Source organism: Equus asinus, chromosome 22, assembly GCF_041296235.1.
Source record: "Equus asinus isolate D_3611 breed Donkey chromosome 22, EquAss-T2T_v2, whole genome shotgun sequence".
NCBI classification, from domain to species: domain Eukaryota; kingdom Metazoa; phylum Chordata; class Mammalia; order Perissodactyla; family Equidae; genus Equus; species Equus asinus.
The window spans coordinates 20,170,627-20,734,763 of NC_091811.1; the positions used below are offsets into that span (position 1 = coordinate 20,170,627).

Sequence of the window (564,137 nt, forward strand, 5' to 3'; positions counted from 1 at the left end):
TGAAGCTCAAAAGAGGTAAATTTCATACACAAGGAAGGAAATATTCTTTTCACATAAAATGATATTAATGAAGGGAATCAGAATATGCCACCTCAAAATATGCCACTACGGCAGAACGATTATTTTGAGCTGAAGGCAGTTGAGAATCAAAAGACGCAGGAAGAGTTCTCTACCTAACAGCAGGGCATAAATTTCCCTTTGAGGAAGTAAGGAAGGTCCCTTCTGTGCCCGCCCAAAACCCCCGCAAGCCGGGGAGAAAAGAGAGCATCTCCTTGAAATTTATGTTTCCTTGAAGCCCAAACCCTCTTCTGTTTGCTAAGAAGAGTACATAAGCTCCTGAGTCTAACAGCTTCTTTGAGTTTTACTTCTTCTCTATGAACCCCCACACAAGTAAATCTCAATAAAAATTGTGTGCCTTCTTTCCTGTTAATCTGACTTTTGTTGGTTTAATTACTGGGCTCTCATTAATGGAATCTAAGAGAGTGAAGCAAAAGTTTTTCCTCCTTGACAGTAAATTCGTTAACTAAACTCCTTAACTCATAAACTCATTCATTAAATTGTGAGTTAATAAAGTTGTGATGTAGGCTGAATAAAAAATAGAGAGATGTTTAAATACATTTGGTGATGACAAAAATATATTGGGTTACTAAAGGAAACGAATAGCTTGTACTACGAGTCAGATACTGTATGAAATACTTTATAAACATTTCATTTATTTCCAACAATTACTAGGTGTTATTCCTATTTTACAGGAAAAAACCTCCAAAGCTGAGAGAAGGTGCACAATTTGCCTTTAGTCACATAGTAATTTTCTAAACTGGTGAAGCCTATGTTATTGTCAACCTTATGCTACTCAAGGATGTGGGGGTATATCCATTTTTGTTTTTTTGAGGGCAATGATGGATGGAATATGGAGCCGAAACAATCAATATGGTAATTTTAAACTTTTGCTCTAAAGAAATAGTATAGAGGGCGTAGGGTAGGAAAAGTTTCCTTGACTCTCTTAGGGTCCCTGGCTGAGTCTGAAAATTAAATTGACAAAGACAGATTAACAGGAGAAAAGCATACAAATTGTTAAAAAGAAAATGATTAAAGAAGACAATTTAGGTGATACAAACAAACTTCATTTAACACTTCATGAAAAGGACCGTCTCCATTCAGAGAACTGAAAAATAGGGCGGAAGACAGGAAGCTTTTATAGGATAAAGAGTAAGGAACAAGGAAGTAAGTGCAGAGCCCAGAGTTGGCGTGGCCTTTGGGCATTGGCTGACCGGCTGCACTGCTGGATGTTTCCGCTCAAGTGAGGCACTTACAAGGACATGAAAGTGTCATCTAAATTTTGGCTTACTGATGGAGCACTTGGTCAGGCGTGGCTCTATCTTGGGCCTTGAAATTTATTTCAACAAAATTTCATATAATTATGATGTGACACGAGAGCCTTCATAAGGAAAGAAAGACCCAAAGAAACAGTTAGACCAGTGTGTTTTTATGCTAGGTTTGATGAAGAGTGGACAGTCACGGAGGCGTATCATAGGTTAAAGAGTATGAGGTGATTTTAGTTGACTGGGGGAAACTTAGCAAGGCCTGCTTGTTACAATTCTTCTCGGTGTCCCTTTGTCTTTGGAGACAAGAATGCTCCTTTCTTCCAGACCACCTCTCACATGAGGGTTTTATGTCCTGTTTCAGGGAAGAAGGGAAAAGGAAGGAGGAGGTCAGAGTGACTTTCTCGCTTGTGCCATTTTCTCAAACTCCTTCAGCTTAAAATGTCAAAGTGCTATAATTTAGGGTAGCGTGTCCTGAACTCCATCATGGGTATGAGTGGTGAGGAATGAGAGGTATCCTTGTATCTTTTAATTCCATATTTTTTTGAGTTGAGAGAAGGGCATCTAGGAAATTAATTCAGTTAACTAACATTTATTGGACCCCTTCTATTTGCTGGGGATTATGAAATGTCCCTCTTCTGCATTTATCTTTCAGCCTTCAATTTTCTCCACTTAAAATTGAGGGGCTTGGATAATTTTTAAGTTCTTTTTTTGCTTTAGTAATCTAAGAATCTATAAATCCTCTTAATCTTCACTTCATTTTCTCCCAACTAGACCTTAATGTGGCAGACAGCACTGTGGTGAGACCGGGTGGGATGTGTATGGTGGTTCACGTCCGCAATTAGTGGTAGTTACAGTAAAGGTTATCGTTTCTTTTTCTCCCTACTTCATCCCACCTCCATTTACATAAGAATGTGATCACACACGCTTGCTTACTTAGTTACTTGTAAATAGACACATTCCAGTGATACTAACACCTCTCGGGGAAGGGTCATCTCTTTCTCCACAATTGATTGCACAATGCTGGGCTAAGAAGAAAAGCTTGAAGAATGCTTATTCAAGGCACAGTTGTGCAAAATTATATTAGCCTACCTTCTATTCTATTTACTTTAGTTGCTGCCAAACAGTTGATTTCCTTTCAAACCCTGATCTTTACTTCTTTAGATAACTTTGCAGGGGGAAGCCTTCGATTTCTACACACCAGGTAGAATGCATTTCCTTTTCACCTATTTAGGCTAATGGCTTTCAGTGTTATGTAGAGTAAAGAAATGATTTAGCCTCCATTCAGAAGGATTATTTGGTTTGAAAGAGAAAAGACTAGTTCCAGCAGAATCATTAAATGAAAATGAGAAAGTTTAGCAAAAATTCAAAAAAAAAAAAATCAGTTGAGGATTTTCTAGGGAATCACCAATTGTTTTGCTCTGTTTAGATTGAGATAAGCTCTAAAGTATCTGTTTCCAAGCTGATTTAGTCTGTGAAAGGGATTTTCTTATGGATGGAGGTTTTCCTAATTCTTCATTGTTGATACATTTCTTTTTTATGCTGAATTTTTCTTTGGAAAATTGCTTAGACCTGTGATCCTCGTCTGTCTTGGAGAGAAATGAACTTGAAAAGAATTACTATGAAATACAGGTACTAGCCTTTACATATGAAAATTAAGCTACTGGCCCATAATCAATAAGGCATGCCCTGTGATAAGTATTCCTAGGCTAGATTTATATCATTCAACAAAATCATACATCATTATCTTATCCCCTACATCATCTAAATGTACAACTTTTAGTAGAGATAGGGGCCTGTGACCAAGTAAAGAGAGACAAACTTTAGAGATGGAATGAAATTATATGCAGTAGTAGTGACTCTGCTCCACTGTTAACGGGGCTGAAATGGTTATGTACTATCTAGGTATGCAAGTTCTACAGGCTATTGGAAAAATGAGTGCATACACTGCCATCTGGATTCCCTACCCGTGGAATATATTACAGGCCTTCTTTAGACACTTAACAGTGATAATTCTCCCATGGAAGCACTATTTCTTGACCTGAATATCATATAATCTGAAAATTATCTATAGATACAACTTTTTCATTGGTGCCTGGAAATTCAGCTTAGGCTCAACACATCCATTCTAAGCCTCCGCAAGAAAGCTTTAAACTTCTTTGACATGCCAAAAATCTAGGTTTGAACTTAATGACTAATGCTTTACCTAGTTTTTACCACTAGTTCTTTCTGCCAGAATCTTTTCAATTCATCCTCAGCCAAAGTCTGTCATCCATCCTGGCAACATACCCTTTCACCTCCCCACACTTCATGTTTTTGCTTTTCCAGTCCTTTGGCTGCCCTCCGGTTTCTTCCCTCACATACTTGTCTGACTGGTTCCTAGAAGCCCGCAGAGATTTTTCTGTGACATAAATGTGGCTACCACAAATTAAGAGCCCAGGGTCCAAATACTCCTCTTTCAATGCAAATCTAAATGGATCTAATTTATAAACAAAGAGAACACTTCTATTTTTTCCCTAAAAACAAATCATGCATTGGCTTTTCAAGGAGAGAATGATGAGTGGGTTGATAGAGCAAACAACTAGCTAGAACAGAGGTCAGGTAGACATGATGCAAAAATAGTTATTGCACTGTGATACCAACAGACAAAGCACCAACTCTGGTTATTAACCCGCAAGGCGTCCCTGGCCCCTTCTGTAAAGGTTAATGAGGGCAGTTATCTTTGTTCTGTGTACTGATGTAATCCAAGCTTCCAAAACAGTGGGCAGCACATCGTAGGTGCTCTCTAAATATTCGCTGAATGTTCAAAGACTAACAATTAAAAACTAATAAGTGGATATCATAAATAAAATGACAAAGGCCACTGCCTCATCAAATGTTTAGCAGTCCCAAATACAGCCCCATTGTTCTACTCTCCTTCTAGTCCTGCCTCCTCCCTTCTTTCTATCGTTCTCTCTCTTTTGCATATACATTTAAATCTAAGAACACACGAAAGCCCTGAAATTACAGACTTAAACGTGTTATCCAAAGCAAGTTATATTAGGTTGCTGCTTTTAAATGAATGCCAAGTCCTAATGGGTTCAGTTTCTGGGCAGCATTCTTTCCCGCCTTCTTGGAGTTGAGGTGAGGGATTAAACAATCCACGTTCGCTCTCCTTTTCCTCAATCTTTGTTCTTTCCTGTTCTTTCCTTTCCTCGGCTTTATTTCCTTGCCTAGTCTATCGTTCTCCAGCGCTGTTGCTTTGCTCTTTCTCCCTCTCTGCCTGTGGGTCCCTTTGATCCTTTCTTTCTATCCCTTATTCCCAGAAGCTCCAGAAAATACCTTCTTTTTTCCCCCTTTCACGTCACTTCCCTCCCTTCTCCCATGTCCCTCTCCTGCTCCGGGAGAGGTGAGTTCCCCACTAGAGGCCAGCACTCTCTCCGTTTCCTCCCTCCAACCTGCGAGCAGAACTCGGGGAGAAAGAAGGGAAAAAAAGAGGAGAAAGAGCGAGAGAGGGAAAAAAACCCGGGGGCCTAGAGCGCAGAGGCCCGGGAGCGGCGTCGTCATGGCAACGGGCGCCGGCAGGAAACGAGGGACGCGGGGAGGGGGAGGGCGCGCGGGGAGGGGGAGGGCTGGGGGAGGGGTCCGGCTGCCCCGGAAGCACCTCCCAGCCAGCCCCCTCCTCCAGCCCGGCCCGCAGCCCCCGGCCTGCCGCCCCCACCCTCTCGGCCCGGCAGGAAGTGACAGGCCCGCCGCGAGCCCCGGAGGCCTGGCAGAGCCGCGGCCGGGCCCGCAGCCGGAGCGGCGGGAGGGGCGGGGAGCCGCGGCCGCGCCGGGCGCCTCCCACCCCGCCCTCGGCGCCCCCGCCCCTCCAGGAAGGGGAGGAGGCGAGGGGAGCCCGCCGCGGAGGCCGAGCGAGCCCCCCGCCCAGCCTGGCGAGCGGGGAGCCCGGCACATGAAGTGGACGCCCCCCGGGAGCGCTTGGGTGCAGAGCCGGGCGCGAAGGTAACCGGGCGACGGCGGGCTGGGGAGGGCAGGAGCTCGGGGGCTTGGCTGCGCGGGGATGTTTCTCCAGCCACCTTGGGCTGTGTAACGCCCCAGGTACCTCCCCCAGTTCCCTCCCTGCCCACCTCCAGCGCTGCGCTCTGCGGTCCCTCGGCTCTGCTGTCCAAGTCCGCTCGCTGTGCTTCGTGCTGGCCGTCCGGCACCCTCCTTGCTGCTGACTGCTCGTTTTCTCATTCATTTCTCCTTCTCTGACTTTGGTTCTCCCATCCAAGCATGCTGTCTAGTTATCTCCCTGCTTTTTATGGTCCGCTGGGCTCTTCAGCCTCCGATTCCTTGACTTCTGTCTGTCTCTCTCCTGCCTGTCTCCCCGCTATCAGTGAGCACAGTTCCCTGCTGTCTTGGGTCAGCTCTCTCCTGGCACCGCTCTCTCTGCCCCCTTGCCCCGGTGTGTTTGATTCCTCTTTGGAACCTCGTTTTCATCAAGGTTCTATATACAGCAAGGACCCCTGGTCGTCTACTATCCCTAGTCGCCAAATTACTTCCATTTCTTTGGCACAGCCCCTTCTCCCGCCTCCCTTCCCTTGCCCCATCCTTTCTACAAGACAGAGTTTTATGCGTAGGAAAACTGGTTTCCTCCAACTCTTGGCTCAGTAGGCCCGGTACCAGGTCCACTTCAATATCCCTTTCTAGCTCTGTGCTCCTCCCAGCCCAGCCCACACACACCCAAATACTACCTTTCAGGATGACTGGGGTTTAGCTGTTTGGGGACTTCTGTGGATCAGTTTCTCACTCTTTCTCTTCTAGTTTAATTCTGAAAATTTAAATTCACTGTGCCTCCTAAACTTTTTGTTGTCTTCATTTTCTGTGCTTAATTTTACTGTCCCAACATTGATCACAAATGAATAGATATATGTGCTTGGGATCTAGGAACCCTCGTGTGGATGACAATTTCTCCCGATTCTAGTAAAGACTTTAAGCTGCTCCCTTTCCATCTCTATTTCCATTTCACAATCTGAAAAAAAAATGTTAATAAGTCTTTGGGGAGCTGAGGGGTCATACAGTTTATTAGCATTTTCACCTATGAATGTAGGAATTAAAGTTCCCTCCAGGTAGTAAAGGGGTCTCATGTCTTTTGAGTCCAGTGAGCTAAGTCCAGAGATCTGTGCGACTGTGCTGTGCTGCCTCTAATCGTTACCCACTTTTTTTCTTCACATGCTGATAATGAGGATTCATGGGTCTGTATCTGTTCAGTGCTTTGATATTTTGGCAAAAGATGTGGGGAGAAGATAGACTAGAGTTGATGCTGATACGATCCGTCCTGTGGACTGCTTGGGCTATATCCATGTTCTCAGTGATTTTACTATTCCTCCATGAAACTGGAGAGATGGGTAGAGTTCTTGGGGGATGATGATGATGCGATCAGATTCTACTGGAAATGGAATAATAAGAAAGCTCCCCAACTCTATTTCTAAGGCCAAGTGGTTTGGTTTTATTTACTTTGTTTTGAATGCAATCATTAAGATAAATTGACCCTAATAAAACTGTTGATGGCCCTGAGCAGGAATTCTGGCTTGATGTTTACATTTAAACCAAATAGTGCTTTGCTGACCTGATATTTCTAGTGGCCTCGTGCTTCAAAAGTAGAGAATGTAGTGTCTAGGTGTAACAAAAGAGAAAAAAAGTAAGAATAAACCGAAAAACCTTATTGTCATTTGCTGCTGCTTTGGCGGTATGTTTCTTCTTGCTTCTCATCTCCTGTCTCCTTGCTTGGTTCTTAGCAATGTTTTCATGTCTTTTTGCAAATTTTAGTGTTGCCCCTAGAGGGTAAATTCTGACCACTTTAGTGCACTAAAAAGTTGAATCTTTCTTTTCTTGAAGATTTCCATTGCTGTGTATTTAACATGCTTAATACCTGGGAATCGTTTATTAAAATGTTACGTTACATTCAGTTGTGAAGTTTTCTTTGCAAGTGAGGAAACTGAGGTGTAAGAAGGGAAAGTGACATGCCTAAGGAGTTGTTATTAGCAGCCTGAGCTGGAACCAGGCCACTATTTGGGCTACATGAACTGTAGGCTTAGCTCTCTACCTCCTAGTTTTAAGACTTTCCATGATGCATTCAACATAGGTGTATCTTCAGCCCCTCCTCCATAAAATGAGGACAATGAGTACTCAAAACTGAGTGACACTACCTTACCCACAGGTTTATTTTTTTGGTTTGAAGAAGAAACATGCTAGTGTACTGACTTGATACTTACTGGGACGACTTCTTTAACCTTAGAAAACCTCATTTCCACAATTGTAAAGTGGGGATAGCAATATTTCCCTTAAAAGCACTCTGAGAGATAATGGAGGTGAAGAGCCCAGCCCGGTGAAAGGAGGCATCTAGTGGCTTCTCAGTAAATTCTGACCATTGTTAAGATGATGGCTGATAATGATGTTGCAGATGCAGATAAAAATGAGATAACAGTAAGTTTTAATGGGGAATATTTTAAATTGTTAAAAAGTATTCTGGGAATATAAGGTGGCCTTAGTATTATGAGGAGCTGTCTTATATTCTGCCCCTTTTATATTTAGTGACAGCCATGAGGGAATATGTAAAGATTGTTTCTTTTGAGACACTGCATAGCTTCAAAAGATAGTGTGGGGAAGATATGCTTGTAGGAATGTATTGCAGCTTTGGTAGTTATAAAACCTGAGAAATCATGGCTTATGGAAGAAGAGGAGGATTCTTAGATAACTTGAATAATAGCAGGAAATAATAGTTTGAGATCAGGTGTAAATTTTAATCCTTTGCTACTTCCATCTAGGTCTTGAGTCAGAGCACCAGCCTTGGGGACCCTGGACCACTATCATGGAGACTGAGAGTGAGCAGAACTCTAGCTCCACCAATGGGAGTTCCAGCTCTGGGGGCAGCTCTCGGCCCCAGATAGCTCAGATGTCACTGTATGAACGACAAGCAGTGCAGGTGAGGCTCAGCTCTGAGGGGCTGTGATCTGTGAGTATTGGCCCGGGGTAGGCAAAGATGCTGGAAGATAGTCGCCCTTAGTTCCTCTCCAGCAAACTGGGGGAGTTGGATTGAGTGATGACTAAGGTCCCTTCCAGCTCTGAGAATCTTCGTTTACAACAGTTTAAGCAAGCAGGCAGAGAATGAGATTCAGTCTTTAAACTAAGGTTTTTTTATACCATTCAGTTCATGTGGCTAGATTCTAAGTAACCATTTCTCATCATGGATTGTCAGGTTTTTAATCTTTGGTCTTTCTTGTAAATCATCCTCAGTAATTGAAGTATGAAACACTTTAGAGTTTTATTTTTAGACAAATAGCAAATTCCGTGTTTTTAAAAGTCTGCTTGGGAATGGGGCCTTAAAATATTTGGGTTACTGGAATAACTATGTACATCATAAGAATAGTTCTAATTTTTAAAGAATAACAGTAAAGTAATATTCTGAAGTTTACACTAAAGCTGAATTACCAGTATCATCTTTATAAACATCTGTTAGCATTGTACTGTAGATATTTGAAAATGCCAGTTATTTGAAAATTTTACCTGATAGACTCTTTCATAAGTCACTGTTTACTGTATTTTTCATCGTTTTCAACCTCTTAGGACCCTGTCGCCTTTTTTGTATTGCTAGAGTGTGGTCTTTTGTTTTCTTCTCTTTACATTAGTCGACATCTATTTATTTTTGACCTGTCTCATCCCGTTTCTTTTCTTTGCTATACCATGTATTTCCAGATTCCGTTTTGGGGAAGAAGAGTTCATGTGATCACACTGCTTTACTTTTCTTTATATACAAGAATAGAGCATAGCAGAGTTAATTGCTTCTCCACTTTTTGAGGACTGTGAACTTACTGGTTCTAATATAAAAATGGACAAATCAGGTGTTGATGATTTAACCAGACTCCTGTCTTCTTTTGTTTCTCTTCTTCCCAGTGTGTCCCTTCACAGGATCACAGTGATTTGCATAGAATAGGAGTTAGGAGTGATTCATTCTAAGTGAGTTGATCCTCTCTTTCTCCTCCTAGGCCCTGCAGGCGCTGCAGCGTCAGCCTAATGCGGCTCAGTATTTCCACCAGTTCATGCTTCAGCAGCAGCTCAGCAATGCCCAGCTGCATAGCCTGGCTGCCGTCCAGCAGGTGAGAGGTCAGCAGCCAGCTGGCCCTAGAGGGAGGGGATAGGCACTACAGGTGGGTAGGGGCATACTGTGTCCTCCCTAAGCAAGGCTGGAAACGGTCTCCTCTGCCTCCTGTCCTCCTGTAGAAGGGTGGATAGATCTTAGCTTCTGGGATTGCGATAAGAACTATGGGAGAACTACCTTTTACAGGTAGAATGGCTATGTTCTCGACCTGCATTGTTCAAGCTGGTAGCCATTAGCCACATGTAGCTATTGAGGGGTTAAAATATGGCTAGTCCAGGGGCCACTCCAGGGGACAGCCCCATGGCCGAGTGGTTAAGTTTGTGCACTCCACTTCGGTGGCCCAGGGTTTCACTGGTTCGGATCCTGAGGGCAGACATGGCACTGCTCATCACGCCATGTTGAGGCGGTGTCCCACATAGCACAACCAGAAAGACCTACAGTTAGAGTATATAACTATGTACTGGGGGGCTTTGGTGGGAAGAAGAAGAAGAAGAAGAAAAAAAAAAAGATTGGCAACAGATGTTAGCTCAGGTGCCAATCTTTAGAAAAAAAATAGGTCTCAAAATATGGGTAGTCCAAATTGAGAGATGCAATAAGATTTTGGATTTCAAAGACTTAATGTGAAAAAAAATGTAAAATATCTCAGTAGTTTGTTTATATTGGTTACATGTTGAAATGAGATATATTGGCTTAAATAAAATATTAAAGTTTACTTTTCCTGTTTCTTTTCACTTTAAAAAAAAAGTGTGCACAGTAGAAAATTATGTAGGTCGCTCGCGTTGTATTTGTATTGGACACCTCTGGGCTAGACTTATCAGCAACGCATGGTGTGACCTGAGCCCAGGTTCTTCCACCTAAAAGAAAGCAGGAGGAGCAGGACAGGTTGCCTGCCTGCCCAGGAGGGTTCTGTGGGAATTAGTGGGTTGGCATATGTGGTCATGTGAGGGTTGTTGGGATAGTGAGTATACTTTTCCGTATTCCATAGCGAGTCTCTTGGTTCTTACCTGAGATCTCTATTATGTTTTGTGCCTGTGATTTATTACTGGAAGATTCAGAGCCTTTTCCTTTGTTGTTTCTGCTCTTCCTTGTTTCCTTTCCTCTCTAACAGGCCACAATTGCTGCCAGTCGGCAGGCCAGCTCTCCAAACACCAGCACCGCACAGCAGCAGACTACCACCACCCAGGCCTCAGTGAGTACTGCTTCTCCCCACTGAGAGGCTTCTCCCCCTGGGTCTTTGTCTCTGGGTTAAACTACTTTATGCAGCTGATTTGAAGAGTGTTTATTGAGCCATCAATGGTGTTTACTGCTTTTACGTAGAGAATATTAGTAAAGGGGAAAATAAACAACTCGAATCTATTTGGGGTCTTAATGAGGAGGTCTAAGAAAGGAGGAAGAAAATCCTGGAGAAGAAGAGATGACAAAGGAAAGGGAATAATCTCTGGGCCCTTCAGTGAGAAGTAAAATCTGTTCCATTTCCTTCCTTTGCCTTCTCAACTGTTAGGCTAGTTCTTAGGGACTAGTGTTTTTACTTTGGTAATACCCCATAGTAGCCAGGATGATAGTTATGAATAGGAAGGCATTTTTCATTTCCTCCTAACCCTTTGAAAGTGAATATTCTGTTCTTGACTGTGTCACTCTGAATTTCTCAGTCGTGTGCATTTCCGTTTACCTCTCCCCAATCCTTAGTCCTGGTTCCTTTCTATACCACACAGATCAATCTGGCCACCACGTCGGCCGCGCAGCTCATCAGCCGATCCCAGAGTGTGAGCTCTCCCAGTGCTACCACTTTGACCCAATCTGTGCTACTGGGGAACACCACCTCCCCACCCCTCAACCAGTCCCAGGCCCAGATGTATCTACGGGTAAGCCACAGACGCAACCACCATTGTCCCAGGGGCATAATTGTTCTGTCCCTGGCAGGGACTTGAGTGAAAGCTATTTTATTTAACTATGGTTGCCCAGATGTTTTAAGACAAACTGATCTACTTCCTTTGCCTTGTTTACCTCTAGAAGTGATACTTATGCACAGGTAGCTGCACATTACATTGAGAATCCTAAGTCAGAGGATGTTCGCCTTAACATTTGACTAAATTAGCGTCAGGTGTAGTCTGATCTTTAACCCTGTGGCTCAAGTACACAAGTTCTAAGTTATCTCTTAGCCTGTCTACTTACTGTACATAAATACTTGTTCTAAAACCCTCATTGTCTCAGCTTCTTTGATGTTTGACTCTTTGTTATCAATCTATGGTTTTGTACACACTCCAGGTTTTCTTCTGGATGATTCATCACATACGGAGAATAAGGGTCTCCGGGGTTGGTGTGGAAAGGGGCACAGGGCTTAGCTGTTTCGTATCTTCTGTTTATTTTGTCTTGTGGTCCTTCCCTTCCATTTCTTCTGTCTTTCTTCTTTTCCTCTTGTTCTCTTTCCTCTGCTCTTCCTCTTCCTCCTCTCCTTGCCAGCCACAGCTGGGAAACCTATTGCAGGTAAACCGGACCCTGGGCCGGAATGTGCCTCTAGCCTCCCAGCTCATCCTGATGCCTAACGGGGCAGTGGCTGCAGTCCAGCAGGAGGTGCCATCTGCTCAGTCTCCCGGAGTTCATACAGATGCAGATCAGGTCAGTGGCAACCACTTGACCTGTGTGTGGATGGGCACTGGGGAGGATGAAGGGAACTACCATGGACCAGGGCACACCCTTCTAGCCCATTACCACTTTGCAGAATTCTTTCTTTTCCCCCCACTTTTCTTAATTTCTTTAGAACTTGAATCCCTTACAACTCTTGAGTTAGGAAGGAAAGTAGATTTGACTGAAGACAGCCCTGTGAATTTGGGAAGCCTTATTCTTAATAGAGGGTAGATTTTCTTACCATTCTTTTATCCTTCCCTGGCTCAGTTTTATTCAGGAAGTCTTAATTCTCTCTCCTTGCAGTACCGCCTCTGGAAAATAAGAGATGGTTGAGGGAATTCTACTTGTAGATAGATGTGAAGCTGACCTGGCTGAGTTGCTGGAAGAATGCCGATTCCTTCTCTTTATGAGTTCTGTAGCTCTCCAGCTGTCTCTTTCTGCTCACTGTCTTCTCAGTGTAGCCTTCCTCACCATTGCTTCCCATGCCTTACCCCAAAAGATACATTTATTTTGAGCCTAAATTTTTTAGTTTCTTACAGATGGGATGCAACTGGGACCTCATAATACTTATTTCAGTCTTTTAGGTTATCTTTTAGCAAGTAAATATTGAGCTCTTTCTATTTCTGTGCACAGATATATGCTTGAAACTTTGGGGAATTGAAAAGAAATGAGTCAGATCTTCAAAGAGCTTAGAGAACAAAAAAGTGCAGAAGTAAATGATACTAACTTTGAGTGACATCTGAGTTTAGAGATGAGTTGGCTGCATTACTTTCGGTGACTTTTGGGATGCTTGGGATCCTCTTGAAGGGATCCCTCTTGAGATCCCTTTTGGGATACTCTTGAAGGATGAGTAGGATTTGATTTGGAGTAAGAAGAAAACTGGAGAGAGAACAGCATGTGTAAAGGCATAATTCATAAATGTGAATATGAGTTGGTGATGAGTGGATAAAGTGGAGACAACAGGCCTGATGGTAGAAAGGGCATTGTTCGGGAGAATTCCGAAAGCCAAGTAACTTAATAGGTAGCAGAGGTCTTTGCTGCCTGTTGATCAGCGGATTAATAGGACAAGGAAAGTACTTTAGAAAGAATCATGTAGGATCAGGTGCCTGGAGAAGAAAGTAATTAGGGAACCTGCTAAGAACTTCTTGGGTCATAGAGTTATAAGGGAAGACTTTTGTTTTAGACTATGGTGACAGCAGTGGAATCAGAGCATGAGGTCGAGACTGCTTCCAGATCCAATTCTTTCATTTATCCATCTAGTTATTCCTCCATAGTTGAGTGTCAATATGTGGAGGGACAGAGTAGTGGTTGAAAATGTGAATCTGACGTTTGGGTCAGATTCCAACTCCACGACTTACTTGGTGACCTAGGTGAATGACCTGACATTATTTTTGCCATAGTTTCTTCATCTATAAAATAGCTATTATAAAATACTTACCTCAGGGTGTGTTGTGAGGACTGAATAAGTTGATATGTGAAGTGCTTGAACAGCGCCTGGTTATAGGAGTGTTTGCGAGTGTTAGCTATTGTTACGCATCAGACATTCCTTAGCCTGGAATGCCCAAGACAGGCATGATCACTAGACTGACAGAGACGATAAATCATTGAAGCACTGGACATTCAACAGGTAATCCAATGGTTTAATAATTGCTTCATTAGAAGGTATAGAGTGTTCTGAAAACATAGAAAGGAACTTAATTTAGCCTTGGGATGGGGGTAGATGTCAAAAAGGCCTCCCTGAGGAGGTGACAGTTAAATTGAGGCCTGTAGAAGTTAGTCGAGTGAAGACATGGAAGGAGTGGTGAAAGCAGGAGAACCTTAAGTGCAGAGACCCCGAGAAGGGAAGGAGCCTTATATAGTTGAGGAATTGAAAGAAGACCTGTGTTCCTGCAGTTTGGCAAATGGGGATGGAGATGGTGCTGGAGAGGGAGGAGAAACCTCATCTTGCAGGGCCTTGGAGACTGTGTTTAGGATTTTGGGGTTTATGCAAAGGGCAGTGGGAAGCTATAGAGGGATTGCAAACATGCAAGTGACATGGAGAGATTTGAAGTGATTTTTTTTTTTTCTTAAAGACTGTGTTGGCTCCTCCCGAGAATAAATGGAAATTGTGTGGGTGTGACTATAGGGAGAACGACAGCGTTATAATTGTTTAGGGGAAAGATGGTGTTTGGATTAGGCGATAGCAATGGAGATGGACAGAAATGAATAGATTTGGGGAAAACTTAGACAGTCATTGAAAAAGGAGAACTGATTCAGTGGATGGGGGAGTTGAGGGAGATGGCAGAGATGAGATCTGACACTGCAGTGAAGTGGCTGGTAGTGCTATTCATGAGATGAAGAATGTTGGGGAAGTGGATTTAGGGCGAAGGTCACTTTTGGACACGCTGACTTAAAAGGGTTTGTGAGCCATCCGCAAGGAGGTATTGGGTTGGCAGTTTTATATATGTGGTGCTTGAGCTCAGAGGAGAGGTCTGAGTTGGAGATAAACATTGGAGAGTAGTAGACATAGAGATGATGTTGAAGTCGAGGGAGTGTTTGACATTGCTTAGGGAGATGGTATGGATTGAGAAGAGAGGAGCCTTTAAGATGGAGCCCTGAGGGTAGGGCGAGCCCTTAGAAAATAGAGCAGACTACAAGCAGTTGAAGGTCAAGTAGAGGGTGATGGGCTGGCAAAGGGGAGTAGGGAAGAGTGACACAGAGACAAGAAAATCTGGATTCTGTGATGTCATGAAGACAAGGGAACGGAATGTTACAAGAAGTGGCAGGGGTCCTCTGTCAAATGCAGTAGAGAGGGCAAGAAAGATGGATTTACTAAGATGCATGGAGAGCTGTTTCAGTGGAGTTGCGGGAGTTGAAGCCAAAAGAGTATGCTTGACAAGTGGGAATAGATGCAGTGAATGTCAACAAATAGTAAGAGTTCAGCAGTAACAGGAAAGCAAGATGAAGGTGGGCTTCAGACCATGGTGATGGGAGGGGACCGATAGAGGAGAGGTTGAAGAGACAGGAAAGAATTGATAATACAAGCTTCTTGAGAAGGTGGAGGGGATGGGATCCTGAGCATAGTGAAGGGTTGCCCTTTGATAGGAGGAAGCATAGAAGGGAGAAGTGATGGGTGCTTAGCAGCTGAGTGTGTAGATTTGGTGATGGAAGTGATGGAGTATCATGTCATATAATGGTTTTATTGTCTCTGCAGGGGTGAAGAGTGAGAGGGGAAAAAGGAAGCAGTTCTGAGGTACAGGGAGGGTAGGAAAATTTTAAATAGCCATTATGGAAAGGAAGGTGATTAGAAAAAAACTGTAATTACCAGATAATATTAAGTGTCCCGGCACTCAATCCTGATGATTCTTGTAAATCTCTCTCAAAACCTATCATTTCTTCTTCTTTACTGCTGTTGCCTGAATTCAGGTTCTTTTTATTTTTCACCTGAATTACTGTACTAGTTTTCTAACTGGTCTCTTGGCTTTATCCTATCCACTTCTAATCCTCTTCCACATTACTATCAGAATAAGTTTTTTTTAATAAGAAAATATATGTTGTTACTAACAATATTTTTAACTGTACCTATGGTATACAGAATTTGATAAATATAATCCTTGGCTTATGACGTCCTCTCATCACTGTCCCTTCGTGGCCCGCTTTTATTTATTTACTCAGTAAGTTTTAATAATGTAATAAGCAATCCTCAGTTCCATCCACTGCCTGTCCCTGCCCATGGTGATGATCATTCTGATTCCTAGGTTCATCCTTCCCTTGTGTCCCTTTTTATATAGTTTTATTGCATTTACATATATTTCTAAAAAGTACTTTTTATTTTAGAAAATTTCAAACATATACAAAAATAGAAAAAAATATGAATCCCTGTGTACTTTCTATCCAGTTTCAGCATTTATCAATATTTGGCCAGCCTATCCAGGCCCCTTCCCTGCCCCTGTGGATTGTTTAGAAGCAAATCCCAGACACTGTTTCATTTTATGTGTATGTCTGTTTTATTTGTATTTAAATTTATAAGGTACTTGTGCTGTATGTAATCTTTCTGGAAATGCTTTCTTAATAGCTTATTGTCAAGATCCACCCGTATTACTGTATGTCATTATACTTTATTAATTTTGATTTCTGTGTAGTATTCCATTGTGTGAATCTAGTGCAGTTCATTCATCTTCTCTTCTGATAAAGGCCATTTGGATTGTTTCTAGGCATTTGTTACTGTGAATAGCGCTGCTATGAACATTCTGTGAACACGTGCCTCCTGTTGTGCACAGCAAGAGTTTCTTTTGTGGAATTCCTGGGTTAGAGGGTGTGTGAATGTTCAGCCTCAGGATATGATGCCAAACTGTTTTCCAAAGTGGTTGTACTGATTTATACTTATGTCTACAATGTTTAAAAGAATGGTTTCAACTATAGATTTGATCCTGTTTATTCTGATGAATATTCATCAGTGACTTCCTATAATCAGTGAAGTGCTCCTCAGTGTTTCTCTCTGATCATATTTTGGAGTAATTTACCATGTGTCAGGCACTGTGCTAGGTGCTGGGAATATAACCATGAAGAAGACAGATAAAGTCCAGACTCTGCTTGTTTTAACATACCAGGCCCTTCAAAATCTGGCACTTTGCTACCTCCCTAGCCTCAGCCTACCTTCCTGGCTTCATTTCTTGCCATTCCCTCTAATGCACCCCAAATATAATGAAATATTTATAATTTCCAAAAATGCTATGCTATTTGTTGGCTCAGTGGTCTTGCAAATGTTCTTACCTATGTCTTCAAACTCCTGCCTTCACCATTACCTGTTGGGTCTCAGATGAAACGTCACCTGTTTTAGCAAGTCTCCTCTAATCTCTCTAGTCTGAATGAATCTTCCTCCTCCTCTCTGCTCCTGTGGCGCTTTGTGCGTATCTCTGCATAGTATGATAATGATTATTGGTGATTCTCTTGTCTTTCTTCCCTTGTAGAAAGTATTCATTAGGAGCAGGGCCTGTGTCTGTCCTCCCTGCATTCCCAGTATCCAGTGTGGTACCTGAGGCATAGTAGGTATTTGTTGAATGAATGAATGGAGAGGAAAGGGAAAATCTGAGACATTTTGAAGAAATAAATGGCCAAACTTGATGATAGATTTGATAGTGAATGAGGAGGTTAAAAAACCAAATACGATTCAAGAGTTCCTCTCTGGGTGATTGGAAGGCCTTTAATATATATAATTGTAAAGGTGGAGGTACGAGTTGAGGTAGGCTGTGGAATATCTGTAGCCATCTTCACTGCTTCTGAATCAGTCACAGAATTCTTTGACCTCAGTGCCTCCTGTTCCCTGTTTCTCAATCCATCTTCTTATCTTTCAGGTGCAGAACTTGGCAGTGAGGAACCAACAGGCCTCAGCCCAAGGACCCCAAATGCAAGGCTCTACTCAGAAGGCCATTCCTCCTGGAGCCTCCCCTGTCTCTAGCCTGTCCCAGGCCTCTAGCCAGGCCCTAGCTGTGGCGCAGGCTTCCTCTGGGGCCTCAGGCCAGTCCCTCAACCTTAGTCAGGCTGGTGGAGGCAGTGGTAATAGCATCCCAGGGCCCATGGGTCCAGGTGGAGGTGGCCAGGCACCTGGGGGCTTGGGGCAGTTACCTTCCTCAGGAATGGGTGGTGGTGGGAGCTGTCCCAGGAAGGGCACAGGAGTGGTGCAGCCCTTGCCTGCAGCCCAAACAGTGACTGTGAGTCAGGGCAGCCAGACAGAAGCAGAAAGTGCAGCGGCCAAGAAGGCGGAAGCAGATGGGTCTGGTCAGCAGAATGTGGGCATGAACCTGACACGGACAGCTACACCTGCTCCCAGCCAGACCCTTATTAGCTCAGGTAGGCTGTCGCCTCTCAGAATGTCATTATTCTCTCAGAACTTGCTTGAAATCTTTAGAGTGCATTTCTTTGCCTTTTTTCCTGTTTGTCTTGGACCTGGAGTAGTGGAAGGAAAGAGAATCACATCAGCTCTGATCATATTAGTCCAGGGAGACAGGAGGACAGGGAACAGCTGGATCTCGTCTGTTTCCACCAACAGCGGTCGTTTACAAATTGTCTTGTCCTCTCTGTCTTAGGCCCTGAGTTCTTCAGTTTATTCACTCTACCCATTCATTCACCCAGTTCCTACTGAATTGCCTGCTAGGTTCTAGGAGGTGCTAGGGCTGCATCTTTGAAAAGCAGATTCCCCGGTCGTGGCACTTAGAATTTAGCACAAGGGATGAATTCTCTTCTCACTGTTTAGTGGTGGTTAGTCAGTCCAGTGTAGAGCAGAGACAGTGTAAGTGCCTTACAGCACTTAGGACTAGCAAGTAGAGACATGGTGTTCAGTATAGTCAACCTGTGATCAACTCTGTCAGTGATCAGGATAAAAAAGAATAAATAATAATAACAATAACCCCAAATAGTTTATACTTGCTTTCAGACTTGGTTAGATATAGTTATATGTGTGTATATTACTTGTATATTTTTGCCTTCTTTGTTTCTAGCAATTTAGTTGTTACTATATTTGGATAATTTACTCACAAAAAGTAACAGTTAATTGTCAGTTGTATTACTAATACCTAGTATTGACATGCTACAGCGCTCTGGTTCCAGAATAATTTCATATCACATACGTTCTCTGGACAGCGTGGTGGAATCTTGAGCGCGGGATGGTCAGCTCTGTTAACGGGAGGGAACGGGGTAAGGCCACAGCCTCCAGCTGCTGCCTCTTATGACTCCTCGTAGGTGGCAACCTAGACTGACGACTTTTAAAACCGAGGTAGTCATGGGAAGATGTTGGTGTCTTTACCTCTGTGGACATTGATTCTTTCCGTGACTATTCAGTGTTTCCCACGTTCCAGGCACCGGGCTGGGTTCTTGGGATGTACAGATGAGTAAAACGGACTCAGCGCTTGAGGAACTCAGAGTCTAAGCATGTAGAGGATGGGCCAGCCATTCTTCTTTGCTCAGTACAAAGTAATAGAATTTAGGTAGAATGATGAAAATAAAAGTTAGATAAATGCAAGAAATTACTGAGGATTGTTAAATGATTGAGCAAAGGACTTCTTTCCTTGAGATCTTTAAGACTGGAGATGGTCAGTATTACTGACCATCTGACTCAGAGGAAAGAGTCAGAATGAGGTGATCTCTCAGGTCCTTCCAGGTTAGAGTTCCATTCACTGTGTGATTCCAAAACTAGGTACACCTTGGAAAGATGACTTTACTTTTAATTTATGAAGGTGATTATTTTCTGCTCTTCTTCCTCTTTGTTCCATCCTGGGCTTGTTCCTGTAGCCACCTACACACAGATCCAGCCCCATTCTCTGATTCAGCAACAGCAACAGATCCACCTCCAGCAGAAACAGGTGGTAATCCAGCAGCAGATTGCCATCCACCACCAGCAACAGTTCCAGCACCGTCAATCCCAGCTACTCCACACAGCCACACACCTCCAGTTGGCGCAGCAGCAGCAGCAGCAGCAGCAGCAGCAGCAGCAGCAAGCCACAACTCTCACTGCCCCTCAAACACCACAGGTCCCACCTACTCAGCAGGTCCCACCTTCCCAGTCCCAGCAGCAAGCCCAAACCCTGGTTGTTCAACCTATGCTTCAGTCTTCACCCATGTCCCTCCCACCTGATCCAACCCCCAAGCCGCCCATCCCCATCCAGTCCAAACCACCTGTAGCACCTATCAAGCCTCCTCAGTTAGGGGCTGCTAAGATGTCAGCTACCCAGCAACCACCACCCCATATTCCTGTGCAAGTTGTGGGCACCCGACAGCCAGGTACAGCCCAGGCACAGGCTTTGGGGTTGGCACAGCTGGCAGCCGCTGTACCTACTTCCCGGGGGATGCCAGGTACAGTGCAGCCTGGTCAGGCCCATTTGGCCTCCTCGCCACCTTCATCCCAGACTCCTGGTGCACTGCAGGAGTGCCCTCCCACATTGGCCTCTGGCATGACCCTTGCTCCTGTGCAGGGGACAGCACATGTGGTAAAGGGTGGGGCTACCACCTCTTCACCTGTTGTAGCCCAGGTCCCTGCTGCCTTCTACATGCAGTCTGTGCACCTGCCGGTGAGTGATGTCTGATGGTTTTGAGGGCACTGTCACCCTTGAGTAGACCTGGGGATCAGTGGAAATAGAAATTAACTTAGGGGAATAAAGAATTGGGAAGGTTAAGATACTAGTATTTATCTGCTTCTGTAAGAGAGAGACATTAGTGAAAGATTAAGATACTGGTATTTATCTGTTCCTTTTGTAGGAGACAGACATTACTGTATATAAGATTTAAACTTCATACTCCTGAATTTGCTCCTGAAATCACTCTGGATTTTTAGATCTGTACTAAGTTAGATCAAGATAGCCTTAAGCACTTAACTCAATCTTTAGAAAAACAACAGTTCTTGGTTGGGCCGTAATGAATCCAGGGTTGTGAAGTCTGGGTAAGGGCTAAATGATGTTGCATTTTCTTTTGTCCTGATATAGAAATTACACTTCTTGGGAAAGACCAGGAATTTTAGTGTACCATGGGAAGTACACAAATTGGGGAATCTGGAACTAAGAAGGTTTTCTCTGACAGTATGGGAGTAATTGTAGTTCCTTAATCCTTCACTCATGAATCTTGGTTTCTTTCCTATTCTTCACTTTATAGGGCAAACCTCAGACACTGGCTGTCAAACGCAAGGCTGAGTCTGAGGAGGAGAGAGATGACGTTTCCACACTGGGTTCAATGCTTCCTGCCAAGGCATCTCCAGTAGCAGAGAGCCCAAAGGTCATGGAGGAGAAGAGTAGTCTTGGAGGTAACTGATTTCCACGGTGCTGTTGGAGTGCACAGAGATTAGAGCAGTGCTCTGAGGGGGATAAAAATACATCTGGCGCAGTAGAATATGGGCCTGAACTGGTGGACAAATGAGGAGATCCAAAAGCAGGGAATCCAGGATGAATGGTCAGAGATGAACATGTATTATTGTGGGAGATCAGGCTGGCTTGGCTAATAGATGGATCAATCATGTCATCCCATATCTATTCCTTAATCTGTGTTTATTTTCCAGAGAAAGCTGAACCAGTGACCAGTGTGAATGCTAATACCCCAAGCAGTGAACTAGTAGCCTTGGCTCCTGCCCCATCAGCGCCACCTCCTACGCTAGCCATGGTGTCCAGACAGATGGGTGACTCAAGACCCCCACAGGCCATTGTGAAGCCTCAGATTCTCACCCACATCATTGAAGGCTTCGTTATCCAGGAAGGAGCAGAACCTTTCCCGGTGAGGGCAGGACTGTAAGGTGGGACTTTGAAGTAGGGGCTTGGGATGATTGTTGTCTTTTCAAACTCCACTACAATCAAAAGGCTCAGAACTATTTAATTAGAGAATGGTTCAGTTCTACTGTTTGTATGGTTAGTTGTAAAGAAGGAAGGGAAAAGAAAAGGAAAGAACATGGAGACCAGAAAATGAAAATGTTAGGAAAAGAAGAAAAGGAAGAAAGTGCCCTTTAAAGCTGTAATGTTTAGTTAGACAAACAAGGTTGTTTTATAATGAAGAAAATTGTGGTAGAGAAGTTAGGCACTTTTCTAGGTATTACGAGTTGCAGAACCAGGCCTAGAACACAGGTATCTTGACTCCTAGTGCGTTCCATTCAACCTAGGAGGGAAAAGGACAAAATAGGGAGCCGGGCTGGGAACCTGTTCTGCAGTGGCTTATCTGAAAAAACCCAGTTAAAGACTCTTGCTTGCCATATTGAAAATGATTCTCTCTGAACCAGACTTGGTCATTAACTCGGAGATCTAGGTAAAGACATGATGGTGAGAAATGCTGGGAAAAGCTATAGAGAAGCAGAAAGGAATTAGGCTAACTTAACTGTCAACTTTTTCTGGGACAGGTGGGTTGTTCTCAGTTACTGAAAGAGTCTGAGAAGCCACTACAGACGGGCCTCTCGACAGGGCTGAATGAGAATCAGTCAGGTGGCCCCTTGGGAGGGGACAGCCCATCTGCTGGTAAGTATTGATGTAGAGACCCATCTGGGGAAGGAGGCTCATGGAGATGTGTTTGAGGACTCTGTCAAATAGTAATTATCTATTTAAAGTGGGAATTATATGAAGTCCATTCACATACAGAAGCATATATATATATATATATATATATATATATTTTTTTTTTTTTTTTTTGATGAGGAAGATTGTCCAAGCTAACCTCTGTTGCCAGTCTTCCTCTTTTTGCTTGAGGAAGATTGTGCCTGAGGTAACATCTGTGCCAATCTTCCTCTATTTTATATGTTGGACGCCACCATGGCATGGTTTGATGAGCAGTGTGTAGGTCCGCACCTGGGAACCGAACCCACGAACCCCAGGCCACTCAAGTGGAGCACATGAACTTACTATGCCACTGGGCAGGCCCCAGAAACCATGTGTGACAGAATATGTAGAATCACACAAAAAGAGTTCCACAGGATTAGGGGAATTTTATCAAGTTAAAGTAACCTGTTGAATTATTTACTATAAGGATATATTTTTCAAAAGATGATCTAAAATAGGATATTTCTTAATTTCCAGTTTTCCTTATTGTAGATTTTATGATCTGTATTAAGGACTCTTGTTGATTTTGTGATCTATATTAAGGATTTTTGTTTACATTTTCCCTCCCGCTTTTGGAAACTTTGTGGGAGAGGAATCATCTTTCTAGGCATTACTAATTAGTTGTTCTCTCCTATTAACAAGTGCAGTTTTGTCTGAAATCTGAGTGTATGAATTAGGATAAAATTAGTCATGTAAAATGGAAATAGTCTGGCTAAGGCTGGGAAGACTGATGTTCTTGAGGGGCATGTCTTTATGGTCTTGGGTTTTTAATTTGTTTTAGGGATTCTCAATTAGGCTGTGTGGGTCTTTGGGGGCAAACTCCAAGAGTAATTAGAGTCCGGCTGTGGGCCCAGTGATGGCCTGTGCAGGAGCAGAAACAGAGGGCAGCTTTCCAGGGATGCCTTGTTTTTCAGAGCTGGATAAGAAGGCGAATCTCCTGAAGTGTGAGTACTGTGGGAAGTATGCCCCTGCAGAGCAGTTTCGCGGCTCCAAGAGATTCTGCTCCATGACTTGCGCTAAGAGGTACGCAGGCACCCTCCTCCTCCCCTTCGGCACTGATTCCTCCTCCTAAAATTACACCCCTTCCCCAGAATCATCTCACAGCTGGTATGTCTCCTTTGCTTTTATTCTCTTCCCCAAATCAGCTCTCAAAGTACCAGTTCACATTTAGTGCAGGGGAGCAGCAAAGTGGTCTTCTACAGCACCTTTGACATGCTGTATATCCTCTGACGTGTAGGTATAATGTGAGCTGTAGCCACCAGTTCCGGCTCAAGAGGAAAAAAATGAAAGAGTTTCAAGAAGCCAACTACGCTCGTGTTCGTCGGCGTGGACCCCGCCGCAGCTCCTCTGACATTGCCCGTGCCAAGATCCAGGGCAAGCGCCACCGGGTGAGCTTCCCTTGCAGAGCCAGCTACCTTTAGAATGGGCCTTTTTCTTCTCCTACAGGACAGTTCCTTTGCCCAGGTAAAAGGGTATGAGACCAGAATTCTGGTTTCACATTATGTTACTCCAAATTCCTAGAGATCCTGATGTCTTTAGTCTCCTCTCACCTGATTGCTACTAGTTCATGTATCCATTAATCCTTATGCTGTATTTGAGTAGAGAATCTAGACCGATAGTTGGTAGAAGGGGAGAATCAGGAAAGTGATATAGTTTATACTTGAAAGGCACTCGAGAGTAGACTGCTGACTTCAGGCATTTGCAAATGAAGTACAAATTCTCTCACTAGTACTAAGATTAGTTTTTCCTCTATGCCCAGTATTAACCCAATATAAACCCAGGGTGGCTGGAGAGGGGAGAGGAGACCTTAGGATGCTATTATTCATGACCTCACTGTTCGCGGTTTTCTGTATAGGGTCAAGAGGACTCTAGCCGGGGTTCAGATAATTCCAGTTACGATGAAGCACTCTCTCCAACATCTCCTGGGCCTTTATCAGTGAGAGCTGGGCATGGAGAACGTGACCTGGGGAACCCCAATACAGCTCCGCCTACACCAGAATTACATGGCATCAACCCTGTGTTCCTGTCCAGTAATCCGAGCCGTTGGAGTGTGGAGGAGGTGTATGAGTTTATCGCTTCTCTACAAGGTACTGAGGGCCTATCCAACAGAACCCAGGTCACCTATATGCTTAGTTTTCCTTAGGCCATCCCACATGGGCCTTTGTAACAGGGAACATAACTGACATTTAAGTGGTAGAGGCTTAAGTATGGTATGACCAAGGCTCTAGTCTTCATATTTATTTAAGTTACTTGCTCACAACCTGGTTTCCTAATTTCCTTCTGGTTGACTGTCCTCTACTCTGTCAGCAATTTTGCAATGTTTGATTTTCATTTTTTATTATGCTTCAGCCATATTTCTTACCAACAATTTTTGGATAAAGTATATTTTTGGGTGTGATTTTGATACCCACCATGGATAAAAGACTTTCTTCAGTGAAGAAGGGATTAGGAAATAAAGGGGCCATTGTTGTCCCACTCTCTTCATGGCAGAATTGTTTATAAACTATTCTTGACAAAGGGATGCTTTTCTTCAGAAAAGAAAATCAATCACCCTATTCTTGCTATTTGTCTGAATTCTGGGCCCTTAAGCAAAAATGTTACAAAGACTCTTGCGTTTTTTGGCCAGTGTACAAGAAAAGGTATATATTTGTTTCCTTTCCCCCCTCCTCAAGCGATTTGAATGAAGTTATTTCTATGGCTGAACAACTTAGTCGTTCTTTATCTTGGCTTTTTTTTTAAATAGCCAGTTGCCCTCTCTGATTTCATTTTGCTTCCAGGGCTTGCTATCTACGACCTTTATATTACTAAATTTACACGTACTTTGGGATTAACCGTGGCTGGGTCTCCGTCTTTTCATCTTTAGTTGCCCCCTCATTTCCTCTGGTCCTACCATGTACTTACTCACACACATTCCAACCATTTCCTTCTAGGCTGCCAAGAGATTGCAGAGGAGTTTCGTTCCCAGGAGATTGATGGACAGGCCCTTTTATTACTTAAAGAGGAACATCTTATGAGTGCCATGAACATCAAGCTGGGCCCTGCCCTCAAGATCTGCGCCAAGATAAATGTCCTCAAGGAGACCTAAGTGGCCCTCTTGCACAAACCAGCCTAAGGCAGACCCTCCCCACCGTCCAGGTTATAACCTGGTACCAGCAGAGACTTTACAGGGAAGAAAAGAGCTGTTCCAATTATGTAAATCTTCTGTAGAGGGGATTACTGAGACAGGGAAGAAAAATGCAAGAATTGGTTGCTGGTGCTACATGGCGGCAGCTTTGACATTTTCTCTGGGTTCTACTTTATTTTTTAAAACCTTTACAATTCTCACCGTTCTCATCTACCCTAATCCAATCTTTATAAAAGAGACAGTCTAGAGAACTAGGACTGCTTGGCCTTATCCTGGAGTGGAGAGTCCAGGCAGGGTCTCAGTTCTCCAGAGGAGGAACAGACAGTCTGGTAAGGCAGACAAATGGGTGGAATGTAGCTGTGCCTCCGCAGTGGGAGAGGTAGGGTTTTCTAGCTTGTGTCACACAAGTAGCAAAATCTGGTACTCCCTCTCTTCCTTCTGGACTGTCAGACCGTAGCTGTGGCCCAGTTTTCTTTGTCGTCACTCACTCCCTTAGTATTGAACATTTTCTCCTGCATCCATGGCAGGGTTACCAGCCAGTGTATAGACTTGGCTGGCATCATTCTGATTTGCTGCAGGGACTAAAAATATTTGGCATACATGTGGCTGTTGTCATTCTTTCTGCATCCCCCTGCTCCCTCCCAATTTATCTGTTTTCTTCTATCCTATCTTTCTTTTCAATTCCAACTCTGCTCTGTCCTATAGCTTTATAAAACAGGAGTATGTGGGGCTGAGGTCAGGAGTGTAAGTCCTTGCCTTAGGCGCTATTCCTTATACAACAAAAATATTAAATATTTTTTTTCTCCTCAGTAAAAGGATGAAAATTAGTCTGTTGTCTCTTACTCCATTCCAGTGTGTCTACCATGTTCTTTCACACAAATGATTAGGCCAACATGTTTTTTTTTTTTTAATCTTTTAAGTGTTTTTGTACAAAAAGTGTATTTCTTTTTTTTGCATTTTTAAAACACCAGTGTGGGGGAGGATGAAAACAAATTAAAAAAAATGCTTTTATAACATTATTTTCCCTGTTTAGGAAGAAAAAAAATCATTCCAATAGTACTTAAAAGTCCAAAGGTGAAATAATTTCATTTTCTTCTCTAAAGGCTATAAAAGGCCCCTGCCTGTTCCATTTGCTGTGTCCAGTGGAGCTATGTTACTCTTCACTGGCCCAGGTTCACTGTTAGAGAAAGATCAGGCCAGGTTTCTGGGCACATGGCCTAAACAGAAAGGTGGAAGCATCAGAGGATTAAAAACCTTTCCCCACAGAAATACTGTGGGCAAGAAGATACTTCCCTGAGCCAGAAGCACGGACAGGTGCAGCAGCATCCCACACCAGAGCAGAGGATGATGGAGCCCTAGATATCCCACTTCTGCTTCCATTCCCTTTCCAGAAGATGGGGGCTGGGGGGGGGGGGGGGGAGGAGGAGGAGGAGTCTAAATGACATGCCTGAGAAGAAAGTGCAACATATGTTTAGAAATACTGGTAAGGGAAACATCCTAGCAGTAAGAAAAGCTCTGCCAGCTTTTAGTATAAGTGGGAGAAGAAAGCCATCAAGGAGGTTCCACTACAAGGTAAACAGATGTCCCTTTTCTGGAACCCCTGTAGCATAGGAGGTCAGTTTCAGTTTCCCTTTCCCAACAGACTGGACTTCTGCATTAGGCTTTTTGGCTACATATGGACTAATAACCACAAGACCACAAAATCGGGGGCCCAGTCCTAGCTATAAAGTCACTCCAGTGCCAACAAATGATGTGGTGGTACCTTATCCTCTAAATGGGAAATTTCACATTTTTCCCATCCTAATACCAGAGGTGGGAGAAGCAAGTCTTCAGCATCTCCAGGCTCAGACCAAGTGGCAGTACTTGGATGGTAACCAAGTAATCACTGCAAAGTAGTTCCAAGCAGCAAGAAACTGCATCCAGATTCTCATGGAGACTACTGTAGGGCACAGAGTAACAGCATGAAAGCAATCAAACCTTGTATAAATAATGTTTCCTTGCTTTTTTTTGTTTTTTTAATTAAATCCAGTGTCTCAAAAACTTGTGGAAAATGTGTTTAAAAAAGAAAGGGTTAAGGAGCCTGCCATACCCTTTTGCCCACTGTAACTTTTACCTGTACCTTCCGATACCAAGAGACAGTGCAATAGCCTCTGTTGTCACAGGCCCTTTTATATTATCTGTGTCCTTACAGTGTACCTCTCTAGAGGAAAAACAGAAAATAGGGAACAAAGGGAAGGCATTTCTACTAGTGAGAAAGGGCTGCAAACCAAAAGCAAACTGGAAAGCAAGAGCAATATTAAGGGTGAGATGAGAGACTGGAGTGGAAACTGCTTAAGAAATCTGGCTGAGTATGCTTTGGTTTGGGGGACTGAAGAAGCTGGTCATTTAAAGTGCAATCACATTGGTAACAAATGATCGTCCCTTTCTTCTGACTCCTCCCCTAGCTGGTCATCCCCCACACCACGATATGCAGCAGGCACATTTCGGGGTTTAGAACGGCACACAAAGTCACAACCATCCTGTAAGAAAAGAAAGGGAGGGAAATGATAATTTGGAATTACTAACTTTAGGGAGGCAAAAAGGCAAAGTGTATTTATGTCTAAGAATGTGGCAAGCACTAGCTTCTCCAGGGATAATGAAGAGAAAACCAAAAAGCTCCAAGGATTAGCCTACACTGAATTTAGGGGAAATAGAAAAATTCTTAGAAGTATGTCTCACTTTCCCCTCATATAGGCCTCTTAATAGCTCTATCAGATTCCTAAATCTAAGGAACAGTGTTGTTCTTCCAGCCAAGTCTTAGCAAGCCGACACTAAGATGCTATGCCACTTACTGCTGTGTGCTAGGGTAACCAACTGTCTTGGTTTGCTAAGACTTGTGGTTTTAGCACCCAACGTCCCGTCTCTCAGGAAACCCCCAGTCTGGGCAAACCAGCATGGTTGGTCACTCAACCTTGTATGCAGGCTACAGACTCAGCCAGCTGCCCTCTGCTACTTACTGCTACCAGGTTGCCAAGATCCTGCCAGAAGGCTAAGTGGGGAAATTGCTCCATTCCCTTGGCTCCCACCACCAGTCGCTGGTATAAGAACCCCCCGATGATATAGACAGCGACCAGTGATGCAAACCTGTTGAGGAAGAAAGACATCTATCCTTAAAAACCGGGAAACAGTAAAACTCACATACCAAAGATAATCTCTATATTCATTGTTAGCTATTTCCTAAGCTGTGTTCTGTAAAAATGGAAAAAGAAAAACAGAGTAGTGATCTTACATGAAAAATGGGGCTGGTAGCTTCCTTGGAAAACCAGTTAGAGAGCTGTCAGTCTGAGAAAAGCAAAAGGCTCAGAAAAAAATAAGACTGTGTGACCGACTTATAGCCAAGAACAGTCACCATTAGATACACGATTCTACTTCTCCAAAAGCTCTAATAATCTAATGGGATAGTTCTAAAAACTGTCCAGTCCTTCAGTAGAGGGGAAAAAAGAACCTGCAAATGCAAATATTTATTGGGGACAAAATACTAAATCTCATTTTTTAAACTTGCAGAGTCAGAGTTTAAAGAGGATTTTCACACAAACTTTTTCCTCCTCCAATTACACACACAATTTGTGTAGTATAACACACACATTTGTGCCCATATACCATCACCAAGTAATTTCTGAGTTTAAAAAAAAAGGTTTGGGGCCGGCCCAGTGCTGCAGCAGCTAAGGGCGCACATTCTGCTTTGGCGGCCCAGGGTTCACTGGTTCGGATCCCGGGTGTGAACATGGCACCGCCTGGCAAGCCATGCTGTGGTAGGCGTCCCACATATAAAGTAGAGGAAGGTGGGCACGGATGTTAGCTGAGGGCCAGTCTTCCTCAGCAGAAAGAGGAGAAATGGCAGCAGAGGTTAGCTCAGGGCTAATCTTCCTGGGGGGGAAAAAAAAAGGAGGTTTGGACTGATAAAGGAAAAAGTACTCACGTGACTAGTAGGATAGAACCCACACTAAGGTGGGAGATCTCTGGGGAACAGGCCAGGCTGCTATCCATCTCAAAGAGGTAGAAACAATCTTGGACTTTGCCTCGCTCCTCAGACACAGGGTTAAAATTGTCCTGATGATGAAAGGACAGAACACAACCTTTATGTGGTAAAGCGTTTTCTTTTGACTCCTATCTAAAAAATGAATAACCCCACAAAATCCAAAAAACATTTGCATTCTGCTGTTCAATAACCTATTTTCCAGGTATGAAGGGAGATGGGTGTCTATGACATAGGGAAAAATTGAACTTCTAGTTTTCTCTTATCCATCCCAACATATCTTGTCCCCTCTGGAAATTCTCTCCCACCTCAGGGCAGTCCTTCCATCTCCTCTCTAGGCTCCTACGCCCCAGGGTGCCTCACCGCTAGGGTGTGTCGATTGCAGGAGATCATCACCACTGCACGACGCTGCTCCTTGCCACAGTGATTGTCATATTCATCACCCCCTTTATAGATCAGCATGATCCAATTACCTGAGGAGGGACAAGGAAAATGGAGCTTTGGGGGAGGCGGAAAGCAGAGGCCGACCTGGGGACTACAGTAGAGTGGAATTGAGGAGTTCAATGAAACTGGTTTTAATTAAAATAATCCTCATTAGTATGAGCTCTGTACACCAGTAATACCAAGCTAAACCCTGCTTCTTTACAACAGCTTTGTTTTCCCTTGTTAAGACAAGTAAGAATCAGATATTCATATACGAAAAATCTTAATTTTTCACATTAAAGGCAGGCAACTGATAGTGCAAAACAATTATGATCCATACCTTAACATGACTCACATTTTCTGAACATCTGCTAACATCAAAAAAAGAAGTTTCATACAATTACTTGGTGGCAGGGGAAGGCCTAAGATTTAAAATTAGCCACAGACGAATTCAAAGTGGATGATTTTTAAGATTTGGAAGCTTCTGTTCTCCTTTGGTATTTACTGTGTTCAAATTTCTTTTGCAAAATATCATTTGATTCAACAATCATGTGAGGTGAATAAGGTAAGGATTCTGCTTCCAATTTTGCATATGAGAAAACAAAGTCAAAAAGGTGAAATGATTTTTCAAAGTCATAGGACAAGTAAACATAAGCTGGGTCAAAAATCCAGTCTTCTGGGGCCAGCCCAATGGCGTAGCGGTTAAGTTTGCACACTCCGCTTTGGCAGCCCAGGGTTTGCGGGTTCAGATCCCAGGCGCAGACCTATACATTGCTCATCAAACCATGCTATGGTGGCATCTCACATACAAAATAGAAGAAGAATAGCACAGATGTTAGCTCAAGGACAACCTTCCTCAAACACAAAAAAGAGGAAGACTGGCAATAGATGGTAGCTCAGGGCCAATGTTCCTCACAAAAAAAAAAAGCACATGCACCAGTCTTCTGACCCCAGCCCCAAACTCTTCACGTTATTTTTTATTACATTATTTATAGCAGCAAATATCTGCATTGGAGAATTTAGTTATTTATCTCCTTAAGGGAAGGAATTAGACCATAGGTGCTCACATAGTCCTTTCCAGCAATATGATTTTATGACTTTTGAGAAATATTATCACCATAACACAAGTTGGTAGGGAAAGTTTTGTGGACTGGTTTGCAAAAAAGCTTGATCTCAATATTTAACTGGTAAAAACAAACACATAAGTGTCGAGCCTTGGCTGCAGAGGGGCTGTGGTTCAGTCTCAGGTGTGCTGAAGCACACATACCCTATGATGTACTGAAGAGACTGGGAAAGGATGAGACATACAGGATTGTCAGAGGGATTGACTTGGGATCAATTAATCAACAGAGAGAGTCTTACTTCCATTGAAGACGTGAGTCTCGTTGAGTCTCCCAACCACTGTCTCCTTCCCATTACTTTTGTTGATCTGCACCAGGCCTGCCCCAGAGGTGTGGTTGCCAGCCTCCCGGCACACCCTGAATATGTAGCTGTATGTCTCTTGACCCTGGCCCACGGTGCTCTCAAAGCTGTGAGGAGAAGTGAGGAGAAAGAAAGGACAGGAGAGTTACGGGCTATCAGCCTTAGGAAGAACAGCCTCTCTTCCTTTAACCAAAAAAAAAGAAAAAAATTATATTTAATTTATCTGATGTCACAGCTAAATATAATAGTAAATAATATTTGTTCAATCATGACATTTCCATGACCCTGATGGACCAGCCTAATTCTTGATCATGACTGATTAAAATACACCACCCAAGACAGCTAGATATCCTAGATATGTCTGGAATACCTGCTCTAGACTACAGTAGAATGTTAGCTCTTATTGCCCCATGACATAAGGGTCTGTTTATGGGATACTCCCTTGTTTCTTAAAAATCATCTTCAGATTTATATACCTGAGATTCCCGACACTTATGGTGACATGTGTGGGCCTAAATATGTTTATCTGATATTTTTTAAGTCCTATTATAGGGAAGCATCAAATAATGCTTTTTAATTCCTACAAGTGGTCTCTTGGGTCCAGTCTTGAAAATAGCTTCTCTTCTGCATAAGAGAACTGCACATTACTACTAAAAACTGGGCTAAGAATTTGTTCTATATCATAAAAGAAAGCAAGATATCATGGCCAAATAAGACCAATATTGCTAAAGTTCAGATGAGAACTATCTCCTAGAGGAGGTTATAAATGTATTCCCTCCATATTCAGGAGTAATACTAAAAATCAATAAGAGAAAGAAGAGATTCTTTAATATTTTCTCAAGCCCTTTTAAGGTTCTTCTCATTTACCTCTTGTTAAACAGTGGTTTCAGCCTCGTCAGTAGGGCCAACTCTTTCTCTGACTCTTTACCCTTTTCTCCTATCAGGTCGCAGGTTTTTTCTTCTGTCTGCCAGGATTCTCTTACTGCCACAGCCAGGAATAGCAGCAGTAGCAGTCCAGTCCTCCACCAGCTTGAGAAAGGGAACATCCTTTTGGGAGAGAGAGTGTGCATGTTGAGGAAGTGGGGGAGGATCAGGAGAGAAGGGAAAGAGATAAAGCATATATGAATGTGTAATAAATAAATGGTATACATATATTTTTTTGCCTTTTCATCTTCCACCCATCACCTATTTTTTTTTTTTTTTGTGAGGAAGATTGTCGCTGAGCTAACATCTGTGCCAATTTTCCTCTTCTTTATGAGGGACGCCGCCACAGCATGGCCTGACGAATGGTGCTAGGTCCACAGCTGGAATCCAAACCTGTGAACCCTGGGCTAACAAAGCAGAGTGCACGAACTTAACCACTTCGCCACCAGGCCAGCCCCCACCTCCTATTTTACACTAGCCAGTTTTCTTCTTTATTATGAAGCTGGGTTTCATTTTCTGGTGTTGATTTCAAGCTTTTAGCTCTCATCCAAGTTATTTTTTCTTGTCCTTTAATATTCAGAATTGGATCCTCAAGTCTCTAGGTTTCTCTTTATCTTTTTAAAACTTATCTTGAAAGCCTCTTCCTAGCTGACTCCCTTGTCTGACACCATCGCCATCGCTCACCTGCTGTCCCTCCTGTGTCTCTTCAGGATAGGGGCACAATGTGCATTTAACAGCAAGGACAGCATCGGCCTTGGTGAGGGGTTAGTGTCTATAGACTGTTGTTGATAATTTCTGCGAGGCGTGTATAAAACAAGAATATCTTCACTTTCAAGGGAGTTTACCAAGTCCTCTGCTCTACTGGGAGAAAGACACATTTTTTTTGTCCTAGAAACTGTCAGAAGGACCAACCAATTGCCTAGGTAATACCTAAGTGCCACCAAGGAAGATTATTTTGATTATGCAGAAAGTGTAAGATTTTTTGGCATATGGAACAAATAGTAAATCTTACTATCTGTGTGCCAAGAGCATCTGTATCAGGAAACTCATATATATATGACTTTCAGTCTAATTCGTAGGTGAGTCCTTCAGAACATACTATAGGGGTGAGAAAAGAGGAACAAAAGAGCAAAAAAGGATTACTTAATTATGACACCCCGGGTGTAGACAGCCTTGCCGCTTTACTGTTTGATGAAAAGTTAGACTGAGATATCTTATTATTTAAATTTTACAACTAGTTCATAAACACGGCTTAAACCAGTGGCTGTCCCTAGAATAACACTCAAGTTACAATTTAATACTTGATGTGGTCTGGTTGAAAGTTATTAAGAAACGTGTAAAATAGAGAAAGAGACTTGAATACTTTGGGCCCTAACTTCTCATGTCAATATTCAGGAGCATCCAACAGTCTTCGTTCATACTGAACATTCTTATGTTCATCATAAGAATGATGAACAGAGGGGCCGGCCCCGTGGCCGAGCGGTTAAGCTCGCACGCTCCACTTCGGCGGCCCAGGGTTTCGCTGGTTTGGATCCTGGGGGCAGACATGGCACCAGTCATTAGGCCAGGCTGAGGTGGCATCCCACATGCCACAGCTAGAAGGACCGGCAACTAAAAAAAATATACAACTATGTACCGGGGGGCTTTGGGGAGAAACAGGAAAAACGAAATCTTTAAAAGAATGAGGAATAGATAAACATAGCCACAGCATCTAAAACTTGACATTTATCTACTTTAATGTCTCATCGCTGAAAAATCATTCAATCATTTAAATTACAGGAAGGAGAAAATTCACTAGGTCAAAATGAGTGGTTTGAAGAAGTTTTCCAAACTCACCTCAGGCTCTACAAGTCACAAATTTCAAGAATTTCTAGATTTCCAGTAAGTACAGCTGTCTTTCTGTACTCCAAATTGCTGACAACCCTTGAGAATCACCAAGTCACTTCACAATTTACTGCTCTAGGAATGAAAGACTTCACTCTGGTATCCATTAATGATCCTTCAGCTCACTGCTACTTGTTAATTTCATAACAGGATCACTAATTTTCCTGATAGAAAGATTTAATTCTTCCAAACCTTTCTCATTTATAATAAAATGCTTCTATACTACAAGTCTGGACTTGGGTTCGAATACTTTTTAAAGCCCTCTAACTCTTTTTCATGCTGGTCCACTGACTCCATTGCATTTTAAGAATACAAAACTTGAAATAGGCGGAATTTAATGGCTACTAATAAGTTTCAAGATAGGAAAATGGAAGTTCTGAGCCCTGAATGAATTTTCTCCACCCCCTCAAACAAATTTACATTTGACCTGTTTCCCACACTCCACCAGGGCAACAAACGCTTGAGAAGTTGTCTCCCTGACTTTGTATACTCCATACATCAGTTCACTATAGTAATATTAATAAGGTGTTTCCACAGAATAATTAGAGCCAGCCATAAAGCCTGAGGCCCCCATAAACACATTTAAAGCACCAATAGGAAACACTTAAAACTGAGTGTCTGCCTTCTGCCAGGCACTGTTCAAAGCACTTAACATACATTAACTAATTAATCCTTACAACAACCCCATGTAGTAAATACAATTATTGTCCTTATTTTACAGATAGAAAACTGAGACACAGCTAGTGGAGTGAACCAGTCTGGCTCCAGAGCTCGTGGTCTACACTGAACCACTGTAGTGGTTATACCTGTAAGTATATCCCCTTTTACATTATTTTTTGGGGGATCAGAGCAGGCAGACAAAGCTTCGCTTTCTTTTTGACAAAGCAAGAAGGGGAAGTGACTCCTCAAACAGTTCACTGAACAGGAGGTGGAATAAAGAACTCAAACTCCTACCTTCCCTAAATTAACTCATTGCTCAATACACAACTTGACCAGTTGAGTTACTAAAAGAAATTAAGAGATCCTTTTATTTGATTACTTTAGCACACCATTTTCCTTATAGCCTCTCAGGACCTAATTTAAAGTTTCAACATTCTTGGCTTTCAAGATTTTTCTTTCCAGGACCAGTTTTCTGGAGGGATGCTCACACAGAAGGCTGTGTTCTCTGGCCTCAAAGGTAGTCCCTTATTTGTTAACAGTTGAAGATTTCTTTTTCCAAATTAGAACAAAGAATCTCACAAAATTGTAAAGGATGACGAGTTAAACACCTGCAGTCAGTATTTGCTTACTGGTTCGACAGTTAGGATGAGAATAAATTTATATTGTTCTCTTTCCTGCTTAAGGTTTGGCTCTATGTTTGCGTTGCTTCTCTTTGATTCAGTGACACATGCTCTAAGTGCTTTATCCAGATTATGTTCATTAATCTTCACAACCCAGAAAACTAGGTACAATTTTTCCCATTTTACAGATGAGGAAACTGATGCTTAGAGGTTACTTGCCTTAGGTTAGACAAGTATTAAACATGTATGAAGTCAGCGGGGGAACTTGGACGATTCATGGCATAAAGATATCTGCCGGAAAACTTTTGATAAATATAGGAGTGCAACAATGTATTAGGAAGAGTATGAAATCCGAGGGCTGGGCTGGGGAGTCCCTTTTAAATGTGCTACAAATAGATTCTCAAGGTGCAGGAGTTTGTTTAGGTACTTTGCAAACAGGGGGCTTTTAAAAAAATTATTTTATTGAGGTCATCTTGGTTTATAAAATTGTGTAATTTCAGGGGTACATTATCATATATCAGTTTCTGTAGAGACTGCATTGTGCTCACCATCAATATAGTCTAGTTTTTACCTGTCACCGTACCTATGTGCCCACAAGGGGTAGGACTTTAAGATTCTGAAAATCCCCCTCAATTTTCTTGTTCTATAATGATAGATCTACTTGGTGATGCTAAGAAACTGTCCTTTAATGGAATGTCCAATGTCTAAGCCAGGAACTAGGAAGCAGTTTACATCATTGGGCCTCTGTACCACTCACTTCCCGAGCCTTCAAGACTAGCCTTGAGCATTTTCCATCTTTCAATGCAATGGCTAATTTCTTCTCTCTAGCTCATTTCTGACGTAGCAGCCCTTATCTCCTGTCTCCAGCAGCCTACACTGTAGAAGAGCAGCTCTAATTAGCTAAAGGCCCACTGTTGAAAAGCCACAGAGAAGTAGCTCTGTGTCCCACGGGTGGAAGCTCCCTACAAAGAGGAACACAAGATAACCCCTGTATCAGCTACTCTTCTCCATACAGTATAGGCAGCCCCCTCAAACTTCTTCCAGGGTTCTAGAAATTCTCATTCCGTCTAATCTCCTGACTTTGCAACTGCACAGGGCCCTACCCTCTCTCCAAATGATGCCACTTTACCTGCCTCCACGATGCTGGCAAAATTCCTTCTACAGGGGTCCAGGAAGACCTCAAACGGACACCATACCCAGGGACCTCCCTCTTGCCTTCCCAACTCACGTAAATGCCCTCTCTGGTCTTGGTAGGTCCTTCCTACTTCACTCCCTTCGGGACTCTTGGACTCCCTGCCCTCACGCCTCCGCCTCCCTTCTGCCCAAGGGCTCCTTAGCCGGATGTCTGGCTAAAACCCTGGCTAAGGGAGACCCCGGGCCGTGTCACAGACGCCGAGGTGTGGGCGTTCTCCAGCCCCCTCCTCGTCCACGCCCCTCATACTCACGTGTCACGGGCAAGGGGAGAAGCCAAAGCTCAGAATGGCCGGGTGAATAACTGTCTGGGGCAAGGGGACAGGGCCGGCAAGGTGACAGAGCCAGCAAGGGGCCAACTGCAGACCCCGGTCCCAGAGCTCGTGTCAAAGGCCAGCGCTCCCCCAGGAACCTCGCGGTGCTCCACTCTGGGAACCGGAAACAGGAAGCGCCAGGCAGCCGCTGGGCAACTGCTCCTCCCACTAGACCCCGCGGCGTGTGACCGCAAAACCATTTCGTCCCTTTCTCCTTCCCGGTCCCCCCGGATAATCCTAGACGCTGATTGGCCAGTATCCTGGGGGTTTTTCTCCTAGCTCCGCCCTTATCTCATGAACTCCAATCACTATCGAGATTTTCAAGTTTAGTCCCACCTCTTCGGGTCGCCTTTTTACCAATGAGGCCCCAGAGTCCCGCCTCCAGGCCTCTCGACTCAGGGGTCCCAGTCACGCGGGGTCACGCGTGGTCACGCGCCAGGCCCGCTCCCTGGTAGGTCCCAATGAAGAGGGGACGTGCGGGCGGGCGGAGGCGGAAGTTGCCGCCGGGCCTGTGGTGCAGCCTCGGTGGGAGTTGTAGTTCTCGCGCTGACTCTCTTCCTCCCGGGGCTGCTCCAGGCCGTTCGCCGCCTGTGGGGGACGCTGTTTCTCCGTCTGCCGGCCCCAGCCTCGTCGTCTCCAGTGTTGGCGCATAGGGGATGGTGGAGAGCGATGGGTCGTGGTCATCTTGGCTTTCTCAACCACACCTTTGTTCTTTATTTCCTTTCTACAGTTTAGTACCTTGGGCGTAGTTATTGTTATTGTTGCTGTTATCTTTATCATTCCCCTCCCGTCTGGTGGCGTTTTGCATGATAAACACTCTGTAACCGCTTCTGTTCACCATAGGTTGGTTATGCATCCTGGTCACTCCATCCTCTCCGCATTTCTGGTGTCCTGGGCAACGAGCAACTCAATTTTAGTCTTTGTGTCTTTGCCGAGCTCCTTGGCGGTCTTCCTCGTATCTCTTACTAGCCGCCTGGTGGAGTGCTACTCGTTCTTGGAAGTGGGTTCAGATACCATCTCTCCTGTGGCTTCCTGGAGTCACTCTTTGCAAAGTGAGTCACTCCTTCCTAATACCCGCTTCTTGCTTGGACCTGGCGTTAGCCTGATTTCATTCTGCTCTGACCCCCACATCACTTTTTTTGTGCCTCCCTGTCTCTGCTGATGGCGACTGGATTTTGATTTCCATTCTCCTCAGCAGAACAAGTGCAGTGTTTTGAATCCAGTAATAATAGAAGCTAACACTCGCATAGTTGTGGTGCCCCGCACTGTTGTAAGTGCTTTAAATGAGTATTGAGTCGCTTAATCTTCACACTAACATTAATGAGGAAGAATCTTATCCCACTTTTGCAGATGAGTAGATTCAGGCTGATAGAGGCTAAGTAACTACCCTGGGTCCCACAGCTGTTAAGTTACAGAGTCAGAATTCAGGCTCCATAATTTAGGCGTGTTAGATTTATAAGCGTATAGTCTCCAGAGTCCGTGCTCTCAAGCATTACTTTATCCCGACTGTGCAGGATCCTGCATTCGTTTATTAATTGGTTCATTCAGTTCAGGCTAGGTGGTAATCATATCTGAGTTGGGTTTGCATGTGTTCTCAAGGGAAAAATAAGAAAATTAAAAGATGAGGTTCTTTATAATAATAAAAGCAATTTGTAATCAGAAAACACAGAGAACAAAACAAAAATACATAAGCCCACCAAGAGGTTACGTATTTCCCTCATGAGTATGTTATTCTTTTACTTTAAAAAATTTTTAACATTATCAAATGTTTCTCCATATTGATATCAAACGTGAAGTGAGTTCACTCACTGGTTGCGCAGCAAGCCAATCTCTGACACGGGGTGTAGTGGAAGAAAGTAGGAATTTTACTGCAAAATGCTGAGCAGGGATAACAGGCAGCTAACTCTGTAATCCAGAACTCTCCGAGAAGCTACAAGCGAGAGTTTTTATTTGGGGTTTTAGGTAGTGGAGGGGGAACATGTGGCCTTGGGATTGAAGTTCTAGGAGTAGTCTGCACAGGTGTGACTGTCTGTTCCATGTGTTGCATTCCGTGTATTTTTAGTGTATGATTCCAGAGTTTACGATCAGTCATTTTAGCTTCTCAGTGCTCCTGCAAGATGCTTAGTCAGGCAGGGGCTGTCAGGAAGTTCCTTTCTTATGAGCGATCCTCCTACTGTTCTGCAAGGCAAGCTCAGAAACTTCGTTTTGTTTCCCATGTTAACTTTGTGGGTACAAGGCACAGTTTTACCCTAATCAAGGGAAATTTTAACTCCATCCTCAGTTTCAATATTACTAACTTTACAAATCATCTTTTTAATGGTTGCATAATAGTTAGCTGTGTGGGTTGCAACTTAAGCAATTCCATTAGTGTTGAGCGTGTAAATTATTTCTATTGACTTGCTTTTATCAGTTCATTCAACAAGTATTTACCGAGCAATTACACTGTTATAGGTGTTGGGGATACAGCAGAGAAAAAAGACAAAAATCCCTTTTACAATGAGCTTTCATTCTAGAATTGATGTTCATTTGTTGGTGAATTCAAGTTTTGATTTCAGAAATCTTGCCTCTTGGTCATTTCATTGCCTAGAGTAACACTGGGCTGGAGGGAGGGAAGTATGCATGTTGAAAGTGGGGAAAGGTTCAGAAATCCCGTTGAGTAGGTTGAATAACTTGTCTTCTGTGGGAGTGGGAGAGAGGGACAGCTTCCCCTTCCATTCATTTGCAAATAACCTGGGTCACCTCCCTGCTTCTCAGGCTTCAGTGCCCATTCTGGGAGCTATGTGCGTCAGAGCTGTCTCAAGGTTCTTGCCTTTCTCCTCTGCCTCTCTCTAGCCTCATCATTAACAAGGACAGTATACCCACACCTGCCTCCCACATACGAGGTAAATTGTTCACTTTGTTTAGAAAGCAGTTCTAGGAGTTTTGTCCAAAAATTCCAATGCTGAGGATGCCTCCTGTTTAGTATAAGCAAAAGAGGGGAGCGTGCTTGAAAGATCTAGGTATTCTGAATTCTTCCTTCAATTCATTGTTTTGATAATTGTCCCAGACCTGCTTGTTTGTTGACTCTGAGCTGGAGGCTTTGTTGAAAATGGCTTTTTTAACCTCTCAACAGCTTTATTCAGTTTGAATTTTGTGCCACAGGTTTTGCTCTGGTTTCACTGTCGGATACGTCCTACCTGCTCACAATTTCTGATCTGCTTGGGGAGCTTTTGAAATTTGTTTGGTAGTGAAGGGGAGCAGAATATGCCATCCCAAAATGCGCCACTTCGGTGAGTGGATTCTTTTGAGCTGAAGGTAATCAAGACCCAGCAGACTCGAGAAAAACTTTTACCTCTCCTTTAACTTGCAGAAACAATTTAGATGAAGGGCCTGACCCAGAAAGAGAGCTATTACTAGGGATAACTTTTTATCTGAAAAACTGACCTGCATGGCAGGGCAAACATCTGATTACTGAACACCTGTTCTCATCTTCCTGTGAATTGCCCTCCTCCCCTTTGAAGCCCCTGGCCCTGTCCCCTTCCTTAGCTCAGGGTGGGGTATAAGCCTCAATTGTCTAACCACCTTTGGGTTTCATATTTTTATGGGGCTCCTGTACATCTGAAATTAAATTTGATTTTCTCCTGTTAATCTGTCTTATGTCAATTTAATTATCAGAGCAGCCAAAGGACCTAGAAGGGTAGAAGGAAAATTTGATCCTCCGCTATAGTAGTTTCTCAGTCCTGTTGTGCATGTATTCAATTTGCCATCTTGAACCAGTTTTCAATTTTGAACTTTTGTTGATGCCTGCCTTTTATTTATTTATTTTTTGAGGAAGATTAGCCCTGAGCTAACATCTGCTGCCAATCCTCCTCTTTTGCTGAGGAAGACTGGCCCTGCGCTAACACCCATGCCCATCTTCCTCTACTTTATTTGTGGGACGCCTACCACAGCATGGCTTGCCAAGTGGTGCTGTGTCTGTACCCGGGATCCGATCTGGTGAACTCCGGGGCACTGAAGCAGAACGTGTACACTTAACTGCTGCGCCACTGGGCCAGCCCCAATGCCTTCCTTTTAAAATGATCACATTTAACATTTCAAGGATTAAATGTATTTGTTGTTTTTGATAATTTTCAATTTTAATGTAATTTAACGTTTTTAGGAAAGATGCAAGAATAGTACGAAGAACTCCCACATACACTCTACCTAGATTCACCAGTTGTTTACATAGTGTCCCACTTGCTTTATTAGTCTCTCTCTCCCCTCTTCTCTACACACACACACACACTAGTTTATTTTGAACAATTTGAGAGTAATTTCCCCATTACCATGAAGTACATCAATTTGTATTTCCTAAGAATAAGGACATTCTCCTACATTACGACAGTATAATTACAGAATTAGGAACTAGAACATTGATCCAATGTTATTATCTAATCAATAGTCCATATTCAAAATTTCACCAGTTGTCCCAATAAATATTCTTTATAATTACTTCCTGTTCCCCAAACGCAGAAGCCAAGCCACAGTCACGCATTGTAGTTAGTTGTAATTTTTCTTCATCTTATTTGACCTTGAAATTTTGAAAAGTACGTGTCACTTATTTTGCAGAATGTCGCTCCTTTTGTGTTTGTCTGATGCTTCCTCATGATTATATTTAGGTAATTTTTGATAGAACTAAGAGAGAAATGATGTGTCCCAATCTCTGTCAGGATCCAATCAGGAGACAGGTACCACACCAGTGATTTTAAAGAAAAAGTTTGTATAAAGAATTGTTTTGTAGTAAAAAATAATTAATTAGTAAAAGGGGTTAAAGAGGACTCTACGTTATACAGACGCAGCAACTACAAAGTGCAGCTCTTACCTCTAGGGCTAAGAGTTCCTTCTTAGAAACTTAAAGGATGTACTCCCTTCCCCAACCACAGGGTAGAGATTCAGACCTTTGAAGAAAGGGTGTGGTTCCTGTCACAGGAACATGCAGCCCACTGATGAGTTGACAGAAAAATTGGTGGAGGGTGTGGGTAACTGTTGAACTGCCAGTGGGGGCCTCTACAGTGACTCCTTTGTCCTTTTGACATGTCCCCATCATTTTTTTGGCAATTCTTTTTTTTTTAAAGATTTTTTTTTTCCTTTTTCTCCCCAAAGCCCCCCAGTACATAGTTGTATATTCTTCCTAGTGGGTCCTTCTAGTTGTGGCATGTGGGACGCTGCGTCAGTGTGGTTTGATGAGCAGTGCCATGTCCGCACCCAGGATTTGAACCAACGAAACACTGGGCCACCTGTAGCAGAGTGTGCGAACTTAACCACTCAGCCACAGGGCCAGCCCGCAGCAATTCTTTACCTTTGGGCACATAGATGTTCCATGTTTATCTTCTACTTCTCTTAGCCTACAATCAGTCATTTTTCTAAGGGGGCCTGGTTCCTTTTAGTGGAGAATGGTATGGAGCAACCAGAAACTGATTACAAGGTGTGTTTTTTGCTACTTGTGTGTCACTGCTTTGGTTCCTTTCAGCAGACAGTTAGGAAATCTATGTATCTTTCCAAGAGTGAGACACCAGGCTCTCATTATACCCAATATGTTTACACATTTGTTCACACAAGAAAACACAGAAAGTAGTTTTATAACTGATAAACCATATCGTTGTATAAAACTAGCCTGCTAATTAGAATTCAATATTTCTTTAAAGTTCCATTTTTGTTGTTGAGGTAAAATTTATAAATCACGAGATACACAACGATTAAGTGTACAAGTCAATGAATCTTGACAAATGCGTCATAAGTGTAACCTCTCTGTAATCACGATTTAGATTTTCCTCACCCAAGAAAATTTCCTCATGCCCCTTTCCAGTCATTTCTCCGAGCCCTAGAGGCAACTATTGCTCTGAAATTTTCACCATAGATTAGTTTTGCCTATTCTAGAATTTCTTATAAAATTGAATCACATGCTACATTCGGTTTCTTTCACTCAATATATCTGTGAGATTCTGTTGTTGCATATATCAGTAGCAGGGTTTTTTTTGGGCTGGATAGTATTATATTATATGAATATTTCACACTTGTTTATCTGTTCTTTTGATGGGCATTTGTGTTGTATATATGTTATCTATAAAACTAAGAAGCTTTATATATATATATATATATATATATATAATTTATTTATTTTTGGTGAGGAAGATTGGTCCTAAGCTAACCTCCATTGCCAATTTTGCTTTTTTTGCTTGAGGGAGATTGTCCCTGAGCTAACGTCTGTTCCAGTCTTCCTTTATTTTGTATGTGGGATGCTGCCACAGCATGGCTTGATGTGTGGTGTGTAAGTGTATGCCTGGGATCCAAATGCAGGAACCCCAGGCTGCCAAAGTGGAGCACATGAATTTAACCACTACGCCACTGGGCCAGCCCCTATAATTTTAGCTTTTATGTTTGTGTCTGTAATCAATTTTGAATTAATTTTTGTATATAATTGAGTTAGAGTTGTGGTCAGTTTTTTTCTACATGGAAACATGGTTCTTCCACATAGAAATAGAGTTCTTTGCTGACTTCTTTCTCTCTTAAATTGCTTTGAAGCTTTGCTGAAAATCAATTAACTGTGTAAATGTAGTTCCATTTATGGATTTAATTCTGTTCCATTGATCTTTGTTAGTTATGCCAACAACACATTGTCTTGATTCCTCTAGTTTTACTGTAAGTCTTGAAGTAAGATAGTATAAGTCTTCCTTGTTTTCTCAAGATTGTTTTGGCTTTTCTAGGTCCTTTGCATTTCCGTATATATTTTAGAATCAACTTATCAATTTCTGTTTAAAAAATCCTGCTGAGATTATAATTGGGTTGAATGTGAATCTGAAGATAAATTTGGGGAAAATTGACATTTCAACAAGGTTGAATTTTACAATCTGTGGACAGGATACACTCTTTATTTAGGTCTTATCTAATTTCTTTCAGCAATGTTTTATAGTTTTCAGTGTAGAGGTCTTACATGTCATTTGATACATTTATTCCCAAGTACTTATATTTTTTGATGCTTTTATAAATGAAATTATTGTGAAAAACTTACTATACAAATGTTTGCTAGTAGTATATAGAAATACAATTGATTTTTGTATTTTGACAGTATATCCTGTAACCTTGCTGTTTACTTATTTTGGCAGTTGCTTCTTTCAGGTTTCTGCTTCTGGTCATGATGGTGTAACTGGGATTGGATTTATTCTCTCATCTTAAACAATTAGAAAACTGCAAAATATTTCAAACAGTGGTTTTCAGATACTAGACAACAGACAGCACAGGACAGTAATTCCTGAGAGAAGGGAAATAAATAAGGTGAGCCCTGCAATTGCCCTTTCTTACTAATTCTTGACAAAAATAAGCCTCAAAAGGATCAAACTGATACCAAGTAACTTAACTGTGTCCAGTAACAAAAGCCAACAACTTTTAAAAGCACACAGCACCATCTGGCACCAACAGTGTAAAATTTATAATGTCTGGCATCCAGCAAAAGATTACCAGGCATGCAAAGAAGGAGGCAAATATGAACTATAACCAGGAGAAAAATCAATCAATACAAACTGTCCCAGAAATGACAAAGATGAGAGAATTCACAGAAAGGATGTTAAAATAGCTATTATAAGTACACTCCTTATGTTCAGAAGATAGAGGAAAATTGAACATGATGAAGAGAAAAATACAAGATATTTAAAAAACTCCCCAAATCATGCTTCTAGAAATGAGAAATACAATATCTGAAATGGTACAATGAAAATATACTGGCTGGAGTCAACAGTAGATTAGAAACTGCAGAAGGAAAGATTAGTTAACTGGAAGACATGTTACTAGAAAAATTCAAAGTAAACACATGGAGAAAAAAGACCCCTGTCTCCCCCTAAAAAAGCCCAGAGCTTCAGTTACCTATGGTATAACATCAAGCAATCTAACATACTTAAGTTAAAGTTTCAGAAAGAGGACATAAAATATATTTGCCACAATTTTTCAAAATTTAATGAAAACTATAAATTCATAAGTCAAAGATGCTCCATGAACATCAAGCAGAAGAAATGAAGAAAAGTACACCAAAATACATTATTATCAAGCTGCTGAAAAGCAGTGACAAAGAGAACATCTTAAAAGCAGCCAAAGGGAAAAATACACAGCGGCGTATTTCACATCAGCAACTATGAAAGCCAGATGAAATGAGATACTTTTAAAGTACTATTTTAGGGATGGGAAAAACCTGTCAATGTAGAATTCTATACATATAAAAGTACCTTTAAAAAATAAAGACAAACTAAAATTTTTTTCAGATGAACAAAAGCTGAGGAATTATTGCAAGCAGACCACTAAAAGACATATTAAAGGAAGTTCTTCTGCCAGAAGGAAAATTATACCAAGTGGAAGTTTGGATTTATACAAGGGCATGAAAAACATTAGAAATGATAAATATGTGTATAAATATAAAATAGTTTTGTTCTAATTTTAAAAGATATCTTTAAAAGATTAATGACTGATTAGAGGAAAAATATTAAAATCTGTTGTGGAATTTGTACCATATGTAGAAATAAAATGTGTGATCGTGGCCAGGGAGAGGGAGAGGAAGCATGCTGTCGTAAGGGTCACTTGATGTACATGAAGTAGGATGGTATTATTTAAAGGAAGAACATGATTAAAGATGTATAATGGAAACCCTAGAACAATCAAAAAAAAAAGAAAAGGGAAAAAAAGAAGGAATAAGGAAAGGAGGAAATGAGGAAAGAGAAAGATATCAATGACAAGCCAATAAGGGAGGTACAATGGAATCATAAAAGACGTTCAGTTAAAAAAATCAGGAAAATAGGGAAAAATGAACAAAGAAAGTCAAACACATAGAAAATAAATCTCAAGATGGTAGATATAAATCCACCTACAATGATAATCACCTTATCTAAAATGGCCTAAATACTCCAATTAAAGAGCAGAGGTTGTCAGATTAGATTAAAAAAAAGTAAGACCCAAGTATATGCTGTCTACAAAAACAAAAGAGTAAAAGGATGGAAGTACTTTCCATGGAAATACCATGCAAACACTAATCCAAAGAAAGCTAGAATGCCTATCTTATCTAGGCAAAGTAGATTTCAGAACAAGGAATATTGCCAGGGATAAAGAGGGACATTGCAGAAGGATAAAAGAGTCAGATCGTCAAGAGGACATGTGTTTCTACCCAACAGCTTCAGAACACATGAGGGAAAATCTGAGAGAACTCGAGAGAAAAAGACAAATCCACAATTATAGTTGGAGATTTCAATATCCTCCACTCATAATTAACATAGTCAGAAAATCTGCAATGACGTAGGAGACTTGAACAACACTATCAACTAACTTGACTAATTGACATTAATATAGCACTTCAACCAACAAATGCAGAATGTATACTCTTACTAGTACACACAGACTTTTACCAAGATAACACATATTCTGAGTTATAATACAAGTTTTAATAAATGTAAAAGAATTGAAATTATACAATGTATATTCTCTGACCAAAACAGAGTTAAACTAGACATCTTAATGAAAAGACATGTGGAAAATCCCCAAATATTTGAAAATTGAGCAGCAAATTTTCTATAACCCATGGGTCAAAGAAGAAATCATGAGGTAAATTACAAAATATTTTGAATTGAATGAAAATGAAAATATATCAACCATTGAGGACATTGAGGAATGTAGGGTTAGAGACAAGTTTATAGCATTTGCTTATTTTGGAAAAGAATGGTCTCAAATCAGTGACCTATGCTTTCACATTGAGAAACTAGAAGAGTATATTAAAACCGAAGTAAGCAGAAGGAAGGCTCTAATAAAGATGCGCACAAAATCAGTAGAATAGAAAACAGAAAAACAACAGAGAAAATGAAGCCCAAATCTTGTTTTTGAAGTGATCAATAAAATTGATAAACATCTAGACAAACTGATTAGAGGGAAGGCACAAAGTTCCAGTATCAGGAATCAGAGAGGTGAGATCGTTATAGATCCTCCAGACATTAGAAGGACAATAAAGTAATATGAACAATTTTATGCCAGTCAATTTGACAACTTAGATCAATGGTCAGTAAAGTATAGTCTGTGGGCCAAATCTGGCTTGCCACCTGTTTTGTGAATAAAGTTTTATTGGAACACGATCACACTTATTGGTTTACTCTTATCTGTGGCTGCTTTTGTACGGCAATGGCAGGGTTGAGCAGTTGTGAGGTTGTATTGTCAGAAAAGCCTGAGATGTTTACTATGTGGCCTTTTACAGAAAAAGTTTGCTGATCCTGACTTAGATGAAAAGAACAAATTCATTGAAAGACACTAACTACTGTTGAGAAAAGACAGATAACCTGAAATTGAATTTGTAGTAAAACCTTCCCACCAAGAAAACTTGGGGCCCACATGGCTTCACTGGTAAGTTCTACTTTCTTTTGATATTTTATTTATTTTCCTGTCTAAAACTTTTAGTACAATGTTGAATAGAAATGGTAAAATTAGATATCCTTGCCTTGTTCCTGATCTCATTGGATAACATTCAATATTTCACCTAAAGTATGCTATTAGTGTAGGTTTTTTGTAGAAGACACCATCAGGTTGAGAATATTTCCTTTTATTCTTTTGCTGATCATCTTTCTTTTGATGGGTTTTGAATTTTTTCAATGCTTTCTTTCTGCTTCAGATGGCATGACTATAAAATCAAAGTAATTGATTTTAGAATGTTAAACCAACATTGCATTTCTGGGATAAGCCACACTTTGTCATGATAAATTATCTCTTCTATGTTTTTCTGAATTTGATTTGCTGAGAGTTGTGTTTTTTTTTTTTTTTTTTAAGATTTTGATGTTTATATTCATGAAGGTTGGGGTCTGTAATTTTGTTTTCTTGTAATTCTTTGGCAGATTTTATATCAGGGTCATGATGGCCTCCTAAAAAATGTTGGAGAATGTACTTTTATTTTCTATTTTCTGAAGGAATTGTGTTATAGTTTGATACAATATGCTATTGAAGTCATCTGAGCATGCAGCTTTCTTAATGGGAAGGTTTATATTAACAAATTCAATTTCTTCATTGGAAAGAGAACTATTCAAAAATTTCTGTTTCTTCTTGTGTCAGTCTGGTAAATTGTGTTTTTCAAGGAATTTTTCCATTTTATCTAAATTGTTAAATTTATTGGCATACAGATTTAATATTCCCTTATTATCTTCTTTGTTTTATTTTTTAATTTTTATTTATTTGTTATTGAGGTAACATTGGTTTAGAACATTATAACCGTATTATCCTTTTTTGTTTTTTTACTTTTTAAAAATCATCTTTATTGAGGTATATTTACATATGAGCAAATTCACCAATTTTAACACTTAAAATTGTACACTACAAATGTCCGGTAGTGTAACGATGACCACATTCATAATATAGAACATTTACATCATTCCAACAAGTCCCTCATGCCCCTCCAAAGTGAATCCATGCCCCTCACCCCCAATCCCAAGCTCCTGGCAACCACTAACTTGTTTTATGTCACTGTACTTTTCCCTTTTCTAGACCTTCATATAAATGAAATTGTGCAATACAGAGTTTTTGTGTCTGGCTACTCTCACTTAGTGAACGCTTTTTTAAAAATTGAGGTCATAATAGTTTATAACGTTGTGAAATCTCAGTTGTACGTTCTTATTTGTCAGTCACCATGTATCTGTGCCCCTTCACCCCTTTTGCCCATCCCCAACCCCCTTCCCCTCTAGTAACCACTAAGCTGTTCTCTTTGTCCATGTGTTAGTTTATCTTCCACATAGGAGTGAAATCATACGGTGTTTGTCTGTCTCTGTCTGGCTTATTTCGCTTAACATAATATCCTCAAGGTCCATCCGTGTTGTTGCAAATGGGACGATTTTGTCTTTTTGAATGGCTGAGTAGTATTCCATTATATATATATACACCACATCTTTATCCACTCCTCAGTTGATGGTTACTTGGGTTGCTTCCACTTCTTGGCTATAGTGAATAATGCTGTGGTGAACATAGCAGTGCACAAGTCTCTTTGAATTGTTCATTTCAAGTTCTTTGGATAGATACTCAGTAGTGGGATAGCTGGGTCATATGATATTTCTATTTTTAATTTTTTGATAAATCTCCATACTGTTTTCTGTAGTGACTGCACCAGTTTGCATTCCCACCAGCAGTGTAGGAGGGTTCCCTTTTCTCTACATACTCTCCAAATTTGTTATTTTTTGTCTGGGTGATTATAGCCATTTTAAAGGGTGTAAGGTTAGTGTAGTTTTATTTTATTTTTTTTAAAAGACTGGCACCTGAGCTACATCTGTTGCCAATATTTTCTTTTCCTTCTTCTTCCCAAAGCCCCCTAGTACATAGTTGTATATTGTAGTTGTAGGTCCTTCTAGTTGTGGCATGTGGGATGCCACCTCAGCATGGCTTGATGAGTGGTGCCATGTCTGCACCCAGAATCCGAACCTGCAAAACCCTGGGCTGCCAAACCTGAGCACGTGAACTTAACCACTTGGCCATGGGGCTGACCCCTTTATTCTAGTTTTTTTTTGAGGAAGATTAGCCCTGAGCTAACATCTGTTGCCAATTCTCCTTTTTTTTTTGCTGAGGGAGACTAGCCCTGAGCTAACATCTGTGCCCATCTTCCTCTACTTTATGTGTGGGACACCTACCATAGCATGGCTTACCAAGCAGTGCCATGTCTCCACCTGGGATCTGAACTGGTGAACCCCGGGCCGCTGAAATGGAATGTGTGAACTTAACTGCTATGCCACAAGGCCAGCCCCTCAATCTCTTTAGTTGTGATTGGTCTATTCAGATTCTCTTTATCTTCTTGTCAGTTTTGGGAGGCTATATGAGTCTAAGAATTTGTTGATTTCTTCAAGATTGTCCAATTTGTTGGCATATAGTTTTCCAGAGTAGTCTCTTATAATCCTTTGTATCTCTGTGGTATCTGTTGTAATTTCTCCTGTTTCATTTCTAATTTTATTTACTTGAGACTTCTCTCTTTTTGTCTTAGTGAGTCTGGTAAGGGTTTGTCAGTTTGTTTATCTGCTTAAAGAACCAGGTCTTTGTTTCATTGATCCTTTCTACCGTTGTTTGTGTTTCATTTTCATTTATTTCTGCTCTAATTTTTATTATTTCCCTCCTTCTGCTGACTTTGGGCTTTGTTTGTACTTCTTTTTCTAATTCTGTTAGGTGTAGTTTAAGATGGTTTATTTGAGATTTTTCTTGTTTGTTAAGGTGTGCCAGTATTGCTATGAATTTCCCTCTTAGGACTGCTTTTGCTGCATCCCATATGAATTGATATGGTGTATTGATATGGTGTATTTTCGTTCTTATTTGTCTCCAGATAGTTTTTGATTTCTCCTTTAATTTCTTCAATGATCCGTTTGTTGTTCAATAGCATGTTGTTTAGTCTCCACATGGTTGTCACCTTCCCAGCTTTGTCTTGTAGTTGATTTCTAGTTTCATAGCATTATATTGGAAAACATACTTGATATGATTTCAGTCTTCCAAAATTTATTTAGACTTTCCTTGTTTCCCAATATGTGATCTGTCCTTGAGAATGTTCCATGTGCATTTGAGAAAAATGTGTTCTGTTGATTTTGGATGGAGTGTTCTCTATATATCTATTAAGTCCATCTGGTCTAGGTTTTCATTGAAATCCACTATTTCCTTGTTGACCTTCTGTTTGGATGATCTATCCTTTGATGTAAGTGAGGTGTTAAGGTCCCCTACTATTGTTGTGTTGTCATTAATATCTCATTTTACATTTGTTATTAATTGCTTTGTATAATTTGGTACTCCTGTGTTGGGTGCATATATATTTATAAGTGTGATGTCTTCTGGGTGGGATGTCCCTTTTATCATTATATACTGCCCCTCTTTGTCTTTCATTACCTATTTTATCTTGAAGTCTCCTTTGTCTGATATAAGTATGGCAACACTTGCTTTTGTTTGCTGTTACCTTGGAGTATTGTCTTCCATTCCTTCATTCTGAGCCTGTGTTTGTCTTTAGAGCTGAGATGTGTTTCCTGGAGGCAGCATATTGTTGGGTCTTGTTTTTTTAATCCATCTAGCCATGCTGTTCTTTTGATTGGAGAATTCAATCTTTTTACATTTAGAGTGATTATGATATATGGGGGCTTAATGCTGCCATTTTATTGCTCATTTTCTGGTTCTTCTGCATTTCCTTTGTTTCTCATCCCATATGTTTTGGCCTACCAATTCAGTTTGGTAGTTCTCTATGATGATTTTCTTAGTTTTCTCTTTATTTATTGTTTGTGTCTCTGTTCTCATACTTTGTTTAGTGGTTACCGTAAAGTTTGTATAAAAAATCTTGTAGGTCAGTTAGTCCATTTTCTGATAACCTTTTATTTCCTTAGCCTAAGCTGATTCCACCCTCTTCCTCTTCCCCTTCTAAGTTATTATTGTCACAACTTATTCCATCTTGTATTTTGAGTTTGTGGTTAAAATGATTAGATTACATTTATTTTTGATGTTTTCCTTCCCTTTATCTGTAATGTTATAATTAAGTGTTTGCTAACTTGTTCTGATGGAGAGCTGCAATTTTCTGATTTTGCTTACCTATTTATCTCCTTGCTCAAAGCTTCATAAACACTCTTTTTTTTCCTGGTATTAGGTCCTTCTTGAGCATTTCTTGTAGGGGGCTCTTGTGGTGATGAATCTCTTAGCTTTTGTTTATCTGGGGAAGGTTTTATTCCTTCATCATATCTGAAGGATATTTTCACTGGATAGAGTATTGTTGGCTGAAAGTTTTTGTCTTTCAGAATTTTGAATATATCATACCACTCTCTCCTAGCCTGTAAGATTTCTGCTGAGAAATCCCCTGAAAGCCTAATAGAAGTTCCTTGGTAAGTTATTTTCTTCTGCCTTGCTGCCCTTAATATTTTTTCTTTGTCATTGACTTTTGCCAGCTTTACTACTATATGCCTTTGAGAGGGTCTTTTTACATTTATGTAATTCGGAGATCTATTAGCTTCTTTCACTTGTATTTCCATCTTCTTCCCCAGGTTTGGGAAGTTCTCAGCTATTATTTCTTTGAAAAAGCTTTCTGCTCCGTATAATTCCTATAATCCTTATGTTGCATTTCCTGATTGACTTGGATATTTCTCAGAGAATTTCGAAATTTCTTTTTAGTCTTAGTTCTCTCCCCTCCTCCATCTGAAGCATTTCTACATTTCTGTCCTCTAGACTGCTAATTCTTTCCTCCATAGTATCAGCTCTGTTTCAAGGAGTCCAGATTTTTCTTTATCTCATCCATTGTGCTTTTCATCTCCAACATTTCTGATTGGTTTTTCTTTACAGTTTCAATCTCTTTTGTGAAGAAATTCCTGATTTCATTGAACTATCTGTATTTCCTTTAACTCATTGAGTTTTCTTATGATAGGTATTTTGAATTCTGTGTCATTTAGATTATGAATTTTTGTGCCTTCAAATTTCTGGGTGCTTGTCATTTTCCTCTGGGTCTTGAGTATTAAAATATTTTTTCATATTGTTTGATGAATTTGTGCCTCTGCATAGTGATAGTATTTGGTCACAGCTTCCACCTGATGCCACTGGGTAGGGGTCAAGAGCTGTGTATTCTGAGCCTGCTGTGACCCTGGCTCCCTCACTCACAGCTGCTGCTTTTCTGTTGTTTGCTTGGGTGCTCTGGCCAACTGGCTGAGCTGGAGCACCAGGTAGGAGGAGGGGCACTTTCTTTCACTTGTGCAGTCCTGGGGGACCCTTGCTCCACCCTTGGTGTCTGCTCTCCCATGGTGCCGGCTTGATGAAGACACCCTGGAAATACCTTAGCCACCTCTTTTTGGGGTTTTACCAAGGGCAGTGAGGGAACTTGGAGAGCAAAGGTGTTCTCATGGAGGGCTGCCCCTCCCCCCCTCCTCTCAGAGACAGGCGCAGTAAAGTGTCTTGGGTTTCTGCCTTTAGGGAAGGAGGGGAGATCCCCTTACCTCCTTCCAGCACCTCCACCTTCAAAAGTATGGTTGTGTGGATCTCTCAGACATCTTTTGTGTTGTGTGGATGTCCTCTCTTGTTATACGAACACTCTTTTTGTTGTTTCTTAGTGGGGAGAGTCTAAGGGGAGAGCTCACTCCACCATGATGCTGACATCAGTGCCCCTTATTATCCTTTTAATGTCTTTAAAATCTATAGTGATATATCCTCTTCATTCTTGATATTCATAATGTGTGTTCTCTGTTTTTTGATCAGTCTTGTTAGAAATTTATCAGTCAATAATCTTATCATAGAACCAAATTTTGGCTGTGGTAATTTCTCTATTGCTTTTTTTCCCTTTTATTGTTTTCATGTTTTTAAATTCTGGCCTTTCTTCTGCTTACTTTGGTTTTAATTTGCTCTTCTTTTTCTGTCTTCTTAAATTAGAAACTTAGGCTATTTATTTAAAATCTTTCTTCCTTTGTATTCATTTAAAGCTATAACATTCCCTCTAAGCTACTGTTTTACAAATTTTCATATTATGGTTTTGTAACCATTCAGTTTGACATATTTTCTAATTTTGTTTATTATTTCTTCTTTGACCCATGAATTATTTAGAAGTATGTGTGTGTGTGTGTGTGTTTTTTTCAGGCGTACAAAAAGTCATCTTAATTATTCTAATAGAACTTTTTTTTTGTCTTTTCCCCTTTTTAAATTATCTTTGTTGTTATGTCAATGAAAAAGGCTCAGGTTAGTACCAGTGAGTTTCTAAAACGTCTTGCCTCTCTAATGCTTTCTTTTTTCTTGTTTTTATTTTTAATAATTGAGACATAATCGACATATAACATTGTATTAGTTTTGGATGTACAACATAATGATTTGATATATATATATACATTTTGAAATGATTACCACAATAAGTTTGGTTAACCTCTATCACCATACAGTTACAATTTTTTTCTTGTGATAACTTTTTTTTTTTTATTAAAGATTTTATTTTTTCCTTTTTCTCCCCAAAGCCCCCCGGTACATAGTTGTGTATTCTTCGTTGTGGGTTCTTCTAGTTGTGGCATGTGGGACGCTGCCTCAGCGTGGTCTGATGAGCAGTGCCATGTCCGCGCCCAGGATTCGAACTAACGAAACACTGGGCCGCCTGCAGCGGAGCGCGCGAACTTAACCACTCGGCCACTGGGCCAGCCCCTTTCTTGTGATAACTTTTGAGATTTACTCTCTTAGCAACTTTCAAATATGCAATACAGTATTATTAACTGTAGTCACCATTCTGCACCTTACATCCCCAGGACTTATTCATCTTATAACTGGAAGTTTGTACCTTTTGACCACCTTCATCTTTCTCCCTCACCCCAAACCCTGCCTCTGGCAACCATGAATCTATTCTCTCTATGAGTTTGTTTTTTTTTTGTTTCCACATGTAAGTGAGATCATACAGTATTTGTCTTTCTCTGTCTGACTTATTTCACATAGCATAATGCCCTCAAGGTCCACCCATGTTGTCACAAATGGCAGTATTTCTTTCTTTTTTTTATGACTGAATAATATTACATTGTGTCTCTCTATCTGTCTGTCCATCTGTAAATACATTTCCTTTACACTACATTTCCTTTATGCATTCATCTATTGATAGACATTTAGATTGTTTCCATGTGTTGGCTACTGAAAATAATGCTGTAATGAATGTGAGGGTTGCAGATTTTTTTTGATATAGTGATTTTGTTTTCTTCAGATAAATACTCAGAAATGGAACTGCTAGATCACATCATAATTCTATTATAATTTTTTGAGGAACTTCCTTACTGTTTTCCATAGTGGCTGCACCAATTTACATTCCCACCAATAGTGCACAAAGGTTTACTTTCTCTACATCCTCTCCAACACTTGTTATTTCTTGTTTTATTGATAATAGTCATTGTAAAAGATGTGAGGTGCTATCTCATTGTGGTTTTTATTTGTATTTCCCTGATGATTATGTATGTGCTTTAATTTTCAAATATTTAGGAATTTTCTAGGTTTTTTCTTGTTATTGATTCCACTGTGGTCATAAAACATATCTTTAAGATTTTAATATATTGAAATTTATTAAAACTCGTATTATTACCCAATATATAATTTATGTGGTGAACATCCTACTTATTCTTGAAAGGCTTGTTTACTCTGTTATTTTTTAATGTCATTGTGTTGAGTAAATTTCAATTAGGCCAAGGTGGTTGGTACTATTCTTTAGATCTTTTATATTCTTACTGATTTTTTTTTGGTCTCATTGTCTTATCAGTTACTGAGAAAGGAGTGTTTAAATCTTCAACTATGATTATTGATTTGTTTATTTCTCCCTTTAATTCTGTCACTTTTTGCTTCATGTTTTGAAGTTCTGTTATTAAGTGCATACTCATTTACGTTGTTGTGTATGCTTGATGCTGTGCTTCATATAATTATGACATATACCTCTTTAGTCTTGTCAATTTTTTCTTATATTAATATAACCACTTGTGGTAGGCTGAATAATATCTGCCTACCTGGCCAAATATGTCCATGTCCTAATGCTTGGGACCTGTGAATATGTTACCTTATATGGCAAAAGAGACTTTGTAGATATGATTAAATTAAGAATCCTGCCATGGAGAGATTGTGTTGGATTTCCAGGGGGGTCCACTGTGATCACAGCCATCCTTATAAGAGGGAGGCAGCAGACTCAAAGTCAGAAAAAGGAGATATGATGGTACAAACAGATTGGGGTCATGTACTTGGAAGATGGAGGAAGGAGGTCACAAGCCAAGGAATTCAGGCAGCCTCTAGAAGCAGGAAAAATCAAGGAAATGGATTCTTTTCTGAACTCTCCAGAAGGAAGGCAGTCTTCCAACAGCTTTATTTTAAACTTCTGGCCCCCAGAACTGTAAGAGAATAAACGTACATTGTTTTAAGCCACTATATTTGTGGTAATTTGTCACGGCAACAATAATAAACTAATACAATGTTCCAGGGTTTTTTGTTTACTGTTCACGTGGTATATCTTTTTCCATACTTTCTTTCGACGTATTTGTGTCATTATATTTAAAGTGCATGCATTATGCACAGCATACAGTTGGTTTAGGCTTTTTTTGTCTAGTGTTACAATCTCTGTCACTTCTTTGATATGTTTAGTCCATTTATGGTAAATTCAATTATTGATACGGTAGACTTTAGGTCTATCATTTTGCTGTTTGTTTATAATTTGCCTTATATTTTTTTTTTCTTTGTTCTTTCTTTCAAAGAAACTAAGGGGATAAAAGAAAATAAGCACAATCTTTTATATGTACCTATATATTTACCATTTCTGCCCTTCTTCAATCCTACAGATATAAGTTTTCATTTTGTGACATTTGTTTTCAGTATGAAGAGCTTCTTTTGGCATTTCTTGTAGTGCTGGACTGCTTATGACAAGTTCTCTGTTTTCTTTACTATGAAATTGTTTTTGTTTTCCCTCTTCATTTTTGATGGATGTTTTTGCTGGATATGGAATTCTGGATTGGTAGTATTATTCCCTCCAGCTTTATTGAGATGTAATTGACATATAACATTGTGTAAACTTAAGGGGTATAATGTGATGATTTGATACACATATATATTGTGAAATGATTACCACAATAATGTTAGTTATCACATCTATCACCTCACATAGTTACTTTCTTTTTTTGTGTGTGGCAAGAACGTTTAAGTTTACTCTTAGCAAATTTTAAGTATACAATGAAGTATTGTTAACTATAGTCACTATGCTGTACATTAGATCCCCAGAACTTATTCCTCTTATAAATGAAAGTTTGTACCTTTTGACCCAACATCTCTCCATTTTCCCCACCCCCTTGCTCCTGGCAGCCACCATTCTACTCTCTATTCCTATGAGTTTGCATTTTTTTTAGGTTCTACATATAAGTGTAGAATCTTTCTCTGTCTGACTTATCTCACTTAGCATAATGCCCTCAAGTTTCATCCATGTTGTCACAAATGGCAGGATTTCCTTCTTATGTCTGAATAATATGCTGTTGTGTGTATATATATATATAAATATACATATATAAATATATATGTATATTTATAGTTTTATATGTACCATATTTTCTTTACCCATTCATCCATCGATGGGCACTTAGGTTATTTCCATGTCTTGGGTCTTGTGAATAATGCTGCAATAAGCATGGGGGTGTAGATATTTTTTTGAGATAGTGATTTCATTTCCTTTAGATACTTCCCCAGAAGTGGTATTGCTGGATCATATGGTAGTTCTATTTTTGGTTTTTTGAGGAACCTTCATACTGTTTTCCATAGTGTCTGTACTAATAGTGGTTTTCTTCTTCTATCTTTTTAAAAATGGCATTCCATTGTTTTTTTCCTTTTTGGTTTCTGATGAGAATTCAGTTATCATTCATGTCATTGTTCCCCTCTGTTAATGTGTTATTTTTCTCTGGCTGCTTGCAATATTTTCTCTTTATCTTTGTTTTTCAGCAGTTTTGTTTTAATGTTGTTAGGCATGATTTTCCTTATATTTATCCTGATTGGGGTTTGTTGAGTTTCTGATATCTGTAAGGTTTATACTAAATTTGGGAAATATTTAATCATTAATTCTTCGAATTCTTCTCCTGCTCCATTATATTTCTCCTGTATTTCTGAGACTTTACTAACACTGCTTGATATTGTCCTACAGGTCATTGAGGCTCTGTTCATTTTTTCTTCTGTTTTTCATGTTGGATAATTTCTAGCAATCTATTTTCACATTCACTGACCTTTTCTTCTGTCGTCCCCAATTTGTTGTTAATCCCATTCAGTTATTTTTTTAAAATTATGGATATTGTTCTTTTCTGTCTTAGAATATTCACGTAGTACTTTTTTTATACTTTCTATTTCTCTGTTGAGTCTTTTTTTTAAATTCATTATGACTATATTTTTCCTCTATGTCTTTGAACATGTTTAGATAGTTATTAAAGTTTTTGTTTGCTAATTCCAACATTCATGTCATCTTAAGTTTCTTTTCTACTTACTGATTTTTCTCTGGTCTATGACCCACATTTGCTTATTTCTTTGCATTGTAATAACTTTTTAGTGTATACTGGACATTAAATATATTACGTTATAGGGAGTCTGCATTATGTTGTCATTCTTTTTTAAATAAAACTTTTATTTGGGAATAATTTCAGATTTATGGAAAAGTTTCAAAGATAGTATAGAGCATTCCTTCACACCCTCCATCCCATTTCCCTAATGAGAATTGGGAAACTAAATAATTACTTAACATCTTAAATAATCATGGTACATTTGTGAAACCTAAGAAATAAACACTGCTATATTATTATTAGCTAAACTCCAGGTTTTCCTTGAATTTCGCTGGTTTCCCATTAATGTGCATTTTCTGTCCCAGGATCTGATGCAGGATACCACCTTGCATTTAGTCTTTGTATTTCCTTAGTCTTCTCTGGTCTGTGATACTTTGTCAGTATTTCCTTGTTTTTCTGACCTTGATATGTTTGAAGAGTACTGATTAGTTATTTAGAAGAATATCTCTCAATTTGAAGTTATCCGTTTTTTTTCTCACGTATAAACTGAGGTTATGGGTTTTGGTGAAATATTGGGGGTACATGATAACAACGAGACTTATCAGTGGTGGTTCACATGTTTAACTCTGTTCATGGGGTTGAGGTTGTGTTTTCGAGGTTTCTTCACTGTAAAGTTACTGTTTTCCCCTATCCATACATTATTCTTTGGAAGTAAGTCATTAAGGCTTGTTAATGTGTGATGAGAGGAGAATTATCATGAGGGGGGAATATACTGCATATCTTAGGTGGAATTACTGTAAGGAATATTTATAAATTATCCCTCATTTATTTATTTATTCAATCATTTATTTAAATGAGTATGGATTCAGAGGAGTGACATCACCATGATGGCAGAGGAGGAGACCCTGGCCGCCATCCCCCCACAAAGAACAACTACGTAGCTATCCACAAATGAAAATAGCTCTGGGAGATCTCAGGAGTTCACTTAAGAAGCGTCAGCAACACAGTAGAGCAAAAAACTTGCGAATAACCACACAAAAACGGTAGGAAGAGCAGTTTCATTTTGCCTACATCATTCCATTTTGTACGTATATATAGTCAACTAATTTCTGACAAGGGCATCAAGAGTATATGATGGGGAAGGGATAGTCTCTTAAATAAGTGATGTTAGGAAAATTGGATATCCACATGCGAAAGAATGAAATTGGACCCTTTTCTTACACCATGCACAAAAACAACCCAAAATGAATTAAAGACTTAAAAGTAAGACCACAAATTGTAAAACTCCTGGTAGAAAATATGTGGAAAAACCTCCTTGACATTGGTCTTGGCAATGATTTGGAATGTACATAAAAAGCTCAGGCAACAAAAGCAACAAATAAAGAAGTGAGACTATATCAAATTAAACAGTTTCTGCACAGCAAAAGAAACAATCAACAAAATGAATGGGAATGCAAATTGGTATAGCCACTATGGAAAACAGTATGGAGGCCCCTCAAAAAATTAAAAATTGAAAATGAAAGAACAAAAATGTTCTTGCAATCCTACTTCTGGGTATATATCCAAAGGAAATAAAATCACTATTTCATAGAGATATCTGCACTGCCATGTTCATTGCAGCATTATTTCTAGTAATATATATATATAGAGAGAGATCGATAGATTGATCGATCTATCTATTTATCTATCTATCTATAATAAAAAGTGGAAATCCTGCCATTTACAACCAGGACATTATCTAAGTGAAATAAGACAGACACAGAAGGACATATTTCACATGATTTCACTATGTGGAATAAAAAAAAAAGTCAAACTCATAGTAACAGAGAATAGAAAGGTCGTTACCAGAGGCTAGTGGGTGGAGGAAAAGGGCAGATGTTGATCAAATGATATATACTTTCGATTATAAGATGAATACATTCTGGAGACCTAATGCACAGCATGGTGATTATATTTAATAATTATTATATACTTGAAATTTGCTAAGAGAGTAGATTTCAAATCTCACTACACATACAAAATAGTAAATACTGGAAGTGATGGTTATGTTAATTAGTTTGAGTGTGGTAATCATTTCACAATGTATACTTATATCAAAACTTTATGTTGTACATCTTAAATATATTTTTTGTCAAAAATAAACAAATAAAAATGATTCAGTATGGATTCATAGATTTTTTAAAATTCCTGGGTTATAATCCAGTACTATTATTTATTTTGTTGCTCTAATTGTTTAATTTATGGCCATTAGGAGCATTTTCAGGTTGGTTCCTGTGCCCTCCTGAAGTGCTCTCATGTGTTTTTGGTTTTGTTTTTGAGTACTTCCTTATTTTCTAGCACTAAGAGATTAAAAGGTGCTTCCAGGCTCATCTTGCACTTTTCCTCCCCGGCCCTAGAATTAGTCATTTCCTTGAGGAGCACTGATTCCTATGTTGCCTTCCTTTTTTTTTTCTTTTTTAAAACATCTTAACCATTTTTAGGTGTACAGTTCAGTGGTGTCAACTATTGTAATGGACTAAATATTTGTGTCCCCTCCCACCCTGACTTCCTATGTTGAAGCCCTAATCTCTAGTTTTGCTGTACTTTGAGATGGGACCTCTAAGGAAGTAATTAAAGTTAAATGAGGTCATGGTGGTTGGGCCCTGATCTGATGGGATTAGTGTCCTTATAAGAAGAGATACCCAAGAGCTCGGTTGCTCTACCTCTTCCTGCACACACGCACTAGGGAAAGGCCTTGTGAGACCAGAGTGAGAAGGCGGCTACTGCAACCCAAGGGGAGAGTTCTCATGAGACACCAATCCTGCAGGTGCCTTAATCTTGGACTTCCAGTGTTTCTGTTGTTTAAGCCACCCAGTCTATGGTATTTTCTTATGGCAGCCTAAGCAGACTAATGCAAGTATGGTCACATTTTCATTCGACCAATCTCCAGAAGTTGTTCATCTTGTAAAATTGAAACTCTATAACCCTTAAACAACTCCCCATTTTTCTCTCTCCCCAGCCTCTGGCAGCCACTATTCTATTTTCTGTTTCTGTGAATTTGACTACGTTAGATACCTCATGTAAGTGGAATCATAGAGTATTTGTCTTGTTGTAATGAGCTTATTTCATTTAGCATAATGTCTTCAAGGTTCATCCATGTGGTAGAATGTGACAGGATTTCCTTCCTTTTTAAGGCTGGATAATATTCCATTGTAGGTATAGAACACATTTCGTTTATGTTGTCTTCCTTTTAAGGGCATCAAAATTTGTTCTCATAGGCTGCTAACTTACTGGTGGATCTTTTTTTTTTTTTGTCAAACTTTGTTTCGTTTCTTTGTTCAAGCTGGTCAGCACTGCACCACCTCTGATCTCACTATTCAGCTGTCAGCCCTGCTGGGGCCACCTCAGCTAGGATGTGCAGAATCATGTCCTCTGTCTGTGCAGCCTAGCTCTTAGCCAGAGACCTATAGGGAATTCCCATGCAGTCTTCTGAACATCTCTCTCTGTGCAGCTCCCTCTTGTCACTTACCCTGCCCTGCAAATTCTAGCCACATAAGCAGCTTAAAATGTGGCTCTCTGCCTCCTCAGCTTAAGGAGACTGCTGCTCTGTTCAGGATTCATTTTCCTGCCTTGTGCCAGAAAGTGGCCCTAGGAAGAACACCAGGGTGATTGTAGCGCTCACCTTTGAGTGTTCTGTTCTCTCAAGGATCACAGTGCTGTCTGTCTTTCTGTGCCTGAAAACAGTCCCCTCCTGTATTTTGTCATGTATAGTTTTTGGCTGGAGGTCAAAGTATCACTCTGCCGTGGCTGAAAACAGGACTTTATTAGTTTTTATTAATATGCTCTGCCTGTTTCTCTTCTATCTTTATACATTCTATCTTAGTGAACTTATCTGTTCTTAGAGTTTCAATTCCCTTTCTGTGTTCCTTACTTTAATTTTTTATTAACTTTTCTCCTATTAGAAATAAATTGCTAACACTTTAGTATGTACTTATTTCATTTGTTCCCCTTTATAGTTGTCTTTAAAAACAAGAGAATGAGGAGAGAACATGTATTGGACTTTCTGACACTGTGAAGGGTAAAGATTAGAGCACAGCTGGGAGAATGTTTGGGGGAACACAGGGATACAGCATATTCACAAAACATAGATCTGGGCAGTAGTTCATTTCTCCCCTGATGCAAGGCACATGCAGCTGATAATCCATTTCTCTATCATGTATCACTACCCAAAAGGTCCAAGAAACAATGAAATCAGTCCCATTTTATGTGCATCTATTTTCTCAAAAAGAAACAAAGCAAATACAAAATCTGAGATAAATTCATAGCTAGGAACCACTCTCATTTTTATTCCGGTTTCCATAATTGAAATTGCTGGACTGAAGAGCAAATTTCCTTTCTCAGTAGAATTAGGTGAGATGGGGAATCAATTTAATACGTATTTAATGAACATCTAGAGAATGTGATGAAGCAAAAAAAAATCACAATTTAGAATATTAATTTCTATAGGCAGTCCCAGAATTTGAATCATTTCCTGGAAGGTTGCTTCTGTTTTTGTCAGGTTGGACCATTTTTTTTCAAACAAACCTTCAAGTTTCCTGCTAGCAGTTTAGAGATTGGGGTGTTTCCTGACTGACGCATGTCTCCTCACACTTCTATAATTTTACTCTTTTAACTGAACGTGAAAGATTTTAGATGGAAATGACTGACCATGCTATTTATTCCATATTAGAGTTGTCTACTGAACGCCAAGCCCAGAATGACTCCAGACCACAGCCAAAAGGTGAGTTAACCAAGTTAGTATGGAAAACTGTGCATAGTGACCATAGGCTAAGGGATGAATGGGAGGTAGAATAAATTTGGTGTATAGGATGTAGAAAAATTGAGGGTAATTTGAGGAAATACTTGTGGTTCAGTTTAAAGTCTAGAGTTGGAGTATGAAAATTTGGTATATGGTGGAGGATCTGATCTTAGGTCTCAGGTAGATTCTTTTCTAACCATTTACCTCTATGATCTTATCTACGAAACCAATCTAGGGCAATTCTGTTATTCTTTATTGCTCCTGAACTAAAGCAAGAACTTTGTTGGGAGAACTTTATCTCTTTAGTAATGCTTGGAGTAAACTCCTGCAAGTTATGTAAGCTCCATACGCTTTCTCTCTTTTTGCTACATAGCCTTATTATTATAATTTTTGGTTTCATTCTTTGAAAGCATTGCTATATAATTTGCTAAATCATTCCAGTGTACTTTGACATTTAGATTTATTTCTATTACTATAAATTATACAGCATTGGGAATTTTTATTTGTATTATTTTTCTTTCTTTTGGATTATATCTGTGCTAATTTTTAAGGAATAGAATTATTAAGTCAAAAGGAATGTACTTTTTTTTTTTTTAGGAAGATTGGCCTTGAGCTAACATCCAGGCCCATCTTCCTCTACTTTATATATGAGATGTCTGTCAAAGCATGGTTTGATAAACATAGATCTGTGCCCCAGATCTGAACCGGCTAACCCTGGGGCACCTAAGCAGAGTGCACGACCTTAACCACTATGCCATAGGGCCAGCCCCATGAATGTACATTTTAAAGTATAAGTGCAAGGTCACACAACTGGAACTTGAGTATCATTATTTTGATTTCTAGGCAAGTGGCTTTTTATTTATGTACAGTACATATTACACATTTTTTTATTCATTCTTACTCTAGGATGCTCTGAGAATGGGGAAATGGATTGGAAACTTTAAAATGACATTAAAAATCTTTTTCAAAAGTATTACATGTTCATTATAGAAAATAGGGAAACTGTGAGAGCGGATATAAGAAAATAAAAATCACTAGTAATTTTACAACATGGCGATCATCAGCATCACTGTTTTTGTACATTTTTGCCTTTCTATGCTGACTCTACTGTATGTACACCACTAAGTGGCTTTTAATATGTATATTTTTTAAGTAAATTAAAAACATTTAAAAAAATTTAACTTAATTGTTTGAATCAGATTGTCATTACACAAATACATTATGTTTTGATACCTGTTTTCATTTTGCATATCTAAGTCAACATTTATTTCATTAAATATTCTTCTATAGTATATATGTATTTTATGATGTCACTAGAAACCTAGTGTTTTTGAATTTATCAGTCCAAATATTTATCGTGCAGAACTCTCTCATTTTAAAGGTATTTCTCACTATGAATTTCTTTCGAGAAGTTCAGAATGCGTCATAGATACCCGCACATATCTACAGGATGATTCATGTAAAATTTAAATAGGAAAGTGAGGCCCAAAGACACAGAATCAATTTTCCAATTTCCAGATTAAAGATTACCAAATAAAGGAGTAAAAATTAGAACTTAAATATCTTAGTTTACAGAGTTTTGCTCTTCACACATAACTCCTATGCTATCGGGGTATGAGACTGCTATGATTTGGAAATAAACATTTGGGTAAAAAAAAAATTTCCATTTTCCAAATAAAAAAAGTAGCATTCTTAGTTGTAGGTTTATGCAACGGAGTTAATATGAAGTAGTGTCCCATCCATAAACAATGGTATCAACCTAAACTCATTACTCTTCCAATAGTGACAGTTTACAAAGCACTTCTGAGATGTAGGTTATTTTATTTTCCTTTAAACTATATTTATTTAAATTTTGAATAGATTATATATCACATGGCTCAAAATTCAAAAGATACAAAAGAAAATAAGGTAAAAAGTCTTCCTCCTCTCTCTGTCCCCATTGATTTATTTCCCCTCTGCAGAGTCAAACAGTGTTATCAGATTCTTGTGTATAGCATACGTTGTTCTGTAGAAATGTTTTTTCCTTTAACTATATGTCTTGAAAGTACCTCAATATCTGTAAAAAAAGCATTTTTTTGGTTTTTTTACCAACCTTTGTTAGAAGCTGCATATTCACTTTATGTATATATCAGAATGTATTTGATTGGTTTTTTATTGATGGGCATTTAGGTTGAATTCAGTCTTTTCCTCCTACAAATATTGTTGCCATGAACAGCCTTATAAACACAACATTTTATACGTATGTGAATATCTGTAGGAAACTTTTCAAAGGGAAACTCTGAGTCAAAGGGTAAATGCCTTTGCAATTTTGGTAGACATTGCCAAATCGTCCTCCAAAGAGGTTGTATCAATTTATATTCTCATCACTAAGGCATGAGACTGCGTAAGCCACATTTTCAAAGGAAAAAGTATCCTGAACTTGACAAATATAGTCTATTCCTTGATAAAGATGTGGGTGGCCACCCTAGGCTTTAAGGCAAATCTCTGACAAATCCAGGAAAGGAATCTTTAGGGCTGGGGTTCACTTCCCACTAGGCCAAATTACTTCAAGATCCCAGATCTCCTTCCCTAACTTTTCCTCCTTCAGCTTTCAGTCTGACTCAGAATTTTGCTTTGAATTCTGTTCTTGCAGCTTCTTCCAGGTCCCTTCTCTCTTGCCATGTGGCAGTAGCTTTTGGGCTTCTGAGTGCCCTTCTGGCAAGTTTGCTGCTATTCCAGTGGACTCTGTGCCAGGGTAAGTGCTAACTGAAACCAAGATTTGTGTTATGAAAGCAACATAACATAACAGAAAATTTGAAAAATGAAAAATAATTCCAACAAAATAAGTCACCACTTGTACACAATAACATTTCCTGGGTATAGTCTCCTAGTCTTTGGGTCCATGCTTTTGTGTAAGTATTTATTCTTTTAACAGAATTTCAATCCAGTCCTCTAAAATCTGCCTTGCCTTTCTTTTTCTTCTTACTAAGGTTGGGTCTAGTTCTGATCATAATATGCTTATGATTTTGTATATTACTTTTTAATTTTATATTGCATCATAAACATTTTTCCACTGGCTGGGTAATGTCACAGTTGTGTGGAAAAAGCACAAATGGATAAGGGGCCAACTTTATAGCTTGATCTCCAGAACCCTATATTGGTCACATGCCATGCCTTCCCATAGAAGGCCTAATCTTTCCATTAAAAAGGACTATGTTCCCCATTTTTAAATTCCTAAATCTAGAATAGATATATAACCTATTCTGCAATTATATATCTACACATGTGCTCATTTGATATAATGGCTCATACTTGCCCATTGTGGAATTGTGCTTATGGTGAGTTTATACAAATATGTTTCATGGAAGTAGAAAATCAAGAGAATAATGGAATCTTGGTGGAAATTACCTCGAAAGCTTATTCCATTCCCTTTCATTTTCACAGAACTCTAATCTGACCATTTCAAAGGAATGAGAATGTTCTTAAAAGAACTCAGTGAGGAGAATTGTATCATTTTTCACTTTAGCATCTGATACCCTTCTCTGTCAGAAACTCTTTTTTTTTTGATATTTGAGTAAATTCTTTTTGCTGAAGTATGTCTTTTATCCAGTTTCCAATGATGATAGACAATCACATTTGTGATTATAAAAAAAAGAATGACCTTTCATTCTAGTTAAGTTTGCGCTTTTTAGTTTCTGTTTTTTTCTTCTACACTATTATGGGGTGTCAGGTTGAGGTTGGGGTTTCTGAAAGATTCTGCCTTATTTAAGCAATGTACATTATGTAGTTACATTATCTATACCCTGAGCCTATATGGACAGTACGCTGATACATATCATGCAAATGCACAATTATTTTATCTGATACGTATACCACATGTGCATAAAGATCTCTAGCACAAGTAATGTGCTCTCTCCACAGTCCCCAGCAAGATTGTACACATTTCCTTCCCTGCTCCTTCAGTCATAGTCACATCGTTGTCTAGTGAAATGTACAGTAGTAGTGATGGAGTTGGACTTTGTGAGGGCATTTAATTTGAGGCCATGCATTAGTGAGGGTTCAGAATGAATCCCCCAAGATGTACTACTCTGGCATGCAGATTATTTTGAGCTGAAAATAATTGAGGCCCAAAAGTCTTAGGAAGAAACTTTGCCCTTCCTGCTAACTGCCTAAAAGAATTTAGATAGTGGACCTGTTCCAGGAAGGGAGATATCACCATAGATAACTATAGTTTAATATGAACTAGGTGTGGTAGACAGGGAGGAACCTGGCAAGGCCTGTTTGATCCAAGTCCTCTCTGTGTCCCATTGTTTTTGGATGGCCCAGGAAACATTTGTTTACTGAACATTTACCCCTTTCATTCTTCCTGTGAATTGCCTTCCCTTCCAAATCCTCCTTCTCATTAGTCTCGAATGATATATATATACTTCATTTTGCCTGACTGTCTTTGGAATCTCTCATGTTAATGTGGATTTCCTGTACATATGTAATTAAATTTGATTTTCTGCTGTTAATCTGCCTTATGTCATTTTAATTTGGCCAGCCAAAAGAACCAAGAAAGGAAAGGGGGAATTTTTCCCTTCCTGATACATTGTTGTGCATTTCTCTAAACTTAATCTGAGGTCATGCATTAATAGGCATTCAGAATGAACGCTAGGTAGGGCAGGGAAGACACTGGGATGGCCGTATTCCGTTTTATCTCCCATTTCATCTCCAAGAATGAGTGGTCCATAAAGATGTGAACCAGGTCCTTTTCCTTTCTAGGTTCCAAGTACTCCACTTGTGCCCGCTGTCCTAGCTGCCCAGACCTCTGGATTAGGTATGGTGACCATTGTTATTACTTCTCAGTGGAGACAAAGAACTGGACTTCTAGTCTGAAATTCTGCTTAGGCAAAGACTCACATCTCCTCATGTTTACAGACAAGCAGGAAATGGTAAAGGCAAACATTTAGAAAATGTAGCTTGTTTTGTTGGTGAATACTGTGCAAATGTGTCATGTATCTTGTTTTGAGGAGCAAAAGGAATATTCTTCCCTTTCCCTCTCCTTCTCTCTCCTCTTTCTTTCCCTTCTTTTCTCCCCCTCTACCCCTGCCTTCTTCCCTCTCTTTCCCCACTCCTTATCTGTTCCCTGCCTAACCCCAGCAACCCACAGTTATAGAAACCTAGATGTTTGCATAGGCATATATGTGTGTATATGTGTGTGCTGGAGATAGAAGGATGTGAGTATTACAGAGAGGAATTAAGACCAGAAATGCAGGTCTAATTAGACATATTAGATCCAGAAACATACGTGTCCAACAACAAAGAAGCAGCTGATTCTTATGCAAGAGCCAGTGGACTTGGGAGGGAAGGGAAGAGCGACAGCATGGTGACAAAGAGACCACGCAAGGGCTTAAATGCCTCTTTTAACATTTTTACTTCATTCATTGGAATCCAGTAAGTCCCAGGCTAGGAAACGTTTGCGGTGGAGGATGGGGCATGAGGAGAAAGCAGTTTCAAAAAGTTGGGAAAGAAGGAAGGAAACTGTGTGTGTGTGTGTGTGTGTGTGTGTGTGCATGTGTGATCTTAAACTCCTTGCAGAGCTAAGCTGGTGGGCTCCACTTCCCACAGGACTCTGTTCCTTCCTGTCCACCCGGCAGTCTCCTGGAGGAGAGCTCTTTATTAATCCTAGAGCATCTCAAGTTAATGCAAGGAACTGACATCCTGAGGTAACCTGGTACAAAAATCAATCCAGTTCTAACTTGTCAATGCAAACAACATATACAAAGAAAATAAGATATCCTAGTTAGGTTTTTAGTGCTAATTTCATGCTAATTTTTATGTTTTGATATTGCTTTCTGTAATTTTTTTTTTGGGTAGAATCAAATCACAGAAAACACTTTATTAAGAATTCAACTATATTAACATTCCTTGGGGAATTTTAGAGATGCAATTATTCTAAAGCAGTTGGGGAGAACATATAGAACCTAAATTTTATGTTTTCCTATTTTAAGAAAAGATGAAAGCATCTCAATTCTTGTTTTCTGACAAAGGAATACTCAATCCTTTAAAATTTTGCATAGACTCTAACTCTAAATCAGTCCACCTCTGTGGCTTACTTTTCCTTATTCCTTCCCTAAAGTAGGTGCAGAATGCTTTGGGGTTTGTCATTAGACATATGAAATCTTGGTTTTATGATATCTGTTAATTATAACCTTACTTTCTGGACCTTTTTGCTGCAACTCGTATTCACACTCTGATATAGCTGCATCTGAGGACTTGAGCTGACTGAAGTCAATAGCAGAAGTGAGCAAAGAGCTTGAAGCATTGCTGGGCAAATACTGATAAACAGAGTAGTGAGTCATAATGCAAGACGCTGCTGCTGAGGATTGTGGTGTAGCAGCTACTATAAATTACACAGTGTGATCATGAGATGAGGAGGAAAAGGGCTAAGACACAGAATATCTGGGAGTTGGGGATATTTGTGTTTCTCTGTGGTCTCCCAGAGGAATGTAGTAGTATTAGAGATATTTTTCCTTTCCTTTCTTTCTTCACTTTCCCTGAATCCTGCCTCTATTGCTGAGTAAGCTGCACAGAGTTAGATTGGCTACATTTCCAAAACTGGTTTATTTCCTCTTAAGGTCCGTTAACTCAAGTCAGGACTGGAAAGGGTAGAATATCCCTGATGGATTTAATAGTGACCACAGATAAGTTTTGCTTCTGACATTCCTGTGGAATCTTGCTTGGTTCTCTGGCCTAATTCTTTTTCTTCTCCTCAGCCTTTGTCAGATTCTGGAGAACCAGCTTGACTTATATCTGATCTGCTGATCCTCTTGTACTGGTGGTGTTATTCTTTTGTTCTCAAGGCAAGATTTATAACCTATTTGAAGATATGCTTGATATTCCTAGTATCATCCTTAGGTTTGAATAGCTACCAAAAGAGTATATGGATCTATTAAAACAAGTTTTTCAAACTGGCATTCTACTGGTGGAGAATACTGCTAGGAAGTTAAGTTGGTATATGCTAGAGGCTACAAGGCTAAAGAAGTATACCTCTCAGGCTGTTAGTCTTCTTTCAGTAAGATACATATATATAATCAACCTCTATCTTTGATCAGTTATAGCAAAGTACGTAATAACAATCTACCCCTAAGAATCTAAGAATAGAAACTACCATGTATTGAGAACCTGCTGTGTGCCAGGTATTTTATGTATATTATTCTTAATCTTAACAGCATATCTATAATGTAGAACTCCACATCCCCATTTCACTAAGGAGTGAGTAAAATTCAGAAGAAATAATGAGCAAGTTCAAGGCTACAGATCTGTCAGAGCCAGTCTTTCTTTTTCAGAGCCAGATTTTAAAATCTACTTCAGCCCACCTTTTAAAGTCACTTACAGAAATATTGTATTTGACGAGCTTCCAGGATCTATCTTGTGGATGCTGAAAAATGAGATAACTTTTCCTATTAATTGTCTTCTGGTGGCTTTTCTTTTCTATAGATGTTTTAAAAATTATTTGAATTTGAAATCTGGAAGGTTCATTATATGGCTGTTGGGATTTAAATATATTTAAAATAGCTAGATGCTCACTTATCTCTTTTTCTATCTTGGACTTCAAGATTTATTTTATTTTTGAGAAAATAAAAACAAAATTGAAATTGAATTGCTCTGTTATTTCCTCATTTTTCTCTTTACATTATTGCATCCACCCTTTGTTATTCTTTTTGCTCTTTGAATTTATCTTGAGGTCTTTATATATATTCAAATTCTTAGCATTTGTTTCTTTTTTTTTTTTTTAAAGATTTTATTTTTTTCCTTTTTCTCCCCAAAGCCCCCCAGTACATAGTTGTATATTCTTTGTTGTGGGTCCTTCTAGTTGTGGCATGTGGGACGCTGCCTCAGCGTGGTTTGATGAGCAGTGCCATGTCCGCGCCCAGGATTCGAACCAACGAAACACTGGGCCGCCTGCAGCGGAGCGCGCGAACTTAACCACTCGGCCACGGGGCCAGCCCCAGCATTTGTTTCTTATAGTTGTTAGTGTGTTATTCTAAAATCTATGTTGACTAGAGAATTTCCTGTAGAAATACTTTGGTTTCCCTCAATCTATCCTGATGCTCTTCACCCCACAGTATCTTTCTTCTTTATTATCATAATTTGAGATTATATCATCAGACTCTATTGTTTTAACAACCACTCATTAAACTATAACCATCTTCCCTGTTAGAGTTTATGACTGGGATTGTCCCTGTGTTCTCTCTGAACTTTTGATATTGGCTTTTCTTGTATTTAGGGCTTACATCTAATTATATCTGAAATTTCCTTCTTTGGATACTGCAATGCAAATGCTATGGTAACTGTCACTTTTCCTCATATTTTACAGTAGAATCAGCTAATGGAAAGGGCTTAGTTTCTTTTAGACATTCATGAATTTGTTTTTACTACATTGCTTACTAGCTATGTGAACTTCAGCAATTTTCTTAACCTCTTTGACTCTCAATTTCCCCCCGTACAAAGGGGAAAAAAACTTCCCAGAATTGTTATGAATATTAAATGAGAAAATCTATCTGGAAGTTCCTTTGACATAGTAGGAATCACTTAATTTTAGTTTTTCTTCTTTTCCACTTGAACTAATTCTCCTTGTTGCTCAGAATACAGCTCAAAGTCAAAATAACTTTTGTTTTTCTCTTCTGTCTCCTAAGACATGAAATTTCAGTAAAATATGTATCACAGAGAAATTTGACTTGCTGAATTTATTTCTCTTATAGGAAATCTGAAGTGGTATGTCAGAAGATTGAAAGAAATGTCTGGAAACACAGGGTAGATGGTAGGAGAATTATTTTACTCTGGAGTTCTTTGTAGTCTGGTAATATGTCTTTTGTCATCCTTCCTTTATAAGCAGATCAAGCAACCAGTGTAACTTTCACACCAAAGTGTTGGTGTAAGATGTAGGTTAGGATATCTCTCACTATCTTTTTTTTTTTTAGCTTTAAAAAAATTGAGGTAAAATCTTCATAACATAAAGTTTACCATTTTAACCATTTTCCAGTGTACAATTGACATTAAGTATATTCACATTATTGTGAGATCATCACCAGTATTCATCTCTAGAAATTTTTCATCATTCCAAACTGAAGCTCTGTATCCATTAAAAAACAACTCCCCTTCTCTCTTCCTACCAGCCCCTGGTGACCACTGTTCTGCCTTTTGTCTCTCTGAATTTGACTATTATGTCCTTTTGCATCTGGCTTATTTCACTTAGCATATTTTCAAGATTCATCGGTGCTATAGCATGTATCAGAATTTCATTCCTTTTTATGGCTGAATAATATTCCATTGTATGGATATACTGCATTTTGTTTATCCATTCACCTGTTAGTGGGAAATTTTTCACTGTCTTTTAAAGACAGTGCTCTAGTGTACAGAGCAAGTCTTATTTGCTTTTAGTATTGTACACATACACAGAATTATAGGGAAAATTTGTATCAATATTAAATTGTAGTAATTTGTAGCCTATCAAATTTCCCTTTGAAATCTCTTAATGTATGTGCACGTTTTTATATGATAGTAATCAATGTTTACATGCTACAGGATATCTGAAAAGTTTGGAAACACAGGATAAACTTATTTTTAAACAGTATGTTAGATACATTTTCAACTAATATACTCAAGGTGTTTTTATTAAACCTCCAGAAATATTTTCAGGTGAAATACCTTTAAATTTAAAGCTATGGATTCCAATTGATTTTAGACTTCATGGGTGCTCTGTAATGTACTTTTTTCAAATTAATAACTGCATTCATTGCTTTAAACTTCACCTGAAAAGGTGTCTGGAGATCGAAGAAAAACATATTAATGATATGATTTGAAAATATAACAGACATACTATTTAAAAATACATTTATCCGGGGCCAGCCTGGTGGCATAGTGGTTAAGTTCATGTGCTCTGCTTTGACGGCCCAGGGTTTGTGGGTTTGGATACCAGGTGTGGACCTACACACTGCTCATCAAGCCATGCAGTGGCAGCACGCCACATATAAAATAGAAGAAGATTGGCACAGATGTTAGCTCAGGGGCAATCTTCCTCAAGCAAAAGAAAAGAAAAAAAGACATTTATCTTAAGTTTTTAGGCTTTTAGGACAGCCTGTCTTTATGTGCTGCTTTTATCACATAGTATTATTTTATTCCTGTTTTTTCCAAACATTAAATTATTCTAAATGCTTATTTTTAAAAATTCTGTATTATCCTATTATTGCTTAACTACTTTTATATTCTTCGACAAAATTTACTTATTTCCAATTTATATTCAGCTATAGCCATATTTATATGAAAATGAAAATATTTAACCAATTTAGTAGCTTTGACATATTACTAGTTTTTCTCCATATAGATTGAACTAACTTAGATGTATGTCATAAGCTATGTTGATTTTGGAAGTCATGGAATATTTTCTATGCCTTAATAATATTTTAATTACAATTTAAAAATATTACCTGCAAAAGCACGTGTGTGTGTGCGTGTGTGTGCGCGCGCGCATGTGTGTAAGGTATAAATATTGCCCTAAAGGAAAAGGAAAGAAAAAATGTACCTGATTTCATTTGTTTGTTTTCTATCTTCATCTTGCTTTTAAATTTTGCATTTTCTTTTCTCTAAAATGCAACCAAACATTACAAACTCTAAAGTGACATAACACCTAAGTGCTCTATTTAACACCCTTTTCGGAGGACAGGAGTTCTGAGTTAACGCCTTTTCTTCTTCCTTCTACTTTTGTGCTGCTCTACAGACACAGACACACACACTCACACACACACTGTCCATGTGTACATAGAACATAGGTAATTGCATCTGATTTTAAAGGCTTCTTTCAAGCGGGAAGATTTTCAAGTGAAAGTGACATAGTGAACATTTTCACTATCCAGCTACCCCAGTGAGTAGTAAACTGGCCTGATCATGTCACTTAGAATTGTATGGGTCTTGGGTGTAGTAAAAAAGTGCAGGAGTGGAGTTTGTAAGTGGGCATTATCTAATCCCAGCTCTTGGGACTCTAACTGAGGTTTCTGAGCAAGTCTTTACCCATTTCTGTACTTTATTAGCTGTCATTCCTCTCCTTGAAATGAAAGAAAGAATGAAATGGACTGTTTTTCGTACAATTTCCGTGGAGAAATGAGGAAAAACTCATTTCTTCCTCATTTAAATAATCCTTTTAAGTAAGTTGGTTAAGAAATACATGAAAGATTTCAAGCTATCTTGAATTAGGGTGTCATTTCATCTATCTTACCCTACCTTTTCTCTTCAGTCTACCTCCCTACCTCCACCCTACACAATGAAGTACTCGATGTGGGTAAAGTGAAAAATGCAGAGAGTTTGTGTTCAAAAGGTTTTAGCCTCTTGCAGCATAAGACTTGACTCTACGTTCTTTAATTCTATAAATATTATTGAACACCATTTCATATATTTTTCCAGGTGCTGGGGATACAGTAGTAAGCAAGAGTTCTTGCTATTATGGTGCTTGCATTTTAGTCAGAGGAGAGACAGACAACAAAGAAGTAAACAAGTAAATATGGTGATATGTGCTTTGAAGAAAATGAAGCAGTATGCTATAATAGTGAATGTAGATATTTTAGATTGGCCAATTAAGGAATGCCTCTCTGAGGAGGTAGCATTTGAGTTGAGGCCTAGACCTGAACGGCAGCACATGTGAAAATCTAGGGGGAGCCTGGAACCTAGTAAGTGAATAAATGGTTGGCAGGCACTAGATCATGTAAGACCTTGTAATAAATAAGGATTTTAGATTTTATTCTATGTGAAAAGGGAAACCACTAGAGAGCATTAATCAGGGGCACAGAGTGATCTTATTTATTACTAGCAGGGGAAAACTTGATAAAATGCAAAAGTTTAGCACTGGGAGAGAAAACTTGGATGTTTATTCACTAAGGAGCCTTGGGTAAGCCCTTTCACCCATGTGGACATGTTTTCTCATCTACAAAGACGAGGATGATAATATTTTCCTACCTTCCAGGGTTGTCAGGAGTTTTACAACTGGAAAAAAATCCTAGAGAATATCTGAGCTAAATCCTCATAAGGAAACTGAGGGTCAACCAGATTAAGCCGTTTGTTTGTCCTCAGATAGCAGGGACAGAGCGAGTGGTGGACTCCAGTATATTGTTTTTGTTTTGCTGTCCTGAATGCCCTACTGCATATCCAGCATTTCAAATGAAATTAAGAATGAATACAAAGGGATTGTGTAAGCCTTAAAGTACCATACAAATGTAAGACATAATTGTTTATAATTGTTTTCTGGATACTCTACCTGAGAGAACAAAGCTATCACAGGAGATAGAATTTTGGGGAAGGATGTGTTGCCAAACAAGTTGTACTGATTTTTCAAATGCTTCATCTAGAAGCTACGACAACCACGTGTCCTCAGTGGAAACTAGGATTGGAATGCAATCCAGGATTGGAATCCAATTTCAAATGAAATCCAAGAGAAAATATAAGTTATCTGATCATGGGAAATAGCACAAAAGACTTGTTCTGTCTCTTATGGACTGTATGTTTGTGTCTTTCCAAAATTCATATGTTGAAACCCTAATCCTCAGTGTGATGGCATTTGGATGTGGGGCCTTTGGAAAATAATTAGATCATGAGGGTGGGGCCCTCATGATGGGCTTAGTGCCCTTAGAAGAAGAGACCTGAGAGAGCTTGCCTCTCTCTGCTTTCTGCCTTGTGAAGATATGAGAAGACAGCCATATGCAAACCAGGAAGGAGGATCTTACCAGACACCAGATCTGCTGGCACCTTGATCTTGGACTTCCCAGTCTCCAGAACTGTGAGAGATAAATGTCCATTGTTTAAGTCACCCAGCCTATGGTAATGTGATATAGCACCGTGAACTGACCAAGACAACCTCCTTTAGTGTCTTTACTGGGAGTGCAAAGAGGCTTTATGCTTCTCTTGACTTTAGAAGAGAAACTCTTTATCCATTCCAGTGAAAGTCTCCAAGTAGGTAAAGGGAACTAGTCCAGAGATACAGTTAAGAGCACAGTTCTTGAATTCTTACTCTTAAGCACCCATCTTCCTGGAGTGGAATAAAAACAATGTCGTCAAAATGGAACATCTGATGGTATCATAATAATTATAGAGCATTGAAATTTCACTGCTTTTTTAGTAGTTCCTGGATAAACGAGAGTATTTTATTCCAAAGGTATTTAATGAATTAAACTGTCATTAGAAAATATCAATATGTTTAAATGAACAAAAATGTATAACTTTGCAGCAAAATTAGGAAGTTTAAAAATATTTTTTCCTGAAACTTGAAGAAGAAAAATAATTGTCTTTGATTTTCAAAAACTTCTAAAGGAGGTTTTTCAGATTGCCTGAAGGTAATCCAGGCATACTCTGCCACCTTGGGTCTCCCTTTTCTAGCAAAATGCCCAGGTTTTAGGATATCTGACCGTGGGTATAACGAGAAATAGACATCATTATGCATTCATCAGCCTGTTCTGGGGCACTATGAGGACTCTCCCCGATACACAGGCCCAACTTAGTAACTAATTCTGGGATCCAACATTATAATATTTGTTTAAGCTGTCATCCTGGCCTGCTTTATCAAAGGGAATGTACAGTCTTTTAGCTTGCTGAATGTGCCAATAAACATCCTAGAAGTCTCACAATTTCTTCAGGGCTAGTGTAAGTGCAGTTTAGAAAGAGAGCTGAGTTACAGAGGGATGGGTTATCACAGTGGAGGACATGCTGGGGCATTGGGTTCTGGTCCAAGGCCTACCACTAAATTACTGAGAAGTAATGTGTCACTGCCCTTCTTTGAGCTTCTGTTCCTCCAAAGGATAGAAGTTTACAGAGACAGGAGAGAGATCGAAGCAAGTTCATTGAATTTGAGAATGTGATGCTCTGTGTGATGACCACTGCCAGATGAAATGGCAGATTACCTCAAAGCACCAGCACAGGAAGGAGGCTTAAAACAAATGATTAGTCAGGAAATATGTGATCACGGGAACAAGTTAGGGGCTTTTTTTTTTTAACATTTGTTAGATCAAGCTCTAACACAGAGAAAAGCAAACGAACTAAGCAACCAAGCAAAAACACTACAAAACAAGATTCCTGGGAACAAAAGGGAAGGAACAATTTGAGTGCTTTCTTATTAGTTTTCCATTTTCCTTCACAAGGTATTTGAGGTGATTCAGGGAATTGGATAAGAAGAAATAGAGTAAAGAGAAGATGCCAGGCAATTATCTCATTAATTATACTGTAGGGGAGGAAGATATTTCCTCTACCCGCTCTGGGTCCTTCTGACTGGACAACGAATTAAATTCACATAGGACAGAATAACAGGAGAAAATTAAACAAAGCTTTATAACATATATACATGGGAGAGGCTCAGGCAAACTGAGCAACTCAGCCAACTGGCCGAGGCTGCCTGTTTAAGCATCTTTACCTAAGAGACAAGGAGGAGATTTGGGGTAATGATTTGGGGCTTCAAAAGGGTACGAAGGCAACCCACATGGAAATGGAAAAGCAAATGTTTGGTAAATAGAACTTTGATAAGAGTGGGCTTCGCAAGTGTCCTCCCAGTCTACCGGAACCCAAAGTTATCTATGGTGATGGCCTGCCCTGGAGACAGGCCTTTATTTTAAATTTGTTTTAGGCAGTTAGGGGGGAAAGGTCGAATGTTCTTGCTGAGTCTGAGCCTTTATTGTCTTCAGCTTGAAATAATCCGCATACCACAGTGGCGCATCTTGGGGCAGCCTGCCCTGGACCCCATCAATACATACAGTATTTGTTGGACACACAGAGACATCAGTTATCAGTGCCCATGAATGCTACTGCACACATCTATACTTGCCCACCGCATATAACCCAGAGGATTTGGTATCTGTTAAAACACATATGAATACCTTTGAATATTCATTCATACTCTAAAACAGATAAAAACATTGAGCATTTTAGTTTATATGTAATGGTCTTCCATCTATTTTTTGCTTTTCAGACTTACAATTTTGTCCTTCCTGTTCACAAATAAACACAATACTTGTCAACATTAACATCACATCAAAACTTCAACATCACAGTGAAACTCTCTGTAACAAAAGCCATTTTCAAATTCAAGGTGGTAGTTCATTTATTGAGAAATATATTCATTGCATTAACAGCAAATTCTACAACGAAATTAATCTTCTGGGATTTATCCTTTATGTTATTTCATTTGTAGAGGCAATATCCTTAGGAAGTAAAACTCCTTCATTTGAATGTCAGACTCTACAGAGCAAAGAATCTTTTATCTCTGTTCTAGGAGTAGCATGGATATAGCCAAGTTAACTTTACCTTAAGCTTGTTTCCTTAAGAACTGTTTTTTTTCCTTGTCATATGCAAGATTGACGAGGACTTGGAAAATGAGAGTTTAGTGGGAAAAAACCAAGTATGTTTCCACAGGCTTAATAATAATTTACATGTTTATGATAATGAGAAACCTGATTACTTCTGCAGCGGTATTTAACTTTTTTCTTTCAAAGTTATTGCTCCATCCAGTCAAGGAGGAAGTTGCAATGAAAGGTAGAGGTGTTATATTTATATTATCTGTCGTGTTCCAAGAATGCAGTTGTAGCCATAAAGTTCAATTCTAGGAAGTGTTCCACTCTGCAATCAACAAAGCTTTAGAATTGGAATTTAAAAGAGAGATTAGTTATTTGGAGTAAGTGGTTGTTTTAGTCAGCTCAGACTGCTCTAACAAAGTACCGTAGACTGGGTGGCTTATACCACAGACATTTATGTCTTACAGTTCTGGAGGCTGGGAAGTCCAAGAGCTATATTAGCTTCTTATAAGGACACTAATCGCTTATTAGTGAGGGCTCCACCCTCATGACCTCATCTAAACCAGACTACCTCCTAAAGGCCCCACCTCTAAATACCATCACATTGGGGGTTAGAGCTTTAGCATACGAGTTTCAGGGGCACACAAACACGCATTCCATAATAATGGTGATGAGAGAGGGTGTAAAAGAATAATTGTTTGACCATGACACTGAGTCTTTTCTTTGATTTTCTGCATCTTGCTTACTTTTTTTCATCATCTTCGATCTTTCCCTTAGAACCTGTTCAAAAGTTTCCTCAATGAGAAATTTTACTGGATTGGTCTGAGGAACAATTCTGGCTGGAGGTGGGAAGATGGATCAACTCTAAACTTCTCAAGGTAAGGGGCTTCAAAGGAGTGCAAAAAAAAAAAAAAAACAGAGAGAGAGAGAAAAGGGAAATAAAAGTTATGTGGCTGGGGAAATATATAAAGGATAGCAGATGGAGCAGAGAGGAAAGGAAATTGGGAACAAAGAAGGAAATGAACAGTGGATAAGGGCAAAAAAACAAAAAAGGCATTTTACAGAGAGTCTAATTAGCAATTTTTATTGTTCTGTTGTTTTGGGAGCTGAGAGTAGTGGGGCCTGAATAGGGAGAAAGAATTTGCTCATTTTTTATTCCTTCGTGCTTTACAATTCCTTTACTCTGCATGTCACCTTAAGTGATTGATTTTTGTCTGATTTCTTACAGGATTCTTTCAAACAGCTTGGTACAGAAGTGTGGTGCCATCAGCGGAAATGGTCTCCAAGCCTCTAGCTGCGAAGCTCCTTTACATTGGGTCTGTAAGAAGGTCAGACTTTGACGGATGGTTAGATCTGTCATATGACTCCCTTAAAACGGGGAGCTGGCCTCTGGGTGTTGGGATAGCCATGAGTACATATATATATATATATAGTGAATGCTGAACCTTTGAGGATATGGCATTAGATGCAAGATTAAATGCAGCTTCCCCAGGGTTGATGGTTTATTGGTGGACTTTGAGAGTATTTAGATATTATCTTAACAATTTAAAAACCAGATCTAGGCAAATTTGTGAAATAGATAAAGTTTTTTTTAGTATTTTTCACTCTAGTGACTAATGCTGCTTCCTTCATCCTCACCCCCACCATCTCAGTCAAAAATATACCTTTTATATGCTATATTCTGAGCTGATCTAATGAAATCTGTGCAAATATATACTATTGCTAATGTAGCAGAGGGTTTTTATGTGCATTAATGGGTTGACATGTTACTTTTCTCTGATAATATATTTTTATCCTAACAGTGGCCCTTTGCAGATAAAGCATTATTCTAAAGAATAATGCTAATGGTGAGAAAATAAATTATGAAAGTGGATGAGAGCAGGGTGATGCTGTCTGGTCTTCAGCTCTTCACACTTACTTAAGACCTGGCCTTGACTGAATTTAGTTTTTCTGAATATGCGTAGATGTGGTTGAATGAAACAATGTGTGACTATATTTTTTCCATGTTGTGAACATGTGATTTGCATGTTGATTTTACAATAGTGGTCTCTTTGACAAGGCATTTTTGTAGAGGAAAATTTACGGAAGCAGTTTATGTGGTTGATTCTCAAATTATTTTAGGCACTAATGCCTCAAAAATGAGAAAAACTTATTATTTTTCTTTAGTAGGATTTGGACATAGATAAGGAGGGAAGATGTTGCTTAAACATATTGGAGGGAGTAATGAAAGGGACCATACTTCTTACTGTTGTTGACGCTGGATTGTAGTCTGTTTACTTGTCTTTCTCTTTCGTAGTTTTTAAGGACGTGGACTGTATCTTATCCACCATTGTATCTCAGACACCTAAAATAGTGCTTGTATCAATGAATATTAAATAAATGAATGGATTAATAAAAAGTAAGAATTTAAAAATTCTTATTCCAATTGTTTCGTTACCCCACGAGTTAATTAAAGGAATTAAGGGCAAGAAACACAGTATATCCTAATCCTCCCTAATCCTACCCTTATGAGCATTCAGTGGCTGATGCTCAAAAGACAAAGGGCCAGCTTAATCTAGATAGAATGTTCGTAGGAGAAAGTAGTGGAAACAAAATCCCATCTCCTTAGGATCTCCTACCTTTGGTCCTGGGGCTGAGGGATGTCTCTTGGATGTGATGACGGTGACTCCCTTGATTAGGTTAAGGATGTTGTGATAGTGATTCCACTTGTGCCATGGCTTGGCTGCTCCAGGGTGTACAATCTCATTTACTTATTCAAAAAGAAACAAATGAGTACAGTAGTCTCCTAAATTCTCCCCTAACAGTCGGGATGTGTGCAGCTCTCCTGTGTCACTAGGATTCAGTCCTGTTGTAAGAATTTTCTCCACCTTTCATCAGAGTTGGGTCCAGTTCTTCACTGCTTTGTCCCCTTTAAGGACGTTACATTAGAAATAGCTTATTTCCTTAGATTTATTTATTGGGGGCTAGGGTCGGTTATTGACTCAATTCATTTACCCTGCCTAGTGAAATAAAGTTTGGTAAAACTAGAAACCAAAATTTTTCTATCAGCACTTGCACTGCACAACTGATCCTTTTGGTGAACATTATGGACTAAAGTTATCTAGGACATGAAGTGTTTGGAATAGATGTTTATTAAAGATAATAAGAGTAGTAAAAAAATAGGAATGAAGAAAATCCAGAGAGGGAAAAATCTCCATGGAGGTCACAGCTACATGATAGCTGAGGGCTTAGGAAAAGTAAAAATAATAAGATTGTTTATAATCCTTGTAATGTAGAAAAACTTGGATTCTTGTCCATTTTAGTTTTTGTTATTTTATTGTACTTTAATAAGTAATTTTTTGGACCTCGGGTACAGTGATTAGAGTTCGTCATACTCCTCAGTTCATGGGGCCACGTCTTCATCAGTCCGTATGTGCATCTCTCATGTTCTCTTACCTTCCCCTTCTTCCTGTGTCCCCACTTCCATTCGCCTTTCCTCCACAGGAGCATACTTTGATTGACATCGTCCTTGAGTTTGTTTGTATCCTTACAAAATATGTAGTTTTCTTCTTCATTTGTTTCATGTTTAATTAAGTGATTTTTTAAAATATGTCTTACCATTTTACTTTTTCCACTAGCGTTATGTTTTTCAGATCTTCCATGTTGTGCTACGTACATGTAATTCATCCTTTTAACTGCTGCATAGTCTCCATTTTATGTATCCATTCTCTTAATGACGGACACCTAGTTTGCCTTTGTTTCTCTGCTATCACAAACAATGACGGGATGAATATGCTGTTACACATCCCTATTCCAAAATCTTCCCCAACTCAGGAAGTGACCCTACCATCCACTCAGTTGTTCAGATTCCAGATGAAGAGCTTTCTGATTTCTTTTTTTTTTCACTCAATACAGTGAAACAAATTTTCTCATCTTTACCACCAAAGTATATTTTAAGTCTTACTACTTCTCTCCATCTCCACTTTTTTTATTATTTTTTATTGAGTCAACGATAGGTTGCAATCTTGTGAAATTTCAGTTGTACATTATTGTCTGTCAGTCGTGTTGTAGGTGCACCCCTTCACCCTTTCTGCCCAGCCCCACCCCACCTTTCCCCTGGTAGCCACTAATCTGTTCTCTTTGTCCACATGTTTAAATTCCTCATATGAGTGGAGTCATACAGAGATTGTCCGTCTCTATCTGGCTTATTTTACTAAACATAATTCCCTCAAGGTCCATCCATGTTGTTGCAAATGGGACGATTTTGTTCTTTTTTATGGCTGAGTAGTATTCCATTATATATATATATATATATATACCACATCTTCTGTATCCAATCATCTGTTGATGGGCACTTAGGTTGCTTCCATGTCTTGGCTATTGTAAATAATGCTGCAATGAACATTGTGGTGCATGGGACTTTTGGAATTGCTGACTGCAAGCTCTTTGGATGGATACCCAGTAGTGGGATAGCTGGATTGTATGGTAGTTCTATTTTTAATTTTTTGAGGAATCTCCATACTGTTTTCCATAGTGGCTGCATCAGTTTGCATTCCCACCAGCAGTGTATTAAGGTTCCTTTTTCTCCACAACCTCCTCAATATTTGTTACTATTTGTTTTAGTTATTTTTGTCATTCTAATGGGTGTAAGGTGATATCTTAGTGTAGTTTTGATTTGCATTTCCCTGATGCACAGTGATGATGAACATCTTTTCATGTGCCTATTGGCCATCTGTATATCTTTTTTGGAGAAATGTCTGTTTATGTCTCCTGCCCATTTTTTTAATCAGGTTGTTTGATTTTTTTGTTGTTGAGTTGTGTGAGTTCTTTATATATTATGGATATTAAGCCTTTGTCAGATGTATTACTTGCAGATATTTTTTCCCAGTTAGTGGGTTGTTTTTTTGTTACAATCCTGTTTTCCTTTGCCTTGAAGAAGCTCTTTAGTCTGATGAAGTCCCATTTGTTTATTCTTTCTATTGTTTCCCTTGTCTGAGAAGACATGGTGTCCAAAAAGATCCTTTTAATACTGATGTCCGAGAGTGTACTGCCTACATTTTCTTCTAGAAGCCTTATGGTTTCAGGTCTCAGCTTTAGGTCTTTGATCCATTTTGAGTTTATTTTTGTGAATGGGGAAAAAGAATGGTCAACTTTCATTCTTTTACATGTGGCTTTCCAGTTTTCCCAGTGCCATTTGTTGAAAAGACTTTCTTTTCTCCATCGTATGCCCTCAGCTCCTCTGTTGAAGATTAGCTGTCCATAGATGTGTGGTTTTATTTCTGGGCTTTCAATTCTGTTCCATTGATCTGTGCACCTGTTTTTGTACCAGTACCATGCTGTTTTGATTACTGTAGGTTTGTAGTATGTTTTGAAGTCAGGGATTGTGATGCCTCCAGCTTTGTTCTTCTTTCTCAGGATTGCTTTAGCAATTCGGGGTCTTTTGTTGCCCCATATAAATTTTAGGATTCTTTGTTCTATTTCTGTAAAGAATGTCATTAGGATTCTGATTGGGATGGCGTTGAATCTGTAGATTGCTTTAGGTAGAATGGACATTTTAACTATGTTTATTCTTCCAATCCATGTACATGGAATGTCTTTCCATCTCTTTATGTCATCATCCATTTCTTTCAGAAAAGCCTAGTAATTTTCGTTGTATAGGTCTTTCACTTCCTTAGTTAAATTCAGCCCAAGGTATTTTATTCTTTCTGTTGCAATTGTGAATGGTATGTGTTCTTGAGTTCTTTTTCTGTTAGTTCGTTATTAGAGTATAGAAATGCTACTGATTTATGTAAATTGATTTTATACCCTGCAATTTTGCTGTAGTTGTTGATTACTTCTAAAATTTTTCCAATGGATTCTTTGGGGTTTTCCATATATAAGATCATGTCGTCTGCAAACAGTGAGAGTTTCACTTCTTCCCTCCCTATTTGATTCCTTTTATTCCTTTTTCTTGCCTAATTGTTCTGGCCAAAACCTCCAGTACTATGTTAAATAAGAGTGGTGATAGAGGGCATCCTTGTCTCATTCCTGTTTTCAGGGGCATGGCACTCAGTTTTTGCCCATTGAGTATGATGTTGGCTGTGGTCTTGTCATATATGGCCTTTATTATGTTGAGGTAGTTCCCTTCTAGCCCCATTTTGTTCAGAGTTTTTATCATAAATGGCTGTTGGATCTTGTCAAATGCTTTCTCTGCATCTATTGAGATGATCATGTGGTTTTTATTCCACAGTTTGTTGATGTGGTGTATCATGTTGGTTGATTTGTGGATGTTGAACCATCCCTGTGCCCCTGGTATGAATCCCACTTGATCATGATGTATGATCCTTTTGATGAATTGTTGAATTCAGGTTGCCAAAATTTTGTTGAGAATTTTTGCATCTATCTTCATCAGCTATATTGGCCTGTAGTTCTCCTTTTTCATGCTGTCCTTGTCAGGCTTTGGTATCAGCATGATGTTGGCCTCGTAGAATGTGTTAGGAAGTGTTCCATCCTCCCTAATTTTTTGGAATAGCTTGAAAACGATAGGTTATTAAATCCTCTCTGAAAGTTTGGTAGAATTCCCCAGGAAAGCCGTCTGGTCCAGGGGTTTTATTCTTTGGGATGCTTTTGATTGCTGTTTCAATCTCTTTCCTTGTGATTGGTCTGTTCAGTTTGTCTGCTTCTTCTTGACTAAGCTTTGGGAGATTGTAGGAGTCCAAGAATTTATCCATTTCCTCTAGGTTATCCATTTTGCTGGCATATAGTTTTTTGTAGTATTCTATTATAATCTGTTGTATTTCCACAGAGTCTCTTGTTATTGTTCCTCTTTCATTTCTGATTTTGTTTATTTGAGCTTTCTCTCTTTTTTTCTTTGTAAGTCTGGCTAGGGGTTTGTCAATTTTAGTTATGTTCTCAAAGAACAAGCCCATGGTTTCATTGATCCTTTCTACTGCCTTTTTTGTTTCAATAGCATTTATTTCTGCTCTGATTTTTATTGTTTCTCTCCTTCTGCTGACTTTGGGCTTTGTTTGTTCTTCTTTCTCTAATTCAGTTAGGTGTAGTTTAAGATTGCTTATTTGGGATTTTTCTTGTCTGTTAAGCTGTGCCTGTATTGTGATGAATTTTCCTCTCAATACAGCTTTTGCTGTATCCCGTATGAGTTGGTATGGCATGTTATCATTTTCCTTTGTTTCCAGGTATTTTTTGATTTCTTCCTTAATTTGTTCAATGATCCATTGCTTATTCAATAGCATATTGTTTAGTCTCCACATCCTTGTGCCTTTCTCAGCTCTTTTCTTGTAATTAATTTCTAGCTTTATAGCATTATGATCAGAGAAGATGCTTGTTATTATTTCAATTTTTTTTTTTAATTTGTAGAGGCTTGCCTTGTTTCCCAACATATGGTCTATCCTTGAGAATGTTCCATGTGCGCTTGAGAAGAATGTGTATTCTGCTGTTTTTGGATGGAGTGTTCTATGTATGTCTATTAAGTCCAACTGTTTTAGCTTTTCATTTAGCTCCACTGTTTCTTTGTTGATTTTCTGTCTGGATGATCTGTCCATTGATGTGAGTGGGATGTTGAGGTCCCCTACTATTATTGTGTTATTTTTGATATCTTCTTTTAGGTTTGTTAATAGTTGCTTTATGAACTTTGGTGCTCCTGTGTTGGGTGCATAGATATTTATAAGCATTATTTCTTCTTGATGAAGTGTCCCTTTGATCATTGTATATTGGCCCTCTATGTGTATCGTTACCTGCCTTATCTTGAAGTCTGTTTTGTCTGATATAAGTACTGTGACACCTCCTTTCTTTTGTTTGCTATTAGCTTGGAGTATTGTCTTCTACCCCTTCACTCTAAGCCTGTGTTTGTCCTTGGAGCTGAGGTGTGTTTCCTGGAGGCAACAAATTGTTGGATCTTGTTCTTTAATCCATTTTGCCACTCTGTGTCTTTTTATTGGAGAGTTCAATCCATTTACATTGAGCATGAGTATTGATGCATGAGGGTTTAATGCTGTCATTCTGTTGCTTGTTTTCTGGTTTTCCTGTGTTTCCTTTGTTTCTTGTCCTGTGTGTTTTAGCCTACCCATTGACTTTTGCAATTTCTTATGCTGGGTTTCTTAGGTTTTTCCTTATTTATGTTTTATGTCTCTGTCCTGTTTTTTAGTTTAGTGGCTACCCTGAAGTTTGTATTCAGAATCTCGTGTATAACATAGTCCATTTTCTGGTGGTCTCTTACTTCCTTAGCCTAGACTGTTTCAGTCCCTTTCCTCCTCCCCTCCTAAATTATTATTTTCATCTCTTATTCCAACTTGTGTTGTGAGTTTGTAGTTAAAGTGATAAGATTGTCTTTGCTTTGGTGATTTACTTCCCTTTATCCTAATGCTATAGTTGAATATTTGCTATCCTATTCCAATTCTATCTGTTTGTCTCCCTACTCTGTGTTTTGTGACCCCTTTCTCCTTTTTTCTTATTTCAGGTATGAGAGCCTTCTTGAGGATTTCTTGTGACTGTGAAATCCCTTAGCTTTTGTTTGTCTGGAAAAGATTTAATTTCTCCCTCGTATCTGAAGGATATTTTTGCTGGATAGAGTATTCTTGGCTGAAGATTTTTATCCTTTAAAATTTTGAATATGTCACTCCAATCTCTCCTAGCTTGTAAGGTTTCTGTAGTGAAATCTGCTGAAAGTCTGATAGGAGTTCCTTTGTAGGTTATTTTCTTCTGCCTTGCTGTCCTGACTATTCTTTCTTTGTCATTCATTTTTGCCATGTTTACTACTATATGCCTTGCAGTAGGTCTTTTTACATTGACAAATCTAGGAGATCTGAAAGCTTCCTCCACACAATTCCTCTCTCAATCCCTAGATTTTGGAAGTTCTCTTCTATTATTTCATTGAGCACACTCTCTGCTCCATTTTCCCTTTCCATGCCCTCAGGAATTCCTGTTATTCTTAAGTTGCATTTTCTCATTGAGTCAGCTATCTCTCAGAGATTTTCTTCCATTTTTTTAATTCTTAGTTCTCTTTCTTCCTCTGTCTGGAGCCATTCGGCCTGTCTATCTTCAATTATGCTAATTTTCTCCTCTATGGTGTCTACACAGGCATTCAGGGAATCCGTATTCTGTTTTATCTGATCCATTGTATTTTTCATCTCTAGTATTTCTGATTGATTCTTCTTTATAGTTTCAATCTCTTTTGTGAAGTAACTCCAGAACTTGTTGAGTTGTTTCTCCATATTTCCATTTACCTCATTGCGTATTTTGATGATAGCTATTTTGAACTCATTTTCACTTAGTTTACCTATTTCCAAGTCCTCAGGACATACTTCTGTATTTTTACTGTTTTCCTTTTGGACTGGAGCTTTTATAAATTGCTGGATGGTAGAGGAGCAGTTTTTGCACATGGTCCTATTATTCGGTTGCGGTTACAACCTGTCACCACTAGAAGGAGGTCGAGAGCCACGTGTTCTGAGCCCTCCACCTTCAGCCGTGATGGCGGTGTGCAGCTTGGGTTGGGGGAGGAGGGGCACTTTCTTTCTCGAGTGCCGACCTGGATTCCATCAGCTCTTGCTCTCTGGTCTCCCGGGGCCCTGACTTTCTGGGGCTACCCCACGCAAAAGCTTTCCCCCGTTAGAGGGTTTCCACTGCCCGGGCGGTGGGAGTCCTGGATGATCCCTGGGTGCACGGCCCCTTCCCCACTCCTTCCCTCACCCGTGGCAGCAATCCCAGTCTCTAGGGGAGGGAGTGAAGTTCTCTCCTACCCCGTTCTAGCTCCTCCAAGGGCGGCTCCAGCCTCTCTGCCCTCCCTGGTTTGGCTACTGTGGGTCTCTGACGATTTCTGTTCTTAGGATTTTTTTTTTTTTTGGTTGGAAAGCAGTTGCTCTTTTTGCTTGTAATTTGGAGGGGAGAGAGTCCTGGGTGAGCTCACACCACCATGTTGCTAACCTCACTCTCTCTCCATCTCCACTTTTAACTCTAGTCCAAGCCACTTTTGTTGTTCACATAGATTACTGTGACAACGTCTTTTGTTATTCCCCCCTTTAAAAACACTTTTATTGAGGTACAATTGACACCCAATAAGCTGAATATATTTAAAGAGTAAAATTTGATAAATTTTGATACACCTGTGAATCTGTCACCACAATAAAGTTATCGAATATATCAATTGTCCTGAAAAGGTTTCTCATGCCTTTTTGTAAGTCCTCCCTCTCTTTCCTCCCTGTCACCCAACACTTGCCCACACTCAGGCAACCCCAATCTACTTTCTATCACTATAGATTAGATTGCATCTTCTAGAGTTTTACAGACTCATTTATGTATGTATTTTTTTTCTGTCTTCTTTCACTCAACATAATTATTTTGAGATCCATCCATGTTGTATGTTTCAATAGTTTATTCCTTTTTATTGCTAATATTCCATTATATGAATGTGCCACAATTTGTTTATCCATTGACTGGTTGATGGCCATTTAGGTTGTTTCCAATTTTCGGCTATGAAAAATAAAGCTGCTATGAACATTTGGTACAAATCTTTGTATGGACATAGGCTTTCTTTTCTCTTGAGTAAATACTTAGGAAGTGGAATGGCTGGATTATATGGTAGGTGTATGTTTAACTTCTTAAGAAACTGCCAAGTTCTTTTTCAAAGTGGTTGTATTATTTTATATTCCAACCAGCAGTGTATGAGAGTTCTATTTCTTTCACATACTCAATGACACTTGGTATGGTCAGTCTTTAATTTTAGCTATTCTAATAGGTACATAGTGGTATCTCATTGTGGTTTTAATTACCATTTGCTCAAAGATTAATGATATTGAGCATCTTCTCATATGCTTATTTGCCATTCATATATTTTTCTTTAATGGAGTATCTGTTGAGATTTTTGCCCATTTATTTATTTGCTTATTAATGAGTTTTCAGAGTTCTTTATATATTCCGGATACAAGTTCGTATCAGATATACACTTTTCAAATATTTTTTCCTAGTCTGTGGCTTGTCTTTTAATTCTCTTAACAGTGTGTTTCAAAAAATAGAATTTTTAATTTTTATGAGGTGGAGTTTATCAATCTTTATACTATAGTTTTTACTTTTTGTATGTTGCCTAGTCCAAAGTCACAAAGATTGCTTTTATATTTTTTTCTAAAAATTTTATAGTTTTAGGTTTGCATTTAGGCCTGTGATCTATTTTGATCAAACCTTTATATGTGGTGTGAGGTATGGTTTGAGGTCATTTTTTTTCTTTTTATAGATGCCTAATTGTTCCAGTACCATTTACTGAAATAACTACCCTTTGTTCATTGAACTTCCTTGATACCTTTGTTGAAAATTAACGATCATATACATGTAGGTCTATTTCTGCATTTTTTCTTCTGTTCCATTTATTTATATGTCTATCCTTTCACTTCTACCCCACTATAATTTTATAGTGAGTCTTGAAATAAGGTAGTGTAGTCCTTCAATTTTGTTTTTATATTTTTCAAAATTGTTTTTAGCTGTTCTAGGTCCTACGATTTTTCCTATAGATTTCAGATAAATATCCTATTCATATGTTATTTTGTCCTTGTATGAATATATCAGGGGGAATTGTTGGGTCAATGGATACTTTCAAATGGGCCCACTCTCCAGCAATGTATGAGTTGAAGCGCTTATTTCTCTATACCCTCATCAAGCAAAGGTGAGGTGAATGGGGTTCCTGGGGGCTCCTCATGATCATGATAACTTTTCACTCCTGGCTCTATCCTAGAAGGATAATGATGAGTTTTTACTTAAGAGAAGGTCTTTCAGGTTCTTCACATTGGCACAACTATAAGATAAATCTTTCCCTTGCTGGTAATGATCTTCTCTCATAGCAAAACTTTGATGATAGTAAAGTCTTTATTTCCATGTTGGTCCTGGGATGCGGATGGAATTAAAGGGAGGGGAGAAAACTATTCAGGCACACAGGAGAGAGTAAGAAAGTGATGTGAAAAAAGCTAAGGAAAGAGTGATTTTCAAGGTGGAAAGAGTATTTGTCAGTATAAAATGCTAAAGAGATGTACGGTAACATGATGAGAGAAGAGTATTCAATAAAAGACAATATAGAAGTCATTGGACATCATCCATCATTGGTGTGCTGGTGAAAGATGTGAAATTTCAGTGAGCTGACAAATAAATAGGAGTTAAGGAAGTGGAAACAATGAGTTTAGAAGTCTCTTTTAAGATGTTTGTTATGGCAGAAAGGAAGGAGATAATATCTGAATAAAGGGTTATATGTAGGGCTGATAGATTTTCATATATAGATGAGAGAGCAGCATGTGTTTATAACTTGAGGTGAAAAATTCAGTTGAACAGGAGGATTAAAAATGCGTACAAGATCCTTGAGGCAGTGGATGAATATGAGACCCAAAGCACAAGTCGAAGAAATAACCTTGAGTGGAAAGAGTGCCCCCTCTCCCATGGAAGGGAGAAGGATGAATGAGGATTCTGAAATGTTTGTATAAGTTATAGGGGAGAAAATGTAGACTCTTCTTGCCTGGTGAACTCCATTTTCTCAGTGAAATAAAAGACAAGGTCATATGCTAAGAATGAAGAAGGAAGTGACAGGTTTGGGATCTATGGAAGGAAGAATTTTAGAATTTCCACAAAGGGAAAAAAGAAACATCTACCTAGAGAGACAACATTGCTGGTCAGCACTGAGAGCTCAGGTGAGGCAGGAGGTCATACATTTTTAGTGATTTCAGTCTGCACTGTTGCATGATTATTGACAACAGCCTGTGCCAGACTAGTTGTAATAACAGGGAAGTCAAATGGTAGGAATGATGAAAGGTGGGGATTTTACAGGGTAGTTTCAGGGGAGAAAAAAAGGTGTCAGAAAATAGAAGTAGCCAGAAGTAGACAAACGAAACTCAAAGAGTAGGGAACCCTAAAGTGAGGAACATACTGGATAGGAAAAGATTTGAGAATAATAGTATATGAGAAGAAATAAATGCTACAGTGAATATTTTTGTATATATACCCTATTTCTCTGTAATACGTTACTAAAAGAGTCATGGGCCAAAATGTATGGCAAATTAAAAATTTTAGTAGATACTACTAGATTACAAAAAGACTGAAGCAATTTTACTCCTACCAGCAATGGGTGAGCATTCTGATCCTCCCCCTTCTCAGCTCCACGCGGTCTCAATGTTTTAAATTTTGGCTAATTATTATTATTATTTTTTGTGTGTGGGAGGAGGAGGAATGGTATATCTCAGTTATAGTTTGTGTTTTCCTAACTGCTGGTGTCTTTGAGTGTCTTCTCAAGTTAATCTGTTATTTTTATTTCTTCTGAATTACCTGTTCATATCTCTTGGCCATTTATTCTATTAGGTTTTATCTTTTGGTCTTTTTCTTATCAGTCTGTAGGCACTCTGTATATTAGGGATAACCTTTTTGTCAGTCACATGTGTTGTAAATGTTTTCTTTCTGTCTATTTTTTTTTAAACATCATAGAGATTTTTTCTTTCTCTTCATGAATTTTAAGTTTTAATAAAGTGAAATCTCTCATTCCCCCGAACCTCCTCCTCTCATTGTGGATTCTGATATTCCACCTAGAATGTCCTACCTGGGATTTTACATACATTTTCCAACACTTTTTCCTAATAAGTGTATATTATTATCATTATTATTATTTTGTTTTACATTGTACTCATTTTTGCTGTTTTGAGTATGTCTAACTTGGAATGGAGAAGACAACTGAGTTCCAGGCCAAAATCCCGGATCAGTGTGAGGGAGGGAACAGGTTTGAGGATGATAATGACAAGAAGGAGTAGAATATGGGGTGGGCAGATGGCATGTGCCTCAAAGAAGCCATTTTTTTTTTTTATTGTGGCAAAATAGAAATAACATAGAATTTACCATTTTGGCCATTTTTAGGTATACAATTCAGTGGCATTAACTACATTCACAATGTTGTACAACCACCCACCACTCTCTCTTCAAAGAGCCATTTTTATGTGACGAAGAAATAACGGTCTGGAATCAGTGAAGGGACTAACAACAACACAACTGCAGCAGAAATGCAGACTTTCCACTTCTCATCACTTCCAACCCCCTTCCAACTTTGTGGGAAATGTAGCAGCCCTCATTTTGAGAGGACATCGTTTTTGAAAACAGTTGGGTTGCAGTTAAGGCAAAGAAGTGTGGGAATATTCTGCATAAAGGTTAATAATATAGGGTAAGCTGTTTTCAGTGTAACAGGGATTACAGTGGACACAGCAGGTAGGATTTACTGGCAGGGGCAGTGAGAGAACAGTCAAACTGTGGAGGCCCAGGCCAGGACTGGGACAAGAGTGTGGACAGGTGCCAAGGCCAGGCCTGGGCATTTCCTGCTGCCTCAGATGAGGTGCTGGTTCTATCTCCTACCCAGCTTCTCTAACTGCTTTTGGCCTGGTCAGTGTATACACTTGGTACTGCTAGCAATGGATTCTAAAGAAACGTTTGTACAAGTGTACAAAGAATTTTATTGCACTTCTACAATAGGAAAAATTAGAAACAATTCACATATCTATCAATATCAAAATGATTAAATAAATTCCTTCACCTTTTCCCTTCTTTTTTTTCCTGTAGAACAAACTTTTTAAGATGAGAGCATTTTTCTCTTTAGCTGTATAACTAAAAAACAATAATAATAAAGACAAAAAGAAACCAACCTGCACCCTCCAACCCAACTGCCAAGCTAGAATGTCAGTGAGGCATTATCTGGGTTGACGGTTCACTTGGACCTGGGGTTCTGCAGAGCGCATCCCAGGTGGAGGACTCATTTGGTCCAGCTGCATGTGGATGGAAGCTTAGACCGTGGTTGTACTGCCTCTTTTGTGCATTGGATTACCCTACTTAGTGTACCTTCTCCATTCTCCTCTCATGTCCCCTTTTTAACACCTACTCTCAAAAACTGTATTTTCTTTTTTTGCCCACCTAAGAACATGTACTGCCTGTCTTCAAAAAGGCTGCATCTCTGGTCACGTGGCTATAGGGTCAGTGACCTCATGTACACATTCCAGATTTTGTAATGGAAGCCAAGACTGTTGTAAGGTTTTGGCCTGTCTTAGCTACAATGGCTCTTGTGGCCCTGGGCTGCCTTCACTTATTTGGTCTCAAGCTAACTATTGGGTACATGACATCTCTCCGCAATTGGATAGAACGTACTCTGTAGATCCCTAGTAAGAGCTAGTAGGAGGTTCTTTTTTTCTTTCAGTTCTTCATGTTTTTTGCTTAAGGAATTTTTCCTGACTGTAAGACTCTGCACAACTTATAACCAACTCTTTGCATCTGAATGCTGCTGGCCATGACAGGTATAGAATGCTCGCTTTCTGAAACTTGTTAGTTACACTGGTTCTTTGCATGGACATTTGTTGTCTATTTTTCCTTAGAAAAATGCCTTGTCCCCATGTGAGAGCAGTGGGAACAGAGTAGGAAGAGCATTGATGCTGGAGTCAACAAGACAAACCTATATTCAAAACCTTTTTCTAATAATTCCTGTATGACTTTAGGCTAAAATGCTTAATTTCTCTGAGCCTATGCTTAGCCATCCCATATACTCATTCCATCTAAAATCTCCAAACTCTCTGTGACATCCACTTGTTTACTTCCCTCAAAGCTCTTGTCACAGTGTGATTCTCTTCATGTGTTGCTTCTTTAAAATTATTTTCTGTGTTTTGAAGATGTGCATGCTCACAGTATAAAATTCAAAACTTACAAAGGGCTATATCAGTGGAAACAGAGTCTCTGCTTCCACCTCTGACTGCCAGTCCACCCAGTTCCATTCCCTGGAGAAAAATGCGTTTGACTTTTTGTGTTCTTTTCTATGTATAATCTATTCATATACTAGCATTTATGTACACAAGCACGCGCACACACACATTTAACTCAAGTTGTAGCATAGTATAACACTGTTTTGAACTTTACTTTTTCCTCCCAATTAACAATATATTTTGACTCTTTCTGTGTTTATACACATTACAACTACCTCATTCTTTTTAATGGCTGGATGGAATTCTATTTTATGGATTTAACAGTTTCTTTAGCTAGTCTCCTGTTAATAGAGGCTTAGATCATTTCCTCTCTTCTGCCTTTACAAACAAAGCAGCAATGACTATAGTTCTACAGATGTAGTTTTGTGCTTTTGACGTGTTGGCAGCTACCATGTTGCTCTACATAAATCTGTGGATTTACATTCCCTCCGGCAATGGGTGATAATTTCATTTTCTCTGCATCTTCACCAACACAGTTTTCATCAAGCGTTTTGATCTTTGCTGATTGGAGAGGTAAAAAATGGTTTCTCATTATGATTTTAATTTGTGTGTCTCTTATGAAGAATTATAGCGAGCATCTTTTCACAGGCTTAAGAGCCATTTGTATTTCCTTTTCTGTAAACTGACAGTTCATAGCCTTCATCCTGTTTTTTTTTTTTTTCCTTCTTCTCCCCAAAGCCCCCTGGTAAATAGTTGTATATTCTAGTTGTGAGTGCCTCTGGTTGACCTGTGTGGGACGCTGCCTCAGCATGGCCCGATGAGTGGTGCCATGTCTGTGCCCAGGATCTGAACCTGTGAAACCCTGGGCTGCCAAAGCAGAGTGCGCAAACTTGACCACTTGGCCACAGGGCTGGCCCCAGTCTTCATTCTTTTTTAAAAAAATTGCGATATTGATATTTTCCCAAACAATTTGTAAGAAAAAGTTCTTTATATACTAAATAAATTGGCAATTTGAGTGTGATACAGGCTGAAAATATTTTGTCTTAGTTTCTTATTTTTTCTCTTAACTTGTGTATGATGGGATTTTTTTTTCCTAGTTAAAAGTTTTGGATTTTACATATCAAATTTACCATCTTTTCTTTAATGAATTCTGGGTTTTATATCATTTGAAGTCCTTCATTCTCCATTCTAAGATTAAATTAGTTAAGGGAGAGTATAAGACAATTGACCTCTAGTGAAAGGCATAATTATAGAAGCATCAGGAACTAACTGGAGTTGGCATTGTTGTGTCAAGGACAGAAAATTGGTGCCTCTGCCAGTGAAACAATTAAATTAGCGCAATGATTACATTTATGAAGGCTCTTCCAGGAGGCTTTGAGAACCAATGTAGAGCACTGCACATACTCACTGACAGACTCGTGGACTCATCAAATATCCCTAGACTCAGAAATAGAGCCACAAGTGGAAAACATTGCTGAGAGACTAGAATGCTCTTTAAAGATACAAAATTCTGGATGGAAGCTTACCTATGAATGATCGATTTTTGTGAGAATGCAAAAACTTACCCAGCGATGAGAGTACTAGAATATTAGAGAGAGACTTTTTTTATGTGGTCTCAAAATTTTGGCTGAAACCTAAAGCTGAGACTGACTGGTAGGTGATGAAAAGTTCTATATTCCAAAAAGAGTCCTTAGACACACCCCTTAGGACTTTCCAAACTGGTCTAGGGACAATTGCCAACAGCCCACAGAAGAAAAAGATAAAGACTGATTACAGAGGCAAATTCTTTGCAAGAATTTGTGGATGAAGAGATTGCTGGTGAGTGGGGACATCTAGAGGGCACCTGGGAGAGGTTGGGCACTTCTCACTGGAGATGGACAGAGTCTTACTCCCTGGCCCTTTCTTGCTCAGCTATGGAAATGTGCAGTTTTGGGGCTGATTGGAGAACACGAGAGTGCTTGGAAGAACCTCATGTAAGTCCCTTATTGTGGAGGGCATAGAAATTTTCGTCTGGATGTTGCTAAGGGAGGTCGGATAGTGGGAAGCTAGTAGAAATTGCCCCTAATGACAGGGTAAGAAAGGGTCGCTGCAGTGGATGTGAGCTGCAATTTCACTATTTGTTGAGTCTGCATATGAGCTTCCCTGAGCCCAGAGAGAAAGCAGAAGAAGGGAATGGAGTTTGAGTTACCTACAAAGGGCTTTGTCTAAGAGGACTTCCTGTGAGACAAAGGAAACCCACAAGAAAGAAGTCATATGGAATGTTTCACCATAAACTGAGAGTTAAGATAAAGTTAAGAGACCTTCCAGAGAGTATATCATCTGTATCAGGAAATGTTGCAGTGCAGAAATTTCTCAGAGGTGTATCTATTTGTGTGTGGGACCCCTTAAAACCCACAGAAGTGTTGCATGTGAGATAAGTAGTATCTGGGTATTATATAAGTCACGTTCAACAAGAGAAGCAGAATCAGTAGGAGATACATATCAAGAAATTTATTGTAAGGAATTGGCTTATGTAGTTGTGGAGTTGACTAGGCAAGTCCAAAGTCCAGAGGCAGGCTGTCAGGAAGGACAGGCTAGAACTCTCCAGCAGGAGCTGAAGCTGCTGTGCACAGGTGGAATTTCTTCATCAGGGAAGCTTCAACTCTTAAGCCTCTCCTGAGGCTGGAGGGCTGCCTCGCTTCCCCACTGCTGGTCTGTGGAAACAAGGATCAGAACTCAGAGGAATGTAAGCAGAAAATCTTGAATTGCTTATACGATTAACCTTTAGTTTAGATTGGCTTAAACTTTTCGGATATCAATTTGTGTACGCAGAAATTGAGGATTGACAAAATGGTCTGTCTCTACACATGTATAATTTTATGTTTTTTTAAACATTAAAATTTTTTTTCCTATCCCACTACCTTTTCCTCTGATTCTTCTCTTTTCCTAAGACATCACTTTAAGAACTGATGTATAATAGTCTCATTACTGGTTTTAATTGCCCTCTTGTGGTCAAAGCCAATGATTGCAGTGATAATGGCAGTTGCGAAAGTACTCATCCCAAGGCCATTTCAGGGGGCAGGATTTTGTTTTGTTTTGAATGGCCAATCAAAGGGAGAATCTGTTTTATTCAGTCACTAGAGGAAAGAACATTTTCTTATTGCCTTGATTCTGGAAAAATTCATGCATTATTTTTACTACTCAGATACAAATAGTTCATTTGTGGCCAATCATTCCCTTTGTCACTGTACATTTTCAAGACAGAGATCTAGGATTGTTTGACTAGCAAGCAAGATTGCCTGTGCACTGTATTCAAGTTATTGCCAGTTATGGACACTAGTCTCAGAATGACAGTAATGAGTAGTGACAGAATGATAGTGAGTTAGTAGGAAAGAAAAAACATTCAGTAGTAAGGAAACTGGAAATATCAGTAGTAGGAGGCTCATTAGTGAAAAAAAAGAACAAAAGGGGATAAAACAGAAATACATCATATTCTTAATAAGGCACAACATTTGATCACAGGAAATTAAACTTTCTGAAAAGTAGGACAGAAAGGAGAAAAAATAGGGAAGAATTGAGTTCTCATCTTTTATCATTTTGGAATGGTTCATAATCACGTATATATAATTTCAGTGTATGGCACTGAATGATCACAGAGTCAGACACAGTGCTGGGGGTCCCTAGGCTTTCTCTGTCCTTAAAGAATAACATGTAATTTAATTTCCTCTGCCCCATCTTGACAGACAAATGCTGTGCTGTCCTTTTTTCTGTTTGTTTAAGTGCCTTCTGTGTTGTACTATCCAACTCAGGAAATCTTTCCTTAGAATTCTGTAGGAAACATTAGATTGGAAATCAGAAGATTTTTCACTATTTGACTTTTTGGGAGCTACAAAAATGACACTTCCATACGGTTTAACTTCAATATTTACTGTCCTGTCATTAAATAGCAATTATATATTTGGAATGGCAGCTAGCTTTTCTGTTCTGTGCTTCCCTCCCGTGCCCACTTCTGGCATTCAGCATTCATAAAACTCATTTTCTTTTACACAGCAATTCTTCTGACTCACTTTCGGACTTCACATTCTTATATACAATATTCTGTGACGTCATGTGGTGCTGGTGATGCAGCATTTCCCGAGTGCCTCACTACTGTCTCTGGGGTTGTTTGCCAAGCTCACAACCATTCTTCAGGTCTTCATCTTAACACTCTTTTGATCTTACCAGCAGTTGTCAATGGCATGTTTCAAAGAACAATCAGAATTCCAATTCCTTTTTCAAATGTTTATTAAATGATTCATTGACTAAAACATTGAGAGATTAAAATTGTTCAATAGGAAGGTCAATGGGAAAACAGCCAAGTTCATTTATGAAGAAAGAATGATGACTACATCATGACATTGCCTACCTGACAGCCACTGTGTAAAATGCTGTGGCAGACTGTGTTTCCAAAGATGCCTGCACATTGCCCATCAAACATACTCTTTACAAACAAACAAATGCCTTTGTTGAGGTATAATTGATGTACCATAAACTGCACCTATTTGAAGTGTACCATTTGATGAGCCACATGCTCTTTTGCATTATGTCCTTGCCCCCACCCTACCAAGAAGTGGAGTCTATTTTTTCTACTTTTGAATCTGAACTGAATATTTGTTGCACTTATCCTTTCTTTGTCTCACCATCATTTACTGAGTTTGTTTGGGGTTAGATATGTTGTCTATTAAGTTCAAATGTCTTAAGGTTAAGAGGAACTGTACTTAAAGAGTAGTAGCTAAGGAACTTCACCCCCAAACCCTATTCACACCTGATTTAGATGGTGAGATCTTAGACTTATCTGTAATAAGATGAGACTTTCAGAGGAGAGCCTAGAAGTATTTTGTATGTGGGAAAGACATGATTTTGAAGTCAAATAGCAGGTTTAGTAAATGGTGTTCCCACGGTGGCCACAACAATTTCTTCAGTTACACACTCTTTTGTAATATGATCTTGCTTCTCCTTCAAGATGAGGAGTTTGTTTCATTTTCTCTTGAATATAAGCTGACTCTATGATAAAAGTGATATTACATGACCTCTGGGGCTAGTTCATAAGTAACCTTGAAGCTTCTGCCTTATTTTCTTGGAAGCTTTGCTCTTGAGAGCTCTGAAATGCCAGGTAACAAATCTAGTTACTCTGTTAGAGAAACCACAAGGAGAAGCCCTGAGGCTACATGGAGAGGGAGAGGCTAAGCTGTCTAAGAATCCGAGTGGAGCCTTTAGATGATTCTCGTCCTAGCTGCTATCTGCCTGCAGTTTCATGAGAGACCCATGGCAAGACCATCAGAAGAATCACCCAGCTAGGCCCTGTCAATCCATGAAACTGAAATGTAATAAAATTGTTGTTGTTTTAACTTATTGGATTTTGGGGTGGTTTGTTATGCAAAAGTAGATAAATGAAATAGATATTATCTATTGTAAGATGTGTACCCATTTCAGGGATGTTAAAATGATAAAAATGTGCAATTTCGAATTGATGAAATAAAAAAATACAAACACATATAAATTACATGAATAGTAATGTACAAAAGAAGAAATCCTAATGGCTCATGTGAAGAGATGCTTCAACTCTCTAGTAGTTAGAGAAGTAAAAATTAAGACAAGAAGTAAGACATTTTATTTTAAAAAATGGCAAAAGGTGGGTGCCAAGATGGTGAAATGGACACATGGAATCTATATCTATATATAGAGCAATTCCTCCTGAAGAAGAACTGAAAGCTGATTGAACAGCTTCTGTACGACAAATGATAGAGGGATCACATAGAGACAAGTAGGAGAGACAAAGACACAATATCAAGAGGAACTCCACTCTTGACAGAGCAACCAATAGCAGGAAGGGATATCACTGAGAGGTCCATGTGCAGGCTTGCCCACTCTGGGGCACAGTGAAAAAAACAGCAGTTTTAAGGGCACCTAGACTATATGAAAAGGAAATCAACTTACAAACCATAGAGTGTCTGCCAAATGGGCAGGGAATTGCTGAAATTTTCTGTGGGGTTGAAGGTGCTGGCCAGTGCCATTTTTAGTATTTCCCCTCTACTTTGATAGTACAGGTTGGAGCATGGGCCAGATCCTCTAGCTGGCATGCTAAGACCACCACAGCATGCCTCAGGCCACTGGGCCACACCAGCTAACCTGGGTGGCCTTGGCACACACAGTTTATGGAGAGGATGATCCCACACAAGGCCACTCCTTCAAGACTGGGAGAAGTAGCTGTTTTGCCTAATTCATAGAAACAACCACAGAAAGCCAAACAATATGAGGAGATAGAAGAATATGTTCCAAATGAGAGAACAAGGTAACACCCTGGAGAAGAACCTTAATGAAATGGAGATAAGTAATTTACTGATAAAGAGTTCAAAATAATAGTCATAAAGATGCTCACTGAACTTGGGATAAGAATGGAGAAACACAGGGAGAACTTCAACAAAGAGAAAATATAAGAAAACCTATCACAGATGAAGAATACAATAACTGAAATGAAAAATACACTAGAGGGAATCAGCATCAGATTAGATCATACAGAAGAAGGATCAGCAATCTGCAAGACAAACTAGTGGAAACCATCCAATCAGAAGAGCAAAAAGCAAAAAGAATTAAAAAAAAAGAGATAGTTTAAGGAACCTCTGGGACAACATCAAGCCTACTAATATTTTCTTTATAGGTGTCCCAGAAGAGAGAGAGAAAGGGAGGGAAAAATTATTTAAGAAATAATTGCTGAGGGGCCAGCTCGGTGGTGCAGTGGTTAAATGCACATGTTCTGTTTTGGCAGCCCAGGGTTCGCCGATTTGGATCCCAGGTGCAGACATGGCACTGTGTGGCAAGCCATGCTGTGGTAGGCGTCCCACATATAAAGTAGAGGAAGATGGGCACAGATGTTAGCTCAGGGCCAGTCTTCTTCAGAAAAAAGAGGAGGATTGGTGGATGTTAGCTCAGGGCTAATCTTCCTTGGAAAAAAAAGAAAAAAAAAAGAAATAATTGCTGAAAACTTCCCTAACCTGGGGAAGGAAACAGACACCCAGGTCCAGGAAGCACAGAGAGTCCCAACAAGATGAACCCAAAGAGATACACACCAAGACATATTATAACTAAAATGGCAAAAATTAATGATAGAGAATATTAAAGGCAGAAAGAGAAAAACAAGAAGTCACATACAAGGGAGCCCCCATAAGACTATCAGCTAATTTTTCAGCAGAAACTTTGCAGTCCAGAAGGGAGGGACATGATATGTTTAAAGTGCTTAAATGAAAACACTTAAACCAAGAATACTTTACCAGGCAAGGTGATAATTCAGAATTGAAGGAAAGATAAAGAGTTTCTCAGGAAAGCAAAAGCTAAAGGACTTCATCACCACTAAACTGGACTTATGAGAAATGTTAAAGGGTCTTTTTTAAGAGGAAAAGAAAAGGCCATAACTAGAAATAGGAAAATATATGAAAGAAAAAAATCTCACTGGTAAAGGCAAATATCTGATAAAGGAAATAGATCAGCCACTTAAAAAGCTGGTATGAAGGTTAAAAGACAAAAGTAGTAAAATCAACTATAACTGCAATAAGTACTTAAGGGTAATGGAAAATAAAAAGACATAAAATATGACATCAAAAACAAAATGTGGTGGTGGTGGGGAATAAAAATGTAGAGCTTTTAGAATGCATCCGAATGTAAGCATGTATGACTTTAAATTAGACTCCTATATGTATAGCTTGATATATATGAATCTTGTGGTAACCACAAACAAAAACCTACAATAGATACACAAGAATAAAGAGAAAGGAACTCAAACTTATGTAGGACTAAAGAAAACCATCAAGCCACAAGGGAAGAGACCAAGAGAAGAAGAAAGGAATAGAGAACTACAAAAACAACCAGAAAACTACTAACAAATGGCTATAGGTACATATCTATCAATAATGACTTTAAGCATACTAAATGCTCCAATGAAAAGACATTGGGTGGCTGAATTGATAAAAAACAAGACCCATATATGCTCCCTACAGGAGACTCACTTCAGATCTAAAGAAACACACAGACTGAAAACGAAGGGATGGAAAAAGATATTCCACGCAAATAGAAATGAAAAGAAAGCTGGGATATCAATACTCATATCAGACAAAATAGACTTTAAATCAAAGACTTAAAAAAAGACAAAGCAAGGCATTGCACAATGATAAAAGGGTCAGTCCAACAAGAAGACATAACATTTGTAAAATCTATGCTCCCAACATAGGAGCATCTAAATATATAAAACAAATATTAACAGATATAAAGGAAGAAATTGACAATAATAAGGGACTTTAATATGCCACTTATACCAATGGATAGATCATCCAGATGGAAAGTCAATAAGAAAACACTGCCCTTAAATGACACAATAGACCAGATGGAGTTCATTGATACATACAGAATGCTTTATCCAAAAACCGCAGAATCCACATTCTTTTCAAATGCATGTGGAACATTCTTCAGGATAGATCACATACTAGGCCACAAATCAAGTCTTAACTTATTAATTTAAAAAGATTAAAATAATACCAAGTTTTCTGACCACAATGGTATGAAACTAGAAATCAACTACAGGAAGAAAATTGGAAAAGCCACAAATATGTGGAAATTAAACAAAATGCTACTGAAAAACTATTGCATCAATAAAGAAATCAAAGGAGAAATCAAAAAATACCTGGAGAAATGAGAATGAAAATATGACATGCCAAAATTTATGGGATACAGCAAAAGTGGTTCTAACAGGGAAGATTATAGCAATAGAGGCCTGCCTTAACACACAAGAAAAATCTCAAATAAACAATCTAACAGTGCAGGAAGTGGAAAAAGAACAAACAAAGCCTCAAATTAGTAGAAGGAATGAAATAAAAATCAGAGCAGAAGTAAATGAAATATTAGAAAAAAATCAATGAAATTAAGAGCTGGTTCTTTGAAAAGATAAACAAAATTTTCAAACCTTTACCTAGACTCACCAGGAAAAACATAGAGACGGTTCAAATAAATAAAATCAGAAATGAAGGAGAGAAATTACAATGGACACTCTGGAAATACAAAGGATTATAAGAGAATACTATGAAAAACTATATGCTAACAAATTGGATAATCTAGAAGAAATTGATGAATTCTTAGAATCATACAACCTTCCAATACTGAATCAAGAAGAGATAGAGAAATTGAATAGAGCAGTCACCAGTAAGGAGATTGAAATAATAATCAAAAACCTCCCAAAAAATAAAAATCCAAAACCAGATGACTTCCTTGGTGAATTCTACCAAACATTCAAAGAAGACGTAATACATATCCTTCTCAAACTCTTCCAAAAATTTGAATAGGAGAGGAAGCCTCCTAACTCATTTTATGAGGCCAACATTACCCTGATACCAAAACCAGACAAGGACAACACAAAAAAGGAAAATTACAAGTCAATATCACTGATGAATATCAATGCAAAAATCCTCAACAAAATACTGGCAAATTAAGCACAACAATACATTAAAAAGACTATCCACCATGATCAAGTGGGATTTATTCCAGGGATGCAGGGATGGTTCAACATCCACAAATCAATCAATGTGATACACCACATTAACAAAATGAAGAATAAAAATCACATGAGCATCTCAATACATGCAGAGAAAGCATTTGACAAGATACAGCATCCCATTTATGATAAAAACTCTGAATAAAATGGGTGTAGAAGGAAAATGCCTCAACATAATAAAGGCCATATATGACAAACCCACAGCTAATATCATACTCAACAGAGAAAAACTGAAAGCTATCTAAGAGCAGAAACCAGGAAAGGTTGCCCACTTTCACCACTCTTATTTAACATTGTATTGGAAGTCTTAACCAGAGCAGTCCGGCAAGAAAAAGAAACAAAAGGGATCCAAATTGGAAAGGAAGAGGTGAAACTGTCACTATTTGTAGATGACATTCTTTTTTTTTTTTTTTTTTTTTTTTGGTGAGGAAGACTGGCCTTGAGCTAACATCCATTGCCTGTATTCCTTGGTTTTTTTTTTTTTTTGGCTTGAGGAAGATTATCACTGAGCTAACGTCTGTGGCAGTCTTCCTCTACTTTGTATGTGGGATGCCACCATACCATGGCTTGATGGGTGGTGTGTAGGTCCGCACCCACGATCCGAACCTGTGAGCCCTGGGCTGCTGAAGCAGAATGTGCAAACTTTACCACTACACCACCAGGCCAGCCCCGCAGATGACATGATTTTATATATAGAAAACCCTAAAGAATCCACCAAAGAACTTTTAGAAATAATAAATGAATACAGTAAAGTTGCAGGATACAAAATCAACATACAAAAGTCAGTTGCATTTCTATACACTAATAACGAAGTAGCAGAAAGAGACATTAAGAATTCAATCCCATTTACAATTGCAACAAAAAGAATAAAATACCTAGGAATAAACTTAACCAAAGAGGTGAAAGATCTGTACACTGAAAACTATAAAACATTGTTGAAGGAAATTGAAGAAGACACAAAGAAATGGAAAGATGTTCCGTGCTCTTGGATTGGAACATAGTTAAAATGTCCATACTTCCTAAAGCAATCTACAGATTCAATGCAATCCCAATCAAGTTCAACAACAATTTTCACAGAAACAGAACAAAGAATCCTAAAATTTATATGGAACAACAAAAGACTCCAAAAAGCCAAAGGAATCTTGAGAAAAAAGAACAAAGCTGGAGGTATCACACTCCCTGATTTCAAAATATACTACAAAGCTATAGTAACCAAAACAGCATGGTACTGGCACAAAAACAGACACACAGATCAATGGAACAGACTCAAGAGCCCAGAAATAAACCCACACATCTATGGACAGCTAATTTTCGACAAGGGAGCCAAGAACATACAATGGAGAAAGGAAAGTCTCTTCAATAAACTGTGCTGGGAAAACTGGACAGTCACATGCAAAAGAATGAAAGTAGACCATTATCTTACACCATGCACAAAAATTAACTCAAAATCGATTAAAGACTTGAATGTAAGACCTGAAACCATGAAACTTCTAGAAGAAAACATAGACAGTATGCTCTTTGACATTGGTCTTAGCAGCATATTTTCGAGTACCGTGTCTGACTGGGCAAAGGAAACCATAGAAAAAATAAGCAAATGGAGCTACATCAAACTAAAAACTTCTGCACAGCAAAGGAAACCATCAACAAAATGAGAAGACAACCTAACAATTGGAAGAAGATATTTGCAAACCATATATCAGATAAGGGGTTAATATCCAAAATATATAGAACTCATACATCTCAGAAACAGAAAAACAAACAACCAATTAAAAAATGGGCAAAAGTTCTGAACAGACATTTTTCCAAAGATATACAGATGGCTAACAGGCACATAAAAAGATGTTCAACATCACTAACTGTCAGGGAGATGCAAATCAAAACTACCATGAGATATCACCTCATGCCTGTCAGAATGGCTATAATTAACCAGACAGGAAACAACAAGTGTTGGAAAGGATGTGGAGAGAAGGGAACCCTCATACACTGCTGGTGGGGTGGCAAACTGGCACAGCCACTATGGAAAACAGTATGGAGACTCCTCAAAAAGTTAAGAATAGAACTACCATATATAGTCCAGTTATTCCACTTCTAGGTATTTATCCAAAAACATTAAAACATGAATGGATAAAGATATATGCACCCCTATATTCATTGTGACATTATTCACAATAGCCAAGAGTTGGAAACAACCTAAGTACCAATCAAGGGACAAATGGATAAAGACGATGTGGTATATATACACAGTGGAATACTACTCAGCCATAAAGAAAAGATGAAATTTTGCCATATGGGATAACATGGATGGACCTTGAGGGTATTATGCTAAGCAAAATAAGTCAGGGGGAGAAAGTCAAATACCATATGATCTCACTCATAAGTAGCAGATAAAAACAACAACAACAACAATAAGCAAACACCTAGATACAGAGATTAGGTTGGTGTTTACCAGAGGCAAAGGAGGGGAGGGAGGAGGGTGAAAGGGGTAACTGGGCACACGTGTGTGGTGATGGATTGTAATTGGTCTTTGGGTGGTGAGCATGACGTAATCTACACAGAATTCAAAATAGAATGATGTACACCTAAAATTTATATAATGTTATAAACCAATGTTACCTCAATAAAAAAAACAATAAATACTTAGGGGAATAACAGAATTTGAGAAGAAGAAAACCAATTAAAAACTAAGGTTTATTACTAAAATGACTAAATGATTAAGACTTTCCCCAGACTAAAACAATTCTTTTAGGCTGGGCAGAAAGAGGTCAGTGGATTCCTCAGGTTACTCTAGAGGGAAGGTCCGCGTGGAGCATCTGAAAGGTTGGATGCTAGGCCCAGCCACTTGTTCTTTGTCAAGCATTCCTATCCCTAAGATCGACAAGGAGGCCACAGAGGGGTGGATCTAAAAGTCATGTGGACTACAGACAGATGACTGCAGTGGGATGGGATGCGACACCTTGATCTTGCGTTAGATCACCAAGTGGAAGAACCCCAGGATAAGCGAGATGATTTCCTGTCAGTCCAATGGGGCTGGGGTTTAGAGTCACATTTCATTGATAGAAAAGAAATAAGTGTAATGTTTCTTGTAGAATACACTAATTCTAAGAAAATAAACCAAATAAAAAAAAAATCAGCTGTTTCAAGATTGTGAGTGCAATTCTGCCCACAGGTAAGGATGATTTGTGCTAGATATTATTTTATCTTCTTATTTTAAGTTTCCACGATTATTTTGTTCCTCTGCTCTCTTCCCTTTGCCTAACTTTTTAATTTTTAAAAAGTGTTTTTATAATTAGTAAACCAGCAGTACTCATATTCTCTAACCTTTGCTGCCACCCTGTGGCTATCTTTTATTACTGTACATGAAAACAGAGGATCTCAGAGCTACCGCTAAGGGACAAGCGCAGGGGAAACACATTAAAAAAAAAATTCGCGGAAGTCCAAGGTGGTCATTCACCATAACGCTCAGGATCTGAGGCACGAATCTAGTACATGCTCTGTGTGTCTCTGATGTCTCAATGTTTTCCCTTTAAAATCCTACTAGTCTGTGTCTAACTTTATTTTGGTATTTAGTAATCCCCCATTTCTCATCCCAGTTTGGATCAAGACACATATCTGGGAACACATGAATTGTTGATCCCGAGTGCTACTTAGTGTCAGTTATGGCTTTTAATAAACTCTGGAAAAAACTGCATAGGAAGCTGAACCTGATATCTATAGCAGGCCAGTGTCTTAAAATTTCTTTGTAGACTTTCATTTTGGTCTAGAACTTGGCATATTGGTGCAAAGCATTTTGGCTTTCCCTAAGTGGTAAGAATTAAGAATACAGTTTTAAGAAGTAGAATATACTCACAGCCTATTTTCCAGGCACATGTTTCATGATAAATAAGGATCATTGTAATAACTACCTGATCACCTGTCCCCACCTCTCTAGCCCCTTTCTGCCGCTTGTTACTGTCCTAAATCAAATCTGATCATGCCACTATCCGGTTTTTAAAGATTCCATTGTCTTACTATTACTGATAGGATGAAATGCAGACTTCTTTTAAGACCTTTGATGAATCGGTCTCAAGAGCTCTTTCTAGCCTCACTTTTTATCACTCTCATAAATACCGTCATGACTTTTCAATGTTTAGCCTGGCCTAACTCTCTCAGCATAGACCAAAATTAGGAGCTGCTTCTACTTTCTGTCCTGGGCCTCACTTACATTTCTTCATTGAGATTAGACAAAAATATCACAGAATCAAGAGTCAGACCATTTGACAGGCTTTTCTCTGTTCCTTTCTTCCCCACCAAGTACAACGTTAATGGTATTTGGTTATTCACTTGCAATGCTTCTAACTCATTGCATGAAGTTGGGATTCTCCTTTGTGTCTATTTTGGAGGAAGCCCCACACATCTGGGCTCCAAGCTGATGTAGCTCTCTTGCAATGGGGGCATACAGCAGAGGGCTAGTGTGTGCCTCTTATAAGACGGCCTGTGGGTAAGGCCAGATCCAGTCTCAGGGTGCAGGTTCTCTGACCCTTTTATTGTGATCATTCAGAGAAGGAATCTTGGATCCCATAGTATTATCCCATCTAAGTCTACCAGCTTTTTCAGAATACTGAAACGTTCTGTCCTTTCTGTACTATAGAAAGAAAAGAAACCAACATAATCTTTAAATAAATAAAGAGGCTCTAAGCAAGAGATTTTGTAGGTGTCTCCTATTCTCCTCCCACAGTCTAGTTTGACTTTTGGGAAGGCATATTCAAATCTTGGGCCACACTGGTCACAGTCTACCAATCCCATATGCTTCACACAAGAAAGGGACAAATGCTACATGATGACACCAGCAGGTCTCAGATGTGAACTCCCTGAGGGTCTCCCAGGTCTCCCTAACTTCTGCTCTTCCTGCTTCCTCTGCCCCATTTTTCCCCGCTTTTCTCTGCTCCTGTGTACATTTCTCTTCCTTTGAACACATCTCTCTTTCTGCCTTTAGCCTCCCACCATCATCTGAAATCTCAAAAGAGGAAACAATGATCTCCTTCCCACAGCTAAGTCATAGAGGGAGGTAGTTAAGGTATGGACTCTGACACTAGAATACCTAAGTTTAAATCTTGCTTTCTTCATCACTTAGAGTTTGGGAAAATTTCTTAACTTCTCTGAACCTGTTTTCTTATTTTAAAAACGGCATTACTCATAGTATGTACATCATAGAGTGTGAGGATGGAATTACATAATACAAGCAAAATGCTTAGAACAATGCCTAGCATATGGTAGACACTCAGTATTAGCTTTTTAAAAAAATTAAGTTAACCCTTATACCTCTTTTTATGCTTCTACATTTTCTTATCTCCTCAGAAAACTTGTTCCCATACTTACTTATCACTTCAATAACATCAGACTCTTTCTTATACAGGAAATTGATATCCAGAGCTCAGCTGATTGACCCAAAGTCAGACAAAAGGTCAGTGGCAAATTTTGGACCAGAAGTCAGGCCAACTAATTCATACTTCAAATTACCATAATATTTTTCTGTCTCCCAGCTTAACATAATTAATTAATTAATTAATTAAACTCTTAAGAATTCTGAAATGTGGAGCTCCTATCTAGTCAGGTTGGTCATTTTACCTGGCATAAAGTACACTCTTTGCCTTTGTAGAAGTGTTTCCACTAGACATACTTTATATTCTTCGTGTCACTAATCTATGCATCAAAAAACTTTATTGAGGGGCCAGCCTGGTGGTGTAGTGGTTAAGTTTGCATGCTCTGCTTTGGTGGCCCAGGGTTCATGGGTTTGGATCTCAAGTGTGGACCTATATACCACTCATCAAGCCATGCTGTGGCGGCATCCCACATACAAAATAGAGGAAGATTGGCACAGATGTTAGTGCAGTGATAATCTTCCTCACCAAAAAAAAACAAAACAAAACCCAAACTTTTGTGGATGTAAAGCTTTCTCAGATTGCCATTACCTTATTTTGAATATTCTGAGGTTCTGCAACATTGAGGCTGTCTTGAGTTATTCCCAGTTTTATACTATATGTTATTACCTCAACTAGAATGTCATTATTTCTTCATTGGAAATACAGGATACACAGCAAGGCACTGAGTGAGCTTGGAGTAAATTTGTCCTGAGTGAGGAATCAATGGTATATACTCTCTGAAAATATATATTTATTTACCAAGCTTGTTTAGTATCTATATTGCAGAGACAAAACAATCCTTTTAAAGAGTCTTGGTTCTGGGGATTTCAGCAAAGCCCTGTTTATAGAGATGGGCCTCAAATTTTCCTTACTCTGTATCTGTGGAGAGAAGAGGAGAGTAAATAGGATGATTTAGGGCTTGACAAGGAGTGAATGCAATTCTAACTGGATATGAATAGCAGAGTTTGCTAAAGGAAACCAAACTGGCTATGGTTGAGAATGAGATCCATGAAATATCTACCCTCTAATAAATATAGACTCTTCTGATAAAGGAATTAGAGAAATCTTCCAGAGTTAGTGCTCCTCCTCCAAGATGTATATTCCTGTGTTATTGTGCAGTGTGAGGAATCTGAGATCAACTAAAAAAGACGTAGATGATTTTGTATTAGGAGGACTGGCTTTGAGGGCAAAATGGGATGCAAACTGCTTACCTGTGTGGCAGGGGGCACTGTATTCAGCAAAAGCTGCTTCATCTGAAAGACACAATGGGAGACAAACTGAAGAATGGGAGCTTCAGTGGGACAAGGTTTCACGGAGAGGCTTTGACTTAGGGCTGCAAGCTTCATTGAATTTCCACTCTTGATACCACTGACATAATTCCCTTCTCTGGAGAAAAATAAAAGGCTGTTCATACTACAGTTGTTCAAGCAAAGTACAGGAGGGATAACTGTAGGCATGTATCCTTTCAGTTCTCTTTCTCTCTCTCTTTTTTTTTTTTTTGAGGAAGATTAGCCCCGAGCTAACATCCTCCACCAATCCTCCTCTTTTTGCTGAGGGAGATTGGCCCTGAGCTAACATCTGTGCCCATCTTCCTCTACTTTATATGTGGGATGCCTGCCATAACATGGCTTGATAAGCAGTCTTAGTTCCGTGCCTGGGATCCGACCCTGTGAACCCCTGGCCGGCAAAGCGGCATGCACCGACTTAACTGCTACACCACTGGCCTGGCCCCTCAGTTCTCTTTTGATATTTGCTTCGCTTTTCCTTCATGATATTTTCTTATACTTTTCACCTAGTCTGAAACACTCAGCATGTTCCTCTTTATTAATCAGAATGCCCCTACCCTTTATCTTCCAACTCAAATTTTACTTTCTTTGGTCTTTGATCACTCGGGCAATAGTTCTCTCTCTCTAATTTCCTACTGTAATTATTGGTATAATTCTCTAGGCTTTTGCTTATTGCTTCGCATTGTTGTAGTATCTTTTTAAGGAGACTTATATATCTCTCTCTAACTGTAAACACTTCTTTGTAAAACTCTTAGTACCTTGGAAAATTTTGCAGGATTGATAGGCTTATGTTGTAGGTAGTTTTTGTAGTAGTTTTATAGGCCAAGGTAACAGGTGAAAAGGACGGGTGACAGAAAACGTTGAAAACAGGACTTACTCCCAAATGTCTGTGACACTCTATTCCTTTATTATGAATCGAGTTTATTGGGGGTTCTTAGTCCTCCCTTACTCACCTGTCTCGTAGTAATCATAGACTTTCACAATAGCAGGTTTCAGGTCTCTTACAGGGATGTCTTGTACAACGGTGAAGGAAAAGCTCAGTGTCTGACTAGTAACCTGAATAGAGAAAGACACAATAATCCAGAATCAGGGAGGCCTCGTCTCTTTTTCTTTGGCATGATTCAGTCTTCTTCCTTTGAAGAACAATTCTTAGTTGGCTGATAGCTTTCAATCTCAAACCAATTGTGCTTGCTAACTGCTCACGATCGTGGATGGCGATATGGATTTTAGGGCAGGAACTTGAAGAACTAGAGAAGAGGCTCCTTAGGGTAATGAAAAGTTTACCAGTCTTTTAGACAAGACAACTCGTATTCCTCCATAATGCCCAATACATGGCTCTGCTCATAGCAAGAGAGAAATTCTTTATACTGGCAGACTGACTCTATCCATATTAATATTTCCAAATATCTACAAAACAGACATTTTTCAAGAAATAAATGTACATATGCAAAATCAGAGTGGTGTTCTTGTTTTGCTAATGAAATCAATCGCATTACTGTATGATAAAACTGACGGTGATTAATACATCTATACTGATAGCATAGCTATCCACCACCTTTTATCCATCCATCTATCTGTCTATTTTTTGTGTATATGTATGTTAAGGTGAGGTTGATATAATCACCGACCAACTTCTGGGAACCCTTCTTATCCTTAATTGGCAACTTTCAACACCGCTTCTAAATGATCAGGCCTGTTTTTGGGAGACAGTGTTTACTTGAAGTAAACAGAAATACTCATATTCCCATTTTAGTATGAACAAATCTGTATCCTCTAGCCTCTCCCAACCCCCTTGCTTCTGACATTCCAAGTTCCAGGGAAGCCTGCAACGAGGAAAGACAATTTAAAATATTATCTAGTGGAACAGAAAGGATGTGCTTTTCCAAAAGGCTTTCCTTATGATTGCTCTTCTCATATCATGCACTTCCCAGATGCAGAGAGCTGCCTAAAAGGACTATCTGCCCTCATGTGTCTAGCAGGCCTGTAGGGCCCTTACCTGATCCACATAAATCAAGACATGGTTGTTGCTCACTTCTGTCCTGCTCACGTGGCTAGATAGTTCAAGCTGAGGAAAATGAGAGAAATCACCAGTGTTACGGAGTAAATGAAGCCCTTGGGGTACTAAGAGACAAGCAGTCTGTGGGACTGAAATCTATATAAAAGAAGCTGGGATTAAATTCCTTTAAATGAGTTTAAAGATACTTGTTTAATAAAGTGGGAACATACACAGAAAATTGTGAATACCAATATGTTAGATGCAAGATAGAATATTCATGTGACTATAATAAATGTCCTTGGCTTTTGTTTGAAGGTAAGGGAGAAGAATCCTCAAGTTGGATAGCTCTTCATCTGAGATTATCTGTGATGGTGTCTTTTTCCACCCTAACTAACAATGATCTCAGCTTTCTCTGAATTCCCACAGTATTTAAAGACTATACCAATAATTTTGGTATTTAATTATATCTTGCTCTAAAATGTTATTTCACAGTTTCATTTGCCTATTTTTAAGTGTTCTTAACTAGAATGTAGACATCTTTGTTATATTTCTTGTGTTGGCACTAGCACGATGCTAGATATGTATCTGGTACCAAATAAATTTGATTCCTTAGATTAGGACCAATGTTAGTTTGATACAGTTGACATTATTAGGATGCTATTGATACGCTTTTAAACTAGGGATACAGAAAATTCAAATACCTAGCATCTACTTACCATTTTCACTGTTGGTTTTAGAGGAATGAAACCAGATATCATCTTTACATCAGCAATCACCATGTTGGAGACTGGACGGCTCCCTGTGTAGCTATGGACACAAAAAAGAGAAGAAATAGGCCCTGCTGTCTTTTGAGTCCTGCCCTCCATTAAGGTCTAGCACAAGACCTGGCGTCTTTAAGGAACTTTCCTAACTACTGTCTTTTTCCTCAGTGATCTTTCCATCCTTGGAAACATATTGCCTTTCTAGTAAATGTGAATGGTTCTGAAAACTGACTATGTAACAGAATCACCTACAGAGCTTGTTAGAAACATAGAGGCCTGAGCACAGCTCCAGAAATAATGAATTAAATCTTTGAGGGTGGGACCTGGAAATAGGCATTTTTAAACAAATTCTATAAAGGATGATAACCAGATTTTAGAATCGCTGGTATATGACACTTCTTTTTAATTTATGTATTTCAGATTAGTGATTATCTTTTTTTTCCATTTGGAGATTATCTTCACAACTAGATTATAAGATTCCGTTAGATAAGAGTTGTGCCTGCTACTTATATTCCTTGTAGCTACTTGTATATATCTTTGCTTAATTAACACATCTTGCTTTTATGAAATATGTTTATTTGTCTATTGATGATGGATCAGATTGTGAATATTATTTTCTCTTTTCATCTGAGATCCATTCGATTTTGTAGTTATAACTAGAGTCACTGATTCTATTCCAAGTAAAGCTTTTGAAGACTATTATTGAATTGCGAATGCTTTTTCTCTAGAAAAATGAAAATTTAAAAGATTAGGAGGACTTTCTTTTAGAGAGAAGGAAGATCGAGCCCATGTTAAAGTATAATTGAAAGAAATGATTTATTCTTCAACAATGGTGGTGGGTAATAAAAGAATCCTGGTGGCAGACAAATCAAGCTCATAACTCTTCAAGTTCTTCATGGACTACACTGGTGAAGACACTAATTTTTTTCATCTACAAAGCAAAAACTTAATGAAGAGGGTTACTTTAGGATTCCTTGAGTCTATTTACTGAAGAGTTCTAGGTAGCTAATATTTTCAGAACCAAATAATAGAGACAGACAGTCTTACCTGACTTCTAGTGAGACTTGGAAGCTTGTGTGGACTTTGAGTTCGTCACAAATTTGGGGTATTGTCTGTACTTGTAGAGCGAATGCAGATTCCTTCTTCTCCAGGAAAACATTGTATTTCAGAGCCGCCTGTAGGACGTTATGAACAGAAACAGTTTCCTGGTCCACAGGATCCTTTAATCTGTCACCATTTCATTTCTCCTGATTTGTCCTTTTATTGCCCAGGTAAGAATAAATTGTAAGTGCCCTGGAGTCAATTCTGACTCCTAGCGACCCTGTGCACAGCACAGTGGACCCCTGCCCGGTCTTTTTGCACCATCCTCTCACCTTCTGTTGCTACATCAGACAATGCTCTGCTGTTAGTCATAGGAACAAATAGAGTCTTACCTGAATATACACACATCCTTCCCCTGACACATTTATGCTATACTCCCCGGGAATGTCTGGTAGCGAGACCTGCTGTAGTAACAGGCGGTTGGTGTTCTCTACTTGGAATTTTGTGGAAAATGTCCCTGAAGACTGGATGGTCACCAAAGCAGCTTCCCCAGTTCCGGCAAAAGTGGCTGCTCCATATATGGACAAAGCATGGAGGGCCACCACTGTGTCCTGGAAGAGATGCATGAGAAATCCAGGAGAGGTCAACTTTTGGGGGCTTGGACTCTTCCCGAAGTTCATTTTTACTATTACAAAGGTGCCGTGGAGTTTTCTCCCTCATTATTTGAACTGTGGAATCTTAATTCCAAGTCTGACTTCAATCTTTGATATATCTCGAGTCAAAATGTTCACATAATTTCCCTATACATCTCGCTTTAGAGCAAGCAAGTTCTCCCACAGCAAGTGAGAAATGTATATACGAATGAGGCTCATCTCATTTGTATTTGCTATTCCTCTTCCTCTGCCTTTTAACCCACAATGACACCTCCTATCTTCCCACAAAACCAGTCTTGCTCTTTCTCATCACTAAACTGCTACTTTCTTTTCTTCTGCTTTACTTTCTCCTCAGATCCCCCCAGTACATAGTTGTATATTTTAGTTGTGGGTCCTTGTAGTTGTGGCATGTGGGACACTGCCTCAGCATGGCTTGATGAGTGGTGCCAGGTCTGCACCCAGGATCCGAACCAGTGAAACCCTGGGCTGCCGAAGCTGAGCACAAACTTAACCACTTGGCCATGGGGCCAGCCTCTAAACTGCTACTTTTGATGTGCCTTTGAGAGATACCAGGGCAATCAATAAGTATTTATTAGTCTCTCATCTGCACTCTGATCAAATAAAAGGAAAAAGTTTATATTGCTGGTCTTCCCCATGGTTTATCACTCTCTGTATTAGTACCATTTTATAGGAATGTACTTTATGCCTCAGAGGATCTCTCCTTTAAGAATTCCTTTTTAAAACAATAGAAAAAAATCAATGGAACTAAGAGCTGGTTCTTTGAGAAGATAAACAAAATTGACAAACCTTTAGCTAGACTCACCAAGAAAAAAAGAGAGAAGACTCAAATAAATAAAATCAGAAGTGAAAGAGGAGAAATTACAATGGACACCTCAGAAATACAAAAGATTATAAGAGAATATTACAAAAGCTAAGTGCCAACAAATTGGATAATCTAGAAGAAATGGAAAATTCTTAGAATCACACAACCTTCCAAAACTGGACCAAGAAGAAGTAGAGAATTTGAATAGACCAATTACCAGTAAGGAGATCAAAACAGTAATCAAAAACCTCCCCAAAAATAAAAGTCTAGGACCAGATGGCTTCCCTGGGAATTCTACCAAACATTCAAGGAAGACTTAATACTTATCCTTCTCAAACTCTTCCAAAAAATTGAAGAGGAGGGGAGGCTTCCTAACTCATTCTACAAAGCCAACATTATCCTGATACCAAAACCAGACAAGGACAACATAAAAAAAGGAAATTACAGGCCAATATCACTGAAGAACATTGATGAAAAATCCTCAACAGATACTAGCAAATCAAGTACAAAAATACATTAAAAATATCATCCACCATGATCAAATGGGATTTATTCCAGGGATGCAGGGATGGTTCAACATCTACAAATCAATCAATGTGATACATCACATTAACAAAATGAAGAATAAAAACCACATGATTATATCAATAGATGCAGAGAAGGCATTTGACAAGATACAGCATCCATTTATGATAAAAACTCTGAATAAAAGGGGTATAGAAGGAAAATACCTCAACATAAAAAAGGCCATATATGACAAACCCACAGCTAATATCATACTCAATGGAGAAAAACTGAAAGGTGTCCCTCTAAGAACAGGAACCAGACAAGGATGCCCACTTTCACTACTCTTATTTAACATGGTATTGGAAGTCCTAGCCAGAACAATCAGGCAAGAAAAATATAAATAAAAGGGATCCAAATTGGAAAAGAAGTGAAACTGTCAGTATTTGCAGATGACGTGATTTTATATATAGAAAACCCTAAAGAATCCACTAAAAAGCTTTTAGAAATAATAAATGAATATAGTCAAGTTGCAGGATATAAAATCAACATACAAAAATCAGTTGCGTTTCTATACACTAACAATGAAGTACCAGAAAGAGAAATTAAGAATACAATCCCATTTACAATTGCAACAAAAAGAATAAAATACCTAGGAATAAACTTAACCAAAGAAGTGAAAGATCTATACACTGAAAACTATAAAACATGGTTGAAGGATATTGAAGAAGACACAAAGAAATGGAAAGATATTCCATGCTCTTGGATTGGAAAAATTAATATAGTTACAATGTCCATACTTTCTACAGCAATCTACAGATTCAATGCAATCCCAATCAAAGTTCCAACAACACTTTTCACAGAAATAGAACAAGGAGTCCTAAAATTTATATGGAACAACAAAAGACTCCAAATAGCCAAAGCAATCCTGAGAAAAAAGAACAAAGCTGGAGGTATCACACTCCCTGATTTCAAAATATACTACAAAGCCATAGTAACCAAAACAGCATGGTACTGGCACAAAAACAGACCACACAGATCAATAGAACAGACTTGAGAGCCTAGGAATAAACCCACACATTTATGGACAGCTAATATTCAACAAGGGAGCCAAGAGCATACAACGGAGGAAGGAGAGTCTCTTCAATAAATGGTGTTGGGGAAACTGCACAGCCACATGCAAAGGAATGAAAGTAGGGCCTGCCCGGTGGCGCAGCAGTTAAGTGCGCACGTTCCGCTTCTTGGCGGCCTGGGGTTCGCTGGTTCAGGTCCCAGGTGCGGACATGGCACCGCTTGGCAAAAGCCATGCTGTGGTAGGTGTCCTGTGTATAAAGTAGAGGAAGATGGGCATGGTTGTTAGTTCACGACCAGGCTTCCTCAGCAAAAAGAGGAGGATTGGCAGTAGTTAGCTCAGGGCTAATCTTCCTCAAAAAAAAAAAAAAAAAAAAGAGAGAAGAATGAAAGTAGGCCATTATCTTACACCATGAACAAAAATTAACTCAAAATGCTTTAAAGACTTGAATGTAAGACCTGAAACCATGAAACTTCTAGAAGAAAACATAGGCAGCACGCTCTTTGACATCAGTCTTAGCAGCATATTTTCAAGTACCATGTCTGACTGGGCAAGGGAAGCAAAAGAAAAAATAAGCAAAATGGGACTACATCAAACTAAAAAGCTTCTGCACAGCAAAGGAAACCATCAACAAAACGAAAAGACAACCTAACAATTGGGAGAAGATATTTGCGAATCATATATCAGATAAGGGGTTAATATTCCAAAATATACAAAGAACTCATACGTCTCAACAACAAATTGAAAACAACAACAACAAAACCCAACAACCCAATTAAGAAATAGGCAAAAGATCTGAACAGAGATTTCTCCAAAGAAGGTGTACGGATGGCCAACAGGCACATGAAAAGATGCTCAACATCATCAGCTCTCAGGGAAATGCAAATCAAAACTACAATGAGGTATCACCTCACTCCTGTCAGGATGGCTATAATTCACAAGACAGGAAACAAGTGTTGGAGAGGATGTGGAGAGAGGGGAACCCTCGTACACTGCTGGTGGGAGTGCAAACTGGTACAACCACTATGGAAAACAGTATAAAGTTAACTCAAAAAATTAAGAATAGATCTACCATATGATCCAGTCATTCCACTGCTGGATATTTATCCAAAGAACTTGAAAACACAAATGCATAAAAATACATGCATCCCTTTGTTTCTCGCAGCATTATCCACAATAACCAAGACTTGGAAGCAACCTAGATGCAGGTCAAGGGACGAATGGATAAAGACGATGTGGTATATATACACAATGGAATACTACTCAGCCATAAAAATTATGAAATCCGGCCATTTGTGACAACATGGATGGACCTTGAGGGTATTATGCTAAGTGAAATAAGTCAGAGGGAGAAAGTCAAATACCATATGATCTCACTCATAAGTAGAAGATAAAAACAATGACAAACAAACACATAGCAATGGAGACTGGACTGGTGGTTGCCAGAGGGGAAAGGGAGAGGAAAAAGGGGGAAAGGGGTGAGTAGGCACACGTGTGGTGACGTATTATAATTAGTCCTTTTTTTTTGAGGAAGATTAGCCCTCAGCTGACATCCATTCCCATCTTCCTCCACTTTATATGTGGCTTATAAGCATGTATTGCTAAGTATTGCGTAGGTCTGCACCTGTGATCCAAACTGGCGAACCCTGGGCGGCGGAAGCAGAACGTGCGAACTTAACCGCTTTGCCACAGGGCGGCCCCTATAATTAGTCTTTGGGTGGTGAACATAATGTAAACTACTCAGAATTCAAAATGTATTGTGATGTACACTTGAAAGTTATATAATGTTATAAATCAATGTTAGTGCAATAAAAAAATCATGTAAAAAATTTAAAAATAAAAAATAGAAAGATCTTGGATATTAAAAAAAAAGAATTCCTTTTTATTTCTTGTTAAAAATGAGTCTTGACACTGTCCCTCAGACAATAGGACTGAAAGAAAGAGAAAAAAAATGTGCAGAGGGCGTTTTAATATTATAAAGAAGATTATCCATTTCAGAGGGAAGAGTGAGAGAATGAAGTGAATTGTAAACTGTGGTGGCACAGGTAACAGAAATTTCATTTCTCTATATTTAACTTCTCCTTTAGAGGTGTCTACCATTTCACCAAACTTCTCTGAAGATAAGTTCTGCAATGTACACTCAGAATACTGAGAATGGAAATTGCAAGGTATTAGCTTAGATGTATTTTTTCAGAAATAATATTTGACAGGCTGGATATGGCTGGATGATAAAGTTAATGGCTTGTAGTCCTGATTGATCTCCAATGTAGGGAAGGGAGAGAGGAAGTATGAGTTTCTGTTACTTTTAAGAAAACTCAAAGGGGATCTGTGGCATAGTAAGAAATATAGATTTGGTCTCTGCACCTGGTTCCTGATATGAGAGCTTCTAAGACCCTTGGAATCTTTGGAGTGATAAGAATGTCTTTTTGTATGCTAATGAGATGACTCGGAGGGAGCTGGTTGCCAGGGGAACCAGCCATGTGATTAGAGTGTTGGAACTTTCAGCCTCAACCTCCCTCCTTCCCTCACCCCCATCCACGCTTCAGGAGGGTGGTGAGGGGCTGGGGATTGAGTTAATTACCAGTGGCTAATAATTGAATCAGTCGGCCTATGTAAAACCCATTACTACATAAAAACCCTAAACAAAGGGGTTCAGAGAGCTCCCAGGTTGGTGAAGATAAGAAGGGCTGGGAAGGTGGTGTGCCCAGAGAGGACATGGAAGCTCTATATCCCTTCCCACATACCTTACCCTCTGCATCTCGTCCATTTGGCTGTTCCTGAGTTGTATCCTTTATAATAAATGGGTATTAGTAAATAAAGTGGTTTCCCGAGTTCTGTGAGCCATTCTAGCAAATTATCAAACCCAAGGAGGGGGTCGTGGCAACCCCCAGTTTCTAGCTGGTTGGTTGGAAGTCAGGAGGCCTGGACTTGAGACTAGCATCTGAAGTGAGTGGCAATCTTGTGGGACTGAGCCATTAACCTGTGGGGCCTTTGTTGACTCCGGGCAGTCATTGTCAGAAGTGTTGAGAGTAGAGAAAAATAATTTTCCCTTTAGGATATATTTATAAATAAGATTAGGAGAATCTGTTAGGAGAGGCGAGAAAGAAGGTGCTACCTGGTGCAGTGGGAACAAAGACTTAGGTGAGTCCCTTTTTTTCATACATCATTTTTTAGGCAACCCATTTCTCTCTTGTTGAAGTCTCCCCACTGCACCCTAACTCTAAAGGGGAAGAATCCTGGGGGAAGCACAGACCTGGGTGGAGGAGAAGCCCCCTTGGGAATTCTGTTGCTTTGTGATCCACTTCACAATGTGTGTTGCAGAAGTCAGGTCCTCTGAAGTTGGGGTGGGTTGGGCTGTGAGGTAAGCGAGGAGCACATAGGATGTCATCTCCACCTCAGCAGAGGGAGCTTGGGTCTCGTAAAGATGCTCCACTGATGCCTTGGGTTTCTGAGGTCGTTCCCAATGTGTTGCATTGTCTTAAGGATAAGAATAAAGAAAGAATTAAAATATTGGCATTTAATGTATGATTGTATGTTTCTATCTAGAAATAAATACAATATAACAAAAGCTGAAGTAAGTTTTATACTTCAATCATCATATCTCTAGATTTATTATTCCAGAGTAAAAATCGGAACTTGCTATGATCTGTCTATTGTGGTTGAGGGAAATATCAGGGACAGAAATTTATAAGATTTGAACCGAGCTACTTCAAATGTTGATCTGGTAGAGTTGGAAGAGGAAAAGGCAGCTATGACTTCCTCACTGGTTAGTTCCTTTGCTCCCACCCTAAAATGATTTGGTCATTGTTTTGGCTTTGTTGAAAAAAATTAAAAACCTCCTAATTTATTTCAGAGAGTTGTGTTAGAAATAGTAAAACATGGAAGCTATTATTATGGATGACAGTTTCTTTGCTATAGCTCTTAGTAGCTTCTAGTTACTCTGATACATATCCATGTACCATACAGAAAAGTATAAATGTCAGTTGTATTTGTCTTTGTAAATAAAGGGAGATTAAAACACCCGAATTCTCCTGTGATGTTACTTTTATCTGTTTTGTTCTGTCTATAATATAATATTCCAGGGAAGGTTTGGGTATATAAGGAGCATTGATTTCTTAATGCATGAATTTGCATAAAAACCTTGGCATTTGTAGTGGTGCAGACCAAAAGGGAGGTTATTTTCAGGAATTCAGTATTCCCCTTTTCCATCCAGTGGAGGTGGGTGAGGAGGAAAACTTAATGTATGCTCTTACGTTCTTTTATAGCTTCCTCCTCAAGTGATTTTAGTATCTCTCTCCTCTTGTCCTGGTCACCTGCCAAGGCAAAAGCATAGGCCAACAGTGCCTTGGTGTAGACATGGCTGCCATGAGCCTCTTCCTGTGTTGTCTTCCAGGCTGACTCCAGGCACAACAGGGCATTGTGGACAACAGGGTGCTGTGAAGGGAGAACAATGGGTATACTGAGTGAAAAGGGGTCTTAGCAGGTCTTGGAATAAATATAAAGACCACAGGATAAGTGATATCAGTGCTTTTCAAATCCATTCATCTCTTTATACATTTCCTGACCATCTTTTTAGAAATCATTCTTTTTGTTTGTTTGTTTGTTTGTTTTGAGGAAGATTAGCCCTCAGCTAACTACTGCCAGTCCTCCTCTTTTTGCTGAGGAAGCCTGGCTCTGAGCTAACATCAGTGCCCATCTTCCTCTAGTTTATTCTTGGGACGCCTACCACAGCATGGCTGCCAAGCAGTGCCATGTCCGCACCCGGGATCCGAACCAGCGAACCCCAGGCCGCCGAGAAGCGGAACGTGCGAACTTAACCGCTGCGCCACCGGGCTGGCCCCTAGAAATCATTCTTTATAGTGGTAAAAAACACATAACATAATAGAAATCACTCTTCTTTTAAAAAAAATTACTTTCTAATTAAAATGTAAACTAATAAGGGCAGGGCTAGAGCCCTTGTGTTTTAGGATGAGCTCTGGCACATAGTCCAGGTCTTTACTGAATAAGTGAATCCTCCTTGATGAATTCATTAAAGTTCCTATTGTTTTGTCAAATGCATCAGCATCATGAAGAAGGAAAGCTGTCACTTCGCTTTTAGAGGAGCATTATTATAACCATAGGTCAATGGATTCATATCAATCTGGGAAACTGAGGACATAATGTGGTGCCTACAGTGACTGGGAGAGGAATCTCCAGAAGGGCAATGGTGATATAGGTAGAGAGGGTCACTTCATCTTCTACTCCACCCTGTAAGTATAAGAGAGGGAAAGAGAAATTATTTCTACTTCAGAAAACTCTTTGAAGATATCCACTATCCTCCTGTCAGTCCTTTCACTTGCATGGTTCCTTGGAAGTTCTCATCTATATCCATCCCCACTCCCAGCCAAGATTCATTTCTTTTTCCTCATGTGGGTTTATTTCCCCACCCTATTGCCGTCTCATACTCCCCAGTCCTTTCCTTCAGGAATTCCCATGTGCTTTCTTCTTATGTACCTTCACCCTTGGACAAATTGCCATGGATTAGTGAGATCAGGAGGCTCAGAACTAGCTTACAAAAGCAGTCACCTTAATGGCATTGTTGAGCAGTGACCCAGAACTCTTGAAACAGCCATCGTTCTTCTGCTTGTTGGAGAGCCAGGTAAGGGCTTGGGTAATGTGTGTTTCATCGATGAAGATGAAAGCTCGAGCCTGAGCAAGAGACTTGAGCACAAAGGCTGTAAGCCTGATGGAGGAAGAAGAGTGGGGGGATGAGGCCACTTGTTTTCGTGTAGCACCTTTACATGCACAGGCTTCGTGGGGACGGCTCAGCACTCATGGAGTCAGTATGAGGAGCTCTGAGTGCTTAGAGCTGGGGAATCTCTCTTTGTTACTCCAGGACACTGTTCACTGTCTTTGGGCTCTATCTGCTGTCAATTCACTATCGAGTGGTTTCAAATGATCCTTACTTTCTTGTTCACTTTCTCATTGCTTCACAGATTCAGGCTCCATCTTCCTTTTTCAGGTGGTTGACTAAAACATGTGCGTGCTCATGCTAGGTTTTCTCCCTTTCATGGATTTTCTATTGCAGATGAGAAAAACCGTCTCTTTTGCAGCTCCTGCTATATGAATCAACCTCTTGGCAGTGTTTTCTGCCTCAAAAAATTAAATACTCTCCCTCCACACCTTCCTTCCACCAATCTCCTTTTCATTTATTACCTCTTATTTGCCTGTGTGTTTTGTCTTAGAGTGTGAAGAATGGCTGTAGCCTTTCTAGTCTCAGTTTCTACCATCTCTGGATGCTGGAAGATAACTTAAAGTGCCAGATTTTTTACTTATGATGAGTCTTAGACATGAAAAAGAATAGTTTACAGTGTTGAATCCAAAAGGCATTTCTCAGTCAAGGCAGATAAACTTTGAGATGAGTCTCACTTCTGCCACTAATTATTTGTGCAACCTGATGATGCTTACTTAATAATACTAGGCATAAGTTTCTACCTCTATAACATGAGGTTCATAATATGTAATTTGTAGAGTTTCCATGAGGAATAAGAAGTGTAATGCTTGTACAAAGTCTGTCATATGGGACCCTTTTCTTACCACGTGTTGCCTTTCTTCTTGCCATGTTGGTCCCCAAAGGCACTATAGGAGCCATCTCTGTGTTTGTAGTTCAGCTGCCTCTGATAACCTGGAACAGAAGGTTCAGATGGTCCATGAAGTACCAGTGACACAGCAGAGAAAGAGAAGTTTCCCAAATGTGCAAGCAGATGCCAGAGAAGCCAGAGGTCACTGACATGCCCTAGTCTCTCGGGCATGCAGGACCCACCAATAACACTGCTTTTCTTGCCCAGTGAATGTGAAACCTATTTGTGGAGAGAATATTTACCATAACAAAGTGAAGTTTCTGTCTTTTACTCACCAGCATTGAGATAACCAATGGCCTTGGACTTGATCTCCTGAGTCAGCTGATGGGTTTCATTCAGATATTTGAGTACATAGATATTAGGAGCAAAGAGGACCATGTTCTGTTCTCCACAGCCATAGGGCATCTGGAGGAGATTTTGAGTGTTTTTTATGGCAGAACCTAGTATGTCACCTGGAAATGAAAGATGAGAAGTCAGAACCACTATAACTGGCTAGTATCATTAAAGACATTCATATTAGAGTCACATCTGAAAGATAGCTGACTTGAAGGAATTATAACTAGAATGGAGGGTCAGGTCTGCTGGAAACCAAAAAGAAATTGAGGGAAGAAATAGAGATATGAGAAAGAAGTTGAAAAGCTAAAGTGCAGTTAAAAGTAATATTTGAAAAAAAGCTGAGGGGTGGTGGTTGTACCAAGTTCTTCAGAGGCCAAGTGACTCACCCAAAACGGAGAAAGAGGCTCTGGCTGATTCTTTCACTACTTTTGATGGGAGTTTCAGAGACAATTTTTCAGATACTCCAACATCTAGGTAAACAAACAAATCAGACCCAAGAGGATTTATCAATGATGTCTGCTTTTCTGAAAAGTCCAGGGCCAGTGGTTTTAGGAAGGCAGGTTAAACTTGGACTTGTTACTTCCTCAGAAAATGTCCTTGATTCTAATATTCCAAATTTACATTTCCTGGTATTGAGTGGCTTTCCAAGCTATGTCTCATCATCTTTTATTATCCATTGCACTGCAGCTATCCAAAAGAAAGCTCCGCGTTTTCTGTGATATATGATTATCTACTCCTATTGAAGCCTTCTTAAAATGTTTTAAAGCCATATGAAGCTAATGCGTTTTTTTTTGCCTCGAGTTTTAGCTTATGTATAAGTAGACATCCAACATGTAAGAATAACTGAATGCTTAAAGTAAATATGATTCTTTACCGTTCTAGGGTACTTCTGTCAGTTGCTATGATTTCAGTAGATTTCCCTAGCTACTCAAGGATATTACTTTCAAGGAAGTCCTTGATATGAGTGTGTGTGTGGGAGGGGTGGTAGGTAGATTAGTTTGTAGTGATAAAGTCTCATGAAAGCAGAATTTACCACAGTAAGGATATATCCTTTATTATTACCAAGTCACTAAGAGTCAGAATAGACTTGTCGGCACCAAGAACAACAAAGTCTACTCTTGGAAATTTCAGAGATAAGCAAATCTCATTAACCTCCAGTGACTCCCTTCATACCTCTACCTTTCACACAAAAATGTTTTATGATTTTCAATAATTATAAAACAATTTTCTCCAATGTACTACATGCAAGTATGATGTTAGTTTGTCAGTTTTGGTGAAATCATTTGCTTTATCTCACCTCTACTATAAGTTTCTTATCACAATAGATTTTAGTTCATGAACTTACTTTATAATGAAAAACTTTAATCAAAATTATTCATTATTTCAACAAATATGTACTGAGCAACCACTTTGTGCTAGTTATTGTTCTAGACACTGGGAATACAGTTATGAACAAGAATAGACAAGATTCCTGCCCTTGTTAAGTTTGCATTCAGTGAAAGATTTATCTTTTATGATAAATTCCTATCATATCAAATGGCTAGTTCACTGTTATGTATACAGTGGTAAAAGAACAAATAATGTCACAAAAAGGAGAGAAAAAATACTATGACAACCATATTTTCATGATTTGGTACAGTTTATGTATGAAATGTCTTTTACCATAAAAAGCTTAGATTTTACATAAGCTCTAAGATCAGAAATATATGTCCCTTCACCACATCTTCTGTATATTATTCCCATTAGCTTGATACATTTTGACTCTGACTCTTCCTAGCTATTCCTGAGGTCCCTTTTGAAGCCCTGCTTGTGCTGGATGAAGAGGTTCCTGTACTCTAAAGAAAAGAGCTACAAGTGAGGAACGAGTATGTCTCAGTTGAGTCTCGTTGTGCTGTTAATGGCTACGTTAATACAGTTAAGAACCTTGATCCTATGGCACTCAGTTTCTTTCTTTGTCTAATGGGCATGAGGTACTTGATGTCCTGGCTTTCTCATGGGAATATTGCAAAAATCAAATGAAACGATTTGTGTGAAAAAAATTTGTTGTAACTTAAAATGCTATTATCTTCTTATCACTGTTTTGAATGACTCTTACCTGAAGCACAGAGTAAGGAGTTGAAGGCATATTCCTTCTTGATTCCTTCAGGCTTGTGTGGAAAGAAGGAAAAGTCAGAGATGAGAAGGGACTGAGCATCCAAGGGAAAAAAAAATAATATGAGTTTTGAGAGGGGATCTAAAGCTTCCTTACTTGTGAGTGATGGGCTTGAGTTAGATAATTTCTAATATCTATCACAGCAGTAAAGGCCTAAAAGTATGAGATATTTGAGGAGCCTAGGTGATAGAAACAAGAATAAAAAAAGATAAGAGGAAAAAAGAGAGAGGGGTCATGGGAACAGAGGGGAGAGGTGCAAACTAAGGAAAAGAAATAGGTACAAAATATATCTAGTCCGACTTTTAGCTAATGGGAAAATAGCTAAATGGCAAGTGGAAAAACAGAACAAAACACTGACTTTATTTTAATGCATGGACTTGTCATATGCTGTGAAATATGCTGAGTTCATGTGTTATCCTATTAATTCTTTTTTACCCAAAGATCAATAATAAAGTCAATAATACTACCGTTTCCTGGACTCAGTATGGCTATCAAGCAAGTCAGGCTTACTCACCTCAACTAATAGAAGTTTGACAACTGTATCTTTCCTCCCAATTTCAGGAACCACGGCCACTTCATTACCACAGAGCTCTGAGGACTGTAGTGTTTCTGCACTCACAGAGAAATTCACATTCCCTGAAAGAAAGGACCTATAGATCAGAGCTTAGATGTCCCAGGGACTTGGTACTATTTAAGTCCCCAATATCTACAAGGTGTCCTATGTTTTGTGAGCTCTTCAAAAGCTTGCTCCTTATGTAAGGGGCTGGCAAGTACAGGTACAAAAGAAGCAACAGCTGGAGTCTTCTGCTTGTGGGGCCCAAAAACGAGAACCTAATTTAATGAACCTTCATATATTCATTATGTTTGAGTAGAGAGCGTTCCTTCAGAGAACTTTCACTCACCTAGTGATTTGGGAGTTACCAGCCAGGACACAGTTTGCCTCCCATTTGAACAGAGGCAGTAAGAATCTTGGTCTTTCTCCACTGGGATAGCCATAAAGTCAAGCGAGGCTTCCAGCTGCACACTCACCTGTAGCCCCACATGGGACAAAGCAACACATGAGATAGGAGTTTAGAAGGGTAACAAGTTGAGGTATGTGATGGGGCAAGTGAAAGAGCCTGGAGTGAATTTTGGTGTTAAAAAGACACTAGGAAGAACACTTTTGGAAAGTATGGGGGAGAAAATGACATAAGCTGCTACTATATACATTAAAAAATTATATAGACTTCATATAGAACATATATATATCTATAAATATTTTCAATATAAATATATGTATTTGTCTATTTTTTATATAGTAAGTTTTTTGGTGCCAGTAATGGAGGATAGGAAAAATCTACAACAGCATGTTGTCCTGAGGAAGTTTATCTACTGGTTTGGACTCATGAGAATTCTCCCAGCTTACTGTGGGGCTGTAGTCCAGTTGGAGTTCCTTCCTTTGTTTTTTTTTTTTTTTTCATTTTTTAATCCACACACTCATGCATTCACTCAATTAAAAACATGTTGCAAGTTTTATGTATATAAGGCACTTCTAGGATATAAGTGGCTCCTGTCCTCAAGGTGTTTTTGGTTGCAGGACATAGAAGATGCCAAAAAGAAGAATTATGTTACACATGGTTAAATGTGATGAGAGTTAGAGGTTAAGAAAGTGTCATGGGAATTTAGAGGAAGACTTAGAAAACCCATGTAAAAGGATTGAACGGTACTGATTCTTATGTCATTTTTAGGCACTCAGCCTAGATTATAATAAAATATTTTTGAAAACTTTAGAAATGAAAGAAAATTGAGATCTGGAGTTTGCAAGCAATAGTTTCACAATCAGTGTCATATATTTTTGGGAAAAAAAATGCCAGTTATGTCCCTTCTAACTTAGAACCTGATTATTATTGTTGCGGTAATATATGCAACCAGAGTTAGGGGATAGTTCAGTGATCTGGAAGAGGTGTTATGGGCCAAGTGCAATCTTTTGTTCATGCTTAATTTGGTAAGGTCCTTACCCGGATGCATTTGGGAAGGTAGTTCAACACAGTGGCCTTGAGTGTGAAGGCTTCTCCACGGATCACAGAGTAGGGCATTGTGAGTTCCAGGAAGAAAGGCTGAAAGGCTTGGAGAGAGGCAGTTGGAGAGAGACCAAGTCCAGCACCACTGGACAGGCAGAGGGCCCCTGCCTTCCACTCAGTGATGGTATCGGGGACTGTTGCTCCTACTTCGGCCACACCTGATGAGCTGGGGAGGATGGCAATGTGAAGAACAGAAAGTAAGCAAGTGAATTGGTTATTTCCAAGATGGTAACTGATGAGTGTGACCCAATGTCATACTTTTGAGTCCTCTCAAAAAAAAAAGGTATAGAAATTAACACTGTAATCAGGGCCCAAGATGGAAAAGTAAAAGGTATTTCAATGGTTCTGTTTCCCTAACCACAGTCATGCCCCCTACACCACCTCAAAATCTGTACTACCATTAGAAATCTGACTATGGATTTGAAATTGTCATTGAACTTCCCTCTCTAAAATACCATTTGACAATTTTATAAATTATAATTCTAAAAATGGTTTATTCCCTGTAGGATTGCTTCAAGTTTGCTGTTCAATGTGTCCTTGAACGATGTTAAACATGAGAAAGCTAGATTATAATTAGTTACCATGTTAATTTTCTGGAAGTGCCAGGAATACAAATATGTCTCTAATTAGTGAGTTAATATAATTAGACCAGTTTTATAAATTAGCCTGGTCCTGCCTTGAAATGACAGAAATTAATTAGAAAAATAGTTGAAAATAATGAAATCATGTTTTCACATCCAAAGCAAATGCAAAAATGGAAGTTACTCACTTTACCACTACCAAGTCCCAGATCCAGGTTTCAGGGAAATAGTTTCGCACAGTCTCAGTAAATGGCTGTACCCGGAAATTTTCAATCACCTCATTATATTCCACAAAAGGAAGTGCCACTATGAATATTGCAATGGAAGAAAAGAATACACTGTTCTGAGAAAGATATTTCCATAGAATGTGACATGTATGAATACAGTTACATACTGACGTTTTGGTCAATGATGAACCACATATACGATGGCGGTCCCATAAGATTAGTACCATATAGCCTAGGTGTGTAGTAGGCTATACCACCTAAGTTTGTGTAATACACTCTGTGATGTTCACACAATGATGAAATCACCTAACAACACATTTCTCAGAATGTATCCCCGTCATTAAGTGACCTATGACTGTAATGTGGCTAAATATTTAGTTTTCTTGCTAAAATTAAAGTGTTAAAACAATTGCACTGGAAACAATGTGTTGAGTCACACATTTTTTGGATGGGTAGAATCTATGTCAAAAGTAAAATGGTGAAACTAAGGGGAAAGTATGACCTAGTGAAGCTGGAACTGAAAGGAAAAATGGTGGATATCTTTTGAGTTGGGGTAGCTGGGGAGGGCTTCCAAAAAGAGGGTGTAACTTTCACCTTAGAAGGAGGCAAGAACCATAAGAATGCCCTTCAGGCAACATACCACGTGGCTGTGATAAGAATCATTTGAATAACAAATGACCAGAGCTGAACAACACCAACACTATTATTAGCAGAGAAATTCTTGCAATGTTTTTCTTTCTATAGATCCATAGAATCAAACCCAATGTTTTTCTTTCTTTTTTTAAATTAAAAAACATTTTTATTGAGATATTATTGACAATGTTATGTTAGTTTCAGGTGCACAGCTTAGTGATTTGATGTTTATAAACATTACGAAACGATCATGACAATAAGTCTGGTTACCATCTGTCCCCTTATAAAGCTGTTACAATATTATTGACTATATTTCCTATGCCATATATCATATGCTCATGGCTTATTTATTTTATAACTGGAAGTTTGTATCTCTTAATCCCCTTAACCTATTTCACCCATCAGCTTCCCCTTTGGCAACCACTAATTTGTTTTCTCTATCTGAGTCTGTTTCTGCTTTGTTTTGTTTGTTAGTTTGTTTTGCTTTTTAGATTCCACATATAAGTGAAATCATATGATGTTTGTCTTTCTCTGTCTGATTTATTTCACTTAGCATTATACCCTCTAGGTCCATCCACATTGTTGCAAAAGGCAAGATTTCATTCTTTTTTATGGCTAATATTCCATTGTGTATGTGTGTATGTATGTATGTATGTATATGCACAAATATATATCACATCTTATTTATTCATTCACTTATCAATGGACACAGCTTGTTTCCATATCTTGCTATTGTAATTAATGCTGCAATGAACACAGGGGTACATATATCTTTTGGAATTAGTGTTTTCGTTTTCTTCAGGTAAATACCCAGAAGTGGAATTGCTGGATAGTATGGTAGTTCTATTGTTAATTTTTTGAGGAACCTTGATACTGTTTTCCATAGTGGTTGCACCAATTGACATTCCTACCAACAGTGCACGAGGGTTCTCTTATTTTCACATTCCCACCAACATTTGTTATTTGTTGTCTTTTTGATAAGGCCATTCTGACATGTGTGAGGTGATATTGTATTGTGGTTTTGATTTGCATTTCCCTGATGGTTAGTGATTAGTTGAGCATCTTTTCATGTGCCTGTTGGCTGTCTGTATATCTTCTTTGGAAAAACATCTATTGAGGTTCTATGCCCATTTTTTTTTTATTTTTATTTTATTTTTTCCTTTTTCTCCCCAAAGCCCCCCGGTACATAGTTGTGTATTCTTCGTTGTGGGTTCTTCTAGTTGTGGCATGTGGGACGCTGCCTCAGCGTGGTCTGATGAGCAGTGCCATGTCCGCACCCAGGATTCGAACTAACGAAACACTGGGCCGCCTGCAGCGGAGCGCGCGAACTTAACCACTCAGCCACGGGGCCAGCCCCATCTATGCCCATTTTTTAATTGTATTGTTTATTTCTTTGATATTGACTTGCATCAGTTCTTTATATATTTTTAATATTAACTGCTTATTGGATGTATGATTTGCAAATATTTTCTCCATTCAGTAGGTTGCATTTTCATTTTTTTGATGATTTTCCTTGCTGTGCAAAAGCTTTTTAGTTTGATGTAATCCCATTTGTTTATTTTTGCTTTTGTTGCCTTTCTCTGAGGAGACATATCTGAAAAAATATTGTTAAGACCTATGTCAAAGAGCTTACTGCCTATTTTTCTTCTAGGAGTTTTATGATTTCAGGTCTTACATTCAAGTCTTTAATTTATTTTGAATTAATTTTTGTATATGGTATAATATAGTGGTTCAGTTTCATTCTTTTGCATGTAGCTGTCCAGTTTTCCTAACACTGTTATTGAAGAGACTTTCTTTTCCTCCTTGTATATTCTTGCCTCCTTTGTCATAGATTAATTGACAATATATGCATAGGTTTATTTCTCCGCTCTCTATTCTGTTTCATGGATCTATGTGTCTGTTTTTTTGCAAGTACCATACTGTTTTGATTACTATAATTTTGTAGTATAGTTTGAAATCAGGTAGCATAATACCTCCAGTTTTGTTCTTCTTTCTCAAGATTGCTTCGTTGGGGCCGGCCCTGTGGTCAAGAGGTTAAGTTCATGTGCTCTTCTTCAGTGGCCCTGGGTTTGCTGGTTTGGATCCTGGGCGTGGACCTAGTACTGCTCATCAGACCATCCTGTGGTAGCATCTCACATAGGAGAGCTAGAATGACTTACAACTAAGATATACAACTAAATACTGGGGCTCTGGGGAGCAAAAAAAAAAGAGAAATATTGGCAACAGATGTTAGCTATGGGCCAATCTTCCTCGCCAAAAAAGCATTAAAAAAAAAAAGATTGCTTTGGCTATTCAGAATCTCCTGTGTTCCCATATAAATTTTAGGATTCTTTGTTCCAGTTCTGTGAAAAATGCTATTGGAATTTTGATAGGTATTGCATTGGATCTGTAGATTGCTTTGGGTAGTATGGACATTTAACAACATTAATTTTTCTAATCCATGAGCATGGTATATCTTCATTTATTTGTGATATCTTCAGTCTTTCATCAATATCTTGCAGTTTTCAGAGTACAGATCTCTCACCTCCTTGGTTAAATTTATTCCTAAGGATTTTATTCTTTTTGATGCAGTTGTACATGGGATTGTTTTCTTAATTTCTCTTTCTGATAGTTTGTTATTAGTGTGTAGAAATGCAATAGATTTATGTATATTAATTTTGTATCCACAACTTTATTGAATTCATTTATTAATCTAATAGTGTTTTTTTGGTGGAGTATTTAGGGTGTTCTGTATATAGTATCATGTCATCTGTGGCTAGGACTTCCAACATTATGTTGAATAAAAGCAGCAAGAGTGGGAATTCTTGTTTTGTTCCTGATCTTAGAGGAAAGCCTTTCATCTTGTCACTATTGAGTGTGACATTAGCTGTGGGTTTGTAATATATGGCCTTTATTATGTTGAGGTACGTTCCCTCTATACCCACTTTATTGAGGCTTTTTATCATAAATGTATGTTGAATTTTGTCAAATACTTTTCTGCATCTATTGAGATAATCACATGATTTCTATTCTTCATTTTGTTAATGTGGTGTATCATGTTGATTGATTTGAGGATGTTGAACTATTTTTGTATTTATGGAATAAATCCCACTCAGTCATGGTGTATGAACCTTTTAATGTACTGTTGAATTCATTTTGTAAACATTTTCTTGAGGATTTTTGGTCTATGCTCATCAGGGATATTGATTTGTAATTTTCTTTTTTTGTGGTGTCTTTGTCTGGTTTTGGTATCGGGGTAATTCTGGCCTTGTAAAATGAATTTGGAAGCATTCCTTTCTCTTCTATTTTTTGGACAGTTTGAGAAGCATAGGTATTAACTCTTCTTTAAATGTTTTGTAGAATAAACCTGTGAAATCATTTTGTCCTGGACTTTTGTTTTTGGGGAATTTTTTGATACTGATTCAATTTTATTGTGAGTAATCAGTCTATTCAGATTTCCCATTTCTTCCTGATTCAGTCTTGAAAGAGTATATATTTCTAGAAATTTATCAATTTTTTCTATGTTGTCCAATTTGTTGGCATATAATTGTAGTAGTCTCACGATCCTTTGTACTTCTGTGGTATCTATTGTAACTTCTCCTTTTTCATTTCTGATTTTATTTATTTGGGCCCTCTCTCTTTTTTTCTTAATGAGTCTGTCTAAAGGTTTATCAATTTTGTTTATCTTTTCAAAGAACCAGCTCTTAGTTTCACTGATATTTTTCCTTTTTTTTTTTCAGTCTCTCTATCATTTCTTTCTGCTCTGATCTTTATTATTTGCTTCCTTCTATTAACTTTGGGCTTTATTCTTCTTTTTCTAGTTCCTTTATATGTAAGGTTAGGTGGTTTATTTGAGATTTTTCTTGTTTCCTAAGGTAGACTTATATCATTATAAACTTCCTTCTTAGAACTGCTTTTGCTGCATCCTATAGATCTTGGAACATTGTGTTTCCATTTTCATTTGTCTTAAGGTATTTTTTTATTTCATCTTTGATTTTTTCATTGACCCATTAGTTGTTTAGTAGCATGGTTTTTAGTCTCCACGTGTTTGTGTTTTTTCCAGTTTTCTTCCCATAATCAATTTTTAGTTTTATAACACTGTGGTCAAAAAAGATTCTTGATGTGATTTCAGTCTTCTTAAATTTATTGAGCTTGTTTTGTGGCCTAACATGTGATCCATGCTTGAGAATGTTCCCTGTGCACTTGAAAAAAATGTATATTCTGCAGTTTTTGGATGGAATGTTCTGCCTATATCTATTAAGTTCATCTGGTCTAATGTGTCATTTAAGGCCACTGGTTCCATGTTGATTTTCTGTCTGGATGATCTAGTCATTGATGGGAGTAGAGTATTAAAGTCCCCTACTATTATTGTCAATTTCTCCCATTAAGTTTGTTAATATTTGCTTTATGTATTTAGGTGCTCCTCTGTAGGGTGAATAAATATTTACAAATGTTATATCCTCTTATTGGATTAACCCTTTTATTATTATGTAATATCTTTCTTTATCTTGTGTTACAGCCTTTGTTTTAAAATTTATTTTGTCTGATATAAGTATTGCAACTCCAGCTTTCTTTTTATTTACATTTGCATGGAATATCTTTTTCCATCCTTCTACTTGCAGTCTATGTGTGGCTTTAGATCTGAAGTGAGTCTCTTGTAGGCAGCATATAGACTTTAAAAATGGGTCTTGTTTTTTTATCCATTCAGCCATGCTACATCTTTTAATTGGAAAATTTAGTTCATTTACATTTAATGTAATTGTTGATAGGTATGTGCTATTGCCATTCTGTTAATTCTTTTTGGCTGTCTTTGTAGTTCTTCTCTATTCCTTTCTTTTTCTCTTCCCTTGTGGTTTGATGACTTTCTTTAGTGTTATGTTTGGATTCTCTTTATTTTTTGTGTATCTACTATAGGTTTTTGTTTTCTGGTTACCATGAGGTTTGTATATATTAACCTATATATATAGCAGTCTACTTTAAGTTGATAGTTGCTTAAGTTTGACTGCATTCTAAAAACTCTACATTTTTACTCCCTCCTCCAAATTTTTGGTTTTGATGTCATATTTTACATCTTTTTATTTTGTATATCCCTTAACTAATTATTGTAGTTATAATTTTATAATATAGTTATAAATTGATTTTACTACTTTTGTCTTTCAACCTTCATACTAGCTTTATAAGTGGTTCATCCAGTACCTTTACTAAATATTTGCCTTTACCAGTGAGATTTTCTCTTTCATGTATATTCTTATTTCAAGTTATGGTCTTTACTTTTCCTCTTAAAGAAGTTCCTTTAACATTTCTCGTAAGGCTGATTTAGTGGTGATGAACTCCTTTTGCTTTTGCTTGTCTGGGAAACACTTTATCTCTCCTTCAGTTCTGAATGATAACCTTGCTGGGTAAAGTATTCTTAGTTGTAAGTGTTTTCCTTTCAGCATTTATGAATATATATTTGAATATATAATTTTGAATATATCATGTCACTCCCTTCTGGCTTGTAAAGTTTCTGCTGAAAAATCCTCTGAGAGTCTTACGGGGGGTTCCCTTGTACATAACAAGTTGTTGTTTGTTTTTCTTCTTGCTGTTTTTAAGATTATCTCTTTAACTTTTGACATTTTAATTATCTTGATGTGTCTTGTGGATCTCTTTGGGCTCATCTTGTTTGGGACTCTCTATGCTTCCTGGATGTAGATGTCTGTTTCCTTCCCCAGGTTAGGGAAGTTTTCAGCCATTATTTCTTCAAGTAAGCTTTCTTCCCCTTTCTCTCTCTCTTCTCCTTCTGGGACTTCCATAATGCAAAGGTTATTACACTTGATATTGTCCCAGTGGTCCCCTAGACTGTCTCCATTTTTCATAACTCTTTTTTCTTTTGCTGTTTTGGTTGGGTGATTTCCACTAACCTGTCTTTGAAGTTGCTGATCTGTTCTTCTGTATCATCTATTCTGCTGTTGATTCCATCTACTGCATTTTTTATTTCAGTTATTGTATTCTTCAGTTCTGATTTATTCTTTTTATATTTTCTCTTTGTTGAAGTTTTTGCTTTGTTCATTCATTCTTCTCCTGAGTTCAGTGAGCATCTTTATGACCAGTACTTTGAACTCTTTGTCTGGTAGATTGCTTATCTCCGTTTAGTTTAGTTCTTTTTATGATGTTTTGCTTTGTTCTTTGTTTGGAAAATATTTCTTTGTCTTCTCATTTTGCCTAATTCTCTGTATTTGTTTCTGTGTATCAGCTAAATCATTTACCTATCCTGGTCGGGAAAGAGTGGCCTTATGTAGGAGATTTCCTGTGGGGTCCAGAAGTGCAATCTTCTCTGGTCACTTGGGCCAGGGACTCAATAGATGTCCCCTGTGTGGGCTGTGTGTGCCCTTCTGTTGTGGCAGGGCTGTGGCTGTGGTGCATTGGTGTGCGAGGCTCACTCTCAGACCAGCTGTGGGGTAGAGTCACAACTTCTGGGGCATGTTGCTGGGCTGTGCTGGCCCCCTGCCCATCTGCGAGTCATGTTTATGACTGCTGTGGCTAGTTGGCGTGCTGTCAAACACAATATTTTGACATCTACTTTTAATTCATATAAAAAGCAAGAAAAGAAAAAAGCACGAACTTTTGAACCAAAAAGAGACAAAAGGGAAAAGTTCCCCTCAAATATATTCCTTTGGTAGGGCAAAGGAAAATCATGACACCAGAATCATTACATTGGCTTTGAGTTGTACTGGCAGGAAATGAAAATCCTAGAATTAGTAACAGAGGTTCTCTGGCCTGCATTTTCTCAGAACATGTACACGTATAGATTCAGCGTTAAGGCCTTTAACAAAGTATTTCCTTCATAACTTGACTTATTTTCAGAAATAACTTGGAAAGAGCAGATATAACAAAAAGATTCTATACAGAGATTGTTTCCCCATTCCTCTCTTGTTTTGAAATTTTTGCATTTGTACAGCTTCATTTCTCTAGATATTCTACCATGGCCACTGACCTCTTAACTTGGCCTCTGACTTTCTATTTACCTTTCATTCTTCAGTGTTTTCTAGTGCCTCAGTTCTCCACTCAGTAGCTTAAGTATCTGCAGATGTACTGGCCAATTTATCTATTACATACAGTAGGCACAGTGCCTAGGCCTCTGAAACATTTAGGGATCCATGAAAATGTTTTAATTTCTTTTCAAATCAAGATGAAAAAATGAATACAATCCAGCCTGAATTATATTTGTCTTTATACCAACATAGTTGTAAAACAATTTTTAATATTTTTTAATGAAAGTAGGGACCCACAAAGGCAAGAAAATCTGGGGCTTAAGAAAGTCTTAATGTATCCTGCATGGATGCCATATTTTGCATATTAATTTTCAATTTCTCCAGTTTCTCCAGACCACTGCCATTAGCAGCATATTACAAGCCTTAGTTTATAATTTGTAATAATTTTTACAACCAGTTAATCTTCCTCTGTAATATGATCACTTTCCTTTTCTTCTCTTATTATCTTCCACTAACTATGTTACTTTGGTTTTCCTGTCCAATTCTCTTACAATGTCCAGTCTTATGTATTATTGTTGCATGAAAAATGGCTAACTCCTTTGATAATAACTTCCTAAGTATTTCTCCCAAATACTTTTTTTTAGCTTTTTTCTTCACCAGCTAAATGTGACCCTTAACTTATCAAATCAAGTTCGGTGCCTTGTTGTCCATAAAATAGTGTCAAATGATTTTCTATTTACTGTTCAAGTAGGATCAAGATGAGTAATTTATCTTACCCTCATAAATACTTTAGATTATCTTCACTATTCACAGACAGAAAGCACTAAATTAACACGTTCATTTTCATGCTTAAGCTATATCTGTATCTTATTATTTCTATCACTCACTAGCTCAGCTTTTTCTCCCCCTTCACTGGGCTTGGTACCTCTATGATTGTCTTTCTTTAGCTGACCCTCAAGAGCAAAGTTATCTACACCATACATGTCATGTGCACATGTAATATGTGGTTTCTCTTAAAGATGTTTAAGCAATGTTTTCTCAAGAAATTTCCCTAGGGATTTCAGATTATCTCATACTACATCATTCTATGTTTAATTCTCATTAAACATTAATGAAATATATAAATCAAAATAATTCTGGTAAACTCGCATACCCTAGAAAATTTCTTATATTGAATATAATCTCTTCTGGCCTTGGACTCCCATTATTATTTTCTTTTCATTTATTCTTTATCTATAAACTTGATCATATGTGTATCCTTGTGATCCAATCATTTTGAGAAGCACATGTTCAAAATCTGTATCATCTTCTGTTTGAAATGCATTTTATACTTTGAATGCATTTATTTTATTTTGGAATAGAGGAATGATGTTTTGAAAACAGGTTGGCTGTGCTATGAGTTTATTTATAGACTAGCACTTTAAGTTTGGTTAGAAATCAAAGACTATAAGAAACAATTCTTTAAGTAGTTGTTATCCTAAGACTATATTGTAATCACATCACATAATATCTCATATGAATATCTCACATCATATTAATGTAAAATGTAATAAGGAAATTTCGAGAACATTTATTTTAATTCCCTCATTTTACCAAACAAAATTGAGGCTGAAAGAAGAGAATTGACTTGCCGCAAGCCACACATCAGGATTTTTGGCTCCTAATTGAATTTTTTTTCTTACTATGCCAATGAAAATAATTTATTGAAAGACAATATTTTGGAGAATGTTGAAAAGGGTGGGTAGAATCAGAAAGGAAAATGTTTGGTTGTGAACTCTGAAAATAAATAACCTGAGAGTAAGACTGAAGTTTTAAAAAATTGAAGACGTGGTTAGAAAATAGAATGACTACAGGGTGCTTCATTTGCAGTGCAATTTGACTTAAAACTTTTTTCTTTTCCTTTGTTACTCTTCCCTTTGCCTGAAATGTCTTTTTTTCTTTTCTCCTGTCTCTCATGCATTGTCAAAATTCTCTTCCTTCCATATGACACATCTCTTCTATGAAAAATTTTCCGACTCCCCAGAATTATTCTTGTTTGTCCACCTATTATAGTAATTTTTACATTTTACCTTACTGTCTATCGTTTTGGTTGTTGGGTGGCAATGTAGTGTTCACCTCAATCAAAAGAAGTGGCTCCAGTTCTCGCTGTTCCACTTACTATCTACATGACTTTGGGCAATTAATTTGGCCCATGTAATCTTAGGTTATTTCTCCTTGGTGTGGACAATATGCTTGCTCAACCATTTCATTTTCATCATCTTTGCTAAATAGTTAACATTTCCCTTAATACAAAACTTAAACTAATTTGTTATTTTACCTGGAGGTTGGTGAATTATATCATCAGGGCAAAATTTGGGATGTTTAATCTTCAAGTTGGTGAATACCTTTAAGTCCATGCTCTGGAAAGAAAACGATTATCAAATCAAACATAAGTATTTAAAATTACATAAAAACCCCCCTTTGTATAAAAAATTATGATACCCAATTAATAACATTATAATTTTACATAATCAAGAAGAGTAATAGAATACTTGATGCAGTAGTGTGATAATAGAAATTTATTCTTTGAAGACTTTTCAAATTTTGTTCCTCATATCCTTTAGCATAGCAAAGCTGAGCATTGTAAAGTTAGTGTTGTAAAGCCACAGAGGATGTTGAAAGGAACACAAGATTCATCAGAAGTGTGTCTTGGCCTCGGCTCTGCTATAATTAGCTATGTCACTTAAGCAAGTCACTTAACCTATGTTTCAGATTCCTCAGCAGAAAAACAATGACTCAGAAGGGGCACTTTCTAATATTCTTTATTAATATAGTATTCTATTAATCTTAAATAATTCACAAGGCAGAATATTAATGGATAAAATGGGCTTTACCCTCATGAAGCTGTAAACATCTTCTTCATTGCTGTGTGACACTGAAGAGTACATGAGTCCATCAATAGAGACATTATCATGTTTGATACAGTCTTTTTGGTCCTCTTTCTGCTGATTTGAACTATGAATGAAGTCAGCAAAATCCTTCGCAGGTAGCAGATTATATAACTATAAAAAATGAGGAAAGAGGGGGAAAACTCTTTCTTGTCTTTTCTTGAATGATACTCACTGAAAAGAAAAGAGCCAGTATGATCACTACCAATTATTTCTCGAGTGTATCCATGATCTATAAAAAAGATTTGTAGATATTTTCTTTTGAACAGTGTTTTGTTCTAAAGGTGTTTACCATGCTCAAGAAAAGACTAAAAATATTCCAAGTACCCAAGACTAACAGGAACATTAAGAGAGAGCTCAAAGACAAATTCTGTACCTTATGTTTGAGAGAGATATTATTTCTAATAAAATTTAATGTAAAATTTAAATTCAATAATATATGTTTGTAATATCATATAACTCAGTCAGTAATAGACTTTCACTATGTGAAAGAGTGAAACAAGTTTTGTGAGTCTTATCCTCAAGAAACACATAGATTTAGTTAGGTTTGTAATCTAAATAGGCAGAAGGTAATCTTGCCACTATTAAAAGGATTATATCCACCTACTTTTACCCTTACGTATAGGAAAAATGAACTCCTGTTCTAATGGGAAATAAATCATCACTTGTCATCTGTCTATGTCAGATCAGTGTAATCCAAGACATTATTCATGGTATGTGAAGTCTACCATTTTTTTATCCAATGATGATCCAAAAGTCTCAGTTATTTCATAAATGCTCAAATATAAGATGTGATTTTCTGTTTTCCACCAAATTATTGCTCAGAAAAGAGAATTTCACCTTATATTTTAGTAGTCTTTACAACGTTTTTCATAGTATAGAACCTTCTCTCAAATACTTTATGTCCACCTAAGTTGTCTGAGATATGGCTCTAGCTGGTCATCTTACCTCAAGCCACTAGTAGTACTCATTCACATAAAAATAAGCTGTTTGGGTGTTTTACTTTTCATTCTTCATATAGGTGTATATTCATGATCTTCACCATATAAACATTTACTCTATTGCTTTTTAGAGACTTGATTAGAGCAATAATTTTCTCAAGGACTACTGAGAAATGTAGCTATTTGTTGAATAACTTGAATTATGCAAGCTAAGAATTGTTTATTGCTTTTTACATGCTTAACAAAACAGTCTGGCTGGCAATCCATTAGTGTTACACAGACTTCCCGCGTCCAAAGAATAGTCAAAAAATTTGCATTTCCACTTTTGAAAAATGCGAAATCTAAAAATTTCTCTTTGTGTAACCTTCTTGATAGAAAATAGAGACTTAAGATTCAAAGTATTTTATTCCTAAGAGATGTAAAAAGTCAGACTAAATTGAAATAAAAATGAAAAGTCAAGATACAAAATATTTGATGGACTTTGAGGTTATTATGCTAAGTGAAATAAGTCAGACAGAGAAAGACAAATACTGTATGATTCACTCATATGTGGAAGATAAACAAACAAGCAAACACATGGATACAGAGACCAGGTTAGCGGTTACCAGGAGAAAAGGGGGTGAGGGGAGGGTGAAAAGGGCAGAGGGGCACATGTGTATGATGATGGATGGCAACTACACTTTTGTTGGTCAACACAATGCACACGATTCAGTCTATACAGAAGTTGAAATATAATGATGTACACCTGAAGTTTATACAATATTATAAACCAATGTGACCTCAATAAAAAAATAAATAAAATAATAAAGTGCCATATCTTAGACAATTTAGGTGGAAATAAAGATGATATGCTCTGGAAAATTATTAGATAATATAATATCATCAAGTTGAAGACACTGGCATCAGAAATTAATGCGAAGAGTTTGAATAAAATTGTTTCATGAAATGTAAGAGTGGGAAAAACCATATTTCTAAATTAGTAAATATTTTAATGTAATGTTGATTTTGAATATGTGTGGTTAAATAATATCTACAAATTATAAGTGGATATTGAAATAACTTATCTATGATTATCAAGGTTTATAAATTTAAGTTGGCAGAGTTTTTTCTTTTTTGGTTTCTTTTCATTAAGAAAATATAGAATCAATATATATCCCAAGTCACCTTATATTTGGCATTCAGACATGTCCCCAGGCACATGACTTTAGTGGTTATTCCACTAATATGATGGGGAGTATTAATAAGAACAGAGATACAAATGTGCTGAAAGATGTACCCTAATATTAGGAGGAACCAATCAATGGCCCAAAGATAGCTCCCAAAGAGAAAGTTCCTCATCCCATATTCTCCATTGTCATTTATCTCAAGGGAACTTTTTGCTGCCATAATGAAGTCTCTTTTCCTTTGTGGACTATTTTTATGCTTTTAGGAGTCACTGATAATGATAGGTAAGGATTGGAAAGAATTTGGGGGATAGCTTTAGATATGACAATACTTAAACGAATAGATAACCATGGAAATAATTTTATGTCAGCAGTCGTCAGTGTGATAGCTACAAATTGAGATTGTCTGTTGTCTGACTCATGTTATACTACATCATACACACACACACACGTGCTTCAGTCTTAACTATGCATAAACAGATAATGATCATCAGTAAATTTTCCAACATAAATGATAGAGACCAAAACAAGCTGACAAAACAAAGTCAGAGGAAACAATGGCAATGCAGAAAGCAAAAGAAAACTCCAAAAGGAAAAGAAAAACCCTATAATATCTTCATAGAGATGGAAAAAGATATTGCATCTATGAAACAAGAATATGACACTCTCAAAATAAAATAATCAGAGAATAATAAGTAACTTTGAAAATTAGGGATGAGAAACCTAATTTAAAACAAAATCTGTAAGTGATAAAAAGTAAATTTTGAGGAAATCTCTCAGAAAGAAAAAGAAAATAGGAGAGAAAAGATAAGAATATTAGAGGATCTATCCAGGAGATCCAATATCTGACTAGCAGGAATTTCAGACAAAAAGAGCAGAGAAATTGAGAAGAGAAAATAAAAAATAAAGAAAATTTCTGGGAGCTGGCCCTGTGGCTGAGTGGTTAAGTTCACGTGCTCTGCTTTGGTGGCCCAGGGTTTCGCTGGTTCAGGTCCTGGGAATGGACACGGCACTGCTCATCAGGCCATGCTGAGGCAGCGTCCCGCATAGCACAGCCAGAAGGACCTCCAACTAGAATATATGGCTGTGTGCTGGGGAGCTTTGGGGAGAAGAAGAAAAAAAAGAAGATTGGCAACAGTTGCTAGCTCAGGTGCCAATCTTTAAAAAAAAAAAAAGAAAATGTCCTAGAACCAAAGGATATTAACCTCTAGATCAGATTTTTTAAACTTGGGATCCACAGACTCGAGAGGGGTTCAGGGTTAGAATCTAGAGGTTTGTAAGTTTGGATGGGAAAACTACATCTTTATTTTCTTAAATATCTAACTGAAATTTAACATTTCTTTCAATTATTAATCTAAGTTACAGGCCACAGGAGTGTCAGCAGTACTCATGACTTTGTTACCAACAGAAATCATGGATATTTTTATATTATGTTATAGTTGATCAGATATCTTGAAAAATTATCTACACTCATCACTTCTTCAAAATTATAGTAGCTATTAAACAAGTCTTTGATTGCTATCTTCCCATATAAAAATACTTATGCAACATGGCTGGCCAACATTTAGGCAACTCTGCACCAAGTTATCTTTCAACCACTGAACACTGAAGTTGCACGTTCTTGCACTGGTGACCCTGACTTTACATGGCTTTCCAGTAGTTCCTATCCACAATTAGTTGTTAGCCAATATGTGGAAGGATGTGAGTTAAAGATAACCCCATGGTGTAGTGTTGCTATTTAGGCTAAGACATGACAGTGTCCATATTTACTCATATTCAGCACTTGCTAACTCATATGTTAGATGAATTGTGTTATTTAATGTGATAATAAAGAAGCACATATGTTACTTCATCAAATAAAAATATTTTGAAAATTGTACTTCCTTTTGTATTCCTATGTATTTTATTTTATGCATTTAAACAATATTCATAGCCTTCACCAGACTGTAGTCAGTGTCCATGGCTCTCAAAAAAGTTAGAATCTATGCTCTTGATTGAAATAACTCATTGAATGTTCAGTATAATAATGTCCATCATAATAAATGAAGCAAGACCCTTCCCATGATTGTGGCTTCTCAGGGCACCAGACATAAAAAAAGATTTTGAAAGGTTCCAGAGAGAAAATAAAGAACAATACAAAGTACAAAGACAGAATTAGAATGGCATTGTGCATCTCAGTAACAATTTTGGGATCTAGAAAGCCATGGAGCTAATGTCCTCAAAACTCTCTGTGAAAATGATTACCTAACTAAAGTTCTTTACTAAGTCAAAGTATTAATTAATTGTTAGGGTAAATAAAGAGATTCACAGTTCCCAAAAAAGTTTACCTCCCATGCCCTCTTTCTCAGAAAATTACTGAAGGATATGCCCTCCCAAAAGGAAGAAGCAAACGAAGAAAGAAGTCCTGGGATCTGGGACACAGTAGGCCAAACCAGGAGAGCTTTGAAGGGGATCTTCAAGGATGAGAGTGAGCAACAGGCCTTGAAAACAGTCAGTCTGGAAAAGAGAAGAGATGGAGGGCTCCAACAGAAAAAAAGAAGTGAAGTTAATAGAATTGAATTGAACACTATTTACAGAATCATGAGAGAATGTGGAGACAGACAGAGAATGGAAGGAAAAAAACCCACTAAGAAATATGAAAATAAGGCAATGATTAAACTCTAGGAAAGACAAAAACAAGTAAGAGGTGAAATATAATCATAATATACTATTTAGCTTAGTGATGAACAATATTTATATAGTCATAATAAGGAAAATTGACAAAGGATTTAACCTAAATTATCATACAACTATATTGGCAAGATGAGGAGAGGAGAGAGAGAGGATGAATAATAAGAGTTAAAATGTTACTTCATAATAGGCATCAATAGATAATGTTAAACATGAAGAATAAACAAAGGATATAGAATTCAGAAATATGGAAGTAAATATCAGAAGAAATAACTGAAATGGTTGAAAGTGTATACCTCCAAAGAATGGAATGAGGAAGAGGGTAGGGAGCCTGAAAACTGTTGTCTGTTGGTTCTAACTCTTCTAACAGTATTTGCATTTTTAAACTAAGTGCATATATTTCTTGGATAAAAATAATTACTCAAGAGAAACTTTATTACAAGCATGTTTTGGGGAAGTTAAAATATAAATGACAGAACTTTAGTAATATGTTTTCCAAAGAATTTGCTATATATGAAACATAAACTCTCATTGCTTAAACACTGGTTTAAGTTAAGCATTAGTTTGATTTAAACATTGTTTGAATTAAACAATAATAAATTCCCAGCCTTATCTTGGCTAAATAATTCCATAAATAATTAAATAAAATTTAATAAATACATTTTTAAATTTATGTTTAAACTCCATGTTTTAAATTATGATATCAACCAATGCCAATGATGATTCTTAAAAAATTTTTTCTTTTATTAGAGCTATAACTCTTCTTCATAAATGCTCATCTTAATCCAATATAAAAACCAAGAGACTTTCACATTTTAATTAACCTCGGAAAGACTACTGCCAATAGCTTATGATTTCAGTTGTGCTTTTGAGAATTTTGAAAAGTTTGAGAATCTCCTTCTTTATTTTTATTATTTTGTTTTATTCCTATTTACTCCTGAAATTTGTAAGAATTTGTTTTTATAAAAAGTTTACTTTGGTGCCCGAAGACCAATATTACTCTCATAGGCTTTATACTGAGTATCTTAAAAGTTATTAAAATATACATTTGACTCTATCGAGACAGCAGTGGTAAAACAGAGAGACTAACTACAGGTGTGGAGACAGAACATCTGAAATCAGATTTAAACTCTGCAATTTACTGGCTGTTCTTGGTTTCTGTTTAATAAATGGTACATTTTTCTGAACTATACTTTTAGATCTTAAAATGAAGATATGTTTCAGGGATGCCATGAGCATTGAATAAGATAACATGTTAAAGAACTTTGACAGTTATTAACCCTCAAACAAATGTGAAATATTTAAAATTAATATTCCCCTTACTGAACAGGGGTTTCTCCTTGCTCTGGGATCCTTGCGTGACCCTTTGTGACCCCCGAGGCTGCTGGGAACTCACCGAGGCCGGGGACAGCTCTGCCTCAGGCTTCATGAGCAACACACTTTGGTCCACGGCCCGGAGGGCGCAGAGGGACTGAGGAGAAGCTGTAACTCGCAGGTGGGCGTGTGAGGCCGGGAGACTCCGTGTTGGGTGGAAGCTCAAATCCACCTGTGAGAAAGGGTAATCATCAGGTTAGAAAGCTACCTGGTATTACCAGCCTAAAACCCTTCACATTTTTTCAGTCATTTGCCTATTCAACATACATCTGTTTTGCTAAATTATGATCGTCAGAGAGTTAGTCCTGAGGATCTTTGCTCACTGAGGTTTATTGAGCAGTTAGTGTACACGCCAGTTTATGCTGGAGCAACAGATGAGCACTGGGAGTGATACGTATTCTTGTTAATTACTTATTTTTACGGACCAGTTATGTATTTGCTTCACGTGAAATGTCAGTCATTCTAATAGTATAATATAATTATCAATTATCTATCTGTCTGTCTATCTATCTCTTTACCTATGCTTCTGCTCTCATTTCAGGGGAATGAAGTGAATGGCTCTTGACTGGATGTGTTTTAAGGGCAGCACAATGTGATTGAAAGGCACTGATTGAAGCAGTAAAAAGTGGAATGGTGGTTGCCAGGGGCTGGGGAGAGGGGAAAACAGTGGGCATTAATCAAAGGGTACAAAGTTTCAGTTATATAAGATGAATAAGTCCTAGAGATCTGCTGTACAGCATATAGCCTTTAGTTAACTACACTGTATTGTATACTTAATAATTTGCTAAAAGGATAGATCTTGTGTTTTTATCACACACACAAAAAATAATAAATAAAGAGGATGGGACTTAAAAAAAAAGTGCACAAATCAAGAATTGGGGGACCTGGATCCTAGTTCTGGTCTTGCCATTAAATTATTTTATGACTTTGCAATAGTTACTAAGTTATTATTGCCTCAGTTTCTTTATCTATAAAATAAATTATGTCCTTCCTACCCTCACGTCTTTTTTTTTTTAATTTTAGGAAATAAATCACCTACCTTGTTGGGCAGACAGTTTTCAACTTCGTATTTTGCAAAGTCCCCAAACACTTCCCCATCAGGTAAAATGGCATAGAGGAGCAACTGAGCGATAGGAGCGATGTCTGACTCCACAGGGACTGACATGGAAAAACAGCCTCTCACTGGAGCACAGAGAGAATGAGATGGAGTGGTTAGGGGCCAGGATACTGACAGGAAAACCTGGACACATAGGGATTTGGGGACCTATATCTTCACATTGACATTTCTGCATCTATCCATTGTTAATGGCCTGGGGGTTAATGGTTAATGTATGAAAAGAGTAGTGCAGGATAACTTCCACTAAGAAGGTTTACTGTTGAAAAGTTTGTCCATGTTATTTATCCTTTCTGACCAATCATATGGTGATTTCCTATCTGGTTGAAAGCTTAGCAAGCCTAAATGTCATTAGCTAGAAGTTATTGTTTATATCAAGTAATGAAACCACCTTGATTGTCATTACATTTATAACTCAGATAAGAGGAGGGAAAATAAAAGATGATAATCTGGCAGTGGTGAAACTCAGAGATGGAACTGGAAATTATAGACTATTTTAGTGGAGCAATCAACACTTACAAATACACATATACTTATTTTTTTCTTTAGTGAATGTTTATTGCTCATTTAGTTGGTTTATTGACCTTGTGGCTTATTTTTTAAAAAATCTTTTGTGTGAACCAATTTTCACAGGACTTATATTTTTTGAGTGAAAATTATACTCTATTAGAAGTCTCTATTGTTTTAGGCCAACCTGAGGCTATATAATCTCTTAATAATGTACTTTATGATTTCTATTTAGCTTTTTAAAAATAGCTTATTTGAAACTTTTGTTAAATAACTAAATGGGCAACAACAAGGAGGTCAACAAATTTGTGCATCTACTATTTACCAAGCACTGCTCTAGGCAATTGGTACATATCTGTGAAACAAAACCAACCAAAATCTCTGCCCACATCCAGTTTATATTGTAGTGGAAAGACAAAGGCAATAAATCAACAGAATAAATAAGTAAATTATAGATAATATGTTTACATGTTATAAGTGCTCTGGAGAAAAACATAGGGCAGGGTAAGGAGAAAAGGACATTGGGAATACCAGGGTTGAGTGGTAAGTTACAATTTTAAATAGGGACATCCAGAATAGGCCTAATTGAGGAAGTGACAATTGAGTCAAGCCTTGAAGGAGGTGAGTGAACTAGCCATGTGGATACTTAGGGGAAAAGCATTCGTAAAGAGGAAATAGTAACAAGGCAGGAAGAAATACTTGGTGATTTAAGAAGATGCTTATGTTTATTTGAATAAAATTCAGGGGGGCTTTTTAAATAAACATGAACAAACAAGACACACATTTCACTGACATGAAAGATCATGATTGACATACACGTGGTGGGAGAATATCTAATCTGCATTAAATTCCCCAACTTTTTATTCCTCTCTAAAATCTTTATATTTCAGTCTTCCATCTATTATGCTTTATAGTTCTGTTCTTCCTCATCATTTTTTATCAGTCAAAAATTGATGTGGCCAGAATGGTCAAATTCAAAGTGAACGGCCTCCAGATCTTATTGGAAAAAGAAACTGAAATGACACATCTTACCTTTTTGATGTTAATCCTAGTATGACTACATGGATTATTAATTTTAGGTATATATAGGAATATTTTATATTTTCAGATATTCTAGCCCCAGTGATAAGTGTTTAATATTGTTGGTGATGTTCAGTTTGAGATGTTTGAGAAGTTTCCATCTTTGAGTTAATGATAGTATAGCCTACATTAGGCAGTGGAGCATTGAGCTATGGCTGTTGAGAATGTAATGTTGATACACAAGAAGCATCATAGCATCCCTATTTTGCTCAATTGTTGGGGATCCATTGGTGAGTGTCTAGGGAGTTCATTCAGAGATGTATTGGTAAATTGGGAACACTCACGCTTTCCTGGCTCCAGGGGGAGAATATGGACTCCAGTTCGGATAATGCTGCCTTTGGCCATGATCTTAAAATAAAAGTTATTTTCTCAGTTTATCACCATACTTATCATGAGGCTTGTCCCCCATTAACATACTTATCATTGAGACCCAGGTGGTGATATCTAGCCCAATGAAAAGTCAAGGTATCAAAAGAGGCATGGTTAAGAAATGAAAGGATTTCATAATTTTTGGCCTCATATACACCTTTCTAATCCTCCACTCAAGAGTCAATACTTACCAGGTAATAGAAGACGAGCTCCTTCAGCTCCCCCAAGACCTGCCCATTCAGAATATAGTGTGCCTGAATTGTATGAATTTGGCCACAGGGCAACGGACCAGCCACAGCCTCAAGGTAGACATAGCTTTTGCTTAAGGAGAAAACATGATTAGCAGTGTGGTATGCTTGCTTATGTTTTTCTGTCATGCAATAATAGTAGCTAAAACAGGGACTCTGTTCCTTGTGGTAGACCTGGAGAAACAAAAAGAAATGCTACTTTGTAGACAACCTGTTACAAACAACGTCTCTTCTAAGCTGGATAAGCTTACTCTCCCATATGATTGAATAGTTAGAAATTTTGTGCTTCTTAGTAAAAATGGGGGAAAAGTCCCCCTTATTGTTGATTAAATGATCTAATTGACAGTATCCATGATTTTCAGAAGATTTTGAGGAAAGTATTTATACCTTTGAATAGAGAAAAGTGAACCGTATCTTTCATATAGACTGTTTATCTAGACAGACCAGAACCAAAGGAACTAGGAAATCTCATTGAGGAGAATAATTGTGATAAATCGATAAGGTGATCTTCAGCAAGTAGATGTCTCTATCCAGCTGGGTTTATTAAGTTGTATAAATGAATGGCAGAACCTGTGCATGGGTAAAAGTTACCCCTACCGTGATACTCTGGACTGATCGTGGAAGGTCTCTGCAAGCTCTTTGCAGGAGTGATTTGAGTGAGAATTTTATCTATGCTCTCATGTAGTAGTTGCTCTTTTGTACTTCAGGATTCATGTTTCCCATTTACTAACCTCCCCCCCCCCCCCCACAGAAGACTTTCTCCTCACTTTTGCTTTACTTGGTTCATACCTTGATTATAACACTCACAGGTATTACAGTAATACTTAACGGAGCTTTCTACCATCAACGATATGAGCTCCATGAGAATATGAACCATGATTATTTTTCTTACCAGGCACTAGCACAGTCCCCAGTACATGCAAATATGCAGTGGACATTTGTGGGTTGGGAAAATGAACATCATATTTTGAAGTAATGAATTTGAGAATACATGTGTCGTCTATCCTTGATTAAAGAAATAAAATATACTCTCTTACCCTTCTTTGTTTGAGGGTATCAACTTGACAGATATAGAGCAGAACGAAAATAAAAGGAAATTATTTACTGGGAATATAATATTTAAAAGAATATCTTTGTTGTGTGGCAGTTATTTCTCTAGTCCTTCCCCTAGTACCTATATTATTTATCAAGAACTTCTTGTATTTCACCCTAAAATACGACAACTTGGAATATGAATTTCTTCTCCTTGAGCTAAGCACGATTGGGTTGCAGCTCTGCTACCAAGGCTTCTCCTTGTTTCTTACGTCCTCACTTCCAGACTTACGCTGACAGTGAGGGAGGAATCCGTAACGTTAGTGGTGTCGATGGAGAACTGCACTAAGCCATGCTCATCGGTGGTAGCGTTGGAGGAATAGTTAGCTTCATTTGCTTGGATGGAGATGAGTTCATCTGGGATAGGGACTCCTTTCCCATCCACTAGGCATACCTATAATAGAACAAGGAATAAGCTGTAGATTCCGTCTGACGATACCACCCATAAGGAATACAAGAACCAAACCCTTTTTTGACATTGTCTAAAAACTAAACATTCCCCCGTTCCCCCAACTCTGCTTTTTCAGCTTGGGGCTTTTGACCTCTCTCAAATGTATATCATTGAAAATCTGTGTTTTTTTCCATTAAGAGCAGAGTGGTGTATGCTAACTGTACTGGTGGTGATTTAATGTGTCCATAGAATCAAATTATAGAATTCTAGGAACGAAAAGTAACTTAGACAATCATTTTCTCTCTCTTTTAGTGGTAAGCCATGCAAAGAACTCACCAGAGAAGATTTTTGTTGGACTTTGACAAATTCGTTAATCATTAATTACTGGTAACATCAAGTGGTAACATTTTCTTAGTATTTGCATTTCTAATGTTTAATATATATATTTATTACATAGAAAGTAAGGGTCTTATCCTTAAAGCCATATAAGTATATCATACTTTCCTGTGCTTCAAAAGAAAACCACTCACTCACGAATGAATTTATTGTTGAAACTAAGAGTGGCAGATGCACTGAGATACTTATAAGAAAAGCAGTAAAAGATATTTGTGTTAGTGATTAGAGATATTGAATAATGTATACCAAGAAGTGAAGGTTAGAGACAGTGTGGATTTATTTTGAACATTTAAGTCCTGTTATTTTGCAAGAGAAACACAATAATGCTTTGGGGTTTATAGATTTCATGAGCATTATTTATAAGCAAAAAGATCTGGTTATATGTGGTTTTGTGATTTTGGTCTTATGAAGCAATTGATCATTTTAACTAGGTGTGATCTTGAGCGAGAAGATCTGTGTTGTGTGTCACAATACAATTTAACTATCTCTGAAATATAGAGTACTCTACCTGCCCAAAGAATGGAATCCCTCGTCTAAAGTGTGAATCCACTTTCACAAATGTGAGTTTTGTTAGAGTTCTTGTGACTTCAATTGTCCCAGTTCCAGTTAATTCCAGCTCTGAGGAAAAGGTTGAAACAAAACAAAACAAAAAAACAATATCTCTTGGAGAGGAACCACTTGCTTTCAAATTATTTTTCTACTTCCTTCTCCCTGCCCTCCCGATGATGAAAAGGCATCAACGTTCACAGTTTTGTCTCCCATGTTCTTATGTTACCCACACACCTGTCCCTTCTTCTGTAATCTTGGCATTCACTTGAAGTTTCATCGTTTGAAAGTTTTGCTCCTTTAATTGGAACACACTGGTTTTTACTTGTTGCATAATGCAGCCATGGCTGTCTAGCTGATAAGCAAGAAAAACAAAGACAAAAAATAAACTGGCGTGCTGATCAGACCAGTGGTCAATCCAAACCAATATGTTGGGCCTTTTTTGGAAAGAACCAACTGCCTGGAGGTAACAGTATATTGGTTATGAGCATGATATTCAGCTCTACCATTTATCTGCTGTGTGACATGATCTTGGACATGTTACACAGTGTCCTCATGTCTGTTTCGTGTCTGTAAAATGGTAATAATAATAACGACTACTTCATAGGACTCTTGTGAGGATTAAATAAATTAATAGATATGCTAGAACATTGGCTAGCATGTCATAAGTGCTAAATAACTGTTAACTATTATTTAAAAGAACCACCATTATTTATCATTTGTGACCAATATTTTGTTGACAAGTTTAGTTACAAATATCTGGAATTCTTCCATCTATAATAGTGGATTGTGGGACTTTCATCTTTTGATATCTGGGCATGTTTCTCCTTACAGACTTTTTCCTGTGTTTGTATTTCACAATTATTCTCAGATGTCAACAAGCCTCTTTGAATAGTTTTCACTCACCTTCTGACTGACTTCCTCACAGGGAACCTCTAAATTTCTGCCAAAACGATAAAAGGAGTAATGATATTTCCGGCATATACTCATGGTTACATGTCCTGGGACAGGCTTCCCGTAGGTATATCTGTCACAAGAGAAATTCCCAGTGACCAAGGGTTTTCCCAGGAGCAGAGACCCACCTTCTTCCTATCCATATTCCACACTATCAGTAAGTCATAGCATATTTACTTTCTGCAGTTCCATAAGAACAAGAAACACAAAAATAGTTACTGTTTACTATGGATCAAGCTCTTTTCCAAATGGTTTACATATATTAAGTAACTTAATCCTCTTAATAACCTCATGAGAGATACGATATTATTTTCTCCATTTTGCAGTTCTGGAAAATGAGGCACACTGAGGTTAAGTAACCTAACAAGGCAGCTCAACTCGTAAGTGGTGGAGCTGAGATTTGAACTCAGGCAGCTTAGCTCTTGAGCGCTGCACTCTTCTGCCTCCAATTCTTTATGTATGGTTCATGTTAATTGGAAACATAGCTCAATTAACTTAGAAATACTCTCTAACAAACCCTCTCAATCTTTCCTCTAATCCTAACACTTCTCTTTTCCAATTCTCTTCTATTTATTCTTCTCAAAATGTTTATTGTAATTTCTCACAGCAAAACTGTCAATGTGTTTTACAGAAGAATCAGAGAATAGTGACAATGAAAAAGAAAAAAAAATGCTCACAATCACAGTCATCTAGAGACAGTTTTCTAAAAGCCTCCAAGAACCCCTCAAAGATTGTTTTATACTTAAGTTGTTATATTTATTTACTAAAATTGAATCAAATCGCATATAATTTATTTATTGTCATTCTGCTTTAGGATAATTAACTTCCTTCCTCATTTACACATTTTTTGAATATGTGACAAAATAATTGATTTTACTTGTTCTGATTTATCTGAATTTTCTCTTCTGAAAAAGAAATGTAGGTTCGTGGATGTAAATAAATCTAAAAAAAGAATCTCATCACTATTACTTTGAAAGAGTTTGGGAAGGGACCCAGCTGAAGTGATGTCTCCTGTATTTGATCCTTCGGCAGATGAATTTCTTACTCTACAAGTTACTTCTGCTATTGCTGTTTTAGATTTCCATAATTGCAGACTTTAATAGCAATTTCAAATCATTTAGTCCACTATTCTTGTTTGTTTCTTTTTTTTTTGATAAAGAAGTGCAAGTTCATTTAAAGTCATACTTAAAATCAAAGTGAGTTAGTGGCAGATGCTGGACTTGTAGCAAGGACTGTGAACACTTAGTGCTGTGCTCTTTCTACTACACCTTTATCGGTCAGTACAGTGCCACATTCTGTGCTTGAATCTCTTTACCTGTCCTGCCAAGTGGATCTTATCATGTGCTTTTATGTCTCCAAATGTGGAGAACTCACTGTTGCCTAACACAATTCATTCCATCATGGAGAAAACTTTGTCATTATCAGAATGAACCCAATTTGTTTCTTCATACCACCAAGTTATGCAATGGATATTTGAGTAATAATAGATGTAGAGGAGCAATTATAATGAGAAAAAGAAAGAAGGAAAGAAAATAATGCCATGAAGAGAAAGTTCTAGAGAAGGGAGGAGAGACGCCTCAGGTATTTATACAAATTTTTATGGTGCTGCAACGAGATATCTCAATGTTTGAGAGTATTTTAAGGGTAGAAAAAGAAACAAAAATTAACTCACATTCCACATACTGTCACATTCACTTCTTCATCTAGTACAGTGATTACCTTTGGAACCTTTACTCGCACTTCAAATTTGGGAAGCACTGTTGAAGGAGATAAGAGAAATGTGGCAGACTGGTAAATTGTTTTTGTGGTTGCCTAAATGACAAACCAATGCTCTGAAATGGTGACTTCCCTTCTAACTATCTTTGAAATCTTAAGATAACACCCAAGGGAGCTATAAAATTGAGTGGTCATAGATTGTATTAATCCTAGCAAATCACAGAAACTTCCACTGAAATAAGAAAAAAACTTCCAAATTGGGGAAAATAACTTCCTTTTAAAAAATCCCCAAGCTTTTATGAAGTTCTGTGTTCACAGATGATGGTCTTGGTTAGAATCACCCATGGGAATTGAAGGTACCCAAATGGATTCACACTCTAGTAACCAGAAGCTTATGATCCCACTTTCCCTTCCCAATCTTCCGAAATCATACCAAATTCCTCCACGGTGAAGGAGTGCTCTGTCTTTATTCCTGATTGTTTTAGTATTACTATCTTGTAGGAGCCCTTAATAGGCTCTGATGACAGGCTGAAGGACAATTGTTTCAGTCCATTCTCTAACTGGATATTCTGCCATTGCATAATTCGATTCATTCCGGGGTCCTAAATATATGAAACAGGTTATAACTTATTAAAGTAAATAAAGAATTAGGGGCAGTAATACATTTGGGGCAGTAATACAGGAAAACTGTTGTATTAATGATAGATCGTTTGGGAAATTGCTAGTATTTTTCCTTGGAAAGAGAGAAATAGAAGCAGAGTGAGTTACAACATCCCAGTTCTCTGGATAATGGGAGGATTTCACATGTGCAAAGGTTTCTTTCAATCTCTACTGTCTTTGGAATATTGTCACAACCTTCCAAACAGCAATTTCTTCTTAATTTACTGATTTCTCTCTGAATGTGGAAGGCTTTAAGTTGCTTACCTCAATGTGAACCAGTGGAAACTAAAAAACAAACAAAAAGAAAAAAAATGTTAGTTCAGAATTCTACCTAACGCAGTGAACATAAATAGACTTAAAGAACTGAATATTACAATAAGAGCTTCAGCCAAGATTCAAGGAAATTAATATCACATAATAAAGTGAATTGCAAGACAGATCACCAAACAGAAGTTTTAAGTAGAAGTCCAGGAACTGGTTGAAGAACTCAACCACATCAATGATAAAAAGGGAGAATGGAGATTTGGGGAGGCTTTTTGAGTAAGATCTTTCTAGTATGCTGTGAGACCCGTCCCTAGCCAGAAGAGTAGAATGACTATGTAATTTATTATTCAAATCAGGAAATTTTTGAGTGAAAGAGGGTACTAATTATGATTAATTCCAGACAACATTCATAAACCAGGACTGTCCTGGGTCAAGCAGAATCTATTTTTACCCTACACAATGTACCTACTTCTCATTTTAGGTCTAATGAGTGTGGCTTCAAAGGGGTCACTGTGAGCATTTGATATGTGCCTCCTGCACTTAGTTGGACAGAGTGAACTAGTGCTTAATTCTTGACCTAGAAATATAAGGGCAAGAAATGGCTGACTAGCTACTCTGGCTATAGAACAAAGGAAAGTTGCTACTACCTTGGGATTGGTTTGCACTTTCAGAGATTTTGCAAACAGAACTCGTAAGAGTTTCCCATTGACTAGATGAGGATTACATAGGAGAGAGAGGCAGTAAAGGGATCATTTTGGATTCTATGTAACTGGGCTATCTAGTGAGAGAAACATATCTTAGGTGAGGATAAGGTAGAAGTGGACACCTGGATTTCTGGAGGTTAGGGAGGCAGTAAGCAACCACTGGACTAGAGTACATTTCCTGGTGTAAGGAACTGTTGGTGATATATTAATGATGAGGGTCTCTGAAGAGTTTGCAAAAAGTGCACTATAAGAATAAGAGTTAGCTTTAAACATCTGCCTGGCCCAAAGGGTGCAAAACCATCTTAGGACGGTACAAGTCAAGACAATTCTTTTTTGCTTGCCTTACTTCTTCTTCTGTCCTAGCAAGGTTGGAAACCCCAGATACAGAGAGGACAAGGTAGTTGCTTAAAGCTGAGAAAGAAGGAGGATCAGTGAATCCTGCTTGCCTGACTTCCTACCTGCAAAACTGTCCAGCTGTGAAAAAGAGGGAGAAGATTTAGCTTCAAATTAAGTTTGGAGTTTAGATTGATATATGGCACTTGACATTCCAATTAATGAAGAATACTGTGATTTTTAAAAATTATTCTCTGAGAATGACCAGAAAAGTCATGAGATTGTCAGAGTTTTCATCTAGAGGCAGAGAGGAGTACATTTCAAAGAACTGTAAAGTTGTGAAAGTAAAGTAGTGTTCTGATTATATTCCTAGAATTATGAATTTTCAATGTACCAGATAGTTTATGATCAAGCAAGTTTGTAGAGAAGTTATTTTTTATAGAATACAACAAAATTATAAGTAAAAGTTTATAGAACGTTGACTTAATCTGCTTTAGGAAGCCAATAAATATTAGGAATGGTACAAGAAATAAGTCGCTCAACAAAAACAGATGTGTTTTTCATTGTTTCCTAAAATAGAATTTGCTAGCATTAATTGTTTACAGCAATCTAGGGAACAGCATGCTGATTCAGTACCTTTACAAGTCAGGAATGGAGATTAACAGATTTTTAACTATAACACATTTTTTATAACACATTTCTAACTATAAATCTTGCTAGCTAATTCTAATTGGAATTCTAAAACTAACAAAACTGAAAAAGAAAACAGAACAACTCACTGAATATTCTCTAGTAAGCAACCTAGATCCAGGAGAAGATCAAACAGAAATAGAAAATTAATTAAAAATAATTATGAAATGTTGATTTTGTATCCCACGACTTGACCGTATTCCTTTATTATTTCTAAAAGTTTTTTAGTGGAATCTTTAGGGTTTTCTAGATATAAAATCATGTCGTCTGCAAAGAGTGACAGTTTCACTTCTTCGTTCCCATGTGGATCCCTTTTGTTTCTTTTTCTTGCTTGATTGCTCTGGCTAGGACTTCCAATACTATGTTAAATAAGAGTGGTGACAGTGGGCATCCTTGTCTGGTTCCTGTTCTTAGGGGGATAGCTTTCAGTTTTTCTCCATTGAGAATGATATTTGCTGTGGGTTTGTCATACATGGCCTTTATTATGTTGAGGTATTTTCTTCCTATGCCCATTTTACTTAGAGTTTTTATCATAAATGGATGCTGTATCTTGTCAAATGCTTTCTCTGCATCTATTGAGATGATCATGTGATTTTATTCTTCATTTTGTTAATGTGGTGTATCACGTTGATAGATTTGTGGATGTTGAACCATCCCTGCATCCCTGGAATGAAACCCATTTGATCAAATGGGACTACATCAAACTAAAAAGCTTCTGCACAGCAAAGGAAACCATCAACAAAACGAAAAGACAACCTAACAATTGGGAGAAAATATTTGCAAACCATACATCAGATAAGGGGTTAATATCCAAAATATACAAAGAACTAATACAGCTCAACAACAAAAACCCCAACAATCCAATTACAAAATGGGCAAAAGATATGAACAGAGATTTCTCCAAAGGAAATATACGGATGGCCAACAGGCATATGAAAAGATGCTCAACATCATTAGCTATCAGGGAAGTGCAAATCAAAACTATGATGAGGTATCACCTCACTCCAGTCAGAATGGCTATAATTAGCAAGACAGGAAGCAACAAATGTTGGAGAGGATGTGGAGAGAAGGGAACCCTTGTTCACTGCTGGTGGCAGTGCAAACTGGTGCAGCCACTATGGAAAGCAGTATGGCGTATCCTCAGAAAATTAAGGATAGATCTACCATATGATCCAGTCATTCCACTGCTGGGTATTTATCCAAAGAACTTGAAAACACAAAGGCATAAAGATACTTGCACCCCTATGTTCATTGCAGCATTATACACAGTAGCCAAGACATGGAAGCAACCTGGGTGCCTATCAAGGGATGAATGGATAAAGAAGATGTGGTATTTATACACGATGGACTACTACTCAGCCATAAGAAATGACAAAATCCGGCCATTTGTGACAACGTGGATGGACCTTGAGGGTATTATGATGAGTGAAATAAGTCAGAGGGAGAAAGTCAGATACCATATGATCTCAATCATAAGTAGAAGATAATAACAACGACAAAAAAAAAACACATAACATTGGCGATTGGATTGGTGGTTACCATAGGGGAAGGGGGTAGGGGACAGAGCAAAAGGGGTGATTAGGCTCACATGTGAGGGGATGGACTAGAATTAATTTTCGGGTGGTGAACATGATGTAATGTACACAGAATTCGAAATATGATGTACATCCAGAAAAAAATACCTAATTAAAAAATAAAAATAAAAAAAATAAAAATAATTATGAGGGGCCAGCCCCGTGGCTGAGTGGTTAAGTTCGAGCGCTCTGCTTTGGCGGCCCAGGGTTTCGCCGGTTCGGATCCTGCATGCGGACAAGGCACCGCTCGTCAGGCCATGCTGAGGCGGCGTCCCACATGCCACAACTAGAAGGACCCACAACTAAAACTACACAACTGTGTACCAGGGGGCTTTGGGAGAAAAAGGAAAAATAAAATCTTAAAAAAAAAAAAAGAAAAAAATAATTATGAAATGCTTCAAATGCACTGCTCAGAAGACAAAGCATAGCCCTAAATATTTCTATGAATAAGTTGAAAAACAAGGAAATAAAGTGTGCATTCAATATAAGAAGTAATAAAAAATAAATAAAAAAAGCATTTGACAGAAAATAATAAAGGTAAAATTGTACTTTAGAAATTAAGAAAGAGAAAAGTGAAAATTAATAAATCATTCTAAAAACAGAATCTTTTGGTGGAATAAAAAACTAAACTATTTGTTAACTCAAAAAAAAAAGGGAAAGGGACAAGTACAGAAATCTAGAAATGGTAATGGAGAAATAAGATGCAAATTCAAGACTAATATAAGAAATGACTCTACCCATTCATAGGCAAATAAGTGCTTTTCTAGAAAAATATAAATCACCAAAATGGCCCCAAAGAGAGAGAAATTACACCCCTACCAATTAGTGGAGAAGAAATAAAAATATTTTCAAATAATTACACCCTAAATGGGACTAGTCCTAGAGAATTTCACCAGAAACATGTCAAATTTTTATAGAACTAGTAACAGCAGTGGTATAGAAAATAGTGTAGCTAGAAAAAAGCTAACGTAATATTATCAGAACTCACAGAAAAGCACTGAAAATAAATCTTCAGACCTATCTAATACAGTCATGTGCTGCCTAGCGACATTTCGGTAAACAACAGACTACATATACAACTGTGGTTCTATATGGTTAGTATCATACAGCCTAAGTATGTAGTAGGGTCTACCATCTAAGTTTGTGTAAGTACCTTCTATGGTGTTCGTGCAACGACGAAATTACCTAACAATGCCTTTCTCAGAACATATCCCCATTGTTAAGCAACACATGACTGTATATAAATGTTAATGCAAATAACTTACATAAATTATTATTAACAGAATTCCTTAGAATACATTGTGATTACGTAGCAATTAATTAATTCTGGGAGTACAAAGATTGTCCTACACGAGGACAAATATTCATATATTTCTCTCTAGTAGTAGCTACATGATGATAAAAGGAATCTCCATAGACTTTGATAATGTTCAACAACCTTCCTTTAAAAATTCTTTAAAATTAAGAATTAAATACTTCTATACCATGTCCAAGAAAAAACATATTTCAACACAAAATTCAGAAACAAGACAAAGGAGATCTTTATTACTCATTTTACTCAACTTGGTATACAGGTACTGACCAGCAAAATTAATTATTAGAAATAAATTTATAAAAGTTGGAAAGAAAGAGGTAAAATTACTATTACTATTATTTTTGCAGATGATATGATGTTAGCCTGGAAAATCCAAAAGAATTCACTGAAAATGTACTTCAAATAATAAAATAATTTTGTAAAGATAATAATATTTCTTGACCCCATTTTCCCACCTTGCTACTCCCTCATGTTGGTGTTGTTTCTTTTACAGCAAAACTCTAAGAGTGTCTTGTCATTCATTGTCTCCAATTTCTTTGTATTCTCTCTTGTTATTACTCCCATTAGGCTTTGAACTCATCCTACTGAAAGTGCTCTAACCAAGGTGACCAACTAAGTTTCACATTGCTATATCCAAAATGATCACTTTTCAGTCCTCATTTTACTTGACCTATCAGCAGCTGCTGATACCATGAGTATTTTCTCCTGACTTCTCTTTCTGCTCCTTCTCAGTACTTTTTGTTGAGTTTTGCTCCTCTTCTCAATCTCCAGATTTTTAGTCCTCAGGACTCAGCACTTATTCTTCTCCCCGCCTTTTCTAAATCCGCTCTTTTGAGTATTACATCCACTTTCATGTTTAAATACTATTTGCTTATGCCCATTTCGTGTTTCTACCTCATATGCCCAGAGGACATATTTTTCTTCTTTTCAAAACAATTCCCCAAATTTTAAATATTAAAAAGATAAGAGTAAATGGAAGAGATAGAAGAGACAACTCTTTTAAAAGTGTCCATCTCCACTTCTTTTTTTTTCTTTTTAAAGATTTTATTTTTCCTTTTTCTCCCCAAAGCGCCCTGGTACATAGTTGTGCATTTTTAGTTGTGGATCCTTCTAGTTGTGACATGTGGGATGCCGTCTCAGCATGGCTTGAGAAGCAGTGCCATGTCCGCACCCAGGATTTGAACCGGTGAAACCCTGGGCCGCCAAAGCAGAGCGCAAGAACTTTACCACTGGGCCACAGGGCCGGCCCCAGAAGAGATAACTCTTATTCTGATAAAGAGACTCTGTAGAAAACCTACAGCAAACATGACACCTAATAGTGTAACTTCAGTAGAATTCCCATAAAAGTTATAAACATGCTTCTATTCAACATCATTCTTCAGGTCCTAGATAATAAGACCAGAAAAGAAAACTGGCTCATAAAAACTGTGAAAGAAGACACTGGGGCTGGCCTGGTGGCATAGCAGTTAAGTTCCTGCACTCCACTTTGGTGGCCTGGGGTTTGCTGGTTTGAATCCCCTGCACAAACCTATGTACCGCTTATCAAGCCATGCTGTGGCAGGTGTCCCACATGTAAAATAGAGGAAGATGGGTACAGATGTTAGCTCAGGGCCAATCTTCCTCAAAAAAAAATTCTGAAAGAAGACACAAAACTGTTCATACTATGTTATTGTCCACATGGATAATACAATGAAATCTACTGATAAATTATTGGGACTAATAAAATATTCATCAAGATCAATATAAAAAATAGGATACTAAGACAAAATAATCACTTAGAAAATAGGAAGGATAAATTGAAGAAATATATTCAGTAACCCATTATTAACAAAAATTATAACGTTTTTATACATTTACATATATCAAAACTGCACATTGTACACCTTAAACATATATGATTTTTATTTGTCAAAAATACATAAATAGATAGATAAATGTTCATCAACAGGAAGATAGATGAATTGCGGTTTATTCATAAAATGAAGACCTATATGGTAGTTAAAATGAATAAACTACACCAGAGGAGTATATAACAACTTAGATAAATTTGAAAACCATAACATAAATGAAAAAGCAAGTTACTGAATGATATATACGGACATACCTCATTTTCCTGTGCTTTGCTTTATTGTGCTTCGCAGATACTGTTTTTTTACAGATTGAACATTTGTGGCAGCCCTGCATTGAGCAAGTCTATTGACACCATTTTTCCAACAACATTTGGTCATTTCATGTCTCTGTGTCACATTTCGGTAATTTTCGCAATATTTCAAACTTTCTAATTATTATTACATATTTGTTATGGTGATCTGTGATCGTTGATGTTACTATTTTAATTGTTTTGTTTCAAATGTTTGTTTCAAACCACGCTCATATAAGATGGCAAACTTAATTGACAAATGTTGTGTGTGCTCTGGCTTCTCCACCAACCAGCCATTTCCCCCATCTTTCTCCCTCTTCTAGGGCCTCATTATTCCCTCAGACACAACAATATTGAAATTAGGGCAATTAATAACCCTGCGATAACCTCTAAGTGTTCAAGTGGAAGGAAGGAAGGAAGTGTTCAGTCAAAAGCCAGAAACGATTAGGCTTACTGAGACAGGCGTGTTGAAAGCCAAGATAGGCTGAAAGCTAGGCCTCTTGCACCAAATAGTTAACCAACTTTTGAATGCAAATGAAAAGTTCTTGAAAGAAATTAAAAGTGCTACTCCAGTGAACACATGAATGATAAGAAAGTGAAACAGCTTTTTTGCTGATATGGAGAAAGTTTTAGTCGTCTGGATAGGAGATCAAACCAGCCGCAAAATTCTCTTAATCTAAAACCTAACCCAGAGCAAATCTTTAACTCTCTTAAATTCTATGAAGGCTGAGAGAGGTAAGGAAGCCACAAAAGAAAAGTTTGAAGTTAGCAGAGATTGGTTTGAGGTTGAATCAAAGAAGCTGTCTCCATAACCAAAAAGTGCAAGGTGAAGCAGCAAGTACTGGTGTGGAAGATGCAGCAAGTTATCCAGAAGATCTAGCTAAGATAATTAAACAACAGGTTTTCAATGTAGAAGAAACAGCATTATGTTGGAAGAAGATGCCATCCAAGACTTTCATAGCTAGAGAGAAGTCAATGCCCGGCTTCAAAGTTTCAAAGGACAGCCTGACTCTCTTGTCAGGGGCTAATGCAGCTGGTGACTTTAAGTTGGAGTCAATACTCATTTACCATTCTGAAAATCATAGAGCCCTTAAGAATTATGCTAAATCTACTCTGCCTGTGGTCTATAAATGGAACAACAAAGCCTAGATGACAGCACATCTGTTTACAACATGATTTACTGAATATTTTAAACCCACTGTTGAGACGTACTGCTCAGGAAAAAAAATTTCTTACAAAATATTACTGCTCATTGACAATGCACCTGGTCATCAAAGCTCTGATGGACTTGTACAATGAGATTAATGTTGTTCTCACGTCTGTTAACATAACATTCATTCTGCAGCCCCTGGATCAAGGAGTAATTCTGACTTTAAAGTCGTATTATTTATGAAATACATTTTGTAAGGCTATCACTGCTGTAGACAGTGATTCCTCTAATGGTCTGGGCAAAGTCAATTGAAAACCGTCTGGAAAGGACTCACCATTCTAGATGCCATTAAGAACATTCTTGATTCATGGGAAGAGGTCAAAATATCAACATTAGCAGGAGTTTGGAAGAAGTTGGCTCCAAATCTAATGGACGACTTTGAGGAGTTCAAGACTTCAGTGGAGGAAGTAAAATTGCAGACATGGTGGAAATAGCAAGAGGACTAGAATTAGAAGTGGAGCCTGAAGTTGTGACTGAATTGCTGCGCCCTCATGACAAAACTTAAATGGATGAGGAGTTGCTTCTTAGGAACGAGCAAAGAAGTGATTTCTTGAGATGGATTCTACTACTGGTGAAGACGCTGTGAAGACTGTTGAAACGACAGCAAAGGATTTGGAATATTACGGAAACTTAGTTGATAAAGGAGCAGCAAGGTTTGAGAGGATTGACTCCAATTTTCAAAGTAGTTCTACTGTGGGTAAATGCTGTCAAACAGCATCACATGCTACAGAGAAATTGTTTATGAAAGAAAAAGTCAATTGATGCAGCAAACTTGATTGTTGTCTTATTTTTAAAAATTGCCACAGCTGGGCCCAGCCTGGTGGCGCAGCACTTAAGTTTGCATGTTCCCCTTTGGCGGCCTGGGGTTCGCCCGTTAGGATCATGGGCGTGGACATGGCACCGCTTGGCAAGCAATGCTGTGGTTAGCGTCCCACATATAAAATGGAGGAAGATGGGCACAGATGTTAGCTGAGGGCCAGTCTTCCTCAGCAAAAAGAGGGGGATTGGCAGCTGATGTTAGCTCAGAGCTAATCTTCCTCAAAAAAAAAAAAAAATTGCCACAGCCACCTCAGCCTTCAGCAACTCCCACCCTGATCAGTCAGCAGTCATCAACATCAAGCCAAGACCCTCCACCAGCAAAAAGATTATGACTCACTGAAGGCTCAGGTGATGTTTGGGATTCTTAAGCAATAAACTTTTTTTTGGGGGGGGGGGAAGATTAGCCTTGAGCTAACATCTGCTGCCTATCCTCCTCTTTTTTGCTGAGGAAGACTGGCCCTGAGCTAACATCCATGCCCATCTTCCTCTACTTTATATGTGGGATGCCTGCCACAGCATGGCTTGACAAGCCATGCGTAGGTCTGCACCCAGGATCCCAACTGGCGAACTGTGGGCTGCCCAAGCGAAACATGTGAACTTTGCTGCACCACTGGACTGGCCTCAAAGTAGTTTTTAATTAAGGCATCTACATCGTTTTTTAGACCTAATGCTATTGCATACTTAATAGACTACAATATGGTGTAAATATAACTTTTATATGCACTGAGAATTCAAAAGATTCATGTGACTCGCTTTATTGTGATATTTGCTTTATTGTGGTGGTCTGGAACCAAACTTGCAATATCTCCAAGATGTGCCTGTACTTTAGTACCACTTATAAAAATTTGAAAAAAACATGCAAAACGTATCATAATAGTTTAAGGGTGCCAATCTCTGTCTCTTTTTATCTATATGTATGTGTGTATACACACATATATTAATATACACATATACTTTGTATATACACTCAGTTTGGATGTAGCATTTGGTAAAATAAAAAACATGGACAGCAATTATAAATACCAGATTCAGGATAATGGCCATCTGTGATGAGGGAGAGAGGAGTAATATGATAAGGGAAGGGTACACAGCAGAGTTCCACATTTATCTTCAATGTCTTATTTCTATAAAAATGATGCAAGTCTGGGAAAATGTTAATGTTAAATGAGTCACAATTTTGGGTATAGGTGTTCATGAAATTATTCTCAGTACTTGTCTGTGTGCTTTAAATATAGCATCAAAAAAGTACAAAGATTCGAGGTAAGGAGTGGAGACAGTGTGTGTAGTAAATTCTTTCATAGAGATTAGTTATGAAAAGGAACCAGAGAAATGGAATGGTGTTTGGAGAGGAATGTGGGGTCTAGGGAACTTTATATGTTTTACTTTTTTAAAAAATAAGGTGATTGTAGCAAAGCGTAGCCTATTAGGAATTATCCCATAAAGGGGAAATACAATGATGGAGGGGAAGAGAAGAACTGGAAGTTCTTGAGAAAGTGAGAGAGGATGGGCTGAGAAGCACAGCTGGAGAAGCTGGCTTTGAATGGGAACAGGGATGCTTCTTTCATTGTTACAGAAGTGGAGACAAGAATACAGGTACAGACGCAGAACAGATAGTATAGCTGGGATTTACTGTTTTGTTTTTCCTCGATGAAGTTGAGGTGAGGTTGACTGAGAGTGGTAGGGTAAGGATCGTGCTAGGTTTGTTGAGAGAGGGGAGTAAAAAATTACCTTACTGAATTGAAATCTGGTGGCATTTTCCCTCAATTTCTGGGCTCCCTGTAAATCTTTTGGATTATTTTGTGCCACAAAGGATGAAGAGGCATTTTCCGAAACGTCAAAAAGTAAATTTTCCATAAGGACTCTCTATTTAGCTTAACTTGACTTAAAGAAATGTGACATTGATTACATGCCAATGACACATCTCCTGAATAAGACATTCATCTTAAGGGAGGGACAACTAGTCCAATACAGTTTTGTAGAAGTCTAAGTGGACTGTTAAGCAGTGGGAGTGTATAGCTTTTAAGGATCTATGTGATTAAATGCTATCAAGGGCCAAACTGTGTTTAATTCACCTGTGTATATCCCCGCTATGCTTTGTACAGATCCTTCTAAACAGTAAATGTAGTTGACTGATATCTGGTTGACTGAAAAGTGAAGAAGAATAATTCATTCTCTCTTTCCCTTTTGGTAACCCCTTTTATGACAATCTGGTTTTCTGCTTGGGTTAAGGGTTATTGCTGTTGATTTCAGATTTGTTGAGACAAGAGTCCCTTACAGTCATCTTCTACTTGCTCCCCACTGTCACTGTCTCCCAAACCCTTGATATATATACATATATATACATATAAAAGACTCACCAATTCATGCAGTGGGTGGAAATTTTTATCCACAGAGACGATTCGAAACTTAACTGAAAAAGAAATTTTCCTAGTGAGGCCTTTTGGGTAACATGCTAAGGAGGACATCTCATTTCTTGAGTTATAACACCATAGAGTTTCATACCTGACTGTCCTGGTGTGTAGATTTGTTTGTCTGTCTGAATAAAGACAAGACTTTCTGTGTTCTTTACCAGCACTGTAGTCCTTTTGCTGAATTCATGTGTTGGTCCTTTTATCTGGACAGAGAAGAATAGTTCATCCTCAAAAGATGAGGATCTTGGGAGCTGAGAACAAAAAAGATCATAAGAGGCTTCACAATCTCTCTCTGGAGGCCTTAGCATTTATTTCTTTCCTGTTCTCCTTCAGTATCAGAGGAAGGTAGCCGGGAGCATTAATTATTGCTTAAACAAAAAGTAGAGAAGAATAATTCGGAAAGAGGTGTAACAAATGAAGCCCAAATTACCATGTGATTCAACAGTAGCTATTAAAACATAGTCAACTTTGTGGAGTAAATATTATAATCTTATTTAAAAAGCAGAGCCAAGTCTTAAAACTACGGGAAAGGGAAAAATTAATATTCTAATGAAGGTAGGAGTTTTGTCTTGAGGATGAATTGTCCCAAGAAGAAACTGGAATTTTCCTCAGGGTACCAATTATATGTACAAGGTAGGAGTCCTCACTAGTTCTGGTATTATTTCAAAGTTTGCATCTTACTATTAGAAACACTCCCAAGTGGCTAACTTATGCTTTCTCTCAGTAGTAGGGTTTTTGCGGGAATTAAATAGAAAATTAGCATGTCTATAAATGTTGCCTCTCCCCCATTTTGGGGTGGGAAATCTATATTTTGTGCCTTTGCTTGGATAAGCTTTCTATCTAGGTTTCTCTTTGAAGTCATTGATGTCCTTCTAAATAAATTCCCTGAAATGGAAAACCAATCTCCAACCATTAGAATTATATTAAAGGAAAGAAAGAAAACAAACACAACAGGGATAGGCAGCTAGTACTCACAGTGAAGGAGACACAGTGGAATAAGTCCTTGTCAGCTATGAGGTCATTGAAGAGGCTCCTTTTCCCCTTGGTGGACTCCAAGGAAGCACTTACAGTCACTGTCTCATTCAAGCACCTCAGAAGAAGACAACTTTTCTCGGGAGTCTCAGTGTGGAGCGAGGAGGGGACCAGCACCATATACTGTCTGGAAAGGAAGGCATTCAGGTCAGTGGAAAACAGATCTCATCATCCATGCTTGTGGTTTCATCACAATAATTATTAGCATCTTTAGTTCTATACCCAGAGAAAGCAAATTGACAACATGATATTATGGCTGAATGGCAAGAAAATTATTCCCTCTCTTCATTGGTAATGGTAATATTTCAGCTTAGGCAGTGATATCCCACCCAAGGTGAGTTCTAAGGATGTGATAATTTTATGTGCTTATCTCACTAAACCCTCAACACTCAAATTCCTGAACTTACTTTTTTAAAGGAAAAAAATGGGAGCAATAATTATTCACTATGTAAAAATGTTGAATTAGGATTATTCTCAATTGCCATATTTAATACTTGAAAAAAACCCAGTACCCCTTTTTATTTTCAATTTCTCTTCATTTCTAGATTCATAACATTAAGTGTGGAATTCAGAGTTGCGAAATTGACCCACATCACAACTGTGAAATAGGCAAAGTTTGTCTTCAGTGATGGCTCACTTCTCCCTTCCTCCTATCTGAGGGGTTTTTTTTTTGCCCCAAAACCCACCCCATAACTGATATTTCTAAAGTATTCTAAATATCACCAGATTATCTTCTTTTTTTTACTCTTATTAAAGTTAAATATCTTTGTTCTTATAATCATAAAAAGGAGAAATGCAATGTGGCAATACAACTCCTGAAAATATGTTTATTTTTTTTTACCATTAATAAATTCTATTGGTAGAATATTTGAGAATTTCATCATTTTGATCCTTACACTAGCCCTGCATGGCAGATAGTGCCATTTTAGAGATGCTGAGATAAGTTCAAAGAGGTCTGATTCACCCAAAGTCTCACCTGTCCCAAGTTACGGTTCTAGTCTTCATGTTTAATCCAATCATAAGTGGCTACAATTTAAATGTGTTTTTAAAATTATTGTGTTTAAATCTCTTCAACAAAAAGGAATGGCTCTTTAATGTTACTGGAATTTTAGGTCTCAGTGACAGGCTAATAGGAAGGGAGTTTTCCTAAATCAAATCACATCTAAGTTTTGTCACACTAATCACTTTAGAGTGAAAACAAGATTGTATATAATTATACAATGTTAAAGTTGGAAGGCGTATTCAAGAATATGGGTAGAAATTTCCCCTAAAATGTTTTAGGGGGACATGGCAATGGAACGATGTAAGAGAGAGATACTGAAAAAAGAAAGAACAATATAAAATGGGCCCTGGGTGGTACTCACGGTTTTCCACAGACTGAGGCAGCTGCAGGCAGGAGGGCAATACAAATTAGAACAAGACATGGCAGAACATATCTGCCTTTCCCCATAGCGTAGGGAGAAAATACAGGAGACCAGAGAATATGGTGTCCTGCTAGCACTCCGCCTGGTTTCAGAAACTCCCCAAATCCACAGGGCTTTATTTATGAGAGTGCTCTGTGCAAACTGGAAGCCCCACCCCAAGGTTTCCAAATAGACTGTTTAGAATTTGGCAAGAATTCTCTGAAAGGGGTCATTGCTCCCAGAGGTGGCCTCATAACAATCAAGGGTAAATCCTAATAGGCTCAGAAGTGGTGTCAGAGTAGTTGTTGATGGTAAAGGTTTAAGGAGTGGAAATCCACATTATAGTTAGAACCCACTTCATTTATCTTAGAACAAAATCTCTCAACCTCAGCATTATTGACATTTTGGAATGGGTAAGTTTTTACTGTGGGGGGGTTGTTCTGTGATTGTAGGATGTTTTGCAGCATCCCCGCCTTTACCCACTAGATGCAAGTAGGATTTTCCCAGTTGTGACAACCAAAAATGTCACCTCTCTCCTGATTGAGAACCACTGGTTTATAAAGTCCTGCTGGATTTTCAGCTCTTCCGGTTTGTGGACCCTGGGCAGATTCACAAACTGGTACCAACCGCATGTCAATGCCTGCAGCTCCTTCAATAGAATAGTGCTCCTTAAACTTTCTCACATAATGGAACAAACGGGAAATGATAATATTTGCAGAGTCTACTAGTATGCCAAAGAGATTTCTTGCAGATAAAGGTGACTGCTTCGAAAGCCGAGAGGATCATCAATATTTGGGACACACCTTAATTCCTTCTGCAGCACATTACTGTACTGGCTAGGAAGCACATTAGCATTTTCTTTTTAGAGGATGTGGGCTCTTCATTTTTGCAGAGAATCTATGAAAATATTCCTGCTGGAGGAGAAATAATATAAACTAATATAAACTATAATCTTGGAGTGTTAAGTGGTAGCTGACAAAAAGAAAGACAATGGTTGGAGGGTGTCTAGGGTGGGAATCAAGGGGATGGAAGAGTAAATAAAACTTTCTGTAGTTTATTGTTTTGCTTCTAAAACCTCCAATCATTGGTAAGAAAGATTTTAACAACTCCTGAACTTGTTTTTTGTCTCCAACTTTAACTATTATAATAATTACATTTGTTCATCCATTCATTCAACACATATGTTGTGGGCCTTACTAAGTTCAATACACTGCACTGTAGTTTGAGAATATATCAATGCACAATATGGACGTTGTTTTATATTTTATAGGATAATGATGGGAGTGATGGATACAGAGCTTTGAACAGGCAATAGCAATGCAGTGTAGTAAAGGTAATAAGAGAGTATGTTCAGAGTACTGAAAAGTACTGAGGTGGGTGTATTATCTAGGCTTCCAAACTCAGGGAAGACTTCTTGTAGGAAGTTAGAAAAAAGCTGGGCTATAATGAATGACTTAAAGTCTTTCCAGATGAAGAAGGAGACGGGCTACAGGTCTGGGCTTAGGAAACAGCATATGAAAAGGTGTAAAACAGGAGAAAGTCAGCATATTCTGAGCGTGGGGAGTAGGTCATAAGAATAAAGATGCTAAATTGTCAGAACTTGAACATAAAGAGGCTTGTAGGAAGGAGATTAGATTATATCCTAGGAGAAATGAGGAGCCCTGAGAAGATTTAACCAATGAAATGGTGTAATCAAGTTTGTGTTTTAAAAGGATCACTCATACGGTGGTTTGGAGGGTGTCCGGAAACAGAGAGACCCATCTGAAGGCTAATGCAGTTATCTAGGTATGTTGTGATGGTATCCTGAACTAAGATGGGGAGGCAGGAATGGAGAGAAGACGAAAAACTCATGCGATATTTAGAAGAAAAATAATTAATGCTGCATGGTGATTGATTAGGTGTTTAGGATGGAAAGGGAGAAGAGAAGTTAAGGATGATTTTCAGGTCTCTGCTTTAGTCAGTTGGGTGGATTATGACGCTTTTTGTTGATAGGAGGCACAGCAAGGAGATTGTGTATGTATGGGACTACAGCGAGTGTGGTTTAGACATGATGTGCTGTGGATGTCTACCATTGAGTTGGAGATGAGAGGCTAGAGCACAGGAAAGAGCTCATGGCTGGAGATACAAGCTTTGGAATTATCATCATATTTGGAGTATTTCAGCAATGGGAATGGATGAGATCCCCCATGTAGAGTGCATAGAACAAGAAGAGTGTTCTGAGAAACAAGTATATTTAAGGAGACTCAGAAGAAGTAGCCAGAGCAGTAGGAGAAAAATCAGGACAATGTGGTATCATGGAAGTTAAAGGAAAAATAAGGCATGAAAATCTAAGAGATATACAAATATATAAAGATCATTAAAAAATTGGGTAATTGTAAAATGTGTTGTATTCCATTTTTCTGAGTCAGGTTTAATGAAGTACAATTTACATATTGAAAATTAATCCTTTGGTGTATATTTCTATCAAGTTTTTAATTCTTCATGTATTTTATTTATTATTATTTATTATTTTGGTAAAATACCAAAAACTTTCATGTAAGAGAAAAATTCCTTGTCTGAAATATCACTCTACCAAGTCAGATCCCTCTCCTCCTCAGGAGTGGAATACACAGTGCTCTGGGTGCCACGCTGAACCACAAGTCCAAACGGAATTCTAGTCGCAGTTTTGCATTTTAATCGCTAATGTTTACTGAGCTTACAGTATGCTAGGCTTGTGTTACCTAATTTAACTCTCCCAACAACATCATGGAGTGCATTCTATTATCACCCTCATTTTACAGATGGAGTACCCAATGGTTAAGTAACCTACTGGAGATTTCACAGCTCAGTGGTGGAGCTCAGATCTGGACTCAGGTGGTCTGGATTCAGGACCCAAGCTCTTCCCCACCACTACACTGCATTCTCTCTGTCACTTGTTTCTAATGGAGTCACCTTTGGTTCTAACCTGAGCCACAGCTTTCTGAGCACTAACATCGGGGTAACAAGATTTTCCTTGTTTCACTCTCAATGCTGTATTTCATGAGAAGAAGCCTTAGAAAGTGCACTCAAAAATGCGAGACCAGCATAATGATTGAGAGTGTCGTCTCTGGAGTTAGACTGCCAGAGTTCAAATCCTAGTGCTCCAGTTTACTTATTATCTCCAAACTTCACTTTCTCAATCTTAAATGCAGATACTAATGTATCCACTCATAGGGTTACTGTGAGAGTAGGAAGAAAGCCATGGAATGTGATTATCACAGTGCAGGCAAGCAACATTAAGCGTTAGAGCTCCTCCCTTTCCCTTACCCCTCGGGGTAATAATAATTATTATTACTATTCCCAAGGGGTGGTAAGGGGAATAGTTGCAAGTCTGCTATTGACATCAGTATAGGGAAGGAATTCAGCAATCTCTAGACAATACAACTATTAGACCATCTCTGTAAAAATTCTGTGAGGAAAGAGGGCCGCTAGAACTTTGATACAGACTCGACAGCTTTGGAATGCTTATTTCATCACAGGTTCTCTAGTTAAGAGGAAGAGAGAGAAAAGGTGGAAGGAGTGAAAGACAGGGGATCAAGAACAAGAAAGAGGGAAAGCTGAGAGAGGAAGAAGCATGGTACTTTTTCACCTTTTACAAGTCTCTGCTTCAAAGTCAGCTTCTCATGGAGGTCTTCCCTGGGTCCCTATTTACAGCTGTAACCACCTGTCACCCCTACTCCCATCTTGCCCCCTGCTTTGTTTCCTATAGCAGGAAATATTCCTCAAATGCAGTTTAACTTCCTTGTTCATGTTGCTTTTTATCTGTCTCCTCCCTCTAGAATATAACGTCTTGGAAGGTGAGGATTTTTGTCTGTTTCATTTCCTATTGGGCCACAGTGTGGTTGCTCCATAAATAACTGTTGAATGAATGCATGATTGATTGACATGAACAGAAGCATGAGTATTTGAGTTTGGAGACAAAATAAGGATTGTGAGGTTAGATGTCATAAATCAACTTTATAAAATGTTCCTTTAACATAACGATTATTGTGTGGCTGAGTTAACTCTCCTGTCTTCTCTTTGCATCCCACAAGTCTGAGTCTTGCATTTGAACCCTATCCAAATAAATTACACAAGAGGACATGTAGCTGCACTTTGCCTGACTCCTATGCTGCTGAGGGACATTTCGTCTGGTTAAACATTAAACACCTTCAAGTACAGAAAGCCCAGTTACTGGACATGATCAATTTTTTTCTTCTAGGATTGTGAGCCCATTAACTCTTTTATGACATTAACTTTAACGAGTTTTTAACTAGAAACTAATCAAAATTTCCCAATGTGAAAAATACAGTAAACATTTTTCAGACCACTGTTATCCATAAAGTTACAACGTATTGATTTTTTAAATGAGTTTGATAATTTAAGTAATTTTATTCATTTCTAAAAATGATTGAAAAATAAAATACCTTGGTAATAGTATCAACATCTGAAAATAAAAATCTTATTTCTTTTTTCTTTTCAAGATTGGCCCCTGAACTGTCTGTTGCCAATCTTCTTTTTGTTATTTCCTTCTTCTTATTCTCCCCAGAGCTCCCCGGTACATAGTTGTATATTCTAGTTGTGAGTGCCTCTGGTTGTGCTATGTGGGACACTGCCTCAGTGTGGTCTGATGAGTGGTGCCACGTCCCTGCCCAGGATCCAAACTGGCGAAACTCTGGGCCACCGAAGCGGAGCGCAGGAACTTAACCACTGGGTCATGGGGCCAGCCCTTAAAATCTTATTTCTTTAATGCTATACCAAAAAGGACTCAAGCCCATAGTCAAGTGAAAATAATGGCTCAATTATTCCCCTGCTAAACTTCTGACTATGGGAATTCTAAAGTCTCTGCCACCCTGCATTTTTTTTAAGGATACAAGTATAGGGTCAGTTATGAAGGAATTAAAAAAAAAACAAACAACCTGGAATCCACAACGCAATCCCAATCAGAATCCCAATGACATTCTTTACAGAAATAGAACAAAGAATACTAAAACTCGTATGGGGCAACAAAAGACCCCGAATTGCTAAAGCAATCCTGAGAAAGAAGAACAAAACCGGAGGCATCACAATCCCTGACTTCAAAACATACTACAAACCTACAGTAATCAACACAGCATGGTACTGGTACAAAAACAGGTGCACAGATCAATGGAACAGAATTGAAAGCCCAGAAATAAAACCACACATCTATGGACAGCTAATCTTCGACAGAGGAGCTGAGGGCATACAATGGAGAAAAGAAAGTCTTTTCAACAAATGGTGCTGGGAAAAGTGAAAAGCCACATGTAAAAGAATGAAAGTTGACCATTCTTTTTCACCATTCACCAAAATAAATTCAAAATGGATCAAAGACCTAAAGCTGAGACCTGAAACCATAAGGCTTCTAGAAGAAAATGTAGGCAGTACACTCTTTGACATCGGGATTAAAAGGATCTTTTTGGACACCATTTCTTCTCAGAAAAGGGAAACAATAGGAAGAATAAACAAATGGGACTTCATCAGACTAAAGAGCTTCTTCAAGGCAAGGGAAAACAGGATTGAAATTTTAAAAAAACCCCACTAATTGGGAAAAAAGTATTTGCAAGTAATACCGCCGACAAGGGGTTAATCTCCATAATACATAAAGAACTCACACAACTCAACAACAAAAATCAAACCTCCTGATCAAAAGATGGGCAGGGGACAAGAACAGACATTTCTCCAAAGGAAATATACGGATGGCCAATAGGCACATGAAAAGATGTTCATCATCACTGATCATCAGGGAAATGCAAGTCAAAACTACACTAAGATATCACCCTACACCCATTAGAATGGCAAAAATAACCAAAACAAAATGTTGGAGGGGTTGTGGAGAAAAAGGAACGTTCATACACTGCTGGTGGGAATGCAAACTGGTGCAGCCACTATGGAAAACAGTATGGAGATTTATCAAAAAGTTAAAAATAGAAATACCATATGACCCAGCCATCCCACTACTGGGTATCTACCCAAAGAACTTGAAATCAGCAATTCCAAAAGTCCCATGCACCCCTATGTTCATTGCAGCATTATTTACAATAGCCAAGATGTGGAAGCAACATAAGTGCCCATCGACTGGTGATTGGGTAAAGAAGATATGGTATATATACGCAATGGAATACTACTCAGCCATAAAAAAGGATGAAGTCATCCCATTCGCAACAACATGGATGGACCTTAACGGTTTTATGTTAAGTGAAATAAGCCAGATAGAGAAAGACAATCTCTGTACAATGCCACTCATATGTGGAAGTCAAACATGTGGACAAAGAGAACAGATTAGTGGTTACCAGGGAAAGGGGGGTGGGGGATGGGCACAAAGGGTGAAGTGATGCCCCTACAACATGACTGACAATAATGTACAACAGAAATTTCACAAGGTTGTAAACTATCATAATCTCAATAAAATGTTAAAAAAAATCCCAAAATCTGGAATGCAAATCTAGGCTTTACTATTTTTTTTTTACTGTTTTTTCCGAGTTGTAAGGCATATTAAGCAAACTGAGTCATTGAACATTTCAAATGAAAATCAACTGCATTTACTGTTTTTCCTAAAGGGTCACCTAAACTTTCCATTGATTTTGATGCAATTCTCTCCTTCCTTGACCCAGTTGGGTAAAATCTGCCATTTATGTGTAAAGGATTAAAAATTTTGTCTAATGGAAGAAGAGTTTCCAAATGTTCTAATAAAGAATCAGAATGAAATTCATAATCATATTTCACATGTATAACAATAATATCTCAGCCCTTAAATATTGCTTACAAAGTGGTGAAGCAACTCAACATTTAAAAAATGACAAAAGTAATATATGAATACACACTGGGTAAAAATGCAGACTAGACAGAGAAAAATAGAAAGTCTCTCACTGGCCACTCCTTGCTCTTCTACTCTCCTTTCCAGAGGGAACCACTATTAATTTAATAAGTTTTTTTCTGGAAAGTTTTCTTTCCATTCTTTTAAAAACAGAGAAGTAATATATTAAGACATAATTAAAAAAAAAAAACGGTGCTCACAGGTAAAGTGAAAATCCTCTTTGACTATCCTTCATCTGGTTTCTTCCCCACTCCCCAGAGAAGTATTTAGAATTAAAAAAAAATTGTTATGGGGCCAGCCTGGTGGTGGACTGGTTAAGTTTGCACATTTCCCTTTGGGGACCTAGGGTTTGAGGGTTCAGATCCCGGGTGCGGACATGGCACCGCTTGTCAAGCCACACTGTGGCAAATGTCCCACATATAAAGTAGAGGAAGATGGGCATGGATGTTAGCTCAGGGCCAGTCTTCCTCAGCGAAAAGAGGAGGATTGGCAGCAAATATTAGCTCAGGGCTAATCTTCCTCAAAAAACAAATTGTTATTTTATATACATCCACGTATACCAAGAGGAAACATATAAGATTCTGTTCTGTGTTTTTCTATATAAATGGCAGCATTATTCATATAATCAGCTGAAATTTGCTTTGTTCTCTCAATTGTATGGTTTCTAGAGCCAGTTAATTCATTTTTATCTGCACAATACTCCAGTTTATTTAACCATTTTAATATCCAAACTAGGGTTTCTAGTTTTTCCAGTAACAGAATGCTGTAATGACTATTCTTGTATACATCGCCTTGTTCACATATGGAATTTTTTTTTTTATGGAATATACCCAAGTGGAATTGCTAACAGTATATATGTTTTAGAATACTAACAAATTGTTCTTCAAGGTATATATTCCCATTAATTAGGGAAGTATAAGAATATTCATCTTACTGAAACCTTGCCAAATTTATTATTATCAACCTTTAAATCTTTCTTGATGTGATGTGTATAAATGATGCTGTTTTAATTTGCATGTTTTTGATTACTAATGAAGCTAAGCAGTCTTGTGTTTATCAGCCACTTATGTTTCCTTTATTTGTGAATTACTGTCTCATATCCTTTGTCCATTTTTCTATTGATTTGTCTTATTCACGATGATTTATAGGATTCAAAAATATATTTTAGATACTAATACTTTATTGTTTATTTGAACTAAAAATATCCCCTCCCAGTCTTTTTTTAGTCGATTAAAAAAACTGTGGTTTTTTCCTTGACCCTGGTTTGTAAGTGATGATTTATCTGGGTATATATTTTTAGATTTGAAGTTATTTTCTCTCAATATTTTGAGTATATTATTCCACTACCTTCTGGCTTCAATGATTGCTTTTGAGTAGTCTGTTGTGAGTATACTTTTGATCTGTTGATTGTAATATATTTTCTCTGTCTTTGTTCTGAATTTTCACTGTGATATATCTAGCTGCTGATTTTTTTTTTGCTTTTTTTATTGTGGTAAAAATAGATATAATATAAAACTTGCCGTTTCAATGATTATTTAAATATACAATTGTCATTAATTATTTTTGCAATGCTGTACAATCATTATCACTGTTTCCAAAATGTTTCAATCTCTCCTAAGAGAAACTAAGAGAAACTCTGTACCCACTAAGCAATAGTTTCCCAATCTTCCACTTGTCCTTAGTCCCTGATGTTCTCTAATCTACTTTCTGTCTCTATGAATTTGCCTATCTTAAATATTTCATATAAGCGGAGTCATACAATATTTGTCATTTTGGGTCTGGCTTATTTAACTCAGCATAGTGTTTTCAAGTTTCATTTATGTGTAGCAGTATCAGAATTTCACTCTTTTTTATGGTGGAATAGTTTTCCGCTGTACGTACGTACCACATTTTGTTTATCCACTTGTCAGTTGAGGGACACTTGATCTCTACCTTATTGTGAATAATGCTGCTATAAACAGTGCTATTCCACTATCTGTTTGAGTTCCTCTTTTCATATCTTTGGGGTATAGCCTTAGGAGCTGAATTGCTGAATCGTATAGTAATTCTGTGTTTAACTTTTTGAGGAACTATCAAACTTTTTCACAGTGGCTGAACCATTTTGCATTCCTACCAGCAATATAGAAGGGTTAGAATTTCTTCATATCCTTGGTAACTCTTCTTATTTTCTTTTTCTTTTTTTTATTACAGCTGTTCTGGTAGATAGGAAGTAGTATCTCATTGTGGTTTTGATTTGCATTTCCCTAATGACTAGTGGTATTGAGTATCTTTCACATACTTATCTTCCGTTTGCATATCTTCTTTGGAGAAATATCTGTTCAAGTGCTGTGACATTTTTAAACTGGGTTTTAAAATTGTTTTTGTTGTTGAATTGTAGTTCTATATATATTATAGTTGTTAAACCCTCATCAGATATGCAATTTGTAAATATTTTATCCCATTGTGTGGATTGTTTTTTCACTCTTTTGATAGTGTCCTTGAATGCACAAAAGTTTCTAAATTTAATGAAGTCCAGTTTGGTTATTTTTTCTTTTGTTTTCTGTGTTTGGAGTATCATATTTAAGAAACTACTGCAAAACCCAAGGTCATAAATTTGCCTCTATGTTTACTTCTAACAGTTTTATAGCTCTAGCTCTTAAATTTAGGTCTTTGATCCATTTTGAGTTAATTTTTGTTTATGGAGTAAGGTCAGGGTCTAACTTCATTCTTTTGCATGTGGATATACAGTTTTCTTTAACACCATTTATTGAAGGGATTATTCTTTCCACGCTGAATTGTCTTGGCATCCTTGTCAAAAATGAATTGACCATAAATGTGAGGGTTTATTTCTGGGCTTTCAGTTCTGTTCCATTGGTCTATACGTCTATCTTTATGACAGGACCACACTGCTTTGAGTACTATGGCTTTTGTAGTCAAGTTTTGAAATTGGAAAGTGTGAGTCCTCTAAATTTGTTCTTCTTTTCCAAGACTATTTTGCCTTCAGTGTCCCTTGAAATTACGTATGAATTTTAGGATGGGTTTTCCCATTTCTGCATAAAACACTGTTGAGGGGCCAGCCCCATGGCCAAGTGGTTGAGTTCATGCACTCCGCTTCAGGCGGCCCAGGGTTTCACCGGTTTCAATCCTGGGTACGGACATGGCACCTCTCATCAGACCATGCTGAGGTGGTGTCCCACATGCCACAACCAGAGGCACTCACAGTAGAATATACAGCTATGTACTGGGGGGCTTTGGGGAGAAGAAGAAGGGAAAAAAAAAAAGATGATTGGCAACAGATGTTAGCTCAGATGCCAATCTTAAAAAAAAAATTGTGGAAATTTTGATAGGAATTTCAATGAATTGGTGTATAAATTACTTTGTCATCTTACCAATATTAAGTCTTTCAATCCATGAGCCTGAGAATCTTTTTATTTAGGTCTTCTTTAATTTCTTCCAGCAATGTTTGTAGTTTTCAGAGTACAAGTCTTGCACTTTCTTGGTGAAATTTAATCCTAAGCATTTTCTTCTTTTTGATATTATTGTAAATGAAATTATTTTCTTAACTACTTTTCAGATTGTTGCTTGTGTATAGAAATACAACTGATTTTATGTATTGATTTTGTATCCTGCAACTTGCTGAATTTGCTTATTATATCTAACCTTTTTTTTGTTGGTGTGGATTATTTAGGGTTTTCTACATATGGTGTCATCTACAAATAGAGGTAGTTTCACCTCTTCCTTTTCAAGCGAGGTGCCTTTTATTTCTTTTTCTTAACCTAAGTGTTCTGGCTACAACTTCTAGTAGTATGTTGAATAGAAGTGGCAAAAGTGGACATTCTTGTCTTGTTCCTGATCTTTACAATAAAGATTTTAGTTTTCCACCATTGAGTGTAATGTTAGCTGTGGGTTTTCAAATATATCCTTTATCATGTTGAGGAAGTTTCCTTTCTATTCCTAGTTTATTGAGTGTTTTTATCATGTAAGGGTGTTGGATTTTGTTGAATAGTTTTTCTGCAATTACTGGGATGATCACATGTCTTTTCCCCTTGACTCTATTAATATGGTGGATTACATTGATTTTGGGGGGATGTTAAGACATCATTTAATAATTTCAAATGTACAGAAGAGTTGCAGAATAGTACAAAGTCTTTTGAATGCACTTCACCAAGATCCACTAATTATTAACATTTTGCCACATTTGCTTTTCCCGAACTATTTAAAAGTTGCAGATATCATGCCCCTTTAGCCATAAATGCATCAGCTTATATTTCCTAAGAACAAGAACAGTCTGTTAGATAGCCACAATACAGATACCAAATTCAGAAAATTTAACATTGATGCAATATTATTATCTACTATATAGCTCATACTCAGTTCTCACCAATCGTTTCAATAATTTAATGACAATCCCGGTCTCCCTCTTTCTACCTTTCCCCTGGCCCAAACCAAAGCTTAATCCAAAATCACACATTGTATTTCATCATCATGCTTTTTACTCACCTTCAGTCTGAAACAGTTCTTCTGACTTTATTTATCATGACATTGCTTTTAAAAAATTACAGGTCAGTTATTTTGTAGACTGTCCCTTTGTTTTTTTCCCACAGCTTTACTGAGATATAATTAAAATATTGTATAAATTTAAGGTGTACATGTTGATTTGATACCCTTATATATTACAAAATGATTACCACCACAGCATTAGTTAACACACCATCACATCACATGATTACCATTTCTTTTTTGTGGTAAGAAGAAGGGACTCGAACTAAGTGGTAAAATTTATTATAATTCTGCTGGCTTGTTTCCTTTAGCTATATCCCTAATTTCTTTTATATTCCATACCCTGGCTTGGTGCTTAATTGATACTAATTATAACATTTATTCAGCTGAGACATGTTTTCTCCTGGCCTTCTTGTCTGAAGTGAGTTGGAGAGGCAGCATGGTTTGAGGTTATGAGCATGGACTTGGAAGCCAGACTTCTTGGTATTGGATTCTGGTTCTCCCTTTTACTAGCTGAGTAACTTTGGGCAAGTTACATTGGTCTCTGCTCTGTTACAATAGTACCTATTTCATAGGTTTGATATGTTAATACTTGTGAGGTGCTTAGAGTGAACTTGGCACAAAAGTGATAGCTTTTATCTTTTATTTTTGCCTAGCCTGGAAACAGAGCTAAGGATGTTTAAACTTCAAAGTCCTTTAGAGTTTTTAGTTTATACCATCCAGGCTTCTGTCAAATTAAAGCAAATGAAGCCTAGGACTCTGAGGACTCCAGAGATCTTCTCTACAAACGCTGAAGCTCCTGCCCCTCTATTTATATAATAGATGATTTCAGTACTTACCACAAAGAAAACGTAGAGACTAGATATTGTGAGAGCTCTGACTTCCTGAATCTGAATACCCCTTAGTTTGTATCTATCTATTATCCTGGCTCAAGTTCCAGGAAAACGATCCCCCAATATAACTCTCCTATTTGGGCTTTGAGTCCTATATATTCTTTCTTTTAAGAAAACTTGCTTCTACGTGTATAACCTCTTCAACGTTTTCAATCTGTCATCCTTTATTGAATCTGAGACCCAAGGTTGACTGACTGATCATTTGTATCAGTCAATGGCAGATGTAGTTCAAACTGAAGACACATAACTCCCAATTCAGGTCAAGTCTCAATTAATTATGCTATCTATCAATGTAATCTATCCAACTTTGGATTTCATTACTTCCCTTTAATGTGGAAAGTGCTTTCTAGCCAAATCAGCCTTTTATTTTCTCATAAAATCCACTCTTTGGCTTTTTCTTAGGGTATTCTCATAACCAAACACACTTTACACCCTCCTAATATGTAATCCAATACTTTCTTCTTTTCCTGCAATCCCTACACAAAATCTATTCAGGCCAACTTCACTGTAATATTTTTCATTTTCTGAAGTCCCTCAGCTCTTTATTACTTTGAATGTTTATCTTGGGAGTCTGTTAGGAATCATACGGAAATGTAATAAATCTTTATTGAATGAATGAGGAAACAGTGATAGATATTGACCAGGAAAAAAGTTTATTCATCAAGTCCTCAGAGATACAAAACCCCTTTTCTTCCACAGAGACCTGAATCTGTGGAACAGGGACTCCAGCAAAGCAGTTTCTTTCACCTGGTTTTCAAGCATTTCCAAGATCTGCGACAGTGGAAAGAATAGAAAATCAAGATGGACTTGGAGCTCTGAGCAGTGGAATATTCCTTCCCTTAGATTTGGGTAACATAATGCTAAGGAAACCTAATTAGCATAGTGGAGAATGAGATCCATTTTTGTAATTATCCAATAAGCAATCCTATGAACTATCTGAGGTTTGACTGTCAGTGGCCCCCTCCCAATAAATCCATTTTTCTATAAATTGCGCTGTGAGCAATATGATGTCTATGAAAAATATTTAGCTGGAATTTTATGGAGGAGATTTGAGGGACAAGTCAGAGGGGTTCTGATTGCATTTGGAAGGAGTGTCAATTGCTTACCTTTGCTGCAAGGAGCATTGTACTCAGCAATTGCAAACTCATCTGAATAAAAACAAAAATCATTAGGTGAAGTGATGGAAAGTAAACATATATGGGATACAGGTCAGTGAAAGAATCTTTATTGGGGGAAGAATTGTATAGAAGCATCAGCATCATTCATTTGATGCATGGCTTGCTGTCTTATGTTGTTAACTTTTCAAATACATTGTATGTTTATCTTTACTCTAAACTCCTGAAGGACAGTTCAGATGTTATACTTATTTAAATCTCATATCATCCTATAGTTGATTTATCTCAAGAAAAGGGAAATAAATATCTTATGGTTGTTTTATATTAGTAGTTGACATAGTTTTACTATAGGTAGTTTCTACAATGTATGTACAAAGACAAAGAGAGAAGAATCAGATTGGTGGAGACAAAATAAAGTGATGAGTCATTAATGTAATAAATTGCCTCAACACATTTCTCAGATCTAAATATCTGTGATCAGGAATTTAATTTCTATGTGAAAGTTGCTCATACTCACCTGTCTCATAGTAATCATAGACTTTCACTATGGCTGGTTTCAGATCTCTTACTGGGATATCCTGTACAACTGTGAAGGACAAGCTTAGTGTCTGATTTGTCACCTAGAAAACAAAAGAGAATTAAATGACCTTTCAGGGAGCTTTCTTCTCTATTCTTTGAATGAATTTAAGAATTCATCTGTTTTTGGGTAGAGCAACTTTTTATTCACAAACAGGTCCTTAAATTATGTGGAAAACTCCCGGAGTAGATGAAAACTTTCCCAAATTATTTCTTCAAAAAACTAAAACCATTCATATACCCCATTAATGCTAGTATATGGCTCTGTCCACAGGGGGTGAATGATATATGATTCTTATTGGTTGAATAGCTATGTTTATTTTTAAATATCCAGAGATTTGGTACAGTTTCACTTCTCTATCTTGTAGAAATACATGTGTCGACTCAAAAAAGGAATACAGAAGGTTGATCATTGCAGCCTTATTTAAGTTTTGTAAAATTTGTAAACTACAATATCCATCAATATGTGAATGAATAAACCATGCTATAACACATAGCTATAAAATGAGATTGGTTTATTAGTGGACTGATCTTATTATTTTATGGTTCAAATCCTTGCTGAAATTGATAGTATTTTCCCCTTTTATATTGTCGATGTGATATTGATATAATAATTGACTACTCCCAGAGGATTAGTCAATATGTTCATTACATTACATTACTCAATATCTTCCAAGTAACTTATGGACATAATAAACACATTTTGTGGAGAATTTCTTGCTTATGGGGTCCTGGAGATATTCATATCCAAATATTACAGTAAGCCATTTCTTTCCATAGTCCCAGGTGAAATATAAATAAAGAAGAAGAGGAGAATGTTATACTGTAGTTAACGTTAGAATTCTCATATTTTTAGTATGGAGGTGATATCTCAAAAATCCTTTCATTCTATTCCCAGACAGCTCCCTGAGAGGGATTATTATCTATATTTTTTATAACTAGAGTGGCAGGGCTCTCACCTCATCAAGGTAAATCAAAACATGGTTGTTGCTGACTTCTGTTCTGGTCACATGATTAGAGCTTTCAAGCTGAAGAAAATTAAAACATCGCTAATGTTAATAAACATATGAAACTCCTGGGGAACCCAGAGAAAAGAATTTTTATTACGAACTTAAGCCTGAGGGTAAAATTTCTTCCAATGCCTTTTGTCAGTAAAGACAAAGGTAAAAGGTGAGGTAAAATTAGAAATGAAAGATATTGAAATGAAGGAGGTGCTTTTTTGTTGTTGTTTTTAATTTTTTTGCTTGCTCTAATTTATAGCGATCTCATTTTTCTTTAAACTTCTGTAATACTTATCGTTATGTCAAGTCGTCATTTTCATATTTTTTTCACTGGTTCATATGCATATGCTTTATCTTCTTAACAAGATTCTGAGCTCCAGGAAAGCAGGAATTTCTTTTTCCTAGTAGGTGTGGCTCCCAGCAGAGTGTTATGCACTCATACAAACATGCTGAATTATATTTCTGAGTTTGGAGAAAGTATAAGTCTTTCATATAGGTTTATTTAATAGTATTTTAATATTAATGTTGTCTTAGTCTTGAGATATAAAAAACAGTAAATAAAATAGAGACTCCAGGGCTTATAATAAACCTACCGTTTTCACTGTTGGTTTTAGTGGAACGAAGCCGGATACCATCTTCACATCAGCAATCGCCATGTTGGAGGCGGGGCGACTCCCAGTGTAACTGAAGATCCAGGGAAGAAAAGAAGCAGGGTTTTCTGTGTCACTAAATACTCTCTTTTTCTATGTCCACAGTAAGCACTTAACAGCCCTGAAAGGTACATAGGAATCTTCCTAAAATATTCTGCTCAGGTGGTTCAGAAAACTGGCTGTGCACTAGGATCTTCAGGGAGCCTGTTAAAGCCCTGGAGACCAGGCCTGCTCTAGACATGATGAATCAGGACTTCACGTGTGTGGATTCTAAGAAAGCTCTACAGGGGGCCAGCCTCGTGGCGCAGCATTAAGTTCGCATGTTCTGCTTCTCCGCGGCCCGGCGTTTTGACAGTTCGGATGCCGGGTGCGGACATGGCACAGCTTGGCACACCATGCTGTGGCAGGCGTCCCACATATAAAAAGTAGAGGAGGATGAGCATGGATGTTAGCTCAGGGCCAGTCTCCCTCAGCGAAAAGAGGAGGTTTGGTGGCAGTTACCTCAGGGCTAATCCTCCTCAAAGGAAAAAGAAAAAAAAAAGAAAACTCTACAAGTGATGCATAGCTAGGCTTGAGATCTCTAATCTATGTCAGTTATTTGTTACATATACTATATCTTAACTTTTCTCCTGAATAGTGTCCCCAACCTGGTCGTAATACTCTTGTGGACAGATACATTTTTTTGGTAAGCCCTGTAGCTATTTGAATTTTGCTACACATATATGTATTTTTCTCCAAGTTGATTATTTTGTACATAATCTGATATTTGATTATTGCCAGTAGGAATTCTAATGAGAGAGTCACTACTTATGTTCATGCTTTTCAAGAATTCTCCATCTCTATTCTGGATATAAGGAGAATAATTTACGATTTCATTACATTGGAATGAAATTAGGATAATAATTGCATTAGAATGAAATGAGAAATTCAGGTCAGAGGCAAGGGATAATTTTCTTTCTTTAGTTATTATTGAGGGACATTAATGACCTTTAAATAATGAGGTTCGACAATAATAGATCCTGGAGGCAGAAGATGTACAATGTAAACCCCATCAGTGAGAAATTTTGTATCGTGAGAACACATTGCTTTTTCACTAAAATGTAGCACAAACATTTATTGTCATATTGCTCTGCTTAATGAGGAATTCCAGTAATAAGATTGGTTGCTATGCTGGAATTAGGTAGTGTCAGAATGTCTTACCTGACGTTCAGTGTGATCTGGAAGCTGGTGTGGGCTTTGGATCCTTCGCAAGTTTGGGGCAAAGTCTGCACCTCCAAAGCAAATGGAAACTTTTCCTTTTCTGGGAGAATATTGTATTTGAACGACGTCTGTGGAACATCAAAGACAAAAATCTGTGTTTCTTCCTTCCCCAGGATTCCCCTTAACTTCCTCAACTCTTTCTCTGACTTGTCCCATCATTTGCCGAATGAGGACTTTTCAGCGTGAATGGTTATTGTGGACCCCCTAGCTTCATCTGCCCCAAGTCTCACCTGGAGGTAGACACAACCTTTTCCTGTCACTCTCATGCTATATTCTTCAGGCACCTTTGGCAATGAAATTTGCTGTAGTAACAGGCGGTTTTTGTTGTCCACTTGGAATTTTTTGGAAAATTTTGAAGATTCGATGGTCACTTCTGCAGACATCCCAGTCCTGGTGAAAGTGGCTGCTCCATATTTGGACAAAGCATGGAGAGCCACAACTGTGTCCTGAAAGAGACAAGTGAGAGAACCTGCTCAGGTATGATAACGCTTTGAGGGCCCAAAGGCTCATGTTAGCTGCCGCAAAAAGGACTTTGATTTCCTATTTCCTGTTTCCTTCACTACTTAAATATTGGAGTTCTGATTTCAAGATTGATTATAATCTTTAGATAGATGACAGAAGCATAGCATTCACATATCTGCTTTGGACTATATGCCCTAGAGTTTATTTTATTTCTCAGAAAAGTGATCCTTTTCTTTCTATAAATATATGTGGGATATGGAATGTGGAAAATATATATGAATGGGAATCATTTATTGGCATTAGCTATTTACCTATGATGTCTTACTTGACAACTGTGGTCATATCTGCCACCACCCAACCAAGTTCAGTCAGACTCTCACCCCAAACTAAACTCTCCTGTGCTGCCGAGGTCAGTGCCTGAGAGAACCCAACATCCTTTGCCACCATGATTAGGGTCGTGCTTCAGTTTCTCCAAAGAAAATAAATGATGAATAATTATAATTGTCTTCTTGATTATTGACACTTTAATTTGGCCTTCCCTTTTTTATTGGAAGTTTGGATTTCCCCTATATGTCATATTTCAGTTCTCATCAGTGCTGAATCTGGAGGACATCATTTAAGTAATAAATATTTCTTAGAAATGAATGATAACTGTTTTAACAAAATTATTCAGTTTTTTTCCATTCATAAGGAAAAATAAAACATTAAACACAATGGAAAAAGGATGGGATATCATTTTGTCACATTCTTTTTCTTTTTTAGGATGTATAGGCTAACATCTAAATTCTCTGAAGATGGAACTTCCTGCTATGTACATATTGATGAATTTTTAGATATAAGATTATATAGTTAGGCTCAGGAGTTTGGAACAATAAAAATACTTCTTTATGCTCCTGATGAACAAGTGTTTTTGTGTTAACAGGTAGAGAGAAGAAGCATGAAATGTGTCAGATTTAAAAGAAACCAGTTAAAGGGAATCTAAGAAGGGAGAAATTTGCAAGGAGAGATTATTGGGTTTTGAGTAGCATGCCGGGAACAGTTTGAAAGCAACTTAGAATTTCCAGAAAAATGGTAGATCTTTTCATTCATTCTGCTGTGGCCACTGAGGATAGGGCCCTGGCGCCCCCCTATTGCTTTAGTGAGGTAGGGTTATTGAAAAGAAGAGACTGTGATAATAATGCGGGACGGGTCTGAGAATTCTAGACATTTTCTTTTTAGCCCTCTTTGCTTTCATCTTCCCTTATTTCTCACTATCCCCAAATATTAATAATATTTTCCTCATTTCACATTATTCTCATCTGCATTTTTTTCTTGGATGTTTATATCTCATTCAAACCTTTTGCTACCTAAAGGTGAAGTAAAAGGTTCTGGCAAACCACAGACCTGGGTGGAGGAGAATCCCCCTTGGGAATTCTGTTGCTTTGTGATCCACTTCACAATGTGTGTTGCAGAAGTCAGGTCCTCTGAGGTTGGGGTGTGGTGGGCCGTGAGGTAAGCGAGGAGCACATAGGATGTCATCTCCACCTCAGCTGAGGGAGCACGGGGTTGGTGAAAATGTTCCACTGGTGCCTTGGGTTTCTGAGGTCGTGTCCAGTGGACAGAATTATCTGGGGGTGAGAAAAGAGATTTATAAGTGACTACATATACACCTTTAATTTAAGGTGAAAGTACCCAATCCAGAGCTAAAGTCGGGTCGCATTCCCATTATATTCTCTTGAACCTTATCTAGATGCTTTTCCCTCTATGTACATCTGAACTTGGTTTGTTTCAGCCAGGCTAAAGTAGACGATGTAGCTGGAGTCAGAAGTCCATAGCCATCCAAGTTTTCAAATGGTGGCTATTGTTGGGCTGCTGGGAGAAATAGTCGAGCAAGTTCTCCCACTGGTTTGGTAATTTCCTATTTCTAATGTTATCCAGACCCTATCTGGGGTTTGTTAAATTTTCTGTAAAGCCTGTCCTTAGCGGTTTCCAGTGAGGATCACAGATCACGTGAGATAAGGGAGTTCACACTCATTAGATTGGGGAAAAAAATACAGTAATCCTTAAAATTACCAAAAGCTGACAAGTGTGTGAAAAAATGGGAACTGATTCACACTGCTGTGGGAAGTAAACTACTCTTGGAGAGCAAGTTAGCAATTTCCAGCAAAGGAAAAGATATGCTTAGCCTACTTATCAGCAATGACTCTTCTCTAAGTATAACTTAGAGAAACTCACACACATGCATAAGAAGACATGGATATGAGTATTCATTGCAGCATGGTTTATAATAGCAACAAACAAGGAACAAGAAAAGAGCCATGAGGAGAGACTCTCCATATAAATTATAACCTATTTATATATTGTAATATATTATGCAGCAGTGAAAATTAATGAACTACAGCTGCAGGCACCCATAGAGGGAATTCCTATTAGGATAGTGTTTAACTTAAACCCCCCAAATCAAACAAGGAAACAGATAAGAAAACAAGAGGCGGAAATACTCAAAAGTGTGATACTGCTTAGATGAAAAACATGTAAAAATTCTGAATATTCAAGATACAGTAAAAACATAAAGAAATCTATGGAAATTGTATGACAAATTCAGGATAACAGTTACCTTTGGGGGTGGGAGTGGTGCACAGGGCATTTTTCTGGCATTGGAATATTTTATTTTTTAAGCTGGGAGTATAAAGATGTTTGCTAATGATTCTTTACGGCTTTTTGCCTATATCTGAAATATTTCCCAAAACAATTTAAAAATAAACACTTAATGGCACTGTCAAGGGAGAAAAGTAGAATATTTTTTATAGGCTATCTTATTATCATTTGCATTTTATTTTCTATTTCTTTGACCCCTCATATAGACCATGGTATACACAGAAGTATTATGTGAATATAAATAGATTTATCAATATTATCAGTCTTGTGAAATGAGCATAAAATACCAGACTTTATTCATGGGGTTACTTTCTTCAATCCTCTCTTATGTTTAAGATGATATGGTTCACCAGGTCAGGGTTGGGTATGTATTAACCACTGATATCTTCATCATACTAACTAGTACTTTTACAGCACTTACTATGTGCCATAGACTCTATTAAGTGCTTTACATGTATTAACTCATTTGACACTGACAGCAACCTTAATATTATCCCCATTTTACTGATGAAGAAACTGAAACACAGACAAGTTAAGTGACTTGCCCAAGGTCACACAGATAATCTCTTTTGGAGCTAGTCTCCAGAGGCTGAGCTTCTCACAACCACAGTGTACTACCTCTTATCTTTTGATTTGTGGCTTGATTAAGAAACCCTAGATTCTATAATGATATAGACAAAAGAAAAGAGGGGAAAGGGATCACGGGAGGTAGGCACAGGAGGCTTTTGCAGTGTAGTTCTTGATACAGAGAATGTGCAATGGGAGAAAGATCTCAGGTGTGCTCTTACCTTCCTTCACAGCTTCCTCATTAAGTGACTCGAGTACTTCTCTCCTCTTGTCCTGGTTACCTGCCAGGGCAAAAGCATAGGCCAACAGTGCCTTGGTGTAGACGTGGCTTCCATGGGGTCCTTCCTTTGCTGACTTCCAGGCAGACTCCAGGCAGAACAGTGCATTGCGGACAACAGGGTGCTGTGAAGGGAGAACAAGAAGGGAACTGAGCGATGTGAACAAGGAGGCTAGCATTCCCAGGTAAACACATGGATCATAGCACAGGAGGTAAAGAGGTTTTTCACATGCATTTGTCCATCTGTTCCTATTCTTCTGGATAGAGTGGGTAGTATTTTTCATCTTTTATTCTCACATCCATAAGGCAGGAATATATGCTATATCTTTAGAATTCATTTTGTGCGTATGTTTGTGTGTGTGTGTGTGTGTTGGTGGGGAATTGTTAGGGGAGAAATAGCCTAGAAGTATCCCTGGGAAAGTACAAATCTTTTTCAGGAAATTGACCAAATTCTCTATTGATCTGGGAAGCACTGACATTGCATAGGAGGAAAGCTGACACTTGGCTTTTGGTGGGGTGATATTTCAGGCAGCAGGCTGGCAGTTTCATCGCATCCCAAACTAGGCTTCATCAGAGGAAGGAAAAGGTACCTACAGTGGCTGGGAGAGGAATCTCCAGAAGGGAAATGGTGATATAGGCAGACAGGGTCACTTCGTCTTGTACTCCACCCTATAAATATGATGAGTGAGAGAGATTTGAGTAATTAAACTGAGAATTCAGCTCTTTGTTTTCCACTATGTCACAGGATTTCCCTTCACCCATGTTCTTCTCAATGGGGGCAAAGTATCACATTCAGTCTAAGTTCCATCCCTTTTTTCCTGGTGCTATCTAGGTTTTATTTTCTTCTGATATCTTTTCTAAGGATTTCCTACATTGCTATTTCCTTCCTCATTCTTGTACACATCGTAATGGACAAAGCAAAACTAGCTCCGAGAACACTTCACCTTAATGGCATTGTTGAGCAGTGATCCAGAGCTCCTGAAACAGCCATTGTCCTTCTGCTTGTGGGAGAGCCAAGTGAGGGCTTCGGTAATGTGTGCTTCATCGATGAAGATATAGGTTCGAGCCTTTGCAAAAGTCTTCAGTACAAAGGCTGTGAGCCTGAGTGGGGAGGAAGTGGTGATATTTACATTGTTACAATGGTTTTATAACCACTTCACAGCAACAGGCTTCATATGACACTTCTTACATTGATGTGAGTCATCTAATAGGAATTCTTATGTACTTAGAGCTCCCATCTTTTTTAGACTACTTGATGAATCTGCTAGATTTAGTGCTGACTCCCCTTCTCTTTGCTACAGACAGTCTAAGTATTTCTAATGGTACTTATTTTTCCTTATGTGAATAAGGCTTTAAATCTTTCTTTCCTTTAGAAATTTCCTTCTGTAGATGGCAGAATGTTCTCAGGTCTTACATGCAATAACTTCTTCTAACATTGTTTTGCCTTAGGGATTTTAAAACAATATTTCATATCACTGGGTCCTTCTCATTTCTTTCCTCCTGTTAGTGAATTTATTCTCAGTCGGGTTGAGTATAATCTAAAAAACATAAGCTAAGCTGAAGATAACATGGTTTATCTAGAAGTTACATGATATGTTCACTGGCCATATCATTAAAAAACTGATGGTTATGGGAGCTATTTTAGAAAAAACCTTATTATGAATTTTGGGGACAAATCTGACATACGTGTATTTGAATCTCAGCTTTTCTGCTTGTTACTTTGCTAGTCTTGGTGTATTTATCTAGTATAACCATCTATTAGTTTAATAATACATATATGATAGAGTTACTGTGAATATAATTTTGATAATATATGTAAGAGAGTTGGCACAAAAATAGAAGCTTGAAAAACTGCCTTTCCCTTACCAGGTATTGCCCTCACTTCTGCCACGTCGCTCTCCAAAGGTGCTGTAGGAGCCATCATGGTGCTTGTAGTTCAGCTGTCTCTGATAACCTGAAATGGAAGGTTAATGAAACAACATGACAGATTGTACATGCTGGGGACAGAGAAGTTACTAAAATGCTTTGGTCTCCCTTGTAATATTTCCTAAATTTTGTTGTCATTTGTTAGAAGGTTCTGAGTTCTAAACATTTTATTAGAGGTTGGACACTGGATAGTTACCATGAAATTAATTGTCATAGTATTCTTATCATAGTAATTATCATAGTATGATAAGCTAATATATCATAGTATCGATAAATAACTCAAGCCTACCAGGAAATTCAGTTAAATAACGTTGTGAAGTTTTCACTCACTCATAAGTCACTCACCAGTGTTGAGGTAGCCAATGGCCTTGGATCTGGCCTCTGGAGTCAGCTGCTGTGTTTCATTTAGATAATCCAGAACATAGATATTAGGAGCAAAGAGGACCATATTCTGTTCTCCACAGCCATAGGGCATTTTGAGGAGATTTTGTGTGTCTTTCATGGCAGAGCCTAATATGTCTCCTAGAGAATGGGAGAGATGGGAAGTCATAAAGCTTAGACAGTATAACCTATTAGAATTATTAAGAAGAAATGAATACTTTATCTGAGTTAAAGAAATGAGGATTTTTTAGGAAAGGTAAGTCTTCCAGGGACAAAAGTATGATTGGAAGCAATAAACAAACCCGAAGAAGGAGAGAAAAAAGAAGTTAAAATTAAATTTGTTGAGTATTTATGGAAAAGGAATAGAGTAGAAACTGTCAATAGAGTAGACTAGTCCACTAGGGGCTGGAGCTTCACCCAAAACTGAGAAGGAGGCTCGGGCAGATTCTTCTACTACATTTGGCGGCAGCTTCAGAGATAATTGATCAGACACCTCAGCATCTAGAGAAAGAAAGAAATCAGTCATAATGAAATTTATTTCTGCTGTATGTATTTCTGAAGAGCTCCAAGATCCAGAAGCTAAAACTAAGCCTTACACCTAAACTTCTTCAGAAAACTTGTCCTTTTTAAAATATTCTAGTTTTTTCTATCTTGAAAATGAATGAATGGGATTCTAAGATTTCCAGAACTTCTCCTTCCCCAACCATCTTTTCCTCCCATATATAGAGTTGCATTCAAAAAGAAGGCTACAAATCAACGAGTGCCGATGACGTTGTGATTCTGTTGTTGTCATCTTATGGCCAACACAAGAATAGTTCTCACAAGATTATCTATTTACTGTCCATCCTCAACTCCTCATTCAATGGTTGTATGAAAAAAAAAATACGTAAGCACAAAAAAAATCTCCAGAAAGTTCCTGAATTCCAAAATAATGCTATGTCCTTACTTCAGTCAAATTTCACCAGATACGAAGATAGTATTTTTATGGAAGCTCTAGACATGAGGGAGGGGGTGAAGATGAACCATATTTGACGCATTAAAAATAAAATAATTGCTGCTAAGTATACATCTACTGCCATTTTAATATTGGTGAATTACTGTAGTATTTATTCTCATACTGCATCCCTTCCTGATAAGGCTGACATTAAAACTTTTTGCCTAAGGTACAATGTTTCAGCTATGCAAGATCAATAAGTGCTAGAGATCTACTATACAGCATAGTGCCTAAACTATATTGTACACTTAAAAATTCGCTAATAGGATAGAACTTGTATTGTGGGTTCTTATCACACACAAAAATATAATAATGAATAAGAGAATGGAAAGAAACACTTGGAGGTGATGGATAGGTTTATGGTATAGATTGTGGTGATGGTTTCATGGATGTATACTTATCAAATTGTATACATTAATTATGTATGTATTAGTAATTATATTAATCATACAATTACATAATAAAATTTAAATTTAATTATGTGTGTAAATGCATAGTGTAATTATATATTAAATATAGACATGGTTATATTAATTATGTATGTATTACTTGTATATCCATAAAAGCTCTCTTACCATCCAAGAAAAAACTTTTGTGAAAAAACAGATGCCATAAGTAAAGCTAAATTACCAAGTGAAAGAAAATATTTGCAACATATTCAATATATAAAGAATCAGGGCCATATAGCTGAATCAGAAAAAAACAAACTACTCTGACATGAATGGTCAAAGGATATGATGGCAATTCATAAATATGCAAAAATACGCTTAACTCCACTTTTACTTAGAGAAGTATAAATTAAAACAACAACAATGTATTTTTTCATCCAAATTTTTGGTGAAAGCTAAAAATTTTGATGGAAACAGATTATGGTGATCCTGTAGGGAAGTATAAACTGGAGGAAATATAAACATATTTGGGTAATAAAGAGAGGGATTTTTTTTTTTCAGTTCTGTTAAAACTAAGAATATACACACTGCCTCCTAATCAGGAATTTCACATTTCGGTATCTACCTTAGATATACTTGCCTATGTACACAAGGATGATTTTTATCTATTTATTTATTTATACTGGCAAATAGTTGGAAAAATCAATTTGGGAATGGGTAAAAAACCAAGCAGAGGGGCCGGCCCTGTGGCTGAGTGGTTAAGTTCACATGCTCCGCTTTGGCGGCCCAGGGTTTCGCCGGTTCAAATCCTGGGCATGATCATGGCACTGCTCATTAGGCCATGCTGAAGCACTGTCCCACATGCCACAACTAGAAGGACCCACAACTAAAAATATACAACTATGTACCAGGGGGTTTTGGGGAGATAAAGGAAAAATAAAATCTTAAAAAAAAAAACCAAACGAAGCAGAACTGTGATATATTGACAGTATGGAATTAAAAGTAATTATCTAGATGTATAATTTAACATGGATAGACTTCTAAGGCAGATTGCTGAGTTAAAAAAAAAAAAAAAAACCAGAAAGTTATAGAATGAAACTCATACCATTTATGTAAATCACACCTACACAAACAAATTCATCTACACATATTATTTCTAAAGGTACATGGATGATCATTAAAGTATTGAAAAACATTGCAAACGGGTGACATTATCCTTTAATATGAGGCTCTGCTTTGTTCTATAAAGGAGAATGTATTTTTGTATTATATAGGTAATTAAAATTAATTTTAATAATACTACTTGATGATTAGCCCTAGATGCAGAAGAGCTAAGTCAAAATAAGAACTCAGAAAAGGAGGAGAAGCCCTGATGAAAGGATTTGGTGGTAAGAGCCAATTCATTTAAATGTAGAAATAAGACTAAACAACCAGGTAATTATTTTTTTAGAACACATTCTACATATTTTATGTCTTTACAATATAAAAAACATAGTAAATAGAAATTAGTAAGTAGTCAGAGAGAGGAAAGGAACATACTGTGATGTTGATTCAACACTGGTTTGAGATGAGAACACATTATGCTGACAAGTTTCTTAGTGTACTAAATTTCTATAAATGTTTTTGTTTAGACTAGAAAATTCTCCACCAAAATAAAGTTATATCTTTTACTGTAAACTTCTTTAGTCCCTTATCAAATGACTGAGAGGGGATTAGGTACAAGATTGGCATCAAACAAATATTGGTATGACAGGAATTTTAAAGGCTAACTCTCTCTTCAGGAAATAGCATGGTCTCATTATCAAATGTTGCTGCCCGTGCAAAACTCAGTGTTGGAGTGACCTGAATTTAGCAACCCCTATGTTGTATAACAATATTCAAGAAAATATCCCTTTGGCAATATTCATTTTTATTCTATCCACTTTCTACCTGTGACCACATCATATACTGGTCAGAAAGACATTTTGGTGTTTGTGCAGATGTTATAAGAGATAAAGACTCAGAATGCTGAGCTAGGGATATTCTCATGATCAAATTATTTGGCCTCTCTCAGACAAGTTTCTTCATTTGTCAAATGGGCTGAGGATTCTTTGGGTCTTACTTACTTCATAGGGAAAGTGTAGGAATACTATACAAAATTCTTTGAACTTCAAATGTTATACAAACTTTAATTATGATGGCTGACTCTTACCTGACGGACAAAGCAAGGAGTTGAATGTTGCTTCCTTCTCTAGCCCTTCAGGCTTTAGGTGGAAAGAAAGAAAAATTAAAGGTGAGAATGGACTGACTTTTAAGACTTATGTGTTGATAGGGGAACCACAAATTTCTGACAGTGAAGAAAAGAATGGGAACTGAATTTCTAATGTATTACACAAATAAATTCCATAAGTATAAGCAATATGAAGGAGACAGATTGATAGATAAGAAAGTTAGGGGAATATATATACATATATAGAGAGAGAGAAAGAGAGAGAGAACAATAATATCGTGAAATATCTCATGGTCGTATATTACTTATCCTTTCTTATCTAAAAGTTGGAACCCTAACTAGATTCGCCATTGCTTTTCTTGACACATTGTGATCTATCAAATGGGCAGACTGACTTACTTCAACCAACAGAGGCTTGATGATTGTGTCTTTCTTTCCATATTCAGGGACCACAGCCACCTCAGTCCCACACAGCTCTTGAGACTCCAGTGCCTCTGCACTCACGGTGAAATTCACATTCCCTGAAAAAAGGGGCCAACAGAGGTGAGAAACATCTCTCTCTTCCTCCATGCCTCCAAACCCCAAGATTTATAAATGTTCAATGCTTTGTAACCTTTTTCTGTTCTATAAAAACACAGGAGCAGAAATAGAAGCAGCACTAAAGGCTAATGATACTGAGACTCCAAGGTGGAGATGGAAGTGAGGGAAGTGGGATATTCTAGACATCGTAGAATGAAAGACAAAGAAAAAAATTCCTACTATCTGGAGGGTCTTTGCCTGAGGGAAGCAGCACTGGACATAAGGATCCCAGAGATAAATACAATCCTTGAGTAGAGAATTGTCTTCAGGAGACTGTCCCTCACCTAATGACTTTGGAGTTACTGCCCAGGACACAGTTTGTCGGCCATTCCCAGAGATGCAGTGAGACCCTTGTTCCTTCTCTCCTGGGACAGCTAGAAATGCAGGAGACTCCTCCAGATTCACACTGACCTGAAATCACATACATGAGACAAAGAGACAGATCAGAGGGAGAAGGAACCAAAGGGAGAAGCCTCAAAATAAAGCATAGTGGGGGACGGGTTAGATTTCATGTTGCCTCATACTGGAAATAATATAAATGAAGACCGAGCACCTTATAGGTGGACTTGATATCTAAATCTGAGTATTTGGGGATAATCTGCTCTTTCATGTGGTGGGATCAGAAGAGAGGAAGAGTCATGATGGTATGTTGCCTGTGGGAACTCCACTTCTTTCCTGGGATCTTGACCATTCCTTCAGCTCTTTCAGGAGAGCATACAAGATTTACAAACAGTTATGGTTTCAGCAGAGGTAAGATGCTCATAAATAACTTTTAAAATAAGGTTTAGTATAATTAATGATATATGAAAATAAATATTTGAGAATGTAGAGGTTGAAATCTTGGAGAATCTAAGACATCAGGATAAGCATACTGATTTTTGTTATTCATGTCAGAAATCTGCATGCTACATGAGCTTCCTAACTTTAAAGGGTTATGATAAGGGTCAGAAACTTTTTTTAAGTTGCAATTTGGTATTTGGAGATATCAGAAACTGTAGTTATATAACATATGAATTTCTCTTCTGGTCAGGCCAACGTGTACACAGGAGTCTGTCAGTATTCCTAGCAATGCAATTTTTAATTTAGTTGACTGTTACCTTGTGCTCACTTTTAGAAAGAGAGGTCCTTACCCGGATGCGTTTGGGGAGGTAGTTGAACACTGTGGCCTTGAGTGTGAAGGCTTCTCCTCGGATCACAGAGTAGGGAATTGTGAGCTCCACAAAGAAGGGCTGGAAGGCTCGGAGGGAGGCAGTTGGAGAGAGACCAAATCCAGTGTTACTGGACAGGCAGAGGGCCCCTGCCTTCCACTCAGTGATGGTATCAGGGACTCTTACTCCTACTTCACCCACACCTGATGAGCTGGGGAGGATGGCAATGTGAAGAACAAAAAGTAAGCAGTTAAATATATCCTTTCTAGGAAGAGAATCCCTATAAATGATTCTGTGGTCATGACTTGCATGCACTCAGTAGAAACACCAATAATGGAGAGTATAATCAAGGCTTGAAATGGGAACATATAAGTCATTTTCTTCCAACTCTGACTGTTTTCAATCCTAGTCTATATCAGAATCTCCTATCTACATTCAGTTGTAGTATAATCTATTATAGATAATATAGTTATAAACTAAATATGTAATTTGAGATTGTTCTTAAATTTTCCTCTCTAAAATATTGTTCTGCTGAGGCCAGGTTTAGAATTTTTAATTCCACTCCCGTTGTGTATAGTCGGCCTGACTGATTCTGTGCTTAACTCGATTATTAACCAATGAAGAATCTCTTATAGGTGTTAATCGGTGCAGTGCTTGGTTACATTTAGTCCTTATGCCCATTTTCTGGAGATCTTAGAATTAAATTTGGGCAAAATTTCTTAGCTCTGATACAATTAGGTTAGTGAGACTTCTTAACAGAAGTATTTGTGTTAGACCTTTCCTGAAAACAGCAATGTATCTAAAAGAAATACTTGGATATTGAAAAATTAGCTAAGAATTGCAAATTGTAAGGAATCTATCTTGTTGCATTGTGTATATAAAGGAAGTTACTTACTTTACTACCACCAAATCCCAGATCCAGGTCTCAGGGAAGTACTTTCTCACAGTCTCTGTGGGAGGCTCTGAAACATGTATCTCCCCGAAAAACTCGTGGCTTCCTCTCAATTCAACTGAGCCTATGGTGGGTGAGGGAGGAGATAGACACAATAAATATAAAGACAAAGCTTATGAGAGATTGTAATAAGTGCTACAAAGGAAGCAGGGTGATGAAATAGACAGGAACCAGGAGAGGACGCTTGGGTGTTAAAGGAAAGCTTCTTTGAGGAGGTAATATTTTAGCTGAATTCTGAAGTATTGGAAGAAGCTGGGAGTGAGCTGAGGGCAGAGAAGTACAAGCAGAGAACACAGAGACCCAGAGCCAGAAAGAGCCTTGGATTGTCTGTGGACCAGAAAGGAGTCCTCTGTGGCTCTTGCGCCTTGTGCTGGGCGGAGAGTGCTAGGACATGGGGGTGGGAGGAGGGCAGCAGTCAAAGTTCCCATTTGACGTGTTCCTCTGTGGGAGCAAAGAAAAATCATACCCAAACATCATGACAGTGGCTTTGAGAAATAGTTTATAAGAATGAAAGGATCAAGGATAAAAAAGGCTGTTTATTTCCATATGTGTCAGACAATCAGAGTTAGGATGTTTTACCCTGTTTACCTTCTGTTAATGGTGTGCTGGTAAACAATTAACAACCAGCTCTCTGGAAAAAAATGTGTGCATATATACACTTGTACGTACACAAGGTTACTATAAATCTTACTGATAAAGAAGTCTAGAATATAATTTGTAAATAATAAAAAATACAGAATAATCTTTCTAAAAATTCCATATAGCCAATTGCTTCTCGCTGAATGTTTTCCTTGATTTTTGACAAACTCTTTTGTTTGTACTCAGCCTATATTCAGCCACAATTTGACAATATCAGACTATAAATGAATACTTGATTACAGTCTGATTCATCAAAGAAGTAGCCACAGCATTGAAAAATGAGTGTGATTTCAACATGAATATTGGCTGATGTTTTGGGGAAGGTAAAGAGCTTCTCTACTTGACTGGTAAGAATGTAGTCACCATTTGTGAACACTTTTATTTCTGTTTACACTAATCCTGTGCCTGGAAAATTTCTCTTCCCTTTTCAACCCCATACATCTCCACTTACTGGAGGCAGATTCTTTATGAATGATTTTCTGATTCCTCAATCAGAATCAATCCTTTCTTTCATTCTGCATATCTGCACCTCTCTTACAACACTTTTCATCGTCTGCCTTGTATTCTCTCCAGCTTTGCATATGTGAAGGCTTGACCCAATCAGAATTTTGGGGTTTGTATTGCCATTTGACCTTGAGCAAGAACATTAATATATCTGAATCAGTCCGTTTTTGTTAATTTTCTTACATTTTATCTTTTTTTAAAAAAAATATTTTATTTTTTCCTTTTTCTCCCCAAAGCCCCCTGGTACATAGTTGTATATTCTTCGTTGTGGGTCCTTCTAGTTGTGGCATGTGGGACACTGCCTCAGCGTGGTTTGATGAGCAGTGCCACGTCTGCGCCCAGGATTCGAACTGACGAAACACTGGGCCACCTGCAGCGGAGCGTGCGAACTTAACCACTCGGCCACAGGGCCAGCCCCTTACATTTTATCTTTTAAAAAATTCTTTTATTTGGGTTAACATATTAGGTTATTAATTTTTTTTACCTGGAGCAGCTAATAGTCTTCCATACTTCCGTGTTGTAAAGTATTCATGCTGGGTACATACCTTGGGCTTATGAATCTTTGAGTTGGTAAATACCCTTAAGCCCATATCCTGTAAAGGAAATTATTATCTAATCAGTACATAAATATTAGAAAATGTATATAGGCACATAACTTCTTATCAATGAATTTAACACACAATGTGATTAGCTTAATATTAAATGTTTAATGTTCACATATGTAGAATGGATATAGATATGTTTACAGAGGTAATTTCATTCTGTTTGTAAAATTCTGTCAATGGTAATTATTTTGCATATGTGATATTTATAAATATCATGAGGAAATAAATTTCAGTAAAAAGAAAAAACTTGATTAATAGTCCAAAAAGTTCCACTCCTGCCTCTGGAGTAGCAGTGGCCTTGGAGAAGTCACTACGTCTCACTGTCCTTAACTCTTGATGTCTCATTATCCTTAACTCTGATATGAAAGTATTAAAATAAATATTTTTTTCCATATATAATACTTTGTGAACCTTAAGAACTGACTGTCTAAAATATCAGGAATTTACCTTTAGGAAGCTGTAGATATCTTTTTCATTTGTATTTGATACTGGGGAATACATGATTCCATTGATATAGACATTACGGTGATTGACACAGTCTCCATCGTCTTCCTCATTTTGATTTAAACTCTCAGGGAAACCAGTGAGGTCCTTTACTGGTAGCAGGCTATAAACCTGTACAAATGCAAGGACAAAAGGACAAACATATTTTTGGTTTATTTTTCTTAAGTGAAAGGAGAAAAGAAAAGAATAATACTGTCTTTCTTTGAGTGCCTCTGTTACTTAGATAATCGATTAAGAAGATGATTTTGAAGATGTGTAACAATTTTAGGAAAAAAAATAAAAATATTCCCGTCTAAGTATTCAAGGATCATAATCATTTGTTTCACAGTTCAGAGGCAATCCCTAGATTCCATTCTAGAATGAAATAAAGTTTTATTAAGAGAAATTGAGGTCTGCTATTTCTGAGACATTGTACAAAGCTTTGGATGATAGAATGAAAATGATAGTTTTTATCTCTATCCTGAACTTAGCAAATGACTCCGATTATAACAAGTAAATGAACACATGTTCTAAACAGACACATGAATAAGTATATATCGTCTATATAGGTTAGGATAGTATTTTTTAGGTATTATTCATGGGAGCAAAATGCTCCAGATCTTCACACAATACATAAAATTTTAACTGTAAAATACTAGAAATGATGCTTTCAAATTCATTTGAAGGGGAAGAGTAAGACAAACATAAAAATGCTGATAGGTGCGCTGTATTATATCCATAGGACTTTAAAGTTGATTGACAAGAATAGATTAGCAAAGTGAGTAGTGTAATGAAATTAGACACTTTCTCAAAGGCAGCTCCCTCTTATATTCTCCATCTCCCCTCTCAGCATTTTTTTCCTCCAAAGAATATTACATAATTACTGTCTGTCTAATGTATAAAAATGTAAGTTCCATGATAGCATGGATTTTGTCTTTCCAGTTGTTCACTACTAAATCCCCAGAACTTAGACACACAGTAGGCATGCCTAGAACACAGTAGGCACTAAATAAATACATGTTGAATGAATAACTTTTGCTACTAGGAACAAAGTGTTTCATTAGTGAAACATTATCAAGGATTGAGGGGAACCAGTGTTTTAACCCAGATCTACTGCTACATATCTGAATGCTTCTGCTTTATTAACAAATTAAGTAGGATTTTTGCTTTATCTGTCCACCAGGGTTGCTTTAATTAAAAAAAAACTTAGAGAACTTTAAAATTATATTATACAAACATAAAACATTAATATTATTTTTCCATATATTACCCTTGTTCCTACTATTGAAATGTACTACTTAATACTTAACTTAGAAGTATTATAATATTTTCAATTAAATCCAATTGGAAGGACTGAAGAGTAAAAAATCCTTTCCTAGAAGTTTCTCTTTTAGGGAAGCAAAAGTGTAAATTTCCCTTTGTAAAATTTTAAGAGTAAAAAACCTTCAGTAAGAGGTTATTCCAATTGGCCTCCTATTGAAACTTTGAAGATATGAGCAAACGACTATTAGTGCGTGCTATTAAGTGCTTTCTGATTGTTCCACTCCAGCATATTCCTTTATTTCTTCTCTAATCCAATATTTAAAAGATTTCATTTGTCACTGTCATTTGTCGTATAGTAATCATTATTCCTAATTTTGATTCATCAGAGACAGTACACATGTGCCTTCAGAAATTGTGTGCATCTTGGGACGTCCAGTGTTTCAACTGATATAAGGCTTATAATGACAGAAATTTGATATTTCATTTAGCCTGTGCAGTCAGTGCAAGTAAATGTACCATTTTGTTAGGGTTTTTAAAATGCTGAAGCTAGTTTGAAAATCCTGTTATTGGTTTTATAGAGCTCTAGGGTCTCAAAGACTTTGAATGATACATGATTTTATACATATATATTCACATGTAATATTTTCCTCACCAAAAAAAGTGCACATGAAAGAGCTCAAAACTATAAACTCCTAGATAAATTTAATAGTAATAGATCCTATCCTACTCAGATAGGCATTTCTTCTTGCTTGAAGACTCTTGCCTGGCCCTTCCTGGCCCCTGAGGTTGCCGGGAACTCACTGAGGCCGGGGACAGCTCTGCCTCAGGCTTCATGAGCAGCACACTTTGGTCCACGGCACGGAGGGCGCAGAGGGACTGAGGAGAAGCTGTGACTCGCAGGTGGGCGGGTGAGCCCGGGAGACTCTGTGTTGGGCTGAAGCTCAAATCCACCTGTGGAATTGTGGAGAAAAGTCAGAAAGGCAAATTTCCTGATTTAATCATGCATTTGCCAGCATTTCCTGAGAGTTCCTCACATTTAATGCACAATCAGTCTTTTGGACCTTGTGGTGGTTGACACTGTATGAGACTCGAGGCTGTCTTTCCCCTACACTTCACTCTCAAGAATCGGTTGAGCCATTATCATGATATCTAATTATTCTTATAAATTATTTAATTTGAAATACTATTTTTACCTTTGATACATGGTGAAGTGTTTATTACCTGTGAGTAGAATGCAAATAGTTCTAGATGCTCTTGTATTTTTTTTGGCTCTTTAGTAGTCTTAAAAACTTCCTCACCAATTTCCCAACATTTCATCATAGAAGGGAACGAGGTACTCTGAACTGTACCACGTGGTAAGAGACAATGCATGAGAATTTTGCGTTAGGAGTCAAGTGACATGGCTTCTTATTGTGACTGCCATTACCTTGCTGAAATTCTCTGAGGAATTCATTTAACCCCTTTGGCCCCAATGTGTGCAAGTAGAAAATAATTGATAACAATAGTAACTTCTAGTTTTAACATTGAAAATTTGTGATATAAAGCACCCACCTTGTTGGCCAGACAGTTTTCAATTTCATATTTTGCAGAATCCCCAACCACTTCCCCATCAGGTAAAATGGTATAGACGAGCAGTCGAGCAATGGGAGCGATGTCTGACTCCACCAGGACTGACACAGAAAAATGGCCTCTCACTGGAGCACAGAGAGATTCAGGAAGTGATTATGAGTTAGACATCTCCCCGGGGCTGAAATGAAATTTTTCTGTTGCACAAGGCCATTTTAGGAGCCTGGTCTGGTTAATGATTGTTTCTATTAGTAGGTGTAATAGATATCATGAACAGTAGATGTAATGGATGGATGACTACCTCTAAAAACGTTTTATCTCTAAGAACTCTAGCTGTAGAGAAAAACTTTATCAAAGCCCTCTCTTGTCACTTAAATCATAATGATTTCTCACCAATTTTGTTTTAGCTCAGCTATATAAGGCACTAATGCTATCTAAGTGTATGGAGACATCCACTTGGCTCCCATCTGAACTATACCTCACACTGAGAAGGGAAATAGAACCTAAAGTTGTGAGATGTAATAGTAAGAGATTAACACATTGTATTTATCCTTATATCCTCCTCAACCTTCTATGAACCAAATATTCTATTCTTTTCTTCTTAAGAGGGTACTGTGCTCTTTTAAAAGTTACTTTTTGATGCCTACGTAGATTCTTTAGACATTGCATTAAACTTCTGTAAGTCTATCATGGTGCTTCTGTGTTGCTAGGAAGAGGCAAGAGAAGAGCAGTTCACTGATGGTTCTCCCTTAGAGTAGGAGAAACCTTCAGAGGTTTATGTTGTTCCATAATTGTTCATGGGGAGAGTCTATTTCAGTGGTGGAAGTATCCACTTTAACTCTTCATAAACCATAGCTATCTTCAAAAGCAAAATAAGATATAAAGATACAAATGACTCCACACAAGCCTAGGATATAGAAGACACTCCAAAATTTTACTTTCTCTCCATTGTCTAAAACAATTTTGAAATGTCATTTTGAGGAGAAGTTCTATGAATATTTATGGTTTGAAAATTTAGAATAAGCATAGATTATAAAACAACAATATCAACATTTTAAATAATCTGAACAGAATATGCTGAGGAAAAGAAAAGAAATATCTGATAAAAGGTGAAAAAAAGAAACCTTATTGCTTTCTCCCCTCAACTTCTTCTTTTTCGGGGTTAGATGGAAGTTCTCTCTCTTTATTTGAGACTATTCCTGTTATTTCTGCAGTATAAAGTTGATGTGTTGGAGTGGGGAAGAAATATGGAATTACGGATATACTTACTGTCTCCCTGCTCCACAGGCAGTGTGTGAGTTCCATTTCGGACAATGCCTCCCTTTGCCATCATCTGCAAAAAAGGAAATGAAAAGGAATTAATTTGTCTGACAGAGGTGGTACCCTAAGTCTTGCCTTCCAGCCTGTGATGCGTGTTTTATTGAGCCCCTGCTGGCAATAATTAGCCCTGAGAGAAGTCGAATTTTCAAAAGAAATATGGATAAGAAGTCAAAATAGTGATGCCTAAAGACCTTCATAATTCCTTGTCCCATAGAGAGCTTTTGTCTCTACAGGTGAGTCAATGCAGTGGCCTCCCTTCTCACCAGATAATAGAACACAAGCTCCTTCAGCTCCTGCAGGACCTGTCCATTTAGAATATAGTGTACTTGGACTGTCTGAGTTTGGCCACAGGGCAGTTCACGAGGCATGGGCTCAAGGTGGACAAAACTCTTGCTTGGGGAGAATACAAGATTAGCAGTGTGATGAGCTTCTTCGTTTTCTTCTGACAGCCATTGAAAGGCATGACAAGGGCTATGATCCTTGTGTTTGACCTAATGAAAGAAAAAACCAATATTATTTTATAGATTATATGTTATAGAGAATCAATATTCTCACAACTCTGCATTTATTTACTTTCCTCCTTAACTAGTACCTAGAAATCTTTTGCTGCACAGTAAAAAGTGAGAGAGAAGGGCCCCTCATTTTGTTCATCTGTATTACAGGCCTTTACACTGCAGAGGCTCCGTATGTTGGTATTTATATTTCTAAAGAGCATAAAAGGAGGCATCCTTTGTTGTGATTAGCTTGCGCAACATTTCTTTGGCCACTTGACCTATGAGGACAGAAACACTGGAGCTATGAGACCTCACTGAAGAGACTAAATAATCTCCAGAAACTGAAGAATTGCATTTCAGAAAGTAGAGGACTCGTGGCCGGTATTTGAGGTATACCTCAAATAGGTATTATGAATAAATGTAATATTGCAACCTTAGGAGTCTGAGAACACTTTCTGTAAACAGCATTGGTTCCAGAGTTGGGTTGGTGAATTAACTGAAGTCTACCTCTCCTGCACTGTCTTAGGCTGAGTATTTTTAATGCTTTCTGTGGTTCTGGATTCTGAAGGCTTATAGGCCTTATTTGGGTTGTGTTTCAACTTTCTTCATGAAGAAGTTGTTCTCTATTCTTTCCAGGCTTCTCCTATCCTCATCCTCACTTCCCAAGTAGCATGACTGAATCCTTGTGTCAGCAAAACACTTTGTTCATAACTCAGTGTATGTTCTAGTGATAACACACAAATGATTTTCAAAAAGAGGGAGCACTTAAAAATAATATTTTCATTTTCAGGACTAGCACAGTGCCTTGTACATAGAAAGCATTCAAAACACTTCTTGATTGAATAAATGAGTGAACATTCAATTTTGAGTTATTAGGGCTATGGGCTTTTATGCCATCTATTTAAAGCTGAATCAATAAAATATATTATTTATTCCTATTTTATATTTATATGAAAAGTCCTAAGAGGCAAGAGTTTTCCATCACTATTATTGTATAATATTTGTTGTGTATCCATATATCTATAAAGGTATATCTACGTCTCCATTGACGAATAGAGGACTATATGCTATACAATCAAGTTATATGGGTATGGATGAAAATCTGGAGAAAATCAGAACGGCACGACAAAAGTAAAGTAAGAACGATAATTGATGGGGTTTATATGTTTAACCTAAATGCTAATGATGTTAAAATGATGCTTTTAAGGTAATAATATTTAATGGTTAAAGGGCGCTTACATGTATTATCTCATTTAATCCTCACAATAACCCCAAGAGTTAGGTATTAATATTACACTCATTTTATAGATAAGGAAATGAAGTATAGAGATTTTTAGTTATTTGCTCTTAATACAGAGTTGAGCCAGGATTTGAACCTACTTTATCTGATTCTGGAACCTATACTTTTAAAAAAATTATGGTAAAAAACACACAACATAAAATTACCATCTTAACCATTTTTAAGTGTACGGTTTGGTTGTGTAAAGTAGTGTGCAATAGATCTCCAGAACTTTTTCATCTTGCAAAACTCAAACTCTATAACCATCTCAAACTCTTTAACAGCTCCTTATTGCTCCTTCTCCCCAGCCCCTGCCAATCACCTTTTGACTTTGTGTTTCTATGACTTTGACACTTCAGATACTTCATTTAAGTGGAATCATACAGCATTTGTTTTTTTGTGACTGGCTATTTCACTTAGCATAATATCCTCAAAGTTCATCCATGTTGTAGCATGTGACAGGATTTCCTTTCTTTTTAAGGCTTATTGCTATTCCATTGTTTGTATATATCACATTTGATTTATCCATTTATCTCTTGACAGATATTTGAGTCTCTTCAACTTCTCGGCTATTGTGAATGGTGCTGCTATGAACATGGGTGTGCAAATTCCTCTTTGAGACTCTGCTTTCAACTCTTTTGGATGTATACCCAGAAGTGGGATTACTGGATCATATGATAGTCCTATTTTTAATTTTTTGAGGAGCTGCTATACTGTTTTTTCTAGTGGTCTCACCATTTTACATTCCAAGCACAAGTAGAACTCACACTTTTAGCCACAACACCGTACTGCTTCCTTTTTTGTAAACTTTTTCAAAGTTGACCTTAGGTAAGTTTCTAATTGCTATTTTTTTTTCTCTCCATAGGACTAAATACAATTTGGAAATTTTATCACTTTTAGGTAGCAACCTTTTTTCCAAGGCTACTTCAGGTCATTAGTAACGTCTTTCCAAACTTACCGTGACGGTGAGGGTGGTATCCATGATGTTGGTGGTGTTGATGGAGAACTGCACTAGCCCATGCTCATCAGTGGTAGTGTTGGAAGAATAGTTAGCTTCATTTGCTGTGATGAAGATGAGTTTATTTGGCATGGGGACACCTTTCCCATCTACTAGGCGCACCTGAGGATTAAAAAGTGTGGATCGGTTAGATGGCTAATATCCAATAGACACCAAACATATTCATTTTATCACAAAATAGAATGTGTCTTATATGTTGGCATATAGGACATGGCATGGTTCGATGCATTGAGGGTATGGCAGTGAACAAAATGTTTCCTTCCGTCGTAGAGCTTACAGTCTAGTAAAAGAGACAGGTGTTAAAGAAATAATATATATTGATTTAGTAGTAATCAGTCCTAAGAGGAAAAATAAAGCAGTGTAAAGGGATAGAGAATGATAGAGATAATAGGGGTGACCTGAAAAATGTATTGTGTGGATATTTTGAAAATGCTGTGTATTATATATAATTCTTGGAGAGTCACAGAACACACGAATCATATAGTAATAAAAATTTTTAATCCATTAGCCAAATTTAATTGAACCCAAAACACCTATTTTGTGGTAGACTGTTAACTTTCTATGGATTCGTGTTCTGAAATATAGTAAGTGCACAAATAGGCAACTGCTAATACATTATCCCAAGTGCTTCCCTAGTTGTTTTATATATGGTATGTGTTTCTGAACCTAGATTTTCAACCTTCTCTACCTTTGGAAGGTAGGCAGATTTTATGAGGCTCTTCTCATGTGGAAAATGTAAAATTAAGAAGACTCGCAAAGTATTAAATAAGGGCCTAAAGTCAAAATACTGCTAATATTGAATTTAGGAGATGAGCAGTCCAGTGCAGATTGTAAAGATGGTGATTCTTTTTCAGTATAAGCTATTTTGGCAGAAGGAAGGCCAACTGGCAGACTGGATCAGTATCTGTAATTATTTAACAAAATCTAAGTTTGACAATGAAATGTCGACTGTATGTACGAAGACAAGTATGGGAACACGACTCTGATCCTTACTCTGTTGGTGAGAAAGCCTTATGACTAATGGGATAGTTATTTAGCAGGAATAAAATATCAAAAAACTACTATATACATCTGAGAAGTTAAAAAAAATAGACTATACTTTCATTTTAGGAAGTGACCAAAGTTTCTGAATGTTTGCTGTCATGATCAACACATTCTAAAGTTTACTGCAGCACTTTTTTGTCAAGTCTAGTCTCTCTGTCTTTTACACTCTCCACAGCTAAAATCCTATAACATGTCCATTAAGAACATGATACACAGTAATTAGACGCTGAGGTACATAAAACTGTCATCTCAGACTTTTGAAGTCAGAAAGATCCATTTGTACATCCGCTTATAATAGAAAGATAACAATAGAAGATTTTTTTGTAGGCCTGTGAGAAAGTTTGTAATTTTAAAATCTGGGAACCTTAAATAGCAGTATTTTACCCTTATGTGTACTGTTTTAAAAATATACTTATATTTATATAACAAGTATTATAGAAAAGCTAATGTAAATATAATATTCATAAAAAACACTAGGTACAGTAGAATCTTTTATACTTCAAAATAAAAATTAAAGCCACTTACCCACTCATTTCCAAACAAAGTTAGTGTTAGAAGAATAATGTAAGTGGCCACCATGAATTTTGAGATTCTTGTGAGAAAATATAAAAATCTGAGACTGCCTGGTAAATCAGCAAAAGGAGGTTGAGTGACATCACACAATGCTGTTCCAGAAGTGAAAAAAATCTTCTATTTTGATAGTGCTTTAGAATGAGTTTATAGATTTCATATACAAATTTATAGAGGAACACATTTCTTTTTATGTGGTTTTATGCCTTTGGTTGTATTAATCAACAGATAACATTAGCCAGGTAAGGTTTTTAGCAGACTATGCTCTGCTTATTAGGTGATAGTACATAGTCTGATTGTGAATTGTAAAATACTCCACCTGCCCAAAGAACGGGATCCCTTGTCTAAAGTTCGAGTCCACTTTCACAAAGGAGAGTTTGGTTATGGTTCTTGTTATTTCACTGGATCCTCTTCCGGTTAATTCCACCTCTGAAAAAGAAGAAATAAATAAGTTCTTTTTTGGAAGGATGGTCTCCCTGAACTTCTTATGTGACCTCTTCTCTTTCAATTTATAATTTGGCAAAGGAAATAAATCAATGTCCGTTGTTTTTTCTTTTATACATTGTTATTTCTTTTATACCATGTAGTACACAAACCTGTTCCTTCTTCTTGGATCTTGGCCTCCACTTCAAGTTTCATTGCAAACCCTTCTCTCTTCATCTGAAAGATCTTGGTTTTCACTTGCTGAGAGAAGCAGCCCTGGTTGTTTAGCTAAGAGGGGAAAAAATATAATACAACAACATAACACTGGACAGATCAGTGATCAGTTAATCTGTTGGGATTTTGGAAGGAAACATAGCCTAGGGATCTCCTATGATAAGAACACAATAAACATTTTCTAGGGATTAATTATTATTACATTTCACAACAGTATCTGGTTTATAATTGACAAGTGTATTCCTTGATATCTGATATTCACTAGGGTAGATGAGATAGAAATGCCTTAAAAATTTTTGGGTAATCTCACTGTAGCAGGCAGCTAACTCTTCACCAAAGTCTGGTTCCCCTCCCAGAGTATACAACTGTGGCTGTGGAGTGGCTTCCCATCAGGGCACTGTGTTTCCTACCTCCCTGGCCATGTGACAAGCTCTTGCTAATAGAAAGAGAGCAATACCGACACCCTTCCCAGCCAAGGTGGTTAGGAGGTGGATGTTTTCTCTTCTTCCATCATACAAGTGGATGCCCAAGAAGACTTTGAATGCCAGGTAGTGGAGCTCGCTCAACTTCCATCATTTTGGGTGCTTGATGCACCAAGAACACCCACAATAAATAATTCCAGGAAATAAATAATTCCAGGAAATAAATAATTCCCATTGTGCTAAATCATGTAATTTTTTAAAAACTGCAATAACTAGCATAGAATTCTCTTACAGATTGCTCTCCTTCCAAGTTAGCATCACGTTGAACTCACTGTTTATCAACAGTGCCTCTGTTGTTATCCCTAGAAGGAATAGTTTTCCACCTACCTGCTGACTGAATTTCTCACAGATAGCCTCTGACTCTCTGCCAAAGCAGTTAGAAGGGTTACTATATTTTCTGCACATGGTCACGGTCGCATGTCCTGGGACAGGCTTCCCATACGTGTATCTGTCATAGGAGGTTGCCAAATTAATCAAAGCAGACAGACATTGAACATCCCCATTTTCTGCCTATTTATATTTCCCCTTTAGCTATTGTGCGTTTACTCTCTGTACTTCCCCCTAATCTCTGCAGGGCTCATAATGTGGAGGGCCAGTGAACTAAATGATGACCCTTCTTTTTAAAAAATCTCCAGTGCAACATGCTGAAATTTACTATAGTTTTCTTTCATTATGCCTTTTTTCCCCTAATTTTTTATTTTCCACTTCATCTTTTAAAAAATATCTTTCTTACTACAAAAGCTAAACCTGTTCTTAAGAGAAAAACAATACCAAGAAAACAAAGAGAAGAAACAAACACCCTCAATTCTACTTAAGAAAACAGACTGTTAATAGGATGGTGTCTCTCCTTCCATCATCCTTTCCCTATGTGTAGCCATCTCTGTTTATGTAGAGTTTTACTTGTTTACTTTTTACAAAAATGGGATTGTGCCATAAATATGATGATTGCTGTGTTTTCTAGAGCGTTTGTTTCCTTCCCTATTTAAAATATCCTCTATATCTCTATTTACAAGAGTATTGGTTCACCAGGTATATGGGAACAGGAACTTGGTGGCCATTACTCTGAGACAGTGCTGGGGCAGGGACTCAGCTGAATAGTGGGTGTGTTACATATGTGGTCATTAGGCAGGACCGGTTTCTTCACTCTGCCTGCTCTTTCTGCTAGTCCTACTGCTGGATTGCTGGAGATGGACGCACAAGATCCTGGAAACATGATACTTGAGAGGTCTTGTCCAGTCTCGTCAGTAAAAATGCAGTACAAAGAGGTATGCGACATGTCTTAGGTAGACCAATCAGTTAGAGGAGATTTCAGTAATATGCCTATTTCTACAAATTCTGAATCTAAGCTATTTTTCCATTCTGTATGCAAGGTCAGGTAAATGGTCTTTTGAGGATTGAATTTCCTTGACAATCTGGTGAAGAGTGAGTCAGTACCCTTCAACATTATCCCATTTGTGTGTGTGTGTGTGTGTGTACATCTGCAGCTTTGTCACTTTCAGAATTGATCCTAATAGCGTAGTCTGTCTAGGAACAGTTGCCTGCCCCATTGTAGTTACAATAATACTGATAAGGACATGCAAGAAAGTAAGAAGGAAAAACAGAAAAGCAACAGGAAAGTTCTAGAGATGGGGATGCTCCCATTTACTTAAAGTATTTTTTCCGCCACTGTTTCTAGAGAAACCAGCCAAAATATTCCAAATGGTGAGTCTCCTTTAAATAATTACCCTCAAAAGATTAAAAAAGTCAACTCACAGGCCACACACTGACACATTCACCTCTTGTTCCAAGATGGTGATTATCTTTGGCACTGTTACTTGCACTTCAAACTTGGGAAGCACTGTTCATTGGAGATAAAGGAAGTTGGTGATTGGTTTTCAACTTTTGGGGAATTAGTATTTTCAGGTTCTCCATAACAATTCCCTAATAACATTTTAGGGCTCTGCAAAGGTAACTCTTCTCTCCAATATATCTACCTTATTCTTAAATGGAGATTCTGGTTGAAGGACTATGACAGATCACTGTAACCTTAATGAATTATGGCAGACTCCAGTAAAACAAGAATGCTTTACATTTTTTTTGAAATTAAAAATTGCTACAAAAATAACCAAGCCTTATGAAGTCCTATTCACAAGTCATTGAAGGTTCTCATTGAAGTTAGATATAATTAATTCTATTCCAAGCCCAATCTCACCCATTTCCATGGGAAATGGAAGGAATCCAAGTAGGCTCAAATTCTAGGCCCTAGAAGTTTAAGTCTGAAGAAAAACGGTCCATGATTTTCCATAATCCATACCAAATTCCTCCACGATGAAGGGGTGCTCTGCCCTTCCACCCGATTCCTTCTGTACCACCACCTTATAGGAGCCCTGAAAGGGCTCTGATGAGAGGGGGAAGGTCAGTTGCTTGAGGCCACTCTCTAGCTTAAGATTCTGCCATTGTGCAATGCGATTTTCTTTGGGGTCCTGTGGATACATTAATTATAACTTACAAAATAGTCTAGAGTATTAGAAACAAAAAAGGAAATCTAGGAAAATCCCATGTTATCAACAAAAAGGGCAAATGGGGTCATGGTGAGGAGTGGAGAGTTAGAACCATCTAGTGCTATATAAGTTTGAAGGCTTCTCCTTAATGACAAGTGTCTGGGATATTGCAAGAACCTCTCAAGAATATTTCCCCTAAATGTATTACTTTACTTATAATTATCAAATGTTTCATGTTGCTTACCTTAATGTATACTAGTGGAATCTGAAAGACAAAAGAGAAAGAAAGGAGTTTAGAATTGTTCTCAAATATTCTCAATTATGATTTGTAAGCAAGATAGCTTTATGTAGAATAACTCTATCTGTAGTTGAACACAGAAAACTTCCAGGTTAATTTTTTGACATAATTTTTAATTAATCCATTTTAAGCAATTTATAAATAATGGTAAGACCTTACTAGGCCATCAGTAACAAATATATGTGTACTGCTATTCACTAGGAAAGAGATTTACTAACATTACTTAAATGCTTATAGCATCCCAGTAAAGAACACTCCTTTTTCTATAAAATTTTACAGTTTGAGAAATAAACACTAACAGAGCTATGGGCTCAGTTGCCCTCTGTATCTGTGGGTTCTGTGATGGAGGAACAGATTTGGGAAAGAAAAATCAAGGCTTTGGTTTTATGTCTGTATTAAAATGGAAAGAGATTTTTCTTACCGTAAATATCAAGTGTTAGCCTGGAGTAACAAAATTAATTACACTCATCTTTCTTTGTAGAAGAGGTTTTGGTTGGTGTGTTTAGAAAAATTCCAAATCTTGGAGAAATTATTTGAACTTAAATTACTTGATGATTTAGTTGTGTCTACTATTTAACATATCTTTCTAATTTGCCTAATTGAGAACTATCTAAAGAGTAAATTTAACTGCATGAGAACTGAGTATCAGTACCAAGGTAGACAAAATTAACTCCTTCTTGACAAGGGATTATGTTTTAAATGAAGATCTTGCACTACTGTAATGCCAGAAATTACTGTTATTGATGTCACATTGGTACTTCCCCAAGCCTGGTACTTCCCCAACACCAAAAAAACAGACTCCCACCCTGTTTATACAGATAATAATGATTCTATACAGATATTAGGAAACTCACCAACTCATTCAGGGGATAAAAATTTTCATCCAACACGACAACACGAAACTTCACTGAAACGGAAATATTTTCTATGAGCTCCAGAAACGTTAAACCAGGTCTATAGGCTGGTAAGACAAACTATGAAGGAACCCAAATTATAGGGCCTTTAACTGGAGAATGTGAAGGGAAGAAAGAGCTTTCCTTTTGAAGTTTTCCTGACTGTAGGCCTCTTCGTACCTGTCTGCCCTGGTTTGTAGATGGGTTTGTCTGTCTGGACAAAGACCAGGCTCTCTTTCTTTTTAATCAGCACTGTGGTCCGCTTCTTGAATTCTTGGGTTGCTCCTTTGACTTGGATAGTGAGGAACATCACCTCCTCATTGGATGACGATCTTGGGACCTGAAACACAGGAAAGACCCTGAGAACCCAATCAGTCTATCAAGTGTCCCCAAGCATCCCTGGTTCCATTCCTCACTGGAGATCTTGCCCCTTTTGCTTAACTTCACTCCCTTATTCTCAGCAGGGAGAGTTGGCACAGACAAGAATTACTTCTGTCATTTTACAAGTGAGGAGACAGAACACAAGATGGAGGAAAACACATCACTAAGAGAAACCATAAATGAGACTCATCTCTCCTTATAGATCAGCCAGTACAGTCTTGATTCAACTGCACACTGAACTTCACCAAATTAGTGTTATGTGCTAAAAGGGCATGGTAGAAGCATCTCATAAGGGTATGAGGAAGAAAACTACAATATTTTATTGCTGTAGGCTGTAAGCATTTTACGTACGACCAACTCTGAAGAGATGTTGGATAGCTGTTCATGGTAATTTCTACAATTTTCACTTTTAGAAAGAGTATGCGGTGATGCATTCCTGTCAGCCTGCCACTCGGGGCTTATGTTGAACACTGGCTTAGTTTGCTTTATTAATATTTTTTTTTCCATTTTAAGAAGTCACATTTTCCCTTTGTCCGGTGCATACTGCTTTTTTTCTAACAGGAATTTTCCTTGATTATTAAGTTTATTTTTAATATGCTTATAAATATTTGTCTCCCATGTTGGAAATTCATGCATTGCTTCTTTTTTTTTTTTTTTTTGAGGAAGTTTAGCCCTGAGCCAAACTTTTTTGCTCCTCCTCTTTTTGCTGAGGAAGACTGGCCTGGAGCTAACATCCATGTCCATCTTCCTCTCCTTTATACTTGGGACGCCTACTACTGCATGGCTTTTTGCCAAGCGGTGCCATGTCTGCACCCGCGATCAGAGCCAGTGAACCCTGGGCCGCCGAGAAGCAGAACGTGCAAACTTAACTGCTGCACCACTGGGCGGCCCCAGTGCATTGCTCCTTGATTTCCACACTCAGTTGTTACATTTAGATTCCTTCCTGAAGTCCTTGCCAGCCTCTCAAAGCCTTATCTTGACTGAATTCTAGATCCCTATCGTGCTGACCAATAGAACCAAGTATATTAAGTCAAACAGCCATACTCACAATGAAACTGACACAGTGGAATAAGTCCTTCTCTGCCACCAAGTCAGTGAAGAGGCTTCTGTTCTCCCTGAGAGACTCCAAAGAAGCACTTACAGTCACGGTCTCATTCAGTTGGCTCAGAAGGAGACAGCCTTTCTCAAGGATCTCAGAGTGGAGCAGGGAGGGGACCAGCACCATATAGTGCCTGGGAATGAGGGAGTCCAGTTAGAGGAGAGTGTAGGAGGAGAGGTATTGTTATCAACAGCACTATTTTACATCACAATTATTGTTACTATCATTAGTTCTATACCAAGAGAAGACATATTGATAAGCATGAAATTGATCTCTGCTGTTGAATGACATGGGTGAGAATTGTTCCCCTTTCCATCATCAGCACCATGGCAGTGAACATTTTACTTGAAGTGAGCCTTAAATAGATTAAAATTTGCAGGTATACCTCACTTTAAGGAACCCAAATATTTGTGCATATAAATTCAAATAAAAATACACTAATTTGGGGGCTGGCCCGGTGGCCGAGTGGTTAAGTTCAAGCACTCCGCTGCAGGCGGCCCAGCGTTTTGTTGGTTCGAATCCTGGGTGCGGACATGGCACTGCTCATCAAACCACGCTGAGGCAGCGTCCCACATGCCACAACTAGAAGGACCCACAACGAAGAATATACAACTATGTACCAGGGGGCTTTGTGGAGAAAAAGGAAAAAAATAAAATCTTAAAAAAAATACACTAATTTTATTTATTCATGTTGTAAATCTATTTTACACTAGGATTGCTGGACAAAGGAAGCACGTTCTCAGGTGGGGCACTACAAAAATCAATTTACAGAATTTCATTGAATATATATATACATATATATATATTTAACAACCCTATGAAAGTGGTATGGCAAGTCTTTGTTTCCACTTTACAGATATAGAATACTTTCAAAGCACATCTTTAATAAGAATAATGAGTTGTTTTTATGTATCCATGGATGGATATTCCTTATTGCAAGAATTAAACAAGGTCTAATATTAATTCTTTTGCTATTTTTGGTTTGTGTAGATACAAGTGCTGTGAAAAACTGCTCACGTGAAAGTAAATAAATGACAGATACAACAATTATATCACTCCTTCCAGAGTATGTGTTCCAAATCACCCAGTGCTCTGTTATCAAGAATTGCTTCTAATCATCTATCACCTGATATTTCCTTTTGATCTTCCTTCAATTTTGTTAAAACAGAGAATTCATCACCACTTGATCTGCGAAAGGATTTTCTCCCGTCATGAGAGTCCTTTTCTTTCTCAGCATCATCAGTATTTCAAATTCTTCCTTTATTTGGCACCCTAGAGATTTTTATACTCCAGGACAGTGCTCCATGGTAACAGCTGATTGAGGGAGAGGTTTGTCTTTCTCTTATGAAGTGTTAGATAGGCAATTAAGAAGGGGAGGTAAGAAACCATAAATAGTATGGTCTCAAGCAGATCAATAGGAATCTGAGGATCTGAAAATTGATTCCTTTAAAAGTATCAATTTCCAATGCCCCTTAGAAAGTCTTTATATATCCTCAGAGAATTTAGAGATTCAGAGATCCAGAGTGTTGGAGAAAAATGGTTGTGAATAAGTGAAGAATGAAGAATCCAGATTTATGAAAGCTCATCATTGGAAGAGACCTTAGAGATAAGAAAGTGACAGTTTCATAGGAAAGGCAAATGAATGATGTAAAGAAGAATCTGAAATAAATGAAAGGACTCTTTAAGTTTATGCTCTACGTGAAACTCACGGTTTTCCAGAGACTGAGGCATTTGTAGGCATGAAGACCAGAAGGAGGAGAATAAAACTTGGATGAAGGTATTTGCTCTTTCCCATCTTGCAGGAAGAAGGGACTCAGGGAGATCAGATTGTATTGTACCCTACTCCCTGCAATTGGTCTGGTCCCAAGCATTCCTCAGAGCAACTGTGCTTTATGCTGCTCTCTGTGCAAACAGGAATTTCCACCCACACAAGTTGTCTAAACAAAATAGAGTCTCTGAACATTTTCTGAAAGGGTCATTGCTCTCAGGGGCCTACTTACAGTCAAGGTTAATTCCTCGTGGGCTAAATAGAATTCCCGGAGGGATAAAATCCACATTCCGGTTAGTGCTCACTTTCTCTGGGTTTTACCGTAAAGCAGCTAATCAGCTTTTGACCCTTTCTCTCTCTTATTCCTTTCCACTTCCCCACAGCACTTTTTGTGGCTTTCCTCACATTTCTTACGTGAATAGTTGGCAAGGGAAGCTACAATTTAAGCAACACTGGGCAGGCTGAAAATAGATATTTCACTACAAGTCAGTGTGCCTGCACGTCCTCCACTAGAAACACCTACCTTAAATGTTGAAGAAGCTTCAGAATTCAGCAGTCCTCTGTGGAAATGATATTGGATTAAGCTAATAGGTTTTTGCCCTTAGAGATATCACCGGATTGCAGATGAAGAGCCAGGCCCTGGAAAAGGAACAATAGAAAATATTTTCCTGAATTAAGAAAGTGAAAAGATGGAAGGAGAAGTAGCCTGACCTCAAAAACAAGCTTTGACTTATTGTGCCTAACAAAGATCCAATTGCCTTTACCAGCTACTGTACAAATTTCCTTACTGCCTTCTAAATATGCTACTCCTCACCAGTCTTTAATCATATACACTATTCTATCCATCCATCCATCTATCTATCCATTTGGTTGTTTTATAAGTATTTGTTGAGCCTAGCAGGGCCGGATATCATGCAAAATCATGGAGATGGAATGATCAAATATGTAGAAACGGATCCATACTAAGAGGTCTTACATTTTTGTTGGTGTGAGAGCAGAGAAATAAACAAGCAACAAAAATACAGTGGTCAAACATTATGATCAGAGAAATTCAGGATGCTCTGGGAGCACATAAGAGGTGTACACAAGACAGACTTGGGCCTTGGAAAGGAAATCTAAGGGAAAGAAAAATGTAAATTAAGCTCTGAAGTAAGAGTAGTGGTTAGCCAGAGGAAGGAAGGAGGTGAAACGTGCACATTAAGAATGACATTTACAAAGGCTCAGGAGGTGAGAACAATCATGACACGTTCAGTGAAATGAGAAGTATTTCGAATGGAGAAAATACCTATACACTTAGAAAAGTGGTGAAGCAAGCTGGCTTCAAATAAAAAATGAACTTGTTGGCACTATTAAGGTGTTTGGGGAATAGTCAGTGGAGTGACTTTCCCAGATCTGTTTCTTGGAAAGATCACTCTAACTGAAATTTGGAACACTGACTGGAAGAGGGCAGTCCAGGAGGCAGGGAGACCATTTGGGAGCTGACACAATTATACAGGTGAGAGATGATTACATTTTGAACTAGAGAATTCATAATAAGATTGGAAAGAGGTTGATGGATTTATATCATATTTAAGAGGTAAAATTATAGCACATAGGGCATACATGTGCATGTGATGGATAAAAGAGAATGTGCCTTTCGATTTTCCTGGCTGGTCACTGAGTGAATTGTGTTGCCTTTAAGAGATTGAGAGAAACAGAGGAAACACAGGGTGGGAATAGAAGGAGGACAGAGGGCTGAGAGTTGGGAAGATAGAGTCTATTTTAGAATGTGCTTGTGGGATATTTAAGTATCGATATTCATAGAGAGTTTAACATTTACATCTAGGGCTTAGAGCAGTGTGGTCTTATAGAAATATAATGTGAGCTTCCTATGTAATTTTGTGTTTTCTAGTAGCCACATTACAAAACAAAAAGAAATAGATTAAATTAACTTTAATTATATATCTTGCTTAACTCAATATATCAAAAATATTATTTCAACATTTAATCAATATAAAAATTATTAATGAGATACTTTACATTCTTTTTTCGTGCAAAGTCTTTGAAATCTGGTGTGGAATTTACACTAACAAGACATATCAGTTTATACTAGTCACATTTTAAGTGCTCAATAACCCATGTGGCTACTGGTCACCATATTTGACGTAGTGGGCTTAGAGCAATGTTTTTCAAATTATAGGTCACCATCTATAGTAAATTATAATATCATGATCACTGAGTCATGACTAAGATTTTAAAAAATGAAATAGAATATAATAAAATAGAAACCAGTGTATCAAACAGAATACGTGAAAATATTGATTTTGGAAACATCTATTTCACATATATGCAGTAGAACCTGTTGGTTGTGTCCTTTTACCCCTTCTCCAATTCTGTCTTTAATAACAGAACTCCTGAGTTTTAGCTGGGCACAAACTGCTTAGCTAGAACTTTGTTTCATAGCCTTCTCCCTTGAAGCTGGACGTGACATAGAACTAAGTTCTGGTGATTGGATTGTGAGTGGAAGTGATGTATGCAACTTTTAGTTTGTGGCTTAAAAAGGAAAGTTAGGTTCTGTGCTGCACCTTTCTTCCTTACGACTGGCTGGAATGTGCACATGATGATGGTATCTGAGCTTCTATCACACAGCATAAGATGGAAGCCATTGTCAAGGAAGACAGAACAACAAGCAAGACACAGTCTGAGTTCCTGAATCATCCAAAGGCCACTCTAGTCTGGACTTTCATGCAAGAGAAAAATACTTTGTCTTATTTAAGCCACTGCATCTTGAGATCTCTTTGTTAGAGCAGAAAAACTTGTATCTTAACCAATATCATTTCTCTTTCCTTATCACTATCTATCTTGATCATCTTTGTCCTTAACTATGAGTGTCCTAGGTCACAATGTAAAAGTTACATTGTGAGATTGTGATAGTATTACATTGTGAGCTAATGAACATGTACAAAATTTCTTATTATAGGTTAAAGTTAAAGCAATCTGAACACTACTGGTTTACCAAGATCTGGTCTACTTGTGTAGATTAGAGATTTATCAGCTTATTGGGAGAGCTGATGCCATGGACATGGATGATAATACCCAAGTAGGATATGTTGATGAAAAGAGAAAAGAAATCAGGACAGAACCCCAAGGAACACTAGTGTCAAGGCAATGGGCAGGAGCACCCACATGGAACAAGAAGGGCCAGAGAGAGAGAGAGAAACACAGTCAGGAGAGTGTGGGGAATCTCTGAGCCCCAAAGAATGGACAATTTTAAGATCAGAATAGTCAAGAGAAGATTTTTACTAGTCAGAGTGATGGGGCTTTATGCTAAGACCTCAATGTTAATAGCATACAAAATTAAAAAAAAATAATTTCTAAAGCTTTCATGATTTAATAGTGTGTTTATCCAAAATATAACAGAACTTAAATTGTTTTTGAGAAACTAGAACTAACTAAACACTTGTTTGCAAGATGAATTACTTAAAGTAGGAGGGACCAAGAACATCAAGAGCATTCATTTGGTGCCTTATCAGAAATGACAAAGATGATCTGTAAAGATTGTTATTGCTAAATCCCTGGCTATTCATGCCAAATGTCACTGTGAAATCAAATGCAAGACTCAATGATCATTTTTTCTGCTGGATTTAGGGACAAGGAGAACGTTGAGACCCAGCTGCTTCAGTGTCTCTGTAGGGCTTGTGGAGGAGTAAGAGGAATATGAGGAACTGGAGCCAGTTTCCCTGAGTTTGTGTAAAGGGAGGAGAGTGACAGAGCAGTACCTGGCAGAGAGGTTAGAGTGAGAGGAGGTTTCTTTAAGAGGAGAGAGACTTGAACAAGTTCAAATGAAATGTCGACTCTTTAAATGCTGAGAGGGAGAATCAAATGAAGGGGAGAGGTTGAACATTGTGGAACGAGAAGTGATGCATGATCCCAGGAGAGAACTCTGAAGATGCGTGAGATGGATGTATTAGGTAAGTGGATGGAGGAATTATCCTCAGGAGAAGTATAACCACAAACAGAGAAAAGTTTTATCTAAAATGCGGCCTTCACCAAGATGGAACTTTCTCTTCTTGGGAAGAGGGAAAATGAGCTAGAGGGGAAAAAATGACTAGATAGTTGTCAGGACACCTGAGTCCTAGTTCTGACTCAGCCATGTGGTCCCGGATAGCTCAGTTAAAGGCTCTGAGCCTCAGCTTCCTCACCAATAAATAGGGGGATAGTAATATCTGTGCTATCATCTTCATGGGGTAGTTTTACACAAGATGCTATATGGAGCAGTTTTTAAAACTGTAAACCTTACTGACCCAGTGAAAATTAATATTCATATTATGAATCTTAATAACTGAGAAAGTGGTCGATTTCATATCTGCCCTGGGCTTTGATATAGGACAGCATCCAAATAAAGACAGCTAGGTTACCTGAGTAACAAGTCCCTGACTGAAAAGAGAACACAAAACTTAGACAAGTTCTACACAATTTTCAAGTTTTAGCAAATAACTACTGTTAGAAAGCTGAGGTAAACGGGTAAGAGAGAAAAGAAAGTAGGAGAAAGAAGAAAGGCAGTTGATGGGAAAAAAGTAAGGCAGAAAACTACAGGAAAACACAAGCTGTTAAGAACAAAGGAGGAATATTTGGGAACTGAGAAAAAATAGGATTAGGAGGTATATGGGGCTTAATAAAAATAAATCAAAATTTATTTTTCTCTTTTATTCTGCAGTGTTGCCAGGAACTGAGTATAGCTGCTCTAACGGTACCAATTATTATACTTAGTTCACTTTGCTTGAGAAATGAGAACCTTTAGGCGAGGTGTAGTTCCTGATAGTAATGATAATGAAGGATATTTCAGCTGGTTACATATTAACTACCTTCAAAATCAGAAAGGTCAGTTAATGGGTTACCATAGTCACTCTGTCAGCGTGTACTTGCCTTATCTTTGCACAGGTATCTTGGGCAAAGCTTGGAGTTAGGGCAATATATATCTACAGAGATGTTCTCAAGGTCAGTGTTTCTCATTTGTGCTCTCTCATTAACGACCTTTTCTGATTTTTGATGAGAAAAATATTTGAATGTACAAAGATAAAAGCATAGCAAATTCTCAGATTGTTTCTATTCAAACAACATGCTTGCCATGGTTTCTCAAAATCGTGAAAAGTTCAGTGTTTTATATTTTAAATTAAAATCTGCTTGCTCCTTTAGATTTCTAAAGAGTACTGGTATTCACAAATAATCTATTTTACTAGACCCGACGTTGCAATACACAGGGATTAGTGCCTGAATTAAAACAACTTAGTACAAACACTAGAATTCAGTGACTGTCCTTATATAACATACTTTTGGGCATGTAGAAGTATTTTTGTATGATGAAATCTGTCCTGTGCATTTGCTATGTCAGAAAGTATACACATTTAAAACTTTTTATAGATGCTGTTACATCACCTGTCTAAGATGACTCTGCCAATTATCTTCTACCAGCAATGCCTATGACTATGTATTTTCCTACATCTTTTAAAATTTTCCCAATCTGATAGAGAAGGGTACATGATATATATTTTCTTCTTTTTCAAGTTTATGATTACTGGTGAAGTCCTATATCATTGTCACTTGTAGGAACTCTATTGCTTGTACTTTGACTTTGACTTGGGGTTTTATTTTCTAATTAGGAATTCTTTTTGTACCCCCAAATTTTAAAAATATTCCCCTATATGTTTTTCCTAATTTAAGTATTTGTGTTTTATATTTTTATTTTTATCTGTATGCAGTTTATTTTTGAATATGAAGCAAGGTAGGGGATATTTTGCCGGTTGAATTTTCCTTTGGTGAACAAACAGTATGTGTGAGTGTGTGTGCACACACATAGTTGTTTCCTAACTTTTCACCATATGAATCCACTTTGTTCTCTGTGATTTTCATGCTCACTGTGGAACTTTTCAGTGTCAAAGCTTTCATTTTAGAGAGAGATATTTAGTCTGGAAACAAACATTAGAGTCAGATTTTAAGAATAGGGAAAGATGAAAGTATTTGTCAAGCTTTATTTAATTACTTAGATGATAAATGATACTAACAGCAACGATAATAATGATAGCTAGTAATTACATAATACTTTATGAATGTGCTGAGTAATGTTCTAAGAGCTTTAGATGTTGTAATTTATTTAATTTTTGTCATGCCCAAAAGTTATTTAAACACTAGTTGAATTGTGGGTTGTTTAAATAACCTGTTAAAACCTGTTAAGTTTTGAAGCCGGCCCCGTGGCTGAGTGGTTACCCTTGGACTATCATTTCCCCATTTCCCTCACCCCTAGCCCCATCAACCACAATTCTATGAGTTCAGCTTTTTTAGATTTTACATATAAGTGAGATCAGACAGTATTTGCCTTTCTCTGTCTGACATTTCACTTAGCATAATACCTTAACGGTTCATCCATGCTCTCACAAATGTCAGGATTTCCTTCTTTTTTATGACTCAATAATATTCCATTGCATGCATATGGTATACCATATTTTCTTTATCCATTCATCTGTTGATGACATTTAGATTGTTTCCATACCTTGACTATTGTCAATAATGCTGCAATGAACACAAGAGTACAAGTATCTCTTTGAGATACTGATTTCATTTCCTTTAGGTATATACTCAGAATGGGATTGATGGATCAGGTAGTCGTTCTATTTTTAATTTTTTGAGGAAGCTCCATACTGTTTTCTTTTCTTTATTTTTTTTAGTTTTCCCTTTCTGCCTCACCCACCCATCAACCAGACAAGTCCTCGATAGTCCTCTCTTCCCTTTAAGAAGAACAGGGTATATGAATCACTGGCCTAAACCTGCCCTCTGGATTTTCCCATCACCATGGCAACTGGAACAGGGAGGTAGGGCTTCCTCAACCTGTATCTGGCTTGAGGCCTGCACCAGCCACGTTGGTGCAGGAGCACAGGCTTCCCAGACACAGCATGTGCCTTAGCTCCATCTTGGAGCTTGAGCCAGAGCCTGATTCCTAGTATTCTGAGCAGTAGGCTATGTCAAACTAAACCTGCACCACCCTCCCGACTCTGCCACCACTGTGCTCATCAGGCCTGTGGCTGGTCCTCCCAAATTGCATCCTCCCATACTTTTTTCCATAGTGGCTGCACAAATTTGTATTCTTACCAACAGTGTACAAGAATTCTTTTCTCCACATCCACACCAACATTTATTGTCCTTTGCTTTTTGATAATAACCATTCTAATAGGTGTGAGGTCTCATTGTGGTTTTGATTTGCATTTCCTTGATGATTAGTGATGTGGAGTACCTTTTCATATACCTGTTGACCATCTGTATGTCTTCTTTTGAGAAATGTCTATTCAAGTGTCTTTGCACATTTTAAAATCAGGTCATTTGTTTTTTTTGCTTTTGAGTTGTATGAGTTACTTATATATTTTGTATATTAACCCCTTATCAGATAGATAATCTGCAAATATTTTCTCCTATTCCATAGGTTGCCTTTTCATTTTGTTAATTGTTTCCTTTACTGTGCAGGTGCTTTTTAATTTGATGAAATCCCACTTGTCTATTGTTGTCTTTGTTGTCTGTGCTTTTTGGTGTCATACCCAGGAAATCATTTCCCAGCCCAGTATCTACAAACCTTCCCCTTTATTTTCTTCCAAGAGTTGCATTGTTTGAGGTTTCGCATTTAGGTCTTTAAGTCATTTAAAGCTGATTATTGTTTATAGTGTGAGACAGGGGTTCAATTTCATTCTTTTGCATTTATATATCCAATTTCCCCAACACCATTTACGGAAGAGACTATTTTTCCCCCATTGTGTATTCTTGGCACCCATGTTGAATATCAGTTAACCGTATACCAGAGGGGTTATTTCTGGGCTCTCTATTCTGTTTTATTGGTCTGTCTTTGTGCTAGTGCTATATTATTTTGATTACTGTAGTTTTGTATTATGCCTTGAAATCAAGGAGTTTGATACCTTCAGCTTTGTTCTTCTTGTTCAAAATTATTTTAGCTATTCAGGGTCTTTTGTAGCTCCAAATGAATTTTAGGATTGATTTTTCTATTTCTTCAAAAAATGCCATTGAGATTTTGATAAGGATTGCATTGAATCTATAGGTTGATTTGGGAAGTATGGACACTTTAACTGTATTAATTCCTGCAATCCATGAACACAGGCTGTCCTTCCACTTGTGTCTTTTAAAGTTTCTTCCAGCAATGTTTTGTAGTTTTCAGTGTACAAATATTTCGCCTACTTGGTGAAGCGTATTCCTAAATATTTTGTTCTTTTTGATGCCATTGTAAATGGAATTGTTTGCTTAATTTCCTTTTTGTGTAAGATATTGTTAGTGTATAGAAACACAACTGATTTTTTTATGTTAATTTTTTATCCTGCAACTTTACTACATTTGTTTGTTAGTTCTAACAATTTTGTTTTGTGTGTGTGGAGTCTTTAGGGTTTTCTACATATAAATCATAACATCCATAAACAGAGATAGTTTTATTTCTTCCTTTCTAATATGGATGCTTTAATTTCCTTTTCTTGCATAATTGTTCTGGCTAGGACTTCCAGCACCATATTGAACAGGAGAGGAGAGAGTGGGCGTCCTTGCATTGTTGTGGATTTTAGAGGGGTAAATTCAACTTGATTATGGTGTATGATTCTTTTAATGTGGTGTTCCATTCATTTTGCTAGTATTTTGTTTAGAATTTTTGCATCTATGTTCATCAGGAATATTGGCCGTAGTTTTCTTTTCTTGTGATATCTTTGTCTGACTCTGCTATCAGGTTGATGCTGGCCTCATAAAATGAGTTTGGAAATGTTCCCTCTTCTTTTCTCTTTTGAAAGAGGTTAAGAACTGGTAGTAATTCTTTAAATGTTTGGTGGGATTTACCCATGAAGCCATCTGGCCCTGGGCTTTCCTTTGTTGGGAGTGTTTTGATTACTCCTTCAATCTCCTTATTTGTTATTCATCTGTTCAGCCTTTCTGTTTCTTCATGGTTCATTTTTGGTAGGTTGTATGTCTAAGAATTTCTCCATTTTTTCTAGATTATCCAATTTGTTGGTTTATAACTGTCCATAATAGTCCCTGATCACGTTTTTCATTTCTGTGAGAATAGTTGTAATATCTTCTCTTTCATTTCTGATTTTATTTATGTGAATCTGCTCTTTTTTTCCTAGTCTAGCTAAGGATTTGTCAATTTTGTTTATCTTTTCAAAAAATCCACTTTTAGTTTCTCTGATTTTTAAAATTGGTTTTCTTTCCCCTATTTCATTTGTTTCTGCTCTATTCTTTATGATATTCCTTCTTTTGCTAAATTTGGGTTTAGTTTGTTCTTCATTTTCTAATTCCTTGAGGTGTAAAGTTGCATTCTTTATTAGATATTTTTCTTCTCTCATACCATAGGCATTTATTGCCATAAATTTCCCTCTTTAGTATTGCTTTTGCTGTATCCCGTAAATTTTGGTATGTTGTGTTTAATTTTTGTTTGTCTTGAGATAATTTCTAATTTCCTTTGAATCTTTTCTTTGACTCAACAGTTGTTTAAAAGTGTATTGTTTAATTTCCATGTGGTTGTGAATTTTCATGTTTTCTTTCTATTATTGATTTCTAGTTTCATGTCATTGTGATTGGAAAAGATACTTGGAATGATTTCACTCTTCTTGAATTTGTTAAAGAGTTGTTTTGTGACCTAACATGTGATCTAGTCTCCACCCTCATTAATGTATCATGTGTACTTGAATGAGTTGCATGGAATGTTTTATATGTGTCTGTTAGGCCCACTTAGTCTGTAATATTGCTCAGTTCTGCTGTTTCCTTATTGATTTTCTGTCTAGATGATCTGTCCTTTTTAGGGAATGGAGTATTGAATCTCCTACTTTATTGTATTGTTCTCTGTTTCTCTCTTCAGTTATGTCAATGTTTACCTTATATATTTAGGTGCTCTGATATTGGGTGCATATATATTTACAATCATTATATCTTTCTTTGAACTGACTTCTTATCATTATATAATGATCTTCTTTATCTCTTGAGACAATTTTTTACTTAAAGTCTATTTTGTCTGGTATGAGTTTAGCCACCTCTGCTGTGTTTTGATTACTATTTGCAGACAATTTCTTTTTCTACCCCTTCACTTTCAGCCTGTGTGTGTTCTTAAATCTAAAGTGAGTCTTTTGTAGACAGTATATAGTTGGGTCTTGTTCTTTTCTTTTATCCATTCAGTGACTTTATGCCTTTTTTTTTAAAGATTTTATTTTTCCTTTTTCTCCCCAAAGCCCTCTGGTACATAGTTGTGTATTTTTAGTTATGGGTCCTTCTAGTTGTGGCCTGTGAGACACTGCCTCAGCATGGCTTGATGAGTGGTGCCATGTCCGCTCCCAGGATTCAAACTGGTGAAACCCTGGGAGGCCAAAGCGGAGTGCTCAAATTTAACCGCTTGGCCATGGGGCTGGCCCCACCCACTTTATGACTTTTGACTAAAGAGGTTAGTCCATTTACATATAAAGTAATTACTGATATGTAAGGACTTACTATTGCCATTTTACTTATTCTTGTCTATTCTGTAGTTCTATTGTTCTTCTCTTGTTGTCTTTCTTTGTGGTTTGATGATTTGATTCTGTTCTCTTTATCTTTTTGTATATCTACTGTATTTGTTTTGTTCTTGTTACCATGAGGCTTGCAGTGAATATTTTATAGTTTTAGCAGTCTGTTTTAAGCTATGAAAACTTAATTTCAATCGCATACTCTACACTTTACTCCCTCTCACACGTTATGTAATTGATGTCAGATTTTACTTCTTTCTATATTGTTGCCATTAAGAAATCTGTGGTTGTAGTTATTCTTACTACTTTTTCTTTCAATTTATATACTAGCATTAAAAGTGACTTAGGTGCATCGTTACGTTTTTCAATGTTTTGTGTTTGTCTTTATAGTTACCTTTAGCAGTGAGATAGATACTTTTATATGCTTTTATGTTGCTGTTGAGCGTCTTTTTGTTTCAACTTGTAGAACTCCTTTTTTTACTTCTTATAAGGCAGGTCTAGTGGTGATGAGCTCCCTTTTGTTGTCTGGGAAAGTCTTTATTTATTCTTATTCTTAAATGACAGTTTTACTGGTAAAATATTCTTAGTTGGCAATTTTCTTCTTTTGTACTTTGAATATGTCATCCATCTCTTTCTTGATCTGCAAGGCTTCTGCTGAGAAGTATGCTGATAGTCTTATGGGGGCTCCCCTATATGTGACAAGTTGCTTTTCTCTTGCTGCTTTCAAGATGCATTCCTTGCTTTTGACTTTTGACAATTTAATTATAAAGTGTCTCTCTGTAGGCCTCTTTAGATTCAATCTTTTGGGAATTTTTGGGTTTCATGAATCTAGTCTATTTCCCTTTCTAGATTGGGAAACTTTTCTATCACTATTTCTTTAATGCCCCTTTCTCTCTCTTCTCCTAGTATTCCCATGATGTGTACATCATTTTGCTTCATGAGGTCCCATCATAAGTCACATAGGCTTTCTTGACTGTTTTCAACTCTTTTTTCCTTTTTTCCTCTAGTTGGGTAATTTCAAATGACTTGTTTTCAAATTTTCTGATTCTTTCTTCTGCTTGATTTATTTTACTTTTGAAGTTCTCTGTTGAATTTTTCAGTTCAGTCATTATATTCTTCAACTCCAGGAATTCTGTTTGGTTCTTTCTTTTTTTTTTGAAATAGTTTCTATTTCTTTATTGAATTTCTCATTTTTTTCATGTTTTGTTTTCCTAATTTCATTTAGTTGTCTATCTGTGTTCTCTTGTAGCTAATTGAGCTTCTTTAAGATGATTATTTCAAATTCTTTGTCAAGCAGTTCATGAATCTCCATTTTTTTTTTTTTTACAGTTGGCTACTGGAGCTTTGTTAGTTTCCTTTAGTAGTGTCATATTTGCCTGATTATTCATGATCCTTGAAACCTTGCATTGATGTCTTTACATTTGAATGAGCAGTCACATCTTCCAGTCTTTACAGACTGGTTTTGGCAAATAAAGACTTCTCCTGCCAGGTTTCTGGACAGATGGGACTGTGCTGGGGTCATGACTGAGTGGGCTGGAGGCAAGTCTCAGGGATGCTTTAGGTCCTGATTGGTTCCAGGGTCAGCGGGCCTATTACCAGATGGTGTTGCTCTTCCAGTGTCTCTGGTTGGACAAGTCTGCCTTTGGGGCTGTGGTTGAATGAGCTGGAGCTGGATCACAGGGTTGCTACCAGTTTGCAGCCAGGTCTGTGGCAGGCAGACTTGTTGCTGGGGTTGCAGGTGGGTATGGTTCTTGCTGGTTCTATGGACAGGTGGGACTGGCGTCAGGGCCATGGAAGAGCAAGGCTGGAGCGGAGTCCACAGGGATATGGGGCTACTTCCAGATCTGCAGCCATTTCCATGGTCAGTAGGTCTGCTACCAGGGCATAGGCCTGCCTTCTCAAAGTGGCTTTCCTCAGTCTTGGGCTCCACTGGGGTGTCTCAACTTCCTACCCGGATCCCAAAGCTCCCACAAAGGCACTTTTGCTTGTGCATGGTTGCCAAATTGGTGTTTATGTGAGAGGATGAGGGCTGGGGTATTTCTATGCTGCCATCTTGCTGATGTGACTCACATTTTAATTTTTATTAGAAAGTAAAAAACATAATTTTTATTGATGAAATCTGTGCACTCTCCTTCTTACATAAAGCACATCTCAATACATTGACTACATTTGTGGTTTCAGCTTCTCTTGGTTGTGAAGCAATTGGAGTTACAAATCTGCCCAGATTCTTTACACTTTTCTTTGAAATTTAGTTATTTTCCCTGGATCTAATTCAATGGCATTTTATAATGATTCATTTCCTTTGAGTCTTTCAATGACTTCAACCCAATTTTTATATAAAAACTGAGATCATTTTTCATATTTTTATTTTATCAGTTCATATAATTTACCAATAACATTTGCAATTATAATAATATAACTGTGTAATAAATTTGACAAGATACCACAATGATTCTGAGTTTGCCACTGTGTAACAGATTTGGCAATATACCACAATGATTCTGTGTATGCAGTTGCATGACAGATTTGGCAATATACCATAATAATTCTGAACAAGCATATAACTCAACTGTTAGGAGCAAAAGTGTGTGGGGATATTAGGGATTATTATTGGCCACAAGGATTTAATATTTCACTGGTTTGATTTTCTGAAATGGAGAATGTTATTTCATCTAATGAGTCTCTTTAAGTGAAGATGGGTTAACATTTTTACTACAGTTCGTTTAAACATTGTGTAAAAATGATATTCCATTGAAACTTTATTTCGAAGAAGTAAAAACCTAAGATTTCATATTTAGGACAAAATATACTCTATGAAACAGCCCTTTATGTGACATAGGACATTTTGAGAAGAAAATTTGAGTTTTGTCTACTGTTTCTTTTATCGCTCATCTTTGCATGAACCTGGTATATAGGCTCCTTAATTTTTGCAGAAGAATGTATAATTTGCCGCAAAAATTCTTATGGTTGGTAAGAATGCAGTTAATTTTTAAGTCAAGAGATAGCTTTTCACCTACCAATTTTCTCTGGCAGAAGCTGTGGTTGAGTGTCTGGACTCAGAAGGTATTTCATCCTTTCAGTTACACTCTTTTGAAGCATGTTAAATATATTCAGTTAACTATATATTTAAGCTCTAACTTTTATAAAACCAAACCACCAGAAAACCACACATTTGGGTTATATCACCTTGGTTTGTTACAAGATTTCATTAGGTGGCTTGTTTTTTAATGTTACCAGCTTGTCATAACCTCTTCCTTTCTTTCTGCCCTTTTTTTCTTATTTCATCAAAAATGGTTGCAAGAAACAATGATATTCAGTTACTCAAAATCTGCACAGCCTGGCACTTCATAGGCATTTAATAACAATAAATATTTATTAAATAAGGAAGCATATTAAATTTAATTTTTAAATTCATGCTAAATATAGATTGTTGTAGAGGGCATTATTCATTATCACTAGTTGATGATAAATTCATTAATTTATTAAGTAAATATTACAAATTCTGTGGGTGACTATGTAATGTCGACGAAAATAATCCATAACCAATCTATAAATGAAAATTTGGGTGAGTTTATTCTGAGCTTAAATCTGAGGATTATAACCCGGGAGAGTCTTTCCACAAAGGAACAGAGCACTCCAAAGAAGTGGGGGTATAAGGGTGGTTATATACCCTCAAAGAGGATGTTTCACATAGGATTGAAATGTCCCTTTTACAATAGTCGCGAGACTGCTCTGTGGGCACAGCGATTGATGGAAATAGCAGGTAGGTCTTCTGTCTCTGTGAACACAGCACGGTGGCAGTCTGTTGTCTCCAGCTGGGTGGTCACAGGTGAGCTGGGAGGTGAGTGCAGCAATCAGTTCCTAGCCTAAGGAAAAATGCTTATCCCTAAGGAAATGCTAACGTGGGGGAAAGTTGCACCTTTATCTCAAGGGCCTTTGTTCTGGCCATAGGAAATGTCTAAGTAGATATGCAATGCGTGCTCAATAGCCACAGTCAGGCCCTTTTGAAAAAAAAAAAAAGTCAGGCCGAATTAGGTTTATACCAAATGGCTTCCTCATATACTCCAATATATCCTATTGCTTGCCATTTTTATTTGTCAGTAAGAATAAATGGTCAATATTATTTAAGATAATTGGAGAGAAGAACCCAACTTTTAACATTTTCAAGTTTTTCAAATATTTCTCTGATTGTAAAAATAATGCACACTTGCCAAATATACAGCCATGGAAAAAATAGGAAACAAGATATGAGCTTCCACTCCAGATATTTCTAGTCTATAAATATTATTGAATATGATAATATATATGAAGATACAGATGTTTTTCTCTTTTTTATCACAATCTTTTTAAATGTACAGTTCAGTAGGTTAGTAGTATTAAGTATATTCACATTGTTGTAAAACAGATTTCCAGAATTTTTTATCTTGAAATTTGAAACTATATCCATTGAACAACAACTCCCCTTTTCCGCCTTATCCAGGCTCCTGATAACTACTATTTTACTTTCTGTTTCTGTGGCTTTGATTACTTTAGATACCTCATATAAGTGGAATCATACATTTGTCTTGTGACTGGCTTATTTCACTTAGTAAAGTATCCTCAAGGTTCATCCAGGTTGTAAAATGTGATAGGATTTCCTTCTTTTTTAAAGCTGAATAATATCCCATTGTATGTCTATACCACATTTTGTTTATCCATTCATCTATTGACAGACATTTAAGTTGCTTCTACCTTTTGGTTATTGTGAATAGTGCTGCTATGAACTTGGGTGTGCAAATATCCCTTTGAGAACTTGTTTTTAATTTTTTTCAATATATACCTAGAAGTGAGATTGCTGCATCATATTGTTCTAATTTTAGATTTTTGAGGAACTGGCATACTCTTTTTCCATAGTGGTCGCACTGTTTTACAATCCCACCAGTAGTGCACAGGGTTTCAATTTCTCCACATCCTTTTTGGTTTTTGATAGTAGCCATACTAATGGGTGTGAGATGATATCTCATTGTGGTTTTGATTTGCATTTCTCTGATGATTAGTGATGCTGAACTTTTCATATGCTATTGGCCATTTGTATATCATCTTTGGAGAAATGTCTATTCAAGTCCTTTGCTCATTTTTTTAATAATCTGCTTATATGACTTTTTGTTGTTTAGTTGTAGGAGTTATTTATATATTTTGGATATAAACTCCTTATCAGATAGATGATTTGAAAATATTGTCTCCATTCTATAGGTTCTTTTGTCACTTTGTTGATTGTGTCCTTTGATGTACAAAAGCTTTTAAGTTTGATGTAATCCCAATTACTTATTTTTGTTTTTGTTGCCTGTACTTTTGGTGTCTTAGCCAAGAAATCATTGCTATGTCTAATGTTATAAAGACTTTCCTCTATGTTTTCTTCTGGGAGTTTTATAGTTTTAGCTCTGAGATTTATTTCTTTAATCCATTTTGAGTTAATTTTTGTATATGGTGTAAGATAAGCGCCCAGCTTCACTTTTTTGCATGTGGATATCCAGTTTTCCCAACAATGTTTGTTGAAGAGGTTATCCTTTCCCCAATGGCACCATGGTTGAAGATCATTTGACTGTATACATGAAGGTTTGTTTCTGGGCTCTCTGTTCTCTTCCATTGATCTATTTGTCTGTTTTTATGCCAGTAACACACTGTTTTGATTACTGTGGCTTTGTTATGTGTTGAAAACATGAAGTGTGAATCCTCCAACTTCATTCTTTTTCAAAATTGTTTTGACTATTCAGGGTCCCTTGAGGTTCCATATGAATTTTAGGATGGATTTTCTTTTAAAAGTGCAATTTTACTATACTATACATTTTGCTCTGCAATTGTTTCCATTAGAATATATGTTGGAGATAACTTCTCATGTCAGCATAAATATTTTTATTGAGAGACACGTTATTTTGAATAATAACCTTATATTTGCATATTATATTTAATCAATACCATATCAATATTCAATCAGTTTTTTTGTTATTCTAATTATTGCACCAATAAGCATCCTTGTCCTTGAGGAGTAATCTGCAAGGTAAATTACTAGAAGTAGAAATATTGGACCAATGGGTCAATACTTGGATGGAAGTTTCACAAGGGAAAGGATTTTGTTCATTGCTTCTATCCCCAGTGCCTAGAACAGTACCTGGCATGTAGGGTGCTTAATAAATATTTATTTATTTATTTATTATGATGAATATGTATATATATATATTCAAATTTTCTAAATTTCTAAAATATAACTTTTCATCTAAATCTCAAAAATTGAGAAGATATTTGTCAAGTAGACAATGGCAAACACTGCTCATTGGTCTAACTACCCATATAACCTCTTTCCCTCTAGCCTAAGCTATGGTGGTTATTGGATCTATTCTGGCCAAGAACATATAAGTGGAAAACTTCTGGGTGAGGCTTATGGAAAACTTTTGCTTTCTCAGTAAAAAAAGAAAGTTTCAGTGGGCACAACACTGAAATGTCCTTCCTCATTCTTCCTGCATGGAACATGGATGTAATGCTTGAAGTTTCAGTAGCCACCTTGAGATGATGAAGCAACAAGCAGCAGGATAAAGGTCTGTAATGCTAAACAAGTCCAAAAGATAGAAAGAGACTTGGCCTCTGTCAGCATTATTGGGCAATTGTATCAACTTTGAAATGTCAACTTATGGACTTCTTCCTTATTTATTTAAGCAAATGATAGTTGCTCTACTGTTGTTTGTTGCCAGGGGAATTTCTAGCTGATGTACAGACAGATACAAAATATATTCTAAATAGGTCAGTGTGATCAAAGACATGGGGTTGTGAAACAACATGGGGTGTTAGGTGATCTGAGAGAAAGGGGTTCAGCTTGGCTGGGGCTTAGGGATGAGACTAGAGGGAGAATTAGAGCCTTGTGTGCCACAAGAAAGAATTTGAATTTTATTCTGTGGGCAATTATATAGACAGTGAAGTGAGTTAGGCATGGGAAAAACATAATCTCTCTGATAGGAAAGTGGCACGTACATTGGAGATGGGCAAGGTAGGAGGCAAGGAGACCATTCAGGAAGCTATTTCAATGTTCAGGTAAGAGAAAATGAGGGTTTAAAGTAAGCTTGCAACAGTGGAGAGAGGGAGAAAAATATGGACTTGAAATACACTGGAAATGACTAATTACTACTTCAATATTGATGGACATATTGAAGACAAGTTACATTACCGCATTTTGTCACATCTAGACACCATTGATACAAAGGACACCATTATCTAATATACTACTTAAAAAACCCCATCTATTTAGATTATGATACACTACTGATTGTAAAACACATCCTGATTAAAGAGATATGAAAAGATGTATATATTAGAAACACTGAAAGCTGGTAATAGCTAATATTTATAGGTACTACACGTTAGGCATTGTGCTAAGCACTTTGCTTTGATTATTCCACTTAATGTGCATAAAAATTTATCAAAAAGTCATGGACTTTTTCATTTTAGAGATGATAAAAAAGGATGACTCCAGGTTTCTCACTGGGGAAAATGCATGGATAATCCTGCTAATAACAGATTTAGGGAAATTAAGAAGTAGTGTCTTAGATATATTGAATTTGAGGTTCTCTCGAGATATCCAATGAAGCTATTCAGTAGACTACTGGGTGTAAAGTTCAGAAATTAAGGAAAAGAAGAGAATCATTAATTGGGTCATTCATTCATTCATTCATTCATTCAATATTTAATGGCCTACTGTGAACCAAACTCTGTATTGGGTACTGGGGATATTGTGGAACGAAAGCAGTCAAGTGGAGAAGATGGATATTATTTAGTCAGTCCACATATATTTAAAAATTTTTTTCTTAAAGATTGGCATCTGAGCTAACATCTGTTGCCAATCTTCTTTTTTTTCCTTCTTCTTCCCAAAGCAGCCCAGTACATAGTTATACCTTCTAGCTGTAGGTCCTTCTGGTTGTGCTATGCGGGATGCTGCCTCAGTATGGCCTGGTGAGTGGTGCCAGGTCTGTATGGAGGATCCAAACCAGTGAAACCCTGGGCCGCTGAAGCCGAAGTGGAGCGTGTGAAATTAACCACTCAGCTATAGGTGGGCCCCTACATATATTTTAATGCATACTTTGTATCAGGTACTGTTCTGTGGTTAACAAAAACCATATGTCTCTGTCATGGGGAAGTTTACGTTCACTTGCATTAAAATGAAAGAATATGGCCTTTGAAAACGTGCAAGTGTGCTGACAAATCTCACTTTAGTAAATTCATGACTACAAACTTTGGTAAAAACATAGCACCTCCTTGCCGTGCTACTATGTTGCTCAAGTAACAGCCTCTTCCCACTCTCCCAGGTTGTTGTTTTATACACATTATTATCTCTTCAATATTCCAATGCTTTTCTTCTTCTTTTCTTCCAACTGATGATGCTGCTTCTTATTTCACTGAGAGAATAGAAGCAATCAGAAGTAAAACTTTGGATCATCTTCCCCTAATACCAAAACTACCAGCTCCTCTGCCTCTGAACCTGGGGACTATGCCTTCTCTTGTGTTATACTGGATGAACTGTCCATGCATCTAAATCCAAACCATCATTTTATTTTTTTACTGGACTTACCTCTTTTTGCATACTCAAAAACTTCATTACTAAAATTATTTACCTCTCTTTACTGCACCATAAAATTTCTCCTCTCAACCTCGTTACTCTCATCAGCATATAAATATATATTTCATCTATAAAAAAACAAAATCCCTGACTATATATTTCCCTCTGTCTACTACCCCATTTTTTTCTCCCATTTTCACAAATCTCCTCTCAATATTTGTCCAAACTTCCTGCTTCTGCTTCCTCTTTTCCCGCTTTCTCATAAACCCACTCCCATTAGGCTTTATCTCCACCACTCTTGCTGACAGTTTTTGTCAAAGTCACCAATGATCTCCATGTTGCCAACTTCAGCAGTCAATTCTCAGTTCTCATTTTATTCTCTTTCAGAAGCAACTGACATAGTTGCTTACTCTGTTCTTGAAATCCTTCTTGAAGGAATTTCTTCACTTGGATTTCAATATCCTACATTCCTTTGATTCTGTCTGTCATTTTCAGAATCCTTTTCTATCTTCCTGACAAATATTGCTGTGTCTCAAATTTCAGACCTCTGAGTTTATTTCTTCTCAAGTCATAGTCTCTTCAAGGGCTTTCTCCGTGTCCTAGGGCTCTAAATTTTGTATTGGTAATGATCCAAACAATTTCTTACTGCAAAGTATCCAGTTCTGAGTGCTCCCTTCAAATTCATAATTGTATTCATTAACTGCTTATTCTGACTCTCCGCTTAAGTCTTATAGACACCTCAAATTCAACACGTCCAAAATTAAACTTCTGATTCTTCCTCTTTCTTCAGGAGCTTTCCCCTCAGTAAATGGCATCTCCATTCAACCAGTTGCTCAGGCCAAAACTATGTGGATTCATCTTTGGTTTCTCCCTTTCTACTGCTTCCAAACTGAAGTTTAGCAGCCAGTTCAAAAATATATTTAATCTGCTCACTTTTCTCTATCTCACCTACCATCAATCTAGCATAAACCACCAACATCCCCTCTGGGACTAGTGCAACAGTTTCCTAACTTGTCTCCCTGTTTCTGCCACCGCTTGCTTACAATCCATTTTCTCACCAAAGCCAAAATACACCTTTTAAAATCAAAATGTAATTATGTCTTGCCTAGGAAACTCCTCAGAACTCCAAATTATCCTTAAAATCCAAAATTTTTACCAAAGCCTACAAAAACAGGATTTTCCTGTTCCCTCTTGTGGTCTGATCTCATCTTTTACTGTTTCCCCCCTTCCACTCAGTCTGCCACAGTCACACTGCCGTTTTTCCTGTTTTTGGAAATACACAAATCCCGCTTTTGCCTCAGGACATTTGCACTCTCTTTTTTGTCTTCCTGTGGCACTTGGGATATGCATATGGCTCTCTCCTTCACTTCACTCATTTCTCTGTTCCAGAGCATCCACACAAAGGTCTTTCCTGACCCTGTATCCAAAATAGCAGCCCTCCACACACTGTCCTCTATTTCCTTACCCTGTTTTTTACTCTTTACAGCACATTTCATTATATATATGTGACTATATAACATTATATATAAATATATGGCTATATGACATATAAAATATATTACTTGTAACTATATGATATTACATTTATATAATATATATATACACAATATATACAGTATATATACATATGAATGCCTAGAAGAGTGACCAGTTGTTCATATTAGGTGTTCCATAAATAATTTTTGAAAGAACAAATAACTGAAATCAGTGTATAAAAAAATATTGTGTTTTGGCAAATGTTGGTCTTTATCTTTATCTTTAGTTTTTCAAATGCAATTCCAATGACCACAGAGTTGTCTTTCCCAGCATTGTGTTATTTGCAAAACTGATAAGCCTTCCTTTTGTTTATTTAGTGTAGGGGAGGAAGACATTTCCTCCACCCACTCTAGGTCCTTATGGCCAGGCTACGAGTTAAAGTGACTTGAGAGAATAATAGGAGAAAATCAAACAAAGCTTTATAACATGCATACATGGGAGAGACTCAGGAAAACTTAGTAACTCGCCAAATGGTGGAGGTTCTCATCTTAAATACCATCTTCAGCTAAAGACAAAGGCGGATGTTGGGATTGGTGGTCTGAGGCTTCAAAGGGGAGGGAAGCAATTCACATGGAAACGGAAAAGCAAATGTTTGGCAAATAGAACTTTGACAGGAGTGGGCTTAGCAAGGACCCTTCCAGTCTACTGATACACAGAGTTATCTATGGTCATGGCCTGTTCTGAGGGATAGGCCTTTATTTAAAATTTCCATTAGGCAGTTAGGGGGAAAGTCAAAGTTTCTTTCAGAGTCTTTTGCTTTTAAAAATAAGCAAGGAAAGTCAAAGAGACAGATTTTGTGGTGGCCAATTCTGATATCCCACATTGGTCATTGACATAACACGTAGAACTGGAAAGAATAAGAATTAAAGACTTGAAGTGTTCCATTAAAGAACATTTTTCAAGTTAAAATGTATTTATTAATTAACATGCTAGGTATAGTAATTCAATCATGAATTAACCTATGAATTCACTAACAAATATGTAATTCACATTTCTCTAATTTTTTTGCATAAAGATATCATGGTTTCTTTAGATTCCTTGCCAATATCATGTTAGACAGTGGCTACTTCTTTATCCTGTGTACCATTAATTCATTCCTTTTCTTTCCTTCTATCTACAACATTTATTGATCACACGCTGAGTTCAAGGTGAAAACTCCCCAAAATGCAACGAGGTTGTTTCTTTGTGAACTCTTGGGTGTAAAATCTTGGCATACACAGAGCACTGATGGGTAGGGCCTGGCACTGCTTGAACAAACATGACAGCCAGGTGGCACCGGTGGAGCAATTTCTCACAGCAAAGTACAAACGACAGTTCCAGTAATGTCAAAATTGTTCCTGAGTACAGAAAAAATGAGGAACTCAAAATTCTTTTTATGAACTGAGTAAAGCATTGATATCCAAACTTGGCAAAGATAACACAAAGAGACTAATCTCATTCATGAATATCAGTACAATGTCTTAACTGAAAAGTTAGTAAACATAATCCAGCAGCCCATTAAAGAATTTCCTTAGATGTAGAAATGTATTTGAGAAAGTTAAATACCCACTATTTATAAAAATCCAGTAAAAGAGTAATAAATGAATAATTCCATAATTGTGTAGTGTTATATATGTATAACTATATGTACATATATTATCTTCCCACCAAAAGCAGTACCATGCTTAATAAGAAAACACTGAGATATTTACAACGAGTCAGACTAAGACAAAAAGGCTCTCTCCACTACTCTTTAAGTTTGTTCTACAGGTTTCAGCCAATACAAATAAAATAAAATAAAATAGGGTGTTAAGTGTAAAAGGAAAAGGTAGAATATCATTTGAATATGAGATAATTTTATATCTGGAAAATATAAGAGAACCAACTAGGAAACTACTTCAAACAATAAGAGAATTTTGTAAGTTAGCTGGACATAAAATTAATATGCAACAATACTTGTCAATATATAAAATATTCATCTATCAAAACTATCACCAAAAAAACCCCTAAAATTGTACAAATCATTTGACTCAGCAATTCACCTTGTTGGAATTCAGTGCACTCTTGTGAAATGATGTATTTTCAAGGTTATTCATTGCAGTATTGTTTGTAGCAGTAAAAGACTGGAAATAGCTCAAATTTACATGAATAGGAAGTTGGCTAATACATTTTGGGACATACATACAATGTAATGCTGTGAAGCTGTGGTAAAAGAAAATCTCTATATATTGGTATGGAAACATGTCTATGATACATTATGTGAAAATCAAAAGTGTGTTTATGTTACCTTTTATATTAACAAGGTGGAAATAAGAATTAATAATCATATTTGTTTGGGTATCAACAAAGAAATTTGAAAGTTACATAAAACACCAAGAAAACAGGTTGTCTAAAGGGGGATGAGTGAAGACTGGGAAAATCAGGAACAAGGGTGAGACAACGACTTTTCACTGTGTTTCTTTTTATATGTTGTAGTATTTGAGCCATGTGACTGCTATCCATATAAAAGCACAAATTAAAAATTTTAAGCGAAACAAGTTAAATGACTTTTGAAAAGTTGGTTGAGTCCTGAAAATTTTCATTCAAATTATCTGAAAAATATCTTTAACTGCATGATGTATAAACTCACAAAAAATAACAAAATAATTTGTGCAGATCCACAATGCCACTTTGTGTAAACATTTAACTCATTTCACAATCATTTATTGCACACTTACTCTCTATGAATACTCTGTAATTCCTGAAGATAAGAAGCTCTGAGAGAACTTAATCTATTGTGTGACAGATGAGTAAATAACCAATGACACCATTGTGTATCAAGTGTCTTGAAAGACTTAAATGTGGAGTGTTAGAGAAGGGGGTAGGGGGCCACCTAAATCTGACAGGGGAGGAAGTTCCTGGTGATGATATCCATAGGTCTGAATTTAGAAGGAAGAATAGAAGTTATTCAGATGATAGAGTGGGAAGAAGAGACAACACATGGAGGTGTGAAAAGGCATGGTCTCATTGATGCACTGCACAGTCAAGAATAGATGTGAGGAGCAGAAGAGGAGGAGTTGGGAACAGAGAAGGAGGTAGGGGCCAGAACATAAAGATCTGGGGGCTAAGCTAAAAGCCTTCACTAAAAGGCTCTAAAATAGAAAAGTGAATTGATCGATTTTGTGCTTCAGAACTATCATCCTGGTAGCAATGTGGAAGACAGATTAGCAAGTATCCAGAAAAGGAAGTGACATTGAGCTGCTGCCTGAGGTAAGAATAAGAGCTAGCCAGAAATGATTAGAGAGAAGAAATATTCCAAGCAGGTGGGTTAGTACCTGTGAAAGACACAGGGCAGAGAAAATCTTGGAACATTTAAGGATATAAAACAAAAGCCAATGTGAATGTGGCACAGAGAACAGGGAGGATAGTGATATGAGTTTGCAGAGGTAGGAAGGTCTGGATAATGCAAGGACATTGGATATTATTCCAATTGTAATAAGTAGCCACTAAAAGCTTTTAAGCAAAAAAGAGACATAATCTTATAGACAGTAAAAAAAACCTCATTATGTTGATTGCTATGTGGGGAATGGATTTAAGAGAGCAAGAAGATAAGCAAAGAGATCAGAAAGAAGGCTCTTGCAGTGGTGGGGGTGATGGTGCTTCAGATTAGATTTAGAATGGAGGTAGACAGTCTATTTAGCTGACTAAGTCATGATACTGTCATTACCAAGATAGTTCATGTAGGAGAAGAGGGGAAGTGATGTGGGGAGCAAGAATTTGATGTGTTTATAGGACATCCAAGTAGAGATGTCCAGAAGACATTTACATCTTTAGCAGGAGTATCCCAGAGTGATGCTGTGTTCTTCTTATTGTAGTCCAATAGGTGGCACATGTTTCAATTTCTTCCATTTTTAACACTGTAAAATTTGATCACTTGATTAAGATGATATGTGCCAGACCTATGATATATTAAGTTATTTTTTTCCTTTATAGTTAATAAATATTTTATGGGCAGTACTATCAGGCTATGTAAATGTCCTGCTTCTCATCAAAATTTCAAATGTATCATCTATTTGTTTATGCCAGTATGGAGTCATCATGGTTTCCTATTTTATTGAATGGGCTATAATATGTTACTTTTATTATTTATTTTGATACTCAAATTATTCCAGAATTGGCCAGTAAAAGCCCCTTTAAGCTGGCTTTTGGGTCCGTTTGACATGTCTTCATCATTCTTTGAGCAATTCTTGATTTTTCTGGCCCAACTTATTCCAGGTTCATCTTATAATTTTCCTTCTCTAAACTTGGAATCAGCATTTCTCTAAGGACCTATGGGTTTTTTAGACAGTGATATTAGAAATCAAGAACTGGGCTGTAGGTATGCCCATTATTTTAGGGGTGTCACTATTCCCAGGCTCTTTCAGCAAATAGAGCTAGGGAATTTAAGCCTCTTTAAACACACATGCTAACGTACCCTGCTTGGCTTCTGATATTCCACACATAGACTACCCCTCCATGAGAACACCCTTCTCATCTTGCTCTCTCTGACAGCTTGAGCCAGGTCACCCTCTTTTATAAATACTCTTCTCACCTTTGTCAGAGTTGTACGCCCCACCCTCTACTATCTTAATTCTTTTCAACTCTGTGTGACATCTATCTTGCTTCCCGCCATCTAGCGGCATTATACTGAATTGTTCAGGAAATGAAGTAGAGAATTTTTACTTTTGCGACTTACTGCATTTTTCAAATTTACTTTAGTAGACATACGCTGTTTATAAAATAAACAAAATTTGGAAAAAACAAGCTGCCAAACATACATAAGCCTGGACAGGTAAACAGGATTATCTTGGTAAAATGCTGTTTACTCTGTGAGCACCAGAATTCAAGGTTGACTCTGTCAGGGATTGCTTAATTTGTATCTAGTTAAAGAGAAACAAAATTAGTTATGAAAGAAAGGAGAGAAATAGAATAGAGAAATAAAGTTGAGCACTAGAATAGTTTATTTTTTAAAATTTTTACCTTTTTTTCTTAAAATGGGGTCAATTTCAGTATATTTATTAGTTGAGGTAAGAGATCCAATGGAGAGAGAAATTAAATAAAGCCTGGTGTCCAAAACACAATTGGTAGGATTATCTTCAGGCAGGAGGAGGGCACATCTCCTCTCACCCAGAAAGGATGAAAGACAGGATGAGTTCTGATTTGCTTGGGATGGTAGAGAGGAAACTTCTGGTTCTCTTGGCTGATAAATTCTATTTGTTTTTCAGTAAAATATAAAGCAAGGTCATATATTGAGAATAAGGAGGGAAGAGTGATCAAAAGAGTTTGAAAGTTGGAATGGAAGTTTGGACTAACTGCTGAGGTCCTAGACAGAGAGAGAGCTGAGAACACATAGGCCTTCAAGATCCATATGGAGTTGAAATATATATATATATATATATTTTTTTTTTTTTTTCTTTTAAATAGGCTTTATTTTTTAGAGCAGTTTTTAGAGTTACAGCAAAATTGAGCAGCAAGCACAGAGAGTTCCTGTATAACCCTACCTCCAAATACCCACAATGAACATCCTGCAGAGAGTGGTACATTTGTTACAATTTATGAATCTATATGGACACGTCCTTATCACCCAATGTCCACAGTTTACATTAGGGTTCACTCTTGGGTGTTGTGCGTTTTATAGGTTTTGACAGGTGTGTAATGACGTGTATCTATTATTATAATATCATACAGAATAGTTTCACTGTCATAAAAATCCTCTGAGCTCTGCCAATTGAACACCCCAATCCCTAGCAAGCACTAATCTCTTTATTGTCTCCGTAGTTTTGTCTCTTCCAGAATGCCATATAGTTGGAATTATTCAGCATGTAGCCTTTTTACATTGGCTTCTTTCACTTGGTTATACGCATTTATGGTTCCTCCATGTCTTTTCCTGGATTGACAGGTCATTTTTTTAAGCGCCAAATGACAATCTATTATCCGGATGTGCCACAGTTTATCTGTTCACCTACTGAAGGACAAGTTTTGGCAAGTATGAATAAAGCTTCTGTAAACAGCTGCCTGCAGGTTTATGTGTGGACATAATTTTTTGACTTATTCAGATAAATACTGTGGGGCACAATTGCTGGATCATATGGCAAGAGTACGTCTAGTTTTGTAAAATTCTACCAAACTGTCTTCCAAAGTGGCTACACCATTTTGCATTCCCACTAGCAATGAATGAAAATTCCTGTTGCTCCACATTTTTGCTAACATTTCATGTTGTCAGTGTTTTAGACTTTGGTTATTCTCTTAGGTGCATAGAGGTATCTTATTGTTTTAATTTGCGTTTCCCTAATGGCATATTATATGGTGTGTGGTTTCATATGCTTATTTGACATCTGTATAGCTTTGATGAGGTATACGTTCAGGTCCTCGGCCCATTTTTTAATCAAGTTGTTTGTTTTCTTGTTATTGAGTTTTAAGAGTTGTTTGTATATTTTGGATAACAGTCCTTCATCAGATATGTCTTTTACTCATATTTGCTCCCATTCTGTGGCTTGTCTTTTCATTCTCTTGACAGTGTCTTTCGCAGAGATTTTTAGTTTTATTGAAGTCCAGCTTATCAATTATTTCTTTCATAGATAGCACCTTTAGTGTTATATCTGAAAAGTCATTGCCATACCCAAGGTCACCACAGATTTTTCTCCTATATTGTCTTCCAGGGTTTTATAATTTTGTATTTTACATTTAGGTCTATGATACATTTTTTGGGGGGTGGTGGTGAGGAAGACTGGCCCTGAGCTAACACCTGTTGCCAATCCTCCTCTTCTTTTTCTTGAGGAAGATCAGCATTGAGCTAACATCTGTGCCATTCTTCCTCTGTTTCGTATGTGGGTCACTGCCATAGCATGGCTGACAAGTGGTATAGGTCCGTGCCTGGAGTCCAAACCCATGAACTCTGGGCCACTGAAACAGAGTGTACTGAACTTACCCACTACACCATGGGATCAGCCCCTCTATGATACATTTTGAGTTAATTTTTGTGAAGTGTAAGGTCTGTTTGTAGATTCTTCTTTTTTTTCTTTTTCATGTGAATGTTCAATTGTTCCAGAACAATTTCTTGAAAAGGTTGTCTTTTCTCCTTTTTATTGTCCTTGTTCCTTTGTCAAAGATCAGTTGACTATATTTATGTGGGTCAATTTCTGGTCTCTCTGTTCTGTTCCATTGATTTATTTATCTCTTCTTTCACCAATGCTACACTGTCTTGATTACTGTAGCTTTATAATAAGACTCAAAGTTAGGTAGTTTCAGTCCTTCAACTTTGTTCTTTTCCTTTAATATTGTGTTCAGTCTTTTGCCTCTCCATATAAGTTTTAGAATCGTTTTGTTGATATTCACAAAATAGCTTGCTGATATTTTGATTGGGATTGCACTGAGTGGATAAATCAACTTGGAAAGATGCGTCTTGATAATATTGAGTCTTTATATGAATGCACATGGAATATTTCTCCATTTATTTAGTTCTTTGATTTCTTTCATCAGAGTTTTATAGTTTTTCTCATATAGGTTTTGATATATTTTGTTAGATTTGTATCTTAGTATTTCATTTTCGGGGGGTGCTGACGTAAATGGTATTGTGTTTTTAATTTCAGATTCTACTTGTTCATTGCTGGTATATAGGAAATCAATTGACTTTTTAATATTAACTTGTATCCTGCAACCTTGCTATAATCACTTATTAGTTACAGAAATTGTTTTTGTCAGTTCTTTTGGTTATCTACATAGGCAATCACATCATCTTTGAACAAAGTTTTATTTCTTCTTTCCCAATCTGTGTAACTTTTTTTTTTTAAAGATTTTTATTTTTCCTTTTTTTCTCCCAAAGCCCCCCGGTACATAGTTGTGTACTTTTAGTTGTAGGTCCTTCTAGTTGTGGCATGTGGGACGCTGCCTCAGTGTGGCTTGATGAGCAGTACCATGTCTGCGCCCACGATTCGAACGATGAAACACTGGGCCACCTGCAGCGGAGTGCGCAAACTTAACCACCCGGCCATGGGGCTGGCCCCCATCTGTATAACTTTTATTTCCCTTTCTTGTTTTATTGCATAGCTATGACTTCCAGTGTGATATTTGAAAGGAGTGGTGAAAGGGGATATCCTTCCCTTCTTCTTGATCTTAGCAGAGAAGTTCTGATTTCTCATTATTGTGTGATGTTAGCTGTAGGATTTAGTGAATGTTCATTGTCAAGTTGATAAAGTTCCCCTCTATTCCTAGTTTGCTGAAAGATTTTTGTTTTTTTTTTATCATGAATGGGTGTTGGATTTTGTCAAGTGTTTTGCTGCATCTATTGATATGATTATGTGATTTTTCTGCTTCAGTTTGTTGATGTGATGGATTACAATAATTGATTTTCAAATATTGAACCTGGGATACCTGGATATTGCATGCCTGGGATAAATCCCACATGGTCATTGAGTATAATTCTTTTATACAATGTTGAATTTGATTTACTATTTTCTTGAGGAGTTTTGCATCTATATTCATGAGATATATTGGTCTGTAGTTTTCTTTTTTCTTAATGTCTTTGCCTGGTTTTGGTATTAGGTAATGCTGGCCTTATAGAATGAGTTAGGAAGTGTTTCTCTGCTCCTATCTTCTGGAAGAGATTGTAGAGCATTGGTATAATTCCTTCCTTAAATGTTTGGTAGAATTCGTGAGTGAACCTATCTGAGCCTGGTGGTTTCTGTTTTAAAAGATTATTAATTATTGATTCAGTTTCTTTAATAGATATATGCTTATTCAAATTGTCTATTTCTTCTTGTGTGAGTTTTGGCAGAAGTGTCTTTCAAGGGATTGATCTATTTCATCTTAGTTATTAAATTTGTGGGCATAGAGTTGTTCATATTATTTCTTTATTATCCTTTTAGTGTCCATTAGATCTCTAATAATGTCCCCTCTTTCATTTCTGATATTAGTAATATGTGTCATCTCTCTTTGTTTTTTAGTTAGCCTGCTAGAGCCTTATCAATTTATTTGATCTTTTCAAAGAATCAGCTTTTGCTTTCATTGGCTTTGTCTATTGAATTCTTCTTTTCAATTTCATTGATTTCTGCTCTAATTTTTAAGTTGTTTCTTTTTTTATGCTTATTTTGGATTGAATTTGCTCTTCTTTTTCTAGTTTCCTAAGATGGAAGCTTAGATTACTGTGTTTAGATGTTTATTCTTTTCTAGTATATGCATTCAATGCTACAAATTTCTCTCTAAGCACTGATTTTGCTATGTCTCACAGATTTTGGTAAGTTGTTTTTTCATTTTCATTTAGTTCAAAATATTTTTAAAATTTTCTTGAGATTTCTGTTTTGACTAGTATATTATTTAGAAATATATTGTTAATTTTCAAGTATTTTGGAGATTTTCAAGCTGTCTGTTATTTATCTCTAACTTAATTTTATTGTGGTCTTAGAGCAGAGATCGTATGCTTTCTATTCTTTCAAATTTGTTAAGGTGTATTTCATGACTCAAAATATGGTCTTTTTATTTTATTGAGGTCATAATAGTTTATAACACTGTGAAATTTCAGTTTTACATTATTATTTGTCAGTCAACATATATATATGTGCCCCTGTATCCCTATGCCCACCCCCAAACCCCCTTCCCTTCTGATAACCACTAAGCTGTTCTCTTTGTCCATGTATTTGTTTGTCTTCTACATATGAGTGAAATCATATGGTGTTTGTCTTTTTCTGTCTAGCTTATTTCACTTAACATAATACCATCAAGGTACATCCATGTTGTTGCAAATGGGATGATTTTGTCTTTTTTTGTGGGTGGGTAGTATTCCATTGGATATATATACTGTATCTTCTTTATCCATTCGTCAATCACTTGGCACTTGGGTTGCTTCCCCTTCTTGGCTATTGTGAATAATGCTGCAGTGAACATAGGGGTGCATAAGTCTCTTTGAATTGTTGATTTCAAGTTCTTTGGATAAGTACCCAGTAGTGGGGTAGCTGGGTCATATGATGTTTCTATTTTTAATTTTTGAGAAATCTCCATACTGTTTTCCATAGTGGCTGCACCAGTTTTCACTGCCACCAGCAGGGTATGAAGGTTCCCTTTTCTCCACATCCTGTCCAACATTTGTTATTTTTTGTCTTGGTAATTATAGCCATTCTAACAGATGTAAGGTGATATCATAGTGTAGTTTTGATTTGCATTTCCCTGATGATTAGTGATGTTGAACATCTTTTCATATGCCTGTCGGCCATCTATATATCTTAATTGGAAAAATGTCTGTTCATATTCTCTGTCCGTTTTTTGATAGGGTTTTTTTTGTTGTTGTTGCTGAGTTGTATGAGTTCTTTATATATTTTGGAGATTAATCCCTTGTTGGATATATGATTTGCAAAGATTTTCTCCGAATTGATGAGTTGTCTTTTCATTTTCTTCATGGTTTCCTTTGCCTTGCAGAAGCTCTTTAGTCTGATGAAGCCCTATTTGTTTATTTTTTCTTTTGTTTCCCTTGCCTGAGTAGACAGGGTATTTGAAAAGATCCTTCTAAGACTGATGTCAAAGAGTGTACTGCCTACATTTTCTTCTAGGTATTTTATGGTTTCACATCTTACCTTCTTTAATCCATTTTTAGTTAATTTTTGTGTATGGCAAAGATAATGGTCTACTTCCATTCTTTTGTATTGGCTGTCCAGTTTTCCCAACACCATTTATTGAAAAGAATTTCCTTTCTCCATTGTATATTCTTAACTGCTTTGTTGAAGATTAGCTGTCTATAGATGTGTGGTTTTATTTCTGGGATTTCAGTTCTGTTCCATTGATCTGTGTGTCTGTTTTTGTGCCAGTACCATGCTGTTTTGATTATTATAGCTTTGTAGTATATTTTTAAGTCAGGGTTTGTGATACCTGAAGCTTTGTTCTTTTTTCTCAGGATCGCTTTAGCTATTCAGGGTTTTTTGTTGCCCCATGTGAACTTTAGGCTTTTTGGTTCTATTTCTGTGAAGAATGTCATTGGGATTCTGACTGGGATTGCACTGAATCTGTAGATTGCTTTAGGTAGTATGGATATTTAATAACTATGTTTATTCTTCCAATCTATATGCATGGAATATCTTTCCATTTCTTTATGTCATCATTGATTTCTTTCAATAATGTTTTATAGTTTTTATTGTATAGATCTTTCACCTCCTTGGTTAAATTTATTCCTAGATATTTTATCCTTTTTGTTGTTATTGTAAATCGGATTGTACTCTTGAGTTCTCTTTCTGATAGTTCGTTATAATAGTATGGAAATGCAACTGGTTTTTGTAAGTTGACTTTGTACCCTGCAACTTTGCTGTAGTTGTTGATTATTTCCGATAGTTTTCTGATGGATTCTTTAGGGTTTTCTATATTAGAATCATGTCATCTGCAAACAGCAAGTTTCACTTCTTCCTTGCCAATTTGGATAACTTTTATTTCATTTTCTTGCCTAATTGCTCTAGCCACAACCTCTGGTACTATGTTGAATAAGAGCGGCCAGAGTGGGCACTGTTTTCTTGTTCCTGTTCTCAGAGGGATGGCTTTTGGTTTTTGCCCATTGAATTTGATGTTGGCTCTGGGCTTGTCATATATAGCCTTTATTATGTTGAGGTACTTTCCTTCTATACCCATTTTATTCTGAGTTTTTATCATAAATAGATGTTGTATCTTGTCAAATGCTTTCTCTCTGCCTATTGAGATGATCATGTGGTTTTTATTCCTCATTTTGTTCATGTGGTGTTTCATATTGGTTGATTTGTGGATATTGAACCATACCTGCATCCCTGGTATAAACCCCATTTGAACATGGTGTATGATACTCTTAATGTGTTATTGTATTCAGTTTGTGAATATTTTCTTAAGGATTTTTGCATCTATGTTCATCAGCAATATTGGCCTGTAATTTTCCTTCTTTGTGTTGTCCTTGTCTGGGTTTCAGATCAGGGTCATGTTGGCCTTGTAAAGTGTGTTAGGAAGTGTTGTATCTTCTTCAATTTTTTGGAATAGTTGGAGAAGGATAGGTACTAAATCTTCTTTGAATGTTTGGTTGAATTCTCCAGACAAGCCATTTGGCCCTGAATTTTTATTTTTTGGGAGGTTTTTGATTACTGTTTCAATTTCTTTACTTGCAATTGGTATATTCAAATTCTCTATCTTTTCTTGGTTCAATTTTGGGAGGTTGTATGAGTCTAAGAATTTATCCACTTCTTCTAGCATGTCCAATTTGTTATCACAAAGTTTTTCATAGTATTTTCTTACTATCCTTTGTATTTCTGTGGTATCCGTTGTAATTCCTCCTCTTTAATTTTTAATTTTATTTATTTGAGCCTTTTCTCTTTTTTCTTAGTGAGTCTAGCTAACGGTTTGTCAATTTTGTTTATCTTCTCAAAGAGCCAGGCCTTTGTTTCATTGATCTTTTCTATTGTTTTTTGTTTCAATTTCATTTATTTCTCCTCTAATTTTTATTATTTTCCTCCTTCTGCTGACTTTGGGCTTTGTTTGTTATTTTTTTTTCTAGTTCTGTTACATGTAGTTTCACATTACTTATTTGAAATTTTTCTTGTTTGTCGATATGGGCCTGTATTGCTATGAATTTTCCTCTTAGGACCACTTTTGTTGCATGTCATATGAGTTGGTATGGTGTATTTTCATACTCATTTGTCTCCAGATTTTTTTGATTTCTCCTTTAATTTCTTCAATGATCCTTTGGTTGTTTTAGTACCATGTTGTTTAGTCTCCACATGTTTGTCACTTTCCCAGCCTTTTTCTTGTAGTTAATTTCTAGTTTCATAGTACTATAGTCAGAAAAGATGCTTGATATGATTTCAATTTATTGAAGCTTGCCTTGTTTCCCAACATATGGTCTATCTTTGAGAATGTTCCATGTGTACTTGAGAAGATTGTGTAGTCTGCTGATTTTGGACAGTGTGTTCTATATTTTCTATTAGGTCCATATGGTCTAGTAGGTCCCCTACTATTATTGTGTTCCTGTTAATATCTCCTTTTAAGTCAACTCATAGTTGCTTTATGTACTTTGGTGCTGCTGTGTTAGGTGCATATATATTTATAAGTGTTATGTCCTCTTGGTGGAGTCTCTTTTATCATTATATACTGCCCCTCTTTGTCTCTCATTGCCTTTTTTATCTTGAAGTCTACTTTGTCTGATATAAGTATGGCAACATCTGCTTTCTTTTGTTTCCCATTAGCTTGGAGTATCATCTTCCATACCTTCACTCTAAACCTGTGTTTGTCTTTAGAGCTGAGATGTGTTTCCTGGAGGCAGCATAATGTTGTGTCTTATTTTTTAATCCATCTAGTCACTCCGTGTCTTTTGATTGGAGAATTAAATCCATTGACATTTAGAGTGATTATTTATATATGAGGGCTTAATGTTGCCATTTTATCACTTGTTTTCTGGTTGTTCTATATTTCCCTTGTTTCTCATCCTGTGTATTTTGGACTGCCAATTCAGTTTTGTGGCTCTGTACGATGGCTTTCTCAATTTTCTCTTTATTTATCATTTGTGTGTCCGTTCTGGTTTTTAGTTTAGTGGTTACTGTGGGGTTTGTATAAAAGATCTCATAGATGAGATAGTTCATTTTTTGATAGCCTTTTATTTCCATAGTCTAAGCTGGTTCCATCTCTTTCCTCTTCCCCATCTAAGTTATTATTGTCACAACTTATTCTGTTTTGTATCATGAGTTTGTGGTTAAAATGAAGTGATTATATTTATTCTTGAGGTTTTCCTTCCCTTTATCTTTAATGTTATAATTGTTTGCTAATATTTTCTGATAAAGAGTTGCAATTTTCTAATTTTGTCTGCCTGTTTATCTCATTGCTCAAGGCTTTGCAAACCCTTTCTTTGTTTTTTCTTTCAGGTAGAAGGTCCTGATCATTTCTTGTAGGAGGGTATCTTGTGGTGATAATTCCCTCACCATTTGTTTATCTGGGAAAGTTTTTATTTCTCTATCATATCTGAAGGATGTCTTTGCTGGACAGAGTACTCTTGGTTGAAGGCTTTTGTCTTTCAGAATTTTGAATATATCCTTCCACTCTCTCCTAGCTTGTAACGTTTCTGCTGAGAAATCCACTGAAAATCTGATAGGGGTTCCTTTTTAGGTTATTTTCTTCTGTCTTGCTGTCCTTAATATTTTTTCTTTGTCTTTGACTTTTGCCAGCTTTACTGGCATTACATTGATGTAATTAAGGGTTCTATTAGCTTATTTTATTTGTAATTCCATCTCCTTCCCCAGGTTTTGGAAGTTCTCAGCTATTATTTCTTTGAACAAGCTCTCTGTTCTTTTGTCCCTCTCTTCTCCTTCTGTGATACATATAATCCTTATGTTGCATTTCCTAATTGAGTTGTATATTTCTGGGAGAATTTCTTCATTTCTTTGTAGTCTTACTTCTCTCTTCTCCTCCATCTGAAGTATTTATATATTTCTATCCTCTAAATTACTAACTCTGTCCTCCATAATATCAGCTCTGTTATTTAAGGACTCCAGATTTTTCTTTATCTCATTTATCTCCAACATCTCTGATTGGTTTTTGTTTATAGTTTTGATCTGTTTTGTGAAGAATTCCCTCTGTTCATTAATTTTATTCTGATTTTATTGAACTGTCTTTCTGAGTTCTCTTCTAACTCGTTGAGTTTTTTTATGATGGTTATTTTGAATTCTCTGTCATTTATATTGTAAATTTCTGTGACTTCAGGATTGATTTCTGGCTGTTTGTCTTTTTCCTTCTGGTCTAGAGTATTAATATAACTCTTCACACTATTTTATGAGATGGATTTATGCCTTTGCATAGTGATAGTATCTGGTTGCAGATTCCATCTGCTGCCACTGGTGGGGGGCAGGAGCTGTGTATTCTGAGCCTGCTGTGATCCCTGTCAGCTGTGCCTGTCTGAGCCTGGGCCACTCCTTGGGAGCACAGTGGTCCTGTGGGCTCTCCCATTGGACCGGCAAGTGATCATGTGGGGGCTGAGGGTTGCTGCTGCCTCTTCTCACAGTCCCACTCAGGTTTGTTCCCATCATCAGGGCTGCAGTTGTGTTGTGAGCACTCTAACCAAGAGAGCAGTTGCATGCATGCACGTGGCTTCCACGGGGCTAGAGAGTGCTCACTTATCTCCACCACCTCCCCAGGAAAAGTACATCCACTTTTGGATGTATAGCTGCATGGGTCTCTCAGGTATCCTGTTGTGCTGTGTGGGTATCCTCCATTGATCAATGAATGCCCATTTAGTTGTAGTTTGAAAGAGGAGAGATAAAGGGAACAGCTCACTCTGCAATGTTTCTGATGTCACTCTGGAGGTGGTCTGTTTTGATGAATGTTCCATGTAAGCTTGAGAAGAATGTGTATTTGGGATTAAGTAGTCAATAGATGTCAATTATATTCCATTGACTGATGGTGCTGTTGAGTTCAACTAAGTCCCTACTGACTTTCTGCCTGCTGTAACTGTCCATTTCTGATAGAGGGTTGTTGAAATCTCCAACTTTTATAGTCAATTCATCTATTTCTCCTTGCAAATCTACCAGTTTTTCCCTCATGTATTTTGATACTCTGTTGTTAGGCACATACACATTAAGAATTTTACATCTTCTTGAAGAACTGATCCCTTTATCGATCTGTAATGCTCCTCTTTATCCCTAATAATTTTCCTTGATCTGATATCTGCTCTGTCTGAAGTTAATATAGCTACTCCTGCTTTCTTTTGCTTAGTGTTAGCATGGTATATCTTTCTCCTTCTCTTTAGTTTGAATCTATATGTGTCTTTATATTTAAAGTGGATTTCTTGAAGACAATGTATAGTTGAGTCTTGTTTTTTAATCTATTCTGACAATCTCTATCCTTTAATTGGTATATTTAGACCACTGACTTTTAATCTGATTATTAGTATAGTTGGATTAATATCTACCATACTTTTTACTGTTTTGTATTTATTGCTCTTGTTCTTTTTTGCTATTTTTGTCTTCCACTCCTTTCTGCCATTTGTGGTCACAACTGGGCATTTATGAAGCCATATATTTTAGTGGTGACAGTTTTCACTACTGTGGCATTTATTCCAGCTGGTGGAAATCAGATAGTTGAATCAATCCACTTTTGGGATTATACAGAATCAAACCTTTTCCACTGAAGTGCCTAATGAATACCCTATGTTTCTTAGTGGAGCAGGATCATGTTGAAACTGCATACCCACCACCATTGTCATAGATGCTATCACTACCATCAAAAAAGAATCAAAAGAGTGAGTGTAATGATATCTGGGTGTGTGTGTGTGAGTTGTGTTTTATTTTAATTAATTAATTAAAGCTAAATTTATTGAAGTTTCCTATGCTAAATTCTTTATGTGAATTACATAACTTCCTTTTCAAAACACCACCACTAAGTTGGTACTGTTACTATCTCTATTTTTTAGATGAGAAAACTGAAATACTGAGTTGACAATCACATGGGTTAAAGTAGTAGAGTCAGCATTCTAACATGAGCAGTATTGACATTCAGCATGTGTTTATTTATTTATTTATTTAAAGATTGGCACCTGAGCTAACAACAGTTGCCAATCTTCTTTTTTTCCCTCCTGCTTTTTCTCCCCGAATACCCCCAGTACATAGTTGTATATTTTTAGTTGTGAGTCCTTCTAGTTGTGGCATGTGGGATGCTGCCTCAACATGGACTTATGAGTGGTGCCATGTCCTGGCCCAGGACCTGAACTGGTGAAACCCTGGGCCACCGAAGTGAAGCGTGCGAACTTAACCACTTGGCCATGGGGCCAGCCCCCAGCATGTATTTATTGAGTACCTATTATGTCCTACGTGTTGTTCTAAGTTCTGAAGCTACATCAGTGACTAAAACAAAGTCCCTATTGTCATGGAGCTTTATTCTTGTGGAAAGAGAAAAATTGCAAACAAATTATATATATATATGAGATATATCTATCTCATATATATGTGTGTGTATATATATATGTGTGTGTATATATATATGGTATGGAGAAAAATAAAGCAAGATAAGGAGAATAGGGAGTGAGAGTGTGTACGTGTATGTTCATGAACACGTGTATATATACGTTGCGCATGTGGTGTGGTTAGAGCCTTCTCCTTAAACAGGACATTTAAATAAAGACCTCAGTGAAGTGAAGATGTAAAACATGCAAATGCTATGAAACAGAAGCGTGTCTGGGGGTGTGTGAGGAAGAGTAAGGAGGCTAGTAGGGCTGGAACAGAATGACTAAGGGGAAGAGAGTAGGCTATAATTCACAGCGTAGGAGGTGGATAATGTGATGCATATCAGGTAGGACCAGTAGGCCATTGAATGGTTTTATCTTTTATTCTGAGTGAGATGTGAATATTTTAAGTATTTCAAAGATCACTTAAAAGATTGTTACTTTAGACAATACATGGTGGGGATCACTAATAGAGAAAATCAGTTAGTAAATTGTTGCAATATTCCAGACAGGGAATAATGCCAGTGTGGACAAGGGAGATAACAGTGGGGATGTGGTAAGTAATCAGATTCTGGATATATTTGGGAGGTAGAGCTGATACGATATGGTAACTCCAAGGTTTTTGTCTGATTAGTTGAAGAATGAATTTCCTATTTATTGAGATTGTAAAGCCCATGGAATGAGTAGTTTTCTATTTTTTAAAAGGAGAATGGAGGATTTCTGTTTCAGATATATTAAGTTTAAAATGCCAAACAGACATCCACATATAGCTGTTGAATGGCCTGTTGCATTTACAATTTCCTGGTTAAAGAGGGTGGCCTAGGCTAAATAAAAATTTGGAGGTCATCAGCAAATCAATGATATTTAAAGCTTTAGCCTTGGTGAAATCCCCATGGAGTGAGTGTAGACTGAGAAAGAGATCTAAAAACCAGACAGTACTCCCCACTAGTCTTTTTTCTCTCATTTTCTTTATATTCATTTTTTCTCCCTCAGCAACTATTTTATATTCCCTAATAGACACAAAGACTACCAATGAAATATAGAAAATTTATAGAAGTCTTTTCATTCATCATCTTTCTTACAATACATTTTTAAAATAAGAATTCTGTAGGCCAATCACCAGTAGGGAGATCAAAACAGTAATCAAAAACCTCTCAGAATAATAAAAGTTCAAGACCAGACAGCTTCCCTGGTGACTTCTACCAAACATCCAAAGAAGACTTAATACCTATCCTTCTCAAACTCTTCCAGAAAACTGAAGAGGAGAAGAAGCTTCCTAACTCATTCTATGAAGCCAATATTATCCTGATACCAAAACCAGACAAGGACAATACAAAAAAAAAATTACAGGCCAATATCATTGATGAACATTGATGCAAAAATCCTCAAAAAAATATTAGCAAATCAAATACAACACCACATTAAAAAGATCATCCATCATGATCAAGTGGGATTTATTCCAGGGATGAAAGGAGGCCTCGACATCCACAAATCAATCAACGTGACATACCACATTAACAAAATGAAGACTAAAAATCACTCGATCATCTCAATAGATGCAGAGAAAGAATCTGACAAGACACAACATCCATTTATGAAAAACTTTCAATAAAATGGGGATAGAAGGAAAGTGCCACAACATAACAAAGGCTATATATGACAAACCCAAAGCTAATATTCTCAATGGAGAAAAACTGAAAGCTATCCCTCTAAGAACAGGAACCAGACAAAGATGCCCACTTTCATCACTCTTATTTAACATAATTTTGGAAGTGCTAGCCAGAGAAATCAGGCAAGAAAAAGAGATAAAAGGGATCCAAATTGGAAAGGAAGAAGTGAAACTGTCATTCTTTGCAGATGACATCATGTTATATATAGAAAAGCCTAAAGAATCTACCCAAAAACTTTTACAAATAATAAATGAATATGATAAGGTTGCAGGATACAAAATCAACATACAAAAATCAGCTGCCTTTCTATACACTAACAACAAAGTAACAGAAACAGAAATTAGGAATACAATCCTATTTACAATTGCAATGAAAAGAATAAAATACCTAGGAATAAACTTAACCAAAGAGGTGAAGGATCTGTACACTTAAAACTATAAAACACTGTTGAGAGAAATAGAAGAAGAAACAAATAAATGGAAAGATATACCATGCTCTTAGGTTGGAAGAACTAACGTAGTTAAAATGTCCATACTTCCTAAAGCAATCTAAAGATTCAATGCAATCCCTATCAATGTTCCAACTAAAATTTTTCATAGAAATAGAAAAAAGAACCCTAAAATTTGTATGGAACAACAAAAGACCCTGAATAGCCAAAGGAATCCTGAGAAAAAACAACAAAACTGAAGGTATCACACTCCTTGATTTCAAAATATACTACAAAGCCATATTAAACAAAATAGCACAGTTCTGGCACAAAACCAGACATACAAATCAATGGAAGAAAATTGAGAGCCCTGAAATAAACCCACACATCTATGGACAGCTAATTTTTGACAAGGGAGCCAGGAACATACAATAGAGAAAGGAAAGTCTCTTCAATAAATGGATTTGGGAAAACTGGACAGCCACATGCAAAACATTGAAAGTAGACCACTATCTTACACCATGCACAAAAATTAACTCAAAATGGATTAAAGACTTGACTGTAAGACCTGAATCCATGAAACTTCTAGAAGAAAACATAGGCACTAAGCTCTTTGACGTCAATCTTAGCAGCATATTTTCAAGTACCATGTCTGACCAGGCAAAGGAAACAACAGAAAAAAGAAACAATGAGACTACCTTAAACTAAAATGATTCTGCACAGCAAAGGAAACCATCAACAAAACAAAAAGGCAACCTAACAATTCGAAGACTATATTTGCAAATAAAATACCTGATAAGGGGTTAATATCCAAAGTATATAAGGAACTCATTCATCTCAACAGCAAAAAAAACCTAACAACCCAACTTTAAAAAATGGCAAAAGATCTGAACAGACATTTCTCCAAAGAAGATACACAGATGGCCAATAGGCACATGAAAAGATGTTCAACATCATTAACTACCGGGAAAACGCAAATCAAAACCACAGTGAGATCTCACTCCTGTCAGAATGGCTATAATTAACAAGACAGGAAACAACAAATGTTGGAGAGGATGTGGAGAGAAGGGAGCTGTCATACACTGCTGGTGGGAGTGCAAACTGATGCAGCTACTATGGAAAACAGTATGGAGGTTCCTCAAAAAATTAAGACTAGAATGACCATAAGATCCAGTTATTCCACTACTGGGTATTTATCCAAAGAACATGAAAACACGAATGCCTAAAGGCACATTCACTCCTATGTTCATTGCAGCCTTATTCACAATAGCCAAAACTTGGAAGCAACCTAGGTGCTCATCAACGGACAAATGGATAAAGAAGATGTGGTATATATACACAGTGGAATACTACTCAGCCATAAAAAAATGATGAAATCTGGTCATTTGTGACAACATGGACGGACCTTGAGGGATTTATGCTGGAGTTCTCGTCAAGATGGCGCTGTGAGTAGACATTGAACTCACCTCCTCCCACGAACACAACCAGGTTACAACAATTTTGGGAAGAATCACCCTGGATTGAAAACTGAAAACTGGATAAAAAGAACCCCCACGACAAGGGACAGTCCTGATGAAAGCAGAAGAGGCAATAACTCTGGCCAGAGAGGAAAAAAGCCACCTTTGGGAGCAGTGGAGCTTCTCAGCTGGCCTGGTGGGAGCCAACCTAAGGTATGAGCCCTCTCTGGAGGAGTGAGGTCCGGAGCGGGGGCAATACTGCTATAACCATCCTTTGGACTCAGCCCAACTGAGAGGGGGGTCTTACTGTCTGGCTGTGCTGGCTGTTGACTGCAGCGAGGACACCCCAGAAAAGCTATCGGCCGAAAGCCGAAAGGATCCGGGTCTTAAAGGGCCCACGCACAAGCTCACTCATTGCAGCAACTTAAAATCACCAGCGAGAAGGCTGACTGTGCTTTGGTGAAACGAGACTCACCTGGTGGGCTCTGGGGGCATCTTGGTGAGAGGAGGATCCTCTCTGGAGACTGAGACATTGGTGGGGGCCATTGTTCTGAGCTGGTCCAGGTGTGATGATCTGGACACCGGTGGGGGCCATTGAGGTGCATCCCTTGGGCTGTTAGCCCAGGGGTCTGCCACACCCACTAGAGCACAGATTTAATCCAGTTCAGCCAGGGCAGGCAACCCGCCCTAAGGACTGGCCCCACCTAACAGCAAGCCCTCAGGCTACTTTTCAGCCTGCATTGACTGAGTGCCTTGATCCTCTACAGGCAGGCAAGGGTGTCTGCCTCTGTGGGGCAGGGCTTGTGTGAGGACCAGGTGAACTGTGGGGGGCATTGGGGCAGAGGTGGGGGCCTCTGCAGTGTGGCGTTGGGGTACACTCCAGGGGGTTGAGAAGTGTGCATGGACCAGGACTGTGTTGACAGTGTATGTGGTCCAGAGTGGGGTGAGGCTTATCAGCGGCAGAAGAATTGTGCTTCACAAATAGCCATAAAAAGGATCAGCCCCACCTTCCAAAGGCTGAAACAACTGAGTGCCTCCATGCCAAGGGCTAGCCCCACTCAGCTGCACTCTTAAGAGAACTGACATCAGCCTTATTGGCCTCAGGCCTATCACAACTGTACACCCCTGAGCCTAGCAACCAGCTACACTGGGTACCAACCCAATTAAGAGGTCACTTGCAATAAGAGTGTGCTAATAGACTTTGTAGCAATAGTGCTGAGGCCCCTGCAAACCAGATTTACAAACAGCTGGCCAGGGAAGGAAAGATCAGACTCCCTGGGTACCTGCAGTGGGAGCACCCCTGCCACAGCAGAAGAACAAAAGTAGCCCACAAAGGGGTCACTCCTGGTTCTTATGGTCTGGTGATGAGAAGGAAGCACACTGCTGGGCCTCATAAGGCATCTCATACATAAGGCCACTTCTCCTAGATCAGGAGACATAGCTGACTCACCTAGTACAAAGAAAATAGCACAGAGAAAGAGGCATAATGAGGAGGCAAAAGAATACTTTCCAAGCAAGGGAACACTACAAAACACCAGAAAAAGAATTAAGTGAAACAGAAACTAGCGACCTCCTTGACAAAGAATTCAAACAAAATATAATGAGGATGCTCACAGATATGCGGAGAAGAATGGATGAACACAGTGAGCACATCAGCAAAGAATGGAAGATATAGAAAAGAACCAATCAGAAATGAAGAATACAATACTAGAAATGAGAAATTCACGAGAGGGACTCAATAGCAGAGTAGAGGAAGCAGAAGAATGGATCAGCGAGCTAGACGAAAGGTTAGAGGAAATCACCCAAGCAGAACAGAAAAGAGAAAAAAGAATTAGACAGAATGAGAACAGTGTAAGGGAACTCTGGGACAATATCAAGCGTGCTAGCATTCGGATTATAGGGGTCCCAGAAGGAGAAGAGAGAGGCAAAGGGGCAGAAAATTTATTTGTCGAAATAATAGAGGAAAATTTTCCTCACCTGAGGAAGGAAACAGACATTCAAGTTCAGGAAGCACAGAGAGCTCCAAACAAGAGAAGCCCAAAGAGGCCCACACCAAGACATATTATAATCAAAATGTCTAAAATTAAAGACAAAGAGAGAATCCAAAAAGCAGCAAGAGAAAGGCCACAAGTGACATATAAAGGGAAGCCCATCAGGCTGTCAGCGGACTTCTCAGCCGAGACCCTACAGGCGAGAAGAGAATGGCACGACATATTTGAAGTGCTAAACGGAAAAAACCTATGACCAAGAATACTCTATCCATCAAGGCTATCATTCAGAATGGAAGGAGAGATAAAGAGCTTCCCAGACAAGCAAAAATTAAGGAGTTTATCACCAAGAAACCAGTTCTACAAGAAATGCTGAAGGGACTTATTTAAGTGGGAAAGCAATGACCACAAATAGAGATAAAAGGGATTTATGCTAAGCAAAAGTGAGAGGGAGAAAGTCAAATACTGTATGATCTCACTCATAAGTAGAAGATAAAAACAACAAACTGTCATATAGAGACAGAGATTGGATTGGTGGTTACCAGAGCGGAAGGGGAGGGAGGAGTGCAAAAGGGGTGATTAGGCACATGTGTGAGGTGATGGATTGTAGTGAGTCTTTTGGCAGTGAACATGATCTAATCTACACAGAAATGATGTACATCTGAAATTTATATAATGTTATAAACCAATGTCACCACAATAAAAAACAATATATTTGGAGTCAAAACGATATATGAATTACCCTCAAAATAATAAATGAACATTTGCCAATTCTAAAAAATAGAATAAACTAAAATAGGAATTCTAGGAGTAGCTGATTGATATTAGAATTGACCACTTACAACCCTAAAATTCACATGCAACCCTCTGAGACTCTAAATAGTCAAAACAGTCTTGAGGAAGAAGAAGAAAGCGAGAGGCATCACACTTCCTGATTTCAAACTATCTTACAAAGCTACAGTAATGAAAACATTATGGTACTAGCATAAAAACAGATACATCAACCAATGGAACAGAATAGAGAGCCAAGAAATAAACCCACACGTTTACTGTAAACTGGTCTTTGACAAGGGAGCCAAGAATACACAATGAGGCAAGGATAATCTCTTCCATAATTGGTCTTGGGGAAACTGGATATCCACATGCAGAAGAATTAAATTGGACCATTTTCTTACACCATACACAAAAATCAACTCAAAATGGATTACAGACTTAAACATAAGACCTGAAAGTATAAAACTCCAAGAAGAAAACATACAAACAAACCTTCTTGACATTGATCTTGACAATGATTTCTTGGATGTGACACTAAAAGCACAGGCAACAAAAGCAAAAATAGACAAATGGAACTACATCAAACCCAAAAGCTTCTGCACAGCAACAGAAGTCATCAGCAAAGTGAAAAGGCAACTTATGAAATGGGGGAAAATATTTGCGAATCACGTATCTGGTAAATGGTTAATATCCAAAATCTGTAAGGAACTCATGAAACTCAATAGCAAAAGAACAAATAATCTGATTAACAGATGGGCAAAAGACCAATTCTTCAAATAAACATTTCTCTGAAGAAGACATATGAATGGCCAAGAGGTATATGAAAATGTTCTCAAAATCACTAATGATTAGAGAAATACAAATCAAAACCACAATGAGATAGTAACTCACAACTGTTAGGATAGCTATTATCAAAAAGTCAAAATATTGTAAGTGTTGGTGAAGATGAGGAGAAAAGGGAACTCTTGTGCACTGTTAATGGGAATGTAAATTGGTAAAGCCATTATGAAAAACAGTATGGAGTTTCCTCAAAAAATTAAAAATAAAACTATCATATGATCCAGCAATCCTTCTTCTGGGTATATTTCCAAAAGAATTGGAACCAGGATCTCAAATATATATCTGCACTCCCATGTTCATTGCACCATTATTTACAATAGCAAAGACATGGAAACAACCTAAATGTGTATTGACAATAGAACAGATAAAGAAAATGTGGTATAGACATACAGTGGACTATGGAAAACAGTATGGAGGTTCCTCAAAAAATTAAAAATAGATCTACTATATGATATAGTAAACCCACTTCTGAGTATACCCAAGAAATTGATCATTATCTTGGATAGATATCTGTAATGCCATGTTCATTACAGCATTACTCACAATAGCCAAGATATAGAAACAACCTAAGTAGTCAATGACAGGTGAATGGATAAAGAAAATGTGGTATAGGCATAGGTCATTTGGGGTGGGCCATGTACAGTTAGTCTGGGCTTCTAGGGGAGGGCAGCAAGTGCTCTCCTCCCGGTGCCCAGGCAAAAATCATGCTTTTGCAAGAGAGGCTCCTACCTCCCAGGGCACAGGCAAAGACTCATTGTTGCTCTGGGAAGGATAGGAAGAAGAATCCTCCCCCCATAGGGGAGGGATAGGAAACCCTTCTGGGCCTGGGAAATTGCACATATAATGGAGATATGCCACTGCTGGAGGAGGGATGATCATACCCAAGGTCATCAGATACAAAGCAGAGTTCGACTGTCACAGAGAGGAAGGAAAGGAATGCTGAGAGCCTCACCCTTGAGGCTCAGGTAAATAGAGCCTGTTGAAGACTGAGCTGGACCAGGACATCATGAGCCTAGTACAGAGTCATAAACAATTAGAGTCTACTGCTAAGAGAGAGACAAAAGTGTGAAAGCAGAGGGTGGCAATGGGAACATCAGGCACCATTCTAAATACAAGGCAATAGCAGACCATCTCTGGAAGAATTTAAAGCCTATGGTATTAGCCACAGAGGAAAAATTGGTAGATTGAACATCATTAAAATTAAGAATCTTTATTCATCTGGATTCATTAGGACAGTAAAAAGGCAAGGGAAAAGTTTCTAATAATACATATATTTTGCCACAATGTATATCCAGAATATATAAAGAAACTCCTACAAATTTGGAAGAAATAAAACACACAACCTAAAAAAAAAAGGTAAAAATAACTTTAATGGATCATTTTCATAACAGAATATCCAAATGCTTATTAAATATATAAGAAGGTGCTCCATATTATTAGTTATTAGGAAATGCAAATTAAAGTTATAATGAAATACCACTATAAGCATAGAAAAATGGCTGAATTTTCACACACGGTGACCCAAGTGTTGATAAGGATGTGGAGCCACATAAACTCTCATACACTGCTTGTGACAGAGCTAATTGGTACAACCACTCTCAAAAACTATTTGCAGTGTTAGTAAAGATTAACATATGCCTGTGACCTAACAATTCTGCTCAAGAAAAATGTGGGCATATGTCCACTAAAAGACAAGAATGTTTGTAGCAGATTAATTTGTAATAGCCAAAAAAAGAGAGAAAACAACCCAAATATCCACCAATTGTAGTATGGGAAAATGTATAATGTTCATACAATGGAATATCTTCAGCAATGAAAAATGCCAAACTACTGATGCACTCGATAACATGGAATCATCTCACAGGCATGATACTGAGTGAAAAAACCCAGAGACAAAAAGAATACATTCTGTATGATTCTATTTGTTTGAAGTTTAAATAGGCAAAACTAATCTATGGCAATAAAAGTCAGAATATATTCGTTATCCTGTGTGTGGAGGTAAGTATTGACTGAGGAGGGCATGTGAGAGCCTTTCTGGGATTCTGGAAATGTTCTCTAAGGTTTTATCATAAATAAAAATTTATCAAGCTGGCCCTTAATATTTGTGTACTTAATGATATATGCTATATCTTAATCAAAGAGAAGTATATAATAAATAATTTTATGGACAACTTATATTTAATAAAAGGCTAAATAAACATTTTCAATAAGAACACAAAGAAATTCCTAGAAAAAAATAGAACAAGAAATGTATATATTCCATGTGAAAAAAGAACTTTAAAATAGCACTGAAACACACACAAGAAGACTTGAAAAAATGAAAATTAAAAATAAAACGAAAAACACACCCTGTTCTTAGATAAGAGAACAACCTAAAAAAACTGACAATTCTACCTAAGTTAGTGTACACATTTGATGAGATTCCAGGAAAATATTCAACTTTTGTTTTAAGGAGGGAAGCTGATTCTAAAGTTCACAGAAAAATAAACAAGGACCTGGCTGAGAAAACTCAGAAAAATAAATGCAGTAAGTGGAAACTAGTCCTATAAGATATTAAAACATCAACTCTTAATAATTAAAACAGTGTGGTTTTGGCACATGAATACACAGAGAGACCAAAGAAACAGACTGGAAGTTCCAGAAATACCAAAACGTGGGAATTTAGCGTGGGATAAAAGTGCCCTTTCAAATTAGTGTGTTAAAGATGAACTACTTAATAAAAGCTCTTGGGACAACAAGATAGATTAAGTTGTATCTATACTTCACCTCTGGGTGGGATTGTATTATTTTTCTTAATTCTCTACTGTTGTTGCTGTAAGAGAACTATGTATTTCTTTACTTTGCTACGTGGCTTGTGTGCTTCCCTGTGGGAAGAGTCACCCTGCCCCCACCTTACCTACTGAAGTCAGGCTTGGTCATGTGACTTGCTTTAGCCAATAGAATGTAAGTGGAAGTGATATGCATCTCATCTGAGCCAACGCTTTAGGAACCATTGCTTGTTACAACTGTTTCTCTTTTTTCTCTTCTGTGAGAATAGTTTATCCTCATCACAATACCTTGAGTTAGGGTCTGTTATTATCCCCATTTATTTTTAGAAAGCTGAAGCAGAAAAGGTAAGTAACCGCCCTAGTCACGAGCTGGTGGGGCAGAGATGGAGTCAGGATTTGAATCTGGGCCATCTGACGCCAGTGTCTAGACTTTAACCACTGCACAGTACTGCCTGTCTGCAACACACTCTTCAACTCCTATCACTTTGCTCTCTTGTGAAGTTCATTTCTGATGTCTTAGCTTAAGGGTGAAGATGAATGTTTCTTGTTTCCTCTAAGAATTATTTATGCCTTCCTAGTTACTAATAAATACTACTTACTTTTCTCTCTAGCTCCTAAGTGAAGGCTCCCTAGACCAATGAATGATTTTTTTTCCTAAGAACTCTCAGAACACAAACTATTTTCAATTATTCTCTATTTGACGCTGTATGTTATATTCACAGCTGGAATACAAGCAGATATGTTACAAATCTGTAGCCTTCACATTATTTAAAACAATATAACTCATTGTGCAAACATATAATTAATATTTGATGAATGAATGATGGAATAAATGATAGCTTGACCAGAAACATGTATTTATTCAATAAGCCTTCTTGATGTCTCTTTTACAGAGACAATTCTATTTCTTCTAAACAGAAATATAAAAGAGAGAAACCAGCAAAATATGTAGCCTAAATATGGTCCTCAAACATTTCCACACTCTGAAGAGAAGAGAAACATAAGAAGATTGTGGAATATCTTCAGTAATATTCCCTCAGTTGAGTCTGAGCAGCAAAGTGAGTTAAAGTAGGGGTCAGCAAACTTTTTTTTGTGAAAGGCCACAGGGTAAATATTTCAGGCTTTGCAGACCATTTGGTTTATGTCATAACTACTCAACTCAGGAAAGCAACCACAGAAAATAGTAATATAATGAGTGTGGCTCTGTTCCAATAAAACTTTATTTACAAAAATAGATGTTGGTCTAGATTTGGCAGGAGAATCATAATTAGTTGACTCTTGAGCTGAAGGAAAGCAATTAGTTGTGATGTGAAATGTTTCCTATTAGTGATAGTTATCCTACAAGCAAACAAATAAACAAAACATATTGACTTTTCTGATAATGGAGTGAATATCTGAAATTGGAGAGTTCACCCACAAAGTAAGTGCTCTCCTCCAGAGTTTTCTCTTTGTGTGAGAACGTGTCACATGAATTGTCTCAGGTCTAGGAAAAGACCTGTATAGAATTTTAAATTTGAAAGAATGCTATAGTGAGCAAAGTTAATGGAGTATGATGTTGGTCATGGCACGTGACCTCTTACCTGTGCTGCAGGGGGCGATGTCCTCAGCAATAGCAGACTCATCTGAGAAAACATTGGGTGAAGGGAGAAACAAAAAAATTTATGAACCAGAGGCCATATTAAGTCTGTTCACTTTACTTTTGGAGAAAAGTACATCATATCAGGATTGTCAACTTCATGTAAATAGACCAGAGTTGAACAGGATAGTGAAAATATCTATATTCTTTTTCTCTGGGGTTGAGGAGGGGGATTGAATCCTGTTCAGATAGCAGCTGTTAAAACTTTACAGTCTTAGGAAGATGACCATCGTTGCATTAACTTGTAGTTCTCTCTTCCATGAACTCTCTACTTCTATTCACTTTGTGCAGCTTGCTTCTTCAGTCTCTTTTCGACGATTATTGCTCCAGCCTGAAACACTTCCTACTTCTACTTACTCTAAAAATTGTATCCACTCTTCAGGATCCACCTCAGATATTTCTTCCTCTGTTTGTCCTTCTGGAGCACCAGCCCTCTGTGCCATTTTCAGCTCCCCAGCTTCTTATCACTTAGCTCACTAACACTCATTTGTCATTAACTGCCTTTCCTTGTTATATTATCTTTTCATGTGTATTTTGCTCTCTATGTCTCAAATATTTGAGAGCAGTGATCAGATATTATCCTTCTTTTTAAGTTCTTAAGTTTCTGACTCAATAAATGTTAATTGATAAATTTGTTCTGTAGGTAGTTTCTACAGTATACATCTTAGAGGAAAGAAACAAACACAATATTGACTGAATGGTCTAAAATCAGGATCTATTGTCACAATAAAGTCTATTCTTTGGCTCTGGGTTGAGACTACTTGTCTCAGTTTTCTCTCATTTACCTGTCTTATAATAATCATAGACTTTAATAATTGGTGGCTTTAGGTCTCTTACTTGGATGTCTTGCAGAACTGTTAAGGAAAAGCTTAGTGTCTCATTTGTCACCTAAAAGGAAAAGTGGGAGTAATCAAGAGGCTGGAAATCCTCCTTCTCTTTTCCTTGAATAAAACATATTCTTTATTGTTCTCTGACTCTTATGCACCTGTGTCTTTTAGGTGAGCAAATATTGGTGGATGTCAAGATGGTTTTAGAATGCAACCTTTGGGAATGCTTCACAGTGAATAGAATCCCCTAGACATTCTCCTAAACAGCTGTGACGGTCATATTCTCTTGCAGTCCTCTGTATGAGGTTAACTTTCTGGGCCTATGTGAATGTTTTCTAGGATGCAGAGACTTGGTTTTGTACCATTTGTAATTATAATATCGAACTATTCTTTTTGTGTGTGGCTTGATAAAACATTCTATTTGCTTTATAGTCAGATTTGAAGATATTCACTAGATCTACATTTTATTTTATTTTATATAGTGATGTATTAGAATGCTAACTCTATCATTAATCAACTAGTGTGGTATATTTATTCTTCTTGGGGGGACTTTAAAATAACAGATAGACATGATAAAACATTTATTCTATTGATTTTTCTACTTGAAATTTCATAGAAATACTCTTATTCCAATTTTAACATAATTAAAAGGAGAGCAGAACATTCCATGGATTTAAAAGGAGATTTCTTTTTTACCCTCTTTGGAATAGAGGAACCTTCTGGAAGGCTGCTACTAATTATTGCTTTCCTCATATTACTTGTTTTCTAGTGAGAAGCTCTACTTACAAAGACCACTGACATATATTGGTCTCAGCCCAAATGCCAAAGCTCTCACCCATTCCACATAAATGAGGACATGATTATTGCTCACTTCTGTCCTGCTCACATGGCTGTATCTTTCAAGCTGAAGAAAATTAGAGAACTCAAAAAATTAGAGAACTAGAGCAGATTGTAGTAAGGGAAAAATGTTTATTCTCCCAACAATGTGAGGGCTAGGATTCCTATAAATCATCTTCATGATTAAATAGCCAGGATGCATTGGATATATAAAAGACAGGGAAAGCAATCACATTTTAGAGACTATCTTCTACATCATTATGTTTTGATTGTGAAAAATCATCTGGCTTTCCATGAAGAGAAGGAAGCCAAGTATTTTCAGGTCAGGATTTCCACCATGCTTCAATATTCAAGTAACACACTAGACCCCTGGCATCTTTGATGATTCCAGCTCACATTGATTTTATCATTGCCAAATTTTTTAGTGCATATCAGTCAATTTGGTACTTAAACATGGTCTGTCTTTCTTGCATTGTTGTTTTATTGTTTCACGCCCATGTACTTTGAATCCCTAATTAACCTGTGAGGAAAGATGTTTAACATAAGTAGCCAAATTGACAGGATGTTAACATGGGGCTCTGTGAAAACAGTTTTTGGGGAATGTCTTTGGTCTCTTTCCTTTATATTCCCACTTTACTCAAATATTTCCAAATAACTCTTCCAATATTTAATGATTTCTCTTCTCTTTTCCTTGTAACTGTTCTTTTTTCAAACTTCCTATCTGCCAAGTAAAACTAGAGGAGAAGACTATTTGGGAACCACAGACTTGGGTGGAAGAGAATCCTCCATAGGAATTCCGTTGCTTTGTGATTCACTTCACAATGTGTGTTGTAGAAGTCAGGTCCTCTGAGGTTGGGGGGGTAGTAGGCCTTGAGGTAAGCAAGGAGCACGTTGGACATCATCTTCATCTCAGCAGAGGGAGCCCGGGGTTGGTAAAAATGCCTTGCTGGTGCCTCAGATTTTTGAGGTCACTCCCAGTGGACTGAGTAGTCTTAAGGGTGAGAAAAAGGAGAGAATCATAACTGTTGGTAGATAATAAGTGAATACAAGTTCATATTGTATGGAGCTGAAAATAATATAGAGATGAAGTAAGGTCCTCTCTGTCATAAGCTCCCAAAACTTACTAGCTCACACTTCCATGCTAAACTTGGTCTAGTCTTGTGGGACTAAGGTGGAAAATGTTGGAGGAAGAAGAATAGAATAATACTCTTATCAATCTCTCAAATGTTATTTTAATTGGATTGGTAGAAAGAGAAAAGTGACAGAGTTCTCTTATTGTTTATGATATTTCCAGGGAATTGGAGTATAAATTGGAATATAAAACCTACCTACTGATCTTTTGTGATAATCTCTCTGGCAAGGAGAAATAAAATCACTTTGAAAATGTTACTGCACTTCCTTTAGTATGCCTTTTTGTTGTACCTCTTTGCATCCAAATATGTAAGCAGACATTATGTGAAAAAAAGTATACATACATACGTATATTTGTCTAAGATATTGGTCTTAGCAGGTAGGAATAAAATTTAATAATTTACCTTCAGCATTATGTCTATTATGTTATACTCTATGTAATGTATGTAATCTCAGAGAAGATATTTTTATAAGAAGTGCTCTGATCTCACAATATATGACTTGGCTGAGGAATTCCAGATACAGCTTGCTGTTTTCAGCGGGAATATATTCCTACTCTTTTTGTAGAATCAGTGTAAGTAGAAGGAGAAAATTTTAACTGTTTGCTCTCACCTTCTTTCACAGCTTCCTCATCAAGAGAGTTCAATAGTTCTCTCCTCCTATCTTGATTTCCCACCAGGGCAAAAGCATAGGCCAACAATGCCTTGGTGTAGCTGTGGGTCCCAGGGGTCCCCTCCTTTGCTGACTTTCATGCAGATTCCGGGCAGAACAGAGCATTGTGAACAACAGGGTGCTGTAAGTACAAAGAGTTGATGGTATCAGACCAGGGTAGATAGAGGACGGAGCAAGTCCTGAGCTGGATATTGCTTAACAGATGTCATTCATGGTTTTCAGCCAGCCAGATAGACAGTCACATATTCTTTATATTTAAGTTGAAAAATATTTTAAATCTCTTAACTTTATGGTTAAGTCTTAAAGAATAAATCTAGAAAACTGTGTTTTTAGGACTAGTTTTGGAATATAGTCCAAAGGCATTATTGGACAAGTACAAATTCCCCTTAATGGGTAGACCAGAGAGCTCATCTAGCTGAGAAACGCCTCATCATGGAGCAAAAGAAAAGTTGAGACTTCACTTTTTAGTAAGGTGGTGTTCCAGACATCAAGTCTGTAGTTTTCATAGTAGGAAATGGGATTGATGTAGATCTTACAGTGACAGGAAGAGGACTCTCCAAAGAGCAACAGTAACATAGGCATAAAGTGTCACTTCATCTTCTACTCCTCCCTGTAAATGAGAGAGAGAGAGACAGAAAGAGAGAGAAAGGATATTTTGATTAATTCTACTACCCAATTTTTTTTTTTTTTAAAGATTTTCACCTAGGCTAACAACAGTTGCCAATCTTCCTTTTTTTTTTTTTCTGCTTTATTTCCCAAACCCCCGCCTACCCCCCGCCGGTACATAGTTGTGTATCTTAGTTGCAGGTCCTTCTAGTTGTGGGATGTGGGACGCCGCCTCAACATGGCCTGACGAGTGGTGCCATGTCCGCGCCCAGGATTCGAACCCTGGGCCCCCGCAGCGGAGCGCGTGAACTTAACCACTCGGCCACGGAGCCGGCCCCTTCTACCAAATATTAGTATAGTCTCTTCTGTTGTTCCATGGAAACTCTTCTCAGTATCTGTCTCTAACATCTTCATGCCAAGTGCCATTTCTTTCTTCTCTATAATTTTCAGGTTTAATACTTCTCTGATGTGCTCTCATATTACCCAGGACTTCATCTTTGCAATTTCTCTCTGCCTTCTTTCTCCCCTCACCCTTGGAAGAATGTTAATATTGATGTATCATGAGGTTCAGGATAAGTATTCAGGACACTTCACCTTAACAGCATTGTTGAGCAGTGATCCAGAGCTCCTGAAACAGCCATTGTCCTTTTGCTTCTGGGAGAGCCAAGTGAGGACTTGGGTAATGTGTGGTTCATGGACAAAGACAAAGACTCGAGTCTGGGCAAAAGTCTTCAGTACAAAGGCCATAAGCCTGAAGGGTAAAGAAGGGTGGGGTGATGAGACCATTTGTTTCCATGCAGCACCTTCATGGTCTGTTTGGCACACATAGATTTCCTTTCCCCTGAGTGCACCCTCATGAGAGTCAATGAGCTATTACTGAGAGTTTGGAGCCTTTTTCTGTTAACCCAGATGCTTATATATTCTTTTTGTTTTGCTGCGACATGTTAAATGCATTACGAACTGGTCCTTGCTTCCTAAAGCATTTCTTCATCACTTTAGAGATTCAGGTTTTCTCCTGGTTTTCTTGGGTGGTTAAGATATTTTCTTGCACATTCTGGACTTTCTGTACTTATTTCTTTTAACAGATTTCTTACCTTCTCTTCTGTAGCTAATACTTTAATGGATTAACTTCTTTTAAGGACTTGCTTCAGTAAATATTTCCCTTCATGTCACCCTGCCCTCCACCACTTTCTGGGTCATCAATTTGCTCTTGTTTTCCTGTGTGGTCAGACTTTAGGTAGATAGATAGATAGATAGGTAGGTAGATAGATAAGTAGATAGAAACAGAAAGTCATCTATTAGAAGGTGGTAAAGTACGCTCTGTAAATAATGGCTGCCATTTTTCTAGTCTGTTTCTATCATCTCTCTGTGCTAAGCAACAATTTAAGAGGGCAAATCCTAAACTTATAATCTTCCCTTAGCAACATGACAAGGAAGAGAAGCTTGGTGTATTGGATACAAAAAGAATCAAATTCAAAGTGTTCTCAGCTCTACCACTTATTAGTTGTTTATACCAGAGATATTTATTTATTTCCGTCACTCTGAATATTGTTTCGTCCTCTGTAAAATGAAGCTAATAGCTCTCACTTCATGGGATTGTTGTAAGAATTAAATAGGCTAATATATGTACATGTTTTGAACTCATAGTTGAAACTCAGAATAGATTTTCTTTTCTTAGATGTATTGCCCTTGTTCCTGCCATATTAATCCCCAAAGGTTCTGTAAGAACCACCTCAGTGTTTGTAGTTCAACTGTCTCTTGTAATGGAATGTCTCTGGAATGAAAGGTTCAATTAGGTTAAGAAGCATTATAGAAAGGCAGCTCACCTACATGTGTAGGCTGATGCATCCAGGAATCACTGGCATTTTATGGTCTCCTGTATGTGGTGTTTGCCATAGTTTTATGGATATGTCAAAACACGACATTCTATTATGTGGTAGGAAAATTGTCATTTCCACAAAATTCACCATCATTATCTTAATGTCTGGTGATAGAACCCAAGCTTAATTGGGAAAAGTTTCATTAGAGTAATAAACTTTGTGTCCCTTACCAATGATGAGATAGCCAATGGCCTTGGACTTGATCTCTGGAGTCAGCTGTTGGGTTTCATTCAGGTAGTTTAAGACATAGATGTCAGGAACAAATAGGACCATGTTTTGCTCTCAACAGCCATAGGGCATCAGGAGGATATTCTGTATATTTTGCATAGCAGAACCTGTCTGTCTTCTGGGGAATGTAAAAGAATAGATGTCAGAGTAATTTCAGTTCATAAGTAACCAACATCTTAAAGAAAATTTTCTTATTTGGAGTCATGCACTCTATCATTTAGGCAAGGGAAAATTTATATTTAGAGAGAGAACCTTCCAAGATCCTAATAGAAATAGACATTATCATTAAGTTGATATTTAGAATACAAATATATAGATATGAAGTGTGATGGCAGCTCTTTTGTCCCAAGTTTCCTTAGGTTCAAGATAACTCACCCAAAACTGAGAAAGAGGATCTGGAAGATTCTTTGATCACATTTAGTGGGAGCTTCAGGGAGAATTGCTTAGTTAGTTGACTACCTTTGGAAACAGATAGCCCATATGAAAGAATGACATCTTTTACAGCAATATAATGTAGAGGTTAAGAGTGAGGCTTCAGAGTCACACTGCCCAGATATGGTACTGGCCCTGAAACTTACTAGCTATGTATCTTGGACAAATTACTAACCTCTTTATAGTCTAACTTGCTTATGTGATAATTCAATGAAATAATAAATGTAAAACATGTATGTATTAGAACAGCCTCTGCAACATATTAAATTTCAGTACATGTGAGCAGTTATTTTTGTTGTTATTATTATGTTTAACAGTAATAATATTATATCTCCTTGAGGAACCCTGGGTCCAAGGAATAAGAATTTTGACTTAAGACAAGTTATCTTTAATTGTCCAGCTCCTCTTGGCACTATGTGACTTCCATATGTGACCCACTCACTTTACCAGGTTTTGTGTTGCTATGAATAAAGGCTCTCTAAAAGGAGGCTAGGAACTGGTGGGGATCTATAGTCTTCCAATTTAATTGTATAATTCTCTGATTTTATTCTTTAAATTAGTCCTTCTCAAATGACAAAAACAGTATCATTTACACTATGGAAACAGAACTAATACTAATGTGCCAATGCAGTTTAAAAGCTACAACTGTTTCTTGATGATATGATCAAGTTCCAATCTTAAGTGGGTTTTTTTACCATTAAAAACCATTTCTTAAGTAAGATGACTACAAAGTGCCATATATTTCATCATCAACCATGCTGGAGAACATTACTATGATTGAAACTTATGACTCTGCTCTTTTTCTACCTAGTCCTGTGGCATTTTAAACTTCTATGTCCTTCCTGGGTAATGAGCAGCTAATGGGCTATGGAGTAAAGGCTAAATGAGAACCAAGCAAGCCCCAGTGTTAGTCTTGTCTGTACTGCCCAAGCTATATTAACCCACTCTTTTGGGCTCAGTATCCAAAATGAGGGATAATAAGGGCAGAGAATCAAAAGTATTGGTGTGAGAAATATATGAATCTTAGGAGAGAAGTGGAAATCAAAAAAAGGGAATAGCTCTCAAGTAATTTATGAAAAAAGCTATTTACAATAAGCTAACAAAGTTAGCTAGCAGGATTTCTTATAATACTTTTAGAATAGGAAATTCCATTAGTTTTATCAGATAGATTATGTGAGCATGATATTAATTATCCTTTCTTGCCTCAAGGCTGGCCATACGGTTTTTTATTGTTACTGTTGATAAGGACTCAGAAAAATATGTCAAAGTGTTCCAGACTGACTGACCTCCACCAACAGGGTTTTAATGACCATGTCTTCCCTCTCCATCTCAGGGACCTCAGCAACCTCATTTCCACACAGCTTTAGGGATTGCACTGCTTCTGCACTCACTGAGACGTTCACATTTCCTGAAACAAAGAATGTCAAAAAAGTGAGTATTCGTCTTGATAAGTGTTCAAGCTATCTCAAATAGCTGAAAATGACCCTATGCTCTGTAACTATCTCGAAGGGCTGCACATTAACCTTATAACTAGCTGGAATAGGAAATAAAGCTGAAAAAACCCCAAAGCTGTTGTACACTGAGTAACCAATGCCCAAGCATAGTGATTGTGGGGCCAAGATCCAGTGGGAGCAGGGGAGGAGAGCATTGTGGATAGAAATCAAAAGAAGAAAAAAAATTAACTTTATGGAATTATGTTTGTGGGAAGCAAAAGAGAATACGATGTTAGTAGTGTTCAGATAACCATTACCCTTGTTGGTCGGCGAACTTTTTGGGGAATATCACTCAGAGTTTTAGGAGTTATTGTCCAAGATAAGGTCTGCTGGTCATTTACACAGATGCGATAGGATTCTTTTCCCTTTTCATTTTGTGAGGCTAGGAAGGCTGGAGAGGCTTTCAGTTTCACATTGACCTATGATCCACAGGTGAGACAGGGAGATGGAAATTATCAGAATATGGAGAGACACAAATGCATGGAATTGGAACCATGTGTGAAATGATGCCCTAAATTAGAATTTGGAAAAAAACCTCTATGATGTACAAGTTCATGCATGCTCTGAGAAGCATAAAATGGCAATGATACAAATAAAGACTGATTATTTACTAGGAGGATCTCATGTTTGCATTAGGGTAAATTGCAGAAATCTACAGATGTAGCATCAGTGGAGGGAAGGGAAAAGCAGCAATAGTACATTGCGCCTGGGAGCACTACCTGCTGGTTCGTACCTCCTATGTACATTTTCTTCCTGACTTTATTCCATCCTCCCTCTCCCACTTCCTCTGACACATTACATATCTACTCTGTGCAAAGCATAGCAAATTATGATGGGTATATAAGAGGTTCTTGACCTTGAGGATATTTTGTTAGAAAAGGGATAATCTATACACAAAACTATGGCATAATTTACAAAGAGATAAATGATATTAGAGAAGTTAAAAGTATATCCTGGGAGTTTTGAGATGAAGGCTTGAAGAATGACATTCATGGAATTAAGAAAACTGAGTTCTGTGCAAGCATCAAGAATTTTCCTGGCAAAAAGCTTGTCCTGTGGCAGAGGATTCTGCAAAATTCAGGAAATTTAAAAAAAGATATGTGAGTTGGACAGCCATGGTTCCATCACCATGGAGCTACACCGTGGTGTAGAATATATGTCATTGTGTTATCTGATCATGTCCTACCTTGTTTAGCACTATTTATTTGCAGTGCTAGCACATTATTCCTAGAATTAGCCATAGTCTTAGGAACAGAATTAGGAGCTAACTGACCAAAGGAGTCTTTCATTCTATCCACCCTTCCATTCACCCTCATTTTCCTTACCTGGATGCACTTGGGAAGGTAGTTTAGGATGGTGGCTTTGAGTGTGAAGGCCTCTCCACGTATCACTGAGTAGGGCGTTGTGAGTGCCACAAAGAAGAGCCAGAAAGCTGGGAGAGAGGCAATTGGAAAAGACCAAGGCCAGTGTCACTGGGCAGGCAGAGGGCCCTTGCCTTGCACTCCATGATGGTATTGGAGACTATTATTCCTACTTCAGCCATAGCTGATGAGCTGGGGAGGATGGTGATATGAAGAACAGAAATTAAGTGGTGAAACATCTTTTCTCAAGAGAGAATCAATATGTCTAAAGATATTGTCAAGAACCTGAATCCACTCAAGGGTTCCCAAATGAGTGCACATGTGAGCACTGGATTATGTATCAGGGACTGAGTTAGGAAAATGAAAGGCACTAAACGGTGCCTCTTTCCCTTGTCAACTATGACCACATCACACGCGTGAGTTTCTTAAATAGAAATATTTGAATGTGACTCAGTTTGGTTCTTAAACTACCCTCACTATTGTACAATCACTTAAACAAGCATATGTAAGAATCATGGTCCAGCAAATAGACCATTATATTTATGTAGCCTGATTTGCTTATGTGCTTGTTCCAATCTTGTCTATGGAAGTCTGCCTGCATGGCATTAAGCAGAATAGCATTTGGATATTTTTAGCTCCCACGTCTATTTCTGGCAGTCTCAGGAATAATGATTTTAGAATTGCTCGGCTCTTGAGACAACTGTACTAGTGAACCTATACAATAAAAGTATTTTCTTAAGTCTGTCCCTAAAGGTAAGAGGTTAAGACAATTATTTAGAACTTTTTAGAAAGATCTTCTTAGAGTCAAAAATACTGGAGGATCCACATCCTCTCACCCACAGTAAATGGAGGAGAGTGACGTTACTTACTCCACTACCACCAACTCCCAGATGCAGATCTCAGGGAAATAACTCCGCATTATTTCAGAGATTGGCTCCAGACTTTGCATATTATTTCCAGGTATTCTATTCTATAAGTCAAATTGAGGAACATATGGATTCGCTGACATTCCTAAAGCCAATAAAATAAGAGAAAATAATAATTTAGTTAAGAAAAAGCATTCTCTCATTTCACGGTGCCTGAGTGAGACTCCGGAGAGCAAATTCTCAGTTTTTCTACTTTGCTGTCTCCTAAGAAATGTAGAACTTTGGAAATAATTTGCTGAGCCCTCATTCTTTGAGGAGAGGGGAGTCTTTGTAAAAGGTAGAAATTCCCCATATCCTAGAGATAGCATGATTTCATGTGAAAGAAGGCTGGAAGAATAAGATAACTTGGAGATAGTTTTATGGTTTGTGGGGGGAAATGATGGGTTTTCAAGGTCCGAAAGCATTGTTTCTTTCATAGAAGAAGTGAGCAGAAAAATCTGAAACTTTCTTTAGGTAATGTGAGTGGTGACCAAATTAGAAGTTATTTGAATTACTAATGGAGTGAACAGAATTTAGTAATAGCAGTTCTGTGTACTATACTGAAGCTTGTAAACTCATCGCTCTCTTGATAACAAGGCTAGAGCATTAGGTTTTATTCCATTTATTTTACGGAAAAGAGAAATGAAGAATTCAAGATACCAAAGAGAGTTATTTCCATTTGGTATAGCTCTATGGTTGAGACAAAAAAATCATTTGCAAAAGTGAGAGGGTAGTGAATCAAACATAAGGGCTATCTGGTCCCTGTTGTGCCTGACATTGTGCTTATAAATTGATTTTGAGTTAGGCTCTCCACTCAAGTATCCCATCTGATATTTCAGAATTACCTTGTGAAAGAATATTTATAAGGAAAAATATATTTCCAAAAATTTTCCCTCAATATCTTTCTCAACTGTAAAAAGCATGAATAGTAATTTCTTTAATAATTATCATATAGCTGCTTTCCCTCACATCTTTCCAAGTGGTAGCCATCTCTATCTCTGATTTCTCACTGATATTGTTCTATTGTCTTTGTCTTTACTCTTATTTTTAATACTTAAGTATCTAAATAAACTATTTTCCATTTCCTGCCCCAGATGTCAAAGACCCTCCAACTCTTCCAGCTATTACAGTTAACAAACTACTCCATAATGTGTTACTTTAACTTCATTTATTGAATGATGGCTATATCCTCCCTATTTTCTCTTATTCTCAATGTCAATTTGACTCTCTACCTATCCTTTCAGAGTTTATATGATAAAATTTGATTCTTCCTCATGCTACCATTAATAAATTCTACTGTAAATTCCTTTAAATTAATTTGTCAAGACAAAATCTTTTTTTTTTTTTGGTTTCCTTTTCCCCTCTGACTTCATGAAAATGTGTCGATCCCTGAACTCACCCACTTACCTTATGTTCCATTGCTGGTCACAAATTACTTTCAACTGGGTATTCTGTTCATAGCTTAAAAAGGGCCACTTAATCTAGCTTTGTAATACTTGTATTCATTTCTGACCTTGACTACTTTCAAGCCAAAAAGTGTAAACACTTGAAACTTTATTTTCTTCCAAATTTTGTGTCTAGTATGATCCTTCTAAGAAACATATTAGATCGTGTCACTCCTGTTTTGAAAATCTCCCCATCTCACTCAGAGTAAAAAGTCAAATCCTTACAGTGATCTACAAGGCCCTACACAATCTGACCTAAATTTTTCCTCTGTTCTCTTTCTCCAACTGCTCTTATTTTATTAACTCTGTTCCAACCACACTGGTTTCCTTGTCTTCTTAGAAGATTCCAGGCAAGCTTTCATCTCAGAGCCTTTGAGAGGCAGAATAGTGTAGTAGTTAAAAGACATGGATCTGGAGTCAGACTGCCTGATTTGAATTCTCATTCCATATCTTACTGGCTGTGGGATCTTACTGACTGAGGTACTTAACCTTCCTAGGTTCAGTTTTTCCATTTGAAAAATAGTGATAACCACAAAAAAGAAATAGTAATTATGTGACGTGATGGTGATGTTAACTGATTCTACAATAATAATCATTTTGCAATGTAAGTGTATCAAATCAGCATGTTGCACACCTTAAACTTACACAATGTTATATGTCAATGATATCTCAATACAGCTGTAAAAAACAAAACAAAAAGAATAAAAACAGTGATAAGAATACATACCTATCTTATTGCTGTAATAATTAAGGAAATTTATGTATTTATCTATCATCATCTATCTTTGTATCTATCTATATTATCTGCCTATTATCTATCTTTCTACCTATATTTCTATCTATCTATCTATCTATCTCCCTACCTACCTATCTCTCATCTATCTCCTGAAACATAGTAAGCACTCCATAGGTATTTTCTATTATTGGTGTCACTTTCTATGACTGTAATGTTCTTCGAGTGTCATATAGTTGGTTCTCTTCCATTAAGTCTTTGCTCAAATTTTACTCTCTTTGTAAGACATTCACTGACCACCCTATTTAAATTTCCAACTCTTTCATTCTCTATTTGAATTTTTCCCATAGAATTTATCTTCTATCAAATATAAAATTTACTTGCTTGTTTCGTTTACACTCTATGCCCATTAGAACATGAATTTCATAAAGTTGAAGATTTTGTTATATGTCTGGAAACTAGGTTGGTAAGTGTTCAATAAATACTTATTGAACACATGAGTAATAATAACTTTCATATTTGTAACTTCTTAATTTTCAATGTTTCAAGCACTAACAATTTCTATCATTGTCTAACATGATTTTAGTCTCTTTATTAGATTAACCATTATCTCTCTCTCTCTCAGGTCCTGGGGGCACTTTTAAAGTTATATTCTCCATAGATATATGGAAAGAGCTGAGGTGAGCCAGAGTCAGCCAGAGAGGACTCCTGGAACTTCTTGTTCAAGGAACCAAGCTGAGAGAAACCAGACAGCTAAAGACTCAAATGATGAATCCTAGCAGGTGAGAAGAAGCCAGATTGACAGTGGCCAAGGAAGATAAGAACTCTGAGACCAAAGCCCCTGACACTTCTTCTCCACCAGTAAGTAATGGAGATCACAATCTTTTAGACACTATCTTGGAGAGGAACTGGGGAGAGGTAGAAAAAAAGTCTTACAACTTTTGGATTTCGCCAGCTTTATGACTGAATAGGGTTAAAATTGCTTTCCCCCTGCATTGACCGGTTACTAGGTGCTCTTGATGAGGACTCAATTAGTTATTGAAAAATAAAGAAGCTTTATTTTCTATACACATATGATCTACAACATGAGTTAAATTGCACCCCACTATACACTTTAAATGTTTTTGTAGTCAATGCCTTCCATCCAAAAGAATGATTCTGTGAAGGTAGGGTCTAAGGTTTAGTGTCTAATGCAATGCTTCTAATGCTTCTTGGTGACTACTTGTGTTTATGATGATGATTGGCCCAATGAAAAGATTATTTCATATAAATGAAAGAAAAAATGTATTAACCATTTATGATTAATCTCTTATGATTGGAAGGTATCTTAAGGAATGCAAGGGTAGCATTTAACAGGAAAGGCAAGGCAAAGAACGAGAGGCTGAAATACAGAATAGACTCTTGAGGAAGAGACTTTGAGTGAGACTTACAGTTCTGCAGAGTCTGAGGCATTGGTAGAAAACAGGACAAGGAGAAGTAGCATGAAACGTGAATGAGGAAGTCTGTCTTTCTCTATAGTAAGGGACAAATCTCGGGGAATGTATTATGCCCAACTCTCTGTCTTGAGCCTGGTCCCTGAGATCTCCCAAATTTACCAGGCTTTATGTGGCTGCTATTTGCAAACAAGCTCCACCCCAAGGCTTCCAAAAAGACTTCAGAGTTGGGCACAGACTCCCTAAAACGGTCGTTGTTGCCCTCAGTGATTGCCTCATTACTCTCACGGCTAAACTCTGACAGGCTCTGGGCATTTCCAGAGGATTTATTTTTCTCCAGCTTTATTGAGATATAATTGACATATAACATTGTTCAAGTTTAAGGGGTACAACATGATTTGATACACATACGTATCAGAAAATGATCACCACTATAGAGTTAGTTAACGCTGCCATCACCTCACATAATTACCATTTGTGTGTGTGTGTGTGTGATGAGAATAAGATCTACTCTCTTAGCAACTTTCAAGTATATAATACAGTGTTCTTAACTGTAGTCACCATGCTGTCCATTAGATCCCAAGAACTTATTCATCTAATGATTGGAAGTTTGTACTCTGATCAATATCTCCAAGATTCTACATATAGTGAGATCATATAGCATTTGTCATTCTCCGTCTGACTTATTTCACTTAGCATATTGCCCCCAAGATCCATTCATGTTATTGCAAAAGGTAGAATTTCCTTCTTTTTTATTGCTGAATATATTCCATTATGTATATATATACACACATATATACACAATATAGATATAAGTGTGTGTGTGTGTGTATATATATCACATTTTCTTTTTCCATTCGTCCATTGATGATAGATACTTAGGTTGTTTTCATGTCTTGGCTATCATAAATAATGCTGCAATAGACATGACACTGCAGATATATCTTCGAGATAACAATTTCATTTCCTTCAGATATATACTCAGAAGTGGGATTGCTGGATCATATGGTGTTTTATTTTTAGTTTTTTGAGGAAACTTCATGCTGTTTTCCATAGTGGGTGCACCAATTTTCATCCCCATCAGCAGAGCACTGGAATTCCCTTTTCTCCACATCCTTGCCAGCACTTATCTCTTATCTTTTGACAATAGCTGTTCTAACAGGGGTGAGGTCCTATCTTATTGTGGTTTTTATTTGCATTTCCCTGATGATTAGTGATGTTGAACATCTTTTCATGTACCTGTTGGCCATTGTATGTCTTTTGTGGAAAAATGTCTATTCTGGTCTTCTGCTCATTTTTAATTTAAATTATTGTTATTGTTATTATTATTATTATTTTACTATTGAGTTGTATGAGTTCTTTAAATATTTGGATATGAATCCCTTAAAAAATATATGATGTGTAAATGTGTTTTCCCATTTCGTAGATTGTCTTTTCATTTTGTTGATTCTTTCTTTTGCTGTGCAGAAGCTTTTTACTTTGATGTAGTCCCACTTGTTGATTTTTGCTTTTGTAGCTTGCACTTTTGGTGTCATATCCAAAAACTGATTGCCAAGACCAATATCAAGGAGATTTATTCCTGTTTTCTTCTAGGAGTTTTATGGTTTCAGGTCTTACATTCAAGTCTTTAACCAATTTTGAATTACTTTTTGTGAGTGGTATAAGATAGAGGTCCAATTTCATTCATCTACACGTGATTATCTAGTTTTCCGAACATCATTTATTGAGGAGATTATCCTTTCCTTATTGAGTATTCTTGGCTTCCTGGTCAAATATCAGTTGACTGTGTATCCAAGGTTTTGTTTTTAATCTCTGTATTCTGTTCCATTGGTCTATATCTCTGTTTTTCATCTATTTCTGTGAAAAATGCTGCTAGACTTTGATAGAGATTGCACTGAAACTATAGATGGCTTTGGGTAATATGGACATTTTAATGTTTAATGTTAATTCTTCTGATTCATGTGAGTGAGATATCTCTCCAATTTATTTATATCTTCTTCGATTTCTTTCATCAATGTGTTATATTTGTCAGTGTACAAGTCTTTTACCAAATTTATTCCTAGATATGTTATTGTTTTCGATGCTATTGTAAATGAGAATGTTTTCTTTCTTTCTTTATTTTTATTGGAGTTATATTGATTTATAACATTATATACATTTCAGGTGTACATCTTTATATTTTGATTTCTGTGTAGATTACATCATGTTCACCACCCAAAGACTAATTACAATCCATCACCACACACGTGCCTAATCACCCCTTTTGCCCTCTTCCCTCTCCCTTTCCCCTCTGGTAACCACCGATCCAATCTCTGTCTCTATGTGTTTGTTTGTTGTTGTTTTTATCTTCTACTTATGAGTGAGATCATACAGTATTTGACTTTCTCCCTCTCACTTATTTCGCTTAGCATAATATGTTCAAGATCCATCCATGTTGTCACAAATGGCCAAAATTCATCCTTTTTATGGCTGAGTAATATTCTTTTGTGTATATATACCAAATCTTCTTTATCCACTTGTCCCTTGATGGGCAACAAGCTTGCTTCCAAGTCTTGGCTATTGTTAATAATGCTGCAGTGAACATAGGGGTACATATACCTTTGTGCATTAGTGTTTTCATGTTCTCTGGATAAATACCCAGCAGTGGAATAGCTGGATCATATGATAGCTCTATTCTTAATTTTTTGAGGTATCTCCGTACTGTTTTCCATAGTGGCTGCACCACTTTTCACTCCCACCAGCAGTGTACGACGGTTCCCTTTTCCCTACATCCTCTCCAACATTTGTTATTTCCTGTCTTGTTCATTATAGCCATTCTGATGGGAGTGAGGTGATATCTCATTGCAGTTTTGACTTGCATTTTCCTGATAATTAGTGGTGTTGAACACCTTTTCATGTGCCTGTTGGCTAACTATATATACTCTTTGGAGAAATGTCTGTTCAGATCTTTTACCGATTTTTTAATTGAGTTTTTAGGGTTTTTTTTGTTGAGATGTATGAGTACTTTATATATTTTGGGTATTAACCCCTTATCAGAGATATGATTTGCAAATATCTTCTCCAAATTGTTAAGTTGTCTTTTCATTTTGTTGAATGTTTCCTTTGCTGTGCAGAAGGTTTTAGTTTGATGTAGCCCCATTTGTTATTTTTTTTCTATTGTTTCCCTCACTAGGTCAGACATGGAACTTGAAAATATGCTGCTAAGACCAAAATGGCAGAGAATACTGCCTATGTTTTCTTCTAGAAGTTTCATGGCTTCAGGTCTTTAATCCATTTTGAGTTAATTTTTGAGTATGGTGTAAGATAATGGTCTACTTCCATACTTTTGCATGTGGCTGTGCAGTTTTCCCAGGGCCATTTATTGAAAAGACTTTCTTTTCTCCATTGCATGTTCTTGGCTCCCTTGTCAAAATTGGCTGTCCAGAGATGTGTGAGTTTATTTCTGGCATCTTGATTCTGTTCCATTGATCTATGTGTCTTTTTGTGCCAGTACCATGCTGTTTTGATTACTATAGCTTTGTAATATGTTTTGAAATCAGGGAGTGTGATACCTCAGCTTCGTTCTTTTTCCTCAGGATTCCTTTGGTTGTTTGGGGTCTTTTGCTGGTCTATATCAATTTTAGGATTCTTTGTTCTATTTCTGTGAAAAGTGTTGTTGGAATTTTGCTCGGGATTGCATTGACTCTGTAGATTGCTTTAGGGAGTATGGGCATTTTAACTATGTTTATTCTTCCAACCCAAGCCACAGAATATCTTTCCATTTTTTTGTGTCTTCTTCGATTTCTTTCAACAATGTTTTATAGTTTTCAATGTACAGATCTTTCACCTTTTGGTTAAGTTTATTCCTCTGTATTTTATCCTTTTTGTTGCAGTTATAAATGGGATTGCATTCTTATTTTCTGTTTCTGCTACTTTGTTGTTAGTGTATAGAAAGGCAGCTGATTTTTGTATGTTGATTTTGTATCCTGCAACTTTACCATATTCATTTATTATTTGTAAAAGTTTTTGGGTAGATTCTTTAGGCTTTTCTATATATAACATGATGTCACCTGCAATGAATGACAGTTTCACTTCTTCCTTTCCAATTGGATCCCTTTTATTTCTTTTTCTTGCCTGATTGCTCTGCCTAGGACTCCCAATACTATGCTAAATCAGAGTGGTGAAAGTGGGCATCTTTGTCTGGTTCCTGTTATTAGAGGGATAGCTTTCAGTTTTTCTCCATTAAGAATGATATTAGCTGTGGGTTTGTCATATATGGCCTTTGTTATTTTGAGGTACTTTCCTTCTGTACACATTTTATTCAGAGTTTTTTTTTTATCATAAATGGATGCAATATCCTGTCAAATGCTTTCTCTGCATCTATTAAGGTGATCATGTGATTTTTATTCTTCATTTTGTTAATGTGGTGTATCACGTTGATTGATTTGTGGTTGTTGAACCATCCCTGCATCCCTAGAATAAGTCCCACTTGATCATGGTGGATGATCTATTTAATGTATTGTATTTGATTTGCTAGTTTTTTTGAGGATGTTTGCGTTGATGTTCATCAGTGATATTGGCCTGTAATTTTCTTTTTTTGTGTTGTCCTTGCCTAGTTTTAGTATCAGGGTAATGTTAGCTTCATACAGTGAGTTAGGAAGCTTCCCCTCCTCTTCAATTTTTTGGAAGAGTTTGAGAAGGATAGGTATTAAGTCTTCTTTGAATGTTTAGTAGAATTCATCAGGGATGCCATCTGGTCCTGGACTTTTAGTTTTTGGAAGGTTTTTGATTACTGTTTTGATCTCCTTACTGGTGATTGGTCTGTTCGAATTGTCTACTTCATCTTGATTCAGTTTTGGAAGGTTGTATAATTCTCAGAACGTATCCATTTCTTCTAGATTATTCAGTTTGTTGGTGTATAGGTTTTTGTAGTATTCTTTTATAATCTTTTGTATTTCTGAGGTGTCTGTTGTAATTTCTCCTCTTTCATTTCTGATGTTAATTTGAGACTTCTCTCCCTTTTGCTTGTTGAGTCTAGCTAAAGGCTTGCCAATTTTGTTTATCTTTTCAAAGAACCAGCTCTTAGTTTAATTGATTTTTTTTGTATTTTTCTTGTTTGTTGAGGTAGGCTTCTATTGCTATAAACTTCCCTCTTAGAACTGTTTCTGCAATATCCCATGAATTTTGGCTTGTCATATTTCCACTTGTCTCCAGGTATTTGATTTCTTCATTAACCCAATCGTTGTTCAGTAGCATTTGGTGTAATCTCCACATTTTTGTGGCTTTTCTGATTTTCTTCCTGTAGGTGATTTCTAGTTTCATACCATTGTGGTCAGAAAAGTCGGCTGGTATTATTTCAATCTTCTTAAATTTATTGAGACTGTTTTATATCCTAATATGTGATCTATCCTGGAGTATGTTCCATGTGCATTTGAAAAGATTGTGTATTCTTCGTTTTGGGGTGGAATGTTCTGTATATATCTACTAAGTCCAACTGGTCTAATGTGTCATTTAAGGCCAATGTTTCCTTATTGATCTTCTGTTTGTATGATCTATCCATTGGTGTAAGTGGAGTGTTAAAGTCCCCTACTATTATTGTGTTGCTGTCTATTTCTCCTTTTATGCCTGTTAATAATTGCTTTACATAGTTAGGTGCTCCTATGTTGGGTGCATAGATATGTACAAGTGTTATATCCTCTTGTTGGATTGTTCCCTTTATCATTATGTATTGCCCTTCTTTGTTTCTTGTTTCAATTTTTGTTTTACAGTCAATTTTGTCTGATATAAGTATTGCCACCCCAGATTTCTTTTCTTTGCCATTTGTGTGGAGCATCTTTTCCCATCCCTTCACTTTCAATTTGTGAGTGTCTTTAGGTCTGAGGTGTGTCTCTTATATGCAGCATATATATGGGTCTTGTTTTTGTATCTAATTAGTCACCATATGTCTTTCAATTGGAGCATTTAGTCCATTGACATTTAAAGTAGCTATTGATAATAATGTACTTATTACCATTTTGTTATTTTTTTTCTAAGTGTTTTATTAGTTCTTCTCTGTTCCTTTTTTCTTCTCTTGCTCTCTTCCCTTGTAGTTTGATGGCTTTCTTTAGTATTATGTTTGGGTTCCTTTATCTTAATTTTTTGTGTATTTATTATATGTTTCTGGTTTGTGATCACCATGAGGTTCATATACAATAACCTACATATATGGCAATCTATATTAAGTGGATGGTCTCTTAAGTTTGACCTTGCTAACGGCTCTCTTCTTTCACTCCCCTCCTCCTATATTCTATGTTTTTGACATCGTATTTGACCTCTTTATTGTGCTTGTGTATCCATTATTCTCTTATCATGGAAATAGATAATTTTGGTACTTTTGTCTTTTTGACTTCATTTTAGCTTTATAGGTGCTTGATCTGCTACCTTCATTGTATATTTGCCTTTGGCAGTGATTTTATTGCTTTTTTTGTTTTTGATGATTTTCTTATTCCTATTTGTGGTCTTCTATTTTCTACTTAAATAAATCCCTTTAGTATTTCTTGTAATGCTGATTTCTTGGTGATAAACTCCTTTAGATTTTGCTTGTTTGGGAAACTCTTTATCTCTCCTTCCATTCTGAATGATAACCTTGCCGGGAAGAGTATTCTTGGCCGAAAGGGAGTATTTCCCCTTTCAGCACTTTAAATGTATCGTGCCACTTCCTTCTAGCCTGTAAGATCTCTGCTGGGAAGTCAGCTGATAGCCTTATGGGGTTTCCTTTGTACGTCACTTGTTGCCTTTCTCTTGTGGCTTTTAGGATTCTCTCTTTATCTTTAATTTTGGATATATTAATTATAATGTGTTCTGATGTGGGCCTCTTTGGGTTTATCTTGTTTGGTGCTCTCTATGCTTCCTGTACCTGGATGTCTGTTTCCTTCCTTAGGTTAGGAAAGTTTTCAGCTATTATTTCTTCAAATAGATTCTCTGTCCCTTTGGCTCTCTCTTCTCCATCTGGGACACCTATAACATGGATGTTAGTGCACTTGATGTTGTTCCAAATGTCCCTTAGACTGTTCTTGTTCTTTTAAATTCTTTTTTTCTTTTATCTGTTCAGCTTGGGTGATTTCCTCTAGTCTTTCTTCCAGCTCGCTGATCCATTCTGTATCATCTACTCTGCTATTGAGACCTTCTAGTGAAATTTTCATTTCCAGTATTGTATTCTTCATTTCTGATTGGTTATTTTTTATATTTTCTGATTTGTTAAAGTTCTCACTGAGTTCATCCATTCTTCTCCCAAGATCAGTGAGCATCCTTCTGACTATTTGTTTGAACTCTTTTTCAGGTAGATTGTTTACTTTTCTTTCATTTTCTGGGGTTTTGTCTGTTCCTTTACTTGGCATGTATTCCTTTGTCTCCTCATTTTGCCTCTTTCTCTGTGCTTATATCTATGTATTACATAGGTCAGCTACATCTCCCCACTGTGGAGAGATGACCTTATGTAAGAGATGCCCTATGAGGCCTTGCCGTGTGCTTCCCTCTTGTCACCAGTTCCAAATGTTCCAGGAGTATCCCCTGCTTGGTCTACATGTGTCCTTCTGTTATGGTAGGGTTGCTCTGGGTGCAGGTGCCTGGGGAGGCTGGGCTGTCACCCTGGCCAGCTGGTTGTAAGGTTCAGCTGCATGTGGCTGCTATGGTCATTTCAGTCACTTTCTCAGGCATGGGTTGCACATGTTTATCTTTTCAAAAAACCATCTTTTAGTTTTACTGATCTTCTTTATTATTTTTTCTTGTCTCTATTTCATTTATTTATGCTCTGATGTTTGTTGTTTCTCTTCACCAATCAGCCCATCTAGACATTCTGGGTTGGCTGCCTAGTGATGTCCCCAAGTGGACTTGCTGCTGGAGTCCTTGGGCAGATGGGTCTGGTGCCTGTATTAGCAGGGGGGCAGGCATGGTGCTTGGATCTATGAGAGCAGCCTGGTGCCTGGATCTGAGGATGCAAACCTAGAGCCTGGATTCACTGTAGGGGAGCCTGGTGCTTGAGTCTGTGGTAATGGGCCTGCAACCTAGGTCTACACAGATGGGCCTCTATCTTAGATTAAGAGAGCCAACCAGATGCCAGGGACCACTGAGATGGCCCTGGTATCTGGTCTGTGTGAGCCAACCTGGTGCTAAGGTGGGCAGGGAGCCTGGGGTTGTGGCTGCTTTCCTGGAAGCTGGAGTCATGTAGGTCAGCTTGATGCTGAGGTAAGCCTAGTGCATGGCATCATGGGAGTCAGTCTGTAGCCTGGGAGCCCGCCTGAATCCTGAAGCCATTGGGCTGGCCTGGCACTATGGTGGGCTGGGAGCCTGAGTTTGTGAGAGTGAACCTGGAGGCTAGGTCCATGAGGGCCAGCCTAAAAGTTATGTCGTGAGAGCTATGACATGAAGGTTTACCACATTTGTTTGAGACTATTTCTTTTTAAGGATTAAAGCATGCCAAATATGGTTGGAGTCCCCTTTATAACCCTCTCTAATATTGTTTCCCTCCCAATTTCATGAGATTAGGAGATTGATATGTATCCTTCCAGTTGTGTTTCTATATATTTGCTACACATATATGTAAATAATACGTAGTATTGGTTTCATGTTTTACATTTTCTAAATTTAAACACTGTGTACATATCATTGCACAATTTGCTTTTGTCACTTACTGTTATGTTTTCTAAGATGTACTCACATTGATACTGAAGAAGTAATTTATTAATTTTAACAAATATCCATATGGTTTTCTGTTGTACAAAAATAGCCAAACATGTTACTCTATTTCTAAATTTTAGATTCCTTGTAGTTCTTCAACGTTACATATAATGCTGTTACAGATACACATAACATGTCTACTTATGCACATTTGCAAGAGTTTCTCTATGATATATACCAGAAATTGGGTCATAGGCTATATATGTATGTACATCTTGAAATCTATCAGATATTGGCAAATTGGTCTTCAGAGTTACACCAATTTTAGTACTCATCCACAATGGAAGATATTTCCAGTTGTTGTTATATCTCTACCATTATTTTGCTTTACTAGGCATTTACTTTTTGTAAACCTGATGGGTGAAGCAGTATCTTGCTTTAATTTGTATTATTAATGAGGTTATACATCTTTTCAAATTTTTATCAGCCATTTTAACTTCCTCATCTGAGAATTGTTTCCTTATATCCTTGGTTTTTTTGTTTTTCTGTTGAATTGCGTGTCTTTCACTTAGATTTTAGGAGTTCTTCACATGTAGTAGATATTTATCTTTTGTGAGTTATAGTCCTTGGAAATATTTTCCCTCAGTCTTTTGCTTTTTATCTTTACTTTGTGGTATAAGTTATTTATACAGAAGATTTATTTATTTATTTATTTTGAGGAAGGATAGCCCTGAGCTAACATCCGCCACCCATCCTCCTCTTTTTGCTGAGGACAATTGGCCCTGAGCTAACATCCATGCCCATCTTTCTCTAATTTATACGTGGGATGCCTGTCACAGCATGGCTTGGTAAGTGGTATGTAGGTCTGTTCCTGGGATGCGAAGTGGCCCTGGACCACCGAAGAGGAATGCACGAACTTAATTGCTATTCCACTGGGCTGGCCCCAGGATTTACATTTTAATGCATTTGAACTTATCAACCTTGTCTATTATGGTTGATGTTTTTGACTTTGACATCTTAAAAGAAATCTTTTTCTACTTAGTCATAATTTTTGTCCTATATTTTCTCGCATTTTGTGAAATTTAAAAGGTGACCTAATTTTATTTTCTTTTTACCATAAGGATGGATAATTCTTTCAAAATAGTGTATTGAATTATCAAAGTGCTTTATAATGTCACCTAGGGTTACCAAACATCCCATTGTGATTGGGAATGTCCAGGTTTTAGCACTGAAAGTCCCTCATCCCAAAAAATCTCCAGGCCCTGGAAAACTGGAATGGTTGGTCATCCTACATCAACACTGTCATAAAAGTACTTCCCATTTGTGTATGTGCATATATATAAAGATGCCTCTCAGCTTTATAATATACTATACTTTATTGGATAATACAGGCTCCAATCTCTGTTTTAACTATTTTAAGTCTTTATTGAATGGGCAAATGGCCCTCTCCCAAATTTTTCATTTTTAAAGTCATGATTCTCCTTGGCCCATTAAGACAAAAATGAGGAGTAGCACATTGTTTCAATATAGCTTGGGAGCAAGGGTCACTTAAAGATTATCTGGGGGAATATACTTAGTTCATCTCATTATTTACTCCACATAAAAGCTTCCAGACTTAGTGAAGTTACTTGTTGATTTTTGACAGGTACACATGAAAATAATTTCTGTCCAATGGAACAGATAACTCCAAAGATTTTGTGGCACATTTTAATCATTATTCAGTTTGATACCTAACACATCATTCTTATTCTAACAGTTTTTTGTTAAATTGTCTGTAAATATTCAAGATTTTTGGATGCTCTTTGAACTGGTTATAAGACCTTACTGGTCACTTCATTAATTAATAGGTTAAATAAGATCTTTGACACATGTTCATTTTATATTTGCCTGAGAATATAAATTTTCTTATATATATATACACACACACAAGCATGGTCTTTTTGTTTTTTTTGAAAATTTGAAATATAGTTTTTTGGAAAATTATACTTTGACAAATAATTTGTTAAAAGAAGAAGCCACCATAGTTAGTAGTATCCATCTATGAGTCCCAGTATGAATTATAAAATAGTTTATAAAGTGCTTTTTTACTTCACACAATTTGACAAAGGCATTCCTTTTTGTTTTTAATCTTTTCTTTTTTTTATGTCTGATACAAAGAAGCAATTTAATTTCATATTCAGCTTCTCAGTGCTTGTCAAGAGAGAATTTTGGGGCCAACTGTTATCTGAGTGTACTGATGATGAAAGTCTTTTGTGTGGTTTATATATTAACAGACTTTGAGTAATCAAAGATTATGTACTGAATATGACGTTTCATTTTGTCAGACTAAGTACACACTACATCTTGGCACAGATTTTCTCAGGGAAAACTCTGTTCAACAGTAACTCAAATCCTTGCAGAACTTTTGACTTTTGTGCTCGAGTATTCTTTATTTTAATATCATCTCATTAATTCTGATTTAATTAATGAATTCTTATTCATTCTAAGTTTTATAAGTAAAGTGCCTGAGAATGTTAAGTGAAAGCATAAAGATATTTCTCAAACTATAGTTATTTAAACAACAGTGACTTCTTTATATTTTTAAATGACTTAGAAGAAAAATCTTCAACAATACTTCTCCTTTGTATTACATATTAGTTAAATGTTTCTTGAAGGAGTTTACCAGAACAGGTTAAAATCTGCAAATCAGCCTTTTCACCCAGACATGTTTGAAGTCCAGCAATATTAGTGACTCATGGATTATTCATTTTTATTGTGAACCATTTTATTTTCCTCATGACCACAGGAGACATAAACAAGAAAATTCTTCCTGGAGAACTTTAACAACAAGAAGAGATTCATCTTTTTCAAAATAAGCTATAAGCATGGCAGAGGGCTAGAAGTTAAAAAATGAACACCACGTCTCATTTTATTTTTTTATTTGCTTTAAATTATAGAATAAGACATTTTCATTGTTAAATTAAACTGTGTGGAAATACATGATGAAACAGAAAGAAAATTCTTTGTTTTTTGCTTCCTCCACCCAATCGTTTGGGACTTGATCATTTATTTGTTTTGATTTTAAAGATGAATAAGAATGAACAAAGTAAACTGGGCCAATGAATGAAAATATATTGTTTTAATTGGATGTTATAGTAATTTCCTCTGTGGTAACAAAGTACTACAAACTAGCCAGCTTAAAACAGCAGACATTTATACTCTCATAGTTCTGGAGGCTAGAAGTCACAAATGAAGGTATTGGCGGAGCCAGGCTCCCTCCAAATGCCCTAAGAGGGAGTCTGTTCTGTGTCTTTCTCTTAGTTTCTTTTGTTGCCAGCAGTCCTTGGTTTTCCTATCTCTGCCTCCATCTTCACATGGCATCCTCCCTGTTTGTCTGATACTGTCTTACATCTCTGCATGCCTGTCTCTATGAATCTTCTCCACTTCTTCTAAGACAACAGTAGTATTGGAAAAAGGGCCCATCCTACTCATGTATGATGTCATCTTAACTTCCATCTTAATTACATTTGCAGAGATCCTATTTCTAAATAAGGTCACATTCACAGGTACCAGTAATTAGGATTTCAACATATCTTCTTGGGGGACACAATTCAACCCACAACAGAGATAATTTGTATTTACCCTTTTGATGATTGCTGACAGCTAGTTTTGCAAGATAGAGGCAATGATTTCCCTCTTAGAGCTCAATGAATGTATAAAATATAATTTTAAATAAGTTTTGCTTAAAGTCTTAATAAATAAACAAAATTCCTTTTTCTCCTCATTTATATGACTTTGGAAAAGGATGAAATGCTTTTTGGAAAAGGAAATGCTTTGCGAAAAAGCATTTCTATAACATATTTGTGAAACATTAAGCAATTTGAGTCAGGTTTGATAGAAAATGATCTTTCTAGCTCATTTTTTCTTCTGCTGTATGCTAACACCTTTGTGTTACTCCAGTTCTCCTCTCTCTGTCTGTGGGAATATGCTTACAGACACTGACCCATTCAATCATTCCTTTGCTTTACTGAGTGCCTACAATAGTCTCAGCACTGTGTTGGGTGAACAGGCTGCAGACTTGGCCTATCAAAGAGATCTGAGTCTATAGATGAGAGGAAAATAAACAATTTTTTAAAGTGTGGAATTATATAAGTGTGGAGGAGAGATATGTGTGCTAAATCATTTGATTAAGCATGAGGAAGTGAGCCCAGCTCTGTACAAATGGCTGTGCACCTGGAGATCAGCAAAAACTTGCCTTCTTGTTCTTGCCATTGCTGGGAAAATGAACTTTCATAATGCAAACTTGAAATATTCTCTTGCTTAAAATCTTCCAGTGGTTTCTATCAACAAATGAGAAATATTGCTCTTGTCTTTCATTATCTTGTAGTTTTATTTTTGCTCATATTTTTTGTTTCTATGTATACATTGTTTTTAACTTTCAAGTTATCTTGCTATATGTGTCCATGATGTTAATATTTAATTTTAACTCTGTAAAACACTCCTAATTTAAAAATTAAGTCATAGTTAGAATTCACTTCATGTGAATTGAATAAATGAAGATGAAATGTGTCTGTATAGAGAAGGATAAATATTGTAAAATGTTGACATTCATAATCATTATACATTCATTCATATTCAATGCAATACTAAACAATACCCAGTATGACCATGGAGATAATTAACTTGATAAAAAAAGATTTCAATTTTACCTGTAATAAATAATGAGCTTAACATTGCAAAGAAAATAGGAGGGACCAGCAATAGTAGTTATTAAGACATTTTATGAAGCCACGGTAATTCAAATATTTTAGTACTTGTGAAAGAATAGCCTAGATAATCAATGGAATAGAATAAATCACTCAGAAGCAAGCTTTAGAATGTATAATTTAATTTGTGATAAAGGAGGCACTTTTTGTTAGCAGGGAAACACAGAATTGGTTGATAAATGATAATGGGACTGTTAGAAAGCTATATGAGAAAAAAAGTCAATTTAGATACTCACCACACAATAGACAACAAAATAATTTGAGGTAGAATTAAATGTAAAAATTTGAACCAGGACTTTAACTCCCACACATGCAGGATTTCATCACCACAAAGATCTCTCTAAGGCTATCCGGTTATAGCCACACCCATTCCTCCTCACCCTACCATCCATAACCCCTGGAAACTATTAATTTGTTTTTCATTTCTATAATTTTGTCATTTCAAGAATGTTATATAAAAGGAATGGTATAGTATGACCTTTTGAAATGGTCTTTCTTTTCACTCAGCATAATATTTTTGAGATCCATCCAAGTTTTTGTGTTTATCAATAGTTTGTTCTTTTTTATTGCTGAGTAGTACTCCATGGTATGGATGTACCACAGTCAGTCGAAACCATTCACCTATTGTTGGACATTTTGGTTGTTCCCAATATTTGGAAACATTGTTTTCATTTCCCTACCTTCTTGCAGGTTACTTGAACATTTTTTTGAATTCCACTTTTATTTATTTATAGTGTTTTTGAGTGCACCTCTTTGTATAGTTTTTTTAGTGTTTTTAAAAATACTATGGAGAATAGACACATTGTTTGGAAGGAAAATGCAACACTGACAAAGAAATAAAGAAAAAGAGTTGTAAATGTTATAACTTTATTCAACATAAAAATTTTATGTATTTTCAGTTCCTGTCCCTTCTTTCTCCCACTGTCTTCTCTCTTGATAAGTTTTTGTTCTTCATTTCCAGAGGAGTTCATCTGATGAGGTCCATAAGTTTCCATGTTCAAGCATTCCTATGTTCAGATTCGTAACAGCAGAAGAAAAGGTGGAAATATTACGGAAATTCTGTGATCTACTAAAGGAATAATTTTTCATATTTCAAATATAAATATTTGAATCTAATATATTTTAGTTATTTTAAATGATAGGGCTGATCTCAGTTTTTTCTTGTTTTAAAGTGAAGAACTGAAGTTCCTCACAGCAAGTGTTATATATCAAAGATGAACACTGTCAACCAGCCTAAAGGCAGGTCTTATAGATTACATCTCTCATGCTGTGTATATGGATAATTATAGTGAAGAGTTTCCTGACTTTAAGTAGTATAAGTTTAGAAACACCCTAGAAAGGTCATGGGTGGTAAATATGTCACCTTTGGGTATAGAATGTAAAGTAAATATTATGTGAGTTAGTTTTTATACGTGGCAAATTCCTAGGTTCATCTTCAAACAAGTCATCCTAGACACCAATAATTATACTTTATTTGGATTTTTTTCTACTGAGAAATTCTATAATACATTTGAAATAGTTTAATTCATAAATGATACACAAGGAAGTTTTATAATATGCTAGAGATATACTCAAGACTCTGCTTTATGCAGACAACAGATGTTTATTTATTTCCTTTACATAGGCAATAGATTTTCCTGTTTATACTTTACCAGCAAGGCAGGGATCACTGTACTCTTCAATGGTGAATTCCTCTGAAACGCAAAAATAATGACATAGAAGAGCAAAGACATTCAGTAACAAGCACACAAGCAGTCAGTTGTAAATAAGCTGTGTAGGCTAAGAAAAAATGTATGAAGCACAGTTATGGAGCCAATAAAACAACTTATTTCTGTACTAAGCCATTTGGGATTGGTGGGAGGGGAGTAAGAGAAGATTGGGCTTAGGGGCTGGCCTGGTGGCGCAGCGGTTAAATTCGCATATTCTGCTTCTCAGCGGCCCAGGGTTCGCCAGTTCGGATCCCGGGTGCAGACATGGCACGGCTTGGCATACCAGGCTGTGGTAGGCATCCCACATATAAAGTAGAGGAAGATGGGTATGATGTTAGCTCAGGACCAGACTTCCTCAGCAAAAATAGGAGGACTGGCAGTAGTTAGCTCAGGGCTAAGCTTCCTCAAAAAAAAAAAAAAAAGAGAAGATTGGACTTGGATACAGAATTGAGGGCAGGTTTTACAGACGGAAAACTGTGTCTTTCTATAGGACGCTGTAGAGCCCTTTTCCACAGCTGTGTTTTTCTTGTTGGAGTAGTACCTTCCTCTCTGAACCTTTCTTTAACCTAAGAAGGAGTAAAGTTTTACCACTGCCAGCATGCTGTGATGCTGGAAAGATTTAGTTCGAAGTCATGGGCAAATGGAAGAATTTCCTGATATATCACAAAAAAATATAGATCAAATTTTAGGTCTCATATCACACATCAGTACCAAGATGTGTTTCTTCAGTTATTGTTACTCTTATTATTTTTCTGAAATAATTTAGTCCAGATCAGTTTTATATGGGAATTTACAAATAATTAATCCCCTTATTGCTTTATGATCAATTTATAAGACTAGCTCTAAGACTTGTTTAGGGGGCAGATGAGAGGTTAATATACAGGAACATGATCATCTGGTGACCATAAACTCACTTTTTCTTCCAGTGAAAGACTGTGGAGTTTTGTTTTAGTTAAGGTGACCTTTTACCAGTTTAGTTGTTTTTTCCTTTCAAAGCTCAGCATGTCTGAATCTCACTCACCTGTCTCATAATAATCATAGGCTTTTACAGTAGCTGGCTTTAAATTCTTTATTTGGATGCGTTGTTCCACTGAGAAGGTGAAACTCAGGGTTTGATTGGTTAGCTGGAGAGACAAGAAAACTGAATTGGAATCAAAGATTAACTTAGTTATCAGTTACCATCCTCTCTTCTTAAGATATTATTAAACCCTGTAGTTGTGCTACCCATCTGTACCAAAACCTATGGAAAGAATGGGACATTTTTGGATCTGCATGGCACACTCAATGATAGATAAAAGAGAGACAAAAAGATGATTTTATAGACAGTCAGATGTACTAAACTGAGCCTTGCTGACCTGTCCAGATTCCATTTTCCTCTGTAACTATTTTCTCCTCCCTTACCTGTGTATGTGAAAAACACTATTTGGAATCTGGATTGGTTTGTTAGAACCTCTAGTGGTCCTCCCAGATCTAGCAGTCACAGAGAATCTTACCTCTTCAAAGTAAATCAGGACATGGTTGGTGCTCACTTCAGTCCTTTGAATCTGAGGCCTTTCTTGGAGCTGTTGACCAAAAGGATAAGCCAGAGACACGGGATGAGGAAATTTCAGACTGAGAGCAGTTTTCAGGTATTTATGATCTAAGTGGCTGCTCAGAAACATGAAAACTGCTAATTTTGATTTCTTCAAGAATAATGGTAATAATAGTAATAATGATAACAATAATAATAGTAATATTTATTAAGTCCCCCTGTATATATATATATGCACACACACAGAATTATCTTCCCACTATATATGTATAATAAAGGGGAGAAAATATCATATATATATATCTCACATATATCACAATATATGTGTCTGCATATACATTTACATATGATATATTATCCCTTTTTCTTTTTATATATAGTTGGAAGATAATTCAGTACCACTCCACATACCTAGATGCCTCAGGGCCTGCTGGAACATTATTAACCATGTTTATGATTTATGTCTTATATTTGAGACCATATAACAATGATACCCACTATTAAAATGATGTAAACTCTAGAGAAGCAAGTTTGAGGGAGTAAACCTCTTGGAAACTGAATCAACAAAATAAAATTGACAAGCATAAATTTCAGCACTTATCATGACTTTGCTGTCTGCAAGGGATTTAGGGTTACCTTTTTCACTGATGTTTTCACAGGAATGAAGCCTGATACCATCTTCACATCAACAATGACCATGTTGGAGCTGGCTCGTTCCCCAGTATAACTATGAAGTCAAGGCATAGGGACAAGGCATTCACACAAAATTCTTTGGAATCCATTCAAGACAGAAGTCTCCCTTACTCTTTTATTTCTAGTGTTCCCTATCCCTAACTACCACTTACCTTCTCCATCTACTCTATTTGCTTCTGCCATGGTTGTTTGGAAAACCCATCATTACGAACTTACACTCTGTGGGTATGGCAACATCATGTTCTCAATGTTAAGCCTTTTTTAGTAACAGCGAAGAACATTTTCTTGTTAGTAAATATTGCAAGAATTCCATAATCTTTATGTGTGACTTTGGACAATGAAGTTCTCCCACACAAAAAAAATCAATTTTGCCAAATTCTACAAAAGGTCTGGCAGTGATTTAGGATTTACCTAATGTTGATATGAATCTGGAATTTCCTGTGAACATCTATGCCATCACAATTCTTAGCGAGAGGATCAACCTTCAAGGTGAAGGGAACTTTTCCTTCTTTCTTGGGCAGGATGTTATATCTCAGGGATGTCTAAAACAAATTTAAAAACATTCTTTATCTTTGTACTCAAATAGTCTATCTCTTCTAGATATTCATACCTCTCTTTAGCACATATTTCATTTTCTATTTTGAAATTCAAATCTAATTCTTGAGACTTTTTCTCCCATTTACAGCATCCCCTAAGCTCTGGCAGTCTCACCTGGAGGTATACACATCCTGACCCTGACACTGTTGTACTGTACTCTCCTGGAATCTCTGGCAACTCGACCTCCTGCAGCAATAGGCGATTGGTATCATCTACTTGGAATTCTTCAGAGAAAGTCCTTGAAGACTTGACAGTGACTATAGCTTCTTTCTCCCTTTTAGTGAAAGTTGCTGCTCCATATTTGGAGAGGGCTTGGAGAGCTACCACTGTATCCTGAAAAAGATGGGACCAGAAACACAGGAGAGAAAGGTAACAAAATCATACTGGATGTAAACCATATCAATACTACTCTCTCTTGAGTTATTGAGTCATAAACACAGTTCATTAACTGAACTTCAATTCAGCTCAGACTTGGTTACTTATCATAAACTATTCTAGGTACTTTAGGGAGAAATGAAGTTTTCTCATTTAAGTAGTTTACAATATACATAGGGAAATAAGACTCAAATATCTGACATAAAGTAGAAGCTATTTCAATGATTTATAAATTTATATAACCATATTTGTTGTAAGAAATCAGAGAAGGGAGAAGAAATTGGAGCTAGAATAGTAAGAGAAGACTTTAAAGAAAGTCAGAAATAATATTATCTCTGAATAATGAGAAAAGTTTATATAGGCAGAAGAGAAGTATCAAGGAGTACTGGGTGGGAAATGTTACAAACAAAGACATAGAAAAGGGAGTGAGCCAGTTCCAGAAAAAGTGAAGTGATCAGCCTAATTAGATAGGAGTATTCATGTTTACTGGAGAGAGAAAATATTTTGGGTAAAATATTAGATAATTTTAGTCTTTGTATGAAAGATTTACTTTATCAGGGAAATAATCTTATGAAAACATTGCTTTAGGAAGATTAATCTACTTTACAGTTGAGGGTCCACTAAGGAGAGAAGATATAAGAGACTGTACAGAGCACAGAGCAATAATTCATAGATAAAGAAGCTAGAACCTTTCTAGCGATGGAGGAATGGAGAAAGTATGAATTAGAAATACTGTTCAATTATTCAACTCCTAGAATATGGTTGCATCTGCATATGTATTAATGTATTAATTTTTCTTCCTAGAGTTTCTCCACAGACCTGAGTGGAAGAGAAGCCCCCATTGGGATTTTGTTGCTTGGTGATCCATTTCACAATACGTGAGGCCACAGACAGGTCTTCTGAAGATGGGGCAGGCTGGGCAGTAAGATAGGCAAGGAGCAAGTAAGATGTCATCTCCACTTCAGCAGAAGGAGCCCGGGGTTGATAATAGAGTTCCTTAGCTTCTTGAAATTTCCCAGGACGTTGCCAGTGGATTGAGTCCTCTTTGAAATGGGAAAGGATAAGATCTTAAGCTTGGATAAAGGTTTCAAAACCTAATTCATGAATGATCCTTATAATTAGAGCTCACCTGGTGAAATGATGTAAATGAAGTAACAGTATTGAGCAGTCACCAGTCAAGCAAATTTTAACCAAGAAAGTAAATTAAGGCTCTAGTAAATTACATGTGTCTTTGTGTCTATTACATACTACTTGTGTGATATTAGAAGTTGTGCTGTCTAGAGTCTATAATGTGTGAACCGACAAAATGATCCATGTTACCTAGAAAATTTAAGTATTAGATCAATGATAATTATTCTTATCATCATTATAATAATATAATATGATATAGTATAATATAATATAAGCATGATAGGTGTGAGTTTAATAAGTCCTCTCTTCTTTTGATCACTGCTGATTTTTGGAAGTAAATTTTTCAGCAGTAGCTGTTACCTTCTTTTACAGCCTCTTTGTCTAGTGATTCAAGCAGCTCACTTCTCTTGGCCTGGTTTCCTGCTAGGGCAAAGGCATAAGCCAATAATGCCTTGGTATAGACAAGACTTCCTTGGGCCTCTGAGGTGGATCTCCAGGCATTTTCCAGGCAGAATAGAGCATTGCGGACAACTTGATGCTATGAAGAAGATGAAAGGAGAGCTTAAAATAGCAGAACCAGGCTAGTGAACTGTCTCCAGGCTAATCCCAAATTAAAAGCCCCAATCAGCCTGTGCAACATTACAGTTCTCACCAGAAAATAATCTCCTCTGCAGTTTCCAAAAGGATCTAGTCCTTTATGTTCTGGTGAAATATACCAAAATTAAATATGAAAACCACAATTCACTTTGCTCAGAGATTCATAGTTCTATCATTTTTATTCCTTACATTTGTGAAGGAAGTGCAGGCAATATGCTAGAACATACAGTGACAGGCAGTGGCATCTCCAGCAGAGCAATGGTGATGTAGGCCGAGAGCGTCACCTCATCATCTACCCCACCCTGTAAGGATCAAAAGCAGAGATGCTCAAACAACCCACTATTCATTAACCAGAGTCATCCAGCTCTACTTTTCCCCCGGGGCATCTTCACTAGAAAGCACCTTTTCTTGTGCAATATTATTGATTTCCCTCTTCCTCCTCTACTCTAAAATTCCCGAATTTTTCCCAAATCACTTTCCCTCGCTTTTATTAATATATTGTGGTTTTTGCACACTATTTTCATTCAATAAAAAACTGCTCATTCATTACCAGATTTTAGAAGCTTTAGAGTCTACCACCCTTCTTCAAAGCTGTGTCACCAGGACTTGAGGAATCAATATTAGCATAATTGCTCCTACATATGACTATATTCAGGGACCTGAACAAAATTAAAGGCATCACCTTGATAGCGTTGTTAAGCAGTAATCCAGAGCTTTGGAAACAACCATTTTCCTTTTGCTTCTGTGAGAGCCAGGTGAGGGAATTTGTGATGTGTGAGTCTTCCACATAGATGTATGACCGGGCTTGAGCAAAGGACTTGAGCACAAATGCAGTGAGCCTGTCCAACAAAGAAGAGACTGAGACATGAGGACCATCTCACTTTCAAGGCTCAGTTTGTGCAATTACCTCCAGACATTGGTCTTCACAGTTCAGTGGAAGAAACTGTTGGGGGGAGTTTGTGAGAAAATGATATTTGAATACTGAATATTCTCTTGTTTGTCCAGCAAATATCTAAATCTCTTTTTTTAAAATCTCTGAACTTTATTGGTTTCTCTAGAGTTGATTCTCTTCCCTTTTTTTTCTCATGGAATGTTTCTTGGCGCCTCCAAGCCTCCCCACCACCAAAGTGCCATTTTCTGAGTGATTTTACTGCATCACAGTCTCTTCCTGTCCTTTTCCTCTTCTCCTCTCTTAATTCACAGTGTAGAAGTTTCTTCTATCCTTTCACATTATGACACTTTCTGCCTTATGTTTCTGTTTTGAGGGATCCTTATTTTACTGCTATCTACAGAGCTATCAGAGCAGGTGAGCTTTCATAGATGGAATGGTGAGATCACCTAGCAGTGATGACACACATATGGGTTTTTAAAGGGTAACAAATTCCCATGAAAGAACTTCAGGTATCAGAGAATAGATACATGCAGAATTCTGAAATATCATGGATTTGCAGGGAGTATATGGAAATAATTATCTTACCAAGTGTTTCCCTGACTTCTGCCATCATGGTCTCCAAAAGTGCTGTATGAGCCATCACTGTGCTTATAATTCAACTGTCTTTGGTACCCTGAAAAGGAAGTTTTCATAGATATACAACATTGCAGAGACATTGGAGAATTAATCTGTCTTTTGCTCAAAATTTGTTGAGGAATCATAGGGAAGCTACTATTTTATTAAGATGTCTCCAAGACTTGATGATGCCATTGAATTTCTGATTGTTTAGGGGGACATTTTATTGGATATCACAGCAACAATTATTGTTAAATCTTACCCAATGGGATGCTGATTTAAATTCACTGAAGGAGATATTTAGGGAATCACTTAAAGTTTTTCCTTTTGGGGTAATCTCTCACCACTGATAAGGTGGCTGATGGCTTTGGACTTGATCTTCTCGGTCAGCTGTTGTGTCTCACTCAGATAGTTCAGAACATAAATATTAGGGACAAAAAGGACCATATTCTGCTCTCCACACCCATAGGGCATCTGGAGAAGATTCTGAAGATTTTGCATGGCAGAGCCTAGTATATCACCTGGGGAATGAAAGATATAAAAAAATCAGAGGACCTCAGAGCTGGTTTATGCTGGGATAAGAAGACAGATTACTAGCTAAGTGGGAGGTCAAGTCACTTATGGAGGAGAGGATAAGAAAGCATAAGAGGTGAAGAAAAACAAGAAATAGAAAGAAAAGAGAAAAGTGGGAAAAATAAAGTAGGTGGTTTAAGCATGGAAAAAACAGGGAAAAAACTGAATGGCAGGAAAAAATTGAATCTTTTCTGATGAACCACATGTCTGGTAAAAATCACCTATTTTCAAATCTATTAGGAAACATCACCACCCAGTCAATCTCTTGAAGATGAGGGCACAGAGAGGTGACCCTTCTAACTTTTTGGAGGGTATCAAGGTATAATATGTAGCACAACATCTATTCAACCCCCTTTCTGACTAATACACAATGCAATCCTTAGCTTAGTGCTCTTTCTCTCAATCCAATGCTTAGAGTCAGTGCCTTCATTAACCATGGGTGGTGAAGCTCCATGCACTAGGAGAATTATGGAGATGGAGAGCTACTTCTCTTGGGCTGAGAGACTCACCCAAAACCGAATATGTTGCCCTGGCAGATCCTTTAACCACATCTGAAGGAACTTTTAGTGACAACTTTTCAGGTACTCCAGTTTCTAATGAAAGAAGACAAATATATATATATATATATATATAAAGGAGGGAAAAAAGGAGAGAAATATTCTATTTTTGTTTGAAATTTTTTTCCTCTATATGATCAAGATCCAACCTCTCATTTCTTTTGGTCATTATATAATTTCTTTGATGCAATCCAAGTTTCTCCTAAAGCCATGACTCATCTCACAGTGAAGTTCATGTTAATCATATATATTTGTACTTAATTTCTATACATTTCCTTATAAGCATATACCTGATGTATGCTTATTTCTTTCTCTTCATTGTTTATGTTAATTTTTATTATTGTTAGTGTTTTTTTAAAAAATTGCATTCATTCAGGGGCCAGCCCTGTGGCATAGTGGTTAAGTTGGACATGTTCTGCTTCAGTGGCCTGGGTTTGGTTCCCAGGCACAGATCTACACCACTTGTTGGCAGCCATGCTGTGGTGGCAACCCACATACAAAACAGAGGAAGACTGGCGTGGATGTTAGTTCAGGGGGAATCTTCCTCAAGCAAAAAGAGGAAGATTGGCAACAGATGTTAGCTCAGGGTGAATCTTCCTCAGCAGAAAAATTAAAAAATCACATTCATTCAATAAATATGTATTATGTGCATGCGATGTACCAGGTTCTGTTTTAAGTGCAATGACATAGCAATTTTCAAAGCAAATTTTCTGACTTGCTGGAGTTTTCATTTTAGTGGAAGTAACAAGATAAATAAATATTTAATATGATAGATGTTTGTAACTTTCATAGAGAAAATTAAAGCAGAGTAAGTGTTTATATGGGTGAGCTAGTAAGACAAGGCAAGCGTCTTAGGACATTAGAAAGTGCAGGGTGTGGGGAGGGGGCTCCCTACTAAAAAACTCATTGAAAAAAATTCAGAGGTGACAGGAGAATTTAAGTAAGACATGGAGTAAGATTTATAGATATTGGGGGAAAAGATCTCCATGAAAAAAGAACAAAAAGTTAAAATATTCCACAGATTAGAGCATGATGGTTATGTTCCAAGAGCAGATTAGGAAGCCAATGTGGCCAGGGCATGGTGAGGGAGGGAGAGAGTAATAGGAGACAAAGTCATGGGGTTGTGAGGGTTTGTAGGTGACATTAGTGAGGTAGGCTTTAACTTTGAGGAATATGCAAAACTCTTGGAAGGTTTGAACAGAGGTGGGTCATGATCTGAACTATGCTCTAAATGATTCCTCTTGCTGTAGGGGAACGAGTGATGATGATCAGGAGACTGGTCAGAAGGTTATTGAGAGAATAGGACTAGAATAAGTTCTATTCTCTCAATAACCTTTCAGGAGAGAAAGGACTAGAGTAGAAGTAGACATGGTGAGAAGTGGGAAGATTCTGCATGTAATTTACAGGTGGAGCCAACTAGATTAGAGAATGGATTGGGTGTGGAGTGTAAGAGAAAGTACATAATAAATAATGATGCCAAAATTTTTATCTCCAGCAAGTAGAAGAATAGAATTTTCATCATCTGAGATGGAAAAATTTGTAGGAGGAGCAGGTTTGTGGGACCAGCAGAGGTTCAGTTTTGAACATGCTGGTTCTGAGATGCCTGTTAGATCTACAGGCCTGTAGGTGGAGATGCTAAGTGGGCAGCTGAACACAGGAGTCTGAGTTCAGGAAAGAGGTGTGGACCAAAGATGTAAATTTTGTGGTCTCCAGTACAAAGTTGTTATTAAAGTTCTGTGTCTAGATGAGATCATCAAAGGATGCTTATACAGTCACGTGTCGCTTAATAGCAGGAATACATTCTGAGAAATGTGCCTTTAGGCATTTTCGTCATTGTGTGAGCATCACAGAATGTACTTACACAAACTTAGATGGTATAGCCTACTGCAAACCTAGGCTGTATGGCACTAATCTTATGGGACCACAGTCATATTATATCGTCTGTTGTTGACTGAAACGTCCTTATGTGGCTCATGACTGTATAGAGAAGAGAAGAGATCTGCACACTGAGCATTGTCCTCAAGATGATTCTAGATGGTGCAGAGTTGAATATTTTAATGATAATTTTATATGATTGTATTAACGGCATTAGTAAAATACTGGTTTCCAAAAATGTTAGCAACCTTAAGTTCTTTTTAAAATAACTTGTTTAAATAAAAACACGAGTACTTTTCAATTATTAATTGAATAATAAATAGTACTAGTACCACACAGATATTTCAATATTTTGAAAATTGTTTAGGAAGAAGTTTGGAAAACACAGATGTATTTGAAAACTATGGTTGTAGCTTTCGTTCTCATTATTAGCCAAGAGATTTTAGGTAAGTCTTTTAGCTTCTCTATGCCTTCATCAGGAAAAGATTGTTCTTCATCAAATTTCCTTAGATTTGCTCATAGGAGAGTATGCTCATTTTTTTTTTCCAGGCAAAAACACACCCTAAAGGGCATTCTACAACTATATACTTTGGCAAGTGGCTTAAAGTGAAAACTTTGTCTATTTTTGACTCTTACCTGATGCACAGAGGAGTGTGTTGAAAGTTTCCTCCTTTTCTATTCCTTCAAGCTTTGTATTGAAAGAAAAAAAATCAAAAAGTAAAGTGATATTGAATGTATAGGAGAAAAATCAATCACTTTAAAATAGAAGAGAAAATGTTGGTGAAAAATTGAGTTGCGGATACGCCCACATTCTTGGGATGAAATGTCACTGTCTCATAAATATTGGATAATGCTATACACTTACATACCTCAACTAGTAAGGGCTTGACCACGGTGTCCTTCTGTCCAAATGCTGGGACCTCAGGCACCTCATTGCCACACAATTCCTGAGATCGCAGGGCTTCTGCGGTAGCTGTGAAATTCACCTTTCCTGAGGAATAAGATTCTTAAGGGGTTAAACAGTGATTCTATATTGAATGGTTTCTTTTTAAGTTTTCCTAATATATATAATGGCTTTTTTTCAATCAATCATTGTTAAAGGAGGAGAAAAAGCATGTGTCTGGGTCACAGTGGAAAGCTGTGGTCTTGTCAGAAGTAGGATTTGTCAACAACTTTACCACTTACCCGGTGACTTTGGGGTCACAGCCCAGGACACAGTTTTCTGCCCATTTCCACAGACACAGTGAGAGTCTTCATTCTTCTCTACTGGGACAGCCGAGAAGGCAGGAGAGATATCCAGCTGCACACTGACCTGTCCCCCATACCGGCCCACAAGTTTAAGAAAGAACACAGGCAGAAGGTCAGCAATAGGGGAACGAAGCATAAAGGGCCAATGCATGCTAATTGAGAGGGTTTGTGAAATTGTTCAAACGAGGTAATTTCTTCAAATATTTCACAGTTTAGATGTTTGCAATAAGGGAATTAGGAAAAATGCCTAGGATTTAGCCTTGTGCCAACACAAGGAAGAGAAATTTTCTTTAGTCAGGGTAAAAAAATTAAGTAATCAGGTAGAAATAATGTCTGAGTTTAGGAATACACTGACAATATAGAGTCCTGAATGAATATAACCTTACCACCTTGGACCTGTCAGGTAACTTTGCTCTTAGTACCTATTCCACTGTAAAATTAGGCTACATTATATTCAATTATGATTTACTAGGAAATTACCTAGGACACCTAGATAATGAGTGGCGACTGTGTTCCTTCCTTCCATTTTCACTTACTTCCAGAGAAGTGCCCTTACCCGAATGCAGTGGAACAAATAGTTGAACACAGTGGCTTTGAGTATAAAGTCTTCTCCTCGCACCACAGAGTAGGGGAGAGTGAGTTCCAGGAAGAACGGCTGGAAGACTTGAAGAGAGATGATGGGGGAGAGGCCAAGCCCCGTAGTTTTGGACAAGCAGAGTGCGTTGGCCTTCCACTCTGTGATGGTGTCAGGAACCTGCTTTGCCAACCCACTTCCACCTGATGAACTAGAGAAGGGAAAAAGAGGAGGAAAGTGAATGAATCTCCATTGTTAGCACGCACTATAGCTGATCCCAGAACATGATAACTTACTAACCTAGCGTATTCATGTGAATTTTGATATAAGGTTTGACAGTCCTAGTGAGGTCTCTGAAAGTTGTTCTTTTCTTTTTAGGGGCAAGAGTAGCTTTCTGCTCTCTATTATTTTAGGTATCTCAGGACCAAATCAGAAAAACAATTTGCAATGTTCAGCTGTGAGAAAAATGAGCTATGAACCCAAATATTTACTAGAAAGGAGTGGAGCAGAACTGAAAGGAATAGGAACCAAGGATGATACCAGAATCACAGAGGAGGATTCAAATCTTCTCCGAAACTAAATTCTAGGCAACATGCAACTTACTCGAGTGGCACCAAGTCCCAGATCCAGGTCTCAGGGAAATACTTCCGAACAGTCCCTTTCACTTCCATGGCTGGAAACTCTTCTCTCATCATCGTTGGATAAACTGCTCCTGCAGCACCACTTGCTAGAGCTAAGCCTTGTGGAACTGCTGTGGACAGACAGCACCAGGGCCCAAGGTGAACCTAACTTTTATCATTAATTTCCTATTGTTGCCTAGTTTCCCAAGTAGAACAAGGTCATTTGCTCAGGGGAAGTTTATTATTGGAACAGCTTAACCTACCAGCTTGCTACTTTGCTCACTTATCTATTTGTCCTATAGGAAAGCTAATCCTGTTGCTTCTTAAAATAGCCTAGAAGTAGATGTATTTTCCTCTAGAAATGAAAACAAATGTAGCTCTCTCTAAGCTGATAATTCAACTAGTGAAGAGAAAAATCAATGGTAATTCAATACACCAAATATTGTTTTTCACTGAAATAATGCTCATGTGTTCTCCATTTGCAGCAAGAATCAGACAAGAGGAATGGATGGGGGCTACAGCAAGAGGATTTCAGGAATGATTTTTTTATTTAGCAGTGAATGAGATGGGGAGACATAAACAATAGGATATAGTAAAGTATGTGTTATAAACAGCAGACTCAATAAAGGACAGAAAATGAACTTTACATTAGCCAGAAAAGACTTTACCAAAGTAGAACTTAAGCTGATGAAGAAGGATGAGAAACTGCGGAGAATGGGGAAAGCATTCCAAGGAAGTGACTATACAAGTATGCACACAGAGGTCAGAAGGATTGCTCCAAAGGGTTATTGAAAAGCTTACCCTTCTGGAGTAGCATGTCTATTTTGGGGGTGTGTTTAACATAGTTGAGTAAATAGTAAGTATAATTATATAATATAACAACATGAATATTAGGACAAATAAATTAGATCTGTTAAGGTAGGAGTTAACTTGATTAAAAAAAGTGATACTCCAGAGATCAGAAGATATGTAAAGATAATATGCATAAATGCATAAGAATATATAAATGATGGATATAAAATAATAGAATTGGACATGCTCTTTTAAAACCTTAAGTACAACAATTCTATGAATTCTGGAAGTAGTAACGATGTATGAGAAATAAGTGGCATGATAAAAGCAATGTTGAAGGGTGATATGCCTTTCATAGTATATAAAATAGACAGAAGTGGAGAAAATTGGCGGCAAGGAAGGTCAATTAGGGTGGTTTTTAAGTAATTTGGTTATGAAATAATGAGAGACAGGACTAAGGCATAACTGAAAATGAAAAGTAAAGAAAGGCTAGGGGACACACATCAAATGCAAAATCTGTAAAGAGTTTTACAGAATGTTTGGGAGAAGAATGTAATGATGATACTCTGTTTCCAAGTTTTCTGGATCATTCCATCAACATATTTTCTCTTAGGACTGGAAAAAATATACATTTGGTATTAACAGAGATATGAATATAAAGTAATAGTGCTTTTCAGGTTTTGTGAAACAAAAAATATGCTATTGCATGGCATAATATATTTTCATAATTATATTTTTCCATTTTATGTTCACAACACCTCAGTGACCTTGGTGTTGTCATTCTGTCTTTAGATATGAAGAAACTGAGCCTCCAAAAGGTTAAATGAGTCTGAGAATTTTCAAAGTCACATATGTCATACCAGGTAGGAGCATGATGAGAACATGTCTCTTTGCTCTTAGCACAGTGCTCTTTTTCACTCTGCAGAATTTTGTTTCTGTTGAGAGAATATTCTTATTCCCCCCTCTGTTTTCAACTAGAACTTTATTCTTTGCCTTATAATTTCTACCGTATTAAAATATGTTTATTTTATTTTTAAAGAATGCTTTCCACCACCACATTTCTTTTTAAACAGCAGAATTAGCAGACTTCCAGCATTCAGAGAGAAAATTCTGGAGGCCTGATAGCAGTAGCAAAGAAGACTCAGAATCTTTTCAACTTTTCCTCACTTCCAGGTATACTTGAAACACACAGAGGCCAGTAACATATCTACCAAAAGCTGAATCATCCTATTTTGTTCAGTATGTCAAAATCATTTTGATTCCCAGATAAAGAATACGACAAAGACAATATTCATATGATCCTTCACATTTCTCAGCCTCCCTTGCAGTTAGGACAGACCTGAGATGTGCCATTTTCACTGCTGGCTGTAAAAGTCATGTACAAACCTACTCCTTCTTCCCGATGGCAGTAATCTTGAAAGATTGCTTGGAGATGGGGAGTCACAAGATGAAAGCAGAATGGATATCTCTGACTCACTGATTGGTAGGGAGCTGTTCTGGACAGCTACTGGCCTCACAAGCAGTTTTTGTGTGAGCAAAAAAATAATCTGTTATATGCTTAGTCACTGAGACGTGGGGGCTTATTTGTTACTGCAATATAATCTATCTTACCCTGACTAATTTATGTTTTGAATCCATAGTGGGTAAGGAGGATTTGAAGTGGTAAGACTGTTGAAGGCTACGACAAAAAAGTAGTTGATTTTGATTTCAGAGGGAAAGAAAAAAACAACTGCTTTAAAAATCCTATTTTTCGGGGGAAAAATGGCATTTGAAGAAAATTTACCAAGAAGTTGCTGCAGTGTCACAACATTCAGTACTTAGAAAAATAGCTATTTATCCCAACCTAACCCAGTGAAACATCAATTTTTCTTCTATTATTCTAGCAGACAAATAAATCTCACCCTTACCTCCTAGGTAGGGCATAGGCATTGCTGGATATCCATGAGGCAGCTGACAAAAACGTGGCTTGTGGATTTTTGAGTTGGTAAAAATATTTAATCCTACAGACTGGAAGAAAATTAATTATTAAAGCATATTGGCAATCCAATCTTGAGACTGAAATATCTTCGTACCTTTGTATTATACTTTTGCTATTATTGTACACATAGCTCACAGGATCATCATCAAAATTACCCACAATAGAGAAGAGAGCTATTTTATAAAAGCCCAGTTCACCCAGTTAATGAATGAAAGTTGGGATTAGAACACACTTCTTCTGATTCCTATTCCTGAATTTTGTCTGCTGTACGCTGATGCCTCTTTAATTATCTTTTGCATTCTAGAAACTGAGTATTTTAGCCTTGGAAGTTTTTCTTCCCTTCCTTTCCCCATGAAAAGCAAATATAACATACATATATATATATATATATATATATATATATATATATATACACACACACACACACATACTCCTCATGGCTTTATTGCAGAGAGTAATTCTTTAAAATTTCTTTTTATTTGAAATTGTAAGGTTGCATATTGGAGATTTTTCTTCATAGTCTTAGTAAACTTTGCCTTGCTTATGTTTTGTTGGAAAATATGACTTTCCCTGAATATCTATGTTCAACTCATCCCTTTTGTGAGTTACCCTTTCCTCTTTTCTTTCTCAGTTTCTTTTGACTATCTTGCATCTCTGCATCCGTGCACACATGCTGATGCCCACAGTAGCCTGACTCCTAGAGCCCACCTGTTCCCAAATTTCTCTCTCTATATATAATATAACTCACAGTTAAACGCTACTTGCTGTTCTATCTCAGAGTACATGGGACCCTGTGGGAGGCACAGCTCTCAGTGGTGGTAGTGATATGGAATAGGGAGAAAGAAGTTAGAAATAAGTGTTAAAGATTAAACCATTAGCTAATAAACCTAAAGAGTCCTCTTTCTATCCCCCACTGAAAACTGATTTATGATTCTGGAGGCTCCAGAAGGGAGAGGTTTAAATTGCTCTCAGCAACCTGCAGACCACTCTCAGAGGAATGGTATGTTTTCCTTAAGGTTAATGAGAGTTTTTAGTCCTTTTTGGCAGTGATAAAATTTAATTGCACAACCTGGATAAACTCTCCTTTCATAATCTGCCTAGAGATAGTTAATCCTAAAGTTATACATTTTAGCTAATACACCTAGAGCATGCTAACATTTCTACCCCAAGTTTTGTAAAATCTTTTCTTCATGAAAGGCTACTTTCAGTTTCCCTGAAATTTTACTGCACTAAAGGTGATGGCTGAAGTATTGTACTTTGTATATTCAGTCATTTACTCATTCATCATGCGTTTATTGTGCAAATGACTGAGGTAATGGCTGCCAATACCTCACCTTTCCAAGGGTGTCAGAGGCACTATGGAAAATGTTTTGTTTTTCTCACATATTTAGAACCTTTGAGAATCACTGAGAGGAGAATATGACGGTGGTAACCAGCTTTGGGATCAACTTGGTTGAGGCTGTAGGCTCTAAACATACACCTCTTGCTATTTAAAGTGCTGGAGAAATTCATGAACGAAAAGCTGTGTGTATACAAAGCTCTCTGTGCTTCCAAGGTTTCAATATTTTTCTATTAGTCATAGCTTTGTTTTGGGGGGTGGAGCAGGATCAGATTCCACAGCTTAGAAATTCATTTGTTCTCTCTTTTAACAAAGACTTGGAAATCAATTTGAGCTATGTTTTTAGGAAGAAGACTTGCCTCAAAGATACTGTAAACATCATCATCGTCCAGGATCTGCTTTGGTGTGTAAATGATTCCGTTGTGAGTTATGTCTTCTGCATGGATGCATTTTTGACCATCTTCATTCGCAGGACCTCTGTAGCTAACACTAAAGAGATTCTTCTCTGGCAGCAAATTATAGACCTGCAAAATCAAGAGAACAAAGGAGAAACTCTTGTTTGTTGCTGTTTTTTTTTTTTTTAATTTCAAGTGTTCAATCCGAGATTTAAAAGATCATGGTGTACATTTAACACTCCATGCCAACATTATAAAAAAGAACACACAGAATCATGGGGAAATATTAAAGGTTATGGATCCTAATCCTCTTGTTGTATGAAAGAAATTAATATATAGAGAAATCAAATTGGTTGATCGAGGTCTCAGAGCCCGTTTTGATTGAGTAAGAATAAAACCCAAGTCTTCCAGCGAAATGTCTGCTTTTAAAAGGAAGCAGAAAATTTGGACAGTACAGAGAAGAGTAATGAGAGAATAAGAGCCACTCATAAACCTGTCACCCAGAAATAACCTCTGTAAATACTTGATGCATTTCCTTTTCCCATTTTATATGATTATTTGTTACCAAGTTTTTTTCTTTTTCTTTTTTAGTCTACTAATTTAGGACTAAGTTTAGCTTGAGAAAAAGCTAGATGCAGGAGCAACCTAGAAATAAATCAACTGCAGTTCAGTTTTTGCCCAGAGCCTAGGGTAAGGCCACCTGCTCAGTCATATAGTGTTCAGGCCATTAGCCATACACTGGACTCCATGAGGACCTCCTAATCTGATTGCTGTCATCTCTTTTCTAAGCTAACCCAACAACCTCCTAACTGTTTCCATTCTTTCATTCCTGCTCTCATACTCCAAGCAGCAAACAGGATCTTCTTAACACATAAATCTGTCTTGTTGCCCTCCTGCTTAAAACTCCTTGGTGATTTACCGTTGCATTTACTGTCCACTTCAGACTCCACTCCAAGCCTTAGAAGAGCTCGTCATGATCTTCTTACTTTCCATTCCACCTACAGCCTCGATCATTCTCTTCTCACATCACTACGTATTAGGACATTACTTTTTCCCTTTTAGAACATTCCAGACTTATTCTGACCTCAAGACCTTCAGGCATGCTGCTTTCATTCTTTGTAATGCCTGTCTCTGCCCCTCCATTATCTGACAATCTAGGAAAACATCCTTAACCATATATGAGAAATTGTTCTACTCTTTTATTCTTTATCTGTTTATTCCTTTTGTTATATTAATCAAAACTTAGAACTATTATATTTCTATGTTTTTGTTGGTTGTTTGTTTTAATATCTCACAAGACTGTAAGTCTAAAATGGTCAAAGACCACATCTGATTGTCCACCATTAGAACGCCTATTTCCAGAGCATGATTCTTCCTGTAGTCAAGATGCAGTAAGACCTTGTTAAATAAATAAGTGGACCATGAAGGCCGTAACCTCTAGGCCCTTTTTGAAAGTGCTTCATTATAAGGGACATCTTTAAAAGACAAGCTTGAACGGATACTCTCTTTCGTTCGTACTTAAAACTAGTGAGTGAGTGCTTGGATTTTAGGGAAAACTTAAAGACTGGCATTTCACTTACGTGAAATGGAGTGTGTTAGACGTGTCATTGAATGAAAGTTGGTTCAAATTCCACCTTTAAAATATATTTTTGGCTTGATCTTCCTATAGTTGCTTAATCTATTTTAGCTGTGTTTTCTTCATTCACAAAGTTAAGGTAATAATATCTGCCTTAAAGAATTATTATTCATTTATGCATTCACTAAAAATGTGTTGACCATGTTTGATACGTAAAGTAGTATGCTAGGCACAGGGGAATGCAGTGGGGAGCAAGCCTGCTCCCTCTCTAAGAAAATACTTTAACAAAGAATGAAATGAGATGATACATATAAAGCACTTTGTGCAACGTCTTTGTGGAACTGAATTGAATTCTAACTCATATATAACTTACTACATTAGACCTGACACTCTGAAGAACTTTTCTTTTCTGATTATAACCTCCAGCTTCCCAAAATGGTCTTATCGTGTGTGCATTTTCTGATAGCCAAGACTGAAATGGGACTCACTGATTGAGGTGACAGCTCGGCTTCAGGCTTCATGAGCAGTACACTCTGGTCTACTGCACGGAGGGCACACAGGGAGTGAGGAGTGGCTGTGACCTTCAGTGTGGTGTTCGAGGCTGGCAGGTTCCGGGCTGAGGAGAAGCTCAAGTTTACCTGTAAAGAGGATATGATTATAGCAGCAAATTTTCTAATTATTACAATCTCAACATTCTCTTCTACTCCAGACTAAGACTAGTCCTTTCTACACTTCCTTTCTCTTCATCCACTTTAGAGCAGGATTAAGAGGTGAATCTGCCTAGGGACTACCAGTTAACCATCTTTGGAATAAATTGGAAATCTGGTTCTTGTTAACTCAGGTTTCCCACTCCTTATATAACTGGTGAAATATAAATTGGTTTTGGTCACGTTGAAATAGAATCCTGCCTGAGAATGATATACACCTTGCTGTAGCTGACCTATTTCCATGCAGTGCAGTGTTTTTGTGATGAATGTATGTAGTTTGCCTGGTGCTGTGAAAAATCACACTCCACCTCTGAGACCAGCCAGTTGAAGTCTCCTCCAGTTGGCAGTCTTAATCACTTGAGATTCTAAAGCAGAGTAGAATTTATCAGGATCAGGGATTTATTGAGTCTCTTACAAAATTAAACATCTAATATGCATCCTAAGAGTTGAGAAAATTCGAAAAATGTGAATAAAGAATAAGAGCTATGAAATAACAAAAAATTTGTGCATAATATTTTCAGAGATTTGATTCTGGTTTGACCAGTAGAAATTCATTGGTAAGTAAATCTATTGGTTCCTCATGTCTATGTAAAGTTTTTTGAGTAGAACCTGAGTTTTATTTCATATTGAAATATAAAATAAAATAATTTAGAATTTACTTACTCTAGCAGCATCAGGTAGCTGTCTAGGTTCTTGAACTGCAAGCTGATTTGGATTGGAGTGAAATTTTAGTACATTTAGTTAAATAATATTTGACTTGGATTGCTGAGTTTAAGTGTGATAATCCTTCTATGTGGTCTACTGAATTAATGGAACAGTTTGGATTCATGTATCATGAGACATACATGAAAAAATAAATAATTAATTGATTTATCCTCAAGATGGAGTAGTATTCATCTCTATAGTTCAATATATTATGAAAACTGCTTATGGAGAATTCTACTTTAAACATGTTATTAATTTTAGGAAATTTAAATTCATTAAAATATGTTTGTTAATATCCATATCAAATGAACAAGTGAGTTATTTGAGATTATAATCAACTGAAAATATTTAGTAACCAAGAAATGGATATGTTAGCAAATGTAAAATATTTTGCTGATATGAGAACCAAAAAAGAACTGTAAAGTGTATTTTGAGAGTCTGTACCTATCTATGTTAATCACTATTATCCTCAATGAATAATTATATCCAGTTGAGAATGACAGGTAGTTTAAACTGTTACATAGTATTTAATGTCTATACTAAATCCTTTATTTTTTAAGTAAAAAAGTATATGTAGTGAATAAAAACAGTTTTTCTCTGTCCCAATAAAGATTGAAAAACATATTTAAAGCATATTGGTTTGAAGGAACACACGTGTCAAACTGACCTGGATCCTTCCTCACCTTCCCAGCCCACACCTGACTCTGTTTACTCAGCATCCTGTCAGGATGTCTAACTTCTAGGGTCCTTAATTTTTAACTTTAATAGCTCTCCTTTCTAACTTTTTGCGGTAAATAAAAAATAGTCAACTTTCCTCTAAGTACTGCATAAATCTTCATTACTATATTGCTTAGTTTTTCATTGCTTATCTCTGCTTCTGATCAATGATGCTAAAAGGTATTTGATATGAAATGATTGAATACAATTTCCATGGACTTTTGCTTCTGTGTAGCAGTTTCCAGGTGCTACACTGGAGTTGTCATATGTTTTGCACCAGAGAGAGACCACTGCTGGAAGGAGTAGAGTGTGCTGAAAGCTGTGGCATAACATGGCCATTCAAAGGTTTAACAAACAACTAACTACCTGTGATTACCAATAAGGGCATTGAAGCTCAAAGTGGGAATCTCTTTTAGGTTCATACAAAACGTACAGAACATCCAAACAGAACAGGAACTATACTCTTGGACCCCTGTCCAGGTTTAATAGCATTCTTTAGTAAGATGGAGTTGACAATTTTTGTCAGAATCCACTGTGTATTTTTCTTATATCATTGTATATTAAAAAAGAATAATCTAAATATGGTTCTCATTGCAGAAATGTTCACTTGCTATAAATGCATATTGTTTTAATCTCCATAAAATCCAAGGTAAAGAGTCCTTCTAGGTATATTTTTAAAAAGATATCTGAAGTCAGCGGATCCTATCTGATTGTTAGTGTTAAGATTACAGCACCAAATTCTGTTGGGACAGTCTTATTTGTATTTCAGTAGGCTTCTTATTACAGCTTTATTCTTTGGAAATATAAGAAGATCTCATTCGCAAATATGTTAGATTTTGTGCTATAATCATTACTAGAGTGCCGAGGCTATGTTTCTCATAATGGAGTACATACATACCCTTGTTCTGTATTATCAAACAGAATTTAAAGTCACTAGTTACTAATTTCCACAGTAGTACATGGAGGTGTGTCAGAGGAATATTATGGGACAAAATTGACACATTCCTTTGAGGCAGCATTTTCAATAGAAAATTTTGGAAACAAAACATTTCAAAATTAAAACTATTAAAGTTTTATAATGAAATAGATTTTGAATTCCCCAAGAATTTTAAGATAAAACAAGACTTAAACTACCTTGCTTATGGCCACCTGCTTTGGACTACTCCACTAGACCACTCAGGGTATGGCATCAATCTCTGCCATTAGAGGTCTTTGGAGGAAAGTTTTAGGAGCACCACATGGCAGTCTTTTAGTGTACATTTGTTATTAGTGCCAATGAGTCGATTAGGACTCATTGAGTTGATTAGGACTCTTAGTAACCCTATGTATAGCAGAGTGAAAACCTGACTGGTCTTTTCATTCTATCTTCTCATCTTCTGGCACTATTATCAGACAATGCTGTGCTGTTAGTCATAGAGTTTTCATGCCCAATTTTGTTCAGAAGTGGGAGGCCAGGTCCTTCTTCCTAGTCTGTCTAGGCTGGAAGCTCCACTTTAACTTGTCCACTATAGGTGACTTTGCTGGTATTTGAAATACCAGTGGCATAACTTTCAGTATCATAGCAACACACAGCTGCCACAATATGACAACCGACAGATTGTGGTGTGGTTCCCTGAGCTCTGAATCTTAATGACCAGACCACCAGGGCTGGCTTTTAATGTGCATAACTGCCTTATTTTCCATGTTTCAAAAAGGGAGATGAATAAAAGAACTGGGCTTAAGCAAAACACCCACCTTATTGGCAAAACAGTTTTCAATCTCAAGTTTCCCAGTATCTGCAACAATTTCTCCATTAGGTAAAATAGTATAAACAAGCAACTGAGCACTAGGAGCATTGTCTGATTTCACTTGAAAGGAGAAGGAAAATACCCCTTTCACTGGAAAATAAAGAAAGTTGAAGATAATAGATTAGGAAGAGGGAACAGTTCTCAATTTTATAAAGAAGAGGTTCTCAAATTATTTAACTTATTCTCATTTGGAGCATACTGAAGAAAAGACTTGCATTTAAATCACCATGCTTGTGGTAGTGTTCAATAGATATATGCTGAACTAGTGACATTTTTCCTTAAAGATGTAGGTTAAATAGTTCATTTCCTCTGCTTAAATAGGAAAAATATTTAGTGCATGTCTCCATTTTTAAACTTTAAAAAAAGATTTAAGAAGAAAAAATCAAAAGAGAAGAACTTCTAGACATCTTTAATTATCTTTATCTGTGATCTATCATCTATCTAAATCAGCACAAATCGTGTCATATGTATGAGGACAATTCAAATGATGCAGCACAGTCTTTACCTTCAGACCGTTTACAGTAGAGCAGAGATACAGGTACAAATAGTCACATAAGAAACAAGGTGTGCCTCTGATTTTTGTAAAAGAACTCCATGTACTTGCCTTAGTGTTTGTTTTCAGTGTGAATCACATAGTGCTTATGTAACGTACCTGCTTAATTTTCTCATAAATGTTCTAAGTTTGATTTTTCTAACATAAAATTCTTTAAAAACTGTAACCATCCTGTATCTATAGAAGATTTGAGGGCAGCTTGTGGTGAAAATACACAAAAACAGCAGGGTCAAAATAAATTTGAAATGATAATTCTAAAACTATTAGAAGGTGGATTTCTGGAGCAGGGTTAAACATAGGCAGGAATTAATTTCATTAAGAAACTGTAACAAAATGGTTATACATTAGAATGCTAAATTTAGCATTAAGTTTTCTAGAAATCAAAGACAAATGGAAAAACAACCATTTACCTTAGTTATTACCAAATAAAATGAACTATATTTTGTCTTAAAGAGAGAGACACTTCCTTTTCCTCACTCCATCTCTCTAGGTACTCAATCCTATAGGTCTTAGACGCTATTACAGGGACTAATTTTGAAGAATTTGCCTTATGAGGCATAAAAACCAATGATTAAATGGAAATTTAGAGTGAATGTTCCATATTTGAATGAATGTATTCAATTTTCTTTAAGCAATAAAAAGCATTTAGTAAGGTAGATTTTATATACCTATGAGATTTTTTAGACTTAAGAAGAAGCTATGTTGAGCATGGTTCCAGAGTGGTAGACATCGCATCTTTATCATGGCCTTGGTAATCTCATGCTGACTGAAAAGTGACTAGAAAAAAAAGAAGGTTTCATCTAAAAGTAGAGTTAGAAGAAATTTCATAAGAGGCTAATCTAAAATTCAAAGAATTACAAATAAATTTATTAAGACTTTGAATACAAACTAAAATTCATGATTAATTATGAAGGTATATTTAAACAACATTTATGTGACTATTTAAAAGAAAAGTTGTAACTGACTTAGGTGACTAATTGCAAATCAGTTTTTGTTTGGAAGATTCTAAAGCCTCGTAAGGTGGAATGCTTGCTTCATGTTGTGTTGAACTGTTTAAATAAAAAGAGATAAAGGGCAACTAGAGAAATAGACTGAGAAGAGGCTCTTCTTGGCACAGTAGTTTATCTTGAGCAAGATGTGATATTGTTCTGCCTACCAATTTTCCCACTTGCAAAATAAAGACTCTGGACTAATGATCTCTAAGTTCTTCTATTCAGATTTTTAAGAAAGGATGGGATTTGTTCAAAGAGAAGAGCAGAAGAACACTAAAAATATAATATCTTGAGGGCGTGGACCATGTTTTATTAATGCTTTTATCCAAAACTCCAGTTACAGAGATATATAAAGACAGGAAGATATACTGTCTTCAAATATAGTTCTGATGGGTAAACTTTTTCAAAGTTTAGCTGTCATAAATTGTAAATCCTTCATTTATGAATTAATTTAAAAATATTTATTGTGTACCCACTTTGTACCAGGAACTACTATAAAAAATGATAAAAGACAAACGCTTTCCAATCTTTAGAATACATAGTCTTTGTTTTTGGCTGGATATATTGACTTACTTTGGGTTAATAGGCTTTTTGGTTTTTCTAAATATGTCCTGTTAATGAAAATTGCTTTAGTAAAATCATAGCCTATAACTTTTCAAATGAACAGGAAAAAAGGAAGCTACTTATGAGATTTAGCCTGGGGACACATAATAAACAGACCAAATGTACTTATATTTTTTAATTGACCCTTTTCTTGAAGAGTTAATTATTCTTCCTGGGATTACAGAAATCAATAGATATTTGTGATTCAAGGAAATTCAGAAGGAAAGTGTGATTTAAGATATAGAAATGCTATGAAGCAACTTGAACTAAGTGACATGTAGAGAACACTTTACTTAAGAGTAGAAGAATACAAATTCTAACATTTTCCAAGATAGACCATATTTTTTTGCCACAAAATATGTCTTAATAAATTTAAAACAGTGATACAATCATAATGGCATTAAATTAGACATGAAAAGCAAAAAAAATTCTGAAGAGTGTCCCAACACTTAGAAACTAAATAACATACTTATGAATTACCCACAGTCCAAAGTAGAAAGCAAAAGAGAAATTTGAAAATATTTTGACCTGAATGCAAATGAAAATATCACATGTAAATATTTGTAGGGTGCAGCTAAATAAATATTTAGAGAGAAATGCATAGCACTAAACACTTATATTAGGAAAGAAAAAGGCTCAATCAGTGACCTCAGCTTCCACATGAAGAAACTTGGAAAGTGTATATTAGATGCAAAGAAAGCTGAATAAGTGACAAAAATCAGTGGATATCAATGATGTAAAAGTAGAAAAACAATGAGAAAATAAATTCAATCAAAAGCCAGTTGCTGAGAAGATCAATACAATTGATAAAACTCTAGAAAGATTGATCAGGAAATAAAGAGAAAAGACAGATTATCAGTATCTTGAATGAAAGCAGTACTATCACTATGGATATCACAGACATTAAAAAAGTAAAAGGGGGTGCTGGCCTGGTGGCACAGGGGTTAAGTTCACATGCTATGCTTTGGTGGTCCGGGGTTTGCTGGTTCAGATCCTGGGTGCAGACATGGTACCACTTGGCAAGCTATGCTGTGGCAGGCATCCCACATATAAAGTAGAGGAAGATGGGCACAGATGTTAGTTCAGGGCCAGTCTTCCTCAAAAAAAAAAAAAAAAGAAAGAAAGAAAAGGAAGATTGCCAGCAGCTGTCAGCTCATGGCTAATCTTCCTCAAAAAAAGGTAAAAGGGAATATTATGGATTATTTTATGTTAATAAAGTAGAAAATTTAGAGAAACAAAGTCATGGAATGCCACACACTATCAAAGCTCACTCAAGAAGTAATTGCTAATCTAAACTGCACTTTATCTAGTAAAGAAAATTAATTTGTAACTAAAACCTTCTCATAGAGAAAATTCCATGCCCAGATGTCTGTACTGATGAATTCTACCAAATATTTAAGGGGAAAAAAACCCTACATAAATGAATTCTCTGAGAAAATTGAAGAGGAAGGAATATTTAATTCATTCATTAGACCAACTTTAACCTAATACCAAAACCAAAGAAAAAAATAAAACTATAGACCAATGCCCTTCATAAACATATATATAAATTATTAACAAAATTTTAATAAATTGAATCCAACAATATATAAAAGGATAATACATCATAATCAAGTGTGCTTTTATTCCAGGAATGCAAGGTGAGTTTAACACTAAAACTCAGTCAATGTAATTCACTATATTACCAAACTACAAAGGAAAAAAGATCATCATAGATGCAGAATAAAGCTACTAAAAAGAATAAGATATAGAAATAGAGGAAGAAAAATAACTCCAAAGAAGGCATGGACTAAAATCTATTTTAGGAATAAAATAATGATTTTATCATAGTTAGTCATAATTTAATCTAGATGTCCCAAAACGGAAACTGGTGACAAATCTTATGGTTTAGAATTGATGAAACTTTTTGTAGTAAATAAAATTTTGTTGTAAAGGGATGTTTAAAAGCATAAAGAAAGTATTTTTAAGTATTGGAAATTTGATAAAAAGCTGGCTGCAAAACATTGTCAAATAAATTACGAAATTATTTTGAAAAGAATTCCTGGAAAAATGACTGGAAAACTACAGATTTTGGTACCTGAAAGTGGGATGTTAGTGTAACAAATACCTAAAAGTGTGGAAGTAGCGTTGGAATTGGGTAAAGGGAAAAACATGGAAGAATTTTGCGGGAAAAGGCTTAGATTACTTTAAATAGATTTTTAGTAGAAATATGGATGCTAAAATCTGTGCTAGAGAGGACTCAAAATAAAGTGAGAAGGGTGGTAGAGAAAACATGTATCATCTCAGAGAATCTCTAACTTGTTATAAACAGCCTGATGGTAGAAATATGGACATTAAAGACATTGCTGGTGAGGGCTCAAAGGGAAGTTAGAAATATGTTATGGGAAACTGAAGCAAAGGAGATTCTTGTCACATAGTGGCAGAAAGCTTAGCTGGATTGTGTCTTGCAGTTATGTGGAAAGTAGATCTTGTGGACGGTGATCTTGGATGTGTAGCTGATGAGTTTTCCAAGTAAAGTGTTAAATATTCAGCCTGATTTTTTCTTGCTGCTTATTGTAAAATGTGAAAGAGAAGAGTTAAATTGAGGGAAGAATTGTAGATCTAAAAGGAACGAACACTTGATAATTTGGGAACCTCTCAGTTTATTTAGATTGCAAAAAACCCTAACATTAAGATATTCATTGTCAGAAAACTGTGCTCTAGAGAAAAAGGCAGTGCGACTGGACAACTTTTTGATAACATCTCAGAAAAATCAAGAGATCAGAATATTTAGTCACAGAAAAGCTCTTTCAAGAGATTAAGTGTATGACTCATAGATCCCCTGAGTGATCTCAGCAAAAACTGAAAAGGGAGATGGAATTATTCAAGAAAATTTTGTGGAGAAGCTTCCTGTTTAATGGAGTCCCCCTGACACATGGGAGACCCATAAGCTTCTTGAGAAATTTATATCAGCGGAAACACTGTCAGCTTGGATCAAAACAGACAGAGAGGGGCTGGCCCCGTGGCTGAGTGGTTAAGTTCGTGCGCTCCGCTGCAGGTGGCCCAGTGTTTCGTTGGTTCGAATCCTGGGCATGGACATGACACTGCTCATCAAACCACGCTGAGGCAGCGTCCCACATGCCACAACTAGAAGGACCCACAACAAAGAATATACAACTATGTACTGGGGGGCTTTGGGGAGAAAAAGGAAAAAATAAAATCTTTAAAAAAAACAAAAAAACAAAAACAGACAGAGAGAGTATAAAATGAAAAGATTATATTGGACTCATTAAATTCTACAGAGAAGAAGCAAGCTGATAAACTACTCAGCTGAAGACACATGTTATCCTTCATGAGAAAGAAAGGATGATTCTGAGACTGGAGCCTTTAGCTCAGAGGGGAGAGACTTGAACCAAAGAGGATTATTCCCAGGCCCTGAAATCTAATATTGTTTGCCAGCTGCATTTTAAAATTTCTTAGGACTGATAATTCTTTTCAACCTAGAATGGATTTTACTCAGGGCCTTATCAACACCTAATTTAAGTGATTTAGATAATGATATTTGAGACTTTTGAGTTGATGAGACTTATATGAAATTTTGGACTTAATGCTGTAATGGATTGAGGCCTTTAGGGACATTGAGAGGGGGTGAATGAATTTTGCATGTCAGTGGATGTAAATCTTTGGGGCCAGAGGGAAGTCTATGGTAGGCAGAATAATGACCCTCAAATATATCCATGTCTTAATCTCAAAAACTTGTGAAAATGTTACTTTCTATAGCAAGAGGGACTTTGCGTATATGATTAAGTCAAGCAACTTGAGATGGGAAGACTATCCTGGGTTATCCAAGTGGGCCCAATGTAATCACAATGATCTTTAAAAGAGGGAGACAGGAATGTAAGAGAGAGATTTGAAGATGGTGTGTTGCTGACATTGAAGATAGAAGAAGGGGCCATAAACAAGGAATGAAGGATATCTTTAGAAGCTGGAAAAGGCAAGGAAACAGAAAATCCCCTAGAGCTCCAGAAGGAATGTAGTTCTGCTGACACCTGAATATTAGCCTAGAGAGACCTCTGACCTACAGAACTGTAAGATAATAAATTTGTGTGGTTTTAAGCCAGAAAGTGTGTGATAATCTATTCCAGCAGCAACAAGTAACTAATAGAAGAATATGCACAGTAAAATTTTTCTCTGGTGATCTTCAGCATTTTTCAATTATTTTCTGCATTTTACAAATATTTAGTTATAAAATGAATATATTTTATTTTAGGAATAAAATTTAAAACATAGAAATGCTATGAAAAGAAGAAACAAATCCTAAATGGACTAAAATAAACCTGATATGCCATCCTTTTTTATCAGCTTCCTCATTTTTGTTTGGTGGAAGAAGGTTGGTGACCATTTCCTCTTGGTGAAAATAACTGTCTTTCTGAAATGTTCAGGATTTAACAATATGAGAGAAAAAATAGGAATTCTGAAAGTACTTACTATCTCCTTGTTTAATGGACAACACGTGGATTCCTGATTGAGAGATGCTTCCTCTTGCTTGGATCTGAAAACAGAAAGAAATATATTCATCGTAATTTTAAAGGGTTAAACTTAAACACATTTATAATATATCAATAAACAATAATCTCACTACTAGAATCTAGAAGTTATTTATTTATTTATTTAGCTGAGGAAGATTCACCTGAGCTAACATCTGTTGCCAATCTTACTCTTTTTGCTTGAAGATGATCATCCCTGACCTAATGTCTATGCCAGTCTTCCTCTATTTTATATGTGGGTTGCCGCCACAGCATGACTGCTGACAAATGATGTAGGTCCATGCCCAAGAGTGGACCCTAAGCCACCGAAGTGGAGTGCACTGAACTTAACCACTAGGCCATGGAGTTCCCCCCACGAGAAGCTATTTTTGATCACTAAATTACTCTTCCAATTTTTTCCTATATGTTTAATTATGAATTTTAAATAAAAGAAATTATTTTACTTATTATTTACTATTTATTTTTAATATTAATATTTCAAATTTACATATTCTTTCAACAAATATTTTAAGCATCATTATATGCAAAGCAATATATAGTGAAAGCAGATATAAAATATATGTAGGTACTCTCTAATATTGCTTCTGTTTTTGAAAAACTAAATATATCAACAGACTCTATGTGCCAGGCACTCAACTAAATAATTTGGTTTCAAGATTTTATTTAATTTGCACAATAACCCTATGAAGTATGTGTAAATTCTACCTCCAGGATTCAGGTGAGATGACTGATATTTCTCTTTACAAATGAGATTAGGTAAATTATCCAAAGTCATGTAACAGAGAAGCAGAAAAGCTAAGATTCTAACTTACTGTTAATTTTTTAATTTCTTCATAGAATTTTAAAAATATTATTTATAATTAATGTTCCTCTACAGAATTTCCTACACATAAAGTTCTCTTCTTAAAATGACTTACTTGGGTAACTATCAGCTTTGAATATTTTTAATTAGGGACATAATAGATATATTGGCCTTATAAGTATCATACCAATTTATTAAATGCCTTTCAATGTACTTTTTCCCTGCAGTTATTTAGAACCACTATAGATGTAAAATGCTACTTCATTGTTTCAATGTTTATTTCTCCAATTAATGTCAAAATTGAGCATTTTCCCAGAAGATTGTTTATAATTTTTCTTTCTCCTTAAATAAGTTCTTGATTTTTATCCTTTGCTTATTTATCTACTGAGTTTTAAGAAAAAAAATTCCTTTGACTAAGAAGGCATTTGTCATAGGTTCTTTCTCTCTCACTCAATAATTTTCCATTAGAAAAACAGAGAAAAACAAAAGTTTCAGTGGAGACCAGGGCATAAATGAGAAATTAAAGCATTAATAATTTGTTAAGAAGCAGCTTCTCTTCAAGCACAAAAACAAAAAAAAGTTATATTGATATCTTATAAAAGGCACTACTTAGATAGGAACTCAATCTTTTGGGAGTCTACATAATTAGAAAGAGCTACAGTGGCTTTTGTTCTTACCAAATAATAGAAGGTTAAGTCTTTTTCATCCTGCAGCATCTGCCCATTCAGAATGTAGTGTGCCCGTATCTCCTGGGTTTGCCCACAAGTCATAGTGCCAGCAACAGGTTCAAGGTGAACATAACTCTTGCTTGGGGAGAAAATACGCTTTGCAGTGTGCTGTGCTTGTGTATGAAATTCTGAAAGCCACCAGTGATCAAAACATTGGTTATTCTCTTTGTAAGTGACCTAATGGAAGGAATAAATATCTTAAATATATTGTTATTAAGACATCTCATATATATTGGTCACTTTCTGTCATTTATCGAAGATTTTATATGAACCATGCTTACTTGGTTCCATTATAGGCTACTTTCCCAAATAAAGCATAATCTGTGAATGACTTTCTGTTAAGTTTAAGATTATGTTATATTGATTTAGTAGGTACCACTCACTCACAATCAAGATCAATTCCTTTTTCTTAAAATCCTTATGGCTGTAAATTGTGTAAGGATACCTGAATATTCAGTACAAAATAAAAATAGTGGTACACCAAAGAAGCCAAGTAAAATCTAATTTGTAATAAAATTATAAAAATATTGAACTTTTCAAGGGAACATAAAGGTAACCTAATAAATATCTCCTGAAACTAAATCATCTTGTAAACAGAGTCTACCTAACGTAAAAGTTTTATGACAGAGAATTTTTTATTTCTTATAATTTAGGTCTCCACATTGCTTAATTTCTGTTTTACTGTTTATCACCTTTTCTGTTATCCTTACATCCTTATATCCTTCTCCTTATATACATCCTTAAATCACATGGCCCATATATTCTTAAATTATGTGGCCCCAGTGATCTTTATATTTTTAGTCCCAGATGCTCCTTTCTACTTACTGTAACTGTAATGAAAGAAGATGTGAAGTTGGTGGTATCAATGGAAATGTCCACCAAACCATGCTCATTAGTCGTATAGCTGGAACGGTATCTATTTAAATCCACAGCAACAACTATAGTTTCATTGGGGATTGGCTGATCCTTCTCATCCACTAGAAGAATCTAGAAACATGAAAGTGATAGCTGATTTCAAGTGTCGTATAACAATAACATCTTCCACTCTTCGTTGTGTTCACCTCTTGACCTCTTGGCCACTGTCACTTACTGAAGATCTTAGAATCTGAAAATAAGACTTTTTTTCTGGGCTCTAAACTGACTTTTCTTTTTGACATTTCTACCTGGATACCTTATGAACATTCAATTAAGAATACCCAAAAGTGGACTCATGGTGTTACCTTCCGAAATTTTCTTTATCTCTAGTGTTATCTATCTCAATAAATCGTGCTTCTATCCATCCGTTAGTTTACGCAAGAATAATGAGGGCCTTTTTTCATCTTTTTCTCTCTTTCACTGGCTATATCTAACCCATTGCCAAGTGCTATCTCTTCCCCTGTTAAACATATTTCTTTCCTATTTACTTCTCTCCAAATCCACTGCTACCAGCCCAGTTAAAACCACAATATTTTTCTCCCATTTGGTTTCTAATAGCTTTCTATTTAGTCTTATGCAATCTACCCTCTTTCTGCTTTATCCTTGCTTCAAACCGGTCTCTCCACAACCTGAGATTATCTGATCATGTTACTCTTCTTAAAACCTGCAGTAACTTCTCAACTACAAATTCTGAACATATCCTAAAAGGTTCTTCAAGATCTGTTCCAGCTTACCTACAACTATTCAGTCATACAGTTATACTTTCTTTCTCAGCCAGCCCTACTGACTCTCTCTTAATTCTTTGTTTTTGAAAACTGTTTCACATCTAGAGCCTTGGCCATTTTTCCACACTTCTTAAATTTCTGGCCAAGTCATACTTATCCTTCAAGTCTTCAGTTGTCTTATGCTCTTCTCTCAACCTTAAATGATCTTGCCCAATCTTGTATATACATTTATTAATTTCTTGCCAATTTGAAATGAAATAGTGGAATAAATGAAGAAAATATAAAATTTACAATATGCTGCTAAAAATAAGGAAATTGCCTATAATCTTTCAATTCAAAGATGAGTTACTACAAAAGAAAATTTAAAATGCCTAGAAATCTTGCATCTCATATGAAAGAAAATTGATATTTACTAAATTGGATATCAGTCCTAAAACTTACCAATATTATTACCAATACTGAGCCTTAAAGCTGAAAAAAAACTTTTTTAAACTATCAAAAATAAGAACATTCAGTTATCTAGGTGAAAGAGTATCTTGCAGTTCTTTCTATGGAGAGCAATATTACAAAATCATTGTCTATAAAGAGGCAATCACAGAGTATACAGTCAAGCTACACAGGAAAAATGTATTATAGATGTGATTTAGAAAGTTAATAAAAGTATGCTTTATTTTTCTGGATATTGTGATGGTGTTTACTTTTTAAGTGTTTAATTTGCTATAATTTATTTTCTTACTTTAAATAAATATTCATTTTATAATAAATTTTGGTTTTGTGATACAAAAACTCATTTTCTTAAAAGCCACATCCCCCAATTTACACTTATATTGAAAAGATATTTTACCTGCCCAAAGAAAGGGAGCCCACATCTGTAGTGTGAATCCACTTTTATAAATTTCAGTTTGCTTAAGGTATTTGTGATTTCACATGATCCATGCCCGGTTAATTCCAATCCTGAAAAAGAAGTAAGTGAAGTTGAACTGTTCTATGTATTCAACTCAGCTTCTACCTCCACCTCATCACAACGGCTTCACTCCATCGTAACAAAATACCATCCAAAATGTCTTCTCTTATTCTTTCCAAAATTTCTCGCACTTAGAAGGTACAAGCAATTTGACATTAGTTTCACTTTCAATATAAAAAATTACTGCTATTAATTCCCTAATTTCTCTGCTTGTTCCACCTATGTTCTTAGTAAGTTCTTCTCATCTCTGTGATCTTGTTCCATCTTTGTTTCTGTCTCTCACATCCCTGCTCTCTCCCTACAACTTTCTGCATACAATGATTATTCATATTGGCCTAAAATATGCGTAAATTTCTATCACAAGCTACTTCTCCAGCAAGACCTTTTTTTTCATTGCATGGCCTATCCGGAGTGTAGCCAACACCTGTTGCTTTTCCATTCAATGAAGTATAATCTGTATTTTGTCTTCATCATCTAAAACACCACTCTATCAAAGTCTAAAATATCCTTTATTTGTTCCCAATATAGTATTCTCATCTCAGACTTCATAAAAACAAACTCTCAGAAGTACTTCATATATAAGTACCACCAAAACCCTTCCAGTGGCTTTGAAGAAATTTACTTTTTAAATTTCCCTCATGTCTCTGACTTCCAATTTTACTACGCTGACTTATTTGATACCATCTCCTTAATGTAAATGTTTCTGTCCTTGGACCCCTCCTTGTCCATCTCTAGCCTCAATCTAACAATGCTAAATGAGCTCACTTTCAGAATAATTGCATTTACTTTTAGGAAGAGGTAGACATAATGGCGATGGCTCAAAATTTACATTTCTGGTCCGGATTTTGCTATGGCTTCCCTTTTAAATTATCCGCTGAATGAATCAACTTTCACTTTGATATTTCAAGTTATAATTAATTATCTTTGACCCATTCTCATCACCATACTTCTTTCTCATCTACTCTTTGTTTTGGTTAATGGTATTTCCTTTTCTCGGGTCCCAGAGTTGAAATCTTTGGAGGCATCTTTGAATAATATTCTGATGTATCATATTGTAACGCTTTTTCACCTAGCCTATCCTCTTCATGTCTAGTAGAATTACCTTTTAAAAAGATCAATTTATTTAGGTGATTCTCCTCCAATATCTGAAAATATCCAATACTTCATAATAAAGTCTAACCATTTCAGTATATGATTTACTTTTCTATACACCTTCACATCACCCTACATTTTCAGATTCTTCTGAGATTGAACACATTTGTTCTATACTTATCATGCTTTCCCAGTCCATCACTATCTCTTAATATATTATCCATTTTATACAAATTGGCTTAAATGCTACTTTATAAAGCTTTCTTTGGCTCTATATTAGAATTAATTATCTTTCTTCATACTCATCTGGCCCTTAGTTTTTATATTTCTTACAGAAATTTTATTATGGTTATACATATCTACATACACATATATACATGTACATATGTACGATATTTTTAGATTTTTAATACCTTGAGGGCAGGGACCGTGTAATTTTCATAGTTCCCAGGAACTGTAAAGTGTTTTACATGGAATGGAAGTTTGATAAATGTTTAATAAATTAATGAATTAATACATATTTTAAAAAACACAAACCTGTTCCCTCCTCTCTGACCTTTGCTTCCACTTGTATTGTCATGTCATATAGTTTTTGTCTCAGTTGAAATATTTTAGTCTTTACGAATTGTGTGAAACAGCCTTCATTGTCTGCCTGAAGAGAAAGGAAGAGAATTCCTGGGTTCTCTGATTTTCTATCAAAAAAGTCAGTTATCAACCTATGTAAATTTTTGTTGGCTATAGAAGAAAATTTTGCAACAGTTGTATCTTTTAAGTGCTTATCCTCTCCTAAGCTCAAAAATAACATAAAATTTCTTCATTAATCATTGAATTACTCATTGCTAACCTTTGCCTTCCCCCATCTGTTCTGAAAGCCTATTCCTTTTTTGCCACATTAAACTTCCTAGAGTTTCCAAATGTGCCACAGTAGTTTTCTTCAATTATTCTATTGAGATCATATTGGTTTATAACACTGTGTAATTTCAGGTGTACGTTATTATATACAAGTTTCTGTGAGGTCTTCATCATGCTCACCACCAATAGTCTAATTTTTGTCTGTCACCATATATATGTGCCCCTTTATCCCTTTCTCCCACCCCAGCAACATCCTTCCGCTCTGGTAACCACTAATCTTTTCTCTTTATACATGTATTTGTTTCTCTTCTATACATGAGTGAATCGTACAGTGTTTGTCTCTCTCTCTCTGGCTGATTTCACTTAACATAACACCCTCAAAGTCTATCCGTGTTGTTGCAAATGGGACGATTTTGTCTTTTTTTAATATAGTTGAGTAGCATTCCATTGTATATATATACCACATCTTCTTTATCCATTCATCAATCACTGGACACTTAGGTTGCTTCCAGGTCTTGGCTATTGTGAATAATGCTGCAGTGAACATAGGGGAACATAAATCTTTTTGAATTGTCATTTTCATATTCTTTGGATAAATACCCAGTAATGGGATAAGTGGATCATATGGTATTTCTTTTTTAATATTTTGAGAAATCTCCATAGTGTTTTCCACAGTGGCTGCACCAGTTTGCATTCCCACCGGTAGTGTATGAAGATTCCCTTTCCTCCTCATTCTCTCCAAAATTTGCTATTTTTTTTCTTGGTAATTAAAGCCATTCTGACAGGTGTAAGGCGATATCTCATTGTAGTTTTGATTTTCATTTCCTTAATAATTAGTGATGTTGAACCTCTATTCATGTTCCTATTGACTATCTGTATATCTTCTTTGGAAAAATGTCTGTTCATATTCTCTGGCCATTTTTTGATCTGTTGTTTGTTTTCTTGTTGTTGAGTTGTATGAGTTCTTTATAGATTTTTGAAATTAACCCCTTGTTGGATACATGATTTACAAATATTTTCTCCCAGTTGGTGTGTTGTCTTTTCATTTTGCTCATGGTTTCCTTTGCCTTGAAGAAGATTTTTAGTCTAAGGAAGTCCCATTTGCTTATTTTTTCTTTTGTTTCCCATGCCTGAGTAGACATAGCTTTGGAAAAGATGCTGCTAAGACCAATGTCAAAGATTATACTATCCATATTTTCTTGTAGGAGATTTATAGTTTCTGGTCTTACACTCAAGTCTTTAATCTATTTTGAGTTAATTTTTGTGTATAGTGTAAGGTAATGATCTAGTTTCATTCTTTAGCTGTCCATAGATGTGTGGTTTTATTTCTGGGCTTTCAATTCTGTTCTATTGATCTGTGCATCTGTTTGTGTGCCATCTTGATTACTATGACTTTGTAGTGTATTTTGAAGTCAGGGATTGTGATGCCTCCAGCTTTGTTCTTTTTTTCTCAAGATTACTTTGGCTATTCAGGGTCTTTTGTGGTTACAGATAAATTTTAGGATTCTTTGTTCTATTTCTGTGAAGACTGTCACTGGGATTCTGAGTGGGATTGCATTGTATCTGTAGATTGCTTTAGATAATATGGACATTTTAACTATCTAACTATTTAAACATTCCAACTGTTTATTCTCCCAATCAATGAGCATAGAAATTCTTTCCATTTTTAATGTCTTCTTTGATTTCTTTCAATAATATCTTATAGTTTTCAGTGTATAGATCTTTTACCTCCTTGCTTAAGTCGATTGTTGGATATTTTATTGTTTTTGTTGTGATTGAAAGTGGGGTTGTAGTTTTTACTTCTCTTTCTCTTAGTTTGTTATTAGTGTATTAAAATGCAGTTGATTTTTGTATGTTGATTTTGGACCCTGCAACTTTTCTGTGGTTGTTGATTATATCTAATAGTTTTCTGATGGATTCTTTAGGGTTTTCTATATATAGAATCATGTTGTTCACAAACAGTGAGAGTTTTAATCCTTCCTTTCCAATTTAGATCCCTTTTATTTCTTTTTCTCACCTAATTTCTCTGGCCCAAACCTCCAGTACTATGTCTAATAAGAGTGGTGAGAATGGGCACCCTTGTCTTGTTCCTGTTCTCAGAGGGATGGCTTTCAGTTTTTCACCATAAGTATGATGTGGGCTGTGGGTTTATTATTTATGGCCTTTATTATGTTGAGGTTCTTTCCTTCTATACCCATTTTATTGAGAGTTTTTACCATATGGATGTTGGATCTTGTCAAATGCTTTCTCTGCGTCTATTGAGATGATCATGTGATTCTTATTCTTCATTTTGTTAATGTAGTGCATCACAATGTTTGATTTGCCGATGTTGAACCATCCCTGCATCCCTGGTATAAACCCCATTTGAACGTGGTATATGATCCTTTTAATGTATTGCTGTATTTGGTTTGCTAATATTTTGTTGAAGATTTTTGCATCTATGTTCCTCAGTGATATTGGCCTGTAATTTTCCTTCTTTGTGTTGTCCTTGTCTGGTTTTGGTATTAGGGTAACGTTGGCCTTATAGAATGAGTTAGGAAAAGCTCTGTCCAGTTCAATTTTTTGGAACAGTTTCAGAAGGGTAGGTACTAAATCTTCTTTGAATGTTTGGTAGAATTCTCCAGAGAAGCCATCTGGTCCTGGACTTTTTCTTTTGAGAGGTTTTTGATTACTCTTTCAGTCTCTTTATTTGTGACTTGTCTATTCAGATTGTCTATTTCTTCTTGATTCAGTTTTGGGAGGTTACATGAGTCTAAGAATTTATTCATTTCTTCTAGGTTATCCAATTTGTTTGCATATATTTTTTCACCATATTCACCTATAATCCTTTGTATTTCTCTGGTATCCATCGTAATTACGCCTCTTTCATTTCTAATTTTATTTATTTGAGACTTCTCTCTTTTTTTTTTTTTTTAGTGAGTCTGGCTAAGGGTTTGTCAATTTTATTTATCTTCTCAAAGAACAAGCTCTTAGTTTCATTGATCCTTTCTACTGTGTTTTTCTTTTTTTTTGGTTTCTATTTCATTTACTTCTGCTCTAATTTTTATTATGTTCCTTTTTCTGCAGACTTTGGGCTTCATTTGAACTTCTTTTTGTAGTTCTGTTAGGTGTAGATTAAGATTACATATTTGAGATTTTTATTGTTTGTTGAGGTGAGCCTGTACTGCTATAAATTTCCCTCTTAAAGTGCTTTTCCTACATCTCATAAGAGTTAATAGGATATAATTTCATTTTCATTTGTCTCCAGGTATTTTTTAATTTCTTCATTGATCCAATCATTGTTCAGTAGCTTGTTGTTTAGTCTCCAGATATTTGTGGCTTTCTCAGCTTTTTTCTTATAGTTGATTTATATTTTCATAGTGTTATTGTTGTTGGAAAAGATGCTTGATATGATTTCAATCTTCTTAAATTTATTGAGGCTTACCTTGTTCCCCATAATATGGTCTATCTTTGAGGATGTTCCATGTGCAGTTGAGAAAAATGTGTATTCTGCTGTTTTTTGATTGAATGTTCTATATATATCTATTAAGGCCATCTGGTCCAGTGTTTCATTTAAGGCCCCTGTTTCCTTGTTGACATTCTGTCTGGATGATCTATCCATCAATGTAAGTGGAGTGTTGAGACTGCCTACTATTATTGTGTTGTTGGGTTTCTCTCTTCAGGTCTGTTAATAGTTGCTTTATATACTTTGGTGCTCCTGTGTTAGGTGCATATATATTCATAAGTTTTATTTCCTTTTGGTGGAAGGTCCTTTTTATTGTTATGTACTGTCCCTCTTTGTCTCTCATTGTCTTTTTTATCTTGAAATCTACTTTGTCTGATATAAGCATGGCAACACCTGCTTTCTTTTGCTTGCCATTTTCTTTGAGTATTGTCTTTCATCCTGTCACTCTGAACCTCTGGTTGTCTTTAGAGATGAGATGTGTTTCCTAGAGGCAGTATATTCTTGGGTCTTGTTTTTTAATCCATCCAGCCACTCTCTGTCTTTTGTTGGAGAATTCAAGTCACTTACATTTAGAGTGATTGTTGATGTTTGAGGGCTTAACATTACCATTTTATCTCTTGTTTTCCAGTTGTTCTATATTTCCACCATTTCTCTTCCCTCGTATTTCTGACTGCCATTTAGGTTTGACGGTTTTCTAAGTTTTCTCTTTATTTATGATTTGAGGCTCTATTCTGACTCTTTGTTTAGTGGTTACCATGAGGTTTGTGTAAAAGATCTCAAAGATGAAATAGTCCATTTTCTGATAGCTTCTTATCTCCATTAGCCTAAGCAGGTTCCATCCCTTTCCTCTTCCTTTTCTGAGTTATTGTTGTTACAAATTATTGCTTTGTGTTGTGAGTTTGTGGCTAAATGGAAGTGCGTATGGTTTTTTTTATGCTTTCTTCCATTTGTCTTTTATGTTATAATTAAGTGTTTGCTAACCTGTTCTGATAGAGAGCTCCAATTTTCTGATTTTGTTTGACTATTTACCTCCTTGCTCAAAGCTTTGTAAACCTTTGCCTCTTTGTTTCAGGTAGGAGGGCTCCCTTCATAATTTCTTATAAGGCAGGTCTAGTGGCGATGAACTCCCTCAGCTTTTGTTCATCTGGGAAAGTTTTTATTTCTCCAATCTATTTGAAGGATAGTTTTTCTGGATAGAGTATTCTTGGCTGAAAGTTTTTGTCTTTTAGTATTTTGAATATATTTTTCCATTCTCTCCTAGCCTGTGAGGTTTCTGCTGAGAAATTGGCTGAAAGCCTGATAGGGGTTGCTTTGCAGTTTATTTTCTTCTGCCTATTTTCTGTCAATATTTTTCCTTTGCCATTGACTTTTGCCAGTTTTACTATTACATGCTTTGGAGAAGGTCTTTCTGCATTGATGTAACCAGGAGTTCTATTGGCTTCATGTACTTGTAAGTCCAGTTCTTTCTCCAGGCTTGGGGAGTTCTCAGCTATTGTTTCTCTGTCTCTGGTCTCCTCTCCCTCTCTTCTCCTGCTGGAGTACCTAGAATCCTTATATTGCTTTTCCTAATTGAGTCAGATATTTCTCAAAGAATTTCTTCATTTTGAAAAGATCTTAGTTCTCTCTTCTCCTCTACCTGTAACATTTCTATATTTCTGTCCTCTAACTCACTAATTCTGTCCTCCATAATGCCAGCTCTATTTTTAAGGGATTCTAGATTATTTTTTATCTCATTAATAGTGTTCTTCAACTTGAGAATTTCTGTTTGTTTGTTTTTTTTTTAGAATTTCAATCTCTTTGGTGAAGTATTCCTTCTACTCATTAATTTTATTCATGAGCTAATTAAACCGTCTTTCTGAGTTTTCTTGTAATTCATTGAGTTTCTTTTCTTTCTTTTTTTTTTTTGAGGAAGATTAGCCCTGAGCTAACTCCTGCAAATCCTCCTCTTTTTGCTGAGGAAGACTGGCCCTGAGCTAACATCCATGCCCATCTTCCTCTACTTTATACATGGGAGGCCTACCACAGCATGGCTTTTGCCAGGTGGTGCCATGTCCACACCTGGGATCTGAACCAGAGAACCCCAGGCTGCCGAGAAGCAGAATGTGCAAACTTAACCACTGTGCAACCAGGCCAGCCCCTCATTAAGTTTCTTTATGACAACTATTTTGAATTCTCTGTTATTTAGATTGTAAATTTCTGTGACTTCAGGATTGGTTTCTGGAGAGTTATCATCTTCCTTCTTCTCTGAAACGTTACTGTAGTTCTTCATGGTGTTTGATAAAGTGGTCTTTTCCAGAGCATTTGTGATAATATCAGGTTGCAGATACCACCTGCCACTGCTGGTTGAGGGGGAGCAAGAGCTGTGTTTTCTGCTGGAAGTTGTACAGGTAGAACTACTCTCTGTTTGCGCTGGCTGGCTGCAGCCACTCTGAAGGTGGTGCTCACATGGACAGGACCTCTGTGCTGGGTGGGTGGGTCATGCACTGTAGGCAAGGCCTCTGCTCAGCGACAGACTGGATGAGCTGCTGCATGCTATACTGGAGGGGTGCCTATGTGGGGACTGAGTTGCCACTTTGTAGGTTTTGTGGGCTGCTATGCTCCACAGGCAGGGGCACCTTCTGAGTGAGCAGGGCACCTTCTTGCCTGTGCTGTGCTGGGGGTGAGGGGTACCCACGCAGAGGCTGAGCCACCACTTGGTGGGTTGCCCTAGGTTGCTGTGCCTCATGGATGGGCGCACCTCTGAGCAAACAGGGTGCCTTCTCACATTCACTGTTTTCAGCGGATGGGCACCATCCCAGGGACTGAGCTGCTACCACTCAGTGTAGAGTGTTTCCACTGGTGTGGTTGCCACAGCATGGTGGGCAGTCCCATGGGCTGGGCTGCAATTCCAAAAGTTTTCACGCAAGCTGGGGTATCCCCACCTGCTCTTACAGTCATGCCGGGCACTGTGTGAGCATCCACAACCTGGGTGGCTGATGCCAGGGAGAGTGAGGGGTGTGCTCTCATAGTCCCACTGCCTCTTGGGGATCCAGTCCACCCACCTTCAGATGTAGCTGTGTGGATCTCTCAGAAGTCCTGTTGTGCAGTGCAGTGAAGCCTCTTCTGGTTAATGAATTTCCATTTAGTTGTTGTGACTTACAGGGAAAAGGCTAAGGGAACAACTCACTCCACCATGGTGGTGATGTCACTGCCCACAGCATTTTGTAATTCTACCTCTTTGCATGTGTTGTTCCTCAAATGATAACATTCTTTCTCCCATTCTTTTCTTGGCCAACAGTTACTGCTCTTCCAAACTCAACTCAGACATAACATCTTCTAAGAAGCCTCTGTAACCACCTACACATAAATATCAACTAAGGATTGTACTTTCTTGACATCTAGAACATTAGTAAAACATATATCTTCATTGACTAGATGAATTGTTATGATAATCAGATTTCTAAGCTAAATATGGAATTCTATATTTTAATACAGATTTGTTTTCATTTTTGTACTTATTTACATGAAAATATTGGATAATAAAATTTAAACATATTTAATTTACTCATATAGAGATGTCATGACTCACTTGAAAGTGAAAATTAATTCTAATCTCCCTGATATATTAAAGATTTTGGCAGCTAGATTCCTCTCATTTATCTTGCTTATCAATGTTTCTCTTGACATTAATCATCATAATCATCACCCTAGCCTTTCATTTGTTTGCTCTCTGCAGCTTTGGTAAATATTTTTTCCATACCTTTATTCATACTGCCCACTCACGCTGCCACACTCTGAACTTTTATGTCTTCTTCCTCTGAAGTCAGTAGTTTATACATTTTTTAATATGACATATTCTACTTTCTGCTGTTTCCCTTAGTTATTCGTATTACACTTCTTTGATGTAATTGCAGCCTCCGGTCCACTGTCCCTCTAAATCTCCCTCTCCTCAACCCAATGCTGGTTTCATATTCTTCCATATGCATTTTAGATCACACAGCATGTCACTTGATTCTCCCACTAACCAAATTCTTAACGTCTGCCACATTCTTCTTTTTTTATTTGTTGATAAAGGCCAACTTTGGATACTTCCACATCCTTTTATGCCCTTACACCTAGCATATTGATCACTGTTGGAAGGAAATTAAAAAACTGGCTAAATAAATACCACTATAAATCCATGAGCTAAACCCTCAAATGGGCTCCTAACATTGCCAGGCAATCTTACAATGTTTCTTTTACTCTACAATTTTCATAGGTCACTATTTCAAACACTCCTCTCCATTGTATTGTATTCACAATACAATACTGTATTGTATTGTATTCTCTATTGTTCTATAATCCACAAGAAAACAAGATCTAGTGTTAGTGTCCTGAGGAGAATGATTTCCACATACCTGTTGACTGAATTCTTCACAGATACTTTGTGAATGTTTTCCATGGCAGGTGGAATAGTATCGTGAATATTTTCGGCATATATTAATTGTCACCAGACCAGAGACAGGCTTTCCATATGTGTATCTATAACAATAAAGCAGTCATACAAAAAGATATTTAATATAAATAACTCAGATTTTTTTACATGAATCGATCCATTCATATATCCATCTTGTTCATCTACAGTAATTGTATTCCCCCCACAGCATTTGTACTTTAGAAGTGCTTATTCTGAAACTGTCTTAATTATCTAACTCTAAGCGAAAATACTTACTAAATCCTATTTTTTTTTTTTGAGGAAGGTTAGCCCTGAGCTAACTACTGCCAATCCTCCTCTTTTTCTGAGGAAGACTGGTCCTGAGCTAACATCCGTGCCCATCTTCCTCTGCTTTACATGTGGGACGCCTACCACAGCATGGCTTTTGCCAAGCGGTGCTATGTCTGCACCCGGGATCCAAACCGGTGAACTCCGGGCCATAAATCTTTTTGAAATACTTCCAAATGGAAAATTAACAACATAGTTTTTCTCAGATCTTTCCTGCCTCTCAGTTGAGGTTTTACTATAAGGCTGTGTTATTTAATTCTTTCTGCTGTCAGATTTTTCTGTTATAATTCCAGCTTTGACAACACCTCTTAAGCTGTTTTAAGGAAAAAATTCAGGATTTGTAGAAAGTGTATTTCTAAGTCCTCCCTAATTCACATGTATTTTAAGAATGTAAATGAGAAGTTAAATGGGAAAGCTCTAGCTACAGAACAAAAATGTTAAAAATGAACAGTATCATAATGACTTAATCTGATTCTGCCAAATCTGATGGAAGGATATGATGTGGTATGGTCTGAATATTTGCATCCCCTCAAAATTCATATGCTGAAATTCTAATCCCCAAAGATGACAGTATTGGAGGTGAAGACATTTGGAAGATGCTTAGATCATGAGGGTGGAACCCTCATGAATGGGATCAGTGCCTTTGTAAAAGAGGCCCCAGAGAGATTCTTTGCACCTTCACCATATTAGGACACAGAAAAAAGGCATCAGCTATGAACCAGAAGGAGGACCTTCACCAGAATGTGACCATGCTGGCAACTTGATCATTTGGATTTCCCAGCCTCTAGAACTGTAAGCAATACATTTCAGTTCTCTATGAGCAGCCCAATCCGTGGTATTTTGTTACAGGAGCCTGAACAGACATGATGACTTAGTTTACTCTTTCTTAAAGTATGCTCATTGGACCACCTACATTCAAAATACTTGAGATGTGTATTGAGACCCAGAGTCCTGAATCTGTCCTCAGATTTATAATTAGAATCTCTAGATGTGAGGCCAAGAAATCTATATTTTGACTAAACACCTCCATAGATACTGAGGCACATTTAAGTTTGAAACTTATTGCTTTAATACAAACTACGAAGTAGGTGAGGTTTGTCCTCAGCAGCCCCAAGCTTCTCCTTTTTTATAGTTTTTTCCCCCAAATTTCTGTAAGTTCTGCTAAATTTCAACCACTTTTTTGGATCCTATCTTTAAATCTATATCAGAAGGCTTTCCCTCCAAAGGAAAAATTTAAAGCATTAAAACTGATGAAAAGGGTGAAAATGTATCTCACGCCTTTTTCAAAAGCAGGAAGGAAATTATGCCTCTTCAGTGCATGCGGAGGATGCACTACTGTACTAAAAAGCAATCAGAGGTGAAAGAAATATGACAGGAATTTTTAATTTTATATTATGTATTAAGCATTTAAGATAGATGGTCTGCTTAGCTGCTTTCTAACTTTGCATAGTTCAAGAAATTGGAAGCAGTGTCCAGCCCAGTGACGCAGCAGTTAAGTTCAGACATTCTGTTTCGGTGGCCCGGGGTTCGGGGGTTTGGATCCTGGGGGTGCGGACATGGCATTGCTTGGCAAGCCATGCTGTGGCACACGTCCCACATATAAAGTAGAGGAAGAAGGACACTGATATTAGCTGAGGGCCAGTCTTCCTCAGTAAAAAGAGGAGGATTGACAGCAGATATTAGCTCAGGGCTAATCTTTCTCAAAAAAAAAAAAAGGAAAGAAATTGGAAGCAATAAAAAAATGGGGATATTAGGACACAGAACAACACAGAAGTTATTAGCAGGAGCTTCAGAGTTGGATGGCTGGGTTCAGTTTAGCACAGTGTCTGCGATATATAAATGCTTCGTGAAGCTAGATTTTTTTTTAATTGTAGAGGCAATACAGAATAGTGGTGAAGAGTTCGGGGTCTGGAGACAAACCGTTGGATTTAAATTCCAGTCTGACGTTTACTAACTGCAGGAACTTGAGCAAGTTTTTTACCCTCTGTGTGTTATATTTTCCTCATTTGTAAGTTGAGGACACTAATTATCTCCATCTCACATGGTTAGTTGTAAGAATAAAAACATGAATAAGTGCAAGGCACTTAAAACGTTGTCTGGTGGGGCCAACCCTGTGGCCGAGTGGTTAAGTTTGCATGCTTCAATTTGCTGGTCCAGGGTTTCACTGGTTCAGATCCTGGGCATGGAAATCGCACTGCTCATCAGACCATGCTGAGGCCGCGTCCCACATAGCACAACTAGATGAACTCACAACTAGAGTAGACAACTATGTACTGGGCGGCTTTGGGGAGAAGAAGAAGGAAAAAAAAAAAAAAGAAGATTGGCAACAGATGTTAGCTCAGGCGCCAATCTTTCAAAAAAAAAGTTGTCTGGTACATTTTAAGTGTTCAGTAAATGATTTTGTTATTAGGAGAAGTGTCATATGCTGCCACTTCTGCTCTTTAATCAGGGCTCAGGCAAGTTGGAGACAGAGTCATTCTTTCTCTAATTAAATACTTCAAAGTCCAGTAACAGTTATTTGCAATACAAATAGAGTAGGGAAATAGAAATGAGATGAAAAAATGCAACTTACAAGCCACAGACGGATACCACAAATTCTTTGTCTAGAAAACCAATTGTCTTGGGCATTTTCACTTGGACTTCAAATTTGGGCAAAACTGTTATCAATAGAAGAGAAAGAGGTGAGAGTGAGGAGGAGATCTTGCAAATATTAGTAATGATTCTATTTGCTGTTAGTGTCATCAAGTTGACTCTGACTCCTAGTGACCCTGTGTACAGCAGAAAAGAACACTGCCTGGTCATTGTGTGCCATCTTCTCACCTTCTGTTGCTATATCAGACAATGCTCTGCTGCTCTTAGTAGGGTTTCATGGCCATTCAGAAGTTGGTGGCCAGGTCTTTCTTTCTAGTATGTCTTAGTCTGGAAACTCTGCTGAAACCAGTCCACCATGGGTGACCCTGATGGTATTTGAGAAATTCTGGTGGCATAGCTTTCAACATCACAGCAACATGCAGCCACCACAGTATGACAACAGACACACTGGTGGAACCACAGACAGATGGGTGGTTGAACCCAGGCCAATGCAGTGGTGAGAACAGCAAATCTTAACTAGACCACCAGGGCTGAAAAGTATTCTATTATAGAACCTTATAACATAGGATCACATGAAATGGCTTCAATTACAATAAGGAGGGAAGGGCCACTGCTGACAAAGGAGATACTGTTTATAAGCGGGGGCAGTTTGTACCATGTTAACTTTCCTGGAATCTCCTTCGCTGAATTTCTTCAAGATTTCAAAGGTGGAAGAAAAGCAACACCATTAGTCTCTGAAGATCATCATGGTTAGGTGTGGCAACAGGTGCAGAGGGGCCATTAGATTCCAATATGTCCTTATTTTTTCCCTATCTGTGTCCAGCTCTTCTTCCCAATTGCTAGTTCCTGCTGATTAACAGAGGCCCTAAGCTCACCATCAGACCTTGGTTAAAGAAATATTGTAGTGGTAGATCTGAAGAGGCAACGGCCTTACACAGATTATTCTATCAGTTTCCCTTTGTGGTCCACTCTGGCAGCTGAAGGTGTCCTTGAAAGTTCTGATTTATCCATCTCCACCAATTCTTCAGGAGAACTGGTTAGTAATTTCCTCTGATCCACCAACTCCTTCTCCTGGATCCTTGCTTTTCCAGCCTCTCCCACAGTTGTATAAGGTTAGTTATTCCTATGGTAAATCCCTGTTCTGTAATCCTCATGGCAGTTCTGGTGAGTTTTAGGAATCATGTTTTTATGATGGGTCTCCTCATCCATGGCATGATATATTTAATTTACATTAGAAAATCCACATAACTGATAACTCATAAGATGGCTCCAGTGTCTGATTACTATGATTATAGTAGTATAGGTGTAGTTATAGACAGCCAGGAGATAATCCTAGGAAGTACCTTCAGTTATAGGATAGAGATCAACAGACGCATGTAGATAACACAATGTATTGGTTAAAAATTCATGTTTGAATAGGGTCAAATGGACCTATTAAAAGCTCTCTTGTATCTTATTGGCTCTGTGATTTGGGTAAATTACTAACTTTTCTAGTATTGATATGCTCATTTGTAAAATGAAGATAAAATAGTATCTGCCTCAGATGGCTGTTGTGAGGATTAAATGAGATAGTGTGTGGAAAGTGCTTAGCAGATATTTAAGCAAATAAAAAAGCTTGCTAATTCTCAATGATTGTATGCTAGATTTTTGCTTGCCACCTTGTGTAAAAACTATCCAGTCTTAATACTCTAATTTCATGAATGTCTCGGACTCATGCAGAATTCTTACCATATTCAATCACCTCAAAGGAGTGTTCTATTTTTCTCCCTGACTCCTTCTGCAGCACGACCTTGTAGGGACCCAGAGCAGGCTCCGCCGAGAGTGGCAAAGAGAGCTGGCTAAGTCCCCCTTGCAATTTGAGACTTTGCCATTGGAAAATTCGGTTCCTCTTGGGATTCTAAGGGTAAAAACATTACGAGTTGATAGAAACAATTGAAATACATACTTTTGGGTAGAAAGACAATTTTTCAGGGAGAGTGACGTTGGTATCTGGATAATAGATGATTGGTTAATTGGCACCAAAGGTATTAGCAAAAGTTTTCGAGGAATTCTAGACAGAAAACAGTAATAAGTTTACCAGCTATGAGATAGTACAGATTACAATACCTCTCTTTTGAGATTATGCATATCCATTTTGGTCAGAAATATTGTTAGAGTCACTGAATTGCATCATCTTAGGGAATTTCGTTCCTTCATTTACATCTTATCCACTCTCCAAAGGATTTAAGGTAGACAGGGAAAATTGTTTAGTTTTGGTGTAGTGCTAGAGAGGAGGGAGGACGTGGAGAGAAGCAATTTAACATAGTTTGTAGTAAACCCTCATTCTAATTGAGATACTTATTACCTACCTCAATGTAAACCACTGGGAACTGAAAAGAAAGAAGGAAAATGAGTATGAGATAGAGTTTATGAAGAGAAAACCATGATATCAGCATCGATAGAGTATCTGGGTTAGAGGAAGTGAGTCTGTGTAGTTCTCGCCCAAACAAGGAAATTTGCCCCAGTTTGGTCCACAGCACTTCATGTGTTTAGTTTGGGACATACATCTCTTAAGAAGTCATGGCTTTCCTTTTATGAAAGAACGTACCATTGAGAAAACCTATAGTTAGGTAAAAAGGTCCAAATAATGTTTATTTTGCAGATGATATTTATCTCTGAGAAATTCTCCATTTCTCTAAGAAAGAAATCAGAGGCACTGATTTTCTTTTGTTCCATAAAAATTGCTGGGATCTTTAGGAGGATAATTTCAACTGAAAATTTAATTTAAGAATGTAGTTGATGAACTGATCTCCCTTATTCTCCAGCAGTGGTACCCATATGAGATCTTTCTCTGGTAGATTTAAGTGTCTCATATTGGTCTCAGGTTCTCCAAAAGAATGGGCTTTAAATTTTGGCCTGTTTCCCTCAACCTCACCAACTGTTATGAGACTCACCATTTCATTCAAAGGGTGAAAACTGACATCCACAGAGACGATGCGGAATCTCACTGAAACACAGAGATTTTTCCCATGAAAGCTTCCAATAGGAATTCAGGGCAGTAACACAGATAACAACATGCAGAATTTCCATGACTGCAGAATAATTAATAGAGAACCACACCTCGGCCCCTTAAAGTTGTTGCCCTTGCTCCTTTGGTTCCTTATACCTGTTTGTCCTGGTTTGTAGGTGGGTTTGTCTGTCTGGACAAAGACGAGGCTCTCTGCTTGTGTTATCTGCACTGATTTTCTATTTATGAACTGCAGTGTCGGTCCTTTCACCTCCACAGTAATGAACGCTGAAGAAGATGGCAACTCTGGAATCTGTAAGACAGAAATGAGCTGAAGAATCTGCTCAGACCCACTTCTGAATGTCTTAGCCTTTATGATTCTCTCATTTCTCTGGTTAGTTCCATGAGAATTATTAAGGGATAAGGTCAAGGATTATGTCTCCTGTTTTATAGATTATTATAATTCTGTGACATGACAGTAACAATTCATTGACTTAATTAAAGGGACAATGTCTTCGCAACAAAATGAACTTCAATCAATCAGGACAGGGAAGGAAATAAAATGCTTGCATTTTCATTGCAAAATTAAAATATTTGTTATTAAAATAAATTTTGTATTAAAATAGTTGTTAGATTTTATTTTCCAGTGATCAACAATATTATATGTTGTCATTGGTAGTAAGCCAGTATTATAACTAAATATTTAATACCTTAAGTAATAAAGGGCTGCAAGGAGAGTACATTAACCATCAATAATCTGTGAAATTTTAGATAAATCAGTTAACTTTATGAAGCTCAGTGTTTATGTCTGACATGGCATGAACATCATTTACCTCAGAAGTTTACTTTAAGAGCAAACGAAATCCTTCCTATAACTGCTATTTCCTTTTGTATATTGCACTACTTGTGTTTGTAAATATTGTGTAAGCATACTCAGTAGACCTTTCATTTTTAGACTCTAATTTGAAATTCACTCTGTACATCTCATTTTTTCTTCACTATGCTTTTTTTTTTTATTATTATTGGAGGTCAAAACACAAGGCATCAACTCATATGCTCTTTCTCTAATGATCTCCCTTATCCCAAGAAGTGATACTGACAATGAAAGGGCTGCAGTAGAAGGAGTTCTTCTCTGTCACCAGGTCTGTGAGGAGGTTCCTGCTCTGCCTTCCATACTCCAGAGTTACACTCAGTGTCACGGTCTCATTCAGGTGATTAAGCAAGATACAGGCCTTCTCAGGAACCCCAGAGTATAGCTGTGATGGGACCAGCACCAGGTACTGCCTGCAGAGAAGAGGCGTCTGGATCAATCATGGAGGGATTAGAAAGATGTCTTTACTGTGGCTGGTTTCTAGATCATCTTTGCCATCATCACCAATCATAGAACAGAGCTGGATTCCAGCAAGAGTGTATTCTTCAAAGGCCAATCCAAAAGACCTTAGAAACTCAGAAACCCCCAACAAGTTAAACATTAATTTACTTCTCTTGTGTTGTGGAAATATTCATCCTCATGATATTAGTAAACCTATTCATAAGCTGTGGATAAGCAATTCATGAGTTGTGGTATTTTGGCTGGAAATAATTTTCAAATTCAGAAATTTGAAATGGATCAAGAAAATGTGTTATATATAATTGAATTTATTCAGTCTTAAAAATAAAGAAGGAAATCCTGCCATTTGTGACAACATGGATGGACCTTTAGGGGATTATGCTAAGTGAAATAAACCAGATAGAGAAATACGAATACTTCATGGTACCACTTATATATGGAATCTCAAAGAAAAAGTCAAACTCATAGAAACAGAAGTAGAAAAGTGGTTGCTAGAGCCTGGAGGATGGAGGAAATAGAGAGAGTTTGGTAAAAGTATAAAACCTTTTAGTTATAAGATGAATAAAGTCTGAGGATATAATATATAACATGGTGACTATAGTTGATAATACTGTGTTGTATAACTGAAATTTGTAAGAGAGTAGAACTTAAGTGTCTTTACCAAAAAAAAAAAGGAGTAAATATGTGAGATAGATGTGTCAATTAATTTGATGAGGAGAAATCTTTTCACTATATATATGTATATCATATCACCATGGTGTATACTTTAAATATCTGATTATTTTATTTGTCAATTATATGTCAATAAGGCTGAAAAAAATTTTATTTTTTTAGTAACAAAAAATGTGATTAATCAGTCATTATTGAAACCATTAAGAACCTGAGTGTATGTGGTATTGGGTTTCATATGGATGATATCATGGATCTCTTTGTTGTAGGAAACACTAAAGGGATAACATTTAATACATGGGGAGGAGCTGAATTGCTTTTCACTACTGTTTTGGAAGCAGCCTTAGCTCTTTCTTTTCTTTCACTCTGTGGTGTTGGAAGACAAACCAAGCAACCTAGGCTTATCACTTGGCATATTACTTTTATATACCTAGAAGAAAATATCCAGTCGCTCTTTGCCCATGATTTATCATCACCCAAACATGCTGCACTTTGCAACGCTCCGCTTGCCCATGCTTCTCTCTTTCTGAAGTGTCCTTGTCTATCTGGAAGACTTTTATTTGCATCATAAGAATTACTTCAAAAGCAATTTTCTCGTTAAAAATGACAAATGTTGGAGAGAAGGGAACCCTCATACACTGCTGGTGGGAATGCAAACTGATGCAGCCACTATGGAAAACAGTATGGAGATTTCTCAAAAAACTAAAAGTAGAACTACCATATGACCCAGCTATACCACTACTGGGTGTCTACCCGAACAATTTGAAATCAACAATCCAAAGTAACATATGCACCCCTATGTTCATTGCAGCACTATTCACAACAGCCAAGACATGGAAGCAACCCAACTGCCCATTGACTGATGATTGGATAAAGAAGATGTGGCATATACACACAATGGAATATTACTCAGCCAGAAAAAAGACAAATTCATCCCATTTACAATAACATGAAAAGACCCAGAGGGAATTATGCTAAGTGAAGTAAGCCAGTCTGAGAAAGACAAACACCAGATGATTTCACTCACATGTGGAATATAAACAAATACATGGACAAAGAAAACTGTTCAGTGGTTACCAGGGGAAGTAGGGTGGGAGGTTGGCACAGGGGGTGAAGGGGAGCACTTAGGTGGTGACAGTCAAAAAATAATGTACAACTGAAATATCACATTGATGTAAACTATTATGAACTCAATAGTAATTTTTAAAAAAGCAAATCTTCTCTGAATGTTCAAAGAAACTGTGACTATATTTAACTTCTCTGTAGAAATGCAGACTCCTGAACGTAACTTAAATTTATGATGTATATGAGACCTCAATTCATATATGAATTGATTTTTAGTATGAAGAAATTAGTGTGCTTTTTATTAATAAAATTTGTTGTTGTTTTTTTGAAAAAAGCAACTTTCTCTGTCAGGCTTTGGTGATGCCCTGTCCCACATATAAAGTCCCATGAAAAGCTGGGTTTTCTCTGCGAGCATTTTCACAGAATCCTGCAATGCCTGCTTCTGTTTTTGCACTGTATTTCATTTTCTGTGCACCTTCTCTCTCTTTTCTATGTTGTGAGATATTGAAGTCAGGGACCACATTTTGTTATTCTGTGTATTCCCAAGACTTAACGCCAACCCCTAAAGGTCTGCTGAAGGATTGAGTGAACTGACACGCAAATCCTGGTTTGTCTGTAGGTCATGCATCCATCTTGACAATCCTTGACTTGGGGAAAACAGGACACTGAGTCACTTCACAATGACCAGGACACTGCAGCCCTTTTCAGGAGCCAATAAAGAATGTGTCCTTTTATGGGGGTAGTAATTCTATTTTCTTATTGGATGATTGTTGTTGAATTCTGTGTTATTATTTGGTGAATATTTCATAAATATTACTGCCTGTGTCTCTGAGTTTTCTAGAATTGGAGTATGCCACTTTCCACATAAACAATAACAACTTACTGACCCCCCCCCCCCCCCAGCCCTTTTGACAATGGATAATTTCATAGGGGATCAGGAAATAAATAAAAAGACAGAGATCAAGAAGCAGATAACACAATGGGAAAGAGGAGGACAATAGAAGTTCTGGAAATGTTGCTTACGGTTTTGAAGTAGCTGAAGCATCTCTGGGAAGGAGCAGGAAAAGGAGAATCAAGACTGGATTGGGCAGTTGATTTCCCTTCATGGTGTGGAGAGGAATAAAAACTCATGGGAGTCTGAGCCCGTGATTCCTTGAACTCTGTTCTTGTTCCAGAATCACTGGTTTTTATTTTACCTGATGGGCAGTTAAAGTAAACTGCCAGCCATTTATTTTTGTAACATATTAACTACTTTCAATATAAAAAAATCAATTCCAAATCATTTCCATGACCATCAGTATTCTTTCATGCACTGTCTCAAATTTTCTAAATGCTTGAAAAAAACAGTACTTTGGGGCTACAGTGGCTTGGTACTTTAGTTATTTTTAAGAAAAAACAATAAATTACATGATTTTGATAAGATCAATCAATATTCTTGATTTCCTTTTTCTTTTTTTCTACAGAGCTATTAATATAAATACATATCCAAAATCCCTCCTTGGTAGTCCAGGGTGCATCACATATTCCCCCAAGCTTCATCCTATATAGTTCTTTAAATGAAACAAAAAAAAGAAATTTATCACAAGATTTTAAGCAAAATAAGTTTGAAGACTACCTCTCCATTGTTTAATAGCTTAAATTTGCTTTTTATAGCTACCCTTATACTTGATCGTTTATAAAGAAAATGATAGTTCATTTGTGTATAACAACCCATGAAATATATATTTATTGTTTCTTAGTTCATTTAACATCTAGAATATAAAGCCAATTAATTTATTTTATTCTCTAAGGAAATGACCTTTATTTGATGAATATTCTTATTAATTTTACCTTGAGCAATCTAAAGATATTTTATCACTAGTGATTTATCATCCTATTTGCTTAATTGGTATGTTAGAATCTGTTTTTATGGAATGCTGAAAATAAGAAAAATCCACCCTGTTAGACTCATATAACTAGGTTTCTACAAAATGGAAGTGTATATGTTTTGAATAGAGAACTAGTTTAAAGTATAAGACATGATAAAAAACAGGCACTTCTGTGGATGAGGTATATTTTGTTTTTGGCATACATTTTTGTACATGATCTGAAAGATTGAGAAGTGAAGATAATGTACACGACACCCCTTGGCAAACTGTAAAACTACAGATACGTAAGATATTAAAAGTCCAATGATGATAGTAAACTATGGATGATATAATGCCAATTCAAACAGAATAAGCTGTAATAGTATATTGTGCTAGCCCTTGATAGTCAGCAAATGCTTGCTGAACGAATATACAACTCTTCTGCTTTATTTTTGTTCCTTCTCTCACCTTAATCTTTATGCTCTCTCCACTTCCAATGATCTTCCCAGCTCTCCCTTCGTCCTCTCCCACACAGCCATAAATAAACACCCTTATTCTCTACCAGCTTAATACGGGATAAATTAACTTATAATAAATAATAAGTGACTTTTAAGAAGTCTCTATATTACTTTTCCCAGGTGTAATTATACTTTTTGGATGTGCATCAAAACAATATTTGGGCCATATGCCGAATGACTAAATATAAAAATCTATATTTGGGTGAAGCAAAAATCATCATCATAGTTCGAACTTCTGGAATGGAAGAATAAATCTGGAGTGTTATCAAGGTTTTATCATCATAATATTTTAAAAAATTTTAGTAGATACATTTTAAATATTTATTGTACAGCATAGACAATATTTTCTCAGCATTCTCGCTAAGGCTTTTACACTCTTGTGGTCTTCAATCTTTTTTCTTATATCCTCTAAAAGAATTTTATTAATATGAACCCCCTAACACATACTTGACCGCTAAAAGTCTTCATCATGGCCAAGATGACCAAAAAGTGCATTATTAATACTGACATCTAAAAAATAAAACTATAATATCAGTTTTTAAAAGTATCCAAAGAAATGTAAACACTGTAGTCATTTGTCACCTGTCATCATCCATTTGAAACCTACGTGGGTTCTTATTTTACCAGTTGGAAATTTTACATCATGCTTATTTCTTCCTGAACTTATATTTCCATCTAATTCCCCAGAGGAGTTTATCCTGGTGTTTTATGTTCCAGCATTTTCAATAATCACCTTATCATATATTTATGAAACTAAAGATAGTCAAAATTGTAAACTAGGCTCTTGTACCTATAAAGTTATGAGTAGTGATGAAATTTTTCTGAATTGAGTTATCATTACAAGTATTGTCAAATATTACTTGCCAAAAAAATATATGTTTACTACAATCTTAATAAATATTAAACATGAGCAACAAAATTTTGTTTGAGAATCATTTAGTATTGAAATAAATTGTATATTCCATCCCTCTGGCTCCCCAAATCAGATTTTGTATCCTTGGATGAATATTACTTGTTGCTAGATTGAGACACTTTTCAACTCTCCATTCCCTTTTTATTTTTTTCTATTCTACTCCATTTCTATTTGTAATATTCCTATTCTATTTCTCATTGTATAGTTGTAAGCACTAAGTAATCTTGTATACATAGAGAGATAGAAATGCCAGAAGTTTTGTTATAATAATATTATTTAATTATTTAAACTTGTATTCTAAGTTATAAGCCAAAGATCACATTATAATCATCAATAAAAATAATTTTAATTATTTATCAGCTGTTAAATCAAATACATCCTCCTTAATTTTGTTGAAAGCAAAGCACTGGAAACTAGGTCAACTACCAAAGGACTTGGAACTCAGTCATTAGAATCATTCTTATTTGCAGTTTCTAGAAAGTATGCAAAAAGGCTTCCCAGCACTTATAAATAGCTACCGATTGTTACTTTCTTCCTTAAAGTCATCTAATATACTCAAGGAATTTGGAAAAATTAGAATATTATTAATTCTATTATACTTTAGCAATATAAAACCTCATAAAATGCTTATATCTTATTATCTAAATTACGACTTACTGATTACATTTCTAGAAATTGTTCACCAGTAATCTAATTTTCAAAGGCAGTTCTCACTGTCAAAATAATCAGTCAAATAAGACTTACTTCTGATAGGAAAAAAATATTACTTCATTTTTAATTCTAACAAACTAAAAAATATACATCTTTATGACAATTATCCCACTTCTGAATTATAAGGTAAGATAAAGAGTCTTGCTGGGTATTTGTAACCTAGATGAAGTAAGACACTTCCCCTTCAGTATTTCTTCCCATGCTCTCTGCTTTATTCTTATGTAACTCTCAGGGGAGAGAGTTTGTGCAAATATCAGCATTTTGAATTGTTTTTTTGTAAGAGACAAGCATAAAGTTTTTTACTTCAAGATACATCTAAAATACATATAATAATAAATGAATATTCATATATTAAAATAAACTCACAAGCCATATCTTGATTATATTATCAAAGTTATGATAATCATTTTATATAACTATCACCTACAAAGATTATTGGATTATTGATCATGCACCATTTCAGGGATTTCAGAAATGATGTTGAAATAAGTTGAGGCCAATGCTGAACCTGAATGGCAGATTTCAGCCAAATGTCAAAGTCAAAGACCAATGTCATGACATTCCAACTTTTAATAGTAGGTAGCTGCTTAACTCATATGAATAAAAATATAGTAATAAAATTCCACTCATCATTTTAATAGGCACTCAATAAATATTTCCTGAAAGAAAGAACAAATAAAATAATTTGGGATCATTTCCTAGCTAAAATAATGTTCATGTAAGCATGAAAAGCACCTGGAAAATAAGCAATCTGACATATAATATGGGAATATTTTAACTGGCCTCAAGGCAGGACAGCATAGTGGTTAAGAGAATAGACTCAATTGTCAAACTACCTGTGGGTGGAATCCCAGGTTTCTCACTTACTGTGCCATCTGGAAAATTCCATGTCCTCTCTCTGCTTCAGCGTCCTCATTTGTCAAGTTGGCTTAATAATAATTCCCCCGCGGGCTTCCCGGTGGCACAGCAGTTAAGTGCACATGTTCTGCCTTTGTGGCCTGGGATTCGCTAGTTCTGATCCCAGCTGCGGACATGGCACCACTCACCAAGCCATGCATCCCCCATATAAAGTAGAGGAGGATGGGCATGGATGTTAGCTCAGGGCCAGTCTTCCTCGGCAAAAAGAGGAGGATCAAGGCTAATCTTCCTCAAAAAAAAAAAAAAAATTCTTCTAGGGCTGGATTACATCAACTAACATATGTAAAGCACTTAGAAAGTTCCTGGCACGAGTAAGTGCTATATACATGTTAGTTATTATTAGTAAGACTACTTTTCCAGTTATTGCTGTTGATTGTTATCTTAGAAACCCTACTTTGTGCAAGAGACATTTGCTATACATAACTGATGTGTAATTTCCATGATTTTGAACACCAAGTGTAACTGACTCAGTCAAAAAATTCTCACGCAAAGAGTAAAAATGCACACACCAAATCGTTCACTAAAGGAAAAATCGATACTAGTAAAACTTTAGATGAACTGAAATGTTTAATAACAATCAAGAAACACGTGGTATATGCCTTGGTAGAAGATTACACGTCCACCAAAAGGGATAAATGCAAAGACTTTATCATAATATCAAAAGCTTTATTTATTCCTATATGAAAAATACAGAACAATAGCCAAATTATGGCTCTAATAATAGTATTAAATATTTGCATAAACAACTAGAGGAGAATAAGTAAATGTAAAAAGAATTGACTGCTGATAGTTCTGCTGTAATGTCAATTATGTAGCAAATAGTTTTTAAATTCTCAAAATAAAGCTATTTAACAAAAATCCCTATGAAAGACATTATTACCTTTGAACATATTTCAAAACCAATGTTATTTCCAAAGAGAAATGTGTTTACAGAGCGTTGAGCAACTGTGAGTGGGTGAGAATGAAAGTGTCCTTGCCGCCTACCTGAGTGTGCATCGGGGGAGGTAGAGTTAGAATCATTGGCATTTGTAGAATGAAATTGAAACTCCTACTAACACAGGCAGGACATTTATAGTAATATTTTTAATGAATAGAAGAAGTAGAAATCCTGGTTGTGATAATTTATCCTCCATGATAACTTGCTGATTTTCTGTGTATTTTTTCTCCTTGCGAATACCTGGCCTAGTGGAGAGTAGGCTGGAAAATTCTAAAGCCTAAAGGACAGATTTCCATCCTTCAAGGATTTCCTGGCATAGATTCTGAGAGGCAGGACAAATGATAAAAAGCATATAAGGAATGTGCTATTTTTTGTCTTATTAGAAAGACTCACGTTTAATATTGCCATGCTGATTCAGAGGTCAGGCCAATGGGCTTGTCAGCTGAGCTGTGATTCCTCCATCCGCCTTGTTCAGACTGCAGGACTATTTTCTTCATACACATCACTAAAAACTGCCCTAGTGGAAAAGTAATGTTCTATCCATCCCAATCTTCTTCCTCTGAGTCATGGGTGGAGGTTTTGTCCAGGAGAATGATGTTTTCTGTGACTGTACACTTCCTTCCCCCATGATCCCCAGTCCCCACACCCCCAACCTACCGACTCCTCTACCTTGCCTGCTCCAGCCATGCTGAATTCCTTGCTTTCCTCCAGCATTTGAAAACCTTCCTACCTTAAAACTTTGTGTTTTTTGTTCCCTTCTCCTGTATTTCTCTTCTCCCAGGTGTTCACATAGTTAACTTCCTCACCTTAAAACTTTGCTCATCTATTGACTTCTCAATGAGGAACAAGTGTCATGTCTCATGGGCACATGATTCTTCATTCATTTATTCAACAGATAATGGATATAGTTCTCATTGACAAGAAACAGCGACCAACAAGACAAAATCTCTACCTTATTTTCCAGTGAGAGGAGCCAGGCATAAAACAATAAATATGATATGTAAGTGTATTATCTAATATGTCAGACAGTGATGAGTACTATAATAAAAAAGAAAGGCAGAGCAAGGGAGCGCAGTAGTGTCAGAAGATAGGGAGGTAGACTGTAATCTTAAAGGCTGTGGTCAGCATAGTGCTTGTCATTTTCTGATATTTTACATAATACACTTACTTATTACATTACTGTTTATTGCCTAGCTCCTCTCTCTGGAATATAAGGCAGAGACTTTGTCTTGTTGGTTACTGTTCCTTGTCAATGAGAACTATATGCAGTAACAGCAAGCACTCAACTATTATTTGCTAATTTTTATTTGCTTTTGTGGGGATTTATTGGACTCAAGATTTAAAGAAATCAAAACATCAGAAAGAGAAGGAGATCTATTTGCTAAAAATGTACAGTAACAGAAATAGATTCTTTCTGTTAATTATCTGTTGGCAAATCAATTGACAAATTTATTACAAGAATAAGGGGAGAGCAAAAGGTTATTGGAAGCAAGCTGGTTACTATTTACAATTAAATCTGGGGTTTATATTTAGAGTTTCTCTGTAAATAATAATCTCTTTCTCCTATTATGCAGTAATACCTTTCCAGGGTTTAATCAATACTGAGTGATTATATATATGGGATACTATGTGTTTTATACTTCATTTTTTCTCTTAGAAGAACTGGACTAAATGTTACATGAAAAAAATAATATGACAGTGGCCACTAATGTGAGAGTATTGAGGGGCCGTGGTGGGGATTTTGCATTGTAAGTCTTTAGAATTGCTCACTTAAAATTTTTAGCATTGGGATTGGGATAGGGGAGTCTACACATGAGATGATAGAGTGGCTATTAGAGAAATTAGAACTTTTCTGAGGCTGAAAGAAAAGTCCAGGAACCAAAAAAATTGTAACTTTGAAATAATGCTTTCTAATGCAAAATATAGATAATTCCATGAAAAGGTAAAATAAACAAAAATACATGATTAAAATATTGTAATTAACCATTAAAATAATAAGTTAAGAAATGAAGAAAAAGAGAAGGAACTAAATAAATGTAAGCTAAAGAAATGTCAAATATGAAAGTGAGATAAAAGGGTGAAAAGTAGAAAGAAATAAACCAAAAGGAGACAAAAACAAAGAAAAAAAGGAGATCAGAGATAAAATGGATATAATAGAAAAGACAGCCAAATTCCAGTTTTAAATAAAATAAGCGCTTTTAAATGTCATGAGGGTAGAAATGTCACTGTAGTTTCTCCATAAAATATCTAGAATGAAACCGACAAGGTTGAAAAAAATAGCTAAATAAAAGACATTAATAACAATTCAATACCCTTCCACTGAATACGTGGCTGGTGGTGACAGGTTTCCAAACAGATACAGTAACTGCACCTACGTGAAACGGGGCTGAAAGACACTTCATTGTTGCCTCATTTCTTGCTCCATTGTTTAGAGATTTAGGGCCCTGCTAAACCATGAACTTGAACAGTTTTCCCTGAGCTGTGTACATTGTCCTCGGGAGGAAGACAGCAACTCTTCTAATCATCCTTCTGGTTTATCTGCATTTAAAAGCAGTCTTTGTAAAGGCCCGTGCCAGGAGGGGTTAGGGAGAGGGGAAAGGAGAAATGTGTCAGGGTATGAAAGGAAGTAAAAAATACCTACATCTGAAGGTAGATTTAAGTTTTGTTATGCTCCAATACTTCACAGGATTAGAGAAACAGGAAGCGAGACTAGGACATAAACCAACTTTAGCACAGCAGATTCAAAGATCAGTGTTCTTCAATTTGACTAGGACAGCGGTAAGAAATGCATTTTAAATACATGTATATGTATATGGACATACAACTGAAAAAAAGTCATAAACAAACAATAGTTAAACAGTTGTGTGCAATGCACACTGACATTGCTAGTTGTGATTTCCTAAACTGATTTCAAGACCTGTTAATGGGTTGGAATCCTCAGTTTTTGTGGGGTTTTTTTGAGGAAGATTAGCCCTGAGCTAACATCCGCCACCAATCCTCCTTTTTTTGCTGAGGAAGACTGGCCCTGAGCTGACATCAGTGCCCATCCTCCTCTACTTTATATGTGGGACGCCTGCCACAGACAGCATGGCTTGACAAGTGGTGGGTAGGTCCACACCCAGGATCCAAACTGGCAGACCCCGGGCCACCGAAGCAGACATTTCAACTTAAGCGCTGAGCCTCCAGGCCGGCCCCATAATCCTCTGTTTGAAAATCAATGCCCCAGATAAAAGATTTTGAGGAGAGCATTGGGAATTGAAGTAAGTGCTGATGACAACAAATTGACCTACAGGTATAGGTGTTGGAAGGGCCTTCAACCTACGCATATGTATATCAAGTGAACAAAACCCAGGGAAATCTACCTACCTCTTAGCAAGTGAGCCTGGCAAGATTACTGTTCATTTGAGGATGAATAAGGATATTAAAAAAAATGGAAGTATAAAAAACCCCTTGTCTCTCAATAAATAAAACTAAATATTAATAAAAAATGATGATAAGCTTTAAGACTCAGAGGAAGAGCTTAGTTTTAAAAAATGATTTACTAAGTAAATTAGAAAGAAATTTAAACTTAGAACTGTTTCTCATCAACAACAGAATGTAGAAGATATGACCTCCATGGAACAGGGGCAGGAAACTTTGGGAAAGAACAGAATGAGGTGAAAGAAACACTAGACAAAAAGAAGATAAAGAAATGAAAAGATATATAGTATAAATAAAACTGATAAAATTAAAAAGTGCTCTAAAGTTAGCAAAAAAAATGAATTGACGTTGGCGAATAAAGGATTATTTTAAGCTAAAATTTGAGAAATTTCTCAGATAATGATGAGGGCAAAGAAAAATGGATGAAAATGAAAGGAGAGAAATTATAGAAAGTACCACAGACAGAAAGGAAGCAGGAAGTGAAGGTTCGCAAAGGAAAAACGATAGCAAATGAGATGGAAGCAATACCTAAAAATATGAGAACATTTCACCATTAACAGATCTGTCTTTTGTCAATTGATTTATTTTCTAAAAAGCACTTCCTGGTTTAATTTAATAAGTATTTTTTTAATCAGCTGCTTGTTGTACAGTGTCACATTTTTTTCCTTTAACACCTATCAGGATTGTCATCTGATAGTTTTCTTTTCAGCTTGCAGTTTTATCTTACAACACGAACAGATAATGTTAATTGATTTCCATATGCTGAACTATTCTTTAATTCCTGCAATAAAGCCTACTTCCTCTAATATGTTACTTTTTTAAAAAGCTTTCTAAGAGATTAATAAATCTATGTTAATGAATGAGATTTGTCTGTAGTTTTGTCTCATGGTTTTAAGTCAGTATTATACAGAAAAAAAGAAACATAGTATTCAAGAGATAAAAGAAAGCTTCTGGGGCTGGCCCTGTGGCCAAGTGGTTAAGTTCTCGCGCTCTGCTTCAGCGGCCCAGGGTTTCACCGGTTTGGATCCTGGATGCAGACATGGCACCATTGATCAGGCCATGCTGAGGCGGCGTCCCACACAGCACAACCAGAGGCATTCATAACTAGAATATACAACTATGTACTGGGGGGCTTTGGGGAGAAGAAGAAGAAGAAGAAGAAGAGGAAGAAAAAGAAGATTGTCAATAGATGTTAGCTCAGGTGCCAATCTTTAAAAAAAGGAAAGCTTAGAATGGAAAATAAAGTTTTGTTAGTGCATTTTACTTGGTAAGGATAGGAATTAGGTACAATAATTACTCAAATATACATTTATTTTACAAAAGGGAATATAATGGAAAGTAAGTAATAGAATAAATATACTGAAACACGTTGAGCTAAAATAACATCATTAAAAAAATGAACATTAATTTAAAATAAAAATAGGTTAAACCTAGGTCAAAATAAAATTACTGACATAAATAACAAGTATGAACTGAGAACAAAACGCTAACGAGTTTAAAGGGATTTGAAAAAGAAGTGATTTTGATGTTCAGAGAAAGATGATCCAAATAAATATAACCTGTGTGTCCCAAAACATCCTAACAAATGGAAAAGGTATTCTTAGGAATAAAGATGTCACATTTTGCTTTTAAGTTGAAAGGTCACCTTTTGGGTGTAAAAGAGGAGAGAACTAGAAAGAGTTAGATAGAAATTTATCAAATATTTTGCAGTCAACACCATAATGCCAAATTTATATTCTCTTTCTCAAATCCAAATTCTAGAAGTGAAAAACAGTTGAATAGAAGAGTTCTTTTTTGGCTAGCCTCTCAATAGAGTTATACTTAATCTTCTTTGGTACCACCACAAATCTTCCTGAATTTTGTTATAGAGTAGGTATGACTAAGTTTAGACACTAGACTCGCCAGGGAAAATTCAGTTACCCAGGGATGTTAAACAAGACTGTTACATTAATGGGCTTCAGAGATAGCATGAACTAGAAAATTTATGCACTCACATGAAATGAGAATATGAATGTTCATGGTCGAAGAGTCTGAAGCTTTCATCAGATTTTCAGGGGCATGTGTGAGCCAAACACACCAGATCTAATCACTTGTTTTGCATGGGTTGTACTTGTGCTGATTTAATTTGCTTTCCTTTAGAAAGCTAATCCTCCTGGTGGAAGTCTCTCTTCCACGACTTCCGAAATGGAGTGCTTGCCATCCAAGGTAAATCATTTATCCCCAGGTGTTAAAGGTAAATTGGATTGGCAGAAAACTATTACCAAGGTTATATAATTCTTTTAGGGCAAACAAGCATCCTCGAGATGCTAAAGGAAAATTCAAATTGGACACACGAAAGTGACTAGTAGTTAGTGACTAGTGGCTAGTGACTCCATGTTCAGGGTATGCTTTAGATGGAGGAAATGCTGCATGATGGAAGTATTAGTGGCTTGAACTACTTCACTGCTTATAGCTGTGTGAACTCTAGAAAATTAAATATGACCATAAATGTATTTCTGAGGATTGTGGTAGGATAAGGATGGAGCATGAGTTCACTGCAGCTGTGTTGAGTCTGTCATGAGCCCCATATTGGGCACAAAATCATAGTAGCACTCAGGCAAAGCCATGACTTTGGAACTCTCTCCAACTTGACTTCAATGCCTAATTGCTTGTGAATGTTCCAACTAAAATCTATTGGATAAAATTTAAGTCTGAAGGGATAACTACAGCCTTAGTTTCACTTTATCTTCTGATCAGCAATATTTAGCAAAAAAGAGACACACACAAACGCCAGATTTAGTCATCTACTTTGTCCAATAAATCTGAATGGCTCCCTTATTTTAAAAGATCTCACCAAAATAAAAATCTTCTGAATTTTATCTTCCAGAATCATCCATTGGACATTCATTTGAACATACCCCAAAGAGAGGATATCTACCACAAAGGTATGCTTTTCATGACATTGTCTCATTCATTAGAATTTAGTTTATCCTTTATCTGTTGTATTTAGAATCCATAATATTTATCTGATGACTTTTTCAACACTTTTATATCCTGGTTAAGGAAAGGAAAATACCAAGACTGAATCTTATATCTTATATCTTAATTTTAAGAGCTTTTAGTCTTGCATGAATTTAAATTCTTCCTCCTTCTGTTTCACCAGAAGATCTGAATAACCTATGCCAATTCTCATCTCTCTCAGATTGTGCCTGGCAATTTCTCCCTCTCTCTTTGTTATCTATATATATTTTTTACTCCTTTTTTCTCCATTCCACTCCACTGGTGTCATAACCCTAATCCATGAATTGAGGTTATTACTGCATGTTGAATAAGAGGAATACTCTTTAGTAAAATATTACTTCCTAAGAGGCTCCAGTTTTCAGCATTTTTATCATGTAACCCTGTTGTTGGCTATGAATTTCTGGTAAAGTTTTTACAAAACTATGAAATGGAAGGTGTTCGAAAGTTTTGGAGATGTCAGCAGAGAAAAAGAAATGGCAGGAGGAACTATGTGTCTTGAGCTACTTCACCAGGTTTGTCTGTCTCTACAAGAGGATTTGCAAGATAATTGGGGCGAGGCAAAGGAGTAGAGATGGCATGTGAGAGGCAAGGCATTTTATTCTTGGTTGCTTGTATTTGATGGGACCCATTTCAGGTTCCTAGCCTCTATCAATTGAATTTTCTATGTGCATATTCTCTCTTTCATGTATGTATTTCTATATGCATAGGTTCTAGTCTCAAATATAACCGGGTGAGGAAAAACTGATATTTGTCATTTTCCCCACTGGGCTTGTTTTCTTTGAAGGGCCAAATTTAAAACTGGATAATCAGGAGGTAGAAAAGAAATCTCTGGTTTCTGAGAGTGACCAGGGTGGAGAGTGTGAATTGAGAACAGAGAAGACACTAAGGGAAACTCTCTACCTGCTAAAAGAGAGCTAAGGCCAATGGCAACCTGTGAATGCGATTCATCTCTCAAAACGGACATCTATCTCTGTGTCAGAGGCCTCTGTGAAGGGAGAATTGCTCTCAACTTGCTAACACTAGGAAGTAAAAGATAGTCATTTCTAATACTTGAAATCGGCAAAAGTTCTACTAACCTGGAGAATACACAAACATGAAAATTTTACAGTGATTAAGAAATGGGTAATAAAATAATACAATTTTCTAACTTTTAAATTAGGTAGGATTGAATAATAAATATAATTTAATTGTATATTTTTATTAGTCTATCATTATGAAAGCTGTTCTTATGCATTTATTTTTTAAAAAATCATATTCACAATGTAGAACAAGTTTATAAAATTGGTGTGCAATGTTAATTGTAAAGGGATAACACTATTTAGAAACAAGCTGCCTCCACTGTCCACGTTTCCTTATTCTTGATATAAATGGAGACATATACTATTTAAAGATAATACTTTTTAAATAGTAAAATATACAAGAGATTCCTGAGCATAACAAAATATCTTGAAAATATGTGGCCATTTGAAGTATAAAATAGCAAGCGTAAAGAAAAGCACGATTGTAAAACTACTGTTTGAAGGCTTATAAACAGTACAAAATAGTTTGCCTTTTCTGAGTGCATAATTATACATTAGCGCAAACAAAAATGTCTCAAAATTTAATGGCTACAAATCTCAGAGATTTGCAGAGGTGCGCAAAACATGAAATTTCTTCAACGTCATGCGAACTGAGCCCAGTTCTTGATTAATCCTTTCCAAATGATCTTCCAAGCTTCCTGATTTAATCTTGTCTGCAAAGTGATCCGTCCTCCAGTAGAAGGCACTCGACTTAGTGCTGTCTCAATCTGGTCCTTTTCTTTTGTGAGTTCATCACAAAACCGTTCCATTTCCGCTAGGGTCCTAATTTTTGCTGTATATTCAAGATCCTCACCACGTGGTGCTACGCAAGCAGGCTGACACTGTTTATAGCTAACCTACTTACTCTTCTCCCAGGCTGGTCTCACAGAGGGTTTCTTCACTCCATTTGGCAATAGTTCGAGGGAAGAGCTATGATTAACATGGCTGTCAGTGGTTCTTTCAAAATATTTTTTTTCTTCTGAGCCATCTAGAGGAAGAAACTGAAGTTGTTTTCTTGGGTTGGTATGTTGTAACACAGACACAGGAACAGTATCTAAATCATCCAAAAGTATATCAAATTGAATTGGACTGCTTTCATTTTTGCTAAGTAGATGACTAAATCCTGGAGACAAATTTTCTTTAGGGGATTGCTTTGGACTATAAGCCACAGTCACTGGTGTTAACGTAATCTCTCTTTTTGTTGGAGTACTTGATTTACGATTTGAAGGTGGTAAAGATGACAATCTCTGTGAAGCAGAATTAAATCTCTTTTGTCTTTGCTGGGCACATTTCTCTGGGGACCGACTTGCATTGACTGAAGTTTCACTTTGCTGAGGATTCATATATGAGGTGTCCTCTTTCTCTGTTTGTGTGCCCCAATTTTTAAATATTTTTTCTTCATCAAGTTCTTTCAAAGCTTTCATGATTGGTGTGTCTGAAGTCTCTCTGTTTATCAATAAGCTTGTTGGTGTACTTCGAGGTGAAGAATCCTTTTCCGGAGAAGAATGGTACCCAGGAACACAGGTCTCCTCCGGCTGGTTATCCACTTTACTGTCCTGGGCGTCCAAAGGCTGGCCAGTAAAGATGGAATACTCTGCTCCTGGTATCAATCACTTCCGCCTGCTGACATCTGAGGTTGCTAGTGTGTTGGCAATTGAAGCTCTCATGGGAGTTTTAGAATTATGACGAAGACTTAACATATTTTCATGCTCCACTTGCTTGACCTGAGCTTCAAGTTTTGACATTGTTCTTTTCAAATCAGAAATCTGAGTATGTGTATCAAGCAATTTGTTCTCAGTTGTGTATAATGTATCCTTCACACTTTTCGTGTTCTTTTCCAAGGGACTCATACTCTCCTAAAAGATCTTGAAACATTTTGTTTTCTTGTTTCGGTCCAGCTTCTTCATCATCTGAGAGTTTGTAAGCATTCTCAAAGGCTTCTTCTAAATCCTGCAGTCTAGATTTTGGTTGCATGATGGTATTGTCTTTTTCTTTATTACTTGTTCTCATTTCCTCAATTTGTTCCTGCAAAATTTTGGAGGCACTGCTGGCTGCATTGAAGCGTTCTCTGAACTCATTCACTTCTATTTCTAGTAAGTTATTCTTATTTTCAAGTGTTCTCACACGACTAGTAGCTTCATTTACAGCACTATCTAATTGGCCACATCTGTCTATAAGAATTTGATTGGTTTTCTTCCAGTCTTCAACTGCAGAAATTTCTTTTGCCTCCAGTTTGTTTCAAACGATTTATTTCTGATTCATAATAAGCTCGAAGATCTGCTATGTGTTGAGCATGCTTTTCCTTCAGGTTCTGCCTAATCTTAGACAATATCACAGGATCTTTAAACTTAAAGGAAAGTAAATTAAATCAGCACAAATACAATCGATGCAAAGCAAGTGATTAGATCTGGTTTCTTTGGCTCACACATGCCCCTGATAATCTGCTGAATGCTTCAGACTCTTTAAGTTTGCACCTTCTGCTTCAGTGGCCCGGGGTTCGCCGGTTTGGATCCAGGATGCGGACATGGCACTGCTTATCAAGCCATGCTGTGGCAGGCGTCCCATATATAAAGTAGAGGAAGATGGGCACGGATGTTAGCTCAGGGCCAGTCTTCCTCAGCAGAAAGAGGAGGATTGGTGGCGGATGTTAGCTCAGGGCTAATCTTCCTCAAAATAAAAAATGTAAACCATGAGATACAACAGGCTTCATCCTGCCTAAATTTCCTCTCTTTATGAAAATGAACTGGACAGGAAAAAACAGCATTTGTAAGAACAGCAGTGCAGAGTTATCCCAGGATGACATTCTGATATCCCAAAGTCATGTGGCACATGGTACACCTGTGGTCATGAGGTCATGAAAGGCGGGGTTGAGTTGGCTCAGACCACCTCAGCTCACAGCTGCGACAAGATGCTGGAGCTTTAAGTGTTTATGCTTTGATAGCCACATGCCCCCCCCCACCCCCATCCCAGGCATATGTGACCAGCCCTCCTTCTCTGGTGTCAATGCCACATCAACACAGATTACTGTTTACTCAATAAACTTGACAATGAGTACAGAGTAACCTCATCCAGATTCTCATTTATCTTAGATCTGATGTACTCTTATAAATTATCTGAGTTAATGTTTCAAGGAGGATTTAACCAAAGGTAAAATACTCAGGCTTCCCTGAGGCTGGAAGAAAGGCCATGACCTAGCTATTCACCCTTCCTCCACCTCTGACTTTTCCTTCTGCTTCTCCTGCTCTGCTTGCTCCTTCTCCTTGTCCTTCTCTCTGTCACTCTCTCTCTCTCTCTCTGTATATGTGTCTCTCTCTCTTCTTAACACACAGCATCTCTTAGTATTGTGATGAGAAAGTCCTCTTACAAATCTTAATCTTAGTCCATTGAGTCATTCTTTAGAATACTACGGTAGTGTACAGAACACACTCTTTGACCAATTATGAAAGTATTTCTTTTCACACTGTGTTTCAGAAGTTGTATTTTATCCAGGCCTCCAGTTGCCCATAAATACACAAAAGCTGTACAAATAATTTGAACTTTTTTTTTTCATTTTCTCCAGGAAGAACTTGTTTCCAACATGCTTCATTTTCTTAAGTGACCATTGCTTTTAGATCCACCAACTGGAAATATCTGTGAATTTTCTTTCAGTGACTTATAATTGGTGCATTACTAACACGTTTTCTTTTCCTTTCAAATACTGAAACATTGTGAATATATGTTAATGCTTTCTACATTGGCCCTGTGCTTATTTGTTACTAGCACAGTTAGAAGTCTGAGGGCAACATCTAACTTTGAGAAATGCCTCTATAAAAGAGACTTTAGGGGCCAGCCCTGTGGTGCAGTGGTTAAGTTCACACACTCTGATTGGTGGCTTGGGGTTCGTGATCTGGATCTTGGGTGTGGACCTACCACTCTTCAAGCCATGCTGAGGTGGTGTCCCATGTAGCAAACTAGAAGGATGTACAACTAGTATATACAACCATGTACTGGGGCATTGGGGTGAAAAAAAAAAGAGGAAGATCGGCAACAGATATTAGCTCAGGGGCAATCTTCCTCACCAAAAAAAAAAAGAAAAGAGAAAAGAAAAGAAACTTTAGGGGCTGGCCCCGTGGCCGAGTGGTTAAGTTCGCGTGCTCCGCTGCAGGCGGCCCAGTGTTTCGTCGGTTCGAATCCTGGGCGCGGACATGGCACTGCTCATCAGACCATGCTGAGGCAGCGTCCCACATGCCACAACTAGAGGAACCCACAACGAAGAATACACAACTATGTACCGGGGGGCTTTGGGGAGAAAAAGGAAAAAATAAAATCTTTAAAAAAAAAAAAAGAAAAGAAACTTTAATTCTGACTGGTGGAGACTCCAATAAATATATATTGTTGATATAATAAATTACATTAAATGATGTCTAGATGTTAAACTACTCATATTCTGTGAATATAACCTGTTTTTGGTGAACTTCAGTCTCCGTATGTGCTTTTACATCCTTTTCTCCACCATGCTTAACCCTAGATTATTTCCTGTATATTGTGCAGTATGCTCTGTTTTGGTTAACTCCCTAATCCAGTTACACCTGTCCTTTCATCTGTCATTAACACAACAGCCATTTAGCCATCTTATTTTGGTGATATCTCGGCGATGCTGGCCTTGGTATTTGCTATGGACTGAATGTACCTTCCCAAAGTCCATATGTTGAAGCCTTTATCCTCAGTATGATGGTTTTTGAAGGTGGGGTCTTTGGGAGGTAATTAGAGTTAGGATAGTTCATGAGGGCTCCACCCTCATGGTGGGATTAATGCCCTTAAAAAAGGGAGGAGACAAAATCTCTCTCTCCACCATATGAGGATACAGCTAGAAGGCAGTCATGCATAAACCAGCAGGACTGATCTTACCAGACCCTGACCATGCTGGCCCTCTGATCTCAGACTTCAGCATCCAGAACTATGAGAAATAAATGTTTGTTGTTTAAGCCACCCAGACTATGGTATCTTACTATAGCAGCCCCAACTGACTAACATAGTATTGTAACCGTTTTCATTTTCATTATCTGATCCCTTATAAAACATAATAAAAATATTCACAAGGTCAAAAATCAAAGTAACACACTATCTTAATACAGAGCATGATAATTAGCTGAGCCAAAGATGGATTGTTAGTATTTATGATTACAACATGCATAAGTTGCACATTTAAGCAGCATCGCTTAGAGCAATGAAATAATAGATGGTCCATTTTTGTGAGCCACAGATCGTGGTTGCCCATATCAGTGGCTGGGGAAACATCAACAGTGACTATGAGAGGCAGATAATGCCACATTCATTTTACATTCAAAACAGTGTTGCTTCCAGCCTCTATATTTTCTATCATCATATGAGGTTTATACTTTTTCTCCAATCTTTCATATCCATTTTCAAAAACCTGGATTTTTTGCACCCCAGGGAGTGATTTCCTGAGAAATTGGACTTTCAGTGCTATTAATGGAATAGACTTTGGTAAACTAGGGTGACTGGTCGCCCTAGAGTATTTATTCTTATTAAGACATTGGGAGAGAAAAATCTGGCTCTGCATGAGAATCTCATTGTCTTGCTCTTATGTCAACAATTTGTTTTTAGGTTTTTTTTGTTCTTTTTTGCTGTGGTCTTGGAATGATCTATGGTGCCAGTGAGAAGGCAGAGAGGGGGGAAAGATTCTAAAAATAAATAGTTTAAAATCTGAAATCTAACCCTACCTTACTTAAAGGCTGCTGCACACATTAGACTCAGTTTGAAAGTGAAAAGCAAACACACAAAAAACAGACTTTTACAGAAGTTGCTTGATTTGCAGAGTAGAGAATCACAAGATAAACAAGTAGCTTCTGCCACAAATGCCTTTCCATCCACCTCTTATTTATTTGGAGCTATATGAAAGATGATTAGTTGAAAAGGCATTTTTCCCACATAATGCATTTGATTTTTTTTAAGAAAAATAATAAGGAAAAGATAAACTTGTCATTATCTTGATATAGCACCGTAAAAGGATAATTTGCTAAGTACTTACCATAGAACAGATACTGTCCTAAGGATGTTCTACTTATTAACACATTGAATTCCCATAAAGAAGTAGTTGATGCTATTATCTCAATTTTACAGACAAGGAAACTCAAGCACAGATAAATTAACAAATTCCTCAAACTGGAACTTGAACCTAGTAAATGCATTTCAGAGTTCATGTTCTTAGCTTCTACATTAAAAGATAAAGCCAAAATCATCAATGAGAAAAAAAGTTAGGTTTAATACAATAATTCAATAAAATTGTCTGATAAAAGCTAAATACACCCAAATCAAGAGTTATAATATGCTAAATAACCAGAAAAAATAAGGAAAGGAGGAGTTTACAGAGCATTTTTAAAAATTAAGAGTAACATTATTGAGAATAACATCCTTCTATGATAACGAAAACTTTATGGAAAAATAAACAGTTCAGTGCACAGACAATATTCTTTAATAAGGAAAGTAAGTATTCACAAAACAGTTTAGTTAATGTCAAACAAATCAAAAACTGTGGAAATGACTGCCAAACTTCCTGAATATTCAATTATCTGGTGATTTTGGAGAAAATTCTTTTCTGGTAGTATTTCCAAAATGTGACTGGTCTTTATATCCAAGGAAGTTTGTAAAAAATCCACATTCCTAAATACTTTCTCTAGAGATGTTATCTGAATAGGTCAACAGTGGGGCCAAGAGATTTGCATTTTATTCATGAGTTCTGGATGGTTTTGATGATTAAGTTTGGAACTCTTTGCTCTAGAGGGTGTACAGAATTGAAGGTGGTAATGTGTGGGAAGGTTCCAAGTCGTTCCTGAAGTCTGATTTTCTCTCCTAGCTCAGCATGGTTCCAACGAGCCTCTGAGGAAGAGAACCATGGTTTGCCTGCTGTGCAGACAATAACTTGAGGTGTAGGGGTTCAGGGAACATTGAGGGCTTGGGAGCCAGAGGCAAATATAAGAATTAAGGCAGCTTTAGGAATTTAGAATTATTTCAACAGCTATACTTTTTCTCCAAATACAATTCAACATTAAATAACAGACCCCCCTCCCCCCCCGCCAAATTGTTAAATTGATGGAAATTTGAAGGTTGTCATGGGAAAATGCTAAAGTAATATGACTTGACTGAAAACTCAGCTGACAGATGAATATTATTTGAATACAAACTCTGTTCTCCTAGTTCCATTTTCTCTGTCACAGGAGTGATGGTGCAAAAGATTTTGCTTTCAAGGAGTAGCATTTACCTAATGGAAGTCCAACCTTTTGAGTTCTGTTATTAATTATGTAAATAAACCTAAAGTCAAGCTGCATTTGGAAGTAGTGAAGAAATTGAAGGGTCATTCTTAATCAAAATAGAGCTGATATGTGTTGGGTGCCTGTATTAGTTTCTTAGGGCTGATGGAACAAATTGCCACAAACCAGATGGTTTAAAACAGCAGAAATTTATTCTCTCACAGTTCTGGAGTTTCAGTAGCCAAAATCAAGATGTCTACAGGGCCATGCTCTCCCTAAAGGCTCTGACGGAGGATTCTTCCTAGCTTCTGGTGGTTGCCAACAATCCTTGGCATTTCTAGTTCCCTGGCTTATAGACATGGCACTCCAGTCTCTGCCTCTGTCATCACAACGTGTTATCTCTGTGTCCAAATTTCCTTCATTTTATAAGGACACTAGCCATTGGATTAAGACCTACCCTAATCCAGTATGACCTCATTTTAACTTGATTACATCTGCAAAGATGCTATTTCCAAAAAGGTCTCATACACAGATATCAGGGTTGAAGACCTGAACATATCTTTTTGGGGAATACAATTCAGCCCACAACAGTACCCATCTTAAAGGTCAGACAAAAATGTGATCTGATTTCCTTCCCTATTCTCTCCACTCTTTCTTCTCCTAAAATTTCTTCTCCAAAGCTACATAGAAGAATTTTCACATGGCTCTTTTGGTCTAAGTTGTTTCAGGAAGTTTTAAAACCATTCCCTTTCTCTCTCCACAGCCTTCTATGCTTACATCTAAAACACATTAAGCATACATGCACCAGAAACAAAATGAAAGTTAGGCTTCATAGCAAAAGAAGAGGCAAAAACCCTGCCTTAATGATTTCATGGAATATTGAAGAAAACTACTAGTATCATCTTCTCTGGTCTCTTTTTTTAAAAAATAAATAATTATAAGGAGAATGGAGAAGATATTTTATTACTGCATAGAAGCTTATATATGGAGATGGCGTTATGGGCTAAATTGTGTCTCTTCCAAATCTATATGCTGAAGCTTTCTAACACCCAGTACCTCAGGATGTGACTGTATTTGGAGACAAGGCCTTTAAAGAGATGATTAAATCAAAATGAGGCCGTTAGGGTGGGGCTTAATCTAATCTGACTGATGTTTTTATAAATAGGGGAAAATGTACTCCAACAAATTAGGAGTTGTGAGATCAATACAAGATGTTATTTAATGTTAAACAGAGTAAATTAGTTAAAGAGCAATATTACATAATATACAGCAATAAAAGGTGTAATTTATCAAGATATACTTTATACTACATCAGAAAAGATAAATATATAAACACTAGAAGAGCATTAGAAACACAAGGAGAAGTGCCTTAAAAAGTTACAGCATTGAGTAAGCACATAAGAAAAAGTCAATAATGAGAGCAACACACAATTTAAAAGTTTAAATGAGCCTACATTTACAAAATATGTATGTGGTCACAAATGAAACTTTCACATATTTTATAAAGTATCGATTTTACTGTCCACAATCTCTGATCATAGTCAATATAATACAAAAAAAGATCAAAGGATTTTATTCCCTGATCCAAACACAAAAAAAAAACAAAAACAAAAACAAACCAGGCAAGCAAGCAATCACTTGCTATAGAGACTAAGAAATACATTTGTAGATAATCTTTGGAAAAGTAATAATCAAAACTGAGTTACAAAATATTTAAAATGCAATGAAAATGACTAACATTTTATATCAAAAACTGTTACCAAACCGAAGTGGGTTGCCTCTTGGCGAGTTAAATAAGACTCTCCATCAGAAATAGTTGTCTCACAAAGTATGGTATATTTGAAGAAAAGAGGAGACCATGAGGAATCATTTCCAAAGTCATGGTGTCCCTGGACAAAGGGAAGCAGGGACATTTATTTCAGATGGAGAATGAACATTCAAAAGGGAGAGGGAAGTCTTCACTTGCGCAGGCTCAGTTAGAAAACATGCTTCCATATACACTGCATGTTATGGTCATAAGGCCTAAGCTCCTCCTGGAGACATCTCAGCATTAAAAATAAAGCAAGGTCATAGGCATAGCTCTTGTGGTGAGACTTGGTCTGGTCCAGGGTGGATGGTGATTGCATCTCCTTAACATAGGAAAAGGAAAAAAAGAGTTTGGAACAACAGTTACATGCTTCCAAATCCACCCTTGAGTTCCTCAGAGCAGTCAGTCAGTGAGAAAACCACAGGCAAGAGCAAAAGCTATCCTCCCAGGAATGTTTGTAATCTTAAATGTGCTCATGAAGAAAAACTCTTAATAAAAGTATTCACTGTCCATGTTAAGAAATTAAAAAATATTAAATATGAAAGCTAAAATAAGTAAGATAGAAAACCAAACTAAACAAAGGAGTAAACTTCTCAACAAAGAACAAGCAACTGATTAAAAAAATGGGCAAAGGACTTGAATAGACATTTCTCCAAAAATAATATATAGATGGTCAACAAGCGCATGAAAAGATGCTTAACATCACTAATCCCTAGGGAAATGCAAATCAAAACCACAATGAGATACTGCCTCACACCCATTAAGATGACTAATACTAAAAAAATAAAATAACAAATATGGTGGTGAGGATGTGGACAAATTGGAGCTCAAAGGGTTTAGGTTAAACAATCCATTATATGGTTACCCTATTTACAAGGAATATAAAGATGGTGAATTTGACACCAGAGAGGAAGTAGACAGTTTTTCTAGCACAAGATAAATGACTAAATTGACCCAAGAAGAACAGAAAGGTTGAGAAAAGGAAATATAATAGAAAAAATTAGGTTATTAAAAAGTCCTGTTATTAATAAAATCCCCAAGACACAGCTTCATAGCTGAGTTCTATCTAACCTTTAGAGAACTACAGAATTCCAAGAGTATTTAAAATATTGTAAAATCCCTTTTTGATTTCATGAAGGCAGGCTGACTTTAGTGCCAAAACCCAGAGAAACGGTTGCAACAAAGAACAAATTATATGAGTATGGATACAAGAAATCTACATAAAATATTAGCAAATACAGTAATGTTTAAAAAATAGGTTTTAATTACAGAATGCAAGCAATAGTTTAATATCCAGACATCTTTTAATATAATTCACGTCATTTTCACTGGATTCTCTCTATATAACTTAAACTTTCCTTCAAAATGACATTTCTTAAATATTGCTCTGAAGTTTCTAAATGTTCTGGCAACAAGTAAGCATAGAGTCCACTGTGTAAGACATTACAGTACATTGAAAATATTTCAATATTTGTAAGAAAGGTAAACATATTTGTAATGCATGAATCATGAGTCTTTGGAAAAAATTGCTGAGTTATTCGTTGGGTGATCTTTGAAAGCAGTGGTTATTTCAAAGAATGCAGCATTTTTGAAACAATTTCTTACTGAAGGGAAATTTTAAAAAAGTTTAATTGTACAAAAATTTCAATATAATTGTGTGCAGCATAGGGTTGGATAAAATAGATATTTCAGAAGCAGCAAATGGAAAGAGATATTTTCATAAATGGCCTGAAGAAAATGCTCTATAAACTCTCATGGTATTCTAAACAACTCAATGGACTAAAATTAAGATTTGTGAGAAATCTTTCATATTGCAATTCTGAGAAAGGAAAAAAGCCTGAGTTTGAAACAGAGACACAGAGTGACAGAGAGGACAAGGAGAAGGAGCAAGCAGAGCAGGAGAAGCAGAAGGAAAAATAAGACGTGGAGGGAGGGAGATAGTTTGTTCATGACCTTTCCTCCAGCCTCAGGGATGCTTGGGGATTTTATCTTTGGCCAAATCCTCTGTGAAACATTAACTCAGATAATTTATAAGAGTATATCAGATCTAAGGTAAATGAGAATCTGGATGACGTTACTCTGTACTTATTGTTAAGTTTATTGAATAAACAGTAATTTGTGCTGATGTGGCATTGATGCCTGAGAATGAGGGCTAGTCCCACGGCTAGTCCCCTGGGATGGGGGTCAGGGGGAAGGCAAGTGACTATCAAAGCATAAACAACCCCACCTATCATGACCTCATGACCACGTGTCCCATGTGCTACATGGTTTGGGGTTATCAGAATGTCATCTGAGATAACTCTGCTGTGCTGATCCTACAAATGCTGTGTTTTTTCCTGTCCAGTCCATTTTCATAAAGGGAGGAAATTTGGGTAGGATGAAGCCTATTGTACCTCATGGGTATCATTTTTACTGTGAACCTAAGGCCACAGCTGCTGGTCAAGCCAGATAAGCATTGCAAATAACAAGTAAATTTGTACTCTCCAGATTAGTAGAACTTTGACAAATTTCAAGTATTGGAAATGACTTTTACTTCCTAGTGTGACCAAGTTGAGAGCAATTCTCCCTTCAAGGAGGCCTCTGACACAGAGATAGATGTCTGATTTGAGAGATGAATTACATTCACAGGTTGCCACTGGCCTTACCTCTCTTCCAGCAGGTGGAGAGTTTCCCTTAGTGTCTTCTCTGTTCTCAATTCACGCTCTCCATCCTGGTCACTCTCAGAAACCATTGATTTCTTTTCTGCCTCCTGATTATCCAGCTTCAAATTTGGACCTTCAAAGAAAACAACCTCTGTGGGGAAAATGACAAATGTCAATTTTTCCTGACCCAGTGATATTTGAGACAAGAAACCATACATATAGAAATATATACATGAAAGATTGAATATGTGCACAGACAATTCAATTGATAGAGGCTAGGAACCTGAAATAGGTCCCATCAACTACAAGAAACCAAGAATAAAATGCCTTGCCTCTCACATCCCATCTCTACTCCTTTGCCTCGCCCCAATTATCTTGCAAACCTCTTATAGAGACAGACAAACCTGGTGAAGTAGCTCAAGACACATAGTTCCTCCTGCCATTTCTTTTTCTTTTTGCCAGTGTCTTCAATAGCATTTGAACATCTTCCATTTCATAGTTTTGTGAAAATATTTCCAGAAATTTATCATCAACAATAGGTTTATCTCATAATATTTAAAAAAATGCTGAAAACTGGAGACTCCTAGGAAAGTACATTCCACCAAAGTGTATTCCTCTTATTCAACATGCAGTAATATCCCCACTTCATGGATTTAAGTTATGGCACTGGTGGAGTGGGATGGAGAAAAAAAGGAGTAAGAAAAGAGACAACAAGAGAGAGATACTGCCAAGTGCAAACTGAGAGAGAGGGAAGGTGGCATAGATTGTTTGGGTCTCCAAGTGAAAGAAGTAGAAAAAGGATAAATTCACATAAGACTCAAAAGATCTTAAAATAGAAAGATATAGGCTCATCTTCAGCCTTGATTTTTTCCCCCCTTTTCTTAACCAGAATAGAAAGATGTTGAAAAGTTAAAAGTAAATATTAAAAAAAAAGCAAATGAGACAGTGTCGGGCAAGCATACCTCTATGAGAAATGTCCTTCCTGTGGGGGGAGGGGGTACGGGGGGCTCTGTTCAAAGGAAAATCCAATGAATATTTCTGTAAAATTCAAAAAAACTTTATAATAGTGAGATTCAAACAAAATGCAGTATTCGGCGTACCAAAAATGATCAGTGCTTAAATGTGTATTTGGGTGTATTTCTTTGTTGCTCTATTTTGCTTCCCAGTAGTAAAGTAAAATTAAGCCAATGATAGTTACTCCAGGCTTAAAAGTGTCCCATAGCTTTCAGTTAGAGTTTTCACAGGCTGACAGGACGTAAAGTCAAGTTAGGGAGAATTCCACCACCTGTGGCTCTGCCCATGCTTTTGGAGTTCTGAGCCCATTATTTATTTGGCCCTGTGCATGACAAACCCAATAAATCAACACAGCTTTACTGAATCCATGGTCCATCATTATACTATCATAACCCTAACACATACATGTACAGTTATATATAACTTTCCAGAGTGCATACAGCTATCGTGATGCAGTAGTTCAAACCACTGATACTTCCTTCATGCAACTTTTCTTCTATCTAGAGTATGCCCTGAGCAAGGAGTCGTTAGTACTTTCATGGAGAATTTCTCTCCTAGTACTTCAACAGTACTTGTTTCCTCTAAAAGAATTATGAATCCTTGATAATATTTCTGTTGTCAAAATTTACCTCTAACTCCTGGGCATGAACAATAACTTATCTGGCATGGCAAGCCCTCCATTCCCAAAATCAAAGAAGGAAAATTTACCAATAGGGTTAGGTTTTTAAGGGAAAGTGAATTAAACCAGCACAAATTAAATCAATGCCAATAAAATCAGGTTTGTTGTGCTCCCACATACCCCAATAACCTGAAGGAAGCTTTAGACTCTTCAACCATGAAGATTCACATTCTGACTTCTATATGAATAGTGGATAAAATATCTAGGGGTTTATATAATCTCTGAAGCCCATTCATGGAACAGTTATGTTGAGAATCCCTCAATAAGTGTATTTTCTCTGGAGAGTCTAGTTTATAAGCACAGGTGGTCATTATCCCGAACCTAAAATGTAGGAACAGTAGTAGTTGTGCCAAAGAAGATTAAGCATAATTATACTGAGAGGCTAGCCAAAACCATTGTTTTGTTCAAACTATGTATTTCTCACTTTAGAATTTGGATGTGAGAAAGAGAATATAAATTTGGCATTGTGTTAAACAAGATAGCTACATGATGCTGATGCAAAATTTTTGATAAGTTCCTAAGGTTTTTTTTTTTTTCCACTCCGTCAAATGACAGTTTTATTTTTTCCCCCCAGGTAAATAGGGGTTATTTTTCTTAGGGAAGATGACTCCCACCCATGCTACTCCTGAAAATTCCTGACACAAGAGAGGAATATGCCACCTAATATTTGAGAATTGCTTAAATGCTTGAAGTTTTCCATCTTTTGGTGGAGTTGAAAGACCATCAAATTTCAGTGGTATTGAGTATTATTTTGGTGTTGTTTTCGGAAAACAGAATAAGGATTTATGAATTCCTTTGACTGTTTTTTGTTTATTGGTATCTCTAAATTTCTTTCTGATTTAGATGAAAAATTTAAACTACAATTTTTTTGCCTGAAAAGAAGCCACCTCTCTTTTCAGAAAGACACCAAACTACCTCCAATCTCTCTTCCTAGCTGGTTTTTCTGGTGGATATCCTGAGTGCTGCCCCAGCGTTCTCCTTCTCTTCTCTCTCACCTGTTGTGTAGCAGTCAGATAATTGGGTAGGAGTAGACACTATGGGAAAGAAGCGGACTTAGTACTTAGCAGAGTAAATCAAATCAATCCCCTCCTTTCTCAGTGATTGGGTCGGGAGTAAGACTAAAAAAAAAAAAATAGCGTTAATTCAATCAGGGTAAATCTTAACGGGTCTTTACCTTTTAGAAAATTTTAACATTTCCTTTAAAATAGTGCATGTCTTTTCTAACTCTTCAGAATCAAAATATATGTGTTTATAAGATTAAATTTATTGGTAAGGATGAGACATCATGATAAGAATCGTCTCTAATACAATTTTATTTCAATAAGTCTTACTCACTTATATTATATTGCCTTAATTATCTGTTCTGTAACATGGCTGTTATGTATGCTGGACTAAAAAATAACAATTTGAGATGTGTGTCTCTTTATTTTTATTCTTTCACCTCAATATCCAATTTATAGGATTTCTATTCCTGCCCAAGGCAAATCTCTCCACTTGTTCAGTGACTTGAACTAATCACTTTTTCCAAGTTTAAGTCTTTCCAAGCATCTCTTCTTTTACACCCAAAAGGGAATGAAATTTTCTATACTATGATTCACTCACTGGATCATCCTTTCCTTTATTTCACTGAAAAATCATGGAAAGTTCAATTGTAACGTCAATAAGAATTAAAGAAGAAAAATACGTTAAGGAGCTGGTCAAACAAGAATTGTTCAGGAGGCACAATTTTTAGAAATTGAGTTTGAGAGATGTATGCAATATTCAGGACAACAAAAGAAAAAATTAATAAGATTCATTTAACCAGTATTCCTCTATGATATGCATACCACTACTCCATGCCAGAAATAGCCACCTTCCTCTTACACAGAGAATAAGTCAAGTCTCTCTACTCAGGCCTTGGCACACTAAACCACAAATAAAGTGTGCAAGCATAATTGAGAAGCAATTTAGAGAAATTCAAGGCACTTCAGGGTTTAAAATGAAGCTTTTTAGGACCAAATCAAAGCTTTGGCTTCTAAGACATAGCCTCAGGGAAAGATTGAGTCAAGGTACAGCTTTCAGATTATGATTTTGCCTGGTGGATTCTTTCAGTGGAGACAATTTGCCACTTAGAAAGGAAACGGAGAGTGTGGCGCTAGAAGATTTGCTACGTACCTGTAAGGAAATCCAGAGAGGAAAAGACATCTCAAAGAGAGTTGTTTCTGTGTCTGTGGCTTTTGGCACTTTCATTTTACTGAAATTAAATAATAAAAACCTACAGTTTTGAGAGATCTTTGTAGGCGTGGATATTGCAAGTCCCTGTTTAAAAAATAAAAAGAAAGATGATGGTGTATCTGTTCCAGATGTAAAAAGACTGTTGGGCCACCAGATTACTATGCCAGAAAGTAAGCTGAGACATCTAATTAGATGACATGGAGGGAATATTCTCCAGTGCCCTCTTCAGATGTGGATAAGTGATGAAATGAAGAAGAGGGTGAAGCACAATGGGCTGAGAGCTGCTGTCAGGGACTAGAGTTGAGACTTCTCTGTCCTCAGAGAAGCGGAACCTGGCATTATCTGCCTAGTCAGATTTCAAATTGTGATCGACTAGTGACACCTATGTGCATTCTTCCCCCTTTTTGAATGGAAGTTTTCATTGTGTTTATTTTATCCCTGTTCTGCTCTTGTATATGGGATACAAGTGTACAGAACGATTTGTCTTTTTAATCCACTGTTACATGGATAAAGAGGAGGTGTTCACAGACATGATGTGGATCACAAAAATCTGAATTTTGAGCCTAACACTGTAATTGAATAAGATTGCAGGTTTATGGGGATTGTGAAAGTATTTTTAGAAAGAATAAAGTTGAATAAATGTGATCATGAGGGCAGACTGTAGTATATTGTATTATTATTCACTATTATTCAATCCCTCCCTGTTATAGAATTTTATACCTGCATACTTTGACAGGTGACATTGCTCTGCTTCCTACTAGAATCAATGGATATATTTTTCCACTCATTGATGTTGATCTTGGCTATCTGACTTCCTTAGGCTGATGGAAGCTGAGTGGAAGTGACATTGTGAAGGTTCTGAGCTGAAGTCTTAAGATGTAGTTCATGTTTCTCCCTCACTCTCTTGCCTTTCTCCCATCTTTCATAGAGGGAACATACCCCAAGTAGTTGCTTGCCATAGGATGAGAGGCACACTTAAACTCAACCTTCAGCCAGGCACAAGTTCAGCCAATCCCAGATAAACCCAAAGAGCCACCTCTGACCCACAGACCTATGAGGGAGAAACAAATATTTGTTGTTGGAAGCCACTGAATTTGGGGTTGGATTTTTAAATCTTCATTATTATAGCAAGCTGACTAATATCCCCTTTGTATATACATATGTATTCATATAATATATATGTATTCATATAATATATATGTATATATAATACATGTAGTATATATGTATAATTACATATATATGTAGTTATATATAAATATATACATATATAAAATATATGAATACATATGTATATACACACATGTGTATATATACATAAAATATTTATGTATAAAATAACATATATTCTAAAATAGATATAATTTTTAGAACAGTTTCAGTTTCACAGCAAAATTGAGCAGAATGTACAGAGAGTTCCCACATGCAGCCTCCCCCACTATCAACATTTGGCCCCAGAGCTGTACATTTCTTAAAATCGATGAACGTACATTGATACATCATCACCCAAAGACTATAATTACATTACGATTCACTCTTGGTGTTTTACTTTCTATAGGTTTTGACCAATGTATAGTAACATGTATTTACCATTCTAGTATCCTACAGAACAGTTTAACTGCCCTAAAAATCCTTTGTGCTTTGTGTATTCATCCCTGCTTCCCCTGTAACATCACTGTTTTTTTGCTGAAGAAGTTTCTCCCTGAGCTAACATCTGTTGCCAATCTTCCTCTTTTTGTATGTGAACCATCATGACAGCATGGCCGCCAACAGACGAGTGATGTAGCTCTGCACCTGGGAACTGAACTCAGGCTGCCAAAGCGGAGCTCGCCAAACTTAACCACTAGGCCACTGGGGCTGGCCCTGATGTTTTTTAATATCTCCATAGTTTTGCCTTTTCCAGAATGTAGTATTGTTGGAATCATACAATATGTAGCCTTTTCAGATTGGCTTCTTTCACTTAGTGATATGCATTTAAGGTCCCTCCATGTCTTTTCATAGTTTGATAGCTCATTTCTTTTTAGTGCTGAATAAATACTCTATTCTCTGCATATACCAAAGTTTATTATCCACGGCAGATTTTCTCCTATGTCATCTTCTAGGAGTTTTTTAGTTTTTCATTTTACATTTAGGTCTATGATTCTATTTTGAGTTAGTTTTTGTGAAAGATGTAAGATCTGTGTCTAGATTCATTTTTTGCATGTGGATGTCCAGTTATTCTATCACCATTTGTTGAAAAGATTCTTTGCTCCATTGCATTGCCTTTGCTCCTTTATCAAAGATCAGTTGACTATATTTATGTGGGTCTATTTCTAGGCTATTTTGTTTTATTGAACTATTTGTCTATTCTTTTTACCAATAGCCACTATCTTCGTTACCGTAGCATTATAGGAAATCTTGAAGTCAGGCAGTGCCAGTCCTCTGACTTTCTTCTTCTCCTTCAATATTGTGTTGTGTGGTTTACTGTTTATTCTGGGTCTTTTGCCTTGCCATATAAACTTTAGAATCAGTTTGTTGATATCCACAAAATAAACTGCTGAAATTTTGATTGGCATTGTGTTAAATTTATAGATCAAGTTGGGAAGATAGACATTTTCTGGAAGAAGATACCATGATTATTATTAATTTATTTCTTTATAGCTTTATTGAGACATAATTGACATCTAACATTGTGTAAGTTTAAGGTGTACAAAACGATGATTTTACTTGTGTGTATATTGCAAAATGATTACCACAAAAAGTTTGGTTAACATATCCATCACACCCCAGATTTACCAATTTTGTGTGTGTGTGTGGTGAGAACTTTTAAGATGTACTGTCAGCAACTTTCAAGTATCAATATAGTATAGTTAACTATACTCACATGCTGTACATTTGATCCCCAGAACTTACTCAACTTAAAGCTGAAAGTTTGTACCCTTTGACCGTCTTCACCCATTTCCTTCTTACCCCCAACCCACACCAATGACAACCACCAATCTACTCTCTGTTTTATGAGTTTGTTCCTTTTTATATTCTACACATAAGTGAGATCAACAGTATTTGTCTTTCTCTGACTTATTTCACATAGTGTAATTTAAATAACCTCAAATTCCATCCATGGTATCACAAAGGGCAGGATTTCCTTTTATGGTTGAATAATTGCATAGATGTACCACATTTTCTTTTATCCATATGTAGACACTTAGGTTATTCCCATATCTTGGCTATTGTAAATAATGAAGCAATGAACATTGGAGTAAGGATAACTCTTTGAGATAGTGATTTTATTTCCTTTGTCTATATACCCAGAGATGGGATTGCTGGATCATATGGTAGTTCTATTTTTAATTTTTTTTTAAATTGTATTCTATTTTTTTATTTTTTTTTAAAGATTTTTTTTTTTTCTTTTTCCTTTTTCTCCCCAAAGCCCCCCGGTATATAGTTGTATATTCTTCGTTGTGGGTCCTTCTAGTTGTGGCATGTGGGACGCTGCCTCAGCATGGTTTGATGAGCAGTGCCATGTCCGCGCCCAGGATTCGAACCAACGAAACACTGGGCCGCCTGCAGCGGAGCGCGCGAACTTAACCACTTGGCCACGGGGCCAGCCCCTCTATTTTTAATCTTTTGAAGAACCTCCACGCTGTTTTCCATATGGCTATACCAATTTATATTCCCACCAACAGTGCACAAGATCTCTTTTCTCCATATCCTCATCAATACTATTATCTTTTGACTTTTTGATAATTGCCATCCTAACAGGTATGGGGTGATATCTCATTGTGGTTTTGATTTGCATTTCCCTGATGATTAGTGATGTTGAGCACCTTTTAATGTACCTGTTGGGCCTTTGCATTTCTTCTTTGGAAAAATATCTATTTAGGTCCTTTTCCCAGTTTCAAAATGGATTATTTGTTTTTTTGCTACTGAGTTGTGTGAGTTCCCTATATATTTGGATATTGACCCCTTATCAGATATATGATTTGAAAATGTTTCTTCTCATTCCATTGATTACCATTTTATTTTGTTGATCGTTTCTTTTGTTGTGCAGAATCTTTTTAGTTTGCTGTATTCCCGTTTGTTTATTTTTTTGTTGCTTGTGCTTTTGGTATCATATCCAAAAGATCATTGCCAAGACCAATGTCAAGCATTTTTCTCTATATTTTCTTACAGGAGTTTTACTATTTCAGGTTTTACATTTAAATCTTGAATCCATTTTGAGTTAATTTTTAGGAGTAGCTTAAGAAAGGGGTGCAGTTTCCTTCTTTTGCATGTGGATGTCTAGTTTTCCCAATATCGTTTATTGAATATCTTCAATAAAGATATTCTTTATTGAAAAGAATATCTTTTCCCTACTAAGTATTCTTGGTTCCCTTGTCAATTAGTTGGCTATAGCTGCATGAGTTTATTTCTGGGCTTTCTATTCTCTTCCATTGGTCTATGTGTCATTTTTTTATTCCTGTACTATACAGTTTTGGTTACTACAGCTTTGCAGTATAGTTTTAAATCAGGAAGTGTGAGGCCTCCAGCTTTGTCTTTCTTTCTAAAGGCTGCATTGTCAATTCAGGGCTTTTGTGGTATTATAATTCTTTTTTTTTGAGGAAGGTTAGCCCTGAGCTAACTACTGCCAATCCTCCTCTTTTTGCTGAGGAAGACTGGCCCTGAGCTAACATCCATGCCCATCTTCCTCTACTTTATATGTGAGAAACCTACCACAGCATGGCTTGCCAAGTGGTGCCATGTCCGCACCCAGATCCAAACCAGCAAACCCTGGGCCACCGAAGCGGAATGTGCACACTTACCTGCTGCGCCACTGGGCTGGCCCCAGTACTATACAAATTTTAAAAGCTTTTTCTATTTCTGTAAAAATACGCAATTGGAATTTTGATGGAGATTGCATTGAATCTATAAGTGCTTTGGAGTAGTATGGATATTTAAAATTAATTCTTTTTGTAATTTCACAGAGTTTATTAGTTCTAACAGTTTTTTGGTGCAGTTTAGGGTTTTCTCTATACAAGATCATGTCCTCTGCAAACAGAGACAATTTTATTTCTTCCTTTCTAATTCGGATAACTTTTATTCCGTTTTCCTACCTGAGTGCTCTGACTAGGACTTCCAGTACTGTGTTTAATCGGAGTGGTGAGACAAGGGGACCCTTGTCTTGTTCCTGATTTTAAAAGAAAATTTTTCAGCTTTTCACTATTATGGATGATGACAGCTGTGGTCTTATTGTCTTTGGCCTTTATTGGGTTGAGGTATGTTTCTTCTATAACCAAATAATTAAGAGTTTTTGTCATGAAAGGATGTTGAATTTTGTAGTACACATTTTCAGCATCTATTGAGATGATTGTATAATTTTTATCTTTCGTTCTATTAATGTGACATATCATATTTATTGATTTGCATATATTGAATCATCCTTGCATCCCAGGGATGAATCCCATTTGATCATGGAGTATGATCCTTTAAATGTGTTGTTGAACTCAGTTTGCTAGCATTTTCTTGGGAATTTTTGCATCTATGTTTATTAGGAAGGTTGGCCTGTAGTGTTCCTTTCTTGTAGTACCTTTATTTGGCTTTTGTCTCAGGGTAATGCTTGCCTCATAATATGAGTTTGGGAATAGTCCCTCCTATTCCTTTTTTTGGAGGAATTTGGATTGGTGTTAATTCTTCTTAAAGTGTTTAGTAGAATTTAGCCATCTTGTCCTGGGCTTTTCTCTGTTGGGAGATTTTTAATCACTCACTCAATCATTTTACTCATTACTGGTCTTTTCAGATTTTCTATTTCCTCTTGATTCAGTTTGGTAGGTTGTGTGTTTCTAGGAATTTATCCACTTATTCTAGGTTATCCAATTTTCTGGCATATAATTATTCATAGTAGTTTCTTATGATCCCTTATATTTTTCTGGTATCAGTTGTAATGTCTCCTTTTTCATTTATAATTTTATTTGTTTGAGTCCTGTCTCTTTTTTCTTGGTAATTCTAGCTAAATGTTTTGTTTATCTCTTTTCAAAGAACCATCTCTTAGTTTCGTTAATCTTTTCTATTGTTTTAGTATTCTCTATTTCATTTATTTTTATTCTAATCTTTATTATTTTCCTTCTGCTAATTTTGAGCTTAGTTTGTTCTTCTTTTTCTAGCTCCATGAAATGTAATGTCATGTTTTTTATTTGAGTTATTTCTTTTTTCTTGATGTATGTGTTTATAGCTATAAACTTTCCTCTTAGAACTGCTTTTGCTGCATCCCATACGTTTTGGTATACTGTGTTTCCATTTTCCTTTGTCCATTGGTTGTTCAGGAGGGTATTGTTTAATATCTACATATTTGTGAATTTTCCATCTTTCCTCCTATTATTTATCTCTAGTTTTATACCATTGTGATCAGAAAAGATACTTGATATAATTTCTGTATTCTTGAGACTTGTTTTTTCACTTAACACATGATCTATCTGAGAAAATATTCTCTGTGTGCTTGAAATGAGCTTGAATTTTATTGCTGTTGGATGGAATGTTCTGTATATGTCCATTAGGTCCATTTGGTCTATAGTGTTGTTCAATTCTGCTATTTCCTCATTGATTCTTTGTTTGGATGATCCATCCATTGTTGAGTGCCGTGTTAAAATCTTCAACTATTATTGTGTTGATGTTTATCTCTCTGTTAGTATTTGATTTATATGTGTAGGTGTTTCACCATTGCATGCATAAATATTTACAATTGTTTATCTTTATATAACGAACTTCTTTTCTCTTATGAACATTGTTAGCTTATAGTCTATTTAGTCTGATATAAGTACAGCTACTCCCGCTTTTCTTTGGCTACTATTTTCTTGGAATATCTGTTTCCATCCCTCCAGTCTTGGCCTGTTTGTGTCTTTAAAGTTAAAGTGAGTCTCTTGTAGGTAGCATATCCTGTTTTTTTTTTAATCCGTTTATCCATTCTGTCTTTGATTGGAGAATTTAATCCACTTATGTTAAAGTAATTATTAATAGGTATGGGCTTACTATTGCCATCTTGTTGTTTTCTGACTGTTTTGTAGATCCTTTATTCCTTGCTTCTTCTCTTGCTATCATTTGATGACTTTTTGTGGCAATATTTTTTGACTCCTTTATTATTATCTTTTGTGTATCTACAACAGGGTTTTCCTTTATGGTTACTATGAGGCTTACCTAAAATGTCTGATAGTTATAACTCTTATTTGAAGCTGTTAACACTTAAACTTTAATAGTATACAGAAATCTTACACTTTTACTTCTCCCCTCTGACATTTTAGGTTATTGATGTTACATTTTACATATTTTTTTTATGTTGTGTATATAAGAAATTATTATAATTATTTTTAATACATTTATTTGCTGTGCAACCTCCCTGGTTGAGTGGGGTTATAAGCTATGCACTGTGATTTTGTGGGGTCACTGCCTGGCCTTTCTTCCTGGACAAGGCTGCAGACTGTGTTCAGCAATTGGGCAAGGCAGTGGGCTAGGTTCCAATTCTCAGCTGTACTGTACACTGGGCTCTGAGGTTGCCCAGGGCCTCTGTTCAGGCTAACTGGTTATACAACGCCAGAGGCTATGCCCAGTAGTTGTTTGAGACTTTGAACTTGCTACTGTGCTTGAATGGACTGTAAGATTTGGATGGGCTATAGGATTTACTTTGTGGCTGCTGGGTGGCTGTGGCCACATTTCCTGATACAGCAGGACTGGAACTTATGCTCAAAAGCCATATGATGTGTTGTGCAGCTATTAGGCATCCGCAGTCATGCTACTTGATGGTGCAAGACTAGAGGCTATGCTCAGTAGTTGGGTGGGATTGAAAATTTGCTTCCTTGCCCAGGCAAAGGCATAGAATGGACTACACGTCTGCTATGGCCCATTGGCTGGGGACCCAAATCAGGCAGACCTGCCAGCCAAGTTTCCTGGCCAGATGGAGCCACTGGCTTGCCTCTCAATGGGATCTCTGGTCAGGTGCTGCTGCAACTGCAGTCTGCCAAGATCTGAACTCTGGTGTTGTAAGCCTCTCCTCTCTTCTCCATCTCTATCTCATCTTCAGTGGTCAAGCCGCACAGATTCCTCCATTGATTACTGTGAGACAAGACCCAGGTGGTCCTTCTGGGAATTGTCCTACAATGCTGAGGAAAATAGATGTCTACCTTGTCACACTGGAGAATCCAAGGGCCCAGGAGGGCTCGCTTGGTGCAGCTCTGTGCTGGCCTGGGGGAGGGGTGATGCAGTCAAAGTGAAACTGATACTCTTACCCTTCAAATGTAGTCTTTTTGGTCTCTGTTGCCTAGAGGGGTGTTTTAGCCTCACCCTGAGGTTCTGGGATTTTCACAGTGGTGTCTTATCTATGTATAGTTGCTCTTTGGTCTTCTTGTGAGGAGTACTGAAGTCAGGAAAGACCTATGTTGTCATCTTGATGACATTATTCTTCCTGACATCTTGACAGTACTGTATATTCCTATCCATGAACATGGAATATCTCTACTTTTATTCGGTTTTTATTTGATTTTGTTCATGTCTTAATATCTTTTATACATCTTTTTTACTGAGATAAAGAGGAAAAACATGACAACCATTTCTTCCTCACATATTTGACAAAAACTAGTTCATTCTCTGCACATCTGTGTATGTTGAAATATCTGCAAATTCTTAAGTGGTTATTATCATTATTCTACCTTTGAAACAGTTGTTATTATTAAGTTCATTTGATAAAGAAATTTTTCCTTATTCTTTCTTTCTGAGCATATTTATCATTACTATTGGAACTTATTTTTATATACTTCTTGGCAATAGTCAATGTATATTGGCTTAGTTTACTTCTTCTCTGCACTTGAGTATTGTCAGAACTGAAAGAGGTTAATGTGATTAGAGTAGGAAAATGAAATAAGATGATATTTGTATGAGCAGCGGGGACTCATTCATGAAAAACCTTGTACACCAGGATACAGCATTCATTTACTATTTGGAATGGAATGGGAAATTACTGAAGAGATCTAAGCAAATGAAAAAAAATGTTTAAAATATGCTCTCACTTTAGCATGTAGATTTTGGAGGCATAAATTACATCTTACTGATGAGTGTAAATGGTATGAGTAAGGGAGAAATAAAGCATAATACACAGTTCTTGGACCTGCATCAAAGCACCTGGATCAATGTTAGTACCAGTACTGAGATCTGGATGACTACGTATGGACTGAGGATGATTGTATGTATATATTAGGGGTGGAGGGCAGTTAGCAATCATGAGTGACATTTGGAATTGTTAAATTTAAGATGTTTGTGAGATAGTGCATTAGTTTTCTGTTTCTTCTATAACAAATTACCCCAAACTTTGTGACTTGAAACAATACAAATTTATTCTTTTATCTTAATAGTTACATATAAGTAAACATTTTAGGTATATATTTAAAAATGGTTTTCTAAATTTATATACATATATAAACATAATCAAGTCAATAATAATATACTAGAGGTACTTGATCATAGTTCCCAGAAAAGCTTTTCAAGATCACAAACCAGAACTAAATTATCAACATGTTTGAATATTCCATAAAAAAACATTTTCTGTGGTTATTCTGTGAGATGTGATATGTTGTCTTTGCTCGGCTTGCCCAGAAAGCAGAATTTGAGGCAAGGACTTGGCGGCAGATAATTCATTTCAAAAGTGATCCCAGGAAGAAACAGTGAGAGAGCAGGGAGACTGTGACAAAGAAAGAAAAAAGCAAATTTAAGGATTTGCTATTGAAGTTGATTCCCAGAGAACCTGAGTTTGATTTCAAGGGGACTTCATGAGAAACATTTGGAGTGCCTCCTGTAATTCTCTGAGTAAAGGCAGGAAGCAGGAACATTTGTCCACTGGTCCAGATCCCCTAGTTTGGCCCCTGAACCATTAAACCTGCACTTGCCGGCTGCAGTAGCACACAGGTCTATTTGGCTAGCAAGACTTCAGGAAGGTCCTAGGCCAGAAGGTGTACAAAGTTCTTAGTGGTGCACCTGAGGGAGGATGTTGTCAGCGGGAGGACTTGAACATCTGCTGCATTATGAAGATTCTGGATCCCTTTCTTTGGCTAAAATAGTAGACATGCTTCCTTAATATACCACTCTGTTCCAAAGCATCTTCTTTTCCGTCTCATTTCCCTTATCCTAGAATGAGGAGGCTTCAAAAGACACCTAATCACATGGTGTTTATATTCTGCAAGTTCAAATTCATCTGGAAGAGAATAATTGTTTTAGAAACAGTTTCACGATTGTTTAAGAATAAAACATCTTTATTTCTTATCTTGGTTTAGAAATAAAACCCCCTAAATCTATAGTACTATAAACTTCTTTGCTTGACAACTTCCAAATATATTTTTATTCCTCTGAATTGTAGCACACCACATACATATGTATATGTGCTTCAGGTACGACGTTTTGTACATGACACATATTAAAACCTAACAGAGATTAGGTCTTTATCTTCTAGGGTAGAGGATCCCAAGAGTGGAGGGATGGTGAAATCTTGGTCCAATCATCCAGGACTTTGGAAACAGGTAGACTTACTTATCAAATGTGTGATTACCCAAAGTTTGTAAACCACTACTTGGTGGATAAACACTTCCTCATTTGGTTGAAATATTTATCAATATAGAATATATTAAACTGGTAATTTTTTTTTAACTAAATGTCTGTGACTCTCTTATTGGCTGAGATAATGTGACTTGAAAATAATTAATCTGTCACTTTCACATTTTGATTATTAAAGTTATTAGTTATACTTAATTACATTAGTTTATATATATTATAATTAATTATATGCATTAACATGTAATATTAATTATAATATTTAATATATTACATTATAGATAGCAGTTATTATAACAATTTTATTATATTAATGTAATTATATCAATTATATTTATTAAATACATAATTTTTCATCCAAAGAAAGCAAAGTGTTGCAGTGCAAATAAGTTTCAGTTTCAAATCAAAATATCCAAATGAGAGCCCTTGCCCTGTATTTGCTTCTTTTATGATGTAAGTAAGAAATCATCTTTGCTGAACCTTGGTTAAAACACCACCACAATAAAAATTTGGTTAAAACAAAACAAAACGCAAACCCCAAATTTCCTAGCAAAGTAGCTCTGATTATAAAAGTATTTTTTTCACTTAAAAATCTCACTGTACGGGGAAATATTTGGATAGATAGATGATGGCTACCTACATAGACAGATACCTAGAGTAGTCTGTTGAAAAACAAGAGGCCAGAGCAAGTCAACTCAGCTAATAGCCAGCCATCATCCAACCAAGAGCCTGCCACCAGCTAGACATTTGAGTCAGGTCAGCCTGGATCATCCAGCCAGCTATTCACCAGTTGACCCTGGACACAAGAATAATTCAAATAGAGAAGAGCTGAGCCACCCTTATCCAGTCAGCCTGGCTGATCCATAGAACTGTGAATAATAATAAATGGCTGTGGTTTTAAAAAATAAGTGTTGTCAAAATATTTTTACTAAGAGTATCTCTATCATCTCTAATAGCATATGTGTCTTTCTCTATTCAAATGAATGTGTAATTTATGTGTCCTCTAAGTGACACTAATGCATAAATAAACTGTATGTCAACATTTATAGCCATTAAGTTGATTTTGCCTGAACCTACAATTTATTCATACAGATGACCCACTTCTCATTTATTCTCCTTTAATTTAAGTGAACATTTTAGTGGAAAGACTGGTTAAGAAAAATCATGCCAGTTTTACCCATATAGACAGACAAAATCGCAAACGTTATTTATTATTTAAATTTTGAAACGTCTTGTATTAGGTGGCACTAAGTTACAAGACACTAAATGAGGGAAGATGATTTCAAAAATAAGAACTGTAACACCAGTAAAGAAAATGAAAATTGGCATAGGTTTAATGTAATGTAATGTAGAATATAAACTGCACTAAAACTAAATAAAGTTCTTGCCAGTTGCATAGTAATCATAGAGCTGAATGGATGTTGGCTTGATGTTGGAAACAAGTGCATCTTGTTCAATGGAGAATGAGAATTGAATTTCTTATTTATTTATTTATTTGAATTCATAATAGTTTATATCAATGTGAGATTTCAGTTGCACATTATTTCTCGGCTGTCTCCACATAAGTACTCCCCTTCACCACCTGTGCCCACCTGCCACTCCCTTCCCCTGGTAACCACTGAACTGTTTTTTTGTCAATGTGTTTGTTTATATTCCACATATGAGTGAAACCATCTGCTATTTGTCTTTCCCAGTCTGGCTTATTACACTTAGCATAATTCCCTCCAGGTCCTTCCATGTTGTTGCAAATGGGATGAATTTGTCTTTTTTTAAATGGCTGAGTAGTATTCCATTGTGTGTGTGTACATATATACCACATCTTCTTCAGCCAATCATCAGTCAGTGGGCACCTGGATTGTTTCCATGCCTTGGCTATTGTGAATAGTGCTGCAATGAACATAGGGGTGCATATGTTACTTTAGATTGTTGATTTAAAATGGTTTGAGTAGATAGCCAGTAGTGAGATAGCTGGATCGTATGATGGTTCTATTTTTAGTTTTTTGAGGAATCTCCATACTGTTTTCCATAGTGGCTGCACCAGTTTGCATTCCCACCAGCAGTGGATGAGGGTTCCCTTTTCTCCACACCCCTCCAACATTTGTTGCTTTTAGTCTTAGTGATATAGCCATTTTAACTGTTGTAAGGTGGTATCTTAGTGTAGTTTTGATTTGAATTTCCCTGATGATTAGTGATGTTGAACATCTTTTCATGTGTTGGCCATCTGTGTATCTTCTTTGGAAAAATGTCTGTTCATATCGTCTGCCCATTTTTTGATTGGGTTGCTTGTTTTTCAATTGTTCAGTTGTGTGAGTTCCTTATATGTTATGGAGATTAATCCCTTGTCAGATATACGATTTGCAAATATTTTCTCCCAATTGGTGGGTTGTCTCTTTGTTTTGATTCTGGTTTCTTTTGCCTTGCAGAAGGTCTTTAGTCTGAGGAACTCCTACCTGTTTATTTTTTCTTTTGTTTCCCTTGTCTGAGAAGACATAGTATTTGAAAAGATCCTTTCTAGTTCAATGTCAAAGAGAGTACTACTTATATTGTCTCCCAGGAATTTTATAGTTTCAGGACTTATCTTCAAATCTTTCATCCATTTTGATATTTTTTGTGTGTGTATGGCATCAGATAACGGTCTAACTTCACTCTCTTGCATGTGGCTGTCCAGTTTTCCCAACACCATTTATTGAAGAGATTATCTTTCTCCATTGCATGTTCTTGGCACGTTTGTTGAAGATTAGCTGTCTGTAGATGTGTGGTTTTATTTCTGGGCTTTCAGTTCTGTTCCATTGACTGTGTGCCTGTTTTTGTAGCAGGACCATGCTGTTTTGATCACTATGGCTTTGTAGTACCTTTTGAAGTCAGGGATTGTGATGTCTCCAGCTTTGTTCTTTTTTCTCAGCATTCCCTTTGCAATATGGGGTCTTTGGTTGCCCCATATGAATTTTAGGATTCTTTGTTCTATTTCCGTGAAGAATGTCGTTGGGATTCAGATTAGGATTGCAGTGAATCTGTAGATTGCTTTGGGTACTATGGACATTTTAACTCTGTTAATTCTTCGAATCCATGAGCAAGGAGTCTCTATCTCTTTATGCCATTATAGATTTCTTTCAGTAATGTTTTATAGTTTTCATTGTATAAGTCCTTCACCTCCTTGGTTAAATTTATTCCTAGGTACTTTATTCTTCTAGTTGCGATTGTAAATGGAATTGTATTCTTGAGTTCTCTTTCTGTAAGTTTGTTATTGGAGTATAGAAAAGCATCTGATTTTCCTAAGTTGATTTTGTACCTTGCAACTTTACTGTAGTTATTAATTATTTCTATTAGCTTTCTGATGGATTCTTTGGGGTTTTCTCTATATAAGATTATGTCATCTGCAAAGAGCGAGAATTTCACTTCTTCACTCCCTATTTGGATTCCTTTTAATCTTTTCTGTTGCCTAATTGCTCCAGCCAAAATCTCCAGTACTATGTTGAATAAGACTGGTGCTAGTGGGCATCCTTGTCTCATTCCTGTTCTCAAGGGGATGGTGTTCAGGATTTGCCCAGTGAGTATGATGTTGGCTGTATGTTTGTCATATATGGCCTTTATTATGCTGAGGTAATTTCCTTCTATCCCCGTTTCGTTAAGTGTTTTTATCATAAATAGCTGTTGGATCTTGTCAAATGCTTTCTCTGCACCTATTGAGATGATCATGTGGTTTTTATTCCTCAATTTGTTGATGTGATGTATCACATTGATTGACTTGTAGATGTTGAATCATCCCTGTCTCCCAGGTATAATCCCACTTGGTAATGATGTATGATCTTTTTGATGTATTGCTGAATTCAGGTTGCCAAAATTTTGTTTAGAATTTTTGCATCTATGTTCGTCAGTGATATTGGCCTGTAGTTTTCCTTTTTTGTGTTGTCCTTGTTAGGCTTTGATATCAGAGTGATGTTGGCCTCATAGAATGTGTTAGGAAGTGTTCCATCTTCCCTAAACTTTTGGAATAGCTTGAGAAGGATAGGCGTTAAATCTTCTCTGAAAGTTTGATAGAATTCCCCAGGGACACAGTCTGGTCCAGGGGTTTTATTCTTTGGGATGCTTTGATTACTGTTTCAATCTCTTTCTTTGTGATTGGTTTATTCAGATTGTCTGTTTCTTCTTGATTCAGCTTTGGGAGGTTGTAAGAGTAAGAATTTATCCATTTCCTCTATCCATTTTGTTGGCATATAGTTTTTCATAGTATTATCTTATAATCCATTGTTTTTCTGTGGAGTCTGTTGTTATTTCTCCTCTTTCATTTCTGATTTTGTTTATCTGAGCTTTCTCTCTTTTTTTCTTTGTAAGTCTGGCTAGAGGTTTGTCAATTTTATTTATCTTCTCAAGGAACCAGCTCTTTGTTTCATTGATCCTTTCTACTGCCGTTTTTGTTTCAATAGCATTTATTTCTGCTCTGATTTTTATTATTTCTCTCCTACTGACTTTGGACTTTGTTTGTTCTTTTTCTAATTCAGTTAGGTGTAACTTGACATTGCTTAATTGGGATTTTTCTTGTTTGTTAAGGTGTGCCTGTATTGCATTGAATTTCCCTCTTAATATGGCTTTTGCTGCATCCATATGAGGTGGTATGGTGTGTTATCATTTTCATTTGTCTCCAGATATTTTTTTATTTCTCCTTTAATTTCTTCAATGATCCATTACTTGTTCAATAGTATGTTGTTTAGTCTCCACATCTTTGTCCGTTTCTCAGCTTTTTTCTTGTAATTAATTTCTAGTTTTATTGCATTGTGATTGGAAAAGATGCTTGTTATTTCAATTGTCTTAAATTTATTTAGGCTTGCCTTGTTTCCCAAGATATGGTCTATCCTTGAGAATATTCTGTGCACACTTGAGAAGAAAGTGCATTCTGCTGTTTTTGGATGGAGTGTTCTATATATGTCCATTAAGTCCAACTTGTTTAACTTTTCATTTAATTCCACTGTTTCATTGTTGATTTTCTGTCTGGATGATCTATCCATTGATGTGAGTGGAGTGTTGAGGTCCCCTACTATTAGTGTGTTATTATTAATATCTTCTTTTAGGTTTCTTAATATTTGCTTTATGAACTTTGGTGCCCCTGTGTTGGGTGCATAGACATTTATAAGTGTTATTTCTTCTTGGTGTAGTGTCCCTTTGATCATTATATGCTGCCCTTCTTTGTCTCTCTTTACCTGTCTTATCTTGAAGTCTGCATTGTCTGACATAAGTATTGTGACACCTGCTTTCTTTTGTTTGCCATTAGCTTGGAGTGTCGTCTTTCATCCCTTCACTCTGAGCCTGTGTTTGTCATTGGAGCTGAGATGTGCTTCCTGGAGGCAGAACATTGTTGGGTCTTGTTCTTTAATCCATCTCGCCACTCTGTGTCTTTTTATTGGAGAATTCAATCCATTTAAGTTTAGGGTGATTATTGATATATGATGGCTTAATGCTGTCATTTTATCATTCATTTTCCGGTTCTCCTACATTTCATTTGCTTCTCATCCTGTATGTTTTGGTCTACCCATTGAATTACATAGTTTTTATGATGTGCTTCTTGTTTTCTCCTTATTTATTCTTTATGTCTCTGTTCTGCTTCTTTGTTTAGTGGTTACCCTGAGGTTTGTATTCAGAATTTCGTGTATAAGATAGCCCATTTACTGATGGCCGCTTATTTCCTTGGTCTAAACTGATTTAGCCCCTTTCCTCCTCACCTCCTAAGTTGTTTTTGTCATATCTTAATCCATCTTGTGTTGTGAGTTTGAGGTTAAAATGACATCATTATCTTTGTTTTTGGTGTTTTCCTTCCCTTTAGCTTAATGCTATAGTTGAGCATTTGCTATCCTATTCTGATTCTGTCTACCTATTTATCTCCTTACTCTGTGTTTTGTGACCCTTTTCGCCCCTTTTTCTTTAGGTATAAGGACCTTCTTGAGGATTTCTTGTAGGGGCCATCTTGTGGCTCTGAAGTCCCTTAGCTTTTGTTTGTCTGGGAATGTTTTAATTTCTCCCTCATATCTGAAGGATATTTTTGCTGCATAGAGTATCCTTGGATGAATATTTTTGTCTTTTAAAGATTTGAATGTGTCATTCTATTCTCTCCCAACTTGTAAGGTTTCTGCAGAGAAATCCACTGAAAGCTTGATGGAGGTTCCTTTGTAGATTATTTTCTTCTGCCTTGCTGCCCTTAGTATTCTTTCTTTGTCATTCATTTTTGCCAGTTTTACTACTATATGCCTTGCAGTAGGTCTTTTTATGTGGACAAATCTAGGAGATCTGGAAGCCTCTTCCACACAGATTTCCCTCTCTTTCCCTAGGTTTGAGAAGTTCTCTGCTATTATTTCTTTGAACATGCTTTCTGCTCCATTCTCCTTCTCTTCTCCTTCTTGAATATCTATAATTCTTATGTTGCATTTTCTCATTGAGTCAGATATTTCTCAGAGACTTTATTCATTTCTTTTTAGTCTCAGTTCTCTCTCCTCCTCTGTCTGGAGCATTTCAACATGTCTATCTTTGCTTATGCTTATATGCTCCTCTATGATGTCCACTTGAGCATTCAGGGAATCTGTATTTTGTTTTATGCCTTCCATTGTGTCTTTCATCTCTAATATTTCTGATTGGTTCTTCTTTATAGTTTCAACCTCTTTTGTGAAGTAGCTCCTGAACTCATTGAATTGTTTCTCTACATTCTCTTTTATCTTGTTGAGTTTTTTGATGATAGCTATTTTGAATTCATTGTCACTTAGATTACATACTTGTGTTTCCTCAGGACTGAATTCTGGGTGCTTGTCATTTTCTCTCTGGTCTGGAGGTCTGGTGTAGTGTGTGATGTTGTTAGAGGAAGTGTGTTGGCTCTTTCACATTCTGATATTATTTGGTTGCAGTTACTGGCTATTGCCACTGGGTGGCAGTTGAGAACCCTGTATTCTGAGCCCTCCACCTTCAGCTGAGATTCCAGGCAGTGAAGCATGGCTGGTCAGGTGGGGGTAGGGGCGCTTTCTCCTGAGCGCACTCTGGGCTTTCTCACTTTGACTACCTGGTCTCCTGGGGTGTTGGCTTGATGAGGTCACCCCCTGCAAAAGCTTTTGCCTCATTAGAGGGCTTCCCTCTAGGCTGCCATGGCCCTATGGAGTCCTTGGTGTTCCCGTGAATGAGAATCCCCTCCCCTGCTCCTTCCCTCTTGGAACCTCCCATGGTCATGATCGCAGTCTTTAGTGGAGGGAAGGAAGTTCTCTCTTATGCTGTTCCAGCTACTCTGAGGGAGGCTTCAGCCTCTCTGCCCTCTGTAGTGTGGCTACATGTCTCTGTGTAGCCGCCCCTGATACAGGAAGGGTTAATAATCACTGGAAAAGGCTTGCCAATAAACTGTGACCCGAAGGTGAGAAGGCCAGTTAGCCAATGACAGGTAAGACCTCCAGGGGGAGGCAATCTAAGCCAGGTACGGTCACCTGGGGGCACAAATGGAGACACGATATCAGGGGCAGGAGGGGCCGTTGCCTAGGAGGCCTTGCCTGCTCTGAGATAAAAATATACGAGCACAGCAAAAACATGATAATATCAAAACAGAGCCCAAGGGAGGGCTCCTTGAGAAATCACTAAGAATTCTTGGCATCCACTAATTACATTGTCCAGAACACCTGTGTATGTTTAACAGATGTAAGCTATGTATATATTGAAACACTGGTTATAATAAACTCAGAGTGGCTATCAGCCCTCTCCGCATCTATCCTGATGTGTACATTGGATTGCAACACTGACACTCTCTGATATTTTTGTGTTGTGTTAGGATGTCCTCCGTTGGAGTATGGATGCCCCTTTTCCTTGTATGTTGGAGGGGAGAGAGTCCTGGGGAATTTCACTCTGTCATGTTGCTGATGTCACTCTGAAAATTGATTTTCTTTTTGAGTAACCTAAGAATAAATCAATATTTTTATACATATTGAAATGTATTTCGTCAATTTCTCTCCACTTCAAATATTCAGAATTATTTTAACAATGCTAGTTTGGTACTTACTTCCTCAGGAAAATTTTTAAAAACCCACAAAGTGCCTCAGATACATGTACCAACAAACAAACCAAATTATGACAGTAAACTTACATTTTCCAGATGGAAAAACCCATGGTTGGTTTTGATTTCTAGTCGTTCCACTTTGCCAGCTTTCTGAATCTAAAATGAGGAGGATAAATGTGATGAAAATTCAGGGAACTAGTAATAAACAAATGTAGTAGTTAAAAAAGACAATAATATTCAGTTTCATGTTGGTGGTTATCCTACATTTTTATAGATACTTGCAATATTTCCATATAGTTTCAATAACAAATATTAATCTTTGAGACTCATTCATTCAACGTTTTTGAGAAATCTGTCAGTGTGTTTCTAATTTTCCATAGAAAGAATAGAAAAGAATAGAATAATAACTAAATACTAATTTATGTACTTTAATATTTTGCATGATTTCTTTTCTCGGCAATATAAAAATATAAATAAATTTGAGAACCTCAAACAATGTTGTACTGTTAGATACATGAGACTCAAATTTCATTCCTTAAGAATAGAAAATGTGTCCTTTTAAAATCAACTTGTGGGAAATGTATAGCACGGGATCTAACACACTATAGCTATCGCCAAAGTAATTTTAATTAAAAGCACCTAATTCTTAACCTTCTTAACAGATGATTTACCAGTTACAGAGCCTGAAAGCATCTTTATGCCAATGATTGCCATGTGGGAAGATGTTGTGCCTTCTATAACTTTTTTTAAAGTACAAAATTTAAAATTCAGATAAATTTTGGTCTTTAATCAGAAAAACAAATTAGCTATAAAAATGTATTCATGTATTTATAGTGGTTATTTGTCTGAGATTGGAATAATTTTGTAATAAACTAAAATTAGTGGTGTTTCAAAATGAAGCAACATACATTTCAATGCCTTCATAGGTGAACCCAGAGTTCAACCTGACTGACATTCTTTTTTTTTTTTTTTATTAATGTTATGATGGATTACAAGCTTGTGAAATTTCAGTTGTACATTTTTGTTAGTCATGTTGTGGGTACACCACTTCCCCCTCCGTGCCCTCCCCCCACCCCCCCTTTTCCCTGGTAACCACCGATCAGATCTCCTTCTCAATATACTAATTTCCACCTATGAGTGGAGTCATATAGAGTTCGTCTTTCTCTGACTGACTTATTTCGCTTAACATAATGCCCTCGAGGTCCATCCACATTGTTGTGAATGGGCCAATTTCGTCTTTTTTTATGGCTGAGTAGTATTCCATTGTGTATATATACCACATCTTCTTTATCCAATCATCAGTTTCTGGGCATGTAGGCTGGTTCCACGTCTTGGCTATTGTAAATAATGCTGCGATGAACATAGGGGTGCAACGGACTCTTGAGATATCTGATATCAGGTTCTTACGATAGATACCCAGTAATGGGATGGCTGGGTCATAGGGTATTTCTATTTTTAACTTTTTGAGAAATCTCCATACTGTTTTCCATAGTGGCTGTACCAGTTTGCAGTCCCACCAACAGTGTATGAGGGTTCCTCTTTCTCCACAACCTCTCCAACATTTGTCGTTCTTGGTTTTGGATGTTTTTGCCAATCTAACGGGGGTAAGGTGATATCTTAGTGTAGTTTTGATTTGCATTTCCCTGATGATTAGCGATGATGAACATCTTTTCATGTGTCTATTGGCCATATTCATATCTTCTTTTGAGAAATGTCTGTTCATGTCCTCTGCCCATTTTTTGATCGGGTTGTTTGTTTTTTTGTTGTTAAGCAGTGTGAGTTCTTTGTATATTATGGAGATTAACCCTTTGTCGGATAAGTGGCTTGTAAATATTTTTTCCCAATTAGTGAGCTGTTTTTTTGTTTCAATTCTGTTTTCCCTTGCCTTGAAGAAGCTCTTTAGTCTGATGAAGTCCCATTTGTTTATTCTTTCTATTGTTTCCCTCAACTGAGGAGTTACAGTGTCCGAAAAGATTCTTTTGAAACTGATGTCAAAGAGTGTACTGCCTATATTCTCTTCCAAAAGACTTATTGTCTCAGGCCTAATCTTTAGGTCTTTGATCCATTTTGAGTTTATTTTGGTGTGTGGTGAAAAAGAATGGTCGATTTTCAATCTTTTGCATGTGGCTGTCCAGTTTTCCCAGCACCATTTGTTGAAGAGACTTTCTTTTCTCCATTGTAGGCCCTCTGCTCCTTTGTCGAAGATTAGCTGTCCATAGATGTGTGGTTTTATCTCTGGGCTTTCAATTCTGTTCCATTGATCTGTGGACCTGTTTTTGTACCAGTACCATGCTGTTTTGATCACTGTAGCTTTGTAGTATGTTTTGAAATCAGGGATTGTGATTCCGCCGGCTTTGTTTTTCTTGCTCAAGATTGCTTTAGCAATTCGTGGTCTTTTGTTCCCCCATATGAATTTTAGGATTGTTTGTTGAATTTCTGTGAAGAATGTTCTTGGGATTCTGATTGGGATAGCATTGAATGTGTATATTGCTTTGGGTAGTATGGACATTTTAACTATGTTTATTCTTCCAATCCATGTGCAAGGAATGTCTTTCCATCTCTTTATGTCATCGTCAATTTCTTTCAAGAAAGTCTTGTAGTTTTCATTGTATAGATCCTTCACTTCCTTGGTTAAGTTTATCCCAAGGTATTTTATTCTTTTCGTTGCGATTGTGAATGGGATTGAGTTCTTGAGTTCTTTTTCTGTTAGTTCATTGTTAGTGTATAGAAATGCTACTGATTTATGCACGTTAATTTTATACCCTGCTACTTTGCTGTAGTTGTTGATTATTTCTAATAGTTTTTCTATGGATTCTTTGGGGTTTTCTATATATAAGATCATGTCATCTGCAAACAATGAGAGTTTTACTTCTTCGTTACCTATTTGGATTCCTTTTATTTCTTTTTCCTGCCGAATTGCTCTGGCCAGCACCTCCAGTACTATGTTGAATAGGAGTGGTGAAAGTGGGCACCCTTGTCTTGTTCCTGTCCTCAGAGGGATGGCTTTCAGCTTTTGTCCATTGAGTATGATGTTGGCTGTGGGTCTATCATATATGGCCTTTATTATGTTGAGGTACTTTCCTTCTATACCCATTTTACTGAGGGTTTTTATCATAAATGGGTGTTGGATCTTGTCGAATGCTTTCTCTGCGTCTATTGAGATGATCATGTGGTTTTTGTTTTTCATTTTGTTGATGTAGTGTATCACGTTGATTGACTTGCGGGTGTTGAACCATCCCTGTGTCCCTGGTATAAATCCCACTTGATCATGGTGTATAATCTTTTTGATGTATTGCTGTAATCGGTTTGCCAAAATTTTGTTGAGGATTTTTGCATCTATGTTCATCAGTGATATCGGCCTGTAGTTCTCCTTCTTTGTGTTGTCCTTGTCAGGTTTGGGGATCAGAGTGATGTTGGCTTCATAGAATGTGTTAGGGAGTTCTCCATCTTTCTCAATTTTCTGGAACAGTTTGAGGAGAATAGGTATTAAGTCTTCTTTGAATGTTTGGTAGAATTCTCCAGAGAAGCCGTCTGGTCCTGGACTCTTGTTTTTGGGGAGGTTTTTGATTACCGTTTCTATTTCCTTACTTGTGATTGGTCTATTCAGATTCTCCATTTCTTCCTGATTCAGTTTGGGGAGATTGTAGGAGTCTAGGAATTTGTGCATTTCTTCCAAGTTGTTCAATTTGTTGGCATATAGTTTTTCATAGTATTCTCTTATGATCTCTTGTATTTCATTGGTATCTGTTGTGATTTCTCCTCTCTCATTCCTGATTTTATTAATTTGCGCTTTCTCTCTTCTTTTCTTGGTGAGTCTGGCTAGGGGTTTGTCAATTTTGTTAATTCTTTCGAAGAACCAACTCTTTGTTTCATTGATCCTTTCTATTGTCTTTTTTGTTTCAATATCGTTTATTTCTGCTCTTATTTTTATTATTTCCCTCCTTCTACTGACTCTGGGCTTTGTTTGTTCTTCTTTTTCTAGTTCTGTTAGGTGTCGTTTGAGGTTGCTTACGTGAGCTTTTTCTTGTTTAGTGAGGTGAGCCTGTATTGCGATGAATTTCCCTCTTAGGACTGCTTTTGCTGCATCCCAAATGATTTGGTATGTCGTGTTCTCATTTTCATTTGTCTCCAGATAAAATTTGATTTCTTCTTTAATTTCTTCAATGATCCATTGTTTGTTGAGAAGCGTGTTGTTTAGTCTCCACATTTTTGCACCTTTCTCTGCTTTTTTCTTGTAGTTGATTTCTAGTTTAATAGCGTTATGATCAGAAAAGATTCTTGATATTATTTCAATTCTCTTGTATTTATTGATGTTTGCTTTGGTTCCCAAAATATGGTCAATCCTTGAGAATGTTCCATGTGCACTTGAGAAGAATGTGTAACCTGCTGTTTTTGGATGAAGTGTTCTATATATATCTATTAAGTCCATCTGGTCTAATTTTTCATTTAATTCTATTATTTCCTTATTCATTTTCTGTCTGGATGTTCTGTCCATTGGTGTTAATGGTGTGTTGAGGTCCCCTACTATTATTGTATTGTTGTTGATGTCTTCTTTTAGTTCTATTAAGAGTTGCTTTACAAATTTTGGTGCTCCTGTGTTGGGTGCGTATATATTTATAAGTGTTATGTCTTCTTGGTGGAGAGTCCCTTTTATCATTATATACTGTCCCTCTTTATCTTTCTTTATCTGTTTTGCTTTGAAATCTACCTTGTCTGATATTAGTATAGCGACACCTGCTTTCTTTTGTTCATTATTAGCTTGGAGTATTGTTCTCCATCCCTTCACTCTGAGTCTGTGTTTGTCTTTGGGGCTGAGGTGTGTTTCCTGGAGGCAGCATATTGTTGGATCTTGTTCTTTGATCCATCCTGCCACTCTGTGTCTTTTGATTGGGGAGTTCAATCCATTTACATTTAGAGTGATTATTGAGACGTGGGGGCCTACCACTCCCATTTTGTGTCTTGTTTTCCGGTTTTCTTCAGTTTCCTTTGTTTCTCGTCCCATGGTTTAATCTGTTCTGATGTAGAGCTACTACTCTCTGTTGTTGTCCTTCTACTTATCTCCTCTGCTCTTGGTTTTGTAGCCCCTTTCCTTTTTTGGATTTTTCAGGAATGAGGGTTTTCCTGAGGATTTCCTGAAGAGGAGGTTTTGTGGCAATGAACTCCCTTAATTTTTGTTTGTCTGGGAAAGTTTTTATTTCTCCATCGTATTTGAAGGATATTTTCGCTGGGTAGAGAATTCTCGGCTGTAGATTTTTGTCCTTCAGATTTTTGAATATATCATTCCACTCTCTTCTAGCCTGTAAAGTTTCTGCTGAGAAATCTGCTGATAGCCTGATGGGGGTTCCTTTGTAGGTTAGTTTCTTTTGCCTGGCTGTCCTTAATATTTTCTCCTTGTCGTTGACTTTTGCTAGCTTCACTACTATATGCCGTGGAGTTGGTCTTCTTGCATTGATAAAGTTTGGAGATCTATTGGCTTCTGTCACCTGAAGATCCATCTCCCTCACCAGATTTGGGAAGTTCTCAGCCATTATTTCTTTGAATAGGTTTTCTGCCCCTTTCTCCTTCTCTTCTCCCTCTGGTATACCTATAATCCTTACGTTGCATCTCCTAATTGTGTCTGATAATTCTCGGAGAGTTTCTTCATTTCTTTTAAGTCTTGCTTCTCTCTCCTCCTCTGCCTGCAACAATTCTATATTGCCATCTTCCAAATTGCTAATTCTTTCCTCCATATTATCGGCCCTACTGTTCAGAGCATCTAGATTTTTCTTAATCTCCTCTATTGTGTTCTTCATTTCCAATATTTCTGTTTGGTTCTTCTTTATCGTATCAAACTCTTTTGTGACATAGCTCCTGAACTCGTTGAGTTGTCGGTCAGAATTCTCTCTTAACTCATTGAGAATCTTAATGATGGCTGTTTTGAAGTCATCGTCATTTAGGTTATACATCTCATTTTCTTTGGGATTGTTTTCTGTGTATTTGTTGCTTTCTTTCTGTTCTGGAGATTTAATGTATTTTTTCATATTGCTTGATGTTGTTGATTTGTGCCTCCGCATGGAGATAGAGTTTAGTTGCTCCTTTCACTTGTTTCAGCTGCTGCGGTGGGAGGAGCAGCTGTTTATATTTCACCAACCAGGAACCCTGTCCGTAGTTGCTAACTGGGCCTGGGCCTCTCTTCGTAGCCACAGTGGCCCTTTGGATTCCCTCCTCTGCTGTGGGGGCCGTCACAGGGGGGCTTCAGGCTGCAGGTGCCTACTGTTGCAGCCCACCTAGATGTGCTCTCTCCTTGGGGTCTGCAACGGTGTTATGGGCTTTTCCAGCAGCCAGGGGTGGGATCACTTATATTTGTCACTCCGTTGCTGTCGGCACCCACCAAATCTCACTTGTCCTCTATAGGTCGCAGGAGAGCTATTGGCATCTTCTACAGTCTGTGGTTAGTACACCTAGTTATGCTGCTTTTGCCCTGGGGTCTTCCAGCCTTGTGGCTGGCGGCTGGGTGCCTTCTACTGGTGCTGTGCAGAGGCTTTCCCTAAGGCTGCTGTGAGCCTGTAGGGTTTCCCCCTAGGCTACTAAGCTGGGTCTCTGGAACTCTCTCCAGCCCCAGTCCTCTCCGAGATCTCCGGCAATCCCTAGACCCACGGGGCGGGCAATGGCAGCTGGGGGTCGCCCCGCCCTCAGGGCTTCTCTCCTGGCCTCTCCCGGAGCCGTGAATGCTGGGCGTGGCCCCTCTGCCAATGGCAGACAGGGAGTTTTGTCTGCTGCCCGGCGGAGCTCCAGCGCTTCCCCTCCGGGTCTCAGAACCGGCCTTTGAAAATTCCCCCGGCCCCGGTCCTCTCCGAGATCTCCGGCAATCCCTAGCCTCACGGGGCGGGCAACGGCAGCTGGGGGTCGCCCCGCCCTCAGGGCTTCTCTCCTGGCCTCTCCCGGAGCCGTGAATGCTCAGCGTGGCCCCTCTGCTAATGGCAGACAGAGAGTTTTGTCTGCTGCCCGGGCGGAGCTCCCTGACTGACATTCTTGATTTGGAATTTTGGGTTCCAGGATTAAGGGGTTGAAATTTGTTGATTTATAAAGTAGGCATTTTAGAGAAATGTACCTCTTAAGGAGGAATTTATGGATATTTTCTACAATCTCTTTCATCCTTCCATTCCATAATTTTGAAGCCACATTTTTTTTTCCCAACTAGCATTATCTTATACAATTTAAGCAATTTATTCAAGACGAAATATATTCCCCTATGGAATTGAAACGAGCCAACTTCTTACATAAAATAATTGGGACGTAGTTTCACAGGGAGTCAGAAAGAGCCACTAGGCTACCTGCATTAGAGGTAGAGACATGTGCAAGTTTACCAGAAAAAACCTATTAGCTGGCTGAAACAAGATCAAACTTTGCATTAAACAATCCTTTGCAGAAAGCATTGGCTATATTCACAGAAAGGGAAGACCCAGATGGCTTCTTGGGTAGCAAGATGTAATATTTAAGAGTTGCCTAGAATAAATGTAGAACATATTCTTTATTAACAAAAAGATTACTTTTAAATATATTACCTCCACATTGATACATCAACTTAAAGTCAGTGTTTACTTCTGTGCTTCCTATTTTCTATACCATTAGTAACATCAGTAATGATACCTAACACTTGTTGAGCACATGCTATGTATTTACTTTTAAGCGCTTTTTACATAATAACTCCTTTAATGTTTCCAACAACCACATGAGGTAGATGCTACTTTTAGCTTCCATTTTATAGATGAGAGAAATGGGGTACAGAGATTGTCTAAATAAAACAACCTTGTTGAAACTTACACAACTAAGGAGTAGCAGAGCCAGAATATGTATACCTATGTTCTCTTTAGGGTAATATTAAAATTATCTGATTTTTACCCTAATAAACTGATAAAATTACTGTAGATAATAAAAGAGCTGCAAGAATCACGATGAATACCAGGATTACAGTGAATGAATTGAAAGATAAACTACAGAATCTAAATGCAGAATAATATGATTTGGAAATAGACTTGGCTAAAGGCTTAACGTGATCTAATAATCCCACCTCTAGAAATATATCCTGAAAATACATCTAGGTATGAGATACTATTTATACGTTGTTCATTGTAGCATTATATTTAATAGTCAAACATGGGAAATAACTCAAATAAATATTTAACTTATTGAATTTGCTTTGGTATATCCATACAATAGTGCATATGGTATATGTTAAATACTTGTATAGAATGTTACTGTGGGTGTAAAATTGGATGAGAAATAAGAATATAACATTCATACTTGCTCACACCTACAGAAAGAAACACTAGGAGAACAAACCAGAAACTCATAAAAATGGTTATGTAGAGAAAGTGGGAGAGCATGTGGGCTGATTTTACACTATAGCAATGCAAGCAAAAGTTCTCCAAATACACTTTTTCATATAGTTTTGACTTTTAACCATGTAAATATCTCACATATTAAAAAATTAGATCTAAATGAAAAAGCATACACTAAAATTGAAAACAAATAAATTAATGAACCAAACAATCCCAAATTGGTAGCATAATCACACAAAGAAAAAATTAGTACACAGTTGTTTGACTAAACATCTTTAGTTGTTATATTCCAAAAGCAAAAATGTGTTTTAAAAAGCTGAAACTTTAGTAGTTCCACTTAATAGTAGTATTGATTTATTTTAAAACTTTATTTTAGAATAAAGTAAATAAATGTGTTGTTAGTAATTTTTAATGTTTTCGTAATTTTAAAATCTTTTTTAAGAAAACAGCACTTGAGAAAATAAATATAAGCACATAATAAAAAATGTGAACACACTGTAGTATTCAATTTGAGTAGGAATATTGGCAAGAACTCACAATTTTTAAAACTATGTTCCTTAGCTCCATTCACTACAAAAGGCTGAATGCAGGATCATCTCAGTAGCAATGGGAACTCTCATCACACTGTCTTAAATGAAAAATACCATACTCCAATGAAAAGAGCGGCACTCCTTGGTGAAATTGCTGATTCCATGTTTGGGGTAGATAAAGTGCAAGATGAAGATAAAATTAGGCCTCCCCCCCAAAAAAAAGCAAGAAAGTCTTCAAAGACTAATAGCGTTATGATTAAAGATTACAAGAGATAACCCGAAGGGGTTCCCACTGGTAAAATTTGGAACAGTTTTACTATCAGAAAGAATAATGACTGTAATTGATTCAACATGTCATATACATGATGTGTGTGGTCAGGAGGCAGATATTTCAGGCAGTGCAAATCTGACAACGAAAAATTAAGAAACATGAGGGGATGATCATTATACCATTGCTAACCATTCTACTTATTCAACATGTAACTCCAGGAAAGGTCAAGGGTACTCACCTACTTTCTTTGCTTTTTGTTTAGCTTCTTGAAGAATTCTCTTTCATCTTTGTAGCCTACTAAACTGAAAGTGTAGGCCAGGGGAGCCTGTCATAGGTAGTAGTGGTTCTCTCCCCAGAGGCAGCCTCCATGCACGGAAGACCCTTTTGAATTGCTACAAACTGCAAAGGAAAGAAAAAAATTATTTGTGCACACAAACACACACATGCAAAACACATGTGTAGATGTGTTCATCTCTGCAGGAAAATCAGCAATGAATCTTGTCTGTGCCGACAAGTTCAAAAGGCAAGTGCAACATATATGTTTTAATTTCTGCATAGATCCACCTGCAAGAGGTGATTTGACAATAAAGAAGGGTATTGACTCAGCGTTATTTTGTGGTAGCTACAGACATATAGTTCTAGTGCCTATTACTGTTTGTTGGTGTAAAATGTTTTGAGCTCGTAAGAAGTATGTTATGGGTATTGCTAGTAGGCTACACATTAAGATCGGGTGATCAGCTTCAAGCAGTGTATTAATAACGTATGTGGTGAGAGAGATTTCATTATCTTCTTCTCCCTGAATAAAACACAGAAGTAGTATGTCAGTTTCACGGAATTCAAAGGAAAGGATACAGTTTTTTTTTTTTAACAAATATATTATATTGTGAAAACTCAGATTGGTTGCTCTCTTTCCTCATTTTTTGGGTGGAGTTTTTCATATCTTCAAAAGGTACTGTTTATAAAATCAGGAAATATGATTTTATAAATAAATATGATTATATAAATTATATAATTGTGTATTATAATTAACAAATATAATTATATAATTATGTGTTTAAATAAATCAATATGATTTCAAGAAATAAAATCATATTTTAAACTTTATATTTTTATTCACTAAAAACGAAAACCCAGGGAATTTATAGGAATAGGAACATAATTTGTAAAAATAACTATGGGCTTCAGGAGGTATTTAGAATCAAAGGAGGCATAGAATGCTCAGCAATGTTCTAACTCAACCCTCATCCTTGTCCTCACTCTAGAAATAATATAGAAAGTAGCATGAAAATGTATATTACAATGATTCGAAGAGTACAGTATAAAATAAAAAGGCAAGTCAGTCAATAGAACAGGTAGAAAAGAAAGAAAGAAATCCTACCAAATATGGCAGCAATATAGTAAAGTTGACCTCAAAAATCAGTCAGGACAGAGAAGATCCAAGATGGCGCCGTGAGTAGTCCTCTTTGTTTCTCCCCCTTCGAGTCTACAATTATTTGGACACTTATCGCTTGACAAAGGATATCCAGACAGCATCTCAGGACGTCTGAGATACCCACGCGACTATACATCGGAAGGCGGACGGACTTTCCTCCGGGAGGATGTGGAAATAGGCGAAAACTCTCCGACCCCGACCGAGCAGCCTAGTACCCGCAAGCGGCTTTCTTCCAATGGACGCCCCCAGAGGATCTACACACATCTAGGGCAGGAGGGAGCACACAACAGAGGAGCGACGGTGGAAACAGGTGACCAGAACCCTACCTAAACCCCCCGCAATTATTCCTTAACGCAAAGGGAAACTTTGGAGTTGCACATCTGAGCCCGCGGGGAGAGTCTCTCCTCGCCATTGGCGGGGAGACCCCGCCGGGTGTTCGCGGCACCCGGAGGGTCCCAGAGAGAGTCGCTGAGGGTACCGAGGTCTCCCAGCTGCCGTTGCCCGCCCTGTGGGACTAGGGATTGCCGGAGATATCGGAGAGGACTGGGGCTGGGGGAAGTTTCAAAGGCCGGCTCTGTGACCCGGAGGGGAAGCGCCGGAGTTCCGCCCGGGCAGCAGACAAAACTCTCTGTCTGCCATTAGCAGAGGGGCCATGACCAGCATTCACGGCTCCGGGAGAGGCCCGGAGAGAATCCCAGAGGGTGGGGTGACCCCCAGCTGCCGTTGCCCGCCCCGTGGGACTAGGGATAGCCGGAGATCTCGGAGAGGACTGGGGCTGGGGGGAGTTCCAGAGACCCAGCTTTGTAGCCTAGGGGGAAACCCTACAGGCTCACAGCAGCCTTAGAGAAAGCCTCTGCACAGCACCAGTAGAAGGCACCCAGCCAGCAGCCACAAGGCTGGAAGACCCCAGGGCAAAAGCAGCATAGCTAGGTGAACTAACCACAGACTGTAGAAGATGCCAATAGCTCTCCTGCGACCCATAGAGGACAAGTGAGATTTGGTGGGTGCCGACAGCAACGGAGCAACAAATATAAGTGATCCCACCCCTGGCCGCTGGAAAAGCCCATAACACCGTTGCAGACCCCAAGGAGAGAGCACATCTAGGTGGGCTGCAACAGTAGGCACCTGCAGCCTGAAGTCCCCCTGTGACGGCCCCCACGGCAGAGGAGGGAATCCAAAGGGCCACTGTGGCTACGAAGAGGGGCCCAGGCCCAGTTAGCAACTGCGGACAGGGTTCCTGGTTGGTGCAGTATAAACAGCTGCTCCCCCACTGCAGCAGCTGAAACAAGTGAAAGGAGCAACTAAACTCTATCTCCATGTGGAGGCACAAATCAACAAAATCAAGCGATATGAAAAAATACATTAAATCTCCAGAACAGAAAGAAAGTAACAAATACACAGAAAACAATCCCAAAGAAAATGAGATATATAACCTAAATGATGATGACTTCAAAACAACCATCATTAAAATTCTCAATGAGTTAAGAGAGAATTCTGACCAACAACTCAACGAGTTCAGGAGCTATGTCACAAAAGAGTTTGATACAATAAAGAAAAACCAAACAGAAATATTGGAAATGAAGAACACAATAGAGGAGATTAAGAAAAATCTAGATGCTCTGAACAGTAGGGCCGATAATATGGAGGAAAGAATTAGCAATTTGGAAGATGGCAATATAGAATTGCTGCAGGCAGAAGAGGAGAGAGAAGCAAGACTAAAAAGAAATGAAGAGGGGCTGGCCCCATGGCCGAGTGGTTAAGTTCGCGCGCTCCGCTGCAGGCGGCCCAGTGTTTCGTTAGTTCAAATCCTGGGCGCGGACATGGCACTGCTCATCAGACCACGCTGAGGCAGCGTCCCACATGCCACAACTAGAAGAACCCACAACGAAGAATACACAACTATGTACCGGGGGGCTTTGGGGAGAAAAAGGAAAAAATAAAATCTTTAAAAAAATAAAAAAATAAAAAAAATAAAAAGAAATGAAGAAACTCTCTGAGAATTATCAGACACAATTAGGAGATGCAACGTAAGGATTATAGGTATTCCAGAGGGAGAAGAGAAGGAGAAAGGGGCAGAAAGCCTATTCAAAGAAATAATGGCTGAGAACTTCCCAAATCTGGTGAGAGAGATGGATCTTCAGGTGACAGAAGCCAATAGATCTCCAAACTTTATCAATGCAAGAAGACCAACTCCACGGCATATAGTAGTGAAGCTAGCAAAAGTCAACGACAAGGAGAAAATACTAAGGACAGCCAGGCAAAAGAAACTAACCTACAAAGGAACCCCCATCAGGCTATCAGCAGATTTCTCAGCAGAAACTTTACAGGCTAGAAGAGAGTGGAATGATATATTCAAAAATCTGAAGGACAAAAATCTACAGCCGAGAATTCTCTACCCAGTGAAAATATCCTTGAAATATGATGGAGAAATAAAAACTTTCCAAGATAAACAAAAATTAAGGGAGTTCATTGCCACAAAACCTCCTCTATAGGAAATCCTCAGGAAAACCCTCATTCCTGAAAAATCCAAAAAAGGAACGGGGCTACAAAACCAAGAGCAGAGGAGATAAGTAGAAGGACAACAACAGAGAGTAGCAGCTCTACATCAGAACAGATTAAACCATGGGACGAGAAACAAAGGAAATTGAAGAAAACTGGAAAACAAGACACAAAATGGTAGTGGTAGGCCCCCACGTCTCAATAATCACTCTAAATGTAAATGGATTGAACTCCCCAATCAAAAGACACAGAGTGGCAGGATGGATCAAAGAACAAGATCCAACAATATGCTGCCTCCAGGAAACACACCTCAGCCCCAAAGACAAACACAGACTCAGAGTGAAGGGATGGAGAACAATACTCCAAGCTAATAATGAACAAAAGAAAGCAGGTGTCGCTATACTAATATCAGACAAGGTAGATTTCAAAGCAAAACAGATAAAGAAAGATAAAGAGGGACAGTATATAATGATAAAAGGGACTCTCCACCAAGAAGACATAACACTTATAAATATATACGCACCCAACACAGGAGCACCAAAATTTGTAAAGCAACTCTTAATAGAACTAAAAGAAGACATCAACAACAATACAATAATAGTAGGGGACCTCAACACACCATTAACACCAATGGACAGAACGTCCAGACAGAAAATCAACAAGGAAATAATAGAATTAAATGAAAAATTAGACCAGATGGACTTAATAGATATATATAGAACACTTCATCCAAAAACAGCAGGTTACACATTCTTCTCAAGTGCACATGGAACATTCTCAAGGATTGACCATATTTTGGGAACCAAAGCAAACGTCAATAAATACAAGAGAGTTGAAATAATATCAAGCATCTTTTCTGATCATAATGCTATTAAACTAGAAATCAACTACAAGAAAAAAGCAGAGAAAGGTGCAAAAATGTGGAGACTAAACAACACGCTTCTCAACAAACAATGGATCATTGAAGAAATTAAAGAAGAAATCAAATTTTATCTGGAGACTAATGAAAATGAGAACACGACATACCAAATCATTTGGGATGCAGCAAAAGCAGTCCTAAGAGGGAAATTCATCGCAATACAGGCTCATCTCACTAAACAAGAAAAAGCTCACATAAGCAACCTCAAACGACACCTAACAGAACTAGAAAAAGAAGAACAAACAAAGCCCAGAGTCAGTAGAAGGAGGGAAATAAGAAAAATAAGAGCAGAAATAAATGATATTGAAACAAAAAAGACAATAGAAAAGATCAATGAAACAGAGTTGGTTCTTCGAAAGAATTAACAAAATTGACAAACCCCTAGCCAGACTCACCAAGAAAAGAAGAGACAAATCACAAATTAATAAAATTAGGAATGACAGAGGAGAAATCACAACAGATACCAAGGAAATACAAGAGATCATAAGGGAATACTATGAAAAACTATATGCCAACAAATTGAACAACCTGGAAGAAATGGACAAATTCCTAGACTCCTACAATCTCCCCAAACTGAATCAGGAAGAAATGGAGAATCTGAATAGGCCAATCACAAGTAAGGAAATAGAAACGATAATCAAAAACCTCCCCAAAAATAAGAGTCCAGGACCAGACGGCTTCTCTGGAGAATTCTACCAAACATTCAAAGAAGACTTAATGCCTATTCTCCTCAAACTGTTCCAGAAAATTGAGAAAGATGGAGAACTCCCTAACACATTCTATGAAGCCAACATCACTCTGATCCCCAAACCTGACAAGGACAACACAAAGAAGGAGAACTACAGGCCGATATCACTGATGAACATAGATGCAAAAATCCACAACAAAATTTTGGCAAACCGAATACAGCAATACATCAAAAAGATTATACACCATGATCAAGTGGGATTTATACCAGGGACACAGGGATGGTTCAACATCCGCAAGTCAATCAACGTGATACACTACATCAACAAAATGAAAAACAAAAACCACATGATCATCTCAATAGATGCAGAGAAAGCATTCGACAAGATCCAACACCCATTTATGATAAAAACCCTCAGTAAAATGGGTATAGAAGGAAAGTACCTCAACATAATAAAGGCCATATATGATAGACCCACAGCCAACATCATACTCAATGGACAAAAGCTGAAAGCCATCCCTCTGAGGACAGGAACAAGACAAGGGTGCCCACTTTCACCACTCCTATTCAACATAGTACTGGAGGTGCTGGCCAGAGCAATTCGGCAGGAAAAAGAAATAAAAGGAATCCAAATAGGTAACGAAGAAGTAAAACTCTCATTGTTTGCAGATGACATGATCTTATATATAGAAAACCCCAAAGAATCCATAGAAAAACTATTAGAAATAATCAACAACTACAGCAAAGTAGCAGGGTATAAAATTAACGTGCATAAATCAGTAGCATTTCTATACACTAACAATGAACTAACAGAAAAAGAACTCAAGAACTCAATCCCATTCACAATCGCAACGAAAAGAATAAAATACCTTGGGATAAACTTAACCAAGGAAGTGAAGGATCTATACAATGAAAACTACAAGACTTTCTTGAAAGAAATTGACGATGACATAAAGAGATGGAAAGACATTCCTTGCACATGGATTGGAAGAATAAACATAGTTAAAATGTCCATACTACCTAAAGCAATCTACAGATTCAATGCTATCCCAATCAGAATCCCAAGAACATTCTTCACAGAAATTGAACAAACAATCCTAAAATTCATATGGGGCAACAAAAGACCATGAATTGCTAAAGCAATCCTGAGCAAGAAAAAAAAAGCTGGCGGAATCACAATCCCCGATTTCAAAACATACTACAAAGCTACAGTGATCAAAACAGCATGGTACTGGTACAAAAACAGGTCCACAGATCAATGGAACAGAATTGAAAGCCCAGAGATAAAACCACACATCTATGGACAGCTAATCTTCGACAAAGGAGCAGAGGGCCTACAATGGAGAAAAGAAAGTCTCTTCAACAAATGGTGCTGGGAAAACTGGACAGCCACATGCAAAAGATTGAAAATCGACCATTCTTTTTCACCACACACCAAAATAAACTCAAAATGGATCAAAGACCTAAAGATTAGGCCTGAGACAATAAGTCTTTTGGAAGAGAATATAGGCAGTACACTCTTTGACATCAGTTTCAAAAGAATCTTTTCGGACACTATAACTCCTCAGTTGAGGGAAACAATAGAAAGAATAAACAAATGGGACTTCATCAGACTAAAGAGCTTCTTCAAGGCAAGGGAAAACAGGATTGAAACAAAAAAACAGCTCACTAATTGGGAAAAAATATTTACAAGCCACTTATCCGACAAAGGGTTAATCTCCATAATATACAAAGAACTCACACTGCTTAACAACAAAAAAACAAACAACCCGATCAAAAAATGGGCAGAGGACATGAACAGACATTTCTCAAAAGAAGATATGAATATGGCCAATAGACACATGAAAAGATGTTCATCATCACTAATCATCAGGGAAATGCAAATCAAAACTACACTAAGATATCACCTTACACCCGTTAGATTGCCAAAAACATCCAAAACCAAGAGTGACAAATGTTGCAGAGGATGTGGAGAAAAAGGAACCCTCATACACTGTTGGGAATGCAAACTGGTATAGCCACTATGGAAAACAGTATGGAGATTTCTCAAAAAGTTAAAAATAGAAATACCCTATGACCCAGCCATCCCATTACTGGGTATCTATCCTAAGAACCTGATATCAGAAATCTCAAGAGTCCGTTGCACCCCTATGTTCATCGCAGCATTATTTACAATAGCCAAGACGTGGAACCAGCCTACATGCCCAGAAACTGATGATTGGATAAAGAAGATGTGGTATATATACACAATGGAATACTACTCAGCCATAAAAAAAAGACAAAATTGGCCCATTCACAGCAACGTGGATGGACCTCGAGGCTATTATGTTAAGCGAAATAAGCCAGTCAGAGAAAGACGAACTCTATATGACTCCACTCATAGGTGGAAGTTAGTATATTGATAAGGAGAGCTGATCGGTGGTTACCAGGGAAAAGGGGGGGTGGGGGGAGGGCACAGAGGGGGAAGTGGTGTACCCACAACATGACTAACAAAAATGTACAACTGAAATCTCACAAGGTTGTAATCTATCATAACATTAATAAAAAAAAAATCAGTCAGGACAGGTACCATTAATTGATAAGAGGTTGAGGATAAGTGCTGACCTATTTAGAATATAGAAATAAATCATATATAGATTATACTGTACACCGAAATAAATTTCAGGTCAATAATATTAGTTACAAATAAAATCAAAGTAGTCCCCAAAGATTAAGGGTAATTACAAGGGAGAAAATAGGAACTAAAAATAATCATATAAAACATATTTGTCTTCTTAACTTATTGTCCTGGAAACCAAAATAGACATGAAGCACTGTCTTTTTTGCTCCTATATTTGTGAAGATTTTTGTTTTAATATTTACATTACTCAATTCTGGCAATAGTGTTACATAGTCAGACAGATACTCTATATGTAATGGGAGTGTAAATTGGTACAACTTTACCAAAAATCAATCTGGTGACATTATTTCAGAACTTTAAAAATTCCACTTAAAGATATATATTCTAAGTTAATAATGACCTAAGGGCACATGTTTATGTGTAAGAATGTTTGTACAACATTATTTTGCATTTATTCAACATTATTGAAAGCTCGGAAAACGATATTAAAGTTATGGTTTATCCAGATGATGGTATATTATAAAGCTATTAATTCTATGTTTTTAAATTATTCTAATAATATGGCAATGATATATAATGTTAGGTTTCAAAAAAGGCAGACTTAAAAGTCAGTACAGGATAATCGCATTTATGTTTATATATCATAGGAGAAAAGACTGAAGGAAAATATGCCAAAAATTATCGTGGTTATCTCTGAGTTGTTGACATATGAATAATATTTTGCTTAATTCCTCATATTAAATTCCCTGGGCTACTTTCAATAGAAAGTATTGCCTTAATAATTATAAGGAAAATCTAAGTTTAGGAAAAACTCAGAAGTAAAAGGGAAATTCATTCATTAACACTTACCTTGGGGATATTAATAAGTAAGAGCTAAAAGAATTGAATTCTAATAATGAAACAATATTAGTAAAAAATTTTTAAATGACAAAGCATTAAACTATTAGTAATTATCCTGGTTCTGTTATTATTCCTACTCCTTTTTATATTTTTACTAATAGTCCTGCTCCACTTCTATCACCACAACTACTGTTAGAATCTTTTAGCGTTTTTAATCTTACTGAGGAAAAAAAATGTTGATTTGTTAAGAAAAAAGACTTTATTGGTTTTCAAGATAATTTATGTTAGTAGATATGCCAGTTTAAAGATTTCTACCAAATTTCTCAGTGGTACTTTGTATTCAATAAATGATTGTGATGAAAGAATAGAAAACTATAAGGTAGAATTTCATCAGTACCTTCAAACCATCATTGAAGAGTTTTCCAAAATTTGGGAAAGAGCCATCTGATTTCTGAATGTTTAAGAGTCAAATAACGGTTTGGGACTGAACTTCATCATTCATGTAAACGTAGGGTTTAGCTTGTGCAAATGACTTGTAAACAAATGCAGTGAGCCTGGAAAAAAAAAAATACCATGCATGTTTCCAAAATCGTTGAGAGGCAGAGGATTTCTCATTAAAGTGTGTGACTTGCTATAATTGGATTTTTGTTTTCCACATCCCCAAAAGTCCTTCCCTAAATTCTAGCCCAAAGTGTCCACTCACCTATCCCTTTCAAATCTCCACCCATTTGGTTTCCGTGCCTCCTTTACTCCTTCTCTTCATTTGCCATTCATGTCCTAGATGAAGGGTTACCTCCTTTATTATTCTTTTATCTCCACCTCAAGAAAAAGTGTGATTCCTGCATTTGTCTCCTCTTAACATCCAAGAGTTATTGCAAAGTTATGGAATATTGCAACAATAAAAATAACTTCAGAGGCCAAGATGAGGCATTTGTGCCTTATTTTCACAGATTATAACTTGAGGTCCAGAGAGTTTACATGGCTCAACCAAACACGATGAGCTAGGGGTATGGTTAGAGATGTCTCCTTCTCCTCTGTGTATTGGCGTTCCTTGCAGGTAAGCACTAGGTGAGATTCATGAATGTGTGCTGCATTTAGCTCACATCATCATACAGTTTCTGGGAAAGTTGTTATGCCTATAAACTCCCTAAGCATCATGTGCATACTTTTACCAGGATTTTATGGTGAAGTTAGCACTACTGGTTGAGATAGTATAGATGCTTGGAGACAACAAAGTGAATTTACTAATTCAGAACTCTCATCTATTTTAAAAACCAGGGTTTTGACTGTTGTTATGACTTATCTCCTTGATTCACAAATCACTTAGTATCTCCTTATTGACTATTCCCAATTGTAAAATAATCAGAAAGAAAATCCAAAAGGATTCCTATAATTGTGATACCAGACTTACTTAAAAATGTTCATGGGACTGACCTGGTGGTGCAGTGGTTGAGTTCGGTGCGCTCCACTTTGGCAGCCTGGGTTTGCAGGTTTGGATCCCAGGTGCAGACCTACATCACTCGTCAGCTATGCTGTGGCAACAATCCACATATAAAATGGAGGAAGGCTGGCATTGGTGTTAGCTCAGAGCTAATCTTCCTCAAGCGAAAAAAGAGGAAGATTGGTAACAGATGTTAGCTCAGGGTTAATCTTCCACAGAAACAAACAAAAAAGTTCTCAATCAATTACAAGTTAACAAATGATAAAATTTTAACTTTGGAGATCCCATTACAACTTACTGTGCACTTGCACACACATTATTTAACTAAATTTTCAGAAAATAAGTTATAGAATGGATAGGCTAGATACAGTTTTTTTGTCTTAGTATAGAAGAGAATGCATAATATACAGAATCTGTATGTTGAATTTTTGAATTTGAATATTTGAATTCAAGGTCAGCGTAATTTCTGCACTGATGTTTAAATACTCCACTACCTGAGTGTGCTCCTTAAGGTGATAAAAATACTGAAAAAACAAATGAAATTTCTGGCCTCTGTAACTATAGGAGTCTCTGATATTTCTAACATTCAAACAACCAACCAAACAAAGTGGCAGCAATTACAAAATAAATTAGATAAGAGAAACAAAATTAGTCGCGGACTGGTACTATCTGTAAAGTAATCTAAATGCTGCAGCTTGGAGAATAGAAATATTTTTAGGCAATAGATATGGATCAAAGCTCTGGAGAAACAATGGACTTCTAAAGATATGGTAATCAGAAAAAAGACTTGCCAGAATTTGGCTCAGAGGTGGGATGAGAAAGACCTAGAAATGACATAAATGAAGCAGTTAGAGACAATTCTACTCTGGTTCAGGCTTTTGACAGAACTTTTTAAATCATAACACTATTTTTTTATGAAATAATTAAAGCTTGGAAGGGGATAAACTAAAGGGTAGAGACAAGAATTGAGTAAAAAGCAAGGATACTTGGATTTATGAATAGGGAATAAGGAGAATCTATAAGTTTTAAATTTGCTTTGGCTTGTGGAATGTTAATATTTTATTACCTGAAAATAATTTATTCTTTCCCAGTAGTCATGTTCCTAAGAAGATGAAAAACAGTAAATTCCAAAACAAAGACAAATAGAGGTTCCATTCAATGTTGCCATGTTAGCAAGACCATGTTAAGGTATCTATTTATCATTTGTGCAAATAAATGAGCCCTGTGTCATCTCCTTTTCAATACCTTCAGGCTAAATGCTGGAAGAAGAAAAAAGAGTAGTCATGGCCAATTTCAAGTGAATTCAGAATACTCATAAATTAATGATAGTATTTTAAAAAGAACAAATCATCCACAAAAATGATTTAGAGATGAGTATATGAATTCTTAAGCCTAAGATTATGCAGAAATGAGCCATTTGAGTTTCCATGCTATTGAGTAAGCTGAATATTGTTAAGATTAAAGGCAAGAACTTTCTCAAAAATTCTTCACACTCCAAAATTCTGTCACTCTATTTCAAGAATATTTTACAAGTGAATGTAAATGTTCTCTGCATAAAGTAGACTAAATGTCTCTTCCTGGTATTCTTTCCTAAATATTTAATTGAAATATTGCATTGTCTCTTTATGTAAGTGACTCACTCTTACTTCTGTGAACTCTGAAAGATATACTTACACTTTTTAATGAAGGTAAACATTTTGAAATACAGACAGATTTTTTCCTCAAGGCCCATAAATTTTACTTTAAGACCATACCTCTACTAGCAATGGTTCAATCAGTGTATCCCTCCAGCCACTGTCCAGAGCCAGGGACAACTCATTCCCACAGCCACAGTTCTATAGGGTTTCAGCAGTGACAATGAGGTTGGTGCATCTTAAATGGTAGGAGGTATAAATGGTAGAGTTATTTGAATGGAGATTCAAAGAGGCAGCAATCATTCTGGACTTTAAGTTGAAGTAAATTGTAAAAATAATTTAAATTTCACAAAGAGAGAATAAAGTATGACATGGAAAATATAAACTCTTAAAATCAGGACTCGATTCCCCACCTCTGTCCTAAGGCAAACTTATCTTGGGTTGTAAAAGAAAAGTTCTATGATGGAATTGAGAGAATGGATAGGTTGTGTTACTGAGCAGTGGGTAAATTGGCTATAATAGAGAAGTAATCTAACATAAACTCTTAGGAAGATTTACAAAAGAATGTCAAAACATACAGCATCTGAATATCTTACCCAGTGTTTAGGGGGTAAGCATCCAAGCATAGGACTTTTTCTCACTGCTATATATACAAACATTTTCATCTTCAGTTGAGAGAAGTCTGGCTTGGTGAATATTAGATGAGTCCAGTACAGTATTAATCTATGAGAGCCAGATAAGAAAAGAGAAAGATTTAATCCTTTCTTACAAAAGCATAATACAACCATGCATCCCTAAAAGATTAGAAAGAAAATCCTTCACCTTTCATTATTTTCTGCTCTGGGAAGAAAGGCTTTCAAATAATGGCTAAACCTTCAAAGTCTTGCTACATAATTATTATAATCTGGGCTTTTGCATTTTTTGACTAATTATTTTGAAAAAACAGTGCTTAGGTCTTACACAACAGTACATTACTTTGGAGAACTACAGCAAAATAAGCAGATATTTTGACCAATCTGGATTGATCAAGTTATCATAAGCTCTTGTGAGCATCAGTATACTTTTATCTATAAATTGAAGCCATTGTCATCTGCTCATAGGTGTTGTGTATGCTATAGCAAATAACATATATAAAATATCTAGAACAGTTCATCCGATGTCAGGCTTGCAAATAAAAACTTAGTAACAAGTAAACAAAAACTTTCCTGAATGTGAAAAAATGCTTTTTTTTTGTTAAAAAATAGCTGTTACTGAAGACTGTATCCTGATAAACTGAACAGGTTTTGCAAGCTTAATTTTTTCAGTATCACTTAAGCTAAGAATATGCTGATCAGGTATATTACTTGGGATTTTGGATATACTGTTCTGTAACTACTGTTTACTGATGTTGACCAATTAATTGGATGTCAGTAAAGGATTAGGTTTAGGGATCATACCGTATTGAAAACCATATTGAGAGAGAAAACAAGCTAAGATAACATAGCAGAGGCCATGCTATTATTATAAATATGGCCGAAATTTGTTGTTCAGCTAAAAGTTTAAGGTAAGGGAAATGAACTCAAATGCCTATTATTTGCAGTGTATTGTGCAAGGCTCAGACAATTCTCATAAGACCTCAGCCAAATATGTGTTACTAATACCATTTTACACACTGATAACCTGAGTTTTAGAGAATAGTCCTTTGTTCAAAGCAACAGTTGGAAAGTGTAAAAACCAAAACTCAAACACAGAGTTAAGTGTCTGTGCTTTTCTTGCTATGAAATTGCTGTTTTCCCACAGCTATTGCCCAGTAGTCAAGAGCCCATGAAATCACTGAAATGAACTATGTTCTATGTATCCCCAGATAATCCAAATGTGAAAGGTAAACAAATTTAAAATCTAATTTAATAACCTCCAACTTAACAATTTTATAAATCCTTTTACTTCAAAAGGATCTTAAGCATAAAGTTATCAAATATCTTGAAGAATTGAAGGTGCAAGACACCTCTTCATCCAATCATTCCCACCTAAGCTCCTCCCACACAAAAGGAAAAAAGACAACTTACGTTATACAGTGTGCCTTAAATTCTGTTATGTTTCAGTTAGCCACCCGGATATACTAATTTACATTTCTAAACCCCACACTGAATGGTTGGTAAAGCTGGTTAATGTATTCAAAAAAACTTAGAAAAGATAAGTTCTTATAATCTCCCATATAATCATACAACTGAAACTTGAAGAAAATTTACATGAGAAGGAACGTGCTGTTTACTAAGAAGACTTGTAATACCTGAGCACATCTGTTCAGATAGCTGAGGACATTAGCCTTCACAGTGAATGCTTCTCCTTGGACCACTGAACAGAGGAGAGTGAGATGCACAAAGAAGGACTGAAAAGTTCTTAGAAAAATGGTTGGGGAGATGCCAAATCCAGCTTTGTCATTCATGCAGACTCCATTGGCCTCCCATTGTGTAATGGTATCAGGAAGAATAAGACTAAGGCTGGCTGCTCCTATGGACCTAAGGGAGAAGATTCAAATACTACTGAAGAGAGGAGCTGTCACCATATAATATATAATTAGACCATTCCTTTTACTCAAAGCTTTATATTCCTCCCTTTGACTGTTCAACTCTCTGCTAAGCTACAATACGTAAATTCTCTTTTTTTACCCTATTCTTCCTCTGTTTAGCTTCTCATTATATCTTATCTATGAAGAAGCTCAGAATCAAGTTTTGTCTACAGTGCATTAGCTTCCTTTGTCTTAGACTTAACTTTGACTCTACTCTGTTTTTTAGTTCTGAACTCTCATCTTTTTATTCTATTTTAAATTTTATTGATGCTATATCTCTTTTCTCACAATCCCTACCAAATTATAAATTATTGAAATACTTGATGTTGGCACTAATCTCTCACTTACTTGTAAAATCCTGGGAAAGATACTTTTATCTGTGTGTATTTCTATCTTTCGTTATTGTAGACACTGTCAGTGGCCTTTAAATCAAACTATTTAGAAATCTTGAAGTAAGCAGAGTACATGAATTAATGATCATTTAATTTACTCAGGATACATAAATTAGTGACTAGTTTAATTTACTTATAAACTATTTTTACTGCATGTGTCCAACTTCACAGATAAACTTAATTAAAAAGTGCATATTAACCTTACTCTTGAATTTATTATAGCATCTACATAGAAACTCATTTTTCTCAACATCCTTTCCTCCATTTCTTCCTCCTTTTCATTGTTTCCTCCTTTCTTCTTACTTCCTCCACAGTTTGATTCCTCTCCTCCTTTCTTTCTCCCTTACATCCATATGTATTTGTTGAGTATTGTGTTCATCATGCCATAAAACAAAAAACAAGATTTCAGTCTGTTCCCTAGTCCCTGTACAATTTTTCTTCAAAAAACCCAAGTTATTACAAAAGTAAATGATAAAGAAATAAGAGAGTAAGAAAAAGAAGTAAGGGAAAAATGATGGAAAGGAGAAAGTAAGCAGAAGAAAAGAAAGAACTTAAGAGAAACCTATCAGAGCTTTTATAGAATTTTTGAAATATCCTCTTAATGTTCTGTCTTTTGGCTATTTTGATAAGGTTGATAAATATTATGAATACTATGTCTCACTTATTCAAGTAAAGTAAATTAAATTAAGAAAATAGTGAAAAAACCTCACTCAGTTCTGATAAGATTCCAAAACCAGGTTTCAGGAAATGATTTTCTCAGAATTTCATTATAAAATTCAACAGATTGCTGATCAATTACATCTGACTCTAAAAGCAATTCTGTAGAAAGGAAAACACAATATTGAAAAATGATTAACTATTTGATATCTAAAAAGTCAAATTTGGAGGCGTGAGATCAGCATCAAGGTGGAGTGAACTTGTCCAGGATTCTCTCCCCTCTAACATACAATGAAAAGGGACATCCATACTTCAACAGAGGACATCCTAACACAACAAAAAACGTCAGAGAGACCCATGCAGCCATATGATGGAGGGAAGAGAGGCTGGAGCCCTCCTCAGAGAAGCTGGAAATGGGTAAGAGAGAACTTCTCTCCCTCCCCTAAAGACTGTGATCAACATCTGTGGGAGGCTCTGAGAAGGAAGGAACAAGGGAAGGGATGTTCATTTGCAGGAACATCAAGGACCCCTGAGGGCCTGTGCAGCCTGAGATTTACCGGGGGGTTACTGCCTCAACCCAACACCCCAGGAGACCAGATAATGAGAGAAAGCAAGCCTGAAGTGCACGGAGGATAAAGCACCCCCTCCCCCCACTCCACTGCCCAGGATCTCGGCTGAAGGCAGAATACGTGGCTCTTGACCCTCACCCAGTGGTGATAGGTGATAACTGCAATAAAATAATATCAGGATGCATAAGAACCCAGTCACATCCTCTAGCAATATCAAAGTCTATATCAAATCTCCAGACCAGAGAGAAAATGACAAGTACCCAGAATTCAGTCTCGAGGCCACACAAATATGTAATCTAAGTGACAGAATTCAAAATAGCTGCCATCAAAAAACCCAACGAGGTAAAAAAGAATGCACAGAAACAATTCAACGAGTTCAGGAACTACTTCACAAAAGACATTAAAACTATAAAGAAGAACCAATCAGAAATATTAGAGATGAAAGACATAATGGAAGAGATAAAGCAAAATACAGATTCCCTAAACGCTCAAGTGGGAGTCACAGAGGAGCCTATCAGCATAATCAAAGATAGACATGATGAAATGCTCCAGACAGAGGAAGAGAGAGAACTAAGACTAAAAAGAAATGAAAGGCTCCGAGAAATATTTGACTCAATTAGGAAATGCAATGTAAGAATTACAGGTATTCCAGAAAGAAAAGAGAAGGAGAATGGAGCAGAAAGCATGTTCAAAGAAATAATAGCAGAGAACTTCTCAACCTGGGAAAAGAGAGGGAAATCCGTGTAGAAGAAGCTTCCAGATCTCCTAGATTTGCCCATGTAAAAAGACCTACTGCAAAGCATGTAGTAAAATGGGCAAAAATGAATGACAAAGAAAGAATATTAAAGGGAGCAAGGCAGAAGAAAATAACCTCCAGAGGAATCCCCATCAGGCGTTCAGCAGATTGCTCTGCAGAAACTTACAAGCTAGGAGAGAAAGGAATGACATATTCAAATCTTTGAAAGACAAAAATATTCAGCCAAGAATACTCTATCCAGCATAAATATGGAGAAATAAAAACTTTCCAAGAAAACAAAAGCTAAGGGAGTTCATAGCCATGAGACTCCCACTATAAGAAATCCTCAAGAAGGCCTTCATACTGGAAAAAAAGTAGGAGGGAAAAGGGGATCAAGGTACAGAGTAAGGAGATAAATAGATAGAGAGAATCAGAACAGGACAGCAAATACTCAATTATAGCATTAAGCTAAAGGGAAGGAAAACACCAAAAACAAAGATAACCATTTCATTTTAACTACAAACTCACAACACAAGATGGAATAAGATGTGAGAAGAAAAAAAAAAACTTAGGAGGGGAGGAGGAAAGGGACTGAATCAGTTTAGACTAAGGAAATAAGGGGCCATCAGTAAATGGACTATCTTATACATGAGATTGTGAATACAAATCTCATGGCAACCACTAAACAAAAAAAGCAGAACAGAGACAATAAGAATAAACACAGAGAAAACAAAGAAGCAAATCATAAAAAATTACATAATTTAATGGATAGAACAAAATACACAGGACAAGAAACAAAGTAAATGTAAGAGAACCAGAAAACAAGGGGAAAATGATAGCATTAAGCCATCATATATCAATAATCATCCTAAATGTAAATAGATTGAGTTCTCCAATAAAAAGACACAGAGTGGAGAGATGGATTAAAGAACAAGATCCAACAATATGCTGCCTCCAGGAAACACATCTCAGCTCCAATGACAGACACAGGCTCAGAGTGAAGGGATGAAAGAGGATACTCCAAGCTAATGGCATACAAAAGAAAGCAGGTATTGTAATATTTATAACAGGCAAAGTAGACTTCAAGATAAGACAGGTAAAGAGAGACAAAGAAGGGCAGTATATAATGATCAAAGGGACACTCCACCAAGAAGAAATAACACTTATAAATGTCTATGCACCCAACACAGGAGCACCAAAGTTCATAAAGCAAATATTAAGAAACCTAAAAGAAGATAATAATAACACACTAATAGTAGGGGACCTCAACACTCCACTCACATCAATGGATAGATCATCCCGACAGAAAATCAACAAGGGAACAGTGGAGTTAAATGAAAAGCTAAACCAGTTAGACTTAATAGACATGTACAGAAAACTCCATCCAAAAACAGCATAATACACATTCTTCTCAAGTGTGTGTGGAACATTCTCAAGGGTAGACCATATGTTGGGAAACAAGACAAGCCTCAATAAACTTAAGAAAATTGAAATAATAACAAGCATCTTTTCCCATCACAATGCTATAAAACTAGAAATTAATTATAAGAAAAAAGCTGATAAAGGGACAAAGATGTGGAGACTAAACAACATGCTATTGAACAAGCAGTGGATCATTGAAGAAATTAAAAAAGAAATAAAAAATATCTGGAGACAAATGAAAATAACATACCATACCAACTCATATGGGATGCAACAAAAGCCATATTAAGAGGGAAATTCAATGCAATACAGCCACAGCTTAACAAACAAGAAAAATCCCAATCAATCAATCTCAAATTACACCTAACTGAATTAGAAAAAGAAGAACAAAGCCCAAAGTCAACAGAAGGAGACAAATAATAAAAATCAGAGCAGAAATAAATGCTATTGAAAAAAAGGCAGTAGAAAGGATCAATGAAACAAAAAGCTGGTTCTTTGAGAAGATAAATAAAATTGACAAGCTTCTAGCCAGACTTACAAAGAAAAAACGAGAGACAGCTCAGATAAACAAAATCAGAAATGAAAGAGGAGAAATAACAACGGACATCACAGAAATACAACGGATTATAAGAGAATACTATGAAAAACTATATGCAACAGAATGGATAATCTAAAGGAAATGGATAAATTCTTAGACTCTTACAACCTCTCAAAGCTGAATCAAGAAGAAACATACAATCTGAATAGACAAATCACAAGGAAAGAGATTGAAACAGCAATGAAAACCATCCCAAAGAATAAAACCCCTGGACCAGACGGCCTCCCTGGGGAATTCTACCAAACTTTCAGAGGATTTGATTCCTATCCTTCTCAAGCTGTTTTAAAAAACTAGGGAAGTTGGAACACTTCCTAACACATTCTATGAGGCCAACATCACTCTGATACCAAAGTCTAACAAGGACAATACAAAAAAGGAAAACTGCAGGCCAATATTGCTGATGAACATAGATGCAAAAACCCTCAACAGAGTTTTGGCAACCTGAATTCAGCAATACATCAAAATGATCATATATCATGATCAAGTGGGATTTATCCCATGGACACAGGGATGTTTCAACGTCTGCAAATCAATCAACATGATACACCACATCAAGAAATTGAGGAATAAAAACCACATGATCATCTCAATAGATGCAGAGAAAGCACTTCACAATATCCGACAGCCGTTTATGATAAAACTCTTAACAAAATGGTGATAGAAGGAAATTACCTCAACACAAGGCCACATATGACAAACCCACAGCCAACATCATATTCAATGGGCAAAAACTGGACACTGTCCCTCTGAGAACAGGAACAAGACAAAGATGTCCACTATCACCACTCTTATTCAACATAGTCCTGAAGGTTTTGGCCAGAGGAATTAGGCAAGAGAAAGGAATAAAAGGAATCCAAATAGGGAGTGAAGAAGTTAAACTCTTGCTGTTTGAAGATGACATGGTCTTATATATAGAAAACTCTAAGGAATCCATCAGAAAGCTAATAGAAATAATTAACAACTACGGTAAAGTTGCAGGGTACAAATCAAATTATAAAAATCACTTGCTTTTCTATACTCTAATAGCAAACTTACAGAAAGAGAATTCAAGAGTACAATTCCATTTACAATTGCAACTCAAAGAATAAAGTACCTAGGAATAAATTTAACCACGGAGGTGAAGGACTTATACAATGAAAACTATAAGACATTACTGAAAGAAATTGATAATGACCTAAAAAGGTGGAAAGAGATTCCATGCACTTGGATTGGAAGAATAAACATAGTTGAGGTGTCCATAGTACCCAAAGCAATCTACAGATTCAATGCAATCCCAATCCAAATCTCAATGACATTCTTCATGGAAATAGAACAAAGAACCTTAAAATTCATATGGGGAACCAAAGACCTTAAATTTCTAAGGCAATTGTGAGAAAAAAGAACAAAGCTGGAGGCATCACAATCCCTGACTTCAAAATGTTCTACAAAGCCATAGTGATCAAAACGGGATGGTACTGGTATAAAAACAGGCACACATCAATGGAACAGAACTGAAAGCCCAGAAAAAAAACTGTACATCTATGGACAGCTAGTCTTCGACAAAGGTGCCAAGAACATGCAATGGAGAAAAGATAGTCTGTTCAATAAACAGTGTTGGGAAAACTGGACAGCCACCTGCAAAAGAATGAAGGTAGGCCATTATCTGACACCATATACAAAAATAAACTCAAAATGGATCAAAGACTTGAAGATAAGTGAAACTATAAAATTCCTGGAAGAGAATATGGGTAGTACACTCTTTGACATTGAACTGAAAAGGATCTTTTGGCAGACCATGTCTTCTCAGAAAAGACAAAGGAAACAAAAGAAAAAATAAACAAGTGGGACTTCCTCAGACTAAACACCTTCTGCAAGGCAAAAGAAACTAGGATGAAAACAAGGAGACGACCCATCAATTGGGAAAAAAAATTTGCAAATCATATATCTAACAAGGGTTTAATCTCCATAATATATGAGGAAATCACACAAGTGAATAATTAAAAACAAGCAACTCCATCAAAAAATGGGCACAGGATATGAGCATACATTTTTCCAAAGAAGATATACAGATGGCCAATAAACACATGAAAAGATGTTCAACATCACTAATCGTCAGGGAAATGCAGGTTAAAACTACACTAAGATACCACCTTATGCCTGTTAAAACGTCTATAATCAATAAGACTAAAAATAACAAATGTTTGAGAAGGTATGGAGAAAAGGGAACACTCATCCACTGCTGGTGGGAATGCAAACTGGTGCAGCCACTATGGAAAACAATATGGAGATTCCTCAAAAAACTAAAAATAGAATTACCATATGACCCAGCTATCCCACTATGGGGTCTTTCCTTGTTGTGTATACACTTCCTGGGTAGTTTCATCTACTCATTTTGGGTATATGACATAGACCATTGATATATTGATGACATTGAGCTCTGTTTCTCCTACCTATAAAGATCTCTTGAAACTCAGGTCCATATATTTAGCTGTATCCTGAATATTTTTACAATAAAAAATGCTACAAGGGATGGCCCGGTGGTGCAGTGGTTAAGTTTGTATACCCCGCTTTGGTGGCCCAGTGTTTGCTGGTTCCGATTCTGGGTGTGGACCTTCACACCACTCATTAAACCATGCTGTGGCAGGCGTCTCACATATAAAATAGAGGAAGATGGGCACAGATGTTAGCTAAGGGCTGATCTTCCTTGGAAAAAAAAAGAAAAAAGATACTGCAGAAATCCTCAAAATGGGATGATTTATTACTGGGCCCAATCTTCTACGCTTTCTCTTTTTCTTTTTTATCTCAGCAAATAGTCCAACCATTCATTTAGTAAATGAAATCAAATATCTAGGGATATCTTAGACTTTTTCTTCTCCTTCACCCCAAATCTTCGATTGTTGATATCATATTCTCAATTTTATCTTTTTAATATTTTGTTTCCAGCTAATAATATTCATTCCCATTGCTATTGCCTTATGTCAATTTCTCATCATTTTTTCCCCTCATACAAGTTGTATTCTTCTATCTACCCTCTCTCTCTCCTGTGTCGCTTCTGTCTGTTCTTTCTCCATATTCACATCAAATCAAATTTTCTAATATGTAAAACTTATAATTCTTCTCCCTGAAACTTTTTGCTGACTGCTCAAATAAACCATAGTTATTTGCTAGAAATTTCTTTCTCATAGTCTTATTAGTATAGGCAATACGAGCCTTTAAAGATCCCCTCTGAAACTGGAATATTGGCACTAGACATAATGTGTGCATCAGTATGCATGCCAGTTTGGAACCTTAAAGAACACCCTTCTTAACAACATCTAAGGCCATGGTAACCAGAAAAGCTGTTCCAAACATCTTCTTCTCTGCTCCATTAGTGTCTGCAGAAGACCTGCTGCTTTGAGTGTTTCATCTTATTTCTAGCCCCCTATAATTTTCCTATTGGTTCAAGCCAGCCACAATTCTTTTTTTCAGTTGGCCTTTTCCAATTGATGCCTCCTTTGTACCATCTCCATGGCTTTAAAATTCAGCTTCATCTCAAGGCTTAATCTTGTAGGGCAATAGTTTTTCTCTTAAACTTTTACATAATTTCTAAGGTATCTAAGGTGAATTATTTTTGTAATCGGGAATGAACAACTAAAGGTTATTTTTTTTTACCAGTGAGAATTTCGAAATTCCTTTCTGACTTCCTTCCCTCACATCTCCTTTCTAATAGCATCCATATTCTTTTTAATAACAAGAAAACTAGGGTAAGGTTAGACTTACAAGTGTCCTAAACCTTGAAAAAAAGCACCAGTTTTGTCTAGTGGCAAAAGCATCAACCATGAAGAATGGAAGGACTTAAGCAAAGCTGTGTTGCATCCTCACTTCAAACTTTCAGTGTGGGCACCTTGATCTGAGTCTTGCTGATGGTCATGATCACCCTGGTTGGGCTGCTGGTCTCCTGATGGAAAAATAAATTTGTGATGATCTCAGAGGAAGTAGCATGACATTCCATCAGTCTGTAACAATGGATCCCAGGGATTCCCAGAGCATCAAGATCAATATCACCTGGTAACTTATTGGAAATGCACATTCTGGCTCCATCTTTGACATACTGAGTCAAAAACTCTGGGAATAGGGTCCAGTCATCTGTTTCAACAAGCCCTCTAGGTGATTTTGATGCAGGATCAAATTTGAGAACTACTGGCTTTTTTTTTTTAAACTAAAACCACTACTCTGTATGGTCTAGTTTAGACTGAATTCTGAATTTCATAAAGGACCAGTTTTATCTAGTGGCAAAAGCATCAACCATGAAGAATGGAAGGGTGAGATCTCTTAAAAAACTCTAAATAAAATTGGTACAGAAGGAACATACCTCAACATAATAAAGGCCATAAATGACAAACCCACAGCTAATATCACTCTCAATGGAGAAAAACTGAAAGCCTATTCCTCTAAGAACAGGAACCAGACAAGGATGCCCACTGTCACCACTCTTATTTAACATAGTATTGGAAGTCCTAGCCAGAGTAATCAGGCAAGAAATAAAAGGGATCCAAATTGGAAAAGAACAATTGAAACTGTCACTACTTGTGGATGACATTATTTTATATATAGAAAATCCTAAGGAATCCACTAAATAACTTTTGGAAATAATAAATGAATACAGTCAAGTCACAAGATACAAAACCAACATACAAAAATAAGTTTCATTTCTATACACTAACAACAAAGTTTATTTATTGATTATTTAAAAAAGATGTTATTCTTTCATCTCTCTCTGAGTATATAAATTTTACTTATTTCTAAATTCTTATTCTGGTTGATCTTCAACCGTTTTCTCAGGTTTAAGTTGCTCAATATTTTTCAGTTTAATATCTTGAGTCTTCAACCCCTTGGTGATTCACGTTTCTGTTTTGGCATTCCCAGCTGGCCTGTCTCAGAGTGTCTGTCTGTTTATTGCAATATTTCTCAAACGAAAATGACACATATGCTGACACACAGCCAAAAGTAGTATGATGATACATGGGTAACTGGGCTCTGGGAATTTCCATTCCTCAGGGGTGTTTCCAGCTATGCTGGCAATTCCCTGCCTCCTCAACCCAACTATAATGGGACTTTCCTGTCCTTTACCTCATTTACCTCCTCCCATTCTAACCCTAGAGGTGAAGCACAAAAAGCTAGCCTTGCCCCTCTTTTCCATTACAAATGTCCAGTCAAAAGCAGAGAAACTTGAGAATAGACAAAGCTTTAACCTTCAAGTTTAGTGTGGAATTTTAGATCGCTAGAATGAGACTCTCCTTTAACTAGAAATTACTAGGATACTTTTTATTTTTAATTATCCAAAAGGAAAAGGAAAGGAATGTAATGTACATGAGGTTTGAATGGAAAAAATCAATTCTCACATCAGGTCTGAGGAGACAAAGCTATGTGTTTGTAGTCTAGCTGTCATTGTTGGTTACCCAAGTTCTGCTGATGCTTCTTGATTTATTGAGGAGGGGAGGAGGAAAATAACTTGAACTACCTGGCTTCTACTCCTGACATACACCAGTTGAGTACCTTTCTCCTTGCTCAGTGCTGTGCAATACTAAAATTCCTACTTTCTTCTACTACACCCTGTGTCAGAGATTGGCTTGCTGCGCAACGAGTGAGCAAACTCACTTCAGGTTCGATATCAAGGTTTTTTTCTCTTTGAGTGAATGATCAATTATAAATCTAATCTTGAACAAGAAACATAGGCACATAATTTAGAACAATTCAAACAAATATTCATTTCAACTGAGAGTCTGAATATCTATTGCTTATGCTGAAACTTTTCTGCCTAGTCTTCAAGAAATTTCATTTACTTCTCTCTCTTTCACAACATACATCTTGCAATCACAGTAAGTGACACTGCTCTCAGGTCTCTCCAACATAATGAAAATACTCCCTGAGATTACTAATGACTTTCTTATTGACAAACCCCATGATCAATCTTCAATCTGACAGCTGTAATGTTTTACCACTGCTGATTGCCCCTTTTTTATTTCTGTATTCAGCACTAATTCAATTGTCTTAGAGTTTTGACCATTCCTATGTACCCTGCCGTTTCATCTTCAGATAAATAAACAAATGTAGGCATTCACCCAAGCTTCTCTTGTCCTGAGTCTTCTCTCCCTCTTTCTCCTCCTGTCACTTCTTTTTGTGCATCTTCTTAGTGCACTCCAGAGCTCACCACTGTTCTCTCCTCTAGACCTATAGAATCAACCGATTGCTTTTCATTTCTTAGTATTTTCCCTTAGGACTCTAAAATTAACAAGTCTGGAATTGAAGAATGCTATGCCAGAACTCTCATGTGAATAGGCTGATGAGAATTTAGAAAAAGGTTACCTGGGCTCCTTTGCCTACTTGCCGATTTACTAAGTGTTCCTTCCCACTGATTGCAACAATCATTAGCAGATAAACTATACATGTACAGGGATACGATCAAGATTCATAATCCTTGTTCAGAATTCTTGGAACTGAAAAATATAATAGCTGAATTGGGGGCCCCTCATTTGCTATTCTAAATTCATGAAAATGGTATGTCCTTGATAAGATGTTGAGATGGTGTGGAAGAAAGCTACTGTATTATTAACGTAAGCATTAAGAGAGAGGTAAAGCTTCTCATAGGATTCCCTCATAGGAAGGAAATAAAGAGTGTATTATCCACAGGCGCCATGGGAAGAAGTTGATTATGTGGATAAAATTCTAATAATGAGAATTCAAATTAGGGTACTGTCTCTTTTTGTTATTCATTTGTGATGTTTCCAATACATGCAGCTTCCATTGTGTTCAATGAACTGTTTTTGTTACTTAATTTCTCTTTTTTCACTGAGCTTGGGCTACTTCAAAAAACCACTGTAAGAGAATCTAGTAAAATTACATTATCATTGTTCTAAACTGCTTTACTTTCTCTAAAAGCAAGGATTAAAAAAGGACTGATTCTGCTGTAGTAACTAATGACTCCGTCTACAGCTAAATCTTGCATAACTATCCAAGAACAAAAAGAAAACATCTTTGTGTTCCCTGTTATAGTTTGCTTAATACTATCTCTCCCTGATCATATGCAGGGCCTCTGAAAGGAGAAGTTGCTTCAGTTCTTAGATAAGTTAAAGGAAAAATCTGAAACTGGATACAAATGAAGCTATCTGGAAAAAGAGAATATTTGAATATGCTACAAAACACTGACTTAAAGGAGAAGAAAGAGAGAATCAGCAAAGAAATTATAGAAAATGAAGGCCATTATACATATACTCTATATCTTGGCCTATTTGATAAAAAAAAAAGAGTTACATTACAACTATGTTTTGATTGTTTGTACTTTCTTAGTAATGCACATAGTCAACTTTAGTACGAGTCCTGATCTCGCAGAAGACAAGCCATACACTGAATCATTTATATAAATGGAACATTATACTGGAATAGTGGCAGACCTTAAAAATATTGGCCTGGATATATATAACCATGTAATCTTTTAGGTGCCACCATTTTTGGAAATGTTACATGGATCTTTGTTTTTTTCTTTTGAGGAAGATTGGCCCTGAGCTAACATCTGCCACCAATCCTCCTCTTTTTGCTGAGGAAGACTTGCCCTGAGCTAACATCCGTGCCCATCTTCCTCTACTTTGTATGTGGGATGCCTGCCACAGCATAGCTTGACAAGTAGTGTGTAGGTCCACGCCCAGGATCTGAACCAGCAAACCCCAGGCTGCCAAAGCAGGATGTGTGAACTTAACTACTGCGCCACCAGGCCGGCCCCCGTGCATCGATTTTGATCTCTGCACATGAGCTGATACAATTTACCGTGCAAGGGAAACTCCTTCCCAGAAACATTTAGTACAAATGATCATCTTGTCTATGACCCATATTTGAAGGAACAGTTCACTAATCCTTTATGCTCATGCAAATACAGTCATGACAAAATCTGGGAATAGGATAATCACATTTGGCTTTGTTGATAATAAAAATAATCAATGATGAGAGAGGGAACCAAGAAGGGAATTATGACATTGCAGCCTCTTCAATTTTCAAGAAGCCCTGAGATTTCTCACAGTTCTTCTAATCAAGGATGATTGTCAAAAAATTACAGTAAAGATGTTTGCTGCTTTGATTAAATAGAGACGTATGCTTAGAAATAAGAGAAACTTCAACCATGAACCAAGAAGAAAAGGAAGCACATGCTCTCCAATAGAAGTGATTTCAGATTTAGAATAATACAAGGACTTTTTAGCACCAAATTCAGATACATGGTTTGGAGATTAAAATTCAACAATTCAACAAATATAGTGTAGCTATAGAAGATGGGGAAAGGAAATGGATTAGAAATGATGATGCCTTGAATAGGTAAGTAGCTGGATGACTTGGAGGGAGGAAAAAATAGCAACATATAGAGAAACTATCTACACAGCCTCTATAAGCTAAACAAGCTTCTGTGTAACTGTGTTCAGCTGGCAGATTGACATGGGAGACCAAAATAGGATAGTTAGTTCTAACATATTTGATTCTAAAGTACATGAAATGAAATATGTCAGGTATCCTGTTACAGAGTCTTCATTCTCTCTTCAGTCATGATTCATTTTTTTTGACTCTTTAATTGTTATCACCCTCTAGTTTGACTGTATTCTTCTATTGAAACAACAGTGTTTTAGAATATCATTGCCATATTCTTGTTATTTATTCAGTTACTTAACTGCAGATCAGTATCTCTGAAATAATTTCTTTACATTTTTTGTGAGGTGGGGTCAATTTCCCTAATGGGTAACAACACTTCCCTCTCTTACAATCTTGTCATAAATAAGGACTAGTTTCTGAAGAAATTGGAAGAGGCCCTAGAACACTTCTCCAATCATTCTACTCCTCTAATCTAAACAGAAATGACTCCTTTATGATGAAACATAATTCAAGTGCTGTCAAAACATGGCACCAAGGGGGCCATCCCTGAGGCCTGATGGTTAAGCTCTGCACACTCCACTTCAGCAGCTCAGGTTCGGCTCCCAGACCTATACCACTTGTTGCTGGCCTTGCTGTTGTGGTGACCCACATACAAAATAGAGGTTGATTGGCACAGATGTCAGCTCAGGGGTGAATCTTCCTTAGCAAAAGCAAAAAAAAAAAAACGGCACCAATCCTCCTTTCCAAATTTTTTCACTGTGACTTCCTATGTTTGTTATATATTTCACCAAAGCTAGATTATTACTATTTCCAAAGTTCTCTTGATTCTCCACCCCTTTGTCTTCACTAACACTTTTCCTTTGCTTATAATATCCTCCTATCACTAATTTAAACATTTGATCACCTCTATTCTCTAATGAGTCTCTTAAACTTCCCCTTCCCCATGACACCTGTAGCAGACATGGCCAATGCTCCACCCAGACACCTCAGGTCCCTTTTCCTAGTCCTTTGCACCCACTCTCAGCTTCCCTGTGCTTTGCTTCTATGAGCTTGCCTCTGTGAACTTCTTGAGAGGCCTGTCCTTGGGCCTCTTGGCAAGTTCCTAGGGGTTTACTTATACCTTGGGGGTTGCCCATCGTCAACAACTGCATGGTGCTGAAGTATGAAAGCCTAGCTTTCTTTCCCCAAAGTGGGACAAACTCTGAAGTGTAATTTTTGCTCTAGAGCTTCCTTCCAGATAAGGTTAAAATTAAAATTTTGTCCGAAATCAATTGCCCTCTTGCCTGGCTTCCTCCTACTCTTTTTTTTCTTTTTTCTTTTTTTAAAATTTTTTAATTAATTAATTTTCAGATGTACATCATATTTCGAATTCTGTGTAGATTACATCATGTTCACCACCCGAAAACTAATTATAATTAGTTTATAATTAGACTATAGTCCATCCCCTCACATGTGAACCTAATCACCCCTTTTGCCCTCCCACCCCGTGGTAACCACCAGTCCAATCTCCAATGCTATGTGTTTGTTTGTCATTGTTTTTATCTTCTACTTATGATTGAAATCATATGGTATCTGACTTTCTCCCTCTGACTTATTTCACTCAGTGTAATACCCTCAAGGTCCATCCATGTTGTCACAAATGGCCGGATTTCATCATTTCTTATGGTTGAGTAGTAGTCCGTGGTGTATAAATACCACATCTTCTTTATCCATTCGTTCCTTGATGGACACCTAGGTTGCTTCCATGTCTTGGCTATTGTGTATAATGCTGCAATGAACATAGGGATGCAAGTATCTTTATGCCTTTGTGTTTTCAAGTCCTTTGGATAAATACCCAGCAGTGGAATAGCTGGATCATATGGTAGATCTATCCTTAATTTTCTGAGGATACTCCATACTGCTTTCCATAGTGGTTGCACCACTTTGCACTGCACCAGCAGTGAACAAGGGTTCCCTTCTCTCCGCATCCTCTCCAACATTTGTTGTTTCCTGTCTTGTTAATTATAGCCATTCTGACCAGAGTGAGGTGATACCTCATTGTAGTTTTGATTTGCATTTCCCTGATAGCTAATGATGTTGAGCATCTTTTCATATGCCTGTTGGCCATCCATATATCTTCTTTGGAGAAATCTCTGTTCAGAGCTTTTGCCCATTTTCTTTTTAAAGATTGGCACCTGAGCTAATAACTGTTGCCAATCTTCTTTTTTTTTCCTTCTCCCCAAAGTCCCACAGTACATAGTTGTATATTTGAGATGTGAGTGACTCTGGTTGTGGCATGTGTGATGCTGCCTCAGCATGGCCTGAAGGGTGATGCCATGTCCACACCCAGGATCTGAACTGGTGAAGCCCTAGGCTGCCAAACTGGAGGGTTCAAACTTAGCCACTCGGCCATGGGGCCTGCCCCCCTCCCACTCTTATTGGTTTCTCCTGGAGACATTTTCTTACTAATTCACTTTTTCATTTTTTCTTGTTTCAACATCTGATTCTGGGGAACTGACCTAAGATAATAACTCTCCTGATAACTAAAACATGAAGCAACTGTAATGCTTTCATTGAATCATTACATAACTCACTCATTTGCTCGTTATATAAGATTGTTCACTCATTATATAATATCCACTCATTATAGAACTCACTCATAGGGCCAGCCTGGTGGGGCAGCAGTTAAGTATGCGCATTTCACTTCAGCAGCCCGGGGTTCACCAGTTCAGATCATCCCAGGTGCAGAACTATGCACTGCTGACCAAGCCATGTTGTGGCAGGGATCCCACATATAAAGTAGAGGAAGATGGGTATGGATGTTAGCTCAGGGCCTGTCTTCCTCAGCAAAAAGAGGAGGATTGGTGGCATATGTTAGCTCAGGGCTAATTTTCTTCTTCTTCAAAAAACCTCACTTATTTTTTTTTATTTTTATTTTTTTTAAGATTTTATTTTTTCCTTTTTCTGCCCAAAGCCCCCCGGTACATAGTTGTGTATTCTTCGTTGTGGGTTCCTCTAGTTGTGGCATGTGGGACGCTGCCTCAGCGTGGTCTGACGAGCAGTGCCATGTCCGCGCCCAGGATTCAAACCGACGAAACACTGGGCCGCCTGCAGCGGAGAGCGCGAACTTAACCACTCGGCCACGGGGCCAGCCCCCAAAAAACCTCACTTATTATGTAGTATTAAGAGCCTACTTTCTGCCAGGTTCTATTCTTCCAGATGTCAAGGATACAGTAATATATTTTGTTTATTGATACTTTTCTAATATTACTTTGATTGTGGTTATTTATATTCTTCTCCGACCACTTCATTATAATGAAATCATGTTGGGGCAGAAAGAGTATCTTCTCTATCTTTGGGTTTTGCCTTACCTAGCACAGTGCTTTATGTGTAATAGGAGTTCAGTAAATTAGAGACTTATTTGTAATTGGGAAATACATTTAATTTCGTTGACCAAGGAGAGAGAAAAAGAGGAAGAAGAAAGGCAAGAGTTTTATCTTTATGTGAGGAGCACAATGAGTCATAAGTCTACTAAGAACACAGAATCAGTATGTAGACCAGCCTGCCTCATTTTGTTGGATTACTTTTAAGACACGAGAAACAATATTGTGCATAAATACCTACATATTTCCAATTACAACTTACTACTTCCTCAACAGGCTTCAAATGATCATCTAGAGACACATCTCGAAACATCACTAAGAAGGAAATAAAGGTGATTTAAGGAAAATATTTGTTTTTGCATCATAAGACCTTTTAGCTAAATTAACTTAATCAGAAAGCATTAGATTATTGCAATCTGTGATGTACAAATGATTTCTCCTTTATTCCAACACCGTTTACTCATTGTCTTTGTTCAAGACATAATCTTCTTTGTTTGGTCTCTTGCCACAGGCTCTAACTGGATCTCTGCCATTGGTGTTGCCCTAATCTAGCTAATCTTTCCATGGTTATCAGAGTTCCTTCCAGAAACTAAATCTGGTCTTACCTCTTCTCTGACGAAACCTCCAATTGCATAAATGTCAGTGTCTTAATATCTTAATGTGTAGCAGGTCACGCATTACTTTTTGTTAATGTCCTGACCTGGCCTTCCTCCACAGGTTCCTATCCAGTCATTCCCTACCATGCCTCCTAACCTGAAGTCACATGGCATGTCTTTCCTGCAGCTATTTGCGCATTAGCATTATCCTTCCTTTTTTTTTTTTTGTGAGAAAGATTAGCCCTGTGCTAACTTCTGCTGCCAATCTCCCTGTTTTGCTGAGGAAGAGTGGCCCAGAGCTAACATCCATGCCCATCTTCCTCTACTTTTTGTATGTGGGATGCCTGCCACAGCATGGCTTGATAAGTGGTGCATAGGTCCACACCCGGGATCTCAACCGGCAAACCCCAGGCTGCTGACGAGGAATGCGCAGACTTAACTGCTGAGCCACAGAGCTGGCCCCCTCCTCCCTTTTTATTCTTTTGCTGAGGAAGATTCACCCTGAGCTAATATCTGTGCCACTCTTCCTCTATTTTGTATGTGGGTCACTGCCTCAGCATGGCTGCCTATGAGTGTTGTAGGTCCATGCCTGGGAAGCAAATCAGGGCCACTAAAGTGGAGTGCTGAATTTAAGCACTAGTCCACAGGGCTGGCCTCATATTACTTTTACTTTTTTTGTTGCTATTTATATGATATATTCAGCCCTTTTCCTCTCAAAGCAGAGTGGCTGCTTTCTCTTTTACCTCATCATTGGAAGCTTGGGGCAGCCCTTCTTCATTTCTCCCAAACAAAACTGCAATCTGCTTTGCTGAAGACTTTGTGTTTTAGTTATCTTATTGTTTATTTCTCCAAGTGCATTCCTATATATCCCCATTGACATGTATATTTCTTTTTTACTACTTGAAGAGTTAGTTATTTTCTTTTTTATCTTTCTGCTGTACTTTTTCCATCTCACTTTGTCCATGCACCTATAGAAGTTACTACATTGCATTACAAATATTTTTATTTTTATTTGTTTTTTGGGGAGGAAATTGGCCCTGAGCTAACAGCTGTTGCCAATCTTCCTCTTTTTGTTTGGGGAAGATTGTTGATGAGATAACATCTGTGTCAGTCTTCCTCTATTTTGTATGTGGGATGCTGCCACAGCAGGGCTTGATGAGTGGTGTGTAGGTCTATACCCAGGATCCGAACCCACCAACCCTGGGTAGCCAATGCTGAAGTGCAAACTTAATTGCTACACCACCAGGCTGGCCCCTACATTATAAATATTTTTATATTGGGCTTCCTGATCAGTTCCCTCTTATGAATTTTGTATTGCTTATTAACCTTTGTATTGCTACAGTATATCAGATTACCCAGCAAATAAGAACTGTTCAATAAGTTTGTTGATTACATCGATTTTTTCCAACCATATTAGAATATGAAGATTCTACCAGGCATTTACTATTTCATTCGCTGTTGATTTTAAGGACAGATTTCCATAGAATTATGAATAAATATTTCTTATAATGCTAAATAGTTTACACAATATTTTAATTTCATTATAAATAGCTTAATGCAAAATAATACATGCTAATTAAAGAAAATTAAGAAAAAAGACTCCTTAGGTGGAAACAAGTTAATTATAAACCAGTTACAGAAACGGTGCATGGCTGGCGTGCATATGTCTGTGTGCATGTTTTCCATGTAGACTCTCCTTAACAATATTGCATTTTTCTTTCTTTTAAAACTTTATACAGGGCAAAATAGGTGTTTTAGAACTATTTCAACACCCTGGGAAATATCTGAAACAGCTATATAATGCTAGATCACATACAGATAACTTTTATTACTATTTTTTTATGAGGGTACCCTTATTGTAAGAGAGATGTTCTTGAAAATCTCAATTTAAAACTGATTTGATTAATGATTTATCTTGCTAAAGATGACATATGTTTTTGTATCTTACCTAAAATATAGTCCTTATGTGGCCACAGCATAAATAATTTATAGTATACTCAGTTTGCCAGTTTTAAAACTATGAAAACTGAAAAATTCTCCAAAGAAACTGTCCTGGATTTTTGTTTACTGTTTCAACCTCTTTACTAGAGACCTGTCTATTCAGATCCCTATTCTTGATTCAGCTTTAGAAAGTTCTATGATTCTAAGAATTTATCCCTTTCTTTTAGGTTATTCAATTTGTTGATATATGGCTTTTCATGGTATTCTTTTATAATCCTTTGTATTTCTGTGGTATCTGTTACAATTTCTTCTCTTTCATTTCTGATTTTATTTTTTGAGGCTTCTCTCGTTTTTTCTTAGTGAGTCTAGCTAAAGACTTGTCAATTTGTTTATCTTTTCAAAGAATCAGCTCTTAGTCTCATTGATCTTTTCTACCGCCTTTTTAGTCTCTATTCCATTTATTTCCACTCTGTTTTTTATTATTTCCTTCTTTCTACTGACTTTGGGCTTTATTTGGTTCTTCTTTCCCTCATTCCTTTAAGTGTAGTGTTAGACTGTTTATTTGTTATTTTTCCTGTTTCTTGAGGTTGGCCTGTATTGGTATAAATTTCCCTCTTAGTACCGCTCTTGTTACATCCAATATATTTTGGTATGTTATAGTTTCAATTTCATTTATCTCCAGGTATTTTTTAATTTCTCCTTTGATTTCTTTGTTGGTCCAATAGTTGTTAAGAAGCAAATTGTTTAGTCTCCACATATTTATCATTTTTCTAGCTTTCTTCTTGTAATTGTTTTCTAGTTTCATACACTGTGATCAGAAAAAATACTTCAATTATTTCAATCTTCTTAAATTAGATTATTTCAATCTTCTTAAATTTATTAAGGCTTGTTTTGTTTCCCAACATATGGTCTGTCTTTGTGAATGTTCTATGTGTACTTGGGAAGAACGCGTATTCTCTGCTTTTGTATGGAATGTTCTAAATATATCTAAGTCTATCTGGTCTAACGTTACATTTAAAACCAATATTTCCTTGTTGACTTTCTGTCTGAATGACCTATCCATTGATGTAAGTGGAGTATTAAAGTACCCTACTATTATTGTGTTATTGTCAATTTCTCCCTTTGTGTCTGTTAATAATTGCTTTATAAACTTTGATGCTCCTATGTTAGGTGCATATATATTAATAAATGTTATGTCTTTTTGGTGGATTGTCCCCTTTATCATGACACTATGTCTGTCTTTGTCTCTTGTCATCTTTTTCGGTTTGAAGTCTATTTTGTCTGATATAAGTATGACTACACCTGCTTCCTTTTGGTTGCCATTTGCTTGGAGTATCACCTTCCACCCCTTCACTTTGAGCTGTTTGTCTTTAGAACTGTGGTGATTCTTGCTTTTAATCCATCCAGCCACTCAGAGTCTTTTTTTTCTTTTAGAGGAAGATTGGCCCTAAGCTAACATCTGTGCCCATCTTCCTCTGTTTTATATCTTCCTCTGTTTTATATGTGGGACACCTGCCACAACATGGCTTGATAAGCAGTGTGTAGGTTCATGCCTGGGATCTGAACTTGCAAACCCTAGGCCACTGAAGCAGAGTGCGTGAACATAAACGCTACATGACCGGGCAAGCCCCCGCTCAATGTCTTTTGATTGGTGAGTTTAATTCTCTTACATTTAGGGTGATTACTGATATATGAGGGCTTAATACTGCCACTTTATTTTTTGTTTTCTGGTTGCTCTATAATTCCATTGTTTCATTTTCTTTGTGTATCTGTCTGCTATTTCAGTTTGGTGTTTCTCTGTGATTTGGTTTTCAGTTTCCTCCTTTTTCACGTTTTGTGCCTCTGCTCTGTATTTTGTTTTGTGGTTACCATGACATGAGGTTTGGTAGAAGGTCTAATAGATAAGATAGTCCTTTTTCTGCTGATAGCATCTTATCTTCATTTGCCTAGGCAGGTTCCATCCTTTTCCTCTCCCCCTCCTATATTTTTGTTGTCACAAATTATTCCTTTATGCACTGTGAGTTCATTACAAATTGAAGTGGTTATAGTTGTTTTAATGCTTCCTTTCCTTTTAAAATTTATGCTATAATTGTGTTTACTAACCTATTGTGATCCAGAGTTACAACTTTCTGATTCTGTATGTCTATTTATCACCTTTCTTAAATCTTTGTATACCTTTGCCTCTTCATTTCAGGTAGGAGAGCTCCTTTCAACATTTCTTATAGGTGGGTCTAGTAGCCATGGACTCCCTCAGCTTTTGTTTGTCTAAGAAAGCCTTTATTTCTCCTTTATATCTGAAAGATAACTTTGCTGGATAGAATATTGTTGGCTGACAGTTTTTATCTTTTAATATTTTGAATATATCATTACACTCTCTCCTGGCCCATGAGGTTTCTGCTGACAAATATGCTGATAGCCTAATGGAGGTTTTTTTTGTAGGTCATTGTGTTTTTTCTCCCCTGGATGTTTTCAATATTCTTTCTCTGTCATTGATTTTTAACAGTTTTATTATCATATGCCTTGGAGAAGGTATTTTTGTGTTGCAATAGTTGGGTGTTCTACTAGCTTCACGGGTTTTTATATTCAGTCTCTTCCCTAGGTTTGGGAAGTTCTTAGCTATTATTTCTTTAAAAAAGCTCTCTACTCCTTTCTCTCTATCTTCTCCTCTGGCATACCCATTATCCTTTTGTTGTCCTTTCTATTGGAATTAGATAATTCTTGTAGAATTTCTACATTGTTTTTAAGTCTTAGTTTTCTCTCCTCTTATACCTGCATTGTGTCTAGGTTTCTATCTTTGAGCTTACTAATTCTCTCTTCCATGTGATCTACTTTATTGCCAATACATTCTAACACATTCTTCATCTCTTTTATTGAGTTCTTCAGCTCCAGAATTTCTATTCAGTCCTTCTTTTAGAACTTCAATTTCTTTGATAAAGTATTCCTTCCATTCACTGATTTTATTCCTGATCTCATTGAACTATCTTTCTGAGTTTTCTTGTAATTTGTTGAGCTTCTTCATGACAGTTATTCTGAATTCTTTATCAGTTAGATCACAATCTTCCACAAATTCATGCTTGGTTTCTGGAGAACTGTTATTTTCTTTTTATGATGCTATGTTACTGTGGCTTTTAGTGGTGCTTGCTGAGTTATTCCTCTGCTGGTGCCTTAGTCATAGCAAACACATTTCTTATTTAGGTATATCTTTGTTTTGATTCAAACTTTTCAACTGGTTTGAGATTAGAAAGATTTCTTTTGTTTTTTAGTAGACGTCACTGTATTGCTAGTTTTTGGTTTCTATTACCTGAGCTGTCTCTGTCTATAGTTGAGGATCTGCATGTTCCACCCTCCACTACCTCTATTCAGAGTTTTGCTTGTACTCTCATCATTGCTGCCTGCACCTCTGGGGGTCACTGATGTCTTGCTGTTGCTGAAACTGTTGGCTTCACCACCAGGGACACAGGAATGGTTGATGCCTCCACCATGTATGGGATCATCTGGGTTGGAAGCTCCATCACTGTGGCTGTGGAAGAGGAGGATGGGAAAGGAGTTGGATTCACAAGGCACTGCCTCAGCTGTTGCTTGTTACCTTGTGGTAACAGATGCTGCTGCAGATGGGAAGTTTGAGTCTTATGTGCACCTCCACCACTGCAGCCAGGCTCTGAGACACAGCTAGGGGCCTGGGATCATGGGCCTCCACCTTTGTTCCTGCTCTGTTTGCCATGGCCACAGGTGCTCTTGCAGCTGGCTGTCAGGAGTCACATGCATGATCCTCCTGCTGCCCAGAGAGTGCCCTGGATCTGGGGATGGGGGTCTGGCTCAGCCACTGCAGCCAGAGATCCAGGATCATGGGCCCTGCCTCTGCTGTTTTCCCTCTTTTAGCTTCCTCTCTGTGCTCCAATCCATGCACCTTTGTATGTATCAATGTATGGATCTCTCCATCATTCTGATGTGTTGGACAATGTAGCCTTTGTTGGATTACGGATGCTTTTTTCATTGTAGATTGAAGAAAGACAAAGCAATCCTCTTGTACCACCATGATGATGATGTCTTCTGCTTTTATCATTCTTAAAGTATAATGCTTAGTATCCTAATTAGATACCTTTTTTTGAATTTTAGTCCCCTCCAGTACATGTGTATTTCATTTCATTAAATGTGAGATTTTAATATCACCAGCTCATTTGTGAAAAAATTTGCATCAGCAGTTCCTAAACTTAAAATATGATACCTGTGAGTGAATCATTCAAGCTCAAGTTAAACTCCATTTCAGTAGGTTCAATTATTGCAACTGAATTTCTATCTTACTACACTATTATTTCCTGATTGTGAGCTAAATCTCTGTTGAAAACTCAGTACCAATTTCTGGTTAGTAATAGTTTCATATAGTTATTACAATGGAAGCAATTTAAAAATAATGATAGAGAGTGACCTAGGGAAGCTCAGGTTGAAACACATTTGAAGTATTATCATGTATTTTTTATTGGTAATTATTGATGTTGCATTTTCTATACAGCATATTTTTACATGCCAAAGATACTCTGACAACATTCTAAATGAAGAGAAAATAATTAACCCCAGACTACAAATGTTTAATATAATGAAGGTAATAAAAATAAAAATAATAAGTAACAACATATTCCTATAAAAATTACCTTTTATTACTCCAAGCAGTTCACAAATGTATCAAGGTACATAGTAAACTGATAACTTTTGTTAATTTATTTAGCAAGAGAAGTTACCATCTTAAAGATATACTTAGGTTGTTACCTTGAAATGGAGATAGAAAGTCACTTGTGTAAACATAAGGCAAGCTGGCACCCTCTGCTTCTTGGAAAGCATGCAACAGAATGTTCTTTAGTCATTTTTTTCTTACTTCCTGTCCTTCCCTCATTACTTTTCCAAGGTTGCACCTCTTTTTATTCCTTGATAAACAGAATTCTTTCTGTTTTCTTTAGAAACTTAAGAGGACTTCTGGGAGATAAAGAAATTGTCTAATGTTCACAGTAGACAATGTTTACAAGTTAGGAAATGTTTACAAGTTAGGAAAACTTGTAAAGATGAATCTGGGTGGAGTTAGGTAAGCCTTATCATGACCTTGTGGTTTACAAAATAGAGATATCCTGGCAGGACCTTTAAGCATTACTTTGTTTTGCATTGCATTTTCTTCTTTTCCTCTCCAAGAATATTGACAAATATTTCGTGTTACTTTATCTCTACAGTTTTAGCTAAATAAAAAAACTCTTGGAAGACAATCTTGTGATTGCTGTGGAATCATCGCATATCACACAGAAGTCCTCTGCTGGGCTCTGCCTCTAACATTGCCCCTTTACTGAAAACAGCAGGAAATCCATCTTACACTGTCAGTAGACCAACACTTTTTTTCCCCTAAAGTGTATATTAATTATATCATCTTCTCTTTAAAAACTCTTTAATGGTCTATAATTACCTACAGAATAAATCCCAAACTCTTTAGCAAGTTTCTTAAGAAGATTCTTGCCTACCCTTCCAACTTTAGCACCCACCACTTCCCTACAGGCACTCTGCTTTTTTCCATGGAAACACTAGCAATTTCTTACATGAGCCACACAACTGTATCTCTCCATGTTTATACATGTGCTAAATTCTCTGTCTAGAATGTCTCTCCCCATGACTTCCTTTCTGCCAGGTATATATTCTCCTCCTTATTTTTCATGATTCACTTCAAACTTTCATGAATCCCCAGATGAAATTAGTTGGTCCTGCTTTTAAACTCCCAGAACTCAGGTACATAACTCTACTACAGAATGTCATGTTACACTATAAATGTTTGTTTTTACATTATGTCTATATTTGGCTATAGGCCTCTTAAAGGTACTGCCTGTGTGTTTTATTCATGGTTAACTTTCCAATGGCTGGAATAGGTCCTTAATGAATGCTAATATTATTTTAAATATTTAATAAATGCAAGTACCTTTTGAATCACTTATAGCTTTAGTCAGTTTAGATTTTCCATAGAATCTTGCCTTTGTCTGCAACTAACCATATTCTCAGGGAGCAAAGTAGAAGAGTTTAATTCTTCCAGAAAGAAGTAAGACTTCCTCCTAGTCTCTGAACCCACCCGATGATGTGTTTAAACTAAGCACTCTTGATCCCTAAACTTTTAAAGAAAAAAAAATTTATCTGTCCAAGGATCAGACAGTTATTTTGACGCAGAAAGATGCATTTCCTACCAATAGTGTCTTCTGCTTGATTCCCACTATTGCACATTCCAGAGAATCAAAAGGATTAAAGCCAATCATTGTTTGGTATTTAGGATATGGTCAACTTAATGAAGTTCTAGTTTGCATTTTCTTCTTTTTTTATTTTCACCTACCCCTTTTAAAAAGACAGCCTTGTAAGATGTTCTTCTCTACCTTGAAGGTTTTGTCCAAATTGACTCTACTCACTCGACTAAGACAATAGACCTTATGCCTTTAACTTAATACTTCTTTACATCACAGAGGGGAAACAATTTCAGGTGGAGGAATCATTTATGTTATCCCTTATAAAAAGCAACAATAAAATCTGCTTCTCTTCCTGTTTGTCTGTTACTGACTCCTTGGCATTTCTTTGCTTTTTGTCATAGCACTCACTCAAAGGTATGACTCTAACATAGTCACTTAATAGTTGAAGAACTTTCAAATATTCAGGCATATGCTTGCATTTAGAATATCTTTATTAATTAAAATGCAGAACATAAATCCTACCAGCAGTGGGGCATATCTGGAAGTCAACTGCTTTCTAAGACTTTGTTCATACATTATAATTTGGAAGTACAAATCTAATACCAACAACAAGAAATTTAATGAGAAATTTTAAAAATGCAAATTAATTACTATGAATGTTTAAATTTGTTGGGTTGGAGGGAAAACTTGCATAATACTTCTCCCTTTATAAGGTGAATTGAGTTTATGTTTACAAACACGTTTGCAATCTGATCTGTCTGATTTGGTGGAGACAATCATAATTATTAAATATTTGAATACCTATCCCTCTGATAAACGTATGTCACCTTTGAGCTCATGAAATTGACTCACTCATATGAGAATCATCTAGATTGCCAATTAGCAACTAAAATTTGTAATATCTACCCTTATAATTTTCTATTTAGGGCTCATGATTATAATAATGGTTTGTTTTCTCTTACAGAAGGATTTTCTTAATATTATTTACACTTGCCTCTGATTGTAATTGAGTTACACCTAACTGAGAATATGATTGTTTATTTCTTTGAGATGGCCCCCAGGGCATTCAAAGTGAACTTTGCATAGTAGACATTGTGTGTGTGTGTGCATGTGTATCTAACACATCCTCTAAATTAGGTAAAATTTATCTAACTGTTTAAATGTGAAATAGTAATAACAACAGAAATATATATGTACACAAGAACACAGACATACACAAGCTTTTTAGGATAAATTCAATGAGTAAGAATAATATTTCCATAGAGAACGCAGAACAGTTGTTTTTGACTCTCATTCTATTGCATTGAAAATCTCCTTCTATGGTGGGAAATGATTTCACCATCTATTAGAAAGAAAGGATGTCATTGGTAAAATCAAGGGTGTGGAGAAAATGGAAAAAATGATGGGCTGTGTTTCCATCAGGTAAAATTGGTGTAATGTTTCCAGCATATGGGAAATTCCCCTTTTTCTATTCACATACTTCCCTATGAAACAGAGATGCATTTCATCAAGAACAGTGGAAGCGTAATGTCGAGATAAGACCTCCTTACAGTTACGACTAAAAACAGGTCCAAACAAAATCTAAATCAATGCTCTTAATTTCAAAATCATTGGTCTAGTCAAGAATGAATTTTTGGATGCCTTTTATGGAAAAATTTTTCAAAAGAGCAACAGTCTCCATTATGAAATAAAAAAAAAATGAGTCCAGTAATTCTCAAGACAAAACACATATAAGACTTAAGTCCAAGTCTGTGTATCCTGTGCATATATTTCAATAACATTATTAATAGATGCTGTGTACTTTTATTTCCAATGAATAGTCATATATATAATATACAAAGACGTTTTATATCCACATACCGTTGTCTACAGTGAAAAATGATTGAAGAGTATATAGACAATATATACTCTTAAAAAGTAAGTAGGTAATACATGCTTGTGAAAAGTAGAAAGAAAAAAGAAAAAGAATAAACTATGTTTCCAGTCTTAGTGAAAAGATATTCTCAGTTTCAAAGTCAATTTTGAGTATAACTTCTGTTCCGTACTATGTCCTTCTCACCTTTCCTGCTTCATTTTCTTTAAAATATGTTTCCTTGGTTGGTATTTATAGTTTTTTTAAAATTTTTATTGAGATTATGATAGTTTACACCCTTGTGAAATTTCAGTTGTACTTTATTATTTGTCAGTCATATTGTAGGTGCACCACTTCACCCTTTGTGCCCACCCCCCATCTTCCTTTCCTTTGGTAACCACTAATCTGTTCTCTTTGTCCACGTGTTTAACTTTCACATATGACTGGAGTCATACAGAGATTGTCTTTCTCTATCTGGCTTGTTTCACTTAACATAATTTCCTCAAGGTCCATCCATGTTGTTGTGAATGGGACGATTTTATCATTTTTCATGGCTGAGTAGTATTCCATCATTTATATGCACCATATCTTCTTTATCCAATCATCAGTTGATGGGCACTTAGGTTGCTTCCACGTCTTGTCTATTGTGAATAATGCTGCAACGAACATAGGGATTCATGGGTCTTCTTGAATTGCTGATTTCAAGTTCTTTGGATAGATACCTAGCAGTGGGATGGCTGGGTCATATAGTATTTCTATTTTTAATTTTTTGAGAACTCACAATACCGTTTTCCATAGTGTCTGCACCAGTTTGCATTGCCACCAGTAGCGTATGAGGGTTCCTTTTTCTCCACAACTTCTCCAACATTTGTTACTTTTCATTTTGGTTATTTTAGCCATTCCAACAGGTGTAAGGTGGTTTCTTAGTGTAGTTTTGATTTGGATTTCTCTGATGATCAGTGATGATGAGCATCTTGTCATATGCCTGTAGGCCATCCTTATATCTTCTTTTGAGAAATGTCTGTTCATGTCCCCTGCCCATTTTTTGATTGGGTTGTTTGACTTTTTGTTGTTGAGTTGTGTGAGTTCTTTATATATTATAGAGATTAACCTTTTGTTGGATATATGATTTGCAAATATTTTTCCCAATTGGTGGGTTGTTTTTTCCTTTCAATCCTGTTTTCCCTTGCCTTGTAGAAGCTTTTTAGTCTGACGAAGTCCCATTTGTTTATTCTTTCTATTGTTTCCCTTGTCTGAGAAGATGTGGTGTCCGAAAGGATCCTTTTAAGACTAATGTCAAAGAGTGTACTGCCTATATTTTCTTCTAGAAGTCTTATGTTTTCAGGTCTTACCTTTAAGTCTTTGATCCATTTTGAGTTTATTTTTGTGAATGGTGTAAAAGAATGGTTGATGTTCATTCTTTTACATGTGGCTGTCCAGTTTCCCCAACACCATTTGTTGAAGAGACTTTCCTGTCTCCATTGTATCTTCTCAGCTCCTTTGTCGAAGATTAGCTGTCCATAGATGTGTGGTTTTATTTCTGGGCTTTCAGTTCTGTTCCATTGATCTGTGCACCTGTTTTTGTACCAGTACCATGCTGTTTTGATTATTATGGCTTTGTAGTATGTTTTGAAGTCAGGGATTGTGATACCTCCAGCTTTATTCTTTTTTCCTCAGGATTGCTTTAGCAATTTGGGGTCCTTTGCTGCCCCATATGAATTCTTGGATTCTTTGTTCTATTTCTGGGAAGCATGTCACTGGGATTCTGATTGGGATAGCGTTGAATCTGTAGATTCCTTTAGGTTGTATGCACATTGTAGCTATGTTTATTCTTCCAGGTATTTATAATTAACATTAAGGAAACATAAAACTTCTGGAAAGAACCCTAACCATTTTGCAACCTTTGACTGTCATTACCTTGTATAACATTCAGTGTTAAGCAATGTTTCTTCTTAGATAGAAGCTAAAAGGCTTAGGGGAATCTACCAGGAACTTACAGTGAGTCAGGAAAAAAAATTAGAACTTGTTCTTCCTTCTGCAGAACCTGTTCTTGTGGAGCATTCTACCTACCACCTCAGCAGGCGGATGTTTCATGCAGGAGATGGTAAGCCATGCTCATCTGTCTTCTCCCTTCAGACCTCTCTTTGTGTGAAGACCCACAGGAGTCTGTACCTGTGGTGGGACTGTGTCAGGGGTAGCAAGCTCACAGTGTTCTCTCCTGAATTACCATTACTGAGAACAATAAGGTGTCTGTTTTGATTTTGGCATCAAAGTTGTCACAGCAAGTTATAAATATTTCCACAATCTCTTGCCAGCAGAGGCAGATTTAGTCTTTCAGGCAGAGTGCAGTTAGGAATGAATGCACCCTGCTGGGAAACATTTGTGTTAAATGCAACCCCTTTGCATAAAATAAAGTTATACTTTTGTTGTAGCCCAAAGGAAACTACATTTACTCACTCTGTTTTTTAAATATTAGTACACTAAGAATTTTGTTTCTGAGTAGAATTTTTCTTCCTTTGCAAGGCAGTTATAGGAAAGCGCAAAGGTGCTGGATCCTCATAGACAGTGTCTATATCCTGGTTCTCTGGTTTACCAGACGAGGGACCTTGGATGAGTTACTTAAATTCCCCATTCTTCTCTTTCTTTGTCTGTAAATGGGAATGATAATAACAATACTTTATAAGCTTGTTGTGAATATTAAATAAATTAATATATTTAAAGTGATTAGCACAATGCCTAACATATAGAAAACATTGGATAAGTCCCTATGGGACTAAATACACACACACACACGCACACGCACACACTAAAGTTCTAGTCATGAAGAACATTACTGTGAACAGTGGATGATGCGTGTCAGCCAGGCCCTTGTACTGGCCTCTCTCCCAAATGATTTCCATGGGATTAGTAAATTAGAAAGAACTTAAAAAAGGAGATATCACAAGTTCTATATAAAGATAAGATAGGGAAAAGGAAGCCAAGAATTGGGGAAAAAAAAAAGAATGACAAGAAAGTCTTTACCAGCTGCAAGTAACAGAATGCCTAACTGATAGAGACTTTAAAATGTCAAACATTTGTTATCTCATTTGGCACAAAATCTGAGGAAGGTGGTACCGGCATTGATTCAGAAGCTCACCAATACCATCAAAGAGTTTCTTCCATTCTTTCTGCTCTATTGCTTGGTGTATCAGCATTATTTGCCTTTTGGCCACAGTTTGGCCTCTGAAGTACCAAAGATTATTTCTTCGCAACAATATCTCAATCTGGGAGAAAGGAGTTAGCAGGAAAAGAATTTCTTCTCCTGAATTTCTCTCTCTTTCTCTTTTTACCAAGGAGCAAAATCACTCCAGATTCTATACCAGGAGACACCTATGGATAGGTCCTCATTCAGATTTGCTTTGTATTTCTCATTGCTAGACCTAAGTAGTGATCTGTGATGTGTCCTTTAGATACTCCCCTCTGTGGCAGAAGCACTCATAACCTACTGCTAGGAATGTTGGTGGCTGCTGGCTCTCACAAGAATTCAGCTCGGAGAATTCCCCTCAGATCAGAGAGACTTTTCACTCAAGTCCTTCCCTTCTCCTTAGGGGCAGCTCCATATCCAATAATGGGTGCTGTGGTTGTATAAAGAACTGGCTCCCTGCCTTAAAGTAGGAGAACTCTAGAAGATCATCCTAGCACCAAAGTTCCTATGGGCTGAAACTTTTATTGGGACTCATCGCAGTTCAATTCCTCTGTCTGTACAATCCTGATTCCTTTATCCTCCATTGGTGTTGATCTTTAAAGTCCTCCCAAATAAACCCTCTACACAGAAATCTCCATCTCAGAGTCTATGTTCCAGGGAACCTGACCTGTGGGAACCAATCACTATCAGAGGGGACTATGATAATATGACCAGCTTAAAAAAATTATGATTCATCCAAAAGCACCCTGAGGCCAGAGAAAAAAGACCAGTTCTCTAAATATAAGAAGAAATGAGAAGGCTCTTGGGTGAGCAGCCACAAACACAGAAAGGTGCATTTTTCAACATATTTTATTTTGAATATTGCATTGTATAAGAAGCTTGGGGAAGAAGAGAAGTGTAGTAAGTTGTGAGCAAGATAAAATGCTGAAATATTATTCTTTAGCATGGCAAAGAAAAAGTGAGAGCTCTCAAAGATCAGTGACCAGCAAGAATGGTTATTATACCAACACGTGTAGAGTTCTGTAAGAGAAGAATTCAGAGATGGACTAAAGGGGCTTCTCAAACTTTGATATGTGGTGTCCTTTGAGGGTCTTGCTAACTGTGGATTCTGATTCAGTATGTTTGGGTAAGGCCTGACATTCTGCATTTCCAATAGGCTTCCAGCAATGCTGATGCTGTCACTCTTCTGACCACACTCAGAGTAGCAAGGTTCTGGAGCAGCAGTTTCAACTGTAGTTCCACATTAGAAATGCCCTGGGAGCTTTCAATAACCCTGGGTGCCCAAGCCACATCCTTAGAACAAGGGTTTTCAAGTGTGGTCCTGGGTCCAGGAGTACCAGCATCACCTGGGAATTTGTTAGAAATACGAATTCTTATGCTCCACCCAGATCTATTGAGTCAGAGCCCTGGGAGTACCCTTTAGTAATCTCATCAACTGGGTGGCCCTGATGCATGTTAAGTTGGAGAACCACTTCCTTAGAGGTTCTGATTAAACTGGTGCAGGTATGAGATTAGCATCCATAATTTTTACTAACACCTCAGGCACCTAGGAAGTTTGAGAAGCACCCCCACCCACCCCACCGCTGCCAAAAGATGACTCTTCTAAAACAGTTGTCCTAAAAGTTCGAGAATCAATGCAATTTACTTTGGTATGTTATGTCCCTTTGTGGGTAATATTTTTTCCAAGTTAGTAAATGATCTATTTGCAGTTCTTATTTTACTTGAATATTCAGTAGCACTTGACACTTGACACATTTTTTCTGTAGCTGCTTCCACTGCTTGGAGTAGTGTTCCCTCAGATGCCTGTGTAGCTAACTCCCTCACCTCCTTCAAGCCTTTGCTCAAATCTCACTGCCTCAATGAGGTTGGCCTTAAATCTCCTATTTAGTATTTCAGTTTTTCCCCTCTTCCATCTCCCTGGGAATTCTAAACCCTTCTACCCATGTCTGCAGTTTTATTTTCCATAACACTCATCACCTTCTAATTTTCCATATTTTGCTTGCCTACTATGTTGATTTTATGTCTGTATATATTGTTTGATTATAGTACATGTAGTGTTTATCTCCCCCATTAGAATGTAAACTCCACAAAGGCAGCAATCTTTATTATTTTCATTCATTTATAAAGCCCAACTATCCAGAAGAGTTTTGGGCACAAATAGGCACTCAAGACTGGTTGTTGGAAGTAAGGCAGTATGGCAGTAGTGGATAAAAACAACTGGATCTGTGAGTCATTCAGGAGGTAAGTCAACAATGGTCAATTATAAACAGTAATTAATAGAATGTGAGAGATGAAAGACGAATGGAGTTAAGTTGATACTTAGATGATTGTTTGGTGATGATATTATCACACAGTGAGAGAGGGATCTCAGTAGAAAAAGTTGGTTTGGGGGTAGACTATGGATCCTATTGTGGTACCTGTGGGACGTTTGGTTAAAGAAGTAGAGTGGGCAGTTGGATATGTCGATCTGAAGTGTAGATATAGAGGCATATATTTGGGAATCATAAAAAAAAAGATAGTAATTTTAGTCACAGGACTTTTAGTATGTCTAGTGAGAAGAGGGTTGCTAGAATCATGAAGTATTATTTAATGTTCAGAAAGAGACAGTGGAGACAAAAAGAAGATTAGCAAGTATCCAGAAAGTGAGAAGGAAAATGTGTACATTATGGGAGGAACAGCAAATCCTTAAGTGACGATGGAAGAAAAAAAAAAACAAAAATAGAAAGAGGCTGAGACTAAAGAAAAGAGAAAGAACAAAATTGATGGAATGAGGAGGAGGCCAAAGAGGATGAGATTTCTAGAAGATACTAAAAAGGATGTTCATGTATTTTAGGTACATATAATTATTTCAAAATGCAAAAAAATGTGTGAATACTATACAAGAACATGATAGGTGGAATAAATTATCCCCATTGTCCAAGTGCTTCTGTGTGGAGGGAATAGGGGCAGGTGTCATATGATGTTTTATCACACAAGCCTCATCGAATCAGAGCTGTGCATCCTTCATGACATATTTCATGATAGTCCAGTTTACTAAAGACCTCTTCTTAAACACACATATACAGACACACACACATATACACAATCACATCAAAGATCAGTATTTCCCATTCAACACACCTAAACTGAAATGTCCCTTATGCCCCATTTTCTATTAAAATTTGGACGAGGGAAATAACTACAGCATTCTGTCCAAAATAAACTGGAAGAGATTTCAATGAATATGGCAAGCCGCAAAGCTGCATTGTTCATCTACAGTCTTTCATTCTTTAGAATATATTTTGATCTCAGTTCTCTGTTACCTCCCATGCTCATTGTGACACCAAGAAATTTTGCAAATGTAAACATTAAATCACAGGCTTTGTGCCTTGGAGTACAGCAAGTAGCTGACTTCATCACGCCCTCCTTGCTGGCTTATAATTTGAGGAACAATTTTATTATGTAAGCAGGCTATTGAATACATGTCAAATAAAATGAGGACTGAGAACTGATTATTTACTTAGAAAAAAAAAAAAACGATGTTTCCCACAATGAGACATTATTTACCACAAAGCAAATTCCCTTCATTTTTCTTGAAACTTTAGCACAAAATGTACTAGAAGAGTCATATTTTCCATGAGAGGAATCCATGAATATCTATAGAGCCAGGGTGGTTTTAAAAAATATGAGAACTGATATCTTGTCTGCATATGACGTGCCATGTTTGGGTAAAATAGGAGAACTTAGCAAGTATAAAGTAATTCTTAATAAAGTGAAATAGACTTTTGTAGCACCAGACATGAACTGAAACCGGCAGTTTCTCTATGATAAAACAATGAACAAACATTCATTAAGGGCCCAGTTGTAATTTAGGCACTATTAGCAGTACACATTGGGCAGGGAGATTACAAGAATACATAAGTCTAACCATCTTCTATTAAAACACTCTATTTTTAATTTGTTGAACACTGGTAAAGTTTAAGACATTGTTTCCAAATTTTTAACTCCACAATTGGAGAATTTATCAATAGCTTTTTATTGTCTGTAGCAGTATCTCAGCAGTCAGAAGGCTGTATTAAAGTCAGCAGAGAAATTGTTTTCATTTCCATCCCTATTTTCTCCAGTTTCTTCCTGTCTTCATCTTTTGAATATTAATTCATTGCTATAATAGTAGTGTTAAGTTAAGCAAAGGATAGACATTGAGTATTGATTTTCAGTAGTAACTGATAAGCTCAGAACAAGAAAACAATTTTTAAAAACATAAAATATCCTTGGTTACCTTCTCTATCATGTATGTGAACTCAATAAATCCATCAGTTCATTTGTGACTTTCTAATTACTTTTCCCCCTTATTCTTTGATGACCTTTCACTGAGAAGAGTCTGTGTGTTTTGCGTTTTGTGTGTTTCTTTTATTTCCTTGAGCTCATATCAAAGTCCTCTTCAACTTTGTCTCTTTCTCTTGCTCCCACCAACTCTGCCTTTCTCTTTTTCTTTCTCTGGATGTTGGAGGATTTCATATTGTGTTCACCATACTATCTAAAAACTTGAATTCAGAATTGAAAGCAACAAAGCAAATGATTAGAGTTCCAATTAAAGAAATCCCTGAGTTTCCTAGGATGAAAATTATGAATGATATACTGAAAGAAAAGAAAGTCATAGATCCAGATGCAAAAATCACAATTTTTAATGGGATAATAAAGAAATAATCTCTGATAAGAAGTCATAGTAGATTGAAGACTATTCAGGATGTGAAGTGATTCATGGTTTTCTTCCAGGTTTGATACAGAAGAATGAGTTTGTTCAAAGTAAATAGCGTTCCACCTGGGATTAAAAATATAGTTTAAACAATAAATAAATGTGTGTAAGTATATATAAATAAATGTATACATATAGATAATAAATGTATACATATAAACATACATTTACACACATAAACAAATAACATGCATGAATGTGTATAAATATATGTACACAGATATTTAATGACCTAACAACTTACGAAACAAAGATGAGTTTTTTAAAATGAGACATTTATAAAAGCTACATATAAGCTGTAAATTCTTCATCTTAATGACTCTCAGAATAGACATTTAGTGTACATAGCTAGTCAAACCTTGTGAAGTACCAGAGACTTCTCTTTGCTTCATCTATTGTTTATCTTCTTCAGGTTTTCATTTTCTTACCAGCTGTGTTTTCAATGGTTTCAATGTTTTCAATGTGTGTAATTTCCTTACCTTTTCCTGTGCTTTGTTTTGTCTCACTAGGAAACGGAAACACTGTTGATATTGTAAGAAACGAAGGCATATTCATCTAGAAAATAAAATAAAAATTCATCCTTATTAAAAACCTCCAACTTTCTATAGCAAGATTAAGTCAGACAATATAGATGCAGAGGTCAAATCTTTCTGATATTTTTGCAAGAGAGTCAATCACTTCTGCATTTTCTAAATCCAGAAACAACCTATTAAAGTTTAAGGCCCTTGATGACATACATTCAATTAGTAAATGACAGAATCAGAATTCAAATACTTCTTGACAAACTTTGTATGACATTCAACAAGAAAATAATAGCACTAACCTTCAAGGGAAATTTTTTATGGTCTTTAAGTCTTAGTAATTGTTTTGGAACCTAATCTATCAAGATTTTCCTATAACATTTCAGAATATTGCCCAGTCCCCATCTCAAATCAAAGTCCATAGAGGTAGCATGAAATGGTAAGTCTTGGCATTAACAACAACAACAAAATAATCTGAAGCTTAGCATGGTTTGTATTTCAAGTTAAAAGGAAGCTCTTTCACATTATAGACAAAGGATTCTAATTGTTGGAAAACTCTGATAACTGGAAAATGGCCCAGTCAGAAGATATATCATAGAGTAAAAAAATCAATATATAAAATAAAACAAGTCATTGTTCAGTCTTTAAAGACTGAAGATAATTTTGGAAAATTTAGTAGCTCAGGGAGTCTTAGATATAATAGCATGTTCAGCAGCTTTAGAGCATGGTTGTTGCTTGCCTACCTTTTTCATAATAATCGTAGACTAAAGCTAGGGCTGGCTGAATGTTCGACACAAGATTGCTTTGTTCAACAGAGAAGGTGAAACTGTCTGCTGTACCAAAAACCTATAAAGACACAAATCATAAATATATCATAGCAGGTCTGAAAAAAGAAAATCACTGTGCTAATTATCTCCAGAAGTTCACGCTTCACCCAGTTAAATAGAACCAGTGTATCACTATCTTACATAACGACAAAATAGTGAGTTAGGTAACATTAAATTGTACAAAATTTTAAGTCTCATTGTTTATATTAAGGTGCAAGGAATCTAATCGAAAGCATTAGAGTAATGTAGGCATTTATGTGAATGGTAATCATATACACATAGAAAGGATGACTCTCAAACTCGTGCCAGCCTTCGTTGGAGTTCAAGTCAAACTATAAAAGAATTATACATCTATTCTGTGACCAGACTATGTTAGATGCTGTGAGGAAAAAAAAAAAAACAGAGAAATGATGCTTCTAAACTTGAAAATCATCTAGTAAGGTAGCTAAGGCACATATGTAATAACGTCAGATGTAACGGGGAAAATAGATTATCAGTGGGACAGAAGAACACTGATCATTTTTAACGCCCCATATTTTTTTACAAACCCTGTTAAATTTGAAATAGAAGCATCCAATTATCCTCAGGAGAGAGAAAGAAAGTCATGGAAGAAAATAATTTCTCAACTTACATTTTCCAAGTAGAACAGAACATGGTCATTCTTGACTTCTGTCTTCATCACTTGGCCATTGTTTTCAAGCTTGGAATAAATTGGCAGGAGGGATGGGGGACAGATATTAAAGAATTCCAGTATTGAATGCTTCATGCATTTTATTGAACCAATGGTCAGTAATCTCTTTTATAGAATGTTCCCTTGTACCATTATGTTTTCATAAACACAAGTAGAAACTAAACAAAGAAATAGATTATGAACTATGGGAAATAATGACTAATAATTGCTATAAATTAAGAACACCATCCCTTCAGTGTTACAACAAATAAAGATGTGAACTGTGAATAAATTAAAGGATTCTATGGCTTGATTTTGCTAACAAATTATTTCCTCTATATCCTATTGCGCTTTCTGTGCTGAAAGATTAGGCTTCTCTTATTTACCTCCTCAATGGATGCCATGACTGGAGTAAATCCTGAGAGCATTTTTACATTAACAAGGACCATATTTGAGTTATTGCGAATTCCAGTATATCTGAAATTTAAAAACACAACACTAGTTTAGACATCATTTTAGAAAAATGACTTATCTTATGGCAAGTGTGGAGGGTGTATAGCTGGCTATGAGTCCAGAGGAAAGGAAAAAGCTGAAGAGGAAACACCTGAAGAAAGTTAATTCTAAGACATCTAAGAATAGGGATAACTAGAGTGATAAGGTATGAGATAATACGAAGCAACATAAGTTGGAGTAAAGAATAAATTATCTGGACCTAGAATCTCCCTAAACCTTGATTTTAAGATTACCTGTGCCCTCAAAGTCAGAACTTATAAATGAAGCTTATAAATTTATATTACATATACATATGTTAGCCTCAGATGTGCACAACTCTTAAAGGAGATCTTTGTTTAGAAAGCAAGATGTTGGCAGAATCATAGAGTAGATATGTCCCCAAGAGATCTTCTAGGTTATGTCCCTGACTCTGTATAGGATTGCTGGGACATGAAGTTAAGAGTTACACAATGTATTTAGTTCTTATCTTAGCTCTAGTGTTCAAGAGATTTTCCTTTGGAAATCCTAAGAAAAATTCCTAAGTTAATTGTGTTCAGCGTTTCTCCACATATCAACCAAGGCTAAAACACTCTTTGACATCTATAAATTATATTTTAATTCAAGAGAATTATTTTGTTTTTCTACTCTGAAAAGCAAAAATCTAAAATTTGGTCTTTACAGTTATAAAAATAAACATTTGTAGGTTTTTCTCCTATAGACCTACCTGTCTTTATCTTTAGGAGGAAAAATAGCAATTGCATTGTCCAAAACTGACAGTTTTTCCATGAAAAAAAATGAAAGCATTGCTGGAATATCAGTGTGGCAGAAGCCTTCCAATTACATGTGCATACAGTACAAATTATACTTGCACAATTCTAGCTGTGATTTAGTTTAAAATGTACTAATTGTGGTGTGGACACAGAGAACTATAAAGTGACTATACTACAGAAATATCACCACAACATATGAACTCATCATGGTTACCATCCTTAATATTTTGTTACTTTGCTAATGTTTAAAATAATTCTTTTTTGATATCTTACCTTGTCTCTAACCTGGGATTTGATATCAAGATGGGACACTTACCTGAGGGTTACCGTCAGGTCAAAATTACTCTGGAACATATCTGAAGAGTTTTTCTTTACCATTTCCAAGGAAAGGAAGAATCCAGATGCCTCTTTAGGTAGTAGCACATTATACCTTAGGGTAGCCTAGAAAGTATAGCAAATTATAAAAAAAATCTATTCATTTATCCTGTAGTCAAAACTGAAGGACTTCTTGTTTCTCTATTTTCATTATTAATGCACTTTATTTTACGTCTTTACCATCAAAGAATAAGGTTAAATGTAATTGTTTAGTTTTCAGAATACGCGAGAATCTTTAACAATGTAATTCAATGAAAATATCAGAATGCTTTCTGACGGTGAAATTCCGTAAGAAACTTCTCAGTTACCCAGTTAAACTTAAAGGTAAGTATCTCTTCATAAAATAACTTTCATTTTCAGCTATCAATTGGAAAATATCAATGAAAGAGTAGACATGATAATGGGAATATGCAAAATGGTAAGATACCACTTCATCTATAACTGAACAGTCTGACTCTTTTACTGGCAATCATTCGTCTCCGTCTCAGGTAGATTTCTATTACCTGGATAAATGTACAACCCTGTCCTTCCACATCTACTGTGTATTGTCCACGTGCTTTTGTTAGTTCTGAACGTTGGACCAGTAAGCGGTTGTCACCGTTAACCTGGAAAATCTCATCGGATTCTTCACTGCTAATGGTGACAGTGTTTTGATCCTTAGAGAAGGTTAGCACCATGTAGCGGGTTATGGCAAGAAGACAGACGGCAGTGTCCTGCACAGAACAGCACAAGCAACAATCCAAGTTCAGTTATGATGCAGCATCTGTCATCATTTGACCATGAACTTTAAATCAATCCATAGAAATATTCCTAAGACAGATCAATAGAACACCAAGAAACAATATCCTAAACAAGAGGAAAATATATTTGTTTGTGCTAGTTGTTGCCATTTAAATTAATTTTCTCCAACAAATCTTCATTAGATTTTAGTTTTCTAAAGAATTTTATAAAGTACAATCTCTGTTGTTGAAAATAATGCCAAATATTTTCTAAAAAATTAAGCTGTCCATTGCCTTGGCTAATGCTTATGCCCAACTATCTTCAAAGAAGGGAAGTCAGAATCAGGAAAGGATGTTGGGAGATTCACTGACATATGGTTTTACTCAGAGACTAAGACAAAAAAAAGGAAAGTAAAGAGGGAAGTGACTATTTTCCTTGTGGGAATAAAACTGCATATCTTTGCATTTAAAATTTTTTTCCTGTTAAGAAAAGACATGAATCATTGTTTTTCATATCCATTTCTTGTGTTATTCATTCATTTCATTTGCTTTTCCCAGTGTGTAGACCACAAAAATAGACAGAAATATTTCTTCTTGGTCGATACATAGTTTGACCATGCCATCATCAGATATCTAACTTATCGTCAAGACACTGGGGCTTATGACAACAATCTCTTCTAGACTTACATTTTATTGTTACTGTGTAAATGGAGATATAAATCAGGCATAAATTCCTTGAAAAGGGACCTTATTTTATTCATTTGTGTATAGAGAATTTCTAGTAGAGTGCCAACTGCCCAATAAATAATTGTTGACTAAATAAAATGAGATTTACAATGACAAATAGTCTTCACCTCAGAAGGTATTTTCTATGATTATCTCTGTTATCTAGATCATTGTAGAATGGCATCTTTTGCATTAAACATATTGTTATTAATGTCAGACCCACACCAATCACCTGGGTGGAAGAGAAGCCTCCATGGGAATTCATCTGTTGGGCAAGCCACTGCACAATCTTGCTAGCATAGGTGAGGTCAGGAGTTTTCCGGGAAATGACAGCCAACAGCACATAGCAAGTCTTCTCAGTCTCAGCAGAAGGTGCTCGGGGAATAAAGGATGGGGATGCTTCTGTCTTGGGTTTCTTTGCTCTTTCCCAATATATCACATCATCTGAGAAAAAGGAAGAATTTTCACACAATTTCTACAAAGAGAGGTGAGTGGCCATAATAATAATGCAAATTCCACTCTTGACCTCTGTTATGGGCTGAATTGTGTCCCTTAAAATTCATATTCAAGCCCTACTCCCCAGAACCTCAGAATGTGACTACATTTGGAGATGGACCTTTAAAAAGGTGATAAGTTAAAATGACATCATTAGGGTGGACTTTAATCCAATACAACTGGTGTCCTTATAAGAAGAGCAAATTTGGACACATGAAAGGGACACTAAGGATGCACGCACAAAGGAAAAACCTATGTGAAGACAGAGGGGAAAGATGGCCATCTGAAAATCAAGGAGAGGGTCCTCAGAAGAAACCACCCCAGCCAATACCTTGATCTTGGAATTCTAGCCTCCAGAACCATAGAAAAATAAATCTCTATTGTTTAAACCACCCAGTCCATGGTATTTTGTTATGGCAGCCCTAGCAAATTAAAACCACTTCAAATAACAACTTCCTAAGGTCAAAAGTGGTATGTGATTAAGTTTCACACATAGTTTTTATAATCTATGGCATGGCCAACTTGCTTGATTTCCTTTACTTCACTTGTTTGAGAAGAAACTAGCAGGGAAAAAAGGGAAATAGAAAATATACAGTGCTCTTTAGAGATAAAGAGCCACTCAGAAGTTCCTTAATAGAAACAGAAATATGCTAGTGAAGATGGGGTTCCTACATGATTGCTAAGGAAGTTTCATCACTTTATTCTCAAGGTCATCTCCATTAGCAAAAGGGAATAATAATACTTACTTATTTTTGTAGAAGATTGATCCAGGATCTGCAGTAAGGATTCCACCTGCTCCTCTTTTCCAGCTAATGCAAAAGCATAAGCTAGAATTGCATGATTATAGCCATTAGTGACACCATTTTCCAATGCTTCCTCTAGGCAAAAGAGCCCATTTCGTAAAGCAGGAAACTAGTTATGAAGAAGAATAAGATATTTTAAAATAATATCTGAATACTTTATAAGCTTGTTGAATATTTAAACTGATCATTCTTTACAATGCATATAATATATCCTTGAAGTACATTTTACATGCAAACCTGTTCATATACATACATATGCATCATACTTTATAAATATTGTCAAAATTAATTTCTAATGAATGTTTAGTATTTGAGAAATAAAATTTAAGTAGTATGAAAATGGCAGTCTCTATATCTGATCAGTCATATTTTTAGCTAATAATATAAATTTCTTCTATGTGGCAAAGCATACAAATTTATTTTTAGGTCTACGATTTTACTCTGATGCCTAAAATAGAGACCTATATTTCTAAAGAAGGTTTTTGAGATATATTAATGACTCTGAAAATTCCTAGTATCTTGGTTCAGGAATAGATTTTGCAATCAGTTAATCTGAACACTGGATTGGGAGGTAGCTGAAATGAATCACACAAGTTGAAAATGTTTACACACTGACTTGGTTAGACAAACAGAATACTACATTATAGTTATACTTAGATCTCAATCTGAAATTCATGGCTGAACTTCAGGAGATATGTAAATACTTGAAATGGTATGAAAAACTTGTGTATGTGTACGTATGTATATTCTCCCTATGGAAAAACTCAATAGTGTTCATCAAAGGTTTCTATGAATCAAAAAAGTTTGAGTAGCCTAGATTTAAAGAGCGGTCATGAATGAAATATTCTCTTGATGCTTCATTCAGTCTAAGAATTTCAAATCACTCTGAATCCATAGTCCATTTAATGTGCATTCAGTTGACTGAAACTAAAAGCTGATGAGAATCCATACAGTGAAATTGAGCCCAGCTTCAAGGAATGCTCCAACAATGTATGCGGTGAGTAAAATGTCTTCTTCATCTCCACCCTAAACACAAAGGAACAATGAGTCATTTAGGGTAGTAGAGCACAGAAGAATAGCTATGCTTCTGAAGTGAAACTAGATATGAAAGAAACACTGGAACAAATGTCATTATTCATAAAACATCTAAAAACGTGTAATTTTTAAGTTAAGTGGTTAATAACCATGCTGTCTGAGCAAGAATCCATCAAGATCCAATGTAGTAATGAAATAAAGTGTACAACTAATCTCAAGTATACTTAATGACATATATAATCATATTTATGTGGCCTGGTATTAAGCATGAATTCTAAGCAATTCATATGAAATATTTTACTCTATTTAGTAATAATTTGAAAAGCAAGCAAAGAATTTTTGATGGAGTAGAATAGAAAGTTTCTGTGAAGCTTCTTGAACATCCCTGGAAAAGTATCCTAAGAAGTAACAATAGTCGGGTCTCATAGATTCTTACAGTGTAAAACTAGAAAAGCATTTATAAATTATGTGGTTTGCAAGCTGTGTATAAAAATTCCATGGGGAACTTAAGCATTAAATAAACTAGTATTCACATAAGAGATTCTGATTTAAATAGTCAAGAATAAGATAGAAGGAAATTAATTTTAATGGCTGCTCTAGTGATACTGATGCAAATAGTGGGTCTGAGATCCAGTGATCTAATATAAACCTTTCATTTTATCTATTTAAGCAAAAGATAATCTCTCTCTTCTTCAGAAAAATGAGTGTTTCCAAGGAGCTCAGTTTTTAAGCTGCAAATAACTGTAGATGGTGGACACTAAAATAAGATGTAGGGATCCAGAGCACATTTAAATTATGACAAGTTGTATTATCATTCCTCTGCAGTATAAGTTTTTGGTTTTTCCCTTTCTTCTTACTCCCTCTCAACTCAAAACGCACACACACACATACACACGTTTAATTACAGGAAAAAGATTAGATAAGATCAGACAAACCAAAGCAGTGATCAGTAATGATTCCAATAAGAATAAAGATGTGGAGAAGATGTTTTAGAAGAGGAAATAAAAAATTCTCTTTTTTCTGTATAGGAACAAGAGCACTTCTCCGTTACAGTCCTCTCATTGTGAAGGATAGTTTTGGAATAATTTAAAGATATTTTTTCCATGCTACATAATAGTAAAGCAATTTGAAAACAATTTGCATGAAAATTAAATACCGTACAGAGCTGCTATTCATATATATTTTGAAATAGATTAGCTTTATATTCCAAAATCCAAGAATAGGAGCAGTGATTAAGAACGATACAGAGGAACGGCCCAGAATATTTCAGGGGCTATCAAGTCATGCTAAAATATCATGATCTGGGATTGTGTTTCCAGTGGGAAGCACAAAGATGAGGGAAATAAAAGATACAGAGGGTGGTTTGGGGGTGAATATCTATCAGCAAAGAAAGGAAATTAAAAGGAAGGGTGAATGCTAGGTGATTTACCTATATACGGACAGGAAAAGGGAAGGAGTGAGTACTATCAAGAACATACTTCATTTCATTGTATTTTGACGCAGGGCCAGTTCGCCTTCATGCCTTGACTTGAAAGGGTATTGGAAGAATGCTTCATTGAAATGACATAAATTACTAGATACTCTCCCTGAAATTTCTGGCCATCCATAAATAGCAATCAATTACTTAATCAAGCCCACCCTCCCTTAAAATATTGTCTGGATCCAAATTTCTTAATTCTTCCTCTCTAGATTCCTTTTCTCTCCTCTCTCTCCTGTTTCTAGTTTATCTACTGAAGGATGCTGGTTCTATGGAAGGACTAAAGAGAGCAAGGCAAACAATAGATTCATGAGGAGTTATATGTAGGCTGTGGTTAACATGCATGCAGCAGGAATTACCTGTTGACCACTACACCACAGGCCTATCATTACAGCAGACTCAGAAGAGGTAATATTCACATGAAAAATATTCATGCACCAGATAAGCCAGAGATAGGGAAGGTAGGCAATGAGAAGAGGCAAGGAAAGCCTAGTTCTGTTAGTCTCTCACCTCCCAGGCATTGTTGAAAAGTTTGCCATCACTTTTAAAGCACCCATTACTTCTCTGTTGGCTTGAAAGCCAGATCAAAGTCTGTTTTTGAACTTGTTCATCAATGAAAACATATTTCTTCATTCTCTCTAATGTCTTAAAAGTAAGGGCACTGAGCCTATAATGCAAATCACCAGTTAGACAAAAGTCAGATAAGAAAGAAATGATGTCATCTACTCAACAGGTTCATCACCATTGTTCCCTTTGGATAACAGCTGCATCTAATTTGACTAATGTTGACTGCAATGAGTCTTTATTGATAGTGGCTCTTCCCTTTGGGTCAGTAAATGTTTTAAATAGCAGTATGTGAAAATAACTGTATGTAATTTTCAGCATGTTTATACACAAAGTTTTTGCTATATAGTTTATCAATTATCCATATGTGGAGACAGAATAAGTCTAATTAGATACTTTGGGGCCTTCTAGATTTACTCTCCTGAATCTATGTGGGACCTTGAGAAGTGTAGACCAAGATGTGCCATTTTCCATGGAGTTAACAATTTGTGGACGTACAGGAGGGTGTCATTAAACAATCAGACTCCTAAGCAAATTACCATAAGACTCTAGGTATATTGTTGCATTAGAATCGGAATAATCAAATATTTTAGTTTTATCTCATTCGCCTCTGTAAATTCGCTTTGAAATCCACTTTGCTTCCAACCTTCCACCAAACTCAACTCCCCTCACTCCTTCCCAAGACCTCCTCAAATCATTGCTATATTATTTAAAATAAAATTTTCATCTCTCACCATAAGCTTCCTTTCTGATTCCTCTGCCAAAACACACTATATGAACCATCAGAGTTTTTGAAAGACAACTGCTTTTGATAACCTAAAACACAACATTGTAGGAAATTATTTTTTTAATCTAAGAAAGTTAGAAGAAAAAGAATGGTATAGTGGCAAGCCCTGAGTTTTTCTGTTAGACACAAATTATGAGGATTATCATTTAAATTTTAATTTCTGAAACTCAGGTTCTCTATCCATAGTGAAAAACCAAAAATAACCCTCCTACATTATGGGTTTTTAAAGACAAATAAGATACAGCATATGACTATGCCTAGTTCAATAACTGGCACTTACTAATTGTTTAATACCTTTTCTTTAAGGTTATTTTACTTCAGTGTTATCTTTCTGAAAATAAAACCCAAAGAAATTATACCCTCAGACTTTTCTTTAATATCATATTTTACAAGGTTTATACACCCCTTTTTACATATAAATCCAATCACTTCATTGAGATGGAACGCAATTGAGCAAAAAAATACAGAAGTTGATAAACAAAATTTATAGCTATAACAACAACAAACAAGGTAGCTTGGCAAAATATTAGGCATTAAAAGAAAAACCGAGCTCATAATTTGAAACGTTACAGTTCTGAATTGTGAAACTTGAATGACCACACGGATACTGAAGGGCAGAAAACGAAAAACCAAAAACATAGCTAGGACCTAGAGTACCTCAGTTCATATCCACTTTTTCCCCATGAGACTACCTGATAATAACAGCTTTATGACATCTTGGTATTAGTAACAACAGATTTCACCTATTATAGGCAGAAAGTATTTGAATCTTCTCACCGTTAGATAAGAAAAAGAAAGCCTTAGATTTAACTTCCTCTGTCAATTGTTTAGTAGCTTTCAGATAGTCAAGGACATAGGTATCAGATGCCACCAGGGCAATGTTCTGCTCTCCACATCCATAGGGCATTTGGAGAAGATTCTCTAGATTCTGCATTGTAAGCCCTAGAATATCCCCTAAAAATGGAAAAAACAGAAAGTTACTATGGCTTATAGTTGGCAGCTCAACATTAATAACCATAGATAAAAGAGGCATAGTGGAAGTAGGAAATATTTTAAATCGAATTTAAAAGGTGGAAACAAGGAAAAATTCTCATGAAGTAATTCTAAAGATGAGATATGGATAATGGGTGAAGTTAAAGGAGTTTCTGGTATGAAAAATATTTCTGAAAATCTCATGACCAGAAGGAGGGGAAAGTTAGGAAAGTGTGTCTGTTTGCTTGCCTGTTTGCTTTTAGAGAAACTGACCCGATGAACCATAAGCTGTAATCCATCCTCTCCCCCAAAGCGTTAATTTTAATGATAGACAAATAAGTTTATTGTAAAACAAATTTCTCCTATTACTGAGTAAATTTCCAGCATCTCTAACAAGCAAAGTTTATTCTGATTCTCCAAAGAGGAACTTAATATTTCAGATCAATGGGCTACAATAAACCCCTTTGTTTTCTAAACACCAGTTATCATCTACCAGAACAAATGTTTCCTAGGGTCATAGCTTTGAAAATGACACTTTAATCCTCTCAGATCCCATACAGAAATAAGCATAGAAAATCCTCAACAATTCCCTCCAATTGATAGCTTAAGAAAATCTCTCCATCCTGTTATTTTAAGGATTTTTTTTGAGATTACTTCAATCAAGACTTTCAAGACAGTGTGAAACACAAGTTTGACCAACCTACCCACAACAGTGAAAAAGGCCCTTGCTGATTCTTCTACCACATTGTCTGGCAAATCCAAAACTACCTGCTTGGAGGCTTTGGCACCTGGAAAGAAAAAAACAATAAAATAAATAATGTAATGGTTTCCTTTTATAAACAATAGCAGCGAGATTTGTGAGACAAACGTATTAAGAAATATATTGCATTATTTATTTTTACTTTACACGTCGCTTGTTAGCAGAGACACAATTGAAGTTTTGATCCAGTTCAGAATGACAATACATTCAGAAAATGGTATATATATCTGTGTGTTAGAGAATGGCTCCAATTCTCCATTAGTTTAGTGCCTAAACTATTTACGTATGAAAAAAAATGTAAGAAACTACTAACTATGACATATAAAACAGCACACACAAAAAGTAAATCTCGAAGACTGCTATTAGACATTAAAATCAAATTATCATCAACCAGATAAAACAATGCTCATAATGACCATAAAGCAGGTGATTGAGGGGCCGTGATTTATCTACGGGCTCTCTCACCCCAAGTGTACAAAAGCAAGGGTTACATTGTGTGCTATTTGGGCATAATATTTCCCACTGTCCAATATTGTGCCACAATCATATGACAAGAGGAGCCCAAAATATACAAGATGAGAAAAATAGGCTGAGGCATATCGGTGTCTTAGGTAAACTAAAAGAAAATCTCATAAATATACTTTTTGTTTGCTAAAATTATACAATGAACATAGGGCAGGAAATAAAATCCTTCATTAGGTGTTTAGAATGAAACCACTGAGGCACTCAGTATGGCAAGTGGACTAGTGTAGAAGGAGATAGAATAAATTGATCCTTTGGATAAACTTACTTTATGACTAATTTGACCACCTGAAAGATCTTCTTACCTTTTGTACAGATAAGGAAACTTTGAGTCATTTCTTTTTCAATACCTTCAGGCTGTCAAAAAGTAAACAAAAACAAGCACAAAATAATGAGTCTGGGTCATCTTTCCATGAAGGAAAAGTAATCCAGCGTCAGCTCACATAGACATGGCTAGCACATGTTTGTCCCTGGGACAAGATCCATTTATTGTCCACTTCTTTTTACATTTGGAAGTCACTGTACGTTACTAATACTCATTTTAGGCCCTATGTTCCCTTAGTTTGGACAGAGATAACTTTAATGTCATCAAGCGACACTCTCAACTCCTCGGATCCTGTCTAACATCTCTAGTAGATAAACAAAGCATTTTGCAGAGTAGAAACATGCCAAGAGGTGAGGTGAGAATGCTCCACTGATAAGCATTGATTCTTTTTGATAGTCATGGGAACTATACAGGCACGTAGGACAAGTAGATTTGTCTCTTGGGTTTGAGACTCAGTCAGAAAAAGGTAAGGGAACAGGAATAGGTGTACAGGAAACATTACAAGTCAGTAGCAAACAAAAACTCATCAAGCCTGTTTCAAGTGTCAAGTTGTTCTATCCTGGGTCAAGTACTAATTAAAGAAAGGATGAGTTTTATTGCTATTTTAATTCATTAAAAATGACATCTTGGGGGCCGACAAGTAGCGTAGCAATTAATTTTGTGCTCTCTGCTTTGGTGGCCCGGGGTTCAACAGTTCAGATCCAGGTATGGACCCACACACCACTTATCAAGTCACGCTGTGGCAGGCGTCACACATGTAAAGTAGAGGAAGATGGGCAAAGATGTTAAGTCAGGGCCAATCCTCTTCAGCATAAAGAGGAGGATTTGTGGTGGATGTTAGCTCAGGGCTAATCTTCCTCAAAAAAAAAAAAAAGACATATGTCAAAAGTAACTATGGTCAATTAACTGTCTCTTCAAGGAGAATGTATTTTAATATTTAACTTATTAGCCACTGTCTATTTTTTATCTGGAAGAGCTCTATAATTTTGCATGTACATACCTCTACCAATAAACTTTTGATCACAGTATCTTTCCACTTCGGATTTTGCTGCTCAGACGCTTCATCTGGGCAAGCACTACTTTGTTTGGACTCAGCAACTACAGTGATGTTGACTTTCCCTGTAAAAAAAATTCCCAAGTATAAGTTAAATTGACCATTGGCCCCTTCTGTAATGGGAAATGGTAAGAGTCTGTGAACCATATCTTGAATTGGATGAACTGAATCCTGTTATCATATTTATGCCCAGACCAAAATAACTTGCTCTTTCTCCAGCCTGGAGATAATTTGGTATGTTCTCCTTTACCTGTTTTAAGATTCCTTATATTAAATAAGTGATTCATTTACTTAATTAGAACTGAAGAAATTTTGAGGAAAAATAATATTCTGTCAAGCCAACGGAGCCAATTCCTTGATAGCAATTGTTTATAAAGATTTCATATGACAACATGAAGATATAACATCAGATAACCAGGGCTCCTAACTTTCCCCAATATCAAACAAACAAAAATAGTAAAATATGACATAGTAGAAAGGGCACAAGATTTAAATCAAGTGACAGAAATGAATCTGTTGTTTTTAATTCCCTGTGACATCAGAGGTCACATAGTTACAACTTATTGCCAGTTTCCTTACTTGTAAAATTAGAGTATTGAAAAAGATAATTCTTTTGGTTTAATATTTCCTGTATGCCTATAAACCAATATGCATAATCAATATACTGTTCTGCTTTTTGTTTGTTGCTGTGTTTTGTTTTAGAAAGCCTTTGATAATCCACTCATAGAACTTTGTCCACCACTTAATGCCATAAAACCATACAAATTAGTACAGTGTTCTATCTCAGTTGACAGGGTAAGATTTTTGAAGACCTTGTGTAGTTAGAAAACATGAGAGATTTAAAATCTAATAGGAAAACTAGTCTAAGGCAGACTGATGTCACAGGTGAAGTAAAATGATCTCATAAAGGTACTATTTGCTGCTAAAATAATACTGGATATGAGACATGAAATAAAGGAAATTTTAAGGACAATTTTTAAATTTAGTGATAATGAGTGTCGTGGATCTACCACATCTAGCATTCTGTTTACTAGACTCTTTTTAGCTTTTCCTTTCCCTTATATTTTTAACAAGAAACTTTAAAATTTATTTTTCTATACTGCAGATAATATATGCACTGAGACAATAGTTTTCTCAGTGTTGATCTCCACCCAAGTTTTCGGTGTCTCATAATGTATTTAGTAAATTTGCAAATCCTGGCAATCATTGTAATTGAGAAGCAATTTTTGTATAGTTGACACAGGTTCTTGATGATAGGCCAAGCAGCAAGTGAGAAGTGAAGGAATTAGGCAGCATTAAAGAAAATAGGGCCCTCATTTGGGATAGGATGTATGGATTTGATAGGTTATGTAAATTAGCATTTATATTGTATTTCAATCACATTATGCTTCTAAACAAATGAAGGGTGATTTTGCTCTACGCAAGCATTAGCAACCGGAAATTAGATTACAAAGACAGAATTTTTAATTGAGAATTCATAAAAAAGAGAATTAAAAAGGTGAAAGAGAAAATTATGTTTTTATAGAGAATTTAAGGAAAATAAACAGAGTCAGTAAAAATGGGCTGGTTTTCCAGACGAGATTGGCATAGACGCATAGCTGCCTTACCCAGTTTCTTAGGTATAAGAGTCCAGACATATGTTTTCCTCTCTCCAGCTTGGATAACTTCACTGCCATTGTTCTTAGGGGTGCTGATATTTGCCTCAAAAACTGGAGATGGTTCCAGTTGAACAGATATCTAAAAAAAAATCAGTCATGGCAATGAGCGTGGCACTCAATACTTTGCTGTTACTATTCCTCCTCCCATCTCGAGAAAATTTTGTTTTATTTATTTTGTTCTAAGTTAGTGAAAATAAAAGACACCAACTGACTCCTCTCACAAGAAGATAAATATGGTAGAACACACATCATTACGAAATGACATTCTCAAAAGAGTATTTGAATCATTGCCGTGAATTAAAGCAATTGTTTTTAAAGAATATGGAAACAAATCTTACCACATTATAGTACCATTTTGCATTTGAGAATAAAAAGCATATGGCAATATTAAGGGAAAATATTAAAGAATCTTTTGACCTTGTTAGATTTTGTCTCCAGATCAAAGGGAACAACCTACCTCTACACATGTATTCAGGTAGCTGAAGATATTGACAATCAAATCAGATCGTTCATTTCGAACAACTGAAAAGGGCAAGGTCATTTCAACAAAGAAAGATTGGGAGACTTCCAGAGTAGTTGTTGATGAAATGCCAAATCCAGCATCACCATTCACACAGAAGCCATTTGCCTCCCATTGGGTTATAGTATCAGGGATGAGGAATGAAAGATTTGCTGAACCTGAGGAACTACAGGGAGATATTATTGGCAAAATGCATTCTTTGTCTAAATCAGGAACCTAAATTTAGTCGAGAGGAAGCAAAAAAAGCCCATTAGCTGAAGGTTAAAAATGAGTTATAGTGTTTGGACAGGGAATTAGATAAAAATCTTGAGAGGTGGATTTCTATAAAATTTAACCTTAAAAAGTCATGTTTCTTTAAACACCACATTATTTTCAAAAAAATTGAGGAAGCTTACATCTATCTGCATGAAGTTAATAGCTATGAAACAATGCTAGAGAAAAAAATAAAATAAATTATGTGCTCAGTACATACATATAAATAGTATTGTACATTTTACAAATATGGTACTGCTTTATATATCCACAAATAAAGTTTAAGAAATAAAAACAAGAGGAAAATAGAAATAAAGTCACATAGGAGAGAAAACCATTAAACCTCACTCAACACTGACGAGGTCCCATATCCATGTCTCTGGAAAGTATGTTCTTACTGTTTCCATCATAGCCCGTTCTACATAGTTAACATTCTTCTCCGTGACTCCATCAACTAAAAGAAAAGAGAAATGTTTTATTTAGGGAGAATAAAAATATGCGTTTCAATGACACACACCTTTAAGCTATGTCTTCAACCACACGTGCTCAGTGTAAAACAATATAGGGATTTGCTCCTGGGCCTCATTGCCAGTAAATGGATATCTCAACCTAGGCATCAGCATTTTGATGCTCACATCTTTTCCAATGTTAAAAACAACAACAACAAAGAAACATAAATAACAAACAATCAGCCTACATTGTTCCTCTACAGCCAAATTTAGAGAAAGTGATGTCTATTCACTGAGTCAAGTTTCTCATCAGACATTCAGGTGTCTGCCACAAAGCAATCTGTTGTCTGCCGATTCTACTATGCTAACATTACTTTTGCTGAAGTTTCCAATGACATTAATATTGCTAATTCTAAAGAACACTTTCTTTCACTTGCTGGCCTCTAGGCTATATTGGGAATTCTTAAACACTGCGTCCTCAAAACAGTCACTATTGTTAACCTCCATAACGCCACATCCTTCTAGTTTTCTTCTAATCTTTTTTTGTCAGTCTCATTCTGTCATTCTCGTTTGAGGATGTAATCTCCTCATTGTTGACTTGTTTCTAAGAGTTCTGCTCTAGGTCTTTTTCTTACTATGCATTGTCTCTGCATCGACATCCTCACACATGGCTTCATGACAATATCTATGGTGATGTCTCCTAATCTATGTCTTCCATCTGGACCTCTCTTTTGAGCTTTAGACTTGTGCATGCAACACCTTCGTGCATATTCATTTTTGAATGCTTTATGTGTATTTCAGATGAAACTTTTCTGAAAGGAAACTCATTACAATAGTCCCCCCTAATCTGCAGTTTCATTTTCCACAATTTCAGTTATCTATGATCAACTACTACCCAAAAATAGTAAATGGAAAATGCCAGAAATAAACAATTCATAGGTTTTAAATTGTGTGCCATTCTGAGTAGTGTAATGAAATCTCATGCTGTCCCTCTCCATCCCACCCAAGGTTTGAATCACCCCTTTGTCCAGTGCACCCCTGCTGTAAAGGTCTACCCACCCATTAGTCACTTAGTAGCCTTCTTGGTTATGAGATTGATTGTCAGGGTATCAGAGTGCTTGTGTTCAAGTAACCCTTATTTTACTGAATAATGATCCCAAAGCACAAGAATAGTGATGCTGGCAGCTCAGATATGCCAAAGAGAAGTCATAAAGTGCTCTTTTAAGTGAAAAGGTGAAAGTTCTCAACTTAATAAAGAAAGAAAAAAATCGTATGCTGAGGTTGCTACGATCTATGGTAACTTTTATTAGAGCATATTGTTATAATTGTTCTATTTTATTATTAGCTGCTGTTAATCTCCTACTGCCTAATTTATAGGTTAAACTTTATTGTAGGTATGGATGTATAGGGAAAAACACACTAAATATAGGGTTCGGTACTAACTGCAATTTCAGGCGTCCACTGCGGGTCTTGGAACATATCCACTTGGATGGGGGGGACTACTGTATATCCCCCCAGCTTCTCTGAAGTAGTTCCTATTTCCATGAAAATTCAAAAGCCCATCTACTTATCCAAATCGAAAGTTTAAGATTTGTCCTTGACTCCTCTCCCCAATCCTGCATTTCCCATAACCAACCAAATGAAAATAGCTTAAAAGCAACTCTCAAATCCATCCATATTTCTATATTTCCACTGTCTTTTCATAATTGTCCAAGCACCAGTGTCTCTCAACTTAATTACTAGTGTTTATAACATTGCATATAGAAAGTCTTAGCCCAAGGCCAAATCCCTTTTCCACAGAGCCGTCAGAAATATCTTTTAAAAACACCTATTAGATTGTCTGCTTACAACTTGCCAATAGTGTATTATTGCATTAGAATGAGTACCAAACTCTTTAAACGCCCGACAAGGTCTTCATGATCTGTCTGTCTATCCCTCTCGCTTTAGTCATCTTCACTCTTGTCCTTGAACCATACCTTCTGCCATTCTGAAGTGCATTCAGTTTCTTACCTTACATTTCATAGTACTTTCTTCTCTGCTTGGAATGCCCTTCTAAGTCTTTTTGTGATGTATTGTCATTCATCTTTCAGGTCTCAGCATAAACGCTACTTCTTCCAGGAAGGCATAACAGGCCCTTGAGAAATTTAGGTCTCTTCTATTCCTATTACTTCCATTTGTGCAGTCTTTTCAGGTTTTTGGAATTATCTGTTTTACTATAACACTTTCCTGTTAGACTAAAAGTTCTAGGAAGTATAGAGTAAGCCACTGTATTTACAATATGTAACTCAGCTCCTGGCCTCAATAAATGTTTGTTGAGTGAATTAAAAAATTAATAACTGAAGAAAGAAGAGATTAAAATGGGTGACTTTCGGTTTCAGTACATTTTATTCAAAGATACTAAAAAGTTTAGATGTTTCTGATAAAGTTCACTAAATATGGTTTAATCTAGTAGCAGAAAAGTAGATAAGTTCAGCCTCTTGACTAGGACTTCAAAGTGGTTTCAACTTCTGGACTTTATAGGGCTTCTTGAATACTCACTGAGTCTACTCTCCTATAAAGCTGTCAGGCCTTTAATTTTTCTCAAGCCGAGTTTCTGATACTCATATTCAGGATCAGCCCCACTTCAATTACTGCACCACTCTCAATGTTAGGCCAGAGGGATTTAAGAACATTATTCAAGTATTTTCAGATCTGGAGTACAGCTTTGACTTTGGCTCTGTTTTGATGGCCTTGTTTCATTTTACTTCCCTGACTAAATTTCTGTATTGGAAATCTGCCTAATGACCTTACTTACCTAAGACTACTGCTGAGTTTTGCACTTATAGTCCTTCCAGTAGGAAATGGACTAGTATTTGAACATACTTCTGATACCAACTGTTTGGCTATTTCAAAATCAAAATCCTCTGCCTTGAACTCTGCATATAATAAGGCTACAAAGTCCCTACAGAGACATCTCATTCTCTTGTATCATGCTTTTAATAATTGTCCTCTTGCATCATCACACATTGCCTGCTCTTATACACTTCTGATACTGTGTGATACCAATAAAAATAGACTTCCTCTCATATCTGAAGCTAATTTTTCCTTTAAGCCAAAACCACTTCCAGCCTGCCTTATTCTGTTTTATTCAGCGGCAGGATGTCTTGTAGCCAAAACATGGCATAATTCACTTGTAAAATTCCAATTTTTCATAGTTTTATCCCAAATACACCTAATTCCATGAATGCTTTTGGCCATCTCCCAGATACAAAATTCTAGATTACCCACCTTCAATTCTAGATGCGGCACTGTACATCGGAGCATAGTCTTTGATTCCAAGATACAGTGGCCTAGGGAATGGCATCATTCTCTCCGTTGAACATACTTCTGGTTTCCGGTAATGGAGATTGGTAAAGACTTTCAGACCCATAATCTTCAAAGAAACAAACAGCAAAATAAAGGTTGTGTATTTCTTTCATGCAAGAGCTAAAAAAGGCCTATCAGCTACATTATAAGGATAAACAGATGATAAATGTACGTTTCCTCGGCTAGTAAGGGTTTGGAATTTTAGAAGTCACGTTACTTCTATTTGATATACAGAAAAATCTCTAATTTGGAGGCAAAATGATAATCACTATGATTTAGCTAGCCCTTATTACATGCTAGAATTTTGCTAAAGCATTTTACATCATTCTCCATTTAATTCTAAGGGAAGAATACTTATGAGATAGGCACTATCATTACCCTAATTAACATCAAACATAAACACACATATACAAATGCACAGTCAGTAATTTGGAGAGCTGAGACTTACACTACAGCATGTCTAATTCTATGCTCCTTTTCTTCCAAACCTGTGACTTCAATTATAACGATCCTTTTGTGGAGGCCTCAGCATATCCAGTTGATAGCCTAGATACTGATGGAGCTCAGACTGTATTTTAGTCTCTTGATTTGATGATTTCTATATAAGATTTATCACAATAAATTGGAGACTGTCTCATTACTTTGAACATGAGGTTTTATCATTTCAACTGCCACTTAATTTATTTTCAACAAAAGAAAGAAAATCAATAAAAATTAATATCTCCTTTTTATAAGACAATTTTTGGGTGCTCTTTAAGGAGATTACTGACATTCATCTCAAAGAATAAGAAGAAAACTACATAATTAATAAAATATAGGTATGCATTATGAATACTAAAACTAAAATAGAGGCAAAATAATTTTTAAAATCTTAAGTTATCTTACCCTGATAATATCAGCGATGTCTCCATCCCCATTGTTGCTTACAGGTATATAATACAAACCATTGTAAAACATATCCTTCTGAGGAATGCAAGGGTCTAGCTTGCCATCATCAAGGTTGAGACCATGATAGAAATAACCATATAGTTCTATATTTGGAAGCAGGTTGTACACCTATGAGAAAAATAACATGGTTTCCAATGATTTTAAACACTTCACTTATTGTTACAATATTGGCAAATTCTGTGCCACAATCATTTATTCTTGCTCTGTTGTTTAAAAGCATAGCCATTATATTTAATCCAATACTTTGAGTCAACTTATCTTTCCAGTAGAGGAAACCTTCAATTTCTTTTAGATGGTCAATGTCATGTCCATAGAACATTTCAGCTGGGATGTAGGATTTAGGATAACATGTAAGAAAGAGAAGCCTAGAGATTTATACGTTAATCCAAGGTCTAGTGCACAGATGATTCATTGCAATTATAACACTAGAACTCCCAGGTCTGGAGGAAAATGATAACTGCCTGATTCTAAATCTTCTTATGTATCCTTCCAAAGAAAAAATAAAATGAAAGAGAACAAGTAATAATATCCATGACTTGTGTCTTTAACATTACTAAGATATAGATAATTTCATGAACTTCAAATTACTTGTTAGTAGAGAAATAACCACCAAATTCCAGCAGAGTTGGAATCTTACTGCTATTGGAAATATGAAGCGTGCAAAGCTCAAGAGGGAAGGCTAAAAAGACTAGATGAAAATAGGGGAGACAGACGCGGAGGAATTAGAGGAGACACACGCTAAATCTACTCCAGATAAAAGCAAGAAGGACATTAAGTGTCAAAACATGATCGTAGTCCATGGACTCGATAGTTCCCAGTGTAGGACACTGGAACCTGTGTGCTGCTCATCAAGCCATGCTGAGACAGCACCCCATATGGAAGAATTAGAAAGACCTGAAACTAGGCTACACAACTATGTGCCAGGGCTTTGGGGAGAAAAAGAAAAAAAAAAAAAAGAGGAAGATTGGCAACAGATGTTAGCTCAGGGCCAATCTTCCTCATCAAAAAAAGCATACTTAAAAAAAAAAACTAAAAGTCAGGTGAATGAAAATAATAAGAAAGCAGAGGTTACAGTTTTTTCTATATCAGAAAAAGTAGAATTGAGGCTAAAAGGCATCAAATAAGATAGAGGACACTTTATACTGTTAAAACCCCCATTTCAGAATAAAGCCACAATAGTTATGAATATCTATGCACAAAATAACACAGCAGTCACAGCAGAAACAACAGAAAATGCAAGGAGAAGCAGATAGAAACAGTCTTAACAGGATGGTTTAACACACTACTCTCAGTACAAGACAGGTCAGGTGTATTTAAAAAAATAAGTGAGAATAGAAAATATCTAAATAATCAGATCTTATGGATACAGAACAGACATAAAGAGACTACATATTCTTCTGAACACGTGTGAAGTATTCTCAAAAGCTGTTGGTATATTTGAGCACAATAAAAGCATATCATTAGTCCCCATAAAATAGAAATATACTGATCATGAGGCAATATAACTTGAAATTAAATATTCCAAAGTAGAAAGGCCAGTCTACATATAAATTAGGGGATGCTCCACTAAATAAATTTTCAGTAAAAACCTAAATGCAGATATTATAGAATTTCCAAAAACAACGATGCAATTGCTACATATAAGAATCTATGAGATACTTTAACAGTAGAAATTAGAGAAAAGTTCATAGGGTTTAACATCTAAGCCAATAAAAATAAATGAATGAAAATTATATAAATTTCCAAATAAAAAAGCTAAAAACAAGATCAATAAAAGAAAGCAACAGTAATGAAGTAATAAAGATAAAAACAAAAATCAATGTGGTAGAGTACCAAAAACCCCCACATTACATCAAATTAATCAATCAAAATCATAGTTTTATAAAAAATTAAAATAGATAAATCACTAATTAATCAATAAAGAGGAAAAATAAAGTATAAATATGCAGGATAAAAATTACATAAAGAGGAATAAAAAATAAAGACAAGGAAGATGCAACTATTGGTACAGAGAACTTATTTTTAAAATATCATGAGATTTCTTTGTACTTTTCAATAAAAATCAATTTGAAAGCCTATTTAAAAGGCTTAATTTCTTAGTAAAACATAAATTACTAAAACTGACACCAGTAGAGAGAGAATTTCCACAAAGAAAATACAGAAAGTCATCAAGAAACTACTATACACAAAAGAACCACACAAAGGTTCTACCAGTCCTTTCTACTAAGGTCAGGAACAAGACAAGGATGTTATTCCTCCTGAAATTTAACATTGTACTGCAACTAGGCAATTTTTTTTCTTAAATAGAGGAATACGCATTGGGGAATAAAAAGAAGGAAAGTTATGTCCATAGTATCATGGCAGTATACCTAGAAACCCTGGAGAATTGTTGATAAAAGTAATTCAATCAATAAAGGAATTCAGCAGGTTAGCAAAATATAAAATTATTATGCAAAAAATAGCTCCCATATCCACAAATAACAGCCAACTTGAATATATAATAGAAGAGAAAACCTCATTTGCAACAGCAACAAAAAAGTTAAAATGCTTAACAGGAAACTATATGAAGAAATTTATTTAAAATTAAAATTCATGAAAGACATAAAAGTACACTTGAACAAATAAAAAAATTTCTTATTTTTGATTAGTACATCTCACCATCAAGATGCAGTTAATTTATAAATTCCACAAAATCACAATAAAAATATCAGTAAACTTTTTCTTGAGTTGGATAAGTTGAAAATAAAATTGATAGGGAAACTCAAAAATGGAAGAATAGCTAGGGAAACCCTGAAATAGAAGAGTTAGGCGGATGAAGACAAGGAATCAATTCCCACCAAAAATTAATACATACTACAAAACCTCTATGACTGCAACAGTGTGGTCCTGACACATTATTAGACAGACTAATGGAATAGAATATAAAGTCCAGAAATAAACATAACTACAAATAAAAATATAGTGTATGATAAAAGTAATATCTCAAATCACCAGAACAAAGATGATATATCAACTGAATAGCCATTAAAGTTTTTGAAAAAGACAAATTAGATAAATACTATGCCACAGTCTAAGGAATAAGGGCTCCTTGGAAAAACTGCTTTCAAGGCTAGTGAAAAGAAGGTACAAGATGGGCTTAGAACGTCTTGTGCCAGAACAACAACAAATGCTAAAAACATGATCCAGGCATGTTCCAAGGACACAGGGACCAAATGGAAGATGCTTTCACTGGGAAAGCTTGGAAAAATTTTATCATAAAAATAATTTAGTATAGTAATAATTATAACCCTTTGAGAAGAAGAAATCCCTGCATTCATAAGTAAAGAGGAAGACATGGAACTGAAAAATCACCATGTTTCAGCTATCCTACCGATATTAGTTTAGGCAAGGATTATCAATGGATGCTAAATCTAAGAGGAAATTTTGATGAGGAGCAGGATGTACAAATAGACTTAATAAGCACAAATTGGTTATTAGTTTATGGAAGAAAATAGCCAGTGGAGATACAGGGAAACACCTTTATCAGGTGATCAAAATTAACATCACCAGTGATAGGCAAATGGATCGTGTGTATACCTTGGATGTGATACCATGAAAAATAAACATCACATATGCGGTATTCTGGCCAGAGATGCATAACTTTCGCCTAATCATGGGAAACATCAGACAAACTTAAAATGAGGAACATTCTATTTAAAAAGAAGCATCTGGCTTGTGTTCTTCAAAAATGTCAACTTCATAAAGGACAAGAGAGATTCTGTCCCAGACTAAAGAAAACTAGAGACCTGACTACCAAATGCCATATGTGATTTTGTGCTGGATCTTGTACTAAATGAAAGAAATGTGGTAAAGAGGACAATTGACAAAAATTGAACATAGTTGGCAGATCAGATCTAAAGGTTGAAACAATATTAAATGTCCTAAATCTGATAACTGTATAGTAGTTATGTAGAACATCCTTGCTTTTAGAATATGGACACTGATACATCAAGGAATAACGTAACATGAAGTATGCAACCTACTCTCAAATGGTTCAGAAAGTTTCCTTAAATGCTATGTACGTATTTGTGTGTGTGTGTGCATGTGTGTGTGTGTGTGTAGGCAGGAGAAAGAGTGGGAGAGAAAGCAAATGTGGAAAAATGTTAAAAATTAGTGGGTCTGGGTAAAGGGTACAGGAGAGTTCTCTGTATAATTCTCACACTTTTTAAAATTATTTAAAACTAAAAATTAAACATATAACAAATAATATGAATTGGAATGTACTCATTTACATAACATTACTTGATTTATACTGTTAATAAGGCTATTGATAATAAACAAAGGTAACTTCTTTTGGGTCTGATATCATATTCTGAGACAGTTGAATATTCTGGTCTGTCAAAATGTCTCTGGAATTTTCTACTGGTGGTCTCTTGATGGTTTTTTCTCAAGGCAGTTTTTCTAAGGCCTTGTTACCACTAGTTGTAGAAAGAATGAGCAGAAGCTATTTACTCTGAATCCATGAAACTCTTAGAAAAAGAAGTATATATATGTTTTCCACGTTAATAGATAAATTTGTTCTTTATTTGTTGATGCTTCTCCAGATTCTGAAATCAGTTAGAAGCTTCTTAGCTGGAATAAAAAATTTAAATGTATTTAAGTTTTACATTGGGAAAAATATGTCATTTATGTCATGATTAATGGTTATTAAATGTTTTGATTAATTTTATAGCTTTATATTTAAGACTAGATTTACTATACGGTGTTAAAAGTAGAATACAAAAGTGCATTTTTCAATGAGATCTTGTTTGTAAAATATATATACCTTCAGAAAAGAGATTTTAAAATTTACAACCAAAATGTACATATGTGTAAGTGTTAAGATTATGAATATTTAAAAGATTTATTTCCTTATGCCTTTGAATATTTTGTACAGTTTCTACAATACACAGGTGCTACGGTCTGAATGTTTGTATCTTCTCAAAGATCATATGTTGAAATCCTAATGTTCAATGTGATGGTATTAGCAGGTAGGGCTTTTGGGAGATGATTAGATCATGAGGGCAGAGCCCTTAAGAATGAGTTAATGCCCTTATAAAGCATGCCCGAGAGAGCTTCCTTGTCCAGTCCACCATGTGACAATACAAGAAGAATTTTACACCCCAGAAGAGGACCTCACTCAGTCATGCTGTCACCCTGATCTCAGACTTCCAGCCTCCAGAACCGTGAGAAATAAATTTCTGTTGTTTAAAGGCTGCCCAGTCTGTGGCATTTTGTCAGAGCAGCCCAAATGGATTAAGGCAATAGGTATAATTTTAATAAGAAGAAGAGTTTTAAATTATTAAATTGGTTTTAAATAGATCATAAATTTCAATATTTATATGTACTTGTGTTAAAAATAAAAGGAAAATATCCAACAGGTATTAACTGAAATAATTTTGACATGAAATTCTGGAATTGTTGGCCTGGAAATGCTTATGAAAATATAAGATCCATTAATGGATAGTAACTTTAGACTGTATCCAAGCATATTCTTCAACACAGAGATTTAACTCTAAGTTTCCATATGTATGATTACACCTATGATTTTTACAAAATCTCATTGTACATTTCCTAACTTGCTATAATTATCTATAGAATTTTATATTGTTATGAGTGCTGGGTCAGCCAAGAAAAATTAGTAAATATATAACCCATGAAGGAACAAAGGAGGAAAATATTTGATATTTTCAACATGTTCCATCTCAAACAAAAACATCATCTGGGGGCCGGCCCCATGGCCAAGCGGTTAAGTCTGTGAACTCTGCTCCGGCGGCCCAGGGTTTCACAGGTTTGGAACCTGGGTGCCAACATGGCACTGCTCGTCAGGCCACGTTGAGGTGGTGTCCCACATGACACAAGTAGAAGGATGTGCAACTAAGATATACAACTGTGTACCGGGGAGATTTGGGGAGATAAAGCAGAAAAAAAAAAGAGAGTGGCAACAGTTGTTAGCTCAGGTGCCTATCTTTAAAAAAAAAAATCATCAGAAGGGTAAGCCTTGTATGAAGCCAGATAAAAATGAAGAAAATGAGGACATCAGAGAGCTTACGCTTTCAGCTGACAGCTGTTGTTCCGATTTCAGTAGAAGAACACTTTTGTCCACAGCCCGGAGTGCACAGAATGAGTCAGGGGCTGCTTGAAGATAGAGACTGGTATTGGAGCCAGGCAGCCCCTGCTCCTTAGAGAACTCGATGCTAACCTAAAGTAGAGAAAGAAAAGGAATGAGAGTAAGGTATTTTTATGTGAAAATAATTTGAATGTATTCAAACTTTTCCAAATTAATCTTTATAAATTTCTATACCTATATTTCCCCTGCCCACTTTCACCCTCAACTCTCCTTCCAGGAGCACCTCTTTCATCATCGTCTTATCAAATCAGGATTAGTATTGCTGCCAAAAGTTATTCATTCTGTTCAGTGATTCTTTCAACCCCTAATAATTTAATTATGCCAACATCTATTGTGAGATTACCATGTAAAGGTTACGGTAGTCACATAAGAAGGAGACCACAGCGAGAAAACTGCTCACCCTTCTTACTCAAGACAGGCAAGAAACAGAAGAGACATCACCTTGTTTTTAAAGCACTTGTCGACCTGGAATCTGACACTGTCAGCCACAATTTCCCCACTGGGGTGAAGGGTGTAGACAAGCACGAAGGCCACAGGAGCCAGATCAGTACTGATGTTGATCGGGAACGAGAAGTTTCCATTCCAGTCTGTGTAAATAGGAAATGTCATCAACAGATACAATGAGAAAAGTTTCCTGGCTCACTGGGTACACTTAGATAAAAGAGAATGACTTATGCATAGAAAGAGCAAATTGGGCTTTATTTTAAGGCAAATAAATTAAATAATGAGAACCATATATACAAATAAAGAAGATAGCATAATTTAGGCAAAAACAATATTTTGGTTTTGGACATCACTTTTCTATAATGTACTTGATAATCTGGCAATGATAGATACAGGTTGAAAGCTCCTTCATCAAAATATTTAGTAGGTTATCCTGGGCCATGCTACCGCCCTCCAAAAATCGTATGATAAGTGCTCTTCCTAACCTCTTGCCTCTATCACTATAACAAAATATCGCTACAACATTTCCTTAAAAAGAAGGAAAAATGAAAGGAGAGAGTGTATTAAAAAATGAATTTATTATATACACCTTTATTTCTGATTTCTTTTTGTCCACTGAGGAAGATAGCTCCTTTTACCATTATCTGTGTAGAACAAAGAAAACACAATATGTGATACTATATTATGTAATATGATATCATATTATTATTAGATAATGAATGATCTAATGATAATTCTATTCCATAGGATAAGATAGCTTACACAAAAAAATATTAAAAATGGACCTTGCACAAGTTAAAAAAGGACAAAGTGACTACAATTGATTGAGAGCCAATTGTGTGCTAGAAACTTGGTGAATAATACATAATGCACTGTGCAAGGGGGTGCATAAAGCTCTAACATTGTTCAGACTGTCTGGCTTCCAATAAGCCAAGTGATTTCACTTCTTTGCCTCTGTTCCCTTATTAGTAAATTGGAGATATCCATAGGGCTGATTAACAAGTTAACTCATATAAAGCCCTCATAACACTGCCTGGAACATAATTCTTGCCCTTGGAGGTAAATATTATTATTTTCAATTACAAATATACAGCCAAGGAAGCTAAGACTTAGAGAGTTTAGCCAATCTGTCCAAGATCAACTAGCTTGAATGATAAATAAGAGAGGGTGGAAGATTCCAATTAGGCGTCTTAATTTCCAAGTCTGTGGCTTTTCACCCTTCAATATACCTAATAGAGGCAAAATGGATAAATATGGGGACAGAACCAAAAAGACTAAGTCCTTTTATTGTTTATCAAAATCAGCCTTTCACTTTACTCCCTGGCATCTGTAAAAATTTACTCTCACAAATAGTCATAAATATTTGACATGAGCTATAACTGGATGCTTAAAATCACAGACTCTGAGTAGTAAGTTTGTTAATTTTAGGGAAACTGAAAGCGCCTTGGATCTCTTTGTGTTTATTTATTTCCGTGTTTGTTTTCAATGGATCCAATAACATTCACCAGCAGAGCAAGAAGGTTGGCTCACTCAGATTAACGTGGCATGACTGATGTGCACATTTTAAGCTATTCTGTGCTAAGCAGACAATTAGACAAGATCCAAGAATCCACCAACTGAGACTTACCAAATAAAAGAAGTTTATATTTGAATTGTCCCTATATGCTTCACTGTTCAGCGAGTAATGCACAGTAACAATCTTCTGTTCATTGCATCTAAGCTGCTTTGGTTCAGGAACAATCTTCAGGAAGCTGTTGGTTCGGGAGTAAAAGCGTGAAACGGAGAAATGAGCGTCCATATACTCAGGTGTCAACCAGCTGGGAAGATAGCAGCTCTTAGGTCGAATATATGTGGCCTGATAAGATAAAAGAAAGCAAAGGATCTTAGAACTGTAAAGCTCTTCCAAGGACAGTAATTATTACAGAATGGAAGACTTCTTATCTCTTCAAAGTAGGGGGAATCTTAGCTTGTGGATGATGTTTCAACATTAAGCTATTGGAAGTAAAATAATATCACTCTCCTCTTTTTGTATACAAAGCATGACCGTAACTGTATGTATATTTCACTAAGCCTACAATGAATTATTTATTTTTACTTTGTAATTGAACTCAGGGAATAGCTTTAGGCTCCGTGTGTTTGAGGTACATTTGAACACTGACAAATTGTTTAACTGCAAAATTCAGTTTAAGACGAAGAAAAAGAGAAATCATAGTATCTCCCCTGTCTATGCATGAAATGGCCAAATGAAAAAAGCCAAATCATTTTCATGAGCTATTTCTAGTTTCTCAGAGGAAAATATCATTTGTCACAGAATTTATAACAATTGTAATAGCTATTATCTCATCCTCTTGAATAAGTATTCTCATGTGCTATTAAACGAACAAGCAAATATATAAAATATTCTAAACTTTAAAACTTTGTTAAAATATATTCTCCATACAAGTTCTCTTTTGAGAGATTGCTACTGTCCAAAATTCCTAACATTCAAATCACTCCTCTGTGGGATCTCAGCTACTCTTTGGTGTCTTACTTTCAAGTTGAACTCTGGATCGAATATATTTGAAGTGTCAATGGAAAATTGAGCTTCACCATTCTCATCTGTGGTGTAGTTTCCTATAAATTTGTCATTGAGCTCCAATTGCAATAACTTGTTCACCATGGGTATGTTATTAGGCCCGGAAAATTTAAGCTGTACAAAAAAAGAAGCATTAATTCTTAAAATACATGTTACGTTTCTACCCAGAAATAATTTTCTATTCATAAATGTGGTTATTTGTAATTTTCTTAAATTCCAATGAGACAGAAAGATGTTCTATTAAATAAATATGTAATACAGAAAAAGCTATAACTTTATCTATCACTTTCTCTCAACCTATGACTTTTTCCAGTATATCAGATGCAGTAAGGCTAGAAACGTGTTATGACAGTAGGAAAAATGCATCCAGAAATTTTCAAAGGGCAGTCTGTGATTCAAGAAAATGAAATGAAAACATAAATATTTTTAGTCAAACCTACAGTTCCAAAATAAGAAATTCCTCTTCTATAGAAAGGGCCCATGTTCTCAAAGTTCACACTCCCAAGCAATTGAGTGATAGAAATAGAAGACTTTTCACTGATCTGCACACCTATAGGAAATGAGAAACAGTGTCAGGGAGGATAAAAATCACTTGACCAAGAATTTCAAAAGACAAACAACTTAGGGGACTTGTGCAAACTTCTATACACAGAATTATATTCTTGTTCTACATCGAAAGGGAGGTATGGGTGCTTTGGAGCATGTTCCAGAGTACTCTGTATGAATTTGATTATAGTACACATCAAACTGAATAATATAATGAATATGAAAATATTTGAATCAGATGCAAAAAAATATCCTTAATTTCCTTCCTTCTACCATTCTTCTCAGTTCTGGCTTGTAACTCTCTTTATGATAGAGAATGTCATAGACATCTCAAGAGTAAGGTTTTCACTTCCTGAAATCTTTCTTTAACCTGAAAGATGACTATGTTTTTAGACTTTTACCAGATTCAAAAAGTATCTGATAGCAAAATAAATAGAAATGCATTGTGATATTGACAAATCATGTAATAAGCAGAGGCAAGCGTACCTAGCTAAGTTACAATATAACTGTGAGAAACATCTATTGTGAATTTCATTACAACATTGATCAAGTATATTTATATAAAGCACTTTATAGACAATATTGTCCTAATCATTTTTAAGTAACAAGAAATAATTAGTAATTGAATCTGGTTTTCCTCATGCCAAATTAAATCTCACTTTCTTCTTTTTCATTCTTTTAACAGATAATTATTGAGTGATCATTATGTGTAATCTTGTAAATTTTTCACCAATAACTTTTGTACTTTAAATGTCCCATGTTGTATTAAATCAGAGGTTGACAACTTCTTCAGTAAAGGATCTGATAGTTATTATTCTAAGCTTGTGGACCACGTGGTCTCTCTCTCAACTACTCACCTTTGTTGTTGTAGCTCTTAAGCATGGTAAATGAATGTGGTTGCATTCCAATAAAACATTATTTACATAAACGGGCAGGGAGCTGAATTTGACTTTCTAGATATAGATTGTGACTCTTGTATTAAATCAAAGATTGGGCCCTGGTAATTGATTATCAACTGATTAACACAAAGTTAAAAAGATATCTAATTTATCAGCTAAGCTCTACTAATTCAGAGGGAAGATCCTCTAACTGATGCAGACACAGAAGCAGATATAAACGTGTAGCATTTATATAATAATTTTATTTTAAATATTACTAGGAAAATCTTATTCAAAAGCAACCCCCAAGTTGATCTATTGGCAAATGTCTTCCACTTTACTATGTTGAACAATTATTGATCTGTATTTGGTGAGTATTCCTAACTTCTCCCCACTGAGCTGCATTTATCCCTGGGTTGCCCATAAAACACAGTCATTACCTGTCCCGATTTCCGTAACTGTTGCAGTGACATAAAAGGACATGAAAAATCCAGAACGGTAGAGTTGGAAGACTTTTGTATTTACAGTTTGAGAAACACAACCATTTCTTAACTGAAAAATAAAGAGGAAGTATAATCAAAAAAAGTTAGGGGTTCAAAAGTCTCAAAAGAATATGGAGTTTTAGCACAGATACATGACTCCCTGAACCACCCCACGGCTCCATCTCACAAATTTGTTGAAATGATAAAAAAATTACAGCAAAAAGGGGAGAAAGGAGTTTTCCTCAGCAATTAAAACAAGGCAAGGAGGTAATGTATATTTTTCCGATTTCAAGGATATTTTCTTGGAAACAATGTAGATGGGAACAAATTAAATGATGAAAATGGAACTGAATGATATTTTAAGAATAGGAAAATTAAAATTATCTTGAGAGGCACAAAGAAGAGATGGAACAGAAGCCCTCTTCAGATGTGTAACACCAAAACACTTTTCAAGGTAAATTGTTCATTTAAAATAAGGAAAAATCGACAGATAATCTCTCATCGGTCACATCAGTAATTAGAGAAATATAGATTTAGCTATGTTTTAAAGTAAAAACTGTTTATTAATTCAAAATTTAAAATGTTAGAAGCATAGATCAATTTATTTGACTCTCAAAACTACCATAGGAGCTAGACACGAGATTTATCATCTCCATTGTGTGGATGAATAAACTGAAGCACTGGTAGGTTATATAATCTGCCCAAGGTCACACAGGTTGAAGGTAGTGCTGATAACTAGGCATTCTGATTCCAGAACATGTACCCCTCTGAATTATCAACTCTGATATCAACAACAACAAAAAAGATCATTTTACTTTGTCTAATTATTATGCAATCAAATGAAAAAGAATTAATAAAAAGTAATCAGAAGAACCTTAATTGCTTAGAAATTAATTTAAAAAACCATCTTTCAGGATTTCCTGAGTCAAAGAGAAAATATGAGGTAAATCAATAAGAATCTAAATATTAGTGTCAAGGAAAAAATGTTTTGCATCAAAATCTATGGTGTTAAACTGTGTTAAAGCGAAATGTAAAACACTGAATGAGTTTTTAACAAAAAGAAGCAACTAATATAATTTTTAAAATCAAAAAAATAAACTAAAATTTTAGGGAAAAGAATTAATAAGATGAAAACTAAAATAAATTATTTAGTAACACAAAAATGATAATAAGAACAAAAATCAGAGTAAGACCAATAAAACAGATGAACCTTTCATGAGCATGATCTAGAATAAAGAGAGAGCAAAATTATAAAAGATTAACCGCTAACACAACTGGATATTCATCTGAAAGAACAAAATTCTTATTTTAGAACATAATTGGAAAATGTTTTTAAATCTTAAAGAATATTTCGATAGCTACATGTACTACATAAAGGCAGGTAGGACATTAGCTAAGGCTGAGAACACATTAACATTAGGAACTGTGATATTTCAAAAATACCAGACATGAAATCAATATTTAAGTAACAGATATGAAAAAAAACTTGCTTAGAGAATAGAAGGTAATATTTATAATAAAAGAAAGCTTCATTTTCACATGAACAAGAAAAACAGGGATAATTAAGAACTGTCAAAAGAAAAAAATCCAAATTGATAACAAAAATGTGAAAATATGCTCAAACTCACTAGTAATGGAAATTAAGACAAAATAAATTTGCGTCTATCAAAATGGCAAAAATTTCAAAACTCTTATGTATATTGCTGGCAGTAACTTGCGAAATACCAGTATTCTCATATATTGTTGACAGAAATTTGAATGCTTAAAATTTTTTTGGACAACAATATACTAATATTTTAAAAATTAAAATTATGTATGATTCTATCTATCTATCTACCTACTTTGACTCAGGAGATCCACTCCAAGGAATCTATTCCATTTAAATAAAACCTGTCATATATAAAGATAGTTTTAGCAGATTGTTTATTGCCGTATTTTTTAAGCTGGGGAAAAAATAAAACATTAGCTGAGAGAACACCCATCACATGGTAAAATGGTTGATTAAATAACATTATAAGCACACCACAGGATAATGTGCTACTGATGTGGAAGAATTTCACTCAACCTTTCTTACCCTTCAATTCCTATCTAAAAGATAGGTTCCTGCCCACCTTTACCAAATATTGATATTTACCTAAAGGATGTTCACTAAATTTGGTGAATAACTTCAGGACAATCAGACTTATAATTCAAACAGTGTGATGTATACAAATTTCACTTTTGAACTCTAAAGGTGATCCTCAAAGACATGAGCAGATTTGTCCACTTAAGGTTAAGATGCTACAGATCAGGAAAGCAAATGATGGCTTCTAAAATAAACTTCAAATCTAAAGCAGCAAAAGCAGATACTCTAAACTGCAGATGTTTTCATGAAATTCTTTCATAAGGACAATGCTAGGTTGCATGGTGAGTACTATCAGGGATTCATTTATTTAAAGGATGCTTAATGATTCTCCAGAGAAAGATCAGGGAGGTCACCTAGACAATATACAAAACAAGGGAGTCAATAAGATCTTTCAAATTCTAAAAATTCTATGAATCTATAAATGGATAACTATTTACATGGCCTAGAAAGTTAGCAGACTTGTTAAACATTATATTTTCTCCTCATTCTTCACCTTATCTAGGTGTATTCTCCATTATCTACAAAATGAAAATAGTGTTAAATATAGTGTTCGGTCCTTTTTGTAAGTAGAATCAAAGAGAAAACAATAAAGAAAATGAATAAGACTTTTTTTTTGGAGTAAAGATCCTGATCCATACCTGTACAATAAATTGTTCACATATTTCATTGTTGTCATTCTCACAATTTCTAGAGTAAACAAATTCTCTGCACACCCAGATTTCAGCTTTCCCTTGCACAGGTTGACCATAGGTGTACCTAGGGTGAGAAGGTGTACAGATAACTACAGATGAACACTACTATGGTAATATTTTATGGTCTTCTTCAGAAATTATATATGAAATCTCTAAACTATGACTACTCCAATGACCAAATTTAATTAGGAATCCTCATCTTCCCCACAGAATTTAGGTTAAATTAGGCATTAGATCTGTTAGAAAGATTCAGCTGCCTTTTTTTTTTTTTATTTTGGTGAGAAAGATTGGCCCTCAGCTAACATCTGTTGCCAATCTTCTTCTTTTTTGCTTGAAGAAGATTGTTGCCAAGCTGACATCTGTGGCAATCCTCCTGTACTTTTTGTATGTGGGATGCTGCCACAGCATGGTTCAATGAGAGGTGCTTTAGGTCCACACCCTGGATCCAGACCTGAGAGCCCAGGGCCACCAAAGCAGAGCATGGGAACTTAACCACTACGCCATCGAGCCAATCCCCAGTTCAGCTGCTTTTTTAGGAGTCAAATTCAAGGTAATATAGAATCTAAAAATCTCAGAGAATAGGACTTAATGATTAAATTGAGCTTTTAGAATTATATTCAACCTGGGGCTCTCCCAGTGGTGTAGAGCTAAGTTTACACACTCCACTTGGGTGGCCCGGGTTTTGCAGGTTCAGCTTCTGGGCGTGGACCTCCACACCGCTCACCAAGCCATGATGTGGAGGCATCTCACGTACAAAACAGAGGAAGATTGGCACAGATGTTAGCTCAGGGACAATCTTCCTCATTAAAAAAAAATTATATTTAATCTGATAGAAGTATTATAAAAATTATTTGCAGGACTTTTTTCCTTTAGCAGAAAATAATATTTTATTTTTTATTTATCAATATTTATCAATTTATCACTTTATCAATATCAATATTTTAAAAAATTCTCATTTTACCACTCAATAAATATAAAAGGTATGAATATCAGCATAAACTGGATATGCTTTGACAAAAAGTACAATCTCTTATGAAGTAGGGTTAAATAAATATCTCATTTTCTCCTAAAATACGCAAAAAACTGCAACATTAAAGGTTTAATCAAAGGCAAATAAAGTTGATTTGAGTTTTTTTTTACTTGAGGACTCCTTCCACAAAGATTTAGAAAAATAGATAACAAATGTGAAATTAGTATATAGTAAAACCAAATATAATTAAATTTATTGATCACAATACTTTTTTTCTAATTGTTGGACACCAGTACATATCTGGTGTTTACATACATTATCTCATCTATTTTTCCCAATGACCTGGAGATGTATGTATTTTATTTCATTTTAGACATAAGTAAACAGATCAAGTAACTCACTTCACATTGTAATTGGTGGAATTAAAATTTAAACTCAGATCTTCCTGACTCCATAGTCCATGCTCTTTCTACTCCACTAATTTGTTTCTCTCTCTATTTAAAAATTCTTAACACTTCTGAGATTTTGATTGAACTCAAAGCACTAAATCATCTGTAAAGTAGACGCAAGACTGAGCTCAGGCCTCAAGTGTTATACCTGAACATATCTTATTTCTTCTTTTTACTGTCTTTTATTTATAAAATAAAACTCTTATAGTAGCATTATCTACTGGTTAACACATGTTCATGAAATATGTAGCTTAAATTTTCATACAGGTCAGAATCAACATTCTCCCTTTGTGATTTGAAAAGCTTTTGGTGGATACTAATGCAGTTTATTAAAATGTCTTTGCCTGTAGGCCAGTTTTCTTCCCTCTTAAAAGCTTGATTCATCTATGAGGTTGTTTACTAACATAATCTAATTTGTTACTGTTTTCTCTAGGTGTTCCAAGCTAAATCTCAGGGAATACTAAAGAAACAATGCACAGACACAGTATTATACAACTTGAGATAGGCAACCCATTCACTGATGTTAACTTCTAGACATACTGATTTCATCATCTTGTTCTCATGGTCTGCCCAGAAATAACCTTGTAGGAAGCATAGCTCCTGTCTCAACTGGCTGGTCCTGCTTCAGGGTCTTATTATTGCTGATACTGATGTACTCTTTAATGTCAAATCTAAGTAGGCTATAACGTTAAAGAAATTTCAAGAAGTCCCAAATTCATATCAGCATTTAGCTTAGCAAGTCTTTTATGAAGGTGATACTTGATAAATATTTTGGTTTTCCTCATATGTGTGTTGTACTCTTCTAGCATACCATTGGGCAGATCTTAATGCCACAGACCATTTTGGCTTTGTGTAGGGTTTTTCTAGTGAAGCCATTTTAGGATTCTGGATTTTTTCAAGCTTATATTCATTATTCCATTATTTTTAACACAGATAATTTATAATCTCTCATCTATTATATTTACGAAACCCTGGCAAACATTCAGCTACTCTCCATTGAAACTCATAAAAATATTATGATTATTTTCCTAGAGTCCAAAGAACATTTTAAATACTATTAAAAAAAAAAAGAAGACTAAAAACTGGTTTCCAAGTTTCTTTGTGGCATCCTTGAGCACTCCCCATGTATGTTTATTAGACAGCCCGTTACCCAATGTATCTTTAACGTAGCTCTGAAAATATTCAAAGCAAGTAATTTTCATGTCATCAATTAAACAGTGTTTAACGAATATGGCAATATTAATATTTTTAATCATTTATATAAAGTATAACAGGGGTGTTGGTTAAGACAGTAGCTCTGAAGCCAAATAGCCTAGGTCTAAAGCCTAGTTCTGCCATCAAAAAGCTCCATTAATGTTGATAAGTTATTTCCATTCTCTATGTCTTACTATTTTTCTTTTTAAAATAGAGATGATAATAGCTCCTATCTCACAGCATTGTGGTGAGAATACAATAAATGTAGCATTTAGCACAGTCATTGGCACTCAATAAATATCAGCTATTTTTTGTTATTATCAGAAATTTGAGAAAAGTTATCACACTTTCAAAAAAAAGAAAAAAGTATTAGAAATAATTTCATAAAAAGAAAATCAAAGTTTCTCAAATCATGTAGGAATTTTTTTACACTGAAGAGGATTCAAAGTAATTCACATTAAATTATTAAAATTGCATTTTTCCCATTAGGATATTTTCAACAGTTTATTTTCTTTCTTTCTTTCTTTCTTTCTTTCTTTTTAATGAAAACACTAATCATGATGAAGATTCAATGAGGCAGGTGCTTTGGAACCAGCTGCTGGAATTGTACAATGACACAACATATTTAGTGAGCAATATGGCGATCAAAAGACTAAAAGAATGTTACACATTTTGTCTAATTTGGAAATTTCATTTCTGGAAATCTTTCCTAAGTAAATAATTTTTAATTCAAAAGCTACTTCTTACACAGTTACATGCAAAAATATAGATTATAATATTATTTATTACTTGGAAAACAAAATGGACAGCCTACATGTTAAATAAAAGAATAGTTAATTGGCTGTGGTATAGCCACATATAGATATGTTATGTTATGCAGCAAGGAATTGGAATTAGTGAAAAGATTGGCATAATATGGAGACATGTTTTCTTAATTCTAGTGGGTCAACAAGTATGACTGCAGTTGTGGAAAGTATTCATAAAAGATTAGAGGAAAATAAATCATAATATTAATGGCAGTTGGTAGAATTACTTATAGGTCATTTCTTATGTTTTTATATTTTTCAAATATTCTACAATGAGAACTCATTAATTCTCTAATAGTTTTATGGTAAGTATATAAATAATTAAAGTTACATGGTTAATCTAATTTCTCATTCTCTCTGAGTCTTGTATTGATCTGCGGAGTCATATCTCCTGAATAAATACTTACCTAGCACATGCATCCACTTGAAATTCATCATCTGAAATAGTTACTGTTTGTGGCACACTGACCTTAACTTCAAACTTTGGCAACACTGGAAACAAAGAAATATAATTCAGGCCCCACAATCCCCAGTAAGCAAAACTTACTGCAATCACGTAACTAAGTGTGCTTCCATGCACAACATTTTCTTATGTGTGCTTCTGTATAGACCGCTTTTCAATTGCCCCCGATTCCGTGGGGCACCAGTTAGTGATGGTGTCTCATTAATGATTAATTATTCTCTTTCTTTTCTTTTCCCTATTCTCAGAACTTCATATTTTATTTATTGTAATCTTTTAGATCCTTCCTAGAAGACTGTCTGGATTCTAGAAAATAAGATATTTCCTAGGGAGAAAAGGCAGATGTGAGAATAAGGATATGGGGCAAGGAGTGAGGAGAAAGAAAGGAGAGGTGATAAAGAAGAAAAGGCCAAGAAAAGAAGGCAGAAAACCAAATCAAGCTTCACCTACTTTTGCCTAACTCTAACATAAAAGTTTTGTTCAGTCCTTTGAACTATTCATTTATATAGGACAATCATAAGTAGCAGTTGGTTACCATATCTATCAACAGTAAACTGGTGTGTCAACATCTTTTCTGAGTTTCTTTTCACAACAAGAGAGTAATCTCCAAACATTGGTTCTGAAGTCAATCGGAATGAGAGTTGGGTAATGTTTTGAAAAGAAGTCACGTTTCGCCATTGAAAAATCCTATTGTTTTGAGGATCCTAAAAAATAAAGAAGAAATAAAAACATAGGTCATACGAGAGTATTATCCTTTCCTTCCTTATTTTGGGTACTTTCTGTAATTATTGGAAGTAAAGCTCTAGCATTTCATTGAACTAATATTTCAAATTGTAAAAACAACATAATTTCCTGAGGTATTCAAATTTAATCGTAAGGTATATCTCTCTTAAGACCAAAACAGATAAGAAAATATAATCTATAACTAATGCTTTTGATTTTTCTGAACCAGAATTGCATAAAGAATTTAAAACACAGTGTTCATGCTCCAGAGTAGTGCTCTCCAAAATAGAGTGGACCCACATCAATAGGAGCACAAGGAGTTACTCTTCCTGACAAATACTTAGAAAGATTGTCACTGGTGTTTATTTGATCTGTAAGTAAGTTGGTAATGAATTACACACTGCATGCAGGGGCTGTTAAGTGGAAGTTCTACAATAAGAAAGGATTGATAATACCACCTATTCTCCTTTACTTGTTTTTAGCATATTGCAGCTTATGTGAGTCTGGATCAATAAATTTACTGATATCTTCAGGTTGTGATTGAAGAAATCTTCATAAAAAGATTTCTACAAAGAACCAAAAACATTATTCACTACTCACTTTTTTTTCTTTCCTCTAGAATAAAATCTAGAAAACTAAATCATATTTCCAGATTTCCTTTAAGTAAGGATATCCCACGTGACTGAGTGCTGACCAATTCAATTTAAGTAGAAGTCACTGGGTAGAAATTCTTTCTAAAAGAATCAGACTTAGATGGCATTGAAAACAAAACAACACACTGAGGATGGCATGGAGGTGAAGAAGAAGAAGCCTGGGTCCTTGGTAACATTATGCTGTTACTGTCCTAACTCTGAAGTGCCTATACTCAAATGTAGGGTTTGTGAAAACAATAAAACTTTTACTCATTTAAACCAATGTTAGTTAAGATTTCTGTTGTTTTCTATGGAACACAAGACTAGTTGAGTTATGATGTGATGATAATACTATTTATAGATTACTAATAATGCAGAAACCATGAAAATGGTTGACCTGCTATTTATCCCACTAGAAAGATGAACTATTTGTCATCCATATAACAAAGTAAAAAGCATTCAAATTATGAAGACAATTTGAAGTATGTATTTACACACATAATCATTAATGATGATTGACTAGATCTCAGTGTATTAACCTTCAGAATTAGTTATAATAATGGTACACATTGTATGTAAGGATTAAAATACATATGTTGGAGTTGACTGATACAAATTACTTACTGACAGGCATAAGATTTCAAATAAATCTGAAAGCCACTACACTACACTAGAGATGTGAACTGGTAGAAGGAGAATCCATTGACCGTCTTCTGAAAACAAAGAGTCTATTTTATAATAATATCACCATCTACTTCTTTCTAAATTTTCAGGTGTTGTATGTTTTCTATTTCCTTAAAACAACATGTGGCTAAAGTATGATTGAGAAGGACCAGCAGCCAAAATTATGCAATTTTAAACATAAACCTCCTTTAGAAAGAGGCCAATTTTTATTTCCCATGAAACCCTGTTACTGTGTTTGCCACACAGTCCACACTTCAAGTGGCAGCCCCTTATTTAGATCTTTATTTGATGCCTTTCTTTGTGTTTGCATATAAAGATTACTCTTGCCCTTGTTTCAGTTATCTTAATTTCTAACTACTCATAGTGAAAACTAGACACACATCACTATTTATCTGAATATTTAAATAATGGGTGTGAAAAAGAAGATCTCTTACCTGAAGTGTGATTAAAGGAAACTGAAATAGGAAAAAAATGCAGGTTAATACTGTAATAGTGCATTCTTTGTTTGCCAGATATTTCATCACAAAATTATAGACTTAATTTAAGTGTTGAGACTTAGCCCTCAGTTCCCCTGAGGACAAAATTTCTATAGATAAAGATGCCAAGAAAATCCCAAATGTGAAAGGATCCCAAATCTCTTCTGGGAAGTGGAAAGCAGGTTCCATGCAACCCATTTTTTCTATATATGATGAAAAGATCTAAAGATGTATAAATCAACTCACTATAAAGGAAAGTTTTATGTTTAAATTTAATATTTAGCACTGAAATTATACCTATATAGTGTTCCATGTTAGAACCTATTTCCATACTTACGGAAAGCTTCCTGATGACACTTTATATAGCAATGGATTTGTTTAATTTGTTTAAATTTCATTGTACCCTTAGGAATTATTTAACTCACCAAATCCTCAATAGGTATGAACTTGGTGTCCAGGGTCACAATACGAACTTGAACTAAAAGAAAAGAGGAAGAGGGGACAATATTTTTTCCTTCTTATTTCTCTCTCAGGTATGATATCTTGTAAATAGACATAGAAATTAATTGCCTTGCTATTATAGAATACTGCACTCCTTTCTCCCCTCTCTGATTTGACCCTTTATGATTTGGGATTCATTTGGAAACATCTCTTACTGCATATTTGTTATTCCTCTGTCGATGATGCTCCATTGTCACCAAAGCTAACACTAGCTGCTGCCACCACCAGAAGCTTTTACCCATAGATAGCCCGTAGAGCTATCTTAAAAATTGGTGAAAGAATTAGTCACAGAAGGACAAATGTGAAATATGTATGGCAGGAGTTAAACATAATTTTCCTGAAAAAATATATCCATGTTAGAAAACATTAAATTAATTTTGGCAGGATCCCAGAAAAACCATTTTAGCTACTTTTGTATACATACGTGTCATCACAGCATTTTAATGAGTCCAGAAAAGAGAATATAATGCAGCAAAAATCTCACTATATGAATTCTGTTTTAATTCTTTTCTTTTCAATAAATCATACCAATATATAATATTAGAACAAAACATGTAGATGCTGTCATCCAACCTTCTAATTTTACAAATGAGAAAACTAAAGATCTCAAAGATCAGAATTTACTTGCCAGAAGTCAATAATTTACTAACAGAGCCAAGACATAAACCATACTCTTCTGAACCCTAGTTGAGTGTTATTTCTGCTACCTTTTACTTACAATAATAAAGAAAATAGAAGGGCTTTGCTTAGGTTATTAAATTTATGATTACTTCCACTGGTATGAATAATAGGAATAAATATCACTTATGGAGTCTGTGTGTGTTTGCTACCATTTCACATTGACTGTCTTACATTATTCTCACAATTTTTTTTACAAGTGGGACACTTATTATCGTCCTTCTACAGATGAAAACACTGAGTCTAAATAGAGGTTTTATTAGCTTGCCCAATTGGTAAATTACAGAACAATAATTCAAAACAAGTAATTTTGCTCTATATCCCACGCTTTTAACCATGGTATTATGTAAGCCTGTCATTAGAATTGGTAAACAGTGAAAGAGGCATGCAAAATTTTAAGAAGCAAAACATTCAATTACTGGACTTAGAGGACATTATTTCATAATTGACCTGGACAGTCAGTAAAAATTCTAGAAATCCCTGATACCATAACAGTGAGAATATATTTAAGACTAAAGCTGATGTGTTTGGATTGCTTTAAATTTGAAGCATGTGTTCCCAGGTCAACAAATGATACAAAGAAACCATGAATATTGACTTACCATTCTCTCCAGGTTTGTAGATGGGTTTATCTGTCTGCACAAAGGTTACCGTCTCTTCAGAAGCGAGTGCTACAGATCTCCTCTCAAAGATTTTAAGAGTATCTCCCTTAGCCAACAATGTCACAAAAGCCAACTGTTCAGAAGACTTCTGAGAAACCTGTTTATGTTAAAGAGCAGAGAATGGGAAAATTATTTTTAGACATTTAGTAAATAATGTCTTACTTTGGCTTCTCATCCCATTATTGCTTAATAAGAGACAGTGATCACTTATTACGATTAATTTATTTAGTAGGACAGTTTCTAACAAACTGATTTTTATGTCTTCTTGCCTCCTATTTTCTTTTTTTGTTGCCCTGAGTCCCAATTCTGCATCCCTTTACCTAGATTCTCCTTCCTCATATTGTTAAACAGCTGTCCTATCTAAAAAACCACACCTATGTCTTATCATCACTCCCTATAACAAAAAAGTGGCAATATTTTACAAGTTTTGTTGCATATGTAAAGTTTCCTTTTATATGTTGCCCCTCAGGAGCTCTCCAATTTTCCTCCCTAGCTTTCACAATTCATCCAAAATCAAGATTTATTCTCTCTCTAAAACTAATTTTGAGTAATAATTGTATCTTCCCATCTGAAGTTCTGAAATGTCAAATCCAGTGCCTCACCTTGAAATTTGCACAAGCATAGAAGTTATCCTCTTCCACAGACTGGTCAAAAATAGTGGTATTGAAGCCATCATATTCTAAGACAACACTCAAGGATACAGATTCATTAAGGTTTAAAAGGTGGAGACAAGCCTTTTCTGTAGAATGACTCTGCATCACAGACGAGATCCATAGGATATATTGCCTACGCAAAGAAAGTAACCAATACTCTAGAAAAGTGTAGGAGAACTACAGAACATTCATAAAAGCAATTTTAGCTCATTGAGATATTCCTGAAACATACATATTTTTCACAGACAGTATTACAATAAACTTCAGTATGCAGAGAGAGAGAGAGAGCTTGAGAAAAAGATGTCAATTCCCTTCATACACTTGTCTAAAATGTATAAGGCGAACCAGCAGTCTCAGAAGCCAAAATGGCAAAGCATAATCAAATTATAACATGGAATATATTTAATAGGGTCACTTTGCTAGTACCTTAATATTAATAGAGAGTATAATATTCTCTTACGGTTTTGAAGCCACAGCAACAGCAAAATGAAGCAAAAAGGTGCTCAGAAAAATGGAGGGCACCATTTTATCCCAATGCCTGAACAATAAAGACTTAAGATAAATATTCTTTCTCTCTCTGTCTCTGTCTCTTTTTCTCTCTTATTGGAAATCAGCTGCCTCAGCTCTCCATTTTCTTTGCTTCCTTTTACTCTGCCTCTCTCTGTATACTGTTGCTTTTATAGTCACACACAATGAAAGATCAGTTATTCTGTGGAGCAAGTATCATGGGACCCACCAATCACATTTAGATAACCTCTTCCATTACTTCTCCTGGGGTGTCATTTTATATACAACTTCCTTCTTAAGTTCACTGGATGCTACTGTTTTTGGAATCAGGAGCACAGTTTGGGCAGGAAGAAAGAGAAAAACAAAGAAAGCTGTTGTGTGACACTTAGGAGTTCATTAGTTTGATTTAGCAAAATTTTCCAGGCTTCTGAGAGAAGTAGCATATCTGCTGTTGCTAAAACCCAGATGCAAAAAAAGAAATCTCAACATGGGCTCATTTTACATATAATTGAAACTAAGTTATTCTTTTATAATTTCATAATACAGAATATGACATTTAAAATGTTGGGATGCATTCAACATTTATTATGATTTTCTTAGTGAGATTTTCTTCACAATGTTCAATGTCCTTTTTGACAATAAATATAATAAGAAAAAAAATGAAGGAAAAGGAGATAAATAAATGTGTGAGTGTACATACTCACACTAGTCACTTCTTGGCAAAGAAGAAATTTAAAAATGCTTTACCATCATTTTGATTGCAAAACATTTCTACAAGAAAAGTGATCCATACCTAAGAAACAGGTAACCTCTTGACAGTATCCAGTGTGTTAACTCTCCCATTCATCATGTGTTTTTTTAAACATCCTTCACATTTCAAGTATTGATGGAGTTAATGCGTCTTGCTTGAAGAATGTTACATTGGATAATGAAAGACAGGAACTGGTTTCAGTCTTTTAGAAATAGGCCTGCAACATTGCAACAGCAAACAGGAAGGAAAGAACAACAAACCAATTATAGTAGACGAGGAGGTGGAATGAAGGTAGGCAAATACAGGCAGTTATGAGGCCTAGGGAATGTGAGAACAAGGATCCCTTGTTGACTGCATTTCGTATTCCAAGGTAGAATTGTGTTCATGAAAACTCTGACCATGTTGTTCTCTCAGTAGAACTGAGACATCGCTCCTTTCCCTATTCCTATTTAGGATTTTGTTTCCATCTCCCTTTCCTCTAAACCTGCACTGGAGACCAATTCTCCTAAAATCTCGGCTACAGAGATAATCCTCAGTTGTTGACCTGCCTTGCCAGTTTTAAGACTGACTTTCTTTCCTTTGGACCCTCAAGCTGTTAGTCTGTTTTTGACCAATACCCTTTCCTCCGATAGCCCCTCAGCCTTATTATTGGAAACACTCTCTACACTCCACTTTCTATACTTACGAGATAAATGAAATCGCCAGCTTCCAAACCAACTGAAGCTCATCAGCTTTCACTCATCAGCATTCAAGACAAGCATCACCCACAGGCAGATTGTTTATAAAATCAAAGCAATCAATTCTTTATTCCCAAGGCTGATAAACCTAAAGTAATGAAACTTCTCTAAAATATTTGCATTTCCCAAATGTAAAATTTATGTGCTGAATAAATGACCCTATTTGTCTTAACTTTAATCAAGACAATTTACTGTTAACAAAAATATATATTTTGCACTATTCTTTTAAATCATCTTGAGAACCCACATTTTTAATAATATCTCTCTTACCAAATATAATTTTAGTTGATTAACACAACCCAAAATAATTTTATCTGATTAACACGGTCTTGCTATGGAAATACCTCTACCTTAGATTAGTGGGCTCTTATCCCAGAACATTCAGATATGAATCCAACGATATATATTGAGTACTTGCTATGTATCGGAAACAGTGCCATGTTCTAGAGACAAGAAGATGAAGAAGACGCAAGTTTCCAAAGAAGTTCACTTTTCATATAGAAGGGAAGAAAGGAGGCGAGGAAGAATAAAAGAAAGGAATAAAGAAAAGAATGAAGGAGGGAAGAGAGGGAAGAAAGAGAGGGAGGGAAGAGAGGTGAGGAGGGATAGAAGATGGGAGAGTGGGAGGAAGAAGGAGAGTGAAGATGAAGGAAAAGAGGAACTATGGAAGAGGGAGTATATTTACTGAGTACTTAACATATGGCAGACGATGTGCTAGGTGCTCATATTGACAATATCTCATTTAATTCTCAGAAAACACAATTTTAAATTTATTATTTATTCTCATCTTATGGATAAGAAAAATACAGCATGAGAAAAAGTCATTAATTTTTATGGGATTACTCAAGCAGTAAGTGGTTAGAAAGAATTTCTTTTAACAGTCATAAATTAAATAAGATCAAAGTATATTTTCCTATGTAAGAATACAAAAGGATATGGATTCATGTACTATGTTCTAGACTCTCAGAGGTTTATGCTGAGCAAAGGGATATATAATAGAAAATAGATATTACATAATCATCACTTGACAGATTCAATACTACTTAGGTTATTGAGGTTCACTGCTATGGATACACCTCTACTCACCCATTCAGTCAGTATGTATTTACTAAGCACCCACTAACTGCTAGAATTATAGTAAATGGTAGGGATGAAGAGATAAATATAAGTTGGTGGAGTTATCATTCTTTCAGAAAAGGCAGAATCTAAATAATTTCCCAATTAATTGCTTCATTAATTTCATGATAAGTCTTACAGAGGAGAAAGAACTATAGGGAAGCATGAAAATGTGTGTTGAGGGGGAGTTAGTTTAAACCAGTTCCTGGTGCTAAACAGAAGAGTAAGCCCACTTCTTTCCCTAGAAGAGTTCGCTGTCCACTCAGAAGGATATGTAAATATAAATTGCAATGCAATGTGATATGAAGACTATCCTATAGTGAAACTATGAGCAATGCTCAATGGAATCGTATTAAAGTGACAAATGGAAAAGTTGGAAAAGAATTTAATAAGGACATTTTGAGTTGTAAATATTAATATAATTATGGAATTTCCAGGCAGGGTAGAAATTGTTTCCAAAGTAACAGCTTTTTGAAGAAAATTATAATCAAATATTGTGTGTTTTGAAAATAAGAGCAGGTTCAGTTTTGGAGAAGAAACAAGTGTGGTAAGAAATGACATTCAATAAGCCTATTGAAAAAAGTTGTGGTTGGCTTTTGAAAAGTCTTTTCCTTGTGCTAAGGAATTTGAAAGTTATTTTGAAGGGTAATGAATATAATAACTCTGTACTCCACGGAAAACAGAAAAGAGTGGGTAAAATAGTGGTAAGAGAACCATACATGAGTCTGCTCAAAGACTATCCTAGGTTACAGAGGTAAGGGCCTGAACAATGGCAATATCTCTTCAAGAAAGATTCTTTTACTCCAATTGTTGGAACTTGAGGCAGTTTTCTTATGATGATGAAGAAGAGGGAGAATGTGAGCTTGACACTGATGGTGAATGCTGTTGCAATTAGGCAAGACAGGAAAGACAAAATGAATATGTAGATGAAGTGATTATTTAAGTTTGGTATGTATTAAGCATGAAGTGACTGCAGTACAACAAAGAGATGATACCCAGTAGACAGTTTAAATAATAAATCTGTTGCTCTGAAAAAAGTTAAAGATGTAGATATAGATTTGGAAATCATTACACCATGTTGATGATGTTTAACATCATGGAAACTGCTAAAATTGTACAGGAAAACCATTTACAAAGGGAAAGAAGAGAGACAATGGTTAGAGAGACTGGTGATGACTGGCTCCTCCACTGCTCCAGCTGGGTAGTATTCACCAGGCATGGGGCCATATTGGTTTACTTCCCTAGCACCACTGAGTTGAATCTGAGGCAATGCTTTAAAATGTTGTTTTGATAATTAAGCAAGAAGAAAAAATTTTCCTGATTTTCCCAGCTGCATAATTAATGATAGTCCATTTTAAGTGTCAGAAATCTAAAATCTATTTCAGAGTTCCTGAGAAATCTTGAACTTCTAGTTCACCTTTATGAAATGTTCACGACAACATTACAAATAAGAGTATTGCCCAAGATCAGTATTGTATAAGCAGTTAATTATGTTTTAAAATGAACAAAACTATTCAGTTCCTGATGTTGTAATCATTGAGAGGGAAATCACCTTTTCCTCATAAAACAATAACCAGCTTAACAAGTGAAATTGACCTTCTTGTTTGCAGTTGTTTATCTCCTGCATCACTGATTGATTGTTAGAGTTGCCAAGAAATTTCTAATCATATTATGCCTACCTGGATGAGTAATTTAACAACAAATAATGGGAAAGGAACAGGCGGATAATGAAGGGCCAAGTGGATACTTAAGACATAAGTGGATTTACAGAACCACATTTTTTCAATTCTGCAAACAAAGCTCAAAGATAGGATTTTATTCAAGGTCGTTTAGGATCGGTTTTTATCCTTCCATTTGCCTAAGGGTCCACCTCCAATCCTAAATAATATCACTCCACCCAAAAAGACAGACAGACAAATAAACAGGCAAATGTCAAACGGAATCTTATCAAATGCTACCACCCATGTGGTAGTTCAGACATCTTTAGTTCTATGACTCTTTTCTTTTCTTATGGTGAGGAAGATTGGCCCTGAGCTAACATTCATTGCCAATTTTCCTCTTTTTGCTTGAGGAAGATTGTCCCTGAGCTAACATCTGTGCCAATCTTCCTCCACTTTGTACGTGGAATGCCCCCACAGTATGGCCTGACAAGTGGTGTGCAGGTCCTTGCCAAGGATTCCAGCCTGCCAACCCTGGGCCACGCAAGAGGAGCAAGCAAACCCACCCACTATACCACTAGGCCAGCCCCAATACAATGCTTTTCTTTACTAGAAAAAACATTAAAAGCTTAAAGTGAGAGGTGGGTAAGGATATGTAATAATGATAAAAATATAATGTAGTTTCGTAATTATGTAATTAATCACTGAAACCACCATCTCCCTGAAACTTCTCTTACTATCCATGAAGAATCATGGCCTTAGCAAAATATTTAGACTCCAACTAATGTTATCCACTCAACACAGAGATTTATTCATTGGTTCAAAATTTTGTTTTTTAAAGATTGGCCCTGAGCTAATATCTATTGCCAATCCTTTTTTCTTCTTCTCCCCAAAGCCCCCCAGTACATGATTGTATATTCTAGTTGTAGGTTCTTCTAGTTCTGCTAAGTGGGATACTGCCTCAGCATGGCTTGATGAGCAGTGCTAGGTCTGTGCCAGGGTCTGAACTGGTGAAAACGCAGGCAGCTGAAGGGAAGCACGGGAACTTAACCACTCTGCGATGGGGCCAGCCCCTCAAAAAATGTTTGTTGATATGTGTTTTAGGTCTTGTGATTGGGTAGAAGCAAAGAAAAATAATATATGGTTTATTTTCTTCAAGAATATGATGATACAATTAGTGAGATAAATACAAAATCAACTTCAACCCATGTAAACACAATAATAGAGAAACATTTTAGGAAATTTTCTATCTGGAGGATGGCAGGATCAAAGAGGATTCCACCAAAGAGGTGTCATGTGAGAATCTTCGCCTTCTTATTTTTATTATTATCTAAAAATCAGAAGCCTTCATCAGGTGTTGTACTCCATACCCAGGGCCACTGTTATGCTTTAGCTCAAACAGGCTGGATGGCGTAGCAAAAAATGAAACCTGGAAGGATTTAGGTTATAAAACTGTGGGGCCAAAAAAATTTTTGAATTTGGAACCTAGACATTAAGCCTGAGTGATGAGGTATGATTTTCTCTTTTCTCCCTAGAATACAAGGGGATAAAAGTTAGCTAATCCAAGGTTCCGGATTCCTCTGAACCAGTGGAACTCCCTTTCCTCCTAGATTGATAAAACCTATAAATACGGCACTTATTTGAAGAACAAAGGAGGCACCGGGAGGTTGTATCCTTATTTTCTCTTTTCCTCTGCTTGCTAAATGAAGAGTAGCAACAAAGTGAGGTAACTTGAGCTGAGTGGGTCTGATCTCCTTCCCTGTGACCATCTGATCAATCCTCAAACTACCTTGAGTAACCCTGCTGGTCTAGACACCTAGCTCACTGTGATTACCATGGTGATATTTAAACTACATTTATCTATGACTCTTGCCACACTGCTTCATATAATTTTACACATCAGTCTTTCTACCAGTTTCTAATATTGTGGTCATACAGCAATGATACATTTAATGGAAATATATTGTGTTGCTATGGGCTAAGTTATCTTTTTCTCATAGCCTATTTTGCCCTAGGCCTGTCCAAATTTCCTTCTAACTCTGACTTTCTGCCTCTGATGGTAAATATCAAGCATATTAAGCTGAATTGTTATTATGCACACTTACTCGACAAATATGATATAATTCAATAATTTGGCTCAATTGCCATTTTACAATCGATCCATTCATAGTTGATCACGAGCTTTCAGGGATCTCTTCAGGGTATGATTACCAAATTACTAACCATGTATAACACATAGGAATTCATTATTTCCCTCGTCTTTGGTCTCCTGTCAATGCCTACAACCTAAAGAAGTAGTTGAAAGGTCCTCCAAATAGTTAATCCGATAAGGATATAAAAAGCAGGATAATTTGTTGAAAAGAATTTGTCATTAATTTAACAAGTAATTACTGGACATCTACTATCTGCCAAACCTTAAAAAAAGTACTGGGAATTCAGTAATTAATTAACAAGAAAAATGTGAGTCCTACTCTAAGAGATTTTACAACTTAATGGAAGAAACATTTTAAAAACCAGTCATAATACAGTGTGATAAAAGTGCCTCGATAGGGCAATGCAAACTCCAAGAGGAGCTCATAAGAGAGGTGCACAGATCGAAGCAGCAGGGAAGGCTTCCTCCTTCAACGTATGACACCACATGAAAGACAGGTATGTGTTTGTAATGAAAATCTGTGTCTGTTGTTGCGATAAGTTGTAGGTCTCAAATAAAGGTAAAAAGTGTTCCACAACTTAGAAGTAAGAAAGTCTGTCATGCACAGGGATTCAGAGTGCAGAGAAGCTGGGATGCAGAAGGAGAGAGTAGGATATAGTGAAACTTAGGCAGCAATCAAACCAGGGTGCCAGATCATAAGGCCATTTTGTTTTTACTTTGTCCAAATGGCAACTGTAATCCGTTAAAGTGTTCAGGATGTGGAGTGACAAGAATAGTTCTTTGATTGGAAATTGGATTCAAGAAAGTTCTAAGTGTTATTATTCAAATTCGCTAACTAAAATATCTTGAAAGTTTGGTGTAAACTTGGTCTGTTACATCTATCAATCCATTCAGCATCTCTGTAGCATGTAAAATTACCATTTTTCTTTTTTGAGGGAATGTTTGGTGAGTTGTTTCAGATACCTTATTAAATCCAGTAATGGATTGATACATGAAGAAAATGTTTCTTAGAAAAAATATTTAGAAGAAAAAAATAAGAAAAGCAGCATTTATTGAGCCTTTAAGACACTGTGCCAGGTACTTTCATGCACATTTTCTTTTGCAAATCTAGCCTGGGAAAAGGGAGGTAAAAAGAAATGCATTGGATTAAATGGTAACTAACTCTGACCCACACGCCTTCAGATAGGGGCCAAAGTCCCTAGTTAGAGTCAAAATCGCAGGAAACAAGGCACTGAAGTTCCTTTCTAACAAGTGTCGCCCTGTGGGGCTTTTGAGCTGCCATCTTGTCAATAGAGGAATTTCTTTACTCCTTTGATCTCCTGTTGTGAGGTTTCTCAATCTTGATACTATTGAGATTTTGGGCTGGATAATTCTTTGTTGTGGTCACTGTGCTATGCATTGTAGGGTGTTTAGCAAAATTGCTAACCTCGACTCACTAGGTGTTAGTAGCATCTCCCTCAGTTCTGACTACCAAAAATCTATCCACACACTGATACACCATCCCTGGGAGAGGAGGGTAAAATCATCCCCAGTTGAAAACCACTAGAGCAGTCCTTCTCAAATGATTATGTGAGAATACCTGAGAATAAGATACTGGTGTTGGTGACCAAGTTTGCATTAATCCTTGGGGAAATAAGGAAACCTGACAACACATTAAGTCCTTCATTCTGAGGTTACATTCTTCCTACATGTTTGGAATCAAATTGCCTTTCTTTTATAGAGTAATGGCAAAAATAAATAGTCGTACTGTTTAATTTCTTACTTTGTAAAAAAGAGGTCAGCCACCTTTTGTCAATTTCCTAATTTTTTTTTTTTTGAGGAAGATCTGCTGCCAATCCTCCTCTTTTTTTTTTTTTTTTTTAAGCTGAGGAAGGCTGGCCCTGAGTTAACATCTGTGCCCATCTTCCTCTACTTTATATGTGGGACGCCTACCACAGCATGGCTTGACAAGCGGTGCCATGTGCGCACCCGGGATCTGAACCAGCAAACCCTGGGCTGTCGAGCAGAACATGCGAACTTAACCACTGCACCACTGGGACAGCCCCACCTAATTTTTATTTTATATTATTTTATTGACCTATGAAATCAAAAATATTCGATAACTTCTTCTGTAGAGGAAATTTTAATGGCCATCTCATCAAAAGATAAATATTCTTACAACATCTGGGAAGAAAATATCTGGGCTAATTCTGACTAAATAGAAAATAGCAAAGTTTACCTTAGAACATCATACATTCCATTCTATTCCCCTTTGAAGAACCTCACTTGTAAATTCATTTTGATAATAATGATGAAACTATTCTGGGGCATGTGCATTTTAACATAAAATGAGTGAATAATAAAAAATATTTCAAGGCCAAAGTCTCTCTAATGGTAGAATTTCAGGCACAGGCAATTGTGGAGATATTAGGGACGGGGGATCTAGCTTAAATTATGCTAATTTTGTTTTTAAGATGAGCCCTACAAAGTGACACAATTTCCATAGAAAATATAACAAGAAAACTAAGTATACCTGCATAATGAGTAAGGAAAACATACAAAGTTTATGTTTTTCATAACATTCAAACGAATTTTTTTTTCAAGTTACAAGTATTCCTTTAATACTTTTCAACATAGATTTGAGACAAAGTTCATGGGGCATGATATTCTGTTAAGATGCTAATATGTTCCAGGCATTAGAAAAGATGGGATAATACAATTCACCAATGTGAAGCAAGCACAGTGACTGGACTTTCAACTCCTAAGAGTGAATCTAACCCCCAGATCTATATATTGCAGGATTTTTGACAAATCACCGAAGTACTCTTTCTGGCTAGTCTGAAGAATCACATGTTTCTCTATTCCTGAGTCTTCTGTTTGGTGACTTACCTTTCCCTTCCTATTTCTTCAATGCACAAAAATCTGCTTATTTCCTGTACTGCCAACTTGGAAACGTTGTTATATGCTCACAAGGGAGTATCTGAATCAGGGAGAACAGACATTGTGCTGAGACCTCTTCTGACCCTCACAGACTTGGAGTGATTTCAAAAGTCTAGTGTGAACAGGCTTCAAAGTTACAGTGACCATTTGGGCAAAAATGTAAAAGAATGCTGTCTTTGATGGTGAAAAAGGAATCTTTGTCTGAATAATTTAGCAAACTTCTAAATGCGACCATGAGAAGCCCAGGAACCTTTCTTCAGGACACTAAATGAAGAATTAAGTGGGTCTCTTTCAGTTTCCTAAAATCAGGGCTGCTGCCAGCCTATATAGCATCTTTATGTGAAGAAAAAGTAATCTCTTCTTCCAGGTGGATGCAGACAGGTGGCAAAGCATATAGCTTTTTCAGTAGAGCTTAAGCTAGGCTTCTGGCCCTCAGGTCTATTTACTTTATTCATTTTTATTTAACAATAAATATAGGCATACTCCACAGATATTGGGGGTTTGGTTCCAGACAACTGCAATAAAGTGAATATCACAATAAAGCAAGTCACAGAAATTTTTTGGCTTCCCAGTGCATATGAAAGTTATGTTTATACTATATTGTAGTCTATTCAGTGTGCAATAGCATTATGTCTAACAAAAACCAATGTGCATACCTTGATTAAAAAATATTTTATTTCTAAAATATGCTAACCATCATCTAAGTCTTCAGGGAGTGGTAATCTTTTCTCTGGTGGAGGGTCTTGCCTCAGTATTGATGGCTGCTGACCGATGAAGATGGTGGTTGTTAAAGTTGTGGTGGCTGTGGTAATTTCTTAAAATAAGGCAACGATGAAGTTTGCTACATCAATCGACTCTTCCTTTCACAAAGGATTTCTCTGTAGCATGCAATGCTATTTGATAGTGTTTTACCCACAGTAGAACTTCTTTCAGAATTGGAGTCAGTCCTCTCAGACTTTCCTGCAGCTCTTTCAAGTAAGTTTATGTAATATTCTAAATCCTTTGTTGTCATTTCAACAATCTTCACAGCGTCTTCACCTGAAGTAGATTCCATCTCAAGAAACCACTTTCTTTGCTCATCCTTAAGAAGAAACTTCTCATATGTTACAATTTTATCATGAGATTGTAGCTATTCAGTCACATCTTTAGGCTCAACTTCTAATTTTAATTCTCTTGCTACTTCCACTACACCTTCAGTTACTTCCTCCTTGAACCCCTCAAAGTCATCCATGAGGGTTAGAGTCAATTTCTTCCAAATTCCTGTTAAAATTGGTATTTTGACCTCTTCCCAAGAATCATGAATGTCCTTAATGGCATCTAGAATGGTGAATCCTTTACAGAGGTCTTCAATCTATTTTGCCCAGATCCATCAGAGGAATCACTATCTCTGGCAGTCATAGTCTTATGAAATGTGTTTCTTAACAAATAAAACTTAAAAGTGAAAATACTCCTTGATCCATGGGCTGGAAAATGGATGTTGCATTGGCAGGCATAAAAACAACATTAATCTTGTTGTACGTCTCCATCAGAGTTCTTGGGTGACCAGGTGTGTTGTCAACGAGCAGTAATATTTTAAAAGGAATCTTTCTTTCCTGAGCAGTAGTTCTCAACAGTGTGCTTAAAATATTCAGTAAACGATGTTGTAAACAGATGTGCTGTCATCCAGGCTTTGTTATTCCATTTATAGAGCAGAGGAAGGGTAGATTTAGCATAATTCTTAAAGGCCCTAGGATTTTTGGAATGGTTAACAAGCATTGGCTTCAACTTAAAGTCACCAGCTGCATTATTTCCTGACGAGAGAGTCAAGCCATCCTTTGAAGCTTTGAAGCTAGGCATTGATTTCTCTCTAGTTACGAAAGTCCTAGATGGCAACTTCTTCCAATATAAGGCTGTTTGACTACATTGGATATCTGTTGTTTAGTGTAGCCTCTTCCATTAATTATTTTAGCTAAATCTTCTGGGTAACTTGCTGCAGCTTCTACATCAGCACTCGCTGCTTCACCTTGCACTTTTATGTCATGGATATGGCATCTTTCCTTAAACCTCATGGACCAAACTCTACTAGCTTCAAACCTTTCTTTTGCAGCTTCCTCACCTCTCTCGGTCTTCATAGAATTGAAGAGAGTTAGGTTCTTGCTCTGGACTAGGCTTTGAATTAAGGGAATGTTGTGGCTGGTTTGATCTTCTATCCAGACCACTAAAACTTTCTCCATATCAGCGATAAGGCTGTTTCACCTTCTTATCATTCACGTGTTCACTGGAGTAGCACTTTTAATTTCCTTCAAAACTTTTCCTTTGCATTCCACAACTTGGCTAAGTGGTTGGTGCAAGAGACCCAGCTTTGACTTATCTTGGCTTTCGACACACCTTCCTCACTAAGCTTAATTGTTTCTACCTTTTGATTTAAAGTGAGAGATATGCGACTCTTCCTTTCACTTGAACATTTAGAGGCCATTGTAGATTATTAATTGGCCTAATTTCAATATTGTTGAGTCTCAGGGAATAGGGAGGCCCAAAGAGAGGGAGAGAGATGGGGGAAAGGGCCGGTTGGTGAAGCAGTCAGAACACACACAACATCTGTCCATTAAGTTCACTGTCTTATATGGGTGCAGTTCGTGGTGCCCCAAAACAATTACAATAGTAACATCAAACATCACTGATCACAGATCATCATAACAAATATAACAATAATGAAAAAGTTTGAAATATTGAGAGAATTACCAAAATGTGACCTAGAGACACGAAGTAAGCAAATGCTGTTGAAAAAATGGCACTGATAGACCTGTTCAATGCTAGGTTGCCACAAATCTTCAATTTGTAAAAAAGGAAACATCTAAAAAGTGCAATATAGTGAAGCACAATAAGATGAAATTTGTCTGTATTATATTTAAAGTGTGAGCTGTGAAGTCTAAGAGGGTTCAAATCTAGATTCTTTCATTTACAAACTAATTGATATTAGGCATGTTGAAACCTCTTGGAAACTAGTTTTCTCATCTACAAAATGAGAAAAATAATAGTACCAATCTTATAGTGTTTTTAGGAGGATTAAATGTGTTATTAGAGATAAAGTGCTTAGAACAATCCTTGGTACATAGTGAAAACTCAATAAATGTTAGGACACGTAAGGTGAGGTAAGAGATTGGACTTAAGCAAAGTAAAAATCTTGGACTTGGCCTCATGTCTACTTTTGTAGAATATGGCCATTGTAAAATACACAATTGCCATGATTCCTTCTGTGTTATACACCTTATCTCTGTGGTTGGGTTAACTGATATTTCAAGCCATGGATAGAACCAGTTGTTTAGGAAAGCAAGTGGTCACCTGCTTGGTGCCAGGGCAGTGATTTGCATTGTTCCAGGAAAGAGAGAGGAGAATCAATTACTTGCTATGATTTGGACTCTGCCTAATTGGTTTGGAATTGTGCAAATTAGTACAACAATATTTGATTGATTTAGTCCAAAACAAGCATGAGGAAATTTCTTCCTTACCAACTCCATCTACCAGGACTAAAAGCAAAAATTCAAGAGTAACTGAGCTCTTATAAAGCTAGGCATTTTCCTTTATGAACTAAAGACTGGATAAATAAGAAAGCACTTATTCAGGTGTAGAAAATATTCTGGAGTCAACAAATCAGTAAGTTTTTTTTAGAAAGCCTTTTAAAAATATGAATAGTGTGTGTTTCCTTTTGTCCATTGACCTTTACATTATTATAAGAAGTAAAGAGAGGAACTACAAATCTATGGCCCCACATCAAACAAAGAGAAACAAATGAAGCATTTTTTATTGTAAAATATTTATTATTCCAGATAGCCTTTACCAAGAATAATGTGATCTTATTTTTAAACATGGCCTAGTTTTGAAGAAATAACACAACTACACATATTAAACCCTTTCAGAGCAAGACTTTTGGCGGCCCAGCTAGGCAAGTCAATCAGCATAACCTGTGAATCCTTTTACTTTTTCAAAGTTTTATCCTATTACATCAATAATTGAGAACATCACGTATGATTTCACTCTACATCTCTCCCAAACTTTCAAATATATTTGAATGTATTTTTCCCTCAACTCCTTCCTTTTTTTTTTTTGTCAGAAGATTAAGTGTCTCTCCTCTTTTTAAGGTAAATTCTTCCTCCACCTGCATTTTAGATCCCATTCTGTGCATGTCTTTGACATCTTACTTCTTCAACGACTGGTTCATGGCTGAAACAAAGTAATATTTTTAAATTGAATTATAATTGACATACTATATTATATTGGATTCAGGTGTATAACATAATGATTTGATATTTTTATTTATTGATATTTCATACAGGTGTTCACCAAGATAAATCTAGTTACCATCTGTCACCAAACAAAGTTATTACAATATTATTGACTATATTACCTAGGCTGTACATTACACCCCTGTGACTCATTTATTTTACAAGGGAAAGTTTGTACCTCTTACTCCCCTTCACCTATTTTGCCCATTCCCCCACCTCCCTCCCCTCTGGCAATCACCAATTTGTTCTCTGTATCTATAAGGCTGTTTCTGTGTTGCTTTGTTTGTTCTGTTTTTAGATTTCACATATAAGTGAAATCATAGGATATTTGTATTTCTCTGTCTGTCTGATTTCATTTTACATAGTACCCTCTATGTCCATCCATGTTGTCACAAATGTCAAGACTTCATTTTTTTATGGCTGAGTAATATTCCATTGCAGACATATGCCACATCTTACTTGTCCATTCGTCTATCGATGACCACTTAGGCTGCTTTTATATCTTGGCTATTATAAATAATGCTTCAATGAACATAGGGATGCGTATATCTTTTCAAATTAGTGTTTTTGTTTTCTTTGGATAAATACCCAGAAGAAGATCACATGATAGCTCTATTTTTAATTTTTTGAGGAACCTCCATACTGTTCTCCATAGTGGCTGCACCAGTGTACATTCCCACCAACAGTGCACAAGGGTTCCCTTTCCCCCACATTCTCACTGACATTTTTATTTCTTCTCATTTTGATAAAGGAATTCTGACAGGTTTGAAGTAATACTTCATTGTGGTTTTGATTTACCTTTCCTTGATGATTAGTGATCTTCAGCATCTTTTCATATGTCTGTTAGCCATCTGTATGTCTTCTTTGGAAAAATGTCTGTTCAGGGCCTCTGCCCATTTTTTAATTGGATTGTTTGTTTTTTTTGATATTGAGTTGTATGAATTTTTTGTATATTTTGGATATCAACCCCTTATCAGATATATGATTTGCAAATATCTTCTTCCACTCAGTAGGTTGTCTTTTCATTTTGTTGGTGGTTTCCTTCATTGTGCAAAGCTTTTTTGTTTGATGTAGTTCCATTTACTTATTTTTGCTTTTGGTGCCCTTACCTGAAAAGACATATCCAAAAAAATATTGCTAAGACCAATGTCAAAAAGCTGACTGCCTATGCCTTCTTTTAGAAGTTTTATGGTTTCAAGTCTTACATTTAAATCTTTAATCCATTTTGAGTTTATTTTTGTATATAGTGTAAGAAAGTGATCGATTTTCACTTTTTTTGCATGTAGCTGCCCAGTTTTCCCAACATTATTTTTTGAAGAGACTGTCTTTTCCTCATCCTATATTCTTGCCTACTTTGTTATAGATTAATTAATCACATAAGCATGGGCTTATTTCTGGGCTCTCTATGTGTCTGTTTTTGTGCCAGTACTATACTGTTTTAATTACTATAGCTTTGTAGTATAGTTTGAAATCAGAGAGCAGGGCACCGACAGCTTTGTTCTTCCTCAAGATTGCTTTGGCTATTCAGGGTCTTTTGTGGTTTCATATAAATTTTAGGATTATTTATTCTAGTTCTATGAAAAATTCCATTGGTCTTTTGGTAAGGATATTGAATCTGTAAATTGCTTTGGGTAGTATGGACATTTTAACAATATTAATTCTTCCAATCCATGAGCATAGTATATCTTTCCACTTATTTGTGTCATCTTTAATTTTTTTAAATCAATGTCTTATAGTTTTCAGAGTACAGGTCTTTCATCTGCTTGGTTAAATTTATTTCTAGGTATTCTACTCTTTTTGAATGATTGTAAATGAGACTGTTTTCTTAATTTCTCTTTCTGATAGTTTATTAATGTACAGAAATACAATAGATTTCTGTGTATTAATTTTGTATTCATTATTAGTTCTATTAGTTTTTTTGTGGCATCTTCTATATATAGTATCATGTCATCTGCAAATAGTGACAGTTTTACTTCTTCCTTTCATATTTGAATACATTTTATTTCTTTTTCTTGCCTAAATGTTGTGTCTAGGACTTCCAATACCATGCTGAATAAAAGTGGCAAGAGTGGGCATCCTTGTCTTCTTCTCGATCTTTATCTTGTTCTTGATCTTAGAGAAAAAGCTTTCAGCATTTCACCACTGAGTATGATCTTATCTGTGAGTTTGTTGTATATGACCTTTATTGTGTTGAGGTATGTTCAGTCTATACCCCCTCTGTTGTGAATCTATCTACAGGGCTTGAATTCCAGTGGACTATAGCAAACAAGGAGTCAGTTGTTAGTTGGGCATGTGAGCACTCCCTGAGGCTATTCTCCCTGCCCCCCTCAGTGCAGAGAGAGCAGACAAAAACATCCATCTCCCAGTTTTTTCCTTGGAAGGAGTTTGACTACACACTTTACCAGCTGCTGCCTGAGGGTGTAGCTTCTAATTAGTCCACATCTAAGTGCTTATTGGGATATTCCCCACAGCCTAAAAGAGCTGCTGAGCACTTCCCTCACCTTCTCCCCTTGGCTCACTCCAACAATGAAACCAAGTCTTCAGCTTCTCCCTAGAAGGAGCTTGTCCACACATTTAGCATCCAAAACTGTTACAGTTGCCACCTGAGGGACTGGCTCCCAAAGCACTCAGCTCTGGGAACTGATGGGGCTCAGCACTCATGAGTCATCTGAGACCACACACCAAAACAAGATGGTTCTATTTGGGCACACAAGCACTCCTAGTAGCTATTCCTTCTGGCTTAACATAGAGTGAGTAAGCAAAAGCACCCATCTCCCAGTTTCTCCCTGATATAAGCTAGACTTTGTCTCTAATGTCTTGACTTTCCCAGCTGCTACCTGAGGTCAGGCTTCCAATTGGCTTGCATTGGGGAGCTGCAGGGGTGGGTAACTAGTAGCCCTCCAGGAACCTGAACATGAGTATGCACATTCCCCATGCCATTAAGACACTGATAGGTCTTGGCACACTCTCAACTATTAGGAGCCACTAAGAACAAAGATTTGTGGCTTGGACAATAATAAAGGTTTGAGAGGCAACCAGGAGCTTGGGCCAGGCTGATTGACAAGATTCATCTCCTAAACGAAGTCAGTCTGTTAAGACTGGGAGAGGTATCTGTTTAATTAATGTGCAGAAACAACACAGAGAGTCAAGGAAAATGAAGAAACATTAAAATATGTTCCAAAAAAAAGAACAAGATAAATCTCCAGAAACCAACCTTCATAAAACATAGATAAGTGATTTACCCAATGGGAGTTCAAAATAACAGTCATAAAGATGCTCACAGATATCAGGAGAACAATGCATGAACAAAGTGAGAATGTCAACAAAGAGATAGAAAGTATAAAAACGTATCAAACAGAACTCATAGAGCTGAAGAATCCAATAATTAACTGAAAAATTCAATAGAGGGATTCAACAACACCCTAGGTCAAATAGAAGAATAAATCAGCAAGCTTGAAGACAAGGCAGCAGAAATCATTTAATCAGAGGAGAAAAAAAGAAAAAAGAATGCAAAAAGAGTGAAGATAACATATAGAACTTATAGGATACCATTAAACAGACCAATATATGCATTATAGGTATCTCAAAATAAGAAGAGGGAAAGAAAGGGGTGGAAAGCCTGTTTAAAGAAATAGTAGCTGAAGATTTACCTAACATGGGGAAAGAAATACATCCAGGTCCAGGAATCCCAGAGAGTTCCAAATAAGATGAACCCAAAGAAACCCTCATTGAGACACATAATTAAATTGTCAAAAGTTAAAGACAGAGAGCCTTAAAAGAAGCAAGAGGAAGCAATTTGTGACTCTCAAGGGCATTATGCTAAGTGAAATAAGCTAGGGAAAGACAAATACAGTATGAAATCACTTGCATATGGAATCAAAAGAAAATTGTTGAACTCATAGAACAGAAAGTGGAATATTGAGTGCCAGGAGCTGGGGAAAATGGGGATAGGTTGGTAAAAGGGAAGAAACTTTCACCTATAGGATGAATAAGGTCTGAGTATCTAATGTATAGCATGGTGACTATAGTTGATAGGAAAAAAAAGATATGCACTGAAAACCAGGTGCTTCCAATTATCATGTTAAAGCTCCCATTTATTGCAGAGTAACCCTAAAATTAAAATGTCCCATTATTCTATGTCTTTAAGCAAAGGCTGAATAGTTTATTCGAGAGGGATTTTTTTTAAGTGGCCTACTATGGTGAAAGGTTGAAAAATATGTTTCCTAAGGTGTTTCCTAACACAAAGTTTCTTTAAAGCCATCACTTGCTGAACACATGCTATGCACCAGGCACTATTCCAAGTGCTTTACATGTGGACCTCATTTAAATCTCATTATCAGTCCTAGTAGGTGGTTACTACTGTCATTATCCCCATTTTACAGATAAGGAAACTGAGGCATTGCAAGATTAGTTAACTTATTCAAGGTCACATAGGTAATAAGTGGCTCCCCAGTCTGCCTCCAGGGACCATACCTCTTAACCACTATGCAATACTGATTTTCTCAGTTTATATATGTCACATGGTCTGCTCTAATACTCAAATACCTGTATTCTAATCCTAAAATTTTAAATAGCTCTGTGATACAAGTTACTTTATTTCCCAATCCATGTTTTCCTCAATCTCTAATGGGTAAATTCATCTCTAAATTCATTTTCCAGATCTGGATCCTTAGAATTTAATTTGTGTAAAAGTCTATATCTAGGGTGAATTCAGGTTTCAGGTAGTAAGAGAGTCTTTGAGGTATGGAAGAAAACTGCAATTTAAATTGTGTGTTTTTTTCTTATAAGCTACATCACAGATTTTGGTTTTGTATTGAAATAGATTATGTTTGGGCAAGAACTATATGTTAAATATCTTTCCACCTCACTGTGGCCACACCCTATAATCCACTGACTATTTGATAAGCACTTTCCACACTGCAAATATTCAATATTTACTTGTTGATAATGAGCAGTTAGATAGATTACTTACTCAATTAATGAAAACCTGCTTTTTAGCCAAGACCATTTAATATCTATGTGACAAGAGAAAATAATTCTGTATTCTGTGATTTCCTTCTCTTCTAAGTGACTACAATAAAGTGTTGCCTCGAGAGAATAATAATGAGAGAGTTATGATTTTACACATCTGCCCACATCAGTGCCCACCTTGAAAACTGTCGCTACATTATCAAAAATTTAAAGGTAAGAAATTGTGTCTATTTAAGTAAACTTTTAGACTCTAGTTAGATGACCATTTGCTTGTAGGGGATTTAAGAATTCCTATATTTTGCAGATATTAATAACAGTTATTTAGATAACCCCTAGAGAACTAAATAAGGAAATGTTGGAGATGTTCTGTTTATCTACTTTCTTAAAATCCAGCTTATACTTAGTTTGAAGTGGAAGTGCAGAATTCAACCTGAAGACATACATGTTTAATTGTAATTATTCAGACCGAGGCTTGGGGTTTGTAGGTTAAGATTGGGTTTGAATATTGAGCAAGCTTGTAATACAGCATTTTCTCCATTTAAGTCCTAAGAAAATATAATGGCACTGCCAAATACTGTCATACTGAATTTGTAATAGACCTAATTTCATGTTTGCATGCATCAGGGCCCAGTCAGGAGACAGAAATCACACAATTTAATATAGAAAATTACCAATATGATTGAACATGGTAATTAATATAAATGAACATTTATGGTTCAATGCTTACAGAGAAACAAGAATTAATATACAAGATAATATCATTAGTCTGTTCATTAAGGACATTTTTATACTTTATTAAGATGGTAAATTCAATATAATGTAGACATTGTTCTATTTAATTTACTTATAAGGTAATTATATTTCTTTAAATTTATTTTTATCTTTAGTTAAATTTATCATCTACTTGTATGTTTATATATCTTTATATGTGTAAATGCATGCATAGAAATGTGTTAATAAACCCTCTACTACAAATTTTCACATAAATGGTACACAAGAGTAAAATTAAAATTTTTCCTTTTTTCTGTCCCAGAAAAGAGATGCTCTTTTTCGTTCACCAATATATTCTGATAAACTTGCTCTTGATGTATTTTAACAAAAGCTCCTTTTTTTAAATATTAAAAGTTCCTATTAATCTTGGCTTCTTGTTGAAATGTGTTTTTAAAACACAATATTTTATTTATATTTGGTTTCCTTTGGCACTAGCAAATTTTACTTTTCTCAAATTTAGGTCTCAAAGTAGGAACAATAGAACTGTTAAGATATCTTTTTATGTATAATCCATTTTTGGGTCCTAGAAAGGCCCCTGCGTAACACATTTGCTCCTTTATTTTACTTGAAGAAATGGAATAAGAATAATAAAAATAATCGTCTGTTTGTCAGTCTCAAAATTTGATTATTTCACAATACTGTGAGAACACTTGTTTATCAAACTTAAGTTAAAAGAAAAGAACCGATAAGTCTAGAAGAAAGTACATTTTCCTAGGTTTATTGACATATAAGTTAAATAATATAATGTAAATATGTTACAATAATTGTATACTTTTCAGATTTAAAAAAGGGTACTCATGTTTAAGCACAAAGACTGGTATAATAATTATTTATTGCTACTAGGATTCTAGATTTCAATACTCTTGTCAATGATGGCACTTGGAGTGATGTCAAAGTCCTCACACTGTTTATCTCTTCCTCACGTGTCACTCTCCATTGCTGTAACACGCTGAAGCCAGGAGTGCTCCTTCCTCCACTTAAAAAAAGAGAATCCCTGAACGTTTTAATCTCAGTTAGAAAATTATCAATGCTTTACACAGACCTTTTGAAAATTCCCCTGGATAATCCTGATTCAATTTTGTTTTATAATGGTTTACACTTAAAAACAAAAACTTGAAATTATCAAGCAGGCTATAGAATTACAGATTTAAATTTAATCTTGGAACATGAACCTCTCCTTGAATTTAAATCAGTCCGAATGACTAAGAAAATTATCCTCATTTGGGCTTTCCAGGTAAAAAGAGATGAAGATCAACATTTAAACATTAAATGATCATGTTCCATGTGCTTGGTCATTGTTTGCTTATTTGGAGAACTACTTTTCATTGACAGCAGTATTAAATACCTTTGTAAGGCTTTACTTTTTACTCAAAAACTTCATTGGTCTCATCCTCAATCTTCAGAGAAAAGTAGAGAGAACAAATGGAATTCAAAAACCAAAAATTGGCAAATCTCTCAGAGCCTCTAGAACCTCCATGCCCTAAGGCATTGCCATAAGCCTTGATACAGACTCTCCTTATGGATTAATAACCAGCCACCCCACACATTTAGGGTACTTCCCTATTGTGAACAGATATGACTAGACACAACCAGTCTTATCATTAAACAAACAGTTTTTCTAAAATAATCTCTCAAGCACCCCCCTTCATAACTTGAACATGGAAATTTATTCTTCTCAAAGAACACCATAAAAAACTCCATCCTTACCCTTTGAAGGAAAGAATTTTACTAGGTACTGTAACAACTAGCACAGCAGGAAAACTCCAAAGGTGTTGATCCTTGGATTCATGTTTCCCAATTAAAGAGACATACACCATCTTCTCTTGACCACTGGATATCACTGGGATCTTCATTCCATTGGGAGACTTTAAGTTGAGGATTCTTAAGTGACCTCTTAAGAGACAATTGTGTGGAGTATAAAACTTTTACCCAAGATGATAGAACAAAATTTTCTTACTCTCTATCATCTTATTTCTTTCCCTTTCTTCTTCTCTAGTCTTGCCTACCACTGTATTTTAACACTCCATTTTGACTGAGTGATTTCTCAACAAGCTCCCTTAAGGGAGCTATTCTTCAATTCTTTACTATTGACACCCTATGGTCATTTATTACTTAAGGAAAAACAAAATTTCCTTGTGCATTTTCTTCATACCGGAGTTATTACTTTGAATTAACTGATGGCAACTCTATTATCCCTGATCTCTTCTTGCCATTGAGCATCTAATAGCTGTTCTCTTTGAAACATACCTTCTCAGAAGGATTGACACAACCCTCAAGGGTGCAAAAATAAGTTCTTATGGGTTGAAAATGTCTTACTCTTTTGATGTAGAAGCATGGTTATACATACAGTACATAAACAGATACACAGTATATATCTATATCTATGGTATTAAAATTGAGAGGGTATGGCAAATAGAAACAAAACACCTAAAAAGTCTGTTTAGAAGACAAAATTGAAAAAATATTGAGAAACATTGCTAAAATACTTCAGAATGCAGATTTTCTTTTACAGATCTTGTATGGTACTTAAATTACCCTTACATTATTAATTCCAACCTTTATACCAATTGGACCTTGACCCTACCCCCAACAAAATACTTCTATTAAGGTCATTGTATCCTTACCAGAGAAACCCAACCCATCAGAAGTGAGTATAATTTCAGAACTATCATTGTTAGAATAGTCTGTCTTCTGTTCTCTCAGAAACACTCCAGCATGATTTGCAGAAACTATTTAATTCTACTCATAAAATCTGACCACCTTGAGGGACCAGTGATTGATTCACTCCAGTTAAAATGAAGGATACTCATCCTACCAAAGGGGATGTACACTTCTAGTGTACTACTGCTTCTGTGGACATCACTTCTGCTCTTAAAACCCAACAAAGAATTTTAAGTCCATTAGCCAAGTTTGGCATAGCCTATGATTTCCTCTTAAGGAACTCCCAAGAGGGTGTTGTGTTATAGCAAACACTTCTTTCTGTACCTCATATATGTGAACAGTCAAGTAAACAGCCCGTGACTAAGCTAAAGGAAAAAGCCACTTGGCTCTTTAAAACAGACCTGTAAAGGACATGTTTTACTGGTCTGGGTTTGATTATCCAGGTCCCTGGTTTCATGGTATATTTCAAGGACTAAAACAATCTTATTGTCTGTGTTGCAGCTGGCTGTTTGCTTTCTATCCAAAGTCTTAGGTGCTATTGCACAGCCATTATCACATCATGTGATGCAACAACTTGTCTTGACAATAGCAGCATGATGGACTAACCCTAGTCCAACTACAAATAGCATTCTCTGGAAAATCTCCTGATTCACAGAATTTCAACAATGGTGAAGATCTGGATACCACAGATTAATGTCTTATGACTTGAATTCATCTGACTTTCTTTCTTTCTTTCTCTTTCTTTCTTTCTTTCTTTCTTTCTTTCTTTCTTTCTTTCTTTCTTTCTTTCACAGTAACATTGGATTATAACATCATATAGCCCTCAGATGTACATCACAATATACCTTGAACACTGTGCAGATCACATCATGTTCACCACCCAAAAACTAATTATAATCCATCACCACACATGTGTGCCTAATCCCCACTTCTGCGACACCCCCCCATGGTAACCACCAATCCAATCTCTTTTGCTATGTGTTTGTTTGTCCTTGCTTTTATCTTCCACGCATGAGTGAGATCATATGGTATTTGACTTTCTCCCTCTGACTTATTTCACTTAACATAATACCCTCAAGGACCATCCATGTTGTCACAAATGACCAGATTTCATCATTTCTTATTGCTGAGTAGTATTCCATTAGTATATATACCACATCTTCTTTATCCATTCATCCCTTTATGGGCACCTAAATTGAAAAGAAGACGTGAAACTATCACTCTTTGTAGATGACACACTTTTATATATAGAAAACCTTAAAGAATCCATTAAAAAAAGTTTAGAAATAATAATGAAGAAGTCACAGGATACAGAATCAACATACAAAAATTGGTTGCACTTCTATACATTAATAATGAAGCAGCAGAAAGAGAAATTAAGAATACAATCCCATTTACTATTTCAACAAAAAGAATAAAATACCTAGGAAAAAACTTAACTAAAGAGGTGAAAGATCCTTACACTGAAAATAGAAAACATTGTTGAAAGAAATTGAAGACGACACCAAGAAATGGAAAGATATTCCATGCCCTCGGATTAGAAGAAATAATATAGTTAAAATGTTCATACTTCCCAAAACAATCTATAGGTTTCAATGCAATCTTGATCAAAGTTCCAATAACATTTTTCACAGAAATAGAACAGAGAATCCTAAAATTTATATGGAAAAACAAAAGTCCCCAAATAGCCAAAGGAATCCTGAGGAAAAAGAACAAAGCTGGAAGTATCACAATCCCTGATTTCAAAATATAATACAAAGCTATAGTAGGCAAAACAGCATGGTACTGGCACAAAAACAGACACACAGATAAATGGAACTGAACCAAGAGCCCAGAAATAACCACACATTTATGGACAGTTAATATTTGACAATGGAGCCAAGAGCATACAATGGAGAAAGGAGAGTCTCTTCAATAAATTACGTTGGGAAAACTGGACAGCCACATGCAAAAGAATGAAAGAAGACCATTATCTTACATCATGCACAAAAATCAACTCAAAATGGATTAAAGACTTGAATATAAGACCCAAAACCGTGAAACTTCTAGAAGAAAACATAGGCAGTACGCAATTTGACGTCAGTGTTAGCAGCATATTTTCAAGTACCATGTCTGACTGGGCAAGAGAAACAAAAGAAAAAATGAACAAATGGGACTACATCAAACTAAAAATCTTTTGCACAGCAAAGGAAACCATCAACAAAACGAAAAGACAACCTAACAATTGGGAGAAGATATTTGAATTCATCTGCCTTTAACCAAAAACAGGAAATTAAGATAGAAAAAAGCATCCCTGAGGGTTCTTCATCCCTGAGAGCTCTTAGCCAGTGTGCCCTGCTTAACATTATAATTTCACAGAATACAAACATTACACAACGTCACTCTGGAACCATGATAGAGTGAGACAAAAACGAGACCACTCCTTAATCATAGCTAAGCACAGACAAAAATCGGAACACTGTGAAAACTACAAAAATAACTAAATTATCTCCCTCTCCCAGCTAACATAAGTGATTGCAGATTCTTTCCCCATTACAACTTAAGTCTTGCTATGTTCTGCCTGCCTCCTGCATCAAAACTATTAAGAAAGCTTCAGCAATTATACAGGGTTATACAAGTGAAAGGAATCAAAAACTCCAAAATTATACTTAAGTGAAGTTTTAATAAAGGCAAAAGATCTGATACCACAGGAGAAAGAAAGCACAGGTAAACATCAGGAAGATCCTAGACGTCCATGCATATCTTCCAGGGTCTTCTTCCAATCATGCAGGACATGCTCTGTCTCTGGAACATGAACCATCACGTTGTGTGTGCAGTATCTCAGTCTTGGAGAAATCAAGACACAAGTTTATTGAGTGTTCTTTTATCCCTCTCTTGTCACATAGCCAAAACCTGTTAAACCTGGTACAGAACAACAATTTACACATTTTCAGTAAAAAATGTATTCAAGCTGATATAGGGCACATGCATGTGCTTTCTGGCACATTAAACATCACATTATAAATCAGCAGCATAGCTAGTGCATTCATTCCTGCCTTGCCTATGTTTTCAGATGCCCCTGGAGATAATCACGGAGCTACCAAGGAACAGCTGCAGGTTAGCCTCATCCCTCTACAATGCTCAATAACCAAACTGCTCAGTGAACCAAAATGCTGATTTCTGGCAGCATTAAATCCAGAGCAAGCCTCACTTTATTGAACTTTCCCCCAATCACTTAGCACAAAGCCAAATCCTCTAACAAACCCTTCCTAATACCTTTCTATTGAAATGCTCCACTGCTTAGGATAAAATTACCTTATAGCCGAACTGGATAAAAAAATGTATAGTCTTATCACTGGGGACTCTTGGTTGTCTGCCTTTGACTCTTGGCAAAGACAAGAGTAGTGGAATTTATAATGTGCTGTTTAAAGTTTAAACTCACATGGCAACCTCTAGGGCCAGTTTGTTGACTCATGGTTTTCACCCGGCACAACCAGTTAGGTAGCCTAACTTGAAAACATGACCAGTGGGGAATAAAAACTCAGAGGGAAACTTCTTTCTTGAGCTTCCCCAGAACTACAAGTCCTTACACAGATCTTGGTAGTTTAATCTGAAGGCAGAACGCAGGTGATGTGTGAATAAGAACCCTGGGGAGATTGCCCTTGGAAGTCCCCAGGATCCCAAATGTTTGTCTGCATTCTCTTTTTCTTGTTGCACTGCCTCTGTGGCCTTTAGGTAAAGGCCTTACATGAGTATGCTCTGTGAGTCTTAAGATTTCTTTCAAGTGAGGCTAGAAATAAGTCCATGCAAAGGAGCCAAGAAGATACAATGGGGAAAGGACATTCGCTCCTATAAATGGTATTGGGAAAATTGAACAGCCAAATGTAAAGGAATGAAACTGGACCTCTATCTTATACCATACACAAAACCTAACTCAAAATGGATTAAAGATTTGAATCTAATAACTGAAATCACAAAACTCTTAGAAGAAAACATAAGTGGTAAGCTCCTGGACATTGGTCTTGGTGATGAATTTTTGGATTTCACACCAAAAGCAAAGGCAACAAAAGCAAAAATAAACAAATGGGACTACATCAAACGAAAGAGCTTCTGCACAGCAAAGGAAACCATCAACAAAATGAATAGACAATCTACAGAATGGGAGAGAATATTTGCAAATCAAATATCCGATAAAGGGTTAATATCTAAAATATATAAAGAACTCTTACAGCTCAATAGCAAATAAACCTCTAAACAATCCAATTAAAAATGGGCAGAGGATCTGAATAGACGTATTTCTAAAGAAGACAAACAGGTGGTCAACAGACACGTGGAAAGATGCTCTACATCACTAATCATCAGGGAAATGCAAATCAAAACCACAATGAGATATTACCTCACACCTGTGAGAATGACTATTCTCAAAAAGACAAGAGATAAATACTGGCAAGGATGTGGAAAAAAAGAGAACTCTTGAGCACTGTTGGTAGGAATGTAAATTGGTGCAGCCACTATGCAAAACAGTATGGAGGCTCCTCAAAAAATTAAAAATAAAACTATCATATGGTCCAGCAATTCTACCTCTGAGTTTTTATCTGAAAAAAATGAAAACACTAACTAGAAAATATATATGCACCTCAAAGTTCATTGCAGCATTATTTATAATAGCAAAGATAAGGAAACAACCAAAGCGTCCTTCAACGGATGACTGGATAAAGAAAATATGGTGTATATATACAACAGATTATTATTTGGCCATAAAAAAGAAACTAAATCTTGCCATTTGCAACAACATGAATGGAACATGAGGGCATTATTCTAAGTGAAATAAGTCACACAGAGAAAGATAAATACCATATGATCTCACTTATTTGTGGAATCTAAAAATAAAACAAAACAAAAACAAGCTCATAGATACGGAGAACAGATTGATTGCCAGAGGTAGAGTGTGGGAGCTGGGCATAATGAGGGAAGGGAACCAAAAGGTATAAACTTCCAGTTATAAAATAAGTCATGGGGATATAATGTACAGCATGCTGACTATAGTTAATAATACTGTGTTGCATGTTTGGAAAGTTGCTAAGAAAGTAGATCTTGAAAGTTCTCACCACAAGAAAAAAAAATTCTCTAACTATGTATGCCGACAAATGCTAACCAGACTTATTGTGGTGATAATTTGACAATATATACAATACCGAATTACGTGGTACACGACGTTAATATAATCTATGTCAATTATATCTCAGTAAAAAATAAAATTAAAATTAAACAAATAAGATTGCTTTCAAACATCCAAACTGGCAAAAACTTTGCACCCGTGGATTCCTGTGGAGTGTGGTATCCTTTACTGTAGCACACAATAAACCCAGCTTTAACTCAGATCTTTTCTTGTTGGTCTTAGGCGGGCAGGCATCAGTGAGGGAAATCAAGGTAGGAATCTCAGAACCAAAGTAGATAGACATAATGTATATCAGTACAAAACAAATATTTGTCTTACTCTCTATTTGTTGAACAAAAGGTTTGGAGAGAAAACAGATGAAATCATAGTATATTGCTATATTTAGGAAGGTACATTAATGTATCATTGCATGTTTAAAAGAAGGCCCAGAAAAATGTTTGAGGATAGGGCTAGAGAGAACTGAATTGTTCTGCATTTTAAAAAAGGACTTTTTTAAAATTTTCCCTCTTTCTTTTTTTTGTTTTCCCTGAAGGACAGTAAAACAGGATGGCTACAAATGGTTCAGCCACATAGCTAGCTAGAGGCTAGAGACTAAGTAGAAACGTAACCAAAGTACTGTTCTCTTCCAAACCTCTTAAAATATAAAGCAGAATAAAAAACAACCAAAAAAAAAAAACTTGCATAAGTACTAGAAACTAGAAAGTGTCTTCCATGCATATATGCACATATAGTGCAGAAAGGCAAAAAAAAAGTTGATGCAAAGGGGACAGATCTTGATCTGATGGTCTCTATTTAGAAGAGCAGTGGAGCCAGGTGATATGTTCAAAAGACTTCCATAATCCCACCAATGTTGCTTTATTTACAGGATAAATGGTAGACCAGCAAACAAAAGCAGAGCAAGGGGGAATGTTTTTGAATGTAGCTGACGCAAACTGAAAACCAGCATGCAGTAGCTCTCTCTTATGAGATGTGGATGCCTATTAAATTGTCTTTTGATTTTAAGGAAAGGATGGAGAGTAGAGGTGGGACTGGAGGGTGGAGACGAGCGGATAAGCATACAGATTTACTCCCCAGGAAGAGAACCGTGCTGGTCTCTACTTTCATGAAATAATAAATAATAAAAGACTACAAGGGAATACCTAGAGAGTTTTTTGTTTGCATGTTTGTTTTTAAAGATTTTGACCTAAGAATACTACACTCAACAAAATTATCAAATTATTAATAGACTTAAGAAATTATACCACATAACATCTTTCCTGAAAAAAAAAAATCCACCATTGGACACACTTCTTCCTTCTTGATACTCTTCCTTCACTTACCTAGCAGGGCAATGCCCTTTGTGGTTTTCCACCTCCTCATTGGTGTCTTATCCACAGTCTTTTTTGTTGATCCCTCAACTTCTCCCCAATTTTTCAGTGTTGGGGTGCCACCAGGGCTAAGTCCCAGGCCTCTTCTCTTCTCTATCAACATTCCCTTTCTCAGTGATCTTTTTTACTTCCGTAACTTTATAAACTAATAACCCCCATATTTCCAAGTGCAGCCCAGAGCTCTCTCTCTTAACCCCAAACTTGTGTATTGAGTTACATACTACGAATCGTTAGTTGTATATCTGATGGATATCTTGATCTCACTTGTCCAAAATGGAGCTGTTAATCTACCCGCAAACCTACTTTACCCAAAACCTTCCCCCATTTCCCTTGATAACAAATCCCTCTTTCTCGTAGTCAGGCCTTAAAATCCCACATCACTTCAGCTGTCCTTTATCTCTCACATCCCACACCAATCTGTCCGCAAATCCTGTGAATTTCACATTCAAAATATTACCAGAATCCAAGCACCTCTGACTACCCCTAGGGCTATCATATGCTCTGAGCCACCATAATCTCCTTCCTGTATTTCCATAATTGCCTCCCACCCTGTCTCGTTGCTTCTGACTTTGCCCTTCAGTCTTTTGTCAATACAGAAAGCAAATTGATGCCCTAAAACTAAAACATAAGCCAGGTCAAGACATTACTCTGCTGTAAACCTCTCAATAACTTCTCATTTCCCACAGAAAAGAAGCAAAAGTCCTTACAATGACCTACAGTTATTACATAATCTCACCTTGCTATGTCATTGTGGTTTCATTTACCCAGCTCCAGTCGTTTTCACCTTCTTGCTGTTCCTGGACTGTGCCAGTCATATTTTGTTTTTCATTGGCTCTTCCTTCTCCCTGGATCCCTCTTTCACTGTGATATTCTATTGCCTCATCTCTTTAGTATTTTATTTGCTAAATCTCTCATCTCCTTCAAGCTTTTGCTTAATATATCTGACCTTGACCACCTTATTAATTTAATACAGCAGTCAACGCCATGACCATCCCTTACATCCGTCACCCTTTCTTACCTTTTTTCCTTCCTTAGTATTTATTACATTTTACACATTTACTTATTTGGTTTATTGTTAATCTGACCAATAGAGAGTGTAAGCTCTGTAGGGTCTGGAGTCTTTCCATATTCTGTTCACTGATGTATCCCAAGTGACAAAAATATTCCTGGGAATTGTAGATCATTCATTATTTCTTCAATGAATAATTGGTCTTGAACTTTACAAGAACAGATTAAGAATATCTAAAGAAATGTTGTTCTAAAATATATGTGGAACATATAGAAATAAAATGGTGGGAAGCTTTGCCATACCACACTCTATATTTGCTAGGTTCACTTGACTAAAGATTCATTAGAATATAGCAGAGTACAGTACAAATAACATGAGCTATCTAAATCATGCACCTCAGAGAACACATTTCTTTTTCAAAAAATACAAGGTACAGAGTTAAATATTTTGTCATTATTTTAGAAATCATTAAAACATTTTAAACAAAAAAACCCTCAATACTTGGAAGAAAGGATATCACTCTTCTAAATAATTCTTGAATTGAAAGTTTTAACTACAGAGTATTTATAATAAATTATATTGACAGCATTGCATATCTAAATGTATAAGATATGGCCAAAGTCTTACCTAGAAAGAATGTTATTGTCTTGAATGCTCTCATCATTAGTGAATAAATTAAATTAAATTTCCAAGAGATTTAGTCACTTATTCAAGATCACATAATTCAGGTGCTGGATTAGGACTCAAATCCATTCATTTTCTCATTGCATATACTGACACTCCTGTTTAGAAAAGACTTTTAGAAAAAAATAATAGCTAATCAGCAGCCTCTCAGAGCTTCTGTCTAATCTCTGAAGCAAACAAAGGATAAAAAAATAAGAAATGAAACCATGTCGATATTAAAAGTCATATAGTATTCACATAAACATTGAGAGCCAAGATTTCACGGAGTGAAATTTTGTTGAAAACATGTATACTATAATAACTTAAACACTTAGGATAGGAGCCCTGTTAGACCAGAAAGTTCTTTCTTTGTTTTAGGAAAACAAAAATAACAAGGGGTTATAATGAAGCATCATTAGTAGCATCAGCCTTATGGAGGAGATGGAGGAGCAGTGTAAATAATACTGTTTCAGTTATCTACAGCAGAATGACAAATTACTCCAAAACATAGTGGCTTAAAACAACCACAATCATTTTATTATCTGGTACAGCTCTGAGTGTTGACAGGGCTCAGCCCGGTGTTTCTCTCTTAGAGTTTCTCGTGCAGTTGCAATCAGATGTTGGCTGGGTCTGGAGTCATTGCAAAGCCTTCCTCACCTACTTATTTAGCAGTTGAGGATGGCTGTCACTTGGAACTTCAGCTTGGACTGTTGTCCAGAATACCTCTATGTGGCCTCACTTCTTCTCATCTGGAGGCTGAGTTCCAAAAGCAGACTTCCTAAGAGCTTCTCAGTGTCGTCAGAAGCTACACTGAGTTTTACAATCTAGCTTTGGATGTCACATTTGCCGAAGTAGTCAAAGCTCCATCACATCCAAGGGCAGTGGGCAGAGACTCCTCTTCTCAATAGGAAATGTCAAAGGTATTGGGACCACATTTTAAAATTGACACTGAAATTATGAGGGAAAAATCAGATCAGAATCCATAATGCAAGACATTCTATAATAAAATTGGCCTAGACTCTTCAGTAAATGAATGCCATGGAGATAAGAGAAAGAGCAGAGGGACCATTCTCTGTTATAAGAGACCAAAGTGACAATAACCAAGTATGAAGGGTAAACTTTGATTAGATCCTGGGTCAGGGAGAGAAGGGGTCCTAAAAGACATTTTGCAAAAATTTGGTTATAAAATATATCTTAGAATATATATTGAATTATTTTTAATTTTCATACGTTTATTGATATGTTCAACTTACTTTCAAATCATTCAGGAAAAAAAAGATAATAGGAAGCAAGAGAGAGAGGTAAAGTTCATGTGGAAAAGTTGTAATAATTATTGGGTCCAGTTGAGGAAAATATCGTTGCTTATTCAACGATTCTTGAACCTTTTTGTAAACATGAAGCTTTCCCCCTAAAAACTGCTATTTTATAGTTGCAGCTGTACATTATAGTTACAAGGTGGCGAGAGACTCACTTTTGAATTTACTACATAAGAGCCTTCCTGCTGTGAAAGGAGCATCCAGAAAAAAATATTTCTTTGCACAACATGCTCCAATGCTGGCTCTAGGAGGAGAGATGTGTAAAAATCTCACAAGGCAAGAATCATGGAGAAAATTCACACTACAATAGAGAGGTTAACATTCAAATAGGCATGCTGGAAAGTGGAAGGAATGCTGAAATAGAAAGAAGCAAAGACTGATCATTTGGGAGAAATCTAATTTGTAGTCCTGGCTCTGTCAATGTTTAATTTGTGACCTTACCTAAGTCAGGTGTGAGTAGCTCTCACATGTAAAGTGAGGAAATTGGACTCAGGAATCTTTGGCTTTCTTTCCACTCGTAAAAAGAGTCACTTCTCTTTTTGTTTGACTTGAATGTGGTAACTCTCTAACAGTGTACTTTCAGAGTCTTAGTCCTCAGAGACAATGACACTAGAAGGAAATGTCTGATAAACTCAACTGACATTCTGTTGCTGTGAATAGGTTCCTATGGAGAAGGAAACATAGTTCCTCTTAAAATATGTACATATGTGATTACAGATGCCATAAAACATCTCTGTGCACTCTGTTTGCAGTATATGGATAGGTGTTTCCAAAAACACATTATAGATATATTGGGTTTCTGTAGTTATTACCATAGAGATACTTAATTAGAGCCAATTACTCGTCTTCCTGCTCCTATGCACTGCCATCCCATATACAAGCAAGGAGGAGAGAGTAATGTAACAAAATAATAAAGGATGAAAAGGCAGTAGGCAATAGGACATATGATGAGGACCTGGCAATTAAATGATAAATTTCTTTGATAAGAAAATGAAATAGACCTGGTTCTGAATGAATTACCCTGTGAACTTTATCTTTCTCACACAGCAGGCAATTCATCTTGCTCATGATCCTCTGGAACTTTCTGACATGCCACATCCGGGAGCCTGGTGATCTTTTACTGCTTTCCAGTTGCTTCAAAAGGAACTAGATCTTCCTCATTGTTAGAAAGCTATTTGCAGCTTCTTTTCCTCCTCAAAACTAAAGCCCATTCACTAGGAAAAACATACTTTCAAACTAAGTGACATATTTTATTGATTCAAAGTCCGTTTTTTCTCCTCCATTCTAATTTTTGTGGGTATAATCACAGAATTGTTGAATCCTTCCATTGGAAAGCGCATTTTGTGGCCATCTAGTACCAATATCCCAATTAACAGGAGAAATTTCTCCATGTACACTGTGTGGAGCATGATACAGCTAGAAATAATTTTCAAGGGTTACATAAAAATTGATGAAAAAATTAGCACCAGTTCTGGTTCTCTACCTCTCTTTGTACCCATGCCCTTTGTAATATGACTTTGCATCTCCTCCTAGCAAGAGCAGAAGTCTGTTTCTCCCGCCCCTTGAATCTGGTCTGGCCTTTTTACTTGATTTGTCCAAAAGAATGTGGGGAGAGTGACAGTGTTCACTCACAAACCTAGGTTCCTCTACCCCTTGGAACTTTGCCCAGCCACCATGTGAACCACTTGAGATAATGTGATGGAGAATAAGAAACATGTAGATCTGTCAGCCAACTGGACAATGAGTCAACTGACCCACTGGTGACTGACATCACCCTGGACCAGCCAGTCCTCAGCAGATCAGTCAGTTGCCCACAGATGCGTGAGTGAACTCAGACAAAGTCACATGAATTAGGATCAGATCAATAGAATCTTCCAGCTAAACCGTAGTCTCACAAGCAAAGCTAAATTGTGTTTTAATCAGTTGAGTTTTTGGGTGGTTTGTTATGTAGTAAAAACTTAACTGATTCAAGTAGTAAGTACAGTTGTACTTCCTGTTTTAACTATAGTCCTATTTAACATTATATAATTCCACTATTTAAATTTGAAACATTTTTGAATAATTAGGTGCTGATTTGTCTGTTCTGATTTGATTGGTTAGAAATTTTGGGGGTTATTTTGTTTAGCAATTATTTGTCTGAACTGTTTTTGTCTGTCTCTGGCTGATGACTGCAATGGATGTTCCTTTAGGAAAGAATACTAATAAGCCAGAAGCTGCTCAATTACATGCTAAGCCAGTGTGAAAATTTTACAATAAATATGATAAATAGCCCTAAAGACCTACATTTGTCTTAGCATGATAACAAAATTGAGAGAGAAAGAAATTGATAATATATTTAATACAAAGAATATTAACCAGTTTGAAAGTATAACAAGATTTCATAGAAAACAGCATTTACTGAAGTCTGAACCAATCATGAGTAGCTTCAGAGAAGACAGACTTAATTTGAGTCAAAAAATATTCAAAGTTTTCAACAGGTAAAGAAGAAAATAAGGGTATTCAATTAGAAAAACAGTATGAACAAAGCCATTTTTATCCCATATAGCATCTCCTGACACATTGTTTTATTAACTACCTACAATTTCCTCCAAAACTTAAGCTCTGACATGGAATGTTTATACTTCTTTTTGTGTCATCATCCATTCAATAGTCACTGAGTGCCTACCACGTGCCCGGCATTTTTCTAGGTTCTTGGGATTCATCAGTGAAGAAACAGGCAAAGATAACTGTGATTGAAGACTTTGCATTCTAGATCCACCCCTCCATTGGAGATTAGACAAAATCACTTAATCTTTAATTTAAACATCCTATATTCCCTTTAGCACCAGACAAGAAAATGAAATAAAGTAGTAACAATTGGATACTGTTTTTCATGCCTGAAAATAATTACTAATGAATAAAAACACCTGAACAAAAACTTGGAGAAGAAAATGAGCTACCTGAAGAGCAATTTCAGTCAAAATTGGAATTACCTTTAGAGATTATGCCTACTGAATGCCTTTGCCTTGGAATTTTTAGCCATGTAGCAGTTACCTACTTCCTAAAGTAGAACATTGAAAATTTCCCATGTAGCGCAAAAGATAAACCCAAAGCACACTGTGATTGTGCAGCATTCCAATGTTTATTTTGAAAGAGCCCTGATTGATTGTTTTGAGATCAAAGAGAGCAACTGGCTTCATATACCTGGGGGATCAGACTTGGGTCCTAGCTCTCTTAGTGAATCACCTCCCAAATGTTGACAAATCATTCTATGCTGCTTGTATTATTATTTGAAAAATGGTCCTTTTAGAAAAACTGCTCTTGTAACTCAGCCACCCTGCTGAGGTTCCAGGCAGCAGTCATAATCAAAAGCCACATGTGAGTGAGGGAGGCCTGGTGATAACTCCAACCCCAGTCACCATCTCACTCCAACTACATCAGAGACCCCAAGCCCATTCAATGCATAAATTTGAATACATAATAATTTATTTGTTCAGGAAATATTCACTGAGCATCTACTATGTGCCAGAACCATGCACTGGTTAATAAAACCATGAAGGTCCTTGCTTTCATGGAACTCATATTCCCATGGAGAGAGTCTAATACTAAGAGCAGTAGTAGTAGTAATAGTAACCAATAATAACAGCAACAACAACAAAATAATAAGCAAATAATTTTCCAATTTCATATATTATGAAATAAGTAAACAAAGGGTTGCAAAAGGACAAAATGGATAAACTCGTTCTGACTGATATAGAGCTATTTTTTCTTTGTTTTGTTTTGCTTGGTTGGAAGAGAACGAGCACAGCCACAAAAACAAAAACAAAGCCGAAAAAATCCACAAGGTGGCAGAATGGAGTTCATCACAAACAGTTGCAGAAGTAAACTTGAATTGCTGCCAAGGAGTAGACTAAAAGATGTCCCCACCAGACCAGCTTAAGTTAGTTGCTTCATGACTTTATAGGTGTTTAGAACTCAAAATTTTATTTTTTTATAATTATCTTTTTACCCTTAATTCCTGGATTTTCCTTTCCCAACCTGCTTGGTATGGAAGTCTAAAGTTATTCTTGTTTACCCTACCTGCATTATAAAGAGCAGAATCTGATTGCTGACTGCCTACACATCTATAGATTGGAAACAATGGTTAAAAAAAAAAATCTAGTTTTCTCTGCTTTGGCCACCTGGGCTCTGATCCCAGGCATGGACCTATACCACTCTGTTAGCAGCCGTGATGTGCTGGCGGCCCACATATTAAAAAAATAGAGGAAGACTGGCACAGATGTTAGCTCAGGGTGAATCTTCCTCAGCAATAAAAAAAAAAAAGAAAGACAAAACTAGGCTAATGCATCAAGAATATTTTATCATTTAATTTTTTCCCATCATAAGTGTTTTTCCATGATACCTACTTGTTAATGCATACCTTGTATATTGAAGAGCTCTGTGGAATGGATGGGCCAGAAGATAAAACAGAAGCGAATAGAGTTCAAATCCAAGCACATAGCATAGAAAATAAATAAAAGGAATCTCATTGGTCCAGCCTCAAGGTCCATTTACTACAACATAAATAGACCGTTACTATGCCATTACTCCTCTTAGCTTACTATATTGAAACGTGTCAGGGACTGTCTCTTTTCTTCCTTTAATTGTTCTGTCTTGGTATTTGTCCAACTCTAGCCAGGAGAGGAGTGGAACCAGCCTTACAAACATAAAAACAACTAATTATAATATAGCAAAAAAGAAATTAAATCATCTTTCAGAAAAGTGGGAAGAAAAATATTGCAATTTGTAAGAGACAGAGAGATTTCAGGAAAAATTCATAAAGGAATTAACATTTGATTCAAGCCTTCCACAATTACTAGGATTTTTCTAGGCAAAGAACAAAGGGGTTGTGTGCACCTCACACTTATGGGACAACATGCATTAAACCATAAAATCATAAAATGTCAGGATGTGTCTGGAGAATGGTGAGGAGTCAATGTGCCTGAGCACGGGCTACACAGAAGAAATGTAGATGGTGGATCTTGAATGGCATAATAGGTATCTCTTTTGACTTGGCTTGGAGTGGCGGGTAGTTTATTACTGATAAACATTGACTCAAATACTGTTACCAAAATTTTCCCTTGAGATCTAATATTTTTTAACCTGCCAAGAATGTGGTTAGACATGCTTTCTCATGGAGTTGTACCTTCATAGTTTGAGTTTCAGAGATGATGTCAGCAGTATCATATCCAATTGCAAATTTACTCTATTATCCAAAACTGCAAAAACAAATGACAGTGACAAAACCTAACTTCTTGGGTTAGTTTAATTGTGAACGTTTCTTACAAATGTGTGCTTTAGGGGCACTTGATTTCACATCTAGCAAGTACAGGAGAAGGAAAAGGTCTATGTGTGGAATGAATTCTGGACTAACTGAATGGGCTTCGGGAGCCTGAATTGCTTTAGAAGGTTGCTTTGAATATCATTCCAAAGAGATGGAAATGTACTTTGTCAATTGTGGGAATATTTCTTTCATATCCCCCAAAGAATCAAACACTTCAAAATCTCACTTTTATCAAATATTATTTCATAATGATGCTCTTGTCTAGAATGTTTCCCTAATTAGTACAAAACGAATTATACTTTGGATTTTTGATGTGTTTAAAATTTTATATTAACAAGTATTAAAAATCCTCATGCATGGAAAACAGGAATTGAAATATTATTTTCGTCATTAGAGTATGTACTTTAATTTAATTTAATTGACATTGAATTATCACAGTAAGTAGATATCTATTTTTCAGAAATTTTATTACATGCCTAAATTGAGTTTTATCATTTATTTAATTTCCATAGAAAATTTGGCATATGTTTTTAAAAAGTGAGCATCCAAGAGATCTATCAGAATAAACATTTCTCTTTTGTTACCTTCATTTCCCCAATTGCAGAACTGAAAAAATATCACTTATTTTCCATTAGAATAATGAAAAGTTTGATAACATATTTCCTACAGATTATGTGTGAGCCATAGAAAGAGACATTGAATGAAAATAAAGAAGAAATGAGAAAATTGAAATGGGAAGAATTTTGGAATGGGGGTCTAGAGGTAAGCTTTCTTTCCAAACTCCTTTAGTTAGGTGTCTCTGATGTAAGAGTCAAGAGAATGGACTTTAATTAATATTCTGCCACAACCCAGTTGTGTGGTGTTGTGAAAAATCACAGACTATGAGAGACGCACAAGACTTTAGAAATCGTTTACTACAACGTTTTTGGAGATCAGCTAAGGCATAGAAGGTATCAATGAAGGTTACGCATATATGCCAGGAGTAGAAACCAATTCCCCTCAGCTGGTCTAGGATTCTTGCGACAGAACATCTCTGTCTCTTAAAATAGTACACGTCTTCTCTGTGTATCTGTTGCCTCATTTATAGAATAAATAGTTTAGACATGAACTTCTGTAAGATTCACAACAATTTTAGAATTTGTGCTATTTGCTCACTTTGTGCCACTAAATGTATATTAAACCATTTTAACAGTATATATAGTTATATAGTTAAAATTACAGAGACTTGTGATGGGAAGTAAATTGAGAGGGGATATACAGTCAAGAGTCTGGACACACTTTATTTCTGACAGATTTTAGTTCTTTTTGGCAGATCCATTTATTTTCTGCCTCACAGTTCTCAGAAAAAATTTTTTCCTTTGAAATTAAAGCACAGTTATTTTCTTCAGCATCCCCAGTAATTTTTAATCTGTGGAGCAAAAGAAAAAACTTTCTTAGTGTTTGGGATTTTCTCACATAATTCTCCTCAACCAGCCAATATTTTCTACAACTTTCAGGAAGCAATGAGATGCTTAAATATTAAGCATAGAGAAAGTATACAGTCACAAATATAATGGCATAAAATTTTAATGTAATGCTAATATGAAGCTCTAGAACTTTCAAGTTCATCTTCACTGGACAAGAATCCTTCTAACATGAAATTTCGTAATGATGCAAAACAAGAGAAGCTTTGGAAATTGGGAATTGAATCTCTTTTTTCTGGTATTAACATGTCATGTGAAAAGTTTCTTCACTGAGCCTCAATCTTCTTAAATATACAGGATATAACCGCCTAATATTTGGAAGAGGCATTAAAATGATGTCCTTGGAAGTGTGGAAATGTTTAAACAAAGAACGTGCTCAGTAAAAGTAATAAGTACACGGAGGGTGCTGGATATATAGGGTCTACAGAATTTGCATGCAGTTAGGAAAAGAGGCTCAATACACATCGTACGTAGTCAGAGATTCCTTTTTTTCACATTCCAAACAGAGGTTGATTGGTGTCTGCTTCAATATACTACTAGTTTCAAACAAGCGTGAGTCTTATGGCTCACTGCAGGTGGACATGAGAATAGAAGTCAAACAATGGGATAGGCAGTATTAGGATTGGGTTGCAAGGATTAAAGGAGTTCAAGACCCATCCATTTGTCTCAAATAGAAAGTGAAGTTGTGACCGTGGGCAGGGTTCCATCACAGCTTTTGTTTTTTCTTTTGTTCCGTTTCTTCATGCAGCCCCCTTGGACCTGAGCAGCTAATCTCTTCCTACTGCGGACGCTCTAGTCAAACTATGAACTTCTGTCAATTGGGCTATTGTAAAAGTCTTCTCTATTTTTTTTTATCTCTTCTACCTTTCTGATCTTTTCTTCAATTTTCAAGATAACTTTTTTAACGCTCATCTTGCCAAGTCGATGAATCCCTTTCCAAAAGGTGCTCAGTGGCTTCCCAGGCCTTTCTTGACTTGATATCTGCCTACTTCTCCAACATTATGTCATTTAATCCCCAAAACAATCCTGTGGAAGAAAATTATCACTCTCTGTTTTTTTCCTTCCCTGAAGATCAGGGCTGAGAGTTAAAATAAAAGCAGAGTCTAACTGATGCCCTTTCTACTATAACATGACACCTTCAGGTTTACCTATCACTACTGTTTTGATCACGCATCATTTTTATCCTCAAAATAAAATGGAATGTTCAACTGAATTTAATCCATCTACTTTACCTATATTTCTGCTTGTAGAAACTTCAGTGTTTTGCAATTTCATTTTTATTATAAACCTCAATAAAATAAACGTCATGGCCCAATGAGAAACACACACACACATACATGCTAAACTTAATAAAACAAAATTAACCTTCACTATGTATGAAAAAATAAAAACAAGCCAGTATTGAAGTTTCATTTACATGTAAATGAAATATAGAAAATAATTCCCAGAGAGCATACAAAAAATCAGGATAGATTTTATTTAACAGAATGAGCATGTTTGCCTTTTCATAAATTTATTTCAGTCCAGAACACTTACTTTAAAATAATCTTTATTTTAAAAATAAAATAAATAATCTTTATATTAAATAAATAAGATAAATAATCTTTATTTTAAAGTCTTACGTTTAAAATAATATTTTAGAACATAGGTCAAATAATGTCAAAATTTGCTAATTAAGCCATTTCTTTCAATGTTAGTACTTTTCCACACTTAACGAGTTATCACTATATTTTAGATAAACTTGGTCCTGTGTTTTCAATTTCAACCTCTTGTTTTTGGAATGATAAAAACCTACTTTAACTCTGATTTATGCATATTTGATTAAATCATTCACAGACAAAATGTAACAGTTAATGTTCTCTTTTCTGAAAAACTCATCAAAAATTCTTTACAGAATCTTGGTTGAATGCCTATACACTTTTGCCTGAGAGGGAAAAAACCCCCTTTGCTGTACAATTAACCTCGAATTCTGTTAAAATATGTAATTTAACTGTATAGCATCAAGGCTTCTATTTCATTTATGGTTATTTTGACCATCTTACATAAAAAACTATAATGAGACATCCAACAGAAAACAGCAAATGGCTCCTTTGTGATCTATGCATATATTTGTCACATCTCCTCAAATAACTCTTTTATACCACTGGTTAAAATATACTATAATATTTGTCACAGTGTGCTTAGTTTCCTTTAAATGTCTTGGTTCTATACTCTGATATTGTCTAATTTATTCTTTTCATATTCACGGTTTCAATCCTGGTTGTAACCTACCATGGTATATTGTCCCATAGTTTGAAAAATTCTACTTAAAAAATTCTGTGTGCCAATAGCCTCCAGTGAGAGATTTTTGTATTTCATGGGCCCCTCCCAAAAGAGTTAGCCTATTCTCTGTCTCCTAAGACTCCACTGTAGATAAATACATATATTGTTGTAAATGGTTGATGTCTTTTCATGTACAGAATTTTTCAACCAACCTCAGAATCATCCATCTTCTTAGCCTATTCTGAACCTCTTGAGAATTTCTAAACTAAACTAAAATTACAAAACTCAATCTTCAATAACCATATTAATACCTCACAATGTAAACTACGTAAATTAAACATTAAAATTAGCTTATCTAATACTCACGCATCAGGTTTTAAAAAAGAACCATTTATCCACCTCCAGTTCTTCTCTGGTAATGTAAAATTTAATCCAATCCAGTATAGAATTCCTCCATGTTCTATCAGTTTTTGTACGAGTTTCTGTAAATGGAACAGAAGAAATGGCTGAATACAGAATCTGTTTCACGGCTTGTATTCTACTCATCCTCTAAAACCCAGTGCAGGTATTGCCTCTGTGAAGCCTTTCCTAACTCTGCATCAGAGTTAATTATTCCTTCTTTGTGACATTTCTCTTTACATATTTATATTTATATCATTGTATTCATCAAATTTTATTCATTTATTTGCTCATGTGTCTGTTTAGTCTCTCAGATTGTGAGCTTCTTGAAATCAAAGTTGCTACTTCCATCTGCATAGAAATTTTAGGCTAAAGTCCAAAGATGCTGATATGGTTAGAAGAAACGGCTAGGTTCTATTCAAATATTTTATTTAATATTTTACCAATTCTTCCTGATCTCGAATAAGCAGCAAAATGGATTCTTTTGTGGAACAGTCAGCTAGACTGTCATTCCAAGGGCTAGGATTTTGAGAAATAAACAAGCATTTTTCTTGAATTAGATGCCAATCCATTGGGCAGTTTAACAGGTTTGGTCTCTCTAAAGTAAGAAAGAGAAAGAAAAAAATAAATAATAAATGTTACACTTCTAATCTGTTCCCACCCCACCACAACCACACACACACACACGTCATTATAAATGCTCAGAAGTCTTAGATTATCGCTGCTAGAATAATCAATGAATTTATTACAATTTTGAAGTTTTTGAGACCTATTGTTCATTCTGGTACCAAGAATTGGAAATTAGTGACATGTTATACTGAGCAAAAATGGAAGCTTAGAATTTTAGAATAGGAAAAGGACCGTCGAATTAATTTGAGCAGCCACATCTTAAATTTTAAGATAGACAGAATAACTTGTTCGAGTCCATACAATCAAATGGTGGCACAGTCAAAACTATATCTGAGTTGCCTTAAATTCGTCACCAGTGCTTATTCTATTACACGACCAATGTAAAACTTGTCTTAAAAATACTTACTTTAAACAATGTGCAAAGTGTAAAGGAAATAATAATTAATTTTACTAAATTAATGACAAATGCCATGGAGAAAAAAATCATAAGAAAATTTCTAATTGCCAAATAATATATTTGCCTACTTAATGTGACTTATTGGATAGCATTTTCCAGAAGGATTTTTCAGATTTCTTAAAATTTCTGTTCTGTAAGAATGTGCACACATATCACATTTTGCTACAGTCATTCAACAATAGTTGTCTTTATTAACACACACCACTTACTGGAACAAGATTAATGTCTTAATAATTAATACAGTAAATATTAAAGTATTTTATGTTTGAGTTCTATTAATTAACTTCAGACCAAAATTAACTGTTTGACATTCACTAAAAGTACCAAATATTCTACTTAAATGCATATTTTACTTTTAACTTGATATTTGTCTATTAGTTATTGAATATCCTAGCAGCAGCTTTTCATGAGGCAGTGTGCTGTCAGCGTGATCATAGGCTTTGAAGTTAGACCACCTGAGCACAATCCCCTGTGTCACCACTTACTAGTTGTATGACCCTGAGAGAGTTGCGTATCCTTGCCATGCCTCAGTTTTGTCAAGCATAAAATCAGGTGATAATACTGTCTTAACCTGTGGGTTGTTATGAGCCTTAACTAAGGTAATGCTTGATATCTAACAAATGTTAGCTGTTATTCTTAGGAGATTCAAGTCACAAAATTACCTGTTGTTTCGTTCCTTCTCTCTTGAATATCCACACTGCTTTTTTCTATTGATGATTTTTGTCCTAAGAATATCACTAGTAAATATGAAGAAACCATTAAGATTAAATGCTGAAATGTGTGGTGGAATGGATGTTATCTTTATCACTTGAGGAAACTAAGGTATCTCAATAAGCTTGAATATGGACAGAAGATAAAGACAATAGCAATGTAGTAACAGAGTCTAGTTAGAAGACAGTATATACAAACAGACAAGAAAATATATAAGTGAACCCACACAGCCATTAGGTTACCTGTTACATACTGCATAAGCAAGCTTTGGGGTGTTACTTAAACTCTCAAATTGCTTACACTCATGCCTGAACTTTCTCATTTTCAGAGTGAGTATCATTATGCCTATACCAAGGGATAGATTGCCTACTGCAATCTGAGATTTAGTAGATACTTAAGAAACTCTAAATAATTGGAATTTTTATTTGCTTTGTTATTGTCATGTTTTTGTCATAATTATGATCTTTTTTAAAGTTGTCAGAACACGTGTGAAATATCCCATGAAGACTATCAGAACAATTGGGAAGAGAAATGTGCAAAGGGAATATGAGCTGAGCATTGTTAGAAGCATTATTTTGTAATTATTCTTATTTCATTGGTCTTTCATTGTTTGGGGTGGCAAAATTTTGTTAAGACACTCTAATATTTATGATAAAAGCAAAATAAGTAGAGCAAGAAACAAATGATCTTGCATCACTCACCTGAGACACTCAATACAATCACAGTCAAGGCAAGAAGAAGAATTCCAGCACAACCAAGTTTCAGAGCAAATTGATGCCAACGTGGACACTGACGGATATCTGAGAAGTTAAGAAAATATACTCAGTTAACTCAGTTGGGTTCATCTGGTACAAAAAGTGAATGTGGTTTGGATGACATACAGATAGATAGATTCAGGCTGAGGGATGGGGGCAGGAAGGAACATTTATCAGCCATCTTAAAGTAGAGTCCCACAAGACGCAATCTTAGTCAGAGCCAACTGAGAGTTTGCTCATTTATAAAATAGAAATATTTATGCTTGTTATGTGTACGGAAGATTGGTGTCAGAATCAAATGAGACAGATGTAAACATATTTTGAAAACTGCCAAGTGCTATACAAAAGTGAAGCATATGCCCTATTGTAGGAAGTAAATCAAAGAATTTTGTGTAAAAAGGATGGCCTTCATTTATTCAAGATACATTTTTTGAGGCTCTATTTTGTGCCAATCACCATTTTAGGTACTGGTGATATATGACGGTTCTATTCTTGGACATGGATTCCTCTGCTTTACTATCATCTAGAAAAATCATCTCCAACTAGCGTCAAATGTATGTCATTCAAGGAAGAGTGTTTTGTGAATTTGCACATTATTTTCAGTATTTCAATAATTATAACATGAACTTACATCTATAATATCGCATAGTCTAAAAAAAGTCAAATGCCTTTGTTTTTCTCTGTAATCATATCAATAACAATATACTCTATTATTCATGTTCATCAAAAGTTGTGATTATGTTAATTAATTAATATAATGGGATCATAAATTACTCACGACTTTATCAATGTATTTTGCTTCTAGACATCTTTAAAAATATGGATTTCATAGAGCAAAATAATAAATAGTAGTATAATATAAATACAATAAAGGAAACTATTTTTTCTCCATTTTGTTCACTGCAGTATCCTCAGCACCTAGAGCCTTCCTGGCACATAGTAGGCGCTTATTTTTGAATGAATGAATAAGCTCTGCAGGCTTTTTGCCAACACCTTATCTACTCTTCTAAGAGATCAAACTCTTGGCCATAAACAATATAGGTCACCACTCACATCTCTCACTGGTTTTACTGCCTGCCTTTGATACAATCATTTTTCTACATGGTTACCACGGTCGACAGGTTAGCCAACGAGCTCAGTTGTGGTTTCACAATAATTGTAATACCAGATCAATGTTTCATAATCACACAATTTTCTCTGACTTTATTCTACTATTTTTTTTTCTGATTTACTTTCAGGATGATATTTTATAGCACAATGATTACTATCAGACTAGGCAAGTTTTCTGGACCCATTGATTTAGGATCATAGATAGTAGTTTTCAAGGAAAAACTCACTGTCTTTTTCTATATCTGTTTTTTGACATCTCCTTTCAACATTACTTCCCTTCTGCCCACTTTTGCTAGATCTGAACAGAGAAAAAGAGTCTTGCCCTTTCCCATCAGAAAATAACAGCGGCTTGAGCAAACGCTCACTGTGGTTATCAAAATCCTCCAATTTCCCTTAACCTTCATATGAAGAGTATAGTGAAATTTACTCTTTTTTTTCTCCCTAATTTAGAATGTTGATAATTTAATGGTTTCAAACTGTCCAAGAAGATACAATCCACATGCTTAGCACAATGTAGAATGAATGTCAGGATGGATAAAAATTGCAATATTATCAATGTTAGTAAATTTGTTTAGACTTAAGAAGGTAATACTAGCTCATGATAATTTTATACATGTTTTATGCCTAGTTTCTGGTCCCTTTTTATCCATTCCCAGGCCATGGCTTCCATCACCTATTACCTTGCATTACAGTTCCTCATTCCTTTTACTCAGAATACTAACTCCTCTGACACACAGAAAAGTGCTGACTTCAACAAATGTCAAATGTGTTCATTAGGATTATTCTCTAGTGTCTTGTGGCTTTATCTCCATCTAAGCTGTGATACTTTTCAAGTTAGAAACTATCAGATTGTAATTACATTCAAGTCTTGATCTTCATTACAATTTTCTTCCAGAAGTCTTTTCTCCTTCCCTTTGGAGAGTGAAGGACGTTAGTCAGTAAGCCCACACTTTGTATTCAGAAGGGAGTGCTATGGATGCAAATGCACTAGAACTTAATCATAGTATTGTTATATGGTAGAGGGATTTGGAATAAGTTAGGTTACTATTAGAGCAAGGTAGCAATGTGTCTCTAAAAATATTCCTCTTTTCATACATGTAAAATATTTCTTCAGGGTCTTTTAACCAAGGCTCAGTAATAGGAGCCAGGTTCACCCTTCACACTGATAACTTGATAAAAAAGAAATCTATGAGGTATGTGCTTTTCTGCAGAGTTGCGATTGCTTCCAGGCAATCTATCCTATACCTATTTAACATTAATATAAGCCTGCTGCTCATCTTCAAAGCAACAATTTAAAGCCGTAAATTTAAGAGGAAAATCTAACTCTGAAAGATATACAAATGCTACAAGAAAAAAAGCCACTTACCCTGAGGAGGAGACGGGGGTGATGAACTTTTAAGGCCAGAATCCCGGGGTAAGTTTAAATCAGCATATATCACAGGTCTGTCCATTGCAAACAAGAGAATGTGGCACCAAACTCATGTATCAGGGCAAACTCCAAGTTCTGTGAGGCAAGTTCAGCAAAAGGAAGTGCCCAGTCTGAAATGCTGTGCTGTCTCTCTTGTATCCCCACCCACCCACACTTCTAGCTGTGAGTTTTCTCCATAAATTAGTGAGACAATCCACTTACTGGGTGTCCATTATACTTAAACACGTAATATCTACTTTGTTTAATTAATTGGTCCATTGTTTGACAAAATTCTAGGAAGGTTTGTTTGCAATTATTCCTCTAACCATTCCTTCTGATTACCTCTCTTGGGACCAGGACCAGGGTGAGGGAAATGCACTCTCCCAGGGTGCAAATTTAAGGGGCCTCCAAAAAACTCAGTAATCAAGATAAATAATATTTAATACAATGTTGTAAAAAAAAAAAGTTAATGCAAAAAACTGTAGGATGCCTTTCAAATCTCTAAATTCTTCCTGAAACCTTTGTGCTCCAAAGAAAGTTGCAAAATGTAGAAAGCGGTGTTTGTAAAGGTGGAAAAGGTCCCTGAAATAATACAATAGAAAAAGCAAAGAGCTAAAGATGAATAGACTACTCTTAGCTTAGCTCTAAAGACACGTGTGAATATGTCTCCACATAAGTAAAAGAATTGGAAATCTGCCAGAATTATAGAAAGTGGAGAACTTGAACTTATGGAATTTCTTGTCTCTTTATAGGAATTTCAGGCATAGATTTTTTAGAACAGGACCCTAGATGCCACCAAGTCTGGCATTCTCCCATTACAGGTGAGAAAAGAAAACCCCAGGGATTTCCTCAAAAGTCGCTTCCTGTGATCAGGGCAGAATTGTACCAGGCGCTCCAGTTATTGGACAGTGGAAGCAGTCTTCTGGCTTTGTACCCCAGAAGATAAGAAATTTTCATTCATAGCAGAAAATTTTCATTCTGTGCCTGTCATAGAGGTATACACTTATTCCTTAAAGATCACTGATAATTATGAAGGGAGAAGTAAGCATATGTGAGAGTTTAATCACCGAAGAAGAAAAATATGAAGATTATAATTTATGCATCTTTAAGATGACAGTGGGAAAACCAAAAGTGATTGCTGCTTTTAGAAACATATGAATCATTATTATGAAAATATAACCAGTATTCTTGGTAATACTCCTCTGAACTTGAGTTAAGGTTTCTAAGATATTTCTATTATTTTTTTGTGAAAGTTTAATTTCTAGCGTGAAGCATCAATGCCAACCCACCATTGTTTAGAAGATGGATGTTTTACTCTCTAAAATATTGTGAAAGTCTTGAGTATTATATAGTCAATAAAACTAACCTAGGTTGATTATGCCATTGTATGCACCCTTTAGTTATTCAATGAAAATGTTTATCTGACGATTTTGTAACTAACAATTGCTTTATTTATGCTACGATATTTGGTTCTGCCTCATACTTCAGTTAAATTTTTAGCATAAACACAATCTGCCAGAATTACGAAAGAGTGTCCTGGGTCATCTATATAAAATAGTGATTCTCGAGTTTTAGTATATTTAAGAATTACCTGAAAACTTGTTAATAATGTAAAATCCTGCCACATATACTCCTTCCCTTCCCAAGGTACAGTTAGTCTGAGGTTGGGAATGTGCTAAAAAAGTCATCTCAGGTAATTCATATGACTCATGGACCACACATAAAGAAACACTCATGTGGCAAGTAAAATGTGTGGGGATATTTTAGAAAGATCAATACAGCCAGTCACCAACTTATAATGGTTTGACTTACAAGTTTTTGACCTTATGATAGTGCAAAAATGATACACATTCAGTAGAAACTGTACTTTGAATTTTTATCTTTTCCTGGGCCAGCAATATGCAGGACAATACTCTTTCACGATGCTGGGCAGTGGCAGCAAGCTGCAGCTCCCAGTCAGGCGTGCAATGATGAGGGCAAACAACCAATACACTTAGAACCATTCTGCACCCATTCAACCATTCTGTTTTTCACTTTCAGCACAATATTCAATAAACTTCCTGTGATATTTAAGATTTATTATAAAATAGACTTTGTAATATATAATTTTTGCCCAACTCTAGGCTAATGTAAATGTTCTGAGTGTGGTTAAGGTAGGCTAGGCTACCTTATGCTGAGTAGGTTGGGTGTATTAAATGCATTTTTGACTTATGATATTTTCAACTTATGATGGGTTTATCAAGATATAACTCCGTCATAAGCTGAGGAAGATCTGTAGAGTGAGTAGAATTGTAGTGATCTAATCAGGAGATTAAAACAGAGCTTTTATTGTACTGAAGTTTAATTTCAAGTCATGAAACATGACTGTGACTACAGGAATCCACAATGACCATGTTAAAAATAACTTATTTGAGGTAAGGGTGTTCCCTTCAAGCAGAAGCTGGCAAAAGCCTGTAAGCTGAAAAAATATAAACTGGCTAGAAATACAAACCAAAGAAGAGTCTTTACTTGTTCATATGTAGTATGAAACATATTGATAGACCATGGATGGTTTGTTATAACCATCTTCACAATTATATTCTATCACAAAAGACCCTTATTATACAATCATTATTGCATACATATAAAGCAAAACCTTCATGAGAATTCACACCTACAGAATTTTTCTAGTTATGTTAATTGATTCATTTGATCATCTAATCACCTAGGTGACACTTTTGCAACATAGCACATTGGAATTCAGCAATATAGTGTCACCACTATATATGCATACATATATGTGTATAAATATATATATATAGAGAGAGAGAGAGATTATATCTACACACAAACACACATAATATATATGAAATTAAAGGTAAAAATTTCAGAGGGTGAATAATTATAAGTAACTCTGAGATTTAGGATGTGTCAATAGTAGAAATAATTTTGAGTAGCTCAATGAAGAATAAAGATAGATTTTTGACTACATTCCCTATTTTGACATTGAGTTTTGCTAGGTTAAAAGTGAGAGTTGGAGTGAAAAGAAAAATACAGTAAAATAAAAACAAAGTTACTGCTGAATGTGAAGAAGTACAATAAAGGCCAGGAGATGGCTACAACATAGAGAAAAGAGTGATAAGAAAGTGATAAGAGAATCATTTGTGCAAGAAGGTGAAAATACAAGAGGCAACAAGTGGTCATCATGAGACAAGAGAATCCTCTCTAGGCTTAAAATAGAAAAGAAAATGGTGACTTCAGCAAGAAGGCAGACTAGGAAGCCACAGGTCCTCCTTCTCCCACAGAGATCCAAAGTTGACAAAAACATATGGACCAGAATACCTCTGTAGGAACTCTAGAAACAAGTTGAGAAGCTACAACACCTAGACCATTGTAAAACCAAGAAGGAATTCCAACAAAAGAGGTAGGACAATTCCCAGCATTTGGTGCACCTGTTAGTGTCCCTTCCTTTACAAGGCATAGTCTGGAGAAATAAGGAGGAAATCCTGTATAGAGTGAATCCTCCTTTGAGATGGAAACAAAAGAGCAGATTGTGCATCCAACATTCTGGATTGTCTGGGGGCTACTCAAGGGACTGGTTTCTGTCTTGCCTGACTTGGAGTGCTTATGGGACCAGTGCAAGTTTGGAAGACACTGAAAACAGGCAAGCAGCATGCAGAGCTACAGTTCTGCAGACAGACATGTGAGGAGCAAGAGCTAAGAAAGTTTTGAAAAGTCCTAGAACCTCCAACTGGGCTGATTGGTGAAGGTCTTCCTCTTCAAGAGGCCAGTACATAAAGATGGGAAGAGGTGGTTATTTCTTCAAATGCCTAAATCCCATCAAACAAATAAACATACAAAGAAACAAGAAAACGTGGTCCAATAAAAGGAAATAAATATAATTCTGAAAATTGACCCTAATGGATTTCAGATCTATGAGCTGTGTGACAAAGAATTTAAAATAATTGCTGTAACTATGCATGGTGATGGATATTAACTAGATTTATTGTGGTGATCATTTCACAATGTATACAAATGTCAAATCCTTGTGTTATACACCTGAAAATAATATATTATATGTCTATTACACCCCAATAAAAAACAAAATAGCTGTTATGTAGATACTCAATGAGCTGAAGGAGAATATGGAAAGACAACTTAATGAAAATAAGATTATGAGCAATTGTACACCAACGTATTAGATAACCTTGAGGAAATGGATAAATTTCTAGAAATGTACCAAGACTGAATTGTGAAGAAATATAAAATGTGAAATGATCAACAATGGATAAGATTGAAATAGTATTTAAAAAACTCCTAACAAAGAAAAGCCCAGGACCAGATGGATTCACTGGAGAATTTTACCTAACATTTAAAGAAAAGTTTATACCAATTCTCCTGGAAATCTTCCAAAAACTGCAGAGGATAGAACACTTCCAAGCTCACTCTATAAGGCCAACATTACCCTGATATCAAAGCCAGACAGAAACACTACAAGGAAAGAAAACTACAGACCAATATTCCTGATGAATAATGCAAAAAGTTTCAACAAAGTACTAACAAACCAAATTCAACGGTACATTAAAAGGATTATAAATCATAATCAAGTAGATTTATTTCTGAAATAAAGGGACGGTTCAACATAGAAAAATCAGTAAATATAGTACATCATATTAATAGAATGAAGGACAAAAACCACATGATGATCTCAATTGATGGAGAACAAACATTTGACAAAATTCAACAACCTTTCATGGTAAAAACACTCAACAAAGTAAGAATAGAAGGAAACTACCTCAATATAATAAAGGCCATTTATGAAAAGCTCATAGCTAACAGCATATTCAATGGTGAAAGACTGAAAGCTTTTTCCCTAAGATCAGAAAAAAGACAAGAACGTCTTCTCTCACTACTTTTATTCAACATAATATTAGAAGTCTTACACAGAGCAATTAGACAGGTAAAAGAAATAAAAGATCTCCAAATTGAAAAAAAAAAAGTAAAATTATCCCTGTTCAGAGAAGTTATAATCTTATTTGTAAAAAACCCTAAAGACTCCACCAAAAAAAACCCTGTCAGAACTAATAAATGAATTAAGCTAAGTTGCAGTATACAAAGTCAACACACAGAAATCAATTGCATTTTGTATACTAATGATGAAAAATCTGGAGAGAAAATGAAGAAATTAATTTCATTTTTAACAGTATGAAGAAGAATAAAATACTTAGGAATAAACCTAATTGAGGAGGTGAAAGACTAGGACACTGAAAACTACAAAATATTTCTGGAAGAAATTAAAGAAGATATAAATAAATGCAAAGAAATATCATGTCCATGGATTGGAAGACTTAATATTGTTAAGATGTGCATAATACCCAAAGTGATCTACAGATTCCATGAACTCCCTATTGAAATTCAAGTGGCTTTTTTTTTTTCAGAAACAGGAAAAAAAAAATCCTAAAATTTACATGGAATCTCTAGGGACCTCAAATGGACAAAACAATTTTTTTTTTTAACTTCTGAGGAACTGCCGAACAGTTTTTTTTTTTCACGATTTTATTTTTTTTCCTTTTTCTCCCCAAAGCCCCGTGGTACATAGTTGCATATTCTTCGTTGTGGGTCCTTCTAGCTGTGGCATGCGGGACGCCGCCTCAGCATGGCTTGACGAGTAGTGCCATGTCCACGCCCAGGATTCGAACCAATGAAACACTGGGCCGCCTGCAGCGGAGCACGTGAACTTAACCACTCGGCCATGGGGCCAGCCCCTGGGCAAAACAATTTTTAAAAAGAAGAGCAAAGTTGGATGACTCACACTGATTCAAAACATATTGCAAAACTACAGTAATCAAAACAGTGTGGTACCAGTGTAAAGACAGACAAATAGACGAATGAAATAGAATAGAAAGCTCAGAAATAAATCCCCATGTATGTGGCATATGATCTGCAACAGGGGTGCCAATACTGCTCAGTGAGGAAAAGACAGTTTCTTCAACAAGTAATGCTGGGAAAACTAGATGTCTACATGCAAAAACAATGAAATTAGACCCTTACCTTACACTACATACAAAAATAAACTCAAAATGGACTAAAGACCTCATGTAAGGCCTATAACTATAAAACTCCTAGAAGAAAACATACTGGAAAAGCTTTATGACATTGGACTTGGCAATGATTTGTCATATATGGTACCCAAAACACAGGCGACAAAAGCAAAAGTACACAAATGGGACTACATTTAACTTAAAAACTTTTGTGCATCAAAGAACACAATCAACAGAGTGAAAAGTCAACTTATAGAATGGGAGAAAATATTTTCAAATTATGTATCTGATAAGGGCTTAATATCCAGAATATATAAAGAACTTCTATGACTCATTAACCAAAAACAATCAAAGAATCTGATTTAAAAAATGAGCAAAGGGGGGCTGGCCCCGTGGCCGAGTGGTTAAGTTCACGCGCTCCGCTGCAGGCGGCCCAGTGTTTCGTTAGTTCGAATCCTGGGCGCGGACATGGCACTGCTGATCAGACCACGCTGAGGCAGCGTCCCACATGCCACAACTAGAAGAACCCACAACAAAGAATACACAACTATGTACCGGGGGGCTTTGGAGAGAAAAAGGAAAAAATAAAATCTTTTAAAAAAAAAATGAGCAAAGGACTTGAATAGACATTTTTCCTAAGATGATATACAAATGGCCAATAAGCATATGGAAAATGATTAACATTACTAATCATCTGAGAAATGCAAATAAAAACAACAATGAGATATCCCTTCACGCCTATTAGGATGGTTAATAATAATAAAAAGAACAGAAAATAGCAAGTGTTGGCAAGGATGTGGAGAAATTGAAATCCTTGTGCACTATTGATGGGATTGTAAAATCGTGCAACCACTATGGAAAACAATATAGAGATTCCTCAAAATTTAAAAATAGAACTACCATATGATCCGGTAATCCCACTCCTGGGTATATATTTGAAAGAATTAAAAGCAGTGCATTGAAAAGATTTTTGCATACCCATATTCATAGCAGCAATATTCACAATAACCAAGAGTTGAAAGCAACCCAAATATCCATGGATGGATGAATAGATAAAGACAATGTGATATATACATACAATGGGATAGTATTCAACCTTAAAAAGGAGGGAAATTCTGTCACTTACTACAACATGGATTCTTGAGGATACTATGCTGAGTGAAACAAGCCAATTACAAAAAGACAATAGTATATTATTCCACTTATATATGGGATCCAAAGGAGTAAAATTCATAGAAAAGAAAGTAGACTACTGATTCCCAGTGGCTGGAGGGAGGGAAAAAAGGGAATTGTTTAGTGGGTATGGAGTTTCAGATGTGTGAGATAAAAAATTCTGGAGATCTGTTTCACAACAATGTGAGTATAGTTAACACTAATAAACTGTACACTTAATTGTTATAAACTGTATCTTATGTATTTTTACCAAAATAGGAAAAAGAAAAAAGACAAGTTGTGGAACTGGGGGAAAATTAGTATTCAGTAATTACAAATAAGAGAAAGGAGGGTATATTATTTGAAAATATTCGAGATGTAAGGACAATGTTTTCAATGGAATCTCCCCCTCTCCCAAAGCTGGAGAATTGGAAAATGGTCAATTGTTGGAGGAATGCAGTGGGACAATGGAGATGGGAGATGGAGTAAAAGCAGGAATTAAAAACTGTGCGGCAGCATCACCCCACCTATGTTCTCCCTCATTTAACACTGACACATGAGCCTGTGTGCACCATTAACTAGCTTATTCAGATATGGAATTGTAAACAAAATGATTCTGGCTAAATTTAAACAGTTAAACAATACTTACTGCCTTCTAAGAAAATTTTAAAATATTAGAGAGTTAGGTGTGGTTTCAGAGAAGTGAGACAAACTCTGACCACTAAAGAACTCATCCTTTGTCCACGGGTTGTGATCTCTTTGCTTGGCCTTCTCACTCGTTAGCATCAAGCTGTACTGCTTAAGTATCAATTTTTTTTAAGTCTCAGTACTTCAATGTTCTGTAAAAACAGATACATTTTTATCCCTTCTTCTTCTGTGTTCCTGCAGATTTTGCACACAAAATATACTTATAATTTATTTGCAATGTGGTAATATCAATTTGTTTTTTCTATTATGGAAATTTTCCCTTGAGCCATGACTATTTTTGTAATGCCAGAGAAGAATTACATGGATATATATTGAAGAAATGAATGAATGTGTGATGTATTTATTGCGTTTATACTATGTACGGGGGAATAGATAGAGAACACCTCCTGTGTTAGTTTGCTAAGGTTGCCATAATGAAATACCAGGGACTGGGTGACTTAAACGACAGATACTTATTTTCTCATAGTTCTGGTGTCTAGAAGTCCAAGATTAAGATGCCAGCAGGGTTAATTTCTTCTGAGGCCTCTCTCCTTGGGTTGTAAATGGCTGTCTTCTCTCCCTGTCTTCACATGACCTTCTCTCTGTATGTGTCTGTGTCCTAACACCAGTCATATTGGATTCGGGTTCACCCAAATGATCTTATTTTAATTTAATTACTTCTTTAAAGAACCTATCTCCAAACAGAGTCAGAGTCTGAGGTACTGGGATTAGGATTTGAATATATGAATATTGGGGTCAGAGAGGAGCGCAATTCAACATATAACATTTCCTAATGAATTTTCCACCTTTAAGTCAGGCTAATGGTTATATTTGGCTGTAAAAGATGATTTTGCGTATGTATGATTGGGTATTATAGCTGAATTTGCTGTTATTAATATAAGCAGATCATACACAAATTAAAGAATTCTAAATACCAACTGAACTTACTGATTAACACAAGCCCAAATATAAACTCTTCCAAATAGCAAATGCACTTCCTACAGCTTGTTCCATAATGAATTATACCAATATTCGGAACATTTTCAACATTACAATGAGAAAAGATACCACACAGAAATTTTTTGTGTTCAAGGTCAGAAATTTCCACTGCAAACAAAATTAGATCAGTTGCCTTTATGCACAGGAAATACTTACCACAAATGTTTCCCCAGAAACATTTAAATGTTTATAGTTATGGTCAATCAGTATGTCAGCTAGCTGTGACCCTATTAGTATTTGCCTGAAGTCCAACCGCTAAAATGTGAATCAATATTGTTAAAACTCACTTTTATAACCTAAGAATTGTGTTTATTTTTAGAGTAGCACAGTTCTCCTATCATTTTTATGTTATCAAACACAAAGGATATAAATGGAGTATGAGGCAGCTGCTAAAAATCCAATTCTCAAGATCTTTCCTTTATAAAGTGATATGATATCATGAGATTACTCCATTTTAATCATTTGGTCTATTTTCATAAATGCAGAACGTATTTCTATGTTATACTTCATATTTTTTGTTGGGAGGGTTATGTAAGTAAAATTTAAATATAAAATACAAATATACAATGCAAATTTAGCAAGAGAAAATGTAAAATACTATCTAGGTCTTCAGAAAAAAAAAAAGGTGTGTAAATTCTCAGCTGATGTTGTGTGGGTGGTTGTGGGGCTGGGGATGGTGGTGAAGATAAGAGAATTTATCTAAGGGGAAAAAAGTCTTAAATCCAGGTCAAGAGACTTGGGTGTTGAGCACCACACAAGGTAGAAAATTGCATGCAATCATTCTCTATATTTTTCATCAGTAAATATTTATAGTAAATGCATAAAAATCATTCATGTGCATTATCTGCATCAACCTCATGTTAGATCTTACCCTGGGAGAGAGGAAAGGAGAAAAATGGCTTTAGTTGTATCTGTAAATTTTATCTGTTCATTTTTTAACTTGATAGAGAGGAAATACAGGCAAAAGTGTTAATATATGTTTATATATGTGTCATATTCTTTTGAATCGCTATTTTTCCAAATTTTTTTACTTGAATATGTACTTGGCCATAATATTATTACAATATCTTTAGTCATTTTGCTTAAGTGCAGTTCATAATCAGCAATTTTTTATACAAGCATCAACTTCAACTAATATGTGATTTTATCCAATTTATTTTTGTTGATATAACCGATTACCCATGAATGTACCTTCTTATTTTGTGTGTGTATGTGTGTGTGTTATAGTTATGTTTGGCTGTATAATCTATGTTTTCTTTCTTGCTGTAATATGTGGGTGCACATCCTCCTTTTGAAAATTTGGAAGTTTCATGATCTTATTGAAGTCTTTAGTGGTAATTTTTATTTATTTATTTATTGGATGAAAATTTACATTGCCTTTATTTTGAGTGGGGATAAATACTTGTTCAATGCTTTAGAGCCATTTGTAGGTCCTTTTGATAAATTTTCTGTTTTTGTCATTTGACTATATTTATATTGAATTGTTAGAGGTTTTCTTAATGAATATTGAGTTCTTAATATATTAAAGAAATTAGCCCTTTTAACCCAAATTTATTTGTAATAGTTATTTGTATGTATTCAAACAGTTAAAGGATGTTATCACTTGACTCAAGCTCGTTCAGTACCTCTCTTCCAATTTATAACTTTTATATCTGAGGTCAGCAATTACAGGTCGATGGGTCAAATCCAGTCTGCCACCTGTTTTTTGTAGCCCACAATATAAACATTTTTTTATTTTTATATTTTTAATTGTTTAAAAAATCAAAAGAGGAGTATTTCATCATATATTGAACATCTTTTTATGTATCTGTTGGACATTTCTATGTCTTCTTTGGAAAAGTATTTATTTGGTTCCTCCGCCCATTTTTAAGTCAGATTGTTTGTTATTGAATTGTATGAGGTTTTTTTAAATGTATTTTGGACATTAGTCTTTTATTAAGTAGACGGTTTACAAATGTTTTTCCCATTTTGTAGGTTCCTTTTCATTTTATTGATTGTTTCTTTTGCTGTGCAGAAGCTTTTTGTAGTCCCATCTGTTGATTTTTTATTGTTGCTTATGCTTTTGGTGTCATATTTAAAATATCATTGCCAAAATCAATGTTAAGGAGCTTTTCTTCCCTGTTTTCTTCTATTAGTTTACAGTTTCAGGTCCTCTGTTTCAGCCTTTAATCTATTTTTAATTAATTTTTGTGAGTGTATATGATAGGCATCCAATTTAATTTTTTTGCATGTGGTTATCCAGTTTTCCCAGCACCATTTTTTGATGAGACTATCCTTTCTCTATTACATTTTCATGGCTCCCTTGTCAAATATTAGTTTATATTATTTTGGGAGGGGTTATTTTTGGCTTTCAACTTTGTTTCATTGGTCTATGTGTCTGTTTTTATGCCAGTACCATACAGTTTTGATTAATATAGCTTTATAGTATAGTTTGAAATAGGAAGTGTGATGTCTCTAGCTTTGTTCGTCTTTCTTGGGATTATTTTGACTATTAGGGGTTTTTTATGGCTCCATACAAATTTTAAATTTTCCATTTCTGTGAAAAATGTCCTTGGAATTTTGATAGGAATTGCAATAAGTGTTTAGTTGGCTTTGGGTATTATGGACATTTTAACAATATTCATTCTTCTGATCCATGAACATTTATTTGTGTCTTCTTCAATTTCTTTTCTTTTTTTTAAAAATTTATTTATTTATTTATTTTTGGATGTACATCATAATATATTTCAAATTCCCAAAAAACTAATTATAACTAACTAATTAGCTAATTATAACTAACTAAACTATTCCCAACTAATTAAACAAATTCCCCAAAACTAATTATAACTAACTAATTAAACTAATTATAACTAATTTAAAAACTAATTAAAACTAACACCCAAAAGCTAATTATAGTCCATCCCTTCACATTTGAGCCTAATCACCCCTGTTGCCCTCCCCTCTCCCCCCTTTAGTTTTCATTCAACAGCATTTCACTTCCTTGGTTAAATTTATTCCTAAATATTTTATTGTTTTTGATGTTATTATACTTGGGATGGGTTTCTTTATTTCTTTTTCAGATATTTCATTTTTTGTGTAAAGAAATGCAACTGATTTCTATATGTTGCTTTTATATCCCACAACATTACTGAATTCATTGATTAATTCCAATAGTTTTTGGTTGGTTTTGTAGGATTTTCTGTATATGAGACCATACAATCTACAAATAATGACAATTTCATTTATTTATTTCAGATGTGGATGCCTTTTATTTTTTTATCTTGCCTGATTGTTCTAGCTAGGACTTCTAGTACTAGAGTCGTAAAAGTGTGCACACTTGTTTTGTTCTTGATCTTGGGGGAAAAACTTTCAATCTTTCACTGTAGAGTATGATGTTAACTGTGGGCTTGTTGTATATAGACTTTATTATATTGAGGTATCTTCCTTCTATACCCAATTTGTTAAGGGTTTTGATCATGAAAGAATGTTGTATTTTGCCAACTGCTTTTCTGCATCTAGTGAGATGATCATATGATCTCTATCTTTCATTCTATTAATGTGGTGTATTACTTTTATTGATTTGCATATGTTGAACCATCTTTGCATCTCAGGGATAAATCCTGCTTGAGAATGCTGTATGATCCTTTGAATGCACTGTGGAACTCGGTTTGCTAATATTTAGTTGAGAACTTTTGCAGCTATATTCATCAGGAATATTGGTCAACAGTTTTCTTTTCTTGTAGTGTCCTTTTCTGGCTTTGATATCAGGGTGTTGCTGATCTCATGAAATTAGATTGAGAATGTTCTCTCCTCTTCAATTTTTTAGAAGAATTTGAGAAAGATTGGCCTTAATTCTTCTTTACATGTTTGGTAGAATTCCCCACAGAAACCATTTTGTCCTGGGCTTTTCTGTATTGGAAGGTTTTTCTTTACTGAGGTAATCTCTTCACTCGTTATTGGTCTGTCCAGATTTTCTAATTCTTTATGATTTAGTCTTGGTAGTTTGTATGTTTCTAGGAATTTATCCATTTCTTTTAGGTTATCCAACCTGCTGGCATATCATTGTTCATAGTAGTCTCTTATGATTCTTATATTTCTGTGGTATCAGTGGTAATGTCTTCTGTTTCACCTCTGATTCTTTTGAGTCTTCTGTCTTTTTTTCCTGTTAACCTAGCTAAAGGATCGTCTATTTTGTTTATCTTTTTAAAAAAACAGCTATTATTTTTGTTGATCTTGTCTATTGTTTTTCTGGCCTCTATTTTATTTATTTCCATTGTCATCTTTGTTATATACTTCCTTCTCTAACCTTGGCCTTAGTTTGTTCTTTTTCTCCTGGTTCCTTGAGGTGTAAAGTTAGGTTGTTTAATTAAGATCTTTCTCTTTTTTTTTAATATGTGTATTTATCACTATAAACTTCCCTCTAAGAACTGCTTTTGCAGCATACCATTAATTTTTGTGTGTTGTGTCTTGATTTTCACTTGTTTCAAGATATTTTTTATTTCTCTTTTGATTCTTTTTTGACCCATTGGTTGTTTAGCAATGTGTTGTTTAATTCCATGTTTGCAATTTTTTCAGGCTTACTCATGTTGTTGATTTCTATTTTCAGACCATTGTGGTTGGAAAAGATACTTGATATGGTTTCAATCTTCTTAAATTTGCTGCGACTTGATCTGTTATCTGATCTATGCTGGAAAGTGTGCACTTGAGAAGAATATGTATTCTGCTGCTGTTGGATAGAACACTCTATAAGTGTCTGTTAAGTCCATTTAGTCTAATGTATGGTTCAAGTCCAAAGTTTTCTTGTTGATTTTCTGTCTGGATGATCTATCCATTGCTGAAAGTGAGGTATTGAAATCCCCTACTACTGTTATATTGTTGTCTGTTTCTCTCTTCAAACCTGTTAGTATTTGCTTAATATATTTAGGTGCTCTTATGCTGGATGTCTATATATTTATAATTGTTATATCTTCTTGAAGAATTGACCCTTTTATCATATAATGACTTTCTTTATCTCTTGTTAATGTTTTTGGCTTAAAAGCTATTTTCTGATATAAGTATAGCTACCTCTTCTTTCTTTCCGACCAGAAAGGATTGACTTGTCCAAAGCAGATCTAACATTCACCCAGACAAATATTCAAAGTTCACTGATTATGTCTCAATACATAGGAGTAATTCTCCATGGCTTTCAGCTCCACTCTCTGTTCTACCCGCTGGGTCATTCTTCTTTTATCACAAAAGTTGGTACAGATTTGTAGCTGAAAAATTTTCTCAGCTTACTTCATGAGAGTAGAAATTTGGGGGTCCAACTGCCCTTTCATTTTATGTTGTCTCTGACCTTTCAATCCAAATTGGCAATGTTTCTGCTGATATCATACTCTCAAAAACCTTGGGGAACTCCTATGAATTTCATTAGGGTGTATGTCATTAAACAAAAAAAAAACTAAACTCATAAATCTCGTCAAGATAACCCTTTTTCTAACTTTGACCCCTGCTGAGATACTAAGGGACAATGCCCTTAAGCCTCCTAGAAGTCCTACTCTTTGGTTGAGAGGACCTGTGGGTTACAACCATAAACTCTCTGAAGGGGTCTTAGTGTGACTATAGCACTATCAGTGTCAGTTTTAATCTTTCTGAAATCTAACAAAAGTTTTTACTGCAACATCCTAGGCTTTATCTTTAGACCACAGTATTCTTGGTATTACCCCTCATTTGGTTTTTGTGGAGAAACTATTTGTTAATGTTGCCACCATTCGGAGACGCTGCGAATCTTAAAATCCATGAAGCCCTGGCTCTATTTCGTTTAAAACATTCCTTCTCAATTTCTCTCTCTCCTCTTGCATTTTACTATAAATAGCAAGAAGGAACCAGAATGCACCTTCAACGCTTTGTTTGGAAATTCCCTTAGCTAGACCAGCACATTTAATTACAGACTTCTACGTAACTGCAGATAACAGAATTGCTGAACTTTCTGGCAGTATTTAACAAGGATCTCCTTTCCTCCAGTTTCCAATAACATGTTCTTTACTTTCTTTTAAGCCCTCACTAACAGCATCCACAAAGTCTAGATTTCTACTAAAAATCTGTTCAAGAGAATTTGGGCATTCTCTAACATACTCTCAAAAATCCTTCCAGTTTCCATCCATTCCCAGTTCCCAAACTACTCCTACATTTTTAGATATTTGTTATGGCAACACATCCTGCTACATACTAAAATGTGCATCAATTACCAATTGCTGCATGACAAATTATCTCAACCACAGCATAATGAAAACAAACATTTATTATCTCAGTTTCTATGGCTCAGGAATCTGGGCACACAGTAGCTGGGTGTCTCTGACTCAGGATGTGCAATCAAGGTATTGACTGGGGTCAGTAATCTCAAGGTTGACTGGAAAAGGATCCACTGCCAAGCTTACTCATATAGAAGTTGGCAGGCCTCAGGCAGCCAGACACATCCATTCCTTGCCAGTGGGACACTCCATGAGGTTATTCACAACATGGCAGCTTGCTTTTGTTAGAGACAGGGCTCTTATAGTGTTATGGGTTGAATTGTGTCCCTCAAAAAGAAATGGTGAATTCCTAATCCCCAGTACCTCAGAATATGATGTCATTCAGGAATGGGGTTATTGTAGATATAATTCATTAAGATGAGGTCATACTGGAGTAGGTGGGCCCTTCATCTAATTAAACTGGTGTCGTTATAAGAAGAGAGAAATTTGGACACTGACGCAGACACAGAGGGAAGAACACTGTGTGATGACTGAGGCAGAGATAGCAGTTATGCAGGTACAAACCAAGGAATTCCAAGGATTCCTGGTGACACCAGAATTTAACAGAAAGTAATGGAACAGATTCTCCTCTAGAGCCTTTAATATAGCATAATCTTCCCAACAGCTTTATTTCAGAATTTTAGCCTCCAAAACTGTGAGAAAATAAATTTATGTTGTTTTCAGCTGTGCAGTTGGTAGTAATTTGTTATGGTGGCCCTAGAAAACAGAAAGACTGAGAGAGCTTGAGAAAGAGAGATTGAGAGTGAGAAAGATTGAAAGAGAGAGAGAAAGCAAGACAGAAGAAACAGTCTCTTTTAACCTAATCTCAAAAGTGACATTCATGCTTTTAGCCCACAAAAGGAAGGGATTACACAATGGTAGGAACACCAGGATGCTAGGACAATTCCAGACCATCCTAGAAGGCACGTATCTTTATCTCTCATTAGATTTCTGAAGATATGAATCAGATTTATTCAACTATATATTCACTATAGTCTAAAACAATGGTTGACACATATATTACATTCTGAATGACGTTTTGATGTTCATTAATCGAACAGAACAGAATTTGCAAAATTAAATATTATCTACTTTCATAATCAGAATAATCTTCAACACTGACTTAAACACTCCCTTTCTCAGTCAGGACAGTCTAAATTATGCTGTGACTCTTTGCTCCCTTAGAACTGAAAGTCACACTACACTTAGAGATTTTTCGCACATTTTAAGTCTTATAAAAGCAAGCCCTCAGTATAAATTGCTGTTAGAATTTTCTCATAGATCTTGAATTAACATCAGATATTTTTAGAACATGAGAAATAAATGTTGTCTTAGTTGAGACATTTATCTCTTTGATAAGTGAGAAACAGAAGCCTTTCAACTGTTAAACCTGGTAGCAACAAATTATCTCAAATTCCAATATTTATTTTTTTCTCATGCTTCATGTCCATTAAGAGTTAACTGTAAGTTCGAGTTTGCGTCTAGCTCACTCCAGGAACCAGAGGCATGGAGAAGGTACCATCAAGAATGTTGCTGTCTACTATGGTAAGGCAAAGAGTATGTGGCAAATTACACTTTGGTTTAAAACTTCCAACAGTAACATGTATTGCACACATTTCATCGACTGAAACAAGCGATATGGCCATGCCTGAGTTCAAGGAGGCAGAGAAGTGTAATCCTGTCACACCCCTGGAAAGACAAAAGCCAGAATATATTTGTAAACAGAACTAACGCTATTAACACTCCCATAGAGCATTTCAGAATCCAGACCAATATAATCCTTAATACTTCAGAGTGTATGCTCAACGATAGCACTCTTAACCATATAAATAATATAAGCTATGTGGTATCTATGAAACAAATACAGAGAAATGGATCTTTGTCTACCTTTTATATCTTTGGGTCTAAAAGTCTGAAAATTTTTAAGATTCTTGACACCTTGCCAGTTGCTTTCCAGAAAACTTGTGTCAATTTAATTTCATGCCAATTATGTATAAAAGTGCTAAGTCTCATCTATCCTCAACACCCCCACATATTTCCTCTTTATTTCTCTCATTTACTAGCTAATTTGATAGGTGAAAATGGTATTTACTTATTTTTGTATTTTATTCTAGTTAGTTAGTCATTTTTTTCCCTGGGGCAAATTCATACATACTTTTGGCTCAATGTACTAAGCCAGCCCAGTGCAAAGGAGTGAGCAGAGCTCTGGAGTCAGACCTGCAGAACCGTGCTTGAATCTTAGATTTCACTTAATAGTTGAAGCATATTGGGTCCTCCAGCTACCAGTTTGTATCAACTGTAGAATCTAGATTGTGTGGATTCAAGTCCAAGCTTTCCCATTTACTTATTTGTTGCCTTGGACAAGATATATAACCTTTTCAAATTTGTTTCTTAATCAGTACAACATGGTGATAACGGTGCTTTGTGGAGACTTAGACAATATATGAAATGAGTTTAAGAGAGCTTCTGGCTGGTGGTAGGCTCACTCTGTGGCAGGCTCAATATATGTTACCTACACTGTCTATGTTAGTCACTATCAAAATAAAAAATAAATGATGCCTACAAAGTATACCTAGCATCCTTTAGTCATCCAAAAAGTCATTGAGAAAAGTGTTATTACTTATTTTAAGTATTTGTGAAGTAGAGAGGAAAATCATTATTCTCTATGTCAGATTTTTTTACCTGGAAGGGGTTCTTATTTTCAGTTTTACACAGGAAGCACTAAACTTTATCACAGGGCATACGGCCTGATCTGGGCAGTCAACAACTTGATTTTTCTCTGTATGATTTGGAGGTAGTTAGTAAAGTGACATATTATCCTCACCACTAAAATTCCTACCTTCTCCTGTAAGCTGTTCCCCAAAGATGTTATCCCATGAACACCATTCCATGAACTGCTAATTCTGACCACCAAGTCTTGAAGTGAATTTCCCTTTATCCACCTCCCAGATATACTGGAGGCAGGAGGGAGGGACATACCATGAGCAGCTAACCCTCTCTCCTCATCTAATTCACTTTCTAAAAACACTCCTTTCCAAATTAGGGAAGTCACTTCCTACATCCATCTCAGTCACTCTCAAAGCCACTCAGTTGCTCCTTTGCCCTTTCACCAAAGCCAGGCTTAGAAGAAGTGGAAGAAGAAATATTCCTTGGGCTTTGAAGAAGTCTCAGTATAGATCCTTAAATCGGTCCCAGGTAAGTGGCTTGCATCCCTTCTTGTGCCTGAGTTTTGTGTGGTTAGGGTGAAGGGTGGAGGAGGCTGATGGGATCTGAAAACAGGAGCTGCTTGCTCTTCTGGGCAGGTTTCCCCTTTTATGTCATGTGGCACGCACTTCTTTACTCAAAGCAAACTTCTCCTGATAATACACCTCCACCACACCCTGCTCTGGGAGGGGATTTTCCTAAGGAATGTGGGAACTGCTGTTTTACTGACCTGGCAGTGAGTGTTGCTGAGGGCATGCCAGGGCGGGAAGTTGATGGAAGGTCCCTCACCGGTAGCATATGCCTTGCCTGGGAGATTGTTAGAAATGCAGAACCTCAGGTCCCACCCTAGACCCAGTGAATTCGAATCCGCAGTTTAACAAGATGCTCAAGTGATTTGTAGACAGATTAAAGTTTTGGAACCACTGCTGTAAATGACACAGTTCCCTGATCAGTTATTCTGGTTTTCATTCCAGCATCCCCTTGGTTGCCTGTGTTGGGGGCGGGGCAGGGCAGGCAGAAGATGAACTTTGGTGCTGCTCGTCAAGACTTTGCATTGCATGTTTGTGCACACATTTGAGGGTATCTGTACATAAAGAAATGGAATAGTGATTATTAGAGTGAAACTTCTCTTGTAGCTGCTCCAAAACCTATGGGCTTTTTATCTGAGTTCATTTACTAACAGTTCCTACTAGAGGGCGCTGCAACGCCTTTCATTTTTGTCCTTAAAACTTCCGTAGACGTACTGAAGTCAGAAAATTAAAGTTATCAGTAAAACTCTTAAATCCACGTTATTTCATTTGATGCATCAATACCTGTGTTACCCCGGTATTATTTTCTTGACTCTATAGCTGAGTAAAGACAGACTAAGCTTCTGTTTCCTGACTCCAAAACCCAGGTTTCCTTTGCAACATCCAGTGCCACTTACTGCTGTTAGAGTACTACAAATATCAAATTATATGGAGAAAAAAGAACTAATACAAAATTTTGCCAACACAAAACTGCCAGGAAAAAAGTAGTTTTAGGTTTGCAGAAAAATTGAGTAGCAAATAGGGTTTTGCCTAAGCCTGGCGATACGACTTTAAAGGTAGCTCTGCTCCTGGTGAAGTAGTCTGGCTAAATTTAAGTGGATTAAAACAATATTTATTGGGTTGCTTTGCTAAGTGTCTTTTAACTGTTTGCAATACTAAATGTAATCCATATTGTTTAGATTTCTCAAACTTAAATATTTTTAGTTCTTCTGCTGAAGATTTAGAGGGTGAGTGAATATCGAAGTATCTCTGAACAAGATTTATATGCATATGTATGTATGATGACCTAGTCAGCCTTAATGTTTCCCTCAGCTTATATAAACTTTAGACAGGTTTCTTCCCGACTATGGGCCCCTGATCTCCCTTCTTAGACCATTTAATTTAGAAAACTTGCGATTGTAAATTCTTTCTCTGTCCCTTGATGTCAGTTTTACAACCCAGGAATGTCTTTCTCAAGGATCTGGCAACCATCTCTTTGAAATATAGTCATCAAGAAGGATAATTCCAGGGCTGGCCTGGTGGCATAGTGGTTGTTTGCGTGCTCTGCTTTGGTGGCCTGGCCCGGGGTTCACAGGTTCAGATCCCAGGCATGGACCTATACACTGCTCATCAAGCCACACTGTGGCAGTGACCCACAAACAAAATAGAGGAAGACTGGCACGGATGTTAGCTCAGGGATAATATTGTATTGTATACATATGGCTGTTGTATACACATAGCTATTTTGTATTTTATGTTACCTTTGTTTACTCCTGTAAAGGTAAGTTTTGTTTGCTTTATCAGCTGCTATAATTTGGATGGTCAGTGTACTATTGCTACCTCTAATTCAGTACCTTCAAGGAAAGGTTGCCAATTCTGGTCACTCATAAAAAGAATTTGTGTGTCCTACTCCTGACCTTCTCATTCACAACCTCTGTTGTCAGGACACAGCCAGGTGGCTCCTCCTGCTGCTGCTGTTGGTTTGTTTGTTTACTCCACGGGTGATTCTGATATACAAACTTGCAAACCCCTGCTTTGTAAGCTGTGCTATGTTGTAAAATAAACGTCTTTAAAATTATATTTACCCTTCAGCAAAGGTAGATGGATGGTTGGATAAAAACTCCCTAAAAACTTACTGTGGTCATAGCAAAACCAAAATACAGCTATCAGCCTCATTTCTTTTTTTCTTTATGGGTTAGCGCTTTGCCGGGAGCTGCCCACCAGTCAGCTAAACCTCTACCCAAGGACACGGTCCGGGAGAGAGATGAGGGAACGCACGGCGGACCCTCAGAAGATGGCGGTCGGCCGCTCCTGATCCTACTCATGCTACTAATCTTACCAATATTGCTCTTGCTGTTCCTTTTCTGTACGGGGGGATATCTTGGGGAAAATGTCTCCAAGCAGGGGGAAAAGGCTGATGTAACCTGGCCTTCTAGGGAAGGCAGCCTGAAGGGAAAAAACGTTCTGACCCCCTCCTGGAAAGGCGGAAAAGGGAGCTTGGACAGCCCTCCAGGAGGAAGCCTTCCAATAATCAGCCTCAAAAAAGAACATTCCCTCCTCAAGTATTATTATCCTAGGCCTGTTAGGACAGGAGGTAAATGGTGGCACCCACCCAGGAGCAAAGGTATGCAAAAGGTGCACTCTCCTAAAACAACCCATAACCCTGATGAGGTTGCAAAGAAATATCATAATATATTGACACAGAGGAACTGGGATTATGATGAGGATTGGAAACCCTATAAAATAGTTAATGGTAAAAGAGAAACCCCAGGCACTGTGCCTGTATGGCTTTCGCTCAGACGGAGATGAGAGCCTACGTGTACTTGGTCCCCTTATACTTTGCAATACTTCTGCTTTCGTTATTACAGGAATAAAGATAGAGGCTTAGGGTCATTCGACCCATGGGGAACTAAGTCTAGATGTTGCACCCCGTTTTGCAATCAGTCTTAGGCATCAAGAAGCCTAGTAGACATATAGAAAAGGTCAATATCTATATTTAATAAAGGTTGCTTGCTTCTCATAGACATACTGTGCTAATATTATAACAAGATATGCTTGTGTACCCATTTTGTCTGCCAAAATTATGTACTGAGACAATTCCATGAGATCATAAACACGTGACCTGAACCCTATATAAGTGCTTGAATGCTTCGAATAAATCAGACTTGGAAACCTCACTTCCAGTCTCACCTTGTCTTCTTTCTTCGCCGACGCCGTCCATCCCTCAGGAAACCTGGACTCGGCTGGAGCTGGACTCCGGTAGCACTTTAATTTGTTTGAGAAGTCTCCTGCGGTTTCTAAGTTTTCAGATTTGTGTTTAAGACATCCTGCAGCAAATGACCTTTATTAGGATCTTTAACTCATGTTACACATACACAGCGCATTTACTAGAGCTTTGTATATATAAAGTCTGTAACATTTGGTGCTAGGTTAAGGATGAGGGTAAGTTCCTATGTGACTGAGCTAAAAACAATTATAATCTGACTAAAAGTCATCTGCTTTTTTTTTTTTTTTGATTACTGGCCTTTCTTTTATGTTTGTGGGAAAAAGAGCAGTTTTAGGTTTGCAGAAAATAGAGTTGCCACATGCCTTTCTTCGTCTATTATTAACATGGTGCATTAGCGTGATACATTTGTTAAAGTTGATGAACTATTGCTACATTATTGTTAAAGTCCATAGTTTATTTAGACTTCACTCTTTGTGTTGTATATTCTATGGATTTTGATGAATTTATACGGACATGTCCATTTGACTATAGAGGAGCTATTTTTAAATGGAATCAGA

At 36.7% G+C, this 564,137-nt stretch overlaps 8 protein-coding genes, 3 long non-coding RNA genes and 1 pseudogene across 32 annotated transcripts; 5 read left to right on the forward strand and 7 right to left on the reverse strand.

Annotated features, from left to right (window-relative positions):
- Positions 1-4,910: 4,910 nt before the first annotated feature.
- On the forward strand, positions 4,911-26,758 carry PHC1 (polyhomeotic homolog 1). Of its 3 annotated transcripts, none has more exons than XM_044755638.2 (15): positions 4,911-5,306; positions 8,114-8,271; positions 9,332-9,442; positions 10,553-10,633; positions 11,157-11,306; positions 11,929-12,060; positions 17,403-17,898; positions 19,336-20,111; positions 20,689-20,836; positions 21,089-21,300; positions 21,914-22,028; positions 23,021-23,129; positions 23,344-23,494; positions 23,962-24,193; positions 25,037-26,758. In XM_044755638.2, exons 2-15 carry the CDS (start codon positions 8,158-8,160, stop codon positions 25,189-25,191), a joined length of 2,982 nt encoding a protein of 993 aa, XP_044611573.2. In that variant the 5' UTR covers positions 4,911-5,306; positions 8,114-8,157; the 3' UTR covers positions 25,192-26,758. The 3 variants fall into 3 exon arrangements, with proteins under 3 accessions (XP_044611573.2, XP_044611574.2, XP_014706445.3); XM_014850959.3 differs by having other exon boundaries at positions 4,912-5,306; positions 11,905-12,060; XM_044755639.2 differs by lacking the exon at positions 11,929-12,060.
- On the reverse strand, positions 26,125-36,917 carry M6PR (mannose-6-phosphate receptor, cation dependent). Of its 3 annotated transcripts, XM_014850961.3 has the most exons (7): positions 36,624-36,917; positions 31,958-32,137; positions 31,031-31,197; positions 29,609-29,718; positions 29,189-29,319; positions 28,227-28,353; positions 26,125-27,749 (listed from the first exon to the last, which is right to left on the reverse strand). In XM_014850961.3, the coding sequence occupies exons 2-7, from the start codon at positions 32,134-32,136 to the stop codon at positions 27,627-27,629; spliced, it is 837 nt and encodes a 278-aa protein (XP_014706447.1). In that variant the 5' UTR covers position 32,137; positions 36,624-36,917; the 3' UTR covers positions 26,125-27,626. The 3 variants fall into 3 exon arrangements, with proteins under 3 accessions (XP_014706447.1, XP_070350444.1, XP_070350445.1); XM_070494343.1 differs by lacking the exon at positions 29,609-29,718; XM_070494344.1 differs by lacking the exons at positions 29,609-29,718; positions 31,031-31,197; positions 31,958-32,137 and having other exon boundaries at positions 36,624-36,812.
- A 1-nt stretch (position 36,918) lies between these two features.
- Positions 36,919-79,328, forward strand: KLRG1 (killer cell lectin like receptor G1). Of its 4 annotated transcripts, XR_011496936.1 has the most exons (8): positions 36,919-37,134; positions 37,527-37,735; positions 62,355-62,405; positions 65,056-65,157; positions 67,167-67,336; positions 68,013-68,110; positions 78,485-78,585; positions 78,936-79,328. XR_011496936.1 is itself a non-coding variant. In XM_070494345.1 (7 exons), the coding sequence occupies exons 1-7, from the start codon at positions 37,043-37,045 to the stop codon at positions 79,045-79,047; spliced, it is 837 nt and encodes a 278-aa protein (XP_070350446.1). In that variant the 5' UTR covers positions 36,919-37,042; the 3' UTR covers positions 79,048-79,328. The 4 variants fall into 4 exon arrangements, 3 of the variants coding, with proteins under 3 accessions (XP_070350446.1, XP_070350447.1, XP_014706443.3); XM_070494345.1 differs by lacking the exon at positions 68,013-68,110; XM_014850957.3 differs by lacking the exons at positions 36,919-37,134; positions 68,013-68,110 and adding an exon at positions 37,202-37,412.
- A 625-nt stretch (positions 79,329-79,953) lies between these two features.
- On the reverse strand, positions 79,954-168,180 carry LOC106837426 (alpha-2-macroglobulin-like). Of its 3 annotated transcripts, none has more exons than XM_070494340.1 (36): positions 168,021-168,180; positions 166,600-166,783; positions 165,716-165,875; positions 165,571-165,623; positions 154,429-154,449; positions 153,938-154,106; positions 153,461-153,545; positions 151,741-151,861; positions 151,072-151,189; positions 150,797-150,906; positions 149,734-149,895; positions 148,353-148,583; positions 148,077-148,140; positions 146,131-146,273; positions 145,114-145,263; positions 138,890-139,057; positions 138,334-138,415; positions 128,395-128,512; positions 127,563-127,791; positions 126,468-126,594; positions 126,080-126,201; positions 125,509-125,560; positions 123,800-123,883; positions 123,353-123,529; positions 123,034-123,121; positions 122,023-122,179; positions 121,630-121,704; positions 120,711-120,891; positions 119,711-119,934; positions 113,798-114,016; positions 113,412-113,539; positions 112,320-112,410; positions 111,604-111,672; positions 110,561-110,663; positions 109,533-109,574; positions 79,954-96,062 (listed from the first exon to the last, which is right to left on the reverse strand). In XM_070494340.1, exons 1-36 carry the CDS (start codon positions 168,104-168,106, stop codon positions 96,007-96,009), a joined length of 4,449 nt encoding a protein of 1,482 aa, XP_070350441.1. In that variant the 5' UTR covers positions 168,107-168,180; the 3' UTR covers positions 79,954-96,006. The 3 variants fall into 3 exon arrangements, with proteins under 3 accessions (XP_070350441.1, XP_070350443.1, XP_070350442.1); XM_070494341.1 differs by lacking the exon at positions 79,954-96,062 and adding an exon at positions 109,040-109,200; XM_070494342.1 differs by lacking the exons at positions 165,571-165,623; positions 165,716-165,875; positions 166,600-166,783; positions 168,021-168,180 and adding an exon at positions 162,669-162,763.
- A 12,713-nt stretch (positions 168,181-180,893) lies between these two features.
- Positions 180,894-216,438, reverse strand: A2M (alpha-2-macroglobulin). The gene is made up of 36 exons (XM_014850954.3): positions 216,171-216,438; positions 214,411-214,594; positions 213,162-213,321; positions 212,943-212,995; positions 212,035-212,055; positions 211,604-211,772; positions 211,063-211,147; positions 209,638-209,758; positions 208,768-208,882; positions 208,491-208,600; positions 206,498-206,659; positions 204,030-204,257; positions 203,716-203,779; positions 202,432-202,574; positions 201,682-201,831; positions 199,582-199,749; positions 199,014-199,122; positions 197,330-197,450; positions 196,417-196,645; positions 195,571-195,697; positions 195,107-195,228; positions 194,690-194,741; positions 191,533-191,616; positions 191,080-191,256; positions 190,675-190,762; positions 189,753-189,909; positions 189,403-189,477; positions 188,753-188,933; positions 186,711-186,934; positions 185,096-185,311; positions 184,806-184,933; positions 183,549-183,639; positions 182,914-182,982; positions 181,896-181,998; positions 181,370-181,411; positions 180,894-181,034 (listed from the first exon to the last, which is right to left on the reverse strand). Exons 1-36 carry the CDS (start codon positions 216,254-216,256, stop codon positions 181,018-181,020), a joined length of 4,431 nt encoding a protein of 1,476 aa, XP_014706440.2. The 5' UTR covers positions 216,257-216,438; the 3' UTR covers positions 180,894-181,017.
- LOC139041557 (uncharacterized) lies at positions 204,528-206,220 on the forward strand. The gene is made up of 3 exons (XR_011496937.1): positions 204,528-204,650; positions 205,289-205,396; positions 206,083-206,220. It is a non-coding gene; the product is annotated as an uncharacterized lncRNA (long non-coding RNA).
- A 1,168-nt stretch (positions 216,439-217,606) lies between the features above and the next one.
- On the forward strand, positions 217,607-298,528 carry LOC139041560 (uncharacterized). Of its 6 annotated transcripts, none has more exons than XR_011496947.1 (5): positions 217,631-217,724; positions 273,267-273,364; positions 278,496-278,731; positions 297,494-297,581; positions 298,392-298,528. It is a non-coding gene; the product is annotated as an uncharacterized lncRNA (long non-coding RNA). The 6 variants fall into 6 exon arrangements; XR_011496945.1 differs by lacking the exon at positions 217,631-217,724 and adding an exon at positions 219,837-220,179; XR_011496946.1 differs by lacking the exon at positions 217,631-217,724 and adding an exon at positions 221,108-221,206.
- LOC106837423 (pregnancy zone protein-like) lies at positions 293,533-347,634 on the reverse strand. Its single transcript, XM_044756313.2, has 36 exons — positions 346,869-347,634; positions 343,882-344,065; positions 342,941-343,094; positions 342,729-342,781; positions 342,144-342,164; positions 341,524-341,692; positions 339,776-339,860; positions 336,839-336,962; positions 328,703-328,817; positions 326,954-327,063; positions 325,295-325,456; positions 324,419-324,646; positions 322,881-322,944; positions 316,213-316,355; positions 312,838-312,987; positions 310,738-310,902; positions 308,969-309,068; positions 306,253-306,400; positions 305,632-305,860; positions 305,013-305,139; positions 304,697-304,818; positions 304,464-304,515; positions 301,905-301,988; positions 301,167-301,343; positions 300,793-300,880; positions 299,998-300,154; positions 299,543-299,617; positions 299,079-299,256; positions 298,407-298,630; positions 297,327-297,545; positions 297,027-297,157; positions 296,559-296,649; positions 295,885-295,953; positions 295,413-295,515; positions 294,335-294,376; positions 293,533-293,689 (listed from the first exon to the last, which is right to left on the reverse strand). Exons 1-36 carry the CDS (start codon positions 346,949-346,951, stop codon positions 293,634-293,636), a joined length of 4,482 nt encoding a protein of 1,493 aa, XP_044612248.2. The 5' UTR covers positions 346,952-347,634; the 3' UTR covers positions 293,533-293,633.
- LOC139041561 (uncharacterized) lies at positions 305,066-310,861 on the forward strand. Its single transcript, XR_011496951.1, has 4 exons — positions 305,066-305,187; positions 306,237-306,428; positions 307,854-307,924; positions 310,725-310,861. It is a non-coding gene; the product is annotated as an uncharacterized lncRNA (long non-coding RNA).
- A 12,091-nt stretch (positions 347,635-359,725) lies between the features above and the next one.
- On the reverse strand, positions 359,726-450,338 carry LOC106837450 (M-phase phosphoprotein 9-like; annotated as a pseudogene).
- Positions 450,339-451,016: 678 nt separating this feature from the next.
- Positions 451,017-496,046, reverse strand: LOC106837422 (ovostatin homolog 2-like). Its single transcript, XM_070494690.1, is given in 34 exon segments — positions 451,017-451,743; positions 452,157-452,232; positions 452,942-453,044; positions 453,657-453,725; positions 454,082-454,172; positions 455,274-455,398; positions 455,836-456,045; positions 457,010-457,221; positions 458,019-458,184; positions 459,027-459,101; positions 461,098-461,254; positions 461,886-461,967; positions 462,716-462,892; positions 463,615-463,698; positions 464,498-464,549; positions 465,518-465,636; positions 467,179-467,308; positions 467,687-467,915; positions 468,350-468,446; positions 471,718-471,862; positions 472,681-472,851; positions 478,814-478,963; positions 479,333-479,497; positions 479,500-479,533; positions 480,949-481,190; positions 481,866-482,024; positions 482,351-482,460; positions 483,775-483,886; positions 486,580-486,697; positions 490,460-490,544; positions 491,048-491,218; positions 494,749-494,965; positions 495,471-495,654; positions 495,982-496,046. Coding segments are annotated over 33 exon segments (4,356 nt in total). The 3' UTR covers positions 451,017-451,743; positions 452,157-452,182.
- A 24,614-nt stretch (positions 496,047-520,660) lies between these two features.
- On the reverse strand, positions 520,661-542,630 carry KLRB1 (killer cell lectin like receptor B1). Of its 8 annotated transcripts, none has more exons than XM_044755644.2 (6): positions 541,995-542,184; positions 539,465-539,563; positions 538,715-538,789; positions 537,409-537,563; positions 536,933-537,048; positions 520,661-520,927 (listed from the first exon to the last, which is right to left on the reverse strand). In XM_044755644.2, the coding sequence occupies exons 1-6, from the start codon at positions 542,077-542,079 to the stop codon at positions 520,789-520,791; spliced, it is 669 nt and encodes a 222-aa protein (XP_044611579.2). In that variant the 5' UTR covers positions 542,080-542,184; the 3' UTR covers positions 520,661-520,788. The 8 variants fall into 8 exon arrangements, with proteins under 8 accessions (XP_044611579.2, XP_070350413.1, XP_044611580.2 ...); XM_044755645.2 differs by lacking the exon at positions 520,661-520,927 and adding an exon at positions 526,188-527,171 and having other exon boundaries at positions 541,995-542,182; XM_070494314.1 differs by lacking the exon at positions 520,661-520,927 and adding an exon at positions 526,741-527,171 and having other exon boundaries at positions 538,715-538,777; positions 541,995-542,182.
- Between the last annotated feature and the right edge of the window lie 21,507 nt (positions 542,631-564,137).

Coding starts and splice junctions, on each gene's coding strand:
- PHC1 (XM_014850959.3), top strand. CDS start 8,158: ATGGAGACTGAGAGTGAGCAGAACTCTAGCTCCACCAATGGGAGTTCC. Junction 17,899..19,335: donor CCAGACCCTTATTAGCTCAG/GTAGGCTGTCGC, acceptor TTGTTCCTGTAG/CCACCTACACACAGATCCAG. Junction 20,837..21,088: donor GGAGAAGAGTAGTCTTGGAG/GTAACTGATTTC, acceptor TTTATTTTCCAG/AGAAAGCTGAACCAGTGACC.
- M6PR (XM_014850961.3), bottom strand. CDS start 32,136: ATGTTCCCTTTCTCAAGCTGGTGGAGGACTGGACTGCTACTGCTGCTA. Junction 29,320..29,608: donor GCAATCGACACACCCTAGCG/GTGAGGCACCCT, acceptor TTTCATCATCAG/GACAATTTTAACCCTGTGTC. Junction 27,750..28,226: donor ATCTTGGCAACCTGGTAGCA/GTAAGTAGCAGA, acceptor CTTTTCTTACAG/GATGGTTGTGACTTTGTGTG.
- KLRG1 (XM_070494345.1), top strand. CDS start 37,043: ATGAGGCCCCAGAGTCCCGCCTCCAGGCCTCTCGACTCAGGGGTCCCA. Junction 37,736..62,354: donor CTGGAGTCACTCTTTGCAAA/GTGAGTCACTCC, acceptor ATTCCATATTAG/AGTTGTCTACTGAACGCCAA. Junction 78,586..78,935: donor TCAACTCTAAACTTCTCAAG/GTAAGGGGCTTC, acceptor GATTTCTTACAG/GATTCTTTCAAACAGCTTGG.
- LOC106837426 (XM_070494340.1), bottom strand. CDS start 168,106: ATGGGGAAAGGCAGATATGTTCTGCCATGTCTTGTTCTAATTTGTATT. Junction 139,058..145,113: donor CAGAGCTGTCCCCGGCCTCG/GTGAGTTCCCAG, acceptor CATTTTTTATAG/TTATATAATCTGCTACCTGC. Junction 128,513..138,333: donor TATAATTCACCAACCTCCAG/GTAAAATAACAA, acceptor CAATATTCATAG/TGGCACTTCCTTTTGTGGAA.
- A2M (XM_014850954.3), bottom strand. CDS start 216,256: ATGGGAAAGAGCAAATACCTTCATCCAAGTTTTATTCTCCTCCTTCTG. Junction 195,698..196,416: donor ACCTCCCCAAACGCATCCGG/GTAAGGACCTCT, acceptor ATGTGATTTCAG/GTCAGTGTGAATCTGGAGGA. Junction 189,478..189,752: donor TGCTCAACAATGCCATTAAG/GTGAAGTGTTCT, acceptor TCATATTTATAG/GGTGGAGTACAAGACGAAGT.
- LOC106837423 (XM_044756313.2), bottom strand. CDS start 346,951: ATGAAGGGAAATCAACTGCCCAATCCAGTCTTGATTCTCCTTTTCCTG. Junction 305,140..305,631: donor ATTTGTTCCACTGCATTCGG/GTAAGGGCACTT, acceptor TATGGGGGACAG/GTCAGTGTGCAGCTGGATAT. Junction 296,650..297,026: donor CAGATTCATATCAACATTAG/GTAAATCCTAAA, acceptor TTGACTTCATAG/TTATACTGGGGAACGAGCCA.
- KLRB1 (XM_014850949.3), bottom strand. CDS start 542,079: ATGGACAGACCTGTGATATATGCTGATTTAAACTTACCCCGGGATTCT. Junction 537,564..538,714: donor GAGAAGGAACGAAACAACAG/GTAATTTTGTGA, acceptor TTCTTACTTTAG/AGAGACCAAACCTGTTAAAC. Junction 534,250..536,932: donor TCTTTTTTAAAACCTGATGC/GTGAGTATTAGA, acceptor TTTGCTCCACAG/ATTAAAAATTACTGGGGATG.